At 43.6% G+C, this 576716-nt stretch overlaps 6 protein-coding genes across 23 annotated transcripts in view; 2 read left to right on the top strand and 4 right to left on the bottom strand.

Annotated features, from left to right (window-relative positions):
• Positions 1 to 193101, bottom strand: part of RPH3AL (rabphilin 3A like (without C2 domains)) — a 196868-nt gene extending 3767 nt beyond the window's left edge. The window contains exons 1-10 of one of the 5 annotated variants that reach the window (XM_033922685.1): positions 192984 to 193101; positions 126183 to 126233; positions 124681 to 124785; positions 121734 to 121819; positions 120266 to 120409; positions 116480 to 116609; positions 79634 to 79720; positions 46094 to 46268; positions 14985 to 15098; positions 13471 to 13665 (exon numbers count right to left, since the gene is read on the bottom strand). In XM_033922685.1, coding sequence (XP_033778576.1) covers positions 13471 to 13665; positions 14985 to 15098; positions 46094 to 46268; positions 79634 to 79720; positions 116480 to 116609; positions 120266 to 120409; positions 121734 to 121810 — 922 coding nt within the window. In that variant the 5' untranslated portion in view covers positions 121811 to 121819; positions 124681 to 124785; positions 126183 to 126233; positions 192984 to 193101. Of the gene's footprint in view, positions 1 to 13470; positions 13666 to 14984; positions 15099 to 46093; positions 46269 to 79633; positions 79721 to 116479; positions 116610 to 120265; positions 120410 to 121733; positions 121820 to 124680; positions 124786 to 126182; positions 126234 to 132313; positions 132444 to 192577; positions 192652 to 192785; positions 192917 to 192983 lie in introns of those variants that run through there. The other 4 variants (XM_033922683.1, XM_033922686.1, XM_033922684.1 and 1 more) reach the window with 4 other exon arrangements.
• A 237-nt stretch (positions 193102 to 193338) lies between these two features.
• On the top strand, positions 193339 to 209201 carry C15H17orf97 (chromosome 15 C17orf97 homolog). Its single transcript, XM_033922689.1, has 2 exons — positions 193339 to 193576; positions 208654 to 209201. Exons 1-2 carry the CDS (start codon positions 193378 to 193380, stop codon positions 209136 to 209138), a joined length of 684 nt encoding a protein of 227 aa, XP_033778580.1. The 5' UTR covers positions 193339 to 193377; the 3' UTR covers positions 209139 to 209201.
• Positions 209202 to 229215: 20014 nt separating this feature from the next.
• On the bottom strand, positions 229216 to 252190 carry RFLNB (refilin B). Of its 4 annotated transcripts, none has more exons than XR_004537097.1 (4): positions 251147 to 252190; positions 243353 to 243462; positions 238679 to 239875; positions 229216 to 229977 (listed from the first exon to the last, which is right to left on the bottom strand). XR_004537097.1 is itself a non-coding variant. In XM_033921979.1 (3 exons), exons 1-3 carry the CDS (start codon positions 251330 to 251332, stop codon positions 239545 to 239547), a joined length of 627 nt encoding a protein of 208 aa, XP_033777870.1. In that variant the 5' UTR covers positions 251333 to 252190; the 3' UTR covers positions 236911 to 239544. The 4 variants fall into 4 exon arrangements, 2 of the variants coding, with proteins under 2 accessions (XP_033777870.1, XP_033777872.1); XR_004537096.1 differs by lacking the exon at positions 229216 to 229977 and adding an exon at positions 236911 to 238420 and having other exon boundaries at positions 238514 to 239875; XM_033921979.1 differs by lacking the exon at positions 229216 to 229977 and having other exon boundaries at positions 236911 to 239875.
• Positions 252191 to 279768: 27578 nt separating this feature from the next.
• Positions 279769 to 509612, bottom strand: VPS53 (VPS53 subunit of GARP complex). 2 transcript variants are annotated; one of them, XM_033921548.1, is made up of 22 exons: positions 480695 to 480778; positions 465710 to 465790; positions 451217 to 451266; positions 449313 to 449379; positions 402833 to 402919; positions 401139 to 401254; positions 397946 to 398065; positions 358850 to 358928; positions 358344 to 358487; positions 353358 to 353500; positions 351171 to 351312; positions 345469 to 345570; positions 343179 to 343273; positions 339017 to 339259; positions 333554 to 333701; positions 331359 to 331441; positions 322225 to 322303; positions 303868 to 304016; positions 293431 to 293500; positions 286228 to 286365; positions 283119 to 283223; positions 279769 to 281553 (listed from the first exon to the last, which is right to left on the bottom strand). In XM_033921548.1, exons 1-22 carry the CDS (start codon positions 480776 to 480778, stop codon positions 281383 to 281385), a joined length of 2496 nt encoding a protein of 831 aa, XP_033777439.1. In that variant the 3' UTR covers positions 279769 to 281382. The 2 variants fall into 2 exon arrangements, with proteins under 2 accessions (XP_033777439.1, XP_033777440.1); XM_033921549.1 differs by lacking the exon at positions 480695 to 480778 and adding an exon at positions 509390 to 509612 and having other exon boundaries at positions 281383 to 281553.
• LOC117348910 lies at positions 377787 to 383708 on the bottom strand. 3 transcript variants are annotated; one of them, XM_033921553.1, is made up of 3 exons: positions 381873 to 383708; positions 379379 to 379475; positions 377788 to 378410 (listed from the first exon to the last, which is right to left on the bottom strand). In XM_033921553.1, exons 1-3 carry the CDS (start codon positions 382102 to 382104, stop codon positions 378173 to 378175), a joined length of 567 nt encoding a protein of 188 aa, XP_033777444.1. In that variant the 5' UTR covers positions 382105 to 383708; the 3' UTR covers positions 377788 to 378172. The 3 variants fall into 3 exon arrangements, with proteins under 3 accessions (XP_033777442.1, XP_033777444.1, XP_033777443.1); XM_033921551.1 differs by having other exon boundaries at positions 377787 to 379475; XM_033921552.1 differs by lacking the exon at positions 379379 to 379475 and having other exon boundaries at positions 377789 to 378410.
• A 703-nt stretch (positions 509613 to 510315) lies between the features above and the next one.
• Positions 510316 to 553793, top strand: TLCD3A (TLC domain containing 3A). 8 transcript variants are annotated; one of them, XR_004537119.1, is made up of 6 exons: positions 510316 to 510362; positions 510840 to 510909; positions 523643 to 523859; positions 529599 to 529694; positions 532384 to 532672; positions 552871 to 553793. XR_004537119.1 is itself a non-coding variant. In XM_033922263.1 (6 exons), exons 1-5 carry the CDS (start codon positions 510331 to 510333, stop codon positions 532651 to 532653), a joined length of 699 nt encoding a protein of 232 aa, XP_033778154.1. In that variant the 5' UTR covers positions 510316 to 510330; the 3' UTR covers positions 532654 to 532672; positions 552871 to 553793. The 8 variants fall into 8 exon arrangements, 5 of the variants coding, with proteins under 5 accessions (XP_033778154.1, XP_033778152.1, XP_033778153.1 ...); XM_033922263.1 differs by having other exon boundaries at positions 510840 to 510923; XR_004537118.1 differs by lacking the exon at positions 510316 to 510362 and adding an exon at positions 510369 to 510649 and having other exon boundaries at positions 532384 to 532660.
• The last annotated feature ends 22923 nt before the right edge of the window (positions 553794 to 576716 follow it).

Below are 576716 nucleotides of genomic sequence, written 5' to 3'. Positions count from 1 at the left end.
AAATCTGGGGAAACTGTCGAGAGGCTCTCCATAGAAGATCTTATTATTTTTTTTTTTAGTTCAATAGTTTTTATTGAATTTAAAAATTTTAAAATATACAGAGCATAGTGAACAGAAAATATATCAGCCAGTTTCCAGTTGGGTATCCATTACAAATATATGTATAACAGCTAATGCGTAATAACAAAAAGTAAAAGAGAACAATAGTCATGAGCGAATATTACATAACAGTTGAATGTTAAACAGCATAATTTGAATCTGACCTGTTTGTCTACTGGGATCCAGCGCAACACATAAGAACATAAGAACATAAGCAATGCCTCCGCTGGGTCAGACCTGAGGTCCATCATGCCCAGTAGTCCACTCACGCGGTGGCCCAACAGGTCCAGGACCTGTGCAGTAATCCTCTATCTGTACCCCCTCTATCCCATTTTCCAGCAGGAAATTGTCCAATCCTTTCTTGAACCCCCCAGTACCGTACTCTGCACTATTACGCCCTCTAGAAGCGCATTCCAGGTGTCCACCACATGTTGGATAAAGAAGAACTTCTTAGCTTTCGTTTTGAATCTGTCCCCTTTCAACTTTTCCAAATGCCCTCCTGTTATTTTATTTTTCGAAAGTTTGAAGAATCTGTCCCTCTCTACTCTCTCTCTGTGCCCTTCATGATCTTGTAAGTCTCTATCATATCTCCTCTAAGTCTCCTCTTCTCCAGGGAAAAGAGACCCAGTTTTTCCAATCTCTCAGCGTATGAAACCTTTTATCAGACGTGTCACTCTCCTCTGAACCCTCTCGAGTATCGCCATATCCTTCTTAAGGTACGACGACCAATATTGGACGCAGTACTCCAGATGCGGAAGCACCATCACCCAATACAATGGCAGGATAACTTCTTTCGTTCTGGTTGTAATACCCTTCTTGATTATGCCTAGCATTCTATTTGCCTTCTTAGCAGCTGCTGCGAACTGTGCCGTCGGCTTCATTGTCTTGTCGACCATTACCCCCAAGTCCCTTTCTTGGGTACTCTCATTCAATAACATCCCTCCCATTGTATAGTTGTACCTCGGGTTTATGTTTCCCACATGTAATACTTTACATTTCTCAACACTGAACTTCATCTGCCATCTCGTCGCCCATTCCCCTAGTTTGTTCAAGTCCCTTTGCAATTCTTCGCAGTCCTCTTTAGTCCGAGTTCACTGAATAGTTTGGTGTCGTCCGTAAATTTTATTATCTCACACTTCGTCCCTGTTTCTAGATCATTTATGAATATATTAAATAGCAGCGGCCCAAGCACCAAGCCCTGCGGGACCCCACTCGTGACCCTCCTCCAGTCCGAGTAGTGGCCCTTCACTCCTACCCTCTGTTTCCTACCCGCCAACCAGTTTCTTATCCATCTATGTACGTCTCCTTCCACCCCATGGTTCTTCAATTTCCGGAGTAGGCATTCATGGGCCACCTTGTCAAAGGCTTTTTGGAAATCCAGATATATGATGTCTATGGGGTTTCCTCTGGCCATCTGTTTAATTCCTTCAAAGAAGTGCAATAAGTTTGTTAGGCACGATCTCCCCTTGCAGAAACCATGTTGGCTGGTTATCAGAAGTTCGTTTCTTTCAAAATGTTCATCGATGTTTTCTTTTATCAGTGCTTCTGTCATTTTCCCCGGAACCGAGGTCAGACTCACCGGTCTGTAGTTTCCTGGGTCACCTCTTGATCCCTTTTTAAAGATGGGCGTAACATTGGCTATCTTCCAATCCTCCGGGATCACGCCTGTTTTCAGGGATAGATTGCAAATTTGCTGCAGTAGTTCAGCTATCTCTTCCTTTAATTCCTTCAGAACCCTTGGATGGATTCCATCCAAACCTGGGGATTTGTCAGTTTTTAGTTTTTCTATCTGCCTGCGTACATCTTCAAGGCTCACTTCCATGGATGTTAATTTTTCTGCTTGATTTCCATTGAAGAATTGCTCAGGATGTGTTGGATGTGTATGTTGGATGTGTCTTCGTTTGTAAATACAGACGAAAAGAACATGTTAAGTCTTTCTGCCATTTCTTTCTCCTTCTTCACCACTCCCTTCCTGTCTCCGTCGTCTCCATAAATAGTGGCGGGTGAGATCAAATCTTGATTTATAAAATAGGAGTTTTGCTGCTGTATTTTGTATCAGCTGGAGGATTTTTTTTTCATTAAATTTCACCGAACTACAAGTTCCTGCATACAATGGAATAAGCCCAGAACGGCTGGATCAACAGTGTTGGGCAAATCTGGATCCAGTTGGCAACCTTAGTGTGAAAATATATGGTAAAGGGTGGCAGCAAGCTGTGTGTGGGTTTAAGTGCCTATGCATGTGTGTGTGCCTTTGGGTAAAGACAGATGGATGGAGACCGCCTTGGACTGGCTTTTTTGAGCAACATGCAACTAAAAAAGGCAAGCTGAAACTTTAAACGTGCAATAGCTGATGATCAAATTCTACCTACCTTTGTTAAAGGACAGGAAGCGAGAGAGAGTAAAACATCTGGTAAAGAAAATGAATGGGGAGAGAAAGTGGCAGACAGACAGCCAGTAAGTCGATGAAAAGAGGAAGGGGAGAGGAGTGGGAGAGGAAGGGAGATAAGCTCTTAAACCACTCTTTCGGATATGGATCTCTCTAATTAAGATGGATTTTACCTTAGACCCCCCTTTCATCAAGCCACGTATGGGATTTAAAAAAAAAAAAAAAATTATCACAGACCGCTGCGGTAAAAGCTTTGACGCTCATAAAATCCCTGTGCGCGACAGGGCTTTTACCACGGCAGTCTATGCTAAAAAAAACCCTTATAGAGCTTGATAAAAGGGGGTCTTATTGATGGTTAAAAATAGCTTTTACATTCTAGAAGGATGTCATTCTTTTATTATAAATTGTTTTCCTATATGAGCACATGTGGGAGGGGTTTTGAAGAACATGAACCCGTAACGATGGGCCACCCTGACAGTCTATCTCAAATGATACAGCTTCAGAAATGCACAGCAGTCCCTTTCGGCTTAAGTAGTGGTATGGAGTGCTCACACCACGCCCACAATGGTGGACCACAGGTGCTCCTCCCCTCCCCACAAAGACTTCAGTTGGTAGCCCATCTTTTATAGATAACCCTGGGAAGGAACAGCAAGGAGGAACCAAGAAAAGGTGAAGAGTGGAGACAGGATCAGAAGACGAAAGATATAGAAAGGTGCAGACAGGGTAGGAGAGGAGAAACTGGAAAGGTTGTGGGAATTGGCTCTGAAGAAAGAGAGAGACCCCTTTTCCCTACTCCACTTATTCTTCAAAGGTGAGGCTCTCTGCTACTGTGCTTTCCGCTCTTTCTTGTGTGAAAGGGTAGCCACTGATAGTGGGCTCTTTATCTTAGCCATAAATGCCCTAGAGAAGGCAGGGGCTCTGAATCCATTCACATCAGTAGATACAGCAGAGTCATACTGGAATTAGACCCAAGACAAGTGGCCATGCAGACAAACTGTGTTGATGGAATAAATGGCAGGGAAAAATTACACTGTTACAGCAAGGGGAGACACAGAAGCAGTACAGTGTGATCACCACAGTGGATTCTTTAAAATACGGAACTAAGTGAATGCTCTATTTGTTTAAAGCAGCAACACTCATACATTTATGGAGTACAGGCTACATAGGGACAGCTCTGTGGATGCTTGAACACCCTTAACTCTTTCACTGTGTTCAGAGAAGGAGAAATTATGTTTAGTTTATACAGAGTGCTAAACTCCAGTACATCACGTCTCCACTGCCCTGCACCACTATGGTCACTATGAACACATCCAAAATTCCTCCATCATAATTATAATGCGAGTTAAACAAATTTTGGCAAGGGGCCAGTTGCTTCTTATAACAAGATAAGTAATTACACTTTAATGGTTAGGATTGAATGCAATATTTGTAAGATTTGTAGAAGAATTTGAATGTTTATTAAAAATTAATAGAAAATATGGACCAATGAAGAATACAGCGTCTCTATGGACAAAAAAATATATATTGTTCTAATGGATACAGACCCTTTTCCCTTCCTAACCACAGCCCCAGTCCCACCCTGTCACAGGTCAGCATCTCTCCTTCCCTACCCCCAATAGTCCAGCATCTCCCATTACCCCTTCCTCTCTCCCACACAGTCCAGCATTTTTTTTACCCTTCCTAATCCCCCACCGCTGCAGGTCAGCATCTCTCCTTCCTATCTCTACTATTGGTACAAGATCCTTTATCTAAAATCTTTGGGACTGACCAGGCATATTTTGATTTTGGGAGCTTTTCAGTTTTTGGAATGGTAATGTTAAATCAGAAAAAGACAAACTATAATACCACAAAATTGCCACCAAACTGCTATTAACAGAGTTAAACACTTCCTCTTCTGCTTCTCGCTCCCACCCTGGGTGGAATCTGCAGCTCTTTGCCATTTGCGTTGATTTCAGCATGTATCACGTTGGGGAAACTGACTACTTCTGGTTCATGTCCAATTTTGGATTTTCAGAATTCTGAATAAAAGATCTTGTACCTGTACCCACCTATTCAGCATAAGAACATAAGAAATGCCACTGCTGGATCAGACCAGTGGTCCATCATGTCCAGGAGTCCGCTCACGCGGCGGCCCTCTGGTCAAAGACCAGTGCTCCAACTGAGACTAGCCCTACCAGCATACGCTCTTGCTCACCAGGAACTTGTCTAACATAGTCTTGAATCCTTGGAGGGTGTTTTCCTCTATGACAGACTCCGGAAGAGCGTTCCAGTTTTCTACCACTCTCTGGGTGAAGAAGAACTTCCTTACATTTGTACGGAATCTATCCCCTTTCAACTTTAGAGAGTGCTCTCTCATTCTCTCTGCCTTGGAGAGGGTGAACAACCTGTCTTTATCTACCAAGTCCATTCCCTTCATTATCTTGAATGTTTCGATCATGCCCCCTCTCAGTCTCCTCTTTTCAAGGGAGAAAAGGCCCAGTTTCTCTAATCTTTCGCTGTACGGCAGCTCCTCCAACCCATTAAGTTTCAAGTTTTCAAGTTTTATTAGGATTTTATATACCGCCTATCAAGATTATCTAAGCGGTTTTACAATCAGGTACTCAAGCATTTTCCCTATCTGTCCTGGTGGGCTCACAATCTATCTAATGTACCTGGGGCTATGGAGGATTAAGTGATTTGCCCAGGCTCACAAGGAACAGCACAGGGTTTTACCCACAACCCCAGGGTGCTGAGGCTGTACCTTCAACCACTGCTCCACACACTCCTTGGTCGCTCTTCTCTGGCATGTCATCACTCCTTCCTCTCCTCCTCTGTCCAGCATGTGACATCTCCCCCTTTCCCTTCTTCCTGCCAGTGTTGCAGCTGTCCCTCTTCTGAAGTAGGATTCAGCATTGGCAGGGGGGGGCATGAAGCCCAGACCTAGGTGGGCAGGATACAGCAGACCTATGCTTCAGCCCCTGCTCCCTCCCCACCACCACCGCGGGATCCTTTTGCTTCTTCAACTGGGAGCAGAGGCAGGAGGAGGAATGAAAAATGGGAAATGAAATGCACTCTTGCTCCAATGCTGCCACCCTAGGTGAACACCTAGCTTGCCAAGTGGCAGGGCCAGCCCTACTAACAAGTGCCATATTGCCTTTTTTTTGGTCTTATTTCCGAGTCTTCTTTTCCATTTGTCGATTGATACTGTATATACTCAAATATAAACCTAGATTTCTGGGCCAAAAATATGACACAAAAATGGGGGGTCTCAGTTTATATTCCCCCTCTCAGACTCATCGCAGGCCTCTCACCAGGCCTACCTTAAGCCTTGCTGATCTAGTGATGAGCCAGGGCAAAAGCGATCCTACTATGCTCCTCCCCCCATGCATTCTCACTACTGAAAGTGGCTGCTGCGAGTTCTCCTAGTGATTGCTTAGTTTATTTACTGCCTTTTCATGAAGAGATTCACCTAAAGCGGTTACAGTACAATGCAGGTACTTTTAAATATTTTTCCCTATCTGTCTTTGCAAGCTCACAATCTACAGTACCTGGGGAAATGGAGGGATTAAGTGACTTGCCCTGAGTCACAAAGAGCAGGCTGGGACTGAACTCACAACCTCAGGGTGCTGAGGCAGTAGCTCTAACCACTACGTCACTCACTCCCACAGTAACCTCGCAATGCTGACATGAGTTTGGTTTATATACGAGTCAACCATTTTTTCCCCTTTTTGTGGGGGGGTTACCTCGGTTTATATTTGAATATATACATTTCTTTACTTATATATCCGGTTATGAAGGAAAACTGTGTGTATTATTATAGCTATTGTTCCCAATTCTAAAATCACTCTCTGGTGTGTTCACTCTTCAGAGGCTTATACAATACTAGTGTTAAAGCCCGTTACATTAACGGGTGCTAGAAAACAGTTCCTCCCTGACTGTCTCTCTGTGGCCCCCTTCTGTCTCCCCTCCCCCAAGCAAAGCTGTCTGCCTCCCAACACACCCCCTCGCCCCAAAGCAGCCTCCTTTCCCTCTCCGCCTCCAGTTCCTCCCTGACTGTCTCTCCGTGGCCCCCCTTCTGTCTTCCCCCCAAGCAAAGCTGTCTGCCTCCCAGCACACCCCTCCCCCAAAGCAGCCCCCTTTCCCTCCCATTCGACCCTCCATTCCCGCGGTGTGGCCGGCTCCCTTAGTCCCTTGCCGCCCCCTTCCCTTCCTGCGGTCCTGACAAAAGTCCTGATTTCAACAGCGGCCGCAGCACTCTAAACACACTGCTTCGCGGCCTTCTACTGCCCTGATGTGCTCTGCCGTGTCGGGCAGAGCAAATCAGGGCAGTAGGAAGCCGCGAAGCAGCGTGTTTAGAGTGCTGCGGCCACTGCTGGAATCAGGACGTTTGTCGGGACCGCGGGAAGAGAAGAGGAGCGGGCGGCAAGGGACTAAGGGAGCCGAAGGGAGGGTTGGATGGGAGGCTGAACGGGGGTTCGGGTGTGCCGGGGAGAGAGGCGAAGATGATGCCGACGACCTTTACAATTGGGGCCTTGACTCCCTTAGTTCTGACCGAAGTTAGTTTTAAGTTCTAAGCCGCGGAAGCGGCTTCTCTCACGATCCCTGCCTGCGTCGGAAGCCTTCTCTGACGCTGGTGCGGCTTGTGAGAGGAGCCGCGGCGGCGGCTTAGAACTTAAAACTAACTTCGGTCAGAACATTACCTTGGGTTCCGCGATCGGGTCCTGTTTGGTCTGCCACTGCCTGGAGGAGCTGAAGAGCAGGGAGTCCCGCGTACAGATTCTCTGCCGGCCACTGTCACAGCTAAGCACGCATGCACACTCCTGCGGCCACAGACCTACAGATCATGAAAGCACGCAGTTCAGAGTGCGCATGCGCGGCTAGGGTTTTATTATTAAGATTCCCATTTCTGATGCAGAGGGTTTTGACAACTCCCGAGAAAAGCTTTCACAGACTTCACTTTTTTCCTCTCAGGAAAGTAATAAAAATCAGAGTGGAAAAGGGCAACCAACTTTAATTATTCTGACTGTAGAATGAATTATTGAAAAGAATTTCAAGGGGTAGCAGTGCTAGTGAAGGACAGCAACCTCCTCTTTCTTTCGCTAAAAAGACAGACAAATATTGCCTAGACCGGCTTTTTTATATTTTTTTATTTTTTAGCAGTTTAAGCCTTCTGCTTTAACAATGGTCTTTGCACAATCATGTCCCCAGTTTAGCTTCGCACTCCCCCTCAATTATCCGGAATCCTCCTTTGAGATTTTGATAATTAAACTTGAAAATCATAATAATCCCAACATCACTTCTCAGAATGATTCTGTAAAAAATGCATTACTGGACATTATACTTTTCAATATTTAGCTGTTTAGCCCATTCTCCCAATTGCACTTCATGTGGGTTATAAAAGAACAAATGCAAAAAAAAAAAAGAGCCGGCCTGTAATTCCCTACTTCTTTCTTACTTCCACTTTTGAGGAGAGGGACCACATTCGCCCTTCTCCAGTTCTAAAGTACCACTCCTGACTCAAGAGACAGTCTGTGTATTAATGCCTGAATGGACCTTTTTTCGTAAATAAAGAGCATTTTATACAATATCTGATACACTTCAATTGGGATTTTGATATTTTCTTTATATAATTTCAAAAAATTGAAGAGACATTACGATGTACAGAGCGGACTCATTTAGGGAAAAATATCACTATTGCTACTTTTGAAATACTGTCTCAGGGTAAAAACTGCCTAAGTTATCAATATCAGTTCCCTAGTACTAAGGTTTCATCAATTTAATTAATTATATATCTAATAGTGGTAGGTATAAGTGCTCTGTTGTAAGATTGGTCCATGGGGCTTATGCCCTTGACATATATGTATATTTTTTTGCATTTGATATTTTGTATATTGGCAAATATTGGTTTTTTTGAGGACTTAAGAAAGAACATATACAACATTTAAACATAGCAATTTAAAAAGCAAATCTCTCTCATGAATATTCATTATGGATATCCACTCTATTCAACATCTACATATCATCCCTAGGACACTTCCTGAAAAGGCTAAACTTAAACTACTACATATATGCAGATGACATTTCCATTTTAATCCCAGTGAACAGCATAACAAACGAGACCTCAGAATACATTTCTCATATCATGACCGAAATAGAACATTGGACCAGTGGTTCCCAACCCTGTCCTGGAGGAACACCAGGCCAATTGGGTTTTCAGGCTAGCCCTAATGAATATGCATGAAGCAAATTTGCATGCCTATCACTTCCATCATATGCAAATCTCTCTCATGCATATTCATTAGGGCTAGCCTGAAAACCCGATTGGCCTGGTGTTCCTCTAGGACAGGGTTGGGAATCACTGCATTGGACAATAAATTTAAAGCTGAAACTAAACACAGAAAAAACAAAAGTCTTCCTTGCAAGCCCAACAGACAAAATTACCAAAATAACATTACATATAAAAGATCGTGACTACCCGATTACTAACACAATAAAAATATTGGGAGTCACATTTGGCAATGGTTGAACACATGAACATAGTGGTAAAAAAGTGTTTCCTGACATTATGAAAGTTAAGGACCATCAAAAAATACTTTGACCCATTATCATTTAGACTATTAGTGCAATCGCTAGTGCTTTCTACACTGAACTACCGCAATATTGTTTATATGGGTATACCCAAAAAAACAGTGAGAAAACTTAGAATTGTCCAAAACACAGCGGTCCACTTGATATTTGGATTGAAAAAGAGCGACCATGTTAGTCCTTACTACAGACTGCTTCACTGGCTGCCAATGGAGGCGCGAATAATATTCAAGTTCTCTTGCATATGTTTCAAACTGGTTTGGGGACTAGCTCCTACCTACCTGTTACCTCACTTCATACTATATAGCCCTACAAGACAAACCAGAAACTGTAATCTATTTGCACACCCAAGCATTACTGGCTGCAAATATAAAACCTTTCTGGATAGAACTTTTATGTACCAAGCAAACAAATACCACTTTTTAGACAACTACATCAATGGAGCAAGACTGACCTATTGACTCCTTTAGAAAAGCCATATTCGACAGAAATATCACCTAAAAAGTATCTACACCAAACACTAAATATGTCCACTCCTACATATAAGTCTGAAACTTCTAACATTTGCTAACAATCTGTATATTATATTTCACTGTCTTTTTAAGATTCTGTATGCTGTAATTCTCTGACTTCTGCATATTGTAACTCGCTGACTGTCCAGCTCTCTTCAATGTGAACCGCCTAGAAGTCTCACGACTATGGCGGTATAGAAGAATAAAGTTATTATTATTATTAAAAACCCGACTGGCTGAGGTGCCTCCAGGACTGGGTTTGGGTACCACTGCCTTAAGCAAAAGCCAAAATTAAAATCCTGAAATACTGTTTTATCCATTTCAGAATAGATAACCAATGCAGAGAAACAAGAAATTGATATAATATGATCCCTCAGGCCCCATTTACAAAATCTTCATCATTGCATTTTTCACACATTGCAACCTCTTCAAACATTTTGCTGTTAATCCCCGATACATTTATAATTGAGAAAGACATGGGGGAAGCCATTGTTTGCCCTGGATCGGTAGCATAGAATATTGCTACTCCTTGGGTTTTGGCCAGGCACTAGTGACCTGAATTGGCCACCATGAGAACGGGATACTGGGCTTGATGGACAATTGATCTGACCCAGTAAGGCTATTTTTATGTTCTTATATTTTTTTTGCAACCCCGCACTATGCGTACAATTCTAGGCATTACAGTAGTTATACACAAAACAAAAAAGTGTGTATAATAATTGAGTGAAGTCTTTTTGAGTACATAAAAATCATTTTTTGGAGCTGATGCAATTAGTAAAAACAAGAATCAACCACTCAAAATAACTGGTGATCAAAAAGTTAACCAGAATTTAGCAGTAACCCCAAACTCCATATTTGATCCTTATTCTCGAGATCACTCCTTCCCAATAAACTGTGAGATCTACAGCCCTCTATAATATTAAAATATCTGTATATATTCTAAAAGAAAGAGGAAGACTCGTTTAATTCATAAGCAGCAGCAACAGCTATAATCCACGGGGCAAAAGAAAAGATGACAGAACTACATTTCCCTACATCCCTCGATTGCAAGAAGGGTTCTCATTTGGTTCTGTGGGAGAAAGTCCTGAGAGAAGAGAGGACTTCCATTCAACGGCCTGACACAGCTACACACGTTCGACAATTAGAAGAACTGCTATTAATGGACAGCAGAAGGGGGAATTGTAGAAGTGGACACATTTGAAGCAACAGTTCCTGTAGAATCTGAGTTACAAGGAAGAGCTCACAGAAGTTTGTATAACACACCAAAGCTTAGGCCCTCTTTTACAAAGGTGCGTTAAGCGTTTTAGTGCAGATTTAGTGCGCACTAAATCAATGCGTGCGCTAACTGCTAACGCGTCCATAGGATAACATGCACGTGTTTAGCAGACGATAATATTTATCAAGCGCTAAAAAGCATAGCGCACCTTTGTATAAGAGGGGGGTTAGTGCGCACTAACGGATACTGGTGTGCATTAAAGGCCACATGGCCCATAGGTCCAAAATAGGATGTGCAGCATTTGGCACACACTAATATCCATTGGTGTATGCTAAACTTTTGTATAAAGGCCCCTAAATGAGAAATTCTCATAGGGAGTAGTTAGAAAATAATATTGCTTTGAGGAGCTGACTTTATCAGTTCTAGTGCCTAATGAGTGTTGAATACTGGAGACACACATACAAGCAATCTCGACTCAACCAGATTCAAGCTCTGTCACAGTATTATAGACTCTCTAATGCCAAACCATTTGCAAATCATTTACAGGAGCCAAATTCCCTTACAAATCCTTTGTAAAGACATATCCTGCACTGTCTAAGGCTGAATATCAACAATGGGAACAAGTGAGAAGAGGGACAAAAATGGCTGGCAAGAAATCAGGAAAGAAGAAAAAAAAATCAATATATATAAATGAAGTGAAAGATTGATGTAATTGTTGAAATGGTGGTGGCCAGGGACATACATCACTTGTGTCTATATTAGGTTACTGTATATAAAATCAGGTTCTGTCATTATAGGGCATAACTCATCTTGTTCCTCTCAGTTTATGGTTATTATCTCTTATGTGAACCAGGCATGCCATTCTGTAATCTTCCACCTAGGCAGCAATGACTAAATTTGCATGGAAAGCACAGTCACTGGTCATAATATAACATGGCAGTTCCTGAGCAATAATTTCACATAAGCAGTTGAACTAAATTAGTAAACAGGAATGTGGTCATCAGCGGAAGTCTAGTCCTGGAAGATGGACATTGCCAACTGCGCTGAAGATTGGACAAACCTACACAGAGCTTGCTTGGCATTAACTAGTGCGATGACAGTAAACGATGAAAGATAAAAACCAAAATGGTCCACGTAAACTGCTCCATAGAGATTCATCCAATTTAGATAAGATACACATATAAAATCCCATCTGCTATATTTAAGTATTTAAATATTTATTACCCACACTATCCGATTGTTCTAGGCCAGGGTAGGCAATTCCAGTCCTCGAGAGCTGGAGTCAGGTCAGGTTTTCAGGATATCCACAATGAATATGTATGGGATGGATTTGCATGCACTGCCTCCTTGAGATGCAAATCTATCTCATGTATAGTCATGGATAGCCTGAAAACCTGACCTGGCTCTGGCTCTCGAGGACCGGAATTGCCTACTCCTGTTCTAGGCAAATTACAAGGTAAAACATACATAAAGCAAAATTTATAATACAAAGCATGAAATAAATACTAAAGATGACAAATATTCATCATTAAAACAAATCATACTTCACTAGCAAAATTTAACATGTCTCAAATCTGCTGATCCTTAACAATGAGCACCTCATGCTGCCTAAGCTTGTCAAAACAAGTACATTTTTAGCTGTTTCCTAAACTGTAATAGTCCTGCAATAGTTCTTAAGTCCAATGTATGGTTTTGTTAACTTCAGCAATGCTTACATTGTTGTCTTCTTCCAGTACTGGGCCTCTTTGAGCAGACACCAACTGAAGTGGTTCTGCAATGGTAACCAGATTCCTGTTTTCTATACACTCAGATTTTGATCTCAGAAACTGTTGCAATACATTAGATCCAATGACATTGGTCATCTCTTATTGCTTTATGCGTGTGCGGCGGCGGTGAGGGGGACGAATGGAATGCTGGGAGTGATTAGGAAGGGGATCGCGAACAGATTGGAGAGGGTTGTCATGCCACTGTGCCGGGCCATGGTGCGCCCTCACCTGGAGTGCTGCGTCCGACACTGGTCGCCATACATGAAGAAGGTACTACTCGAGGGGGTCCAGAGAAGAGCGACTAAAATTGTTAAGGGGCTGGAGGAGTTGCCATTCAGTGAGAGATTGGAGAAACTGGGCCTCTTCTCCCTTGAAAAGAGGAGACTGAGAGGGGACATGCTCGAAACATTCAAAATACTGAGGGGAATAGACTTAGCAGATGGGGACGGATTGCTCACCCTCTCCAGGATGGGGAGAACGAGAGGACACTCTCTGAAGTTGAAAGGGGATAGATTCCTTAAAACGTAGGGAGGTTCTTCTTCACCCAGAGAGTGGTGGAAGGCTGGGACGCTCTTCCGGAGTCTGTTATGGGGGAAAACACCTTCCAAGAATTCAAGACAAAGTTGGACAATTTAGAGCACTGTTCTTTGACCTGGTGGCCACTGCGTGAGCGGACTGCTGGGCACAATGGACCACTGGTCTGACCCAGCAGCGGCAATTCTTATGTTCTAATTCAATATTAATCACTTTTTCAGAGGAGCAGATCCCAAACCGCCTTTCTTTCTCTTCCAACCCCTAAAACTATCAGATCACAGTAGCACAGAAGCAAAAAAAAAAAAAGGATGGTATATATCCACAGCCTCCTCAAGACACTGCAACACCCACAAAGAGGGGGGGGGGGGAAATGAGATGTATTCTCCTACTCACCAGGTGCATTTTGGATGTCATCGTTATCATCATCATTCACAGATAGATTTCCTTGACAGCTTTCTGTAGCACTCAGAGTTCCCCCAGGCTCATTCCCAAGACTGGTTCGACTCTCCGACAGGACATCGGAATGGTAACTTCCCAGAGGTTTCTTAGTGCCATGAATTGGTGTCGTGATTGTCTCATTGCTGGATACTGCGAATACACAGACCAGATTTCCTCTCACTGAACAGCAAGAACATTTGATTTTTGTTGAATTCTTGCTCTGGTTTGTTAATTCTGGGCCAGCTCCCTCCTTAAAGCATCAGAAGGCTACGGCTAACTACTTCTACACTTGTTCTAGCTTAATACTCCCTGAAGAAACATGGCCTTAGTTTAAATATATCATGCACAAAAGTTCAAATGTGCTGCTCTTGCTGTATGCTGAAGCACTGGCTCACTACTATTATTTTTTCTATATAGTTCAAGCAATCAACAGCACATAACTGTTGACCCTGAAAGACCACAGCAATTCCTGGATCTCTCTCATTGAAGGGCTGAGCGCCTCCTATTATTCTCACTTTTTGATTCCTCCTTAGATCATAGCCTAGGATGATAGGGTTGTAAGATCCTAAACTAAACTAAACCTTAAGTTTATATACCGCATCCTCTCCACGGAAGTGGAGCTCGGCACGGTTTACAAGAACTTAAAATAAAAGAAAAGAAAGGAAAAGGTTTACATGAGCTTATATATAGAATGGAAGAGTAAGGGGGAAAATAGAATTATATGTTAGAGAGGAGCCAAGTTTTCAGTTGCTTGCGGAATAGTTGGAGAGAGCCCAGGTTCCGCAACGGGATAGTAAGGTCGTTCCAGAGACCTGTGATTTTGAAGAGAAGAGATTTTCCCAGTTTACCTGCATAGAGAATACCGCGTAGAGAGGGGAAGGATAGTTTATATCTTTGGGCGGGTCTGGTGGAGTCAGGACTCGAGGAGTTAAAGGATAGTGGGATTAGGGGAGGAAGGATGCCATGGAATTAGGGGAGGAAGGATGCCATGGAAATCACTGGGAGCCAGTGAAGATTGGACAGGAGTGGGGAGACATGGTCAGATTTGCGTTTTGCAAAGATCAACTTGGCTGCAGTATTCTGGATATGCTGGAGTCTTTGAAGACTTTTTTTTGTTAGGCATAAGTAAATGGCATTGCAGTAGTCAACTTTGGAGAGGATGATGGATTGGACGAGGACGGCGAAATGTTTTTGGCAAAAGTAGGATCTTACTTTCCTCAGCATGTGGAGGCTGAAAAAGTATGATTTTGCCAAGGAGTTGAGGTGGTCGTTGAGGTAAAGAGAAGAATCAATAGTGATGCCACGGACCTTGCTTGAGAACTCAAGGTGCAGAGCAGCGCCTGTGGGTAGTGCGAAGATGGTGGGCAGGTGTTCTAACTTTGGGTATAATATATTTAACAAAAAAGGTGCCACAATGCAGGAATTTATTCTACAAGTTGCTTTGTTTCCTGGTTTACCAAATCACCTACCGGATTCCTTCCTGTGTTTCTTCCCATGGGAGGTCTTTGATGCCACCGATGAGGACTTGCCATCCTGACTAGAAGAACTGAATTCCGAGTCACTTTCACTGTCACTAGAAGCCACTGAAAGGAAGAAAAGAGATTCAATGTTATTCATGCAAACCCTTACGTGCTGAGTTCTTAATATACAGTGAAACATCCCATGGGTGTGTCATAAACATGAACTATGTTGGGGGGGGTGAACTCACTAGTGAAAGATGAGGGAGCAATGTTACAGACAAACTAGAGCCACAGCCATCTTTCAAAAGGAAAGATTTACAAAAACAAGCAGGAAACATTGAAAGTTTCTTCTGTGTTAACTAGGGATCACTAGAATTGTTCAGTGTTGGTATTTTAAGAATTCCTTATTTATCTTCTCCTGCAGAACATCTCTGTCATGACTCCTTGCCATCTTCACTATTTTTCAGTTTAAATTCTATAAGTTTTTAAAAATCTTTATTGATTTTCAAACTTTGACAGTGCAATACAATTAATTGAATATAAAATACTGCATAAAACGCACTATTAACTACCGTACACAAATAATACATAAAACAATCATTTTCTCCCACCCTCCTCCTAATTATTAATACAATATGACATATGATGTGATTACCATATTATAATTAAGTAATTTTAATTCTCAAAATACATTTCCCTCCGCCCACCCAACCACCCTGGATGTGTAAGGAAATCTAGGAGAGATATATGACCCTTATTACGAGGTAACAAATGTAGTCAATGGACTCCACATTTTATTAAATTAACTACTAAACCCCATACATTCCGCATTCATTCTCTCATATTTATATGTGGTACACACATTTGCCCACCAAAATGTGTAATTTATTCTGTCGTGGCTCTTCCAGTTATGTGTGACCATTTGGATGGCTATTCCCGTCATCATCAAGAAAAGACGGCTTTTATATTTATCCAAAGTAGGCTTAACATGCCGTAACGTACCACAAATTATGGCTTCATAAGTTAAGGGAATAGATGACTCAAGAATAAGATTTATTTGTCCCCAAATTGACCTCCAGAAATTAAGTATCATTGGACAAAAATATAACAGATGATCCAAAGTCTCTATATTAATACGACAATGCCAGGGTCATGACTCCTTGCCATCTTCACTATTTTTCAGTTTAAATTCTATAAGTTTTCCAATAATTCTTTTTGATCAGATACGTGATGTCCCTGTAAGACAAGTGCTTAACTAAATTCTTCTCCCCAGTGACTACCAGAACTATTTCTGTTTATGAACCAGCCCTAGCTAGGCTGAGAAGACTAGCTGGGAAACTAAACCTCCGACTCTCTTATCAGTGCAAAGTCATAACCACTGGCCTTAGCAATAAGAGTACTGCATTTGTGGCCTTGTGTAAAATTCTTTGCTTGGGATGAGGGTGACATTTTGCTAGCTACTGTCCCAAATGAACAGTCTCCATGCCTGAGAGAGGAAAAAGAAGATGAGGGTCAAAGGTTTCAGCTTGAATTCTGATAAGCATCAAATGACTAATTAAAGTCTTAAGTCAGGCCTCGGGTAACTCTTCATAGCTTTAAAATTGGGTTTAATATTTAATGTTTCTGCTTTTTCCTCAGAAAGTGTCACAGGCATAAATACTACAGTCCTTTGCAGATGGCATGCTTAACCCCCTTTCTCACAATGAAGCTTTTTCTTGCACCAAATAAGCATGACATATAAAGCTAAATTCAATAAAAGGCAGCTGTTCTAATGTAGCTCAGATAAGTTTATATACACAGTTTATAAATTCACAGTCTAAACTAGCAGAAAATATTAAAAGCAAGTACATGGGAGTTCCTACATTGGGGGAGTTGGACACTGTGGAGAAAAATAGTAAAAATAACATGAGTGTTCAAGGCTTCAGATCACTTAATTTACTCATAGGTAACACCTAGAACTAAGTCCAAACTTCAGTAAAATGAACTGTATGAGATGAATTATTCCCAGCCACCACTCCCCCCCCCCACCTTTTTTCTCTTTCTCTGGAAAGTAGTCATCTCTCTTCTAGTTTGGATATTCCATATTGTGTTATTCTGTGCAGTCAAAGCTGAGACACCATTAGGACATTATCTACCACTTAGGACTAAGACAGGGTTGTCCAACGTTGACCCTCAAGGACCGCAATCCAGTCAGATTTTCAGGATTTAAAAACATATGAATTGCCATAGTGGGACAGACCGAAGGTCAATCAAGTCCAGTATCCTGTTTCCAACAGTGATCAACTTAGGTCCCAAGTACCTAGCTAGATCCCAAGTAGTAAAACAGATTTTATGTTGCTTATCCTAGGAATAAGCAGTGGATTTTCCCAAACCATCTCAATAATGGCCCATGGATTTCTCTTTTAGGAAATTATCCAAGCCTTTTTAAACCCTGCTAAGCTAACTGGCAATGAATTCCAGAGTTTAATTACACATTGTGTGAAGAAATATTTTCTCCAGTTTGTTTTAAATCTACTACTTAGTAGCTCCATTGCATGCCCCCTAATCCTAGTATTTTTGGAAAATGTGAACAAGCGATTCACACCTATCCTTTTCACTCCACTCAGTATTTTATAGACTTCTATCATATCTCCAAGCTGAAGAGCCCTAGCTGCTTTAGCCTTTCTTCACAGGGAAGTCATCCTAAACCTTTTATCATTTTCATCGCCCTTCTCTGTACCTTTTTTAATTCATTATATCTTTTTTGAGATACGGTGACCAGAACTACACACAGTATTCAAGTTGTGGTTGTACCATTCCTTTCCTGATAATTCCTAACATTCTATTTGCTTTCTTAGCCACCATTGCACATTGAGCTGAGGGTTTCAAAGTATCTTCAACAATGACACCTAGATCCTTTTCCTGGGCAGTGACTCTTAACATAGAACCAGCATCACATAGCTATAGTTTGGGTTTCTCTTTCCCACATGCATCATTTTGCACCTTCTCATATTAATCGTCATCTGCCATTTTGATGCTAAGTTTTCCTGTCTCACAAGGTCCTCTTGCAATTTTTTACAATCCTCTTGTGATTTAGCAACTTCAAACTAATTCGTGTCATGAGCAAATTTCCCCAATGAATTTGCATGAGACCTATATGCAGAAACTGCTTCCATTGTATGCAAATAGATCTCATGCATATTAATTTGGGAAGTCCTGAAAACACGACCTGGCGAGAGCCGAGGTTGGACACCCCCGAACTAAGGGGATGGAGCAGCTTTGAAATAAAAATACAGAGAAGAAAAGTGGACAGTGTGTCATCGGTTCATGGTTCCAAATTTGAATGATACCAACAAAAAAGGGAAGGTAGAGCATCAAAACAGAGAGGTTGCAATAAGGGCAAAAGTAGCTCAAATGCCTTTAAGTAAAGAGCAGGCAGAGTTCGAATATGCCAAAGTGTCCCTGCCAACTGCTAGGGAAGTTTGTATATATGAACAAACATATTTTGAAATGTTTGTATACAAATGCTAGAAGTCTAAAACAATAAGATGGGAGAGAATGTATAGCACTGAATAAAGAAGTACGTATACACAATTGGCATCTGATAGGACAGCAACCAAGTGAAGGGAAGAAAGAAAGAGAGGCCCAACCTTAGGAGCAAGACTTCTGTGTTATTCAATGCAAGGGCCTCCACCTATTCATACACATACAAAAAAACAAAGCCCAACCCTGAATGATGGCAGGGGCCACCACTGTCCTGCAGGCCTTGCATTTCTCTACAGTGAAAGCCTTCTGAGGAAATCAGAAAGTCACGGGAGGTAATGTGGATTAAGAACTGGTTGAAAGACAGAATACAGAGAAGGTTTAAATGGAGAAGGGTAAATAGTGGGGGTCCTCTCCCGCTCAAAATAATATATGCAGAGTACTGAGAAAACTACTCATATTATCTATATTTGACTTCTACTGAGTGGAGTGGAAAGGGTAGATGTGAATCACTTGTTTTTTGAGATAATATACTAACTGAGAAGTCAAATAGAGATAAATAGTGGGGTTCCCCTGGGGTCTGTGCTGGGACGGCTGCTTTTTAACATATTTATCAATGTTCTAGAGATGGGAATAACTAGTGAGACAATTAAATTTGCTGGTGACACAAAGTTGTTCAAAGTTGTTAATTTGCAAGAGATTGTGAAAAATTGCAAGAAGGCCTTGTGAGACTGGAAGACTGGGCATCAAAATGGCAGATGGCATTTAATGTGAGCAAGTGCAAAGTGATGCATGTGGACAAGAGGAACCCAAACTATAGCTGTGTGATGCAAGGTTCTGTTAAGAGTCACTGCCCAGGAAAAGATCTAGGTGTCATTGCTGAGGAAACGTTAAAACCCTCAGCTCAATGTGAGGTGGCAGAGCAAATAGGATGTTAGGAATTATCAGGAAAGGAATGGAAAACAAAGATGAAAATGTTATAATGCCCTTGTGTCGCTCTATGGTATGGCTCTACCTCGAATACTGTGTGCAATTCTGGTTGCCATATCTCAAAAAAGATATAGTACAATTAGAAAAGGTACAGAGAAGCGCAACAAAAATGACAAAAAGGGATGGGATGACTTCTTTATGAGGGCTAGGGCTCTTCAGCTTGGAGAAGACATGGCTCAGGGGTGATATGATAGAGGTCTATAAAATAATGAGTGGAAAGGGTAGATGTGAATCGCTTGTTCACTCTTTCCAAAAATACTAGGATTAGGGGAGGGGCATGCGATGAAGCTATTAAGTAGTAGATTTAAAACAAACCAGTGAAAATATTTCTTCACATGACTAATAATTAAACTCTGGAATTCGTTGCCAGAGAATGTGGTGAAATCAGTTAGCTTAGTGGGGTTTAAAAAAATGTTTGGATAAATTCCTAAAAGGAAAGTCCATAGGCCATTATTGAGATGGCTTGGGGAAATCCATTGCTTATTCCTAGGACAAGCAGCATAAAATCTGTTTTACTACTTGGGATCTAGCTGGTTAAATCCTTTGGAATATCTACCCCTCAGTGCTGTAGGTTGTTTTCCTTGGGAAAAACAGAATTCAGTTAGACAGAAGATCCAAATTCAGGTGTCAAAGTGCATCATCAATAAATCTAATTTAAAATATTAAACGTTTTTTTTAAAAATAGAACTAAAAGCATACAATAATGGCATTTTAAGTCAAATGAGGAATCCTATTTGATAACAGGAGAGTATGAACACTAAACCAACGTTAATTCGTGCTTTTAACAATTCCAAATGAATAAGACATTTTAATATACTAAAACTTTTGGCAATTAATTCACCTAATGAAACTAAATGAATGCATTAACTGAAATGTCAGACATGAGTTCTTGTCATTTCCCAGGAGAAGGTATATTTGTGTAATGCCTGCTGACAATTAACAGAAGAGGAATTGTGTTAGTTTTGCAACAAGAGGCTTTGGATACTTAAAACATCCCATTTCCTGAAAAACTATGTGCTAGAGCAATAAAATAAAGTTCAGCAACGCATGGGTTAAGAACAGAGGCAGAGCCGATATTAGACGCACTTGGGCCCAGGACAAAAATTGGGAGGAGGTCTCCAATTGAAATACTTGGTCTCCTCCTATGGATCCTCTCAATCCTTTGCTTACCCTCTATGTCTCTTTCCCAACCTTCATTATTGGAGCCTCTACCTCCTCACCCCTCCCGTGGTACCAAGATATTCTCCCACCTCCATCTCATCCCTTGTCTTGTTCAGTCTTCTCTTTCCAATCTTTCCCAAATCTATGCATAGCAACTTCCAGAGTTCTCTTCTTCCTACAGGCCCACAAGGCTCATTCCTGGAACTTCTCCCTTCTAACCCTCCCTAATATGGCCATTCTCGAATCCTGAACCAAAAAAGGAGTGTGAAAGGGACACAATCAACCAAACTTGGGAGCAAACAGTTTATTGAAAATACATGAATAAAATAATGCATCTACTCAAAGGTATGAGGGTCTAACAAGAGTCTTTCAATCCTTATGGTAATGGACCCCAACACAGTCCGTGTTTCAGCTGTGAAAGTCTTCCTCAGGGGTATATATAGAGAAGGCCCAGTAGATGATGCCATGATACAGCAAATAAACCCAAAAAGAAAAGCTCTAAATAACTTGTTGGGGGGGCGGAGCTTAAGCAAGATGGCGGCTTGACGCTTCCACGGAGACACTGCCGCAGTATGTTTGAATTTTGTTTCCTGCTTAATGATGAAGAGAAAATCGAAGACCCGGGTCTTCCCAGAGGATCCTGTTGCAACTCAAACCGGCCCAATGGACGTTTTTGTGGAGCAGGGCTCCCAACTACAGTTGCCAGTGGAAAATCCCTCGGCTGGAGAAAGTGTGCGGGCTGAGGCACGCAAGTTCTTCTTTGAGGGTGCTACACTGTCCCCGGAGGAGCGGAGCCTGCCGAAGAACCCTGAAGCGTCGCAGGGGGATTAGATGCGAGTCTGACGCAGGATGTCCTCCTGCCGATCCAGCAGGGAGTGAGGGTACTGAAATGAAGCAGGAGGAGCTGAGTGAACCAATGATGCAGTCGGTGGAACTGCAACAAACTCAATTAACTTCGGAGATTACTGCTGTGACACCAGGTACTGTGAGATTTAACTTAGAACTGAATTTGTTCCCCTACAGAGGCTGAAGATTATCAACATGGAATCGATTTGGGAGGCTATTTCCAATTTACAAATCTCTCTGGGTAATCAAATGCAGCAACTTTCCACAAAGTGTACTATGATGCTCTCAGAAAATCTAGAATTAAAGACAAGAGTATTGACTCTGGAAAATAAATCGGATGAAGTGGAAGCTAGAGTAAAAACTTTGGAAACCCAAGTTCTGACTTGGATTAAAGATAGTGCAACTTTGCACTTTAAACAGGAAATGTTGGAAAACTATACTAGGAGGTCCAATTTGCGGATTATTAATTTTCCCTAAACAATTTCCAATAACTGCAATGGTTATGTTTGAAAAAGATATCTGAATGAAATTCTGAAAGTACTGGAGGCTTCATATCTGCCTCTTTCCAAAATATATTATTTACCTAGAAGAATAAAGGCACAATTTATCTGCTGATAGTTTGGACTTATCTAATTTCCTGGAGAGAACGGATACAGAGCCCCAGGTGTCAGCCACTTTGTTGGTACAATTTGCCATAAATTCCGACAGGTAATGGATTCTTAAATTGTTTTTTTAACTATAAAGATGTTCCCTTTTTGTCAAATTTAATAAGAATGTATGCAGATGTATCTCGTCCAACTCAGAAGAGAAGGAAACATAGAAATAGATGGCAGATAAGGGCCACGGCCCATCTAGTCTGCCCACCCCAATGACCCTCCCCTACCTTTCTCTGTGAATAGATCCCACGTGTCTATCCCATTTGGCCTTAAAATCAGGCACGCTGAGACCTCAAGCATTCCAGTTGGGTGCAACATTCGTTCTGAGATACCCTTGTAAATGTGTTTTGGTTTTTAAAGAAAAAAAATATGTTTTCAATGAGCCATAGGAACAAAGAATATGACGGCAGAAAAGGGCCACCGGCCCAACAAGTCTGCCCACTCTAGTGCCCCTCCCCCCTAAGTTCTTCCTTGAAGTAATCCCACATGCTTATCCCATTTTTTTCTTAAAATCTAGCATGATGCTGGCCCCAATTACCTGCAGTGGAAGATCATTCCAACGATCAACCACCCTTTCGGTGAAGAAATACTTCCTGGTGTCGCTATGAAATCTCCCACCTCTGATTTTCAACGGATGCCCTCTTGTTGCCGTAGGTCCTTTAAGGAAAAAGATATCCTCTTCTACTTCAATACGGCCCGTAACATATTTGAACGTCTCAATCATGTCACCCCTCTCTCTGCGTTCCTCGAGTGAGTATAGCTGCAACTTACCCAGATGTTCCTCATACGGGAGATCCTTGAGTCCTGAGACCATCCTGATGGCCATTCGCTGAATCGACTCAACTCTCAGCACATCCTTTTGATAATGTGGCCACAGTAGTTATCAAAATTTATTTCTGCTAAAGGGCAACCTATTACCATAATATGAGTTTTGTTGCAGTCGTTTAGCTCAGTAAGGAAAATGTCGAGAGTCAATTAGCCTCATCTTTGGTTTTCCTCTTTACGTTTTGTATTCTTAAATCTCAGTTAAATTTCAGCTCCGTCTCTACTCATAGTGGACTAACTACAACTTGCTGTTTTAAAAAATTTCCTTATTTCTTGTTGTGAAATTGTTATATTTCATCGTTGAATGTTTGCCTGCAAGGTTGTTTTTGTTTTTTTTTCACTTGCAAGATTGTCAAAATGTTAAAATTTATAAATAATGAGTTAATATTTGGAGTTCAGATGTATTAAGCACCATTAATGTTTGATTTTTTGATCAAGATTATATTGACTATATTGTTTAGTTTATAACAGTATATATCTTCCAATAATGTGGACTTGAGGAGTTGGTGAGATATTTATGAAGTTGTTATTCTTTTGTTAGTAAATTCCTTTCTTTATTATTATTTGTATGAATGATAATGATGGAAATTTGATAAATAAATAAAAAAAATTTATAAATAAAGAAATTTTTTTTAAAACACAACTTGTTGGGAGTCTGCTGCTCAATCTGGTTCCAAACCGGAAAACACTGCAAACTTCTGCTAAAGCCGAATGGCGTCGCAGCTGAATGAGTCCTCACAATTTTCTTACAGAGATTTCTCCCTCTCCCCTCAAAGTTCCCTTCCTAGACTACTTCCCAGACTGTGATGAAACCAGGCATGATGAGGACACCCTGACTAATGCATTAATAAGGGCTTAATTTATACAGGTAGGTGCAAAGTCTAGTGGTACTTTTGCCTATGGACTTCACCCCTCAAAGAGAAAAACACAACCCTTATCTTTCAAAACTGCCCAGGGAAAAGAAACTGTACTTCCTTTTCTGCGGGTACTTTTTCCCTTCAAAATAATGCATATAGCTTTGAAAATGGAAAACAGGGTGTGTTACAGCCTCAAAAAAAATCCCAGGAAGGACATACAAAACTCCTAAAACTAATGAATTATGCCCTATTGGAAACCATGGGAGGGACCTACCTAGACACTACCAGGTCTACCCACTGCACTCACACAAAGACCCACTCATTCACTTAAGTGAGTGGGTCTTTGTATGAGTGCAGTGGGTAGACTTGGTAGTGCCTAGGTAGGTCCCTCCTATGGTTTCCAATAGGGCATAATTCATTAGTTTTAGGTGTGTTACAGCCTCCCCTAACCTAACCTCCACTACCAAGACTGTCCACTTTCTTTTGACAGGTAAATGCATGTACAGTATGTTCCTGAGCCCCATATACACTTCCACCTGCAGAAGGGGTGAGCAATTTCAGATTGTCAATATCACATTTCACCTTTATTTAGTATACTGCAAAGTCTTGAAACATATCTAAGTGGTTTACATCATTCAAATGAGGAAAGTTATGGAAGAAGAGAAAAAAGGAGGAGGCTCAGGTTACAAATCAATTCTAGTTTTAAATAAAGAACATAAGTTGTACAAAATTGACCAGAGACAAAAGATAGGAAGGGAAAGATCTATGGTAGACAAGACATTGTGAGGCATGAAGGGATTATGGTAAGAGGAGAGCAACCAATGTGAACAAAAAGGAGGTGGTTAAACAAATTCCCATGAACACTAGTCAGGGAGAAGGCTTGAGTAACATAGAAAGTATTTAAAGCAGTTTGAAAATATCATTCTTTTCTACGCAAATGTTTCTTTACATGTATCAACTAGGGAAGACCTGCTGATCTTTATCAGAGGAACATGTTCATTAATTTTGACAGTGGAAACTCACACCAGCTGTCTCCCTATCTCTCTTGATCTGAAGCCACCCCCCCCCCCCCCAGCACTCTCTCTGAAATTAGAGAATGACACGGTGACAAAATTCATCACCGTCCCTGTCCCTTCGGATAACCACAGGAAGAACAACAAGAAAAGACAAAGGGGGGGGGGGGTGTCTTTTCAACCAATAATAAAGTCTTTATTTGAAAAAAAAAAAGGTCCCAACAAGGATCCCAGTTTCGGCATTTAGAAGACGCCATCTTCAGGGGACACGTTTCATCCACTGAACAAGTGGCCTGCAGGAAATCATCAAATGGGGAGAAACTGAAATCCATCACCAGATCTGAATGACAGCTGAGCTGGGATACTGGCCTTTTGTGCCATTTTTCTCCTCCAGAGGTACGATTCCCAACACACCAATGACAAATGGGACTTGGGGAGGATCGCATGTGATGATCTTAAGGCGGTCAAACATGTAGAAAAAATGAAAGCAAAAGCCAGAAGGATGCTTGAGAGTATAGGGAGAGAACAGCCAGCAGAAATTAGGAGGTTATAGTATCTCTGTGTAAGTCTCTGGTGAGGCCTCATTTAGAAAGCTGTGTGCAATTCTGGAGACTGTGGCTATGGAAAGATATAAAGGATGGAGTTAGCCCAGAGAATAGATACTACAATAGTTGGTGGTCTTCTTCATAAAGCATATCGGAACAGGCTTAAAGATCTCAATATGTATTGTCTGGAAGAAAGGAGGGAGAGGGGAGATAAGAAAGAGACATTTGAATACTTCATGGCATAAATGCACAAGAGGCAAGGCTCCTCCAAATGAAAGAAAGCTCTGGAATGCAGAGGGATAGGATGAAGGTGAAAGGAGTAACCTAAGAAAATGCTTTATTGAATATGTGGAACAGTCTCCCAGTGGAGGTGTTGAAGACAAAAACTATTTTGAATTCAAGAAAGCATGAGGTAAGCAGGTTGGAATAGTAGATGTTATAAAAGGGCAGGCTAGACAAACCATAATTTATCTATTGGCCATCATTTTCCCTGTGTCTATATTTATTTATGCCAATATTTTAAACACTTACATGCATAATCAACTTTAAAGAACTGCACTCATGGAAAAGGACTACACAAAACAGATGTTGGACTTTATGAGACAATCTTACTTGTACTTTTTTTTCAAAAATAAGATTTTCAAATTTCTAATCATACTTCAAAAGTCCCTGACATAACTAGTAATCTCATAACGTAGTTTCTGTCTGGTTTGATGCAGACACTGCCCTTCAGAAAAAAGGACAAGGTGAAGAGGGTTAATGTATTGTGAAAGTGTCTGCCTGGAAAAGGGTAGGAGACTGCCATGTAAGTGACATGCAGGTCAAAAGCATCAACAGCATCTTTACATCTAGTGATGGCTTTATGAACCAGGCTTAAATTGATGGTTCCAAACTTCTTCCCATTACAGTAAGATTAAAGGGCTCATTTAACCCACAAACCCAGTGGTGCAAACATTAATAAGTTGAGGGTGTCTAGGATGTTCACAAATAGCTCAAAGCACATTGCAATATCGCTGTTCAATATTATAACAATTCCAGCTCTCGAGAGGGTACATCAAGACAAGACAGGAACAGGTGGCAAGTGGCACTCTGCCACAAGCCTTTTGACCCAATAGATGTCATGGTATTCAACAATTCCTTAATGTAGTTAGAATGTAGCAAGGAACAAATTTATGAAATGTGATTGCAGATTCTAACATGTAACATATTTTTGTCCATGCCCTTATCAAAGATTGTTTTCTTTTGTACATGTATACGAGACAAAAGGAAAGCAGAGGGTCATATACTGAAGGAGGAAACAAAATTTAATGGGAAAAAGAAACTGATGCAACTTTAATTCAATTGATGTCTAGCACAGTGTTGTTGATTCAGGGATGGAAACTGACAGTCGAGAAATTAAACCTATGTGTTAGAACAGTTTTATAGATCCATTATACAAACTGCTTCATATTCCCCATCGGAAAGAAATGATTTTTACTTCTATAATGAAGGAAGTGCCAACCTATAAAGTTTATTTAAATCCCTTGAATGCAAATGATTTGTTTAGCTTTTTCCTGTACACAGGGCTGGGAAGAGGAGATGAGATGAGATGCCAGACCTGAAAATCTGGAAAAACCAAAAATCCAGACTGACCCAACCCCAGGCTGAATTTCTGGATTTGTATGGTACTGGGAAAACTACATCAAAAGCATGCAATGTACAAAGGCATTCATCACCAATCTAGAGTTGCTCATAGACAGCATACAGCAGACAATGTCCATTTTATTCATGAGACCCAGGTTGTTTGCCTATTTACATAGAAACAGAGTATGACGGCAGAAAAGGGCTGGCAGCCCAAGTCTGCCCACTCAAGAACCCTCCCTCCCTTGAGAATCCATCTTTTAAGCATAACTCTGTAGCAATCCCACCTGTTTGTCCCATCCACTCTCCCAATGAAAGTGGGAGATGTTATGCATGTTCTCTATAGCAAAGTTTTACATTGTGTGTATCTTTGTACACAACCATATAATGGTTACTCACTCTGCCTATTATGTGTACATTGTGTTCATAGGTCTGGATGGCTGAGGAGTTCAGTTGTAGTTAGTGTAGGATCTGATTCACCTGGACAAGTTGGGACGGTAGAGTCTTGATCAAAGCTGGGGTGACTACAGAGTAATGATCAGGTTTATGATCTATGTGGCGTGGAATCACTCTTATAGACACATCTTCTAATGTCCTAGTGCAGGGGTAGGGAACTCTGGTCCTCGAGAGCCATATTCCAGTCGGGTTTTCAGGATTTCCCCAATGAATATGCATTGAAAGCAGTGCATGCAAATAGATCTCATGCATATTCATTGGGGAAATCCTGAAAACCCGACTGGAATACGGCTCTCGAGGACCGGAGTTCACTACCCCTGTCCTAGTGGCTGCTGCCTTGACACTTTACACCCACATCTTGCACCCTGGGGAAACTGTCACTATGTCTGCTATAGGTTTACAGGTTTTATTTAATATACCACCATGTCACTACACAAAGAATATAAGCAGTTTACAATATTAAAAAATTGCATCAAGTGAGGAAAGGAACACCATCAAATATATAGAAAGACCCACCCAAAAGCTCCCAAATAAAGCCCATTTAATTATTTATAGCCCATTATTTATGGGTTATGCACCACATGAAATATCAGTCTCTAAAGCTAGGTGAGATGGATATTAGCTATGCAATACTTCTATCACAGAAGAACAGAAGTTGACCTCCTTGTCATGCTCTCTATGCAGAGTATAATGTGAAACTAGGCAGAGATAAGCTCCCTAGAGAAGCAGCATATAGGGTATGAGTGACCACTTTGGAGAGGGCAGGCTTACAATATATTTGGGTTGCCTCACATCATATTACATAGTAACATAGTAAATGACAGCAAATAAATACCTAACAGTCCATCCAGTCTGCCCAATAGTTACAGCATTATAAATGCGTGATTAAATTAGATTCAAACAGTTTTATTGATGCAAACATCATCAAATACAACAAATACAGCATCAAAGCACATCAATAATCCATCAATTTTATAATATAATATACATAATAAAAAAACTAATTCCAATTTCAATAAACCCCCCATTTTATCTATATGTGTTTGAACCCACACCGTCCCTCTTCACACCCACCCCTCCCCACCCAATAGTACCTTATACCCAGTGATACTCTCTTCATTTAACTAAATATAAACCCCAATTAAGAGATCCAACTTAAAATGGCACTACGGCCCTTAGGATGTAAATCTTGCAAATATGAATCCCAGATTTGTATAAATAACATCTTTCGCTTTCTTTTAATTCCAGCATCTCTAGCTTCCCAAATGGCCAACTGATGTAATTGATTCCGCCAATGCCAAAACCTTGGAGGATCAGGGATCGTCCAATATTGAAGTATACATTTTCTAGCCAAGAGACTCATTTTCCTACACAACGCCCTATTTCCTTTAGGTAAATGGCCAAAAGCTTCTGGCAAATCCAAAATAAAGAAAGAAGGAGAACAGCGCAAAGATCTTCCAATTATTTTTGACATATAATTTATTATTCGCTTCCAAAAGTGTTGAATTATGGGGCAAAACCAAAATGCATGACCTAATGTATGACTCTCCCTCCCACATTTGTGACATAAAGATGTAGGAAGACTTCCACTATAAAACAATTGTGTTTGTGTGTAATAGGCATGTAATGTAACCCTATAATACGTTTCTCATAGCCATGAACATGATGTCACCCCAGGTGTCGCTCTTAAAGTACGGGCAATATCCCAATGTCTCAAATTAAGTTGTAGTTCTTTCTCCCATTTCTCCCGAATTTTCTGATAGACCTTGTCTGGTTGTAATTTTTGCAAAATAGAATGAATACAAGACACCGAAAGAGACATCCCCTCCTCCTGAGCAAACAACTCTCTCAATCTAGCACCTAAATGCAAACTCAACTGTACTCTGTCAAGGGATCTCACATAATGTTCCACTTGTATACAAGCAAATTGCGCTCCCCAGGACTCCCCCATCTTAGCCAACAATTCAGTACGAGTCAATAGCTTCCCCTCATTTCCCAGTATATGCTCCAATCTTAAAATTCCTCTTGCACCCCATAATCTGTACTCCCTAGAGTCTCTACCCAGAAGAAAAGCCGGATTACCTTGCAAAGGCAAGAGATCAGTAACCATTGGATTCCCTCCCAATAATTGTACAAACCAACGCCATACCGTCTGTAAAATATTAAATACAACACTTGAACGAATAAGAGATGGTAACACATTTCGCGTACTATGCAGTAACGCAAATATAATCATAAGGAGCTAAAAACTCCTGTTCCATCTGAAGTGGAGTATAAATACAATCACCCAAATGACGAAGTAAACACGCATAATTATAAATCCGCATATCCGGTAAACCCAACCCCCCTCTATTCCAAATTCCCAGCAAATATGTCAACTTTAATTTAGGTTTCTTAGCAGCCCAACAGAAATGAGTAATTTTTTTATAAAAGATCTTTAAATCCTTCTTGAGCAAACATAACGGCAAAGTTTGTAACATATACAACCATTTAGGAAAAATAAACAACTTAACCAAGCAGATGCGACCCATTAAAGAAAGGGGCAACACCTGCCAGGTATCCAACAATATTTCCATATTCTGTTAAGAACATAAGAAATGCCTCTGCTGGGTCAGACCCGAGGTCCATCGTGCCCAGCAATCCACTCACGCGGTGGCCCAACAGGTCCAGGGCCTGTGCAGTAATCTTCTATCTATACCCCTCTATCCCCTTTTCCAGTAGGAATTTGTCCAATCCTTTCTTGAATCCCAGTACCGTACTCTGCTCTATTACGTCCTCTGGAAGCGCATTCCAGGTGTCCACCACACGTTGGATAAAAAAGAACTTCCTAGTATTCGTTTTGAATCTGTCTCCTATCAACTTTTCCGAGTGCCCTCTTGTTCTTTTATTATTAGAAAGTTTGAAGAATCTGTCCCTCTTTACTCTCTCTATGCCCTTCATGATCCTATAAGTCTCTATCATATCTCCTCTAAGTTTCCTCTTCTCCAGGGAAAAGAGACCCAGCTTCTCCAATCTCTCAGAATAAGACAGGTTTTCCATACCTTTTATCAGACGTGTCGCTCTCCTCTGAACCCTCTCGACTAACGCCATATCCTTCTTAAGGTATGGCGACCAATATTGGACGCAGTACTCCAAATGCGGGCGCACCATCGCCCGATACAACGGCAGGATAACTTCTTTCGTTCTGGCTGTAATACCCTTTTTGATTATACCAAGCATTCTATTCGCTCTCTTAGCGGCCGCTGCACACTGTGCCGACGGCTTCATTGTCATGTCCACCATTACCCCCAAGTCCCTTTCCTGGGTACTCTTATTCAATAACATCCCTCCCATTGTATAGTTGTATCTCGAGTTTCTGCTCCCTACATGTAATACTTTACTTTTCTCAATGTTGAACTTCATCTGCCATCTCGCCGCCCATTCTTCTAGTTTGTTCAAGTCCCTTTGCAATTCTTCGCAGTCCTCTGTAGTCCGAGCTCCATTAAATAGTTTGGTGTCGTCCGCAAATTTTATTGTTGTAGCCTATTAAATGCGTGATTAAAATAAATTGTCTTTGATATTTCTGGGCCATAGACCACAGAAGACCACCTGGTACTGCCCTTAGGTTCCAACTACTGGAGTTGCTGTCAGCCTATCCAAACCATCTTGTCATTTGTGGGATACAGACCGCAAGAGTCTGTCCAGCACCGTCCTTATGCTCTAAATTACTGGAGTTCCCATCAAAGCTCTCCCCAGCCCATTCTAAACCGAATTGCCATATATGGAACACAGACCATGCTAGTCTGCCCAGTACCAACTTTAGTTCTTCAATTTATACCATTCATTTTCTAATTAGAGATTCTTTGTGTTCATCCCATGCTTTTTTAAATTCTATCACCATTTTCATTTCCCTGGGGAGGGTATTCCAGGCATCAACTACCCTCTCCATGAAAAATAATTTCCTAACGTTACTCCTAAGTCTACCATCCAACAACCTCAATTCATGCCTTCTAGTTTTACCATTTTCCCTTATCTGGAAAAAAATTGTTTCTATATTAATATATTTCAATTATTTAAATATCTGTATCATATTGCGCTGTCCCTTCTCTAGAGTAATCAACAAAATACTCAACGGAAAATCTTCTCAAGTGAGGTGATAATTATATATCGCAGTAGACATGGTCAGGTCTTCCCATCTCTAACCTCATACCATTTTCCTCTGGATAGCTTCAAGTCTTTTTATAGCCTTAGGCAGATACTGCCTCCAAAACTGAACACAATACTCCAAGTGGAGCCTCACCAACGACTTGTACAGGGGCATCGGAGTGTAATTAAACAGAAGCCTCACTACTTACAAAGTTATATTTTCCCTCTGTCTATTTCTCGTGTAATATGTTGTTCTCTCTCTTTCTGCATTCCACAATTTGCTGATTGTCCAGTTTCATTCCTTGGGTTGCATACATGAGATCTATATTACATACTTAAGATTCACATTTTCCTTTAATCTATTTCTTGTGTAATAAGTTGTACCCTCACTTCTTGCATTCTGTAATTCGCCGATTGTTCTGTAATTCACTTTATTCTGAAATTCGCTTCATTCTGCAATTCGCCTTATTATCCAACTCTATTCTGAAATTCGCAGACTGTCCAGCTTTATTCCTTGGGTTGCATACATGAGATCTATATTACATACTTAAGATGCATATTTTTGTTTTATCTATTTCTTGTGTTAATAAGTAGTACCCTCTCTTCTTGCATTCTGTAATTCACTGATTGCCCAGCCTTCTTCGATGTGAACCGCCTAGAAGTCATTTGACTATGGCGATAAAGAAGAATAAAGTTATTATTATTATTATCAACACCTCCTTTATTCTGCTGGTTACAGACTAGCATCCTTCTGGCTACAGCTACTGGCTTGTCATACTGTTTCATCGCCTTCAAATCTCAGACACTATCACCTCAAGGTCCCTCTCCCTGTGCATATCAGCCTCTCACTTCCTAGCACATATGGCTCCCCTCAGATATCTAATCCCCAAATTCATCACTGCACTTCTTTGCATTGAACTTTAGTTACCACACATTAGATCATGCTTCTAACTTTTGCAGATCCTTTTTCATGTTTTCCACTCTTGTTACAAATCTTGGTATCATCCACAAAAAAGCTAGCCTTACCTTCTAACCCTTCGTCAATGTCACTCACAAAGATATTGAACAGAATCGGTCCCAGCACTGATCCTTGAGGCACTTCACTACTCATCTTTCCTTCCTCTGAGTGAATTCCATTAATCATCACCTTCAATCGGTTTCTAATCCAGTTCACCACTTTGGGTCCTAACCAGTGTTCCCGCTAAGCTGCGCTGGCGTGCGCTGGCGCACAAAATATTACATCGCAGCGCACAAGTTTCACGTCACAGCGCACACTCGAGCGGAGGTGAGAGGAAGCGGCGGCGGTCTGCCCTGATCGCCTAAGATGCAGCAGCGGCGGCATCCCCGTAATTTACGGGGATCATGAAAGGAGCCGCCGCTGCTGCATCTTAGGCGATCAGGGCAGACCGCCGCCGCTTCCTCTCACCTCCGCTCGAGTGTGCGCTGTGACGTGAAACTTGTGCGCTGCGATGTAATATTTTGTGCGCCAGCGCACGCCAGCGCAGCTTAGCGGGAACACTGGTCCTAACCAGCCTATCAAGTTTATTCTATGATAAACCGTGATTAAACTTATATCTTGTTGAAGGGCTATATAGCAGGTTTTCATATACAAGACAATCATCATCTTTGAACAGGCATATTTTACAGTATAGAACATAAAATAACCATTTGTTTATTGCCTATTACAGTTCACAGAACCATTAAATATGTCTACAACTTACAAATAATTTCATCTACCTATTAACATGGTTTAAAAAATATGATTTCTCAAAGTGATTCTCAGTATTAATCACCCCAAACATGGAATACAATCAGGCAGCCCCAGGGAAATGTTGCCGACATAATTGCAAGTTTTCATATTTCAAAGGTTTTGTATTGTATACCGTGTTTATAAGCAACTGAAGGGTGCAAAAACTTGGCAGATGCTAGAAATGGTAAATATTTAAAACACGAGTTGAGTGAGTTCCAGGGTACACCAGCACAATTCTCCTGATTACACACAGGTGTTTGTAGCTTGAAATACCCTGAAGGTGCTAGTTTATCAGCAATGATACCGCAGGTGAAAAGAAGAACATTCCATAATAATACAGGGTAGGACATGGAGGAGAAAAATGCAGTGAGCCACAGGGAATAAAAATCAAATATCATCCTTCCTCTATTTTCAATTATGCCACGTCCTGGAGTATCCCCTTGCCAGTCAGGTTTTCAGGATATCCACAATAATATCCTCAACCTGAAATCTCTCATTCAGAAAATGTCTCTCTATATTTTCCCTCAGAACATCTAAGCTCCTACTAATATCTTTCCAATGACTTCTTGGAGATAAGAAAATAGTGCGTTCTCAAACATCAGCAGAATCCATTGCCATGTGTCAACAGGCGTAGCTTAAAATATCTGACCTCGATGCCAATGTGCAAGACCACTTTTCTAACATCCCCTGCTTAGGAAATGATCTCTTTGGAAACCATATAAAAGAAGCTACGCAATTAGAGAATGACACGAGGACAAATTTGTCCCCAGCTCCACAGGATCCATCTCCATTCCCATTCCATCCCCGCAAGTTCTGTTCCTGCCCCTACCCCATCCCTGCAACCACTGTTCAAGGATTGTGCAGAGCCTGCAGGGTGAGACAGGGACAGAATGGGAATGGAGATAGATCCCACAGGGATGGGGACAAATCTGTCCCGTGTCAATCTCTATATATTGTAGCCGGAACGCTCCAGGCAGAGGGCCTGGGAATACTGGCCACAATTAAACTCTTGTGAGTCGCTGCATGCCTCACAAGGATAAGTTCTTTCAGCGTTCAGTGAAAGGGACACCATCCAAACAATAAGTTCAATGTTAAATAAAGAATTGCTTTTAATTGTTCAAAACCAAAAAAACACAGTAACTTGCTTGTCAGGATTGAAATAGCAAAGCTCCCATACCAGGAAAGCACAAAGTACAAAAAAACAGTCTCTGGTTGAGAAACCAAAAAGAGTCCAAACTTAAACAAAACTCTCTTCCTCAGAGGTAAGTTCTCATTTAACTCATAGTCCAGGTGGAGTTCATTACCAAAAGAAAGGAAAAACTTTTCCACCAAAACAAAGCTACAAGACAGTGTAAAAATACTGGCTTCTTCAGCGACTGAAGGCTGGAAAGACAGTGTGCACCGTGTGGTCTTGAATCGCCAGAAATTAGGCCCTCTATCCCACCATGTAACACAGGGCTAACACCACTGTCTTAGCACATCAAGTATGCTTAACTCAAAAAGGAAAAGCACAATTAAGCTTTCAAAAATGGAATAACTAAACTTCCAAAATAAAAGTCCTTGCTTAATTCAGCATAGTACAAATCCACTCTTTAACATGAGTTAGAATTATTCAGTCAAAAAAAAGTTAGTCCAAAACAAACTTGCCATAAACTTCAGCAACATTCAAATACTTGCTTTTGTGAGGCAAACCTCCATAGGAATATTTTCAGGCATCAGCCCAACACTGGCTTCCAGGACTTGTTTCCATCTCCATGGCCAATGGTTCCTCACTCAGACTGGAAGGTGATTCTCCTCCAGCCTCCGTAAACTCCATGTCCTCTGGAGCTTGACTGCTATCAGGAGCTCTCAGCCCTGAGCCTTGTGACCTTCCCTGCTGCTGTTCCTCTCTGTTCTGATTCTCTAAGAGCCTAGTCTTCAGGGAGAGCAGCTTGCAGCCCCGCCCCAACCCTCAAGTGGAAAGGATTTCCGGTGATTCACCTTGTGATCCAGAGGGGGATGGGAACCTAGCACTGCTGCTCTCTTACTCCCTCTACAGGCCCTAGAAGAAAATTCAGACTGAGAGGCAGAAAATGGGGAATAAGGCAGATTATGGGCAGTGTCTGGATTTGCACTGGGGCCTGTACTAGGGACACTCCTAGCAGGCATAGTCTGCTTATCACAATATGCATAAGATTTTTAAAAACATGAGAAATGCATGACTACTTAATCCTCTTCTAAGACTCTTCATGACTACTTAATCCTCTTCTAAGATTCAGACGTCCAAGAGATATTCCACTACCTCAAGACACCCTTTATATTGCACCAAGTGTAAATACAATCAGCCATCCATATCTTCTCGAGTTCCTACTCAGAGATGACTCAAGCAACAGAGAATGCAAAAGCCTCAATCATAACCACAATCCAAACAGAAGCAATCTATTTGACTCCATCCTATAAAATTTAGCCAGTGTTTCCCCAACCTCTTCCTCAAACTCTCCCCATAGAGGTCGAATTGCCCACTGTTACCATCACTATCCATAATATCATACCATTGGGTCCTTTAAATATTGAAACAAGGATATGCCCTTCATTTGCAAAAAAAAACAAACAAACCCCTCCAAACCATTCTCTAAGAAAGTCCTGTTTCAACTCCTATCAGAAAACCTCCTTCACCAAGAACTCTAAGGCCTCCTCCAGCTCAATGCAATAGAGCCAGTACCTCCACAGGCGAGGGGCTGAGAGTTCTACTCAAAGTATTTCTTCATAACATAAAAAGATCAGCGGAATTTATCTAATTTTAGGCCTCTGGGCTCTCAACAAATACTTAGTGAAGGATAAATTTTGTAAGATCTCTCTGGGAACCCTATTACCAATGTTGGAGAAGAATGACTGGTGCTGCTCTTTGGATCTCAAAGAAGCCTACACACACATTCCATCTCAGCCCACAGGAAATACCTTGGCCAGTACAAGGTGCTTCCATTTGGTCTAGCTTCATCACCCAGAGTATTCACAAAAGAGTGGATTCTATAAATGGCACCATCGGTGGCCACCATCTTAAAAATAGCCACATGTGTCAATCACGCAATGGCACTGTTTACAGAATCGCGCCTTTGGGAAAAATAGGCACCGGAAATATAAGCCAGGGTTTTGAAGGCCTACATTTCCGGCACCTACCTTTTACATGAATCATGCCTATGGAGACACTCTACGCCTAATGCTACTTCTATCATTAGCCATGCCTAAATTTTCTTATACTGTGTATCAGCTATATTTTGCTATATAAAATTAATAAACAATTTTTAAAATAAAGCCATGCCTAGGCATTAGGTGTCATAAAACACCTCCATAGGTGCAATTCTAGAGCCATTTTTTTCAGGTGCCTACCATTTTTCTTTTAAATGCTTTTTATTTTTTAATGGTGTTTTCAACTTAAGTTAAGCCCCAGTAGGGCCATTTGCTTGTCTACATCTCAGGGAACCTCAATGTTCACTCTCCCCCAATGGTCTCAAGTTACCAGAATGCTTTTCCAGTGATTTTGAGTGATCTAAGATCTTTGTAAGTCCCTTCAATGGTGGTTAACACAGACCGATTTATTCAATCAACCTTCTGTTCCATACTCCATCACATCAGAAAGTATTGACAACAGATACTTCCATGCTTGGTTGGGGAGCCCACCTCAATGGTCTACATACTCAGGGCAGCAGGAGTCCTCATTAAATTAGATAGATTGTGAGCCCAACGGGACAGATAGGGAAAAATGCTTGAGTATCTGATTGTAAAACCGCTTAGATAACCTTGATAGGCGGTATATATAAACCTAATAAATTTGAAACATACATGAAAATGCTCCACATCAATTTCCATGAGCTTCACACAATTCACATTGCTCTCTACACATTCCAAAATCGCCTCCTCAATAAAGCAGTACTTATTTGAACAACCAGGTAGCCATGTACTATGTGAACAAACAATGAGGCACAAGGTTTCATTCACTTTGCCAAGAAGCCATCCAGATTTGGTCCTGGGCTATTCTTCACAACATTTTCCAGAAAGCAGTCTACCCAGAAGAAAGACAAAATGTCCTAGCCGACAAGTTGAGCAGACTCCTACAACCAAGAGTAGTCACTCAACACCACCATTTGGCATCAGAACTTTGTCAATTGGGGAACCCCTAGAAGTGGATCTCCGTTGCTCCCAACAATCACAAACTTCCAGTTTTCTGCTCCAGACTCTACACACCTGATCGTCTGGACTCAGATCTTTCCTTCTCAACTGGAGGAACAAGTTTCTCTATGCTTTCCTCCAATACCCCTACTCAGGAAGACTGTACTCAAACTTCACCAAGAATGAGCCACCATGATTCTCATAGCACCTAAGTGGCCTCGGCAACCATGGTTTCCTCTCCTCCTACAATTCACACGGGAACCCATCATACTTCAAGTCTTCCCAATGCTGCTCACACAGAACAAGGGCTCTCTTCTCCATCCAAATCTATGTTCATTAGCTCTCACATCGTGGTATCTCTCTATGAGACAGAAGGTACTGCATTAGTGTCAGCCATCATAGAAGCTTCTAGGAAACCCTCTATTCAGCACTGCTATCATTTCAAGTGGACTCATTTTACAATCTGGTGTAATCTCACCTCACTGCATCCGACAACTTGTCCATTACCATCGGTTCTGGACTATCTTCTGCACCTCTCTAACTCTGGTCTTAAAATTACTTCAGTTAGAGTTCATCTCAGTGCTATAAGTGCTTGCCATACACTTCTAGATAAAAGCCATTATCACTACATCCTCTGGTTTCCAGATTCATGAAAGGCCTTTTTCATACCATCAATCCAGCATCCTCCAGGAAACAGGAATGGTGTTCTGAAGATTAACAGGGTGAAAGTAAAGTTTTGAAAGTGGCTCGGGAACGGTGCTTTCTATGTCTAAATGGATCACAGCAAGTATTTTGACTTAAATAGTAAACATGTTAAAATATAAAACTGATAAGATAAATTAACTTGATATTCCACTGATAATAAATTGATAAGATAAACTAACAGCTTAAGATTTTTTGAAACATTGAGAAAGGAAAGAAAGAAAGCAAGGAAGCTTGGAGAAATTTGCTGTGCGACTCCCATTGGAGAACTTCTCTGTGTGACTTCCAGTGGAACTCTGAGGCTTTTCCTACCTTCAGACTCTGTCTATATCTGATGGCAATAATAACACAAAAAATAACATTAATATTTTGTTTAAAAAGTATATTTGATTTTGGTAGGTGATTTCTCCTATTTTGGAGTTGGTGCATAGAGTGATTTTTTTTTCCTACTACGGTACCCACTGTTTGATTTCAGAAACATGGCCATTTGCTAAGTATTTATCACCTCGGCAGCGTTTTTGTTTTGTTCTTTTTTGTATTGCAGGAGCAGAGAGGCAGAGGGAAAGGCAGGAGGAAACAGCCAGAGCAGGCTGTTAGACCGGGGTCGCGGTGAGAGTTAGCTCCGCCCACCCCCACCCGCGTCAGAGGTTACATCGGGCCCGGGCTCCCCCTATAAGAAGAAGGGAGCCAGGGCACGAGGTAAACCTCGGCAGCGTTTTTGTTTTGTTCTTTTTTGTATTGCAGGAGCAGAGAGGCAGAGGGAAAGGCAGGAGGAAACAGCCAGAGCAGGCTGTTAGACCGGGGTCGCGGCGAGAGTTAGCTCCGCCCACCCCCACCCGCGTCAGAGGTTACATCGGGCCCGGGCTCCCCCTATAAGAAGAAGGGAGCCAGGGCACGAGGTAAACCTCGGCAGTGTTTTTGTTTTGTTCTTTTTTGTATTGCAGGAGCAGAGAGGCAGAGGGAAAGGCAGGAGGAAACAGCCAGAGCAGGCTGTTAGACCGGGGTCGCGGCGAGAGTTAGCTCCGCCCACCCCCACCCGCGTCAGAGGTTACATCGGGCCCGGGCTCCCCCTATAAGAAGAAGGGAGCCAGGGCACGAGGTAAACCTCGGCAGTGTTTTTGTTTTGTTCTTTTTTGTATTGCAGGAGCAGAGAGGCAGAGGGAAAGGCAGGAGGAAACAGCCAGAGCAGGCTGTTAGACCGGGGTCGCGGCGAGAGTTAGCTCCGCCCACCCCCACCCACGTCAGAGGTTACATCGGGCCCGGGCTCCCCCTATAAGAAGAAGGGAGCCAACGGCGCCCAGCCGTTCGGCGCACGGCGAAGGCGAGCGGCAAAGGCGCTCGCCTTAGCGAGAGCGCCTTTGCGAAGGAGCCTTGAGAAGGAGCCCAGACAGCAGCAGCAGCAAAAATCTTTTTTCTCTCTCATTACTCTCTTCTCTCTCTACCCTTTCAGCTAGCTGCACGCCGGACACCACTCATACACACCGAGGAACCAAAGGAGCAGGGAAAAAGAAATGGAGGCTGCAGGAACCCAGCGGAGCTACCCAGTGTACTGCATCGAGTGTCATATGTATGACTACCTCCCCTCCGGGAGGCAGGCGTACATATGCGGTCGATGTCAGGAACTGGATAGCCTGAGGAAGGAGGTCGGGAGACTGCAGGCCAGGGTCCAGGAGCTGGAAGGACTGTGCACCTTAGAGGAACCATGCTGGACAACGGAGGATACCACCGGAGAGAGTCACGTCACGGAGCAAGTAAGAGAGCTCGAGAAATTCATCGAGGAGGCCTGCAGGATGGTGGCGGCTCAGGACAAACAGCACATCGGAATGGAACCAACAATTGGACAGAATCCACCAGACGCCATGAGAGTAGGACCTTGCGGAGGAGCTGGACAGACAGAGGAGATAGTGACCCAACCGAACCCAGAGGAAATTCTAACGGATCGCGACACGGACCTGAGACCAGAGAGACAACCAAGGAAGGGGAAGTCTGCAATTGTAGTGGGAGACTCAATCCTGAGAGAAGTGGACAGTCACATAGCAGGAGGGAGAGAGGACCGACTAGTGACATGTCTCCCGGGGGCGAGAACGAAGGACGTCATTGACAGAATAGAGAGAATCCTGGACGGAGCTGAAACAGAGGAGACAGCGGTGATAATCCACGTTGGAACCAACGACATCAGCAGGAGGAGCTACAACAGGACTACACTAACTGAGCAGTTCAGGATCCTGGGGAGGAAACTGAAGCTGAGGACAAGGAGGATAGCCTTCTCGGAGATCCTGCCAGTACCGAGGGCAGATGCTAAGAGACAGACCGAGCTGCAAGCAGTAAACGGTTGGCTGAGGAGATGGTGCGAAGAGGAGGGTTTCCAATTTGTACGGAACTGGACAACTTTCTGGGGGAAGAACAAGCTCTACAGGAGGGACGGACTGCACCTGAGCACGGCTGGGACGAGGTTGCTGGCACGCAACGTCCAGAGCAGCATAGACTTGGCTTTAAACTGAGGAGAAGGGGAAAGCCGACAGTCGACCTGACCTCGACACATCGGACCAAAGTATCAAACAAGGATACTGAACCAGAAATTTGTAAAAGAGGGCTCGGGACTGAGAGGGAACTTTTGGGAAAAGGATACATGGATGCAATGCAGGGAGCCAATGCACAAACGAACCTAGCAAGCAGAATTAAGAGAGAGCAACAGGAGCCAGAGGGTCATCCAAACATGGGGGAGCAGGCTGAGGACAACATAGACACACCGCAGGATGGGGATGAACACAACAAAGCTCCGGGGCTGGCAACCCATGAGGAGGTTGGCAGGGGCGCCAAACCACGAGGAAAACCAGCGGAAAAGGCAAACAACCAGGACTTAAATTGCCTATACACTAATGCTAGGAGCCTAAGAGCCAAAATGGGAGAACTAGAAGTCATAGCCAATACAAAGGACCTGGACATAATAGGAGTCACAGAAACGTGGTGGACTGACGACAACAAATGGGATGTGGCCATACCAGGGTACAAACTCTACAGGAGGGACAGGACACACAAGAAGGGTGGAGGAATAGCGCTTTATATAAAGGACTCCATACCTTCAACCAGGATAGAAACAACAGTAAGGGCGGACGACTTGGAATCACTATGGATTAAGCTACCTGGAGGAGCTGGAGCAGACATAAAATTGGGCCTGTACTATCGCCCACCTGGACAAACGGAAGCACTCGACCAGGACCTGGAGGCTGAGCTGAGGCAGATATGCAAAAGCGGAAGCGTGATGGTGATGGGAGACTTCAACTACCCTGGGATAGACTGGAGTATTGGACACTCAAACTGCACAAGGGAGACCAAATTCCTGGAAACCACGAGGGACTGTTTCATGGAACAGCTGGTCACGGAACCAACACGGGGGGATGCAACTCTCGACCTAATCCTCAATGGGCTAGGGGGACCTGCAAAGGAGGTGGCGGTGCTAGAACCCCTAGGAAACAGCGATCACAACATGATCCAGTGCAAGCTGGAAATTGGACCATCAAAGGTGAAAAGATCCACAGCGACAGCACTCAACTTCAAAAAAGGGAATTATGATGGCATGAGGAAACTGGTGGGAAAGAAACTCAATGGTAGCGAAAGGAAGATGGAGTCTGTAGAAAAAGCCTGGTCCCTACTCAAGGGCACGGTGCAAGAGGCACAGAACCTGTACATCCCCAGATTCAGGAAGGGGTGCAAAAAAAACCGAACAAAAAACCCAGCGTGGATAACAACTGCAGTGAAAAAGGCGATAAGTGACAAGAAAACATCGTTCAAAAAATGGAAAAAGGACCAAACAAAGGACAACCAAATGGAACACAAAGAACACCAAAGGAAGTGTCACCGTGTGGTTAAAAAAGCTAAAAGGGAATATGAGGAGAGACTGGCGGGGGAAGCAACAAACTTCAAATCGTTCTTCAGATATGTGAAGGGGAAGCAACCGGCAAGGGAAGAAGTGGGGCCATTGGATGATGGAGACAAAAAAGGAGTGGTAAAAGAGGAAAAAGAGATAGCAGACAGGTTAAATAAGTTCTTCACGTCAGTCTTCACGAGGGAGGATACATCCAATATTCCAGAACCGGAGGACATCGTAAATGGGGATCGGGATGAAAAGCTGGTCCAACTAGAGGTAAGCCAAGAGGATGTCCTCAGGCAGATAGACAGACTAAAGAGCGACAAATCGCCAGGTCCGGACGGCATTCACCCAAGGGTACTCAAGGAACTAAGGAACGTAATAGCAGAGCCACTTCGCCAAATATGTAACCTATCCTTAAAGACTGGAGAGATCCCGGAGGATTGGAAAATTGCAAATGTCACACCCATCTTCAAGAAGGGTTCAAGGGGGGACCCAGGGAACTACAGGCCGGTGAGCTTGACCTCGGTCCCGGGAAAAATGATGGAAGCACTGATTAAGGACAGTATCTGTGAACACATAGAAAACAATGGACAGCTAAAGTCGAGCCAGCACGGCTTCTGCAAGGGTAGGTCATGCCTCACAAACTTATTGTACTTCTTTGAGGGAGTAAATAGACAGGTGGATAAAGGGGAATCCATTGACATCATTTACCTTGACTTTCAAAAAGCCTTTGACAAGGTACCGCACGAAAGATTGCTTAAAAAACTGTGGAGACACGGGGTGCAAGGGGAGGTCCACCGATGGATCAAAAACTGGCTGGCAGACAGGAAACAGAGGGTTGGAGTGAAGGGCCATTACTCAGACTGGCATGGGGTCACGAGCGGAGTTCCGCAGGGGTCGGTGCTGGGACCGCTCCTGTTCAATATATTTATTAATGACCTGGAGGCGGGAACAAATTGCGAAGTTATTAAATTTGCGGATGACACCAAACTCTACCGCAGGGTTGAAACCATGGAAGACTGCGAAGATCTGCAAAGGGACCTAACGACGCTAGAAGAATGGGCCAAAAAATGGCAAATGAACTTTAATGTAGGGAAATGCAAGGTCATGCATGTAGGGAAAAAGAACCCGATGTTCAGCTACAAAATGGGAGGATCACTGCTAGGGGTAAGTAACCTTGAAAGAGACCTGGGAGTGATGGTGGACACGTCTTTAAAGGCGTCGGCACAGTGCGCCACAGTCTCAAGAAAAGCAAACAAAATGTTGGGTATCATTAAGAAGGGTATCACGACCAGGACAAAGGAGGTCATCCTGCCACTGTATCGTGCAATGGTGCGACCGCATCTGGAGTACTGTGTCCAATATTGGTCGCCATACCTCAAAAAGGACATGGTGGTACTTGAGGGAGTCCAGAGAAGAGCAACTAAACTGATAAGAGGTATGGAAAACCTCTCATATACTGACAGACTGAAAAAGCTGGGGCTGTTCTCCCTGGAAAAGCGGAGACTTAGAGGAGACATGATAGAAACCTTCAAGATCCTGAAGGGTATAGAAAAAGTAGACAGGGACAGATTTTTCAGATTACGGGGAACCACAAGTACAAGGGGGCACTCCTTTTAAAATTAAAAGGAGACAGGTTTAAAACAAATGCCAGAAAGTTCTTTTTCACCCAGAGGGTGGTGGACACATGGAACGCGCTCCCGGAGGCTGTGATAGGCCGGAGCACGTTACAAGGCTTCAAAGAAGGTTTGGATAGGTTCCTAGAGGATAAAGGAATTGAAGGGTACAGATAAGAGTAGCGGTTGGTTATAGGGATAGTCTGGGACCATTGCTCAGGCAATGGGCCTGATGGGCCGCCGCGGGAGCGGACCGCTGGGCGAGATGGACCTCTGGTCTGCCTCAGCGGAGGCAACTTCTTATGTTCTTATGTTCTTATCATTCGTAGACTGCAGCAGGCTTTTCTATAGAACTTTCATACTGTATTATGCCTTGCATGGGTTGTTTCTTTGGTGAGGGTTTTTTTTTAACTTTTATAAAGTAGATAAGTATTATGTTTAAAACTGAGGCTTGTTATAGCATTATAATTATAAATAGTCCAAAGTCAAGGGGTAGACATTTCTCATATTGATTAATATAATTCTCTTGAATCAGGGTTGCCTCAGTATCAAATTAGGTAACTTCAATTAGTTCAGAATATAGCTTTTAACTCTCATTCATGGTCAGTAGCTTAGATGATGGCACTCGAAGCAGAAGGAAGATAGTGCCAACCCCCACCCCACCCCTCTGTCAGTAATAGGGGGTTCAGCACCTTTCAAATCCTTTTGGGTTTTTTCACCAACAGCAAACAGGGACTCCTACCCATTGCTTGCACAGGCTCAAGCCTTCCCTGTGATATAATTTCCTGGTTCCATGAAAAGGAAGTTACAGGTAAGCATATTCTCTAAAGTGTTGTGCCTCAGTTCTAGTGTGTAAATCTGAAAAGGGGGCATGGCCGGGGAAGGAGCATGGACAGATCATGGGTGTTCCTAAAATTTATGCACCTTTTTATAGAATATGTCCGATCCACGCACAAGTTAGGCACAGGCAATTAGGCCCAATCTTCCTTGATCTAAAAGTTATGACACACACTGATACTTAGAGTGATTCTATAGAATCGTACTAGGTGTCATTGTAGTCAGTGCTGATTTTTTTGTATGCCATATATTAAATTTTGCCCATAGTGCATAAATGCAAGAAAGGTGCACACATGGAAGAGCATAGGCAGCTCCCCTACTTACATACATTAAATTTATAGATTAGGCATATAAGTGCTACATTTAGGCATAGACCTGGCATAAGTGGACACACATCAATGTATATATGCAAATGTACACTAGTATTCTGCTTTATGATGGAATCTGAGCACCCAGATGACATTATAGAATAGGTTTTCCCAACCTGCATCGAAGCATGCAACCCCTATTCATAAGTCACTACATTGGCTTCCTATCCACTTCCACATACAATTCAAGCTTTTCTCTTCTGTCTTGCTACAACCCTCTTCATGAACTCTGTTTGCCAAACAAGTCATTTTTATTCATGGCTCCCGAAACCTGTCCTGAGAATCTCGATGCCCAGCTAGATTTTTACAATATCCACAATGAACAGGCTTGGGATAAATGAATGCAGGCAGATTTATTGGATGCATACTTATTTTGGATAAGTAAAAAAAAAAAAAAAAAAAAAAAAAAATAAAATGCAGGCAGATTTATTGGATGCATACTTATTTTGGATAACCTGGGAACCCAAGTGGCTATGGGGTCTTAAAACCTTGCTCTTATCTCTCCATTCTCCTCCACCGTCAACTCCAGATTTCATATTTGCACCTTGTTGTGAAATGGACGTGGAATAAATTTCTTGAGTTGATGTGTCCATGCTCCTTATCTGGCCTTAGATTCCATTCTACAAACCTACCTTTTTGAGGCTGCTTTTAAAGTCTTAACAATTGTTTCTCCTGATCACAGCCTTGTTGATTTTAACCACATGCTTACATTCTACATCAGGGGTCTCAAAGTCCCTCCTCGAGGGCCGCAATCCAGTCGGGTTTTCAGGATTTCTCCAATGAATATGCATGAGATCTATGTGCATGCACTGCTTTCAATGCATATTCATTGGGGAAATCCTGAAAACCCGACTGGATTGCGGCCCTCGAGGGGGGACTTTGAGATCCCTGTTCTACATGGTCGTGACAAGACTAAGCTCTACTCTTTTCTAGGTGCTTGTACAGCACCATTTACATCTAGTAATGCTATAATAATAAGCAGTAGTAGTAGAAGTAGATATCTCTGCAACTTGTGCTCAACAAGGAAGAATGAAGCTCCTCAGAAACTTGTACTTGAAGACACTCATTAGCCAGCTCCCATTGCTCTCTGCCTCCCTAAAGAAGTTAATGAGAAATGCTTGTGCAGCACTTCTTGCGCTGGCCAGCCTGATAAAGGGCAAAAACACTTTCATAATTCTATGTTTTTAATACTGTAGAAAGGACACAAATTTTGCTGCAAAATCTGCTCCGCACGAGGCAAAAACTGAGCCATCAATGAATAAGACTACTGACCTCTTCCTCTAGCCCATGTGTACACACGAGTGGTGCCAGTGCTCTTTACCTCCGGCACGGAAGGCACAGCCTGCATTGTCCCCATGTATAGTTCATTAATTTTACTGGAGCTTTTTAATGGCAAGATATATTTGGGCAGCCCTTTATAAAACCACGCACCAGACCGCTTCCAGACCTGTTGGGGGAGAAAAAAAAATAAACATGACATTTAGCTGGATCAGAACTGCTTATTTTTTAAATCTTTTTTCATTGTTTTAAGGGGGGAGTAACCTTTTTATAGAATAGCTAAGTGAATTTTCAGTGTCATTTATTAAATTTGGCCCTACATGTACATATATGTTTGTACAGTAGATGTTTGATCGTTTATATGTGTTTTGGACAATAAAATTCTGGGGGCCCTCTTATTGCCTTTTCATTCAACTATTTTATGCCTTTTGACTTTATAAAATACTAATGTAAGCATGTACAGACACGTAGGTGTTTATGCTTATTAAAACGTTTAATATACCACTTAGCTAATCAAAAGATCAAAATGATTCACAATAAACACTAAATACTACAAAAACAAATTAGAAAGGAACTACCATTTAAGACAGTAAATTGTACCATCCAACCAAAAAACTAAAATTAAACAGAAAATAATAAACACATTATTCTTTTAAACCAGACATTTCCAGAAGAAATCAACTCTCGTTACTCTACTAGGTTAAATGCTAGCACCAACACTCACACCAACTTGGTAAACTGGGGTGGAAAAGTAACCTAATGGTTAGTGCAGTGGGCTGAGTTCCTGGGGAGCTGGGTTTGATTCTCAAGGCCGCGGCGCTCATTGTGACCCTAGGCAAGTCAATTAACCCTCCATTATCCTAGGTACAAAACACACCTTATTGTAGTTCACCCTTAATCCTTTTGTGCCATGTTAGTCCGTTCTGTCTTTGTATCTGATAATATGTATTTTTGATGTGTACCCCCTGATTTTAAATATTTTGTATAAAATCAGTTAGTATTACGATCAAATAACCATTACACTTGAAACTTGTAACTGTTAGCACGTTTTATATTGCATGCTAACTACTTACTGCACTGGTAAAAGGACCCTCAAAATGGTGTTATTAATGGATTTGTATTTTCAGTGTATGCACAATAGATATTGCCTGTGAACACTTACCTGTATACATTTAAAACCAAGTACTCAGTACAGTTTTCAGTAAACTCATGGTTTAAAAAGGAAAAAAAGACTGCACTAGGAAACTGACTTTCAAAAAATATTTCTTGGGGTAAAGCAGTGCTTTACATGAAGAAATAGGCTGTAATAAAACTGTCCCCCCAATATGCAGACTTATCAGAGGCGTTGATAAGTTTGCATTTATGTGCATACATTTGAAAAAAAAGACACGTGCATAACTTTACTCAAAAAATTTGAGCATTAGAAACGGCAGGTGCAAAATATCAGCAAGTAAATTCCCTGGGGTAATTTTCAAAACGGAGAAATGCATACACTTTTGATATGAAAATTCACCCATACATGTACAGGGAAAAGCATGCATGCTATATTGACAGATACGCTTGTTTATACAATTAGCCTTGTACGATGCAAACCCTGTAGCGTTCTGTTGATTGAATACATCAAAACTGAAACACAGCCCCCACAGAAAGGCTAGTAGCAGACTCTGGTTGTGCACAGGGGCTGTGCTGCTGTCTTTAGCGTAACCTTCTGAAAATTAATCCTTGTTACGTTTACTTGAAGGTTCTCTTCCCTAATAACAATCAGCTTTTACTAATTGGTGCAATGCCTAATAAATTGGAAATCTGCATGAATTAAATCAAGCACATCAATCATAAAGCCCCTGGTTCATTTTATCTGCAGTGCAATCACTGTTGATTTAGAACCAAAGGAAGCAGCATCAAAGCAAAAAGCAATTATAGAAAAGGTCTCTCTACCAACATCAATGGTGAAACTTAATTATCCTTTGTTAATACCATTATTATTAACAAATGTATTTAGGAATTTGGGGGTTTCTCTTATACAGAATCACAACTCTCTCCTCGGATGATGTTTTAATAACATTCATGCTTTTTACATAAATACTTCCTAAGCTATGATGAGAAGATAGGCAGGTAGTTTCTTGCGATTGGGAACCAGAAGGACGAGCCTGGGAAATATCACTGGAATCATTTACTTAGGCACAATGTGAGAGGAAGAAAGGAGATTTAGACTGATCATAAACTAGATTCATATACCAATTTCCACCTCAGTTCTGAATCTTCCTACATGCCTTCAATTTTGAAAGCCAATATGTGGGGATGCAGTTTTATCACGGATTGCAAAATTAAAATACATATTAATGCAATTTTGAAATTGCATGCACTGTAGTCCAAAATGTATTCAGTGTGGGGGTGAGAGAAGACATGGAAGTCCTTCTTTGACTACTACACAAGCTGTGTTCAAATCACTGCATCTAAATATATGAGATGTGGGATGGACCAATGATAGCTTTAACTATGTTTATTTTGCAGGAAAACTCTTATCCATTAAACATATTTACAGCTCCTGAGCACTTCACATACCTGGCCCATTGGAGCAATAAGTCTAGAGCAGTGGTCTCAAACTCGCGGCCCGGGGACCACATGCGGCCCGCCCGGTACTATTTTTGAAGCCCTCGATATGTTTATCATAATCACAAAAGTAAAATAAAACAGTTTCTTGATCAAATGTCTCTTTAGCTATAAATTACAATATTATTATTAAGACTTAGCCAAAAAGAAAGATTTATGAACTATAAAGAGTTTTACCTCATGCAAAATTGTCATTTCTTTAATAAGACATTAACTATTTTTTCTGAGGCCCTCCAAGTACCTACAAATCCAAAATGTGGCCCTGCAAAGGGCTTGAGTTTGAGACCACTGGTCTAAAACCATCAAATAGATCTTTTAACATCCTCTGAAACCCTGCTAAATGCCAAGCTATTCTTTTTTTAACCTGATAACAATAATAAACGATGAACTTATCTGGTTTCTTAAGATTGGTTAGTCTAGGTCATCTGGATTCCTAAAACTGGTCCAAAACATAATAAAGTTGCACACAACCACCAAAATGTCAACTGAAGTGTGGCTGCCGTATTATAGGCTCCCACAACCCTGCCAGGACAACTCAGATAACTCCAGCTGGCAAGGCCTGGGCATTTCTACCACTAGAGCTCCACTATTTGTTCTTTTGCCACCCCCACGCCCATCAAAATTCTGACACCCTAGGTTACTGCCAGTTTTGCCCAGTCATATTAGTTATGACATCATTGCATCACAATCCTGAGATCACAGCTCTGCTATTGCACACAGACAAAGCCAAAAGGAGGCTGATAAGTGACAGCAAGGTCAATTGTTTTAAAAGTCTTTCTAGACTACAATAAACCTCCCCAGTTGTGTTTAAGAAGTGATAAGTAAAGGGTGTGCTAATCATCGAGAGAGAACCTTATGCAACATAAGGCCAAGTCAAACCTAAACATTCATTGACAGATTCGCCAACCAAGTTATGACACAAAATAGAAAATCAGAAAAATGGACTGGATGAATCAGGTCTTTTTGCTAAGACATATTAGATTGGAGTTTTACTACCCAGCGATCCACTAACAGGTCTAGACTTCTAAACACATGCAGCAAGCGGTTTCAAATGTGCATGATCTGCTGAGTGAGAAGGTACAAAAAGTGGAGTATGTAACTTATTTATACAACAAAGTAGACGGTATTAATTCATAATTCTGCAAAATTCAGCCTCAGGTATAGACTAATTACATTTTAAAAAAATGAGAAATGTTTGCCAATAAAAATAGGGCAGATTATGTTTAATATATTCGTGAATATATAATAATAATAACAGCTTATATACCGCAATACCGTGAAGTTCAATATGTACAGTTATATGTACAGAACCATTAAAGAAGTCAAAAAGGGCAATAAACTACGTCCTAATTAGTTATTTTATTAAATTTTAACAAATTTTGTGTATAGGGACAAGCCTCCATAATCTGAGGCTTGTCCCTATACACTAAATTTATGTTAAAATTTAATAAAATAACTAATTAGGACGTAGTTTACTGCCCTTTTTGACTTCTTTAATGGTTCTGTACATGTATATTTAATTAATAGATAACTATTTAATTTTTGGCTTTTGTTATAATATATTTGCGAAATACATAACTGAAGGGTCAGAAGGAAAGGTTTGCCTTTTGTAGATGATACCCTGAAAGGAATGGAAACCATGAGAAGAAATCTCCAAAAATTCGAAGAATGGCCAAAGATCTGGCAGTTAAAATTTAATGCAAAGAAGTGAAGAACCCAAAGGAGATGTATGAGATAGGAAGAGAGATTCTGATAAACACAGCTCAGGAAAAGAACCTTGGGGTGATAGTGTCCGAGGATCTCAAGATGACAAAGCAATGCAACAAGGCGAAGCAAGCCTACAGATGCCTAAGGCCGGCATAGGCGTGGCTTATGCTAGAAGTGACCTTAGGTGCCCTTAGGCATGCTTAGATGCTTTTGTAGATGCGAGTCAGATGCCTTAAATATAGGCCTATAGAATGCTAGCCTTCATTTAAGGCTTCTGTCCAAAAAAATAGAGGCAATTGTGGACACGGCGCTTGCCGGTAATTGCCATGTGGTAGGCGCCCATTTTGCAAGTGCCTACTGCGGCAGACACCGTTTCCAGAATCAGGCCCTTTGTGTATTTAGGTCTCTCCCGGTCACTTTTTAAGCATCTGCAAACCCTACAGAGTGTAGAAATTAGGCTCCTAGGAAATGCACACTTTTCATCATGTTACACCATTGTTTATGAAATATCATTTAGAAGTTTAAACTGTTTTGAATTGTGCACAAATCGTTGTGGGAACAAGGACCACTATATCTGAGCAAATGGCCAGTTTTGTACACACCAAGATGCCCCATTTTTTTTGAAAACACATTGGGCCATCACAAGAAAAAGGGCATTCTTCTGGCTAGAACCAGCTCTATGGAATCATTTGCTTAAGGAAATTAGGGCAGAAGTATAATAAATTTAAGATATTACCAAAAATATACTTTTCTTTAAGCTGGCATTTGGACTCTAAACCCTCATGTGGGAAGCTGTGGTGTTCTTTGAGGTAAATGTGATATCTTTAATGCTTGTTGTTGAGATTATATATGAAAAATGTAGCTATATACTACAAGACATGACATACAATAGGATGAATGTTTTATCTGCAGTGAATAGATTAGGTCTGTCCTCTTTTTATCTGGAGTTCTTTTCTATCTTGAATGTTTAGATCAGTGTTTCACAAACTTTTCTGGCCAACAGCACACTAAATCCAGTGCCCCAGCCGGAAGTCGATGCAATGACATCACGCTCATGTGTGACATCATCGCTTCAACATCCGCACATGTGTGAAGACCCGTCTGGCTGCGAACCCGCCATTACAGGGATCCGGGAGGTGCGGGGAGAAGAGGAGAGTCATCTGTGCTGGCTGATTTCCTACAGGACGCGCCTCTCGCAGCGTGGACGATTCTCCTCCTCAACAGTGTGTCATGGCACACCAGAAATCTCAGGAGGCACACAGTTTGCGAGACACTGGGTTTAGATTGTTATTTGTAAGCTGCTTTGATCCAGGAAGTGCGAGCAATATATCAAGTTTTTAAACAGATTTGATCATCATCTGCTGTGTTACTATGGGGCTCATTTTCAAAGCTCTTAGACTTACAAAGTTCCATGGGTTACTATGGAACTTTAAGTCTGAGTGCTTTAAGAATTCACCTCCATGTCTCTAGTGCATCTTTCAGAAAAATGCATTTGAAAAATAGCCAACTTAAAACATACTACTGCTACTACTACTACTATTTATCATTTCTATAGTGCTGAAAGGCTTATTCAGTACTGTACATTTAATATTCAATAGACGGTCCTTGCTCAGAAGAGCTTACAATCTAATTTGGACAGACAGACAGGACATCTCAGGGTTGGGGAGATTCTGGTAGAAGGAATGATACAATGGGTAAAGATATCTGACAGTGAGTGGGAGGTAAGAGTTGAAAGGAGTTAAAAAAAAGTGGGCTTTTAGCTTGGACTTGAACACTGCTAGAGACAGTGCACGATGTATTGATCTATATCTCTGTAATCTATAGGAAGTTATGAATAAAATTTGACCCATTTTGATCTTATAGTACACAAAACTTAAAAATGAAAGTTATCTAAATTTACCCCTCCAAACTTTTATTGCCTTTATCTGTTATTTGTAACCCCACTTTTCAGACCTTTTCACTCAACGGGGCACATTTATGTAGAGATTATACATACAAAGGACAATTCTGTAAACTAGCGCAGTGTATCTCAAATTGTGCGCCAAGGCACACTAGTGTGCCATGGTACACTGGGGAGGAGGAGAGGCACCGGCCTCAGCTGACTGCCTACAGGACGTGCCTCTCCTGTAGGCAATGAGTGAGCGCCAGCACCTATCCTTCTCTCTGGCCCTCTTCCCATCTGCCCCCCCCCCCACTGGCATCTCAAGGCTCGCCTGGAAGGCTTTCACACACACGCAGACATTGACATGATGATGTCATGCATGTACGCGATGTCATCACGGCGATATCCGCACACTTCCAGGTGCCTTGAGCCATGGCCACTACCTTTAGTGGGCCGCAGCTCGAGAAAGTTTATCAATGACCTGGAAAAGGAGGCAAAGTGCGAGGTTATAAAATTTGCAGACGATACCAAATTGTGCGGCTGAGTTAGGTCCAGGGAGGAGTGTGAGGACCTGCAAAGGGACCTGGACAAGCTGGAAGACTGGACAAACAAATGGCAAATGCGCTTTAACGTGGAAAAATGCAAGGTCATGCATATAGGGAAAAAGAACCCGTTGTTCAACTACAAATTGGGGGGGGGGGGGCATTGTTGGGAGACAGCAGACTTGAGAGAGACTTGGGTGTGCTGGTGGATGCATCACTGAAGCCATCTGCACAGTGCGCAGCAGCCTCGAAAAAAGCCAACAGGATGCTGGGCATCATAAAGAGGGGCATAACAACCAGGACGCGGGAAGTCATCATGCCATTGTATCGAGCGATGGTGCGTCCACATCTGGAATACTGCGTTCAGTATTGGTCGCCGCACCTCAAGAAGGACATGGAGGACATGGCGGTACTTGAGAGAGTCCAAAGGAGAGCAACGAAACTGGTAAGAGGGCTGGAACACTGCCCATACGCCGAGAGGTTGGATAGGCTGGGGCTCTTCTCTCTGGAAAAAAGAAGGCTCAGGGGAGATATGATAGAGACCTTCAAGATCATGAGGGGCATAGAGAGGGTGGATAGGGACAGATTCTTCAGACTGAGGGGGACAACAGGTACGAGGGGGCATTCGGAGAAACTGAAGGGAGATAGGTTCAAAACAAATGCAAGGAAGTTTTTCTTCACCCAAAGGGTCATAAGCACATAAGCAATGCCTCTGCCGGGTCAGACCTGAGGTCCATCGTGCCCAGCAGTCCGCTCACGCGGCGGCCCAACAAGTCCAGAACCTGCGTAATAATCCTCTATCTATACCCCTCTATCCCCTTTTCCAACAGGAAATTGTCCAATCCTTTCTTAAACCCCAGTACCGTACTCTGCCCTATTACATCCTCTGGAAGCACATTCCAGGTGTCCACCACCCGCTGAGTAAACACTTCCTCCGCTACCGGAGGAAGTGATCAGGCAGAGTACGGTACAGGGATTCAAACAGGGATTGGACGGATTCCTGAGGGATAAAGGGATCGTGGGATACTGAGAGAGGTGCTGGGATGTAACACAAGTATAGAAAGCTAACCAGGTAATAAGTATAGAAAGCCAACCAGGTCGTGCATGTGCAAGACCGGAGGGTTAGGACTTCGATGGGAAGATAGGACTTCAATGAGAAACCAAGGTGGCAAGGGGGCCCCTTCTGGTGATTCAGACAGGTCGTGACCTGTTTGGGCCGCCGCTGGAGCGGACTGCTGGGCAAGATGGACCTATGGTCTGACCCGGCGGAGGCACTGCTTATGTTCTTATGACACTGAACTAGCGGGTTAATATTCAAAACCATTTAATTAGCCAGAAACAACTCCTGGCTGGTTAAATTGCTCGTTTGGGGCTAATCAGTCATTTTCAGCAACACTAACTGGTGAAGCAATGGAAGTAAAATGCAGATGTCTCGATCTGTCCTTTTCCTGGTATTGCTGGAAAATGTCTAAAGCCCTGTCTATGGGGGTCTTTTACACGGCTGTGCTGCTGAGCCAGTGCAACACTGTCAAGCCGCCTGTTATATTCTCCCCCAGCCCATGTCTCTGTTCCTACTCTCCTTCCATGCCTAGCATCTTTTCTCTGTGCATCACCTCTCTTTTCTTTCTGCCCACAACCATACAGGCCCGGGGAGGGGGGGAGGGGTGCAGCCGGTACATCGCTCCAGGACCCGTGAAGTTGTTAGAGCTGCTCCTTGTGACTCTGAGCAAGTCACTTAATACCCCCCTTGCCACAAGTACCACAGACTGTGAACCTGCCAGGACAGATAGGGAAAATACTTAAGAGTACCCAATTACTATTCAATGCATTGTAAACCGCTTTGGTTGGATCTCTTCCAGAAAAGGCGGTTAATAAATCCAAATAAATAAGATAAACTTCTGCTCTTAACTTGTATGTACAGTTATACATGCAACCCCCCAGTGATGCTTGCCTTATGAAAAGGATTCCCGAGCGAGGAAACTTCCTGCCCGGATGACTGCAACGACCAGGGCCGGTGTGTGCAGGGCCGCTGTGTCTGCTTCCGCGGCTATACGGGCCCCAGCTGTGGAGACCCCTCTTGCCCTGAGGATTGCGGCTCCCACGGGCGCTGCGTCCAGGACGTGTGCATCTGCGAGGAGGGCTTCAGCGGACCGGACTGCAGTACTAAAGCCTGCCCTGAGAACTGCAGGAACCAGGGCCAGTGTTTTGGTGGGAAGTGTATCTGTGATCCCGGCTTCACCGGGCCAGACTGTGGCACAAAAACTTGTCCTGAAAACTGCAGAAACCGAGGCCGGTGTGTTAATGGGAAGTGTGTGTGCGACGTTGGTTTCGCCGGACCAGACTGCAGCACAAAATCCTGCCCTGAGAACTGCAGAAACCGCGGTCGATGTGTTAATGGGAAGTGTGTGTGCATTTCCGGCTACACCGGACCAGACTGTGGAGCAAGAGCCTGCCCTGAGAATTGCAGGAACCGCGGACAGTGTGTCAACGGAAAGTGTATTTGCAATCCAGGGTACACTGGGGTCAGCTGTGGCAATCGAATGTGCCCTGATAATTGTAGCAACCGGGGACGGTGTGTCGATGGCCGATGCATCTGTGATACTGGCTTCACTGGGACAAACTGTGCCACCAGAACCTGCCCAGATAACTGTATGGACCGGGGACAGTGTGTCGATGGCCGTTGCATCTGTGATTCCGGCTTCACCGGGCCAAACTGTGCCACCAGAACCTGCCCAGACAACTGTATGAGCCGGGGAAAGTGTGTCGATGGAGAATGCATCTGTGATTCCGGCTTCACCGGGCCAAACTGTGGCACCAGAACCTGCCCAGATAACTGTATGGACCAAGGACAGTGTTACAATGGGCAATGCATCTGTGATACTGGTAAATAACCCAAAAAGGCATGGTTGGATACCAGGAGGGAGGTCCAGATGTACGGTTCCTAGATGGGGTCTAGCTTGAGCACATATGTAACAATTACTCTTATTATGTTGATCAGCAGTGAATTTCATCCATTCTAACCAAAGGTTACGTTCTGAAAACCCTACCTCAACAGCCACAATATCTTCAAAAGTGGGATTGGCAATAGCCATCATGTCAGTAAGTTTATTGAATGTAGGGGCCAGTGGGTTAGCATTTTTTGGGGCCCCCACAAAATGGCGGGAGAAGATGAGTGGAGGTAGATAGATCCCATAAGAAAACTGATGATAGCTAGACCCACCCTTAAACCTCATGTCCATAATGTACATACCTTCATCAGTAGGTCTAGGGTTGTCAATAGTAAGAGAAAGCTTAATAATTTGTGCAGGAACACTTTTCCTATAACAGTGTCCAACCTTATGAAGGGTCATACAAGTAAGCAGTGATTTACCATTTTGGTCCACTGTTTTTCAGGGTATTTTCTAGTTTATAAGCCCAGTCAGTATTAATATTCCACCCTACCACACCCCAGAATGCACACTTAACCCCCAACGTGAGTCAGTAACATATACATATATGTCCTTAGTTTTAGGAATCTCTGAGGACCAATAGCACAGCCTTGGGATATCAATTGATGAACAGTCCACAATGTCACAATACTCAAAGGAGAAGGTGGCAACTTGTACACTGCTGGAATTATACCAAAGGGTAGCATCGGTCTTTTCTGGATTCCAATTGAAGGACAGCCTTTGCGAGGGAGTAGTCCAGCTTGACATCGTGTTCGCAAAGAGGTGTCGGGGGTGCTGTTTACAGCAGGAGTGTCATTTACAGATGGGTATGGGCAGAAAGTGTCGTGGACCCAGAACACATCATCCCTGTAGACCCAGTGAAAAGGATTCATACAGGGAGAAAAACTAGCAGCAGCAGTGCCAGTAAGAGAATGATAAAGTTGGTAGAATGCTGCAATGAGATCATCATGTTGTTCCACTGGAGGAGGTGAAATCTGCGCAGGGAAGACTTGCTTCTGGGGTTTTAGGTTAACCCTCTTCAAGCGACTTGCGTGGATCCAAACAGGAAACTCCTCAGTGAGTGCAGCGGGCCTGGTCGCAGCGATCACAGTAGTGGGAAGGCCAAAGGGGAAATCCGTCTGCTTCCGATCCTTGGAAAGCTGCTGGATAATCACCAGGCTGGAAAAAATGGGTAGGAATCTGTGGAGAGAAAGGAGAAGTGCAAGACACGTTTCTTTGAACAAGCCCTAATATTTCAATTAGCTTTTGGACGTATTCCTCCTGTATCAAGGGAAAATCTACCCATGGGGCGGGGAAAGGTCATCCCGTGAGAATCTCAAAGGGAGAACAGCCAGATGTCTGTGCATACAGAAAGAGATACTTGAAAAGAAATGCTTGAAAAGCATTCCAAATATCATTCAGCAGCTGTACTCCAATGTGATCCAAATAAGAGATAGAAAACAAGAGAAACCATGTTGCCTGTACTGAATGTGGCAACATGCAACAATACCAATTCATTCACTTAGCATAGCTATTGCAAAAGAGAGACAATACTCAGTTACTTAAGGTTCTTAATTGAACAATCCAAAAGGATATGTTTTTATCGTGCTGCATATAACTATTATGCACCTCAGAGAGACCATACTGATGTACTGAATGTATTCAGAAATGTATATTGAATGGATCATATGTAGGGAACACCACGAAATAAATGCTGTATAAAGTAAAACTTTTTTTCTTAAACATATAACCCTTAACTAAACTATATTCAGAATATAAAAGCTAAAAGTAAAAGAACATTGCGCAGTTAGGCTAGTAAGAAGTGGAAAAAGAGCTCTAGAAATGGCCAATATTATGTATCCTAGGGTACCCATTAAACTAAGACAAGTAGACATGACACAGACAAAACATAAAGTTTTTAAACATGGAGCTATTTCTCCATCTGTCAAGTGTGCAGGGCTGAATTTAACTCTGCAAATAAACACATTGATATAAAAAAAACCAAAACAACAAATAATGTATATCATAACCATCTCATATTTGGAAAAAGGCATAAAGCTAATGTCTCTTTGGAGCGTCTCTATCTCTGCAGTGATAAAGAGGACCCGTGGAAAACATTAGAAATATCTGTGCCAAAACTGATCTGGGATGGCTATGTATACATCCGGACAAAAACATTTTAAATTAGCAACATCCTAACTTCAGCTAAAACAATAGAAAGGAATTGTATTTTCCAATTTATTTTCAATTCACAACCGTGCCAGCTGTAATTATTGAGCTATATATCTCTGTATCAAGGAGCAAAAGGTCAAGAATGAAAATATCACTAGCAAGAAGTTAAAATGTCGAGCGAGCACTACGATAACCAATACCATGATATTGAGCAATGAATAAGGGAGAGCTAGCAGCTGGTATCCAGGGTTTCCCCTCTTTGCACCAAAGTCCGTCCAAAAGGGCGGCTTTGGGCACCTGCCAAACGCCAGGCATCAAATTCAGAGGAAGCTGTGAAAAAAGAGAGGAAGAGAATCCTGTTCACCCTTGAGACCCAGAAGCCTATTTAAAAGAAGGGCTTGGACATCGTGAAAAGTATGAAGGGTAATGGGGTGACCTAGGATCAAAGAAGTAACCATCTCTACCACCATAGCACAAGCAGCCAGGGAACTTAAACAGGAGTGACTATAAAAAAAAGGCAACAGAGCGTAACTTACCGCCATGTTCTCCCTTCATGGTGTTACAATAGTCCCAAACAAAGAGATAAAACATGTGGGCATAAGCAGGAAAACCCAAACTTGAGCTAGAAACCAAAGCACATCTTAAATGTCCAACATTTCATAAGTCCATCTGATAAGAGCAGTCATTTCAGAAACCAGGGTCTGTCTCAAAATCTGGTCATAGAAGGAACATGCAGAGATCCATTGGCGGCAGTGACCAATCATAGCAAGAAAAGTAAGCATGTCTTTCTTGGTAACTGGGAGGGGCAGACACAGAATAGCAGCAGTGCAGAAAGTGCAGATTTTCCTCTGACCATGAGACAGGACAAAACCCAGGTATTTCACTTCAGATGTACACCAGTGCAGTTTATTTCATGACACCTTGTGACCACACACAGACAACCATTATAAAAGGTACAAACTATCAGCCTGACAGGTCTCCTGAATTATGGAACACAAAAGTTGTACAAAATGAGAATATGACCATGAGGGGCAGTGCATGACTTGTAGAATAGCCCGAAGGACATTCCACACTAGGTATACTGTTGCTTAAAGGTGAAGGCAGCCTCACCAAAGGGACTAAAAATAAAACATTCTTTAGGAAAATGACAGAAAAAAATCATTGGCTGCCGGTGGAATGGTGGAAGAAACATAAGGGCAATGAGAATTACCAAAACATTAACAGCCCGAAAATCTAGGACGAAACGAGGAATGCCATGAGCTTTGACAACAAGAGCGATGGGCGTATTATAAGAAGAGATGGTGGTTTTGATAATGCCGGAGAAAAGTCAAGAGACAAGCAGTGGAATCTCACCTTACTGCTTTATAAAACCAAGAATGAGTAACTTCAAAGAAGCACTATAGGGGGTCAGTGGAAGCCCAAACAGAGAAGTCTGGGGGAAGGGACAAAAACATTCATGCACAGACCCTGATAATGAAAGCAAAGAACAGATTAGCTTTGCTCTGCACAAGAAAGAAAACCTTTAAAACGGAATTTTTTCTTTTTCTTGTTTCTTTTTTTTTTTTTTATGATCCAGCACAGAACACAAAGAAAGCAGCCGGTAGAAGAAACGCACAAAATTAGGGCTTGTGTACAAACTACAAGGGAAAGATCTTAGACTGATTCAAACAGCGCTTTCAATTCATTCCACATAACAGCCTGTCCTACCTCAGTATTAAACATTGGTGACACAGAAAGATGTGAGCTGAAGGAAAAATGTCATACACACACACAGCCGTACAAGTCTCATTTGTCTAGGAGTAAGTGCCTTTATGACTCATTACAAAACCCATATAATAATGCAAAATATTCGCTTATCTTACCTTATAAGCGAGGTACAGTAATAAGAGACAATAAAATCTTATACTCTATAAAAAACCTTACAAATGACAGAGTGGGCAGGGGGGTTCTATAAATAATTTCATTCTTTCCGAAAGAATGGCAGCTGCGTATATATATGAGGGGTGCTTACCAAAAGTACCCCGAGATTTTTCCCAAAAAAACTCCATAATAGAACCCAAAGCTTGAACTTAAAATAAGGGGTTGGGTACAGGTCACCACTACCCAGTGAGTATTAAAGAACAGAGAAAATTCAGAAATACTCACAAAATATTGGTGATATCATCTGCCCATCCCGGACGAGCCCCCAACTGAAAAGGATTCAGGTCCCAATTCCTGCCCCATACTTTCTCTGTCTCTGTCATATGTAAGTCAGGTACCTGGGGACACATCTTAAAGACCAGAAACCATCTTTCAAATATGTCCGTCTTTTATTATGAGTTTCACATATTTATACGAATCAGGTTTGCCAGCATGTGATGGCATGTGACGTAAGGTCACATGAAACTTTAAACACATCAGCATTTTTCCTAGCTAGAGATTGAAGTCCACAGAGGGTCAGAAAAAGCCTTGACCAGCAGAGCTTCTTAACTAAAGCTGTCTGTAAATACGGCTTAACAAAACAATTGAATTCACTTCACATTATCTCTGTTTAAACATTACCTGTCTTCAAAGAAGGGAAAGATAAACAGGGCCTACCTTTGCATCTTTAAACAACATATGCCTAAGGACACTTACTAAAGTTCTGATACGTGTCCCTTCACCTTACATACAGCATCACTGAATATAAGAACATGAAATATTTAGGTCAGATAGTTTTTTTTAAAGGCAGTAAAAAAAAAAAGAGTGTTTTCACAGTGCTGGGTGCCTTTTCTAGTTAATTCAACTACTCTGCTAGAGTTACTTTTAAATTCGGCTGCATTTGTTATAAAGCACTCTTCGGATTACTACCATCGTACTTACCCACCCAACTAAAACTATTCTCATCAAATAACAACACAAGAAACGCGGGTATGTTTATGTACCCTGCTCTGAAAGCCTGTCGTTTTAAACGTTTCATAGACAAAACTGGCTTTTCAAGCAGGGAAAATGAACTCTTGGCTGGGTCCTCTAAATGCCCAATCCCAATCTTACCTTGAGTTCAGAAAATTGATAAAAACCTATTTGTTTGGTAAATTTATGCGATGATTTTACATTATATTACATTGTACTGCATCATATTGTATTTCACTGAATTCTACTGTATTTTGTGTCTTCGTTAATATATCTCAGTTCTCTTGCTGTGAACCGCCCAGAACTTCCGGTTGGGCGGTATATAAGAAAATATATTATTATTATTATAAATGCTGGAGCCTGGCACATTTTTTTGTCACTTAATTTGCTCCACAATAAAACATGTATCTATTGTTTTGCCCCAAAAGTATGTTTTTTAAAAAAAACCCAACCCAAACAGACTCGCAAACTGGATTTCTGTAATTCAGCACAGCATGTGAAGAGGTTGATAAGCTATTGGGGAAAGATAGCAATTTTTGTCCAACAGACACTAACTGCCACCTCTACAAAACCACGCTAGGCCTAAAGCCCTTTAAATGCCTATAGGCTTTGGTGCAGTTAACACGGCAGCAACCCCTAGCGTGGCTTTGGCTATGTAAAAGTGTGTGTGTGTAGGGGGTTGGGGGGTAAGCTCATGTCTTTCCCACCAAAGATGTTTTATCAGTATTTGTTGGCTAAAACCCAAAAACAGAAGCCCTAGATATAATCATTTCTTTAGTAAGCTGCAATTAAGGGCCATGAAAGTGGTAACAAATGTAAGCTATTAATATGACGTTAGTCTGCTCCTGCTGAACGTCACTTATAATTGTGTTATAGGATGTCTCATGAGGGCTACACTGCGACCTTGAAACAAAATAAGTACTTCAATTATATGCAACCTCCTTTAGACAAGGCAGTAAATAATACATTTATACATAATTCACAGATAAATGTGTGCACTCTGCAGCTTATTAGGTCAGGAAAGGACCATTACTGCAATCTACAAGTCAGATTGACTCAAGAAGCTTATAAGGCTGGGAGTGTCCAGACACTTAAAAAGAGAAAATATAACAGAAGACAAAGATCACAAGTTCCATACGGGCTCTGCCAAATGTCATTACTGTTGCGGTGCTATATACAAAGCCATAAAAGGAGAACAGTGCCCCAAGCAAGGGTTGCTTTCAATAACTTCAAATCAAACCCCAATAGCCCTTAGTCCTCATGAAGGGTGTACCATACTTGTTGCCACCTGGTCAGACAGTACTGCTTGTTGGGACATTTAGATTTGCATGATTTCCATTTCTGTCCATCCCACATCAAGGAAGGGTGGACCGTTATTGGTCAACCTGGAGAGCAGGCAGGGCAGTATAATTCAAAGGGATGTATGTCACACAGCGCACCACTCATGTCTACATTCTCCTGCACCATTATTGCAAGCATAGCTGGTCAGCGATTCTACTGTTTGGGGACGCTAAAGTGGGTGGAACTAGGTGAGGCAATGGGGTGTGACTAGTGTCAGGGTAATGGTGGGGTATGGGATGGAGTAAAACAGACTGGAGCAAGTCAAAATCCTTAGTGCGGGGAAACACCCATGTCAGCAGTAAAAAGACAGTGGGGCACTTTTGAACACTGCATTACGTGGCTCTGGTGCAACTAGCGAACATTAAATATGCTCCGAGAATTATACACCAAAATATTGCATCAAATTAATACAATATATTAAATAGAACAGTACCCTCCGAGGACCAGTAGTCTGTTGTTGGGGTTTAGTGCAGTTTGGGTTCTAGGGGGGACGGTAGGGGTGCAGATTGCCTTAGTTATTATTGAATATAAACCTGAACACTGTTGTCTAATTTCTTTATTACCTATGCTATGCATGCTTCTAGTGCAGGGGTGCCCAAAAGGTCAATCGCGATCGACCAGTAGATCACAAAGGCAACACAAGTTAATTGTGGAATTCATCTCGGGCTCCTCAATAGACTCGCATTGCCTTTGTGTTCTGTTCTCCCTGCTTCCCTGACGCCAGGCCAGGTACGTACAATCGCTGAGTCCATAGCCTTCACCCCCCTCCCCCGACATCAATTCTGACATCGGAGAGGAAGTTCCAGGCCAGCCAATCACTGCCTGGCTGGCCCAGAACTTCCTCTCCGACACCAGAATTGATGTCAAGGAGGTAAGGCTGTGGGCCCGGCGCATGTACACACCTGGCCTGGCGTTGGGGAAGCAGGGAGAAAGACAGACAGAAAGAAAGGGGGGCGGGGAGAGAGAAAGAAAGAAAGGGAGGCAGGGAGGAAGAAAAAGAGAGGGGGGATTTTGGGTTGGATAGAATTGCCTTATATTGAAGAGTACCGGTATTACTGTTTATGTTTTGGGGTGGGGATTTGGCTATCTGGTGTATTTGCCATTGTGAAAATTCAATAAAACTTGTTAAAATAAAAATAATTTAAAAAGAAAGCAAGGAGAGGGGGCAGGGAGAGAGAAAGAAAGAAAGAAAAAAGGGGGCAGGGAGAGAGAAAGAAAGAAAGTGGGCAGAAAGAGAGAAAGAGGCAGGGAGAGAGAAAGAAAGGGGAGCAGAAAGAGAGAAAAAAGACAAAGAAAGAAAGTGGGCGGGCAGAGAGAGAGAAAGAGGCAAGGAGAGAGAAGGAAAGAAAGGGGTGGCAGGGAGAGAGGAAAAAAAAGACAAAGAAAGTGGGCAAAGAGAAAGAGGCAGGAAGAGAGAAAGAAAACCAGAAAGAAAGAAAAGGGGCAGAGAGAGAAAAAAAAAAGAAAGAAAGAAAGGGGAGGGGCAGGGAGAGAGGAAGAAAAATTTGGACTCATGGAGGGACAGAGAGAGATGTTGGCTAGGGAATGGAATTAGGTCTGGAGGAGAGAAAGAATGCAGGAGGCAGAAAGAAAGAAAGGCAGAAATAAATAAATATTGGATTTACAGTCAGAAGAAGGAAGTGCAACCAGAGACTCATGAAATCACCAGACAGCAAAGGTAGGAAAATGATTTTATTTTTAAATTTAGGGATCAAAATGTGTCTGAATTTATATCTGCTGTCTATATTTTGCACTATGCCCCCTTTTACTAAACCATGATAGCAGTTTTTAGCACAGGGAGCCTATGAGCGACAGGAGCAGCGCGGGGCATTCAGCTCAGCTCCCTGTACTAAAAACAGCTATCATGGTTTAGTAAAAGGGAAAGGGGTATATTTGTCTATTTTTGTATTGTTGTTACTGAGGTGACATTGTATATTTTAAAGTCATCTGCTTTGACCACTTTGAAAAAACCCCAAATATAAATGATAATTAACATTTTCTCTGCATACAGTGTGCTATGGGACTCATAATCGAAAGAGAAAAATGTCCAAAAACCGGCCTGTTGGCACTTGGATGATCATCAGTCAAAAACGTCCAAGTGTCGATAATAAAACCAGGTTTTGGACGTATTTATAAACGACCTAGGCCTTCATAGTGCCACTGAATGACCATAGCTAAATGGGGCATGTCAGGAAGAGTGTTGAGGGCAGGATTTGGGTGGGACATGGGCAGGCTTAGACTTAGTCGTACTGCATGTATAACCGAAAGTTATACAGCACAGGATCAACGGAACTTGGATGTTGTGACTTAGACCATTTAAAACATGGTCTACGTCATAAAAACCCACCTAAAGAGACCAGATAAGCACTGCAAACACATAATACAGATCCCCACACACTACCCCAGTGATCACCGACCACCCCTATCCATAAAAATATTAATCACAACTTGAAAATTGTGCCACCAGAACATCATCACCTGGCAGCCTGGCATATGAAAGCCTAGTCGTGCTGCACAGAGGCGTCTTAAGCGGTCTTGGGGGTGGAGAGGAGGATCCATGCCCATAAGCCCCTGTAATCACTGCATTAATACTTAAACATGTGCACTCCCCTTTACACCCCCAAAACCCTGCAGCCATAAGGGCTATTGGGGTGGTAGATAAGTGGGTCTAGGGGATTCTGGAGGTGATTTGGGGGGCTCACCGTGACCTATAAGGGAGCTGTAGTGGGGAGAAGACATGGCACCCTTTTTGTGAAGTTCACAGCAGTGCCCTGTAAGGTACCCAACTATTTAGGTGCCATGTCTGGGTGTTCAGTCCATCACTTTGCAGACCCCTCACATGTCCAACAGGGCTTGTTCTAGGCATTTTGGACTTGGTCGGAAATATGGTATATAAAGATGGACGCTTTAGCGACTTGGACGATCAGAACGGCAGGACGTATAATTAGACGATTTTCAAAAGTAAAAAATTTTTGGACGTATTTTTTGAAAATGTGTCCTAGGCTGTTTTTTTTACTTTGGACAGCTTGCGAGTTGGACATAAATGGACTTAGACGTCCCTTTCGATTATGCCCCTCTTTGCATGCATGCGCACTTAGGAGGCTGTGATCCCTGCTGCCGTGAAGTGTGTTTCCATGCCAAATTCAATTTGAGGCGCATGGGGCGGCTTGCACCACATGGGGCAGAAGAAGGAGAGAGCGACTGTTTTGTTCGGCGGTTTCTGCATGCACAGTAGAGCGTGCGGCAGTTTCCCCATCAGTAGGAGCCTGCGGCGGTTTAAACATTGCCTTTCTTCCACATTGCTGTGACCCCAAAACCACTGCAGACCACCATGAAAACCGGGTAAAAGGTAAAATGAAGGGAGAAGGGCTACTGCTGGACAGAGGGAGCAGGGAAGGGTGGTGGTGGACAGCCAAGGAAAGAGAGAGAAAGAAAGAAAGACAGACGACTGTGGCCAAGGAGAGAGAGAAAGATAGACACACACATCTATTCTAGCACCTGTTAATGTAACGGGCTTAAAGACTAGTTCTATTGTAATACTGGAAGTAAAGAAGTTCAATTAACAAACTATTTCCCTCTTTTGAAGAAAAGATTTTTTTTATCTTTGTTACTTTTTATAAAAATTATTTCTCACATTTTTATATTTTGATGATATACTTGTATGTATTGCAGATATAGTGGATGATTTTTTGTTTGTTTATTTAAAGACCAATGATAGTATTTTGCTGCTTTCTATTTGAAACTGACCCTGTATGTGCACTTGAGGTCCTTTTTCTCCACTAAATATTGATGTTAAAAAAGAAAGGAATATTGGTTTGGAGTTTCTGGCATCTAGAGAAGGATTTTGTATGATTTGTCCTCTCTTATTCCAAAACTTTTTGTCTTTATGTGCAAAAATAATCCATTTGGAGACATTGCCCTGGGGGAAAATAGTAACAACTCATCCGCATCATCTTTAAATTTTCTGGAGCCAAAGTAACAGATTTATTGCAATTTTTGTAAAATTGTGCAATTGCTGTGTTAGTCCACTTGAATACTACAGAAATAAAATCATAAACAAGAAATCTGCAGGAAATATCTTTCTAATAGACTACAAGAGAATAGCCATACTAGGTCAGACCAATAGTGCATTTAGCCCGGTATCCTGTTTCAACAGAGGCCAATCCGGGTCACAAGTACCTGGCAGAAACCCAAATAGTAGCAACATTCCATGCTAGCAATCCCAAGCAAGCAGTGGCTTCACCCATGTCTATCACTAATTTTCAAGAGCTCTGATCTCAGCCTGATGAAAGAAGCAACGGCATCCTTCATATCCCATTGCAGTGTTTTTCAACCTTTTTATATCTATGGACCGGCAGAAATAAAAAAATTATTCGGTGGACTGGCGATTGAAGAACACTGGGCTAAGTCATGGGTCAGACCCCGCCCATCTCTACCCAATGTCTACCCCAGTCCCTGCCCCCATGGTACTAATTGCACCTTGCATGTCCCTTGCCTCATCTGGAAGCCATCCCTCTGATGTTGCAACGTCAGAGAGAAGGCTTCCGGTTCAGGTGCAGGATGCCCATAGGAGCTGGAAAAGTTAGGAGTTAGGAAAAAGGAGCTGGCTCAAAGATAACGCCGCATCAATCGCACCGTGGACCAGCGGTTGAAGAACACTGTTTTGGGCCTGATGCACATGTTGGCCCTGTGGACCGGCAGGAAATTTCTGTGGACCGGCACTGGTCCATGGACCGGTGATTGAAGAACACTGCCCTATTGCACAGATGAAGGAAGACCAGCTCTCAGATGTTACTTATTTCAGTACATCCTGTTAACTTTTAAGATTTTTTAACAAATTGAAAAAGCTCTCTCAAGTAATACTCATTAGTAATCATATCTCTTTGTCTATTTGTCCTGCAGAGGTTATCCTTTTACTTCCTGTACATATTCTTTGTTTCTTTATCTTTATGTCACTCAGATAGTGCATTACCTCTGGTGGTTGTATTATGCCTGGAAAAAGCTGGATTCTTTGAATGGTGTGCAGCTTCCCGCCCCCCTTTTTAAACAAGTCAGCATCAGAGGTACGTAAGCATGATAACCTGCATGAACTCTGGCCTGGAGACCACAGAGGCTTACTTTCTCTTTACTTCAAATTACTAATTTTATTCCAGAAACTAATTCCTACAGTTTAACAATGGTCACAAACACTTTTGGGCTCCTTTTACTAAGCTGCAGTAGCGTTTTTAGCGCGTGCTGCAGGTCAGCACACGCTAACCCCCGCGCTACGCGGAGAAACTAACGCCAGCTCAATGGAGGCGTTAGCGTCTAGCGTGCATGGCAATTTAGCGCAGGAGCCCGTTGCTCAAGTTGTAATATCGCTGTGTTTGTCAACCTAAGGAAAGTGCTTTTTTTTTTTTTTCTTGGATGCGCTCCATAGAGGCCCCGGTAAACAAGCTCATGCTAATTTGGCAGAGTGCTTTGACAAAGAAGCTCTCCGACAGCACTTCTCACGGTGACAACAAGGATTTAAACCTGTCAGACGTAAAGAAAAAAAAAAAATTCACATTCCTGCAGAGCTATAAAGCTTCCTCCCAAGCGTGGATTATTGCGATAAACCTAGAGACGCACACAGCCTTGCAAATGTCATTTAATGATGGACAGCAGGCGAAGGGCGTCATGCAGCTTTTCTTGATGGCATGAAATTCTCCATGGTGCCTGCTGACTTCTTTCCATCTCCCATCTCTTCCCTTTTAAGTACTTTTCATTATTACTATATGTTATATGACAAATCCTTAAACCTACAGAACAGTATAGACAGAACTGCAATTATGAAAGCCTCACTAGTTATTTAAAACATTTCTTTTTCTTTTGGCATATCAAGATGTTGACTGACAGATCCTGCAAGCTGGGAATGGTACATACCAGGATACAAGTGACAAACAAGTGCTATACACCACAAAACAAATATACTTACCTTTAGCAGGTGTTCTCCGAAGACAGCAGGTTTACCGTATATTCTCACATGTGGGTGATGTCATTCATGAAACCTGGTACGGAGACTGCCAAATGCACTGTCACTTTAAATGTTATAGGCAGTGTCCAAACTGCATGCATGCTGGTGCCTTCCTGCCCAATGTCGACTCACTGGACCATCAGTTCAGTAACAAAGCCAACTACAGGAGGTGGTTGTGAGAATATGTGCCTGCAGTCCTCGGAGAACACCTGCTACAGGTAAGTATGACTTAGTCTCTTAAAAACATTTTTATTCAAGGATGCTTTCGGTTGATAAATTAATGACTTTGGACAATGCTGGTCTAGTAGGGGTCAATCTGAAAATTAGGCACACACAATTTTAGAAAATCATTGTTGGAGCCCATCAGCTTCTCTCACTCACAGTATTGGACACAGAAGCTGCTCCTGCATTCTGGCCCCTGTGAAGAGCCAGAGTCAGAATTCACTGCCACACTGCTGGAAATGCTGTCTCCACGCTGATCTTCAGGCTGCCGGTCAGACTCCTCTGTCTGACTATGCCTCCACCCCTGCGGACCACCGACTGTGCACCGGAACAGGCAGCTGTGCGAAAATGCAGTCTGCATGCTGCGGAACACCGCCGAGCCCCCTAATCATGCAGAACAGTCTGCGCTCGACCCCCTCCCCCCACCACACACACACACACACACACACACTTAACAGGGAATGAGACTAAGTCAGAGATGGCCCTGAGCTCCGGTTCAGCAGACCGGCTGAACAGGTACCCATAGGATAAGCCTGCCAGTACAAACCAAAGTCTGTGAATTCTCAAGCAGGCAGCACTTCAAATTTGCTGTAAACGTGAAAGAACCACAAAAGGAGAAAAAAACTACATCGAACAAATAAATAATAAATATGAACGAGCAGAACCGAAACACCTTGCAGCCACATGCAGAAGAGAAAGACTGATAGGAGGAGACAGGTTAGCCTGTGATGTACACTGGCAGCAGAGTGAAAAACCTTCTGCAACCCATGCGAGTAAAGGGGAATAACCTATGGTTTAGAATGTCTCACCTATTACACTGGAAAGAGTAGCTGTGGATAAACACTCATGGCACAGAATCCCAGCACTATTTCCGGCCAAGAAAGGAGCAATAAGCAGGCCAAAGCACTAGTAATTGTGTGGTGTTTCTCTCCAGTTACGGAGAGAATCTGCAGTTCTACACCATGTAATGCCAGTCTGTGCCTTTCCTTTACAGCACTTTATTAACTATATAGAGCCTGTTTATAATTAATGAATGAAAAAATCTTTTTGCACAAGCCACTTTTGATAGGACCAATGATGAGAACACCACCCCAGTAAGGGCACAAAAAAAGATATTAAGTAGTGCCTTGGGTGTTTGAGGACTAGCTTATAATTCCACTTGAAAGCAGTTTTGTCCTCAATTATTTTGTAACTCTGAAGGATACACACACAGTTAGATACAAGTAGATTGGTGCAATTATGTTATGTAGAGTTTGGGGAGGGAGCTCTTGTGATTTTTGGAGGGGTGAAATGCTGTGTAGGTTCCTGTGAAAGAGAATATTTGTTAAATATCTATGGAGTATATGTTCTTAAAAAGGAAATTCTTCAATTTCTTTCAAAATCTGGAGTAGTTTAGGATCTATCTTTATAATCATTTGAAGATTGTTCTAGGTCTTGGTGCTGAAGAAGGTGAGTAGCGAGTTAAATACAAAAAACATAGAAGCATGATGGCAGATAAAGGCCAAACGGTTCATCTAGTCTGCCCATCCGCAGTAACTATTATCTCTTTCTCTCTCTGAGAGATTCCAAGTGCCTATCCCCAGGCCCTCTTTAATTAAGACACAGTCTCTGTCTCCGCCACCTCTTCAAGGAGACTGTTCCACTCATCTACCTTAGATTACTCCGGAGCCTATCACCTCTTAACTTCATCCTATGCCCTCTCATTGCAGAGTTTCCTTTCAAATGAAAGAGACTCGATTCATGCGCATTTACATTACGTAGGTATTTAAACGTCTCTATCATATCTCCCCTCTCCCGATTTTCCTCCAAAGTACACAGATTGAGATCTTTAATAGAAACATGATGGCAGTAATAGAAACATAGAGGAAGGATCAATTGAAATGTTTTCAGTTTTCTGATTGATATTGGCCAAGAGCTGATAGCTTCAAACCACCAGTCATGGCCATTGCAGATGTTGAGACACCATTTTGAAATCTGAATTAAAAAAAAAACCAATCAGAAAATGGTGACGGGAAAATAGAACAGAAGGTAGCTTTTACAATCACAGGCACAGATGTGTTGGGATGTTCTGGCAATTTAACTTTCAGCTACAAAGAGATTTTTCTTTGCTGCTGCATTTCATTGCCTTGCTACAGTTTAGACAAAGAGAAAGAAGAAATGCAGCAATTTCCAGACTGCCAGAGAAGTCCAATATTGCAGTCACGCAAAGACATTGTAGCTGATTTTTATAAGTTATGTACAGTAATGGGCTGGATTGTGTAACTATTTTAAACCTCAATATCATGGCCAGTCACAAAAAGGGGGGAAAATAAGAAAGTTGTGGTCTTAAAAAAAAAAAAGCAACTGTTGCATTCCCTTCCCTCCAATGTAGAGCAGAAAAAGGTAGATACATATGCTGCAAGGTTTCATTTTTATCTTCTGGGCGTGGGAAGAAATCCCAGCCATGACAGAACAAGGACATGACTATCATATAATCCACTCAATTGGAAGGGTACATTTAACATTCATATAATATGTCAATCAATTATTCTTCAGGGAAAAAGGCCTCAGAGTTGGAGCACTATGCGAAGTCTTTTCATCGACTAGTGTTGTCAGCGTAGTTACAATACATGTTTTTGCTCCGTAATCCAGTCATTGGCCAAAAACCTGATTTTCTAGTTTTATATTTTTTTAAATGTTTTTTTCTTTTTTCTCCATTGCTTAATATTCAATCACTTAGTGTGTTCAAAAATTTCTATAGTACAGCACCCCAACGGTTTGAAAAGAACTAACAGGTGATTACCGTATTTTCGCGGATATAACGCGCGCGTTATACGCATTTTTACGTACCGCGCATACCCCTCGCGCGTTATATGCGTGAGCGCGGTATACAAAAGTTTTTAAACATAGTTCCCACCCCGCCCGACGCCCGATTCACCCCCCCAGCAGGACCGCTCGCACCCCCACCCCGAACGACCGCTCGCACGCGCTCCCACCCGCACCCGCATCCACGATCGGAGCAAGAGGGAGCCCAAGCCCTCTTGCCCGGCCGACTCCCCGACGTCCGATACATCCCCCCCCCCCGGCAGGACCACTCGCACCCCCACCCCGAAGGACCGCCGACTTCCCGACAATATCGGGCCAGAAGGGAGCCCAAACCCTCCTGGCCACGGCGACCCCCTAACCCCACCCCGCACTACATTACGGGCAGGAGAGATCCCAGGCCCTCCTGCCCTCGACGCAAACACCCCTCCCCCCAACGACCGCCCCCCCCCAAGAACCTCCGACCACCCCCCCAGCCGACCCGCGACCCCCCTGGCTACCCCCACGACCCCCCACCCCCCTTCCCCGTACCTTTGGTAGTTGGCCGGACAGACGGGAGCCAAACCCGCCTGTCCGGCAGGCAGCCAACGAAGGAATGAGGCCGGATTGGCCCATCCATCCTAAAGCTCCGCCTACTGGTGGGGCCTAAGGCGCGTGGGCCAATCAGAATAGGCCTTGGAGCCTTAGGTCCCACCTGGGGGCGCGGCCTGAGGCACATGGGCCCAACCCGACCATGTGCCTCAGGCCGCGCCCCCAGGTGGGACCTAAGGCTCCAGGGCCTATTCTGATTGGCCCACGCGCCTTAGGCCCCACCAGTAGGCGGAGCTTTAGGACGGATGGGACAATCCGGCCTCATTCCTTCGTTGGCTGCCTGCCGGACAGGCGGGTTTGGCTCCCGTCTGTCCGGCCAACTACCAAAGGTACGGTGAAGGGGGGTGGGGGGGTTGTGGGGGTCAGCCAGGGGGGTCGCGGGTCAGCTGGGGGGGGCGGTCGGAGGTTCTTGGGGGGGGCGGTCATTGGGGGGGGAGGTAGGGGGGTTTGCGTCGAGGGCAGGAGGGCCTGGGATCCCTCCTGCCCGTAATGTAGTGCGGGGTGGGGTTAGGGGGTCACCGTGGCCAGGAGGGTTTGGGCTCCCTCCTGGCCCGATATTGTTGGGGAGTCGGCGGTCCTTCGGGGTGGGGGTGCGAGTGGTCCTGCCGGGGGGGGGGGGATGTATCGGACGTCGGGGGGGGCATCAGGCTTTCAGGATGGGGACAGACCTTCAAGGGGGGACAGGACTTCAAGGGGGGACAGTGCACGGAAAGTCAGGGGGGGTGAACGGAGAGTCGGGACAGCGCACGGAAAGTCAGGGCAGTGCACGGAAGTCAGGGGGGGTGAACGGAGAGTCGGGACAGCGCACGGAAAGTCAGGGCGGGCGAAAGGAGCGTCGGGCATCATGCGCGGTATACCCGTGAGCGCGGTATACAAAAGTTTTTGTACATATCATCGTGATTTCTGCGCGCTATACCCGTGTGCGCGTTTTACACGGGTGCGCGTTATATCCGCGAAAATACGGTACTTATCTTAATCAATATCTTTTCCCGTATGTGCCATATAGTAAGCAGCCGGAACCATATCCGGAGCCGACGCGGCCAGCGTTTCACAGAACATATTTTAATCCGCTGCTTCAGGGCAAACAATTGGGCACAGTAATTTCTACAAATTAAAAGACATGCAGTGACTATTCATATAAAACATTCATAAAAGCCAAGCAAAACATTACTTACATCTCTACTTTGTTCTGTCAGTAATTTTCAGACGCCGGCAAGATGGCCGCGGTGTGTGATTTATACTCCCTAAGTTACGTAGCATTGTAGCTCCTCCCTTCTAATCTTATTGGTCAGGAATTAAAAAGATCTTAAATTCAAACTCACGAACAGTCAGGTTACTCAATAAAAATGTTGCCATTCTATATTTTTATTGAGACCTTTTGGACTCTGTATCTCATAGGGGAACAAAGTAGAGATGTAAGTAATGTTTTGCTTGGCTTTTATGAATGTTTTATATGAATAATCACTGCATGTCTTAATTTGAGGAAAGTTATATCCTCCACTCCCCACCCCCATAGAGTGAGATGAATTAAATAAATTCATAAATGTCTTTCTGGCATATTTTGAGAAAGCACTAAACATGTTGATGGCAAGAATGTAACCAGGCTATAAACAAATTTAACCATTGCCATCAATAAACAAACAAATATTGGGGCAATTCTAGAATGTGCCACCAAGAAACAGGCATTTAGGTGCACCTCAGTCATTATAAAATACTAATTCACTGGTTTAAGTGGTAAAGCCTAGTTGCAGCAATCAACAAATGCAACTGATAGTATTCTATAAGTTATGTGTATTGTTTGGTGATGTGACCATGACCTGCCCAAGTTCTACCCAGGTGTATAGCACTATAGTACTTAGACTAGACTAAACTAAACTAAACTAAACCTTAAGTTTATATACCGCATCATCTCCACGGAAGTGGAGCTTGGCACAGTTTACAAGAACTTAAAATATAAGAAGAGAAAGGAAAAGGTTTACATGAGCTTATATATAGAATGGAAGAGTAAGGGGGAAAATAGAATTACATGTTAGAGAAGAGCCAAGTTTTCAGTTGCTTGCAGAATAGTTGGAGAGAGCCCAGGTTCCGCAGCGGGATAGTAAGGTCGTTCCAGAGACCTGTGATTTTGAAGAGAAGAGATTTTCCTAGTTTACCTGCATAGAGAATACCGTGTAGAGAGGGGAAGGATAGTTTATATCTTTGGGCGGGTCTGGTGGAGTCAGGATTCGAGGAGTTAAAGGATAGTGGGATTAGGGGAGGAAGGATGCCATGAATAATCTTAAAAGCCAGGCAGGAGCTTTGAAATGGATTCTGGAAATCACTGGGAGCCAGTGAAGATTTGACAGGAGTGGGGAGACATGGTCAGATTTGCGTTTTACAAAGATCAACTTGGCTACAGTATTCTGGATAAGCTGGAGTCTTTGAAGATGCTATCTTATACAATAGCGTCCAGTGCACATACACATGCCAAGATGAATTACTGGTGTCAATGATACATGCAAGTGGCACATACTTCTGATTACTGGTTTATAAAATGATCCCATATATGCTCCTTAGGACTTATGTTTTTCTTTGATTTATAAATTGGTTCATAGAGGGGCCACAATGGGTTCCACATAGGACTGGTGATCCAGGATGAACAAGAAAAGGAACTCTGTATGCAGAAAAACTAGAATGAGTCAGATTCATAAGAGCGGTGTCAATTTTTTTGTATAGTGAAGGAGGAAGTAGAGTAGGTAGCATACTTAAAGTGTAGATGATGTACTGTGTTGCTATTTTTTGCAATGTACGTACATTCAGTGTGTGTATTTGATTGACTGCACCATGTGTTTTGTTTTGCTTGTGGTTTTGTAAAATTTAATAAAACATTACTGAACTAAAAAAAAAAAAAAAAAGAATGAGTCAGATTCTATCTACACTTCTCCCTCCGTATTTTCAGTTTCAGCAATCGCGGTTTCGATTATTCGCGGTTTCTAGCTTGCTGGCTCCTCCCCCCAAATTACATCAGCTTCCAAAGAGAACTCGCTGATTCCAAGCATTTACAGAGAAAAATCGCTAATTCCCAGCACTTTCCTCACCGTGTATTGCCTCACCTTCAGGAACAGGCCAGGTCTCCCACCATATTTGGACACTTGATTTAAATAAACTTCTTATTTATCAATGGTTCCTGTGACATCCAGAGACCATTGTTCCATTCTGTTTTGTTTTGGATGTTTTTCTGGCATAATCAAATATTTTAGAAAATGTCCAGGGCACAAATCCCAATAAATAAGTAAATTTGGACGTTTGGGACTAGACCGACCTGTGTTAAAAACGTGTAAGTGCCAAAATGGTGTCCAAACTGATCAAATGACCACTGGAGGGAAGGAAGCATGACTTTTCCACACTCCCCCAGTGGTCACTAAACCCCCTCCCAAGCCACAAAGATGTGAATGAAACAATACATACCTACCTGTAGGACAGCTGCAAATGTTCTGGCCAATCCTATTAGAGGAGGAAGCAGATCTCTGGAGTAACCTGGTGATCAGTGCAGTGGATTCCAGAGAAGGGAACCCATGCCCATATCCCACTCTTACTGCTACACTTGTGATGTATGAGGGTGAGCCCAGCAAAACCTACCCAAATACCACTGTACCTACATATGGGTGATACCTGCAGGCATAAGGGCTATTATTGGGTCCAGTAGGTTTTGGGGGGCTCACCATAGACCATAAGGGGGTTATGGTGAGATGTGCACCTGGGACCCTTTATGTGAAGTTCACTGCAGTACCCCCTAAGGTGGCCCACTGATCTGCTGGGATGTCTGTGTAGCCAGTTTATTACAAATTCTGGCCCCTCCTACATGCCAATGGCTTGGGGTTTTTTTACATTTTTCGTTTGGATATTTTATTTTTTGAAAATGGTCAAAAGATATACGCACTAAGGGTGAATACATCTAGAAAGGTCATATTTGAAAAAAAAAAAAAGATTTTGTGGTTTCGATAACGGTCACTTTTGTACCCAATTTTTGGGTGCACTTCACCAAATGTCTAAACTCAGACTTCGTATCAAAAATGTCCCTTTATATGTGTGGGTAACACATCAGTGCATTTGGGCATTCTTTTTAATCAATCCCTGTGTTGTGGATCAGGACAGAGCCTTTCAAGAAGCAAAAGCAACATTAATCCCTGCCCCCCCCCAAACCACACAAACACATCCTGGATATCGGCTTCCATATAGCAACCATAAAATGCAGAATGACCTGACTACAGCTGATTTTATAGAATTAACTCCGCTACAGTGATTTCCTCAGCACTCTGTTTTTCTTTTCTTTCTCATTGTTGTTTAAACAAAAGTCCCTTCAAAAAGACCTGGTAATTGTGCTTGCAATATTAAAGCAAACCTTGGCAGTCAGTGGGTATGTCAAATTTAACAGATGGCGTTGTGCAGGATAGGAATGATTTGGTAATATTGTATTGAACTTTGATATCCAGGGTGTTAATCCATGGTTCCTGAGTTAGTGCAATCACTTTCTAGCTGTTAGTTTGACAATAAATGCCTTCAAGCTTGCAATACATTCAACATTTTGCAGACATTAGGACTATGTTGCATATTTGGTACTAGAGTTCTACTCTCCCTTGCTGATAAACTTTCTTATTTTATTTTTGGTTAAGTAATAGGTTTTTATATGTTATTTTTAGATAGCATAATTTCCATGATCCAGCCATTATTTCCATAATCCAGCCATGATAGTAACAAGTGTTCAGCAGAGCCCACAATCTGTTTCTTTGGAATCCAGTGCACAAGTGTTCTGAATCTAACCAGTAGATATTGCTCTTGTGCTGTGTCCTTGCCTTTGGAGGACTGCATGTCCCAGAATTCTTAAACTTTTCCTGTTCTAAGAGATCTATGTTAGAGAATGACACAGGGACAAATTTTTCCCTGTCCAGTCAGGAACTCATTTTCCCGTCCTGTCCCAGCGAGTTCTTTTCCACTCCCTGCCCCATTCCTGCAAGCTCTGTCATCTGCACAAGCCTCAAACACATTAAAATCATAAGTAGCAACATTCTAGAGCTCAGACTGTGATGTCATAATGCCTCATTCCACCAATGCCTAAGCTCCGTCCTCAAGTGCACAAGCCTCAAACACTTTAAAATCATAAGTAGCAACATTCTAGAGCTCAGATTGTGATGTCATAATGCCTCATTCCACCAATGCCTAAGCTCCGTCCTCATCTGCACAAGCCTCAAACACTTTAAAATAATAAGTGTTCAAGGCTTGTGCGGTTAAGGCAGAGCTTACAGGAATGGGGCAGGGACAGCAACATCAACAAAACTCACGGGGATGGGGAAATTGAGTTCCTGCGGGGATGGAGACAAATTTGTCCCCGTGTCATTCTCTAATTTGTGTCATTCAAAGTAGAAGAAAAGTGGTCCAACTTAGCTAAGATGTTATTTCATCTAACTTGGATGTCTCAAAAACAAACAAAAAAATGCTTGCTTAAGTGGATGGAGACGGAGGCTCCTGACTATTCCCTTTGGCGTAGTCACATGATTACGTTGCTTTCTTGGGAACGGAGAGGTGTTCAGGACATTTCTTCCTTGCCTGGACGGGCCTTTCAATGAATTTGGGAGCCTTTTTGGTCTACATTATCTCCGGTGGCTCGTAGTCGCATTCTGAACTGCTAGGGTATTGGATATTATTCTCTTATTTACCTCACTTTGTTTGGCATCAGTGAGAGGGGGAGGGTGGGGATGGGTTGGGTTGGTAGGGTGGGTTTGATGGTTTTAGTATACAAATTTTAGCTACATTGTTGTTTTCTGCTTTTGATTCTGATTGTTGTGCTCAATAAAATATATTTAACGATAAATAGAGAAAAAATACCAATTGTTCGTGGAGGTTGCAATTGGTATTTTGTGTACCTCTGTAACATTGTGTTTTTATATTTGGACACTTGCTTTAAATAAACTTCTTCCTGTGACATCCAGAGACCATTGTTCCTTTCCAGTAACCTTGGAACCCAGGAAAAACATCCAAGTCATAATTCTGCCTATACCACGCCTCTAACACACCCCCTTGAGTTTTAGATGGCCCGCAGACGATCATCATAGAAATCCATCTAGAAAATAGGTTTCAAAAATAGCGATGTGGACGGTTTGGCGAGAAAAAATCCATCTGCCACTTTTTGGAAGTTTTTCTCTTCTAAAAATGAGCCCCACACACTAAGAGCTTCAGAAGGAAGCTCTTTGGAAATGATGCAAATATTAAGAAAAGACTTAGCAGAACATTTGAGGCTCATATAATAGTCAATATATTCTAGCATGAGACATTCATTCCTTTCAGGGTAGGTGCAAAATACATCCTATCCCCTCTTAACTTCATCCCATGCCCTCTTACTCTGGAGTTTCCTTTAAATTAGTCACTACATCTCAAAAAAAGTATAGAGGAATTAGAAAAAGTAAACAGAAAGGCAACCACAATAATTAAGGAAAGGCAAATGAGGTTAGAGTTGGAGAAGAGAAGGTTGGAGAAGAGTTGGTTGAAGGGGAAAAGATAAAGGTCTATACAATTCTGAAAGGCATGGAACAGGTAATAGGAAATCAATTGTTTACTCTTTCAAACAGTACAAAGACTAGGGAACATGCCACAAAGTCACAGTTTGGACAAATTCCTAGTGGCAAAATCCACAAATTGTTAAGGTATTGCTTATCCTTGAGAATGGGCAGCATAAAATCTTACTACTTATGGGAATTCTGCCATATACTTGTAGCCTGGTTTGGCCATTGTTAGAAGCAGGATACCAAGACTGATGGAGCTTTTGTCATACCCAGTATGACAGTTCTTATGTTTTTAATTATATTTTGCCACCTGTGGTACAATAGGACACCTAACCAAGCATCAACTTGGTGGCATTAGAATAAATATTTTAATGAAGAGTGGTTAGAGCTACAACCTCAGCACGCACGGGTTCAAGACCCAAACTGCTCCTTGTGACATAAGAACATAAGAATTGCCCCTGCTGGGTAAGATCAGTGGTCCATCCTGCCCAGCAGTCCGCTCACGCGGCAGCTTCTAGGTCAAGACCAGTGCTCCAAATGAGTCCAGTCTCACCAGTTTAGCATGAACTTGTCCAACTTTGTCTTGAAACCCTGGAGGGTGTTTCCCCTATAACAGACTCCGGAAGAGCATTCCAGTTTTCTACTACTCTCTGGGTGAAAAAGAATTTCCTTACATCACTCAATCCTCCATTGCCCAAGGTATGGTTACATAGATTGTGAGCTCACTGGGATAGTTAGGGAAAATACTTTAGAATCTGACTGTAAACTGCTCATAAACTCAATTGATAGGCTGTATATAAATAACTAATTATTATTCATACACTTCTTAGTCATTATGAATAAAAGTGCATGTATTCATTGTCATTGTAGATTTATTTACTTCCAAATAATGAATTATTGGGGAAGGAAAGCCAAAATCACAGAAGAGGAGAAAAATCATCTGACTTCCACCTTCCTACGTGTAGTTCTTTGAACCCATGGTAACTGTACGCAGCATGAGTCTAGTTGACAAAGATCAGGCTGCACTAGATCTAATTTTGGATCTTTTACCAGCCTGCTGGAAAGCATCATCTCCAGAAAGCTTGTGGACCATCATAGTTCTGATAACACTTGATCCACTAGACTACTGTGTCATTGCCTCAAGTCTTGCCCCAGTATATCACCTATGATATATAGATACTTCCTACTGTCTCCCACTCATGGAATCTTCAGTTCAGTCCCCATTTCATGGGCAGTAATATCATAATGCTTTCCAGCACTCCAGCTGCTAATGCCATATCTTTGTACGCCATCTCCAATGCAAGATTCATTTCACCAATGCAAAAATCGACATTACCTCCCTTCGCTCACTGCAGACTTTGCAAAGCCACAGAGGTCGCTTCTGGTTTCCAAGGGTTTCAATTCCACATTTGGTGCAAACTTTCTACAATGACAAGGACAGAGAAAAAAAAGTAAATGCCCTACATATCTCATTTCATTCGTTAAAATTATCTAGTAAGATCATTTTTCAAAATTTTCTAAGGCTCTCTACTACACCAACAGGTGCACAGATGCACACCTTGCATTAAATGGGAAATGGCAGTTACAAGACAGCTTACATTTTTCTCTACCAAGATTATGAAACCTTACAGTGCTGTCAATGTAAGCACATGGTGGCAAGTTCATGAACTTAATTGTCAGACCTCTTATACTCATTAGAGCATAGCCTTAAAATCTAATCTTTTGGCAGCCCTCAAGGACTTGGAATAAATACCAAAGGCCTAATACTTTAGGAAATCCCTAGTGAAGAAGGATAAATTCATATTATCCTGAGGAAATTGCAATCTTATCCAGTACTGCTGAATTCACTCCTGACTGAGATCCTTTTACATTTGATTGTGGGTCTATTGCAGGGGTGTCAAACTCAATCACATTAAGGGGCTGAAATCTAAAATACAGGCTAAGTTGCGGGCCAGACCCTGCCCAACCTTGCCCCCATAATAGTACTAATTGTAATACCATTTTTCCATTCATTTTTCATATATACACACAATATAATCTTATTAACAACACAAAATGGTTAACCACAAAATTAAACTACACAAAGCACACTGTATACTTCTCAACATTCATTTCTACCAGAACACAGAAAACCCCTATGGACCAAAAATTAAAAGTACTAATATATACAAACGAAACCATAAGATTCAAGACTCTGCATTCAGTACAACCCCAGAGAAAAAGAAACAAATGTATTTTTTCCTGAACAGTGCAAAATATAGACAGCAGATGTAAATTCTCAAAATTGATACAATTCAATCACTAAATTGAAAATAAAATCATTCCCCCTACCTTTGTTGACTGGTGATTTTGGTTTTCAAACCATCTTTCCCAGTCTCTGGCTGCACTTCCTTCTGTCTGTGCTCTTAACTCTGTAACCAGGGCTACCTTATCTATTTGCTGGTATTCTCTCCTTCACTTTCTGCCATACAGTAGGGAGATTCTGGATTTTCTACAAGAACTGTTCCAGCACTTGGTAATGGAACCCATGCGGGATGGGGGTCATACTGGACTTAGTGCTTACAAACGGGGAAAGTGATTCTGATGTTACAGTGGGTGATCATCTGACATCTAGTGATCACTGCATGGTACGATTTAAAATTAAGATGGGTATAGAGAGGGCTCATTCAAAAGCAAAGGTTCTAGACTTTTTAAAAAACTAACTTTGTTCAGATGGGAATTTCTGGAAGGAGTGAAATGCGGTGGGCAAAACTGAAAGGAGCGATTGTAAGGGCAACAAACCTTTTTGTGAGGCAAGTAAGTAAAAGTAAGAGGAAAAGAAGACCGCTTTGGTTCTCAAAAGTAGTAGCTGAGAAGGTAAGGATTAAGAGGTTAGCTTTCATAAACTACAAAAGATCGCAGAAAGAGAAAGACAGGCAAAATTATCTGGAAAAGTTAATAGAGGCTGGTCATCAGGAAAGCAAAGATGCAAATGGAAGAAAAAATAGCTGACAAGGTAAAATGGGGAGACAAGACATTTTTTAGATATATTAGTGATAGGAAGAAATGCAAAAGTGGCATTGTGAAACTCAAAGGTGAAGGGGAGGAATATGTAGAAGCTGATATCAAAAAGGCAGAATTGCTTAACAAATATTTCTGTTCTGTGTTCACGGCTGATGTGCTAGAAGAGGGACCACAGAAGACAAACGTGAATAGGGATGGAGGAGTAAAAGACCTTGATCAATTTTCAGAGGGTTGTATTCATGAGGAGCTACCTACAATAAAGGCAGACAAAGCGATGTGGCCGGATGGTGTACATCCGAGGGTGCTGAAGGAACTTAGGGAAGTTCTGGTAGCTCCACTCACTGACCTTTTCAATGAGTCTCTAGAGTCAGGAGTGGTACCGGAGGACTGGAGAAGGGTGGATGTGGTCCCTCTCCACAAAAGTGAAAGTAAGGAAGAAGTAGGGAATTACAGGCCAGTAAGTCTGATTTTTCTGGTAAGCAAATTAATGGAAACACTTTTAAAATGGAGAATGGTCAAGTTTCTGGAATCCTGTGGATTACAGGACTGGAGGCAACATGGATTCACTAGAGGTAGGTCTTGTCAGATAAATCTGATCAATTTCTTTGACTGGGTGACCAGAGAATTGGATAGAGGATGTATGCTAGATGTGGTGTATTTAGATTTTAGCAAAGCCTTTGACAGTGTTCCACACAGACGTCTAATAAATAAACTGAGTACCCTTGGGATAGGTCCCAAAGTTATGGGCTGGGTCAGGAACTGGTTGAGTGGAAGGCGACAGAGGGTTGTGATCAATGGAGATTGCTCTGAGGAAAGGGATGTTACCAGTGGTGTGCCTCAAGGTTCTGTTCTTGGACCTGTTATTTTAAGCATTTTTATAAATGATATTGCGAAAGAGTTGTCGGGTAAGATTTGCTTCTTTGTGGATGATACAAAAATCTGCCCTGCCCAACAATTCTCCATTTTCTTCATCTCCTCATATGCACCATCTCTCTTTCTCTATTCCCTCCCTCACCATTGAGAACTTTATGATCTGCAGATCACAATTTACTTGTAATTCCCTCCATAAAAGTTATTAATATGCGAAGAAACAAAATATTCATAATTTATGCCCCTCTTATTTTAGAGAAGAACAAAAGCTCGATTGCTTTAAGAGCAGCTTAAAGTCGTTTTTATTTAAAGATGCTTTTCACACTTAAGTATCAAATGTATGATACTTCTTTTTAAAGAGGTATACAACTCAGGAGACATTAGAGATTCCCCTGTCAACCCTTTATGTGCTTTCCTAGACTCCTTTCTTTTACTATAACTATTGTAATTCAACCTCTTTCCCTGTTGTATCATGTTGGTCCTTGTATGATTTGAGATGTATTCTTATTTTATAATAATGTACCCCATTTTAAAGTTTACATGGCTTAGAAGTATTATAAGCAATAAAATCAAATTTTAAATAAACCTGAAACCTCAGCATCTCTTTCCCTCACTCTCTCCCTTCTTCCCTTCATTATATGTCCCAAGTTCATGTCCCCTCCCTTCCTTCCTGCCCCCTTCTATCATTTGTCCGAAGTTTGTGCTCCCAACACGCCTCTCTCCCTCCCTCCATTCTGCCCCTCAATTAGGTGTCTCCCTCCAGCGGGTGTCTTACGTTTTCATTGCTGCCCCCAGGTGTTTTATCTTCCGGCCGGCTCCCTCCTCCTCACTGCCGCAGTGTGCACAAAGCTGCGGGTGACGGCGGCTCCTACGTGCATCCTGCGCCTGAATCGGAAGCCTTATCTCCAACGTCACAACGTCAGAGTGAATGCTTCCAGATGAGGCACGGGACACATGAGGAGCCACTGCCCATGGCTTTGTGCACACTACGGAAATGAGGAGGGAGCCGTACAGAAGATAAAACACCCAGGGGCAGCAATGAAAACGACGCATTGCAACGCGGGCCACATAAAACAGCCAGGCGGACCAGATACGGCCCTTGGGCCTTGTGTTTGACGCCTGTGGTCTACTGGGATGCATTGATGATCATTACTGCTAATGTGTAATAATGGAAGTTACCAGTTTTCACTGTGAGAATGTCTTCTAGGAACAAACCCGGGCCTGTTTGGAATCACAGCTGTGGCTGTATGTCTAAACTTTATACAAGGTGCCAGTCTGGGGAGTAAGAGCATATGCAGTTTGTTCTAAGACAGTTCGCCATTTAGGACATCTGTCAGGGTTGGCAAGTTTGAACTGTTGGCCCTGGAGGACAGAGACTGGGAGCCTATATCTGAGCAACGCTAACTTCCTATTTTTTTAATCGAAATCCTTTTTTTATTAAACAAAGAACACAGCAATAACAACAACAGCAGAAAACCATGTTTATAAGAAAAGTCAGGCACCATGGAGGATGTCCTCTACAGTCACAAACAACAATCCCTCCCATCCCCACAGAAGCCCCCTACCCCCAAATCCTCCCACCTCCACCCCCATCTAACAGAGAGAACTACAGTGCACAAACGGAATAGATAAGCCAAACAGGCAAGGCAGAGTACCATTGTAGTCTATTCAAAATATGGCTACGACTCATTGGTGACAAATTGTCCAAATATGGAGTCCAGGTGGCTAACTTCCTTAATTTAAACCTCTCTCTGCAACTGGATTTTGATCACCAAAGAACTGCAAGCTCTTTTACATCATGCATAACTGTATTGTTCAACGAAGCTAAAGCTGCTCAGAGCTGGGGAAAAATAAATGATGGATTCTTGTCACTTTAAGGACAATATAATTTAAAAACCTCCATAAATGCTGTTATCTGCATTAGATTCCAGGTCAGTAACCACAGAAAAACAATTCTTCCACAAAGAAGAAAAATGAAAACCTGATTATCCTAAAAGTCATTTCAAACATTTCTAGGGGGTGGAAAGATGCAAGTGCCAACCCATTACACAAATGAACACCTACACATAGCTTAAAATGATAAAACATACATGGAGGAGGCATAAGGCTCATGCTCAGAAATGTGTAAACTTGTAAACAACATTTTGCAAACTAGTTTGACAAACCCACGAAAGAAGTCTTCAGATTTGAATGTGGTAAACTTAAAAAGCAAAAATCTCTTGTGGATTCCTGAACTAGCAAATTTTCAGTGGTGCTGAAGAAGCTTTGCTTAATTCTTGGAGTAGGGTCAGATTTATGTTTAAGTTAGATAAGCTTTATCTTATGTTTAAATCAGTTTTATTAATTTTGAAAGAACAAAGAAAGATAATAATCACACAGTAAAGCATATACACAATACAAACCTCCCCCCACCCACCTACCCCAGGGAACAGCTACTCCGATGTCCAGTGTAAATTATGCATGCCATAGGAATTTAATTCAAAAGTCTACTTCTTGCAGTGGGTGTCAAAGTAGAACAAAAAGGCAACCAGCAGTGAAGAAACAAGGAGCCATGTTTAGAGTCCATAGAAAAGATAGTCTGGCGTTCATACCCCGCCAATTGAATCATTTGGGTTTGCCAGTGCAACACCGTAAGCTTTATCTTATACAAATATTACAGAATGGAAGGATCAGAGGAACAGAGCTCCCTTTTTAAAAATACAATAACATATACACCAAAGAGTTGCTAAAAGCTCCTAGATTTACTTTTCTGGGTTATATATAGCAGTTTCTAGCGCAGAGAGCCACGCTGAATGGCCCGCGCTGCTCCTGATGCTCATAGAGTTCCTATGAGCGTTGGGAGCAGCGCGGGCCATTCAGCGGGGCTCCCCGCACTAGAAACTGCTATCGCAGTTTCATAAAAGGAGGCCTAAATGCAAAAGAATATGAAGATAAAAGCCTCAGATGTCAATATAGATTACAATTGGTCCAGAATACTGCAGCGAAATTGATTTTTGGGAAACGTAAGTTCGATCACATGACACCGTTGCTTCAGAGTCTTCATTGCCTTCCTGTTTATTTTAGAGTTCAGTTTAAATGTGCTTGTGTTATTTTTAAAATTCTTTATGGTATCTTCACTCCTCTAGTTCCTTTATCCTGGAATCTTTACAGATTCTCTTTTGCAAGGGGCAACCAACAATATAAATTATCTCTCCCTTCCAGAAAAGGGATTAGAGGAGTTAAGATTTTTGGCCAATGTTGATTTTTAAGTTTTCTCAACTTTGGAAAAATCTTCCGCTGCTTATAAGAAGCTCTGGTTCTCTTCTATTTTTTCGTAAGCTTTTGAAAACTACTTTATGCACTAAACATTTTGGAAATTAATTTTTTTTGAAATTTTTCTTTTATGGTTTATATTTTTTTAAGTTAACTATTGACTTATTGAAATATGAACTTATTGCTGCTGACAAAACTAACTCTTCTCGCTCATATAATAATGTGTGGTCTCCTGTTTTGTCTTATTGCAAGTCGAAATAGGCAATCATTTTACTTTGTTATAATGCTGTAGAGGTTCTTTTCTGATGCCAGTAAATGTTATGGATGGCTATACTTGATATGTTTACTGATATGTTTACTGATATTTCTGCTTTATGGAGTTAATTAGCCTCTACTCTATGCTGATTGTATTGCACAATTCACACTTCATTGCATTTATTTTGTAGCACAGCTTGTTATTTATTGTTTGTACTTTTTATGTTTTCAAAAATTCAATAAAAATGATTGAATTAAAAAAAAAAAAAACTATTGTAAACCGGGTCAAGCTTTCTTAGAATGAAGACTCGGTATATAAAGCCAGGCATTAGATTAGATTAGAATATGAAGCACCTCTGTGTTCAACTCAATGAAGTGAGTTCATTCAAAGAACTAGCTCTACTTTCACATCCATCATCGGCTTAAAAAATTTTCATAAATTTTATAACGGACTCAAATTTCATAAAACAAACAAACAAATGTGCTTATCTTAGACTAGCTGAGGATCCCCCTGATAGTGGCCAGCAATTTGCGGTATAAAACACAGTGATTCAGGGTAAATAGTATCATCTAAAAAAAAACAACTGAAGATTCATTAATCTTTCCATGAGAACAAGTCCAACATTTATCAAAAACTCTTCAAGTACCTACCAAGCACACCTGCTTCGGTTTGACCACACTGAGCCTGCAAAAAGCAAGGTGTCTTGACCTTTTAATTCCTCACTGTCGAATCACAAATGAACTAACTGTGATTGCACAGTGAGGATTGACAGTTGTGGTAACGGATCTATCAGCCAGCAGCCTAGGTCTGACTTCATGAGAATGAGCAAAAGTTTTAATAAATATAGAACTAGTTGATGGCAGAATTCAACCCAATCGGATTGCACTATACAAAGTGAGGTGATTAAATTTGCAGATGATACTAAACTGTTCAAAGTTATTAAAGCGCATGCGGATTGTGAAAAATTGCAGGCAGACCTTAGGAAACTGGAAGACTGGGCATCCAAGTGGTAGATGAAATTTAATGTGGACAAATGTAAAGTGATGCACATTGGAAATAACAACCCAAATCACAGTTATCAGATGCTAGGGTCCACCTTGGGGATTAGCACCCAAGAAAAAGATCTGGGTGTCATCGATGAAACCATCCACCCAACATGCTAGGAATTATTTTAAAAAAGGGATGGTTAACAAGACTAAGAATGTTATAATGCCTCTGTATCGCTCCATGGTGTGACCTCACCTGGAGTATTGTGTTCAATTCTGGTCTCCTTATCTCAATATAGATATAGCAGCACTAGAAAAGGTTCAAAGAAGAGCAACAAATATGATAAAAGAAATAGAACTCCTCTTGTATGTGGAAAGACTAAAATGGTTAGGGCTCTTCAACTTGGAAAAGAGACAGCTGAGGGGAGATTGATTGAAGTCTACAAAATCCTGAGTGGAATAGAACGGGTACAAGTGGATCGATTTTTCGCTCCATCAAAAATTACAAAGACTAGGGGACCCTCGACGAAGTTACAGGGAAATACTTTTAAAACCAATAGGAGGAATTTTTTTTTCCCACTCAGAGAATAGTTAAGCTCTGGAACGCATTGCCAGAGGTTGTGGTAAGAGCAGATAGCGTAGCTGGTTTTGAGAAAGGTTTGGATAATTTCCTGGAGAAAAGACATGGGGGAGACACTGCTTGCCCTGGATTGTTATGTTGCTACTTGGGTTTTAGATAGGTGCTAGTGTCCTGGATTGGCCACCATGAGAACAGGCTACTGGGCTTGATGGACCATTGGTCAGACCCACTATTCTTATATTCTTATCAAAGGAATGTTGTTCAATTCTGTATCTTTCTACCATGAGGAATATCCCTCACAGCACAAACTGAGAGATTTTCTTGCGAAATTCTAGGCTTGGTAAACCCACATAGCAATAGATGGAAGATTAGGAGCACCTGACCCCCAGCGGCCCTCATCCAAGTGGTCACATATACGATAAAGCTTTGTGTAAGATCACATGTGACACCACAGAGAGAGTGTGACAAGAAGCAAGTGCATAAAACTGCCAAATGTGGCTGACTGTGTAACTGTGGACAGAATGCCATCTGCTGGGCATTCTGCCACCTAAGGTTCAAAATAATATTGTTTATTTACCATAATATGGTATGAGAGATTGCACAAAACTGTTCCAAAAAGCAGTGCCAGCTAAACTAGTTTGTCAATAAAACTTCACATTCTTGCTTCTCAACACTTTGATCAGGGTACCTGCTTACTGCGCTTGCTTGGCTCATTCAGACCAGTCTGTTCAGCCTCTTTATGAGATAGGCACTTTTATTTATTGGGATTTATTAACTGTCTTTAGACAGAAAATAATTTGGGATGAACTCCCCAGTTCTAAACTAAACTAAAGCTTAACTTTATATACCGGGTCATCAACCTAAGGAAGCACGACTCAGTTTACTGTACATTAATAGCACTTCTGTCCAAAAAGTTTTATGCATTTATTACTTCAGTAACAACTTCCAATTCCATCATTTATTGAGGAATAAAAAAAAACGTGGAAACTTTTGAAGGTACAGTAACAGTAAATGACAGCAGATAAGTCCTGTGATGTCCATCCTGGCTGCCTATTATAGTGGTTATCATTTTAACTACCAATCACTATATCAGGTCTATTTACACCTTAGATAAAATTATGGATTTTGGTTTTTAATTGTCATCACTCACCTTTCCCAAAGCCAAACTCTTAACCCCCTCCCTATTCACCTGATCGGTATTCATGCTTGTTTTAATCATTCTCACAATAACAAACTCCCTAATCTCTTATTAGTAGTAGTAAGTGGGGTGGGGGGCAGCCAGCACCTGTCCTCCTCTCCGTTCCCCCCCTCCACTACCAGGCGTGTGCCCCTTCCCTACACCCCCCCCCCCAATACCTCTCTAACATTCCCAGCATGAGCAGCAACCCCAACCCGCTGCTCGCGTCAGCACTGGCTCTTTCTCCGACATCACTTCCTGGACCCACGCCTAGGAAATGGCATCAGAGGAAGAGCCAACGCTGGGGCGAACAGCAAGTTGGGGTTGCTGCTTGCGCCGGGAATGTTAAAGAGGTGCAGGGGAAGGGAAGGGGCATGCAGCAGCAGGAGGGGTGGAGGCAGAGAGAATGGCAGAGGAGGGATGCCACCGGCCTGGGCGCCTCTCACCCTTCGCTACACCATTTCTTAATCCTGTTTGTCTGTCCTGAATAGATATAAGCTCTGTCAAGCAGGAACTGTCTCTTACATGTTTTGTGTTCAGCGCTGCATAAGTCTAGTGGTACTAAAGAAATGATTAGTGGTAGTAATTATGGAGTAATATTCAAAGCAATTTGTTTGTTTTTTTTAAATCAGGCTCACCGATTCGTTCAGGTCTCCTAAAGCAGGAATGGCAGCGCTGCCTCTTGCTGGCCAACCACTGAGAGGGTCAGTTGGGAAGTGCGGCAGCGCATAGGCGCTCTTTGTAGCATCCTCCGGCTTCCCCCCTGGCCTCCCGGTCTCACCTTCAGCTAATTAGGGCAGCCTGTGCTATAGCAACCCTAGCAGGCTGTCGTCGTCCTCCGCAGCACATTCGCTCTGCCGTGATCTTGCCCCCGATGTCAGAGGGGTGGGATCTTGGCAGAGGGAACATGCCGGAGGATGCTACAAAGAAGGGGGGAACATGCAGGCCTTCGGGGGGGGGGGGGCTCCTGGTGTAGAAGTACACGGAGGGAGGGAGGGAGGGAAGGGGGGGTCTAAAGAGACATGCATATGCTGGACTGGGGGGGAGGGAAGGAGGGGGTAAGAAATAATGGGTCTAAAAACAGAGGAGAGGGAGAGAGATAGTGGACAATAGAATTTAGGGAGGGAAGGAACAGAAAGGGAGAGAAGTTGGACACAAGGGATGGTGTTGGGGTGGGGGGGTTTAGAAATACTGGATAGGAGGGTAGTTGGGAAGAGAAAGGGAGAGCTGGTGGACCCTGGGGTGGTGTGGAAGGAGCGAGAGATGCTGGATAAAAGGGTAACATAGTACAGAAAAGGAGAGATGGTGGATCTGGGGATAGTGGAGATGAAAAAAAGGAAAGATGCCAGACCTCCAGGGAAGGGAAACAGAAGGGGAGGAGAGAGATGGAAGATGAATGGTTAGCATGGAGAAAGGAAAAAACAACAAATGGGCAGGAGACCCTGGCAAGCAAGTTATCAGAAGACGTTTATCGCAGAGCCTGGGACCAACATGATTTGAATTATGACCAGAGAACAAAAAGGTAGATAAAATAATTTTATTTTCTGTTTTGTGATTACAATATGTCAGATTTAAAATGTGTATCCTGCCAGAGCTGGTATTAGACCATGAACGTGAGCTAGGATTTAACAGAGAGCGGAAAAGTCTTTTTTGTATGTTTATTTTGTTTACACCACAGCACCAGTGTGGATAGGAGAAGGCAAAGGGGGTAGGGTGGGTGAAGAGGCTATAAAATAAACCCACCAGGATGTTTGAAAACTACACCAAATTGGGCAGGAAAATTGAATTGAAACATCGATTCAATAGGCTGAATAGAATTGGAAAAAGTTTTCCAGAATCGGGCAGCATTACTTTATACTGGAAGTGTTGAGAACCCACTTGAAATTGTAGGTATTTTCTGTGGGCTGGCAAGATTGGAAAATGAGTGTAGGCTTCTTTTAAATCTAGAGAGCAAAGCCAATTAATCTTTTCCAGGAGAGGTAATAAGAGTTCCCAGAGAAAGCATGCAAAATCTCTCATTCACTAAATATTAGTTGAGAGCATGGAGATCTAGTATTGGACGGAGATCTCCGGTGTTTTTCTGAATGAAAAAGCATTTGGAGTAGAACCCACTGCCCCTTTGCTTTGGTGGAACTGGTTGTATCACATTGAGGTGAAGAAAGGCTGAGAGCTCTTAGTGAGGCAGAGATTTCTGGAGCGAGTTGAAAGTAGACTCTTTTGGAAGGTGGGTTGGAGGCTTTTTCAGAAGGTGAAGGACATATCTTCAAGAGAATACCTGAAAGACCCATTTGTCTGTTATTTGAACCCAGCATGGATAAAAATGGTGGATCCGACCTCCCAATAGTAACTGTGTTGGAAGAGAAAGAGATACTGGCCATGCTCTCTGTGAGAAAGTCAAAAAGACTGCCAAGACTTTGATGGAAGAGATGTTTGCTGTTTTTGTTGGCTCTGTTGATGAGGGTGTCTGTGAGCAGACTGGCATGAAGAGGAAGCAAGGTGAAAGAATGACACTTGGATGGATAATAATGTTGTTATCGATAAGGAGCAGAGTATTTTCTTGACTGCTATGTCTATAGCCCAGTACCAGCCCAGGCACCTCCTCTATCGATGTCAGCATCCACTCAGCTTCTATCACTTTCCAGAGGAGGCTCCAGCTCTCCTTCTGTGCGTCAGGTCTTGGAGGACCTCCAGAAAAAGTCTGAAGAAGTGTCGACACCTTCCAGATGAACTTCCACATCCACATTATCTTCAGTGCCTCAGAGGCATTGATTGTCAAAATGATCTCCATCACGCCAGATGCTTTTTCCTACTAGGCATCCTCCTCCTCCTAAGTCCCTGATGCCTTGACGTCAACTGTAGCAGACTATACCTTTGACTACATTGGTACTAGCACCTTTCCTGCAGGACCAGATTATGGTCTTAATGCAGTAGAAGTTGGCATCTTTACTTCAGTCTAAAGCACTACTTCCCTCGACACAGCAGATTTTGGCCTCAGTCCAGTCTGACATACAAAAAGCCAGATGCTGCTCTGTAGCTGACACATCCTCAACATCGAACTTCATAATGACATCGTGAGTCAACACATCGGCATTGAGGTTTCACATCTTCTGAACATTGAAATTCTCCCCACCGTCATTCACCTCAGGCCTCCTTGTCTGAGAAGAATGTGTAGATCATCTTGAAATTATTCTTATATAGGTTCAGTGGAAGGAATAATTGGCTGCAGAGATTCTAGTTTTCTCCAGGAACAATGCAGGTACTAGAAGTTCTGCACCCCAGCTGGAAAACTTATGGTACACACCAATTTCGGTATGTAGATTTTCCGACTACAAGGTTTTAGAAGGACTTCTTGAGCACAGCTTCTGCCTCATTATTCACAAGATTGTTTTTACTAGAGCAAAAAGGTTTAGAAATAAAAAAAGGCAAGGGTGGGAGATACCGGTAAGTTGTGAAGTATTTTCAAAAATGTATTATTACCGTATGTTTTTTAAAACCTGTTAATTCCTAGTCAGTGCATCCATCCTTAAATTTTCAAGTGTTTGCTAAAACATTCATGCAGAGATTTGGAAACTGACACATTTAATCAATTTTTAAAAACATGAAATATAGCAGGCAACATCTTCAATCAAGAAAGCTATTTTGGGGATGGTGTTATCACAGGCTATAATATGACCATGCAATTATTACTAACTCATGAATTTTAAGGCACTGATAGCACTTTCCTTTTGTTCCTTATACTAGTGGATCATTGAGGGAAAGGGTAACTAGGGGCCAATAAGAAAAGTAACACATTCCTCCTATACCATTAGGAGATGACACGCATCATTTCAAGTCAAAACCAATTCCAGGGAATATGTTACTTCCATTTGTGAAATAGAAGTGGTGTGCATTTGGCTTGAGTTAAAAAAAAAATGCCCCACAATTGGGAAGAATTGTTTTAAATATGCATAATCTGAACTTTTTTTGGGTCCAAAAACACTAATATAAAATACGAGGGCTGACTGAAAAGTAATGAGACTTTTTTTTTTATTATTTAGAATCAGATGACTCCACAGGAACTGAACATTTTTCTTTTTTTTCAAAGTAGCATCCTTCACACTGAAAACATTTTTTGCAGCATTTCAAAAACCATTCAAAGACGTGCAGTAGACTGTTTTGTGAAATTACTTTTAGTGCTGCGGTGTTTTTCACTTCATCATCCAAAGAGAACTTCTTTCCACGCCATTGTTTTTTACAGGGTTGGGAACACCCAGAAATCACAGGATGCTAAGCTTGGGCTCTATGGAGGGTGTTTCAGTGCTGTCAATGCAATAGCAACAACATGCAGCAAATGTGGTCTTTCTTCCTCGTGGCTCCACATAAATGGGTTTTCAGGACATTTGTATAGCAGCCACTTCTGTAACCACAGTGGATGGCCTCCAAGAATGTGCTTCGTCAGTCACTCGTATGTTACCCTCTTTGAAGTATATCCACCACCATATGCTTGCCATAACATTTCAAGAGTTTCACTACCACTCTTTCCAAGTTTAACACAAAATTCAATCACACGCCTCTAAGCATACTCTCACAGACATGTCTTTCCCGTCTGCCATGATGAAACATACAAAGACTTCTGAACCTGCAGTTGGACTGTCGTAATGTTGATATACGAGCTTCACAAGAACCAGGACTGCACTGCCACGTCTAGTTCATGCACAGAAAACCAAAGGCACTCATTACTTTTCAATCAGCCTTTGTACATAAGCGATGCACACAGATGCACTTACAGGCATACATACTTGCAGTAACTGTATTGTATGTTTCTCAGTTCTTCTCTTTGTTCTAATACATCCATTGGATAGACAAATGAATAACTATTTCTGCTAGCAATTTTTACCAGCAGAGCGATGCCTAATTAGTCAATAAACCTCAAATATACAAGCCAGCTGGTCTATTGATCGACTGCAGAACCACTACTAAATTACATTTTAATTGCTTATGTTGCATGGCACTTATTACAAGTTTAAGAGCACAGCTGAACTTAGACATTAGCTTAAAAGGTTATGTGATCTCCCTGCTTGTCTTGGACAGCCATATCATTTCTGAACATCTGTGTTCTGAAATCTTTCAGCCATTTAAACAGCGGATGCATTTTTGACAAGTCAGGACAAATGGTCAAAATTATACTACACATCAGGTTCCCTGTAGTATAACCCAACTGAATATTGTCACTATGAGAACATAAGAACATATGCAATGCCTCTGCTGGGTCAGACCTGAGGTCCATCGTGCCCAGCAGCCCGCTCACGCGGCGGCCCAACAGGTCCAGGACCTGTGCAGTGATCCACTATTTATACCCTTCTATCCCCCTTTCCAGCAGGAAATTGTCCAATTCTTTCTTAAACCCCAATACCGTACTCTGCCCTATTACATCCTCTGGAAGTGCATTCCAGGTGTTCACCACATGCTGGGTAAAGAAGAACTTCCTAGCATTTGTTTTGAATCTGTCCCCTTTCAGCTTTTCCGAATGCCCTCTTGTTCTTTTATTTTTTGAAAGTTTGAAGAATCTGTCCCTCTCTACTCTCTCTATGCCCCTCATGATCTTATAAGTCTCTATCATATCCCCTCTAAGTCTCCTCTTCTCCAGGGAAAAGAGACCCAGTTTCTCCAATCTCTCAGCGTATGAAAAGTTTTCCATCCCTTTTATCAGATGTGTTGTTCTCCTCTGAACCCTCTCGAGTAACGCCATATCCTTCTTTAGGTACGGCGACCAATATTGGATGCAGTATTCCAGATGTGGGTGCACCATCGCCCGATACAACAGCAGAATAACTTCTTTCGTCCTGGTTGTAATACCCTTCTTGATTATACCTAGCATTCTGTTCACTCTCTTAGCTGCTGCTGCGCACTATGCCGTCGGCTTCATTGTCATGTCCACCATTACCCCCAAGTCCCTTTCTTGGGTACTCTCATTCACTAACATCCCTCCCATTGAACTGTTTGGTGGTATTGCGGTATACAAAAATAAAGTTATTATTATACCTCGGGTTTCTGCTTCCCAGATGCAATACTTTACATTTCTCAACATTGAATTTTATCTGCCATCTCGTCGCCCATTCCCCTAGTTTGTTCAAGTCCCTTTGCATTTCTTCGCAGTCCTCTTTAGTCCGAGCTATCTCACACTTTGTCCCTGTTTCTAGATCATTTATGAATATATTAAATAGCAGCAGCCCGAGCACCGAGCCCTGCGGAACACAGTGATACATGGGAATTTATAAAAACAACCATGGTCAACATGCTAGCTCAGTGACAGGTCCCTATTTTGACCACTAGTTTGGGTGGGGAGGCCACAACAGAGGCTGTGTTCAGTATCTGCACTGAGTCAAGCAAATCTCTTCATGAATATTCAATGTGGACATCTTGAAAACATGATTGGCTGGGGTTCCCTCAGGAAAGGCTTGGAACTCCCAAGCCTATGTGCAGCATACAAGGGGTAAAATTTTTATAAAGGGCATCTATCTTAAATAGTAAATTGTTCCCAACTATGAGCTTTAATGAGCTCATAGTTGAAAAAGTAAAAATTGGACGAAAGGCACCTATCTTCTTAGGGGCAATTCTACGTGGGAACTCTTAGGAAGAGGAGGAGATAGTGGATGCTGTGTATGGGCAGACTGGATGGGCCATTTGGCCTTTACCTGCCATCATGATTCTATGTTTCTACAAAAGATAGGCAACTATCGCATGGTGCCTAGTGGCACCTAATAGTAAAGTGGACATGTTTAGGGGTGGAGAGTGACTTGGGTGCCGCTGGATGTGATTCTGTAAAGGACTTAGGCACCTATAATGTAGGCCTTTAAAGCCTTGACCTACATTACAGACATCTAAGTTTTAAGTTAGGCATCACTAAACGTGATTCTGTAATGGGCGCCTAACAGTGACTGACATGTGATAGGTGTCTATCTTTTTAGATGCGCATTATAGAATCTGGCCCAATGTGCTTAACTTACTATATTCTGTAAATTATTCATGTAAACAGTAGCTCTGCCCATGTCTCTCCGTGCTCCACATACTTGTACACTCTCTTGCACTATAGCACATACGTGTGCCCTTATAGAATAGTATATAATGCACTTACACATGAACTGCACGCAGTCAAGTTACAAAACTGCCTTTCACCCAAAAAGGTCTAGTGCAAAAAATGTACATTAATATGCGCACTGGATAAAGGTGCACACAGGTCTGCACTAGCGACAGCTTTATCTTGTGCACAAAGCAGAACCCTGAGTTGCGTGTGTACACATCTGCACATGCTGGAATAATACTGTGTGGAAAAAATTTTTGTGATACCAAATATATGTTGTTAGGTGCCCATCGACTCGTGTTTGAGGCCTAGCGACTTGATGAATTGCGGATCTAAAAAGAAATTGAATTTGTGCTAGTCTGGAAAGGTTCATCCCTATGGTTGTTTTCAAACTGTCCAGCCATCTGATTGCAGGTCACCTTCTTCGCCTAGTTCCTTCGATCTTCCCAAACATGATGTCCTTCTCTCTTCTGATGGTGTGACCAAAATAAGACCGTGGTAACTCATCATTTGCACTTCGAGTAACATAGCTGGTTTGATCTCTTCCAGAATTGATGTGTCAGTTCTTTTGGCCGTCCATGGCACGCCTAAAATCCTTCTCCAGCACCAAAGCTCAAATGAGTCAATCTTCTTTCTGTCTTGTTTCCATAATGTCCAGCTTTCGGATCCGTAATGACCACTGAGAAAATGAGAGTGTGGACAAATCTGATCATCGTTTGGAGTGTTACCACTTTGCCTTTGAATACAAAATAGCATTCTAGCACATATACAAATGTATGTGCATGCATCATTGGGTGATGATACAATTTTTTTTCACTCATGCCCTTTATGGAAGCCATATATAAAAAAAAGTTGTGAATCTTATATATACTTGCAATACAGAAAAGAAAAAGGCATAAAAATCCTCACTAATACTGCCACAAAAGGAGTTAATCTCTTATGCCTGTTCATACCTTGTATTAAAAGCCTCACTACTATGCTCAATCTTTTTGTATTCTGTGACTTCTCTGCATCTGCAGTGAATAGTTAATGCCTTTGGTTAGCAGAGATTTAAATGTGCTCATACGCTGGTATCTATACAAGGCTTTCAATTTAATGCATCATAAAGCGTTTGAGGACAGACAAAGATAGCAATATGTATACTTTGGTGGAAAGGTGGGAGAGGGGAGATATGATAGAGATGTTTAAATACCAACGTGGCTCACTGCTGGACCACCAAGACTCAAGGAAGGCCTGCAACAGGTCCGGGAGGGGGGTCGGGTGGCGCAGAGCTAGCTGGGACAAGACAAGGATGGATTGCTCCTGACCCGGCTCACCACTGGACCACCAAAGTTTAAGGTAGTCTCAGGGAGAGGCCTGCAATGAGCATTAGGAGGTTGTGAGGAGGCTGGGTGCAGAGACAGGAAGGACATGACAGAATAAGATAGAATGGGCTGGGCAGGGCAGAACTGGACACCACACCTCGGAGAAGGCAGGAATGTGGATATCAGGGAAGGGGGGAGGAAAGAGAGAGAGAATGACTTATATTTGAATCAACATTTTCCCCCCTTTTTTTGGAGAGAAAAATGATTACCTTGGTTTATATTTGGATCGGTTTATATTAGGAGTACATATGGTTCTTAAATGGGTGAATTTATTAGAAGATATTAGCGTTTGGGTAGATTGCAAATTGTCTTTTCTTCTTTTTTTTTTTATATGTCTGTTTTTATTTTAGTGTTTTTTTTAATGTTTATAAAATATTGTGTATGTTGATTATGAGCTGCCCAGAATAGTAGATGGTACGGGGTAGAAATTTGTAAAAAATAAATAGGTCAGCTAAGACGCGACTTGAGATGTCCAGATTGAGGAATGCAGTGCCTTTTTGTAAAATACTAGGACACAATCACATACACAAGTATTTTCCAGCACATCCGGCAGAAGCAGCAATTTTAAAAAATAAGTATGGTGCAAAAAAAAAAATCTCATTCATTTGCATTGCTGCACCCAAAACACAACAGGTTCTGGACTACAGTAATGCAAATAACAGGACCCAAGACAGATCCATTATCTCATAAATGGGATAAAGCAGCCTGTTCTTTGATTTAGGTTCCAGATCTAAACTAGTAACAAGTCTTGGGGCAAGAACAGAAATCGCAAAGGAATTTTCTCTAATGGGCTTGTCTTTCCTTGTAAAATCAATACTAAACCTTGCTCCCCAGCAAATTCCCATTAAAACTCTACACCCTGGGGATAAGTGTGTGCAAATAGCAGGTTTCTAAAATTTCTGTTTGTACATGCATGCAAGCCACACATCTAATTGCCACTATTTCCATGTGGAGATACTGTACTTTTCAAATGATCATTATAATGCAAAAATTAACATTTTTGCTATATTTTCTAATGTTTGGAGTAAATGTTATAACAATCTGTGAAATATTAAAACAGTTCACCTCAAATTAGATTTTTTTTCCCCGATAATCTTGGTAGTGTTAGTGATGAGCATGGGGAAAGGTTTCACAATAGAGAAATATCAGGGCAGATGAAATTCATCAATGCTGGCTGACTATTGTTGGACATTAATCTCATTTATATAAACGCACTTCAACAGCAAAACGATTCTAGAAAATAATATTTATAGGAACTCTTAAATCGGCACAATGTATTACATTATGACTTCTCATGCTATAAATATTTGCTATTTGCTCAAAAATTATACATGATAGGAGAAAACTGAGACGATTTTCACACACAGGAGGTCAAATTCCATAAAGTAAACCTCATTTTCCTCTTGCCACAGAAAAAAAGTTAAAATTTGTTGCACAGTGTTATGGGCATAAGCTAATTGGCAAATTAGGCAAAAATTGCTACTAACAAATATAAGTGATGATAATTGACATTAATTGAACCTTTCACACGCTGAGAGATTGGAGAAACTGGGTCTCTTTTCCCTGGAGAAGAGGAGACTTAGATGGGATATGATAAAGACTTATAAGATCATAAAGGGCATAGAGAGAGTAGAGAGGGACAGATTCTTCAAACTTTCAAAAAATAAAAGAACAAGAGGGCATTCGGAAAAGTTGAAAGGGGATAGATTCTTCTTTACCCAACGTGTGGTGGACACCTGGAATGCGCTTCCAGAGGACGTAATAGGGCAGAGTATGGTACTGGGGTTTAAGAAAGGATTGGACAGCTTTCTCCTGGAAAAGGGAATAGAAGGGTATAAATAGAGGATTACTGCACAGGTTCTGGACCTGTTGGGCCGCCGCGTGAGCGGACTGCTGGGCACGATGGACCTCGGGTCTGACCCAGCAGAAGCATTGCTTATGTTCTTATGTACTTCCATAAATGACCTTAGGGCCATATTTTATAAAGCACACCTAAATTGTAGGTGAAGGCATTCATGACAGGAAAAGACATTTAGCACAGTGAGAACAGTTTTGGATTCACAACCTACAGTTTTAACCTGAAACTTGAACGGGGTTTCACCCTCGCTACACCACTGGGCTGGAGTGAGCTTCAATGGCAACTCCAGTAATTGGAATCTAAGAGTGGACTTCTAAGGTCTATGACCCAGAAATAACAAAGAAAAAAAGAAACCAATTTAATCATGAAATAGTAAAACATGTAATTACAGGGCAGATTGGATGGACCATTCAGATCTTTATCTGCTGTCATTTTCTAAGTTACTATGTTACTAAGAGCCCCAGCCGCTTTAGCCTTTCCACATAGGAAATTCATCCCATCACTTTGATCATTTTCACCACCCTTCTCTGTATCTTTTCTAATTCCGCTATATCTTTTTTTGAGATATGGTGACTAGAATTGCACACAGTATTCGAGGCACGGCCATACCATAGAGCAGGGGTGTCAAAGTCCCTCCTCGAGGGCCGCAATCCAGTTGGGTTTTCAGGATTTCCCCAATGAATATGCATGAGATCTATTAGAATACAATGAAATCAGTGCATGCAAATAGATCTCATGCAGATTCATTGGGGGAATCCTGAAAACCAGACTGGATTGCGGCCCTCAAGGAGGGACTTTGACACCCCTGCCATAGAGTAATACAAGGGCATTATAACATTTTCATCTTTGCTCTCCACTCCTTTCCTGATAATTCCTAACATTTTATTTGCTGACGAACACTGAGCTAAGGGTTTCAACGTATCCTCAACGATGACACCCTGGGCAGTGACTCCTAACATGGAGCCCTGCATCACAAAGCTATAGTTTGGGTTTCTCTTGTCTACATGCATCACTTTTCACTTGCTCACATTAAACTTCAAGTACCATTTTGATGCCCAGTCTCCCACTCTCACAAGGTCCTCTTGCAATTTTTCACAATCTTCTTGGAATTAAACAACTTTGAATAACTTTGTGTCATCAGCAAATTTAATTCTCTCTCTAGTTTTTCCCATCTCTAGATCATTGATAAAAACATTAAAAAGCAACGGACTCAGCACAGACCCCTGCGGAACCCCACTATTTACCTTTCTCCATAGAGAATATTGACCATTTAAACCTACTCTGTTTTCTATCTTTCAACCAGTTCTTAATCCATAAAAGACATTATCTCCTATCCCATGACTTTATAATTTCTTCAGAAGTCTTTCATGAGGTATTTTGTCAAATGCTTCTTGAAAAATCCAAATACAGAATATCAACCAGCTTACCTTTATCCACATAAAGTATCACTCTCTTTCCCTCCTCCATCATTTTGTTTGCTAATGCAACCCAACCATTATTTTATTCCAAGCATGTCCTTTTCCTCCGTCTCTCTCTTCCATGCTAGCTTACATCCCCATTTACTCTGATAATTGGTGATGCTTTGGCTATTGAACAAAAGGTTCCATGGGGGAAGGGGAGCAAGAATGATGCCTGGCTTCTTGATAGCTTAGAATGAACCAAATCAGAAATTCACTGCTGTAATTTTAAATTTATTTTTTTTAAAACCCTCATTCTGTTGCTATGGCAACCAAACAGCAAGAAAGAATACGTTACAAGAAAACTGCAGTGCAAAAAGTGAACTTTACACGATGCTTTATTCAATTACAAAAGTGCAGAATAGCTAAAGCCCCTAAGAAAGTGCACATGAACCAGGTCACAGGGCCAGAGCAGGAAGGTCTGAGCTATTCTTTCTGGGACCGAACATTGTATGCTGATTAAGCACAGTTACTTACCGTAACAGGTGTTATCCAGGGACAGCAGGCAGATATTCTTTACGCATGGGTGACGTCACCGACGGAGCCCTCGGTACGGACCTTTTTAACTAGAAAGTTCTAGTTGGCCGCACCGCGCGTGCGCGAGTGCCTTCCCGCCCGACGGAGGAGTGCGTGGTCCCCAGTTAAGATAAGCCAGCTAAGAAGCCAACCCGGGGAGGTGGGTGGGACGTAAGAATATCTGCCTGCTGTCCCTGGATAACACCTGTTACGGTAAGTAACTGTGCTTTATCCCAGGACAAGCAGGCAGCATATTCTTTTCGCATGGGTGACCTCCAAGCTAACAAAGAGGGAGGAGGGATTGGTTGGCCATTAGGAAAATAAATTCTGAAGTACAGATTGGCCGAAGTGCCCATCCCGTCTGGAGAAAGCATCCAGACAGTAGTGAGTAGTGAATGTGTGAACTGAGGACCAGGTGGCAGCTTTGCAGATTTCCTCAATGGGTGTGGAACGGAGGAAAGCAACAGAAGCGGCCATAGCTCTTACCCTGTGGGCAGTGACAGCACCGTCCAGTGACAGACCGGCCCGAGCATAACAGAACGCGATGCAAGCTGCAAGCCAGTTGGATAGCGTCCGTTTAGAGACCGGTCGACTGAGACGATTAGGGTCGAAGGTCAGGAAGAGCTGAGGGGACAAGCGGTGAGCCCTTGTACGATCAAGATAGTAAGCCAGGGCACGCTTGCAATCAAGACTGTATAATGCCTGTTCCCCAGGATGTGAATGAGGTTTTGGGAAAAAAACAGGCAACACAATGGACTGGTTGAGGTGAAAAGCCGAGACTACCTTGGGAAGGAATTTTGGATGGGTACGCAGAACCACCTTGTCATGGTGAAAAACAGTGAACGGTGGGTCGGCGACCAGTGCATACATCTCACTAACCCTCCTGGCAGAGGTGATGGCAATTAGGAAAAGCACCTTCCATGTTAGAAGTTTGAGCGAAGTTGTGGCAAGAGGCTCAAAAGGAGGTTTCATGAGGGCTGATAAAACCACATTCAGGTCCCAGACGACCGGAGGAGGCTTTAGAGGTGGTTTGACATTGAAGAGGCCCCTCATGAATCGGGAAACCAGAGGATGAGCCGTGAGAGGTTTTCCGAGGATAGGCTCATGAAACGCAGTGATGGCACTGAGGTGGACTCTGATTGAGGTAGACTTGAGGCCAGCGTCGGACAGAGAGAGCAAATAGTCCAGAACAGTTTCCACCGCCAATGAGGTGGGATCGTGGTGATGTAGTAGACACCAAGAGGAGAACCTGGTCCACTTCTGATGGTAACATTGGAGGGTGGCCGGTTTCCTGGAGGCGTCCAAAATGAGACGGACAGGCTGAGATAGATTTCCTGGAGAGGTCAGCCCGAGAGAAACCAAGCTGTCAGGTGGAGCGAAGACAGATTGGGATGCAGCAGAGACTGACGTTGTTGCGTAAGTAGAGTAGGAAACACAGGAAAAGGAATGGGCTCCCTGACGCTGAGCTGAAGCAGGAGAGGAAACCAGTGTTGGCGAGGCCACCGAGGAGCGATGAGAATCATGGTGGCCCTGTCCCTGCAGAGTTTGGACAAAGTCCGCAACATCAGAGGTAGTGGAGGAAAGGCATAGAGGAACCGGTCCGTCCAGTCGAGCAGGAATGCATCCGGGGCCAGACGGTGAGGAGAGAAGAGTCTGGAGCAGAACTGGGGCAGCTGATGGTTGTGAGGAGCTGCAAATAGGTCCACCTGCGGAGTGCCCCAGCGAGCAAAGATGGAGTGGAGCATGGGAGGATCCAAAGTCCACTCGTGAGGTTGAAGGATGCGGCTGAGATTGTCGGCCAGGGAGTTCTGTTCGCCCTGGATATAGACAGCCTTGAGGAAGAGACTGCGGGCCGTGGCCCAGGTCCAAATGCGGAGAGCCTCCTGACAAAGGAGGCGAGAGCCGGTGCCGCCCTGCTTGTTTATGTAGTACATGGCGACTTGATTGTCTGTGCACAGGAGAAGAACCTGAGGGCAGAGAAGGTGCTGAAAGGCCTTGAGAGCGTAGAACATGGCTCTCAGTTCTAGGAAATTGATGTGATGTAGACGCTCCTGCGTGGTCCAAAGACCTTGGGTGCGTAGATCTCCCAGGTGAGCTCCCCATGCATAAGGGGAGGCATCCGTGGTGATGATCATGGAATGAGGGGGCAGATGAAAAAGAAGGCCCCTGGAAAGATTTGAGGAGTTCAACCACCATTGTAGAGATCGCTGAAGAGACGATGTCACAGAGATGGGATGAGAAAGAAGATTCGAGGTCTGTGACCACTGGTTGGCCAGAGTCCATTGAGGTGTCCTGAGGTGGAGTCGCGCCAGGGGAAGCACATGCACCGTCGAGGCCATGTGGCCCAGGAGGACCATCATCTGTCTGGCAGAAATGGAGCACCTGACGACAAAGGTGGAGCAGAGTCCATTGACGGTCGGAGGGGAGGAACGCCCTCATTAGTGTGGTGTCGAGAACTGCTCCAATGAACTGAAGGCGCTGTGTGGGAAGCAGATGCGACTTGGGGTAGTTGATCTCGAACCCCAGGAGATGGAGGAGAGAGATGGTATGATGAGTGGCTTGTAGCACAAGTGGAGACGTAGGTGCTTTCACTAACCAATCGTCCAAGTAGGGGAACACCTGGAGGTTGTGAGACCTGAGAAAGGCCGCCACCACAATGAGGCATTTGGTGAACACCCTGGGTGATGAAGCGAGGCCAAAAGGTAGCACTTTGTACTGATAATGGCGGTGGTGCACCTGGAATCGCAGGTAGCGACGTGAAGTTGGATTGATTGGGATGTGAGTGTAGGCCTCTTTGAGGTCCAGGGAACATAGCCAGTCGTGTTGAGAGAGAAGAGGGTAAAGCGTGGCAAGGGAGAGCATTCTGAATTTCTCCCTGACTAGACACTTGTTGAGGTCCCTGAGATCGAGAATGGGACGGAGGTCTCCTGTCTTCTTTGGAACTAGGAAGTAACGGGAGTAGAATCCCCGGCCTCTTTGTTCCGGAGGCACTTCTTCGATGGCATTGAGAAGAAGGAGGGATTGGACCTCCCTCAGGAGGAGGGGGGTTTGAGTTGAATGAGAAGCAGACTCTACGGGAGGATTGTCTGGTGGAAGAGTCTGGAAGTTGAGAGAGTAGCCGTGGCGGATGATGTTGAGGACCCACTGGTCCGATGTGATGACCTCCCAACGGCTGAGGAAAATGTGGAGCCTGCCTCCGATTGGCTGAGGAAGAGGCAATGAGGGTGGAAGACTGGCTAAGCCCTGGAGAGAGGAGTCAAAAGGGCTGAGATGGTTTGGTAGGAGGAAGAGGCTTGGCAGGTTGATTAGACTGGGCACGAGCCTGGGTGTGCTGGTGTTGACGGGGCCGCCTAGGTTGCTGTGAAGGTGGATTGAGCGGCCTAGCGGAGAACCTGCGCTGATATGAGGCCTGTGGTCTGTAAGGACGAGCAGGTGGAGCCTTTTTCTTAGGTTTTATGAGAGTGTCCCATCTGGTCTCATGGGCTGAGCGTTTCTGCGTGGTGGTATCCAGGGACTCTCCAAATAATTCATCCCCAAGACATGGGGCGTTGGCTAGTCGGTCTTGATGGTTGATGTCCAAATCAGAGACCCTGAGCCAGGCCAGGCGGCGCATAGCCACAGCAATGGCAGATGCACGGGAGGTGAGCTCAAAAGAATCATAGATAGAGCGCACCATAAATTTTCTCAGTTGGAGCAGGCTGGAGATATGCTGCTGGAATAGTGGAACCTTGTGTTCCGGCAGGTACTTCTGCATGGCGGAGAGTTGCATGACCAGATGTTTCAAGTAGAATGAGAAATGGAATGAGTAGTTGTTAGCTCTGTTGGCAAGCATGGCATTCTGGTAGAGTCGCTTGCCAAACTTGTCCATTGTTTTGCCTTCTCTGCCAGGAGGGGTAGAGGCATAAACACTCGAGCCCTGAGACTTTTTTTAAGGTGGACTCCACCAGGAGAGATTCATGAGGCAGCTGGGGTTTATCAAATCCCGGGATTGGTATAACCCTGTAGAGGCTATCCAGTTTACGGGGGGCCCCAGGGACAGTCAGTGGGTTCTCCCAATTTTTATAAAAAGTTTCCTGTAGGATGTCATGCACGGGCAACTTTAGGAACTCTTTGGGAGGTTGATCGAAATCCAATGCCTCCAGGAAAGCTTGTGACTTCTTAGAGTCAGATTCCAGAGGCAAAGATAAAGCCCCCGACAACTCCCTGAGGAATTTAGAAAAGGAAGATTGTTCAGGTTTAGATGTGGTGTCGGGGGCCGAAGGCTCTTCGTCCGACGACGATGCATCCTCCTCGGTACCGGGAGGGGATTCTTCCCATAGGTCCGGGTCTCTGACATCGGTGTGCGCGTGTCGAGAGACCGGAGTGGAAGGCTCGGTATGGTGAGTTTTAGACAGAGACTTGCCTGAGCGTACCGAGACGGTACCGGGGGATGAAGACCTGTGTCTGTCTCGGTCCCGGGAAGAACGGTGCCGGTCAGGGTCGCGGGAAGACCGGTGCCCAGTTCGGTCCCGAGGAGGATCGGTCGTCGTCAAGGCGATAGTCTCGGCATGGGTATGGAGATGCGACGCCGAGAGAATGGGCATGGAGGAGTCCATAGGTACCGATGGAGTGGATACCGGTTGGACGGTGCGGGGCTCGGGCCGGTCTGGTACCGAAAGCAGCGGTGCCAAGATAGAGGGCAAGAGCTGCTGAAGTTGCTTTTGGAGTTGATCCTGCAACTTATCTTGGAGGATGGCCGCGATGTGGTCATCCAGGGGTGGCACCGGAACCACTTTTTTCTGTTTTGGTTCCATGGGTGCCGCTCTACGCCCCGGCGATGAGGAGGCCGATGACGAGGCACTCACCGATATCGGGGCGGAGCGTTTTTTGGGTCGGCGTGGAGCCGAAAGGACTGGTGTCGCCACCGAGGTGGGAGGGCGCTCAAGGGTGGAAGGCTTCTTAGCCGGCTTACCTGGCGCCGGTGGCGCCGATGTCGTTTCAGGCGGTGTCGAAGTGGTCGGTGCCGATTTCGACGGTGCCGCAGGTGAAGAAGTCGAGTCCATAGCCGGGCCGGTGCCGAAAAGTAGATTTTGTTGGATTTGACGATTCTTCAGAGTGCGTTTCTTAAGAGTGGCACAGCGGGTGCAGGAGTCCGCCCGATGTTCCGGTCCCAAACACTGTAAACACCAATTGTGTGGGTCAGTGAGGGAGATCGGGCGTGCACACCGCTGGCACTTCTTAAAACCCGGCTGCGGGGGCATGAATGGGAACACGGCCTCCGCAAAATCAAACCCCGAGGCCTGGATAGTGACAACAGGCCCCGCCGGGGCAGGAACGAAAAATAAAGCAAAAAGAAAGTTTTATTTATTTTTTTTTTTTTTTGTAAACTGAAAGAAAAAAGCACCCGAAGGTGAATAAAACGAAAAAATAACGCGAGCGGGAAGGCAAAAAGAGAATTTCAACGGAGTTGAAAAAACACACGTCTTCTTCGCTCCGCGGAAACGAAGAAACTGGGGACCACGCACTCCTCCGTCGGGCGGAAAGGCACTCGCGCACGCGCGGTGCGGCCAACTAGAACTTTCTAGTTAAAAAGGTCCGTACCGAGGGCTCCGTCGGTGACGTCACCCATGCGTAAAGAATATGCTGCCTGCTTGTCCTGGGATAAATGATTTTACTGTTTGAATTGTGGGTCTGGTCTCTACAACTGGAACCTAGTAGCATGACACAGAAACGTTCTAGCCAACAGGTGCTTCCTTGTGGCTTTCTGTTTCTATATGGTGAGGATAGAACTTAACTTAAATTGGGTAACATGAGGGAGCCCCCTGCGCTATCTATATATGAAATGGACAGGACTTAGAGCTAGATTCACAAACCTGAGATCTGTGTCCAATTGCAGGCAGGCTGATGAATTCACTAAAGACCTGCATGCAAATGGGGGCGATCGTTGGCACGCGCCCCACCATCCACACGGATCGCTGGTGAGCGATTCTTGAGCATGCGTAGACCATCTTCCTTGACTGTAAATGGTCTACGCATGCGCTGGTTCTTCATGCCTGGGGGTTTTTTTTTCTTTTTTTACTTACTTTACTGTTTAATTTACTGTTGTTTTTTTACTTCACAAGCCCATGGTTTTAACCCGCTTTAAACCCGTGGGGCAGGCGAGTCGGGGCAGAGAGCAGGGTTTTAGCACAAGCAACTGGTCTTCACCAGTCGCTAGTTTTTTGATCGGCCAGCCAGTCGGTGTGCCAGAAGAAAGTTTAGTGAATCGCGTCCTTCCTGCTTTGCATGCACCGATCGGGATCGGATTGGTACACAGGTTAATGAATCGGGTCAAAGGGAAATCGGGTTGCAAAGGGCTCGCAAACTGATTGGTACACAATCGGTTGGCTTAGTGAATCTAGCCCTTAGTAGAGTTAAATTTTCTAGGGCAGTTATTCAATCATCATCTACAAAAGACACTGCCTTCAGCTATGTTGGGCTAAAATTGAGGAATTAAGGGAGGAATCGGACTCTGTTTTAGATGAAGAACCTTAAGAACTGTATTTTTGCAGTAGTGTGAATTCACGAGTACATATTTGCTTCATTTGGGTGTCAAAAAATTAAAAGTACATGCAGATTGCTTATACAGATACACATCTATTAATTAACATGTGTACAACCTGTTGTGTGCACTCTAAGTTCTTACATGCATAATAGGTGCCTAAAAACTGAATAAGTCAAATTAATACAAAATATTGCTCAAAATCAAGAAAAATTTGTTTTAAACAATCATGAACCAAACTTCTTTTTGGTATTACACTCCCCTACATTAGGGGAAAGGCAATTTTTCTCTTTAAAAAAAATGTGGCCTTAATTGTACTGAACAGTCTTTCGCATGGCACACTTGTGGAAGGAATGGCCAGAAAGGTTTTAGTGAAATCTGCAACATATGTTTATGCTTATTAAGAACTTTATATAAACATAGAAACATAGAAGTGACGGCAGAAAAGGGCCACGGCCCAACAAGTCTGCCTACTCTAATGACCCACCCCACCGCATAACAGCCTAACAAGATCCAAGCGGTTTACAATTCATAGTTCATATTCATCAAGAAAAGAACTCCATTAAAAATATTTTGAAGAAACCCAGTTTTGTTTAATGCCTCAGTCTTTGATCTTTGATCTTGGGTATACCAGACTACTGCAATGTTTTGTATCTATTTTGCTCTCTTTCTGCTATAGAACAATTGCAAACTGTATCAAATACAGCTTTGAGATTAATTTTCTCTTTTAAAAAAAGTTTGATCACATTTCAATTTGTTATTTGAAGCTCCACTGGCTTCTTGTCCAGGCAAGGATTTTATTTACACTTTTATTTATTTTAATTATTTACGATTTTTTATTTATTTACAATTCTACTTGTACATTCTATTGTTTACTCTATAAAGTGTTGTTTGATATGGCCCCGTCCTATGTTGTTGCCCGATTTGAGTGGGGAGGGATGTCTAAATACCTGAGGATTAAAAATATATTTTCATTGATTAAAGGGGGAAAAAAAAAAGAGATTAAAAACTAATAAATGGCCTGCTGGTTGGACGTGGAAGTTCTGGAACTTTTGATGAGCTTTGTAGACTAGCAGTGTTTTAAAAACAGGATTAAGACATTTAATTCATTACATTACATTAGTGATTTTTATTCTGCTTGTGCCTTGCGGTTCAAAGCGGATTACATAAGAAGAGAACTGGACATTTCCAGGAGGGTACATGACATTGGAGAATACAGATTGAGGGTATAGACTTAATGACAGAATGAGTGTGTAGACATAATAACAATGGAAGATAAATCAGGTTACATTACTATAGATATCAAATAGTCTGTTTCCATACGTTGGTAGGTAATCGGTTTCGGTAGGATGAATTAGGTTCCAGGTATTTTTATTTATTTATGTTCTTAGATTTATTTGAGTAAATGGAGTATGTTTAAACTGTTATAATCTCTGAAAATGTCCAGTTTTCTTATGCTTTATAATCCACCTTTAACTGAAAGGCTTTAGCGGACAATAAGATTCATAAATGTAATATCTGAATAAGTCTGTTGATTCAGTTTCCACCACAGAACTGGGTCTTCAGATCTTGGTAAACATGGCTCTGCAAAGAATTTAACTTCTCTTTCTAGATGTGAAGATGTAAAGGAAAATTTTTAGCCTCACATTTGTGGATGAAAAGAATTTGCACCTTTTGATTTTCTGTCTTCCTCGTTTTAATGCTTATCATTGATGTGATTTCGTCTTTTTTAAGATTGATTGGTTTTGCTATCCTAACATTTATTTTATTTACTTTTTTCAGAAATGTTTTGATAACTTTTTTAGAAACTATTTTACAAAGTGATTGGACAATTGATGTATTTTTGTATGCATGTATATATTTATATTTATTCTAACAGTATGCAAATAGAACGGTATGCAAAAAAATGGTATAGCCAATGTACACATATGTATGTCATATCCATTATTTTATTTTGCAGCTGGAACCAGCATGGACATTTTCAGTCAAAATCCAAACCCAGATTTCGGTCATAAGTGAAACTGGTTACTTAGTAATGTTATTTTCCGACCCCTTTACGAACAATTTCCCTCTGGCCCCATTCACTAACCTCTCCAGCGATCCGCTTCGAATCCGTGCATGCAAATTGGACAGCGACATGATTCATCAACCAAAAATTTAAAACCAACTGGGCTGGCCGATCAACTGAAGAAGCGACTGCTAGAGACCAGTCAAAAATGTCTTTCCAACTCTCAGCTCCATAGAAGCCCTGCTCTGCCCCGATCTGTCTCCTGCCTGCTCACCCCGATCTTCCAGCCCTGCTCTGCCTCGTGTCTCCTGCTTGCTTGCCCCAATTTTCCAGCCTTGCTCTGCCCCGTGTCTCCTGCCTGCTCGCCCCAATCTTCCAACCCTGCTCTGCCCCGTGTCTCCAGCCGTGTCTCTGAATCTGAGAATCTCGGAGAGAGCGAGACCAGAAGGCCTTGAGCATGCGCAAATGCTCAAGGTCCAGTCCATCCCAGCACAAGCAAGGGAAGGATCGCCGATGCACCGCCCAGCCCAGCACAGAAGAGGGAGGATCTTTGGGCACTGGCATGTCCTGTGCGTTGGTGCTGGTGCCGGTGCCCAATCGGGGTAAAGAATATCGTTTTGGTGCTCGGGGAGCATGTAAGATCGCGAGGGGGGGGGGAATGACTTGAGCGGGGGGATGCTGGATCGCTGGGGGGGGGGGGTGCCGGATTGCGGGGGGTGGCACTCGTAAATTGAGTCAAACTCGCTTTCTGAGGCGCCGATTTTGCGAATGTTTTGCTCATCTTGCAAAACACTCACAAACCGAGGTTTGACTGTATTTTTCTTTAGTGAATTCGTTGAACCTGCCTGGATCAGGCCCGGATAGGGCCCAATCAGGCAGTTTAGTGAATCTGGCCCATAGTACCTTACCTGCTATATGTCCATCCAATGACTCCCTTTGCAGCCTCTCTTGTGTTATTCTGCAACCATTAGCACCTTCTCTTATCTTATCGGACACACAAGCCTTGGCAGAGTGTCATATTTTTGTGTCATTGAAGTCTAATTTGAAATGGAAATGTCTCCCCAAGGACAGACAGATTTTCATTATGGGAATGCACTTTATTTTAGAAAAAAGCTCTGTGATGGAACACTGCCATCACCCTAGAATTCATCTTGGGAGTTGTCATTTGAAAAAAATAAATAAAAGGGAAGCGCTTTCCATGATGATATGCAGAATCCTAAAAACTTTCTTCCAGGGAACATCTGCATATAAAATAAGCCAATTAGAATGTCAGTCAGAGAAATATATCCAACTTGACCTTCCTTCCTAAACAAATTTCATCAGGCAGCATCTTTACTGTAGCAATAGGGATTAACAACTGGAATTTAATCTCAAGACTGGCTGAACATCAAGTGCATCTTCCCATATGCATTGTGATTTAGCGGAAAGGATACCATAGGAGTGACCTACTGATTAGGGCTGCAGCCTCAGCATCCTGAGGTTGCAGGTTCAAGCCCAGCACTGCTCCTTGTGACCCTGGGCAAATCTCAACACTCCACTTCCCCAGGTACATTAGTCAGATAGGGAGAAATACTTGAGTACCTGAATGGAAACTGCATAGGCTATAAGCAGTGTATAAATACTGTTGCACTAGTGTAAAATCATCTTTCCCATGTTCCTGGTAAATAATTGAACGAGAGGGCACTCTCTGAAATTGAAAGGGGATAGATTCCATATGAACGTAAGGAAGTTCTTCTTCACCCAGAGAGTGGTGGAAAACTGGAACGCTCTTCCAGAGTCTGTCATAGGGGAAAACACCCTTCAGGGTTTCAAGACAAAGTTGGACAGGTTCCTGCTGAACCGGAATATACTCAGGTAGGGCTAGTCTCAGTTAGAGCGCTGGTCCTTGACCTGAGGGCCGCCGCACGAGCAGACTGCTGGGCATGATGTAACACTACACTAATGATTTTTCTTTGTTTCCTTGTTAGATATCAGATCCCATGATAGAATGTGAATTGCTTCTCCCATATTGTGGGCTTTATTGAGAGATTGATAATTTTATATTGAGTTTTATTTTATATTTGTTTTTGTTTTAACTGATATGTAAAGTCCCTCTTTTTCCTTATATATATATATATATACTGGTTTATGTATATCTATACAAGAATAAATAAATACATTTTTTTTAAAAAGCTTATGACTCGCCTGATTTCAGTGGTCCAGTATAATGCTGCCCGATTAAGGGAAAAAAGTTTTGATTCAATTCGGTCTATTGAATTGATTTTTTTGATTCCCTTTTCCCACCCATTGATTCACTTTTCCCACCCATTCAAACAGCCTGGCAGGTTTATTTTGTAGCCTCTTCACCTACCCTACCCCCTTTGCCCTCTCCAACCCCATGCCGGTGCTGTGGTGTAAACAAAACAATAAAAAGACTTTTCCTCTCTCTGTTAGTTCGCTTTCTAACACCAGCTCTATTCTGACATACTAGAATCACAAAATAGAAAATAAAATTATTTTTTCTACCTTTTGTTGTCTGCTCATTTTATTATTCAAATTATGTTGTACCCAAGCTCTGGTTTCTGTTTGTCTTCTGTTAACTTGCTCACCAGGGTCTCCTGTCCATTTGATGTTTTCTTCTTTCTCCGTGCTCACCATTCATCCTCCATCTCTGGACCTTCTCTTCCACTGCCATAGTAACATGTTTCTTTCCCACTGTCTACCATCTCTCTCTCTCTCTCCTTATCTTGTGCCCTGGGTCACACCTCTCTATTCTCCTCCATGCAGCCTCTCTCCCTTCCTCCCCTCTATTATCATGTGAACATTTCTTTCTCTTTCCCCATGCACTATCTCTCCCTGCCCTCCACCTATGTCCAACATTTCTCTCTCTCTTTCTCCATGCATGTCTCCCTCCCCTCCACCATATGCAGGACTTCTCCCTCTCACCCCTTTCTACCTCTTTGTTGCATCTCTCCCTTCATTTCCTCCACCCCGTGTCCAACAATTCTTCCTTTATCTTCTTCCTCCACTGCCCCCCCCCCCGGTGCAGCAGCCTTCCATCCCCCTGTGCAGCACTTCCCAATTGACCCCCCACACCCCACCGTTGAGACCTGACATACATTCGGGCCTCCTAAAGCAGCAGCAGCGGTGGCAGAGGCCAGCTGGCAGAGGCAGTGCTCTGGATAGGCTGCTCACAGTCTGCCCTGCCAAGGCTTCCCTCTGCCACACCATCAGTGATGTTATCAATGATGCAGCAGAGGGAAGACCCCTGCAGGGCAGGCCAGGAACAGCGCTGTTCACTGCGCTGCCTCTGCCCACCAGCCAACACCTCTGCTGCTGCTGCTTTAGAAGACCTGGACCTATGTCAGGAGATTCAGGACTCACTGAATTGGTGAGTCTGATTTTTTTTTTAAGAAAATCAACTGATTCGCTGAATCAATTTGAATTGGCAAATTGGGCAGCACTAGTCCAGAGTGGTTTACAAAGAGACACATGAAACAGAACACGTAAATCAATGAGTACACTATAAAATAATACAAAAATACTGGGAAAAAAAAAGAGTTAATAGGTCACCATTTCATTTAAAGGCTGGCTATAGTGTTTGACGTTACACCCAAATACTCAGCATCCAGCACTGAATATCTGGATATACTGTAACTCCCTAATTCTATAAATGTGCAGAATTCTATCCTTAGCATATGCAAGTTATAGAAATAATATCAGTTTGGATGACTTCCTAAATGAAAAGTCTATAAACCATTATTAAGACAGACATGGGAAATTCCACTGATTATTTCTAGAATAAGTAGCATAAAATCTGTTTTATTCCTTTGGATCTTGCCAAGTACTTCTGACCTGGGTTGGACACTATTGAAAACAGGATACTGGGCTTGATGGACCTTCGATCTATCCCAGTATGGCAACTTTTAAGTTCTTATGTGCAAATTGTTTAACTGCTAATTGGCATTAACGCCTAATCATTGACTATAATTGGCATTGCTTGGTGCTAACTAACACTACATAGCAGTTACCCAAGTAACTTTTATGAGTCGATATTCAATAAATAGCACATGTAAAATCTATTGTGTGCAACAACAAAGGGGGGTCATGGACCTGGAAGGGGCATAGGGCTAGATTCACTAAGGGCTAGATTCACAAAGCAAACCGATCGTGTACTGATCGGTTTGCGACTCCTTTGTGACCAGATTTCCCTCGGGCCCCATTCACTAACCTCACCTGCGATCCGTGCATGCAAATGAGGATAAACGCATGCGGGACGCGATTCACTACACACATTTCACGATCCAACTGGGCTGGCCGATCAACTCAAGAAGCGACTGCTGGGGACCAGTCGTAAACCTTCTTTTCCCACTCTCCAGCATCGCCCTGCTCTCTGCCCTGCTCTCTGCTGCCCCAATCTCACTGCCTTTAAACCGTTTCAGGGGCTGCAGGAGCCCTGGGGCCAGGGGGAGAGCAGTGCCTGTTGGCCAGTGGCGATGCAACTTTAAAATTCCTCTTGCCGCCCAGACTGATCTCTGCTGTCTTCAGTGCAGTGAAGCCCCCCTCCTCCTCCAATTGCCCCCCTCCTTGCCCCGATCTAAGTTCCGGGGCCATTTTTTTTCGATGTGGGCTACCAACAAGCGATTCTCAGTGGGGGGGGGGGGGGGGGCTGGGGAAAAAAAATCATGATTAATCAAAACCGCAAACATCGAAACTGCGAATAGGGAGGGGGAAGTGTATTAGGTTTTATACATCATGGCAATTTCTGAACGAGAGAACTGAAGATACTACTACCATTACTCCATTACAATTAATTCTTTTAGCCAATTATATCTGTGAAAGTGAAGTTTATGAAAATTAAGTGGTTTGCCAATGTTATTACCAGAATCAATAGCACATATTTCTTCTAATTTACCTTACAAAATTCCTTGATCGATGTAGAATACAAAACAGACTAAAGAAGGAAACCTCACAGGTCACCCCACTCGGGAACTGCAAATTCTGTTCATACATACCTGGCAATAGTGAGAAGGTTTTTCGGGGTGGGGGGGGGGCATTTTTGTACATGTGTTTGTTTGTTTTCAATGTCAGATTACTTCTGCACCAAGTGCAATAAATACTAAGGCCTCCTTTTGCGAAATTGAAATAGCCGTTTCTAGCGCGGGGAGCCGCGCTGAATGGCCCGCGATGCTTCCGACGCTCGAGTTCCTATAAGCGTCAGTGCGGGCCATTCAGCGTGGCTCCCCGCACTAGAAACGGCTATTGCAGTTTCGTAAAAGAGGGGGTAAGCACTGCAGAGTCTAAATATTTTACACAGTTATATTAATAAAGTTTATTTTAAGAGATAAGGTTGACCTAGGTTGACCTACAGCATCTTCCGGAAAGAACTAAAGACCACTTTGTTTAAGAAATTCTTGTCCTAGCCAGACACTCTCCCGCAAACATAACTTCAACATCTTATCCTGAATTTCTTCCTCACACTAGGTATCCACATTCCCTGTCTGCTAAAAATTCCCTCTTCATAATTGTATCCTGATGATTCGCTGATGTTAGAATATTTTCAATTGTAAGATGTAAAATAGTTATTTATATATTACTTGTTGGAATATTCATATTTATCTCTTTCTCTACCTCTGTCTTTACATAGGGGCGCAGAGTGTGTGGCGCAGTGGTTAAAGCTACAGCCTCAGCACCTTGGGGTTGTGGGTTCAAACCCACACTGCTCCTTGTGACCCTGGGCAAGTCACTTAATACCCCCATTGCCCCAGGTACATTAGGTAGATTGTGAGCCCACCGGGACAGACAGGGAAAAATGCTTGAGTACCTGAATAAATTCATGTAAACCGTTCTGAACTCCCCTGGGAGAACGGTATAGAAAAATTGAATAAATAAAAATAAAAAAATAAAATTTTTATCTTTATTTTTCATTAATTCTTTCTTCAGGTACTTTAGTTAGATTGTGAGCCTTTGGGACAGTTAGGGAACTTTTCCAAGAACCTATCTTATTTATTTTTATCTATTGTTTCTTTGTAATGCATCATTTTTGTAAACCGCTTAGAAACCTCACGGTTATTAGCAGTATATAAGAATTAAATTAAATTAAATAAGGACATATTCATAAAAATAGCCCTATTAGGTCAAACCGGGGGGCCATCTAGCCTAGTATTCTCCTTGCAGCAACATTCCATACTACTGATGCCAAGGACAGCACTGGCTTTCCCCATCTTTATCTCAATAACGGCCCATTTGCAGAACTCTTGTGGTAAGTCGTTGATCTCCCTCCCTACATATTTATTTATTTAATTTGTTTTCTATCCCGCCCTCCCCAAAGAGCTCAGAATGGGTTACAGGTTAATATACAGTTAACAGGTTACAATTTGCCATAGTTATAGTACAAGTTTGTTTTTTTTTTGGGGGGGGGGAACAAGTTTTTATCCTAACTTGACACATACGAAGGATCTAATACCAATATACATAATAAACATAGTGGTGTAACCATGTTTCATCAACAGTAACTAATCGTTCCAAAAAGCACATCGTCTCTCATCAGCATTCGAACATTTGGGCACCCACTTGGCTGACAGCTTGTGCATACCCAGCTGCTCATGGATTGTACACCCAATACATTCCCTGGATATCTGTAGTATCTCAACAATTGTTTTAGCTGATATTACTGCACATAGCATCTTTAAACAGCAGTGGAAGTGAACAATATTGGTCTTTGAAGCAGATTCTTAAATGGGGAACCTCTTCAGACCATGCCCTTGATCATAAAAGCTAACTGATTGCACAGCTTGCACACAGAGGTTTGGGTGTATGACTGTTTTTGTGGGGTACTGCTAAATTATGGACATTTAAGTTGGGACACTTTTTAGTTTACATGATATGTGAGGAAGGACACTGATGATGTACTACAAGAATGCTGTAATGGGCCATTATTGAGCTCTGATTATACATTCATGTGGGCACTTTATAGGAGACTTTCAGATAATTATCTCTTTAAAAAAAAAAAAGCCTCATATATATTTTTTAGAAATACAACAGTGTGCATTTAGAAAAAGAGTGCGTTTTGTGAGTATTTGTAGTTCTCCTTTTCTGGGAAATAGTTTGCATTGGGTCTATATATTGATCAGTAGGTGTTACAACATGAAATTGTATTTAAAAATAAAAAGAACTAGTTATTTTTAAACTATTTTCCTGTTCAGTTTTAAGAAAAAAATTCTACCTGTAACACAAAACCTTTTAAGTCGGTCTGAAATCTGAAGAACTGTTTTGAAATCATGAGATCTCACCAACCTTTTTACAGTCCTTACAAAAGATAGATGTTGACCCCAGCAGGCCAAGGACTTCCCCACACAGAAGGCACTGAGACACCCCATTACCCATCATATTCTTCCTCATATTCTCTAAGCGCTCCACCAGTCGCCTGAAACAAATCCAAGCAAAAGATAATCAATGCTAAAACAATAAAATACAATAATTTGAAATCATATAACTGGTATTTACAGAAAAGGCTGACTTTCCTGATGCTGGTTATCAGAATAGAATGTTGTACAATAGTACTTATGCCAGAAGGTGGCGCAATCTGCAAACCTCTTAGAATGAAGTCACAAAATCATTATTAGCTCCTTCACCTGAAATTCCATCTGATATTTCCAGCTAATCTGAGGGTCAACTATGTCGCAATGGTTCCCAACTATTGTCCAACACTGGTTCATAACACAATGCTCCATTTTTTTCAGGTATACAAAAACACAAACACACATGCACATTGTCTGGACTGTTGCAAATGCTGTGGTAAAAAGTAAACACATACATTACATCAGTTTTCAAAAGTGAAAACTAGTATGCATGTACTAGCATGTTGAAATTGGTTTAAAGAAAAAAAGAATCTGCAAACACTTTCATCTCTTCCTGCCACAACTGATGCTCAAACCTCACCCCTGGGCACTCCTTCACTCAATGCAGGTAAGAGTATATGTGTTATAGAGTAACACAAAAAAAAATTGTATGTACACATAAATAAATTAATAAAAAAATTAAAATTAAAAAAAAGATTTTCTGCATGTTAAAATAGTGGTATACATACGTATAATTAGTGATAAGATGGCAAATATATGCTGAACACAGGCATTCCCAGAGGAATAGTTTGGGCAAAGTTGCAGTGTACACACATTTTACAAAAGTACACGAGTACGTGCTTAAGAGTACACACATACACATTTATACCAGCTCTGGAGCAGGCACTAACTGTGTACACTGAAATCTGTGTTCCAATTTGGGATTCCTATTTCATAAAAGGCACATCAAGTCAGATTTTAGAAAGGACACGCAGGATATGTGGAATTTAGATAGTATTGTAAAATAAAAAGAACTAGTTATTTTTTAAACTATTTTCCTGTTCAGTTTTAAGGAAAAATTCTACCTATAACCTTTTAAGTCGGTTGGAAATCGGCTGAGCCTCTTGTAAGCCAAACATAAAGCCTCTTGTAAAATAGGAGCAGGACTGCACATTCAAGACTTTCCAAATCCAGAGGGAGCAGTGAATTTAGAAAGATGGAAAAGGGAGAAATATACTTTTTCCTTCTACATAGATATGGGAGCAGCTTTAAAAAAATTATTCCTTCTGCAAAGGGTACAGATCCCAGCTTCATCCTCGCCCACACATATATGCATGGGGCCCCCCATCCCGATGCAGATTTCCCCAACCCCACTGACATTAAAATACCCTCTTCTGGACATCACCCAAAACCCTGACATTAAAGTACTCCCTCTCCCAACATCACCTGATCCCTGACATTAAAGCCACCCCACGAGAGCCTACATGGCAACCTCTAGTGGGTCGCAAGCAATACCCATTCATTCCCACCTCATTGTTGCCAGGATCCAAAATGGCTGTCAAGACCTTTAGCAAAAATATCACCCATATACAGGAGCCTGAACCCTAGTGGTAATTTTAAGGGTATTAAATTCTGTGGGAGGGAGGGGGAAGAATTTGGCAAAAGCTGACGCATAATGGGCTTTTATACCCACACTGGGGGCAAGGAATGGGGTGACTAATGTCAGTGAAGTCAGTTAATATCAGAGAGGGTGTACTTTAATATCCAGGGTTGGCTTTGCTGTCAGGTGTGCAGTTGTGGGGAAGGGGGGAAGAGAGTTGGAGAAAACTGGCATGGGGAGGATGCTTGAGAGACAGGAGGCTGGCACTGCAGAAATGGTAATTCTGGGATTTATATTTTCCCTACAGTAAGTACATTGGCATTTATACCTGCTCCCAGACCACTTCCTTCTCTGCCCTCTCCAGACCTCATCATCTAGCTGCACTCAACTTCCCCATGTTTCAATGGCCCTTGCTCTGAAATGACATTTATATGACTGGGCCTCTCCAGATCTTTAAATGCTGCCATTTAGATATGCGGATGCTTCTAAAATGAGGACCATAGGCATTATATCGCCTATAAAAAAATATGTACTTTTTTTTAAACACTTCTCAGATAGGTGTCATATTATTAAATCAGGGACAATTTTCACATAGCTAATTTCCATGGGTAAAAAAAAAACAAAAAAACCCCCAGAACTCTGCCCTACCTCCACAAATGGCTTTGAAGAGCAGTATGTCAAATCAAAGAAACAAACATAAAATTACCCTCCCAATGTCCTTTAATTAAGATTTTTGGCATTTTGGAGTTGGCTCGTATTAGAAATGCTCTGTGTCCCCTGAGATAATTCTACTATGCTATGGTAGCAGAAAACCCAGTGTGTTGCACCATCACCATGAGAAGAGCTAACAATTCTTGGCATATGCCAATCACTAAATAAATACAAAATTTTAAACAACAAAAATTAAAAAATTGCATGCTTGGTTTACATCCCAAGGGAGGTTGCAAGATCTCCACCATTGAAGGTTAGTCAGATCAAATCAGAGTGAGGTACGGTGGATCCCATCCAGAAGTAGGAGGATGGGCAAGATATCTCTGTGATCCTGGATGAGTCATTCGGAGTTCTATTCAATAAGATCTGGTGGGTACTGAACAGCTCCCTCATATCAAGTTTCAAGTTTTATTTAAAATTTGATTAAATGCTTATAAATATTTCTAAGCGATATACATCGATTAAAATGGGGGACTCGTAAAAAAAACAAATTTTAAGATACATGCCTGGACATTCACTAAAACTAGACTAAGTAGAGACAAGTTGGAAAAGAGGGAAGAACTACAATTTTATAGGATAGGAGACATAAGAACATAAGAATAGCCTTACTGGGTCAGATCAATGGTCCATCAAGCCCAGTAGTCCGTTCTCACGGTGGCCAATCCAGGTCACTAGTACCTGGCCAAAACCCAAGGAGCAGCAATATTCCATACTACCAATCCAGGGCAAGCAGTGGCTTCCCCATGTCTTTGTCAATAATAGACTATGGACTTTTGTCCTCTAGGATCTTGTTCAAACCTTTCTTAAAACCAGCTATGCTAGCCGCTCTTACCACATCTTCTGGCAACGCGTTCCAGAGCTTAACTATTCTCTGAGTGGAAAAAAAATTTCCTCCAATTGGTTTTAAAAGTATTTCCCTGTAACTTCATCGAGTGTCCCCTAGTCTTTGTAATTTTTGACGGAGTGAAAAATCAATCCAATTGTACCCGTTGTACTCTTCTCAGGATTTTGTAGACTTCGATCATATCTCCCCAAGCTGCAGAGCCCTGACCATTTTAGTCTTTCCTCATATGAGAGGAGTTTCATCTTGGTCGCTCTTCTTTGAACCTTTTCTAGTGCCACTATATCTTTCTTGAGATAAGGAGACCCAAATTGAACATTTAAGGGAACAAAAGGAGGGGTCAATAAAAATGAGGAAAATTAAAAAAGTTAAGAAATTCTGATGATTAGGAAAGTCAGCTGCGTAGCTTTCAAATGCATTCTTGAAAAGAAAACATTTGAGGGAGCCTTTAAATCTATTTGGTATGATCTCCTTTCTGATGTAGATAGTTAAGGAGTTCCAGAGCTGGGGGGGCTGTAACAGAGAAAAGCGAACGGAGATTCTCCACACCCTTATTCTGCACAGATCATCAATCCTTTCCAGGAAGTTACCCAATTCTTTGCTGCTCGACAAGATCCAGTTTTTCTGCCCTTCTGATGACCTCTACGATGATGTCTATTTCCTTCTGCTCCAGGCTCTGGCTTTTTCTCTGTTTATCAGTTTGGAACGTGTGCACTGACCAACCAGTGTGAAGCCTATAACACAACAAAAATTTTATAATATTTTCAAAAGGGGCCCTCGCATAGTATGTCGATGGGCTGAATTTTTAGTGTATGGTGTGAGTCCATCATTGCAGATACACCTATGAACCTGCCTACTGTTTGTGAGTACAGGCTTGGTGTTTGCACATAACACTCGCAAAGGACCTACTGGAACATCGAACAGTAAAGGACAAAAGGGTATAACTAAGCAAGCAAATTTAATATCTTATATGTCTATCTCCAGTTTATTGAATGAACTCCCTAAACCAGTGATTCCAAATGTTTTACTTTGGTGGAATTCCTAAAATATTTTTTCCTACACCTATGTAAATATATACAATCCAAGTCTACAATCTAAGTTCTTGAGGAACTTCTGAGGAGAGTTTGAGGAACCCTGGGGTTTCCTGAAACCCAGTTTGGAAACCACTACCCTAAACATATTATACAGTATGTGTAGAGAGGCTTGCGATATTTAGAAACTGTTTAAGACATGACTATTTTAGATTTTGTGGCAAAATAAGATAGTCCCTACTGGGGTTCAGGTTCCTTATTGCTAGAATTTACAGTGAGGGATTCATGGGGTACATGCCTCAGAGAGGCACACAGTGACGCTAAAATCCTGTGGTGCCCCTAACCACTCCCCTTTCCATGCTTTGGCATCATTAAGCTCTTCTAGCTGCCAGGGAGATAGGCGCCAGTCGAGGAGGCTGCTTAGTGGCGGCTAATTTATTTTAAATGACATGGTCAATTACCGTGTCATTTTTCTCCAATTTCACTTATCGCTGCCTAATTTTCAGTGGCCTGATGAGAATCAGCCCCTACGTATAATATACTGCTCTATAGGAAAAAGGAGATAAACCAGATCAAACCATATGTGCACAAAGTTATACAAGAAACAGAAATAAGCACAGGACTGAGGGGAAGGTGGGCCACCTCTGGCTGAGGTGTTGATGGTTGCAGTAACTCAGGTCAGACACACATCACGGATATCTGTAATTTCTATATCTGTTTTAAACAGGGATGAAGTGAAACTGAAGAATACCCTCCAAGTTCTTCTATAGCAGAAGTTTCCAGTCCTCAGGAGTCACCTGGCCAGTCAGGTTTTCAGGATATCCACAAAGAATAGGCATAAGAAAGCTTTACATGCAAATCTCTCTCATGCCTATTCATTGTTGATAGCCTGAAAACCTGACTGGCTAGGTGGTCTCCGAGGAATGGATTGAAAATCACTGATCTATAACATATAAAAGACCACCACACATTTTCTACCCAAAAAATGAGAGAGGACAACATCCTGAAACAGGTTGATAATACGTACTTAGCACGGAGAGCAAGCTGCCTGTCATTTGGGCACACCCACTGATCTGTTCCATTATTGAAGATTGTGTCAGTCATGTTGATGAGCTGCAAAGAGTATAGGAGAGTGTTCCACAGTTAGACAAGTAAAAGAACAGAGTGAAATCTTTCATGTCTTTTTTTCTTTCAAACTACTTAAGAAGGAAAATTGCACCCTACAAAGGATCAGCAAATTAACTTTATTTAAAACACACATATACACACACACACACACACACAATCATGCCTAATATTTCTGTCTTTGGGTTTCGATATTTTTCCAACTTGGCCATGAGCTACTATTGAAAGCAGAGAATCACAACTGATTTGTTCCAAGAGCACTGGAAGTATGAGGTAGCTTTCCTTAAATAATGCAGGATTTTATCTGGTGTCATTTAACTGAAGAGCAACAGCAGGGTCTGTACTGCCTGCAACACAAGATATCAAAGGCTGAGTTGTCATGACACTTGCTCCCACTTCTCAGAAAAATAAGCGCATAGGTGAACTTTTAAAGATCACCTGTAAAAACACAATGCAACACATTTTAGGCGTCATTTTGTGCTTTTGGCAAAAAATCCTTAGTGAAATAAAAACAAAAGAACTTGCAGATTCAGCAGTGAAACCTAATGCAGCTTTCTCATGTTACATAGTAACATAGTAGATGACAGCAGATAAAGACCAAAATGGTCCATCCAGTCTGCCTAACTTGATTCAATTTAAATTTTTTAAATTTTTCCGTCTTAGCTATTTCTGGGCAAGAATCCAAAGCTCTACCTGGTACTGTGCTTGGGTTCCAACTGCCGAAATCTCCGTCAAAAACACCCTCCCAGCCATTGAAGCCCTCCCTACCCATCCTCATCCAAAAGGCCATATACAGACACAGACCATGCAAGTCTGCCTTAGTTCTTTAATATTTACTATTATTTTCTGATTCTAGCTCCTCTGTGTTCATCCCACGCTTCTTTGAACTCCGTCAGCATTTTCCTCTCCACCACCTCTCTCAGGAGCGCATTCCAGGCATCTACCACCCTTTCCGTAAAGCAGAATTTCCTAACATTGCTCTTGAATCTACCACCCCTCAACCTCAAATTATGTCCTCTGGTTTTACCATTTTTCTTTCTCTGGAAAAGATTTTGTTCTACGTTAATACCCTTCAAGTATTTGAATGCCTGAATCATATCTCCCCTGTCCCTCCTTTCCTCTAGGGTATACATATTCAGGGCTTCCAGTCTCTCCTCATATGTCTTCTGGCGCAAGCCTCCTATCATTTTCATCGCCCTCCTCTGGACCGCTTCAAGTCTTCTTACGTCCTTTGCCAGATACGGTCTCCAAAACTGAACACAATACTCCAAGTGAGGCCTCACCAACGACCTGTACAGGGGCATCAACACCTTCTTCTTTCTACTGGCTATACCTCTCTTGTACTTAAGACACCCAGACATCTAAGACACAAGAGCCCAGTAATATCTTTTGTATATACTACCACTGTTAGAAATTATTAAACACTAGTCTTTAAGCCCGTTACATTAACGGGTGCTAGAATAGATCTGTCTGTCTGCCTTTCTTTCTGTATTCTTAGCAGCTGTCTGTCTGTCTTTCCTTTCGTCTCTCTCTCTCTCCTTGGCCGCTGTCTGTCTTTCTTTCTGTCTCTCTCTCTCCTTGGCCACTGTCTGTCTTTTTTTTTCTTTGTCTCTCTCTGTTTGGCTACTGGCTGGCTGTCTTTCTTTCTGTCTGTCTCTCTGGACTCCTGTCTGTCTGTAATTCATTCTGTCTGTGTCTCTCCCTGGCCCCCTGTCTTTCTTTCTTTCTTTTTCACTCCTTGGCCGCTGGCTATCTGTCTGTCTCTCTGGCCCCCTGTCTGTTTGTCATTCTGTCTGTGTCTCTCCCTGGCCCCCTGTCTGTCTGTCTTTATTTCTGTCTGTCTCTCTCCCTGGCCCCCTGCCTATCTCTCTCTGGCCCCCCGAGCAACCAAGATTGCTGCCTGCCCCCAAAGCTGCCCCTTTTCCCTCTCCCCCTTCCACTTCCCTGTGCAGCAGTAGCAGCCGGACGCCTCACAGCACCTCAGACACCCTCCTGCCATTGCTCTCTCCGCTACAAGCGCCGCAAGCCAACGCACGCTGCATGCGCCGCAAGCTGCCACACGCGCCACAAGCCGCTACGCACCATAAATGGAATCACGCCGTGTCAACTGCGTATGCGTGGGTAAGGCTTTTATTATAGAGGATTAATTAACTGGCATATACAATGATCAAACTGATTTAATGAGCACTGCCTATACAGTATAAGGGTATTCTGCCCTGAAAGGCCAAAAGTACAGTAACTATTGACAATAGAAATATGAGAAAGTCCAAAATAACTTGATCTTTGAATAAATCCCCATGATATGATTCTTGACGAAAGCTAATACAGTATTGTTTTCTAGCTTAATATATTTCTCATTTTTCAAGAAATACCATGTTTGGACTTTTGCTACAGGCTTGAATATGCATCCAAATGTTAAAACGCTTCCTTATTAAGAAATATACTGTAACTACAGGAGATCTGGCGAGATAAATTTTTGTCACAACTAAACTAAGGGCGCCTTTTACTAAACTGCAGTAGCGTTTTTAGCGTTCGTTGCAGATTAGCGCACCCTAACCACTGCGCTACGCAGAAAAGCTAACGCCAGCTCAATGGAGGCGTTAGCATCTAGCACCTGCGGCATTGTAGCGCACGCTAAAACCACTAGCGCAGCTTAGTAAAAGGAGCCCTGAGTTGCTGTGTTCTGGCTTCTCAGAGCTACATCATATAGTAGTGTTTTCCTATTTGCCTTCTGTTTTGCTTTGGGGGGGGGGTTGTTTGTTTCGGTAATCAGAAGGCTGTTCAACGCAAAAAAAAATATTTTAATATAAATTTTTATTACGTTTGTGGAGTAATTTTGAAATACTTACATGAATACTTAATTTTTAGCTTTTTGGTTAAGTCTTTGTGGCATGTACACTCTGAGTTTTTGGATTGCCTTTAAAAAAGGAATAATATCAGCTGCTATCCCCAATCTGCAAACAGAGAAACAGCACAGCCAATAAGAAGAAACACATAATGGAAAAATATGTCCTAGATTTACTAACCTGTATCATAGGTATAGTTTGGGGTGAGAATAGGGAGATGGTGCTGATGCTAATACCTTATATACTCGAATATAAACCAAGGTAACCTTTTTTCCCCCCAAAAAAGGAGGGAAAAAGGTTGATTCGAATATAAACCGGAAGGGGGTGGGGAGTGTTAATATTCAAGTGCAGAGCCTTGCCGGCTCCACACCCTGTTCCCCCTTCCTCTCCTCTTCCTCCCCCATCCAGTCTCCTCACTCACTCACACCCCTGCCAGTCTCTGCACCCAGCCCCCTTCTCTCCCTGCCAGGTTCTGTACTCTTTCCCCCCTCACGATGCCTTGCAGGCCTCCACCAAACCTGCCGTAAGACCTGATGGTCCAGCAATGGCCGGGACAAGAGGGATCCCTCCCACCTCCAGTCCCAGCTGATTCTAATTATTTTTATCTCCCTCCCGCATCCCCCGCACACCTTAAGTATTCCTGGTGGTCCAGCAGTGAAACGCAGCAGGAGCAACCTTCCTTTGTTTTTGCCCATGCAGAACTGCTAGCTAATTGGCTGCCATGAGTTCTCATGGGACTGTGAGAAATCACAGAAGCCTATTAGCTAGCGGTTCTGCACGGGTAGGAGTGAAAGAAGGTCACTCCTGCCATGATTCACCGCTGGACCACCAGAGATACTTAAAGTACATGGGGGAGGCGGGCGGGAGAACAAATAATTAGAATTGAGCTGGGAAGGAGGCTTCCATCCCCAGATCCAACTTCTCTTCCTTTCTCTTCCCAACTACCCCCATCCCATCTCTTCCCCTGCCTGCCTCCCTCCCTTCCCCCAGGTCCACCATTTATCCCTTTCTCTTCCCAACAGATCTCCCTTCAAGTATCTCTTTCCCTCTTCCTCTACACCACCCCAGGTCCAACTTCTCTCCCTTCAGACCATTGCCCACCATCTCTCTCTCTGTCCTGTATTTCCTTATAGAAAAGATGGTAGATGCATGGAACAGTCTCCCAGAAGTAGTGGTGGAGACAGAGATTGTGTCTGAACTCAAGAGGGCCTGGGATAGGCATGTGGAATCTCTCAGAAAGAGAAAGAGATAATGGTTACTGCAGATGGGCAGACTAGATGGGCCATTTGGCCTTTATCTGCCATCATGTTTCTATATTTTTAATAATAGCCTTATTCTGCAATGCATAACTTTATAGACAATGGGATGGGATGGGCCCTAGGGGCCCTGACCCTACCAAATTTTTTTCCTCACATGCCATCAAATATACTTGTATTTCCTTGATCAAGCTAGAAATGAATTTTAAATTTAATCCATTCACAGTAATATGGCAAAAACCTTCTTACCACAAACTCTGTGACAAAGAACGGCTCCCTCAGCTTCAATACTGTTCAGTACTGCAGAATAAATAAAACAAACATAAATAGATCAACCTTGAACCAAACCTAAGATCTTGCATAGTGGGGACTTTCTAAAATTATCTGAAGGGTTAAGTGGATTATTTGAATAGAAATGTCACTTTCTTCTTTGGTGGTCCCTCCCAGAAAAAGAAGACAGTCTTACCATTTTTAACTGAATTATATTCTTTTGTATTACAATAATGATAATAATACAAGAAAATACCACAGGAAAATACAAAAAAAAGAGAAGAGAAAATTCTCACATAAACTAATTAGGTATAAAGTCCTTATTAATGGAGAACAGCAATAAATATATATATTAAAGAAAAACAAATAATTAGATTAGAAAAAGGCAGACAATAACATAGAACCCAATATTACTAATCCCCTCCTTTACAAAGCCACGCTAGCGTTTCTTGCGCCGGCCGCCACAGTAACAGCTCCAACGCTCATAAAATTCCTATGAGTGATCAAGCTGTTCCTGCCGCCGCCGGCACCGAAAACGCTAGCACGGCTTTGTAAGTCTCCCCAAGAGATGCAACTAAAACCTGGCAGCTGGGCAGCTGGGCTTCAACGCCAAGAAATGCAAGGTCATGCACCTCGGCAGTAAGAATCCGTGCAGAACTTACACCTTAAATGGTGAAACCTTAGCTAGGACTGTAACAGAACGAGATTTGGGAGTGATCATCAGTGCAGATATGAAAGCTGCCAATCAAGTGGAGAAGGCTTCATCTAAGGCAAGACAAATGTTAGGTTGTATCCGCAGAAGTTTTGTCAGCCGGAAGCCTGAGGTCATCATGCCATTATACAGAACCATGGTGAGACCACATCTGGAATACTGTGTGCAGTTCTGGAGGCCACATTACCATAAATATGTGCTAAGAGCAGAGTCAGTTCAGTGGATGGCCACCAGGATGGTCTCGGGGCTCAAGGATCTCTCATATGAAGAGAGGCTGAACAAGCTACGGCTCTACTCTCTCGAGGAACTTAGGGAGAGGAGAGACATGATTGAGACATTTAAATACATCTCCGGACGTACTGAGGTGGAAGAAGATATTTTTCTTCTCCAGGAACCCTCAGCCACAAGAGGGCATCCGCTTAAACTCAGGGGCGGGAAATTTCATGGGGACACCAGAAAGTATTTCTTCACCGAAAGAGTGGTTGATCATTGGAACAAGCTTCCAATACAGGTAATCGAGGCCAACAGCGTGCCAGATTTTAAGGGTAAATGGGATGCCCATGTGGGATCCTTAAGAGGGTGGAGTTAAGGATGGGTCATTAGGAGAGGGATCTCCAGGAGAACAGACTCAGGGGGGTGGGTCTGTGAAGTGGGCAGACTTGATGGGCTATGGCCCTTATCTGCCGTCATTTTTCTATGTTTCTATTACTGATTTACCCCCCCAAAAAAGATTTTCAACTGCATAACACGAAAATATGCAGAGGGCCAGTTTCTGTGTATGTCGCCCAAAAAATCAGAACCAACTAGTGCAGCACTAAGCACAGTTCTTTGAAGTTATGTACAAAGAGAAAGGATAGGAACTGCTCTGTGACTTGAATACTGTTTGATCCTGTGTATGTGAAAGATTTTGCTAAGGCTAACCCCCTCTTTTATTAAGGTGCGCTAATCAAATTAGCGCATGCTAAACCCTAACGCATCCATAGACTAATATGCACGCATTAGTGTGCGCTAAATCGATTAGTGCACCTTAGTAAAAGAGGGCCTAAGTGTGTTTTTATCCTCTTTTAGCATTGTTGCAGCCGCGATGGGTTTTGTGTGTTCAATAAATCACAGTATTCCTGGTACAAATTGTCTGCTCTGTGTCTTCCGCACAAGTTTAGGTGTCATATCTAGAATTTGGAGGGCAACGATTATCCTTATTTTTGACTAAATATTTGCATGGAAACTTAAGAGAAAAAAGTTGCACCGATAGCTATGAGCTTCATTTTTAACTAAAAAAAAGAACAAAACCCATCAATAAACTTTAACTGAGTCAATCTAGCACGTTAAACCGCTAGCACGGCTTGATAAAAGGAGCCCTAAGGGCAAAGAAAGTACCTATATGTAATATTTAAGCCACTTTGATTATACCACACAAACCTTACGACTCCCCATCTCTTCAACTGATTTATAAGATTGTAGGAAAATTTTTTACATAAGTTGAAGAAGTCACTTCTAAGCCTTCAACTTATGTAAAAAAATTTCATCTACATCACCTAGCAACTATTTCTTTGGCATTTGAAACTACCAACACCTCTTTTGGGTTTCTTGAAAAAGACCCTCAAAACATGGTCCATGTCGGGACCTACTAAAACCCCTTTAAGTTAAGTAGGAATTGTTTTTCCTTTCATTGCCACTGAAAAATACTTTTATTATTTAAGAAGCACCCCAATATTATTAGCATTATAGTCATACATAGTGATGGGATGGTGGGTTCGGCTATAGAAGCCACGGCTCTTGGTCGGATTACACATATCTGAGTGTATGTATAAATGCATTTATTTTATTGTATCTGAATCTCTTCTTACTTCTCCTTTGGATATTTATTCTGATAAGTCTTGGTTCCAGTGTTATATTGTCATTGAGTTTGACCTCTCAGCCCTGCATTCTTTCAGAGCATTTTCCTCACCTCCTACTATTTATGTATTTAGTATATCCATGAATTTGTGTATATTTTTATTTTAACCTGCTTAGATTTTAAATAATGCAAAAATTAACTGTGTGTTATATAGAGGTTGGATCAGCTTCTATTCATTTAAATTCACTTAAACACTCAGTTTGGCCAGGAGTGTCTAAAATTTTGCACACAACTAAACAAAATTACGATATGGTTTATGTCCTGCACGTCAATCCTTCACCTGTCCCTCGCCAACTCCAGTGTGTTGATCATTTTTATTGTCACGTACTGCTAAAGGGGGAATTGTTCAGCTTAGGAAGGAGAGGAAGGCTTCTTGACTGGTAAGTTGAATACTGTCAGCAATACCAAGTATCATCCCCATCATGTTTGGCTGCACATATGGTTGGCAAGGTGGCGAGTTTACAACCAGCATTTAAACATGGGTGACCAGGGCCTAAATGGAATGGTGGGCAAGGCTCTAGTCACCTTGTTAGGCAGGTTGGGTAAACTGTGAGAGTCATTGCTGTCATTTACTACAGTAGATGACTCTTATTGTGTCATGCATCTAAAAGGGGTTCCCAAAATGCTTCAGCATACTGTATACTTTATTCAGAGTGTGGTTGTAACAGCCAATTCTCCTCAGCAACAAGGAAAAACACTGGTTACCAGTAAACCACAGAATCATTTATAAAATAGCTTTACTCACACATAAAATACTTATAAATAAAGCTCCCATATTTTTAGAAAGATATCTAATACCATACTCTCCCATAAAATCCTTAAGATCTGAAGATAAAGCTCTGCTAGTAGTGCCTTCCTTAAAAGTTATATATTCTAGGAGAGATATGATCTTTTCTGCCACAGCCCCACAAATCTGGAATTCACTTCCATTTAATATAAGAGAAGAAAAATTACTGAGCAAGTTTAAAAGTCTCCTAAAGAGCTGGCTATTCAAGGATGCTTTCCAATAGATTTGTTATAACCTATAATAGCTTCAGGAAGACGATCTAATAGAATTAAGTGGGTACCTGTTCCCCAACCTTCTGTGTCTTGACCTGGTTTTATTTTTACTTTTATTTTTTAGAATTGTATTTATGTCAGTTGCTGTCAACCACCTCCCTCCTTACATGTATTACTGTATTAGTGAATGTTATGTTTGTTGGTTTTTAATATTTTACTCAATTTTTGAACTTATGTAAATCACACTGGATTTGGATTATCGAAGTAATCAAAGAAATTAAATAAACTTAAACTTGAAGCTAAATGCATTTTGAGTTATCCATCAGACCTAGAAACCAATTCTGCTACACTGCTACATCTCTTTTGGCAAAAATGATGGTGGGCAAAAGGCATGATAGCTAAAAGAATACACACACATGTGCAGAAAGGCCACGATTCTAAAAATGGCATCCCAATTGTAGGCAGCAGTAGGCATCCTACCACTGTCTAACGGACCAATCAAGATGCACGTCTTTTTTTTTTTTTTAATTGATGCAGTGAACGCCTACAATGTAGGCGTCATTTGCGCGTGGAGGCATCTAGGCACACCTACGGATGCCTAAGGCCAGTGTAGGCGTGGCTGATACAAGAAGTAGTCTTAGGCATTCATAGGCATGCCTAGGCACTTCTGTAGGCATGAGTCAGACGCCTTCAATGTAGATCTGTAAAACGCTGGCCTACATTTAAAACATCTACTAAAAATAAGTGCAATTCTGGACGCAGTACCTACCGCTGATTGACACCCAGTAGGCGCCCATTTTGCAGGTGCCTACCGTGGCAGATGCTATTTCCAGAATTAGGCCCAAAGTGTTTATAAAATTTCCTAGGAAATACACAACTCTACCTTTGCTAAATCCAAACTGCACCCTTGAGGACATCTACATGAAGTCATCTTGTCAGCAGATGTACCTATCTATGCATATATTGATACAGTATAATCTTGTTACAACAGACTTCAAGGGACCTTGAAAAACAGTCCGTTATATCCAGAGTCCATCATATTCAGAGTTGCATTTTTTAAAAACTTTATTTAGGTCAACTCGAAACAGCGTACAAACAATGAACAAAAGTCACTGCAAAGCATATCAGCAACATCAAGAACAAAACTCAGCAAAACATTGGTGTGGCACAAAATGACTGCAAAACCAGAACACTAAAAGATGTTCTAAAAAAAGCATTATGTCGTACTGTACTGGAAAGAAAAATAATCTGTCATTTTCTTCTGGGCTGCATTTTAATACTGTATCACCAGCACACCACGCGCCTTGTAGGCGGAGCCTGCATGTCCGTTATAGCCGAACAAAACTACAGCTAAAAACGGCTCTGGGGACCAAATTGTTTGCCCGTTATATGCAGTGATTTTCTGCATGTTCATAAAGGCTCATGGCCGGAACCAGAGGACCTCGTCCGCTATAGATGATATTCCGTTATAAGCGAGTCCATTATAATGAGATTTTACTGTAGTAATCTTATGTAAGGCTTTTCCATATAAAAATAATAAAAATGTATAACACACCTTCTTTACACGTGGAAAAGCCTTTACAAAAATTATCTCCATATGTAAACAAGGAGTGCCCTTGTGATCACCAGGATCCAATCAGATTGATCCACTGGTATCCAGCATTTTAAAGTTACATCCCTATATGTGTTTACTGTCCCCAAGGCAACAAACATGTCAGGTGGTAGCAATTACTCCATAATTTACTCAGCAAACAGCTAAGTGCGGAACTGCTTTCATCACCCATTGTGAATATTTCCTTGTAACGAAAGGCATTGCATTATTGAAGGCATGCCGTGTTGTAGGCTTCCTATAGACTCTACAACAATTAAGTCACTCCCTCTTCTCCAACAATGCTTCAAGATTTTAAAAGGACTGTCGGCTTTTGTCTGAAAATGCATTTCTGCATTCTTGTCTTATTCATCATAGGCTCTTATTTTGAGATTTGAAAATAACCCTCACCTGCTCACAAGCCCTGCCTTAACCATACAAATCAAACTGTTATAGGTGAAGGTCTAAGTCCAAATTATAACCAATAAAATGAAAACTATCCTGTCATCAGTAAGCATCTGTAGCACAATAGCATGTGTTAGTAGAAGAAAAAGGCCTGTTTCAGGCTGCAAAAACAACAGCTGCATCCACCAGCACTAAACTTAAATTTTCACACCAACCCAGCACTTATTCCCTTATTATTTCTTTCAGTAGTTTATTAAATAAACCCAAGACTCTTAAGATTAAGCTCAACCCTGAGGCCCTGGGACTTCACCTGCCTGTTCCCAACACTCAATCCAACCTCAGGCACAGGTTGCTCAGAAACGGTCCCGTTCCAAGATAGATTTCAAGGAGCAGCAGTGGGATTTGATGTTATCTTGGGCAAGCCACTTAACCCTCCCATTGCCTGAAAAATAATATTGTGAGCCTTCCAGGGATGGGGGAAATACCTAGTGCACCTGAATGTAACTCACCTTGAGCTACTACTGACAAAAGGTAAGCAAAATCCAAACAAACATGGGACGTTCAGACTCATTTCCGTTTGGGATAAAAAGGAGGATCCTGCGTATAAACCCATTTGACTAGCCCCCTTAAGGCTTCAGCTCTGAAGAGAAGCAGCTACCCTGGGGACAAATAGGAAAGATCTTTCATTAAATTCCTTAAAGGGAATGGCTAAGTGAATTACCTCACTAAGGGCTCCTTTTACGAAGGCGCGTTAGGGCCTTAATGCGCAGAATAGCGTGCGCTAAGCTGCCCCGCCTCCTTTTGAGCAGTCGGTAGATTTTCAGCTAGCGCGCGCTAATCCAGTGCATGCACTAAAACGCTTAGTGCACCTTCGTAAAAGGACCCCTAAGTATCATAAGAGAATTCTGTTCGGGTATCATTTTGAGCTATGACACAGAGTTGTTTCAATTTATAATGCTCTGCAATCTGCTTATTTTAAAAAGTAGATGTACGTGTTGTAAAAAGTTTGTATGAGGGCACATGCATCCTGATCTCGCCAAGTGCCACAACAATGGCTTTCAAAGATCTCAATTGCCGAGGACCTACAGTATTTATGATCTCCGAATCCAAGGAATCCTTGATGCTTCCTCAGTCCTTCTTTTTACCTGCAATTTGCTGTGATGGAAGAAGGTTCTATAGACAGAAATCCCATCTTGAACGGAGTTAAGCCAGCCCAAGATCATCAACGTGGTATAGAAAAATGAATTAAGCAATAATCCCAAAATATCTATTTCCCTCTGCCACCACCTCCCATTGCCACCCTCGGGAGTACTGGGAAACTAGTTAAGCAGCAGCTATGTGGAATGGCCCTGGACCTAGCTTCTCTCCAATATAGCTGTGTGTAGGGATTCGCCGACTGTCAGCTTTAACTCTGTTGCTTCCATGCTGGAGAACAGCTGGGAAAGGAGGAGTTTAAGGGATATAAAAAGGGAAAGAAGACATATGGAAAGAGCTGGGGAGGCAGGCAGGCATTTTGTGGATTACCTGCAACTACATTACTAATTTAAAATGTCCCGCCAACCACCACTAATTTAAAAAAACAACAACTGGTTATGCCAGCCAAATGCAAGCCAGCTGCCAAATCTAATCCTGTCCCTTTGGTTTGCAATAAAAAGGGGTCTCTCTCCATCCAGACAATATTGGTAGTATAGTCTGATAATCTAAATATTATTTACTAGTCTTCAGAAAAAATGCATAATAAAAGTTCACATCTCGATTAAAAATTACTTTTCTGTCCTTATAACATCTAACTTGACAATACAAAACATTACTAGTAAACATGTACTGCTCGTAGAGATAATGGTACGTCTGAATAACATTGATAGAATGTTAATCCAACATGCATTAAGGAAGGAAAAGTTCACGGGAAGATTTTTTAAAAGGTTGATAAACTCAGAAGACCAGGCTTTTAATCTCCCAGGTGTAAAGCACTTACCCAAGAGAATCTGCAGAGTTAAACAGGTGAAAGCTGGACTGCTCAGCTCTCCCGTTATCGGGGGGCTCACGTCTCCATGCAAGCCGTAAATATGCTACAATCAGTGTGGCCTTGGCCTGCAGCTTAATAAGAGACACGCACAGCTTGCGTAAACATATCTCTGACGAGCTCTGCCCAGGATCCACTCCTTGGGGTAGAGAAACATGAACTGTTTCACTATAGCCACATCCATTCAAACAAGGGAGAAACAAAGCCTTCAGTAATTACCTCAGATCCATTCATTCTGATGAAAAGCCTGGCTTGCCCAGCCATAGAGTGGCAATTTTCCCTTTCCTCAGGTATCAGCAGATTTTTTGTATGCATCAGGGCCATGTATATAATGGGAATTTCTCTTTACTTATTTATCATTGGATTTTTATTCTTTTAAGGACCAAAACTAAAGTTTGCAGTTTTAGTTTCATTCTTTTTCTTAATGAATGCAGGTAAAAGAAGCATTTTTTGAGCCATGTTTCGTGCTACCTCCTGAAACAGGGAGAAAAATTCAATTTAGCTCAGGATGGTTTACAGTTAAAAAGAAAAGGAAAAAAAAAAATGGTCAAGTGCACTATTCTGAAACATTTATAGAACAGCACTTAGGGCCGGATTCTGTAAACGCCGCCTAAATCGGCAGGTACCTGGAAAAAAAGGTGCCAGCCGCATGTCAATCACGCTTAGGCTCCCCAAACTCACTACTGGTTATGTTTTCAAACAAGTGCCCTGAAGGAACAATACTCATCAAAACAAAAAATGGACCCTTAAGCTTCAAATCCTTTAAACTGACTATGGGGCTCAGAACCAAAGGTGGCAAGAAAAATCACAAACCCTAACCCTAAATGCGCTTTTCACAGCGACTCTCGCTGGCTGTTAAACAGTGAAAAAACTTATTCTATATTATCCTCTCACAGATACTTAAACCGGAAATGAAGTATCTGTGAGAGGATATGGAAGAAGTTTTTTCACTGTTTAACAGCCAGCGAGAGTGGGTTCTCTGAAGAAGCCACCGGCGAAACGCGTCAGAACCCACCAGCACCCGCTGCAGTGAGACTTCTAAAAAAGTTTCTGCATTTAAGTCACTGAACTGTTTTGCACTTATTCAAAAAAAAAACTTTTTGCACTTTATGAATTGAAACACTTACCTTTATAGCACGATGGAAAATCTTTTTCACTGGCAATAAGATGGTGATAGATGCTAAAAAGTGCATTTAGGGGTTTGTCCCTATTTGTGATTTTTCTTGCCACCTTTGGTTCTGAGCACCATAGTCAGTTTAAAGGATTTGAAGCTTAAGGGTCCATTTTTTGGTTTTGATGATTCATGCTTAGGCACCATTTACAGAACTGCACCGGTAACGTATGGTTTTAACTGACCTCCATTGAAGGCACCTAAGTTCTTTAGAGAACTGCGCCTAGCAGCACCTCTGTCTGTCTCCGCTAGGTTACCATATTTCATGAAGTAAAAACCCAGATATGTGGCTCCGCCCCCAACCGTGCCCCATTCTGCCCCAACCCCTCCCCCATACAAACCTCCTCTTAAGTTCATGGCTGATCTGGGAGGGCCTCTGAGCATGCACAGATGCAACACAATAATGTCACAGACATGCGTGCAACACCTTTGCATGCTCGGAAGCTCTCCCAGACACAGCCCCGAGCCAAAAATCCAGACAAACTCCTTACAGGTTAGAAAGCCATAATTTTTAGCCTTTAACTTTCAGTTTATAAGTGACACGTATATTTAAACATTTCACCATTAAAAGGTAATTATTTGTTCATGGTTTTTTGATGTCCCTGTGGCTCCATCCACCATTTCAGGTGTAATTGTTCCTTCATTCAGAGTATAATATGAAATATTTCTTCTTATAGCCCTTTTAGGTCATTAGGTTATTGGTTTTTATTTTTATAATTTTTTTAATCATCTTCCAGAGTATAATATTTATGCATATTTCTCCTCATGCTATTTTAACCAGCATCACTCTTAAGTTTTTTACAGCTTGTTTGCGGTTTAATTGATTCCTTTCTCAACTTACGTAGTCCCATTGATTTATTCTGTTTTACTATTCAGCTTTCCTTTTTATCTATTGGTCTCACTTATCGGTGGTATTCTTTTATTACATATGTATTGTATACTCACCTTTCTAACTGATCTTACTAGTCTTTTTTCTGGTTTGATTCAACTTAATCATTTTGTTATATTACTATCGGTGTTAACATATACTTGCATGACACACTGGTCATTTTCATCCCCCTTTTTTAATTTGGATGTCTTTTAACTTTCACTTTTCATGGTTTAAAGTTTTGCCTTTCGTGGTTTTGAATTCTTTATTGTACAACTCCTTTTTATGCCTATTTGATATAAGCTTATGTATTTACATAGATATGTACTGATATAATTTTATCTTGTATATCCTTCTGAGTTATCTTTATTTTGATTTATTAGGACCCATGATGGAAGCGTGTTTTCCGGAACACGGACCGTGTCGGGTCCCCTGGTTTGATAGTTTTTAGGTGTTTTTAACCGTATTCCATTTATTGACATAATAAACTTTGCCCGCATCATTGTACGCCCGTCTGCAGTTTTCTTTGTTTTGTTCTCGTATCCCTGACTGCAGACCTTGTGGGATCCCTACGAGGTCATGCCAAGGGATAGGGTCACTAGGACTTGAATGAGCGGGTCAGTAGAGTGGCAGTATAATTACAATTGTACTTTAGGGGGTCAGTAGACTTAAGAGGGTGGGTAAATGGTGTGGCTATAGCCCTTATCTGCCGTCATCTTTCTATGTTTCTATGTTCTTCTTTGTTGTTTTCTCTAGAACAGGGGTAGGGAACTCTGGTCCTCGAGAGCCATATTCCAGTCGGGTTTTCAGGATTTCCCCCAATGAATATGCATGAGATCTATTTGCATGCACTGCTTTCAATGCATATTCATTGGGGAAATCCTGAAAACCCGACTGGAATACGGCTCTCGAGGACCGGAGTTCCCTACCCCTGCTCTAGAAAGACGTCTGGACACCCAGACAGTCCTCTAAAAAGATGCCTGATAACCCTAGTTTCCACCCCCAAACATGCCCGCTTAGGCATTAGGTGCCTACCTTTTATAGAATCGAGTAGGCACCTAACAGCCAATTAATTTTTTTCTCAATTATGAGCTTGTTAAAGCTCATAAATAAAGCCATTAAGGTAAGGCAATTAAGATAAGCAACTAACTTTAGGCGTCTCTTATAGAATCTGGCCCTTAGTGCTCTTTTTTTTTTTCAGTGCCCAAATTTGGATGCCATTTACTGAATTTAGCCCTAGAACATAACATAAGAAATACCTTCACTGGATTAGACCGAGGTCCATCTTGTCCGGCGATCCGCACATGCGGCGGCCCATTTAAGTACTCCTTTTTGGAGACCCGTATCCCTCAATATGATTTTCAAGAAGGTGTGCATCCAACTTGCGCTTGAAACTCGGAACAGTAGTCTCCGCCACAACCTCCTCTGGGAGAGCATTCCAAGCGCCAACCACTCGCTGTGTGAAACAGAACTTCCTGACATTTGTCCTGAACCTGCTGCCACTCAGTTTCAGGCTATGACCCCGCATCCGTGTCACCTCCGAAAATGTTAGTAATGCTGTTTCCTGGTCTATTTTATCAAATCCTTTTAATATTTTAAAAGTCTCTATCATATCCCCTCGCAATCTTCTCGTCTCGAGGGTGAATAGTCCCAGTTTTCTGAGGCGTTCTTTGTAGCTCAAATTTTCCATACCTTTGACTAGTTTCGTGGCTCGCCTCTGCACCCTCTCCAGCAGAGTCATATCCTTCTTAAGGTATGGAGACCAGTGTTGGACAAGTGAGGTCTGACCATTGCTCTGTAAAGTGGCATTATGACCTCTTCCGATCTACTCGTGATCCCCTTCTTAATCATGCCCAACATCCTGTTTGCTTTCTTTGCCGCCGCCGCACATTGAGCCTACATGTCCAAATAGTCCAATGTGCAAATGCTACCAGCTCCAACTTCTACTACAAATGTGTTGTTCTCTTCTGTGTGTCTCATTTGACCCAAAACCATATTTATCCTACTATTCTCTGTTACAAATTTCTCGTCTGTTGTATACAGTAATGCTCTGTGCCCTCTTAGAAATAGATGTGTGTCACCTGACCTCTATTGTTCTAGCAAAAAACATCCTGTTTCAAAAATCCCTTTTATTTAGCATGCAGGAATTAAAGGGGGCAGGGACTAGTGCATTTCACAGTCAGTTAAACATTTCCCAAAAATATCTGAAGAGCAAATTCAAGAACTATGACTGTGAAAAATCCGCATACAGTGGAAACACTGCAGCTTTCATACAAGGAAGCCAAATGAGTTCACAAATTTGATAAGCACACACAAGAATGTCAAGTAGCGAATGCAATCATGTTGCAAGTTTCTGTGTGCTATGTTTGCCATCTTTTCATGCACTATTTTTTGCCTGTAAACTCATTCACAACACTTATGCAAAATTAGCTAAGAAATCATAAAAATTTGTTCACTAGTGATTCAATATAGGTTACATTTCATGCAAAAAAATCATTTAAATGGGTGATATTACATGAAGTTTAACTATATTCAGGAAGTGTAAAGGCTCTTAAGAAAAAAGCTAGCAATTTCTGCCAGCATTTTTGCACGGAGGTCATCGCATAGGAGCCATTTGCACAGGGCTGGGTTTGGAACTGATGGAACCTAGAGAGGGAATGCCATGCTAACAATGCTTCTCAATCCCTCTGCCCCTCATAGAAATGAACTGGTCCTACCCCGAATATAAGGGACTTTCTTTCAATTTTATTCACCATCATGTTTTTTTCTGTGAAATGGTGGGTGCCTGGAAGGGTTGTGGAAGCATGCTATTGGCTATTTTGAGTTAAGCAAATTATTTTCACACCAATGGCAGGCAGGAGCTTAGACATGAACTGGGGTAGAGTTTATTCTTACAGTTCGCATGTGCTCTCATTTGCGCTCTTTTCCTTCTCTAGCACTAGTCCTGACCTGGGAATCCCAGTAGTGCCCCTGGTTGCCCCTTGTCCTGGGTGATCAACCTGCTAGCACTACCCTAAATCCACTGGGCACAGTAAGAAACATGTAAGAAAAAAAAGTGGAGTGGAGAAATAACCTAATGGTTATAGCAGTGGGCTGAGAACCAGGAAACCCACTGCTGTAATCATTAGGCTACTTTCACACTCCACTGGGGAAAGGGAAATACAGTAAAAACTTGGTTTACAAGCATAATTCATTCCGAAACCATGCTTGTAATCCATAACACTCATATATCAAAGCGAATTTCCCACAAGAAATAATGGAAGCTCAGACGATTCGTTCAACAACCCAAAAACTTTAATACAAAATGTATGCACTCATATTGCAAGACCTTAGAAACATAGAAATAGTCTGCCCACCCCAATGACCCTCCCCTACCTTTCTCTGTGAATAGATCCCACGTGTCTATCCCATTTGGCCTTAAAATCAGGCACGCTGCTGGCCTCAATAACCTGAAGTGGAAGACTATTCCAGCGATCAACCACCCTTTCAGTGAAAAAGAATTTCCTGGTGTCCCCATGCAGTTTCCCGCCCCTGATTTTCCACGGATGCCCCCTTGTTGCCGCAGGACCCTTTAAAAGAAGATATCTTCTTCCACCTCGATGCGGCCCGTGAGATACTTGAATGTCTCGATTCATGTCACCCCTCTCTCTGCGTTCCTCGAGTGAGTACAGCTGCAACTTATCCAGCCGTTCCTCGTACGGGAGATCCTTGAGTCCCGAGACCATCCGGGTGGCCATTCTCTGGTCCGACTCCAGTCTCAGCACATCCTTACGGTAATGCGGCCTTCAGAATTGCACACAGTATTCCAGGTGGGGCCTCACCATGGATCTATACAATGGCATGATGACTTCAGGCTTACGGCTGACGAAACTCCTGCGTATGCAACCTATGATTTGCCTTGCCTTGGATGAAGCTTGCTCCACTTGATTGGCAGTCTTCATGTTCTCACTGACGATCACCCCTAAGTCTCATTCTGCTTCAGTTCTTGTTAGGATCTCGCCATTAAGGGTGTAAGTCTTGCATGGATTTTGGCTGCCCAGGTGCATGACTTTGCATTTTTTGGCATTGAAGCTGAGTTGCCAGGACCTAGACCAGCGCTCCAGTAGGAGTAGGTCATGCATCATGTTGTCGGACATTAAATTTATGTCTGTTGTGCTTTTGCCCACTACATTGCTTAGTTTGGCGTCATCGGCGAATAATGTTATTTTACCTTGCAGCCCTTCTGCCAAATCTCTTATAAAGATGTTGCTCGTTTAGAACAGTCACTACACTCCTGCAGCATCAGAGAGAGAAAAACCATCGGCTCAGTTGTGATGATGTGATGTATGTATACTATATGTACTTGTATTGCAAGACATTGCTTGTTTATCAAGTTAAAATTTAATAAAATATTTTGCTTGTCTTGCAAAACACTTGCAAACCAATTTACTTGCAATTAGAGAATGACACGGGGAGCGATCCCCGCAGCGAACCGCTGCGTGGCTGCGGTTTGGCTGCGGGTTATGGTGACCTCATTAGCAAATCGCCGCAGACGCGGGGACAAATCCTTTCACCGACCGCAAAAACGGTGAATAGATTTGTCCCCGCAGGCCAATGTCCCCCCTTCTAGGAACCGCTATTTACCTGTGTTTCACCGTGCTCCTCATTTCTCAGATCAACCCTTCCTGCCAATAGAACCCGCCCCCCCCCCCGACGATCGCCCTCAGCCCTTCATGCCGACAGAACCAGCCCTCCCCAACGATCGCGGCAGGAGGGTACCCATCCCCTCCTGCCTACCCCAACAGCCCCCCCGACGATCGCAGCAGGAGGATATCCAACCCCTCCTGCCAGCTCCCCAACAGCCCCCCTATGATCACTGGTAGGAGGGTGCCCAACCCCTCCTGCCGGCACCCCCAACGGCCCCCTATATCGCCAATAGGAGGGTGCCCAACCCCTCCTGCCGGACCCTCCCCCAACAAACCCCGCCATCCCGAAACACCACCCTTAGTCTTACTTTCCAAGTTGGACCAGACAGCTCCTCGCTCGTCTGGCCAGCAGGCCTGCCTCCGTCCAAATGAGGCGGGCCCGCCCCTCCCCTCCCCTGCCTAACCCACAGGATCCTAGGGCCTGATTGGCCCAAGCACCTAAGGCCCCTCCTATAGCGGGAGTGGCTTTAGGTGCCTAGACCAATCAGGCCCTAGGATCCTGTGGGTTGGGCAGGGTAGGGGCGGGCCCGCCTCATTTGGACGGAGGCAAGCCTGCTGGCCATACGTGTGAGGAGCCGTCCGGTCCAACTTGGAAAGTAAGACTAAGGGGGTTCCGGGGTGGGAGGGTTCGTTGGGGGGGGGTCCAGCAGGAGGGGTTGGGTACCCTCCTGCCGGCGATCTTAGGGGAGGCCATTGGGAGGACCGGCAGGAGGGGTTGGGTACCCTTCTGCTGCGATTGTCGGGAGGGCCGTTGGGGGGGGTCTACAGGAGGGGTTGGGTGCCCTCCTGCCGTGATCGCTGGGGGGAGGGGAGACTTGCAGCCGTAGCCGCGGTCACTATGCTAATCACGGCAGGGAGATCTTTGCCGCGATTAGGTACAGCGGCCGCGTCTACTTACCATGTAGGCTAACATTGTAAGCATTTAAAGTACATGTCGTGTTTGTTTTTGCATTGCTAGCCCCAGGGGTGGTGGAAGATTAGTGATTGAAAAACTGTATGAAAAATAACTATTTTAAATTTAGTATGCAGCGGTGACGGTGACGGGGCGGTGAATGGGGTTGCAGTGGCGGTGACGGGGCGGTGAATGGGGTGGCAGTGGCGGTGACGGGGCGGTGAAGGGAATGGCGGTGACGGGGCGGTGCAGAGGATGGTGAGACGGGGACGGGGCGGTGACGGGGACCAATTTTTTCACCGTGTCATTCTCTACTTGCAATCCAAGGTTTTACTGTAATCTAGTGTACCAAATGTACACCGCTTCAATAGCCGTATACGTTACAATATCAGACCATTCCTTCAGCGACTTTCACAAGTTAATAAATTGGTCCCTATGATTCTAATATTTTTGACAGAACTCTCCAAAAACTGAAAAAATAGGCTTCTTCCAGTCTATTAAAGCAATTGTTCTACTTATTTTACAATTTTTTTGCTTAATTTTTACAGTCATTCTAGAACAATCCAATTGGGTTTTCAGAATTTCCCCAATAAATATGCATTGAAAGCAGTGCATGCCCACAGACCTCATGCATATTCCCCCATAGACCATTACAACAAACAAAATGAAGACTTGAAGCTACCAAATGCTACTCTTAAATTAGTTACTTCCACATAATTATACATATACAGTATTTTAATAGAAGATATATACGAGAGGAGACGTAGGAATTTGGGTTTTTGCCAGGTACTTGTGACCTGAAATGGCTACTGTGGAAACAGGATACTGGGTTAAATGGACCATTAGTCTTGACACAGTATGGCTATTCTTATGTTCTTATGAATAGGACTACTCAAGGAAAGAAACTATAAAATTATCTAGTTCAATGGTTGTTACACCTTTCCTGGAGGTTTTCAAGATATCCTTAATGAATATGTGCGAGAGAAACTTCCACATCTACTATCTCTATTATATACAAATAATCTCTCATGTATATTCATTAGGGATATTTTGAAAACCCATCTGGCTGATGATCCCCCAAGAACAGGTGCGATAATGAGAACCACTGAACTAGATTGTGTTTTAGGCAGTGAACAGCTTAAAATCACCCCGATTTTCAACTAAAATAATCGAATTGTCAATGCGAAAGACAAAGCTACTAAAAGAAATCCTTGGGGAAAATGCCTCAGAGGAAGGTGGGCATGCTTTCTAGCAGTGTTGGTCAAAGTACTTAAGTAAATGTAAAAGTATAGCAAAGAACGCAAAAAAAATTTACTTCAGTAAAAAGGTTTTTGCCTAATATAATAATTTCTGAGTAAAAAGCAAAACGATGTCTGTTTTGCTACCTCTGCTTTAAAGTGACCCAACTTATTACTGTTCAGTTTCGCTGAAAACCAGTAACCAGTTCAAACACAGGCAACTCCACTGTTCTTATAGGGGTAATTCCATGTCCAATTTCAAGGCGGGTCCCCCACTCAACAACTTCGATGGATAAAAAAAGAATGGACCAAATAAAGGCACCCCTAACTCTGGACCTAGTTGAGACCATGCCCCAAAACTTTGGCTATCTTTATTAGGGAGGTCCCTGAAAAATTTTCATCAGTTTCTGAGATGGTCAAGTGGGGAGCTGTGGACCACTTGACATGGAATGATGCTATACAGTGCTCCCCCGCGAATTCGCGGTCCAATTCGTGGTCCTGGTCATTCATGGTCTTTTCTGACCGTGAATGACCAGGCAGGAGAAGGCAGCCGGAACACCGGTGAGTGAAAAAATCATTCACAGTATGCTCCAACCGCCTCTTCCTGTACTACAGTCGGGCCTCACCAATCAGGAGCTGCTTTGACACGCAGCTCCTAATTGGTGAGGCCCAACTTTAGTACAGGAAGAGGTGGTCGGAGCATACCGCGAGTGATTTCTTTCACTCGCCGGCGCTCTGGCTGCCCTCTCCCGTCTCCCCTGCTAAAAACCGTATTCGCGGTTTTTCAACATTTGCGGGGGTTCATGGAACAGAACCCCCGTGAATATCAGGGGAGTACTGTATTCACTGAACAGCAAAATTTAAGATGAGATGATGAACGGTTTATGTTTCATTTAGTTTACTGAGGAATTGTCATTTACTTCTTCATTTTAACTGCAATCAGATGTAACTAGGTAAAAATTGGTGAAATTATTACTTCAGTAAAAGTAAAAAAATGTTATCCTGTACTTCTTTACAAGTAAAAGTAACAAAAAAACTTTTACTTAAATACAGTAATTAGTCACTATACAACACTGCTTTCCAAGTTATCAGTTGTCACAATGCACTACAACCTCTCCTCTGCCTCCTACTACCTCTCTTCCACACTTGCCTGGAGGAAAAGTCCATAGTCTGTTATTGAGAAAGACATGGGGGAAGCCACTGCTTGCTCTGGATCAGTAGCATGGAATGTTGCTACTCTTTGGGGTTCCGGAATCTTGCTTACTCTAAGATAAAGGAATGTTGTTACTCCTTGGGTTTTGGCCAGGTACTAGGAACCTGGATTGACCACCGTGAGAACGGGCTACTGGGCTTGATGGACCATTGGTCTGACCCAGTAAAGCTATTCTTATGGTCTTACCAGCTGATACCTATTACAATGACTTCTGAAGACATATTTGGAACATGGTTCAAGTTGGTTTTCACACACCTACTTTCAAGTATGTATTAGATATTAATTCATACAAAATGTTCAAAACCTGATTAAACAGGCTGAACCAGTTCTGAGTTTGCCCCATTGCATCTATGGATTAGTGATTTAAGTTTCTCTCTATACCAGCAAACCTGCCAGTTCATAGCTTCAATAGCAAAAAATCAGGGATGGGCCAGCCTGTTCAATTACCTGCAGACATTTGCCAAACTCAAGACTGAATGATAGTTGCATCCTCGGTGACTCCCCTACTGGTGCCTTGTAGCTACTTTTTTTTTTACTGTCAATGAGAGAAGACAGTGGACTGGGAACAATTTTTGCTCCCCCCCTCCCTCTCCATATTTGCACCTTGTGCAGCAACGCCACTCATACAGCCCTTAGTATGGCATGGAGCAAATCTAACAAAACCCAGGGCCAGTCCATTGTCAAGTGATGCATACTGCCATAGGCAAGCTTCCTGGTTCAAGCCTTAAATTGGGTCTTTCATTCCCCCCCTGTTTGGTTGGAGGGAGGAAATAAGGACAGATTCAGTAAATGGTACCCAAAGTTAGGCTCCACTTTATTAGCTGACGGGTCAAATCTAACGGAAGAAAAAGCCTCAGGTCTATCTGGCAGAGCTTAAAGCTCAAACCACCTCCGCCCACATCATTGGCTCAAAATCTTCTGTTTAGAATGACCCTATGCCACTAAGGTTCTTAATAGGAATTTGAGATTTAAACAGTGCTGAATATGGAGTCGGACTTACAGGTCAGCTACAACAATTTCATAAAGCCCTGAAAACTCTGCTGTTTACACAACATTTAAATGACTTAACTTTTTTTTTTTTTTTTTTGGGGGGGGGTGTTTCTTCTTTTTGTTCTACAAAATAGCAGAAAATGGTGAACTGGAGGTTTTCTCTCTTCGTTCTCTTGTTACTAGTTTGCTGGTTGATTCGCTGGGGCTTGGTATTGGGGGACTCTGGTATTTGTCATCTGCCCCGTTATTATGCCTGCTTTTATATCTGTCTCTTCATCAATTATTTGTGCCAAGTTGGCCTGCCTTATATGTTCATCTTATTTTCTGTTTAATAAAAATTATTTCAAACCAACAAACAAACAAAAATGACTTAACTATAGTATCAAAGAATTGACGATAATCCAGCTTTTTTCTTTTATGCTCTCTTATGTACTTTAGTCTTAATTACACGTGAACCTAGTCGAGCTCCGTTGGGAGATGACCCAGTATATAAACTGAAGACTAGAGAATGACACGGGGAGCAATCCCCGCAGCGAACCGCTGCGTGGCTGCGGTTTGGCTGCGGGTTATGGTGACCTCATTAGCAAATCGCCGCAGACGCGGAGACAAATCCTTTCACCGACCGCAAAAACGGTGAATAGATTTGTCCCCGCAGGCCAATGTCCCCCCTTCTAGGAACCGCTATTTACCTGTGTTTCACCGTGCTCCTCATTTGTCAGATCAACCCTTCCTGCCAATAGAACCCGCCCCCCCCCCCCAACGATCGCCCTCAGCCCTTCATGCCGACAGAACCAGCCCTCCCCAACGATCGCGGCAGGAGGGTACCCATCCCCTCCTGCCTACCCCAACAGCCCCCCCGACGATCGCAGCAGGAGGATATCCAACCCCTCCTGCCAGCTCCCCAACAGCCCGCCTATGATCACTGGTAGGAGGGTGCCCAACCCCTCCTGCCGGCACCCCCAACGGCCCCCTATATCGCCAATAGGATGGTGCCCAACCCCTCCTGCCGGACCCTCCCCCAACAAACCCCGCCATCCCGAAACACCACCCTTAGTCTTACTTTCCAAGTTGGACCGGACAGCTCCTCGCTCGTCTGGCCAGCAGGCCTGCCTCCGTCCAAATGAGGCGGGCCCGCCCCTCCCCTGCCTAACCCACAGGATCCTAGGGCCTGATTGGCCCAAGCACCTAAGGCCCCTCCTATAGCGGGAGTGGCTTTAGGTGCCTAGACCAATCAGGCCCTAGGATCCTGTGGGTTGGGCAGGGTAGGGGCGGGCCCGCCTCATTTGGACGGAGGCAAGCCTGCTGGCCATACGTGTGAGGAGCCGTCCGGTCCAACTTGGAAAGTAAGACTAAGGGGTTTCCGGGGTGGGAGGGTTCGTTGGGGGGGGGGTCCAGCAGGAGGGGTTGGGTACCCTCCTGCCGGCAATCTTAGGGGAGGCCATTGGGAGGACCGGCAGGAGGGGTTGGGTACCCTTCTGCTGCGATTGTCGGGAGGGCCGTTGGGGGGGGTCTACAGGAGGGGTTGGGTGCCCTCCTGCCGTGATCGCTGGGGGGAGGGGAGACTTGCAGCCGTAGCCGCGGTCACTATGCTAATCACGGCAGGGAGATCTTTGCCGCGATTAGGTACAGCGGCCGCGTCTACTTACCATGTAGGCTAACATTGTAAGCATTTAAAGTACATGTCGTGTTTGTTTTTGCATTGCTAGCCCCAGGGGTGGTGGAAGATTAGTGATTGAAAAACTGTATGAAAAATAACTATTTTAAATTTAGTATGCAGCGGTGACGGTGACGGGGCGGTGAATGGGGTTGCAGTGGCGGTGACGGGGCGGTGAATGGGGTGGCAGTGGCGGTGACGGGGCGGTGAAGGGAATGGCGGTGACGGGGCGGTGCAGAGGATGGTGAGACGGGGACGGGGCGGTGACGGGGACCAATTTTTTCACCGTGTCATTCTCTACTGAAGACTAGATTAGATTAATAGGAATTTGAGATTTAAACAACAGTGCTGAAAATTGTGTTAGACTTTTATGGCATCCCTTAAGTAGCCAACGTTTCACGGATCTTAGCCGTTTCTTCAGGGCTCCCGGACTATTGTTCAAATTGTGAAAGGCAAACCTTAGTGGCCTAGGGTCATTCTAAACGGAAGCTTTTTGAGCCAATGATGTGGGCGGAGGTGGTTTGAGCTTTAAGCTCTGCCAGATAGACCTGAGGCTTTTTCTTCCGTTAGATTTGACCCGTCAGCTAATAAAGTGGAGTATATGTAACTTATTTATATTATTTATTCCCACTTTCACCTATTGAATATTTATTAGTTACCCAAAGGTAGGCACCATTAAAAATCTATGCTAAGTGCCAATTCTATACAAATTGCTTAACTCTAAGCAAACTTTATAGAATAGCACTTAGTGCCAGAGGTGTAGTAAGGGGGGTGCGGTCCGCCCCGGGCACGGTCTTCCTAAGGGCATGGCAACCCCCGCTCTTCTCCCTGCCACTTTCCTTCCCCCGTACCTTTTTTACTTCCCTGGCATGAGGTTGCTGCCCACGTCGGCATCAGCGCTCTCTCTGATGTTACCTCCGGGACCCGCAGCTAGGAAGTGATTTTGAAGGGCAAACGGGCACGGATGTGGGCATGCTGCTCACACCGGAGAAGTTAAAAAGGGACGGAGAAAGGGAAGGGGGGGCACGCCACTCAACTGCTTCGTGCCGATTCCCAAGCCCAAATCTGGACGTGAGGATTTACACCTGGTGTAAATCCTGGCATTCAGTTGAGCACAGATATCCAAGTATTCTACAGTATTACACTGTACCTAATTTCTGGTAATATCCCTAACTCATTCCCCATCTAGTTGCATAGAAAATAGGGCAGATGTGCATGTAACTCCTAATTTCTGGCATTTAAGTTCTTGTTAACAGCAATTATTGTTATCCCCCAACTGACAAATTAGTTTTTGCATGCATCTGGGATACATGACCTATATAGAATCTGGAGGATATTGTGGATGCAGACTTCAAAGTCCCTGGGAGATAGGACCAGCCTGGCCATTAAGCACCTACGGCAGTAGCTTCTTTGGGGAGGGGGGGGGGGGGGGAAGGGCTAGCAAAGATCAACTGCAAGCAAAACAATAAGTCCCGACAGTCACATAAACTAAATGAACCTTCAGCGCGCGCTGTTATCCTTTACCAACAAAGAATAATATTTAAAAAGGTATGATGTTTGGTTCTGTGTTTTTGTAGGATGGTCATGCTTATAGCACTTCAATTATCAAAAATCTTGGAGGGTGGAGCTAGAGAATGGCACAGGGACAAACCTGTCCCCATTCCCCGCAGGATCTATCTCCATTCCAGTTCCCACGAGTTCTGTCCCTGTCCCGTCCCTGCAAGCTCTGTCCTCATCTTCACAAGCCTCGAACACAGTTTACAATAAAAATCGGCATGGATTAGTGGACAGGAAAACAGGGTGTCAGGTCAAAAGCGCGCCGGGACAAAGGCGCGCGCAGACAACTGAGCGCAATGCGGAGGCGCGTGCCGAAGAAAATGACTGTTTTAAAGGGCTTCGACGGGGGTATGGGGAGGAACCCCCCCACTTTACTTTATACAGATCGCGCCGCGTTGTGTGGGGTTTGGGGGGTTGTAACCCCCCACATTTTACTGAAAACCTTACTTTTTCCCTAAAAAACAGGGAAACAGTTAAGTTTCCAATATAATGAGGGCGGTTACAACCCCCCCAAACCCCCCATAACGCCGCCACGATCTGTATTAAGTATAGTGAGGGGGTTCCCCAACAAAAACTCCCGTCGGAGCCCCTAAAAACACTCTTTTTCTTCAGCGCGCACTTCCATCTTGCGCTCAGTTATCGGCGCACGCCTTTGTCTTCAGCGGTTTTGTCTATGAACCGGAAAACAGCATGTTATACTGAAATTTATATATAGTAATATATAAAACCTTCAGGAGTCAAACATTAAGAGACTGAGCCACTATCAGGTGCTAATCATTATCAAGCATTACTAGTAAATAGATCTCATTTACTTGCATGAATCTGCCAGTAGGAGAATGAAGGGAAGAAAAAAGCATTAGAACTCCAGATTTTAACACACAATACATCTCTGATACATCTAAGCAAACCACTTGAAAAAAAAAAAAAAATAAGGGAGCTGAGCATACGCAGAAAATTCCTTCTTGGAAAAAATAAATAAGGAGTAGGGGCAGCCACTGTAACCACTTTGACAACATAAAAATTAATGTTTTCGAAAACCATAAACATGTGGGAGTGCACACGGACAGCAGACAAATCTCACCATTCAGCTAGGCACTACACTAGGAAAGGATCAGCACTACAAAATGCTGAATGGAGTAGAACGGGTACAAGTGGATCGATTTTTCACACTGTCAAAAATTACAAAGACTAGGGGACACTTGATGAAGTTAAAGGGAAATACTTTTAAAACCAATAGAAAGAAATATTTTTTCACTCAGAATAGTTAAGCTTTGGAACACATTTCCAGAGGTTGTGGTAAGAGTGGATAGCATAGCTGGTTTTAAGAAAAGTTTGGACAATTTCCTGGAAGAAAAGTCCATAATCTCTTATTGAGAAAGACATGGGGAAGCCACTGCTTGCCCTGGATCAGTAGCATGGAATGTTGCTACTCTTTGGGGTTCTAGAATCTTTTGTTACTCTTTGGGATTCTGGAATGTTGCTACTCTTTAGGTTTTTGTTAGGTATTAGTGACTTGGATTGGCCACCGTGAGGACAGGCTACTGGGCTAAATGGACCATCGGTCTGACCCAGTAAGGCTATTCTTAGTTCTTATATGCTTGTGCATCATCCTGGGTAGATTTGTTAGTATGTACATTACTATTCCCCTTTTACAAAAGCGTAGCACGTTTTTTAGCGCCAGCCATGGTGGTAACATCTCCAACGCTCATTGAAATCCTATGAGCATGGGAGCTGTTACCACCACAGCCGGCACTAAAAACTAAGCTACGTTTTTGAAAAAGGGGGGAGGGGGGTATGTTACAATGTTATTGTGTATGCTTCTCTGTTAGAAAATATCTTTTGTACTGCACAGGTTCTGCAGGCAAGCAATCTTCCTCAAACTATCTCAAAAAACAGAAGGATCTGCAGCCTGTGACTGTAAAGTTTATGTAAACGTTCAGATTTAAATCTGGCAAAAAAAAAAAAAAGGGGGGAAACTTTTTTTCATTTAGAACATTCTGAAAGTTATACATGTGCTCACCATTAGAAATGTCTCTCTGAAACCCTATTGGCCAAAATGGCTTAGTTTTCTGCTCATTCATTAAAATAAAAGCATCTTTTGGTGGAACTCTCTATGCCATATCTATAAAATGGAAAGATTTGTTGCATTACAAAAGGGTTATTTCAAGAAATTTCAGGATGTATGGAAACCATTAACAAAATATTGTACAGAGTAGTAGGGTTTGTTTCCCTTAAATTTATTAGTATTAATAGGGTAGGGTGGGGATATTTTATTAATACATATTTATATTATACTGGATTATATGGTAGGGAGGGAGGGAAGGGGGAGGGATAAGATTTTAAGTAATGTGCAAATGATAGTTTGTAAGTGATATATTTATTGTTAATGTGATTGAATATATGTAACACTTAATGTAATCTTAAAAATGAATAAAGAATTTTTAAAAAAATAAATAAAAGCTTAGCTTCTGGAAGCTTAGTGGATGCTTTTAGCACACTAATTCAACTACACAGCCCACTGTTCAAAAGAATATTAGAAATCACCTTGGCAACCATGCATTACATCATGTACAAAAACCCTACAAAATCAGTAGCATCATTCCATTAGGTTTCAAAGTGACACATATTCCTCACCTGTAAGAGCAGTTTAAACATGGCATGTATGAGACAGACCTAGTCAAAAGGAAGACAATTTCAATTTCCTACTGAAATGCAGTGGCATCATAGAGTTTTAGGGAAGGGGGAAGATGGTGCAAAAATAATTCTTCCTTGCTAGTCCCAATGACAAAATTAAAGATATGCTGATACATCTGAATGGTCATGATTATCCTAGTAATTACTCCATAAAAATTTTGGGAGTGACATTAGATCAGCATCTTACTTTGGAGCAACATATAGACTTGTTAGTCAGAAAATGTTTTTCGGTGTTATGGAAACTCCGAACCGTTAAGAAATATTTTGATGCAGTATCATTTCGCTTGTTGGTCCAGTCATCTATATTAAGTATCCTTGACTACTGTAACATAATTTACTTGGGTACTTATAAGAAAACTTTCAAAAGATTACTTACGAGTGATACAAAATTCAGCAATTAATTACCACACTTTCCTAAATTTATCCAAATTACCACAACAAATAGCAAAATGTTTTTCATATTTAGCATACAAACACAGCATATTCCATCAGATATAATCCAATTAGAGAAATCTTTCCAATTGATTAATATAGATTTAACAGTTATCATTAGTAAGTTTTTCAACAACTGTGCTTTATTAGTAAATAAACCAAGTGCCCCCAAGTAGGACTATTTTAAAAGTTAATGGCTCTGATAAGGAAAGTATCTCAGGTACAGTTAACCATATTTTCCCCAATATGCTTTAACAAACGGACATGGAAAAAAAATCATATGTTCTAAAGCAGTGGTTCCTAACCCTGTCCTGGAGGCCCACCAGGCCAGTCGGGTTTTCAGGATTGCCCTAAAGAATATGCTTGGCGCAGATTTGCATGCCCGGCACCTCCATTACATGCAGATCTCTCACATGCATATTCATTAGGGCTATCCTGAAAACCCGACTGGCCTGGTGGGCCTCCAGGACAGAGTTGGGAACCACTGTTCTGAAGTGCCAATCGCTGACCTGCACGTCCAACAAAAGTTCTGCTTGCTAACATCTATTTTGGATCATTTCAGAGGCATCCAAAAAGCTTTATGCATTAGGAAAAACAATGATTGGATTATATTTGCAGTGGAGAAAAAAAGTGATGAGCATACGCTGGTATACGCTGGTATAATCCTTAGCAACTCAAAGAAATGTACAAACTACTCCCTAAATACTTCTAATCTCCGGACAATCTATTTGTAATCAGCCTTGAACCGCAAGGTAATGGCGGAATAGAAATCCCTAATGTAATGTATAAGAGGCTTGGGAAAGCAAACCCTTGCCAAAACCCACACTAGATGACAAGAATATTAGATACTGATAATAAGGCTAAAAATATGGATGGTACAAATGAACACAACAGCACACACAGCCTGAAAAATAGGGACACAGATGACTTTAATTGATGTGACCCAACACCACCTATGTTTCGGCACAAAGCCTGCATCAGGGGTCTGAAAAAACAATGTACATATTGCACATATTATATTGCACATATAATATAAAACAACTTTTCATATATATAATACATTGTGATGACTTACCCCCCCCCCCCCCACCCCTTTTACAAAATTGCAAAAGCGGTTTTTAGCGCAGACCGGTGCACTGAATGCTCTGCACTGCTCCTGAGGCTCATAGGAACTCAGAGCATTCAGTGCACCGGCCTGCGCTAAAACCTGCTTTCACGGTTTTGTAAAAGGGGTGGTAAATATAGCTAAATCAAAACTAAAACATTTATAAACATTAAAACTAATAAATCAAATTAAAAATCATAATACATATGATACAGACTACATACAAGTTAAATGCAAAATATACTGAAATCATAAAAAAATAAATTACATAATATAATGTCTTTTTCCAATATAACGATTCCAAAGTAATTCTAATGCAGATTACAGCTAAATCACACAGTCCCTTCTTACTTCAAAAACTTGGATAGTAAAGTCTCATAGAAATAGATGTACTTGAAATGAAAAGCAGGAAAAAAAAAACTAATTCATATACATTATATTCAATTGTTTAAAAATGTTAGTTGTCTATAAACGACATGAAAGTGCCAAATTGTTCTTTAAAATTGAATACTGTATATGATTTATGTACTAGTTATCCCAAAGTAACATAAAAAGTGCCAACTCATTATCATTAAAAGTGCCTGTGATCAGTGGCGTACCAAGGGGGGGGCGGGGGGGCGGTCCGCCCCGGGTACCAAGCCCTGAGGGGGTGCTCCCGGTCCGGTCCAGTTACCCCCCCTGCGCCGGGTGTCGCGTCTGGAAACAGCCTGCAGCAAGATCGCGATGCCAGAGATCTTTGCCTGCTTCGACTGTTTCCTCCGCCACGGTCCTGCCCCTCCTCTGATGTCAGAGGAGGGGCGGGACCGCGGCGGAGGAAACAGCCGAAGCAGGCAAAAATCTCTGGCATCGCGCGATCTTGTTGCAGGCTGTTTCCCCAGGGCAGTAGCGTACCAAGGGGGGCGAGGGGGAGGTCCATCCCGGGTGCCGCCTTAGGGGGGGGGGTGCACAGCTGGCCCGGTCCCTATCGCGCTCCTACCCTCCCAGCGAAAGCAGCATCGGCGCCATTATCGAAAAAGGTAATGGCGCCAGGCCTTGGAGCACCAAGGCAGACCGCTTCTCCCCCCTCCCAGCCGAAACCCCGCTGACCATCCTATCTCTCTCCCCCCCCCCCAAGTGAACCTTTCTGCCCCTCCCAGCGAAAGCAGCAAACCTCCCTCCAGTAGCGTCGGCTTTATCCTCCCTCTGCCGCATCACTGATGACGTCATCAGTAACGCGGCAGAGGGAGGAGAAAGCCGCGAAGGAGGTTTGCTGCTCTCGCTGGGAAGGTCGGAAAGGTTCACGGGGGGGGGGAGATAGGAGGGTCAGCGGGGGTTCGGCTGGGAGGGGGGAGAAGCGGACTGCCTCGGTGCTCCATTACCTTCTTCGGGCAGCAGCAGCGTTTACAATTCGCTGCTGTTGCCGGCTTCAGGCCTTGTTCTCTGCCGGGTCCTGCCTACTTCCAGTTTTCATGAAGACAGGACCCGACAGAGAGGAAGGCCTGAAGCGGGCAACATCAGTGAATTGTGAATGTTGCTGCTGCCCGATGAAGTTCAGGACATCAGGACATCGGGGAAGGAGCAGGGAGAAATCGGCTGCTGGCTTGGGGGTGAGGGTAGGGAAAGAATCGTGGAAGTGGAGAAATCGGCACGATGGCTTTGTGCAGGCTAGTGGGAGAGAGAAAGAAAGGAAAAAATAAAGAGGGGGGGCCAGGGGGAGAGAGAAAGAAAGGCAGAAAGAAAGAGGGGGACCAAGGGGAGAGAAAGAAAGGCAGAAATAAAGAGGGGGACCAAGGGGAGAGAAAGAAAGGCAGAAATAAAGAGGGGGTCAAGGGGGAGAGAAAGAAAGGCAGAAAGAAAGAGGAGGGCCAGGGGGAGAGAGAAAGAAAGGCAGAAAGAAAGAGGGGGACCAAGGGGAGAGAAAGAAAGGCAGAAATAAAGAGGGGGGTCAAGGGGGAGAGAAAGAAAGGCAGAAAGAAAGAGGGGGGCCAGGAGGAGAGAGAAAGAAAGGCAGAAATAAAGAGGGGAGCCAGGGGGAGAGAGAAAGAAGAAGGATCAGAAGAAGGACCAGAGACTCATGAAATCACCAGACAAAAAAGTAGGAAAAATGATTTTATTTTCAACTTAGTGATCAAAATGTGTCCGTTTTGAAAATTTATATCTGCTGTCTATATTTTGCACTATGGCCCCCTTTTACTAAACCGCAATAGAGTTTTTTAGCGCAGGGAGCCTATGAGCGTCGAGAGCAGCGTGGGGCATTCAGCGCAGCTCCCTACGCTAAAAACCGCTATCGCAGTTTAGTAAAAAGGGAGGGGGAATATTTGTCTATTTTTGTATAGTTGTTACTGAGGTGACATTGCATAAAGTCATCTGCCTTGACCTCTTTGAAAACCCGCGGAATATAAATGATAATTAACATTTTCTCTGCGTACAGCGTGCTTTGTGTTTTTAAAATTTTATTGTTGGTAGATCATTTTGACTTGGCCACAAAGGTAAGGGGGAGGGAGGGAGGGGAACTGCTGAAAGACATCTAATAATCCTTGCAGGCTTGACTGCAGGGAATTATTTTTGTAAAATCATGTTTTGTTATGTGACTGGCATTATCTAGACTTTAATTTCTATGAATGAATAGAATGAAAATGATATAAAATTACTTGCTTGTTTTTATGTGCGTGCGCTGAAGGAAAGTGGAGAGAGAGTGGGCTGAGGATGCTGAAGGGAAATGGGGAAGAGAGTGGGGAGAAGACGCTGATTTATAAATTGACAATTGTACAGAATATTGTTTCTTTTTATACTTTAATATAAACAATTCAAGGCTTGTGTGGATGGAATCAGGTGGTTTGCGGGGATGGGGACCGAGCTTACGGGGATTAGTCCAATAAAATTGTATTTTTTTATATCTCATTATTTGTTTTATTTTTATTTGTTAATTTATAAAGTGGTGATTGTTATGTATCAGTTTTTTAAAATTTACATCTACTGTCTTTATATTTTGCACTGTTTTAGAGGACATGTGTTACTGTTTTTTGTGGTGTTGCATTGTATCCAGGGTCTGGTTTCTTGGCGGATCAGTTTAACTTTTGTCTACATATTTCTATTTTTAGTTTGTGATTATTCCATTTTGGGCGAGGGTGTATCTCTGTTCTGTGTGTATGAAAAAGACATAGTTTTCAGTTGGCATTGACTACAGGACCAATTGACTGTGCGGGATCTGGCTTGTTTAGTTTTACAATGTATGTGTTGGTGTTCTAGTGCTCACTGCAGTGTTTAAGATGCAGCCTTTTCCTAGGTACACTCTTGTGGTGCGATATGTAGATTGGTACTAAAAATCATATTTTTCATATAGATGGGGGGGGGTGTCAAAAAATGATGGGCCCTGGGTGCCACATACCCTAAGTACGCCACTGCCTGCAACTACTCCATATGTACTTCTAATGTCATGACAATTTAGACATAATTTATGTTTTGTTATGTTTGGAATAATGGTTACATATATGAGGTTCAATAAAAGAAAATTTTCACTGCCTGTTTCTATTCTGACCATTTATTCCATTTCATGGTTATTGCAAAAAAAAAAAAAAAAATTTTTACATGGGGGGGGGGGGGGTGTCAAAAAATGATGGGCCCCGGGTGCCACATACCCTAGGTACGCCACTGCCTGTGATTCAAATGATAAAGTAACACCACCCAAGTTGCATATATTTAATTATGGGCCTGTTTTAGAAAGCCACACAGCAACAGCCCCGAAGCCCTTTAAATCTCTATGGGCTTTGGGGCCGTTACCACAGCTTTGTAAAACAGGCTCTATATTTCAATTTAGTGTGCATATGGAATAAAAAAGTAATATATTATGCTAATATCTTGTGTTTTAATAAACCATGCTAGACATGTATAATAATTTGATAAAAATTGTGCTTACCATTATTAATTGATTTACTTATTAAAAAATATAATTAAGATATAATAAGATTAGAAATTAATAACACTTACCTCCCCGCCCCTTTATTAAACCGTGATAGCAGTTATTAGCACAGGGAGCCGCGTTGAATGCTCCACACTGCTCCCGAAGCCACACAAAACACAATAATAATATCATCACTATTCTTAAAGCTTCTTCAAAAATAAAAACAAAGATAGTAATAGCATCTCTATTGTGGAAACTTCTGTATGAAATTTCTCACAATCACCTTTTTATTAATCAAACTTTAATCTTACCTCAAATAAAACTAATCTTGATATAGCATACATAACACACCATTCTTAGTGTCAAATGTTCTGTCAACATTTTCAAGGGATAAAAAATGTGACACCAGTGCTGCTTTTACGAATTGTAAGCTTCTAAATAGTCTTTTATGGTACTGCTTACACAAAAAAAAAAAAAGGTTTGACGCTCCTGACCTGAAAACAAGCTGAGGGGGGCCCAAAGGCCCAAAAAAAAAAAATCGGTGAAAAATGAAACTTCTTTAATGAAACAAATGAAAACAATAAAACCAAAGAAAAAAATGGACCAGGAAGGGTCAAAAAAATAGTAAGTTTTACACAATTGGACAAACTCCCTAAACACAGCTTCTCTGCTCCATGGAAAACTGAGAACCAATGGTCCTGTGAGCTGACAACGGGCAGGAAGGCACCAGTGCATGCTTGCTACGGGCATTCGAAAGACTTAGGGCTCCTTTTACAAAGGTGCGTAGGGCCTTAACGCGCGGAATAGCGCGCATTAGACCTTAATGCCAGCATTGAGCTGGCGTTATTCTAGAAGCGTAATTTTGTGCGTGCGCTAAAAACACTAGCGCACCTTAGTAAAAGTAGCTCTTTTTTTGACTGTCCGTACCAGGCTCCATGGATGACATCACTCATGCGTGAGAATATACAGCCTACTTCTCCTGGGATAAATCAAGCAATACGCTATTGCAATAATTCACCCTAGTCAACAGTTAAACCTGATTAAGCTGTCTAACGTATGCAACTCATGTACTATTTGTAGACATAAAAAAAGAAGTCTGCTCTATCTTAGCAACATGAGGCCATAAGGTTAAACCAGCACCCAATCAAACCCCCAAATTCTCAAGCACCTCCTTAAATCAATCTGCTTGGCCCCCAATTCAAAACAGTCAACCCATCCCTCACCTTATCCCCAACCCAAAACGCTTCAGTCTTTAAGTTTAGTTGCAACTTAATGCATCCTTAACCAGACCTCTCGTACAAAGCATCCATCATTGAAAACCTGATTAAAACCTAAATGCTAACCCATAAAATCCCAAAACGGAATAGAAACATAGAAAACATAGAAACATAGAAGATGACGGCAGAAAAGGGCTACAGCCCATCAAGTCTGCCCACTCTGCTTACCCACCCCCTGTCTATGCCCTAATGACCCAATTTCCTCTCGATTAATTTATGCAAAAAGTAAAAAAGCAACATCATTCCAATTTCCACCCACTTTCTGGAAGACCTGGATATGTATATCCTAGAGGAAAGGAGGGACAGGGGAGATATGATTCAGATGTTCAAATACTTGAATGGTATTAATGTAGAACAAAATCTTTTCCAGAGAAAGGAAAATGGTAAAACCAGAGGACATAATTTGAGGTTGAAGGGTGGTAGATTCAAGAACAATGTTAGGAAATTCTACTTTATGGAGAGGGTGGTGGATGCCTGAAATGTGCTCCTGAGAGAGGTGGTAGAGAGGAAAATGGTGATGAAGTTCAAAGAAGCGTGGGATGAACACAGAGGATCTAGAATCAGTAAGGATAGTAAATATTTAACTAAGGCCAGTACTTGTGTCTGTATATGGCCTTTTGGTTGAGGATGGGCTGGGGAGGGCTTCAATGGCTGGGAGGGTATAGATGGGCTGGAGTGAGCTTTGTCGGAAACTTTAGCAGTTTGAACCCAAGTAGAGAACCAGGTAGATCTTTGGATTCTTGCCCAGAAATAGCTCAGAAGAAAAAAATTAAAAAAAATTTAAATTGAATCAGTTTGGGCAGACTGGATGGACCATTCGGGTCTTTATATGCCATCATCTACTATGTTACTATGTTCAGCAATAGCCTAAAAGTAGTTTTTATATAGACAGAAAAATACCCTCCCCACAGTTTTCTCCCTTGCAGAGACATACAATACAGAGCTGAAAAAAAAAATGAGAAAACTCATAAAAGATCTCTAGCCACTACACCAGGAGGATGAATTATTGAAAGAGATATAGCACAGTTACTTACTGTAACAGGTGTTATCCAGGGACAGCAGGCAGATATTCTTGACTGATGGGTGACGGCACCGACGGAGCCCCGGTACAGACAATTTTAGAGTGATTGCACTCTAAGAACTTTGAAAGTTCTAGTAGGCCGCACCGCGCACACGCGAGTGCCTTCCCGCCCGACAGAGGCGCGCGGTCTCCAGTTAGGATAAGCCAGCTAAGAAGCCAACCCGGGGAGGTGGGAGGGACGCAAGAATATCTGCCTGCTGTCCCTGGATAACACCTGTTACGGTAAGTAACTGTGCTTTATCCCAGGACAAGCAGGCAGCATATTCTTGACTGATGGGTGACCTCCAAGCTAACAAAAAGAGGGATGGAGGGAAGGTTGGCCATTAGGAAAATAAATTTTGTAAAACAGATTGGCCGAAGTGTCCATCCCGTCTGGAGAATGCATCCAGACAATAATATGATGTAAAAGTGTGAACTGAGGACCAAGTAGCAGCCTTGCAGATTTCCTCAATGGAAGTAGATCGGAGGAAAGCTACAGACGCTGCCATAGCTCTAACTTTGTGGCCCGTGACAGAACCTTCCAGTGTCAGGCCCGACTGAGCATAACAGAAAGAAACGCAAGCAGCAAGCCAATTGGAGAGAGTGCGTTTAGATACAGGATGACCCAACTTATTAGGATCAAAGGACAAAAATAGATGAGGAGATGATCTGTGGGGCTTAGTACGTTCAAGATAGTAAGCCAGAGCACGTTTACAGTCCAAGGTATGCAAAGACTGTTCGCCTGGATGAGAATGAGGCTTTGGAAAAAATATAGGTAGGACTATGGACTGGTTAAGATGAAAGTCAGACACAACCTTAGGAAGAAATTTGGGGTGTGTACGGAGAACCACCTTATCATGGTGAAAAACAGTGAAAGGTGGATCGGCCACTAGTGCATGCAGTTCACTGACCCTCCTGGCAGAAGTGAGAGCTATAAGGAAGACCACTTTCCAGGTAAGAAATTTGAAATGCGCTGTGGCCAAAGGTTCAAAAGGAGGCTTCATTAAAGCGGAAAGAACCACATTGAGATCCCAGACCACAGGAGGAGGCTTGAGAGGTGGTTTCACATTGAAAAGGCCCCTCATGAACCGAGAAACCAAAGGATGAGCCGAGAGGGGTTTTCCATGAAATGGCTCATGAAAGGCAGCAATTGCACTAAGGTGAACTCTGATAGAAGTAGATTTAAGACCAGAGTCAGACAAGGAAAGAAGATAGTCCAACACCAGTCCCACTGCTAGAGACATGGGATCATGGTGATGTAAGAGGCACCAGGAAGAAAACCGAGACCACTTCTGTTGATAACACTAGAGCGTGGCCGGTTTCCTGGAAGCATCAATGATAGAGCGGACAGGCTGAGAAAGGAGTGAGTGAGCCGAAGTCAGCCCGAGAGATACCAAGCTGTCAGGTGCAGAGACTGTAGGTTGGGATGCAATAGGGTCTGCTGATGCTGAGAAAGCAGAGAAGGAAACAGTGGAAGAGGTATGGGTTCCCTGGAACTGAGTTGAAGTAGAAGGGAGAACCAATGTTGCCTGGGCCACCGTGGAGCGATGAGAATCATGGTGGCTTGTTCCCTCTTGAGCTTGAACAGTGTTTGCAGCATGAGCGGTAGAGGGGGAAAAGCATATAGGAAGAGACTGGTCCAATCCAGGAGAAATGCATCGGGCGCCAGACGGTGAGGAGAGTAGAGTCTGGAGCAAAACAGGGGCAGCTGATGGTTGTGGGGAGCTGCAAAAAGGTCCACTTGAGGAGTGCCCCATTGAGCGAAAATGGTCTGAAGAGTCGAGGGATCGAGAGTCCATTCGTGAGGTTGGAGAATTCTGCTGAGATTGTCCGCTAAGGAATTCTGTTCCCCTTGAATGTAGATAGCCTTCAGGAATAAGTGACGAGCTGTCGCCCAAGACCAAATCCGTTGGGCTTCCTGACACAACAGGCGAGAGCCCGTTCCTCCCTGTTTGTTGATGTAGTACATTGCAACTTGATTGTCTGTCAAATGAGTAGTACTTGAGGAAAGAGAAGATGTTGAAACGCCTTGAGGGCATAGAACATCGCTTGGAGTTCCAGGAAATTGATGTGGTGTGTCTTTTCCTGGGCAGTCCAAAATCCCTGAGTTTGGAATTCGTTCAAGTGAGCTCCCCAGGCGTAGGGGGAGGAATCTGTGGTGATGACTAGTTGATGAGGAGGTAGATGGAACAGCAGACCTCTGGATAGATTTGAAGATGTCAACCACCAAAGAAGCGACTGTCGAAGAGACGAGGTCACAGATATGTGTTGTGAACAAGGATCCGTCGCTTGGGACCATTGGTTCGCTAAGGTCCATTGAGGAGTACGCAGGTGGAGACGTGCGAAGGATGTGACATGTACTGTCGAAGCCATGTGCCCCAATAGCACCATCATGTGATTCGCAGAAATGGTAATCTGTTGAAACACCTGCTGACAGAGATGGAGGATGGCGTGAAGGCGGTTGGATGGAAGAAACGCCCTCATCAGAACAGTGTCCAGAACGGCTCCAATAAATTGAAGTCGCTAGGTCGGAATGAGGTGAGACTTGGGTAGATTGATTTCGAACCCTAATAGTCGAAGGAAGTGAATGGTCTGATTGGTGGCAAGCAGAACCGCCTGAGGGGAATGAGCTTTGATCAACCAGTCGTCCAGATAAGGGAAGACTTGAAAGTTGTGAGAGCGGAGATAGGCCGCTACCACAATCAGACATTTGGTGAATACCCTGGGAGAGGAGGCCAGGCCGAAGGGTAGCACTTTGTACTGATAATGATGTTGATTGATGAGAAAGCGCAGATATTGCCTGGACGTCAGATGGATAGGAATATGTGTGTAAGCCTCTTTGAGATCGAGGGAGCATAGCCAGTCGCCCTGAGCGAGAAGAGGGTAGAGGGTGGCAAGAGAGAGCATTTTGAACTTCTCCTTGACCAAACATTTGTTGAGATCTCTGAGATCTAAGATGGGTCTGAGGTCTCCGGTCTTTTTGGGAACTAGAAAGTACCGGGAGTAAAAACCCTGACCTCGCTGATCTTGAGGAACTTCTTCGATGGCATTGAGAAGAAGGAGGGATTGAACCTCTTGAGCGAGAAGGAGGGACTGAGACTTGTTGGAAGCAGACTCTTTTGGCAGGCCTAACGGCGGAGGAGTCTGAAAATTGAGGGAGTAGCCAAGGGCTATGATCGAGAGCACCCACTGGTCGGTGGTGATTACCTCCCATCGAGAGTGAAAAATGGTTAATTGACCTCCTATGGGCTGTGGAAGAGGACAGGAGGGAGGGAGACTCGCAATGCCCAGGAGAAGGGAGTCAAAAGGGCTGAGTCGGCTTAGTCTGAGTGACAGGCTTTATGGTAGGCGGCTGTTGCTGACGTGCTTGTTGGTGCTGTTGCCGCTGCCTCCGAGGTTGTGGAGGTTGAGGCTGAACTGGCCGAGCAGAAAACCGCCTCTGATATGATGGCTGCTGTCTAAATGGACGAGGAGGAGGAGGCTTCTTTTTATTTTTCAGCAAAGTATCCCACCTCATCTCATGGGCAAAGAGCTCATCACCCAGGCAGGGAGCATTGGCAAGGCGGTCCTGGTGGTTCACATCAAGGTCGGAGACTCGGAGCCATGCCAATCGTCTCATCGCTACAGACATAGCCGTGGCTCGGGATGTGAGTTCAAAAGTATCATAGATGGACCGGACCATGAACTTCCTGAGTTGTAGGAGACTGGAAGTGCATTGTTGGAATGCAGGAAGCTTACAGTCAGGAAGATACTTTTGAAAAGAAGAGACTTGCTGAATCAAATGTTTCAGGTAAAAAGAGAAGTGAAAAGCATAGTTACCTGAACGGTTGGCCAGCATTGCATTTTGGTAAAGTCTTTTACCAAATTTATCCATGGCCTTGCCCTCTCTGCCAGGAGGGACAGAGGCATATACACTAGAGCCTGCCGATTTTTTGAAGGATGGAAAGGGTGTCCGACATCTCCTTAAGAAACTTGGTGAAGGACGAGTGCTCTGGCTTACCAGCAGGATCCTGCACCGATGTAACATCCTCCTCCGAGGAATAATCTGCCTCGGTACCGAGGGGGTCATCAGAATCATCCCACAAATCAGGGTCCCGTACCGATGACAGACGGCCCTGAGAAAGTGGGGTAGAAGGTTCGGTATGCTTGGTTTTGCGTACCGATTTACCAGACCTCATGGACACCGTACCGGGTGACTGTACAGCAGTACGGGTGTCAGAGAACGGCACTGGCTCCGAAGTCGAGTAAGCAGTGCGTCGAAGAGACTTCGGTTCCGCCGAGAGAACAGGCATAGAAACAGATTTTTGCGGTGCCGACAACGTCGATGCCGACAAAACAGGCTGTTCGACGATCGGCACCAAATGCTCAGTAGGTACCGACACTGGAAGGCTCGGAGTCAGCAGAGCCGGGAGCAAGTGTTGTAACTGCTCCTTAAGCTGGACCTGAAGGATGGATGCTATTCTCTCATCCAGAGACGGTCCCGATGGCACCGGTACCGCTTTTTTCTTGCTCGGTACCTGCAGTGCAGCTCGACGCTCAGGCGAAGTCGATGCCGATGAAGAGGCAGTGACTTCAATAGGAGCGGAGCGTTTGCGAGGCCGGCGCGCAGTCTGCAGGACTTGGCTCACTGCTTGTTCGACTGGCGGGCTAAGGACAGTAGGGGATGGCTTCTTAGCCGGCTTACCTACAGGGTGCGACACCGAGGATGGATCTTGCGGTGTCGAAGTCACCGGTGCCGATTTGGAGGAAGATGACGGTGTCGATGCCGGGGGAACTTCCATGGCGGCACCAAAAAGAATTCGCTGTTGAATTTGGCGATTCTTTAGAGTTCTCTTTTGGAGAGAACTGCAGCGGGTGCACGTTTCTGCCCTATGGTCCGGACCCAGACACTGAAGGTACCACTTGTGCGGGTCGCAAAGAGAAATAGGACGTGCACACCGCTGACACTTCTTAAAACCCGGTGAAGGGGGCATGAAGGGAAAAACGGCCGTAGCAAAATCGAAGCCCAAGGCTTCGATGATGCCAACAGGCCCTGACGGGGCTGACCGGAAAAAAGTCAAAAAAAAATTGACTTTTTTTTTTTTTTTAAATAAAAGAAAGAAACGATAAGGTGAATAAATCACGACAAGAAAATAACGCGCGAGCGGGAAGGCGAGAAAAATTTGAAAAAATTTTCCAACAGCAGTTGGAACACGCGTCTTCTTAGCTCCGCGGAAACTAAGAAACTGGAGACCGCGCGCCTCTGTCGGGTGGGAAGGCACTCGCGCGTGCGCGGTGCGGCCTACTAGAACTTTCAAAGTTCTTAGAGTGCAATCACTCTAAAATTGTCCGTACCGGGGCTCCATCGGTGCCGTCACCCATCAGTCAAGAATATGCTGCCTGCTTGTCCTGGGATAATACAAGCTCCCGCCAATGCTAACCTTCCAACAATCACCTAATCTGAAACAAAACTTAGTGACTCCCAACAGAAGCTGTAAAAGAAAACAGTAGTGCATGGTTGTGTAATACACTAGCCTGCAAAAAGTGCCAGCATATATCACAGATGACCACAGTTACTTTCATGGGAAAAATATTCAATATGAGTTCCAATTCACACTTTTCCTCAATGCAAAAGATATTAAAAAAAAAAAAAGATTGCTAGATTGGAGAAACAAGTCAGATGCTGAATGTAAGAATCAATTCACACATATACCACATTAAACATCAGAAAGCTAACCAGGATAGAACACTGCACCAAAGACTATGATCAGACTATTAAGAAAACATTTTAAAACAATCCCTTGAAGTTAAGATGATGAAATATTTTGAAACCAGCAAGAGTTCTTAACAGAGAAATGGGTTTTCTATCACATTATAAACCATAAAATTATGTTTTGTCACCCATCCATCTCTCACCGTTTCTTACCTCCCACCTCTACCTTTCCCCATAAAACGATCATTAGAATACTTTTGTGTTATGTTTCACTGATATTGTAATATTTTGCTCATTTCTAAACTGAAGACAGTGACATTGCCTTCAAAAGCTAATCAAAAAATGTATTGTCAGTCCCATAAAAAGTATATTTTATTTTACTTATCAAAACCTATCTAAATGAGGCTCTAAGTTATGCTAAGCAGTAAACACAGGAATTACTAAAGCTCCATGCTTCTGTGTTAACTGTTTTTTTTGTTGTTGTTGTTGTTTTAATAAATCTTTATTAATTTTCAAATGTTAACAGTGCCATACAATGAATTTAAACATAAACACTACAGAGAACGCACTTTAAATACACAAATAATTAAAAAAACAATCATTTTCTTCTCCCTCCTCCCTATAATTAATAGAAGACAAAGTACATATTTAATTTCAATAATATCACTAATTAAGTATAGCAAACAATAATACATTCCCCTCCCCCCACCTACCCACCCAGGATGTGTAAGGAAGTCAAATAAAAGGAAAGGTACATGACAGTTATTGTGACTCAATAAATGCAGTCAATGGGCTCCACACCATTTTGAATGCGTTACTATATCCCAAACATTCCGCGTTCATTCTTTCATACTTGTAACTGGAGCATAGGTTTGCCCACCAGAAAGTGTAATTCAGTCGATCATAACTCTTCCAGTTATGTGTAACCATCCTGTCATTATTAAGAAAAGCCGGCTTTTATGCCGATCCACAGAAGGTTTAATATGTAATAGAGTACCACAAATTATGGCTTCATAAGTCATTGATATCAATGACCCAAGTACAACATAAGTTAAAATAGGTGTAGACTAGTTCCCATGTTAATTGACAAACATGGAACAAGGTGAGGAAGGAAGATTTTAGAAAAGTACAAAAAGAACTGATGTCTGGGACATATACCGTTATAGTAGTATTTTAGAATAGGATCTGACAGAGTTTTTTTCCAAATTACATACAGGAATTAAGGTGTATGTGTAATTGCCCAACATCTATATTATCAACAGAGACCAATATACATTTTAAGTATCAGCACATAGATATATCTGTTGGTATTGCAGAATATACATATGTAAGTGCAGATACTAGTACTCTCCGCTGTGACCAGTCTGGTCTCTAGAATAAGCTCTGTGATTGTCTACTGTAACCTATTTGTTGTCATGACTAGTCTGTCTTCAAACGATTGTGAATGTCAATTTGTAACCCGTTCTGAGCTTCTGGGATAACGGCATAGAAATCAAAATAAAATAAATAAATTCTTACATATATACTGTATATCTTCCATTTTCGAAACTTACCAGTCTATCTTTTCCCAATTAGTTATAGAATTCACAATGATTTGATACTATTGATTTCCATGGGGAGCGACTCCCCTACTTCTTCCTGTAGAAGACTGTCCAAAACTAGCTCCTTTATAAAATCTGGACATTCTCAGGCACAAGTGTAAATCCCAATGTTGATCTTAAGAACATAAGCATTGCCTCTGCCGGGTCAGACCAGGGGTCCATTGTGCCCGGCAGTCCGCTCCCGCGGCGGCCCTCCAGGTCCATGACCTGAAGGTGTTCCCTACCTAACCTAAATATGTCCATACCCTATTCGCTCAATGTCCTGTAAGGTAAACCTTTATCTTTACCCTGTTATCCCCTTCGCTTCCAGGAAGTCATCCAGTCCCTTTTTGAACCCCAGAATTGTACTCTGTCTTATCACCTCTCCGGGAAGCGCGTTCCAGATGTAAATGTGTATTCTCCTTTTGAAATCAATGCCATAGCCAGACAGACAATTTTGGGTGGGCCTGAGCCCAAAGTGGGCATCTCTCTCTCTCTTTCCCTCCCTTCCCCACCCCACAGCTCGTGCAGCCTCTCTTTCCCTCTCTTCCACCCCCACCACCACTAAGCGTGCCATTGAGACCTGACTGCACCACATATTCAGAGCTGGGACTGTGGTGGGCGGTGAGTCGCCGGTGAGTCACCCTTCCGTGGAGGCAGAGCGTTGGGCTGCATGGAGGTACGGTGCTGCTGCGATCAGGACTGCTGCTGAAGCCTGGCCCAGACGCAATGCCTGAGCTACTGTGGCAAGCGCTGGGCCATTATCCCCCATATGCTTACTGTGCCACTGTGGGAGAGACTGGGTGGGTCTGAGCCAAGATTGGGCAGGCAGAGGCTTCTCAGGTCCACCAAGAGCTAGGCCTCTGTCTGAAATAAATACACGCATATAGTTCTTAGCTCTGCCCTCATCCCAGCCAAAACCCGCCCAGAAGAACACACTCCCTTGCAATGTGCAGTTATTTGGGATTTAGATGAACAAATCCCAGCTTTCTATAAATCAGCTTTTGTATGATTGTTAGATGGGAATATGCCAGTATTTACATGTGTAAACTATAAATAGGGTTCTAAAGTAACTGTCTTAATGTGTAGTACTTTACTGTATGTTAACTGTTAACACAACAGAGTTAGACACCTCAGTTGATGGCATCGTACATCCGCAATGCAAAAACACTGGGGATACCCCAAACAATTAACACATGGGCTTTGCATTACTTGTGATCATATATCAATTTTATTTTATTTATTTGGATTTTGTTCACACCTTTCTCGGTGGTAACTCAAGGTGATCGCATTCAGCCACAGTAGATATTTCCTCGGGCTCACAATCTAAGTTTGTACCTGAGACAATGAGGGTTAAGACCACAAGGAGCAGCAGTAGGATCTGAACCAGGCGCTCCTGAATGTCAACCCTGGCGCTCTACTAAAACTATTCCTCCACTCCTGCAAAGCTTTTGAACCCACTTTAGTAAAAGGGAACCCTAGAATGGCGAACGTCTGTACACAAACAACATTCACAGCACAATGTACAGAAAAATTCATTTCTGGCAAACATTTAAAAAAGAACAACCCCCCCCCCTCCTTTACAAAGCTGCGCTAGTATTTTTAGCGACAGCTGTGGCGGTAAGAACTCCCGACGCTCATAGAAATCCTATGAGCGTCAAAGTTCTTACCGCCACTAAAAACACTAGCGCGGCTTTGTAAAGAGCGACTATGAAAATAAAAGTTTCTCAGACGACATTCCTCAAATATCTGACAGATGTCCTTTAATTGTAAAACATGAGCTTCAAATTTAATTTTCACAGGTCATCATATTATTTAATACGGTGATAAATGGAAGTAACCTTCAAGAATGAAGTGAACTGGATATTTGATTTAATTAGTAGAGCCTTTCCTCCATGTTGATAGCAACTGAATCTCATTAACAATCCAAAGTCATTCAGTAGTAACCCCTACTGACTACTGCTCATAGGTTTTCACATTCTTACATTTCTTTATAGGTTCAGAAGGTTTGCTAAACCATGACTGCCACTGAGCATTGCTTAAAGCTACCTTTACACCAGCGAGATACAAAGACATCACAAGCATTGAACAATCTTGTCCCCTCATAATCTTTTTCAATCAGACAAATGGAAACTTTACAATCCAGTCTGCAATAGGAAACAGGTTCACATAATTGGTAAAGTAAATGGCACAGGCAAAAATATTTGTGCCATCACGGCATGCTTCCTCTCAGAGCTCCAGTAAGCAGTACAAATACAGTATAATCAAACTCCCTACCGCTCTGGTTTTAAAAAGGTACCTGGCCTTAAAAATATAACACGCTCACTACTGCAAAAAAAAAAAAAAAAAATGGACTATGCACAATGCTGCCCATTTTTCCCTTAATCCACCATCTGTTCAGAGACTACGCATTTACGCTCGGGCACCATTGCCCCCAAGGAAACCATAGCAACCTGAACAAATACTCTCAGGGTTGCTATGACAAGGAATAAATGAGCACTGAAGTAAAGATAAGAATTAACCAGGCATATCCTTTCCATCACACAGGAATTTAATTGAGACAGGCCCTATTTAGGTCAGGGAGTTGGAGTTAAAATGATCATATAAGAAGGCTATGCTACTTTATGTTATTTATGTTGAATGCAGCTTTTCTTTTTAAAATAGCCACTTTTTAATAGGTTTGTTTTGATATTCCATCCAAGGATGTATATATACAGTACATCGTTGGAGTAAAGGACTATATTGGGAGAGGCAGTGCATTACAAAAAGACATTGTTCCCGGCATAATTCTTGATATACCACCTTTCTGTGGTACAACCAATGAAACACACAGATGAACCATAGCCAGAGACCAAGAAAATGTAGAGAATGATAAATAAATATTTCTCAAGATAATGTTCTTGGAATGATTTTCTGAGAAGGGGCTTGCTTCTGTCCTCAGTTCCCGATATCCATTTTTCCAAGGATGTACTGTATCTATATAACACTTTACTTAGTTATCACAAGGATGCATATTACAAGTGCCTTCTATTAGCATGGGGGCATTCAGGGATGTAAAAATCAGCAGTTTCCCTTATGGAGGTTAAGATAAAAATGTGCTAGGTAGATATTCGAGACCAGAGTGAGACTAATTAGTTGAAAAGGGTTGAGAGGGAGGGAGGGGGGGCCATGGTGTAGAATTCTTTAGAAGCAAGAGGTTATAAGAAAAAAAAAAAACACCCCAACAACCTCTTGCTGAGCTTTTGAATCTGAACCACTATGCCCCCAGGCATGAGGTGAGGTGAAGGGAAAGATAGGGGATTGTTGAAGGGGAGGGGAATATTGTTCTTATTAGATTGTGTGTATAGCATAGTTACTCACCTGTAGCAGGTATTCTCACACAGGGGTGATGTCGTCCAAGGAGCCCAGCACAGACATGTACCATAATGTACTGTCATTTTACAAAACTTTAGCACTGCCTGTACAGTGTGAGTGCCTTCTCGACCAACGCCGGCTTGTGGGACCCTCAGTTTCATCCAAAAGCCAAGAAGTCAGCTAGGGGTGGTGGGTGGGTTATGAGATTATCTGCTTGCTATCCTCAGAGAACACCTGCTACAGGTGAGTAGCAGGATATTCTCACATATGGGACTTTCAAGCTGCCAGGCTCTTGCCTCTAGGAAGAGGATTAAATATAACTGTCATGAAGCTGGTGAAATTCCTGAGGATGGAGGAAAGATGGCTTCTAAAGAGAGAATAAAATTTTAAGATCTGCCTCTTCTAGAATGATGATCTGTGCAGTGCACTATTCTACAAGTGGTACTCCAGGTTGCGCAGAATAGCCCTTAGACTCAATTTTCATGCCAAACTTTGAGCTTCAGGATTTACATGAACTGAAACCTGGTGTAAATACTGGCATGTATGTTAGATGTTGATCCCCAGTATTCAGTAATATGGCATGCATCTATAGTGAATGCTGCTGACCTGTCCATGCCCCTTCAATCGCCAGGCCCCCTTTGAATTGCATGCTATAAGAGTTGCACGCAAATCCAAATGGTTTCCAATTAACAGCAATAACTGATTGTTAGCACCCAATTGTTGATGCTAAATAGGTCATTAGCCCATTTAATTGCATGCGAAACTACTTACCTGTAACGGGAGTTCTCCGTGGACAGCAGGATAAATCAGCCACACTTTGGTGATATCATCTAACGTTCTCAATTTGGAATTGCTCTCCCAGAGCTCAGGTGAGGCTTTTGGGAGCCTCATCTGAGCATGTGCAGATAGCCCTATATATACCTGTGCTGGCCCTCACTAATCCAGTGATTCCCCTATCTTGAATGTTTGGATTGTCACCCATAGGGGAGGAGGAAGGGTGTGTGTGACTGACTTATCCTGCTGTCCACAGAGAACTCCTGTTACAGGCAAGTAACTTCGCTTTCTCCATGGACAAGCAGTCTAAGTCAGACACACTTTGGTGAATCTCCAGCTGCAGGGTGCAGAGGGTGCAAAAGGACAAGGTCCCCTGTGAGGATGATCCCCTCTGTGTCCCCGCTACCTTGCTGAGGTAGGGCGAGGCTGCACAAATGCCTTGGAAAGGAACAGAGACAAAAACCCAATTACTGAGACTAGTCAGAGGTTATGCGTTGCAAACATTAGGAACTTTATTTTGGTTATTACAACTTGACCAATACTTTTTTTTTTTTTTAAACTCTACCAACATGGTAGAACATATCTCAATAACAGATCTAGTTATTCCCCCCATGTATTCAGGGAAACATAACGAACATATCACCAACATGGTACTTGAGTAACAAGTTGTTGTTTTATTGTGCAAAACTGTGTAAGAAACTGTACAAACTGTGCCAACATGGCAGAATATAAGCTGACTAACTATCTCTTCTATCTGATTCAGACTAATAGTCCTGTTCAGCTAGTCCAGGTACTAGCGCCATTTTCTGTGTCTGTTTTGGCCGCCATTCTTAGTATGTTGAGGCCAAAGTCAATGGAGGTCTGCAGCAGGCGATCCAGGCAATAGTGTCTGGTAAAGGTGTGTGGGGTGGACCATGTAGCTGCTCTACAAATATCCTGAAGTGGCATGTTGCTGAGGTTTGCCAATGTTGCGGCCATGGCTCTTAGTTGGTTCGCTGTGGTCTTTCCCTCGAGGGACAATCCCTCTTGCTCATAGCAAGAGCCAATGAAGTCTGAGATCCAGTTGGATATGGTACTTTTCCCCACTGGTGTTCCTGGCTTACTGGAGTCAAAGGAGATGAATAGTTGTATTGCTTTATGCCAGGACTGCATTCGTTGAATGTATAGGCAAAGGGCACGGGTGCAGTCCAAGGTAGGTAGGAGTTGTTCCATGCTGTTGGCATATGGACCCAGACAGAAGGAGGGGAGCACTATCGATTGTTTTATGTGAAAAGGTGAGACTACCTTTGGTAGGAACTTTGGGTGAGTTATCAGTACTGCGTGGTCGTGAAGGATATGTGTGTATGGTGGGTAAGTAACCAGGGCCTGTAGCTCGCTGATACATCTTGCTGATGTGATGGCAATAAGAAAAACTGTTTTCCAGGTGAGGAATTTGTTTGACACATCCTCCAATGGCTCAAATGGGTACGCTGTTAACCTGCGGAGGATGATGCCCAGGTCCCACGTTGGTGGTGGGTGGTGTACCGGGGGTGCAAGTTTGCAAGTCCTTTTATGAACTTGGACAATAGTGGATGTGTGGCTAGGGTCCTGTCATCGATGCGATTGTGTAAAGCTGATATGGCGCTCAAATGGACCCTTATGGAGGATGTTCTGAAGCCTGCCGTGGATAAGATAAGTAAGTATTGGAGTACTGCTGGGACTTGGCAGGTGAGTGGGTCTTCTCCCTTCGAGACACACCATATGTGGAATCTTTTCCACTTGAGCCCATATGATTTTCTAGTTGATGGGCATCTGGCTGCTAGCAGTACCTCAGTCACCCCTGTTGACATGTGGAAAGGGTCCAGGATTAGCCTTTCAACATCCATGCTGTCAGTGCTAGTGTTTTCAATCTGGGATGTAGAGTTTGCCCATGGCCCTGGGTGATGAGGTCCAGTCACAGTGGTAGGCTGATTGGCGGCCATGCTGACAGTCGTTGCAGGAAGGAGAACCACACTTGCCTTGGCCAGCAGGTGCAAGAAGATCACTGTGGCTGCCTCCTGTCTGATCTTCTAGAATTCTCTGTGGATGAGTGGTATGGGAGGAAAGGCATAGTGCAGGCATTTCCCCCAGTGAATGGAGAAAGCATCTCTGGTTTGACTGTATCGTGCCGGTCTTTTCGAGCAGAATTGAGGGCACTTTTTGTTGTCCTCTGCGGCAAAGAGGTCCATTTCTGGGGGGGCCCCCACTTGTGAAAAAGTTCCTGGGCTACCTCCAGATGGAGGAACCATTTGTGGGGGTCCAGCTTTCTGCTGAGGCTGTCTGCCAGGGCGTTGTTGAAGCCTGGATTAGAGTGTTTGTTGATAAAGCAAAGGTCCAGATTTTGTGGGCCTCTCTGCAGAGGGGGAGGGAGCCCGTGCCTCCCTGCTTGTTGATATAGAACAGTGGTCTCAAACTTGCAGCCAGGGGGCCACATGAGGCTCGCCATGTACTATTTTGAGGCCCTCGGTATGTTTATCCTAATCACAAAAGTGAAATAAAACAGTTTCTTGATCATATGTCTCTTTAGCTATAAATTACATTATTATTATTAAGGAAAGATTTATAAATTATAAAGAGTTTTACCTCATGCAAAATTGTCATTTCTTTAATAAGACATTAACTATTTTTTTCTGAGGCCCTCCAATTACCTACAAATCCAAAATGTGGCCCTGCAAAGGGTTTGAGTTTGAGACCACTGATATAGAACATTGCCACCTGGTTGTCTGTCTGGATCAATAAGGTCTTGGAGATCCAGGGGCAAAGGCTTGTAGGGCATTCCCGATTACCCTGAGTTCCAGCAGGTTGATGTGTTGTTTGGCCTTGGATGGAGGAAGTGGGCTCCCCACCCCTGCTTTGAGGCATCTGTGGTGAGTGTAAGTTGGTATTGGGGCTGCTGAAAAGACTTGCCCTTGTATAAATTCTGTCATTGTGTCCACCACTTGAGGTTGTTGCAGATTTTTTGGTCCATCGTGACTCTGTGAGACAGAGGCTGTGTGCGTTGGTTCCAATTTTTTCTGAGGAACCACTGGAGAGGGTCACATGTGGAGCTTGGCGAGCGGGACAACGTGCATGGAGGCTGCTTGATGGCCCAGGAGGTATAGCAGTGTCCTTGCTGTGACTGTTTGTGTCTCCGATATGTGCTGAATCAGTTTTTGTATTGCTTCGCCCCTTGCGTGGGGCAGGAAAGCTGCGTTCAGGGGAGTGCAGATCCTTGCCCCAATGAATTCTAGTGTTTGTGTTGGTTGTAGTATGGATTTTTGTGTTTTTGTGAGGAACTCCAACAGTGCAAATTCCTCACTCAACAGGATAAAACAATCAAAAAAGAAGAACAAACCAACTTGTATTATTCTTCATCTTTCTTTATTCAAAAATTTTTTCTCTCTTGCTCCAAAGCCCGAAGGGACCCGTTTCGCCAAACTGGCTTTTTCAAGGGTTCCAGCAAGGAGCACTATATAATGTAAATTACAAAATTAATACACATAATATCATAAATTAACATAAATTAACATTTAACATCCTGAAGAAACTGCATTTTAACTCAAAACTTAATTAATAATCAAAATTAATAATAATTATCTATATTAAGTGTGCAAAAATGCAAGTCCTATGTAAATATTTATTTTAAACAATTTGTTACTCATAGTTATCTATCCCTAATAACACAAAAAATCTTCATTATTAAAATTAATATTCTACTGTATAATACATAATTACATTTCTCAATGAATACTCAATAATCAATAAATACCTCTATGACCACAGACAATGATGAAATAATATTGGAAACCCACACATTTGATGAATGCTTGATATACTGTTCAACTCATTTACAATGTATACAAATCTAATAAATATATGCAAAGCTCATAGCTATAGTCAATAATATATAAATATATACTTTTGATAATTTATAATTAATTACACAATTCAGTTATTATCAATCTTAAAATACACTTAAACATTAATTAATAAATAGCTATAACCAATCATATATATACATTCTCACACTTTTTATCTAATAAATACATATTATTGGGGAGCGCATGCTCGTAGTGCCTAACTCGTATGAAAGCATTATAAACCAAAATAAAACCAAAATCGCTAAACCCGCTGAGGCACGAGTTTGTGTGCCTCAGCGGGTTTAGCGATTTTGGTTTTTATTTTGGTTTTTATTTCACTTTTGACTTTGCCCTCTAGGTAGCTCTAAAGTTTGTTTGATGTTTATAATGCTTTCTTACGAGTTAGGCACTATGAGCTTGCGCTCCCAAATAAGCATGTCACATGGGTATTTTTCGCTGTTTAGCGCATGCGCCCACGAATATAAAAGAGCAAGTAATTATGGACACCGCACACTGCTCCCGCCCTGAAAGCAAGAGAAAGCTAAATTAAGGTTGGTAATTTTCACATTATTTTAAAGTTGTATTTATTGATGCCTGTTTTAAAAAGTTTCTGATGTTCTCAACCCTATATCATAATGTTGGTTTCCTTTTTCATTGAGTTTTTTTACCGTAACTTTTGGCTTCCTTGACGAGCTTGAGCACTGCTGTTTGTGGGTTGGTTTTAAATCAGGCTTAGATTAGTTAAAGTGATCACTGACGCGGGTTTTTAATGAATTTTATATGTTTAAATTTCACACTAATGAGTGTTTTAAAGAGTATATTTACCACGACAGGTTCGAGTGATGCCGTCTGTGGGTCGGTGTCAAATTAAACCCAGATTAGTTTACATAAGGCACCCAGTTTATATAAGGTATTTGGAATCTATTTGAGCTTTGGTTCCCTAAGAATAGCTCACATGCATGAGGTTTTATATCATGAAATTAAAGATAATTAAATGAAGTAATGATTTTTTATGGATTTAATTTAAATTTATTAAGTGATGTGGGGATTAGTTTTAAGTGTTTCACATTTATATCTATATTTAAGTTGTTATACCATTAATTATATATTTTTTTAAAAAAGTGGTGGTACAACCACACACAGTTTTTGAATTCAATATTGATTTTCACATCAATTTTTAATTACTTAATTAAAAATTTTTCTGATAATTAATTTATGAGTAACAATTTTATATATAGCTGCACATAGTTAGATCACAGTATTTTATCTGAGATTAGTTTTGATGGTGGAGGTGTGTGCATGAATTTGTTTTTATTGGTTATAAAGAATGTGTATATATATATATATGATTGATTATAATTATTTGTTAATCAATATTTAAATATATATGTTTTTTAAGATTAATGGTGTATGAATATGTATTTATTAGATAAAAAGTGTGAGAATGTATATATATGATTGGTTATAGCTATTTATTAATTAATGTTTAAGTGTATTTTAAGATTGATAATAACTGAATTGTGTAATTAATTATAAATTATCAAAAGTATATATTTATATATTATTGACTATAGCTATGAGCTTTGCATATATTTATTAGATTTGTATACATTGTAAATGAGTTGAACAGTATATCAAGCATTCATCAAATGTGTGGGTTTCCAATATTATTTCATCATTGTCTGTGGTCATAGAGGTATTTATTGATTATTGAGTATTCATTGAGAAATGTAATTATGTATTATACAGTAGAATATTAATTTTAATAATGAAGATTTTTTGTGTTATTAGGGATAGATAACTATGAGTAACAAATTGTTTAAAATAAATATTTACATAGGACTTGCATTTTTGCACACTTAATATAGATAATTATTATTAATTTTGATTATTAATTAAGTTTTGAGTTAAAATGCAGTTTCTTCAGGATGTTAAATGTTAATTTATGTTAATTTATGATATTATATGTATTAATTTTGTAATTTACATTATATAGTGTTCCTTGCTGGAACCCTTGAAAAAGCCAGTTTGGCGAAACGGGTCCCGTCGGGCATTTGAGCTTTGGAGCAAGAGAGAAAAAATTTTTGAATAAAGAAAGATGAAGAATAATACAAGTTGGTTTGTTCTTCTTTTTTGATTGTTTTATCCTGTTGAGTAAGGAATTTGCACTGTTGGAGTTGTTCTACTTACCTCACTTCCTATCTTCAAGACTTCCTTCGTAGTTTTTTGTGAGGAACCCCAGGGATTGCAGGAGTGATATCGTTGTACCGACTGCTGTTGCTGTTGTCTGGGCTGATGGACCCACCAGCAGCCAGTCGTCCAGGTAAGGGAACACACATTTTGCCCTCTTGCGGAGGTAGGCTTCTGCCACAGTGACACATTTTGTGAAGACTCTCAGTGCAGAGGAGAATCCAAAGGGTAGGACCTGGTATTGGAAGTGCTGGGCTAGGGTCCAGAACCGCAGAAACTTTATTTGGGAGAGGTGCATATTGTATGAATACACATCTTGGAGGTCCAGTGAAGCTAGCCAGTCATCTTTTTGAATTAATGGTAGGCTTGTTCCTAAGGAGTGCATGCAAAATTTCTCCTTGTTGACTTATTTGTTTAGGCCTCGTAGGTCTAGGATGGATCTGACACCCCCCCCCCCCCCCCCCCCGTCTTCTTGGGGATGAGAAAGTAGTGAGAGTAGAACCCTTGATTGTGCTGTGACTTGGGTACTGGCTCTATTGCTCTTGCTGTGGTTATTGTGTCGATGGTACTGGTTGGTGCTATGCCATCTTGGTGCTGGTGTTTTTACAAAGCCATCTGAGGAGAGGGTTTGGAGAGTTGTGCAATGTTCTTTCATTGTGTCCACTGCTTCTATCACTTTGTCTCCAAATAAGTTCTCCCCTGGGCAAGATGCATCTGCGATACGCACATGGGTGTCTTCACGTAGGCCCGAGGCCCATTGCCATGCCAGGCGTCTGGTTGCTATGGTCACTCTGGCAGTGCGGGCAGATGTTTCAAATACATCGAAGGTTGCTTTTATCATATGTTTTCCGCATTCTTCCATATCCTGTAGTATGGGAGCTAAGCAGGCTTTCCCTTCCGAGTATAGCGTGTCTAGGGTTTCCTCTACTTTCCTCTGGAGGGCATCATTGTACAGGATAAGGTGGAACAGGTGAGTGTCAATTTTTGCATTTAGCATGGAGCCATGGTAGACCTTTTTGGCGGAGGTATCCAGGGACCTGTGTTCTTTGACCGGGATGTCTTTGACATGAGGGCGGTTGCTCTTAGCCTTCTTAAGGGCAGATTCTACTATGATGGATTGGTGAGGGAGCTGTGGTTTGTCAAAGCCTAGTGCCTCACTGATCTGATATTTTTGGTCTAACCTCCTGGCCTGACAGTGCGATTTTCCAGATCTTGTCCCAGCAATCTAGTAGCATTTTGTGAGCTGGTAGTGCAGCTATGGTTTTTTGCACGTTTAGGTATTTTAGCAGTCCCGGTGCTTTGTTTGTCACCTCTGGCTGCTGTATTGGAGCAAGTGCTAACTTGGTGGCAACCTTCTGGAGGAACTTTGGATAGGTGAGGTCTTCCACAGGAGTGTCTGGCTGGAATGTCCCAGCTGCAGCTCTGTGTCTGTGGTCTCCCGGGTTGTTGACGTGTGTGGGCTGCTCCGTACTGAAGTATAGCTCTGCTAGTAGCGCTCACTGCGGTTGGCTGGTGAGTGTGATGCGGCTGTCTCTGCCCTCTGCCTCCATGCTGTTGGTGGCTACAGCATTTGTTCTGCGTTCAGCGATGGACTTTGACTCTGCACCCTTTGTTCTGCCAGCTGCTGCGAGATGAACCTGTTGAAGAGGTCGAGCAGTTGTTGGTGGTCAGTGGTGAGGGCAGGTGATGATCCGTGCTAGTTCTGGTGTCCTGGCCCTTTAAGTGGGCGGAGTCTGAGGCCATGCTTGAAAAGACACTGTCTATAGGCTGGATTGCCTTTTGCTGCAGCTGTGCCTTAAAGGGGGCGAATCATAGCGCATTGACGTCATCCGGAGATGAGGTCGAGGTAGCCGTTGTATATGGACTGCAAGGAGCATGGCACCATGTTGGATTGGTGCAGTCCTGAGTCGGTGCTGCTAAGATGGCCGGCGGAGGGGATAGGAGACCCTCAGTCATTACCCTCCCAGTGTGGTCTCCCACAATCGGCCTGGTCTTCTGAGTGGCCGTCGGGGAAGCCTGCATGATGCCGGACAGTTTTAGCAGCAGTCTGCTCTGCTTTTTCTGGGCTTCCTGAGGTAGCAGGTAAACTGAGGTTGCCGTGGCTGCGGTTTGGAGTCTCGGGGAGGTTCTTACCGGCGTCGGGTGTGCTGCTGGTGTCTTGCTGGTTGCTGTTTCTTTTTTACGCTGGTCTTCCCCCGGGTTCTTCAGCATCTGCAAGCAGTTTCTGCGGGCCCTCGGGGACATTTTTAGGCACTGGGGGCAGGCGGCTATGAGGTGAGCCTCCCAGGGGCAGCGGACACACACCTCGTGGGGGTCCATGGAGCTCATTTTCCTTTTGCATTCTGGGCACTTCTTAAAGCCCAGTTTTGCTGCGGTTTTTTCATTCTTTTCAGCCATTCTTCTTTTTTATTTGGTTTTCCTTTTTTTTGGACGTGGAGAGCGCTTTTGATCCGGGCCGTTGGGAAGGGCGGATAGACTAAACTGGATTAGTGAGGGCCAGCAGAAGAATATATAGGGCTACCTGCACATGCTCAGATGAGGCTCCCAAAAGCCTCACCTGAGCTCTGGGAGAGCAATTCCGAATTGGGAACGTTAGATGACGTCACCAAAGTGTGGCTGACTTAGACTTTTTGTCCACGGAGAAATTTGCATATCATTTATAGGATCTGAAGGGAGTCTGCTTTCCTCATAACAATTATTGCAATGCCACTATAATAATAAACTTCATTAGGTTTTCTGCAGGAAACAAACCTGCGATAAGGTCTGAGTGCTAAGCATAGCAACTACAGGGTAGCATTTCATGCTTTATGGTTGTGCTATAAGCACAGCTTGTCTCACGTTAACATGATTGTTGTATTTACCAAAATGACACATTTGTTCCAAATCATTTACTAATCAGGGTTGGAGGCATCACCGCTTTATTATGCAATAAATAGCCAATGAATATGACACTTAGCATATTTCCATATGAACTAGATAAAGAAGTTGTGGGTTTTTTGCATTTATTGGAAGTTGGAAGGTGCTACAATTTCACATGTTGCTTTTAGTCTAGGTGTAAAGTATCTGAACTTATGTAGAGACAAATGTATTAAATTATCATGAAACCATTGGTGAACTGATATAAAAAGCAGCAAAAGTGTAATGTGGTATATTAATTAAACTACAATGTTCAGCAAAAGTCATGCATACAAATGAAAAAGGGAATGATGAACTTCCTTAAAATAAACCATAAACTTACCAAGAGTAATATAAGAATCTGTCTGGAATATTTTCTAAGAAGCCTGTACCAAGCCATGAGAAGAGAATCCTCAGTGGAAACCAAACACTTCTGTCCTCTCCAGAAAAGAGGTTTCAGACAGACATTCTGTATTGCTTAACCCCCAAAACAAATATGTGACACTTATCAGAGGATTGGGTTTAAAACAAGATCTGGATTCAACAGTATATAAGAACATAAGAATAGCCTTACTGGGTCAGACCAATGGTCGGACCATCAAGCCCAGTAACCCATTCTCAGGTTGACCAATCCAGGTCACTAGTACCTGGCCAAAACCCAAGGAGTAGCTACCAATACAGGGCAAGCAGTAGCTTCCCCCATGTCTTTCTCAATAACAGACTATGGACTTTCCTCCAGGAACTTGTCCAAACCTTTCTTTAAACCAGCTACGCTATCCACTCTTACCACATCCTCTGGCAACGCATTCCAGAGCTTAACTATACTCTAGAGTGAAAAAAAATTTCCTCCTATTGGTTTTAAAAGTATTTCCCTGTAACTTCATCAAGTGTCCCCCCTAGTCTTTGTAATTTTTGACAGAGTGAAAAATCGATCCACTTGTATCCATTCTACTCCACTCAGGATTTTGTAGACTTCAATCATATCATCCCTCAGCCGTCTCTTTTCCAAGCTGAAGAGCCCTAACCATTTTAGCCTTTCCTCATATGAGAGGAAGTAGCTTGAACTGAGACATAAAAGCATGTATGTTCAAAAAGACAAAACTTAACCGCATCATCATAAAACTTTAATCAAAGCAGAAGGCTGTATGGAAAGTCAGATGCCAGGTGTTGCCATGTTTGATTTGTATCACCCCAAGTGAGTGGAGAACCTACAGAGGCTCGGGAGCTGACTAAAATCCATAAATTATAACTTCTGTATTTTCCTACCCAGCTAAAAAAATAGTGGCACAATGTACACCCAGACAAGCAAATAATGGTTGATAGACACTCAGTTCTACATTTATGGAGATGACATGCAACTACTCGTACTCACTGAAGCTCCTACCCAAAAAACCATGAATAAACTGACTACCTTTTTAACATCAATTCAATTGTGGGCTAAAAACAACAAATCCTGCCTGAACCCAAGTAAAAGCCAAGCTTCAATGGGTCCCTAACACAAGTGGGCATATACCAACATCAAAATTTCTTCTGGTAAATAAGAACTTCTCCTCAATTACAAGTCAAGAACCATTGACTGCAGCTATACTCAACAATTATGCTTGTCCCCCAAATCCAAGCAACCTTCAAGAGCTGCTTCTATCATTTGCAACAACTCTGCTACCTCTCTCCTTACACTGAGAAGGCATGCCATAATAACATTAAGACTGGATTACTGTGATACACTCTGCACTAGCTGAATACAAAGGGTTTGTACCAACTCTAATTGATTTAGAATGCTACAGCAAGCGTCTACTGCAGAAGGCATGGTTAATGCCGGAAGTGACCTTAGGCGCCTCCATAGTTGTGATTCACGTCAAAGATGGCCGCCTAAAATGTAAGTCTTTAAAACCCTGGCGCCCCACCAAATTCCATGACTTCCTATCTGACCCTACCTCAAGCAGATCATCACAAAGTTCTTTGGGGATGTCTATAGGTGGACCCATCCATTTAGACACCCTGATGCACAGAGCATATTCTCCTATATAATGGCATCTGGATGGCCAGATTGTGTTATAGAACAGATATTCCCAAAATATGGTATATGAGCCAACTGCAGGGGGTACGTGGTGTGTCCTTCCCTGGCGGTATTCCATTTTGGAGCACGGAGGCAGGGAACAAGCGGCCGACTCCCCCCTACCACTGCCGCCCTGCTGCTGCTCCTCTTCAATGCAGCCTGCTGAGGTTCACTGGCCGGCTGTAGCGAACCTCGCAGGCCGCTCTCCACCTGGTAGCACTGATGCGATCGTGTCAGAGGAACATGCTACCGATGTGGAGAGTGGCCTGCGAGGTTCGCTACAGCCGGCCGGCGAATTCAGCAGACTGCTTTGTTGAAGAGGAGCAGCAGCGGCGGCAGTGGTTCATGCCGTTGGGCCAAAGACACCAGGAACCATGGATGGAGGGAGGGTAAGAATGGGAGGGGGGAAACAGAAGGGGGCTATGGAGCAGGCAGGCATGGCACAACAGGGGGCCAGGGGGAGAGGGAAAGGGGGCTGCTTTGGGGGGAGGGGTGTGCTGGGGGCAGACAGCAATCATGGGGGGGACAGAAGGCCATGGAGCAGGCAGGCATGGCACAACAGGGGGCAGGGGGAGAGGGAAAGGGGGCTGCTTTGGGGGAGGGGTGTGCTGGGGCAGACAGCAATCATGCTTTGTTTTGGGAGGGGGGGAATAGAGGAGGCCATGGAGCAGGCAGGCATGGCACAACAGGGGGCAGGGGGGAGAGGGAAAGGGGGCTGCTTTGCTCTGGGAGGGGAGACAGAAGGGGACCATGGAGCAGGCAGGCATGGCACAACAAGGGGCAGGGGGAGAGGGAAAGGGAGCTGCTTTGGGGGAGGAGTGTGCTGGGGACAGACAGCAATCATGTGTCCCATGCTGGTAAGAAGTGGAGGGGGAGAAGAAAAGTGGGCTGCTTTGAGGGGAGGGGTGTGCTGGGGGTAGACAGCAATCATGCTTTGCTCTGGGAGGGAGGGGGAACAAAAGGGGGCCACAGAGAGACAGGCAAGCTTGGCGCAACAGAGAAATACAGGCAGGCAGGGGGCCAGGGAGACAGACAGATAGGGGGCCAGGGAGAGACACAGACAGACAGCTAGCGTACAAGGAGAGAGAGACAAAGAAAAAAACCCAGACAGACATCTACTCTAGCACCCATTAATGTAGCGGGCTTAAACACTAGTATATATATAAAACCCTTTCAGTATCATTCTGGTTAATGTTGATTTATATATTTGATTTAACCCTACCAGGAGGTCATGTTTCTGCTGCTCTCTGCTTTTGCCTCATTTGTGTGTCCACAATAATTTGATGCTTCAGCCTCAAAATATTACAAAGTCTGCACTACTCAAAAAGTATATAATGTCAGTCTGTGTATAGCTTTGAAGGATAGATTTCAGAAGGGTGGTAGTGATATAGAACTTAGGATTCTTCACATGAATACAGAAGTCAAAAGGATAAGTGGCAAATGTTATAGGTGACTCAGAAAGAGACCAAGATGTGACATTGTTTAGCATAAATAGCGAGCCCTTGCACTAATGTCCAATTTCAGTCCTTAGTTGAAAGCCTCAATCTAGTCAGGATTACTCCAATGAACGTGCATGAGATTATTTGCATTTGCCTCTGTTGTATGCAAATAGAGGTTGGTCACCCCTGGTTTAGCTCATCTACTGAATCACCTGCTATAAATGTCACCACACGCCACTGATATTAGTCAAAATTTAGTAGTTGGCCTATACTAAATTTATCCTGGAAAAATCTAACTTGGTCACAGACAAATTGTTTATTTAAAATGGGTATTGTGGCGGGGCCAGGAGTAAGCCTAGCGCTGGCAACCCGGCTCCCGCCCCAGGCGTAGGACGGAGCGCTCCCAGGAGGACTCCCACTGGATAATCAGTAGAATAATTAGTTGACTGCTTTCTGGGTAAAGTTCAGCTTTTATCTTTATTACCCCCAGTTCAAACCACTGGGGTTCCAGTAGTCCCTCTGGCTGAGTGGATTTAACAGAAATCATACATTCACAAGGCTTCTTCCTTATAATACAGTCCAGCCTGCTGCTCAGGCAAAAAGCCAAAAATAAACCAAAACATTTTCTCTTTAGTTTTACTACTTTTGTTTGCAGATACTTCAGGAAGCTTTTCTACCTGACCCACCTGGAAGTCCAATGCCCCCACTACCCTTATGCTCCTGGGTAGGGGCTAGGGAACTTTATATAACCCAACCTTTTATGACTGGTGTAAGTCCCCTCCCAAAAGTTCCCTGCTTCAGGGTTACGTGATGTCAGGTCTCTGAGTTCCGTTCAAGCTTCTCGGGAAACCTAATTATGGTTCAAGTTTTCAAGTTTTATTAGGATTTTATATACCGCCTATCAAGGTTATCTAAGCGGTTTTTACAATCAGGTACTCAAGCATTTTCCCTATCTGTCCCGGTGGGCTCACAATCTATCTAACGTACCTGAGGCTATGGAGGATTAAGTGACTTGCCCAGGGTCACAAGGAGCAGCGCGGGGTTTGAACCCACAACCCCAGGGTGCTGAGGCTGTAGATCCAACCACTGCGCCACACACTCCTTCCCTTTATCTACAAGGCCTCTCTCTCAGGCTCTAATTGATGCATTCACACATGCTTACAGTTCTGCCTAAGGGAGAAAGGACGCTACACAAAATACATTCACTTTCATTCCCCTCCCCCATTCATACCTTATTGACTGTGATTCAACAGGAGATCCCAGGCTGCTAGATTGCACTCCATTTCACTGCTTCCAGATAGCTCTCCCTCTAATTCCATTAGGGACTCATCGCTTTCTGAGACTGGGTAAGAACGCCCTTCAGGGGCAGCTAACGGCCAGCCCTGCCCTGGAAACCTTTCTCCTCTCTTGAACTTCTGCTTAGGAGCCAGAAGTCTGTTAGCTCGGGAGGGTTGTAAGACAGCCTGTGCTTTAGCTCTGGTCTGGGACAGAGAACTCCTAGCAGGCTCCTTCCTGCTCAGCCCGGCACTTCTTGTTCTAGCAGTTCCTGAATTCTTCCCTGTATTCTCTCCGGTATTCTCCCGAGTGTTCCCAGCTGTGCTGATTTTATGCTGCAGGCTTGTTCCCACTCTCCCTCTGGGTTCGTCCTGCCTGTCAGCCCCACCCCTCTCATTAACCATGCCTGTGCTGGTTTTCTTTACTAGAGGTTTTGTTGGAGAACTGCCCAAGGTATTATAAAAGGGATTATAGTGCCCTAAACCAGATGTTGTGGTTTCTGCCCTTCTCTCTTTGCCTTGCCCTGCCTGTTGGCTCTTGGTGATAGGAACAGGGTTACTGGGCAGCTTCCTGGGCTTAGGAATAGGGGCAGTCCTTTGCAAGGCAGGGTTTAAAACCGGGTTTAAACTGCTGACAGGTGTTTCCCTGTCACAGTATGAACTAATTCAGGATGAGCTCTTCATAAGCTTTTTTTGAGGCAGCAAACACAAGGAAAACAGCTGGAATTTTTTTTGGATTCTACCTATTTTCAAAATTTGCCACACATGTGCCTTCGAATTCCAGGGGCCCAAAGTTTGGAATAGCCTACCGTTAAGATTGCACCAGCTCCCCTCTTACTACAATTTCAGGAAAATATTAAAGACATACATCTCTTCTCTTTTTAACTCATTTGAAATGCACCATTTTAAGATCCAAGAAACATCACTTTAACCTCAATTGATTTATCCTTGCCACTCTATGGTAAACAGCAATGATTCCAAGCTGAAATTTACGGGATATAAGAAATTGTATGGTATTTTGAATCCACGATCTGTCCTTTGAGCAGTTTCAGGCATCAGTCCCTTGCTGAAGTTCTAATTTTTTTTTCTTTGAATCTGTTTAGTATAGATGTCATCAATGTCTGCAGTTTGGTCAGATGTCATGTTGTTGATGACTGTTTTCCCATATCTTTCATTGTGAACAGGCAACAGAAGTCTTTCTTTTCCCTGTGTTCTTGCTGTTGGTTGTTTGTTCTATAGTTTCATTATTTTTAAGCTGCTGTGGGATAACTCTATGAGGTGGGCACTTACAAGTATGCTTATAAACAATGAGAATAATGGTATGTATGAACATATACATATAAATGCCAAAAGTCTGCCTGATCACTATTCTGTAAATATACATATAAAATGTACAGACAGTCCCTGTCTTAAGAACAAATTACGTTTTTAAAGCTGTTCTTAAGTCAGATTTGTATGTAATTCAGAACTTGTAGATTTTAAGATTCTTGCTGCTTACCTCTGCTTCCAGCTGACAAAAGGGCCAACTGTCCCTACCAGTGTTCCCTCTAAGGTACAGCATGCACAACCACACATTGTTCTTAAGGTGGCCATGAATCATTCCTGAATCTGCTACAGGAGAAGCGTAGGAGTCCATGCCACCGGAAATACTGCTCAGTGAAATCAAATGAAGCAGCAAATGCGTTCTTAAGTACAAGTCATACTTAAGTCTGTAACTCAGGGACTGCCTTTACTGAGCAGAACACAGGCATGACATACACACATCTCTCCAGCATTTGGGTTCAAGCAATTGCACCAGCCCTTTGGCACCTAACCTCTCATGCTACTAACTCTCTCTTATAGGTCTATATGTTCCATTTCCATTTATATCCTATGCTGTCTATGAAAACATTTTAATATAGCGGTATACAAGAAATAAAATTATTATTATTATTATTATATATGCATTGTGTCGACATTGTACGTAGCATACTATGCTATAAGATGTGCTCTTATTTGAATCATTTTTTCTGTTGTAATTGTCTATTGCTTATGTCTAGAAGATTATTCTTGCTGTATACAACTTTGGATGAATTTCTTCAAAAAGGTAACAAATAAACCTTAATAAAGGAAAGTAGGTACCTACTTCTTTTACAGAATAGGTGCCTGTGGTTCCTCTGGGAACCTTCTCATAGGCAATTACCCTCTGTGCGCTACCTGTTCAGCTTTCTGTAGACTGTTGCTCAGTTTCTTGGATTATAGGCTAAATATTCTATTAAGGGTCACGTTTAGCATTTTATTTCAAAGTCAAAATTTCCTCTCAGCTGCCATCAGCTGTCCTTCCTGCTGAACTTTCACTACCAAAGTAAACACTATTATGTTCTCTTCAGTTGCAGCTGTTTTCCCCCTTCTCAGTTATCCCCACAGACCTCTCTATTCCAGACCAATCCTAAAGAAGCCTTCTCTTTTTGGAGCCAACAAGGCTGGACAATCATTCAGGCTCAGCAAGAGGTCATTCCTGAGCCTACTGGCCATTCTGTAGATTATTTTACTGCCTCATGGTATGTATTTTCCAGCAATTAGTTATACCACTTTGACAAATGGTCTGCAGTCTGGATTAGGTTTTATGTCTACCAACATTTTAGTCTTAGTTTATTTATTGAAATTTTTATAAAACAGTCAAACCATGAAAAACAGAAATAACAATCCAGGATATACAAATCATAGAAGAACAATCATTTTATACATAAAGATTCTATATAGCATATGGGGGCCTCATTTTCAAAACAGCAAAAATATTTAAAAACCCATCATAAAGCCACAGAAAGACACATGTCTCACAAAAACGTCTTCTTGCAATTTTTCAAACTCGAATTTGAGATGTTTTTCTCCACAGTTCGGCCAAATTTCAAGCAGGCTTATTTTGAGCAGGACTGGGGTATTACCAAAAGTTAAACATTTTTCAGCCATAATGGAACAAAATCAAAACATCTTCTAGGGCAAATATTGAGACCTGTCTAGACCTGTTTTGTGTCACAACTAAGATACAAAAAAAGTGCTCTAAATCAGCGGTTCCCAACCCTGTCTTGGAGGACCACCAGGCGGGTTTTCAGGCTAGCCCTAATGAATATGCATGAGAGAGATTTGCATATAATGGACATGACAGGAATGCAAATCTGTTCCATGCATATTCATTAGGGCTAGCCTGAAAGCCCGATTGTCCTGGTGGTCTTCCAGGACAGGATTGGGAACCACTGCTCTAAATGACCACAGAAAAAATTAAGGCATGACCCCCCCTCTCATTCCCCTAGTAATAGCTAACCCCCTCCCAGCTCCCCAAGATGTGAAAGTGCCAGTTCATGCCTGGCTCTATGATAGCTCAGTATGAGGCCATTCCTAGAAGCACAAGCAGGTCCCAGGAATAGGCTGCTAAGATGTCAGGGCAATGGACTGTAGAAAAGGAGACCCAGTGCACACTTCTGATAGAAAGTGAGTCCTCCAAAAACCACTAAGTATATACTGTACCTACATTTAGATGACACCTACAGGCTTAAGGGCATATGGGATCTCTCAGAGAGAGAAAGAGATAATGTTTACTGCGGATGGGCATTTTTGGCCTTTATCTGCTGTCATGTTTCTATATAGTGGTACACAGAGCTGAACACCCTAAAGGTCACAAATGTAAAAAATATGTTAACCTTGTGAGGATCTAGTTGAGTGTGGGTTAACTGAAAACTGTTAATGCCCAAGAGCTTCTTTTACTAAGGTGCATTAGCGTTTTTAGCCCATGCTGAAGATTACCGCGCGCAAAACCACACGATAGACGAAAATACTAACGCAAGCTCTATGGAGGCATTAGCGTCTAGTGCGCGCAGCATTGTAGAGTGTGCTACTCCACGCGTTAATGCCCTAATGCACCTCAGTAAAAAGAGCCCTAAGTAAAGGAAAAGATCTCAGAATACCACCCCAAGGATCATACGACTATTCTTCCTTTGGTTTTATGGAGAATAGTCATATGATCCTTGGGGTAGTATTCCGAGATCTTTTCCTTCACTTAGGCATTAACAATTTTCAGTTACCACAGTACCCAATAATATGGTATTTCCTTATTTTCCATTTTTGTTTTATTTCTATTTGTAAAATGGTGGTGGTTATTTGTAAGTTTTTTTCAAATTTACATCTATCATCTTTATATTTTGCACATGTGTTGCTGTTTCTCTGGTGTTGCATTCTATGTAGTCCAGGGGTGTCCAACCTGTGGCCCCAGGTCAAAGGTGATGCAGTGTTTTCCTCTGCTGCCCCCGGGTGTTTACCGTCTTGCCAGCTCCCTCCTCTGTCTTGCTGCAGCGTTTGCAAGGCCCCATAAATATTATTTTCGGACAATGTGGCCCAGGGAAGCCAAAAGGTTGGACACCCCTGAGTCTGGCTTCTTTGCCGTTTAGTTTTAACTTTTGTCTACATATTTCTATTTTTAGTTTGTGATTACTTATTCCATACTGGGTGAGGGTGTATCTGTGTTTTGTGTGTATGCAAAGGACATGGTTTTCTGTTAGCGTTGACTGTGCAGGATCAATCCGTATTAATCTGACTTGTTTAGTTTTACAATAAAAATTGATTCAACTTTAAACTTAAAAAGCTGTGTCATTAAAAGTGAATCAAATCAAAAAAGTAAGTTAGTGACAAATGTATTAAAATTAGTCTAATAAAAAGATTACTTTATGTCCATTTTCTTTTTATAAACATTTATCAAAACAGCTACAATAAAGCAACAAAAATTCTTTTTTCAACCTTTACTCATTTCTGCTTTAATCATCCTCTTTACTCTCTTCTTTCCACCCAGCGTCTGTCCTCTCTCCCTTTAGTGCATCTGCCCCTTCTATCTACTGCGTACCCCATCCCTCCCCCTGTAGCCCTGCCTCTCCTTCTGTCCAGCTGTTCCCTTTCTCTTCCTTTACCCCTCATCCCAGGGCAAGCATCTCTCTTATTTTTTCTCTCCATTTGTGAATTTAGCATCTTTCCCACTCTCCTCTGTGCTCTTCTAGCTCCCCTGCCCCAGAATATCTCTCTCTCTTCCTTCCTCTGTGACTTCAGCCTCTCCCACTCTTCCCCACTGCCTTATCTAATCTCTCTGATCTCCAGGTCATCTCTTTCTCTGCCTGCCCTGTAGAAAGGCATCTTTTTTCCTTCTCCACCCCTCGAAATCCAGCACCTTCCATCCATGTCCCCCCCCCCCAACACACACACACCATCAAGCAAACAGCTTTCACAACTCACTGCTCATGCCATCGTTGGGCCTTCCTCTCTACAAGGTTCCGACTACTTCCTATTTCCATGAAGGCAGGACCAGGCAGAGAGGAAGGCCTAACGCCAGCAAGAGCAATATGTTGTGAATGTTGCTGCGGAGAAGTTCCCGGACTGCGACAACACTGGTCCTGAAAGCATCCATGAGCCTGCACTGAATAAGTGAGTCAGATTTTTTCCAAGAACAAATCAATTCAGCCAAAGTGAATCAATTTGACTCAGGAATCGAGCAGCTCTAGTACACAGTGAGGTATAGGGCTTTTTTTCTCTTTTTCTTTTCCTGAAGGGCCATCCATGCAATATAAAGAAGTTATGGTGCGGGTTGTAGCTGAGACCTTTTATGTAATGTGTACTGCAGTCAGAGCCATCAATGGATCATGGGTCAAATGGGTCAACAATATTGGATTGGGTCAAATGGGTCACTCACGGGACAGTGTCCCTGACCCATATGACCCATGATAAAATTTATTTACCTGCTTCATTGAGCTTGCCTTGCTCTCTGGAGGTTAGTGACCCTGATGATTGCTGTGTGTTTGTGGCTTGGGCTGGTCCTCCTAGAAAGCCCGCTAGGCCATGGCAGAGGAGTGGAGTGTTGCTGCTGCTGCTGGAGGCCTGAGCTCTGCTGCCTTCTGCAGAATGTAGCTATCTGAGGCTGCGGAGAGATAATTTACCGCAGACCTGCAAAGCTGCCACATAAAATGCCTGCACAACTTAGCTAAATTTCATAGTACACAACTCAAAAAGGGGTGTGGTCATGGGAGGGTCATCAGCAGGTCAGGGGGTTGGGTATGAGGACTTACACCAGATTTCAGCAGACATAAGTTCTTTAGGCACTGGAATCCATACCAAGTACTATTCTATAAATGCTGCTTCACACTAAGCAACTTTAATGGCACCTACTATAATTTTGAGAACCATTTACTTAATCTGGCCCCGTCTTTGGCATTACAACTGGATTGGCATGGATATGAAGGTCTATAGCAGGGGTGTCAAAGTCCCTCCTCGAGGGCTGCAATCCAGTCGGGTTTTCAGGATTTCCCCAATGAATATGCATGAGATCTATTAGCATGCAATGAAAGCAGTGCATGCAAATAGATCTCTTGCATATTCATTGGGGAAATCCTGAAAACCCGACTGGATTGCGGCCCTTGAGGAGGGACTTTGACACCCCTGGTCTATAGAATACTTAGTGGAGTGGAACAGGTAGATGTGAATCTCTTGTTTATTCTTCCCAAAAATACTAGGACGTGGAGGCATGCAATGAAATTACTAACTAGTAAATTTAAAACAAATTGGAGAAAACTCTGGAATTTGCTGCCAGAAAACATGGTAAAAGCAGTTAGCTTAGCAAGGTTTTAAAAACAGTTTGGACGATTTCCTAAAAGTCCATAAGCCATTATTAAGATGAACATGGGAAAATCCACTGCTTATTTCTAGTATGAACAGCATAAAATCTGTTTTACTTGGGATCTTGCCAAGTACTTGGACCTGGACTGGCAGCAATTGGAAACAGATTACTGGGCTTGAGGGACCTTCAGTCTGTCCCACTATGACAATGCTTATGTTTTTATGGATGATTAAGTAACGTTAAGCATGTGGGATCAGATTCATGACCTTCTTGTGGTGTAGTGCTGCCATGGTAAAGGATCATGGATTTGATATACTGCCTTTCTGTGGTACAAAGAAAGTGAAGCACTGCCTGCTGTTTATTTTTTTGGATCTAGATTAGGAACTCAGCATAGCAAGGTAGAAACTCATTGCAAGACGAAGGTCAGATCTAAAAACTTTTACATGTAGAATCTCAAAGTCTTTTTTTTTTTTTTTTAATCCGTCACCAAGTCTTAATAAGCAGGTCTGATTGTAGAAAGACTGTACTTTCACATGGTTTTGCAATCACCATCATTATATAGCTCATTGACTGCAGCCATTCTTATTATTGTTAATTTTACTATTATTTATTGCTTTGACATTTTGTGTATCTCTTGCGGACATAATACTGGACACTTATTTTTACACACATTTTGACAAACTGATGTCACTTGACAGGCACGAAGCTCTCGACACTGGCAGATAGGATCGTAAGTGAAAGTCCCGTGTTGTGGCTGTGTTGGTTTGGCAATGACCCATATTGGTAATACTTTACAACAAGATAAGGAAACAACAAATTCTATTTGCTAAAAATAAATATTGTTGTAACAACTGTACATTGATACTCCAAGAAATAATACTTCATTTTGTTACAACATCCTTTTATAAATAGGAACCAGTAAATGTTAAACTGAACGGCAAACAAGAAGTTGGCAGAATTCTGATCAACCCATATCTCTGTACTTCTATAATCACAATCTACACTTTAAATTGGGGGGGGAGAACCCTATGTGCATAGGGTAACACAATAGAGAGGCAGAAACACTAGCATCGATACCATACAAAAATATCTTACAACCTTGATGAAGGTGACAACACCCTGCCACTTATAGGCTGACTTAAAGGGACAGTAAGAAAATTTGAAAGCGTGAAACTTGATAAAACGAGGATCCCATGGATCCCCACAGACCTCACGGATCTCTACTGTATGTCCTTAAAAATCTGTTTACCTCAGGGGTGAGCAAAATCCATGAGGTCTGCAGGAGTTAAAACAAGAACCCCTGCAGACCCCATGCCACGGCCGCTTTCTTTTTAAGGCCATATGCTTTAGCTCCGTGGATCCGTGGGGCCCCCAAGTAGAAGGCATTTGAGGCACTGGGGTGCAGAAAAGCTGGGTAGAACAAAAGGGATAAGACAGCAGGAAATTCATGCAGTATTGAGCACCTGCAATCCCAACCACAAACAGAAAAGAAACTGGAAAAGATAGAAGTGAAAACGCGGATCCCATGGAACTAAAAGTGCATGGCCTTTAAAAGAAAATGGCCATGGCATGGGATTGCCTGGGATCCTTGGGTTTTTTTTTTTAACTCCTGCAGATTTCACAGATCTCGCTCGCTCTATGGATCCTCGTTTTAACTCCTGCAGATCTCATGGATCCTGTTGGGGGGGAGGGGGGGAGATAAGATGAGACTATGTGGGATGAGTGGGATCCATGAGGTCTGTGAGAGTTAAGGATCCTTGTGGACTCCGTGGCAGTTTTCTTTTTAAGGCCATGCAGTAGAGTTCTGTGAGGTCTGTGGGATCCTTGTTTTCCCAGTTCCCAAAAGAGCTATTTCAAATGGGAAAGTGAAATAGAGCGTATGATAGTTAGCAGCCAAATCATTTTAAAATGTTGCAGGACAATATGAAGAACGGCAGACAGTGTCCAAGGAAAAAGTATCACCTGATATTTTTAATGACCTTTATATCCTGGCATTCAAGTGAACTAACAGAAACCACATTATTTTGCCCTAAGCACCATCAGGGCTAGAGCCGGGGTCGTGGGTCTACGGAACGGTGACCCGGATGGTCTCTGGAAACCAGCAGGATGTAACTGGGAGTCAGGTGCCCCCCCCCCCTCCCAGCACATGTGCAAAACACAATACAAATCACCCCTCCCTGCCTGGACACAGCGAAGCCCCCCCCCTCCCCCCCCCCCCCCCCCCCCCCCCCCCCCCCCCCCCCCCCCCCCCCCCCGAGCTGGCTCCTATGCCCTCCCCCGAGAACCCACACCGACCGGCTGGTAAATGCAGCCACCTCAGCACTCTTCCTCCCAGAGATGCACAAAACACCGACACTCCTGCCTTTAAGGAAAGAGAGCGCTCGCGAGCCCCAGGCAACAACAAAAGACTTTCTGCCACAGAACCAGAGCGAAAGAAACAGAAGTTTTAGATCAATTAATCTCCCAGAAAACTTTCAGGGGGGGAGGGGAGAGCATTATTTACGTTCTCAAACCAGACTGGCTCCTTCCTTTGTCCGTCAGGCAAGAAACCCAATTCCGCAACCCTCCACCGTCCGACACCGGAAAAGTATTAGCGGGCCGCAAGAGAGGGAATGGGCGCCGCTCAGGCCTCGTGCCGGGGCGCGCGGCCCATCCCCAGCCGGACTTTGCCGGGAGCGACCCGGCGGCTCTTTAACTTCACCTTTTCGCCTCCCACTTTTTGCTCGGCGCGCCCCCTCCCGGCGCGTGGCGGTCATTAACCGCAGCGACGGGCAGGTAGGTCCATCAGGCGAGCAGCAAGCAGCGCACTACTTTCTCCGGCGCGGAAGGATAGTGGGAATCGTGGGGTGGTGAGAGCTCGTCGCCATGGAGACGCGTCCCGGGATGGCGCGCGGCGCTGCCTTGCTAGGGGGCTCGAGGAAAGAGCTTTCGTCGGGAGCGGGAATGAAGTGAGGAACTCCGGGAGCGAGGGTGGCCTTGAAGCCACGGATTTTGCAGAATCCACCAAGTGGTTCTGTAAAGCTAACTTTTCTTCGTTCTCTCCACTTCTTAACACAAACTATGACTGAAGTGCCTGTCTAAGCCAAGGAAACTCCATGGCTACTGTTACGGCTGCAGGGGAAGGGCTGCTGGAGAAAGAAAAGTCGAAAGTCAAGCTAGGTGGCAAGCAAGTGCCGAGCAAAGTTGCGCTGACCAGTGATAAGAAGAAGAAAAAGACAAAGAAAAAGGACAAAAGTGAAAAAGCTTCCAGTCCCAGCAAAAAGCGAAGCCACTCATCCACCCCTGATGAAACAGGTGTGTGCAGGGAGAGGTTGCAGCCCAAACTGGCAGAAATTTGGCCATAACCTTTCAGCGGCCTGGGTCTTTGGAAATATTGGGTTGTCCAAAGGACTTGTAATTCTCTCCCCATTGATTTTCCTAAGCCAAAGCTACCAAGCTATTGAGTTCTAGAACAGAGGCTTTTAGGACAGTCTTTGAATTAAAGTATTTGTACTCACCTAAATCAGTTCTTCAGGCCCCCTAATCCATGCACTAGGATAGGGGTGTCAGAAATATCAAATCTTTCCCTTGATAAAAGTGGCAGCTCTGCCTAACAAATTCAGAATGACAACCCCAGCCTGGTCCTGATGACCTGTACCATTTGGTAATCCAAATTTTAAGGTTAACCACAGTTTCAAGCGTTTTGATACCAGAGTGTTGTAAAGAAACTTAAGTAAAGATTTTCCTATAGTTATATTTGTTGTTAGCTGCCATCGACTCATGTTCGAGTCCTAGAGACGTTGAACATCATCAAGTTTTCGTGGCAGAATACAGAAGTAGATTGCCCGGCCTTTCTTCTGTGCAGTATGCATTTGATGTTTTCACAGCAAATGTGATCCACTGCCTCCAGCACTGCCCAGAAGGGTGGTACATCATTAGTCTGACATCTCCGCTGAAAACTGTCTACCATGGGAGGCCCTGCTGGTAGTCAACCTACTGACGGCATAGTTTTCAGCTTCTTAGATGCGTACAAGCCCCTGTACCATTATACTGTAGTTATATTTACAAATACAAAATAATCTAGTTATAATTACAAATGGATAAACAGTTACATATTCCATTATGACTAATAAATTGATGTATCAATGGGGTGAGCAGATTAGAAAGAAAATAGTACTCCACAGTGATGCAGTAAGCTAATGAGATGCAGATTCAAAGCGTACAGAACTTGTATCTGTGCATCTGCACATGTTTTTCTGTATAGGCAGTTTCCAGGTTAAGAACGTCCGACTTATGCCATATTCATACTTATGAACCGGGGTCCTGTATCTCCCTTCCTGTCCCAATGCGCCCATCTTCCTCTCTTGCTGTCCCAAAGCACCCCTCTTTCTGCTTTCCATGGCCTAACACATCCCTCATCATCCTTCCCTCCCTCTGTTTTGAGTCCCAAATCCGTGCATCCCTCCCACAGATGTTTACCTCCTCTGGTCAGCTCCCTCCTCCCAGCTGCACTTCTCATCACAAAGCCACGAGCAGCTGCCCACGGCTAACCCGGAAACCTCATTGCTGTGAACAAGGCTGCCCTGTAAACATCTAAAAGCTAAGTTACTCAGCATTTCATATTCTGCTCTTTTGACTGGTTTTCAGCATTATATCTGCTTAATTTCTCTTCTCCTCCCTGTTTCTTACTAAAAAAATATAAAAAAGCACAAAAAAATAAATCCTTCTCTTTCCTCTGTTAAATCTTATTTCCTCTTCCTGCATTTTTGTTTAAAATACTGTGTTTTAGGTGGTATAGAGCCTATATTTCTGCCTTACTAGTAGTCTTACTTATAGTCCCACCAACCCCAGGGACCACTATTCATATATAGAGACCCATATAATCAGGACTACTCAAATCAAGTCACTTCACAACCAATCAAGATGACCTTTATTCTATGCAATCACTGTGGTGCTTTAATTCCAAGACATACTATTTGGAGGCTTAAGGCTTGCCCCATCTGTCTTCAACTTGCCAGTATTAAGGAGGAGCTCTGCAAACTTAAACAGGAATTGAATACAATTAAAGCAGCTTCCATCACTCCACAAAATCATACCAATCTTTACCACCTCTACCTCAAAGAATAAAACAGCCCAGGAATAAATGGGTCACAGTAGGCTCAGGAAGACTGCAACATGTAACACAGAAACATCCACCTTCACTAATATTACCTCTACAGAATTCCTTCGCTCCACTAGTGCACTGTGATACTCAGGAAAACAGAAGGGAGGTGGGACTGGAACCAATGAAGGTAACTCAAGAGAACAAGCGCACCCTAAGTACAAATAAAAAAGCCAAAAACAGAAAACTATTACTGTTGGGGGATTCCATCATCAGAGGCATTAACCTTGGAACACAGGGCGAGGAGACCAAAATAGTGAAATGTCTTCCAGGATCCTCAGCTACCAGGAGTTCCAGGCAAATACTGACTATAATTAAGGAAGAAACTAAGGATTTTAACACTGATGTTGTTATCCATCTGGGAACAAATGACCTGGCCAACAACTCCACACTTGCAGCACAGAAAGCTTTTCGGGAGCTTGGTGAGGGCGTGAAACCTTTTGTAAAGACTTTAGCTTTTTCTGAAATACTGCCTGCTTATGGAAAAGGAGAGCAAAGAGTGAAAAACACAGAGGACTTTAATAGATGGCTCAGAGCCTGGTGTCATCAAGAAGGCTTCAGGTACATAGGAGGATGGGGAAATACATGGAAGGACAAGAAGCTATATTGCACTGATGGGCTACATATTACTACAGCAGGAAAAAGAAACCTTGCAGAGAAATTTAGACAATATTTTTCTCGGCATTTAAACTAGAAGGTGGGGGTGGTGTATGTACGAAGGACAATTATAGAGACCACCCCCGGCAAAAGAAAAGATGTGATAGTAGTAAAGGCTGCAACATAAGCAATATCAGCAACTCATTTCTTAGTATTGCAACGGAAAGTGAAACGACACAAAAATCCATACAAAAAAGGAGATTATCGCTGAAAAATAGCTGGAAAGCGATGACCACAAATGCTCGCAGTCTAAGCAACAAAGTTCATGATCTGCAAGCCCTGATATTAGAGGCAGATCTAGATATTGTTGCTATCACAGAGACATGGTTCAGTGAATCACATGGATGGGATGCAAACATACCGGGATATAATCTTTTTAGGAAGGACAGAGATGGTCATAAAGGTGGAGGAGTAGCTCTCTATGTAAAGATCAATATCCAAGCGACCGAAATGCAAGGAACTTGGGGAGAGGAAGAAGCGATATGGATTGCTCTGAAAAGAGAAGATGGAACTTCTATCTACGTGGGTGTAGTCTACAGATCTCCGACTCAATCGCAGCAAATTGATAAGGATCTGATTGTGGATATCCAAAAGTTTGGAAGGAAAGAGGAGGTTCTGCTGTTGGGAGATTTCAACCTGCCGGATGTGGACTGGAATGTTCCGTCTGCGGAATCGGAAAGAAGTAGGGAGATTGTGGATGCCTTTCAAGAGGCTCTGCTCAGACAAATGGTGACGGAACCCACAAGGGAAAAAGCGATATTGGATCTGGTCCTCACAAATGGAGAGAGTATCTCTAATGTTCGAGTGGGTGCTCACCTGGGTAGTAGCGATCATCAAACGGTTTGGTTTGATATAACGGCTAAAGTGGAGAGCGGCCGCACGATACTTAAAGTCCTAGATTTCAAACGTACAGACTTTAATGCAATGGGAAAGTACCTGAAGAAAGAGCTGTTAGGATGGGAGGACATAAGAGAAGTGGAAAGACAGTGGTCTAAGCTGAAAGGAGCGATAAAAATGGCTACGGACCTTTATGTGAAGAAAATCAATAAAAACAAGAGAAAAAGGAAGCCGATATGGTTCTCCAACCTAGTGGCTGAGAAAATAAAGGCGAAAGAGTTGGCGTTCATGAAATATAAAAAAAACTCAAGAAGAGGAGAGCAGAAAGGACTACAGGGTGAAACTGAAAGAAGCCAAGAGAGAGATACGTTTGGCGAAGGCACAGGCGGAAGAACAAATGGCTAAAAATGTAAAAAAGGGAGATAAAAATTTTTTCAGATATATTAGTGAAAGGAGGAAGATAAAAAATGGAATTGCTAGGCTAAAAGATGCTGGGAACAAATATGTGGAGAGTGATGAGGAGAAAGCAAATGTGCTAAACAAATACTTCTGTTCTGTGTTCACAGAAGAAAATCCTGGAGAAGGACCGAGATTGTCTGGCAAAGTTACACGAGAAAATGGAGTAGATTCTGCGCCGTTCATGGAGGAGGGTGTTTATGAGCAACTTGAAAAACTGAAGGTGGACAAAGCGATGGGACCAGACGGGATCCATCCCAGGATACTAAGGGAGCTCAGAGAGGTTCTGGCGAGTCCTATTAAAGACTTGTTCAACAAATCTCTGGAGACAGGAGTGATTCCTGGGGATTGGAGGAGAGCGGATGTGGTCACAGGGATGAAGCAGGAAACTACAGGCCGGTGAGTCTCACTTCAGTTGTTGGAAAAATAATGGAAGTGTTGCTGAAAGAAAGGATAGTGTATTTCCTTGAATCTAATGGGTTACAGGATCCGAGGCAACATGGCTTTACAAAAGGTAAATCGTGCCAAACGAACCTGATTGAATTTTTTGATTGGGTAACCAGAGAGCTGGATCGAGGACATATGCTAGATGTAATTTACTTGGATTTCAGCAAAGCCTTTGATACAGTTCCTCATAGGAGGCTGTTGAACAAACTTGAAGGGCTGAAGTTAGGACCCAAAGTGGTGAACTGGGTCAGAAACTGGCTGTCGGACAGACGCCAGAGGGTGGTGGTTAATGGAAGTCGCTCGAAGGAAGGACTAGGACTAGTGGAGTCCCTCAGGGTTCGGTGCTGGGGCCAATCCTGTTCAATATGTATGTAAGTGACATTGCTGAAGGGTTAGAAGGAAAAGTGTGCCTTTTTGCAGATGATACCAAGATTTGTAACAGAGTAGACACCGAAGAGGGAGTGGAGAATATGAAAAAGGATCTGCAAAAGTTAGAGGAATGGTCTAATGCCTGGCAACTAAAATTCAATGCAAAGAAATGCAGAGTAATGCATTTGGGGATTAATAATAGGAAGGAACCGTATATGCTGGGAGGAGAGAAGCTGATATGCACGGACGGGGAGAGGGACCTTGGGGTGATAGTGTCCGAAGATCTAAAGGCGAAAAAACAGTGTGACAAGGCAGTGGCTGCTGCCAGAAGGATTCTGGGCTGTATAAAGAGAGGCGTAGTCAGTAGAAGGAAGAAGGTGTTGATGCCCCTGTACAGGTAAGGCCCCACTTGGAGTATTGTGTTCAGTTTTGGAGACCGTATCTGGCGAAAGACGTAAGAAGACTTGAGGCGGTCCAGAGGAGGGCGACGAAAATGATAGGAGGCTTGCGCCAGAAGACGTATGAGGAGAGACGAAGCCCTGAATATGTATACCCTAGAGGAAAGGAGAGACAGGGGAGATATGATTCAGACGTTCAAATACTTAAAGGGTATTAACGTAGAACAAAATCTTTTCCAGAGAAAGGAAAATGGTAAAACCAGAGGACATAATTTGAGGTTGAGGGGTGGTAGATTCAGGGGCAATGTTAGGAAATTCTACTTTACGGAGAGGGTGGTGGATGCCTGGAATGCAGGATCCGAGGCAACATGGCTTTACAAAAGGTAGAGGTGGTGGAGAGTAAAACTGTGACTGAGTTCAAAGAAGCGTGGGATGAACACAGAAGATTTAGAATCAGAAAATAATATTAAATATTGAACTAAGGCCAGTTACTGGGCAGACTTGCACGGTCTGTGTCTGTGTATGGCCGTTTGGTGGAGGATGGACAGGGGAGGGCTTCAATGACTGGGAGGGTGTAGATGGGCTGGAGTAAGTCTTAACAGAGATTTCGGCAGGTGGAACCCAAGCATAGTACCGGGTAAAGCTTTGGATTCTTGCCCAGAAATAGCTAAGAAGAAAAAAAAAAAAATTTAAATTGAATCAGGTTGGGCAGACTGGATGGACCATTCTGGTCTTTATCTGCCGTCATCTACTATGTTACTCCCCTCTTATGGCAGAGGGAAGGCTTCCGGGTCAGCCATGGGCCACATGTAGGAACTGCAGCCACAGCTTTGTGAAGAGAAGGGCAAGGGAAAGAGAGATGACAGAAGGGAAGGGAGCACGAACTTGGGACTTAGGATGGAAGAAAGAGGGCGGGAAAGATGCTGAGGTGGAGGAAGGAATAGAAAGAGAATTGTTGGGCATGGGGGTCTGAGCGAGAGGGAAAGAGTTATGGTGCACATGGGGAAATGAAGAACGAGGAGAATTGTTGGGCATAGGGAGGGAGAGAGAAATATTGGACATGGTGGTGGGAGAGGAGTAAGGTACAGATTCATGGGGAAGAGAGAGATGAGAGAGTAATGTTGGATGTGGTGGTAGTGGAGAGGGATGGATGAAGAACGAAAGTAAGTGTAAACCTTCTATCTTTCCTTTCTATTTAAACCACAGTACAGTACTTTATTTTGAGGACTGTTTCTTTAAAGTTTAATGTTCTTTAGTGTTTCATGTGTTTATAGATTGTGTACTGTACAGGATATGAGTTGCATACAAATTCAACTTAAGAACGGATTTAAAAACGGAACTCGTTCATTAACCCGGGGACTGCCTGTATATAAATATCAGACTTGCAAAAATTTCTTGCAAATGAAAGTTTCAGTAGGTTAATATTTTGTGTCACAATAACGTTCAGATGTGTGTGCTGATACTTTTTGATTTCTTTGGACATGTACAGTATACAGTGAAGCCGCTGCTACCTCTGCATACAACTGTCACTTCTGTTTTGCCTTTAAAAGTTGTAGGTACTTGCTTTGGTTACAGAAAAAAGAAAAACTGACATAAAATCCTCTCGACTAACACTTCTACGCTGCCTCGGATCTGGCATCCAATTTATTGCATTGTGCTCATGTTAAAATCCCCTGTTTAATTCTGTGTGTTGCAATAGAATACATAATGGGCCCATTACCATGCATTTTAATATACTTTGTGCTCATGTGTACTGTACACAACCCATTTCTTCATTTTGTGCCCATTAACATCTGTGTAAGTCTTGCAAGTCCCTAAGTAGTTACCTTTTACTTTATTGGTTGTTGATCTAAAAATATTTTTTTCAGTGATGCAAAATTAAACTATGGCATTTGCTGCCAGGGAAAATGTTAGTAATTTAGGTGAGTTTAAAAAAGATCTAGCTATGTTTCTCTGCAAATATCTGTAAGCATTTGGAAAGCCCCTGAAGAAGCCTGTAAGTTAAATTACAAGCCTCTGTTGGGCATAAAATGATAATGTTTTGCAATGATTGGTTAAAAAAAAAAAAAGATTTTGATAATAAAATTGAAAATGTAATAAAAATAGTTTTTCTGAGCAAGTGCAAGAATTGATCATGTGTAAAGTGCCAGCGTCAGCAGCTCAGGGCATTATCACTAACTAGCTGAGTTTGGCTGAGGGAAACTATGTCAGGCTTTGGACGTCTTCAGCTGTGGGGATCCCCACTAATTAAACCAATGGTGCACCTTGCTGATGGGCCTGAACTAAAAGTGAATTCACTCACTATATGGCTGTACCCTTGAACAGGAGTGGCCACTGTTGGAAACAATGCTGAGTTTGATGGATGTGGGCAAGGGTAGCTTAACTTCTGAAAGGGCAACAAAGATCAGCTGCAGTCAAAGCAAAACAATAGATGCTGACAGCCACATAAACCTAAAGAAAATTCAGAGCGGCAGGGAAGGTGAACAATTGTTAAATAAATCACTCAATTAAATGGCTTTTTTTTTTTTTTTTTTAATATCTTTATTCGTTTTTACATTATGCAAACAAGTGTACAATAATTCAAGTCATACTATACATTCTTCACTTGAAACTCTACATTCATTTTATACCATAAACTATCTCCCCTCCCTCCCTTTCCATATATTACCCCTCATAATGTCATAAAACCCACCCATCCCTCCTCCCCCCTACATATATTTAATGGGGATAAATATAATTATTTATTTATTATAATACTCAATTAATGGTCTCCACACCTCTTTAAATTTCTTATAATAACCTCTCTTGATTGCCAATGTTTTTTCCATTTCATACACCTGACAAACCGAACTCCAACAGAAACAATAATTCAATCCTCTATAGTCTTTCCAGTTATGTGTTATATGTTGGATGGCAACTCCTGTTAAAATCATTAACAGTTTGTTATTATTTTGAAACTTGCCTTCCTTATGTGGGTATATGTATGTATGTATATATATGTATACACTAGTATTTTAGCCCATTACATTAACAGGTGCTAGAATATATGTCTGTCTTTATTTCTGTCTCTCTTTCACTCCTGCTGTCTTTCTTTCTGTCTGTCTCTCTCCCTGGCCCCCTTTGTCTGTCTGACTTTCTGTGTCTCTCCCTGCCCCTGTGTCTTTCTTCTTTTCTTTCTGTCTCCCGCTGTCTGTCTTTCTTTCTATCTATCTAGCTGTCTCTCTCCCTGCCTCCTATGCAGCAGCATTTCTCTCCCCCCACTTCCCTGTGCAGCAGCCACAGCAGTATTCCCTTCCCCTCCATTTCCCTGTGCAGGAGCCACAGCATCAGCATTCCCTACCCCCTCCATTTCCCTCCCCCCACACCACTTCCCTGTGCAGCAGCAGCATTTCCCCTACCTCCCCTTTCTCTTCACACGGTCTGGATGGCTCCCTTACTGCCCCCCCTTCCCTTCTCGCAGTCCTGACAAACCTGCCGATTCCATCAACGTGTGCAGCACTGTACACACGCTGCTTCGGGGCCTTCTACTGCCCTGATTTACTCTGGCACGTCCCTGATGACATCAGCAGAGACGCAGCAGAGCAAATCAGGGCAGTAGAAGGCCCCGAAGCAGTGGGTGTAGAGTGCTGCACACGCTGCTGGAATCAGCAGGTTTGTAGTCGGGACCGCGGGAAGGTGGGGCAGTAAGGGAGCCGGTCAGACATAAGCTTGACTCCTACGACTGAATTTTGGCAACGCATCTCTCTCTCTGTCTCGCAGCAGGCTTTCCGGCTCCGGCCAAAGTTCATTTTTTTGTTCAAAACCGACGCTGCGTCTCCTCTTTCGATCCCCGCCAGAGTCGGAAGTCTTCTCCGACTCTGGTGAGGTTCGATAGAGGAGACGCGGCAGGGGCTTTGAACAAAAAAATGAACTTTGTCTGGCCGGAGCCGGCAAGCCCGCTGCGAGACAGAAAGATGCGCACTCTTGCCGGCCACGGAACTACAGATCAGGCAACACAGCGTTAAGAGTGTACATATGCGCTTAGCATTTTATTATTATATATATACACATGAAATTATTATATATATACACATGAAATTAAGTTTAATATTTTAAAGTATGAAGTCCAGCTCTGAATTTAATTATCAAAATTTCAGGGGAGAGTTGAAAGTTGTTTGAAGTGGAGCAAGGTTGAAGGGTTGCCTAGGTGCACTTAATCCCTTGCATTTGTTTGCCCTGGATTCTGGTCTGGCTCACTTCTTGTGTAATCTTAAGTGTGATCTGTGTTTCTTTTGATCACAAAGTTGAAAACCCTCTTACATTTTTTTAAATTGTACATGTTCCTTTTTCGATCACTAGATGGCACTAGTGCAGTGTTGTTAAGCCAGAATTCTGACAGGGTTATGATCTGTGAATAAAGCCATCTTGACTCCTGTCCACTTGGTTTCACCTCTTCAGGAGTCACTAATTACAGAGTAGTCTCCCTCCTGTCTCATAGCGTGATGGTTCTCTTGGAGAAGCCCTGGAGTTACCTATCTGAATGTCAAGACTCCAGGAGAAGTGTGGAATTGTGTTTCACGTAATTTCCTGTTCTATGCATTGGCATAGATGAAGTGGAAATCATATGGGAAAAGTGAATGAATATTGTTTCCCTTTATTGTTTTCTCCATTTCTTTACCACAGTAATGAAATAAATACAAAATCTGTTATGGGTGGGATTTATAATGATGTTACAACTTTGTTTTAATAGGAGAGGTTGCTGGGTGGGGAGCTATGTTCTCTCTAAGCAGAGTACATGCATAAGCAATTCCTTATACATTTTACATGGTCGCTTACAAAAAAATATTGACCCAACCTGACTTTCAAACTAAATTAAACTATGAAAAAATTAATTAAACTAAACTAAATCAATTACCATGTGTATACAGAAATACATTGCTAATACTAGGATTAAAAATTGTTGGGTTTTATTTATTTATTTAATTCTTTCACTGTCCTGTTCTTCCCAAAGAGGTCAGAATATGCAGGTTAACATAATATGCAGTTAACAGGTTACAATTTTCCATAGTAACATAGTAAATGACGACAGATAAAGACCCGGATGGTCCATCCAGTCTGCCCAATTTCACCCTCTCTTTAAATTACTGATTTAATTTAAATGTTCCTTTTTCTTAGCTCTTTCTGGGCCAGAACCCAAAGCTCTAGCCAGTACTTTGCTTAGGTTCCACCTACTCAAGTCTCCATCAAAGCTCATTCCAGCCCATCTAAACCATCCCAGCTGTTGAAACCCACCCCAGTCCATCCTCAACCAAATGGCCATATATGGACACAGACCGTGCAAGTCTGTCTAGTACTGACCCAGTTCTTCATTATATACCATTACAGTACAATTTTTTTTTTTTTTTAATACAAGTATTGTCCTAATACAACACATACTAGAGATCTAATACCAATATGCATAGTATAGAGTTCACAGCAGTGTCTCTCAAACTTTTTAACTCCGGCACACTAAGGGCTCCTTTTACAAAGGTGTGCTAGTGTTTTTAGCGCACGCACCAGAATAGCATGCGCTAGCCGAAAAACTACTGTCTGCTCAAGAGGAGGCAGTAGCGGCTAGCACGCGCTATTCCATAAGAATTGGGTCAGACCAGTGGTCCATCCTGCCCAGCAGTCCGCTCATGCAGCGGCCCTTAGGTCAAAGACCAGTGCTCTAAATGAGTCCAGCCTCACCTGCGTACGTCCCGGTTTAGCAGGAACTTGTCCAGCTTAGTCTTGAAACCCTGGAGGGTGTTTTCCCCTACAACAGACTCCGCGCATTAAGGCCCTAAACTGAGCAAATGTTTTTTGTGGCAAGCTATATGGAGATAATGTTTTTTTAACACATTATAATTGAAATTATAAGATTGCAAAACCAAAAAAAAATAAAATAAAATTTAATTTGAGAGTTATTTATTTAAAGTTCTTAAAGCTATGTATGGGTATTGTAACAATGGTAAAACTAAAGTAGATAGAATAGAATTGCTAATCAACGCAGTGGATATGCTTGTTTCTGAGTGCAAATTAACTCAAAACGTGGCTTGATAGTCGACAAGCAAGCATGCATTTCATCATCCACTGTCTGCAGTCGTTCTCTTTTTTTCAATTTAATTTCTGTCAGAGCTGAAAATCCATGTTTGCAAAGTTAAGGTCCAAACAGTAACAAAACCTTGATTGTTTTGTTGCTCAAGTTGGGATAACTACTACATTAAACACAAAATTACTTGCTATTAATTTTCAAGAACCAATCACGTCAAAGAACGAGCGGTTGAATCCTTGCATACACAGACACTCGTTACATTGACAGACTCTTGCGTATGTGACATACATGTCATGTATACTTAATGAAGGGAATTTTTTTAAATAAAGTAAAATTCTTGTACACCCAGATCTTTTCAGGAACACCACTGTGCCATGGCACACAGTTTGAGAAACACTGGTTTACGGGTTACAATTTGCCACAGTTACAGAGCATGGTTTTTCAATACAGGTTTTATCATAACTTGACACACACTACAGCTCTAATACTTGTTACTAATAGGAAAAAAGAAATCTGTATGTATCCAGCCATTCTGAAGAGCAAGCTTGTCCAACCTGTGGCCCTAGGTCAGAACCCGGCCCTCCATGTGAGGAGATGGAATTACTTAACTCTCGTATGAGTAAAGGCTAAAGAGGTTAGGGCTCTTCAGTTTGGACAATAGATGATTGAGGTCCATAAAATCCTGAATGAAGTAGAATCGGTAAACATCTTATCTAAGGACACCCCATGAAGTCACATAGTAACACATTTAAAACAAAGGGGAGAAAATTATTATTTTGTTTTTCAAACTCAACATCTGGTTAAGTTCTGAAATTCTTTGCTAGAGAAAATGGTAAAACCAATAGCTGGGTTGGACAAATTCCTGGAGGAAATGTCTATAAACCATTAATAAGGTAGAACTGGGGGAAGCCAATGCTTATCCCTGAGGTTAAGTGGCATGCCTTTAAGTAAGGATAAGGCTGTGATAAGCTAAGAATGCTTTAATAATGGTTGTTATTATTATTATTATTGGCTGTGATACTCAAAAGCAAATATCTGGATAATGGCAACTGTTATCAAAATATTTGCACTATCCAGGAACTTTCTGTGGATTTCCTTTCAGACCACAGTGGCACTATCCTATGGTAAAACATGGGCACGCCCAGAAATATCCAGATCGCTGCAGTGTTCAGGGTTCTTTTTTATTAAGGTGCACTAATGGATTTAGTGCTTGCTGACAATTAGCATGCACTAAATGCTAAGACACACATTTTATATCCATGGGCATCTTAGCATTTAGCATGTCCTAAATTTGTTAGCGTACCTTAGTAGAAGGACCCCCTCAGTTTAATATTTTGATAAATTTAGGACTGTTCAGCTAGCAGACTGAATGTTGCTGCTATTTGGATCGCAATAGTGCAGCCCACTTTGCACATATATTCAGTGCCAGTCACTATCTGAATAGTGTCATTTAATATAAGAATTACCATACTGTACTACAAAGGTCCATTAAGCCCAGTATCCTGTTTCCAACAGTGGCCAACTCAGGTCCCGAGTACCTGACAGAAACCTAAAAAGAGTAACAACATCCCAAAGCTGAGATTGTGATGTCATAATGCTTCATTTCACCAATGCCTAAGAGCCAACCTCATCAGTGATGTCACAATGGCTTGATTGTTTCTAACAGTGGTCAACCCAGGTCACAAGTACCTAGTAATCCCAAGTAATAAAATAGATTAAAATTATTTAAACCATGCAGCTGATATTTTGTTAACACCAATCATAGGACTCTTTTACTAAGGTGCCCTAACAAATTTACCCCTCCTTTTACCACACAAGAGGTTTTTAGCGCCAGCTGGCACACTGAATGCTTTGTCCTGTTCTGATGGCTCGTAGGAACTCTATGACAGCTGGAGCAATACAGAACATTCAGTGTGCTGGCCAGTGCTAAAAAACTCTTGGTTTTGTAAAAAAAAAAAAAAAAGGGGGGGGAGGTTAGTGTAACAAATTTGCATGCATTAATTGCCATGCAACCCATTTTATTCAAATGGGTTTCTTAGCATTTAGCATGCACTAATCAGCACACTTTAAATCCATTAGCACACCTTTGTAAAAGGAACCCACGGAGGGGCATTTTCAATAGGACGTCTATGTTCAACTTTGAATGTTTCCTGCAAGATGGCCAAAAGTCAGGGCAGGGAAATATCCATTTTCAAAACTGCTAGACATCCAGGTTTTTTTAAATTGCCCATTTGAACTTCTTGGCGCTTAGGATATCTAACTTTTTTGGCCATTTCTGACCACCAAAATGTCCAAGTTTAGGAGGGGCCAGTATGTAATGGACTGGCCACCTAGACATGCCAACAGAGCAGTGGAGCATCTTAGAGAGCATTGTTGCGAACTTTACATAAAGGGTGTTAGATGAACATCTCACCATAATCCACTCATATAATTTATAGTGAGCCATACAAAACTCCCCCAAAACCTACTATACCCCTTGCTAACCAGCCCAGTAGCCCTTATGACTGCAGATGGCATCTACAGCATATAGCAGAGTAGTAGGGTTTTGATGGCCTCATACTTTCCACCATAAATGTAGTGTTTAGAGTGGCTTATGGTTCTGGGTCCTCCTCTCTATGGTTCACTAGCCCACCCACCAGGCTACTTAAGACACAAGTGTGCAGCTCTGTTAGGCTTTCCCATACCAAGTGCTGCTGTTCTAGAGACAGACATGTACTGTTTCATTCAGATCTTTGTTGTGGGGTGGGAGGGGGTCAGTGACCACTGGGAGAACATGGGGAATCATCACTTAATCCCTCCAGTGATCGTTTGGTCAGTTTGGGTATGTTTTTGGCCTTTATTCCCTTTTAAAACAAGTCCAACTTCAAATGTCTAAATGACGCCCTGGACGTCTTCTAAAAGATTTAACTATCCCTGCAAGACATTCAGGTCCAACACTTGCCCTAATCCTGTCCAAAACATGCCTCCAATATGCTTCCTTAAGATGTAGACATACAAGCAGTCCCCGTTTTACGAACATCCAACTTACTTTGGACTCGTACTTACGAATAGGGGTCCTATTCTGCCTTCAGTGTCCCAATGTGCCCCTCTCCCTCCTAAGTTCCAACGTGTCTCTCTCCCTCCCTCTCTCCATTCTGTACCCCAAGTATGTGCCTCCCTCTGGCAGGTGCTTACCTTCTGGCGGGCTCCCTCCTCCTTGAAACCACAGTCGTTTCTCTGCACGAAGCCTCGGGCAGCGGCTCCTACGCATCTTCTGCGGCTGAGCTGGAAGCCTTCCAAGTGATGGAGGAAGCTCCTCCCACATTAGAGGGAAGGCTTCCGGCTTATCTGCAGGATGTGTGTAGGAGCCGCTTGTACAAAGAAATGAATGCAGCTGGATGGAGGAGGGAGCCAGCCAGAAGAAGGTAAACAGCCACCAGAGGAAGGTACGTACTTGGGGCATCGGCTACACACGCACCTGCACCTGCATATTTAACACCAACCCTGAGGAAAGAAAGTTCAGCTGAATATCTGGACTTCTTTCTGGTCTAGGTGAATGAATCAGGTTCCATGGAGTGGCCTAGTGGTTAAAGCTTCAGCCTCAGCACCCTGAGGTTGCAGGTTCAAGACCAGCACTGCTCCTTGTGACCTTGGGCAAGTTACTTAACACCCCATTGCCCCAGGTACATTAGTCAGATTGTGAGCCCAGCGGGATAGATAGGGAGAAATACTTGTAAACCACTTAAGCTATAAGTGAAATATATCGTAAATGCTAAAATAAATAAAAATAACTGCAGGGGTGTTTATTTTTCTGCTAATCATAAGCTTTTCCTTATTGAACTGCTATTTTGAGGTAACCACCTAATATTGTTGTTATTGGATTTATTTGTTTATGTGCATTTTATTGTGCATGTTATATTGTTACCTGCCTAGTTAATAGCTGGGCTAAAAGTATAATTAATAATAATAATAAAAATAATAACTTTAGGATTTATGAATTTGAAGCACTAAAAAAAGTTTGTATATTCCACAGATAAACTCAAGAGCAAAACCTGGAAGGACCAGCCCCTTCCATTATCTCCTGAGTCACAAGCTGAGGTCATCAAAGACCATGAAAGCGAATTCTCCTCTTCCAGCATAGAGCAGGGTCTTGTGGAGCAAATTAACGAGACCTTGCGATGGCACGGCATTCTGGATGACCCAGAGGAGGAGGAAGAAAGGATTCGCATTTATAAAATAAACAGGAGGAGGCGCTATTTCTCGGTCGCACAGGAGCACATGTTCAGTGAATCTCCAATCGCTCAGGCAGTGGATGAGGATTTGCATCTTGTTCAAAAGCAAGGAACTATGATGAGCACCAACTATCCAGGGTACCCCGGAAAGGAACCGTCCAGTGTCTATTTCTTAGGACATGGGGCACAAACAGTTCCCAAAGAAGAACTTGGCATGGAAATGCCAGACATGACTCTTCCGTCATTTGCAAATATTTCTCAGGATTGTTATAAATCATTTGTGTAATTTGCGGCGTCTGCTCAATTCTGTGCTAGCTGGAAAAAATGGTAAACTCTGCATCTAATTCTTCTTTTTTTTTTAAATTGAGATTTTCCTTGTTTTTCTCGTTCCAGTGATTCACCAAAAGGAATTTCCTTTAGTTTATACAGTGAAACTGGCCTAGAAACACAACTGGTGCTTTTCAGATAGCCAAGTTCACTAAAGTCTTAGATGGCCATTCTATAAATTGGCACCAAAATTTAGGCACCCCAATGTCACGTGCTGGGTGCTATTTCTGTAGCAGCATCTCGACCCCAAGGGCCAGATTCTATAAATGGTGCCGTCGGCGGTAGCTGCCTAAAAAACCTCCACTGACCGCGTGTCAATCATGCGACGGCACAATTTCTAGAATCGTGGGCTTTGTGAAAGGTAGGCACTAGAAATGTAGGCCTACATTTCCAGCACCTTCCTTTCACGTGGATCACGGCTATGGAGCTGGAGCCAGGTCAGGTTTTCAGGATCTCCACCATATTCAGGGTGGCTTTGCATGCACTGCCTCCTTGAGATGAAAAGCTATCTCATGCATATTTATTGTGGATATCCTGAAAACCTGACCTGGCTCCGGCTCTCGAGGACCGGAATTGCCTACCCCTGACCTAGTCCATAGATTAAGCCGGCCCTGCTGCCTAAAAATAAGTACCAGCTACACCTGTACATTATAAAACAGTGCTTATGCACATGATGGCTGCTACTAATTGGCAATTAAGTGCATTCCTGCTAGATGCTGTTCTATATCCTACATGCCAAGGTTGCTTAGTGCAGTGGTTCCCAACCATGTCCTGGAGGACCACCAGGTCAGTCGGATTTTCAGGATAGCCCTAAATGAATATGCATGAGAGAGAGATCAGCATATAATGGAGGTGCCAGGCATGCAAATCTGCTCCATGCATATTCATTAGGGCTATCCTGAAAACCCGACTGGCCTGGTGGCCCTCCAGGACAGGGTTGGGAACCACTGGCTTAGTGTGTTAAGTGCAACGGGGCATAAACATGGGCAGAATAAGGGCTGCAAAACTTAAAGAATACTATGGGGTCGATATTCAATGTGATTTAGTGGGCCAGACATGGCTCCTGGGCTGATTCAAGAGCCTTAGCGCCACTGAAAATAACTGGCCAGTGCTGAATTGAAAGTCGGCCATTTTGGGAGCAGAGTCAGCACTTAATCAACCAGGTTAACTGCATAAATGGGACCAAACTCAGAAATTCAAAGCCGGTGCCCAGACATGGCCCAGCAAAATGCTGATTGCTGTTAGCTGAATAGTGGCCTTATGTTACGTGGACCTCAGGACAAATTAGGTGCCAACACTTACAACTGCCATTGTCTTGGCTTAGCTGTTGGTGCCTAACTTTAAGCATACCCAGTGGCGTAGTAAGGGGGGGAGGGAGAACAGTCTGGGAGCCGTCTAGCTGGCTGCGCCGGCACCTCTCTGCCCCCCACACTGTGCTCGTGCCCTACCTTCCCCTCTCCCTGTACCTCTTTAAAATCTTCGCCAGTGCGAGTAACTACTCTAGGCTGCTGCTCGCACAGGCCTGGCTCTCTCTGAAATCACTTCCAGGTCGCAGAGCCAGGAAATGACATCAGAGGGAAAGCCAATGCAAACAGCAGGCTGGGAAGATTTAAACAGGTATGGGGGTGGGAAGAGAGGGCACGAATATGGCATGGGGGTGTAGAAGGACCGGGGGGGGGGGAGAGCAGGGTGTGGCTGGGAGGGGGAGGGGGCGCCACTGCTCTGGGTGCCTCCTACCCTCGCCAAGCCACTGTGCATGCCTAAATTAAGTGGGAAAAGCCATTTAAAAATGATTAAAATCATTTTAAAAAGTAGGTGCCTACCAGCCCCTTGAAAAATGGTGCCTTCATTACAGCTACGGAGACACTTTATGACGCCTAACGCCACTGCAGGCGTGGCTAATGCTGGAAGTGGTATTAGGCATAGTAAAGCTAAAGGGCGCGATGTCACCGGTTCATAATTTAAGCTATCGTGCGGCTTTCCTCCTCCTCTCTCTCCTGACTCTGCTACCCTGTCCTGACAGGGGGCGGCTTCATGGGCCAGTGTCGGCATCAGAGGAGGGAAGCGCAGCACTTCCCCCCTCCCTTCTTTAACTCTGGCCTATGAAACTGCATCCTGCTGGACCAGGCAGTAGTGACAGAAGGAAGGAGAGAAATGGCTGGGGTGGGGGGGCATAGGGCAGGCCATGGACTGACGGGCAGGGCATAGGTCAGGGCGCCGTTATCTCTTAAACTGGCTCTGGGCAGCAGTTTATAGAATTGTCCTTCACAGTTCCTATCAAGGAAACAATTTTCCACCCTGAGGCTCATAAAGACCTAGAAGAAATAGCTGTGAAGTTCAGCCGTTGCGTAAATACAGGCTCAGTCCACTTTCAGTTGTAAAAAGGTATAATTGGCACTAGACATACAGGTAAGAGGATCATGGGAAGGATACTGCGTTTTGAGAATTTACTCAGGTGGTTTTTCTCCCCTGGCCTCAAACTGCTTCCATTTTACCAAACTCCTGAGCTGCATAAATCTCTGAAGATATTCATCCACTTTCAATTTCTTTTTTCACCTGCCAAAGAAAGCAACAGCTGTTTGGGCTGGCACATCGAATGTTTGGCTCTTTCTTAAGGAGATTGACTCCTGTGCACTTTCCTCTTTAGGCCTCTGAATTACACAAAGCAAAGACCTCAACTATTCTCTTAATTACAATTTTCCATATGCTGGCAATGCCTCAAGGCAAATAAGACTGCTGTTAATTAAAGTTCGATTCATATGAGCGATCCTCATGGCTATAGACTTGTCCTCACAAGAAAGAATGTCTCTCCTGTGTTAAAGATGATAAAGAACTGTGGAGATGTGGCCTAATGGTTAGAGCAGCTGCCTCGGCACCCTGAGGTTATGTGTTCCATTCCCACTGTAGCTCCTTGTGACTCTGGGCAAGTCACTTAACGCTTCATTGCCTCAGATACAAAATAAGTACCTCTAAAATATGTAAACCACTTTGATTGTAACCACACAGAAAAAGCAGTATATAAAGCCCCATCCCCCACAATGGGAAGGAAAAGGCAGTGCCTAAGACTGAGATTTGTCATCCCTAGAATTCCAAAATCCCATTATTTATTCAGTAAGCACCTCTTCTTGCTTGCCACTGACTTCAGCACCGAGTCCAAGTCTGGATGTAGGAATAGGCAACTGTAAAGGCAACCTCTGATCACCATGCCTGCGAACCAGGGCTTAATTTGTGGGAGAATGGCCTAGAATTCAGTTCCACCCCTTATTTTCAGACTCCAGTGCAGCAGGGGCATTCTGCTCTTTACCCTCCCTCAAAGCAGCCTGGAGGTAGTGAGCCTGGAACAGAGCAAAGTACAGTGACTACTCTCCAATCCAGCCCCTCTTCTTCTGTTGCTCCTGGCCCATCCAAGCCTCTCAAACAGAAAGTAGGAACCCAAGCAGGCATCTGAAACAATGAGTTATATTCAAGTTAATCAGTTCGTTATTGTAGAAATACACCTACAGGACTCAAAATGAGCCTTGTTTCAACTATACTATCTTAATATAGTCGAAGAAGATAAGGATAAGTCAACTATTCATCCCTATTCATCACTGGGATGCTAGAATCTTCATGGATTGAAATTTCAGCGAGAACTACTTTGTTAGTGACTTTCGTTTTCCTACAAGATAAAGAAGCTCTTCTCCGTCTTTTTTACAGAACTGAAAATGTTGAATTCTATAATCACAAAATTGCAATTTTTCCTGATGTCTCAAAGTGGACGCAGCTTAGACGTAAAAAATTTCTGACATTTCGTCAGTTAGTATTGGCTTTGGGAGCAACCTTCCAACTTAGGTTTCCTTGTAAATGCTGTATTACCTATCAAACAAATAAGTATATTTTTTATGATCCAGAACAATTGTAATTTTTCTTGGAAGGTAAGGCTGCCATTAAGGCTCCCGACCCCTCTATAACTACAACCACTTAGGCCTTAATGTAATTAGCCAAAGAACCCTGTATATTTGAGGCATATGTCAATAGGACCAAGTACAGTTTTTTCTTTAATTCAACTTCCCTTGATTGTGTATGGTTTCACTCTCCCCTAATGTGGACTATGATCATTGTACTGGAATTTATGATTTGATAACAATTTCTTGAATATATTTAGTTGCCTGTATCAAAGTGTTCGTTTTTTGATCTTTGATGTGAAAATGAATAAAATAGATTTAATAAAAATGAGCCTTGTTTCGGCAATAAGCCTTCATCAGGAGTCCAATCAAATCAGAATATTCAAAACCGTATATAAGAAAGCAAAAAAGAGCTTAGTCTCAGGACTATACCTCCTCCTTGCTTAGGGGACTACATCCCACAAGCCTTAGCCCAAGCAATCCATCTTTGTTCACCAGTTACAAGCATCACGTTGCTCCAAGCTCTTTATTGCTCCATTCTAGAGCTTCCTTTCAATTGAGAGGCTTGCCTCCCAGCCTCATTCTCCACCCCCTGCTTCTTTCTTGCCCCGCCTTACTAGCGCACCCCTTCCCTACCCCATACCTCTTTTAATTCCCTGGCGTGAGCAGCATCACAGACTCACTGTTGGCATTGGCTCTCCCTCTGATGTCCCAGAATCTAGAAGTGATGTCAGAGGGAGAGCCGACGCTGGCACAAGCATCAGGTTGGGTGTTGCTGCTTGTGCCCATGAAGAGATAGAGGTACAGTGGGGGGTGGGGGAATGAAGGTGTGCACACAACAGGGGGGGCAGAGAGAGGGGGTGTTGCCGCCACCTTACTATGCCACTGGATAGATGCCTGGAATGCCCTCCTGTAGGAGGTGGAAAAGATGAAAACAGTAATGAAATTCAAAAATGCATCAGCTCAGAAGATTTTTTTGCATCAGATTTGAAAATTTTTATGACCATATTACTATGTTGTTTTCCGCATCACTCTCTACATGTGATACATTGGACATCTCGGACCCCTGAGGAAGGAGTGTTTCTCTGAAACATGGACTGTGTAGGGTCCATATTCCATGTATTTGAGAGCCATTTTTAAAGGATTACAAATTTAAATGTTTTTTTATATAAAGATTCCTGTCCTACATTCCCATCTGCAGTTTCTTTCTTGTTTTTGATGGAGCAAAACAAGCCAGTGAATAAATTCCACCACCTGTAATTGAGATGCAAAGCCAGTGCTGGACAGATTTCCAAGGTCTGTGCCCTGATCATAGCTGTACAGATTCAGCTTCAGTAGTTTGAGAACAAGGTTAGTGCTGGACAGACTTCTACAGCCTGTGCCCTGAACTTAGCTGGACAGATAGGCCAGGCGGACTTCTATGGTTTCTGCCCCAATCATGGTTACGCAGATTCAGGCTCAAAGAAGAGCGACCAAAAAGATAAAAGGGAATGGAACTCCTCTTGTATGAGGAAAAACTAAAAAGGCTTGGGCTCTTGAACTTGGAAAAGAGACAGCCGAGAGGGAAGGATATGATTGAGATCTACAAAATCCTGTGTGGTGTAGAATGGGTAAGTGAATCAATTTTTACACCTTTCAAAAGTACAAAAAACAGAGGGCACTCAATGAAATTACATGGGAATATTTTTTTTTTTACTCAAAGAATACCTCCTCTTTTGCAAACCTGGCAGCATGGGCTGGTGCAGTAAATGCTACAACACCTGTAGGAATTGCATAGGCGTCAGAGCATTTGCTGTGTGGCACTCGGCTGTGTGGCTTTGTAAAAGGGAGCCATAGTTAAACTCTGGAACTCGTTGCCAGGGGACGTGGTTACAGTAGTTAGCATAGCTAGGTTTAAGAAAGGTATGGACAAGTTCCTGGAGGAAAATTTCATAGTCTGCTATTGAGATAGACATAGGGAAAGCCACTGTTTGCCCTGGGATCGGTAGCATGGAATGTTGCTACTATTTGGGTTTCATCCAGGTACTGTGACCTGGATTGGCCACTTTTGGAAATGAAACGGGGCTAGATGGATCATTGGTCTAATCCAGTGTGGCTGTTCTTATGTAGTAATAGGAGAACCAGGCCAGTGCTGGGCAGACTTCTATGGTCTGTGCCTTGAAAATGGCAAGCAGCTGAAAGCGGCAGCTGAGAGAGAAACCAGCAACTGAAGGAGAATGAGAACAGGGAGGAAGGAGAACAGAGGGGCTCTGTTTGTCCAGCAATGGAAAGAAAAGCCATCGTGAGAGAGGACACTGTACGCGATTGATTTACGTAAGCTCCAAGAGCATTGGACGAGACGGGCAGGTGGGCTCAAACAGTTCCACTGCCCTCAGGAGTTGCAATTGACCTTTTGGTCCCATTCATCTATGGTTTTATGTTGTGACTATTTTATTAGTTGTGTTTGTGAGTGGTTGGTTTTGAATGACTTGACCCCTGATGCAGACATCTTTTTGCAGAAACACAGCTGTGTTGGGTTTTCTAGTCCCTGTAGCCTTGGTCTTCACTCCAGGGCCAACCTGACTGTTCCCTTCCCCCCCCCCTGCCCCCAGCCGAAGGAGAAATGCCCACTCTCTCCACTAAAATCCCCACCGCAACCACACCGCCGCAACCTGAGCACCCCCCAGCAGGACAGATGCCCACTCTTCCTGCTTTCAAGTGACCCCCTTCCCCCATCTCCATTGCCCCCCTCCCTCTTACCTCAAAATAGATCCAGAGGGATGTGGACACTCTTCCCCCAGCTGCTGCATCATCTAAAATGGAAATTCCCCTCCACTGTGCATCTTGGGATGCACCGAGGAGAGGCCTGAGACTCTGATTGGCCCAGGTTGTTTAAGGCCCCTCCAACTTGGACCAATCAGAGCCTCCTATGAGTGGGACCTTAAACAGAGCATCAGAGCATCAGGCCCCTCCCTGGATGTCTTGGGGATTTTAGTGCAGCAGGAGAGAGTGTCCACCGACCTCATTTGCATGCACAATTTTATGAGCGTGTCTCTTTTTTTTTTTTTTTTTAATTCGCTATCAAAATGGCTGCATTAGCAGACCTTCGTGGGTTTTTCAGAATCCTGGCCTATGTGATTTGCCCAGGGTCACAAGGAGGGGTTATGGGGTTTGAACCCACAATCTCAGGGTACTGAGGCTGTAGCTCTAACCACTATACCATACGCTCCTTCACACATACTTTTCAGAGATATCCTGAAAACCTTGGAGGACTGGACGTGAAGGGCAAGGCTCTACAGATTGTTCCACCTAAAATGGAACCTTTTCCTTTAATCTTAACTCAAGAAATAACACCATCTTAAAATAGTTGATTACATTTTTCATGTAATTTATGATCCATAGAAGAGAAATGCAAGAAATAAACCAAAAACAAGGTCATGTCACAGACAATGAATAAACCTTTTATGTCTTTGTACTTTGTTAAAGTTTAGCTAGATTTAGGATACTAGCAGGTATAAGAAAGGCAAAATATTTCAACAATTAGCAAAGAAAAACTGAAAAAACATCTCCTATTATATAGAATAATTTAGATTCTTCTTTTTTTAAAAACTGCTTTTTTACCTTAATGTTTGTTTCTCATTAAAAAAATAAAATAAAATTGGTAATGTTTAAAGGCATTTCTAAACATTTTATGAATGTGTCAATTTCTCTCATAAAATAGCAGGTGAAGTGAGAAATATCTCTTATAATATAAATATAGTCTGTGTTTTGGGGTCCTCACACTTTGTAGAATGACTCTGTAGAAAGCCATGAAACTTACAAGTTATTCCACACTTTTCTTGACACTTTTCATTTCATTGAGGCAAATGCATCTAGCAAATGGCACATGTATAGGGGATCCACAAAAAAGATTAATCTACTGGAGACAACAAACCATTAATTCTAATGGTAATACATTAATTATTAAATGAAGGAAAAGATCTCAGAGTTGCCACTCCCAGGATAATATTGTTATTGTCCAAAAGGGAATTGTGGCATGTGGTTTCTTTCATTGATCAAAAAACCTTCATTTTTGATTCTTATGTTATGTTAAATATTCAAATTTTTAAAAAATTGTTGTAGATACTACCACTCTAAACTAGTTATCTCATTATATTCGAGGAGTACTTATCTAGTATTATCTAGTATTATTTTTTATATTTTTTCGATCTTTTACTGTGCAAAAAAAGCCTAAAATGCAAACATTTCTTAAAGTGGCTAGTGCAAATCCAGCTTATCAATTTAAATAGGCTGTGCAAAATAGCAAAGATAAAGAGACCCGTGTATCCAACCAACGGGGACCCGTTTCGCCGCACTCATGCAGCTTCCTCAGGGTAATACAAGGCAAACGGGCTAAAGATAAAAATAGAAACCCTCGATGTCACTTCTCTTTACACAGTCATTCCCCAGGATTCAGCTATTCAAATTGTGAAAGAAGCGCTTTTTTCATCAGCTAGGCCTTTCTGTATTCCACCTGAATTTCTTGTTCAATTGACAAGGCTAGCTTTAAAAGAAAAATTTTTCATATTTGAGAATGAACTGTATCTACAATTGACAGGGGTAGCAATGGGTGCTACGTTTGCGCCATCTATTGCAAACTTGTATATGATTGATTTTGAAAAGGTTTGGATTAAGAACTCCCCGTCTGAACCTCTGATTTATTCATGGCACAGATACATCGACGATGTATTCCTTCTTTGGAAAGGATCTCACTGTGAGCTTAATTCTTTTGTTACTTGGCTAAATTCCTGTGACAATAACATCAAATTTTCAGTGGAATGTTCCAATACCAACATACATTTTTTGGACGTTGATATATACCAGGATAATAACACCTTTGTAACTAAAGTTTTTACAAAAAACACCGATAGAAATACTTTCCTTCAATTTGATAGTTGCCATCCGTTGAAATTGAAAGAAAGTTTACCTTTTTCACAAATGCTGAGAGTTAGAAGAAATTGCACCGATGTGAAAGAATATCAAAAACAATCAAAGAAATTACAAGAGAAACTGACATTACGTGGCTATCCCCAACATGTAGTGAGTAAAGCAAGACGTCGAGCAAAATACATCAATAGAGATCATCTTTTGGATATGAAAAGAAATAATGTCTTTGAAGATGATGTAGAGACATTTATAATGAGATATTCTCCCAATTCTAACAAAGTAACACAGATTATGAGAAATAACTGGAACATCATGAAACTTCACTCTATTTTTGAAAACAAAGATCTTAGAATTGCTTTCTCAAGAAATTCCAATTTAAAGGAGATTCTATGTCCATCTACTATGAAATCCTTGTCAACATCTCAGCAGATTAAAGGCCACTACAAGTGTTTATCATGCAGTATATGTGAAATCACTATACAAACGAAGGTTTTTATTAATCCCAATAACAATAAACAATACATTTTGAATTATTTCACAAACTGTAGATCCACCTTCATCATTTATGTTATTCTCTGCCCATGCAAGATGTTATATGTTGGAATGACCACACGGGATTTAAAAACGAGAATTTGTGAACACAAGTCCAATCTAAAACGTAACCGATGCTCTGAGGTCATTGTAGAACATTGTACACAACATAAACATAATTTCTCTGACCTCAGAGTATTAGCTATTGATCATGAACCAAAAATTCAGCGTGGGGGAGATAGAGTTAAAAGATTACAGAGAAGAGAAGTAAGGTGGATCTATGCTCTTAAAAGTATGCACCCATATGGTTTAAACACGGCAGTAGATTGTCTGTATTTCTTTAATTTAGTTGCTCATTCATTCCTTAGTTTTACTGTGCGTAATGTTTCGCATTTTTTAAACACCTGATTGGTGGTTGCATTGCGCATGTGCTGGCGTCTTTTCTTTTTAAGCGCCATTTTTTCGAGCGGGTGTGTGTAATAACAGCCCGGATTGCTATATGTAAAAGCTGTGCTTTAAGTTTGCTAGTCTAATTTTCAATAACTCAGTTTTTTAGACATTCTTTAATTAATTATTCTGTCTTTCTATTTTTATCTTTAGCCCGTTTGCCTTGTATTACCCTGAGGAAGCCACATGAGTGCGGCGAAACGGGTCCCCGTTGGTTGGATACACGGGTCTCTTACGGCTAGATGAATTTGCCGTCATTTACTGCATCATGTTTAAAAGATAAGTGCCAGTTTAAGGCCTGTTCATGATGTTCTATCTTTGCTATTTTGCACAGCCTATTTAAATCTTTATCTTTGCTATTTTGCACAGCCTATTTAAATTGATAAGCTGGATTTGCACTAGCCACTTTAAGAAATGTTTGCACTTTAGGCTTTTTTTGCACAGTAAAAGATCGAAAAAATATAAAAAATAATACTAGATAATACTAGATAAGTACTCCTCGAATATAATGAGATAACTAGTTTAGAGTGGTAGTATCTACAACAATTTTTTAAAAATTTGAATATTTAACATAACATAAGAATCAAAAATGAAGGTTTTTTGATCAATGAAAGAAACCACATGCCACAATTCCCTTTTGGACAATAACAATATTATCCTGGGAGTGGCAACTCTGAGATCTTTTCCTTCATTTAATAATTAATGTATTACCATTAGAATTAATGGTTTGTTGTCTCCAGTAGATTAACCTTTTTTGTGGATCTTGTCGATAGTGGTTAATCTGTTCTCTTGTTTTGTACTAATTTGATACATGTATAGGGGAACCAAGCCACTGTGACATCACCGATAAGGTTGGTTCATAGGCATTGGTGGAATGAGGCGTTATGACATCACAATTCAAGGGGCTGCTGAAAAGTTCTCAACCCAGCCAAGAAGAGAATGATGTGGAGTCATGAAACTTACAAGTTATTCCTCACTTTTCATGATACTTTTCATTTCAATGTTATGAAATAAAACAAAAAGTGTCAAGAAAAGTGTGGAATACTTTGTAAGTTTCATGACTCCACATCATTCTCTTCTTGGCTGGGTTTAGAACTTTTCAGCGGCCCCTCACACATTAAGAGGAACATGTTAAAATATTCCATGCTTAAGGATAAAGTTACACCAGACTTCTCCTAATTCCATGTAAATAGGTAATTTTGGTGACTAAAATTCATCCCTTGTGTGCATTCATGGTTTCTTCTCTGTTTCTAGAGGAGCTGATGGTTAGTGCTGTGGGCTGAAAAACTGGGTTCAGTTCTGATTGCAGCTCCTTGTGACTCTGAGTAAGTCACTTAACTCCTCCAATGTCTCCAGGCATAAAATAAGTACTTTTATATAATATGTAAACACTTTGATTGTAACCACAGAAAGGTGGTATATCATATCCCATCCCCTTCCTCTCTTGTTTTCCATTCTAAAAACACTTGGCTCTGAGTTTTCTCCCTGCCAAAATTCATTCTCTCAGCATTCTGAAATCTGTAGAAGACATAACTCCAACTCTAACCACCCCTCCCATGTGTACTCATAGACTTCCTTTCACTACTTTCCAACCCCTGATATCTGAAAGTATTAAGGCACTGAATAGAACCTTGTTTGCAAACTGTTTCAGGAACTTCTACCTCATTTTCCCATTCCCAGTTTACTAAAATAGCTCAGATAACAAGGAACCCCTGTAAATCTCTATCTACCTCATATATTCTTAATCCAATCAGACATTTAACATATTAAAACAGAATGATGTGCTTTTGCATATTAGCCATCATGGGGACATCAGAGTTCTGTACAGCCATGGAACAGTTTAATTAGCCTCCACTGAGGTACATATTCTGTCTTCTGGTATTAGATTAACATGCACTGATTTAGTAAGAGAGTTTGCATAGTGAGGGTGCATAAAACTGCTGAAGAGTGCTGCATGCATGATGCAAAAAATATCTCTAAATTAAAATCATCTGCATGACTAGCATTGAAATAAATGCACCACTCTACTGAGGGTTGCCACCTCACCCAGATCAATCTGGAGAGGCTGCTTCAGTTCTGATTTTATCCACAGCCCCCTAAAAAAAACTCAGTAAAGGGAGCCTGAGCAGTGGTGTGTGGAGCTCATTTGCATAGAGACCTTGCAATGGCTGCTGGGAGCTGTCCATTCACCCTGAGTGAGTAGGGTGCTGAAAAGGACAGTTCCAGAGCAGTGAGCTGAGAAGAGCAGAAACTCTTTTAGGAGACAGATAATTCTCCCTGGACAGGGATCTTACAGCCACACAAGAAGGTGACGTCCCTGTGATGGAGCTGACCCGGCAGTCAAAAAGCTGCAAAGCTAAAGAGCTTTGCGCATGTGCCAGCCCTCCCACCCTATAGTATCCCACCTGGCCCCTATATAAGCACGCCCCCTAACCGGCAAAACACAGTTTTAAAAGTTTCCACGATCTTTCCGACTCGGTAGTCTGAACGGTGTCAGCCGTTTTTATATCGCTTCAACTTTTAATTTTCCAACACTTTTCTTCAACGTTTTTAAATAGCAGAACAAATCCAGACCTGGATTCCGGCGCTGCTCCACGTGCGCCTTGAAGATGTCGGCAACTGACCCGCACGCCTCCAGGGTGTCCGTTGCCTGGGTCCCCTCCACCGGACGTCTTCCTGCGCTCACTGCGCGAAGTTAAACAGGCGCTCGATCAAAATTCGAGCGCCTCAACCAGTGTTCCCTCTAAGCGGGCGGGTGTTGTGAGCAAACTTTTTTCACTGTGAGCTAAAAATATCGGGCGCCAGCAAGTTATGAGCCAAATAAATATGTTGCTTTCTACCACAGAACTTCCTTACGTTTGTATGGAATCTATCCCCTTTCAACTTTAGAGAGTGCCCTCTCGTTCTCCCTGCCTTAGCTACTAAGTCTATTCCCTTCAGTACCTTGAATGTTTCTATCATGTCCCCTCTCAATCTCCTCTGCTCAAGGGAGAAGAGGCCCAGTTTCTCTAATCTTTCGCTGTACGGCAACTCCTCCAGCCCCTTAACCATTTTAGTTGCTCTTCTCTGGATCCTTTCGAGTAGTACCGTGTCCTTCTTAAAGTACCAGTGCTGGACGCAGTACTCCAGGTGAGGGCGTACCATGGCCCGGTACAGCAGCATGATAACCTTCTCTGTCTCTTCAGTCCAGCATCTGCCCCTTCCATTCACTGTCTGTCTTTCCCTGCCATCTCTCCTCCTGCCCCCCCCCACCCCCCAATTTGGTCTAGCATCCATCATCTTCCTTCTGTTCCCCTCATGGTCTGGCATCTCTATCCTTCCCTCCCCCCTGTGGTTTTTAGCATATCTCTCTTCTCATTTCCTCCACTCAGATCTGATCATTCTCTGCTCTCTCTTCCCTTTTCTTCTCTGGTCTTCCTTCTCTATTTTCTGCCTCCATCTAAATTAAATTCTTTCTTACTATTTAGTCCCGTTTCCCTCTTTTCACTGTGTCTACACACAGCTTGTCACCCCTTTCCCTCACCCCTCCATTATCTTACTATTTTCTTCCCCCTTTATTTATCTCCTCCTTCCATCCAGTATGTGTTCTTTCCCCACTTCCATTCAGCATCTGCTCTCCCTTCTCAACTGACATCCATCTGCCTTCTGCTCTCTCTCCCTTCTTCTCACTTCCATCATCTGTCCCCTTCTCTCTCTCTCTCATCTCCTCTATTCCATCATCTGCCCCTTCTCTCTCTCTCTCTCTCCCCCCCCCCCCAACTTCCATCATCTGCCCCCCTTCCCCTCACCTTTGTGGGTCACTTTCTTTCCCCTGAGGGTGGCTCATGTCACAGGGGAAGCTTTGGCCGAGCAGAACCGCTTGATTGACAGTGGAACTTACTTGATTGATGTCGATGCTGGGGCCCGTTGCCGTTTGAAGGAAAAAAAAAAAGGTGGAAAAAAGGAACCTGTAAAGGCGAGAGGAAGGGAAACCTCCAGGACAGCTGCTTTTTGCCCTCCTTCAGCGGCCCAAGAGTTCAGACCAGCAGCGGCAGCTCTGTATGCTTTTAACTTCGGCACAGAGCTGCCCCTAATCAATAGTTTAGCGCGGTTTCATGAGGCAGCCTCGGGGCCTTTGATAGCCGGCCCGCTTCGATGATGCGATGTGGGCCGGCCTAGCAAAGGCCCCGAGGCTGCCTTATGAAACCGCGCTAAACTATTGATTAGGGGCAGCTCTGTGCCGAAGTTAAAAGCATACACAGCTGCCGCTGCTGGTCTGGAGGTGCGGAGACAAGGCAGGAGGCAAACGCGGTGGAAGGCAGGAGTCCCGGCGAAGGCAGGAGTCCCGGCACAGCGACTGCAACAGGAAGTTGCAAGTCAGCTGACGCCGGCCTTTCGTTGCGGCGGGGACCGAATCCTTCGCGGACCGGCAAGATTTTGTTTGCGGACCGGCGGTTGAAGAACTGTGCTCTACACTGTGTGCGCTGTGACGAGAAACTTCTGCGCTGCGAGGTAATATTTTGTGCGCCAACGCACCCCAGCGCAGCTTAGCGGGAACTTCAACCTAAGGAATCAAAACTCCCTAACGCGGCCTCCGCTCTCCCCTCCGCCTGCTTGCAAGGGGCATCGGAGCCGCAGGGACCGCCTCCCACGGTGCCGAAGCTGGTACTTCGCAAACCAGCTCAGCACTCGTTCAAAATTCGAGCGCTTCAACCAAAGGAATCTGAACTCCCTAATGCGGCCTCCGCTCTCCCCTCCGCCTGCCAGCAAGGGGCATCGGAGCCACAGGGACTACTGCCTCACACGGTGCCTAAGCTGGTACTTCGCTCACCAGCTCAGGCACTGACGTCTCCTGCATGTGTCACGTCGAGCCCTATGACGTCACACGCAGGGACGCTGCCTATTGGCTCTCTTGTTCCCCCGCTGCCTATTGGCTCAGTGGCTGCTCCCACTGGCCAATCCCGGCCGGATCGCTCCATCTTGGTCCCGCCCTTGGCACCGACTGAAGTCAGCTGTCGGCGCCGAGCTAATGAGCCTGCAGCACAGCGTTCTGCCTCCCCAGACCGGCATAGGCAATCTGCTTCAGCCAGCCCGCCCAGGAAACTGAAGAGGAAATATAACCAAGGATGAGCTGTGGCTCCCTAGTTAAGCTGCTGCCTCTGCACTTAGGGGTCATGAGATCAAGTCCCAGCCTTATTTCCTCCAGTTCCTCCTCCTCCTCGGGCTCTCCTCCTGCCTTGTCTGCTGCTACTGCTCCAGACCAGGATGTGCTTCCTCCCCAACTTTTCCTGCAGGTCCAGCTCTTGCAACAACTACCTCTTCTATTGCGGCGGAGCTGGAATCCTAGCTTCCTCCTTGCGCTCTCCCTCGCCTGATCCGCAGACGGACCCCCTGCTCTCTTTTCTGGCTCATGTGGACACTCCATCTGAGCGGGATAGGGCATCACCCCCGGAAGACACTTCCTATCTAAGATGGCGTCTTCTTTGCAATTGACCACCACGGCCCAGCCGGACCCCCGGGAACAGAGACTTCAGGTCCTTGAGTATCTTCATATCCCTACAGAAGTGGTCTCTTTGCCCCTTCATGCTAATCTGGCTGATTCTCAGCAAGCACTCTGGAATCACGACACGCAGTTTGGAACAAAAATACAAAGTCCAGGATGTGGCGGGGTTTGACAAAACTCAACTCCCTCAACAATCCCTGGTGGTCCGCTCTACCTTGCGGTAATCCAAATCCTCCAAAGACTTTGCCTCTACTCCACCGGTCCGCGAGATGCGCCTCATGGACTCCATGAGTATACAAGCTTACCAATACTCCATGCTGTCTGGGCGGAATGGCCATCCATCAGTTCTTCTACACCCAGTCCTTACCGGTGCCCACTTGCGGGGAGCCGCTACAGGTATTTCCACCCGCAGACTGGCATGGTTGCAATGCTCTAAACTGGGGGTGGACCTTCATACGAAGGTGGCGGATGCTCCTTGTCTCGGAGACAGCTTGTTTGGAGACAAGGTTAAGGATCTGTATGAGGGACTTAAAGAGGATTGCACCACACTGGATGCTCTGGCGGTAGATACCGCACATCACTCAAAACAGCCCTTTAAGAAGCAGCTGCCCTCTCAACGGCAGTTCAATCCCCAGAAGTCGTTTTCTTCTGCCAGACAGTTTGCTCCATATCCGCAGAAGCAGTTTCGGCCCTATCATCATCGATCCTCCAACAGAGCCCCGCGATACCGTCGCTCTCCTAAACCCGCTCAACTGCGGACCAGATGCCCTAACCCTCTTTTGACAACCCTCCCTTTCCCGCTGTTCCGGTGGGAGGTCGGTTGAGGTTTTTTCTCCAGACCTGGCGAGCTATAACCACAGACACCTGGGTCTTGCGCATCATTCAACAAGGATACCGCCTTCGCTTCTTGGCTCCTCCACCTTGGTACCCCCCCTTCCCAACAGTCACTTAGACCATCTCACCTGCTTCCTTTGCAACAGGAGTTGTCTCGGTTGCTGGATATTCGGACCGTAGAGCCGGTCCCCGAACACAAGCGGGGCCAGGGATTCTATTCCCGATACTTCCTCATTCAGAGGAAGACGGGAGGCGTCCGCCCTATTTTGGACCTATGGAACCTAAACAACTTCATGAATGAGAGGTTCCTCATGCTCTCGATCTCCGCCATTGCTCCGCTGCTCCAAGTTGACGCTGGGCTCACGGCCATAGACCTTCAGGATGCCTATCTCCAATTCATCCCTCACACAGACAGTATCTCCGGTTTGTGTTCCAGTACCTTCACTACCAATACACAGTTCTCCCTTTTGGCCTCGTCAGCGCCAAGGGTCTTTTCCAAATGCGTCATCCCCATGGTGGCGCACCTGCGCACACAAAGCTCATTTCAGCTATGGCGCCCTGCCTCGCACGCCAGGCTTTGAGCCGAACCATCTTCCTCCTTATAAGGTTGGGTTTTCTACTCCTTTTTCCAAAGTCTCATCTCCTCCCATCTCAATCCCTTCAATTCATCGGGGCGACTCTTCAGACTCAGCAGGCTATGGTTTTCCTCCCGTCACTGCGAGCACAAGTCATCCAACAGCTGATGTCCCCCTGGTACCCAGGGCTCGGGGTCACAGCCAGAGACGTTCTCACCTGGCTAGGACACATGGCGGCCACATTGCCAGTGCTGCAGTTTGCTCGCCTGAAGATGAGACCTATCCAATGGTTTCTCAAAACCCATTGGAACCAGTTCCTTCAGCCTCTTTCCACGTAACTACAATTAACGCCCCAGGTGCTTCAAGACTTGCAATGGTGGTTTCACGTGGATCCCCTCTTTCACGGCCTTCCGTTTCATCCTCCTCAGCCTACTGTCACAACAGATGCCTCCAAGAATGGCTGGGGCACTCATCTCCTCTCTTGGTCCACGCAGGGCACCTGGTCACCCGCCTTAGCCCGCTGCAGCGTCAACTTCCTGGAACTGCATGCCATCCATCTTGCTCTGCAGGTGTTCCAACACCACTTGCACAGTCAGATCATCCGAATCCGCGCCGACAACCAGGTTGCCATGTTCTATGTGAACAAACAGGGGGGGATGGGCTCCTCTCGCCTATCCCGCGAAGCAGTCTCCATTTGGAACCTCGCTCTCCAGCTCCACTCCACCCTGCAGGCGGCCTGCCTTCCGGGCACGGACAACCAGCTCGCACACAGACTCAGCAGGCAACTCAGCCTTCACGAATGGTTGCTTCAGAGCACAGTTACGCGACAATTTTTCGCAAACTGGGGCACTCCTCACGTCGACCTCTTTGCATCCCAGACAAACGCCAAATGTCCCGGATTTTGCTCCTGGTATGGAGAACCAACCTGTCTGGCAGACGATGCGTTCCTCCTCCACTGGTCTCAGCATCTCCTTTATGCGTTTCCTCCGATTCCTCTGATTGGGAAAGTCCTTCAAAAGGCCATCGCAGACCATGCCTCCCTGATCCTCATCACACGTATAGGCCGCGGCAAGCCTGGCCCCCCGTCCTCCTCAACCGGGCGTCTCAGGCTCATTGGATTCTCCCGCAGTTCACGGATCTTCTCACTCAACACGACGGTCAATTGCTTCACCCCAATCTTCCGTCTCTCAATTGACAGCCTGGCTCCTACTCCCATGCTGACTGGGGACTCTGCCTTCCCTCCGGAGGTTCTACACATCCGTCTTGCCTCCAGAGCTCCTGCAACTCAACGCTCCTACTCCGCCAGGTGGACCCGTTTCCAGCGCTGGTGCTCCACCCGTCGTGTTCACCCCAGCACCTCGTCCTTGGCTCCGGTCCTCCGCTACCTCACCTCTCTGTAGGTCTGCGGATTATCCTACATCTCCATTCGCCTTCATCTGGTGGCCATCTCTGTGTACCACGACCCCGTGGACGCGGTCTCCCTGGCACGCCATCCTGTGGTCAAGCGCTTCTTCCAGGGACTTCTTCGGCTACATCCCCCCCCTCCGACCCCGGTGCCGGTCTGGGATCTCAACCTCGTGCTGCAGGCTCTCATGGCGCCCCCATTTGAACCTCTCTCTGTTGTACCACTCATATTCCTTGCCTGGAAGACTCTATTCCTGGTAGCTTTTACCTCGGCTCGCCGACTTGGAGAACTCCATGCCTTGGTATCCTATAGTCCCTATACCCATTTTCTTCATGACAAGGTGCTGTTACGGACTCAGCCTAAATTCCTGCCCAAGGTGGTCTCGGCCTTCCATTTGAACCAATCCACTTTTCATCCACCCCCTCACCCTTCGCCGGAGGCCGATCGACTAAACACACTGGACTGTACCACAGCTCTCCGCATCTTTTGGACAGGACTGCGACTCCTCAGCGCCCGTCTCAGTTGTTCCTCTCCATCCGTCCGACTTCCTCTCCTAGACCGGTTTCGAAGTTGACATTATCCTCTTGGATTACCCAGCTCATTGCGTACTGTTACGCCTCCGCCCCGGGCCTGCTCTTCAGGAGATCCCTCCGCCTGTCACAGGCTCATGACCTCCGAGCTATGGCTACCATCTGGGCTAACCTCCGCCTCGCGCCTCTCCGAGAGATCTGTCGAGCGGCTACCTGGTCCAGGACTCATACCTTGCCAAGCACTTCTGCCTTGACGTGGAATCCGGCGCAGATGCATCACTGGGTTCTACGGTCCTGCAAGAGGCTTATGAGGCGTCAACTTCCCTCCTCCACTCCGTCTCAGGTAACAGATCTTTATTATTATTATAATAGCATATTGTTCTTCTGTTACCTTCAGCTCGGGAGGCACCTTCTTGTGTGGCTGTAAGATCCCTGTCCAGGGAGAAATAGAAGTTGCTTACCTGTAACGGTAGTTCTCCTTGGACAGATGGATCTTACAGCCACACAATCCCGCCCAGCCTCCCCTTTTGTTGCCGCCAGCTTTGTACCTAACTGTGTTTTGCCGGTTAGGGGCGTGCTTATATAGGGGCCAGGTGGGATACTATAGGGCGGGAGGGCTGGCACATGCGCAAAGCTCTTTAGCTTTGCAGCTTTTTGACTGTCGGGTCGGCTCCGTCACGGGGACGTCACCTTCTTGTGTGGCTGTAAGATCCATCTGTCCAAGGAGAACTACCGTTACAGGTAAGCAACTTCTATTTCTCAAGGGAAGGAATGCTGGATTTGTTCTAACCCTTGGTATGCCTGATAGACCAGCCTGCCTAGTAGAGCATAAGGATCCAAGGGGAGGCTCAAGATTGATGATGGGTAGAGGGCCTGGTTGATATGTAGTAATCAGGAGAGTAAGCAGCTTGGAGAGTCTTCACAGAGAGCAGCTGAGGGACAGGAAAGAGTCCTCAAGAAAAACCCTCAGAGGTAGACTGGCTGGGAAGGGCATGGAAGAAGGAGAAACTCAAGGCCTTCTGGCTCCCATCCATCTGTGCAGATGCTCAAGGCCCCACAGCAGCCCAGCATGGAACATCAGCGGCAGGCTCTTTCAGCACTGGCACATATATGTCCTGTGGGTTGATGCGTGCCGGTGTCCGCTGGAGGTAAGGGTTTGGGGATGGGCCGCCTGAGGAGAGAAGACGGTTCCCAGGGTGGGGTGGGGTGGGGTGAGGTGGAAGCGAGCAGCGCCAGTGGCCTGGGGGGTAGGGGAGTGTCTGTTTTTTGGATGTGGAACGAATCATCCAAGTTTCCTTTCCTATGGGGAAACTCATTTTGATATAGGAGCGCTTTGGTTTACGAGCATACTTCTGGAACGAATTATGCTCATAAACCAAGTTACCACTGTACTTTTTTACAGAAAGGGTGGTAGATGCGTGTAATAGTCTCTTGGTAGAGGTGGTGGAGACAAAGACTGTGTTTTAATTCAAGAAAGTGTGGGACAGGCGCGTGGGATCTCTTAGGGAGAGGAGGAGATAGCGGATGATACAGATGGGCAGACTGGATGGGCCATGTGGCCTTTATCTGTCATCATGTTTCTATGATTTTCAAAAACTGATGAGCTTCTACATTTATACTCCTAAGTTATGCACCTAAATTTGTGCCCTGCTTCAGCCAAATTTAGGAGCATAACTTTTCAGCTGAAAATTCCTCTTAATTTAAGAGCTTAAAAGTTATGTTTCTAAATTTGGCTGCCATTTATTTGCCTAGATTTACAATTCTAATTTATAACCCTAGTGCTGAAAGTTGGAGCTAGGATCCAAACTTCTTTTCTCCATCCTAAATCCACCCCTATTGCCACCAGCTTTTTATGCATACAGCCCTAGAGGATTCTCGAAAAGGCCAATTTATGAGCATAAATCCTTAGAATACTGGGTCTTAGAAGTACATCTTGATCTTTAATAGGACAAAACCAGGACTGGATCAGCCTCTTTGAACCGAACTGGGTGAGATGGCAACCTTAACTATTTTAGAATTTCATTCCATCAAAGCCAAGAAACCTCAGCTTGAGCTCTCTTTCAAATGCTGTTCTCCCTTAGTGTCCCATTCTCTGAGGTCTGTCCCTGGAATCATCACATCTCAAATGGAAGCAATTTGAAATCAGCTAGAATGAAACCCGCAACATCTGTTTCTTCTTCAGGCAGACCTGCAACCATGGCTGTCCTGGAATATAACAGAAAAGGATATTAAGTGCTTTTTCACTGGTTTTATTTCAGACTTTTAGAGAACAAAATTAAATAGAGAGCAAAGCACCTTTCTTCTCCCAGAATCTCACCAATATTTTGATTTCTAAAGAAGAAAGCAATGAGAACTGCAAAGTGCTCTCCAAATGATTCACCGTCTGAGGGAAGATATTTTGAATTCTTGTGAACTGCAAATTGCACAAGTACTTGTGACCTGGGTTGGCCCCTGTTGGAAACAGGATACTAGGCTTGATGGACCTTCGGTCTTTCCCAGTAGGAAGCTGTTATGTGAACCAAGTATAGGACAATCAAGCCATTGTGACATCACTGATCAGGTTGGCTCTTAGGCATTGGTGGAATAAGGCATTATGACATCACAATCTCAGCTCTGGAATGTTGCTACTCTTTGGATTTCTTCCAGGTACTTGGGACCTGGATTAGCCACTGTTAGAAACAGGATATTGAGCTTGATGGACCTTCGGTTTATCCCAGTATGGCAACTCATATGTTCTTATGTAGGGTTACCATATTTGAAGAAGTAGAAACCCTGACGCATGGCCCCATTTCATTCTGCCCCCCAGCCCTGCCCCAATCTTCCTCCAACCCATCCATTCCGCCTCCAGCCCCACCCTATTTCCCCTCTAGCTCCAACCTGTTCTGCCTCTAGCCTCGCCCTCAAAAGCCACATCTTTTTTCTGACCTCCGGCTGCATCTGGAGAACCTCCATCATGCGTGAATGCATGCTTATTGAAGGCTCTCCAAACGTGGCTGGAGCTCATGGCTTTCCAAACCCCAGACAAACTGCTGGGCTTTGAAAAGTCCATCCGGGAACCCAGACAGTCCTCTAAAAAGAGGACATGTCCAGGTTTTCCTAGACATTTGGTAACCCTATTCTTATTTTTGGTGGTGCTGCTGCTCCCAAGGGAGAAGTGACCAGTCAGGCTAGAGCAGAAGATAGCTGGAAGGATCAGGAATCTTCAATCCAGGCTAACTATATAATAAAACAACAGTCCACAGCAAAGAATTACAGCCATTTTGGGGGTAATTTTGTTACTGTGCATACCTGTATATAATATATGCATAATTTTCCATGTCCAGGTGCCAACTAATTTTTTAAATGAAAGTAAATGTGTAGTTTTGCTCCAAAAACTATCCCAGAGAATTTCTGCACATATATTGAGTCCTGCGCTTTGGCACTCACACATTTCCTGAGTTCCCTACAGGTGTAATTTTAAAAAGAATGTATGTGAACTAGTGCTGCCCGATTCGTGATTCTAATCGAGTCACAATTCACTTTAGATGAATCGATTCAAATCAATTTGTTTTGGCAAAAAATCGAACTTACCGATTCGTCAGACCCCTTGCTAGAGACCCATTTGAGCTTTCCCTTTGCCACCAGCGTCCTTCCATCTAATGTAATTTCCAGTTTTGCGAAACCAGAAGTTACATCAGAAGCAAGGACTCCGGTGGCAGAGGGAAAGCCCAAACGGGTCTCTGCATGCCCGAAAGGCTCTCTCCTCCCCAGCCAGAAGTATTTATCCTCTCCTCCCCGGTCAGGCAAAAGTGGCGGTAGCGAAAGCGATTCACTACCCTGCCGCTGCTTTGGGTGTTTTCTCAGTTTTCACTGAGGGCGGGCCGCAGTGGAGAGAAGACGCAAGGAGTGGCGGCAGGAGTGGATCGTTAAATCACTACCGCCACCGGTAACATGTTATAACATCAGAATAAAGGTAGATGGGGGAGAGGGAGATGGAATTGGGGGAGTTGGTGGACTGGAGAAGGAGAGATGGGGAGAATATGGATGGGAGAGATGAACTTGGTGGAGGGGGAAGATGGATAGTGGAGGGAGGAGATAGACTTAGGGGAGATCAAGGAGAGGGGAGATGGACTTGGGGGAAATCATAGAGAAGGGAGATGGGGGAGGGATAGAAGAAATAATGGATCTAAAAACAGGAGAGGGAGAGAGACAATGGGAGAGGGAGAGGGAGAGGGACAATGGGATTTAGGGAGGGAAGGAACAGAAAGGGAGAGAAGTTGGACACAAGGGATGGTGTAGGGGGATAGAGATACTGGATAGGCAGGTAGTTAGAAAAAGGAAGGGAGAGTTGATGGGGAAGGAGGGAGAGATGCTGGATGAAAGGGTAGTTGTGAAAAGGAGATGGATCTGGGGATGGTGGGGTCCAAAGAGGCAGGTCTAGGGATCAGGATTTTCCAGACAGAAAATCTGGTAGCCCTATATAAAGTCATATTGAAATAGTACGTGGCCCAGCAAAGCTAAAGGGGATTCCAATGTTGATCCTGTTAAGAGTCAATTTTCAGCCCTTAACTGGATAAGTGAAACTGTACAAAGATAGGATGTAAGTAACGATTGTCTATCTATCTCTTTGAATTCTCTATCATGTAGACCAGTGTTTTTCAACCTTTTTTGGGCAAAGGCACACTTGTTTCATGAAAAAAATCACGAGGCACACCACCATTAGAAAATGTTAAAAAATTTAACTCTGTGCCTATATTGACTATATATAAAGTAATTCTCTTGAATAGGAATCAAATAAACACAAAGAAAGTATTTTATAATTACTTTATTATGAAATATTAAGTAAACAGAATAGTGAAAAATTATAAAATACTTTATTCAGTGCGAAACCTGGGCCTGTTTGGCTGAACACAAAGCTGATATTCTGGCTGGAATCGAAGAAAGACACACACGTAGCTCTTCGTCAACAGCCGTTCCCTTCACCGCCCCGTCACTGTCACCGTCACCGCCATCCCTTTCACCGCCCCGTCACCGCCACTGCCATCCCATTCACCGCCCCGTCACCGTCCCCGCTGCATCCATATAAGCCTTAGTACTGTAATATTTAGCTTATTCCTTTCTTATAAATCAAAGTTCCTGCTGCTGAACTAGAGAAAGAGATGTTCAGCTGGCAGGGCTTTGTTTATAAATTTTTATCAACACAACTAATATACTATTTTATCCTAAAGCAAAAAATAAATAAATAAATATAATTTTTTTTTCTACCTTTGTTGTCTGGTTTCTGCTTTCCACATCTTCTCATTCAATTTCTTCCATCCACTGTGTGTCTTCTCTCTACGTCTTCCATTTGCTGTTACTGTGCCTCTCCCTTCACCCCCCCCCCCAATTGGTCTAGCACCCATCTTCTTCCCTCCGCTCCCCCATAGTCTGGCATCTGTCTTCTTCCCACTCTGTCTTCCACATTTCCCTTCGGGGTCTGTTCCTCTCCACCCTCCTTCAATGTCTGTCCTATTCCTTTCCACCACCACCCTTCCCTCCCTCCTTTACCATCTGTTCCTTTCTACTACCCTTCAGCTCCTCTCACGTGGCTTATCTATCTACCTTCCTCCCTCTTATTTTCATGGCACGTTACAATGTAATTTGTGCAAGCCACTGGAGCCTGCGAGCTCGGTCCCTGTCCCATCCCCACAAACCATCTCGCTTCTGTGCTCCTATTTTCTCCATTTCTAATATCTCCCCTATGTATCTGTCAGGGGGGGCCCTGTGTCCATATACCATCCCCATGGCATGTCCCCTTTATGTCTCTGTCCCTATGCCCCATGCACATAATTTCCCCTCTTTCTGTTACCTTCCTGTGTCCAGATTTCCCCTATCTTCCTCTTCCATACCAATGTGTCTCTTCTTTTCAACCCCATCTAGCTTTTTTCCCTCTTTCTTCCCCCCCCCCCCCCCCTGCTTCTAGCATCTGGCTCACCTGCCTGTCCTTCCCTTTCTTTCCTGCTGTGGGTTTTTCTTTCCGTCTTCATCCCCTTGGCCCAGAATCCTTTTCCCTTTCACTCCCTCCTTCCAATTTGAGCCGGGAACACGAGCGATCGCACGGTCCCCGCAGCCACCACTCACCTGCCCAATCGATCCTACTGTTTAGCCAGCTCTCTCCCTTCGCCTCACCTTAGTTTGTAGGTTTTGTTTTTCGGCAACATGCACGCTTTCCCAAAGAGCCGCGCACGCGCGGCTGCTCAGTATTCAATCTTCTGCTCTGCTGCAACTTCCTGTTTCCGGTTGCGTCAGAGCAGAAGATCGAAACTGAACAGCAGCGGGGACCGGGGGAGTCTCATGGGAGCGCGTGCGGGACCCGGCCTGAGGCCTAATCAGTGTCTGCACCGTACGGCACACCAGGCAACATCTCGCGGCACACTAGTGTGCTGCGGAACAGCGGTTGAAAAACACTGATGTAGACTAACTTGAATATATCTAAACTTCTGAGCTGAAAGTAGTCCTTGATGATCACTAGATTGCAATGGATTATAAACTTCTGAGCCATCTTGAGTTTGGTTGAAGTAGATCCAGCCTCTATTCCCATTTTTCTTCCTTTTCAGCTGTCTTTTCTTTTTCTAGTTAGTTAGTTAGTTATTTGTGTATGTTATTTTTGGGCTGTTGTTAAATACTTGTGTTGAACATCAACAAGGTCACTTAGAACAAAACTTATTCTACGTTCTTGTTCTATATTCTATACCACATGTAAAGAATATAGAACACCTGGGTCCCACTGCAATCTGTAGAGTGGACACTGCTGTGGAGAGATCAGGTCCAGGCTGGATGCGTCTAAGACAGATAAAAATTTACATGTGGGGTTCAATTTGGAAATCATTTCAAGGTAAGAGGCTACCACCGGTGCCACAGATATGGAAACCTGATATAGGGCCCAAAAGTCAGGAGAGAGAGTGTAGCACAGTGGTTAAAGCTACAGCCTCAGCATCCTAAGGTTATGGGCTCAAACCCCCACTGCTCCCTGTGACCCTAGGCAAGTCGCCCAATCTCACCATTGCCCCAGATACATTAGATAGATTGTGAGCCCACCAGAATAGACAGGGAAAAATGCTTGAGTACCTGAATAAATTCATGTAAACCATTCTGAGCTCCCCTGGGAGAACAATATAGAAAAGTGAATGAATGAATGAATGATAATATGCTTTATTTAGGTACTGTTTGCATTATATGATGGAAGTGGAAAAATACAGTACATTGTACTGTGTTAACTTGGGGGTGGCTATTCAGCATAGTTTAACTGAGTGGGAGGGACTCCTGTCTGGGCTGAGAGCAGACATTTTGGAGCATTTAACCAGAGATTGCTGCTGAATATCTCCAGCTAGTACTGGGCTGGTCCAAGACCAAAACTGGGAGTCGTCTGGGCACTGCCCTTCTGACCCTTCTAAATCTATTTTCTGGCTCTAGGAGGAACTATAGAAACATAGAAAGATGACGGCAGATAAGGGCTATAGCCCATCAAGTCTGCCCACTCTATTGACCCACCTCTTTAAGTCTACTTACCCCCTTAATTATACTGCCACTCTACTGACCTGCTCCTTCAAATCTATACCCTAGTGACCCTATTCCTTGACTTGACCCTTGTAGGGATCCCACATAGGTATCCCATTTATTCTTAAAGTCTGGGATGCTGCTGGCCTCGATCACTTGCATTGGAAGCTTGTTCCAATGCTCAATCACTCTTTCGTGAAGAAGTACTTCCTGGTGTGTCCATGAAACTTCTCTCCCCTGAGTTTGAGCGGATGCCCTCTTGTGTTCGAGGGTCCTTTGAGGAGAAAGATAACATCTTCCACCTCGACGCGTCCCGTGATGTACTTAAATGTCTCAATCATGTCTCCCCTCTCCCTGCGTCCTTAAATTGAAACAAAGCGAAAGGATTCTGCTGAAATCACATCCTCACCCCTCGAAAATGCATTGAAATGGCAACAAATACCAAAATTGGCCTTATCTGTCATGAAATGTTGTTTCTCCCCCCCCCCCCCAAAAATTGTTCTTTTTCCTCTGTGGCTTACCCTAAGTCTTGATTCTTACTCAGCATATTATGATTGACCAGAGAAGTGCCCTAGAGCAGGGGTAGGCAATTCCGGTCCTCGAGAGCCACAGGCAGGTCAGGTTTTCAGGATATCCACAATGCATATGTATGAGATGGATTTGCATGCACTGCCTCCTTGAGATGCAAATCTGTCTCATGCATATTTATTGCGGATATCCTGAAAACCTGGCCTGCCTGTGGCTCTCGAGGACCAGAATTGTCTACCCCTGCCATAGAGGAAGAGTTGTTTTGTAAATAGGGTGACCAGACAGTTCCATGACCCCAGAGAGAGGCCGAGTCTCCCCTGCATTTACTTGAGTTAATGCAAGGAATGGTAACTCAGATTTTTTTTTTTTTTTTTTTACGTCTATTCACTTTTGGCATGGAGTTATATGGTTACCTCATCTTTTAAAGCAGTGGTTTCCAAACCTATCCTGAAGAACCCCCAGTCCAGTCGGGTTTTCAAGATAGCCCTAATGCATATGCATGGAGCAGATCTGCATTCCTGGCATCTCCATTATATGCAAATCTCTGTCATACATATTCATTAGGGCTATCTTGAAAACCCGACTGGCCTGGGGGTCCTCCAGGACAGGTTTGGGAACCACTGTTTTAAAGCAAAAGTCCATATTATTCAGGAGAGCCCCAGGGCAACATCTACAGACACGCTGCAGATCTATATTATTGTGATAGAGAAAACATTTTCTGCAACATTCTAGTGATGCCCAAAAAGCTGTAAATAATTTTTTTTTCCTAAAGCTTCCAACACTGTTAAAAATAACAAGCATTATTGTAGGGGGTGCGTGTGTGTGTACACAGCCACACACTGCCTCAGCTTCCCACTGTGTTTGCCTCTTCATCAGAAATGTCACTAATTGTAAAAGATCACACTAACGACGAACAGCTCACAATTTTAAAGTATCTTGCCTGGAACTCAAATGTGTTCAGAAATGTAGAAACGAGACTCTACAGCAGACTAATAGTGCTGTTAAGTGAAAATTGAGCAGGTAACCTTTTCCCATCCTATTGTTTTATTACCCATGCCCTTTTAATTGTTTATGAATTTTATTTAATCCTTTTTCTTTTTTTTTTTTTTTGCCTCTTGTGTCTGTTTTGTCAAAAGTTGTATTAATTGTCTGGTTTAATCAACGTGTTTTTCTTTTTCTTACCCTGATTTTATTGCTATTTGTAAATCGCAATGGATTATGATTTTGCTATCAAATCAAATTTTTAAATAAACTTGAAACAAGTCCCAACAGTTTTCTAAGTTTATTTAGATTTACTATCTTGCTCCTAGGGTCCTAGCCTTTTGGGCGGCTTACAATCTAACGCATCAATCAATAAAGGTTTACCTAAATCGTAAAAGAATTGAATTTAAATTAAACAATTAAAATTAAGTTAAAAGTACACAGACCAATAATCATTATAAACAAAATCTAAAAATAAAATTTGAAGTCTTTTCTTGATTCTCGTCACACCAAATTGCTGCTAATACTCATCCAAAATAAGAAATGGTTTTAATTCAGCTTTCTCTACTACGTTTCAATCATAGCACATATTCAAAAAGTGCCCCAATCCAATTCTCTAGGAGATTTTTTTTGTATATATAGTAAATCATTTATCTTCTGTTCCATCGGTGGGTTCTGAGCACATATGAGTTCTAGGAAAGATACAGTATTCCCCCGAAATTCACGGGGGTTACGTTCTTGTAGCCCCCGCAAATTTTGAAAAACCACGAATACTGTAAACTTGCCTCTACATTACCTGCATCGTTCCCTTCTCTGGGGTCCCGCCCTCTTCCAAGGTTGCTTCCCGTTTCAGGCAAGGCGGGACAGCTGTTGTGTCAGAGGGGACGGGCACCGGAGAAGGAGTGCTGATGCTGAACTGGGCAAAATTGGTGGACCTATGGACTCTGTAGCCTACCCCTTTCCACTGCGCTATGTCAGACTTGCATGCTCAGCGCTACCTCAAGTTCTGGGTGATGGGAGAGAAGGTTGACTGGGGGCAGATGCAAGACAGATCTTGCAAGAAAGAAACTCCTCCACTGTGTGACTGACACCGCTGGGACAGTGCGCGAGAAGAGGTAGAGGAGTTGTACTCACGCAACTGTTTGCTAGAAGGGAAGGTTGTAGGTTGTGAAAAAACCCGCAAATTACTAAGTCCGTTGTTTTGTGTGATTTTTTTTTGGGGGGGGATACAAAGTTTTTCCAGCAGCACATACTGTGAAGTTTAAATTTCTTTTTCCCTATTGTTGTGTTGAGTATCCAGTTGTAAAAGACAAGAAAGGGAACTGCTTTCCAACCTGCAGGAGCTGGTTATTTTTTTTTTTCTCTCTCTCTCTCTCTCTGTGGTACCTTTTTAACCTCCATTTCAAACACGTGTCTTAAAAGCACCGTATTTGTTTGGCTACAAGGGAGAGGGATGGGACAAGATAGAGAGAAATGAATAACTGGACTTCAGATGGTTGAGATGCTTTACTAGGTCAGCTTGGGGAACAGCGTCCTATGCCCATGGGCTGTTTTTGGCTTGGAGATAGCTAATGGCAAATTCAGTCTACAAGGGCTTCAAACAGCCCAGATTTTTAGGATATCCCTAATGAATATGCATGAGAGTAATTTGCATGCCCACTACTTCCATTGGGTGCCTGTTTTTCTCGTGCATATTCATTAGGGATATCCTGAAAACCTAGTCTTTTTGTGAGCCTGAAAGTCTGAACTTGGGCAGGCCTGGATTAGAGGATATTTGGATGAAAAATTCATTTTGCAAGGGTGGACTGCTAATCCAGAGAAAAAGAAAGTCTAAAACCTTTATGCGCTCAGTAGTAATCACACCAGGTTGTGCATAGTTTACCTCTTTTAGGAAAGAAACATAGAATAAGGCAGCAGGTGCAGACCACAATACCCATCTTGTCTACCCCCTGTGTTTCTTTTTGTGGTGTTTAGAGACCATGGTTAACTTCCAGCTTCCACGTCATTTCTTGGCCACACTTCGTTGGGACCATATAGAATATAATTTGTTTTCAATTTTTTACAATTGCGAAGTCCCATTGTTGCAAAAAAAAAAAGGTTAGGTTCTCACTTCACTTATTGTTTTACCAGTTTCTTACTTCTTGGCATGGCTAGTTTGGGGAAAAGAAGAGAGAGCAGGATAATTGTCCAGGGCTCCCTCACCACAGGGAAGTCTTGGTACCGGTACAACTGAGCAATGCCACTGAGGCAAAGCTTTGAAACTCCAGGCACTGACCATACCCACTCCTTAGTTTCTTCTCCTCCCCCCCCCCCCCCTTGTATAATGCCAGCACTGCTCTTGGAATGTCAGTAAGATAACAAAAGGGTTTGTTTTTGTCCTTGCTCTGATCCTGAGCACGTACCCTTCCAGTCAACACATGCTTTTACAAATCAACAAGATGAACCACACATGAAATGCACATCGGTTAACTGAATCGGTAGACTTTGAATCTTCTTTCCTGATTTTAATCTGCTGACTACAAGGAAAGCAGCTGTAATCGGAGGAGAACTTGAAAGCTGAAGATTTTGGTGCTCCAGGGGTGTGCTCAGGAGGGGACTGGGAGATGGAAGTAGAACAATTCTTAAAGCCCCCAATTCCAGATTACTGCTAATAAAGCCCCCTTCAATCCCATTTTATCATGACAAAAGGTAGTAGGGTATGCTAGGAAGACACGGACTGAGTCTTGCCATTTTTAGGATGGTCTAAAGTTAGTAATCGTCCAGGAAACAGTCGTTCCCTGGGAATTCAGTGGCTTCTAGCTCCACACTGGACAAAAAACGCCTCATGTACTTCCTGCAGTTGTAATCCAGAGTGGTGGTATAGATGGTTTTGGTGTACTTGGGGTAGACGATGGTGGTGCTTACAAACCGCGAGGGTTTGTTCCGGGGCTCTAGGTAAAGTTCTGCTCTGTAGCTGCGCCAGGTGCAGTCAGGAACACAGAAAACTGTCTGACTGCAGGATGAAATCTCTAAACCCACTGGCAGAAAGATGTTGTCGACAAAGTGCTTGTCAGAATCATATTTAACAGAGGAAGTGTACCTGGAAAAAAAAAGACCAGACAATGTACTAAAATCTTCAGGTAGCCTGTAAGAATCTAGTGATGCAGAATCTTATTATTCATGAAAATCCAGCCATTGTATCAACTTTCAGCAAAAGGTGCGTCCCATACAGCAGTCCAAGCTTCTTAACCGGCACCTCTCCTCTCTGCTATTAACAGTGTCACTTCCATTTTTACCCCTCTCCTGGAGTTGCCTGAACTCAATTAGAGGGGACTTAATGGAAGATACCTCATAGTAATCTCCACAAGTACAGAATTACTGAGGACATAATTTTGAAAGTCGTTTCTGCATAGAAATCAGTATTTTATACACAGAAATGGCCTCTTAAATTACCCAGGGCCTATACCATATACACATAGGTGAAGCAGAGCTAGGGTTAGGTGGCTGCGAACAGGGCATCTGCTCTGGACCTCTATGCCAGAAGAGAGCCTAAGCCTGCTCAAAACAGAAGGCAGCACAGCCTTTCATAATTTACACCCTAGGCCCCAGCAAGTCTAACATCAACCCTGGAGTAAAGGCATTTTAATAGTGGGGACAGGGCACGGATTACACGTATGTGTATCATCGTGTAATCCGTGCAAAAATATGAGCATACTGTATATACTCAAATATAAACTGAGAATTTGGGGCCAAAGAAATGGCCCAAAAATGGGGGGTCTTGGTTTATACTTGGGTACTCTGGTCTATGCCCACTGCCGGGACCTATTGCAGGCCTTCTGTGAGCCTGCCTGAAGCCCCAGTGGTGAGTCGGGACAGGAGTGATCCTTCCCGCATCCTCTCCTGTCCAACTCTAAACCATCTGCCTCCCTCCTATTTCCCTGACCCCTGCAGATCTTACCTGTAAAGCCCTAGTGGTCTAGCAGTGAAACAGGGCAGAAGCAATTTTCCTCTGCTTCTGCCCTGTAATAGTCACACACACACACAAAAAAAAAAATGCCTGCATGAGCTCCCGTTGCAGTCTTGCAAGTTCCCGTAGTCTTGTGAGACTGCCACAGGAACTCATGGCAAACATTTTTCATCACAGCTCTTTGAGCGTAAGAAGATCATTCCTGCCCCGCTTCACCACTAGACTACCAGGGCTTTAAAGGTAAGGTCTGCAAAGGTCAGGGAGGCAGGAGGCATGCGGGATGATTTAGAGTCGGTTGGGGCAGGACACGGGAGGATTGCTCCTGTCCTGGCTCACCACTGGACCACTAGGGTTTCAGGTAGGCCTGTAGTGGACATCAGGGGCTGGGTAGGAAGAAAAGGAAGGGAAGAGGGAGGGAATCAGCATTTTATACATAGAAATGGCCTCTATTAAATTACCCAGGGCCTACACCATATACACATAAAGCAGGGCACTTGAATATAAGCCCACCCTGGTTTATATTTGAGTCAGTTTCCTCGGTTTATATTTGGGTCGGTTTATGTCCAAGTATATACGGTAAATGCACAAAATAAACCAGGGAATTGTGCTTCAGTGCAGGTGTAAATATATGTGTACTTCCTACAGGGTAGGGTTACCAGACGTCCGGATTTCCTCAGACATGTCCTCCTTTTGAGGACATGTCTGGGGTCCGGACGGCTTTTCAAAACTCAGCATTTTGTCAGGGTTTTGAAAAGCATCCCCTGAAAATGTGTTGGGCAAGAGGGCATCCGCACATGCATGGATGCCCTCTTGCCCAACCAGCGCAAGCAGTGGAGGCGTGGCGGGATTAGGGGCAGGACTGGGGTGTAATGGGGTGGGGATGGGCGAGCCTGGGGGTGCAGCTAGGGGGGGTCTGGATTTTACAAATGTAAAATCTGACAATCCTACTACAGGGCAATTTTAAAAGTTCAAGTATGTGTGCATTTTCCTCTTTTAAAGCTAGTGTGAATTATGTGTGTACCTGCCACAAGTTAATTGACCAGTTTTGAAATTATGTTCTGAATGTAGTACAGTGTTCCCTCGCGAATTCATGGTTCACGGTTTGCTCCGACCGCCTCTTCCTGTAGTAAAGTCGGGCTACACCAGTCAGGAGCTGTGTGTCAAAGCAGTTATGCTTCAAGGGGAAACTTATTTGCACCTATTTTTCGATGATCGTATTGCCCAAGCATGGGGCTTTGTGGGTGCCAAGGGATACTGAACACCCCCAATTGAGAATCTCTTTCACTGTGTCCAGGGAAGGGTCATTGCAGTATGTTTGGCATGCCAATCATTTTGAAATGTTGGCGCCTACATGTCCTGGTGCCATGTGTTTTTCATGGCAGAGGTTTCTAGTTTGCTGCTTGGTAAGTGAACCTATTTGTTCAGGGAGGTGTGGGAGGCCCGTCCTTGTGAGCACACACCCAGCCATATATATCACCTATTGTGAAACAATACATTATCAGAGGAGATGCTTATCTTTTCATTATTGACTTTCTCAAGCTTGAAACTCTACTCCAAGTGGACAAGGCGGCCTCAGTATCACAAACAGAAAATTTCATTCCCCTTAAGGAAAACAAAAAAAAGGCCACTACTTGAAAACAAAATTCCATTGCCTTTAATTAGACAATCACAAGGTCACTCTTTTGCATATTAATTGGAATTTCAATGTAAGAGTTGAGAATAATGTTATTATTTAAAGTTATTATTTAATGTTATTATTTAAAGTTTGTATTGTATTGTCTTTCATTGAATGTATTTTAAATTGTTCATCGCTTAGAATTTGATTAAGCGATTAATCAAGAGAAATATTAAACTTGAAACTTGAATAAGCTTACATTCAAGGGACCCCCTGAAAAATTCACAGCCCAACAAACAAAGTTGGGGGCAGTCTCCATGGAGGGCTATACACTTAGACCTGCGATATGGAACAAAACAGTGGAAAATCACTGGACTAAGGCCTCCTTTTACAAAACTGCAATAGCAGTTTCTAGCACGGGGAGCTGCACTGCTCCCGACGCTCAATGAGTTCCTATGACCTTCAGGAGCAGCACGGGCCATTCAGCGCAGCTCCCCACGCTAGAAGCTGCTATCGCAGTTTCGTAAAAGAGGTGGGAAGGTGGTAAGGTGGAGACGCCATGGTTGGGCTGAGAACTTTCAGCGGCCCCTCATATAATAGAAAAACACAGCTAGAGGAATTCTTCATTCTACTGAATGCAGAAAATAAATGATGTTCTTTTAAGGAAGAATTGATCAGAATATTGCTGCCATTTCTTGGCACTATCTGTTGCTCCTACACCTTAATTTTTCTTCCTTTCATTTTCTCCAAATTAATTGTTTATGCTTACATTTCTTTGGGTAATAAAATGTACATTCACCTATTTAGCTGCTGATGGAAACAGCATTTTCTGATCACGAATGCTACACCACCATGAATTTACTGTAAATCAGAAAGTTGTCATAAACTTCATATGCTATATTTTAGGTATGAGAAAAAATCAGAACAGAAAGAAGAATTTCCCAATGATTTGCTTTTTGTTGGAGAACCATAAAACAGACAAGTTGTTCTATTACCTTATTTCCTTTGGTGGTAAGGGATCAAACTCCACTCCTTCTCCAAAGGATAATGGGCACAGTCTTGGAGCACAGCTAGGAGTCCCAGGTGTGGGTGATAGGGACGAACTCTAAGATATATTAGGAATTATGTGAATATTAGAGACAGTTCAAAACTACATGTCATTTACCCCCCCCCCCCCCACCCTCCCTTTTATTAAGCCATGGTAGAGGAATTCTATGAGCGCTGGAGCATTTAACACGGGCCACGGTGAAAACCTCTACCGCAGCATAGAATAAAATATACGGTACACTTTCCCCTCCGAATCTGCGGTTTCAGCATCCGCGGATTCGGTTATTCACGATTTTAAACAAAAAAAAAACATTTTAATTTTTCGGGCTATTTTAAGTCCTGTAAGGCCCCCACCCCCCTTAAGCCTTATCTGGTGGTCTAGTGGGTTTTCGGGGCAGGAGCGATCTTCCCACGCTCCTGCCCCGTGCAGATCGCTCACAGGAAATGGCTCGAGAGACTATGGGAGCTCAAGGCAGCCATTTCCTGTGAGTGATCTGCATGGGGCAGGAGCGTGGGAAGATCTCTCCTGCCCCAAAAAACCCACAAGACCACCAGGTAAGGCTTAAGGGGGGCTTACAGAGCTTAAAATAGCCAGGGGGAAGCGGGGGTTAGGGGCAGAACTGGCCCGAATATTATTTGCATTTTTTTAATATTTGCGGGGCGGCTCTGGCCCTAACCCCCTTGGATACGGAGGGAGAAATGTAGTTACTTAACTGAGCAGCAAGGAAACAATTTTCAAAGAGAAAGGCACATACAAAGGATAAAGTAATTATGGATAGCTGTATCTGCTTTTCATATTATACGAGGGTCATTTCATAAATAATGCACACAATTTTTTTTAATTTACATGTTTTATTTTTTTTCAAGTATTTCTTTACAATCCTTCAATATAGTCTCCCTGCTTTGCAATGACAGAGTCCCAACGTCTGGGAAGCTTCATTATTCCATCCAAGACACTATTTTTGTTTAGTTGCCGAATGGCTCGGGTACTGGCGGAAGAAAGCTCTTCCAGAGATGCAAAACGATGCCACGCATAGGTTATTTTAACTTTGGAAAAAGGTCAAAGTCTGGCGGACTCATGTCAGGACTGTAGGGAGCATGAGGTAACACCTCCCAGCCGTATTTGCGTAGTTTTTCAATGACGACATTCCCTATGTGCGGGCGAGCATTGTTGTGAAGAATGAGAGGCCCAGCCAAAAGCGACTGAGGTCAGGTTTTGTGCATTTTTCTGCGCATTTTGTGCAAAAAAATCACAATAATACACTGCTGTGACACTTCTTCCACATGGAACTTTTGTCTGTGATGATGATGCCTTCATGATCATAAGCAAAAATCATCATTTGTTTGTCTTTTGATTAAGCACATCGAAATTTTTTTGGTCATGGGGAAGATGGAGCTCTCCACTTGTCATTGAAAAACTATTATTAACATTATATAATATTCGTTTCAAGTTTATTAAAAAAAATTTTATACCACTTATTCAAATTTCTAAGCGGTATACAGCAATAATAAAAGAGAAATCATTAAAAGAAACAAAACCAATTAGTGTTAAAATATTATACAATACGGTATCAAATTAGTAGACTTTAACATAAACACATATACTGATTGGACACAATTGGGAAAGTAGGACTGAACTACAATAATTTAAGATAAAGCACACTTAGGGATAAAACAACAGGTAGGGAAAGGGACTGTAGTTAATTTAGTCCTAAAAAGGACAGTTTTATCCAAAAGCATCCTCAAATAAAAATGTTTTGAGTTTAGCTTTAAACTGCTTTATTGAGGTTTCCCCACGTAAGTGATTGGGCAATGAATTCCATAGGGTGGATGCAGTAACAGCGAAATGATTAGATCTCAACGTATTAATTAATTTCAAAGACGGTACAACTAAAAGGTTTTGTGATATGGAACGAAGAGATTTAGCGGGGTGATAAGGAGTAAGCAGTCTATCAATAAACTCTGGTTGGCTGTATGAACGAGTAGACTGTGCTGTCTATTAAAATGTTTTATCCCAATTTGTGTTGACATTACAATATAGCATATTGCTGTAATTGTCTATTGCTTATATTTGACTTGCTGTACACCATCTTGAGTGAATACTTTCATGAAGGCAGCAAATAAATTCTAATATGTAACTGTGCCGACTATCTGCCTCCCCCTAACCTAAACACATCCCAGGGATACTTTTATCAGACAGCCTATGATGCATTCTTATTTACTGATGTAAATAACACAGGAATTAAAAACATGCTCAAGAAATAAATCCGCTTCCAAGTTTCTCTTAGTAGACTGTGATAACTTTTACTGAATTAAGGAAACACATGTTGGAGCACAAAAGCCCTGGAGACCACAAAGGTCCTTTTACAAAGGTGATGGCAATGGCTGAAGGAAGTTCTTCCACAATGTTTTGTTTTCATTTTTTTTTGTTTTTAAATTCTTTATTCATTTTCGTTTGTTACAAGTGTAGCAAATAAGCTCATTTAAAACTTAAAGATACACACTTGATTAATTCTCATATAAGCATCAAATTTAACATTTCATTACAAATTAAAATTCTATAATATTTTAAATATTATGAAAGAAATCTAACATTTATATCATCCTTATTGAATCTAATAGTCCCTCCCCCTCCCTCCCTATTCAATAAATCATAAAATTATCCTTACTGTGAAATTATTGAAATACTCATGTATTATATAATAACAACAAGTAAAACCCACCCTTTTCCCCCCTAATCAATACCTTAAAATGGGAAAAGTAATCATTCATTACAAAAATCTGTTAACGGTCCCCAGATTTTCTGAAATTTACTAATATAACCTTTTTGCGTTGCTATTGTGAGCTCCATTTTGTATATATGACACACAGAATTCCACCAAAAATTATAATTTAACCTGTCATATGTTTTCCAATTGCATGTTATTTGTTGTATTGCTATTCCAGTTAAAATAAACTTTTGTTTTCATTTTAATTTATGTTTGGTCCATTATAATGTATCCCGAGCTACAAAGTGTCTAGTGTTCGTCGGTTTCAACTCGTCTCCTAGAATTCTGCATTACAAATGTAGTCTAGAACGCACCATGATGTGAGGTGAAAGGATGTCAGTATTTCTACACCGGTGGCTGTTCCAAATACTAACAGTGAACTTGAGTTGCAGGTCCCCTAACTGGGGTCCACAGTAGAGAGCTGCACGGGAATGGGGCGATGGGAATCCCGCGGGACCCATGGAGATCCCGCGGGTTCTCCCTCGGGTCACGGGGATCCCATGGGGACGCCCCCTAGGGTCACGGGGATCCCGTGGGGATGCCTCCTAAGGTCGCGTGGATCCTGCGGGGTTCGATACAACTCGAGCCGCAAGGCTCGTCTTCTTTTTCCTACCTGCCCTGCCGCAGCACACATAGCCGACTGGAAGTCTTCCCCGATGTCAGCGCTGACGCCAGAGGGAGGGCTTAAGCAAAGCCGTCCTTCCGACGTCAGCGCTGACATCAGGGAAGATTTCCGGTCGGCAGGGCAGGCAGGAAATAGAAGACGAGCCTCGTGGCTCGAGCTCCATTTGGCTGAGAAAGTTGCTAAGGTAATTTGCTTGCAGATGAGGGCTGTGAGACAAACGCGGAACACAAAAGGGGAGAGGGAGTGTGTTTTTGGATACAAGGCATGAACTTGGGAAAGAGATGCTGAGGTGGGGGAGGAAATGCATTTTTGTACACAGAAGGCATGGTCTTGGGAGAGAGGAAGGGAGGGAAAGAGATGGTTGTGTACACGGGGAATGGAAGAAAGGAGAATTTTTGGTTATGGGGAGGGAGTGAGGTACAGAGGAGAGGGAGAAATATTGTGGTGGAATGGACAGATTGAAATGGATGCAAGAGGGAGGAATGTTGGACATAGTGGTGAAGGGAATGGAGGGAGAGATGTGGCATGGTGCTGGAGAGGGGTGATAGAAGGAGAAATGTTGGGCATGAGGCAAGTTGGGCATGGGCTGGTGGGCAGGGGCGAAAGATGAGAAAGGGATAAACGCTTGACCATGGTAGGAGGAACTAATGGACAGCAACAGAAGAATTTACAGAAGATGGGAAAGCAGAAAAAAGAAACTGGGACCAACTTTATGGAAAAATAAGTCTCCAGACAACAAAGGTAAAAAATGGAATTTATCAAGGGGACAGGTGGGGACGGGTGAGATTTCTGTCCCTGCGCAACTCTCTAGTCCACAGAAAAGACTCTGAATTAGAGAATGACATGGGAACAAATTTTTCCCCATTCACCGTGGGAACTCATTTTCCTGTCCCGTCCCTGTGAGTTCTTTTCCTGTCCCTGCCCCATTCCTACAAGCTCTTCCCTAATCTGCAGAAGCCTCAAACACTTTAAAATCATAAGTGTTCAAGGCTTGTGAGATTAAGGCAGAGTTTACAGGAATGGGGCAGTAAGGGGCAGCGACAAAACTGGTGAGGACGGGATGGGGAAATTGAGTTCCTGCGGGGACGGGGACAAATTTGTCCCCGTGTCATTCTCTACTCTGAATCATATCATCATAACAGTGTTTTGGAATTCACATGTATATGGGCCGTTTCTTTTTTCTTGCCCTAGCAGCATTGCTTAAGATGTTCCGCTGTATTTTGTGCAAGCATGCGGTTACCCAAACCCTATCAGTGCATGCAATAAGTCTCATCTTTTACAGCACAGGATGTAATGAAGCTGTTTCCTGGGCAGTTCCTAGCACAGAGGCATCCTTAAAGGATAAAACCACTTCCTGTGGCATTTTCCTGTTTAAAGAAAGAGTACACACACCTGGCACTTGACACTTTGAATGTATACATCTGTTTCTCATTTTCATGAGAAATACAGGAGATATGACAGCAAACATGAGCTAAGCTCAGAAAAAGACAGCATTAAAAGAAAAGCACAACAGCTACTTTAAGTGCTTGGATGACAGACATGTAGAAAATGGTAGCACAGAACTACCAAAGGCAAGTTTCCCAATGGGAAGAGTAAGCAGCTGCAAGCAACCACTGGAAATATGTCCGTGTCACTGGAAGTGGCGATTCTCTATGGATCCCATCCTTAGTCACCAACATCAAGGGAGACTCCTGGCAACTCACAGTTTTCAAGGAGGCCTCTCCTCCCCACTTGGAGAGGGGCAACCAGGTGTTCCGATGCCTTGGAGCAGCTGAAGGGTTACATCTGTCACTGCTTGTTATACCCAGGGAGCATCTCGCCCTTTGCACAAACAAGAAATACAGCAGAAGCATGACAGCAATAATTGCCATGTGGAAAAGCTCCAGAGCTCTGATAAATTAATCACACAGATGAGCTGCGGCTCTACCAAAGGAGAAATTGCTGTCAAATAAATGGGAATATACCTTTAAGAACATATGAAGACCAGTGTGTATGTATTTAATATATACCACAAAAGACCTGCACGTTTAACAAAATATAGCTTTTAGTTTATTGCGGTCGTGTACATATGTCATTGCACAACTAAGGTCTTTTTGAAATTAATAATACTGCTGATATAGATAGATAAATACCCTGTTTTCCCGAAAATAAGACCTATCCTGAAAATAAGCCCTAGCGTGATATTTAAGTCCTACCCCCAAAATAAGCCCTAGTTAAGATTGACCCCCAATGGCCCAGACTCCATCCTTGACACTAGTGCTGCCCGATTCACCGAAAAAATTGGTCTCGTCAATTCAGCGATCCCCACCCCAGTGAGACCTGACATACCTCCGCTCTAAGTCCTCCAAAAACAGCTGCCGTCGCTGCTGTTTTTGGAGGCCTCGGAGCGGAGGTATGTCAGTGGGGTTCTGCTGCACAATGGGATGGGAGGGAGGGATAGAAAGATGCTGCACAAGGGGATGGGTGACAGGGGGAGGAAAGATGCTGCACAATGGGGGGGAAGGGAGGGGGGCAGGGGAGAAAGGAAAGAGGAAGAATTGGGGTGGAGAAGAAGGGAGAGATAATTGTTGTACATGAAAAACATTAAGACATTCCCCGAAAATAAGCCCTAATGCGTTTTTTGGACCCAAAATTAATATAAAACACTGTCTTATTTTCAAGGAAACACGATAGACAAATAGATAGATAGATAGATAAACAGATAGACAGACAGATTGGTAGACAGATAGACAGATATACAGATAGATAGACAGACAGATAGATAGATAGACAGATAGACAGACAGACAGATAGATAGACAGACAGATAGATAGATAGATAGATAGACAGACAGATAAACAGACAGACACATAGACAGATAGAAAAAGCGGAAGTGCTGCAGAATAGAATCCCCTTCTTTAATTGTAATATATGCATGCATATAACTGAACACTAGCGCTGCCCCACACTATGGGCACTGCAATTCAGTCCCAAACACAGACTCTGGGAAAATAACCAAACTAAGAACTGGCAAGCAGTGGGAGGGCAAAGAATAAACCCCCTTTAGCTTTTGACTACAAAAAGTTTGCCAGTACTGGAACCCTGAAAATCAACATATTTTTAAGATGGAGAGTTTTGACAAGTAACGGAATACTCGGATGTCTTTCCATGTGTTTTTCATATATTCCACTGGTCACATTCCAGTTACTTTGGGGTGTGAAATCCTGCTATACTGGAAAACAGCTTAAGGAGTTTTGCACTGTAAACGCCACACAGTAGAGCATGGAAGCACAAAAGGTGCCCAATGTCTCAGTTTTTCCCTCAGTCGACATTTTAATGGATTTTCTGACCTTTATAGTGCTCCAAAAATGGAACAGCATGTTTGGAAATAAAAGGTATGGTAAAGCCCCCCTGATACAGTGCTACCCTGTTTCCCTGTAAATAAGACCTATCCCAAAAATAAGCCCTAACATTATTTTTAAAGATGCTCCTAATATAAGCCCTACCCCCAAAATAAGCCCTAGTTAAGATCAATCCCCCAAATGTACCTGACACTAGTGCTGCCTGATTTGCTGAAAAAATTTAACTCCTTGATTCAGAAACCCCCACCTCTGCTGCTTTAGGAGGCCTGGGAGCGGAGGTATGTCAGTCTCATGGTGGGAGCGTCCATGGGGTTCTGCTGCACGGGGGGGATGGGGGAGAGGGGAGGAAAGATGGGGGGGGGGAAGAAAGAGGAAGAATTGGGGTGGAGGAGAGGAAGGGAGAGATCATTGTTGTAATGAAAAAAAATAAGACATCCCTGAAAGTAAGCCCCTGTCTAGTGCATTTTTAGACACCCCCCCCCCAAATTAATATAAGACGCTGTCTTATTTTCGGGGAAACACGGTAGTTGACTTCTCGCTCCCTCTCTCTAGGACCTCAGTGATGCACCTTTTTCTGTAGCTTCTGCTACTTTTTAAGCCTGTGAAATCGGAGTTTTCAGTCCAGTCCGCTCTATGCCCCGGAAAAGCCCCTCTAGTGAATTTACCTCTCCATCCAGGACGCTGAAAGGGTCCAGCCCAGATTTCGCCTCCTGCCACCGCTCTGCAAGTTCCATGGTGACAGTGAGAAAGAGATGGATGGAGGCTGGCGCTCCCTCCCAAGTGCCTGCCGAGTCCAAAGGGCAGCTCAAGCTCCTTCCCACCCTGCAAACCTTAATCTAGCATTTCCTCCACTAATAAAATCAAACATGCCACCCCAGCTTCAGAACAGGCGCTGGGTCATACTCAGAAAGCCAAGAACAAAAACGTCTAACCCAGGAGATCTTTTTGTTACATTTTCAGCAAAAGGCACCAAATGGACCAAGTCTACAAAAGAAGCCCTAGACTCACCCCTGCAGTCTCCGGCTCCGCGGCCCCTCCGGGCAGCCCTTTCTCTGCACCTGCCGAATGAAGCAGCCAGTTACTGGGGGAAGGGCTGGGGGGCAGCCCCGAGTCCGGACTGTCCAGCACCCGCTCCCCTTTCTTCTTCGTGTCCAGCAGCTCGGGCACGTCCTGCAGGCTCAGCCTGCCCACCATGGCTCCGGGCGCAGGAACCGAGCCAAGAGGGGCTTCTCTCGGAGCTGCCACCGGCCCCGAGAAGCTACAGCGGTATTTTCAGCTGGACGCAGCAGAGTTACTGCGCTCGCAACTGCTCAGCAAGTGAAACCGAGCCCGAAGGCTCCGTCGGCTGCGAGGAGGGGAGAGGAGGGAGAGAACTGGGAGACCCCCAGCGCAGCCTGGAGGTGGGGAAGGAGGAGTGACCAGAGATCATCTGTCTGGAGCTTTGATTAGAAATGGGAGGCCAGATTTAGGAGAAAAGAACTTTTAGAATCCGGAAAACAGGTTTATTATCTGGGCCTAGAATTCGGAGACAACTGGGTTGGTCGCAGGTAACGGGAGCTTTTTAGTGAAACGACATAAGAAGTTCCGAGTCTGCTGGATTCTAGGGCAGACCCGACAAAGAGGTGCTGAAAAGTTCTCAGCCCAACCAACCAACCTCCGAAATTCTGCGCCTTATTTTATTTCGTTAAGTGCCGATTTGCAGAAACAAAATTCTGGGTTTTTTTCGTTTCGGGGTTGTTGTTTTTGACATCGTTCCAGGTCACTGATTGAAACATATCCACGTCAGTCTCTTCCTGGTGGGACTGAGGACATCTGAGCCCCCCCTCACAATTGTTTCTGCAATATTTCGTCTTTTAATTTAACCGCTTTACATTAGGGGTCTGCAGCCTGCAAATTTTCCCAGGTTGTTTACAGGAATATTCACCTTTTTTTTGCTGGGGAGGGGGCATTGTTTGAGTACCAGATCAATGTCATTAAAAGCAATGCTCCTTTGGAAGAGCAGCATTCTTTCTGAAGTCTTTGACCTTTCCAATCCCAATCCCATGTCATTTCAAACAAATGGATGCAGGGAAAGGGAAAAACCAACTTATTTAAACAATATAATATACATTACTGATTTTCATATTATCATGTAGTTATAATGTACTTTTAATCTTTTTATCTATACTTATTTTAGTTTATATTGGGGGGGGGGGGTTTAATTAGTTTTAATGCTTGTATTAGTTACTTAGAATTTTATCTAATATAATAAAGTCCTAAGCGCGCATGCGCACTCCCACCTGCGTGCTCCCGTTTTCCATGAGCTGTAGGGACTCGCAGGTAGGAGTGCGCATGCGCGTGGTGGCGCAGAGCCTGTCGGACGCAGCGGCTCTTGCAGTCTGAAGGATGTTAACTGGCCAGGGCGACGTCAGCGGGGGCCAGAATGGACTTTAATTCCTGCCTCCCAGGCTTCTCCTCCTGCTCCAGCTGGGCCCGCTTAGAAAAAAAAAACAACCCAGAGCTCGCTTCGGGTCCGGCAAGGGCTGCGGGTCCTGAAACCTTCCGATTCAAACAACGTCTGCAGCACTCTACACACGCTGCTTCGGGACCTTCTACTGAAAGCCCCGAAGCAGCAGTGTGTAGAGTGCTGCAGATGCTGCTGGAATCGGAAGGTTAGTCTGCACCGCGGGAAGGGAAGGGGGGTAAGGGACTAAGGGAGCCGGCCAGACCGCGGGAAGGGAAAGGGGGGGGGGTAGGAAAAATGCTGCTGCTGCACAGGAAAGTGGGGGGGGGGGAGGGAAATGGAGGTGGGAGGAAATCCTGCTGTGGCTGATGCACCGGGAAGTGGTGGGAGAGAAATGCTGCTGCATAGGAGGCAGGGAGAAAGACAGATAGAAAGAAAAGAAGAAAGACACAGGGGCAGGGAGAGACACAGAAAGACAGACAGACAAAGGGGGCCAGGGAGAGAGACAGACAGCGGGAGGGAGAGAGAGACAGAAATAAAGACACACAGACATATATTCTAGCACCTGTTAATGTAACGGGCTAAAATACTAGTTATGTATGATGTTATTATTATATTGTATGCTGAGTACCTATTGTGTAAACTGCTATGAACTGCTGGTTAGGCGGTATATAAATATAAATTATTATTATTATTATTAAAAAGATAGCAAGACCCAAAGGAAAGCCAAATTAACAGAAAAAGAGGCACTGAAAATGTCAAATCCAACCTGAAGTGACAAATGCTTTATTGACAGTTTCTACAAAGGTTAGTTCATTAGATGATACACATACAAAGTCCCGACTAGGATCCAAGTTTCGGTGACTCCGTTGCCTTCTTCAGGGGACAATTGTGTACTTGTAATATGCTACGAATAGTCCATAAAAGCGTGTCGGCATCTCTGCTTTGGAAAAGAAGTGCCAAAAGTCCAAAACAGAGACACTGATATGCTTCCCAAAGACTAAAACTCTTCACACTACTACTACTACTATTAATTATTTCCATAGTACTACCAGATATATGCAGCGCTGTACAGAGTCACAAAGAAGACAGTCCCTGCTCAAAAGTGCTTGCCATCTAAACAGCCAAGATGGACAAACAGGATGTCGTGGAAATGACTATGTCTGAATAGCCTCTGAATGTATTTTTTAATGAGTATAACCTATGGGCAGACTGGATGGACCGTTCAGGTCTTTATCTGCCGTCATTTACTATGTTACTATGGAAAGGCCCCTTACATGAATCATATGGGTACTGTGATAATCATTTAAGAGGATAAAGTTTTACTGCAACCATTATCAAATCTTATTTGATTTCATTTATTAACTTTACATACTGCCCAGTTTAAGAGCAGTTTACATAAGAGCATAAGAGTTGCCATACTGGGACAGACTGAACATCCATCAAGTCCAGTGGCTGACTCAGGTCCCAAAGAGTAAAACAGATTTTAAGCAACGGATTTTCCCCAAACCATCTTAATATGGACTTTTGTTTTAGGAAATGATCTAAACCTTTTTTAAACCCTGTTAACTGCTCTCACCACATTCTCTGGCAACGAATTCCACACTTTACACGTTGAGTGAAGAAATATTTTCTCTGCTTTGCTTTAAATCTACTACTTACTCCCTAGTCCTGGAATTTTTCAAAAGAGTAAACAAGCAATTCACATCTACTCATTCCACTCCACGCAGTATTTTATAGACCTCTATCATATCTCCTCTGGCTGTCTCTTCTCCAGGTTGAAGAACAACTAAAAAGCAAATATAACTAATACAGTAAAAACTAGCCAATTTTATTATACGACCTTGAAAACTTTAGGACTGGTATTTCTTGTATACAAAGTTGAAAATTCTAGGTGAAAAAGAATTAGAGCATTAGGGGCCCAGAATAGCCTTGTTGGGTTTTCAGGATATCTGCTGGGCTAACAGAGTATTGTTTAGTTCATCAGTGGATTCAGCAAAGTGGCTCATCAATCTTATCAGGAAGAGAAACAGCACATGAAGGACACGGTACTCCTCGAAAGAGTCCAGAAAAGAGCAGCTAAAATGGTTAAGGGGCTGGAAGAGTTGCCGTACAGTGAGAGATTGGAGAAACTGGGCCTCTTCTCCCTTGGAAAGGAGACTGAGAGGGGACATGATCGAAACATTCAAGATACTGAAGGGAATAGACTTAGGGCTCCTTTTATCAAGGCGCGCTATGGGAGTTAGCGCGTCGGACATTTCATCATGCACTAACCCCCGCGGCAGCCTAAAATCCTAACGCCTTGGTATTCCGCACGTTAAACCACTACCGCGCCTTTGTAAAAGGACTCCTTAGTAGATAAAGACAGATTGTTCACCCTCTCCAAGGTAGGGAGAATGAGAGGACACTCTCTAAAGCTGAAAGGGGATAGATTCCGTACAAACATAAGGAAATTCTTCTTCACCCAGAGAGTGGTGGAAAACTGGAACGCTCTTCCGGAGTCTGTCATAGGGGAAAACACCCTCCAGGGATTCATGACAAAATTGGACAGGTTCCTGCTAAACTGGAATGTACACAGGTGAGGCTGGACTCATTTAGAGCACTGGTCTTTGAGCGAACTGCTGGGCAGGATGGACCACTGGTCTGACCCAGCAACAGCAATTCTTATGTTCTTATGAACAATGAACATTTAAAAAACATAAATTTTGCTTATGAACTGGTATTTGGTGGACTATGAAAAAGTCTGTATGGGAAACTAAGAGAGGGGTGGGGTTTTTAAATATATTATATGTCGAGTAATGTGAAAAGTTGGTGTTTGTATTATTAAATTGATTCTAATAACATTTTATGAATGATTTAATGATTTGAAGATTTGAAGATTAAAAAATAGTAATAAGTGCATGTAATAACTTGTATTAGACAATTAATACACATGAGACAGATATGTAAGCAGAGCATGTAAATGTTTGTTTGTTTATTTCTCATCCGCCCTTATCCAGGGCGAGTTACATATTAACATACAAAATAAAACCTTTACATTTGTCGTACAAAACACTTCAAGTATGTAAGAAATTACATACTTACATACTTATGCTATTCCTGTAAACTTTTATGTAATCTCTGAAAACTTTTATATAATCCGCCTTGAACCGCAAGGTATTGGCAGAATAGAAATCACTAATGTAATGTAATATTAAATCAAATCACATGTAACATTCACTTCGCATTAATGACGAATATCAGTTGAGGCCAAAACTGGCCAAACCCACACATGCATCCTATATAATAAAACCCTACCTCGCGCATGTGCACTCCTATCTGCGTGCTTCCATGATCTGTAGGTCTGTGGCCGCAGGAGTGCGCATGCGCGAGTCCCCAGCCTTACTTCCCAGCACCTACCACTCGCCGGCAGGACTGGACACCAGCGCTGGACTCCCTGCTCTCCATGTCGGCTCCTCTCACCAGCGTTGGAGAAGGCTTCCGACGCTGGCGGGCTCGAGAGGAGCCGCAGCGACACCTCGCAGGGCAGGAAGGGAAGCCCAAAACACTCCAGCCGCAAAGGGATGTCCCGGTCCTGATTCCAAACCAGCTGATTCCAGCAGCATGTGCAGCACTGCCCTGATTTGCTCTGCCACGTCTCTGATGATGTCATCAGGGACGTGCCAGAGTAAATCAGGGCAGTAAAAGGCCCCGAAGCAGCATGTGTAGAGTGCTGCACACGTTGCTGGAATCGGCAGATTTGTTGGACCATGGGAAGGGAAGGGTGGGGGCGGCAAGGGACTAAGGGAGCAGGCAAACCGAGGGAAGGGAAAGGGGGGGTAAGGGAAACACTGCTGCTGCACAGGGAAGTGGTGTGGGGTGGGAGGGAATGCTGCTGCTGCTGTGGTTGCTGCACAGGGAAGAGGGGGATCTAAATGCTGTTGTACAGGGAAGTAGTGGAGGGGGAGGGGATGCTGCTGCACAGGGACATGGAGGGGGAGGGAATGCTGCTGTGGCTGCTGCACAGGGAAGTGGGGGGGGGAGAGAGACAGATAGATAGAAAGAAAGCCAGACAGCGAGAGGAAGGGAGACAGAAAGAAAAGAAGAAAGGCACAGGGGCAGAGAGAGACACAGAAAGACAGACAGACAAAGGAGGCCAGGGAGAGAGACAGACAGAAAGAAAGACAGCGGGAGGGAGAGAGACACAGAAAGAAAGACAGACAGACATATATTCTAGCACCCGTTAATGTAACGGGCTAAAATACTAGTCAAAATATAAAATTCCATAAGTCATCCAAGATGCCTCTATAACAGACATCATTACGTTAAGCAAATCAGACCATCGAACCACCTCCATGACCAGCACTTAAGAGTCATCACTCGTTCTCCCTCAGCCAAACTCAGACCCTAGATTTCAATTCACAGAACAGATGTCTTTTCAGCAGTTGCCTAAAGTTCTGTGCATTTTGCTGCTGGCGAATGCATCCTGGAAGGTTATTCCACTCCCAGGGGCCGATGCAATGAAATACACTGTTTCTGGAAGAGGAAAGCCTTAACTCCCGCACAGATGGTACAGACAGATCACAATGCTCAACTGAGCGGAGCAGTTGAGCCGGCTCACGCAGCAAGATGCTCTGGACCAGGTGTTTAGGGGCCAACTTCTGTAAGCACATAAAGACATTTACCAGTAGCTTGTACCGGACCTTATCCTTTACTTTCAGTCAATACAAACTTATAAAATATTCTGTTACATGTCTGTCCAATTTAAACAGAGAGCGCACCACTGAATTTTGGGCCACCTAAAGCGCCCCCAGAAATGTATTTTGTGCATACTCATTTCAGATATTCTGATAATCTGACTGGCTGCGGGTTCTCCAAGACAGGTTTTGGCACCAGTGAAAATGTGATTGTTTAATAACACAATTAAGCTATGGAGTTTATTGCCAGAGGATAGGGCAGTGCTAGTGATATTTAAAAAAATTGTAGACAGGGTTCTGGAAGACTTATCCATTAAGAATTCTGAGCAACAGGAGTGGTCCTGGAAGAAAATCTTTGCTCTTCTTTGATTCTTTATCCTTTTGGGGTTGTATAATGGGGAAGGGGTTGGGGGGGGGAGGGGGAAGTGGAAGTGGAGTTATGGGGGGCATGCTGAAGGACACACTGCATGTTTCTCCCTTTGGATTGAATGCTGTGGGGGGTGGGGGGGGGGTTTGGGGGTCCTTTTCAGGGAGGGATAGGGGTGGGTTGGGTGTGTTTATGGGATTGGAGGTGACTGTGATAGGGCTTGGCTTCTAGGGATAGTGAGGAGTTTATTTTTGTATTAGTTCAGCGAGGCCTTGAATAGAGAGTTCTATTTGCTGTATATTGTCATTTTGTTCAATTTTTTCATGCTTTCTACACTCTTTAAAGGAATTCTTAAGCAGGGAGGGAGCCACATCGAATGGCATAGCGAGGGTGAGAGTGCCCCTCTCCTTTCCCCTTCTCTGCCTCCCCATCCTCATTCACACCTTCGCCGCTCCCTCCTGCTGCACGCATGTGAACGCCCCTCCTGGCACGAGCAGTAACTCCAATCTGGCTGCTTCCTCCGACATCAACTTGGCTCTTCCCCTGACATCACTTCCAAGGCACGGGTCCAGGAAGTGATGTCAGAGGAAAAGCCAACACTGGTGTGAGCAGCAGGTTGGGGTTGCTGCTCATGCCGTGAATATTAAAGAGGTATGAGGGAAGGGGCATGAGCGTGTGATAGTTGGGGGGGAAGGAGAGGATGTGTGCTGGCACCCCCACCAAGATGGCACCCGGGGCAGACTGCCCCACCACCCCTATTACTACACCACTGCACCCCATTAGAGTCTGCCCAGCATAGTTGCCAGATCCACGGTTTTCTCACCCAATTGGGCTGCTTCGGAACGCTGGTTGCAGGAACTTTTGAGTAGCTGCGGGTTGCGGATTTTGGGGGCTGGTTTTAGATTTTTGTGCTGTAATGTGGGCTGCATCATGGCATGGTATTCTCAAGACGGCTGGCATTTAGCAAATCAGCACTTAGTGCAGGCCATGTGTTCAGTATCCCACCAATGATGGCCCTTGCCCGCCCTCTCCCCATAGCCAATCATAATCAGAGCGTAGCCTAGTGTGTATCTCACATGTCTCTTTGTCACTTCTCTTTCTATCTCACATTCTCCTCTACTTGCAGTTTGTTGTGTACTAGCTCTTTGGCATAAGGAGAAACATTCTCTAACTAAACCCTAAGAAGTAAAATTGCAATTCCCCCTCCCTAAGTTGTTTAGATTTAAGCTTGGAGAGAAAAGAGACATTTCAGGGCTCAGGAAGAGGAGAGGGAGCATACACTGGATTTAATTTGCAAATACAGCCTTTACCGTAGTTACTAAACTAAACTAAACTAAATCTTGGGTTTATATACTGCATCATCTCCGCAGAAGGAGCTCGACACGGTTTACAAGGTTAGGGAGGGAACGGAACTCCAATGTAATTATATAAGTAAGAGAGAAGAGAGGTTAGGTGTGAGAAGTGCCAGGAAAGGGACGGGGTTACGTTTTGGAGAAGAGCCAGGTCTTCAGAAGCTTACGGAATGGTAAGAGGGGGCTCAGATTGCGGAGAGGGGAAGGAGACTATTCCAGAGCTGAGTGATTCTGAAAGGGAGGGAAGAGCCAAGTTTACCAACAAGGGAGATGCCTTTTAAGGAGGGGAAGGATAGTTTTAATTTTTGTGTGGATCTAGTGGAGGTTGGATTAGAGGAATTCCAGGATAGAGGGATAAAAGGAGGGAGGATACCATGAAGGATCTTGAAGGTTAGGCAGGCACATTTAAAGTGGACCCTGGAAATAACGGGTAGCCAGTGGAGTTTGGATAAGAGCGGTGAGACATGGTCAAATTTACTTTTTGAGAAGATAAGTTTAGCCGCGGTGTTCTGGATTAGTTGGAGTCTGTGAAGGCTTTTCTTTGTTAAGCTTAGGTAAATGGAATTGCAATAATCCAATCTGGAGAGGATAATGGATTGTACGAGGACGGCGAAGTGTTTTTGGTGGAAGCAGGACCTCACTTTCCTCAGTATGTGAAGGCTGCAGAAGCATTTTTTTATCAGGGAGTTGAGGTGGTCATTGAAGGATAATGATGAATCTATGGTGATGCCCAGAACTTTGCTAGAGAACTCTAACTGTAAAGAGGAGCCTGTGGGCAGTGGGATGGAGGAGGGTAATTGATCGAGTTTAGGGCCGAGCCATAGTAGTTTGGTTTTGGACTCGTTCAATTTCATTTGTACAGTGTGAGCCCAGGATTGAAGGTTGGTTATGCAAGAAGAAATGTTAGCTGCGAGATTGGTGAGGTTCGCGTCAGTCTCAATGAGGACCAGGATATCGTCGGCGTAAGTGTAGAGTGTTTCTAGGGGGGACAGGTGGAGGAGATTCAGGGAGGACATATAAATGTTGAAGAGGATGGGAGATAGGGGGGAGCCTTGTGGGACTCCACAAGTCGGTTTCCATGGGGAGGAAGAGGAACCATGTTTGGTGACGGTGTATGAGCGAGAACGTAAGAAATTCGAGAACCAGTCAAGGACTGTAGAACTGATGCCTATCTCGGAGAGTAGGAAGATTAGAATGTCGTGGTGGACAACGTCAAAGGCAGCAGAGAGGTCGAATTGAAGGAGAACGGCAAATTTTTTGTGAGAATGAAATTGTTGGATCTTCGAGATTAGGGAGGCCAGGAGGGTTTCGGTACTGAAATTGGGTCTGAAGCCGTATTGATAGGGTAGGAGGACAGAGAATCTTTCCAGGTAGGCTGAGAGTTGGGAGGAGACTATGGACTCTAGCAGTTTGGTTAGGAGCGGAATGTTTGCTATTGGGCGATAATTGGATGGGGAGGAGGGGTCTAGGTCAGCTTTCTTCAGTAGGGGGGTCAGAGCAATGTGTCCCATTTCAGGGGAGAAGAGGCCCGATGATAGGGCAGAATTTATGAGTATAGTGAGAGAGGAGATGGCCTGTGCGGGTATTTTCTCAAATAGATAGGATGGGAAAGGATCCAAGATGCAGTTACAGGATTTCAATTTCAGGCAGAGTTTGAGGACCTGCGAATCGGATACTTGCTCAAAGGTAGTCCAGGATCTATTGACTGGGACGGGGGTGAGGACCTTTGTAGTAGGATCGGGGAAGGCGGGCACCAGAGGGTTGTAGGAGACTACGGGAGGGAAGGAGCTTCTCAAGGCGGTGACCTTTTCGTTGAAGAAGTTTGCTAGTAGGTCCACCGATGGAGAGGAGGGAAGTATAGAGGGGTTGGTGTTGGGAGTTAAGGAGCGCCAGATATTGAACAGCATACTATTCTGGTTTTTTGATCTGGCGATCTTGTTGCCGTAGAAGTTTTTCCTGGCTCTTTTGAGTGTATTGTTGTAGCGTTTAATGTTGACTCTCCAGGTTTGTTTATCTGCAGGGGATTTAGATTTTTTCCAGATGCGTTCCAGGGAGCGACATTTTTGTTTTAACACCCTGTGTTGTGGGAGGTACCAGGGGGCCTTACGAGAATAGGAGATGGTTTTGGTGGAGAGCGGGGCGAGAGAATGGTAGGTGGATTCTGAGAGAGTGGTCCAATTGTGCCAGTTGGTTGCAGAATCTGATGGCTTAGGCTTGGATGAGAGATTGTCAAGAAATTTGGACCAGAACTGATCACTTGAAATTTTCTTACGGAAAGTAATGGACTTAGAGGACTGAGGAGAGGTTCCGAGGTGAGACATGAAGATGGGGAGACAGAAGGTTCCTAGGAAGTGGTCGGACCAGGGAACGTGGTCCCAACGGATGTCATCGGTTGAAGTTTTGTAATCCGTGAGATCGAGGAAGCTGATGAGGTCTAGTGTGTGGCCTTTTTCATGGGTTGGAGAGGAGGCAGGGGGGGAGAGGCCGAGAGAGATGAGGAAATTATTGAAATCGGTTGCATCTTTGCTGGAGGTGTCATCAAGGTGGAGATTGATATCTCCGATGATCAGTAGTCTTTGGAACTTAAGGAATGCGTTAGATATGGTCTAGTAAACAAGTTCGGAGGAATTGATCCAGGGGGTGGGTGGGCGATAAAGTAATAAGATACCTAGTGGGTGTGGATGAAGCTCATCATTGATTGAGGCTAGCATATATTCTAGTGCATGGTGGCTGCCTTTTTCGAGAAGATCAACATTAAAGAAAGATTTGTAGAGGAGTGCCAGACCGCCTCCTTTTCGGTTTAATCTAGGAGAAAAGAGGCCTTGGAAGCCCTGGGAGCAGATCTCGTTTTGTGTATAATAATCATCTTTTTTGATCCAGGACTCTGTGATACAGAAGAACCCAGGATCAAAATCAGTGAGGAGGTCTTTCATAATTTGGGTTTTGTTGCAAACGGATCTGGCGTTGCAGTAAAGTATCGGGACTGGGGTTAGAGAGTCGGGGGCAAGGTTGGGAAGGTTGGCGGGGGGCACAGTCTTTAAATAGGCGAGGTTGGCTTTGCGGGGTTTATGTTTGTGAGAGTGACTTTTAGTGCGCAACAACGTGGGGATTTTGAGACTGGGGCAGGTATTAGTGACATTTGGTGAGTCTGGTAAATTGGGGGAAGGGGGTTTCAAGCAGAGGGTGATCTTAAGAGAAGAGCAGAGAAGGAGAAATAGGAGCCAAAAGGGAGGCTTCATGTTTGAACTTGGGGAGCCTTTTAAGCAAGGGAGGCAGGGCTTGTTTGGGTCGTGAGTGAAACAATTTGCTAAGAGGGGAGAGTCAGTTTTTTTTTTTTTGTTTTTTTTTTGTCAACACAGGAGGGAAAGAGTGGTTAATCCCGGATCCCTGCAGTGGGAGCGGATTTACCTCTGAAACTATTTATCATTTGGAACCTGAGCAATAGGGTATTCCATGCGGAGTCGTATGCAGAGGGGGCTTGATCGGAGGGGTTTAGCAGGGGGGGGCTGCACTGTCGGGAAGCCTGGACCGGGCGGGGACTTAAATGAGCTAGTGGGGGGAAGGGTGGATAGGGAGGGGGTTCAGGTACAAATCATGGAAGGAGTGCAGTTTAGCATCTAACAGTTTCTAATAAATACAGTACAGTTTAGCATGTAACAATTTACAATGAGCTACAATGAAATACAATGAGGTCCAATGGAATACAACTTTGGTGGCTGAACGGTATAGCGATAAGGCAGGAACAAAGGGGAGAATACAGTTCGGTATAGTGGCTGGCTATTACTGTGAGGGGGACGGGCAGGATCCCAGTAATGGGTGCAATATAGGAACTGATGGTTAGAGGCTAACAGAACTTCAGAGAGGGGGTGGGGAGGAGGAACTTAGAGTAGTGAGGAGGGAGGGAGAGCAAGATGCTACCTCTTTCCTCTGTTATTATAAGTCGCTGGGGAAGGAGAGACTATTCGGCGGGCCACGAGGGCTGAAGGGTAAGGGCAGGCGTAGTGGCGGCAGATCCGCCGGAACCGACCTGTAAAGGCAGGAAGACTTTCGACGGACCGCAATGGGTTGAAAGGGCGTCTCACATCCGAGTCTCCCGGTGTTCTTAGTGAGGGGCGGGGAAGTGCTCCCACGCACCTCACCTCGCTGGAGCCTGGAAACTAGCTGGTAAAGGGCAGCAAAAGGCTGCACGCCGTTCGGAGGCTTGTTTTAGTAGATCCGAGTCTCCCGGTGTTCTTAGTGAGGGGCGGAGCAGTGCTCCCACGCACCTCACCTCGCTGGAGCCTGGAAACTAGCTGGTAAAGGGCAGCAAAAGGCTGCACGCCGTTCGGAGGCTTGTTTTAGTAGATCCGAGTCTCCCGGTGTTCTTAGTGAGGGGCGGAGCAGTGCTCCCACGCACCTCACCTCGCTGGAGCCTGGAAACTAGCTGGTAAAGGGCAGCAAAAGGCTGCACGCCGTTCGGAGGCTTGTTTTAGTAGATCCGAGTCTCCCGGTGTTCTTAGTGAGGGGCGGAGCAGTGCTCCCACGCACCTCACCTCGCTGGAGCCTGGAAACTAGCTGGTAAAGGGCAGCAAAAGTTATAGGGGAAAACACCCTCCAGGGATTCAAGACAAAGTTAGACAAGTTCCTGCTGAACCAGAACGTACGCAGATAAAGCTAGACTCAGGGCACTGGTCTTTGATCTAAGGGCCGCCGCGGGAGTGAACTGCTGGGCACGATGGACCACTGGTCTGATCCAGCAGCAGCAATTCTTATGTAGTACACAGTGTTCAGGTTTTTTGTTGTACATGTGCAATTTCTCTTTCAAAGTGAGCTTGTAAGTCCACAAGTGCAAATGTGCCCATGCTGTTGTAGCTGCTGTTTCTCTAGAATTGTTATTCTTCGGGGGGTGGGGGGGGGGGGGTCTTGGATGATTTCTGTTTGCTTTTGGAAATGTACAGTACAGTAAAACCTTGGATTGTATGTAACTTGGTTTACAAGCGTTTTGCAAGACATGCAAAACATTTTATTAAATTTCAACTTGATTTACAAGCAATGTCTTGCAATACAAGTACAAACAGTATACACACATCACAACTAAGCCGATGGTTCTTCTCTCTCTGATGTTGCGGGAGTGTAGTGACTGTTCTAAATGAGCGAGATCTTGCAATACAAGTACATACAGTATGCATGCGTCACATCATCATAACTGAGCCGATGGTTCTTCTCTCTCTGATGCGGGAGTGTAGTGACTGTTCTAAATTAGCGAGGTCTTGCAATACGAGTACGTATAGTATTTTGCATTAAAGTTTTTGGGTTGTGGAACGAATTGTCTGAGTTTCCATTATTTCTTATGGGGAAATTTGCTTTGATATACAAGTGCTTTGGATTACAAGCATGCTTCTGGAACAAATTATGCTCGCAAACCAAGGTTTGACTGTATCTCTGAAAATATTTGTGTTGTGTTGTGCTGAAAAGTTCTTGGCTCAGCCAACAAAGTTGGGGCAGTCTCCTTCGAGGGTTATACACTTAATCCAGTGAGTTTCCATGTTTTATGTTCCATCGGAAAAATACTGAATGAAAAAAAATGGAAACTCACTGGACTAAGTGTATAGCCCATGAAGGAGACTGTCCCAATTGAAGTTAGTTGGGCTGAGAACGTTCCATTGGGACATTGGGCTGGTTTGGGGCTGGTTTTTCAAGGTCATTGGGTAGGATTTAAAAAAAAAAAAAAAGTATTTGGCAACACTGCTGTCCAGGTATTTCCAAATGACCCAGACCCGCTGCTGGAGATAAGATGTGTGAACACAACATTTCACATGTCTCTAGTCTTTTCTCAGTCCTGCATGAGAAATGAAGAAATATTTCTGCCCACTTAAACTGGAAAAATGATGAATGCAGTAGGCTGTTGGTTAAATTTTTATTGAAAAAAAGAAGTGGCAGAAAGGATACTGGGGAGGCTTCCTGCTCGAGTAAAAGGCTTTGCTGGCTCTAAAGTCAAGCAGTCTGGTACAGAAATGTGCATTTTGGACTGTCCTACCCAGCACCGCTAACTTTGCTCAGGTATCACCCTCAGCCACTCCAAAACACAAAACAGAACATTCTCGCAATTTTATTAAGCGTGCCCCCAGTGCTTAGACTGAATAATTTTAGGCTCAGATTTCATTCCGACAACTTCAACATTATTCTGTGACCTTGGATTAAAGGCAAAGGGTGCTGGCTTTCTGCATCGCTTAGCACATCTTCAGCACATTTATGAATAGCCAGATCATCTGGGAAAACATTGTTAAACATCTAGACATTTCAGATTATTCCTATATTCAGTAGCACAATACATATAGCTTGCATCAGTGAATATAGCATTATAAATTTTAAATACATGCATAGAATAGTTGGGCTTCGGGACTAGGTAAAACGCGGACCCCATGGACCGCACGGATCTTAATCACACGCCCTTATAAATCTGCTCACCTCGGGGGTGAGCAATATCTGTAAGGTCTGAGGGAGTTAAAATGAGGATCTCTGTAGACCCGGGCGTGCAGTTAAAATCCACGAGGTCTGCAGCCAGCAAAGGCAGAAGTTAAAAAGAGGATCTCGCGGATCCCACAGGGCCTTAAAAAGAAAGTGGCCTTGGCTTGGGGGTCCGCATGGATCCTCGTTTTTTTTTAAACTCCTGCATACCTCACAGATCCTACTGCAGGGGGGTAAGATGTCAGTGGCAGTGAGGGTAGGTGACACCCCCTGCCCTCTTTCCTCCTTACTCTATGAGCCCCCCTTAACCATGCACAAAAGAGACCCTCCGTTTCCACTTGCTACTTACCGGCAGCTCTAGAGCTGCTGGTAACTACTATGGTGTGTTATGCATAACAGCATTTTTTAAAACCCTGCAGCACTGATGGCAGGATTTTTAAAAAATGCTGTTGTGCCTGTGTTGTGTGTGCAGTGCACAGCATTTAAAACAGCCATCAGGGGGCCCTAAAACTGGGAGCTCCTGACACCAAACCTCCTGACACCAAGTTCTCCCCTTCTGATCCCCCTGACCACTCTCACCACCCCAAAATAAAATCCTGATCGACTAGGGAGTTAGGTTAGGACCCCTCCCCCATCTTAAGGACTTTCCAATCCCTGATACCACCCTGCCCCACCCCCACCCCTTTTGTGGAAAATCAGGCAGGAGGGATGCCCACTCCCTCCTGCCTGAAGGACCACCTCTTTAAAATGGCAGCCCTTCCCCCTCACAGAATGCACTAGGAGGGGCCTTAGGTGCCTGAGCCAATCCAAGTTACAAAATTAGTAGTATGTGTGAGCTTGAAATTTGTGTCCCTTTGTATGAAAAAGGTTGGAGACCACAGGGTAAGGCATTCCGAAACCAGGTTATGCTAGTATCTATAACAGAACTCAGGTGCCTAGGTTCTCATAGGCTCCTACTCCTTGCATTTGGGGTACCCAGTTATAGAAAGGTCCCATTGCAAGTCAGCCCAGGAAGAAATAACCATGTTGTTGGAGCTGTAACAAGTACAAAGTTCTTTTTTCCCCTATAGTAACACTTCCCAGACTCTTTCATGTTAAACTAATTTTCTGTGGATTGACTGGGATTATGTCAGTTCATCTTTGCTATGCCTTCATCTCTGGCAGGTTCTTGCCCTTAGAGGATAGGGAGAGCAGAACCAGCCCCTGTGAGATGGCAAGATCTTTAACCCACATTTCAACCCTGGCATGAAGCAGGACATCGTCTTGTATTCTTGCCTCTGCCAGTATGCTACACATGTCAAGACATTTAATGAAAGATCACATTTTCACCGAGAAGGAATTTTCAGCAAAACCAATGAAAATATTTGTACAGTGAAATTAAGTTGTTCCACTGTATAAGTTAATAAGTACCACATGTTTAGCACAGTATTTATCTTGTACAAATTTAAGCAATGATAGAAGCACCTGAAATGCACACCATATGTAGCTTCTCCTGTATCTAAAGCAGCATCTCACAAATGTTTTGACATCAAGGCTAGAGAATGACATGGTGCCAGAATTTGTCACCATCACCGTCCCCATTCCCACTGATAACCATGGGAAACCATCTAGTATCATTCTTTAGTGTCTATTTCAGCCTCAGTCCTTCTACATCAGCATTTTCCAATGCAAGGCATCAGTGGCGTACCAAGGGGGGGGGGGGGTGGAGATCCGCCCTGGGTGCAGTCTTAGGGGGGGTGCACAGCTGGACAGGTCTGGAAAATTCCTGGGCTGCGATAGCACTGAGCAGCATTGGCGCCCCTCCGCGGTATCAGCGCCCCATCTGCCCCACAACAGCACTCAAGTTCGGTCTCCTTCTCCAGGCATCAGCAGAACTTCAGATCGGCAACAGGTGCTCAGTCAAAAGCTTCCCCTGACTCAGCTTCCTGTTTTTGCCCAGGCAGTTCTGTCAGAGGAAGCTTTTGACTTAGCACCTGTTGCCGATCTGACGTTCTGCTGATGCTGGGAGGAGACCGAACTTGAGTGCTGTCGCAGGGCAGGGGGGGGGGCGCCGATGCCACTCAGTGCCGTGGCGGAAAGGGGGGGGGGGGCCTTGCCGATCTTGTTGCCAAAATCGGAAAGGTGAGGGAGAAAGATGGGCCTGTGGTGGATGGAGAGATTGAGAGAAGGGAACAGATGATGGAAGTGGAGAGAAGGGGAAGAGAGAAGAGGGCAGATGATGGAAGTGGGGGAAAGAGAGAGAAGGGGCAGATGATGGAAGTGGAGAGAAGGGGAAGAGAGAAGAGGGCAGATGATGGAAGTGGGGGAAAGAGGGAGAAGGGGCAGATGATGGAAGTGGGGAGAAGGGGCAGATGATGGAAGTGGGGAGAGAGAAGAGGGCAGATGATGGAAGTGGGGAGAGAGAAGAGGGCAGATGATGGAAGTGGAGAGAAGGGAGAGAGAGAAGAGGGCAGAGGATGGAAGGAGGGGATAAATAAAAGAGGGCACAAGATGGGGGAAAAGGATTGAGTTAGGGAAATACTGGAGGGGGTGAGGGAAAGAGATGGTGAGCTGTAGGTAGACAGTAAAAAAGGAAATTGATGAGAGGGTAGTAAGAATGTAATCTAGATGGATGTAGAAAATAAATTGAAAAGGAAAATGAGGGAAGAAAGGGATTGAAGAAGAGAGGTGTGGGAGAGGGAAGGAGAGGAGAGAGATGCCAGACCAATGGGGGTGAAAGGAGAGATGGAAGGGGGAGGCATACAGTTTCTGGAAGGGGCATAGGAGAGAAGATGCCATATAGGAGCAGAGATATGGCATACAGTGGATGGAAGGAAGAGAGTAACAAGAAGAGGAAACCAGAGAAGACAAAGGTAGAACAAAAATTTTCTATTTATTTGTTGCTTTAGGAGACATGTGTCTCCTAAAGCATGTGTCTCTTGTTTCTGTGGTGTTGCATTGTATGCAGAGTCCAGCTTCTTGCTGGTTCAATTTAACCTTTATCTATGTATTTCTATTTTATCCCCCCTTTTACAAAACTGTGGAGCGTTTTTTGGCGCCAGCCGTGGTGGTAGCAGCTCTGATGCTTAGAATTCTATGAGCGTCAGAGCTGTTACCACCGTGGCTAAAATCCACACTACAGTTTTGTAAAAGAGGGAGGGATTAGTTTGTGATGACATATTCCATACTAGGCGAAGGTATTTTCTATGTTCTGTGAGTTCGAAAGACATGGTTTTCTGTTAGGATTGACGGTGTAGGATTGATCTGTGCTGGTCTGGCTTGTTTAGTTTTACAATGGGTGTATTGATGTACTGCTCACTGCAATATGTAAGATGCTGCCTTTTCCTAGGTACTCATGTATGATGTGTGGCTTGTTACTAAAAATCATGTTTTTCGCACAGAAATGATGGGCCCCGGGTGTCACATATGCTAGGTACGCCACTGCAAGGCATGAGGGTCAGTGGTTGTGCCCATTCATGTGAGCCAAGTATAGGATCATGAACCCATTGTGACATCACTGATGAGGTTGGCTTTTAGGTATTGGTAGAATGAGGCATTATGACATCACAATCTCAGCTCTGGAATGTTGCTATTCTTTGGGTTTCTGCCAGGTACTTGTGACCTGGGTTGGCCACTGCTGGAAACAGGATACTGGGCTTGATGGACCTTCAGTCTGTCCCAGTATGGCAATGCTTATGGTCTTATGTTCTAACTATCCATCCCGTCATTCTTTAGTGTTTGTCTCAACCTCAGACCTTCTACACCAGTATTCTTCAATGCAAGGCTTGAGGGTCAGTGGAGAAAATGACACAGAGACAAATTTTGCCGTGTCCCCGCAGGAACTCAATTTCCCCATCCCTGCGATTTTTGTTGCTGTCCCTATACCTGCCCTATTCCTATAAGCTCTGCCTTAACCGCAAAAACCTCAAACTTATGATTTTAAAGTGTTTTGAGGCTTGTGCAGATGAGGACGGAGCTTGCAGTAATGGGGCAGGGACAGGAAAAGAACTCACAGGGACAGGACAGGCAAATGAGTTCCTACGGGGACAAATTTGTCCAGGTGTCATTCTCTAGGTCAGTGGTTGTGGCCATTCAATCTCTGATTCTTCCCTTTCTCCTTAAAAAATGGCATGAGGATGGTTCCCCGCAGTTATCCATGGGGATGGTGACGGTGCCCGCAGCACACTAAACTCAGGGCCACGTCTGGAGGGCATCCGGGCATGCGCAGATGTTGACACAAAGATGTCATGCACATATGTGACATCATCACATCGATATCCAGGCATGTGCGGAGGCCCACCAGATGGGGCCCTGAGCTCGCTGTGAAATTAGTAAGCCAGTGGGGGACGGGGTGTGGAGAGGCGCCGGTTGCCACCAGGATGTGCCTTTCACAGTGAGAGGCACATCCTGTAGGCAGTCAGCCAGCACTGGCGCCTCCCACCACACCTGCGGCACAGTTTGCGATACACTGATCTAAAACTTAAAATACTTAAGGTGCCAGTTTCAAAAGGGTGACGGGACTAAATCGCGCGAGACAACGGCGCGCAGACAACTGAGCGCAAGGTTGACGGCGCGCCGAAGAAAAGCACTATTTTAAAGGGCTCCGATGGGAGGGGTGTGGGGGGGAACCCCCCACTTTACTTAACAGACATTGCGCTGGCGTTGTGGGGGGTTTGTAACCCCCCACATTATACTTAAAACTTAACTTTTTCCCTAAAAAAGAGGCAAAAAGTTCGGTTTCAAGTATAATGAGGGGGTTACAACCCCCCAAACCCCCCACGCCAGCGCGATGTCTGTTAAGTAAAATAGGGGGGTTCCCCACCAACACCCCCCGTCGGAACCCTTTAAAATAGTGCTTTTCTTCGGCACGCCGTTAACCTTGCGCTCAGTTGTCAGCGCGCCATTGTCTCGCGCGATTTTGTCTATGACCCTTCAAAAGAGACAGTGACACCTTTTTATTGAATTAATATATTTCTTTACTAACATTTGGGAGCTCACACTCCCATCCCTCAGCTTAAAACAGTATGTGCTAAAGGTAGCAATATCAGAATACATAAATTATATAAAGCATTCCCATGATAGTCCAGGGGGGAGGGGGACGACGACAGATCTCAGGAAGTAGAATTTTACGGCTTTCTTATCAGCTTGCCATATTTTGCTTACTGTGTCCTGAAGACTAGTCACAAAATACTGCATCAGTATAATTTTTTATTAACCTTTATTTATGTGCATTTAGTTATCCATAGTTTTGTTAGCATTTGTAAATACTTCAGATACACAAACAGGTTCCTTAAATAGTCACTTTGTCAGCTGCTGGGACATTGTCTAGAAAGCTTTTTCTTTTTAATGTGTACGTTTTATCGGACTACAGTTGTATTAGCCATGGATTACCACTGGCACAGGCAGAACCCTTGGGCTGGATCTCACCCAGGTTTTGGCAGCTCTTATTGAAAGTCAAGGGCAAGAATCAATAGAGATTAGCATCAAGAGCTGTCATTTGATATCTATGGCAAATGGCTTCCAAATGCTCGGCTTTCCTGCAGGGATTTTACACTTTTCCGCACAGATCTGGGGGATTAGAGAACTGCTGAATTCCTTGGAATAGTTAAACCTTGCCCTGAAGCAGTTGTTTCACACTGCCAACTAACCCGGTTTTACTGTACTCATCTAATCTAGACCATGTGTGCTAAAGATTAAAGACATAATGTCCGGTCCCAATAACACTTTATACATATGAACTGAGCCCCCCCCCCCCTTTTCAGGGCAACTCTCCTTCTACTTAATTCATGAAGATACTGAGGGTTTCTTTTACTAAATTGCGCTAGCGTTTTTAGCGCACGCAGGATTTTCGCACTAAACCCATGCTAGGCTTCTAGAACTAATGCCAGCTCAATGCTGGCGTTAAGGTCTAGCGCATGTGGTAATTTAGCCCGCGTTATTCTGCGCGTTAAGGCCCTAATGCACCTTTGTAAAAGGAGTCCAGAGTCTCAGGTGCAGATTTTGTGCTGACTTTTGAAAATCCACAGACAAAGAACAGAAAGAAGCCCCACAGCGACACAAGACAGTCAATAAAAGTGGAGATAAATGAGATGCTTCCACTTGGGATCTTTATTTGAATGTGGTACAATTATACTGATTCAAAATGGCCAGTGTTTTGGTACCTAAAAGTGCCCTTTTCAGGAGTCTACAAATAAGTGAACAAATTTCACATGGTGAAATATCTTGTACATAAGAAGCTTATATCAAAACATTGTTACTCACATATAAAGAAATATTTATCAATGATCTAGAGATTGGAATAACTAGGGAGATAATTAAATTTGCTGATGACATAAAGTTGTTCAAAATTTTATATATATATATCATAACATAATTGGACAATTTACTTTGCAATTAAAGCATTTAGAAATAATAATAACAACTTTATTTTTCTTTACCGCCATAATCTTACGACTTCTAGGCAGTTCACAGTGAAGAGAGCTGTACAATCAGTGAATTACAATCTTAAAGATCAATGAATTACAATCTTAACGATCAGCGAACTACAATATAGTAATAACATGTTACAGTGAAGGGGCTGGATGGCCAGCGAATTACAGAATACAAATGGTGAGGAAGACACTGAGCAGAGAGTACAGAATACAATTAGTGAGGGAGCGTAGTATTTACATGAAGAGTAAGGAGGGAGTATTTTAACTAGGAAATAAATCTATTGAACAGAGCAGTCTTAATTTCTTTCCGAAAGGCGCCGTGATCAATTATAATATGCAAAACAATTACAGACAAAAAAAAAATGGCCATCTAATTAAATGCATTATTTAAATTTTCTGGAATCATAACTGGACATGTCGAGTCAGTATAATTGTACCATATTCCAAATAAAGATCCCAAGTGGAAGCATCTCATTTATCTCCACTTTTATTGACAGCCTTTTGAAAATCCTCATCTTCTGCAATCACTGGATTAAACACTTCTCCATATCAGTAGACTGAAATATTTGTGCAGCATGATCTGCTTATTCTGTGACCTACTGGAGCTATGTGAGAAACAAGGATCATACAAGTATTTCATTTGGAGCACGCAGACTACTAATTGATCTTTTTGGCTAAGGCAGTGATTTTCAATCTTTTCGTCTCATAGCACACTGACATCATTTTTTTACAAATCTATTTTATCAAACTAGTATTGGGGCAGCACGAGCCATCAAAGCAAGATGTGAACGACGGCTGCACAGATTGCTAGAGGCCAATCAGCACGCTAATGGAGCAACTCATCATCCAAATGAACCAGATGTGTATCCAAAACGACTGTGCAGTAAACCCTGTTGTGAATGGGGCTCCAGAACAGACTCGCAAAAAACGGCTGCAATTTGCACAGGAGTATTGACATTAGACTTGCACAGACTGGAAGAGGGTTGCCTTCTCCGATGAGTCACATCTTGAGCTCCATTGAATGGATGGACATTGGTGTGTCAGGCGTGAAACCGCTGAGAACAAACACCCAGCAACCACTGTTGGATTACACAAGCTGGTGGCAGCAGCATTATGGTCTGTGAAATGTTTTCTTGGTATGGCCTGGATCCCTTGATATTTCTGGAAGGCACTCTCAACCGATACAGGTACCTCTCCATCCTTGCCAATCAAATATACCAGTACATGTTGACGGTCTTCCCTATGGCCGATGGGATCTTTCAACATGACAATGTGACTGGACGACGGAGACAGGAAAGGAGCGATAATAGAGGAAAAAGAGATAGCTGACAGGTTAAACGAATTCTTCTCGTCAGTCTTCACCAGAGAGGACACATCCAATATTCCGGAACCCGAGGTAATTATGAACGGAGAACACGATGAAAGGCTGGTACAACTAGAGGTAAGCAAAGAGGATGTCCTCAGACAGATAGACAGACTGAAGAGCGACAAATCACCAGGCCCGGACGGCATCCACCCAAGGGTACTAAAAGAACTGAGAAACGAAATAGCAGAGACATTTCGCCAAATATGCAACCTCTCCCTAAAGACAGGGGAGATCCCAGAGGACTGGAAAATAGCAAATGTCACACCCATCTTTAAGAAGGGATCAAGGGGTGACCCGGGAAACTATAGGCCTGTAAGCTTGACCTCAGTTCCAGGGAAGATGATGGAAGCAATGGTAAAGGACAAAATCTGTGAACACAAAGAAAACAATGGACAACTGAAGGCGAGTCAGCATGGCTTCTGCAAGGGAAGGTCATGCCTCACGAACTTGCTGCACTTCTTTGAGGGAATAAACAACCAGATGGATAAGGGGGAATCCATAGACATCATTTACCTTGACTTCCAAAAAGCCTTCGACAAGGTACCTCACGAGCGGCTACTTAAAAAGCTGTGGAACCATGGGGTGCAAGGGGATATCTACCGATGGATCAAACACTGGTTGGCAGGCAGGAAACAGAGGGTTGGAGTGAAAGGCCAATACTCAGACTGGCAATGGGTCACGAGCGGAGTTCCACAGGGGTCGGTGCTGGGACCTCTACTGTTCAATATATTTATCAACGATCTGGAGGCGGGGACAAAATGTGAGGTTATCAAATTTGCCGATGACACCAAACTCTGCAGCAGGGTTAGAAACACGGAAGACTGTGAAGACCTGCAAAGAGACCTAACGAGACTGGAAGACTGGGCAAAAAAGTGGCAAATGAGTTTTAACGTAGAGAAATGCAAGGTCATGCATGTAGGGAAAAAGAACCCGATGTTCAGCTACAAAATGGGGGGAACACTGCTAGGGGTGAGTACCCTTGAAAGGGACCTGGGGGTGATGGTCGACACATCACTGAAACCATCGGCGCAATGTGCGACAGCCTCAAAGAAAGCAAACAGAATGCTGGGCATCATCAAAAAGGGTATCACAACCAGGACGAAGGAAGTCATCATGCCGCTGTATCGAGCAATGGTGCGCCCGCACCTGGAGTACTGTGTTCAATACTGGTCGCCGTACCTCAGGAAGGACATGGCGATACTCGAGGGAGTGCAGAGGAGGGCGACTAAACTGATAAAAGGTATGGAAAATTTTGCATACGCCGACAGGTTAAAAATGCTGGGGCTGTTCTCCCTGGAGAAGAGGAGACTTAGAGGGGACATGATAGAAACCTTCAAGATCCTTAAGGGCATAGAGAAAGTGAATAAGGATAGATTCTTCAAACTGTGGGGAGCCACAAGAACTAGGGGTCACTCGGAGAAATTGAAAGGGGACAGGTTTAGAACAAATGCTAGGAAGTTCTTTTTTACTCAGAGGGTGGTGGACACATGGAATGCGCTTCCGGAGGATGTGATAGGCCAGAACTCTGTACAGGGGTTCAAGGAGGGTTTAGATAGGTTCCTGGAGGATAAGGGGATAGAGGGGTATAGATAGAACTTGAGGTAGGTTATAGAAGTGGACAGAAACCACTTCACAGGTCGCAGACCTGATGGGCCGCCGCGTGAGCGGACCGCTGGGCGAGATGGACCTCGGTCTGACCCAGTGGAGGCAACTTCTTATGTTCTTATGTTCTTACATGTCATACAGGGCATGACCAAGACTTCCAGCTACTTCCCTGGCCTCTGAATTCCCCAGACCTTAACCCAATCAAGCACATTTGGGACCACCTCGATCGAAGACTAAATCCACCATCACACACGCATCAGCAAATGTTGGACACACTGCAGTTTGTATAGCTCCAGATACTTCTAGCAACCATCTCGCATCTTACAGTCACTTCCACAGCTTCTGGCTGCCGTCCATGCTGCCAGAGGCAGTTAGTCTAGATATTAGCAGGTAATCATAATAATGTGACTCGACCGTGCATATCAAGTAAAAAACCACAAGGCCTGTAACAGAGGGAAATAATTAGCAGGTTAGAGCAGGGGCCTGAAGCAAATTTCCAAATTCAGTGGTTGATGCTGCACCCACTCATTACACAGCTACTTCAAAACAACTAGCTTCAGCAACCTGCCACACTCAAACCAGCTGTTCCACAAACTTTGACTTCAAGCATTATCAAAGCTCCAGTGGCACTAAATAAGGAAGTGCTTTTCAGAGTTACTAGTATGAAAGGGTGTGCTGTTGATTTACAAACAGAGACTTGTTTTCAATATAAACTCATTTTTGTAGCTGCCTTTTAAAACTTGCAGTGGTAGTGACAACCATGACCCAAATGCCAGCATATATTCTTACCACTCCAGCAGATGAAGGGCATTAATAATCCTGTACTCTTTTCATGACGACTGGACAGAAACTCAGGATTACGGGTATAGTAAAGCAGCTCCAAGTATCTAAGAGGTAGGGGCAGTGACGTAGTAAGGGGGCAGTGACGTAGTAAGGGGGTGGGGCAGTCTGTGGGCGCCGTCTTGGTGAAGGCGCAGGCACCCGTCCTCCTCTCTGCCTCTCTGCCCCACCTGCTCCTTCCTGTGAGCAGCAACCTCCAACCTGTTCTCATGCCAGTGTCGGCTCTTTCTCTGATGTCACCTTCTGGACCTATAAAGTGACATCAGAGGAAGAGCCGACACTGACACAACAGCAGGTTGGGGGGTTACTGCTCGCGCCAGGAACGTTACAGAGGTATGGGAGAAGGGAAGCAGCAGGAGGGGGCAGGGAAAGTGTGTGGAGGTGGGGGGGGGGCCCGAAGAAGAGGGCTGGGGGGCCTGGAGAAGAGGGCTGGGGAGGGGCACCACAACCCCAGGTGCCTCTCAACCTTGCTATGCCATTGGGCAGGGGAGCTAAGAATGAGCGAGTACAGCTAGTGATCATACGAATTGCCGCTGCTGGGTCAGACCAGTGGTCCAGCATGCCCAGCAGTCCGCTCACGCGGCGGTCCTTAGGTCAAAGGAACTTGTCTAACTTTGTCTTGAATCCCTGGAGGGTGTTTTCCCCTATAACAGCCTCCGGAAGAGCATTCCAGTTTTCTATCACTCTCTAGGTGAAGAAGAACTTCCTTATGTTTGTATGGAATCTATCCCCTTTTAAATTTAGAGTGCCCTCTCGTTCTCTCTACCTTGGAGAGGGTGAACAACCTGTCTTTATCTACTAAATCTATTCCCTTCATTATCTTGAATGTTTCGATCATGTCCCCTCTGTCTCCTTTTTTCAAGGGAGAAGAGGCCCAGTTTCTCTAATCTCTCACTGTATGGGAACTCCTCCAGCTCCTTAACCATTTTAGTCGCTCTTCTCTGGATCCTTTTCAGTTGTATTGTGTCCTTCTTCATGTATGACGACCAGTGCTGGACGCAGTATTCCAAGTGGGGGCGTACCATGGCCTTGTACAGCGGAATGATAACCCTCTCCAATCTGTTCGTGATCCCCTTCTTAATCATTCCTAGCATTCTGTTCACCCTTTTTGCCGCCGCCGCACAGACAGCTTCATTGGCTTGTCAACCAGAATTCCCAAGTCCCAAGTACTGCACCGGACATTCTGTATTCGTGTATAAGACTTTTGTTATCAACATGCATCACCTTACACTTATCCACATTAACCTTTTCTATCGTGTGTCCTGGATGACGGGACATTGAAAAATGACATAGACAGTGGATAAACAGTCTGTATGGACTAATAAAGAGCCAGGAACACAAAATATCTGATTTACAGACTTATGATTTATTTACATTATGTTTACAATAGCCGTAAATGATAACGGTGAATAATACAAAACTTTGCTAAATTAATTATGATTGGAACCAGCGTAACGTAAAATTTATTACGATAGGAAAAGGTTAAAACTCATTTGCCATGTCGTGGCCCATTTCCCGAGCATGTTTATGTCATGTTGCAGGTCTTCGCAATCCTCTGCGTCTTCACTACTCTAAATAACTTCGTATCGTCTGAAAATTTAATCATCTCACTCATCATACCAATTTCCAGGTCGTTTATAAATATGTTGAAGAGCACGGGTCCAAGCACCAAACCCTGCTGCACTCCACTCGTGACGTTTTTCCAGTCCGAGTATTGTCCATTTATCCTCACTCTCTGTTTCCTATCCGCCAGCCAGTTTTTAATCCACGTATTTCACCCTCAATTGTGATGGTTCGCAATTTTTTGAAGTAGTTGTTCATGCGGAATCTTGTCGAACGCCTTCTGAAAATCCAGATATACAATGTCGACTGGGTCAACTTGTCTATCTGCCTATTTACTCCCTCAAAGAAGTGCAGCAAGTTCGTCAAGCAAGATATTCCTTTACTGAAGCTGTGCTGGCTGGTCCTCATCAGACTGTATCCATCAAGGTGATCAATGATGCGGTCCTTTATCAGTGCCTCTACCATCTTTTCTGGTACCAAGGTCAGATTCACCGGTCTGTAGTTTCCCAGATCTCCCCTTGAACCTTTCTTGAAGATTGGCATAACATTCGCTACTTTCCAGTCTTCCGGAATCCTTCCTGATTTGATCGACAGATTGGCTATTAGTTGAAGCAGTTCAGCTATAGCCCCTTTCAGTTCCTTGATGACCCTCGGATGGATGCCATCCAGTCCTGGGGATTTATCGCTTTTAAGCCTATCGCTCTGCCTGCATACCTCTTCTAGACTGACGGTCAACCCTGTCAGTTTCCCATCTTCATTTCCTGCGTATAGCCTGTTGGCTTACGGTATATTGTGTATATCCTCTTCGGTAAAAAATGTGTTCAGTTTGTCTGCGATGGCTTTGTCCTTTAGCACACCCTTTATTCCATGGTCATCCAACGGCCCCACCACTTCCTTCGTGAGTTGTTTCCCCTTAATATATTGAAAAAACAGCTTGAAGTTTTTTGCCTCCTTGGCTAATTTTTCCTCGTAGTCTCTTTTGGCCCCTCTTACCGCTTTATGGCCCTGCTTTGATGTTGTTTGTGCTTTTTCCAGTTTTTGACCTTTTCCATTCCTTAAACAAAGTCTTCTTGTCTCTGATTGCTTCCTTCACCGCTACAGTGAGCCACGCCGGTTCCTTGTTCTTTTTCCTCTTGGATCCCTTGTTGATACGCGGTATATATAGATTTTGCGCCTCAGTGACTGGGAAGAATAAATTTTAAAAATGAGTGCTCAGAAAAAGGAAAGTTAGCAATGTGTGGGGCTGTGGGTAATAGGGAGTGTCTGTTAATTACTTAAAAGTACTACAGCAGCGTACCTGATTAACAGCTCTCCCTCTGTGCACCTCCAAGGGGCTAGATGCACAAACCACATTCGTTAAAACCATGCGAGTTGCAGTTGACCGATTTCCATACATCAATCCATAATCAAAAGGCTTTCCATGCAAAAGAGTCAGATGTCTTCCTGAATCCCACCTCACCAGTCATTGGAAAACCAACACCACATGCGCAGAGAATCCTGAAAAACTGAGCTGCAGGGAAGCCCTGAAGCAGCTGCCTACCGCTCAGCTGTTTGGGGCAGGAAGCCTTTTTTAATGGGCACAGATGTGTATTACACATGCACATCTGTCCACATATAAAATTTTTTTTAAAAAATGAGCCCCCCTCCCCCTCAACCCTGGTACTATGTAAACCGCTATGATGATGTATTGAACAGTGGTCTATAAATATCAACTAACATAGCAAAATAGAGGCAGGAGGGATAAATAGCCCACTCCCTCCTGCTGCTGCACTCCCCTTCCCCACACCAGCCGAATTGACCTTCCCCATGCACTTCAATAGAAATCAGCAGAAAGGATTTCTGCTCCCTCCTGCTGCCGCGAACCTCCCACCTGCCAAACTTACTCTCCCGCCAAGCCCCACCCAAACTGACCCCTCCCCTTCCCCACTCCCCTTCATTAAAAAAAATTTGGCAGGAGGGATGCCACCAGATGCTCTCCTGGCCTCCCTGAACCACCCCCATACCTCCCCCCAAATTTCCTCTGCACCTCAAAACTAGATGACAGCAGGAGGGATGCCCAATCCTGTTCACAGGTCCCCCACTCCAAAATGGTAGGCCTTCTCCTTCCCGGTACATGGGAAGGGGCCTAATTCCCTGATTGACTCAGTCATCTAAGGAACCTCTGTCAGTCAAGTCAATCAGAACCTTAGCTTCCTCCCTGTGTACCCCGGGACATATTTATTTGTCTATTGCCTATGTTTTTATTCCTGCTGTACACTGTCTTGGGTGAATTTCTTCAAAATGCAGTAAAATAAATCCTAATAACTAAAGGGTTCCCTTTTACAAAGTCACGGTAGCGGCTGCTGCTTTGGTAACCGCTCCAACGCCCATAGTAAGTTAATGGGTGTCGGAGCATTTGCCACGCAGCAGCCAGTGCCACTACTGCAGCTTTGTAGAAGGAAGGAGAAAATAAACAAAATACCTGGAAAATAAAGAATCATTTCTTTTCTACTGATTTACTCTGTTTTGTTATTTTTGAACTAAACATGTATTTCCAATACAAAAAAAATGACCATAAAAACTGAAAACAAAGGTTTTCATTAAGCAAAAATAGCCATTCCAGTGGATAACCTGTAAGAAGATGAGGAACACCCTGAAAAGTCACAGAAAACAAGATTTGTACTATGACCACTTTAAATACAATTAAATCAGTTCTATTTGATGTGAAAGCTTTGCTGAAGAACTTCCAGTGAAGTCCTCTGCTTTATTTTGAAAATCTCTGGCCATGACCGGCTCCTTAGGGTGGGACATGACCTTGAAGTCGGTGCTGGGCAGAAACAGCTCTCCCTGATGTAAACCAGATCACTGGAAGCATCACAGCACCGTAATGTAGGCGCCTGTGACAGGTACCAAACACTTGAGTTACTCCTTACTCTCTTTGGGAGTGTGAAATGCAGAAGCAGACATTTCAAAATATGAGGTTCAATTCTTACCCTGACCCTCCTTGATCACTCAGGGCTGGGAGGACAGCTGGAATGCATCAGTAAGTTAGCTTGAACAATGCACAACAGCCTTTAAAGTTACTATGCTGTATGCATTAAGGGGGAAATTGTAGAAACAGCGCCTATATTTAGGCACCTAAGTAACAAACGTCATTTAAAATGGCAAAAAATGCCACTGTTAAAAGTGCCTACCAGCACCGAAATAATATGCACTGGAATTGCACCTACACTGGTGCTTTAGCCCACCGAATGCCACCTGGGCGTGGCCAACACCGGAAGTGGCATAAGGTGACCAAAAGCCCTATGTAGGTGTGGTTCACGACAAAGATAGGCACTGGAAATGTGGGCCTGGAAAACCCTGGCCTCCATTTCTGGCACCTGTCTTTCAGGGAAGTGCAATTCTCTATAGGGCACCGTTGCATGATTGACACATGATCAGTGGCCACCGATATTGGCATTCTGTAGAGAATCCAGGCCTAAGCCCCTTTTTACAAAACTGTAGTAGCAAATCCCAGCACGGCAAATGCAACACAGCCCATAGGAACTGAATGGTCTGTGACGCATTTGCCGCACGGAAATTGCTACCGTGGCTTTGTATAAGGGGGAACTACTTTATAAACATATTTTCTCCCATAAATTTGTTTCTAGGTACCTACTGAAAGCTGGAGAAGGGGAAAGAAATCACAGGATGATTATGATCTTGGAACCAGGCTTTCAGCTAACAGAACACCATAAATTGTTTAATAACTAGCAAGGAGCAGACGGGGAGGGAGATATCTAAAGACATCCAAATCCACAACTGCATGAGCAACAGCACAGCACAAGACCAGAAGCTCCAATGGGAAATGAACCCTGAAAATAAGCACATTTAACCCCTTCACTGCTACCCTCCCCCAGCAATGCTCTGACATGCTAAGTTCTAGACATGGTTTTCCCCACAATATAATATTTACAACTCCTCATAACTCATACATCAATGAACAGGAGGACCATTCCCTGCACAACAGAGCTGGTTCTTCCTTAAGCATCAGTACACTCACTTTGTAAGTGAAAATGTCCTTATAGAAAGTTAATATCAGTCCCTTTTTCTTCACTTTGGAAGGAAAGAGCCAGGCTCAGCAGGCTGGAGTGGAACAGCTTACAGGGGCAATCATAAGAGTGGAAGCCTATAGTGAGCAGGAGATCACCGGGAGCTTAAAGCCTCTTCTTGATCAGCTTTTCCAGTTTCCGAATTCGGGATGATTCCTGCTCTGGCGTGGGAGTTGGTAGGGTGATGGAGCCGGTGTTCTCTAATCCTGAAGGAGGAGCTGGGAGTCTCTGCCGAAACAATTCCAGCATGCTACTCTGCTCACTTCTTTTCAGACCCTGGGTAGGGAGATGGCAAGAAACCAAAGAGTACAGTTGAACCAAAGTGTATCTTTAAAACATGCCACTTTTTTGTGAGGCTGACAGAATTTTTAAACAATGGAAGTGTTTTCATTATCAGCTACAAGGTCCTCTTTTAGTCAACAAGTGACCAGTTTAAGGAGGGAGCTTTGTGCTCAGTCCTAGGGTTTTTCAGTTTAATGTTCCGACGCATTGTAGAATTTCAGAATTTGAAATCAGTGTTCAGGTACCTGAACGGATCAGGATGGGCTTGATGGAAATCAAGAACTGACTTCAAATATCCCTCTTTGAATTCAGTTACTTGGCATCTCTGGATACCCTATCTTCTATGAAGAAATCTTGGAAGACATCTCAACAGCATATACAGAATAGAATCTGCCCAATTAAAGCCGTCCTCCCCAGGAGCCCAGACCGGGTTACAAGGATATGTACACAGTAGGCATCAGGATCCAGAACACATAAGTTACAGAGAATGTAAGACTGGTATCAATTAAATAAATAAACCCACATCACAGCTTCATAATCATATATAATATATTAATTAATTTAGTGCTCAGACCCACAACCTATTGATGCTCATGTGAAGTGAACCAAAACATAGGCTGCCATCAGACCATCATAGCACTAACGATGTCTGTACCACCACATTCAAAATCATATTTATAAAGCAGAATAGCAATAAACTCCACTTATCTGCTGGCAATGGCTAGAATGGGCTGGTCACAAAACAGGCAGACTTATGTGTGAAAGTGCCAGTGCAACACCATTAAAAAACACCTGAAGCCATGAAACGCAAGTCTTCCCCCCACACTTTCTAGGAGAAACTAAGAACACATAAGCTAAAAACTGCATTGTGCAGACACTGGTCTGAAAGTTCTCCCTGCTCAGTGAACATTTGAGAAAGGGGATGGGATTTGTATACCGCTTTTTGTGGTTTTACATTCAAAGTGGTTTATATATACTGTACAGTGCTCCCCTGCGAATTCGCAGTCGGCGGTTCGCGGTCCCAGTCATTCACGGTATTTTCCGACTGCGAACCGCTGACCAGGAGAGGACAGCTAGAGAGGCAGAGGGCAGCCGGAGCACCGGCGAGTGAAGGAAATCACTCACTGTATGCTCCGACCGCCTCTTCCTGTACTAAAGTCGGGCCTCACCAATCAGGAGCTGCTTTGACATGCAGCTCCTGATTGGTAAGGCCCAACTTTAGTACAAGAATAGGCAGTCGGAGCATACAGCGAGTGATTCCTTCACTCGCCGGCGCTCCAGCTGCTCTCTCCTGCCTCTCCCACTGCCCTCTCCAGTCTCCTCCAAGAAAAACCGTATTTGCGGTTTTTCATGATTCTGGAACGGAACCCCCACAAATATCGGGGAAGTACTGTATACAGGTTTGCCCAGGGCACAAGGAGCAGTACTGAGATTAATCGCATGACCTCAGGGTGCTGAGGCAGCAGCTCTACCACTAGGCCACTCCTCACCTCTTAAACAGGGGAAGCTCTTAAAGCAGAATTTGCTACACTATATTAGAAGGAACCAGAGGACCTCACCTTCATGTCAAGTATCTTCTGGAAAGTGTCTGTATTGCAGTCAACTAGAAGTTTAATGTAATTATCCACAAAGACGACAGAGGGCTCATGGGGGGCCATCACCACCTGGAAAACATAAGCCGGAAAAGCAGGAAAATTTCACTGCAAGTCAACTTTTGCTTCCATTAATATAAAGTGAGATCTGCAGACACTTGATCACTCCTCAGAGATGCAGCCCAGGGGAACTCCTTTTGGTACACTTCATTTAACTCTTCTCTGTATCCTCTCTTCTTTCATTACTTTTATACTATTGATGGAAGATCACAATAGGACTATAGCACCAAGGCCCAGATGCATTAAAGTCAGCCACTGTCTAACGATTGTCGCTAAGCCGGTTTTGACGATCGGATTTGCCAACCTGATGAACAAAACAGCTCACAGCATGGTTTTGTGCACGATTGTTCATTCTCTGATCCAGCCAAGCAAATAAGGTTATTAATATAGAAATGCCCCAAAAAAGCAACTGGTCAAGACAAGTTGCTTACCTGTCCTACTGATAGTTCAGCCCTGAAATTAATATAACATATCATACCTTCTTTTTTAATGGGCACAGGTGCTGTGTGTGTGTTAAAAGTGCACAATATCTGCCCCATTTTAAAAAAAGTGAGCCGAACCTCCCCACCCCCTCCCCCGATGACAAGCCACAGCACTCCCTCCCCTGACGACAACCGTGGATCCCCAAACAATGATGGTCCCTCCCCCAGGCCAATCAGGGCTTTAGGCCACCTTCCAAGTGCATCCTGCATTGGGTAGGGGCCTAAGACTCCAATTAGCCTGGGTACCTAAAGCCCCTCCCATAGAAGGGGCTTAAGGTATCCAGGCCAATCAGGGACTTAGGCCCCTCCCCGGTGCACCACAGGATACACCAGGAAAGGGAAGGCTTGCCATCTTGAAGAGGCAGGCCTGCTGCCAACTAGGCATCCCTCTTGCCAGGTTCTACAACAAGATTCGGGAGTGGGGGTGTTGAAGGGAGTGTGGAGAAGTGCAGGGGGGGAGGGGGTCCAGGTGCACAACCAGGTTGCTGAGGCAAAAGGGAGTGGGCATCCCTCCTGTCTCTCTGGTTCATCATTGGGGGGTTCGGGGATTCCACAGTTGTCATTGGGAGGCAGGGCCACCACAACTTTTTTATGGGGACAGATATTATATGTGTGTAAGACACACAACATCTGTGTCCATTTTTATTTTTTTTTTTAAAGTTTCCTACTCTGAACAACTGAGTAGCAGGAAGCTGCTTCGGGGCAACCCCTGCCTCTCAGCTGTTCAGACTTCCGCTACCGGCTCTGCGCATGTGTGAGAGTCGCTCTCACAGCGATTCATTGGTGGGATTGGACGGGATCATTTGAATGCAAACTTTTTTGAGCATCAGTCACTTTTTTTTGAATCAGCCAAAAATCGGACCACAGTGGACCCAAGTGGTCTTACTGACCCTGTTTAGTGCATCTAGGCCCAAATCATATATTTTGCACCTTTCTTCCATTATCTTAGGGAGGCCCCTCAGTTCAGCAGGAACCTATCACTGTATTCCTTTTGTTTCTTTCTCAGCTGGAATGTTAACAAAAAGTGAAAAGAGCAGAAAGAAGGTGAAAGATTAGCTTTTAGAGCAGAGATAGATGTTAAATCAAATCATTAAGCAAAACTACAAAGCAACAAAGTGAACAGAAAAGAAAAATTATATCATCTCCCCAAATCCAGGCTCATGATAGCAAACCACAACCATTGTGGGTTGGATTCTTTTTTTTGTGTATGTGGGGAGGGGAGGTTGCCAGGAGGTTTACTTGGATTATGCTTTTGAATCCCAAATATATATTCCAGGCAGTTTGCTTGGATCTTTAGCATGTACTGGACTGCAAAATTGTGACCACAAAAATTTGGCCTATATAAAAGATAAGAGTCAAGCTTCATACTTCTATAAGCCCAACACATGTGTTAATAGAACTTTAAAATAAACCACAAACCTCTTTCAGATTAATTTATAGCACATTTTCATATACAGAGGCCGCGAGAGGCATGTCCTGTAGGCAGTCAGCCAGCACCTCTCCTCCTCCCCAGCGTGTCGCAGCACACCTGAAATGTCAGGCAGCATACAGTTTGCAATAAACTGTTCTAAGCAGCAAGATTTCTTACTGAGAAGGGTTTCACAGCTTTTCAAACCACCTGCATGTGTTTCCTTGGGTCACTTTGCTCTTTTCTCCTCCTTCCTACGGTCTCTCCTGGGTATACTATTTCTTTTCAGAGGCATCCATCAAATTAAAGACCTTGCTAATATAAGTTTTTGAATCATCAGTTCATAACTCTCCTAAAAGACAGCCTCTTTGCATTTCTTTCCTTCACAAATGCTGAAATACCATTCAAAGAGATTAAAATGCTAAAGCGGATAGACCCCGATCACCCCTTGCTTTGACTGCCAGTTGGAGAGACCAGCATGGCATCCAATGGGTAGAGGTATGGTCTGAATTAGAAAAGCCCCCAGGAAAAAAGATCTAATTCTGGTGGGGCAGCGACTAGAAGCATGGAGTCAGCCTTGGGCAAGAATTCTCTCTCCTTGTTGTTCCCGAGTTTTAGCATTGGCTCCATCACTAACTTCCTTTAGAAATTCATTTTATCTACCTCTATCCCAGTTTGCCCAGCTTTTGCTGGCAGATAACAGTAATCATGTTATTTTGTACTCTCTACACACAGCGTGAGGTTCAGAAATGTGCCGCCAGTGACAGATTGCACATCCATTTCTGAAATATTCTAACAGTAAAGCATGGTGCCATTTACAACGTGAGAAAAAGGTTTTTCTTCTGCCTAAGCAGGCATTTCTGAAACTGGTCCAAAAACTATGTTGCTGTTTCCATCTCTCTCTCAACATGAGCTGATGCTGCATCCTTGTACCAAGTCACCAACTAACTCCAGGTGACTTTAGATGGGTCGATTTTTTGCATTTGAACCATAAACAAACATCCCCCTCCCCATCCCCAATACACAGACACACATGTAACAAATCAAGTTTGGAGCTTACTCCTATCACAACTGTGTATAACCCGCTTCTAAGTTATTTCAGAATGCTTAGGAACGCTTGGCTCACCTTTAGGATCATTTCGGCTCGTGTCATACCCTTCACCACAATCTTGGTATAACTGGCAGGTGCTTTCCTCACTAGCTGAGACCCAATGGAAGGAAGATCCAACAGCACTGTCTTCAGGGAATGTGTGTCCAAGAGCAGCTGCCACAATTACACAGAGAAGAGGGAAAATCTTTCTTTTACATATCACAGTCAAAGACAAAGGCCCGGGGCACTTGGTATTAAAAGGTGTGGGGGGAACACATTGAACTATTAAAACAACGGATGATCAAACACTGAACATTCTCCCCTGTGCTTTCTTTTATTTCACTTTCAGTATCAAGTTATCTAATGAACCCTGCATAAGACACATTTGGATTTTGTCTGTTTCATTTCTGACTAGGGGATGAATACTCTTCTCTCTCCGTATTCGCTGTGATAGGGGATTAACATACCCGCGAATACAGAAAAACCGCGAATAACTTTTTCATATGTTATTCGCTGTTTTCTATTAAAAGCCATCGTGGATATGGTAAAACTGCAAATAACATGGTGGGAGACCTGGCCTGTTCCTGAAGCAGAGGCAAAACACGGTAAAGAAAATGCTGGGAATCAGCGATTTTTTCTGTGCACACTGGGAATCAGCGATTTCTCTATGCAAGCTGATGTAATTTTGGGGGGAGGAGCCAGCAAGCTAAAACCCATGAATAATCGAAACCGCGAATGCTGAAACCGCGAATACAGAGGGAGAAGTGTACTCCTGAGGCAACATTTGCTACACAGAAATTAATGCTTGCTGATAGCAGTGCTATATTCCATGTGCTTTTGAGAACAGGGATGTAGAAAAGCCCTACCCTGAGGGTACTTGGTTGCCATATTTAGCATCTGCAAATGAAGGCTCTGTAATGCTCTCCTCAACAAACAACTGGAGAGCACCAAGCCCTATAAACTGCTAAAGCTTTTAATCGACGAGGGCCTAGGCAACTGTCTAGAGCAGTGCTTCTCAACTCGGTCCTGGAGTACCCCCTTGCCAGCTAGGTTTTCAGAATATCCACAGTGAATATGCATGAAAACAATTTGTATATAGTGGAGGCAGTATATGCAGATCAAGTTTATGCACATTCATTGTGGATATCCTGAAAACCTAGCTGGCAAGGGGGTACTCCAGGACCGAGTTGAGAAACACTGGTCTAGAGCACCAAACGCCTGGGCCAGCACAGAGATCAATGCGCTGGTTTTGGCTTCAAGGGAGTACACTGCCCTCCATTTCCATTCTCTGGTTCTGCATATAGTATAAATGCCAAGATCTTAAATGTAGTCCTGAGACTACTTCCTAAGTGAATTTAGACTGTCAGATGTAGTAGTAGATTGGTTAGCTATTTTTTTGACTAATAGGAAAGACTATGACTAAAAATGAGAATCATTCATTCACCTGGCAGCCACCCAGGGCTCTTCACTTTCTCTGGCTTTATTTAATATTTTCATTAGTAATTCTTTGAGTTCTTTAGGAGACAAGTGAATATTTGTTTTTATATGCTAATGATATTTTTATTTTGATTCCATATCATAATCTAAACCAGATTAATTTGCAGATATCTAATTGTATTAAGAAAATTTAAGTTTGGGCTCGTCATCTTCTTAAGCTAAATGTAGGTAAAGCCAAAGTTCTTTAGTGTAGCACATTTTTGGAGGATATTCCATTTACCATTTCTTTTATGTCATGGTGATTTCTTGGCGATGAGGTCAAATTTCAAGTATTAGGAGCTATTTTGGACCCCACTTTGTCTATAGAACACTAGATTAATGCTCGTTAAGAAAGGTTTTTTTTCAAGCTTAAACAATTTAGAACTGTATGTTCCTATTACTATAAGCATCATTTTGCAATTTTAGTTTTTTAAATACTATCCCAGATTGACTATTGTAATGCTGTTTCCATAGGAATTTCAGTTAAACTGTGCAAAAAGCTTCAACATTTGCAAAATGCATCAGCAAGAATGATTTTTAGATATAAATTTATTTATTCAATTTTCTATACTGTTCTTCCAGGGGAGCTCTGAACGGTTTACATGAATTTATTCAGGTACTCAAGCATTTTTCTCCACTCTAACTACTCTCTGTTCACTCATGTGTAACTTTAAAAGTGGCTTGTTGGGAGGATGCGCAGCTGGCAGTGGTTCACACTCTGCACGTAGCTGACCTGGAAACTTTTTCTCTGACATCAGAGTTGACATCGGAGGGAAAGTTTGTGGGTCAGCCACATGCAGTGTGTAAATCGCTGCCTGCGTGTCCCCCCAACAAGCTGCTAAAGGCAGATGGCGCAAGTGTGGCTCGAACAAGTAAGGGGACACAATCTTTCTGGGACAAAGGAAGAAAGGAGGGGGAGCACGTTGGGGGAGCACGATTGGGGGAGCATGTTGGGGGGAGCACGATTCTGGGACAATGGCTAGAAGGCAGGGAGAGGAAGTGGGCACAAACTTGAATCAGAAGAAAGGGAGGTGGCATGAACATGAGACACAGAAAGGAAGGATGAAGGAAGGGGGCTCTAACTTGGAAAATAGGAGGGAGGGAATAGAAAGGGAGATTTGTGTGAGAGGGAAAGAGATGCTGGCACATGGGAAAAGGAAGAAAGAGGAAAATTGGGCAAAGAGAGAGAGGAGAGAGATAGAGATGCATAGGGAATAGAAGGATGAGAGGGAGAAATGTTGGATATGGTGGTGGAGAGGGAACAGAAGGACAGATTGAAGGGGGAGGAATATTGGACATAGTGATGGAGGGAGAGATGTGGCATGGTGTTGGAGAAGGGTGATAGGAGAAATGGGCATGGGGCTGGTAGGAAGTGGTGAAAAATGATGCACATGATCCGGGGGATGAGAGAGGGAGAAATGTTGGGCTTATGGAGGGACAAACAGAGAGATGTTGGTTAGGGAAGGGAATGAGGTTTGGAGGAGAGGAAGCATGCAGGAGGCAGAAAGATAGAAATATTGGAAGCACAGTCAGAAGGAAGTGCAACCAGAGACTCATGAAATCACCAGCCAACAAGGTAGGAAAAATAATTTTATATTCAATTTAGTGATCAAAATGTGCCTGTTTTCAGCATTTATCTGCTTTCTATATTTTGCACTCTATTTTTCTATAGTTGTTACTGAGATGACATTGCATATTTGAAAGTTATCTGCCTTGACTTCTTTGGAAAAAAAACCCAGAATATAAATGATAATTAACATTTTCTCTGCATACAGTGTACTTTAAAAAAAAAAAAATTGTGCTTATCATTATGTTTTAATAAGATTATATTGTATGCATATGAAAAATGGATGGAAGAAACTGTATAACAATTAATACTATTATTATGGGGGGGGGTCAGAGGCAGAGCTTGGGTGGGGTACTCTGTTGATATTTGTTAGACTTAGGGGGTACTTGGCTTGAACAAGTTGAGAAACACTGCTCTAGACACATTCCCCCTCATAAAATGTCACACTAAGACCCTCTTCTATCAAACTGTGATAGCAGTTTTTAGCGCAGGGAGCCGCGCTGAATGGCCTGCATTGCTCCCGACGCTTACTGAGTTCCTATGAGCATCAGGAGCAGCGTGGGCCATTAAGCGTGGCTCCCCATGCTAAAAACTGCTATCGCAGTTTGATAGAAGAGGGCCTAAGTAAAATACTAGCAAACTAATTGATTACAGCCTCTGTCCTGGCAGGTGACTGTCTGTAGATGCACATAATAAAGTAGAGAAAGCTGGGGGTTGCTGTCCTGGGAATAGTTTAATAGTTTATAAAATTTGATATACCACCCTTCATTTAATGTCGGAGTGGGGTACAGCATCAAAATATCACTCAATAAAAGAATATTACATTACATTACATTAGTGATTTCTATTCCGCCATTACCTTGCGGTTCAAGGCGGATTACATCCAAACTAAAACAAGAATTACATTCAAAATTTGAAGGAATAGAATAAGCGATGACATAAAATTTTTAAGGTAATAAAACGTTGGGTAAAGAGTTACCAACGGGAAGTAGAGGTCTTTAGGAGATAAGAATAGGGTGAATTATGGGGTTTTAGATAACGTTTGGTAGATAGAAGAATATTAGAGCGTACTAAGGGTATAGAGAGTGTTGGATGTTGGGTTGGGATTGGTTGTGCTGGATAGGTTTTATGTGTTTTTTGAAGAGTATGGTTTTAATATCTCTCTTGAAGGTTTTGTAGTTGAAGATAACAGAGTGGTAATTTGTCTGTCCAGTTTAGCTGCTTTGGAGGTTATTAGGTTGTCATAAAGATTTTTTCGTTTGATATTATAAAATACATTTTTCAACTTAAAAAAGAAAAATCTTAAAAATAAGAAATAAAAAAGGAATAGAGATGGTTGCACCTACCTCAGAAAAATCCTCTAATAGCTTTTTCAAAAAGATACATCTTTAGTTTTTTCTTAAAACATGACAAGTAACATTCTTCCTGCATGTTTATTGGGAGATTATTCTGCAGCCCTAGGGCCTTCAAAAAAAACCCCCACATTTTCTCGTAACTACAACTGCGAACTCCTAGACCACAACACCCTTCCTGGTAAATAAATATTTAACTGTGGCTGGTCATCATATAGGGTCTTATGAGCGAGCACTAAAAACTTACAAATAGGCCTTAATTCCAATGGCATACAATGAAATGTACGTACCAAGGTGACATTTTGTACCGTACACAATTTTCAAAGTAAATACTGTGGCAATCCCATGTATGCCACATTTCCATATCTGACTTAGACACAAGGAATGAATGGAGAAAAACATACAAAATGGCTTCACCAAAATAATAATAATAATAATAATAATAACTTTAAATAGAGGCGTAACATATGCAATACCACTCGAGAAACAGGTTCTTCAAAACTCAAATGAGAATCAATGATCACCCTTAAGTAGTGAACTCTAGCACTTCATTTAATCTCACCTTTCAAAAACTGTGGGAGAACCGTCAGCTGAAGTTGAACTATTCCCTTTCTATTCAAAAGCAGTGGACAAATGCATGAAGACAGGTGGAGGAGGTCACAGAGAACCTACAGGCTTTTTTAAAAAATCGGTTCACACAATTTTGATTTCATTTCCTTGTACAAGAGGGCTTCCAATCTAAGTATAAGCAATCTAGCAAGTTACAGGATCCCTGGGAAGAAACGTTTTCCTAGAAGATCATGTCAAACAAAACTGAATAGAACTGCATCCCCCTCCCTTTCAAAACAAAAAGAAAAGGGGGCCTGTTTTAGAAAAGATGAGGTCAATAGTTATTTTTTTTTAGCTGGTTTTCCTATTCAGAATAACCTGTAATCTTGCCATGAGACAGATGCACTGTGCTTTCAAGAGATGCTGCCTCAGTACTGGGCAGACTTGCACGGTTTGTGTCTGTATATGGCCGTTTGGTGGAGGATGGGCAGGGGAGGGCTTCAATGGCTGGGAGGGTGTAGATGGGCTGGAGTAAGTCTTAACAGAGATTTCGGCAGTAGGAACAAAAGCACAGTACCGGGTAAAGCTTTGGATTCTTGCCCAGAAATAGCTAAGAAGAAAAAATTTAAAAATTTAAATTGAATCAGGTTGGGCAGACTGGATGGACCATTCGGGTCTTTATCTGCCGTCATCCACTATGTTACATCCCGAGAACGCACAGGAAGAGCCCTTCTAGATCAGTACCCCCCAAATTTGACTAACAGTTGCTTATTTCCGCCTCTAAAAACACACTCATACAAAAATAGTACAAGGTTCCAAAAGCACAGAAACATTTTGCTCAGATATTGTTTCCATGTAAACTCTTTCTTAGATCCTTTATCAAGCAGCAGCTCTTTAATCAGGCACTCAGAACTTCAATCACCCATCTGGGGGCAACATAACCCTCGCCCAGCTTGTGCTGAAACAGTTGTCTCCAAGTGAGACAGCTGAAATGTTGAAAGTTTATCCCCTCACACAGAAAGCACCAAACAGAGGAGTGCATAGCTATGTCAGACTGGCTCTGATACCGCCAACAGCTGTAATAAGGATTCCTAAAATATGGACACAATATTTAAAATATAAACCTCTTACAATTTTTGGATAATTCTGTCTACTGTCAAAAAAATTCATTTCAGAACAGACAGATTTGACTTTCCCCTCCTTATTATATCAGTATTTCTTTTAATGAGACAGTTTGCCAAAAATCCATCTATACACTTCCAAGTTTATTAAGACTTTCTATTCTGCTATTTTATGGTAAATCCTTCTCGGTGGCTTATAAACTTGCTTTTTCATTTCAATTTGTGAATATCAGAAGAAAAGAAGAAGCTTTCCTGTTTTTTCTCCTTCCCTCACAATGCACACTCTGTGTGCTGGAACAGAAACATTCTGGAATTGTGGATATTGTGCATGACATCAGAAACAGGGAGATGATGGCAGAGGCATTAGAGTGGTATTACAATATGCTCGTCTAGGGCCCTCTAATTTTATTTGAATAACAATGGTGATGCACACCTGCTTAACAGTTCATAGCTTAAATATGGTTCTTCCAATGCGACTACAACAAAATGGAGAAAAAAATACCCAGTGTCCCTTTCCCCAAGAAAACCGGTTCCTACCAGTACTTGGGAAGAAGTCATTCCAAACAGCAAATCTTTCTTCCATCCTCCTACTGGAATTTCAGAAATTTCTTGCCCTTTTCCACTTGGCAAACTAAAATCGGAAATTCTACCACCACCAAGACATGTATGCTGTGCTTTCCCACCCATCAGAGTCTACCACATTTTCCACATGCCACAGACACTGCTAATGCAAGAGGTTGTTAACTTGCTATCACATCATTTTGATTTTCAGGAAAGCAGGCATGTTACTTCATTTCCTCCCCCTTTCTCTTCCTACTCTCCTTCCCTATGGTATCTCTAAGAATTAATGCTCTTAGTCTCGTTTGTGATATACTTTTCTATCAATCATTTGTAGTTCCTTTCTTGTTTGCCTTGGTTTTATTTTGTAAACCAATGTGATATTCTAGCAAGCTATAGCGATATAGCAAGTTTTAATGAATTATAAATTTAAAACATATCGGTCCAACAGGGATTGGATATATTTTAACCAGCTAAAGTTATTTTGAGTTCTAAACCTGGGGCAATAAATTAAAAGGTGGACACAAGACACTGGTATATGGGTCTGCTGAATTGCTCCCAATCGACATGACAATTATGTGGTCGCTAAATAAACAACATGGCAGACCTTTCTTACCTGCTCTGCCCCAACCATACTAATAGGTTTGCATTTGAAGAGATGGTTAATGAACTTGGGAATGAAAGAGCTGGAAGAAAAAAAACCCAAAAAACAAAGATTCACCATTTTGTCCACTGTGTCTGTCATAATTAGATTGCAAGTATGTTACTGCAGCATATAATTAAAGACCCAACATGCAATAAATGAGTTAGATGTACAAGTCCTAACATCGTAGCCATTTAAATAAGAAGGCACATGTAATAGGATTGTAGTCAGAGGGATAGGCAAGTATCTGGTAGTTATCTTAACATGGGCCAGATTTACCTCTAACTGGGGGAAACGTATCCCTGCTTAGCAAGCAGCTACAGAAAAGACCAAATTCGTGATCTAGGGAGCTACACTGCTGCACATGACATTGTGTTCAGACCAATAATCTTAAAACATTAAGGCCCGGATTCTCAACCTAGCGCCAATATTGGCAGCCATCTTAAAAGCTGCCAAATGCATGCACCAGTTTTGGCAGAATATAAAATTTTAATAAACATAAACACCAATGTGAAAGATAGGTGCCGGAAATGTAGGCCAGGGTTTTCCAAGCCTACATTTCCGTTGCTATCTTCATGTGAATTGTGCCTATGTAGGCGCTTTAGGCTGCCTATCACCATTCCCTGTCAAAAAACGACAGGGGAAAAAATGAAATCCAACAATAGGAAGTGTTCAAGGGAAGTGTTTCTAGTGATATAACACCATTCCTGGCATGGCCATGCCTACTTTGGCATTTGGTGGTCTAAAGCACCTACATAGGCATGATTCTGGTGCCGATTCTCTGGGCATTGGTATGCGCCTCAAATCTTGGTTAAAAATGCCATTTGGATGGCGTTTTTAATGGAGGTATGGGCACCTACTGGCGTCTAGAAAATTGGCATCAGCTTGAAAATCCAGGCCTAAGGGCCCAATAGTCAGCCTGCAGCAGGCAGCGGATTCTAAGCTGCTTACAGCATGCTCAGGCTCCGGCATTGAACATCTGAGTATATGCAGTAACCTGGAAATTGACTAGGCACCAGCCAATATTCAGACAGGTGCCCAGTTAGCTTGGTGGCTCTAGGGGCCCTTTTACTAAGCTGTGTTAGGCACTAATGCAGCAAAAATGGCCTAACACTGGATCTGATAAAGGGTTCCACTTAGTTTTGCCAAGTGTGTGTGCTAACCGCATATTAAATACATTTTAAAATCTTTTTGAAGGAGGAGGTGTCAAGGTAGAGAGTGAATTTTCCTGTGCTAATCAGTTAACACATTTGCATTACAGTGTGTTAACTGGTTAGCACAGGGATAACATGGGAGCCCTTTACCGCCTACAAAATAGGTGATAAGCGTTTCCACAGTAATTTTTAAAAATGTCCACGCACTAATGCAACATTGCACAACAGGGCCATTAATGAAACAAATAGAAAATCGGATTTTTATGGTCCTGGTAAAAATGGCCTTAGCATGCAGGAAATCCCACATAATGACCAATTCTTACCTTAGCTTAGTAAAAGGACTCCAAGGACAGGACAACCTTTTTTGTTGTGATATTCCTTACCCCCAAATGACTAGAGTGGAACCCCTGACATTACCTAACTAGTATAAGTACTGGTTAGCGTCCAAGACTCACTAAAGAGGACTTTGCTGTACGAACTGGAATCACACTGGGTGGGAAGGTAGGTGGGCATTAAGGGAGGGAGCACTAGTAAACCACCTGGAAAATAGTCACTTAGCCTTGTTCCTGTACATCAAGGAAGTCAACTTGATTTTATAAAACAGTGGATTTTATTGCATGATAGCAAGTCTGCATCAGAAGAGATTTTTCACCTACATATATTTACAAATAAAACAACAACAAAGGAAATAAGGGAGAGTGTGATGCAGTGGTTAAAGCTACAGCCTGAGACAGACAGGGAAAAATGCTTGAGTACCTGAATAAATTCATGTAAACCATTCTGAGCTCCCTTGGGAGAACAGTATAGAAAACTGAATACATAAATTTATTGGACTAACTCAATGCATTTTATGATTATCTTTCGAGGGTTCATGGGTGGGTAAGTAAGAGACAGAGAGGTGACAAACCCTCCCTCTTCCTCTGAAACTATCACTGAAATGCTTTCATGTTTCCCTTATATCCCCGTACGACTTCGTTTTTGTCATGCATTGTTTTGTTTCCCCAACACTGTAATTTTTATTATGTACATCGCTTAGAATCAAGATTAAGCGATTAATCAAAATTTTATTAAACTTGAAACTTGATATTTGTCAACATTTGCTTGTTCTGATCTGAAGAAAAAGGGGTTACATTTGAAAGGTAATCTTAAAATACATTGAGTTAGTCCAATAAAAAAGGTATTACCTTATTTCCTTTGTCTTTTGTTTTATTTCTAAATTTTACCTTGAAAAGTGGATTGACACAACTATCACACCATTTCACCTAAATATACAATCAGAAAAGCTTTAAACACACCCATACACATATATCCATATAACTAAGCAAGACAGAGCAAACATACTGGAGCCTTTCAGTCTAACATTTAACAGTTTGAATGTGCTGCAAATGATTTCTTTTCATTCACATATCTGGCACTGAAGGGTTCAGCTATTAGATGTTATCTATTGTGCACACTGCCATACAAGGCTATTCAATGGATGTAATTAAACAATATATGAAATACACTAGTCTTTAAACCCATTACATTAACAGGTGCTAGAATAGATGTGTCTGTCTGTCTTTCTTTCTGTCTCCTTGGCCACTGTCTGTCTGTCTGTCTTTCTGTCTCTCTGGCCTCCTGTTTGTCTGCAATTCTTTCTGTCTGTGTCTCTCCCTGCCCCCATCTTTCTTTCTTTCTTTCTTGTTCCTTGGCCGCTGTCTTGTCTGACTCTCTGGCCCCCTGTCTGTTTGTCATTCTTTCTGTCTGTGTCTCTCCCTGGCCCCTTGTTTGTCTCTCTTTCTTTCTGTTGTCTCTCTCGCTGGCCCCTTGCCTCTCTCTGGCCCCCAGAGCAAACCAAGATTGCTGCCTGCCCCCCAGCAAACCCATCCCCCAAAGCAGCCCCTTTTCCCTCTCCCCCTCCACTTCTTTCCATCTGTCTCTCTGTTTCTCTCTCTGGCCCCCTAATTATCTCTTTTTGGCCCCCCCGAGCAAACCAAGATTGCTGCCTGCCCCCCAGCACACCCCTCCCCCCAAAGCAGCTCCCTTCCTGCCGTTGCTCTTGCTGCCGCTCAAACAGCTGTAAATGGAATGTGGCCACAGAAGCACACAGCAAGGCAGCAGGGATCACGGCCTCCTAAGTGCACATGCGTGCTTAGGGTTTTATTATAGAGGATACTACAGTTTGCTTGGTGGGTGTGGTTCCTGCTGTGCTTGGTAGTTGGTGGCATTTTTTCCCCCTCCTGCATTGGATTCTTCCTCTTGAAAAAGAGTAGTTGAAACACTATCTATGTCGAGGAAGTTGAGGGGAGCTTTCAGAAGCCTTTGGATTTTACTGTTTTGGATGTGGCGTGTGTATGGACTATTTTTTGTAATTGTTTATTGGGGACTGGGGAACAGAAGATTCTGCTTGCCAGACAAGACAGAACACCATGGCACATTAACTATTGCCTTCTTGATCAGGAGAGGACATCAGAGAAAACAGCTGAGATAAGTATTTTTTATCTTTTTACTGTTTATTCATAATTGGAGGCAGGGAGAGCGTGTGCAATGATGTACATGTTTTAACATCTTTTTAGCCTGTCTATAGCATTTCTGATGCTGATTTCACTGAGCACACATTTATACTTATCTTTATTTTCATTTTTTTGTATGTGTTTTTGAATTTACTTGAATTCTCTTGTTTTTTGATTATATTGTTTTGAGAATTGAGTTATATATTTAGTTAAAAAAATATAGGGGAAACACCCTCCAGGGATTCAAGACAAAGTTAGATAAGTTCCTGCTGAACCAGAATGTAGGCAGGTAAGGTTAGACTCAGGGCACTGGTCTTTGACCTATGGGCCCCCGCGGGAGCGGACTGCTGGGCACGATGGACCACTGGTCTGACCCAGCAGCGGCAATTCTTATGTTCTCTCGATTGTATTTATTTTTGAACTCTAGAAATAACCACACTCTGTATACACTCCGGAATGAAATAAACCTATATATCTGCTGATCCTGTTTCCTGAACCTAGAACCTTTGCTCCTCAACTCTTTAGCTCTCTCGCTTCCCTTTCCTTGGAAAAAGTAAAGTCGTTTATTCAAGGGTTTCATGTTTCCTGTCTCATTTCTGTGACCCAGCAACAAGAACTAGTAAGTGGCTCAAACATAAATATGTGTCAAAAGACGTCTGAAAGGGAAAAGAGGTAGATAAAGCATCATTTTCTTAATAAAATTGGTATTAGGAAATCACATGGTCTAATTAGTTTTCATCATGGAGAAAAGTTCCTTGGCTTGATCCGAGAAAGATAGCAAGTCTACCCAATTATTTTGCTTACTAGGTAAACAAACTACTCAAATGAATGACAGGCAGAGTATACAATTAGAACATAAGAACATAAGAAATGCCTCTGCTGGGTTAGACCCGAGGTCCATCATGCCCAGCAGTCCGCTCACGCGGTGGCCCAACAAGTCCCGGACCTGTGTAGTAATCTTCTATCTATACCCCTCTATCCCCATTTCCAGTAGGAATTTATCCAATCCTTTCTTGAACCCCAGTACCGTACTCTGCCCTATTACGTCCTCTGGAAGCGCATTCCAGGTGTCCACCACACGTTGGGTAAAGAAGAACTTCCTAGCATTTGTTTTGAATCTGTCCCCTTTCAACTTTTCCGAGTGCCCTCTTGTTCTTTTATTTTTAGAAAGTTTGAAGAATCTGTCCCTCTCTACTCTCTCTATGCCCTTCATGATCTTGTAAGTCTCTATCATATCCCCTCTAAGTCTCCTCTTCTCCAGGGAAAAGAGACCCAGCTTCTCCAATCTCTCAGAATATGACAGGTTTTCCATACCTTTTATCAGACGTGTCGCTCTCCTCTGAACCCTCTCGACTAACGCCATATCCTTCTTAAGGTACGGCGACCAATATTGGACGCAGTACTCCAAATGCGGGTGCACCTTCGCCCGATACAACGGCAGGATAACTTCTTTCGTTCTGGCTATAATACCCTTTTTGATTATACCAAGCATTCTATTCGCTCTCTTAGCGGCCGCTGCACACTGTGCTGACGGCTTCATTGTCATGTCCACCATTACCCCCAAGTCCCTTTCCTGGGTACTCTTATTCAATAACATCCCTCCCATTGTATAGTTGTACCTCGAGTTTCTGCTCCCCACATGTAATACTTTACATTTCTCAATGTTGAACTTCATCTGCCATTTCGCCGCCCATTCTTCTAGTTTGTTCAAGTCCCTTTGCAATTCTTCGCAGTCCTCTGTAGTCTGAGCTCCATTAAATAGTTTGGTGTCGTCCGCAAATTTTATTATCTCGCACTTCGTCCCTGTTTCTAGATCATTTATGAAGATATTAAATAGTAGTGGCCCGAGCACCGAGCCCTGCGGGACACCACTCGTGAGTCATGTTCCCTCTAAGCGGGCAGGTGTTGTGAGCAAACTTTTTTCACTGTGAGCTAAAAATATCGGGCGCCAGTAAGTTATGAGCCAAATAAATATGTTGTCAAAGTTGCTGATACATGAGGACGAGGTATTCAAAGGAATTTTAGGCCTACACGCTAAATTAAATAACGTTAAATAATATTTTTAAGAACACAGAAATTGTAGGGATGAAATGATATCTTAATAAATGTTTTACAACAAATGTAGTTATGTCTGTTACATCCATATGTGTAAACTGTAAATTAAAAACAGTCCAGAAGACAATACGTTTGATGCTTTCAATTTCTAGACCAGTGTTTTTCAACCTTTTTTGGGCAAAGGCACACTTGTTTCATGAAAAAAATCACGAGGCACACCGCCATTAGAAAATGTTAAAAAATTTAACTCTCTGCCTATATTGACTATATATAAAGTAATTCTCTTGAATAGGAATCAAATAAACACAAAGAAAGTATTTTATAATTACTTTATTATGAAATAAAAATTATAAAAATTATAAAATACTTTATTCAGTGCGAAACCTGGGCCTGTTTGGCTGAACACAAAGCTGATATTCTGGCTGGAATGGAAGAAAGACACACACGTAGCTCTTCGTCAACAGCTCTCAGTCTCTCTCTGTATTTGGTTTTTATAGCATACAAAAATAGACAAATATACCCTCCATCCTTTTTATTAAACCACAATAGCAGTTTTTAGCGCAGGGAGCTGCGCTGAATGCCCAGCACTGCTCTTGACGCTCATAGGCTCCCTGCGCTAAAAACCACTATTGCGGTTTAGTAAAAGGGGACCATATTGTAAAATATAGACAGCAGATATAAATTCAGAACTGTGCATAGTAAGTGAAGGGAAGTTTTCATCTCTGGGAATTTACCCAGTTAACTATTAAGTTATTTGGGCAAATTCCTTTGAAAACTGTGGTAATACTGCCTCCACTTTGCTAAATTTAAAATAAAATCATTTTTCCTACCTTGTCTGGTGATTTCTGGTTGCACTTTCTTCTTCTGACTGTGCATCCAATCTTTCTTCCCTTCTATCAGCCTGTATGCTTTCTCTCCTCCACACCTCATTCCCTCCCCCAACTTTTTCTTCCTCTCTCCCTGACCTTTCTTTCTTTTTTTCTGTTTCTCTTCTTTCCTTCTGTTTCCCTGCCTGCCCCCTTTCTTTCTTTCTCCCAGCCTCCTGTCCAGCAGTAACTCTCTTCCCTTCCTCCCCTCCCAGCAGCATCTCTCCGTCTCCCTCTCCAGTAGCAGCTGTCCCTTTTTTTTCCTTGCCCAGCAGCTTCCCAGATTCCTTTCCCTCCTCCCCTCCCAGAAGCATCTCTCCTTCTTCTCCCTCTCCAGTAGCAGCTGTCCTTTTTTTTCCTGGCCCAGCAGCTTCCCAGATTCCTTTCCCTCCTCCCCTCCCAGAAGCATCTCTCCGTCTCCTTCTCCCTCTCCAGTAGCAGCTGTCCCTTTTTTTCCTGGCCCAGCAGCTTCCCAGATTCCTTTCCCTCCTCCCCTCCCAGAAGCATCTCTCCGTCTCCTTCTCCCTCTCCAGTAGCAGCTGTCCCTTTTTTTCCTAGCCCAGCAGCTTCCCAGATTCCTTTCCCTCCTCCCCTCCCAGAAGCATCTCTCCTTCTTCTCCCTCTCCAGTAGCAGCTGTCCTTTTTTTTCCTGGCCCAGCAGCTTCCCAGATTCCTTTCCCTCCTCCCCTCCCAGAAGCATCTCTCCGTCTCCTTCTCCCTCTCCAGTAGCAGCTGTCCCTTTTTTTCCTAGCCCAGCAGCTTCCCAGATTCCTTTCCCTCCTCCCCTCCCAGAAGCATCTCTCCTTCTTCTCCTTATCCAGTAGCAGCTGTCCCTTTTTTTCCTTGCCCAGCAGCTTCCCAGATTCCTTTCCCTCCTCCACTCCCAGAAGCATCTCTCCTTCTTCTCCCTCTCCAGTAGCAGCTGTCCTTTTTTTTCCTGGCCCAGCAGCTTCCCAGATTCCTTTCCCTCCTCCCCTCCCAGATGCATCTCTCCTTCTCCTTCTCCCTCTCCAGTAGCAGCTGTCCCTTTTTTTTCCTGGCCCAGCAGCTTCCCAGATTCCTTTCCCTCCTCCCCTCCCAGAAGCATCTCTCCTTCTCCCTTTCCAGTAGCAGCTGTCCCTTTTTTCCCCTGCCCAGCAGCTTCCCAGACTGATAGTGGTTTTCTCCCCTCCCAGCAGCTCTTCTTACTTCCCAGCGCAGCGATTCACGAAGGCAGCCTCGGGTCCTTTGTTGTGTCGCGCCGCCTCTGAGGAAAGAGGAAGTTGCATCATCAGAGGCAGCCGCGACTCAGCAAAAGCCCCGAGGCTGCCTTCGTGAATCGCTGCGCTGAGAAGTAAAGGAGAGCTGCAGAGAGGGGAGAAAGCCACTGTCGGAGGCTCCCCAAGATCTCTCCGGCCCAGCGCACGCTTCCGATGCTGATCTTGCAGAAGTTCAAATGAGTCAATCTTGCCGGTCCTGCGCTGTGACGAGAAACTTGTGCGCTGCGACCTAATATTTTGTGCGCCAGCGCACGCCAGCGCAGCTTAGCGGGAACACTGCTCGTGACCCTCCTCTGTCCTAGGGGATCTATCTCCATCCCCGTGAGTTCTGTTCCTGTCCCAACCCTGCAAGTTCTGTCCTCATCTGCACAAGCCTTGAACATTTTAAAATCATAAGTATTCAAGGCTTGTGCAGATGAGGATAGAGCTTGCATGGATGGGGCAATGACAGGGACAGATAATGAAGGGAATAGACTTGATAGATAAAGACAGGTTGTTCACCCTCTCCAAGGTAGAGAGAACGAGAGGGCACTCTCTAAAGTTAAACGTACAAACGTAAGGAAGTTCTTCTTCACCCAGAGAGTTGTAGAAAACTGGAACGCTCTTCCAGAGGCTGTTATAGGGGGAAACACCCTCCAGGGATTCAAGACAAAGTTAGGCAAGTTCCTGCTGAATCAGAACGTACGCAGGTAAGGCTAGACTCAGTTAGGGCACTGGTCTTTGACCTAAGGGCTGCCGTGTGAGCAGACTGCTGGGCACGATGGACCACTGGTCTGACCCAGCAGCGGCAATTCTTATGTTCTTATAAGCTGCAATTGGTGCAGAAGTTAAAACCTTCAGACAATGCAACGTGACAAAATGATCAAATGTTCCTCAAGTAGCCCCTGAGATCACCGGACATTATTGTTTGTGACTTTTTCCTTTGGGGGTACGTGAAAGACAGAGTGTAAGTACCTTCACTACCCGAACTATGGATGATCTGCAGAAACGCATCACTGAAGCTATAAACGCAATCACACCGGATAAGCTTTGGAAAGTCTGGTCCGAGCTCGATTATTGCCGAGTAACAGGTGGGGCGCACATCGAGTGCATGTAATCAACAGATACCATATGAAACTTTATGAATTGATGAAACTGTAGCTTCAAAGGTGAAAGAATATTCCAATAAATTTTGGGTTTTGTGGGCACCCTGTATACATACAGAGCTGAGAAAGTTTGCCAGTCCCTTAGGACATGATTAGACCCTAATTTAAACCCTAAAGAAAAGAGATAATCCCACTGAATAATTAACTTAGCCAAAACAGATATATTTTAATTATTCAACACTGAAAAGATAAAACTACAGCACAAAACGGGGAGGTGAGACCTGAAAAAATTTATGAAAGTTAGTAAGGTTAAGCTTTAATTTCTTAAGGTTAAGCTTTAATTTCTAAACTTCCAGATCAGTTTTATAACCTTTTCTGCTTGCTCATGGATTTCTGCCCCTATTATCTGGTAGAGGACACAGGAGTGCATATGGCGTGGCAGCCACAGCATTTTGGTTTTATGCAATACTTTTCACTACTCTTTCAATTTTACTCTGCAAATATTTTAATGATATCCTGTGTTCACGTCTATTGGCACTATCCTTGGTAATATACATCCTTTTCCCCTAATGTGGATTGCGTTCATTTCAGTTGTATATGTCTTTGTTTATACTGGTCAGTCTATCAAATTCAAATCCTGATTTCAGGGACTGAAACTATTAAAGGGAACCTGTGACAAGTTATTCTGAGAAAAGTACCCAATATAGAAAAACAAGGGGAAAATGAATCAACCATAATTCAGGGAAAGATATATAAACAGAGTTGCCCTCTTCTTCTCCCTTTCATTTTATCTTCCAAGAATGAATACTGTAATCTCTTTCTGAAGAGGAGTCTACATGGAAACAGTGTCAAATCACTTACTTGGTAAAAGGCTAGAGAGAGAGAGAAAAACACAAGAACCAAGCTGCAGGACAGCATTAAGTTTTTCAAGCTGAGCTAGCCATACCCTGCCCTAACAGTACATGATGAAAGATCAGCAGCTCCTTCATCTAGCCTGCAGGTCTAAGCTTTCCCTGTCATTTGGATAAAGCTGGACGATAAATCATTCTTTTCCTTTCCAAGGAACACCTGGCCCACTCTACTTTTTCTATAGAAAGTGAATCCTTACCACAAAATTGGATAAAGCAGTTTAAGTTTATGTCTTCTTAAACAAATGCAGCCCCTGGCTTTAAGCCTTTTTTTGTAGCAATCCTTACTTCATTTTCTCATTGGGATTAATGTACCTGAGGTCTATTTTTCCACAAACTCATTTTAGTTTGTTCTTTCAAAATTTGAACCTATTCTTTGATGCAAGCTATAACAGTCTGACAAACCATAGTACATGGCCCGATCCACCAGTGTTCCCTCCCCCCTAAATGCCTGTGGAGCAACAACAGAGGACTGAGGGAACTAAGAGACAATTTAAAATATGGTAGCTTAATGAACTTCTACAGAGAGAAACGGTATAAAACCAACAGGTGATAACTGGCTTTCAGTAAAGTGAAATGTCAGCTACTTACTTGGCAAATTTAATACAGAATTGAGTAAAGTATTTTCTAGTCGAAGCAAGATTATCTCGGATGATAGGTACATTCTGCTTAATGTGAAGGATAATTGAAGTGACATAGGGGCTTTGATCACCAACATGTTCCACGTTTTGCCACTGCATCTGTAACAAGAATATGGAGGAGTTTAATACTTTATTCTTTAGAATGTTCTGCCACTGCCTCTGTAAGGAGGAAGAGACTTGGCAGATAAAGACCAAATGGCCCATCCAGTCTGCCCATCCATTTCATCCACTATTTCCTCTTCTCCCTAAGAAATCACATGTGCCTGTCCCACGCTTTCTTGAATTCAGACTCAGTCATTTTCTCCACCATGCATCTACCACCCTTTCTGTAAAAAAGTATTCATTTATTTTTAACCTGCTTATCCAATCAAATGTAAGCAGTTTGAATAAATACAAGCATAAAACAGAATCAACAATAAATATAACATAAAATATAATTTGAACAGTAATTTAAACAGGAAAACATGTAATTAAATTTTTGTACTAACAAAAAAATATTTTGATGCAGAGGCTAAAGTAGTATAATCCTTACTTTTGCAGCTAAATAGAAGGAGGTATGTGAAAGATTAAATTGTTTCTTAAAACAACTTGAGTGGAGGAACACGTAAAACAGGTTTGTCCATACTATGGGGCCCACGGACCATAAATAGGCCCACCAAAATGCTTTTTTCTGGTCCTTGGAAACTTGGCAATCCTTGTGGTGCTAACACCGGGATTCCTGCTTCCCTACAATGACTCAGCGCTCTGGAAGCTTGAACTATATGGTACCAGAAGTTCAAATTAGTCTTGCTATTTCAAGTCTCATATGAGACCATGAGACCAATACAAATATCCAACACCATATGGTTCAAACTTACAGAGAGCTATGTCACAGTAGGGAAGCAGGAATCCCACCACTTCTTCTGCATCTGAAGCCAGGTGAGGGGAAAGAAATTAGGTGAAGACTGGAGGGGAGTACACTGGGGAAAGAGAGACTGGGTGAAGGCTGGGGGGGATACATGAGAGAGAGAGATTGGATGAAGACTGGGAGGGGTACATGAGAAGAGAGCAAGATTGCGTGAAGGCGGGGGGAGAGGACAATGTACTGTCGTATTATGTACTATTTAAGGACAAGCAAAATATTGACCCTGATTACTCCACAGAAAAGGAATCCAACAGAAACAAAAGACTCTGTGGAGAACTGATGTTCCAGATGTAGGCTTTATTAAAAGTTCAACTTAGTAACCCACATAAAAGTATCTAGGACCCTATCCTGCAGTTATATTCTCTCGAAGAATGCAGAGAAAGGGGTGACAAAATAGAGACATTCAAATATCTTACGGGCCGTATTGAGGTAGAGGAAAATATCTTCTTCCTTACAGGTCCCACGGCAACCAGAGGGCATCCTCTCAAACTCAAGGGTGGAAGATTTCATGGTGACATCAGGAAATACTTCTTCACTGAAAGAGTGGTTGATCGACAGAATGGTCTTCCACATCAGGTAGTTGAGGCCAGTAACGCACTCGACTTCAAGGGACGATGGGATAAACATGTAGGTTCGCTCCAGGGAAATGCTTAAAAAAGAGGGTTCTTGTTGAGGAAGGGTTCTTGGAATGGGTTCGCTCTGGGAAATTCTCAGAGGGGAGGGTTCTTGTTGAGGGAGGGTTCTTCGATTGGGCAGACTTGTTGGGCCCTTTTCTGCCGTCATACTCTATGTTTCTCTATATCCACTGGGAACAATGGACCCAACACAGTCTGTGTTTCGACAATACTATCTTCCTCAGGGGTCCATGTAGGTCCTATGATAAGATCTCATGGATTATGAATTAATCCTAACAAACAGATTCTGTAGACAAGCTTACATTTAAGGTGTCTGTCTCCCATCTACAGAGACGCATACAGACGCTCAAGGCCACCTCTGTGCGAAATAATGACCACGCCCAGCCTTCGGCATGCGCGTTTCCACAGATTCACCTCAAATGCCTTCCTCGCAGGCATCCTTCCTTGACAGCGTTTTTTCTAAAAACGTACATTCCGATTGGCTGCCGGACGGCAGTAGGACGCCTACTACCGCCTAAAATTGAAACGTGCAATTCGAGAATCAGCCCCTAAATTTGGAGCCAGTTTAACTGTATGCCTAGTTGTTTTTATAAGCCAGGCTTGTTAAATGCTTTTTGGACTTCTCCCATTGGCATTCTGCTATAAAATCTGCCCTTATATATCAATGAGAAAAAAAAAAAAAGTTTTACTACAATTGCCTAAAAAGAACTCAGACTGGGGCACACTAAAAGTGTGCATGGAAAACCAATGTGTTTTCTTATTTCATTTCTGACAGCAAAAAGAGACACTTTCTTGCTTTTTTGTGGTATTATTTCAGAGATGAAACACAAAAATGAAATAAATACCAGTTTTTACCCCATCCTTTTACAGATGGGTGAATGCATATAGCAGGTGTGTATGTTACCAGTTGCATGGATTCACTTAATTCATACCCCTGTTTTTTGCTAGCTTTTTTCATGAATGTCCATGAAAACATGAGCATCTACATATATTACCTGAATGTGTAGAACAGCTTTTCACATGCTTAAGTAAGATGCTTATAAAATTGCTCAGTACAGAAAGTTAAGTTCTCGGAACACATAGGAGTATATTCTATATATGTCAGCTAAAAAATCAGCGCTTCTATAAACTGCCTCTGGAGTTCGGCTTGGTTTATAGAATTGTGCTTATCGCCCGCCCACATGACAAACATTTAGAAGCAGGCATTTATGCCAATGAAAACTAGGCCTAAATGCTCATGCCTAAGTTGTGCGCAGATCAGGTACATATTATAATGATGTGTCTTAAGTTTTAAGGATGCCCACAATCCGCCAATGCTCCTCCTTTGTCCATGCCCCCTTTGACACGCACCACTTTATAGAATATACCTAGAAAGTTGTGCACGTGCAACTTTGGCTGCATTATATAGTCAGGAGGATAATGGCTACTGTACGTAATACACACATACGAGTTCCTGGGGGCATATAAAAGACAATGTAGGCCTGGGATCAGCATTAATGCATTTATTTAATGCCGATTTCTACTGGCACACAGATACATGAAGTACCTCAGAGCAAGTGTGACATGAGAACTTTTGTGCTTTCTTCTCCTAGTTCAGTGAATACAAAACAGGGAAAGCACTATCCCAGTACAAGATCAGAAGACCTAAGCCAAGGCAGCTCAGGGGAAACAGGTCCAGGTCAAAGCAAGGAAGAGGTTAAAATAGTTTTTTTTGTTGGATGACTGTTCAGATTCTCACTGACTGCAAGGTGATGACCCTAGTCTGGCTTGCTTCCAGAGAAATTCCTGCCATACTTTTTTAACATGACAGGTACAAAAATGCAAGCTGCTAAAAGAAGATTTTATTTTTAGACTAAACAGTAGCTGTGCTGAAAGAAGCTGAACAGGCAGCCTGAAAAGTCATTAATCGCTGTCCAACTTTGTAAAGCACCGTTCATCTCCAATTCATTTCTCGGGAGTTCCGCCTTCATCCTATATGTTATTCTTGAAACTATGCCAAAGAGTTCTCAACTGATAATGTTAACATGGAAAAGTACAAAATGATAAACAGTCTACATTTCATGTTAACATATATTTGAAATATATTAATTCACTCAGACATTGAAATCATTACATAAATTAATAGCATCAGCTGAACTGCCCAAATACAAATTTCACAAAATCCTACAATGTAGCTATAATGTATTTGTGTTCATGATGTATGAAACTACACTGCAAAAATCACTGCAAAATGAGATATACATCAGTATATCCGTAGATAAGCACATCAAGCTTTGAGCACAAGTAGAACATATGGCAGAAAGCCTTCAAGTTAGCTTGAACAATTCTAAAATCTTTACCAAAAATTCAATTTCTGCAGGAGAGGCAAGATGGCGGCGTGAGAGCAGCTAGGAGCCAGAGTTCCGTCTTACCTTACTTTTCTTAGGATCTTCCGGCAGCGCACTTTGGATTTCCTCATTCGTTGAGGAAAGCTTCATTATGCCCCATAATAAACATAAGGGGATTGTCCGGTTTGATCCACCCCCATACCAGGACAAATTCCGATGGAGCGGTTCCTGACGAGCTCACCGGCTGTAGTGAGTGGGAGAGACCTTCCTGCGGTAGCTCCGGTGGAAGGAGCCATCGGAGCCTTAAGATTTGAAACATCATTGTCTCCCCCGGAAGCCCGGTCACCGCCCAATCCAGCTCAGGACAGTGTTGCAGGAAGGAACGCCGAGGACCCGAGGTGTCCAACGCACTCCGGAAGGGGTTCGCATACTGCCCAAGAAGCCAAGTGTACAACAAGCGGAGGAGCGGGTGTTCTCGACTTCTCACTGGAAACTTTACCAACTTTACTCAGAAAATTTACTCAGAAAATTAGAAGTAGCGGTATTAACATCTACTGGTGAAATGTTCAAACTTGTGAGTAAATTTGATGATATATCTGCTACGGTTCAAAGTATTAAAATGGAATCGGAATCTAGGTTTGACCAGATTAATAAAGAAGTTTCCATTTTGCAAAATGTTTCAGCTACTGTAGTCAAAGATAGACTCCTTTTCCAAAGAAAAACTGAATAGTTGGAGAACTTTAATCGGAGGTTAAATCTCCGTATATTGAATTTCCCCAAGACTGTGTTATCTACTCCACTGGATTTGTTTAAAAAATACTTAATGGAAACTTTAAAATTTTCTTCTGAAATGGTACCTCCAATTAATAAAATTTACTATCTACCGAAGAAGAAAGAAGATTTGCAAGCTAAACAAGAAGTAGCGTAACAAATTGACTTCAATAACCTAACAGACATATTGAAGAATTCAAGTGAGGAGATCGAATATAGAGGAACTTTAGTTGTTGCATTGGTTTTTGAACAGGACTTTAATTCAATAATCAAAGCCTTTTTTCGCTCTCCTCAAAGTGTATTTATGGAACAGAAGATTTGGATTTTCCTGGATGTAACCAAAACAACCCAAGACCGTAGAAAATTATTCTTAGCTATGCGTCAAGAAGTAGTAAATATGGGAGCTGTTTTTCTTTTAGGTTACCCTTGCAAGTATCAAATCAAATTTGCTGGTACTAAATATGTGTTTTATACACCAGATCAGCTATGTAATTTTTTGGATATGAAAAAAATTAATGAAAAAGTGAAATAGGGCTATAATAAGTAAGCTGGAAAGGTCACGTTAAGCCTTTTTCTTTGCTTTATATTATAAATAGATCTCATTATCTTGTTATTACTTGTCTCTCCCAAGATGTAATTGAGGTCTAAGGAAGAGAAATAGTACACTTAAAACAATTTTCCTCTTTTTTTTTTTGACTTAAGCTTTAATAATATTTCTCCTTTTTATTTAAAGTTCTCTTTTATGTTTTCCTGTATAGCTTAAATCAAAAAAATTTTTGTAGATTCATGCTCTGTATTACCTTAACAAGTGGATTCTTGTAAATGTATTTTGAAATGTAAATAAAAATTAAAAAAAAAAAAAAAATTAAATTTCTGCAGTTCCAAAGGATATAAAAGTCCACACTACCCCAATCCCAATCCCATACTATGCAAGTTAAAACATTTACAGTTGACTCAATGGTTTCAGGCTATCATGCAAGAGACTTGGGTCTCACTACTAGACACAATTCCTATTTCTTGGGATGATCAGGAATACTATGGACAAAACTAGTGCTAGATGAACTGGGGTCCAGGGCAGAAACTAAGGAAAGCCCTACCAATGCCAGGAGCTCTGCCTCAGTGATATCACTCAGCTTTACCAAATAGGAGCTTGTGATGCTGGGTCCTACACAATGATCCCAGTTGTTCTGCTCCCCACCAATGTTAGCTCTGGCTGTGTATGCAGTATTTGCAGCATCTTAGGGAAGGCGAATTCCAACCAATGATCCTGATAGGTGGGATTCTCAATACATGTACCCTTAATTTTGAAACAGTGCCATGATCCATGACACCTTACAAAAGGCTGTCACTGCATAAGGCGGAGATTGAGAAAATAGAAAATGGGTAGAAAATAAAGAAAACTCTTGATATTGATGTGAATGAAGGCTCATCACCTGCCAGCACCAACCATAATTAAGACATAAGGCTGAACAATCAGGAGAAAAATCACAGCAAAATACTGTAATAATATTAGATTAGATAATAATGGTACAAATGTCTGCAAAAAGCACTCAGGGGATTTTGCACAATTTTTAATTAGCTTTAAGGTAGAAGTTTCAAAGAAGTTTTTATGCTTTCCAACATATTAGAAAAAATTATGCATAAAGGGTCAAGAATGGCTGGCTGGCTGAAGGCAAATCATTTTCTGGACATTTATAACTAGACAGCCACATCTCCAATTTACTGATCTCAGCACCAAACTACAAAACCTTCAGGAGGGAAATAAAAACCAGGTTGTTCAAAAAATATGTCAAGACAAACTCCTGATACAACCAATAACCTCACTATATCACCAGATTATAAATGTTCCAACCAATAACTTCCCTGTAATCTTCTGGATATGACCAGAATCTCATCCTTTTGTAATCCGCCTAGAAGTGCAAAGTATTGGCGGAATAAAAGAAACTAGTGTAATGTAATGTAATAGGCGCATGAACCAAATTTGGCATATGAAAAAACAGTGAAAAGACAAAACTGAGTTGGAAATGGACAGATCAGACTAGGGGTTCAAATGAAATGAGCTTCCCCTCAAAACAGCCCAATTATTTTCTTTGGGAGAAACAGTTCTAACTTCTGCAGCACAGAATCCTTTGGGACTGAATGGGGGTAGGAAATGTAAATTCCTAAATAAAGATTTATGTTATGTTATTCCTGATTTTCTTTGATAAGTTAAAGAAATCACATCTTACACACAAACAGTATTACAACATTAAGGCTGATAATGAGAGATACAGACACATGCTGGGGAGACAGAGAAGGTTTCATGGACGTATTCCCCGAGTAGGTGGATTCCCACCCTAACTAATAAGTGAACGACTGAAACCTTGAACATCTGGTTTCATGCTAGAAGAAAAGTAGGGCAATAGTGAGAGCTTATACATTCTCTCTGTATTTTTCTGCCTGTTTCTTGACTTTGCGGCTAGGAGAGGATGTTCTTCCAAGCTGTGGAAACCTGAACTACAAACCATATAGTCAGCTGTAATCACTGAGCCTTGGACCTAGCAGAACTGCAAACCCTGGGGATGGAAAACCCTCCCAACCAGGAAGGTACTTGGGGATTTTGAGGTATCAGTGGCTAAGATGGAGGGTAACTGTTGTCTCTATGCTACTTCTGGGTTCATATGTTGGTTGGCAATCTTCCCTATACTACTTCTGGAATCGTGAAGTGTGGATTAAGCCATGAACAAAGACATGGGGGGGAGGGACAGACGGTATAGAACATATAATACTTAGTTTAATCCCCCTGTCCTTTAAAGAGGACATACACAAACACACATAAGGTTTGAAAAGAATTTCATGAGCTATGCTCCCCCATATTTGTTAACTATCATTTTTGTGGATTATTTTTGCTTTTGGAGGCTACATGAAATTCAATCCTTGGGCAAAGAATGTACTATTCTAAAAATGTATGAGGAGACTGATTCAGGGGCCACAAATGCATGCTATCTAAAACTTAAATAGGGATTCTGGTTCTATACAAAATTGTTTATTTTATATGGAAAAAAAGAGATTCTCACTTTATTGTGATTTTATGTGCATTTAGAATAGTTAAGCTATGTTGGTCATAGGAATTTCCTTCACTAAATAATGGGACTTCCCCACTAAAGCTCACTAAATGGAAAAGTGCACATGTAAACCAGCACTGCTGTGAATGTCTCATATGTCTTGAAAATGGCAAGGACATATCAAGATCATATGTGGATAGGTTCTATCATAAATACAATTTTATCTTATTGGGCAAACTGGATGGACCACTCATCTCTTTATCTGCCATCATCTACTGTGTTACACAGGAATCTGGCAGTGCAGATCATTTCATACAAGTGCAGAAGAGTTTCCTTTGAGGATCAGGGGTCACACAAGTTCAAAAAAACAAGACTTGCTTAATGAATGCAAACATTTTTCTTTCCCCCCAAAGCAGATTGGCATATTAATTAATCTCCATTAAGTCATAGCTGAGAGATTGAGGAACTGGCTTTTATTCCCACTGCAGTTCCTTATGACTCTGAGCTTGTCACTTAAGCCTCTGTGACCCCAGGTACAAAACTTAAATTGTGAGCCCACAAGGGACAAAGATAGTACCTGAGTATAATACACAAACCATTTTGGTTGTACCACAGAAAGGCAGTCTTATCAAATCCATTACCCTTTAATTAGAAGTAGATTTAGTGGGCGATTTGGTAACAGCTCTCACATATTTGTAGTCTGTTACATGTTGAAGTTACACCAGCTGTCAAAGCAAACTTCTACAAGTCTGATTTGAAATTACTCCAACAAAATTACACTCATACTATACCTATTTGGATAGCTCTGCTCCCTGAAACCTCTCCCTCTCAAGTCCCAACATGACCTTCTCCCTTCCTTCCGTGCCTCCCTCCGGTGGGTGTTTTGCTTCTGGCCGGCTCCCCTTGCTGCCTGCAGTTGCTTTTCCGTTCAAAGCTGCAGGCGTTGACTCCTCGTGCGATCCACGGCTGCGTTGGGAGCCTTCTCTCTGACAACAGAGGGAATGCTTCCGACGCAGCCGCAGATCGCGCAAGGAGCCGATGCCCGCGGCTTTGAACGGAAAAGCAACTGCAGGCAGCAAGGGAGCTGGCCAGAAGCGAAACACTCGCCGGAGGGAGTCACAGAAGAAATGCTATTGTTGCTGCACAGGGTAAGGGGGGGGAGAAATGCTAATGCTGCACAGAGAAGGGGGAGGGGAAAAATGCTGCTGCTGCACAGGGAAAGGAGGGAAGAGAAATGCTGCTGCTGCACCCAATTGGGGAGCGAGGGAAGGAGGAAGAAGGAAAAGGGAGAGGAATGAGAGATACCAAGTCCCTGGGAGGGAGGGGAAGGAAAGGAGATACCAGACCATGTAGGGGGAGGGAGAGATGCCAGGGCATGGGGGGGGGGGCGAAGGGAAGTAGACAGATGCCAGACTAGGTTGAAAGGAAGGAGAGGAGATGCCAGATAATGGAGGGGAGGAGGAGTTGGAAGGACAGGAGAGGAGAGAGATGCCAGGGCAAGGGGAAAGGGAAGGGAAACTAAGGAGACAAATGCCAGACCAGAGGGAGAGGAGGTGTCAGAGAATGGAGGGAGAGAGATGCCAGGGCATGGGGTGGAGTGGGGAGGAAGGAAAGGAGAAGAGAAATGCCAGAGCATAGGGGAGAGGGGTGGAGGCAGAAAAATGGAGAGGGGGTGAAGCTGAAATGAATCATGTACAAAGGAGAGAAGGGGCAAAGGATAGACAGTTTATGTAAGGAGCATAGAAAGAGGGAAGATACCATATGGAATGGGGAGAGGGCGGACAGTGAATGGAAGGGGCTGATGCTGCATGGAAGACAGAGAGAGGACAGATGCTGGCTAGAAAGAAGTGAGTGAAGACAAGATGATTAAAGCAGAAATGACAAAAGGTAGAAAAAATATTTTTTGTTGCTTTAGAATAAAATAGTATTGTAGTTGTATTGATATAACTTTTATTAACAGAAAATAAGGTAATCTATTTATTGGACTAATTTTAATACATTTTTTTACTAACTTTTAGAGACCAAAACCCCCTTTCTCAGGTCAGGACAGTATAATGTAACAGCAGTATACTATATTGACCTGAAGAAGGCTATGGCCTCTGAAAGTTAATTGAAAAATGGATTAGTCCAATAAAATGGTATATTCTTATTTTCAAGTTTTGTTTTATTTCTATTTGTTAATTTGTAAAGTGGTGAGTGATTGGCAGTTTCTTCAAATTTACATCTGCTATATTTATATTTTGCAGAGTATTAGGGGGCTATGTGTCATTGTTTTTGTGGTGTTTCACTGAATGCAGTTTGGCTTCTTGGCAGTTTTAGTTTAACTTTTATCTACATATTTCTATTTTTAGTTTGTGATTACTTATTTCATACTGGGTGAGAGTGTATCTGTGTTTTTTGTGTATGAAAGACATGGTTTTCTGTTAGCATTGACTAGACTTGTTTGTCAAAATGCATCGGGCATGGTTCTTGGGAGCAAGGTTCTTACCGATCTTCTTTTGTTTCATGTTGGATTCTTTGGTGGACTGCTTACCTTGTTATTTCGTTACAACATAGTAACATAGTAGATGACGGCAGATAAAGACCCGAATGGTCCATCCAGTCTGCCCAACCTGATTCAATTTAAATTTTTTTTTTGTAATTTTTCTTCTTAGCTATTTTTGGGCAAGAATCCAAAGCTTTACCCGGTACTGTGCTTGGGTTCCAACTGCCAAAATCTCTGTTAAGACTTACTCCAGCCCATCTACACCCTCCCAGCCATTGATGCCCTCCCCTGCCCATCCTCCACCAAACGGCCATACACAGACACAGACCGTGCAAGTCTGCCCAGTAACTGGCCTAGTTCAATATTTAATATTATTTTCTGATTCTAAATCTTCTGTGTTCATCCCACGCTTCTTTGAACTCAGTCACAGTTTTACTCTCCACCACCTCTCTCGGGAGCGCATTCCAGGCATCCACTACCCTCTCCGTAAAGTAGAATTTCCTAACATTGCCCCTGAATCTACCACCCCTCAACCTCAAATTATATCCTCTGGTTTTACCATTTTCCTTTCTCTGGAAAAGATTTTGTTCTACGTTAATACCCTTCAAGTATTTGAACGTCTGAATCATATCTCCCTTGTCTCTCCTTTCCTCTAGGGTATACATATTCAGGGCTTCCAGTCTCTCCTCATACGTCTTCTGGCGCAAGCCTCCTATCATTTTTGTCGTCCTCCTCTGGACCGCCTCAAGTCTTCTTACGTCTTTCGCCAGATACGGTCTCCAAAACTGAACACAATACTCCAAGTGGGGCCTCACCAATGACCTGTACAGGGGCATCAACACCTTCTTCCTTCTACTGACTACGCCTCTCTTTATACAGCCCAGCATCCTTCTGGCAGCCGCCACTGCCTTGCCACACTGTTTTTTCACCTTTAGATCTTCAGACACTATCACCCCAAGGTCCCTCTCCCCGTCCGTGCATATCAGCTTCTCTCCTCCCAGCATATACGGTTCCTTCCTATTATTAATCCCCAAATGCATTACTCTGCATTTCTTTGCATTGAATTTTAGTTGCCAGGCATTAGACCATTCCTCTAACTTTTGCAGATCCTTTTTCATATTTTCCACTCCCTCTTCGGTGTCTACTCTGTTACAAATCTTGGTATCATCTGCAAAAAGGCACACTTTTCCTTCTAACCCTTCAGCAATGTCACTCACATACATATTGAACAGGATTGGCCCCAGCACCGAACCCTGAGGGACTCCATTAGTCACCTTTCCTTCCTTCGAGCGACTTCCATTAACCACCACCCTCTGGCGTCTGTCCGACAGCCAGTTTCTGACCCAGTTCACCACTTTGGGTCCTAACTTCAGCCCTTCAAGTTTGTTCAACAGCCTCCTATGAGGAACTGTATCAAAGGCTTTGCTGAAATCCAAGTAAATTACATCTAGCATATGTCCTCGATCCAGCTCTCTGGTCACCCAATCAAAAAATTCAATTAGGTTCGTTTGGCACGATTTACCTTTTGTAAAGCCATGTTGCCTCGGATCCTGTAACTCATTAGATTCAAGGAAGTACACTATCCTTTCTTTCAGCAACACTTCCATTATTTTTCCAACAACTGAAGTGAGGCTCACCGGCCTGTAGTTTCCTGCTTCATCCCTGTGACCACTTTTATGAATAGGGACCACATCTGCTCTCCTCTAATCCCCAGGAATCACTCCTGTCTCCAGAGATTTGTTGAACAAGTCTTTAATAGGACTCGCCAGAACCTCTCTGAGCTCCCTTAGTATCCTGGGATGGATCCCGTCTGGTCCCATCGCTTTGCCCACCTTCAGTTTTTCAAGTTGCTCATAAACACCCTCCTCCGTGAACGGCGCAGAATCTACTCCATTTTCTCGTGTAACTTTGCCAGACAATCTCGGTCCTTCTCCAGGATTTTCTTCTGTGAACACAGAAGTATTTGTTTAGCACATTTGCTTTCTCCTCATCACTCTCCACATATTTGTTCCCAGCATCTTTTAGCCTAGCAATTCCATTTTTTATCTTCCTCCTTTCACTAATATATCTGAAAAAATTTTTATCTCCCTTTTTTACATTTTTAGCAATTTTTGTTCTTCCGCCTGTGCCTTTGCCAAACGTATCTCTCTCTTGGCTTCTTTCAGTTTCACCCTGTAGTCCTTTCTGCTCTCCTCTTCTTGGGTTTATTTATATTTCATGAACGCCAACTCTTTCGCCTTTATTTTTTCAGCCACTAGGTTGGAGAACCATATTGGCTTCCTTTTTCTCTTGTTTTTATTGAATTTCTTCACAAGTTAACATACATGGAGTGGACCATACTAGAGAAGTTACAGATAAGGAAATTGGGTCATTAGGGCATAGACAGGGGGTGGGTAAGCAGAGTGGGCAGACTTGATGGGCTGTAGCCCTTTTCTGCCGTCATCTTCTATGTTTCTATGTTTCTATGATTTGGTTGTTTATCCATACATATGGGTTACAGTTGGTTAACATAGAGTAAGGTAGTTGAGAGGCATTGTAAATTTGGTTATTAATATAGACTTATACAGTATTTCAGATAGTATTACTGCTTTACAATATATTTGAACACTTTTATATATGTATGGAAAGGGTTCAGAGTTAAAGTCTTGCGTAAGTAGGTGGGAAGGGAAGGAAGAAGAATTTGTTCAGAGATGTTTGGGGTGGCACAGAAGAAAAACTGTGCACTGGTATGCTAATCTTTGTTTTGAATTTAAAAAAAAGAAAGAAAGAAATACAAGTGGAAATAAAGAAGTAAATAAGAAAACAGATAAATCGGGGCAGGGCCAGGGGGCCCCATTGTACTTGTGTGCCTAGGAGCCCTCGAAGAATTAATCCTGCCCTGTTTCTTTCACAGATCCCTGCAGATATAAACATTGGTTTCACAGGACAGTTATTAACTTAGCTGCCTTAGGAGTGGCAAACTCCTTCAGCACCGATGCCTATCATATGGCTTTCACCAAGCTAACCTTCCAAAGCCTTAAGACAGGAAGCCAGCCATGTCCTTGCAGCTGCTCTTTCCTTCATTCAGTACTCTGCCCAGACTAAACAATGGACATTAAGTGAACAGAATGTATTGTCTAGGGCATAAAATGGCACCACATCAGCCGACAGTTCAGATAAGCAACACCTGATGTGTTCAGCTCGATGAGGTGCTTTTGCAGCGGAAAAATGCACTCCACTCACCATTGAGTAAACTGTCAAAATTCCCCAATGTAAGCTGCACTTAATTAACAACAACATGAAGTCAACCTACAGATGCTATTGTGCATGGAAAGTCAAAGCTTACATAGCTTCAGTGAGGCACAGATGTCTGCTCACGGTCAGCAATTACAGTCAAATACGAAATAAACTTGACCTTGGGAAACTTGCTGATCCAGACCCTTCAACCTTGTCAATATCTCAAGAGTGAAACCATTCAAATACATTTGGGAATCTGCCCCATCTTGCTCTTGTGACTCTGACAAAAGACATTTACTAATGGGTTTCTTCTCTTCCCCTCCCCTTGCTTTTCTGTTTAAGCAAGGGTTCAAGGTAAAAGGCAACTGTCTACAGGCACTCAGTTAATAGAAGGACTGCATCAGTGACCAGATGGCATTTAAGATAGGATTACCAGACGCCCGGGAAAACCTGTACATGTCCAGGTGCCTGGACAGACTTTCCGATACTCAGCAGTTTGTCTGGGTTTTGGGAAGCACCAACGAGCTCCAGCCACATCTGGAGGGCCTCTGAGCATGTGTGGATGATGTCACACACATCCGCGCATGCTCCAGGCCCCCCAGACACAGCCGGAGCTTGTCGGGAAATAAGAAAGGAGGCTTTGTGGGGCTAGAGGCGGAATGGGGCATGGCCTTGTATCCTGGGTTTTGCGGCCCAAAATATGGTAACCCTAATTTAAGAAGCATAAATAACTGTATTCAACTTAGCTATCTAAAATTCTGATGCATTCAGGATTGGGAAGAGAGCATGGAATAAGACTGCAAGACCTATCTAGGCTCCAGAAATACCGGTTGTGATAGCATTATATCAGCATATCCAAAATAATAATATGATTGTGTGACTAAATATTAAGCCATCAAACAGGTCCTTAACTCTATGACTTTATATTCTCATATCAGGCAGAACATTTACTTATTTGAAAGATTTGTATACCACCTAAGCTCTACGTGGTTTCCAAGTAGCAAACATTCAAAATTAAAATGACATCCAACCACCATTATCGACATTTAACATCTTGTCCACATAGAACATACATTATTTTCTGCAGGCAATAATGAACATCCTGCATAATAATGCCTCCAAAAATTGAAACAAATGGAACTTGCTGCAACCTCTACATATAAGCATCAATGAACAACTGAGTTTTTAATAATTTCTTGAATTTAGGGCAGTCTTTACATAGCCTCAATTGTCCAACCAAAGCATTCCAATAAGGCAGGGGTGTCCAATGTCAGTCCTCGAGGGCTGCAATCCAGTCGGGTTTTCAGGATTTCCCCAATGAATATGCATGAGATCTATTAGCATACAATGAAAGCAGTGCATGCAAATAGACCTCATGTATATTCATTGGGGAAATCCTGAAAATCCGACTGGACTGCGGCCCTCGAGGACCGACATTGGACACCCCTGCAATAAGGTCACTCCTGCCACTGAAAACATTTAGATTTTGTGGCCACATAACGTACTCCCCTTTCCACGTTAACTATTAATTATTTGGTTCCAACCAAATTCAAGTCTCTTCCAGGTTTGTAAACCTCCCACAGTGTTAGAAATCAGACAGGGGCAATCCCATATAACACCTGGTGAACTAATGATAACACCTTGCATTGCACTCGTTTTATGAGTAGCCAGTGTAATTGTTTTAGAATTGGAGTAATATAAGCTGTTCTTGGGGTACCACTGATTAATCTGGTCGCTGCATTCATTGTCATGCCTAAATAGAGGGAATTGCAGTAGTCTAATTTAGACAGAATTAGGCCCTGCACAACCACTCTGAAATCACAAGGTGCCAATAACGGTTTCAGTCTATATAGAATGTGCATGTTGTGGTTTCCTTTTTGTAGCTACTACCAAATCAAAAAACTGGAGGATTTCCAGTCTGAACAGAAAGGCGATTTCTAATGAGAAGTACATGACACTCCATATTGTGTGTAGCTCATAAAAGAAGGAACTTTACTAGCCAAATACCGACATTCAGAGGATTCCAAACACACTTCTTTATTTTATTCATGATTATTTTTTCATGTACTGACTCTGCTTAAAAAATTACTCTGAAAGCATGCAGTTAATTAAATCTAAGAACTAAGTCTCTGGATTGTATTTTGCCACAATGTTAATTAAGGTACACAATCAAAGAATTTAAAGTAATAGAAAACATGTGCTATTTCCCTCTACCCTATTCCTGACCTGTAGAACATCCCCTAACAATCTGGTTAAAAGCGCATGCACTATGGAAACCCACACATAGTTTCAGGCAGACTGAGTGTTGGCAATTTTCAGACAGGTCAATTTACCGAAGTAAGCTGACTCTTAAAATCACCCTTCAGATTATCTAGCAGTCTCTTCCTATTGCAGACTCTTTCATCACATCTTGATTGTAGCAAACAGAAAGAAGCCTTTGTCCCAAGTAATTTTACACATCATCAATGAAAATGTGTTGAACAGTTTTTGTTACATACAAACATGCTGCTAGAGACAGGAGATACTACGATGTCCCTTTCCATGTAGGGACTGCCAAACAGTGCTGCTCCACAAGCCTTGACTGGAACCTAAAAACAATACCGGTCAGACTTCTTTGGTCTATGTCCAGAAATGTCAAAGAAAGCCAATATAAACATGAATTAATAAAGAGTGCGACTGTTGGGCAGACTGGATGGACCATTAACGCTGTTGCCATTTACTACTTTACTATGATCTCTCCTTCCTATCGACTTCTACACTGGCTGCCTATGGAGGCACGTGTGAAATTCAAGTTTGGTTGTTTTTGCTTCAAGGTACTTTACGGCTTAGCCCCTAAATATATAACAGACCTTTTCTCTTTCACAACCAACAGACATAGGAGAAGCTCACATCCGAACTTTGTTTCTCCGCCGGTTAGAGGTTGTAAATTTAAAAGTCAACACCACATTTTCTCACATCAAATAGCATTATGGGGTAAAGATCTGGAACAACTGCTCATGCGTACTACTTATAGGAAATTCAGGAAACGCCTAAAAACACATCTGTTCCTGAAGTACTTACGTAACTGACCTATACAATCTTAGTCCTCAACAAATGATCTTTAGAACTGTTAATCACTAACTCTGAACTTTGTTAATTTCACTCAATCTGTAACATCTTTTAATCATTGTAAACCGCATAGAACTTCACGGTCCTGCAGTATATAAACTGTTATTATTATTATTATCTCTGCTTCCAAGAACTAAGAACATAAGAATTGCCACTGCTGAGTCAGACCAGTGGTCCATCATGCCCAGCAGTCCGCTCACGCGGCGGCCCTCTGGTCTAAGGCCAGCACCCTAACTAAGACTAGCCCTACCAACGCAGAAACTTGTCTAACTTTGTCTTGAATCCCTGGAGGGTATTTTCCCCTATAACAGCCTCTGGAAGAGCGTTCCAGCTTTCTACCACTCTTTGGGTGAAGAAGAACTTCCTTACGTTTGTACGGAATCTATCCCCTTTCAACTTTAGAGAGTGCCCTCTTGTTCTCCCTACCTTGGAGAGGGTGAACAACCCGTCCTTATCTACTAAGTCTATCCCCTTCAGTACCTTGAATGTTTCGATCATGTCCCCACTCAATCTGTTAGGCATTTGTGTGCTATGTCCTAGATTTGATCAGAAGTGGTTGGAAGATAAGCTCTGGGTCTTTGCCTATACAACTTCATTTAACACAACTCTACCACCACCTTTCACACCAGCTCACTATAAGAGCATAAGAATAGTCTTACTGAGTCAGACCAACTATCCATCAAGCCCAGTAGCCCGTTCTCATGGTGGCCAATCCAGGTTGGCCAAAACCCAAGACGTAGCAATAGTCCATGCTACCAATCCAGGGAAAGCAGTGGCTTTCTATTCTCTGAGTGAAAAAAAAATTCCTCCTATTGGTTTTAAAAGTACTTCCCTGTAACGGTTGTACTATTCAAAGTGATTTACGTGAGCAGGAGCCCATCCCACCACTTAAAATCACTTTAAATGTAGGGCAGACAGTTTCTATTCTTAAGACAAAATGGAATGCCCAGACACACTATCCAATATTCAGCTGGCAGTGGTCAGTGTTTGGGGTTTTAAAAAAAATAAATACTGACCATGTCCAGGCACCAGAACTGAATAGTCAAGACTAGTTCAAAGGGACTTGGCTGCTGGAGCTTATGTGGGTCCCAGCTAAATATCAGCCAGGATCTGCATAGCTTTTGGTGAGGTTTTATTCCCCTCCAAGCCCCCTCCCTCCAGCCAACCTGCAACAGTATGAATCCCCTCCCAGGGCTCTCTCTTGGTTCAGTGGGTGCAATGGGAACTGGAGCAAAGCCCACTTGCTTTCTGCCCCTTGCGGATGCCATAAGAGAAAAGGAACCAAAGGTGACATGAGATGAATGTAGCGCACCAAAGAACAGCAGGAAGTATAACTTGCCATGCAAAAACAACCAGTATAAAAAAAGGTACGTACGATGTCCAATCCAACCAGGGCAGTTTTTAATTAAATAAGTGTAATAACAAACAGTCCCAACAAGGATTCAATTTTTGGCAGTGTGAACTGCCTTCTTCAGGGGACTAACAAAATTACTTTGCGTTGGCGTCTTCATTTCTAGTGCGCTTTTAAATATATATTTACCTTTGGCATTGATCCGTCAGCAATGATGCTGTAGTGTCCTTGACTTTAGGATAAGTTCATAATAGACCACTAATTCAACAGCCTTTCTGGTTTTATAATCAGTAATTTTGTTAGTCCCTTGAAGAAGGCAGTTCACACTTGGATCCTTGTTGGGGCTGTATGTTATTATGCTTATTTAATGAAAAACTGCCTTGGTTGGACTGGACATTGTACTTGCTTTTATTTTTTGTACTACATGAGGTGAAAGTAGGGCATCACTTCTGCATGCTGCAATTACCTTACTCATTGCGGTGAGAGCTGGGTCACAGGCTGCATCCAGATCCTGAACTAGCAGCTGGATACTGTTTGAGATCACTCTGCAAAATCAAGCAGACAAGTGCTTAGCAACCTCCTATAAAACCAGGGATTGCGGAGAAGCTGGAGGTAGTAAATGGTGAGACAGCTATCCCACTACTCATATATGTTTAGCAAGTCTTCGCTTTGGGGTTTTCATTTGTACAATGATGTGGAAGTGTCCAATGTTCCAACTGGAATAGTTCATTAAGCATATGTGTCATGTTACATTATTACCAGTGCAGAGAACACTTACTGATAAAAGAAAACTTTTTCTACACATTCTGTTTCAGAGCAAACATTTAACCCAGTGGTCTCAAACTCGCGGCCCGCCAGGTACTATTTTGAGGCCCTCGGTATTTTTATCATAATCACAAAAATAAAACAGTTTCTTGATCATGTGTCTCTTTAGCTATAAATTACATTATTATTAAGACATAGCCAAAAGGAAAGATTTATAAACTATAAAGAGTTTTACCTCATGCAAAATTGTCATTTCTTTAATAAGACATTAACTACTTTTTTCTGAGGCCCTCCAAGTACCTACAAATCCAAAATGTGGCCCTGCAAAGGGTTTGAGTTTGAATCCACTGATCTAACCTGTCTGGATTTTCCCAGCTAGTACATGTCTATCTGAAGAATTTCATGATAGGACTATTGAAGGGGCTTTGTTTTTCTATTTATCTTTAACAAATCAGTTGCCACGGTTAGAAATTTCCCTATGCCAACTAAACTTTCACCTTTGTACAGTACCATTAACAATTAAAACATGCATTATCATTCACCTCCTCTTCCAGAGACCTGTGTGAGGTCAATATCATTTTGAATAAAAGCCCAGATGAATAAATACAATTTACTTTTAGCAAGAGCATCACAAGATATGGTTGAAGTTTTCATTGAGTGGCTACCAAGTAAGATCCTAGGACTCTTGATTTCTCCACAAGGGTTTCAGAGACCATTAACTGCATCCAGAATAACCTGTTATAAAATGTCTCCATGATATAAACAAGGGAAGAAGCTTCTGGAGAGGAGGCCAGGAAAATACAAGCAAAGGAAAAAGTTGCAGGTGATTTTTTAACAAAGATAGATAATATCAGCAAGCCAGGACACTCCTGGAAGGAAAAACACTGGAAAATATTTCAAAGTGGAAATATTTTTCCCAGCAGTTATTTCAGAGTCCATGAGAGGAACGCCAGTTGAAGAGGAGACAGGGTAAAGAAAGAATTCTACTACAGTTACACCCCCACCCCCAGCTCTCTTTAATCTTTTAAAAATAACCAAGGAAAAAGTATGTTTTGCTGCCAATTCCCAGGTGTGAAAAACAAGACAAAGGGAAACAGCAAAACATCACAAGGGAAAAACAAAAAAGTCCATCATAAAGATGCACATAAGTGGTACTAAATACAGCAAAGTGGCTTTAAAAAAAAATAAAAAAATAATAATGGTATGGCCTTCATGCTAAAATGAAAAACACTTGTGGCCAAATCTATTTTGGCTGATTATCTTATTTGCCATCTGGTCGGTGTCAGATGATTTAGCCTTTCAGGAAAATCCACAAATGCAAGCAATACCAAGCTGGTTTGCTAGAGATAACTGGAATATTTCAGCACTTCGGAGTATTAGAGACATCTTTCCTAAGCAGGATGGAGGAAATAGTTGTGGTTTAACATTAGAATGAAACATAGACCAGGCTAAAAGTAGGCAAACAGCTATCCGATGAGTTGGCAGCCATTATGGCAGAGCTTCTGTTCCACAGGTCTTGTTCTTTTAAGAAAGAAAACAGTCACTGAAGCCAAGAGCTTGTGCTCTCAAAGCAAATCTTGTGCAGCGGGTATGAGAGAAAACTAACTTCAAACTCCCTGTACAAGAAACAGATAAGATACAAGCCATCAATCAATTTGTAATTCCCATATTCTTATACAGCGTTGGAATTAGAGAATGACACAGTGACAAAATTCATCACCATTCCCGTCCCCGCGGATAACCGTGGGAAACCATCTTCCTGACCCGCAAGCTTTGCGTTGAAGAATGCTGGTGTAGAAGGACCGAGGTTGAAATAGATACTAGAAAATGACATGGGATTATTTCCCGTGGTTATCCACAGGGACGAGAACGGTGATGAATTTTGTCACCGTGTCATTCTCTAGTTGGAATCAGAGATTGACCCATAAAGAGCTTGATGGATGAATAAAAAAACTCCACTATACCCATAACATAATCTATATGCAAAAAGGTTTAAAGTAGAAAGTGAACATCCCCAGAATCAGCATCTATCCTACATTTTGGACAAGACTTCTGACAAATAAAAGGAATATGAGAGAATCCACCAGCTCAACAAGAAGGAAGCAACAGATTTTGTAAAACATTAGAAAAATCTCTTTAAAGAATCAAATTAGCAAACAAGGAAAAACAAATGGAAAATGTAAAAATATAGCAAGAAATGCAAAGTGTTACATCAGGAACCATACGTTGATCAAAAAAAAGATATGGAATGGTTAAAGATGTGCTCTTAAACCTACGAATGAGACACTGATAACTGGAATGCAAGAAAAGGGAATGACTTACAAGATGGTTCATAGTAAGCACAGGAAAAAATGTGAGACAAATGCATATTCTCGTAACAAAGAGCTGGAAATGGTTATGCCTCTCATTGCTGGCTAATACAGAAAGGCACAAGGAAGCAGCATGGTTCAGCCACTAGGAACTCTGTGAATCTCATAATATCGCTGTACTAGAAAATCACTGGGATCATGACCCCAAGGAAACTATGGAAAATGAATAGGCTGTGATCAGTTTGGGATATTACAATTTCAACTGACAAAAGAGTGATGCAAAATATAACATTTTTAAAAAATCTGATTGACTATCCGTTCATATTGCATAGTACATCCTGTTACTTAGACCAGTTCCTCATGTCTTATTCAGACTATTATTTATTGTTATTTTGTTATGCTTTTATGAATATCTTAGATATCAGAGTGTTTTAAGAGTGGCTACTAAGGGGGTTTCATTTGTATTGTGCTGACTGTTAAATGATACTTTGTTATATGAATGATCTTCCATGTTGCCTATTATAGTATCATTTGTATAGTACTGATATTTATTTTATATGACTGCGTTACAGAGGTGTTAAAAGTGTATATTTCTAATATTATTATCATGTTAGACCTATTACTGTATTTCCCCATATATAGGCTGCAGCCTATACATGGGTTTTACAAACCTGCCTATGAGGCACTGCTTACTTAAATGGGGCGGCCTATCTAAAACTTAAAAATCACCCCCTACCCCCACCCCGGTACCTTTTTAAAATCCCCCCAAAATACGTTCCTAGCTGCTGGCTACCTCCTTGAATCTTACGGCAAGCGGTGCAGGGCATTTGCAATCTTTTCGGCATCCAGCCTAGCCCCGCACCGCTTGCTGAATGGCTGCCATGAGTTCTCGCGGGACTCGAGAACTCACGGCAGCCATTCAGCAAGCAGTGCGAGGCCAGGCTGGAAGCCGAAAAGATCGCAACCGCCCTGCAGAGATTTGGAGGCGGCAGCCGGTAATGTACCGGAAAGATCAGCTGCGGCTAATACAATGGGGCGGCTTATCTACTGGTTTTAAAACACAGAAAGCCGTTTGAGGTGGCCTATATGTGGGGAAATACAGAACCTCATTGATTGTATATGTGCTTATACAGTATTTAGCCATTTTACTATTGCTATGCTGTGAACAAAATTGTAAAGTTTTATGTCAAGATGTACTTGCCTAAGGGAATCTCTTTATAAAGGAAGTTAATAAATCTCAGTCAAGCAATTAATCTAATGTTTTTTGCTTACTGGCCTGAATATCTCATGTTGCAGAGGATAAGATGAGCCAGAGGCCCATAAAGAGTAAAGAACAAGTAGTTGTTTATACACTCGTGAATTTTTTGAGAACCCAAAGTACTGTGAGATCCAAATAGAAAGAGTCTTTAAATGTAATCAGATTTCATGTATCATTATTCCATCCAGCTGTAGAGAAAAATGAGTGCTTCAAAGCAAATTAGATTATGGATGGTCATCGTGAAAAATAGCTTCTGAACTTCGCCGGGACAGGGAGGGCAGATTGGGAGGAGGTGTAGCATTATATACAAAGGATGACATTAAGGTCACAAGAATCACAGATGTCCAATACACTGGGGAATCCCTTTGGGTTAATTTGGCCAGAGGGAAGGACAAATGCCTGTATCTTGGCGTTATTTACAGACCCCCAAGACAACAGGATGACCTGGATATGGAATTGATTGGAGATATAGAGAATATCACCTTGCGTGGGGACACAGTATTGTTAGGTGACTTCAACATGCCTGATGTGGATTGGGGCACACTTACCGCTGCTTCCGGCAGCAGCAGGAGGCTATTAAACTCTTTGAAGGGAGCACGTCTCAGGCAACTGGTGTTGGACCCAACAAGGGATCAGGCAATACTGGACCTGTTGCTTACCAATGGTGAAAGTGTCACAGAGGTCTCGGTGGGAGACACATTGGCCTCCAGCGACCACAACATGATATGGTTCAATCTTGGGAAAGGCTTCACTAAATCTGCCACACTGACCAAAGTCCTCAAATTCAAGGACACAAACTTCCAAGAGATGGGTGACTTTGTTCACCAGATGCTACAAAGCCAAGCAGAAACCGATAGTGTGGAAGAAATGTGGTCGACTTTGAAAGCCACCATACAGGAAGCGACAAACCGTTATGTTAAGCTAGTAAGTAAACGCCGTAGAAACAATAAACCACAGTGGTTCACTGCAGAGATCTCAGACCTCATCAAAGAAAAGAAAAAAGCATGCATCTCTTACAAACAATCAAGGGAACAGGACTCCAGAGCAGAATACCTGACCAAGTCAAAAGCCGTCAAAACAGCAGTCAGGGAAGCTAAATTCAACATGGAGGAATCTCTAGCAAAGAACATCCAGAAGGGAGATAAATCATTCTTCAGGTATATCAGTGACAGAAGTAAAAACTCAGGAGGAATAGTACGTCTTAGGAAACCAGACGGAGACTATGTGGAAAAGGGGACTCAGAAAAAGCCCAACTGTTAAATGAATACTTCTGCTCTGTCTTCACCCGAGAAGCACCGGGGCATGGCCCTCAGCTACAGACAAGGGCTGACTCAGTTGACCCATTTAGCGATTTCAAATTTACACCCAACAGTGTCTACGGTGAGCTGTCAAAGCTCAAGGTTTACAAGGCAATGGGATCGGACAACCTGCACCCCAGGGTGCTCAGGGAGTTGAGTGATGTCTTGGAGGAGCCGCTGTCAGCACTCTTCAACCTCTCCCTTAGTTCAGGTAGCATCCCATTAGACTGGAAGAAGGCTAACGTCATTCCACTCCACAAGAAAGGCTCCAAGACAGAAGCGGCAAACTACAGACCAGTGAGTCTCACATCAATAGTGAGAAAACTAATAGAATCTCTTTTTTTTTTTTTTTTTTTCAAATAAATTTTTTATTCTTTTTTTAAAGTTCTTACATCAAGTGAAATACATGTATTACATTCATTTATATAAAACACTTGAAATTATTAATAAATGTTCTTATATTGTAAATTAAAAAACACCCCCCCTTATTATAGTTTTATAACTGAATATTATTACAATAATTTCCCCTCCCTACCCTTTTATATGTTCTATATATGTGCTATGATATCTGATCATTAGAAAAATTTGTCAATGGTCCCCATATTTTATTAAATTTTTTAATATAATCTTGTTGTAATGCCATTACTTTTTCCATTTTATATATATGACAAGTCAAATTCCACCAGAAAGTGTAATTTAATTTAGTGTAATCTTTCCAGTTCTGAGTAATTTGCTGAATGGCGACCCCTGTTAAAATTAATAAAAGTTTATTGTTGTTAGGTGATAATGGAAACTCTTATCAAACACCAATTAGATACGATCCTGAATGAAGAGAACCTACGGGATCCCCATCAACATGGATTTACTAAGGGGAGATCCTGCCAATCCAACCTGATCAGCTTCTTTGACTGGGTGACGGGGAAGCTAGATGTTGGAGAGTCCCTGGACATCGTATACCTGGACTTTAGCAAAGCATTCGATAGCGTACCTCTCGCAGGTTGCTAAGCAAGATGAGTTCCATCTTTGACGAAGTGGGTTGGGAACTGGCTTAGAGGTAGGGTTCAAAGGGTAATGGTGAACGGCACCCCCTCTGAAATGATGGAGGTGATCAGCGGAGTGCCCCAGGGCTCTGTCTTGGGCCCGATACTATTCAATATCTTTATAAGGGACTTGGCAGAAGGGTTCCGAGATAAGATAACATTATTTGCCGATGACGCCAAACTAAGCAATGTAGTGGGCAAAAGCACAATGGATAAAAATTCAATGCCCGACAATATGATGCACGATCTACTCTTACTAGAGAACTGGTCTTAGACATGGCAGCTCAGCTTCAATGCCAAAAAATGCAAAGTTATGCACCTGGGTACCCAAAATCCATGCAAGACTTATACCCTTAATGGCGAGATCCTAACAAGAATGGTAGCAGAACGAGACTTAGGGGTGATCGTCAGTGAGGACATGAAGGCTGCCAATCAAGTGGAGCAAGCTTCATCCAAGGCAAGACAAATCATAGGTTGCATACGCAGGGGTTTCGTCAGCCGTAAGCCTGAAGTCATTATGCCTTTGTATAGATACATGGTGAGACCCCACCTGGAATACTGTGTGCAATTCTGGAGGTCGCATTACCGTAAGGATGTGCTGAGGCTGGAATCGGTCCAGAGAATGGCCACCTGGATAGTCTCGGGACTGAAGGATCTCCCGTACTAAGAACAGTTAGATAAATTACAGCTATACTCGCTCGAGGAGCGCAGAGAGAGGGGAGACATGATCGAGACGTTCAAGTATCTCACGGGCTGCATCGATGCAGAGGAGGATATCTTCTTTTTCAAGGGTCCCATGGCAACAAGAGGACATCCGTGGAAAATCAGAGGCGGGAAACTGCGCGGTGACACCAGGAAATTCTTTTTCACCGAAAGGGTGGTTGATCGCTGGAATGGTCTTCCACTTCAGGTGATTGAGGCCAGCAGCGTGCCTGATTTTAAGGCCAAATGGGATCGACACGTGGGATCTATTCGCAGGGTAAAGGCAGGGGAGGGTCATTAGGGTGGGCAGACTGGATGGGTCGTGGCCCTTATCTGCCATCAATTTCTATGTTTTTATGTTTATCAATTCTACAGCACAGCCCAACTGAGAAATATTTTGCTTCATGGTTCAGATATTCAAATGATAAAATTATTTTCCAGCCCAAAGTAGGAAAGTTGACCAAAGTCGAAATCATCAGAGAATGGCATATGATTATCAAGTATTGGGCTATCAGTCGCTAAAGGATTAGATCAGAGAAACAACTCTGAATCTTCCTTTTTTTTATTGGCAACCACACACTGGATCAGTAGAAAAAAGCAATAAGTTCAACATTATCCCAACTCATATTCCAAACACTACAATTGTAATTCCAATGCCAATAGGTTTTCTTTAGTCTCATACCCCTTCCCCCAACCCCTCAGGCTCATTTCCCTGCACGGGTGGTGTTTTCCGACACTTTGCAGGTTTTCAGCATGTGGGAGTGGTGAAACAGCAACTGCCGCCGTGCCGCCGGACCAATCAGCAAGCAAGGCTTTCATCTGTGTACATGCTGAGCTCACTGCTCAGCATGGCTATTTCCCGCCGCGACGCCGGACTTGTAAGCTGCATGCCTGCATCGCCAGAATTTAGGTAGGCTGTTTTCATCCCCGTGGGAGTCTCTCTCGTGCGCTATGGCTCTAAGTCAGGGGTGCCCAATACGTCTATCAAACGGTAGTTCAGGTAGGCAATCAACCGGTAGTTCAGGAAGGCAACGTGAGTCGATCACAGAGCCCATCCCGGGCTCCGTGATAGACTCGTGTTGCCGTCCCGATCTACCGGGCCTATCAGCCTTCCTCTCCCCGACGTCAAAGACGCCAACGCCGGGCATTAGGCTGTTTTTGTCATTTCGGGGGGGGGGGGGGGGGAGTGTGGCTGCGGCAGTGGCAGCGGCAGCAGCAGCAGCCTGAAAAAGAAATCATCCTGGCCGGGGTCGGTGTCATGCTCCGGAGCTTCTACAGCCTTCCTATCTCCTTCTCCCTGCTTCCAGCCACACCCCCTGTGTGAAAATGAAGGTGACGTCTTACAGCCCTGATGTGCAGACACTGTGCACTGAGGTTTAGGAGCAAAAATCCCATTAACCAGCTAAATTAAATATTTTAATTAGCTATTAATGTGCAAAAATATATTTTACATTGTTAAGTGAAAAAGTCCTTTTTTTCTTCAGATTGACAGCTAACTGCATGATCCTGTATATAGCATTAAGATAAGAAACAATATATGCAGTGTTAGATTTGTTTTATAATGATTTTGCGGCTCCAAGTTTTTTTTTCTTTTCGAAAACGGGTCCAAGTGGCTCTTTATGTCTTAAAGGTTGCAGACCCCTGGTCTAGGGAATGAAATAAGCTTCCTGAGTATATTCAACAGCAGCAGAATATACAGAATTTTAAAAAACTGCTGAAGCGGCATCTTTTTTGCCAGATGAAATATAAGGTTTGAGACTATGTTATTAATGAAAATGAGATGATGCTGACAAGGTGCTGGTCGCCTATGTATTTTATGGTATGCATTCCTTGTTTTGTATTGTGGGAGTATGTATTGGGTAAGGGCGGGATATAAATTAATAATCAAAAGGAATTAGAAACATACTTCATTCTCTCAGCTGCAAAGATTGAACACAGTCCTCCCCCACAAACAGATAAAAAAGCAACATTAGTTTTATAATGCATTTCTATACCCCTCGCTAAATAGCATAACTATACCTGCTAACTATAGCAGAAATATTGCCAGGGTGCTTCTTAAGCCACTGCTCAGAAGAAAGAGGAAAGGACAGTGTCTGATAATCTTACTGTGCTTTCTCCAGAGTACTACGGTAGGTACGGCTCAATACTTCCCAGCTTCTGTCCCCTGTGTACAATAACACTATCATGTTTGCTGAAAACACCTCATAAATACAGGAGCCTCTACTTACGTGCTAAACGTGTCCATCTCTCCTGTCAAGTTAATTCTTTCCATCAGGCTCATGTCCACTTTTTCTTTCAATTTCTCTTCAAGCTGATGACATATGGGGGAGAAAAGGATAAAAAAGCCATTTCTAACACAAATTAAATACTAATCTGTAATAAACTGCTACCTTTACAATGCGCTTCCAGAGGTTGTAATAGGACAGAGTACCCTTCCAGGCTTCAAGGAAGGGTTGGATAATTTCCTGAAGGACACGGGGGTTGAGGGATACAGATAGAGGTAGAGATAAGTTATGTAAGGGCTTACACAGAAGGCTAAGGGGATTAAAAGGACTTAGACGCCGGTCACCTTACAGGTCATGGACCTGATGGGCCGCCGTGGGAGCGGACTGCTGGGCTCGATGGACCTCTGGTCTGACCCAGCGGAGGCAACTTCTTATGTTCTTATTTACATGCATTTGAGCTGTTGAAAGGGGGAAAAACCCCAAATGCATGCATCCTGAATATTAAGGGTTCTTAGAAGTACCAACAAGTTAATTATCATTTTTTATTTTGCTACCTTTTGAGAGATAAGAACATAAGAAGTACCTCTGCTGGGTCAGACCAGAGGTCCATTGTGCCCAGCAGTTCGCTCACGTGGCAATCTATATCCCTCTATCCCCTTTTCCTTCAGAAAATTGTCCAATCCCTTCTTAAACCCTAATACCGTACTCTTTCCTATTAAGCCCTCTGGAAGCGCATTCCAGGTGTCCACCACCCGTTGGGTGAAGAAAAACTTCCTAGCATTGGTTTTGAATCTGTCCCCTTTCAACTTTTCCGAATGCCCTCTCGTTCTTGTAGTTTTCGAAAGTTTGAAGAATCTGTCCCTCTCTACTTTCTCTGTGCCCTTCATGATCTTGTAAGTCTCTATCATATCCCCTCTAATTCTCCTCTTCTCCAGAGAAAAGAGCCCCAGTTTCTCCAGTCTCTCAGTATATGAAAGGTTTTCCATATCCTTTATCAAGCGTGTCACTCTCCTCTGAACCCTCTCGAGTATTGCCATATCCTTCTTAAGGTACGGCGACCAGTATTGGACGCAGTACTCCAGATGCGGACGCAGGATAACTTATTTTGTTCTGGTTGTAATACCCTTCTTGATTATACCTAGCATTCTATTCACTTTCTTAGCGGCCACTGCGCACTGTGCCGTTGGCTTCATTGTTTTGTCCACAATTACCTCCAAGTCCCTTTCTTTTTAAAAATTTACTGCCAGGCCTAAGTTACATAAACAGATATAAAGTTATAGATAGCTCAGCATATCTTTCCTTTTTGTCTTAAGGACATAAGAAAATCCATACTGGGTCAGACCAATGGTTCATCTAGCCCAGCACTCTGTTTCCAACAGTAGCTGATCCTCCTATTTGCTTTAAAGGTGTTTTCACATAATTTCATTCTTATATTTGTACTTTTTGAACGGGTGAAAAATTGATTAGCTTTTACCCATTCTACAACCATTCAGGATTTTTAGACCTCAAGCATATCCCCCATCGGCTGTCTCTTTTCCAAGCTGAAGAGCCCTAATCTCTTTAGCCTTTCCTCATACGAGTGTTTTCTCTTTCCTATTGCAATTGGCATTCTCTTTTTATTTTAATTTCAATTGGCTTTAAACTTGTACACTGCTTTGTTTCCTCCTGAGGAAAGGTGGTCCATTAAGTAAAATAAACCATAAACCATGCATAAAACATGTCTTTTTTGATCAGAGAGCATATTGTAAATATGTGGAAAGATTGGGTGTTCAATGTGTTTATAGCTAAGTAAAAAAAAAAAAGTATTCTTACCAGAAGAAAGCATTTTGTTTAGAGAAAAAAACCAAATGAAAAAGTGAAGCTGGGGATTCTGGTCAAGGTCATTGCAAGGCCAGACTCTCCATAATTAGCACTCTTCTCTATAAGTTTCCAGTAGTTTTGACAAAGGAGGATAGTGGAAAAAGAAGGAATTTCCAGTTTAATGACTGAAGTCCTACTCCTTGTTCAGCTATGACATCTGGTTTAGCACATGGAGCATCAGACAGAGAGAAACGTGCCAGATAAGGAGTTATGATCTAATGAAATTACTTATTGTCAAGTGCTCTAAAGAGGGCTGCAATCCTTCATTCTCAATAGCAGTGTAAGGTGCATTCCTAACAGTCAAGGTGCGTTAAGGAGACGGAAAAGAGGATACTCACTTGCTGTGTGGTTGCCAGGCAGTACTCTGCTGTGCTTAGAATGCTACAAATCAGGCACAGCTCTTCCAAAGTAAACTTAGCAACCTCCGAACCCTCCTTCTCCTTCAGAAGGCTGCTGATGGTCAACCCACTACTGCTGCTCATCGTCCTGAAGAACAGTATTAGCATGTTTTCAAAATCCATTTCATTCATATAACGGGCATGATGTACCTTCGGAACTGGGCCATCTACCTCAGTGTCTCTCAAACTGTGTGCCACGGTATAGCGGTGTGCTCCGAAGAGATTCCGGTGTGCCACGAGAGATTCCAGAATTTTACTTTATTTAAAAAAATTCCCTTCATAAGTATACACTAGAATAGATGACATGTACGTTGTGTACGCAAGAGTATGTCAACATTATGAACGTCTGTGTGCTTAAGGATACAACCACCCAGACAAGCATCATTCTTTGATATGATTGGTCCTTGAAAACTAATGGTAAGTAACTTTAGTTTTATTTTTTATGCAGTCGTTATCCTAACTTATACAACAAAGCAATCAAGGCTTCATTATCGTTTGGATCTTCTTATCTTTGTGAACTTGGATTTTCAGCTCTGACAGAAATGAAATTAAAAAAAAAAAAGAGAACGACTGCAGATGGTGGATGATGACATGCGTGTTTGCTTGTTGACTATTGAGTTGCGTTTTGAGTTAATTTTGCACTCAAAAACAAACACATCCATCGATGGATTAGCATTTCTATTCTGTCTACAATATTTTAGTTTCACCATTGTTACAATTACCCATACATAGCTTAAAGAACTTTAAATAAATAACTCTCAAATTTAATTTTTTGTTGGTTTTGCAATTTTATAATTTCAATTATAATGTGCTACAAAAAAACATTTGCTCTGTTCAGTGTGCCTTGAAAAATATTTGCTCTGTGTGTCGGAGCTAAAAAAGTTTGAGAGACACTGATCTACATCCACACCAAGAACATCCCTTTCTCCAAATCTGCAGCTAGACCATGCCATAAATTTTTATGACCCTTCCAAAGTTCTACAGGAGAACTTGTACTCCTTAGTGAAGATCTGAGACAGTGAAAAATGCTGCAGTTTAAAAGAGGAATCTTCCCAACACATGCTGGCTAAGTACCTATTTACCCAACTAAAGGAGTTCTCTCAAAAATGTCCAAGTATGTGTGGGGTTCCTTAATGAAAACACTGTTAGCTACATGAGGAGACAATGTTCTTGGGAGCATGTTTGGTTTGTGGGAGGATAATAGTGTCTGTTGACTGCATATTCCTATTTATGTTATTTTCCATGAAAAACAACTCCCAGAAAAAAAGCAGACACAAGCAAGGATCTATCTACTGTACCTGAACTGTATGCATTTTGTTTTGAACACAAGCTTGGAAAGGTGAGTAATTAAATTCAAAATTCAAAATCCAAATATCTATAAGCACAATTTTCAAAACAAAAATATGTTTCTAATTTAATTTTGAGGAGTGTGTGGTGCAGTGGTTGGATCTACAGCCTCAGGACCCTGGGGTTGTGGGTTCAAACCCCGCGCTGCTCCTTGTGACCCTGGGCAAGTCACTTAATCTTCCATAGCCCCAGGTATGTTAGATAGATTGTGAGCCCACCGGGACAGATAGGGAAAATGCTTGAGTACCTGATTGTAAAAACCGCTTAGATAACCTTGATAGGCGGTATATAAAATCCTAATAAACTTGAAACTTGAGAAGTGGTGCAAAGACTGTAGGCACTATAAAAATTGTCCCACTAGATAATGAGCTGTGCAACTTTCTTTAGTCATCTCTTAAAAATAATTATATTGAGAAATAAGCTTTATAGAAGACACTGTAAAATGTAAATTATATCTATAAAGCAGACAGAAGAACACACACTGCCTTAGCAAGTACATCACCAACTTCAGTGCCTCACATCCCCTAAGTAACAACCAGAGGAAACGAATGAAGGGGTCTTAGGGCTAGATTCACTAAGCAAACTGATCGTGTACCGATTGGTTTGCGACCCCTTTGCAACCCCAATTTCCCTCCAGCCTGATTCACTAACCTCTCCTGCGATTCGCTTCCAATCCGTGCATGCAAATGAGGGGAACGGCATGCAAAGTAGGCAGGGACCCGATTCACAAAACAAATTTCACGATCCGACTGGGCTAGCCAATCAAACCAAGCGACTGCTGGGGACCAGTCGCAAATGTCCTTACCGACTCCCTTGCTCCATTGCCGCCCTGCTCTCTGTCCTGCTCTCTGTTGCCCCAAATCTCTCCTGCTTGCCGCCCTGCTGTCCTCCAAATCTCCCTGCTTGCTGCCCTGCTCTCCCCCAATCGATGCCAGAATCTCTCCTGCTTGCCACACTGCTCTCCCTCGAATCTCTCCTGCCTACCGCACTGTGAGCCCGTGGTTTTAACCCATGGGTTTACAGCGGGTTAAAACCATGGGCTCGCTGGGCTACAAAAGTAAAATAAAAGTCAGCTCTGCCGGTGCTGTGTTTGAGAAGGGAGGCAGGGTTTCAAGGGCCGGCTTGAGAGCAGGAGAGTCGGAACCCAAGGAAAAAACAAAACAAAAACGGACACAAAAACACATGCGTAGACCATCTGCAGAGAAAGCAGATGGTCTGTGCATGCGTCAGGATCGCACACTAGCGATCCGTGTGGGCAGAGGGGGGGTGTTCCTCCGATCAGCCTCATTAGAATTTTTGGTTGTTGTGAATTGGTCGGGCCTGCTGGAATTGGCCACGGATCGGCAACAGAAGTCAAGGGTAGTGAATCTAGCCCTTAGTGATTTGCCAACTTCATGAGTTGGGGGGCATGTCACATAATTAAATAGGCTCTTGATTACACCTTGAAAAACAGGAATCAATTCTCTTTTGGGTGTAAATTGTAAATCCAGTTACTAAAAGCCCATCCACACTCTCTCATATTCTACTTAGTGATGGATGATTACAGTGTCTAATCAGCAGATCGGCTGATAGTCAGGCAACACCCTGCCTATTCCAGCTTCCTTAATTACAAATCACTTGAAAACAAGGCTGCAACATTTATCTGGGGCAGAAAAAGCCAGGTTCCAAAAGCTCATTTGTTCAAAGGCGGCTTGTGAACCTTGCGATGCTACTATGCTCCAGATACCTTCATGCCATATTTCACTGGCTTCAGAAATTCAATCTTGCTATCCCTTGCCAATGCCAAACCGGGAACAGCTGCAATTCTTCCAGATTTTCTGAGCCCGACTCTGCCTTCTGTAGTCAGGCCAGTGCCTTCAAGAACAAGCCCCTTCAGACACTATTCTCCCCACTGCTATGATACCAACTACAATATGCATCATTTACTACTAATTTTGAGGGACAATTCAGCATTTGCAAGCCCTGGAAAAAGGAGCCCTGGTCATTGCACAATGTGGCCTCTAAGACTGTTGGCTACTGTACAGTAGTGCTGCCCGATTCAGGGGAAAAAAATTTGATTTGATTCGATTCAGCCTATTGAATCGATTTTTCTATTTGATTCAATTTTCCTGCCCAATTGGATGTTTTTTGTTTTCAAAGACTTTTCCTCTCTGTTAAAACTGAGCTCACGTTTGCGGTTTAACACCAGCTCTAGCAGGATACACATTTCAAATCGGACAAAACAGAAAATAAAATTATTTTTTCTACCTTTTGTTGTCTAGTCATTATTCAAATCATGTTGGTCCCATGCTTTGGATGTCTTCTGATAACTTGCTTGCCAGGGTCTCCTGCCCATTTGTCATTTTCTTCTTTCTCAGAGCTAACCATCCATCTTCCATCTCTGTCCTCCTCTTCCGTTTCTCTTCTGGCATCTTTCCTTTTTTTCATCTCCATCCCCCCACAGCTGCAGCGATGGACCCCACCATCCCCAGATCCACCATCTCTCCTTTTCTCAACTACCCTTTCATCCAGCATCTCTCCCTCCTTCCCCATCACCCCAGGGTTCACCATTTCTCCCTTACTCTTCCCAACTACCCACCTATCCAGTATCTCTATCCCCCACCCCTTCCACAATATCCCTTGTGTCCAACTTCTCTCCCTTTCTGTTCCTTCCCGCTCTAAATCTCATTGTCTACTATCTCTCTCCGTTTTTAGACCCATTATTTCTTCCCCTCCCACACCTCTTTGAACCCCCCCTTCCCTCCCTCTGTGTACTTCTACACCAGGACCTCCATCCCCCAAAGGCCTGGTCCCACCTTGAAGGCTGTACTCCCCCTAAAGGCCTGCACCTCCCTAAGGCCTGTCCCCCCTTAAAGGCCTGTTTCCTCCCCCTCCCGAAGGCCTGCATGTTCTCCCTGGCCTCCCTCTCTTACCTTAAGACAGGGGTATCAAAGTCCCTCCTCGATGGCCGCAATCCAGTTGGGTTTTCAGGATTTCCCTAATGAATAGGCATGAGATCTATTTGCATGCACTGCTTTCATTGTATGCTAATAGATCTCATGGGGAAATCCTAAAAACCTGACTGGATTGCGGTCCTCGAGGAGGGACTTTGACACCCCTGCCTTAAGATAATCGGCGGCCTGCAGAGATCGCAGTGCTGTAGCGATCTTTGCAGGCTGCCGTCATCCTCAGCACCACATTGGCTCTGCTGCAATCCTGCCCCTGACGTCAGAGGAGGGGTGGGACCACGGTAGAGCGAACATGGTGCTGCTGAGGACAACAGCAGCCTGAAAAGATTGCTACAGCACCGTGATCCTTTCTGCAGGCTGCCGATTATCTTAAGGTAAGAGAGGGGAGGCCAGGGGCAAAGCCAGAGGACACTGCAAAGGGCCAAGGCAGCACTTCCTGATTGACCCTCCCCCCCCTAAAGCAGCAACGGCAAGCCAGCTAGAGGCAGCGCTACCGCTCCTGCTTTAGGGGGTGAAGGGGGGAAAGTTGGTAACCGAATCGGCAAGGCCAATTTTTTTTTTTTTTTTTTAAACAAATCGATTTGAATCAATTCACCCAATTTGAATGGGTGAATCTATTCAAATCAGAAATCGGGCAGCACTACTGTACAGCCTAAAACTAAGCATTTTAGCAGTGCACAGATACATGAACCTAGCCTGAGACTGCCCTGGTAATAACTGGCTTAGATGAGCTGGAAAGGAAAATAAAATAGAGAAAAAAAGTTCCCAGGTGGCTGTGAATGAAGGCTCAGGATATCAGATACCAGTCCTGGTTCCAATCGAGCTTGAAACCCAAAGAGCAGGAAGAAGCTGCCAGATCTAGAATACTCACTTCCCCTCCCAGACAATAACAAATGAATTCTATGCAGTTTTCTCACTCACAAAAATTGGGGGCTAATAATCAAGACTTCATATAATGCCCAATGTTTCTGGACTAGAAGGTAGACTTTTGTTTCAATGGAACAATAAAACATCAATGACTATGCAGAAGCATTGTGTATTCCTGTGAGATGGCCTATCAAACTGAAGTTGTTGATTCCCAAACCCCTAACATCAATTATGCACTCACTTTGGCAGGTTTCCAGAGAGGATTTTCCAAGCATATTCCCTCAGATACTTCTGGAATATGGTGGTGAGTGCAATCATGGGCTCTCCGGTGCTCAGCTGAGAACACTGTACCATGCACTTCTTGTAGTATACAAAGAGGTCTGCACAGCTGGGGAGTACAGCACCTCCTTCATCTGTGTTAGATCTAGGAGGGCCTTGAGCCTTCACATCTGCTAGGAATCTGTCAATCAGTTCACCCAGGTTTCTTATTTCACATGAAAAATAAAAGTGAGAAAAACAGACTTACTTACTTAAAGACAGAATACTGTGAGATAAAAACAACTAGCTCAACTAGGAGCTACATGATGAACAGAATATTAAAGGTCACTTTTATTAAATCCAACTTGAATTACTTACAATAAAATGGCCCAAAATAACAATAACCTCCAATATAGTAATTTCTATCTACTTTTTAGCAAACAAGTAATACCATAAAATTCTGCCAGGACAGAGGTGCAGTAGATCTCAAGCAAGCACCTCCAGTATTGGCATCAACACAAGTGCTTCTGGGTTCTGCCAGCTGACCGTCGGTCATCACTGCTTTAGCTACTCACTCCTTGGTCCTGGCAAGACTTCAACATAAGGATTCTAAATGGCTGAAAAGCTAAAGCCAACACATCCTTGGAACAGTGGGAGTGCGGGAAGAGGCAGCCCTCCACTGTGGAAAATTATGTAGTGGAGTCATCGCCTGGCAAAAGGAGGAGAGAAAAGTCCAAGGAGGAAGACTGAGGTGTAATATTAGGAAACATTTCTTTACAGGAAGAGTGATAGGGGCATGGAACAATTTCAGCATAGTACATAGTAGAGGCAAACAGAGCAGCAGGATTCAAGAGAGTCCAGGCTAAGTACAGAAAATTCTTAGCTATGAGAAAGCGAGGGTAACATCTGGGATTAGGGAGGCTTTGCAGTATAGCGCCAGGAAGGGACACACTAGTGCTTAATTGTCTCATTTTCTCTCTATCTAACTACATAAAAGGATCAAGAAAACATTAGCTATGAAAGAAATAAGAACATAAGAATTGCCGCTGCTGGGTCAGACCAGCGGTCCATCTTGCCCAGCAGTCTGCTCCTGCAGCGGCCTCTAGGTCAAAGACCAGTGCCCCAACCGAGCAATGGGTACATGTGAAGACTGGCAATCATATGTAAAGCATATCTCATGTACTGTACAGCTTAAAACTGAGTATTTTATCCGAGCAAAGTAAAAATGAAGGGAAATGCAGAGCTTTGCTAAAGGAGATCTTTCTAGATCTCCATAGTAACATAGTAAATGACGGGACATCCAGTTTGCCCAACCATATATGACCGGTAGTGTGCTTAGGTTCTATCTACTGAGTCTCCGTCAAAGCTCACTCCAACCATCTTAACCATCCCAGCCAGATCAAATACAGCAGCAGTAATGCTGCTTCATTTCTTAACGGCATAACACAAATTCTCACATACAATGTCAAAGCAAAGAGAAGAGATCCCCTTTCCAGAAAGGGTGGTGGCTGAGACTCAGACTCAAACCCTTCCAAATAAACACGGAAAACCAAAAGCAGAAAATATAGAATTTGGGTCACTTGGAACACATGCTGAAAATAGCAGCTGCTTGGTTCTCTGTAAAAATGGCACAGAAGGTCAACGGCAGTGGCACCTTACACTGGCTGAGGCATGAGCTCTTCACTTTGTCAGATGAAGGGCTATCATTTTGATTTTCCATGAACATGCTTTTCCCCACCTCCTTATTTTCCTAATTTTCTCTATCTTTATGTCTTAATTTGTTTTAGATTCATATATTTTCTCTATACTATATATTTATAGTGCCTTTTCTACATCCAATGATGTAGAGAATATTCTGTAATGTTCTGCCTTGAGTCCTAACAGCTACAAAAACATTCCCTCAACCAGGCACCACAATGTTGCCAACAAGCAGCACTTCATTTTTCTTGAAGGAACCCCCCCCCCCCAACTTTTATGAGAGAGGGCTTCCAGATATCACTCCATAAAGAGTCATGAACAATAAATCTGGTGAAGAAATTGGGTGGAAAGGAGTTTGGAAGGACAAAACACGAACGAGGGATTCAACACAAGCAATATCAAGTTGGCTGTTGCAGACTTTCTAAGCCAACATTCCATTCAACTGTCCAACATACAAATATAAGTAGTTTTAAAACAAAGATTAGCCAGACTGCTAGAGTAGTTTGACCCTTTGGGCTTTCTTGAAATGTATAGAATACTCCTATGCACAGACACACACATATACACACTAGATCAATGCAATGGCAGCCCTTGGATACTTCTGAGGCTGCCCTCATTATCATTTTGGCTTTTTTTTCTGCAACTCTCTGCTTCTCTTTCCAAATTCATGACAGAAAGAAGGAAGGGGATGGAAGGAACAACCGCATGTTTGAAGGACAAGGCCTTTCTCAATAAGTGAAAACAATGCATTTGAAAATGTTTGAAAGTGGGCTGAATGTACTTGACTGGTCAGCAGGGTTGTGACCTAGCATGGAAAGATATTTGGTAGCTCTCCTTCAGCTCATTGGATCCAAAGTGGCCCCAACTTAAAAATTAGTAAAGGCCATTGCACTAGGTTTTTCCACCAAGGAGTTTAGTTGGAGCAGGGACAAGAACAGACAATGAATACTGCATCTATAAATATGATTCTATACCTATTTCAGGAACATAATAGCTGGTAAGTAATACTGATGGTGATATCTTAAGGCTGGGTTTTGCAAAGATGTCCTGAGAACCCAGCAGCCATTCAACTTTGCATGGTTCCACAATAATTATATATTTGGTTTCCAATGTAGACAAACTGATCGCTCTTTCATTTTTGTTCTGGATATCATGAAAATCCATCTGGTTACAGGCTTCCCAGGACAGGTTTGGAAAGCCCTGTGACATCTTTTCATGAAACAACATGCAATAAACTCACACAGTGATTGGATGATTTGATTTTAATTTTGGTCATAATGTCAAGATGCTTTTTGAATACAAGCACTGTCAATCCACTCAGCTGTGGTGCAGACAGGATCACTATTTCTTTTAAGAGAGTGGCTCATTCCAAGTATCCGTTCTGAGAGGCTTCATAATTCAGAACAGGGGCACATGGGTGGCTGCCTGAGTGCTATGAAATTCAATGTAAACTAAAGAACACAATCTGTAAACATAATGCTGATGCTCTGCAATCTTTCCTTCAGCTGTCTTTTTTTGTATTAAACTAGGCTAAACCTTGAAACAATTTAAAGATAAACAAAAGGCAGTGGTTCTGACCTTGAGAACAGAAAGCAATATAGTAATCATTACTGTTACTTCACAAACTGTGCATATCTCCAATACACATATAAACCAAAGGAAAACAATGTAGAAAGAGATCTAGAAAACAGAAACACGTGCAAACTCCTTGTATTAATGAAAACCTTCTCTTTGGACTTGAGACTCCCACCCAACTATAAACCTAATTTTGTTATTATGGAAGGGAAAAACCCCCCATTTATTTTAAGAGAACTAAGAACAGGGTGGGGCAGGATTAGTAAAATGTGACGTTAAATTGATTGGGCAAGGCTGGCCATGTGATATTTTTAATGACAACGTTTATCTGAGTCTCCCATTTTGTACTGAAGTAACCAAGAGAGACACTGAGGCATAATGCAAGGTGAAAAGCACTGATAGTTTAATCTAAAGTTAGATATTTAAGCTGTAAATTTTAGCTGGCTGAGGTCCTGATGAAGAAACTTTATAAAGAGAGATGTCAATTTATATGTCCTTAAAATAATAGTCATAAAAAACGGGCCAATGAAGATTTTAACGCATCACAAGGCTAAGTACTTCATGTGAAAAAAGTTGCTACCAAGGCCCAAATTAAAAATTACAATTTATATACTGTATATTTTATGCCCGTGGAAGTAAATTTGAAAGGTACTGGGTTCCTTGAAGTGGTTTATTAAATTGGGCCAGGACTTATTTATTTAGCCTGTCCCTCCAAAGGAACCCAGAACAGGTTACAAAGAGAGCACCTGGTCACATTTACAATTAAAGACAGATAAAGAATACACAGCCCATTCAGCCTGCCCATCCACGCCTATATGTTTTTATCTAACTGGCTCTCATACTGAACCTGTGCAGGATGTTTTGTTACTCACCTGTCCTGAGACTCGATATACACATAGAGATGAGGCTCGAAACATTTAGAAATGAGGCCATGAAAAGGGTTATCCAGAGCTTTTGGTTTCTTGACCTTTAAAGGAAGACATTTTTTGCCGTCAGATTATTTTTGTCTTAATATTCTGGCCAGTCTACTTCCATCCTGATGTACTACACATCCCACAAAGTGCTGCTAGATCCTAAACAAGTGTGCATATGTAAATGATATGAACTGCGCTCACATTCTGCAGATACCTTAGCCAATCAAAATGCTACTGCTTTAATGATGTATGGAGTCCATTGACTACTTTTGTTGCATTACAGTAAGGGGCAAAAAAACAACAAAAGGAATTGACCCCAAGATATCCACAGAGAAGAAAATCCAGAGAAAACCAAAAAAACTCTGTGGAGTGACGATGTTCCTAAGTGGACTTTATTGAAAGAGTCAAAGTTCCAAAGGTACAGGGTCCTCTATCCCTAGCGGACTAGGTCCTTTAAGGCTTTTATGTGGATAACCTATTTTTATGTGGATGAAATTATTTTATGTGGATGATTTTGGTGTACCTTTGGAACTTTGACTCTTTCAATAAAGTCCATTTAGGAACATCGTCACTCCACAGAGTTTTTTTGGCATTACAGTAAGGGTCATGTTTCTTTCTTTTTCATTAGATTTCTTTCCACATCCAGGGAGGGTGGGTGGGTGGAGGGAAATGTACTTTGAGGAGTTAAATTATTAAATTATAACATTGAAATCACATCATATGTATTATTGTATTAATAATTAAGATGAGGATGGGAGTAAATGACTTTAATGTAATAATTGTATAGTTATTAGTGCGTTCTATGCAGTATTTATGATTTACCAATTGTACTGCACTATCAAAGTTTGAAAGTCAATAAAGATTTAAACACAAAATGTTACTATTTAAAAAAAAAAACAAAAAAAAAACAAAAAACCCCACCCCAAAACAAAGGGGCATCAGTGCCCCCTGGCTCTGCTGTGCCAGCAAGAGAGGTATTTGGGGAGGAAAAATTCAGTCAGTAGAGCACTGTCTACTAGTACAACTCCAACTTAATACAGTTGAAGATATGATGGAAAAAGGACAGCAAAGGATCATGAGGTTTACACTTTTTAATAATGTAAAATAAAATAATTATAAGGCCATTCTAAGGTAAATCTCCTGCCTAGAACTCCTAAGACTTTGTTCTGTCTTGATGCAAATTTGTTTGAAGGAATAAGATTAACATTCTTGCATTCCTCTCTTGCACAGAGGGAAGGTCAGTGTCCTGCTCACAGCCTGGACCAACCCTGGGAAAGAGCTGCCAGTCTATGCTGGATTCGCTTGAGGGCTCCTCGCCCACCCCTTTCCTTTTCTCTTGCTGTATCATCTGTTTTTCCTTGCAGGTCACTACTATGCTTTAAGGAACACTACTAAATCTTTTAACAGTAGCACTAAGGCTGCAATGTTGACTATGATTCCCGTCCAAGAACTGCAGATGTTTAAGCTATTTCCTCCTGGATTTTAATGGAATAATAAAAGGTTACAACTGTCACAACAAGGAGGTCTGCAGCTGGCAATACTTCCTTTTATTACTGTCCAATGAAAACAAGATACAATCTAGTGGTTCTGGTCACCAGGAGGGGGTGTCTTTTTAACAAGGTTACTTGATTTAATTTAGTCTCTCTCTCATTTTTCTAAAAATATCAAGTCCACACCGAGTTACTTTAAACAGACTTATGGATATTCATGTGTGCACTGGGTATGCAGTGTGCTTTATGAATAGCAATACTGAGAAAAGACTCTTCATATGTATACTCTGTGGGCCAACCAGCTAGTTTAAGAGTGCATCTGTGCCAGAGGGTTCCTGCTGCTGCTATGGCTAACCTAATCAGGAGAGAGATTAAAAAAAGGGAACCACCTTCTCGTCCAATCCAGAAGTTATGAATGACAACATATGGTGCCAATGCCATCTGAAGAAAGCTCAGGTTGACCTGGACTCACCACAGAGAGGCTGCTGAGCCAAAAAAAACAAGAAGGTCAAAATATGTTTCTTTACCAAGCAAATATATTCATCTGAGGCTTGGTATGATTCTGTCCTTTTCTGAACCTATCAAGAAGACTCACATTCACAAAGAACCTCTTGCTAAGCTCAGAGGGAGCAGTCAAAGGTCACAGTGCATCACCTGGAAAAATCTCTCATGATTACAGAAGAGACCAAAACAAACGAACACAGAAAAGTTATTTGCCCTACTGAAAAGCAGAGAGATCTATTTCAGTGAAGACTTACTCTGTCCAGGTCTCCGTCTTTATCCAGTACAGCCTCTTCAGTCCCAATCTCATCCTCCAGAAAGGGGTTTGTGGAGGGAGTTGGGGGTGGTTCCGGCTTTTTCTATATCAGAGACACAGAAGAGTAAAAAGGGCATGGTCTTCCTAATCATAGACTGCATTTTATTTTTCACAAACACAACACTTTAGCACTGATCAAAGTGAAACACAGACATAATACACAACTTCTTTTGCCATGTCTTCTAATGAATATTAATGTGAGAGATGCTTCCTGTTTACAGTAATCACTGAAACACAATCAGGTGATTCATTTTAGTCCCTAAAAATAATGGTAAACATAAACACCACTGCATGCAATAGTTTCACAAGCTATGGTTTATAAAAAAAGTGAGATAAGAGGCAATATGACAATAATGGGGGAATAAAAACAATTAAAGTGACCGTTTGCCAATTCTTCTGAAATTCTGTACACAATTTTCTGCGACAGTGTGGGAGAGAAGTGAGGATTGGGAAAAAGGAAGTTAGCAAAAGAGGCCACCCAATCCTCCCCAACCAGAATAAGTGCAGCAGAAACGCACCTCTACTTAACTAAAATTTCCTGTGCCCTCCTTTAACCCCCTCCCTAAAATCCCCCCAAAAAACAACCAACCAAAATTTTTTAAAAAATTGTTCTGAATAAGAGAGACAATTCAGAGAAAGAAAAATACACAGTAAGGTTATATGACATAGACATAGTGTTAACACTGGACATTTCCAGGAAAACCACTTGTCTGTGGAAACATATTATTACAGTGAAAATTAGTATGTGATGAACAATTCCTGAAAGGGAAGGGACAGAGAAGTGGTGATTGGGTAGGGAATTTTCCTGTGTATCTTCTGATTACTCTAATCAAGTGTCCTGCCCAACTCTCAAAGCAATTCCACCCATTCCAAAATTACAGAGACAGAAAAAGTGTAATTCTCTGCTTCATCCTCACCTATACTTTACACCCACATTTATAAAACTTTCTGTGACTGCTTCAAAAGCCTACTCAGCTGACATCAATCACTTTATTGGAGGGCAAGAAAAGCATAATCACATATCAGTAATGGATGCTTTCTCTGGACAGCAAGATCCTACAGCCATCCAAGTGGGCAACGACATCAAAGAAAGTCTAGTTGAGTTCTCTATGCCAATATTCCCATACTATTTAGCATGTGTCAACTTTGGGAAGGGGGATTGGGATTGTGTAGCTGTATGCTCTTGCTGTCCACAGAGAGAACACATTACAGGTATACAACTTTGCATGTCCTACTCAACCAATATACAAACTTTATTGTTAAAAAGTCCCAACAAGGATCCAAGTTTCGGCTTCAACGATGCCTTCATCAGGGGACACTAAGAAGCTTTGGGAGGTGAATGAAAAGAGAAAAGTGTGACCAGAGCCAGTAGCTCTGGTCACACTTTTCTGTTTTCATTCATCTACCAATGCTTCTCAGTGTCCCCTGATGAAGGCATCGTTGATGGCAAAACTTGGATCCTTGTTGGGACTTTTTAACAATAAAATCTGTATATTGGTTGAGTAGGACATGCAAAGTTGTATACCTGTAATGTGTTCTCTCTGTGGACCTGCACTGTGCACCTGATTGGAGGGAGGGGAGGGTAAGGAAGAAAGCCATTCAACTGGGGGGAAGGGAGAAGAGAGTGATGCCAGACCATAGGGTAGGAAGGGAAAGGAAAGAGAGGAAATGCCATAGCATGGAGGGAGAGGGAGAGATGAGAGGAGAGGAGAAAGATGCCAGAGCATGGGGGGAGGGAAAGAAAGGAGACTGAGATGCCAGATCATTGGGAAGGAAAGGAGGAAGGGGTATGAGATGCCAGAGTATGGAGGGAGAGGGAGAGATCGAAGGAGAAGAGAGGAGAGAGATTTCAGGGCATGGGAGAAGGGAAGCAGATGATACACCATGGGGAGTTGGGGGTAGGAAGGAGGAAAGGAGAAGAGAGAGATGCAGAGCATGGAGAAGGGAGTGGAGACAGAAAGAGAAAGAGGGAAGACACTGGATAGAATGGAGAGTGAAGAGATGAGGAAAGCAGAAACCAGAGATGACAAAAAGTAGAAAAAAATAGGTTTTTTTTTGTTGCTTTACAATAAAGTAGCTGTACTGATAAACATTTATAAACAGAAAATGGAAATAAGGTAATTTTTTATTGGGCTTATTTTAATACATTTTTGCTAACTTTTGGACACCAAAATCCCCTTCCTCAGGCACTAGCTTACCAAGGGGGGTTATAAAAATATATTTTTTTATAGGGGGGGGGGTTTTAAAAAATGATCGGCTCCAGGTGTCACATACTCTAGATATCCAAAAATGTAAGACAGGAACAGCATAAACCTAATTCAATCCAAAAAATGAAGGAAAAAGCCTCAGAAAGGGCCCTCCCACCTCACCAAAATGGCTCAAAGAGGTGGTCGAGCATTCACCTCACTGGCAAAAAACCTTCATTATGTGATAAAGTCTTATGCTGTGCTGTAATGTGTCAATGAAAATAATAGAGGAATTATTTCACTTATCTTCACTGATTGGTACTGATTGGTACAACGGTGGCCAGCGTTTCACAAATTCATGCTGCCTTAGGTTGTATCCCGACCGATCAGGTTTCTCTCAGGAGCAAGAGGCAGTTTGGCGTCCTGTTTTGAAAGAAACCTGATCGGTCGGGATACACCCTAAGGCAGCATGAATTTGTGAAACGCTGGCCACCGTTGGTGTACCGATCAGTGAAGATAAGTGGAATAATTCCTCTATTATTTAATTTTCGTTGGCATATTACAGCACAGCATAAGACTTTATCACATAATGAAGGTTTTTTGCCAGTGAGGTGAACGCTCGACCACCTCTTTGAGCCGTTTTGGTGAGGTGGGAGGGCCCTTTCTGAGGCTTTTTCCTTCATTTTTTGGATTGAGTTAGGTCTATGCTGTTCCTGTCTTACATTTTTGGACATCTTCACATTCAGTGTTGAAAGTGTTTACTCTATCATACATTGGTTTTTCATCACATCTGGGTTACCAGCGAAATACTCTAGGTATGTCACTGCAAGTCATTTTAAACTTTGGCTGCAAAGACATTATTTCTTAATTCCCCATATTCACAACCCTTCTAATTATGAGACATGCCCATTTACTCCTCTGCTATTCATCTTGCAGATATATTAATGCTCCCTGTTGGTCCCTATTACACCTTTGGGTTTTTAAATGTGTTCTATGTCTACACTACAATAAATTGTCCTTGGTTACTACATTGTGGCTGAGTCGCTGTTTGACCATCATTTTGGATTTTGAAGACTGACTATCCTGTTGTTTTCTAGGACTTTTTAATGCCAAATAAGACTGCCCACCAAACAGGAACCTTACAGAAAGAAGTCATCAGTGATTTCTGAAGAAATATTATACTTGTTGATGCTACTTTCAATATTACACTGATCTTTCTTTCATTTGACAATCACTTACTAGTTAATACGGGCAAATTCATGAAACATATCACGCTCACTGCACAAAACAGTAAAACAAAATGCCAAAAATTTCTCCTAAAGCTCCTATCCATAAGAACCAACTTCTGCAATCCCTACATAGTGCTCTCAAATTTTCACATCTACCCTTTATTTTTAATCAAACTCCCACATACCCACACAGTTAATGTCAATCACAAAACAAGCGGTCAGTCAGTCAGCCTAATAATTCGATCAGCTGCCAGCCTCGTGCTTCTAAGTAACTAAGCCTTGATTGCTGGTGAGCTGTGCTACTTTCAGAACATATTTTTCATACTTTTGCAAACCCACTAGAGAGCTGTTTACAATAATATCTGTGCCATGGAGCAAATGCGGTTTTCAGATATTCCATCCAACAACACAAATTGCCATGTCTAATTCATATATAAGGTTTCTGTCTGTTTCAGATTTTGAGTAGCAGTTCTATTTGGGCCAGGGGGTGAAATACCTTTCTTATCCACTTAATAAAAAGCAGATTTTTCCCTAATGTCTTGAAAATCGACTTTAAAAAAGTGGATGGAGCACTATCCTTTTGGGGGTATTTTCTATAGTTTTTTCTGTGTGTAAAAAAAGGATTTTCTAAAATTGTAGGGTTGCAAATGTAAGCATTCCTAGGGGCCTAGTCTGGGCTGAGAAAAAACGAAGTTCTAAAGTTTGTGAAAATTTTGTTTTATAAAATTCACAAGTACAGGCAGAGTATACATGCACATTTACTTCTTTTTTGGAGCACACGTAAATTTGTGCAAAAGAGATTTTGAGTGGAGGAGAAATCTAATGGTTAGTTCAGTGGCCTGAAAACCTGGGGAACTGGGCTCAATTCCCACTGCAACTCCTTGTGAGTCTGGGCAAGTTGTTTAATCCTCCACTGCCCCAGGTACAAAATAAGTACTTGTATATAATATGTAAAATCGCTTAAGATATTAAGTTCCATCCCCATTGCAACTGATTCTGGGATCTTGTTTTGTAAAGGCACATAGATTCCTATATTGCCTTAATAAAACGGTCTTAAAATAGGCACCTTTTTGACTCTTTACACAAGCAAACTTGCTATATAATTACCCCCTTCATGCATAAACATGGAGACAGATGCAAAACCCACTTGAATTCTCTCAGGGAAAACCAAACATCTTTAAACTAGAATAATATACAAAAGCAACCAGATGAAATGCTATCAGTGAAGCATCTCTCTGCCAGGACTTCCTATTCACCCATGAGCAGACTCACAACAAACCAAATGCAATGAATTATTAAAAAAGGGATGGTTAACAAGACTAAAAATGTTATAATGCTTCTGTATCGCTCCATGGTGCAACCTCACCTGAAGTAGTACATTCAATTCTGGTCTTATCTCAAAAAAGATATAGCAGCATTAGAAGAGGTTCAAAGAAGAGTGACCAAGATGATAAAGGGGATGGAACTCCTTTTGCATGAGCCAATCAGGACCTTAGGTCCCTCCCCATGCATCCTAGGATGCACTGAGAAGAGGAAAGCCTGCCATTTTGGAGAGGCGGGTCTGCAAGCAGGAGGGGATGGGCATCCCTCCTGCTGTCTATTGCATCAACAGGTATGGGGAGATTCGGGGGGGAGGGGTGTGAGGGTATCCAGTGGAAGGAGGGAGCGGGCATCCCTCCTACTGATTTTTTTTTTAGGAAGGGGAGTGGGAAAGGGGAGGGGAGTGGTCAGTTCAGCGGCAGGAGGGAGTGGGCATCCCTCCTGCCGATTTTTTGGTAGTGGGGTGGTCGCGGGGGGGGGGGGGGAGGTCGTCATCTGGGAGGGTGGCTTGCTTTTTTTTTATGGGGACAGATGTTGTGCATGTGTAATACACACATAACATCTGTGCCCATTAAAAAAAATTTTGAAAAAAAAGCTTCCTGCTCAAAACAGCTGAATGGCATGAGACTGCTTCAGGGCTTCCCCCGCAGCTCAGCTGTTCGGGATTCTCTGCGCATGTGTTGAGTCGGTATTCCAATGACTGGTGAGGCAGGAATAAGGCAGATAACTGACTCAACTCATTTTCATGGGAAGCCTTTTGAGCATGGATCACTGTTTGTAAATCGGCCAACAGCAACCCACACAGTCTTAATGACTGCGCTTTGTGCATCTAGCCCTAGATCCCTTGAGGAGAAGATATGAGAGAAGGGTATGTGCCACTTTCATTTCCACAAATATTTTGTATTTACCGCAACATTGTCAGTCAGGGTGCTGCCAGAGAAGCGCTTAGCCAAGAGTCCTTCAAAGTTGGTTGTCCTCTGTATGGCGAACAAAAGCAATTTTACTTCAATCTCTTTTGCTCTTGTACGCATGATCTTTGCAAGGTCTGTCCTACAAAAGATTAAGTCAAATTACCCAAGAGGAGAGAGAATCATACTGTTAAATGGCCTGAATATGCAAACCAGTCACAAGAAAGAATTCAGATGGGAGAGAGAGGGGAGAGCCATGACCCTGTAACATCAGAAGAAGCAAGGATTACAGCAATATCCTGCTACAGCACAAGAGTCCTGAGACCTGAGCAATTTTCACTATGCAGCAGTCAAAAAATGGGCCTGGATAATCCTTAGAGATTTTCTTAAATGGCTCTATATTTTTTTAGGTGTGACATTTTTAATTTAGTGAATCAAATACAAAAACGGATGTACATAATAAACAGTCAAAGCCAAAACACACCCTCCAACCTTGCACCAAAAATGCTAATTTTTGAAAGAAATATTTTGAGCTATACAGGAAGCTGTGCTCCATACTGCTATAATCTATCCCCAGACGAAGCCTATTAGGGTGAAACGGAGGCCCCGTCGGGTTTCACTCTGTAGTGCTGTTCACATGAAACAAGAGTTACAAAGATAAGTGCTCTCTGAAAATTCATGCACTATCTTTTATTTGTTTATTTATAAGCTGTTGAAGACAAAGTAAAAATGAAGAAAATAGAATAAAATATATGAAATATAAATTAAAAATATATAAAAAGTTTATTTAAAATATTTATTCATTGAAGTTTGGGCCGGTGATTGAGATATTGACCTGCAAGTACTTCTAGCAATCCACTGCCTGAATCTAAGGTCTCTGAGGCCCTTCATTGTTAAAAAGTTAGCATTTTTGGAGCAAGGTCGGAGGGTGTGTTTTGGCTTTGACATTTTTAATTTACCAATTACAATTTTTTTTTTCCATTTTGCCTAGCAATTTTCTTTCTTTTAGTGAAATCTGAACTGGCTTTAACAGGGGCTAAAATACCATAAGCCTTCATTTTAAATACCCTCAGCTCCCCACTCCCATATAGTCCAGCTACTGTCGTATCAGTATTGCCCAGGGGCCAGAGACTGTGGTTGCCTCTGGCACCAAATATGCATGTACCCTGAATTGGGCCAGCAGATGTCACTGTTGTATGTTGGCTAGGACTCTCCCCTTTTCTGAAAGGCTGTGAACCGTGCCTCTGCAGCACCTCCAGCCTCTGCCAGCCCAATGAACAGAAACCACAACACCTATCTAGCAGCACATAGCATGATTTCTCATCCAGCACAGCTCAAAGTATGTACATTTAAAATAGAACCGTTTTGATTTGCATATAAAGGAACCCTTTGGGTTTAGGTTCACACCAGCCCCGCCCTCGGTCCCATGCTGAAATGCAGAGCCAATAAAAGGTATGAGATTTAAGATTTAAGATTTTTAGATTCAGTGAATTTACTAGTTTTGTGGTATAAATTGTTGGTTCCCGTTTAGATAGGTTTTAACATTTTATTTTTCTTTATTAACACTGACTTGTTTCACCGTTTTTTGATTTAACAGTGTCCTTCCCTGAAGAAGACTTAAAACTCGAGTCGGGGGGACAGGGATTATACAATGGAGGAGTAAAGTTGGTTTCTTCAATTAGCACATGCACTAGTCACTTTAAACACCGCTGAGGATCAATAACGAGAGGATACCATCCATTTCAGATAAGTTTTTCTTTCCTTTTTGGTTTGTTATATTTATTATTGTTGGATGGTTAAGGGGACAGTGAAAACAATGATGGTCCTCCAATGAACCTCAGTTTGGTGTTATCACCAGTCACGGGTTCAGGGTCTGAGGTTTTCACAATCATAATAATTATTATATTTTACATAATTAGAGCTGTGATTTTAGAAGGCATTTAAAATAGAAACCAAAGTTCAGAATATATCCTCCACTCGGAACCAACACCATTAAATAACAAAATGCCCACTCAAAAAAAATAAACCAGCTTAAGCTTCACATTCTGCTTTCACTGTGCAGAATACAGCATATATTTTTTCAAAAGAGATCCAACTCAGTCACAAGTAGATAAATCACCTTCCAAATCGCTTGTAATTTAACACTAGCGTTCACTTCTAAATCTGTACTATGGTGTGATGACTAACCTCGTAATGTGGCAGAACTCAACAGCAACACGCTCAGTCATGCACCATTCTGCAGGGAACATGCGTCCGTATTTCTCCTCATAGTCCACGAGCTGGCGCTTTATCCAGGCATAGCGCCGGTCAATCTTGTCAAGCCATGCGACCTTTACAAGCAAAGAGCATGATTTAAAGAGAAGCACTATATATGTCCAATGACAGTGAAGCTCAAGAGCTACCGCTATCAAGTCTCTTTTCTGTGTAAAATTAAGTTTTGCATTTTACAGTAAAAGCTCCATCACATATATTGTGCAAATTTAATTTTATTTCTAAGTTTTTCCTATGTGAAACTTCTCGGTACTGAAGAGAAGTGTATGGCGCAATAGTTGAAGCCACAGCCTCAGCACCCTGGGGTTGTGGGTTCAAACCCTGCGCTGCTCCTTGTGACCCTGGGCAAGTCACTCAATCTTCCATAGCCCCAGGTACGTTAGATAGATTGTGAGCCCACCGGGAGATAGAGGGAAAATGCCTGAGTACCTGATTGTAAAACCACTTAGATAAACTTGAAACTTCACTATGAGACTCTGAATCACACAATGTTCTAGGCTCAAGTTTCTCTTTTCCAGCACTATGCATCATCAGCCTATGTGGAATAACTCTTTACAATGAATTCCTGCTTGCTTATTGTTTACATAGCAGCAAATTCATTGCATCAGAATGACATATTTACCCCTCAAAATGTGTCAGATATACAGTATACCACAGTGAAGGAACTGCGCAGTCATCTTTTATTACCTGTGCTCTGATTTTTATGAAGCAATTATAAACATGGCTCTTAATATACTTGTTAATAGTGGAAGCACACAGCATGGAAATTTTTCTTGCGGCAAAATATCTTATCTGGCCAAAATACATTCAGCCTAAAATAGCAACATAGTAGATAGTGAGTGACAGATAAATATATATTAGCCCAGTTAAACGCAAACTGTGTGCCGTGGCAAGATACGAGCCATACGCAGGAAACGAACACAGGAAACTGACAGGGTTGACGGTCAGTCTAGAAGAGGTATGCAGGCAGATTGATAGGCTTAAAACGATAAATCCCCAGGACTGGATGGCATCCATCCGAGAGTAATCAAGGAACTGAAAGGGGCTATAGTTGAACTGCTCCAAATAATAGCCAATCTGTCGATCAAATTGGGAAGGATTCCGGAAGACTGGAAAGCGGCGAATGTTATGCCGCTACAATCTTCAAGAAAGGTTCGAGGGGAGAACCGGGAAACTACAGACTGATGAGTCTGATCTCGGTACCAGGAAAGATGGTAGAGGTGCTGATAAAGGACCGCATCATTGATCACCTAGACGGACACAATCTGATGAGGACCAGCCAGCATGGCTTCAGCAAAGGAAGATCTTGCTTGACAAACTTGCTGCATTTCTTCAAGGGAGTAAACAGGCAGCTAGACAAGAGTGACCCGGTCAATATTGTATATCTGGATTTTCAGAAGGAATTCAACAAGGACCCACATGAATGACTACTTCGAAAAATTGCGAGCCATGGAATCGAGGGTGAAATACTCACGTGGATTAAAAACTGGTTGGCGGATAGAAAACAGAAAGTGGGGGTAAATGGACAATACTCGGACTGGAAAAGCGTCACGAGTGGAGTGCCACAGGGTTCGGTGCTTAGACCCATGCTCTTCAACATGTTTATAAACAACCTGGAAATTGGTACGATGAGCAAGGTGATTAAATTTGCAGACGATACAAAGTTATTTAGAGTAGTGAGGACGCAGGATTGCGAAGACCTGCAATGTGACATAAACACGCTCGAAAAATGGACTGCGACATGGCAAATGAGGTTTAACGTGGATAAAGTGATGCTTGTTGGTAACAAAAATCTTATACACAAATACAGGATGTCTGGTGTAGTACTTGGAGAGACCCCCCAGGAAAGAGACTTGGGAGTACTGGTCAACAAGGCAATGAAGCCGTCTGCGCAATATGCAGCAGGGGCGAAAAGGGCAAACAAAATGCTAGGAATGATTAAGAAGGGGATCACAAACAGATCGGAGAAGGTTATTATGCCGCTGTACCCGGCCATGGTACGCCCCCACCTGGAATACTGTGTCCAGCACTGGTCATCATACATGAAGAAGAACATAGTACTGCTCGAAAGGGTCCAGAGAAGAGCGACTAAAATGGTTAAGGGAATGGAGGAGTTGCCGTATTGTGAGAGATTAGAGAAACTGGGCCTTTTCTCCCTTGAAAAGAGGAGACTGAGAGGGGACATGATCGAAACATTCAAGATAATGAAAGGAATAGACTTAGTAGATAAAGACAGGTTGTTCACCCTCTCCAAGGTAGAGAGAACAAGAGGGCACTCTCTAAAGTTAAAAGGGGATAGATTCCGTACAAATGTAAGGAAGTTCTTCTTCACCCAGAGTGGTAGAAAACTGGAATGCTCTTCCGGAGGCTGTTATAGGGGAAAACACCCTCCAGGGATTCAAGACAAAGTTAGACAAGTTCCTGCTGAACCAGAACATACGCAGGCAAGGCTAGACTCAGTTAGGGCACTGGTCTTTGACCTAAGGGCCGTCGCGTGAGCGGACTGTTGGGCACGATGGACCACTGGTCTGACCCAGCAGCGGCAATTCTTATGTTCTTATCACTGCTGGCACAGGCACCAGAGCCTCTCCTCCTCTCTGTTCTCCCCCAGCGATGTAGCGATTTCCAAAACCTGGTAGTTTGTCTGAGTTTTGGAAGGCCCCCGAGCTCAGGGCCACATCTAGAGGGTCTCTGGGCATGAACAGATGTCGACGTGATGACATCACGCACATGTGTGTGACATCATTTGTCGACATCCACACATGCTCAGAAGCCCTCTAGATGCTGCTACGAGTTTATTTTGCCACGGTGAAAAATGTTTGCGAGACACTGCATTAACCAGTCTGCCCAACTGTCCTTTCCTCTGGTTCTCTTTCCCACTGGGTAGATGAGCAAATAAATTTCCACACTAGAACCAATTTCGCCATTCTCCTCCCCACTTGAAGCATATTATTCAACTTCTTAGCCCTGTTCCTATTACTGCTCTCCTTATCTTACAAAATATATTTATACTCTGTTACAGTGGCCTCTATCACTCCTGCTGGTGGGCTATTGCAAAATTTGTTATCTTCCACATGACCCTTACTTAATCCAGATATTTTATTTTAATATTTAATAACTCATAATAGCACATTAATGTTCTCTCCTGTTGACTACAAATGCACCTAAAAAGTGATAGGATCAAGGATAGAATGAAATTCAGTGTTGACATCCAGAACAGGGCACCTAAACTTAGAAGCCCTAAAATAAAAGCTAAGGGGCTCATAATCAAAACTTTAAAACATCCAAAAACCAGCCTAAGTCAGCACTTGGACGACCTAATAGAAGGGACGTCTAAGTGCCGATAATCAAAACCAACTTTCTGGATGTGCAGCAGCACTTCTAAGCTGCTGTGTATCCAGAGAACAAAGGAGTACATTGGGAGGTGTGTTATGGGTGGGTATTGGGTGAGCTTCAACCTGGACGTATCCCAGCCATAATCAAAGCTTTCCTAGAGGGAACTTAGACGCTGGCAGTTAGACCTGTCTGAGTTGTGTCTAAGTTCTGCAAAGTTGCCCAAACTGACAAGAAGACCACTGGAGGATTTAAGGCATGACCACCCCCCTTACTTCCCCAGTGGTCACAACCTCCTCCCACCACCCAAAGAGCAAAAAAAAAACCAACCCAACAAAAACTCGTAGGCTTTCATCAGCTGATCACAACAGAAGGAATCCCCATCAACTGAGCCAGTTTCGAGGATTCTCCCTGCTAAGATCAACTGAGCCACAGAGCCCTCCCCCTCTCCCCCCCCCCTCCTGACATCCTGGACCTTCCCCTGACATTCTTGATATCCTGCTGACATCCCCGATATACAGCTGACACCCCGGACCTCCCCTGACATCTCCATCTCTCCATGGTGATTTTGAGCCAATCAGGGCATTTGGCCCCTCCCACTGCATCTCAAGATGCATTGGGGGGAGAAGAACCATCATTTGCAGTATGCAGCCCTATAGGCAGAAGGGAGTGAGCTTCCCTCCTGCCGTTTGCTCTTCTGGAAGTTATGGGGTGGGGGGGGGGGTCTGGGGATGTGGGAGGGAGGCCAAGGAATGTTGGGGAATGGGAGGGGTGAAGATGCTAGGGCATGTCGGAGGAGGTCCGGGATATCAGGGATTTCAGGAGGATGTGGGGAATGCCAGCAGAAAATAGGGGATGTCAGAGAAGGTCCGGGATGTAGGGCTTCACGGCTCAGCTGATCCTGGCAGGGAGAATCCCCATAAACTGAGCCACCAGGAATCCCCAAAACCAGCTCAGCTGAGGGGATTCCTTCTGCCACGATCAGACAAGATAGTTGGTGGGTACGTCTACAAAACTTGCTTTTGTATGTTTTTCGCATGGACATTTTTATTTTTGAAAATGGGCAAAAAAGGTACATGTCCATTTTTGAAAATGAGCTAGGTATAAGTTTTGGGCCGTAGGACATCTATGGACCAAAACTTATACCTAGCTCATTTTCAAAAATAAGAGACAGATGTTTGGCAGCTTTGAAAATGGATATTTTTCCTGCTGGGTTTGTGAATGTCTTTCACAAAATGTCCAACCTCAGACTTAGGCACATTTTTTATTATGCCCCTCCAGGTGTCCTTTTTTAGCCCCAAAACTAGGAGCATTAAATTAGCTAAAATAGGCTCCTACACTAGGGCACTCAGCAATCTTCAAATATCATCTTAATAGGTTTAAACATATGTGAATGTAAAGTAAAATTCATAAATGGATTTCCAGTATTAAAATTATTCTGAAGTAACCAGAATCCAAATCTTCAGAAGATCTTGCTGAATTTCACTTATTTTTTATTTGGATTTTATTCACACCTTTTTCAGAAGAATGTCAAGGTAAGTTACGTTCAGGTACATTGGGTATACTTACATCTTGGTTTTCCTGAAAAAGCACTAAATACTCAGAAAGGTGCTGTCGGATAAATTTTTTGATGATTTCCTGCTTGATCCTGGGGTCTAGTACATTAGCGACCAGACAAGCATCACGTAGGACATTACTGGGTCCTCCAGGCCTCTGGTGAAAGACAGCAAAAAAAACCAACAACCCAACACTTCATTATCTCTCTCTCTCTGAAGACACAGAAATAGCTATTGCCATATCTGGCAATAACTGTTCTCTAAATTAATCCTTTCGGGACAACCAAAAACAGATCATTGAAATATCACTCCCAGAAGAGGCAGTAATCCCCAGTCCCTCAGGCAACAACTGCTAATAGACTCATTATCTAGAACTATGCCAACACTTGTTTTAAACCCAGCTATGCTATTAGAAAAGATGTGCTATTAACCAATCCTTCAGTTTCTGATCAAAAGGCAGCTGCCCTATCCATCGGTCTGTAAGGCCTATACAACCAGACATTTACTTTGAATGTTTACCTTGGTGCCCTGAGCAGGGAACGCTTCTTCAAAATCAGCCAGAATCTGCTGTCCTAACTCTGACTGGGCAGCTTTTACCCTGTTATGAAAAGACAGAAACCAGTTTATTTTTAGACAGACACTTTGATCAGTGATTCAGGAAATAATCCAAGCTGCAGAAAGCAGGGGCTAGTTAATTTCCTCTGCTTCATTTTTCCTACACAGCATAAGCACTCATGAATAAAAGAAAAGGGGGGTTTGCAGGTAGACTTGGTGAATTTAAAAACAAAGTAAAATAAAATATATTGGGTCAATATTCAAAGTGATTTAATAAGTCAGAAACAATTTCTGGCTAGTTAAATTGCTTGTTCGGGTCTAACTGATCATTTTCAGTGGCACTTAACTGGTTAGTGCTTCTGAAAATGTTGTTAGTGCCTTATAAAACTGGCTATTTGGGGCATTCCAGAGGTAGAGTCAGCATTTAACCGATCAAGGTAATTGCATAAATAAGACTGCATATATAGTCAGTCTGGCTGTGCTTTAGCCGGCTCTACAAACCTGGAAACTCAATGTTGTGAAGCCCAGATATGGCCCAGCAGAGTGCGAGTGTGTGTGGGTTTACATACAAGAGTAAATCAAAATTAATTTAATGGCTTTAATAGAAGTAACTGTGAGCAACTGAACATATCACCTTTCCACATAGTCTCCATGCAAGACAACACATTGTCCATCAAGCCCAGTGTCCGTTCTCACAGTGGCCAATCCAGGTCACCAGTACCTGGCCAAAACCCAAGGAGTAGCAACATTCCATGCTACCGATCCAGGGCATATATTGAAAAGAAAAAATCACTCTATAGACCTATTCAAAGAGTAATATGGATGATATAACACAGTTCACAAAAACTTGCTCAGAATCAAGGAGGGGAAAACTGGGGCTAACCCCAGAAAAAACCACCTCACAGCCCAATCATCGCATGGAGAGTAAACAGGACGTTATATCATTTCATATATGCTTTTTGTGTTATGAAAAAATCACTGACGTTCAGCACACCATTTACTAAGCTTTTAGTCAAAGAACTGAGCAAACTTAACTTACAGCTTGCGGGTTCCGACGTGCACGTTTCGATCCTGCCTCAGGAAACACACAGGAATAGTTGAAAAAAAACTCATGCGATGGGTACAAAGATTCAAAACGGACTGCTGTTATGTCCATACTGAGTCAATATCCGATAGGTTTCACTCCTTCTGCCCAAAGCACATTACTGCAAGTTGTTCTTCGATGGTGCAATCTTGCAATGGAGTGTCCATGTTTCTGACCTCGTGGCTTTCACATGACCAAAGGCTAAGCGCTGCACTGTGTGTGGACAAACTATCCAACAGGCAATGCACGAGTACGTATGTTGCATTTTGGTAGCTCTGTTCTGGTTATCACGTGTGTGTGTGTGTGTATGTATATCTATATATATATATATATATATATCTATAATAATAAAACCCTAGCACGCGCATGCGCTGTTGAACGATCGTGAGTCCTGGTAGTGTGAGGTGTGCTTCTGTGTCACTCCTCAAAGCGCCTGCGCTAGCTGGAGGCGCGTGTTCCAGGGACTCCTCCCTCCCGCTGCTCTTCAAAGCGGCCTGCTGAGGTTCGCCAGCCACTGTAGCGAACCTCGCAGGCCGCTCTCCACCTTCCCGACATGTTGCTGAAGGAGTCGGGGTTGCCGCTGCCGCCACACTCGGTCTTCCTGCAGCCCCGCCCACTGCCATGAAGGAGGAGATCTGGGCTGAGAGGTGAACGATGCAGCCCCAGCTCCAGTTCGAGGAATGGAGGGAGGGTAAGAATGGGATGGGGGGTGGAAACGGAAGGGGGCCAAGGGGCAGGCAGGCATTGCACAACAGGGGACCAGGGGGAGAGGGAAAGGGGGCTGCTTTGGGGGGTGGGGGGCAGACAGCAATCATCGGGGGGGAACAGAAGGGGCCATGGAGCATGCAGGCATGGCACAACAGGCATGGGGCAGGCAGGCATTGCACAACAGGGGACCAAGGGGAGAGGGAAAGGGGGCTGCTTGGAGGGGAGGGGGGCAGACAGCAATCATCAAGGGGGAACATAAGGGGGCCACAGAGCACGCAGGCATGGCACAACAGGCACGGGGCAGGCAGGCATTGCTCAACAGGGGACCAGGGGGAGAGGGAAAGGGGGCTGCTTTGGGGGGAGGGCGGCAGACAGCAATCATCAGGGAGGAACAGAAGGGGGCCATGGAGCACGCAGGCATGGGGCAGGCAGGCATTGCATAACAGGGGACCAGGGGGAGAGGGAAAGGGGGGCTGCTTTGGGGGGAGGGGGGCAGACAGCAATCATCAGGGGGGAACAGAAGGGGGCCACGGAGCAGGCAAGCATGACACAGCAGGGGGAGAGGGAAAGGGGTGTGCTGGAGGGCAGAAAACAATCATGCTTTGCTCTGGGAGGGGGGGAGACAGAAGGGGGCCATGGAGAGACAGGCAGGCATGGTGCAACAGAGAAATACAGGTAGGCAGGGGGGCCAGGGAGAGACACAGACAGAATGAATGACAGACAGACAGTCAGCGTTCAAGGAGAGAGAGACAAAGAAAAAAACCCACACAGACATCTGCTCTAGCGCCCCTTAATGTAACGGGCTTAAAGACTAGTGTTTGTATATATATATATATATATATATATATATATATATATATATACATACATACATACATACTCACACACACACGTGATAATCCATGGTATTATGGTTAAATTATCCTTCTTCCTTAACTGACAGAGAGGGAAAAATGCTTGAGTACCTGATTGTAAAAACTGCTTAGATAACCTTGATAGGCGGTATATAAAAAAATCCTAATAATAATAATAAATATACATACACACACACAAAGAGAATTTAATGTCAGTTAAGGAAGAAGGATAATTTAACCATAATACCATGGATGTGAAGGAACACCAAAGAAACCATTGTGTTGATGCCAATCGAGCTTACAGAGAGCCAAGTCATGGTGGGGAAGCAGGAATCCTGATATTTTTTCTGCAGCTGAAGCCAGGTGAAGGAAAAGAAACTAGGTGAAAGCTAGAGGTGGGGGTTACCCAAGTATGAGAGATTGGGGAGGGGACAATGCACAATCATATTTTGCCACTATCATCATCTCCTGACTTCCATGGAACCCACAGAAGCCTAATTATAGCACAGGCTTGAAGGTAGGTGCAGGCTAAGGTTTTTTGGTCCCCAATTTGAGAAGCCCTGATTTACATGTGCAGTATCATTTACTAGCCAATACAAAGTATCGAGGCAGTTCATCATTTGTTATTCTCTCCAAACAGACACTCCAGGTGAACTCCAAGAAAGTTAGATCTCCAAAATCTATGTTTAGGGGCCCTTTAAGCTAAGTTAGACAGGTAGATGTGAATCGCTTGTTTACTTTTTCCAAAAATACCAGGACTAGGAGGGATGCAATGAAGCTACTAAATTTAAAACAAACCAGAGAAAATATTTCTTCACTCAATGTGTAATTAAACTCTGGAATTCATGCCAGAGAGTGTTGTCAAAGCAGTTAGCTTAGCAGGGTTTAAAATGGATTGGATAATTTTCTAAAAGAAAAATACATAAGCCATTATCAAGCTGGACTTGGGAAAATCCACTGCCTATTGCTAGGATAAGCAGCATAAAAACTATTTTACTTTTCTGGGATCTTGCCAGGTACCTGTGACCTATTGGGCCACTGTTAGAAACAGGATACTGGGCTTTTTAGACCATCTGTCTGTCCCAGTATGACAACTCTTATGTTCTAAGTATTTTCCCCATACATACAAAATAGAAGAAAATCTTTAGAACAGGTCTCCAGAACTGATTCGTATTAGCAGTTCTGGAAATACACCATAGAAGTTTTCTGAAAAGGACTTTTCACTGTCCTCCTCTAATAGTTCCAGCAATAACTATAGGCCTGATATTCAAAAGGGTTTAACCAGATAGGAGAAGCACCTGCCCAGTTAAATCTGACTGAGCTGGTCATCCAGCAATACTCAGTGGCACTTAAGCAGCTGGTGCCATTGAATGTTGCCTATGACTGCCCAGACAGTGTCGGGACGATCCGGAGTTGGAGCTTGCACAGAGCCCCCATTTAACCAGTTAGCAGTGATATTTAGTCTGCTAACAAGTCAAGTACGCAGACAGCCTCCCCTCCCTTTTTACTTCCGCGGGGAAGAGGTTTCTACCACAGCTCGGAGCGTTCATTACTCAAACACTGCTCCAATATTCATAGAATTCCGATAAGCGTCTGAACATTTAGCACCCCAGGCTATGGTAGAAACCTCTACCGCAGCTTAGTAAAAGAGGGCCAGAGTTAAGAAAGTAAAAGCGCTGTCCTAACTTTACTCACCAAACTAACTAGGCACCAGTCTATTGACCAATGGCCAGTTAACATCTGGGTGACTGCGCATAGCTGGACAATTCAATGCTGCAGTCTGGACATAGCCCAGCATTGAATATCCAGGCTCTGTCCAGCAGACAGTGGTAAACAACTTAAAATTCCCTACCACCATGAGCTGAATATTAGCCCCTGCAATAACAGAGTGTTCTAAGTCAAGACACTTTTATTTGTTGAACAAATTTCTACCCTGCATTATCTATAAAAATCTAAGCATGCTATAATTAACACTCAAACACGTCAAGACATATAGCCAACATAAATTACAAAACGATACAGCAATAAAACATCAATTTAAGAATTTTACAACTCATCCCAAAGCACATGGGATCTAGCTAGGTACTTGGGACCTGGGTTGGCCACTGCTGGAAACAATCAAGCCATTGTGACATCACTGATGAGGCTGGCTCTTAGGCACTGGTGGAATGAGGCATTATGACATCACAATCTCTGCTCTAGAGCAGTGTTTTTCAACCTTTTTTGGGCAAAGGCACACTTGTTTCATGAAAAAAATCACGAGGCACACCACCATTACAAAATGTTAAAAAATTTAACTCTGTGCCTATATTGACTATATATAAAGTAATTCTCTTGAATAGGAATCAAATAAACACAAAGAAAGTATTTTATAATTACTTTATTATGAAATATTAAATAAACAGAATAGTGAAAAATTATAAAATACTTTATTCAGTGCGAAACCTGGGCCTGTTTGGCTGAACACAAAGCTGATATTCTGGCTGGAATCGAAGAAAGACACACACGTAGCTCTTCGTCAACAGCTCTCAGTCTCTCTCTGTATTTGGTTTTTATAGCATACAAAAATAGACAAATATACCCTCCATCCTTTTTATTAAACCACAATAGCAGTTTTTAGCGCAGGGAGCTGCGCTGAATGCCCAGCGCTGCTCTTGACGCTCATAGGCTCCCTGCACTAAAAACCACTATTGCGGTTTAGTAAAAGGTGACCATATTGTAAAATACAGACAGCAGATATAAATTCAGAACTGTGCATAGTAAGTGAAGGGAAGTTTTCATCTCTGGGAATTTACCCAGTTAACTATTAAGTTATTTGGGCAAATTCCTTTGAAAACTGTGGTAATACTGCTGCCACTTTGCTAAATTTAAAATAAAATCATTTTTCCTACCTTGTCTGGTGATTTCTGGTTGCACTTTCTTCTTCTGACTGTGCATCCAATCTTTCTTCCCTTCTATCAGCCTGTATGCTTTCTCTCCTCCACACCTCATTCCCTCCCCCAACTTTTTCTTCCTCTCTCCCTGACCTTTCTTTCTTTTTTTCTGTTTCTCTTCTTTCCTTCTGTTTCCCTGCCTGCCCCCTTTCTTTCTTTCTCCCTGCCGTTCCCCAAGCCACTGCCACTGCCGCTGCCATCGGGGAACAGGACCCACCAATGGATAACAGGCCCCAAAGCCGACGCATGCTCTCCCTGACGTCAATTCTGCAATCAGAGAGGAAGTTCCGCCCAGCCAGGCAGCGATTGGCTGGCCCGAACTTCCTCTCCGACTGCAGAATTGACGTCGGGGAGAAGAAGACTTATCGGCTCGATAGATTAGATCGCCAAGACAAAGTGAGTCCTGGGTGATCGACTCACTTTGCCTTGGCGAGCTACTGGCGCCCCTGCCTTAGAACACTGCCTAGGACCCTGGGGGAGCTCGGGCCCCCTGTCAGCTCCGGGCCCCTGAATGCAGGACTGGTAGTACTGCCCTGATGGCGGCCCTGCGGCACACCAGGCAACATCTCGCAGCACACTAGTGTGCCGCGGAACAGCGGTTGAAAAACACTGCTCTAGAGTGTTGCTACTCTTTGGGTTTCTGCAAGGTACTTGGTACCTGGGTTGGCCACTGTTGGAAACAGGATACTGGGCTTGATGGACCTTCGGTTTGTCCCAGTATGGCAATTTTTATGTTCTTATGTTTTCTAAACAAGATGACTGAAGTTAACTTCCTCAAATCTAAAAGGAGATTATTCTATAAAACAGGACCACCCAACAACTCATCTTATGAGAAAAAAACCAATTTATAAGGATGAAATAAACATGCCTATTCCTCTGCCCCAATTTATTTTTTCTGCTTCTGAGGCATCTGTCCTCTATGTGTCTGGTCCATAGACATTATTCTCCAATGTTCTCACCAAGTCTTAACAAATTAGTTTGTCAGATAACAAAACCAGTATATCAGGAATGTTTACTGGTCTCCTATATCAGTACTTCCGAATCATTAAACTGAACACTACACACTGTACTTTAGATTACAGACAGTTAATAAAATGTATATAACTTGCATCATCATCGATCAAAAAACTAAAATAAATTTTATAACAAACATTTGTAAGAGAGAACTGGCATAAGTTGTTAACTGTAAATTTTCGGCAGGCTTCTGGCTTGGTTTGTACTCATTCCAATTGCAGCCCCTCCTGACTCAAAACCTCCAAGTATATAGAACCCTTCAGGTCCTCCTTTTTAAATTGAAAGTACTACGTCTACGATCACACAATTCACTTGAGCCCTCATATATATTAGATTGCTACTGGTAGCTTGCTGAGACAAGAGGCTGAAACAGCTCATTCCTTCCATAGTGTTCCTGCTATGTCCAATTCCAAACACTGCAGGTTTCTTCCACTATCTATAAAACCCATGAAAAGCAAGCCAGGAGGTGGCTAATTTGCGATTTACCAGCACAATTGCAGAGGAAATCTAGGAGAATGGAATAAGTGCATCCCTCTGAGAGCAGTATGGTGACTTCCCCAAGTGGGTTAATCACCTCATGGGCTGGGAAAAACTTTCTGGATTTTGGATTTAGATTTTAGATGTAGGTAGCTGAAATGCTATGTGCAGCTTGTCCTCTCAGGTCGGGGTGATTTCTGTATGTGAGTATCCTCTCCCTGAGACTACACACTGACTTGGGCGACAGCTCAAGCATTTTCAATTACTGCCTCCTTCTTATAGAATTCCCTTTTGAAAATACTTCAGGACAACGGTCATTTTACTAGATTCTGCAAGAATCAAAAGCCTATGGGGATTTTTTGTTCTTGTTGTCATTTTGGGGGGGGAGGGGTTGTTTTTTAAAATTCAGCCTTCCATAGCTGACTATATTTTAATTTTGATAGGGTGTTTAGCTGACAGCTTGATAACTTTGTTCTGTTTTCATATATTGTGCTTATTTTTAACTGTATTAATTTTAAGATTTGATTTTGTAATTTGTTAGATTTTACTGGGCTTACAAACTATTTTCTTTTACATAGTAACATAGTAAATGATGGCAAGGTAAAACCACTATTACCAGTCTCGTTTGCCTAGTAAGGTGGCTATGGTAGTACTCATTGCTGTTTTTAAAGCTCGTAGCTGCCACTAAAGAGTTGCGTAGAGACAGATATCAAACCAGTCCTCAATGGAATCAAATCTGTCCCCGCAAATAATCTCTTCTGTCCCTGTCCATCCCCATAAACTTCAGAAGTAGTTATTCCATTTAATTATGCTACTGAATTAAAGGCTCTGGTAGAGACCCATTTACAAATAAGCAAAGACACTTTATTAATTTGGAAATATTAATTGGGAAGAATACATACGTTATAAATGGGTCTCTGCCAGAGCCTCTAATGTAAATATAAAATATAAATGCTCCAGCTGATAAGGATCCTCGAGCTATGTCAACTGCGGACTTTCTTTGAAGATGGTCGGGGGGTCCCCTTTGCCAAGCTTTGCAGCCAGCAGCATCCCTGAATCACAGTGGCTCAGGGATGCTGACAACAACTGCTACGCTTGGTGGGAGTTCTGGCCACTTTTGGAGTATGTCCTCAGCTGGCAGTGTTTGGAGATTCCCACCAGCCACAACAAAGGTCAGCAAGAACTTCAACACTGGCGAAATAAAAACAGAAATGTATTTCCTTTTCTGTTGAACACAATACAAATACATCTGCTATATACATTTCCCAAAGCTAACATATTTCAGTCAATAAATTCCTTTTTTTTCCACCTTTATTGTCTGGAGATTCATTTTTCCATCAAGGTGGTTCCAGTTTCTCTTTTTTCTGCTTTCCTGTCTTCTGCAAATTCTTCAAGTGGTTACTGTCCATTAGTTCCTCCTACCATGGACCAGCATTTCTCTCTTCCCTCCCTCCCATTGTATAGCATCCTCACTCCCTTGTATCCTGGATCATTCTCTCCTTTTTTTCCCTCCTCACTCCTGCACAGCATTACTTCCTCTCTCCTCTATCCCCATGTGCAACATATCTCCCCCTCTCTATCTCCACCATCTCTCTTTCTCTCATTCCCTCCCTTGCTGCAAAGGGAGTGGGGGAAAAAGAGAGAAATCCAGGGTGCTTTTCTCCCACTCCCTCTACTGCCATATCCAATATTGCTCCCTCTCTCATCCCCCAGACAATTTGCCCCTGCCCACCAGCCCCATGCCAAAACCCTAGATACGGTATCCCCCCTCCACCCAGGCATAATAAAATCAAATCAAACTTCGCCCTGGTTTACGGAGTCCTTAAGACTAGGCAAACAACTATGCAGACGTCTAGAGAAGAAATGGAGGGAAAACAAGACACCAGAACACAGAACACAATGGAGAGCAGCCATAAAAAAATATAAGGACAATATATCCGAAACAAAGAAAAACTACTACGCCAGCAAAATAGGAGGCTACACAACCGACAACACAAAACTGTTTCGCCTAGTACGATAACTGACATCCCCCCCAAAACCAAGAATCTGCAACCTTCTCTAATAAAATCTCAGCCCAAAAACTAGCAGATTTCTTCCTCAACAAAGTCAAGTTGGTCCAATCGGAATTTGCCAAGACAGCCACAACAAACACTTCCCAACATAACTATACGGAATACACTGAACCCATAAAAGCAGACCAGATACGGTCTTCATTCACTAACCTTTCCATCCCCAATACCAATAAACTAATATCAAAGCTAGCCTTAAAAAACAGCCCCCCTAGACAACTGTCCTCCATACCTTCTTTCAGTAGCTCCGCATCATATCATTAACTGGCTCACCAACCTGCTAAATAGTTCCCTGAACCAAGGGCATCTACCCAGCTACAGTTTTTTAAAAGGGGAGGGGGGTAGAAAAAAGCCATTTTTTTCTTTTAAGAAAACTTACGGCCTCTTTTACGCGGCAACAGCCCCGAAGCCCTTCAAATTTCTATTGACTTCGCGGCCGTTAGCGTAGCGCAGCCGCTAGTTTTTGTAAAAGCCGCTAGGCTTTGTAAAAGAGACCGCTAGTGGATACACAAATATTTTGATATGAAACAATTTAGGATCTTAGTTCAAACTATGATTTTAAGTCAAATTAACTATTGTAATATTACATATGTAGAATGTTCAGCGCAGATAAGTAAATCTCCACAGATGATTCAAAATATGGCATTATGCCTGATTTACTCATTACGGGAGTCAGAATATATCATTATATTTTTTACAATCTCACTAGCTAACTGTACAAGCAAAGATATTTCTTAAATTGTTATGTTTTCTCTATATAGTTACTTATGGTGTAGTACCATTTGTATAAACAATTCAATGTAAAGAAAAGAGATTGTATTCAAAGGAAATCAAATGTTAACATCTTTTGCTTTCCCTTATCAAGAGGTGCAAAAAGACTGAAACAGTTTGAGCAAACATTATCATACCGAGCTACTAAACTAAAAAATGAAATTTCTTCTATGCTTAAGTCTTCAGTTTCATATATAGTGTTTTTCAGAAATATTAAAACTTATTGTTTAAGAAATACTTTTTTTTTTTTTTAATCAATAAATGTTTATTGAAAGTTTTTTTGGGTGAAAATATACGAACCGGAATATAAATATCAGGGACAACAACAAATGGGAAAGCAAGCATATAAAAAGCACACCAATTCACAAAATGCTCCCCCAGCAGTACAAACAGTAGAAGTTGCTCCCAACAAAACAAATCAGCCCCCAGTATTTATCAATAACCAGAACTCCGCAGTACCCCCACCCCCCACCCCACCAACTCCATGACCCTCAGAGAGGGACTCCCTGTGGTTTCTTCAGGTAAGTCCCCCTGTACACAATCCCTCCCCCCTCAGAATGAAGCTCAATGTAAAGATTCGATTTTTTCTAGTATTCGTGTCCAAGTCCTGGTGTAAGTATAATAGTACCCATGACGTTTCGCAATAGACAATTCCATGTGAAAAATAAACTGAAGCTTTAAAGTCCAATCTAAATGAGTAGGTGCCAGTCCCTGTTTCCAATGAGCAGCAATCAAGCATTTTGCTGCCGCCAAACCCCAACGTCGGAGCTTAGTCTGCCAAGAATATAGACTAACATTATAAAGGCCTAATAGACATCCCTGTGGAGAAAAAGGCAATAAAATCTGTAACAAGTGCGATAAACATCCCACAACAGTCCTCCAAAAGGGCTTCAAAACTGGACAATCCCACCATATATGTAAAAAGATCCCCCTAGCCACCCCACATCTCCAACACAATGCAGATACATTAGGAAACATACGATGGAGACGGTTAGGCGTATAATACCAGCGCAGGGCTACTTTATAGGCATTTTCCTTAATAAGTGCACAAGAAGAGGCATTACCCACTTCCATATGAATTCTAGACCACTCCTCAACAGAAAAAGTACAGTGCAAGTCCACCTCCCAAGCCCACTGATAGAGAGCCGGAAAGGAAAAGGAGCCCCGAATATATTGGTAAAGAACACTCTAGGTAGGTTCCTAAGAGTGACCCACATGTGAGCAAAGGGATCGAGAGATTGAGTGGGCCCCCTATCCCACTTCTGAGAGTGAAGAAAATGACGTATCTGGGAATAACAATATAAACAACTGGGTAAATTCAAAAAGCAAAAGAGTTCCTAAATAAACCGTATCAAAAAACAAACTAATAAAGGAACCCACTGGCTACTTCAAAATTCTTTTCATTAGGTGGTGCTCAGATTCCAAGATGGAAATGAAGAGTTCAATATGGGGACCAAACCCCTGTGAAAACTCTTATGGTATCTATCATTGCACCGTATGGAAAAGATGTTTTAAAGTGCTCACAGAGTGAACTCATAATATGCTCAAAGTCTTTAGAACTACTGAATGAATGTCCAGTCTTTGTATAAATTTCAATGTGTAACAGCTTCAAAATATGCAAATATTCAAAAAAGGACTTAGCTGAAGAATACTGAAAGCGTAGATGATTGCTGGGTCCTGACGCGTTTCGCCGCCCTGGCTTCCTCAGAGAACCCGCAGCTTTCAGGTTTGTATTCAAAACTTGTCCTGTGGTAAATCAATGAATTCTCCGATTCCTAAGACGTCATAGGAAACGGAGAATTCATTGATTTACCACAGGACAAGTTTTGAATACAAACCTGAAAGCTGCGGGTTCTCTGAGGAAGCCAGGGCGGCGAAACGCGTCAGGACCCAGCAATCATCTACGCTTTCAGTATTCTTCAGCTAAGTCCTTTTTTGAATATTTGCATATTTTGAAGCTGTTACACATTGAAATTTATACAAAGACTGGACATTCATTCAGTAGTTCTAAAGACTTTGAGCATATTATGAGTTCACTCTGTGAGCACTTTAAAACATCTTTTCCATACGGTGCAATGATAGATACCATAAGAGTTTTCACAGGGGTTTGGTCCCCATATTGAACTCTTCATTTCCATCTTGGAATCTGAGCACCACCTAATGAAAAGAATTTTGAAGTAGCCAGTGGGTTCCTTTATTAGTTTGTTTTTTGTATCTGGGAATAAGCCAGAAAATCTCCCCTGGGCAAGTCAGCACTAATCTGGAAGGTTTCAAAAGACACCAGGACCCCCTTCTGAAGCACATCTCGAAAGGTAGATAACCCCAACCGTTCCCACCGCACAAAGACAGAGCTCTCCCCACCCGCCGGGAACATAGGCTCGTCACGCACCGCACCAAGAATCGAGAGGCCTACCCCAGCCCTCCAACGCCGTTTAGTAACACCCCACACTCTCAGAAGATGTTCCAAAAACGGGTTCCGCCAATCGCCCAAGATCAATGGAGGAGGACCAAAGCCAGCGTTTCAAACATGGACATCCCACAAAATGTTGTTCCATACGCACTGCCAACTTAAAATCAGCGATCTCCCAATCCAATAAGAGCCGCAGCTGTGCGGCTCGGTAGTACCACAATAGATTATGTACCGCGCGCCCCCCTCTATCCCTGGCTGCCCACAAAGCAGCTCTATAAATACGAGGAGATCTCCCCTGCCAAATAAAGCGAAAAAACAAAGCATGTAATTGCTTCAACACCAAATGTGGGACTGCAACCGGCAACGTTTGAAAGAGAAAGAGCAAACGGGGTAGGACATTCATTTTCAAAACTGCAATGCGACCCCACCAAAACAACCAAAACCCGTTCCAGCGTTGAATATCAGTCCGAATTTGTTGAATAATCCTGGCATAGTTAGCAGTATACAATTGAGATAGATCGGTCGGTAAACGAATTCCCAGATAGCGAATAACCCCAGGAGCCCAGCGAAAAGGAAACTGGACAGCCAGACGACGTTGATCCTCCACCCCCAAATTGACACTCAACAATTTAGATTTATCCATGTTCACCGTGAACCCCGAAAGCTGCCCATACTCCAAAAAGAGATCAACTAAAATTGGTAACGAGTCCTCCAGGTCCCGGACATACAATAACACATCATCGGCAAAGATGTTCCATATCTCCATATACGATGTTCCATATCTCCCACTTGCACCCCCAATAAGTCACCATGTTCCCGAATACGAATGGCCAGAGGTTCCATAGAGAGAGCAAACAACAGAGGAGACAAAGGGCACCCCTGTCGAGTTCCTCTCGCAATGGAAAAAAATTCGCTATAAACCCCATTAATACACACAGTAGCCCTTGGAGCCGCATAAAAGGCCTGCACCCAGGTCAAAAAGAAAACTCCCAACCCCATCTTCGACATCACCTGCCATAAAAAGTTCCAATCAACCTGATCGAAAGCCTTCTCAGCATCAATCGCCAGAAAAGCTATTTTAGCAGATGCCGCTGTGCAGCCCACATAAGGTGTAATGTGCGTCTAATATTATCACAAACCTGTCTTTTTTGAACAAAACCAGATTGATCCAAATGTACCAAAGACAGCAGTACCCTCCCCAACCGAAGAGCTAACACCTTAGCTAAAATTTTTGCATCAGTATTCAGTAACGAAATCGGCCGATATGACCCACACCCCATCGGATCTCTGTTTGGTTTGAGCAGGACCGAAATCCCGGCCTCCCCCGTAGTGGAGGGCAACGGGGAACCATCCCTCACCCCATTTGCAACCCGAACCAACAACGGAGCAAGAACCTCACGAAAAAGTTTATAAAACTGATTAGTATATCCATCCAGGCCAGGCGATTTCCCTAACTTCAAATCAGCAATGACTCCCAAGACTTCCCCTAACTCAATAGGCTCATTAAGTAATTCCCTATCCACGTCTGAAAGTCGAGGAAGCCGCAACTGCGAAAGGTATCTCTCAATAGCAGCTGGATCGTTCCCCTACGAGGTCCTATACAAATCAGAATAAAATTTAAGGAAAACCGATCTAATAGCCGAATCAGTCCGATGCGCTGTCCCCCCTGCATCCTGTATCATTGTAATAGCCGCTCTCGCCTGCTTCAGCTTAATTAACCGAGCCAAGCGAGATCCAGGTGTATTATTATATTCATAAACCGTTTGCCGCAAACGTGTCCTCAAAAACTCATATTCCTCCATCTGCAGTAAAGAGAGCTCCGCCCGTGCCTTAACAAGTTGCTCATATACTAAGGGGTCCTGGTGTCTCTGATGCAGCCTCCCCAACCGCTCCAATTGTTCCCGAAGCGTCAGGGAGCGCTGAGCCAGGAGGCGCTTACGACGAGCACCCCATTTGATAAAGATACCCCTTACTACCACCTTCAGAGCATCCCACAATGTCGCATCATTGACCGTAGCATTATCATTAATCTGAAGGTACTGGTCCACGGTCTCATTCACCTCCCGAACCACAGCTGGATCTTTCAATAGAGACTCATTAAATCTCCAGAAACGGCGTCCCTCCCCTGTCCAATAACCCGCACTAGTTACCCACACAGGCGCGTGATCAGAGATTTGAATAGCTCCAAGTTCCGCCCGGCGAATCCCTCCCCATGAATTACGATGGACCCACAGCCCATCTATGCGTGCATACGATTTATGTGCATGTGAGTAGTGGGTATAAGTACGTCGTGTGGGGTGCAACAACCTCCAACAATCCACCAAGCCCAGAGAAGAAAATAAGGATAGTAAAGCCCATCTAGCAGCCCTTGACAGAGACCTAGTCCCACCCCCAGAGTGATCCAAAGTAACATCAGGTGTAACATTAAAATCCCCACCAAGATACACAGACCCTTTCGCAAAACCAACCAGATCTTCTTTGATAGACCCAAAATAGCTGGCTTGACCCGTATTGGGGCCATACAAATTGATAAGGGTGATTGTGCGGCCCTGCAAAGTAGCCACGAGAGCCAAACATCTCCCTGCACCATCACGATATACTTGATCAACCACCAGCCCCAAGCCCTTTCGTACCAATATGGCCAAACCCCCCACCTTCCTCCCTGGTGTCGACCCCTGGTGGGTCCAGATCTGGTCATAATAGTGGGAATTTAAAACTGCCACATCACGAGGCCTCAAATGTGTTTCCTGAAGTAGACAAACATCCCATTGCATGCAAACCATTTCCTTATACACAATACTACGCTTCCCAGGACTATTAAGTCCATTAACATTCCACGAACCTACAGTAAAAAGCTTCTCATCTACCCTCCCCGTCCCCCCTCCCACCTGAACCCCCCCGACCCCACCCCTACGCTGCATCGAACCCTGTATATTAGGATTCGCCAGCTAACAGAAAGTGCAATCTCTCCCAAAGGCATGTATCCCACTCACAGAATCATTGAAACAACCAAAGTGCAAAACCACACACATATACTCCAAATGCCACACTTCCCCCCCCAACTGCACTCAAGTCTCAAGCATTCCCCACACTCACCAAACCCCTTTCAACCCAGCCAATTACTCCCCCTGCCGCCCAACATCAAACAAATAGAAACCAATACAACCCAACAACACTTCCTGGAATAAAATACAGTGCGTTAGAGAAAGTCACAAAGCGTTGGGAGCGCTGGAATCACCCAAATTCTCCAGCACAACCAATCATACGCATACAGACTCCACGAAAGCCAAAGGATCAAATCCATCTCTGCAAAAGCAAGGCAGTGTCCAAACTCTTTCAGGATTGGGGTTTCGCTGGTTTCTTGCCAGAGCGCAATGCTGTGCTCCAAGAGGCACCCTGCGCTAATGTAAATGCCACAGCAGGGGGCCGATCTTCCTCTTGCAAGGTCCCACAGCCCAGGGCTCGCATCTCCGCCCAGGCTTCCGACACTGTGCTCACCCTCCGAGATGCCCCATTAACAGTCAGCCACATCCCAAAGGGGAAAAGCCAGCGGTATTTATGGCCCCCAGAGCGCAAGGCAGAGGTGACATCTTTAAATGCCCTGCGCTTCTGCAGTGTAGACCACGCGAGATCTTGGAATACTCCCACCGCCAAGTCTTTCCACCAGAGTGTAGCCTGTCGTCGGCCAGCCAGCAAGATCCGTTCCTTCAATGTGAACTCTCCAAAGCAAGCAATGATATCACGAGTGTTCTGAGCTCGTGCGGCTCCCAGACTGCGGTGGACACGCACCAGAACTATATTATCAGGCAGGTCAGCTCCATCAGCTCTCAGCAAATGCTCACAGAAGTCCCGTACCACTGCCTTGCAATCCCTGTACTCCTCTGTTTCAGGGATGCCCTTAAAGCGCAGGTTGCAGCGCCTAGACCGATTTTCCAGATCTTCAACTTGAGTTTGGAGGTCCCGGAGTTCAGAGGACAGGCGGGCCGAATCTTCAGAATTAGATGTCACCACCATATTGAGGGTAGCCACGTGGTTTTCCGTCGCCGAGACTCGGGCTCCCAGCTCGCCGACCTCCGATCGCAGCTCCACTATTGCCGCTCGCACGTCGCTCCTCACCCCAATAATGTCCACTTTGAGCTCCTTAAACCAGTCCGTTATGGACTTCTGGGGCCCATCACTGACCTCCCCCCTCTGATCGGGGATACCCTCATCCTCCGACTCCGATTGAGTCGCTGGTCTGGTCGCCATTTTTTTTTTCTCTCTCTCCCCCATGCTGCCCGCCGCCTCCAGAGCCGATTTCTCCAGCGGATCGCCAAAGAATTTAAATTTTTCAAGGCGCTTTTGAGTCGCCATGAAAAGGGGAGCCCGAGCAGTCTAAACCGTGGCTAAAAAAACGCACTTCGGAAGCGCCAAGCACTATAAAGCACAGAAGCCCGACGGAGCTCCTGTTTCACGCTGCCATTAGCAAGATGACGTCACTTCCCAAGAAATACTTTTTATGCAGCTTCCTTGTATTATGAGTCGCTCTGAACTGTAGCGCCAGCCAAGGCAGTAACAGCTCCGACGTTCAAAGGAATTCTATGAGCGTCAGAGCTGTTACCGCCGCGGCCAGCACTAAAAACCGCACTATGGTTTTATAAAAGTGTGTGTGGGTGGGGGGGATAAGTGATTTGAGTACCTAAAGCACAAGTGTCAAACTCAAGGCCCGCGGGCCAAATCCGGCCCACCTAGTTGTTTTATGCGGCCTGTGGTCCGATGCCCCCAGTGTTACCTTGTGGCCGGCTCCCTCCTCACAGCTTTAGTGAACATGGAGCCGCGTGCAGTGACTCCTCATGCGTCTCACACCTCCATCCAGAAGCATTCCCTCCAATGCCCCCAGTGTTACCTTGTGGCCGGCTCCCTCCTCCTCACAGCTGTAGTGAACATGGAGCCGCGTGCAGCGGCTCCTCATGCATCTCACATCTCCATCCAGAAACATTCTCTCCGATGTTGCAAAGTCAGAGAGAAGGCTTCCAGTTCAGGTGCAGGACGCACGAGGAGCTGCTGCACACGACTTCATGCACACTATGGCTGTGAGGAGGAGGGAGCCAGCCACAAGATAACACCGGGGGGCATCCAACCGCAGGCCGCATAAAACGGCCAGGTTGGAGCCGGCCAGAAGGTTAGACATCCACCGGAGGGAGGCACAGCATGGAGGGAGACAAAGGTAGGGGGAATGATTTTATTTTCAAGTTAGTGTTTGAATTGTGTCAATTTTTGAACATTTTAATCTGCTAACTTTTGCACTGCTTAGGAAGAAATACATTTGTTTCTTTTTCTCTGGGGGTTGTACTGCATGCAGAATCTTGAATCTTAGGGTGTTTTTTAAAATATAGTAGTATTTTTAGTTTTTGGTCCTGTATTTGCATAGAAGTTATCTGTGTTCTGGTAGGAATAAATGTTGAGAAGCAAACAGTGTGTTTTGTGTAGTTTAATTTTGTGGTTAACCATTACCATTATGCGTTAATAAGATTATATTGTGTGTGTATATATGAAAAATTAATGGAAAAAATGGTGTTATAATTAGTATTATAATGGAGGTGGGGCCTGGGGCAGAGATTGGGCGGGGTCTAGCCCGCGACTTAGCCTGCGTTTTGGATTTCAGCCCCTTAATGTGATTGAGTTTGACACCCCTTATGTAAAGATAATTAGCTATCTAAGTAGAAACCTAAAATCTTAATATATGGTTCTAATTTATATTCTTTCTGATTAATAAAAATAACTGAAGGAACACAGATTATTTCCAAATCCTATGATTTTAGCCTTATGGGAACATAAATTTATATTTACTCATCTAGGATTCAATTATTTGTATACCTTGTTGAACTTTCAAAAGACCAATCTGGGAAAAAAGTACTCTAACCTCCTCTTGCATACAGCTCCTCTGGATTATTGCATTCACAATATATTACTCTACATTTCTTCATATTATAGCTTAGCTGCCAAACATTAGCCCAAGCTTCCAGTTTTTCTAAATCATTCTTCATGCTTTCCACTCCTTCCAGAGTCCACTTTACTGCTAAAAGATCAAGTTTTTCTTCTCACTCTTTGGCAAAACTGCTCACAAAGCTATTGAACAGAATCATCCCAGAATGGATCCCTGAGGAACTCCACTACTTGCCTTTCTTCTTTCTGATTGAATTCCTTAACAACGGGATCTGGATAGCCCCTATTGTCTTCCCCCCCAACCCTACTTCCCCTTATCCTAAGAAACAATAACTGAAACCACACCAGTTTGGAATTTAGCCGCAGCTCCATTTATTAGTAAAATATAAAATATAAACCAAATTTATTTGCATAAATTAACATCTTTAACACAGTAACTTCATATAACAAAATCTGCCAGCTCCTCCCGAGCTACCCGGTGTAACCATCCATAAATGGCCCCCAACCCCGCCATAAACAGCAAGAGTCCGAGGGGTGGCATTACCTCATGCCCCTTTAACCATGTCAATATCCCCCAAGACACGGCTCCCAGCCGGTCCTCCACTCATCGCCGGATGAGCCCCAGCACCCAGTAGCTCGGGAGATCCGCCACAGGACTGTATACTTACAGGCCCCCCCCCCCCCCCAAGGGAGCTGCGACTCTCACCGCGAAGCCAAAACTCGCTCACAACCCGATGCAAAGTCATCAAGTAGGAGATCCCAACCAACCGCCGACAGATGAACCCCATCTCTATGAAACAACCCGGTACACGAAACATCCACCCAGTCATGCAACAACTGCAACCCTCCCTGACACATAACCCATTTACCCACCTGTCTGTTAAGCTTCGCCAACCCTCGTGTCCAACGACGTGACGCTAGACAACGAGGGCGCGGTACAATATCCGACCAAATTAACAAAATACTAGGGAACCAATCCAATACAACCCGTAAATCGTCCTTAATGGTGTTAATCAAATCTTTCCCCGAGCAAGAATCCACATCATTTCCCCCTAAATGAATAAGTAACATGTCCGGATGACTGGGTCGGGCTCTGAGACGCTCCATCAGCAACAGCAGTTGACTCCATCGCATCCCGCGCTGGCCCCACCAGGAAACACGAAGGCCCCGCTGACCCAGACCAAGATGACGACCACCGGGGCGAATCAACGCCCGCTCTGCCGCCCAGTGAACGAAGGAGTGACCAACGATCCACAAGGAGAAACTGCGGCCACTGGAATCTGCAATACAAAAAACAAAATGACTACACACCGAAACAGAATGAGCAAGCCTCCCCTAAAACAATGAACGAGCTCCCCTCCTACTGCCCAACATCGATCCGGGACCCCCGCGACGAATATAACCCCGAAATGCGTCTGAAACCCAACGTCCTAGACGCTGAATACCCTCCCCAGACATGCCTGCAATGCTAGCACTCGTGGCCGCACCAATTCGAAAGGAATGAGTCCCGTAAGAACTCGGGTCCTCACCACAGCGCCCCAAAGTCAAACGCAACACCGCCTGAAATTGATAGCGCGTAAGAGGAGAGCCATTTTCATGTACAAACAAAATGTCACCATCTAGCGGACGCACCGCAAGATAAGACCGTAAACAAGTAACGGGACAAGAACTACAACCTGCTACCGCATGCAAAACCACCCAATGACCAACGGCCAACTGATCTGTCTTAGAACTGACAATGTGAAGCCGCACAGTCGTTTCGTGAAAACTGACATGAGAAACCAAAAGCCCACGAAAACCCAAACGCGCCGAGGGACACACCAATAACTCGCTCACTCGCAGAGCGCCAAAAAAGGCTGTGACAAAAGCGGCCCGGAACAAGCCAGCCTCATAGGCCGAACTGGCAACAACTGACAAAGCCTCTATCAACCGCAGCAAAAGCTCATGGGTGATAGGCAAGCGGGAATCAGGAGGAGAAGGGTGAACGCGATGCATGGCTCTCAGCATACGCTGTACTAGAAAACAAGACATCGGGCAAGCCCACCCTAAAGCCCTACAAAAGAAGGCAAAGCCGGCTAAACGGCCACGCACGATTCCACGAGACACCTGAGCCCGAAAAGACGACAACACAAAGTCCGCCAATAACGATTCCGACACGTCACCCGGGCACCAACCACGAGCGGCCAGAAAAGCCGCTACTGTCCGAAATCCCAAGTTATAATGTGACCATGTGGACGTAGCTACTGACAAGCGGAGCATCTCCCAGATTCCTTCCTGACCAGGGTCCATAAATGAGCTGGCATCGGCAAACCCTCCGCTCGAGCTTCTGGCGCCAACCGACGAAACTGCAAAAAATTAAAACGAGACAAGGAGTCAGCAATACCATTTTGTAAACCCGGAACATGACGCGCCCGCACATATAAATTTAAGTGCAAGCAGCGCAGCACTAACTCACGCATCAAAGAATTCACTGCCAAACAACGCGCAGCCTGCCTATTCACAACCTCCACTACCCCCAAATTGTCGCACCAAAAAACTACACGCCGATTGCGAAAAACTTCTGCCCACAATTCGCATGCCACAACCAGTGGGAACAATTCCAATAAGGTAATGTTTCTCGTAATACCAGAAGCCACCCACGCATCGGGCCAACGCTCTGCACACCAATCCCCACCACAGAATAACCCGAAACCTACCCCACCTGCCGCATCTGAATACAAAGCCAAATCCTTACTGCTCACCTCAGGCATTTGCATGGGAAGCGTTCCATTGAAATCTCGGAGAAAAAGAGCCCACATACGAAGATCCGCACGCACACCTCCCGAGAGCCGTAAAAAATGCCTCCGGTCACGCCCGCCCGAAGTAGCAGCGGCCAAACGACGAGAAAAAGGCCGACCCATAGGCAAAACTCGACATGCGAAGTTAAGGGAACCCAACAACGATTGAACCGCCTGTAATGTCGATTTTGGGGCTGAAAGCACTTGTTCAATACGCGAAAGCAATTGCTGTACCTTTTCCGCTGGAAGCCGAGTCACCATAGCATCAGTATCCAATTCAATCCCTAAAAACACTAGAGAAGAAACAGGACCCTCGGACTTATCCAGTGCCAAAGGAACACCAAAAGACGCTGCTATATCCTCGAAAGTCCTTTTCAAACGCTCACAATCATTACTATGACCAGCTCCCACAAACAAAAAATCATCCAAATAATGAACAACCGAGTGTAAACCCACCTGCTGTACCAACACCCAATGCAGAAAAGTACTAAACTTCTCGAAATATGCACAAGAAATTGAGCAACCCATCGGCAAACAGCGATCATAAAAATAAGAACCTTCAAAACGAAAACCCAATAAAGGAAAAGACTGGGGATGAATCGGCAACAACCGAAAAGCCGATTCGATATCCACCTTCGCCAAAAGAGCTCCGCGCCCAGCCGCAACTATGTGCCTCAATGCAATATCCAAGGACGCATAACGGACTGAACAAATATCTCGCGGAATACCGTCATTAACCGAAAGACCTAATGGTCGAGACAAATTGTGTATGAGACGAAACTGACCCGGTACCTTCTTAGGAATGACCGCCAACGGAGATATGATCATCTGAGAAAAAGGGGGGTCACGAAATGGCCCCGCAATACGACCCAAGTGCAATTCCTCCAACAATTTGACCCGCACCACCTCCCGTAACTGGGAAACCGAAGAAGCATTTTGAACTCTCCCCCCAACCATAGAACCTTGAAAAGGGATAACAAAACCTGACGTAAAACCCGATTCCAAGAAGACAGCCGATTCCCGCGGACGATACCTCTCAAGCCAAAAACGCATGTCCGCAACCCGTATAGGAGTCGGCAACAACTGACCACCATTACTTCCCAACCGGTCCCGCTGGGATACCACTCCGCTTAGGACACTTAAGGGCTGAATGGGACTGACTACAGACGGAACATGCATGTCGAAACTTACAGTCCGAAAAGGGGCAGGAGGACTTGTTAAATTTCCAACACACGTCGGAACTCGGCGTAGATCCTCCCCCCCCACCCCCGCGAAAGGGCCGCCCACTGCCAACTGTCCCCGCACCCACTCGTCCCAACGGACCCGCCTGAGGTTTGGAAGCCATATGAGTAAGCCACAAGTTCACGTCCTGAGTGCCCCAGGACATGAACTTGTTTTCCTCCATTTTGTCCCGAAACGCCTCATCATAATTTAACCAAGCCCAGCCACCGAACCGTTGATATGCATCAAGAACTGTATCCGCATAAGACAATAATAAGCCATACTCCTGCGGATTAGCGCGCCCCCAAACGCTCGCCAGTCTCAAAAAGGCCCTCATCCAATTAAGAATAGACCGGGCAACCGGAAAAGATTTTACCTCCTTACGATCCCGTTTGGATTTTTTATGACCCCGCCTCTGCGCCCTGCCTTCCATAAGGCGAAATATATCCAAACAAGACCGTCGACGGATTTTTCGACGCAATACCCTAGGCACCTTCTCCCAAAATTCGGTAAGAGCCACCAACGCAGGTGTACCCCGAACACCACCCGCAGAAACGCCACCCTCCCCGCCCGCTGAAGCCTCACACCCGCCAGCACGACCAGCAGACGAAGACGATGAAGTGGACGAATCGGACGAAGAGGACCCCGACGACGAGAAAGACGACGCACGGCGCTGGCGCCGACGTTTTCCTTTCTTACCCCTCGCCCTCCCCGCAAGAGCAACCTGCCCAGGCGCCACATTACCCTGAGAAGAAGACGATCCAGGATCAGTACTTCGGACCGCTGAGACGCCACTGGCAGCAGCCCCCGCCGGTGCTGCAATACCAGAAGTGGAAGCCGAGACGCTGTGAACAGCAACCCCAGGTAAAATAGAGGAGAGAAGAGGAGAACCGGTGACGCCGCCGCCAGCAGCCACAACTCCACCGAGCGCCGAACTGCGCTCCGAACCGGATACACTAGGTCGCTCCGCCGACATCCAAGGCTCCAACTTCCCGACCACCAGGGAAAAAGGAAGGCACCTGTGGAGACCAAGTAAAAAGAGAGGCAGGACCAGGCAAAAGAGCCTCCCGTCATACCCACAGGAACGCCCCAACCCGAGCCATAGGTGCCCGCGGGCATAAAGCCCAGGGCTACCGGACCTGGACTCCCTCCCCAGTGAGAAGCAGAAGGTCCTACTCCACTAACCGAAGAACCCTGCCCCCATCCCGGAGAACCCCATCCCGGACCCCATCCACCAGGAAAAACCCCAGACCACGCTCCAGAGGGCCCCGCTACCGGAACGGACCCAAAACCCATGCAATCCGCCCCCCTGCCCAAACCAACCATACTAGGAGACCCACTAGTCGGCAACCCGCCAGAAACCTGCTGCATCCCAGCCCCGGGCTCAACCCTCAACTGCTCAGACCCCACTTCCAAACTCGGAAAAGCAGAGGACCGAATCTCCGCTGCCTCAGCCCCCCCCCCTGCTCGACAGTCGCGGCAAGACAGTAGCAGGACTGGTTGTAACAGGCAAAGCAACCGTCGCTGACGCCCCGCCCACACACGAGGTACCCGAGCTGCGGCCTGCCGAAACAGCCCTTACAGAGCTGCTCGACGTGCCCGACTTGCGCCCTGCCTTAACCGACTGAACTGACACTCCAGACTTCCCCCCTCGAGTCCCCAAGACACCTGCACCCGCAAGCGCCGACAGTGCAACTTCCTTGGAGGGCGCGACGGACGAACCCGCTCTACCCCTGGATCCTGACCCACCTGCTCCTCTGTTTCCTCCGAAAACGAGTCTCCGGCCAGTAACGAAATCTCCGCCAAAACCCCTGCATCTCCACCAGCGACACCACCTTCCGACTCCATCCCGACCTCCAACCGCCAAAAGTCGCCTCAACAACTGCCAGAAAGACCGAAAAAACCGCCCTGGAGGACCAGAAAAGAACCCAGTCCTCCAGAGTCCCGGCTTTGTAACCTCCTATGTCTCCGCCCCTTCCACCCCTAACCTATCACGCACCATGTTTCCTGATGTGCTCCTAGCAACCCGATCACTTTTCTCCCCCTCTAACCCTTAGCCTGACTCGAAGGCGACACGGGGCTCCCAGCCCCGTGTTATCCTACGCCCTTCGAGACGGGCTCTTGGGCTACTCTTTACCATCACCCCCATCTCCTTTTAGCAAACCAATTTTCAATCCAGTTTACCACCTTGGATCCCATTTTCCGACTGTTTAATTTATTCATGAGCCTCCTCTGAGAATAGCATCACATGCTTTACTGAAATCTATGTAGACCACATTTAGAATATGTCCTTGATCTAGTTCTTGTGTCACCCCAGAAAATCAATCAAATTTTGTTTGCCATGATCTGCTTAGGTAAATCCAAGTTTCTTCAAGACCTTGCAAGCCTTGATGGTCCATGCATAACTTTATCTGCTGTTTTTTAGGCCCATTCGATTGTTGAAATTTCACCAACTTTTCCTTTAGTATATTTCTATTACTTTTCCCTGAAGAAGAAGCTCAAATAGCCTCACTGATGGCAATAACAAACACAGTCCAAGAGTCGTAAGGAAAAGATGTGAATGATTCGGCCGTGGTTCAATCGGGGTACATTTTATTGATAGAAGCAATTATAGACTCAACATTTGATGGTGTTTCAACAAAACTGACTTTTTCAAGAGTTTGATATTTGCAGCTCTTCTGATCAACAGAGCGTTTTTCACATGCAGACTATTTTATGCAGTTTACTTTTAAGAGTGTGTTATTAGCCATTCTGTTGATCAGAAGAGCTGCGAATATCAGACTCTTGAAAAAGGCAGTTTTGACAAAGCACTGTCAGTGTCGAGTCTACAATTGCTTCTGTCAATAAAGTATACCCTGGTTGATCCATGGCTGAATCATTGACATCTTTTCTTCATGACTCTTGGACTATGTCCATTACTTTTTCCACCACTGAGGTTAGATTTACTGATCTGAAGTTTCCTACCTCTTATCTCTTTTGTGGAGAGGGCCCATGTCATCCTGTCTCCAATCCTAAGTAACCTCCCCCATCTCAAAAATACATCTTTTAGAGATTCTGAAATAACCTCTCTGAGCTCCCTTGGTATCCTGGGATGAATTTCATACAGTACAAATATTTTCCACAGATAATTGTAAACATTCAAATAATAAATTGGATGCAAAAATTCAAGTAGGAGGAAAAGCCTCAGGGCATAGCTTGGGATCATTTCTCCTCACAGACCTTACAAGTGCCTCCTCATAGGCATAAAAACCTCCTATTCAATTTTATCAATCATACTTTAAATCATGATAAAGTGAAAAAACATTAACCAATTCTACATATTGCACTTATATTATTGATGTCTTTATGGACAGAAAAGTGCAAAAAAAGCTTTGGCCAATGCCGCATTCAAGACATAGAGGTTGAACAAATTTCCAAAATTCTGTCATCAATGATGGCAAGCGTTTTGCTTACTCTGCTGCTTCAGGGCTAAAGGGACTCATAACTGCTCAAAAACAAAGCAATAGCAAATACAAAACAGCTTATAAAAATTGCATAAATCCAAATTCAAGATCTTGTGTTCAAAAATCACTCACTTATTGACAACAGTCCTTCAAGCATGGCCTCCTCCTGATCCCTGGGTTGCTAAAAAATAAAAAACCAATGTGTAATGTCACACTCTTATTTATTTATTTAAAAAATTTCTATACTGTTTAAGATTAAACGGTTTACATAATTTACATACATAATTTTAAAACAAAAATATAATAAAATAAACATACAATCAATCCACAAAATAATACCATAGCTTTGCATAATAAAGATCATGAATAGTTCATCAACTCTGCCAGAGAGGAAAATTATTGGCTTAGAGAAAGGCATTTACAAATAACTGCCTTTCCACTCTAAACATTTTTAAAGGAACCTCTCTTTTTTAATAGAAATGATGCCATTCAAGTTTATTATTTAAACTAAAGGGCTTTTCTATGGACAATCGAAAAATTGACTTGTTATTTCTTGATCCCCTCCAAAAAGGCACTGCAGGTGCCCATGTTTGAAGGACATGGGATAGACTGGAGTATTGGACACTCAAACTGCACAAGGGAGACCAAATTCCTGGAAACCACGAGGGACTGTTTCATGGAACAGCTGGTCACGGAACCAACACGGGGGGATGCAACTCTCGACCTAATCCTCAATGGGCTAGGGGGACCTGCAAAGGAGGTGGCGGTGCTAGAACCCCTAGGAAACAGCGATCACAACATGATCCAGTGCAAGCTGGAAATTGGACCATCAAAGGTGAAAAGATCCACAGCGACAGCACTCAACTTCAAAAAAGGGAATTATGATGGCATGAGGAAACTGGTGGGAAAGAAACTCAACGGTAGCGCAAGGAAGATGGAGTCTGTAGAAAAAGCCTGGTCCCTACTCAAGAGCACGGTGCAAGAGGCACAGAACCTGTACATCCCCAGATTCAGGAAGGGGTGCAAAAAAAAACCGAACAAAAAACCCAGCGTGGATAACAACTGCAGTGAAAAAGGCGATAAGTGACAAGAAAGCATCGTTCAAAAAATGGAAAAAGGTCCAAACAAAGGACAACCAAAAGGAGCACAAAGAACACCAAAGGGAGTGTCACCGTGTGGTTAGAAAAGCTAAAAGAGAATATGAGGAGAGACTGGAGGGGGAAGCAACAAACTTCAAATCGTTCTTCAGATATGTGAAGGGGAAGCAACCGGCAAGGGAAGAAGTGGGGCCATTGGATGATGGAGACAAAAAAGGAGTGATAAAAGAGGAAAAAGAGATAGCAGACAGGTTAAATAAGTTCTTCACGTCAGTCTTCACGAGGGAAGACACATCCAATATTCCGGAACCGGAGGACATCGTAAATGGGGATCGGGATGAAAAGCTGGTCCAACTAGAGGTAAGCCAAGAGGATGTCCTCAGGCAGATAGACAGACTAAAGAGCGACAAATCGCCAGGTCCGGACGGCATTCACCCAAGGGTACTCAAGGAACTAAGGAACGTAATAGCAGAGCCACTTCGCCAAATATGTAACCTATCCTTAAAAACTGGAGAGATCCCGGAGGATTGGAAAATTGCAAATGTCACACCCATCTTCAAGAAGGGTTCAAGGGGGGACCCGGGGAACTACAGGCCAGTGAGCTTGACCTCGGTCCCGGGAAAAATGATGGAAGCACTGATTAAGGACAGTATCTGTGAACACATAGAAAACAATGGACAGCTAAAGTCGAGCCAGCATGGCTTCTGCAAGGGTAGGTCATGCCTCACAAACTTATTGTACTTCTTTGAGGGGGTAAACAGACAGGTGGATAAAGGGGAATCCATTGACATCATTTACCTTGACTTTCAAAAAGCCTTTGACAAGGTACCGCACGAAAGACTGCTTAAAAAGCTGTGGAGACACGGGGTGCAAGGGGAGGTCCACCGATGGATCAAAAACTGGCTGGCAGACAGGAAACAGAGGGTTGGAGTGAAGGGCCATTACTCAGACTGGCATGGGGTCACGAGCGGAGTTCCGCAGGGGTCGGTGCTGGGACCGCTCCTGTTCAATAAATGACCTGGAGGCGGGAACAAATTGCGAAGTTATTAAATTTGCGGATGACACCAAACTCTACCACAGGGTTGAAACCATGGAAGACTGCGAAGATCTGCAAAGGGACCTAACGACGCTAGAAGAATGGGCCAAAAAATGGCAAATGAACTTTAACGTAGGGAAATGCAAGGTCATGCATGTAGGGAAAAAGAACCCGATGTTCAGCTACAAAATGGGAGGATCACTGCTAGGGGTAAGTAACCTTGAAAGAGACCTGGGAGTGATGGTGGACACGTCTTTGAAGGCGTCGGCACAGTGCGCCACAGCCTCAAGAAAAGCAAACAAAATGTTGGGTATCATTAAGAAGGGTATCACGACCAGGACAAAGGAGGTCATCCTGCCACTGTATCGTGCAATGGTGCGACCGCATCTGGAGTACTGTGTCCAGTATTGGTCGCCGTACCTCAAAAAGGACATGGCGGTACTTGAGGGAGTCCAGAGAAGAGCAACTAAACTGATAAGAGGTATGGAAAACCTCTCATATACTGACAGACTGAAAAAGCTGGGGCTGTTCTCCCTGGAAAAGCGGAGACTTAGCGGAGACATGATAGAAACCTTCAAGATCCTGAAGGGTATAGAAAAAGTAGACAGGGACAGATTTTTCAGATTACGGGGAACCACAAGTACAAGGGGGCACTCGGAAAAATTAAAAGGAGACAGGTTTAAAACAAATGCCAGAAAGTTCTTTTTCACCCAGCGGGTGGTGGACACATGGAACGCGCTTCCGGAGGCTGTGATAGGCCGGAGCACGTTACAAGGCTTCAAAGAAGGTTTGGATAGGTTCCTAGAGGATAAAGGAATTGAGGGGTACAGATAAGAGTAGCGGTAGGTTATAGGGATAGCCTGGGACCATTGCTCAGGCAATGGGCCTGATGGGCCGCCGCGGGAGCAGACCGCTGGGCGAGATGGACCTCTGGTCTGCCTCAGCGGAGGCAACTTCTTATGACTGAGCTATAAATACCGTCAAAAACTGAGTGATTTTTTGAACACAATATTTTGAATCTGGATTTATGTAATTTTTATACTCTGTTTTGTGTTTGCTGTTGCTTTGTTTTTGAGCAGTTATAAAAGTTCCTTTAGCCCTGAAGCAGTAGTTTAAGCAAAACGCTGGTCATCGTCAGCGATGGGATTTTTGGAAATATGTTCAACTTATATGTCTTGAATGCAGCAACAAGTAAAGCTTTTTTGCACTTTTCTGTCCTTAAAGACATCAATAATATAAGTGTGATATGTAGAATCAGTTATGATTTTTTGCACTTTTATGATTTAAAGAGTGATTGATAAAATTGAATAGGATGTTTTTATGCCTATGAGGAGGCACTTGTAAGGTCTGTGAGGAGAAATGATCCCAAGCTGTGCCCTGAGGCTTTTCCTCCTACTTGAATTTTTGCATCTAATTTATTACTTGAATGTTCACGATTATCTGTGGAAAATATTTGTAGTGTTTGAATTTGTTCCACTAGTTTCTTTATATTGTTAGATTAATGGATCTCATATGGTCCCATGGCTTTGTCCATTTCAGTTTTTCAAGTTATTCATAACACGCTTTCTTCTGAGAATGGTGGGGTATCTACTCTATTCCCATATGTATGCATATCTGTCAATCATCTGTGGACTTTCTCCAAGTTTTCTTTCCATGAACAACAAAAAAAAGTATTTGTTATGCATTTTTGCTTCTCTCCCATCCCTATCCAGACTTTAATTTGAGCACCTTTGTGTCTAGTGATTCCACCTCTAGCCTTCCTCAATCTCCCAATATAAAGTACCTGAAAAATAAAGCCATATCACTTTACCTTACATCTTTAGCCAATTTTAATTCTGCCCATGTTTTGTCATCCTGATTTCTTTCTTTGTTAATTCAGTTTTCTGTGGTATTTTTTGTTGTTGTTGTTCCTCTTTTTGCAATCTTTGCTATTTGGTGAAAGCTACCTCTTTTGCCTTTATTTTTCAGGCACTTCTTTGGAGAAACATTTTCCTTTTCCTGTTGTTTTTTTGTTTGTTTAAATTTACTTTCCCTACAAAAAGCCCAGTATTTCTACTTCCCTTATATCCTCTCACCCTACCAGCAATTCTTTCAAATACTTCCCTAGTTTTAATAAGTCAGCATTAGAGAATGACATGGTGACAAAATTCATCATTTGTCCCATACCTGCGGGAAACAATCCTGTGTCATTCTTTAGTGTCTATCGCAACCTCAGTCCTTCTACACCAGCATTCTTCAATGCAAGGCTTGAGGGTCAGTGGTTGTGCCCATTCATACTCTGATTCTTCCCTCTCTCCTTAAAAAATGACAAAATTAGTACTTGGAAAACTAAGAACAATATCGGGCAGAGCTTTGGATTCTTGGCCAGAAATAGCTAAGAAGAAGAAAAAAAAAAAAACCCAACAAATTTTTAGTTGAATCAGGTTGGGAAGACTAGATGGACCATTCGGGTCTTTATCTGCTGTCATCCAAGGAAACGGGATGAATTTTGTGACCGTGTCATTCTCTAGTCAGCATGTTTGAAATCTAGGTCTTTGAATTTTGTGTGACTAGACTCCACCTTAGCTTTTGTTTCAAACCACACACTATGTACTGATCAATTAGACACACTTTCTCCATCAAAGTCAGCATTCCCTAGTGACACAGCATTTTTCCGAGCTAAGCTCCTTCAAAGGCATCCACAATCTATCTACTTTTTCTAGTTTTGCAGATAGGATATGCCAGTCCACATCATGTACATTAAAATCAGCCAGTATCGCCACATTTCTTTTCATTTCCAGCTTTATCTTAGCACTGATCAGGTCACTGCCCGGTTCTTCTGTTTCATCTGGAGGTCTGTAGACTACATCAGTGTGGATGAATGTGTCATTTCTTTCCAAAACGATCCACTGAGCTTTCTCATTTCCCCATAGCCTTTACATTTCAGCTGCCTTAATATTGTCTTTGACATAGATCCCATTCATTAGACTCACTGACCCATGTTTCTGCAATGGCCATTTTCATCTTAAGGGCTTCCATATTAAGAATCTTATTGCCTAGACTGTAAGCATTTATGCTCATCGCTTTCCACCAATTTTTACATGGTTTGCTTGTATTTTATGTAGTTTCTCTTCTGGTCTCATCTTCCCCTTTTGTTGCTGATGAAGCAAGATCATCTCTCTTGTTATTTTCTCCACTACTGTGATGCTTTTGCTTGAACTTGGTTTCTTCCATTTTCTATCATAGAAACATGATGGCAGATAAAGGCCAAATGGCCCATCTGGTCTGTCCATCTGCAGTAACCATTATTTCTTCCTCTCTCCAAGAGATCCCACGTGCCTCTCCCAGGCTTTCTTGAAATCTTCTTTTAGTTTAAATGCCTACATATTGATTTAATTTTTTCTTTTAGGATCTTTCTTCCAGCTACAGAAAGATACAGTCCATCATTACACTATGGAATTGTACATTTGTATTTTACTTATTAAATACGATGACGAGAATTATTTGTTAGGCAATTCAATTAAAATAAATTACTCACCTTTCCAAATCCAAGCTGAAGAAGAGTTAGACTCAAGTACGGAAGGTATTTTCTTACATAAGCTTGCACCTGATGCAATAGAAGATGAAGTGACTTGCCAAGAAGCATCAGAGGAAGAAGTGGGATCTGAACCCTGGTTTACACACCTCTAACCATTGGGCTACTCTTTTATCACCTAAATGTGTTTTACAGCCAGCACCTATAATTATCCATCTGCTGAAATGTGTACTCCATGTATATGAGAGCCATTTTTTAAGGATTACAATTTTGTATGTTTTTTGTTTTGTTTTGTTTTTTTAAAATAAAGATTCCAAGATAGAGAGAACGAGAGGGCACTCTCTAAAGCTAAAAGGGGATAGATTCCGTACAAACCCATAGAGTGGTGGAAAACTAGAACGCTCTTCCGGAGGCTGTTATAGGGGAAAACACCCTCCAGGGATTCAAGATAAAGTTAAACAAGTTCCTGCTGAACCAGAACGTACGCAGGTAAGGATAGTCTCATTTAGGGCACTGATCATTGACCTAAGAGCGGACTGCTGGGCACGATGGACCACTGGTCTGACCCAGCAGCGGCTATTCTTTTTTTAATTATTTATTTATAAATTTGCAAATTTTACAAGAAGATTTACATTCTTGCTAAAGAAATACAGCAAAAAAATACATGAAAAGGAGGAAAGAAAGTCATATTCAATAATAATTTTTTTTTTTCATGCTTCCTTAGACCACAAAAGGAGTCCTAAGGGGGAGTTTGCAAGCAACAAATAAGAAGTTTAAACAAGTAGGCAAAAAAAAATACAATGAAAGGCTATAACATAATCTGCATACTTTCCTTTAAACAAACACCGTTAACCCACAGCAATTTTCTTTAGCTCCAAAAATGATCTTAGCTGCTCCAGCTGAAAAAAAAACCATATTTAACTTGAGCATATTTAACTATACATCTACAAGGGTATGCTAACAAAAAAGACGCCCCCTGAGCCCTGGTCTCTTGTCTCAAACAAAAAAAAGCTTCCTTTTCTCTTGAGTAACCTTAGTTACATCTTGGTAAACCCATATTTTTTTCCATAAAACAATTCTTTTGACAAACGAAAGTATAATTTTATAAAGGAATCCAAATCCTACTGGAAAACAAAGGAGACCAAAAGAGTCACTCTTACTGAGGAGTCCGAAATAGACTCTTCCAAATTTACTGATATATTGTTTATATCCAATTGTGGAGTTTGAATTTTTTCTTCAGCCATTGTAACCTGGTTTTTAGTGGAAGGTGGTAAATAGTAAATTTTGTTCAAAGGAGGAATAAGTTCTGAAGAATACTTTAACACTTCCACTAAGTATTTCTTAAACATTTCGTAAGTAGATATTCCAGGTATTTTAGGGAAATTCAAAATCTGAAGATTAAGTCTGCGATTGAAATTTTCAATATTTTCAATGAAACATTGTGGATTCCTTAATCACTGCTACTCTATAATCCTGAAGTGACTTGATTTCTGAATGCATTTCTTTTATAGTATTTTTTACCTCATTATTTGAATGTTCCAAGGCTTTGGAAATATCGTCAATCTTGTTAAGCCAAAGATTTTACCTCCTCTGATGTCTTAGAAGCAGCCTTGTCCAACTTTTGGAGCATGCCCCAAATTGCTGTTAGAGTCACCTCGCTAGAGGGGGTTCTCTCCCCATTGCTGACTTCCATCGGCAGAAGCTCACCTGCCCTAGGCGTTTCCTCCGTAGGAACTCCCAGTGCAACTTCGGCAGCTCTCTCTGTTCCCACTCCCGAGGTAGTTGCTTCTGCCAGACAAGGAGGTGGTTCAGTGCTTGAAGGTGAGAGCGAGATTTCGTGCCCTTGTGAAGTAAGGCCTTCTTTACCCTCTCCCACTGCAGGGCTAGCTCTACCGAGTTGGATGCAGATTCCAGGCAGTAATTGATCAATCGTCTGCTGGCATATTGGGGGTGTAGGTGTCGAAGAAACAGGCACCTTAACACTCCCTTTCCTCTTGTGCAGCATAATTTTCTTTAGCGTCCAAAGTTAGCAGAGACGAGAGTTCGATCTCAGCATCTGGTCAATGCCGCCATCTTAGCCACTCCCCCACTAGCAGAGGCAATTCTTATGTTCTTATGTACCTTGTACATTCCATTCTGCAGTCTTTTCCTTGTTTTTGGTGTTCGCCTTTTACTGCAGACAATCATAAGGTCCATCTATACTATCCAAGCCAGACCAAGACCCACATGTATCCAACAATTTTCCATCACAGCAGGAACACAGAACAGAGTATTGTCACATACACTGCAAGAGAAGAGACTACAGAGAAACATTTCAGCTGCATATAGCCTGGAGCTCTCTTGTGTTTGTAAATGTGGCCTTGGCTTTTTAATCTTGTAAAGACTGGTCCCCCTGACAGAAGTGGCTAACCATAATGGGATATAAAGCATGTGATGGCTCACTCATGCAGCTGCAGTACTACAGATAAACTGCAATCTTCAGGTTACCAGCAGCAACATATATATCCACATATATGTATATAAACAGTACTTATATAAACACGTACACATGTACATATGGCCTACATGGTGTATTTTACTTCCATTCAGAGGCCACTTTTCAATAAATCACTACATAGGCCAAGCCTATCATTGCCAGGGTGTTCCTCATTTTCTCACAAGCTGACCTTATGCATCACTACCAGATGGTGCAATTATCAATGTGTAAACACAGATACTGCTAAAACTAACAGAACTTGAATATCCCACAGGGTCTCCAGCTCTTTTATGTTCAAGATCTCTAAAACAAGCCCCCCAAAATAAAGAAGATTGCATCCACACCATTTTCCAGCAGATGTGTCAAACACTGTACAAATAATTCCTCTCTACTATCCAAATGTCTTTCATTTGAAATATTTTACATCCTATTAAATGGTCAGTAATAATTATCTGTTTAGTGAAGCAGTGATACTATAGCCAAAGTAGAAGAACATAAGAACATAAGAAATGCCTCTGCTGGGTCAGACCCGAGGTCCATCGTGCCCAGCAGTCCGCTCACGCGGTGGCCCAGCAGGTCCAGGACCTGTGCAGTAATCTTCTATCTATACCCCTCTATCCTCTTTTCCAGTAGGAATTTGTCTAATCCTTTCTTGAACCCCAGTACCGTACTCTGCCCAATCACGTCCTCTGGAAGCGCATTCCAGGTGTCCACCATACGTTGGGTAAAAAAGAACTTCCTAGTATTTGTTTTGAATCTGTCTCCTATCAACTTTTCCGAGTGCCCTCTTGTTCTTTTATTATTCGAAAGTTTGAAGAATCTGTCCCTCTCTACTCTCTCTATGCCCTTCATGATCTTATAAGTCTCTATCATATCCCCTCTAAGTCTCCTCTTCTCCAGGGAAAAGAGACCCAGCTTCTCCAATCTCTCAGCATATGACAGGTTTTCCATCCCTTTTATCAGACTACTAGAATATTTTTAAAAATGTATTATTCATGGAAACAAACATTGTATTTCTGAATAATAAGAAGCTGTGATTAGGTTAAGAGCATCTGTTTTAAAAGTCATCCTTTTTTAAAGGGTAATTTTCAAAATCAGCAGTACATTTATAGAAATGGGCTTTTCTAAAATTGCCCACACTATCTGTGGCTACAGAAGGCATGCAACTTTACCAGCATGGAGTTTGCATTTATGTACATACTTTTCAATGTTCAAAAGTATGCCTGGTTTTTATTTCCCAAAAACTGTGCACCTCAAATAATGTGTGTGCAAGACTTGACTTTCCTGGAGCAATTTTCAAAATGAAAGTTTACTCGAACTCTCGGTTTCAAAAATCTGGCAAAGTCTGTATAAGTATGCATGAGGAAGTGACATCATGCAACAAGATGGCAGCTTAGGAGCGGTATTCTAGAGCTGGGGTGCCCAAAAGGTTGATCGCGATCGACCAATAGATCGCAAAGGCAACACGAGTCGATCACGGAGCCCATCCCGGGCTCCGCGATAGACTCGCGTTGCCTTTGCATTCTGTTTTCCCTGCTTCCCCGACGCCAGGTAAGGCGCGTACAAGTGCTGGACCCACAGCCTTCCCCCCCCCCCCCCGGTCAATTCCAACGTTGGAGAGGAAGGTCTGGGACAGCAAATTGCTGTCAGAATTGATGTCGGGGGGGGGGGGAAGGCTTGTGGGCCTGGCGCTTATACACGACTGGCATGGCGTCAGAGAAGCAGGGAGAAATCTGCAGTGGTGGCATGGCTTGGGCAGGGAAAGAGAAAGACAACCAAGGAGAGAGAAAAAAACAGAAAGAAAAAAGGAAAGGGGGGCAGGGAGAGAGAAAGAAAGAAAGGGGGGCAGAGAGAGAAAGAAAGGGGAGGGGGCAGGGAACGAGGAAAAAAAAGTTGGACTCATGGAAGGACAGAGAGAGATGTTGGTTGGGGAATGGAATGAGGTCTGGAGAAGAGGAAGCATGCAGGAGGCAGAAAGAAATATTGAATTTACAGTCAGAAGGAAGTGCAACCAGAGACTCATGAAATCACCAGACAGCAAAGGTAGAAAAAATGATTATATTTCAAATTTTGTGATCAAAATGTGTCCAAATTTATATCTGCTGTCTATATTTTGCACTATGGCCCCCTATTACTAAACTGCATTAGCTTTTTTTGGCGCAGGGAGCCTATGAGCGTCGGAAGTAGCGCAGGGCATTCAGCATAGCTCCCTGTGCCTAAAACCGCTATCACGGTTTAGTAAAAGAGGAGGGGATATATTTGTCTATTTTTGTATAATTGCTACTGAGGTGACATTGTATATTTTAAAGTCATCTGCCTTGACCTCTTTGAAAACCTTCCGAATATAAATGATAATTAACATTTTCTCTGCGTACAGTGTGCTTTGTGTTTTTTTTTTTAATTTTATTTTATTGTTGGTAGATCATTTTGACTTGGTCATTTGAAAAGTAGCTCGCAAGCCAAAAAAGTGTGGGCACCCCTGCTCTAGAGCATTCTGGCAGATTAATCAAGCATTCTCTTGCCAGAGTTCATCATCCGGTTTAAAATATCTGCCGCTCACCTATGCAGCTGTACAGTGGCAGGTGATGGCTGCTAAAACGCAGCAGACAAATATTAAGCCTTCTCACGGACTACAACGTCACAGCAAAAAAGACACGTGGCAATAATGGCATTGGCAGCAGTGGAATATGCAGAGTGCACTACAGAAATCAGTGGGGATCACACCCCACTCTGGGATGAAATCAGGCAAGGCTTTCAAGACCTAAAAGAGATAATGATTTAAAATGGAAAACCAACATGCCTTTGCAGGTGTAAAAAAGAAAGTGGATGACTTTGCTCCCAGTTGGGGGAGGTGGAGAAGCATCTCAATGGCTACAGAGAGGATGTTGTTCAGCTTCAGGAACAAGTGACCCACTTGGAGCAATCTAGGGAGGAAATACTCCTGAAATCAGAGAATTTGGAAAAAAGGTCTTAGATTCTGTGGTGTGCCTGAGACTGTTGTGGATTCCCAATGCCAGGAAGTCGTACACACTATTTGACATGATCTTTTACAAGGCCAGAGGTTGTGATAAAAGTGGACAGTATAGATGGTTTTAAGAAAGATTTTAGACAAATTCCTGGAGGAAAAGTCCATAGTCTTTTATTAAGACATGGGGGAAGCCTCTGCTTGCCCTAGATCGGTAGCATGGAATGTTGATACTCTTTGGGTTTTGCCCAGGTACTAGTGACCTGGATTGGCCAACGTGAGAGCGGGCTATTGGGCTTGATGGACCATTGGTCTGACCCAGTAAGGCTATTCTTATGTACTTATGTCTAGAGGTGGAGGGTCTCATAGCACATGCTCATAGGGTAGCACGGGACATCACTGTGCATTTCCAGATTTAAGAATAAGGAGCAGATATTGTGTGCAGCCCAGAGACAGAAAGGCCCTACTGTTAGGCAATCTGCAGAGATTGAAATTTATACTGATGTGGCCCCTGCAACTCTTAAGCATTGCAAGGATTATCGGAGTTGTGCAGAGGCATTTGGGCAGAAGCACTTGTGTTATTGGTGGCTGTATTCCCATTGGGCTCTCTTTTACAGTTGCTGGGAAACAATATCAGGCCTGCTCTGTAGAGGAGCTCAATGCTATCTCATATATATGATAAAGAGATTATGTACTTACCCTGGTAAGCTCTTTTCCAGTAGATAGGTGAGACATTCTAGACAAGTGGGTTGTGTCCCAATGGCTGCATGCTATATATATATTTATTATTTATTTCAATTTCTATCCCGTTCTCTCAGAAGCTCAGAACAGGTTATAAGCAGACATTCACAATCGTTTGAAGACAGACTAGTCATGACAACAAATAGGTTACAGTAGACAAATAACAGAGCTTATTCTAGAGACCAGACTGATCATAACGAAGAGTACTAGGAGAAGTATATTGAGGAGGCAGTTTTTAATGGCCCGATTGGCGAAAGAGGAAGGTCTTTACTGCTCTGAGGAAGGTCATTAGTGAGTCTAGCAACCTGATCTGTGTGGGTAGTCGGTTCCATAGCTGAGTTAGGAAATGGCTGTAGGATCGTTTATATCGTTTACAATCTTGTATATTTATATTGAATTTTTTTGAACTGCACCTTGGATATCAAGATTGTCTGAATAAAGATTTTTATCAAGATCATCAGTTCCACAGCTGCCTTGGTTTTTGCTTCTCTGCTCTCCGTGTGGAACTCTTCTGGTGGATTTCTTTTTCTTTGCTTTAGACTGTTGTTCCACTCAATGTATGTGCATATATCATAAATACAAGAATACAAGCATGGAGTACACAAACACACACACATTTACTTATTTTCATGCAATGTCAATGTGGCTATTGACATTTATGTGCTACAGGCTCTAAGTACCTATTTCTAAAAATATGATATATGTTGCACTAAATAATACATGTGCATACAGATATATGGCCTATTCTTTGATATCGAACAAGACACTAGAGATGTCAAGTTACACTCAGCTCAACGCACCTGATCAAATGTACTTTAGGGTTGATAATCCTCTTTCTACTTCTTAACTTACCCCCCCCCCCCTTTTTACTAAGCCGCAGTAGAGGTTTCTACTGCAGCCCAGAGAGCTAAATGCTCTGACGCTGCTCCAACGCTCATAGAATTCCTATAAGCATTTAGCGCTCCGGCCATAATAGAAACCTCTACTGTGGCTTAGTAAAAGAGAGCCTTAGTTAATATATTTTTAATAAGGCTTGCTTGCAAAGATGATCACGTTTGTCTGTTGCCCTGTATCAGACTTTCATACAAAAAAAATGCTCTTTTACAAATGTATTTGTGGTGGGAAAATGGTGGCCGCAGACATAATTTAAGGTTAAAAGAAGTGCACCTTTTTCATTTATGAATTACTGAGTAAGTTCTTCACAGAAAGGAGGCAGCCACCAAGAAGCAATGCAAGCGAAATGCTTCCCAACAGAAGCAAGGAAGCAGAAAATATCTATGAAAATTAGTTTCTATGAGAAAGCTTCCTGCAATTGCTGTTGTTTGAACTGAAAAGCCTGCTCAAGCGTGACTACTTCCACATAAGCTGTGATGCTGTACCACACAGTTTAAGAAGGGAGGCAATCATTCCCATTCTATTTTATCTGGATAAAGATTCTTTAGAGCTGTGGTCCAGGCTTTGGCAAATTAAGAGCATTTGGTGCATTTAGAAACAGTTTTTTTCTGCTGGAATACCTCTCCGCCTCTTGGTTTTGTTTTATTTTACCTTTCTGACAGCTGTCGTATCTGAGGAATTCCCATGTACTTTTGGAAATGCTCCAGCACATTTACCACCCCTTGTAAAAGGTTGGCAACTTCACCATACTGCCTCCTTCGAGTCATAGCCCTGCACAGGAAATCATTAAGAATTATATACAATAAGAAAAGACTTTGGTTGTTACCCAGTTGTTTGCTTCTTTATCAGGCAAGGTGTTATTGCATTTATTCCTTACAAAAGTGATCTTAGTTAGATGTGGACATGCAATACAGGTATCCATTCATATTTATCAGTAAAGATAACTCTGTGCTGCTGATTATGTGGCTTTAGATTCAATTATTCACCTTTCAAAATCTGAGCTCAAGGTGACATTTAGTATAGATATAGTAGGTATTTCGGTGCCTTAAAGGGCTTACAATCTAATCCTGAATCTGAAGCAATGGAGGCTGAAATGACTTGTCCAATGTCACAAGAAGCATGAATGAGAGAACTCCAATCTGAACACTGCTTGCCTTTGTTTTCAAGCTACTACAGTGGTGCCTCGCATAACGGCCGCCTCACACAGCGGACGCTGCGCACAACGAACTTTATGTCGTGATCCGTATAACGTACTTCGTTTCACACAACGAAGTCGCCCGAGCTGCATCCTTCCGGGGTTCCTGCGGGGTTGGATCGCAGCGGGGTTGGTCGAGGGTAGTCTCCTTCTCCTTACCTGCCCTGTCGCAGCACACAGCCGAACGGAAATCTTCCCGATGTCAGCGCTGACGTCGGAGGGAGGGCTTAAGCAAAGCCCTCCCTTCCTCCGACGTCAGCGCTGACATCAGGAAGACTTCCGGTCGGCTGTGTGCGGCTGCGGCAGGGCAGGTAGGAAGAAGGCAATGGCGAACGAAAGAGGGGGGAGGGGGCGGTCCGCCCCGAAGAATGTGCACAGCTGGTCAGGTCCCCCGATCGACCGACAACAGGCCCGGCCGACAAACCTCCCTGCCCTGTAGCCGCGAATCTAAATTACCTCTTACAGCAGCTTCAATAATCCAGCTGCTGTAAGAAGGTAATTTAGATTCGCGGCTACAGGACAGGGAGATTTGTCCGACCGGGCCTGTTCTGTTGTCGGTCGGGTGCAAAAGCGCCACAAAGGTGGAGGCAGGGAGGGAGGAAAGGTGGAGTGGAGAAGAAAAGACGCTTAAGGGGGGAGAAGGCCGCTGAAAGCACATGTTGGAGCAGGGGATGAGAGGGAGGGAGAGAAGGGGAAATATTGGACAAGGGCAGAAGGGATGCTAAATCATAGGGTGACAGGCAGAGAGAACAACAGGAAAAAGAGTGGAAGCAATCTTGAACCCTGAGGGTGAGGGCAGAGAGAGGTGGTGAGATGATTGATCATGGGGAGAGGGACAAAAGGGAATAGAGATGGGATAGGAAGATAGTGGAAGTAAAAGGACAGGGAGATGTATGTTTTTAGATGTATCTAAATAAAAATAATAACAAAAAATTTATCTTTTTTATGTCATCTTAGCATATTTTATGCTGCAGAACGAATTATTTTTTTTTACATGTATTCCTATGGGAAAACGCGTTTCACATAACGAACGTTTCACATAACAAACTTGCTCCTGGAACCAATTAAGTTCGTTGTGTGAGGCACCACTATTCTAAACACAATAAATTTTCCACTAATCCTGGACCTGTCTACATGACACTAACCAGCATAGGCACATGCAAACAAACCCCTGGTTTGGTGGCGCTGTTGGGTACTGTAGCACAGGAAGGCCAGTTCTGAATGCTCTTTTACAGTGTGGGCATGCCAAAGAGCTGACTAACAGTGTAAGGGTCCCCCTTTCCAAGATGGCAGTATCACAGAGATTAGCTGACTAAAGGGGTAAGTCTTAGACCAGTGGTATCATGTATATAGCCTGCTGAAGCCCTTTATCCATTTTACTGCCCTATCCAACCTTGGCTTCAATTCCCCTCCACACGCCCCATGCTGGGCTGCTGTCACATTCAACTACTGTGGCATCCCCCTCTCTCCTCAGTTACCATTGCCCCCTATCCCAGCAATACAGCGGTTGGAGTGGCCTAGTGGTTAGAGCAACTGCCTCAGCATCCTGAGGTTGTGAGTTCAATTCCTACTGTAGCCCCTTTGTGACTGTTGGCAAGTCACTTAACACTTCATTGCCCTATGTAAACTGCCTTGATTGTGCAAACCACACAGAAAAAGTAGTATATCAAGTCCCATCCCCCTTTACCCCCTCACCCCCTCCATGAGCCATCTTTCCTGTCTCTTCAGTTACTACTCCCTCACACTCCTCCTCCCTCCCCCTGTGGTCTGGTAACCCACCCCCTCCACATGTGCTTCAATTCTGGCCAGGGAGCCTTTAAGCTTCCATGCTCAGATTGCTGTCAGGTCCTGCCCCCTCTGAATCACACTTCCTGCTTCCAGAGTGTGTAGAACCTAAAAACAGCCTGAATATGGAGGATCAAAGGCTCTGTGACTTCTGCAGAAGTGCCTGTGTTACTGCAGCTGCTTGCCATAGGTCTGGTGAGATGTGGCGATGTTGGATTGCATGTGGGGGGGGGAAGAGGAGGCTGGACCATATTAAGGGGAAGGGGAATGTACATTAAAGTCTGTACATAAATGAATGCAAGGACAGGAGGTATGTTATCTGAGTATAGTCATGTGCAGAACTGATGGACTGGGGTTGATGTATAATTAAATAGATTTGGGTGCATGTAAGCAATTGCCAGAGGGGGTGGAAGATGTGTCCACGTATGTAGTTAGAGCTTCTGTGTATGGGTTATGTTGGGGCTGATGAGCTGCTAATTTTTTCTACACTTCTTAATGCCATTAGCTCAGGAATCACAGTAATACCACCAACCCTCTCCCTGGTCATCTACCCATCTAAGGGGGACTCCCCCTCGCAGTCAGTCAGCACACAGCTGCTTTTTTGTCACTGCACCGGACATTAATATGGATTTGACTCCCCTACCTTATACTTTATATACTGTGTAAGATTTTGTCTTCCCCTAAAGAGTCCATTTTTGTGAATCAAATCCTATGAAAGTGTTAAATGTTAATAATATAACTTACTGAGCAAACCTAGGAATCTATCTTGGTTTTACAGCAAAGTGATAACCGCACAGAGACTCCTCTATCTCTCTTGGCTATTAATAGTTTTAAATTCAAAAGCAAATGATGACCATTACTTACTCAAGCGAATCTACTCCTCCAGCTAACATATGCAGGTGATTGAGTGTTGTAATAGAGGTAGTCAAATGGCGCTTGGCGTGATCCAGTTGTTTAATATCTCGAGTGATTTCTTTAACCTACCAATAAAAATTATGAAATATAAAATCACTAATCAAAACACATACAATTAAAACTAAAAATGGTTACTCAAGCTATGTAACTTAGCTACTGCATCTTTTAAAATCTCCATGACAAAAGGCAGAAGAGGGATTTCTTTTCTACATCAGACCTTACATAGAATTGGTGCATCTTCCCTTATGAGGCCCAAGTGCCTGAAATCCCCTAGGAAGATCTTATTCCGGTAACTAATCCCTATCTGTGTAGGTGTAAACGGGGAAATACCACAAATCATCTTCAGCACCAACACAGTCTTCCTAAACTTATCTTATGGCTTAGGAAGACTTGTAGCTCTCTTCTCTTATCTCTCCTTATACTCTTCCTCAGTTCATCAGTTAAGTCTCTCTTGTCTGTACCCTTTTCCTCTACTGCCAGTTCCAGACTCTGTCCCTTCTATCTTGCTGCACCGTATGCCTGGAACAGACTGCCTGAGTCAGTACATCAAGCTCCATCTCTGGCAGTATTCAATTCTAGGCTAAAAGTCCACTTTTTTGAGGCTGCTTTTAACTCCCAACTCTTACTTGCTTGTAAAGTACCCATGTCTGTTTTCATTCCCTCTTTGAGAAATTCCCTAACCCCTATTTGTCTGTTTTAATCAGACTGTAAGCTCTATTGAGCAGGGATTGTCTCTTACATGTTTAATGTACAACGCTATGTAGGTCAAGTAGTTTCTATAGAAATATTAAGTAGTAGTAGTAGTGATATTTCAGGACATCCATAATAGTATGCATAAACTATATTTGCATATGCCAGGTCTCCAGTGCATTCAAATATATCTCATGTATATTCACTGCAGATATCTTGAAATTAAACTGGCTGTGAAGTCACTAAACTTAGAAAAATTGGTATAAATGGTGATAAACTGTCCTTAAACCACACTGAGGACGGTATAAAAGACTGTGCTTCCAAGGAATGATTAAATAAAATGAATAATCAATCTTATTTATTGATTGATTATTCATTTTATTTAATTATTATTTATTGATTATTCATTTTATTTAATCATTCCTTGGAAGCACAGTCTTTTATACCGTCCTCAGTGTGGTTTAAGGACAGTTTATCACCATTTATACCAATTTTTCAAAGTTGTGAAGTCACTAAGACAGGTTTGGAAAGCCCTATTTAGCAGCATTCACATTTTAATAATGGAGCTTCACATGGGCAGACTGAAGATGTGCTAATACAGAATCTCTTGTCTGTTTTTAAAATGACATTTTCTTCCAGCTCACACAGAGCTAACCTCTTTTGGACTGAGACCTCATAAGCCTTCATTTGTAACTACCTGTGGGGTTTTCCGTTTTATATTTATCCCTGTCCTAGGCTGGGAGATCACATGGCAGGACTCCTCTCAAAATCCTGAAACCTTAGGTCCCAAGTCTTACCACAGGATCTTGGCATTGTGCAGTGAGGAATGCCCTTCTCCCAGCACCCAAGCTGGAACTCAATCTAGGTCATCCACATGGTAATGCACTGCACTGCCATGGAGTTACTGGACTCACCCCCAGAATATATTTCTTAGATAAATATTGATGACTCACCATTTGTTCAGATTTTTCTGCTTTATCTTTGATATCTTTGATCTTGCCAAAGAGTTGCTGGATGGCTTTCTGGGCCTCTTCCAGAGCCTATGAAACAAACATACAGGGTATAAAATTAAAGCTAAATGAATTGTTTGATTTAATGGACCCGTTTTTCTTTTTTCTTTTTTTTTTAATTCTTTATTCATTTTCAAATTGAACAGCAAGTGCACAAAAGAATATATTATACAAGATTTTCCACAATAGCACATTAATCTCTACCACATAAAAATCTAGTGATGCAATAACCCCCCCTCCCCCAACCACCCATCCTTTTTCACATTTTCAATAGGAATAAACACATATTATATAGCATATTATAAGATATTATGTAAAATTATTCCCAACTCCTTCTCCCCTTTTGTGTGCTAAAAAAGAAAAAGAGAAGAATCAATGACTATTCACCACAATATTTTGCCAATGGCCCCCATATTTTTATAAAGCTAGTATATGTCCCTCTTTGTACTGCTATTGCATGTTCCATTTTAAATATATGGCATAATGAATTCCACCAAAATGTGTAGCTAAGGTTTTTGTGATTTTTCCAATTATTGGTTATATGTTGGATGGCAACCCCCGTCATAACTAATAAAAGCTTGTTGTTATATGATGATATTTGACTCTTTTTTCTCATCATGCCAAATAACACTGTATCGTAAGAAAGTACAACATGATTTTCCAACAATGAGTTCACTTGAGACCAAACTGAATTCCAAAATATCTTAATATAGGGACAATAATAAAGTAGATGATCTAATGTCCCAGGTTCCTGTTTTTCAAAAAGACTTTTATTAACAGTCACAAAATAGAAGGTGCTATTCAGAAATCAAGTATTACACAAGAAGTACCAACCAGAAATAAAGACTTGCCAGAGTCCTTATAAGCTGGAAATCTGGCATGAAGACGCCAAACAAAGAAATACAGACATACTGAGCTCATAAGCTTTTTTAGGCCTGTTCTGCTCTAGCAAGGGACATATGGAGAGTCTGCCTGTATTTAACATTCTATCTATATGCAGAATTTTTATCTATCTGCATAGAAATAGAAACATTATAGAAGATAGAGAACTGCATAGCCTATCCAGTCTGCCCATTCATATCAATTACTTGGTTCTATAATTCTTTCCTCTCCCTTAGTGATCCTTCTGAGCATATTCCATGCTTGAATTCCAGTACAGTCCTCATCTCTACCACCTCCACTGGAAGACTGTTTCATATAGAACCAAAAGAAGGGAGGTCCAATCTCGTCTGCAGTGAAAAAACCAGCCAGGAACAAACAAACCAAAACTGCAGATATGTACAACGATGTAGGCGAATTTTATTGTGACAAGCAAACTATATAAAGGAAAAAACATATGTCACAACAAATATTGAAAAAGATAATAGTAAAAATCGCTAGCAGAGACTCTCGGCGTGACACATCATCTGTTTGGTTTTATATTATCTTTTTCAATATTTGTTGTGACATATGTTTTTTTCTTTATCTACCATGGACCCCTGATGAAGGTTGTCCGAAACACGGACCATGTTGGGTCCTCTGATTGGTAAAAAGGTTTTAATATATAGTTTGCTTGTCACAATAAAATTTGCCTACATCGTTGTACATATCTGCAGTTTTGGTTTGTTTGTTCCAGACTGTTTCATATATCCATTTCCCTTTCCAAAAAGAAATATTTCCTTAGGTTGTGCAAACAAACTTATGTGCAAAACAGAGCAGGAGCTGGAATTAGGAGGTTAGTGGAGGAGAAATGAGGTCAGGCCCAGAGTTGGCCCAAAGATATCTAACACACTATGCAAATTTTCAGCTATGCATCCCCAACTTCAGGGTAGCTCAAGGTCTCTGCTCCAACTACACACGCAGCATCTCCCCTATCCCCTCATAGTCCAGTATCTCCCCCCCCTTCCCTCACCTACACCAGCATCTCTCTCCATCTCTACTCCTACCCCCTCAGTGTTCATCTCCCCTTCCCCTACTCTTCCCGTTATTCAACCCCCCTCCCTCAGTGTTAAGTAACTCTCTTTCCTATTCCCTTAAAGGCAGCACCAATGTGGCAATCAGCATGCCTTTGGAAGACAATGAATCCACTCAAGGCCTGCCAGGCCCCATCCCTTCTGAAACAGGAAGTTTGGAGGAGGCGGATGCTCAAGTTTCTACATTGGCTATGATACCTTTTATAGGCAAAATAAATACCACATCGGAGCCACACCCAAATTGTGTTACTTTAGGTGAATACCTAGTCCCAGCGACTTGCGAGAACTGACTGCAGCCATTCAGGCAGGAACACCTGCCTTGTTCGCCACTCTGCCTCTGCCGTCCAGCAAGGGAAGCACCAGAATTAAAAGCAGGTACGCTTCTCATTCTACCGCTTGATTGCTGACTTCTTCAACATGCTGCTTTTTCTTATTCTATTGCCCGGCATGCCTAGAATGGTAGGGGCTGCTCGTAGAGGTGGGGATGGGGGTTGGGGGAGGGTTCAGTAGAGGTGGGGAGGGCTGGAGGTTTGTAGTCTCCAGGGCCCATCAGAGTCCAGGACACTGGTATGCTAGGTATAGTCTTAGATACTGCAATGTATAGCTTTATTCTGGCTTGGGAGGAGGGGGGTCACTTGGGGTGGGCGGAGGTTAGGTATGTAATACAGATAATGTCTGTATTCATTGTTTTGTTTTGTTCTTTACTCTATGCTTTTGGGGGGTCTTGATTTTTCATTCTTGTTCTGCAGGTATTAAGGAGTGTTTCCCATGTTAGAGGTGGAACGTATGATATTCTGCTAGGGGGTGGGCAGCTGGAATCTGTTAATATGGAAAATTTTGATGATCTGAATTTCCCTGCTTACTGCTTGTTTGATTTGTAATCTCTTGGTATGTTTTTTGCCTTCTACATCATGCTGTTCTGCTGTTTTATTATCACCAATAAAAATTGTTTAAACCTAAAAACAGGTACCGGGGGGCCCTACTGGGATTTTAAAAAGGTATGGGAGGCCCTATCTGCCTGCCCTGGCCTACCACTAGACCACCATAGGGGGGACAGGGTACAGAGCCTGGCAGGGAGGGGGGACAGGGTGCAGAGCTTGGCAAGGAGTGTGGGGTTAGGTGCAGGGCCTGGCAGAGAGAATTTGGTTCAGAATGGTTTTTTTCTTGTTTTCTTCCTCTAAATCTAGGGTGCATCTTATGGTCAGGTGCGTCTTATGGAGCGAAAAATAAGGTACTTCAGGGGACAACAAGGTTTGAGCAAGTATTAGGACCTGCACTGCAGAAAGGGGCAATCTCTGCAATTTACACGATTGCATAGGAAAGGGATGTGGGGCAACCTATGTCCCAAATAGAATGGGAAACTATATGACAACATACAAAAACATTGGGTATGGCCACACTATTGGTAGAGACAGGCTTTAAGGTGCTTATGAGATAGTATTACACCCTAAGACAACTAGATTGAATGAGTGATAGAGGTAATGGGGACTTTTGGCTTGGATGTGGGGGAGAGGGACTTATTTTCACATATGGTGGGGATGTACAGTGGTCCAAAGCTGAGACCCGTTGTTTAGGATGCTTTCCTCAATTTTGAATAAGCCAGTAGATGCTAAGATTGAATATGCTCTTTTGCATCTCTACCCCCCAGGATTTTGATGAGGGAGAGATGACATTTAGCAAATTGTTATTACCGGCTGCCAGTCTGGTGCTAGTGGCTTCCTGGAAACTACCACAGATGCCAGACTGGCAGTTGGTAATCAATAAATTAACAGATTGGTATTCTCTTTATAAGCTAACCGCTTTGAAATATCATAGAACAGGGAGCTTTGACGGTCAGTGGTGAAGACTTGAATGTTGGAAAGCTTTGGAGAATTATTGGAGGGTGGGTGGAGGACAATGGGGGTGAGGGATTTTGAATGCACCAAACAACAAATAAAAGAGGGGGAAAAAGGATGGGGATGCTGAAGAAAATCCTGTGTCCCTATTGACTATTAGATATTGTGTTGAATAAATCTGTCAAGATCTTGTCAATATTTCTGTACTACTGCATTACTTTGTACTAGTTTTTTAAAAAAGTGTTTAGTTAAAAAAAATACTGCAGAAGCATTTACAAAAATTATGCATCATATAACATTTTACAAGTCTATCAGGCATACATTAGCCATTCATAAATGAAACCTGTTACAATCAAGATGTTTAAATGTGTCCTAGGTAACATTATATACCATACAAACATTTCAGCAGCCTTTCCTTAATGTTTACTTCCACATTCTTCAACAAGCCCAAAAAGACATCTCACTACATTAACAGTGTATGGGGGTGGGGGTGGGGGTGGGGGTGGGGAAGGGGGGATGACTTACAATTGACATGGAAAAATCAAAAAATCAAAATAGACATCTTCTTATAATGACTGGGGTGGCCATTCAATTAATCACTAGAAACTGGAAAAATTGGGATCGTTTAAATTTTACCTTTTAGTGGGAAACACTTTGCTTATACTATGAAAGAACGTTAGTGGAACAATCTGGAATTGGAAACAGAAATAAGGAATGCCGACCTGGATGTGGTGGCGATATCCGAAACCTGGCTCACAGACTCCCACGGGTGGGACATGGTCATACCGGGTTACAACTTGCTTCGCCGGGACAGAGAGGGTAGGAAGGGAGGGGGTGTAGCATTATATACTAAAGATGACATTAAGGTCACGAGAATCTCAGATGTCCAGTATACTGGGGAATCCCTTTGGGTTAATTTGGCCAGAGGGAAGGACAAATGCTTGTATCTTGGCGTAATTTACAGACCCCCAAGACAACAGGATGATCTGGATATGGAAATAATCGAAGATATAGAAAATATCACCTTGCGTGGGGACACAGTATTGCTAGGTGACTTCAACATGCCTGATGTGGATTGGGTTACACTTACCTCTGCTTCCGGCAGCAGCAGGAGGCTATTAAACTCTATGAAAGGAGCAAGCCTCAGGCAACTGGTGTTGGAACCGACAAGGGATCAGGCAATACTGGACCTGATACTTACCAATGGAGACAGTGTCACAGAGGTCTCGGTGGGCGACACATTGGCCTCCAGTGACCACAACATGGTATTGTTCAATATCAGGAAAGGTTTCACTAAATCTACTACACTAACCAATGTCCTCAAATTCAAGGACACAAATTTCAAAGAAATGGGAGACTTCGTTCACCAGGCGCTACAAAGCCAAGAAGAAACCGATAACGTGGAAGACATGTGGTCGACTTTGAAAGCAACCATACAAGAAGCAACAAACCGCTATGTAAAATCAGTAAGTAAACGGCGAAGGAACAATAAGCCACAGTGGTTTACTGCGGAGATCTCAGACCTGATCAAGGAGAAGAAAAAAGCATTCATCTCTTACAAACAATCAGGGAAGCAGGACTCTAGAGCAGACTACCTGGCCAAATCAAAAGCCGTCAAAACAGCAGTCAGGGAGACTAAATTCCTCATGGAGGAGTCTCTAGCAAAGAACATCCAGAAGGGAGATAAATCCTTCTTCAGGCATATCAGTGATAGAAGAAAAAACTCAGGCGGGATTGTACGTCTTAGGAAACCAGACGGAGACTATGTGGAAAAGGATTCGGAAAAAGCCCAGCTATTAAATGAATACTTCTGCTCAGTCTTCACCCGAGAAGCGCCAGGGCTCGACCCTCAGCTACAGACAAGGGTTGGCTCAGTTGACTCGTTTAGTAACTTTGAGTTTACGCCCAGCAGTGTCTACGGTGAGCTGTCAAAGCTCAAGGTTAACAAAGCAATGGGGCCGGACAACCTGCACCCCAGGGTGCTTAGGGAGCTGAGTGATGTCTTGGCGGAGCCACTGTCCGCGCTCTTCAACCTCTCCCTTAGTACAGGCAGCGTCCCGTTGGACTGGAGGACGGCTAACATCATTCCACTCCACAAGAAAGGCTCAAAGATGGAGACAGCAAACTACAGACCAGTGAGTCTAACATCGATAGTGAGCAAACTAATGGAAACTCTAATCAAACACCAATTAGATAAGATCCTGGATGAGGAGAATCTACGGGATCCCCGACAACATGGATTTACTAAGGGGAGATCCTGCCAATCCAACCTGATCAGCTTCTTTGACTGGGTAACGGGGAAGCTGGATATTGGGGAGTCCCTGGACATCGTGTACCTGGACTTTAGCAAAGCATTCGATAGCGTACCACACCGCAGGTTACTGAGCAAGATGAGTTCTATAGGATTAGGTAACACATTGACGAAATGGGTTGGGAGCTGGCTTGGAGGTAGGCTCCAAAGGGTGGTGGTGAACGGCACCCCCTCCGAAATGACGGAGGTGATTAGTGGAGTACCACAGGGCTCAGTCTTGGGCCCAATCCTATTCAACATCTTTATAAGAGACTTGGCAGAAGGGCTTCGAGGTAAAATAACATTATTCGCCGATGACGCCAAACTGAGTGATGTAGTGGGCAAATGCACAACAGACGAAGATTCAGTGCCCGACAACATGATGCACGACCTACTCCTACTGGAGCGATGGTCTAGGACATGGCAACTCAACTTCAATGCCAAAAAAATGCAATGTTATGCACCTGGGCAGCCAGAATCCATGCAAGTCTTATACCCTTAATGGCGAGATCCTAGCAAAAACAGTAGCAGAACGAGACTTGGGGGTAATCGTCAGTGAGGACATGAAGTCTGCCAATCAAGTGGAGCAGGCTTCGTCCAAGGCAAGACAAATCATGGGCTGCATACGAAGGGGTTTCGTCAGTCGTAAGGCGGAAGTCATTATGCCATTGTATAGATCCATGGTGAGGCCCCACCTGGAATACTGTGTGCAATTCTGGAGGCTGCATTATCGCAAGGATGTGCTGAGACTGGAGTCGGTGCAAAGAATGGCCACCCGGATGGTCTCGGGACTCAAAGATCTACCATACGAAAAACGGCTTGACAAATTACAGCTATACTCGCTCGAGGAGCGCAGAGAGAGGGGGGACATGATCGAGACGTTCAAGTATCTTACGGGCCGCATCGAGGCAGAGGAAGATATCTTCTTTTTCAAGGGTCCCACGACAACAAGAGGGCATCCGTTGAAAATCAGGGGCGGGAAACTACGAGGTGACACCAGGAAATTCTTTTTCACTGAAAGAGTGGTTGATCGCTGGAATAGTCTTCCACTACAGGTGATTGAGGCCAGCAGCGTGCCTGATTTTAAGGCCAAATGGGATCGGCACATGGGATCTATTCACAGGGTAAAGGTAGGGGAGGGACATTAAGGTGGGCAGACTAGATGGGCCGTGGGCCCTTATCTGCCGTCTATTTCTATGTTTCTATGTTTCAATCTGTGAAAAGTAAGAATTTTTTTTTTTTTTTAGTTCAATCAGTTTTAATAGCATTTTATCATAGAATATACAATCACAGACAAGAATTTTAAAGAAATTTGGAGTCCACTGGAGTCCTTTGTTAAACAAATTAATGATTAGTATTCACTAGATTAAATCTTGTTTCCACACACATCCAGGAAGGGAGGGCGGGAAGGGATGGGTAATTTGTTTCAGTATTTGCAAGTATGTAAGTACTGTTTATTGAATTCTTTGAATGTATAATGTTTGCACTTTTTGTATGCTTATAAAATCAATAAAGATTTAAAAAAAAAAAAAAAAAAGATTTTCATCTTCAATTTCTTTCAACTGAAGAGGCAAAGTGTTCCCAACAACTTTAGAGCCACTCCTAAGAAAGCCTCAGCCATTACCCCTATGTAGCACAGGGCTTTAGATGAAGAGACCACTACATTTTTGGCATGGTACATGGATTTGTCGTGCCCACTGGGGCTTGCGCGCATTTGAGAAGCTGAAAACTATGCCGTTGGTTGTTTCACTACCAACAGGGCCTCCCAAGGCAGACCGGTTTCAGCGGAGATGTCAGATTAACGATGTACCACCCATCTGGGCAGCAACTGATGGGCATTGTTGGAGGCAGAGGATCACGTCTGATGCAACAACGGTGACAACATCGAATTTATACTGCGCAGCAGGCCCAGCAATCTACTTCTGTGTTCTGTCATGTTCATCAAGTTGCTAGGACTCGAACACAAGTCGATAGCACCAAACAGACCATAAAACTCAAGACAAGTGGCATCATTCAACTTTGGCCGACAGATATTTTGGCTCAAAAAACAGACATAAGATTTTAAATTTAACCCGTTAAGAGAGAGGTGCCAGTGTTGTGCAGCCAACAAAGAGGAAGCTCTAGCTCATGATTTACTGCCAGTAAAATTTGTTGCCACATTTTAAACTATTTGGAACCTTTCCAGGAGATTCTTAGGGAGTCCAACATAGTTCAAATTACAATAATCTAAATAGTTCAACACAACCGCCTGTATTATTAAACTAACATCTGTTGATCTTTAAAATAAGTGTGGTTGACTTAGTTCTTCATAACAGCTGTTACCTGGTTCTTTAACAAAGGGGAGTTCAAAAGGACTTCTAAGAACTTAACTTTAAAAATTGTATCTGCAATACAATGCTATTATGCAACAGGACAGGATACAATAAACTGCCCATCCAAAACATTTTGTTTTTGCCATGTTCAATAGGAATTTCTTTTTCAACATCTAGATTGTTAGTAAGGATATACAGCTGTGAAAAAGCTTTACAAGAGGAGTCTAATGGCAAGAAAATGAACCAGGAACTCTATGTGGATCAAGCCCAGAAAAATAAATGGTCGAGAGGAGAAGAACTGAAACCTACGGATTAGAGACTGATAGCCGCACCCAAGACAGCATAGTATAGATGAGATGGTTCACAACAAGCATAGAAAAAACTGGAACATCCCCATCCCAACAGATAAAAATCTGGATGCAAGAAAACCAAACATAGTGGTAAGAGAGAGAAACACCCGAACAGCCTAGTGCAGTGGTCGGCAAACCGCGACTCTTTAGCCACTTGAATGCAGCTCACGGCTCAGCTAGCTAGAGCAGCAGTGCCCAACCTGCTTCCCTTCCCTGTAAAGAGGACGCTGAAGCGCCAGGCCGACCAACCAACATCAATTCTGACATCGGAGAGGAAGTTCTGGGCCAGCCAATCGCTGCCTGGCTGTCCCGGAATTTCCTCTCCGACATTAGAATTGACGTCAGATGGGGAAGGTTGGTCGGCCCGGCACTTCAGCGTCCTCTTTACAGGGAATGGAAGCAGGAAGAGCACAGAACTTGGCGGTGGCCTGTTCCCCGATGGTGGCAGCGGCCTGTTCCCCGGCGGCGCTGGCAGCCTGTTCCCCAATGGCGGTGGCTTGGGGGAGGGCAGGGAGCAAGAAAGAAAGAAAGGGGGCAGGGAGACAGAAAGACAGGGAGACAGACAGAAAGGGGGCATGGAGAAAGAAAGACAGACAGAAAGAAAGAAAGGGGGCATGGAGAGAGAGAGAAAGAAGGGGGCAGGGTGAAAGAAAGAAAAAGTTGGGGGAGGGAATGAGGTCTGGAGGAGAGGAAGCATACAGGAGGCTGAAAGAAGGGAAGAAATATTGGATGCACAGTCAGAAGAACAAAGTGCAACCAGAGACTGATGAAATTACCAGACAACAAAGGTAGGAAAAATGATTTTATTTTCAATTTAGTGATCAAAATGTGTCTGTTTTGAGAATTTATATCTGCTGTCTATAGTTTGCACTATGGCCCCCTTTTACTAAAGCACAATAGCGATTTTTAGCGCAGGAAGCCTATGAGTATCGAGAGCAGCACAGGGCATTCAGCGCAGCTCCCTGCGCTAAAAAACGCTATCGCGGATTAGTAAAAAGGGACTGAGGTGACATTCCATAAAGTCATCTGCCTTGACATCTTTGAAAACCCGCAGAATATAAATGATAATTAACATTTTATCTGCGTACAGTGTGCTTTGTGTTTTTTTTAATTTTATTGTTGGTAGATCATTTTGACTTGGCCACAAAGGTATGGGGGAGGGAGGGGAGTTGCTGAAAGACATCTAGTAATCCTTGCAGGCTTGACTGTGCAGGGAATTATTTTTGTAAAATCATGTTTTGTTATGTGACTGGCATTATTTAGACTTTAATTTCTATGATTGAGTGAATGAAAATGATATAAAATTGCTTGCTTGTTTTTATGTGTGTGCACTGAAAGGAAGTGGAGAGAGAGTGGGCGAGGACGCTGATTTATAAATTGACAATTGTACAAAATATTGTTTCTTTTTATACTTTAATATAATAAGTTCAGTATAAAACTATTTGAGCTTGTGTGGATGTGATCAGATGGTTTGCGGGGACGGGGACAAATTTTTCCCCCATGTCATTCTCTAGGCTCGTGCGGGAGAGGGGTGTGTCAGTCGGGTTGACCTAGCCGTCGTAGTGCAAGCAGGCGCGGAGTATGGCTCTCAAAAGAAATCTTAATCGTTGTACTGCTGATCTTTGGCTCTTTTGACTAATGAATTTGCCTACCACTGGCCTAGTGGCTTAGCAGTTAGGGCTGAGGATGCAGGTTGAAGCCCAGTGCTGATCCTTGTGACCTTGGGCAAGCCACTTAACACTCCATTGCCCACCAGGACAGAGAGGAGAAATACTTGAGGAGTACCTGAATGTAAACTGCTTAGGCTATAAGCAGTGTATAAATACTAAAACTAACTAAATAAATAAAGTGGAGTCAGTATGAATCTCATGGAGAGAGAGAAGATTCTCAAGTACTAAGAAATGCAGTCTGAGACAAGAAAATGTGGCAGAAAGAAAACCAGAAATATTTCCCATCTTTTTGTCTGCCACAGTCTTTATTAAAAAGAATTTCCAAACACAACTGAATAGATTGCCTGTGTGTGTTATATCTTACGAACTAAAGAGGGAACCTCTTTTTGGCATGATGTAAGTTTTACGGCAAGTATGGCAGTAAATTTGAGAGACTGAAATCGTACTCCACATGCTCTGGCTTAGGTGTGAGGTTTATTCCTATCAAGATACAGGCCAACTAATCCCCCTCCTTCTTTTATCAAGCTGTGCTAGAGGTTTTTAGCACAGGCTGGCAAGGTAAGTGCTCCGACGCTCACAGGAATTCTATGAGCGTGGGAACATTTACTGCGCTGGCTTATGCCAAAAACCTCTAGCGCAGCTTGATAAAAGGGGTCCTAAACCATTTGGAGAAATTGCCTCCAAGAAAATGATAATATAAATATATGCCCCAAACCCCAAGAATGTAGTAACTCCCAGGGGTTCCAGGTATATATTAAATAAAACTGGAAACAATGAGGACCTCGGTGTAGTCCCTATGATAAATGTTATGAAGATTAAACACAATCATATATCATAACAACCTGGCATCTATCAGCAATAACTCAGACCAACAGACTCAACTCCACTTAAACCTGAAGCAGCCAAGCTCTGCAACAAAATCGGATGACTAATGGACAGATTAAGGAAGATCAGAAATCCCAATCCTCCCTGGTCTATACACACTTGCACATCATCCACCAGAGAAAGCAGCATTGCGTCAGTACAGAAAAAAAACAAACCATGAGACATTTAAACCCCCATAAAAATTTAAGAAAATCCTTTAATTGCACTACATCAATTGACTCAAATCAGTTTTGCGACCATAGGTATATTACAAATTGGCCAATAAGAATTATATTTTGAAACATCCAAGAATTTTTTTTTTTTAAATCAGAAACTTGACAACTGCTAATTTTAAAGAACCTGGAACCACTCCTTGAGCAATTAAATCAGTTAGATGAGAGTAAACTAAACCTTAGGCTTATATACCGCATCTTCTCTATACAGTAGAGCTCGGCACGGTTTACAAGAAATTAGAAAGGAGAACAGATAAATATGGATTTGGAATAGTATGGAGAGGAGCAGAATTTACAACTTTGAAAATAGCCAAGTTTTCAGATATTTTCGAAATGATTGGAAAGAGCCCAGTTGAATAGGAAAATTATTCCACAGCTCAGTAATTTTAAAAAGTAGAGGCTTCCCTAATTTGCCAATTATCTTTAATCTCAGGGTCAAAATAAGTATATCGAAGGTAGGTCTGGAGAGTTGCATTTGATTGCATGGTATGATGTTTGTTTTATGCAGTATCTTTCCATTCAGAAATCTGCCAACATGCTCAAAGGTTATTTTAAAAATGCAGAGTGAAGTCTAAGGCTCTTGAAAGAAAAAACATACTTCACCCAGTATTCAGAAGCATTTATCCTTGTAGCAACATCTGCTGCCAGAGTAAGTACCACTGATTAGGGGCAATGATCGATTTTTAGTGACATTATCCAGATAATGCTGCTGAAAATCATTATAGATTATCTTGGTGCTATCCGGATAGCACCATAGAAGTCTGTGGATGGAGTGAGGGCAGTCCCCAGAGCAATCCAGTTAGTGAAGAGGCTGTTCTAATTTTAACTGGTCAGCTATCTGGATAGTGGGCTGAATATCATTGCTAACTGAATAGCACCAGTACCTGACTACACTCAAAGTTGGCTATTTTGTGGGTAGTCCATGGGTGGAGCTAACACTTAACTACCTAAGTTTAGCAGTCAAATCAGATCACATAAACTTTAATGCTATCTTTATACAATGTTGCTTACATCATTAACCACATCAGAGATAGCTGTCCACATAAACCCAGTCGGTGCTGGTCTCTGGACATGGCCCAGCACTGAATATCCAGGAATAATATCACCACCACCTCCAGCTAAAACACTCGCCATTACCAACTAAATATTGACCTCTCTTTTTCCATTTAACGTTTATTGCTGCACTTTCAAGTAGACTAATATAGCAACCCCTCTACTTTATCCAAGTTTGTTAAAAAAAAAAACAATGAGAAATGGTGAAGACATGAAAAAGAAATGGTCACAATACCCAATACAATCCAAGGTTTATCCTCTAATTAAAAAGCATGCAATTTCATGTACCTGCTGCTCCATGCAAGTTACATAAGAACATAAAAATTGCCGCTGCTGGGGCAGACCAGTGGTTCATCGTGCCCAGCAATCCGCTCCCGCGGCAGCCCCTAGGTCAAAGACCAGCGCCCTAACCAAGACCAGCCCTACCTGTGTATGTTCCAGTTCTGCAGGAACATGTCTAACTTTGTCTTGAATCCCTGGAGGGTGTTTTCCCTTACGACAGCCTCCGGAAGAGCATTCCAGTTTTCCATCACTCTCTGGGTGAAAAATAACTTCCTTACGTTCGTACGGAATCTATCCCCTTTTAACTTTAGAGAGTGCTCTCTTGTTCTCCCAACCTTGGAGAGGGTGAACAACCTGTCTTTATCTACTAAGTCTATTCCCTTCATTATCTTGAAGGTTTCAATCATGTCCCCTCTCAGTCTCTTCTTTTCAAGGGAGAAGAGGCCCAGTTTCTCTAACCTCTCACTGTACGACAACTCCTCCAGCCCTTTAACCATTTTAGTTGCTCTTCTCTGGACCCTTTCAAGTATTACCGTGTCCTTCTTCAAGTACGGCGACCAGTGCTGGATGCAGTATTCCAGGTGAGGTCGTACCTTGGCCCGGTACAGCGGCATGATAACCTTCTCTGATCTGTTCGTGATCCCCTTCTTAATCATTCCAAGCATTCTGTTTGTCCTTTTCGCCACCGCCGCACATTGCGCGGACGGCTTCATTGACTTGTCGACTAGTACTCCCAAGTCTCTTTCCTGGGGTGTCTCTCCCGAGTACTGCACCAGACATCCTGTATTCGTATACAAGATTTTTGTTACCAACATGCATCAACTTACACTTGTCCACGTTAAACTTCATTTGCCATATCGCAGCCCATTCCTCGAGCATGTTTATGTCCTGTTGCAGGTCTTCGCAATTCTCCTGCATCTTCACTACTCTGAATAACTTTGTTATCATCTGCAAATTTAATCACCTCGCTCGTCGTTCCAATTTCCAGGTTGTTTATAAATATGTTGAAGAGCACAGGCCCAAGCACCGAACCCTGCGGCACTCCACTGGTGAAGCTTTTCCAGTCCGAGTATTGTCCATTTTACCCCCACTTTTTGTTTTCTTTTTAATATTTTTATTATCAATTGCAAAGGGACATACAACCAAAAGTGGAGAAAACAGTGATAGGCATAACAACCAGAGCAAGCAACGAGTGAAAATACATGACACCAGATGAGGCATAATACAGAAATCCGTCGGCTGGATGCCCTACACAATTGACATTTTTAAGTAGCATAATACCCCCCAAGCAAACACACACAAACTCCAAACAAGCAGCCTCAAGTCACAACAATCATGCAGCAAACACCCCACAGACATACCCCCCATACAACTAAACATGCTAGTGCAGCCACCCAGGAGCGAAAAGGAAAGAGCGACAGCCACTCCAAGAAGAGTCAGAGCATGGGGTCCACAGCCTCTGGCACTGAACTGTGACAGAAAGTCAAGGCCCGCCTCCAGAGAGCTAAGTAACTCCTGTGAGCAAGGTTCCCAGACTTAGGGGTGCGTTGTAGTTCATAATGCCCCACCGCTGCGAAACGAGCCTGCCAACCAGTTTTTGATCCATGTGTGTATTTGACCCTCAATCCCATGGCTCGCAATTTCTTGAAGTAGTTGTTCATGTGGGACCTTGTCAAACGTCTTTTAAAAATCCAGATATACAATGTCGACTGGGTCACCTTTGTCTATCTGCCTGTTAACTCCCTCGAAAAAGTGCAGCAAGTTCATCAGGCAAGATCTTCCTTTGCTGAAGCCATGCTGGCTGGTTCTCATCAGATTGTGTCCATCAAGGTGGTCAACGATGCAATCCTTTATCAGCGCCTCTATCATCTTTCCCGGTACCAAGGTCAGACTCACCGGCCTGTAGTTTCCCGGATCTCCCCTCGAACCTTTCTTGAAGATTGGTGTAACATTCGCCACTTTCCAGTCTTCCAGAATCTTCCTGATTTGATCGACAGATTGGTTATTAGTTGAAGCAATTCAACTATAACCCCTTTCAGTTCCTTGATTACCCTCGGATGGATGCCATCTGGTCCCGGGGATTTGTTGTTTTAAGCCTGTTAATCTGAGTGCATACCTCTTCTAGACTGACCGTCAACCCAGTCAGTTTCCTGTCTTCGTTTCCTAGCCTGTCAGCCTCTGGTATGTTGCGTATATCCTCTTCTGTAAATACAGATGCAAAAAAATGTGTTCAGTTTGTCAGCGATGGCTTTGTCCTCCTTCAGCACTCCCTTTATTCCATGGTCATCCAACGGCCCCACTGCTTCCTTGGCAGATCGTTGCCCCTTAATATATCGAAAGAACAGCTTGAAGTTTTTTGCCTCCTTGGCAATTTTTTCCTCGTAGTCCCTTTTGGCCCCTCTTACTGCCTTATGGCACCTGCATTGATGTTGCTTGTGCTTTTTCCAGTTTTCATCCGTTTTTGACCTTTTCCATACTTTAAAAGAAATCTTTTTGTCTCTGATCACTTTTTTCACCGCTACTTTTTCCTCTTGGATCCCTTGTCGATACGCAGGTGACTGTGTCCTTGAAAAGGGACCATGCTTGCTCCAGTGTTTTTACAGCACCTATCCTTTTCTTAATCTCATCTCTTCGTAATTCCCTTTTCGGAAGTTCAGCACCATGGCCATCGTTCTGGATCATTGTTTCACCCCCGTGTCCAGGTTGAAGCAGATTATATTATGATCACTGCTTCCCAGCATCCCTTCTACATCTTGCACCAGTCCTCGTAGTCCATTTAGAAGTAAGTCCAGAATTGCATTTCCTCTCGTGTTTTCCTTGACAAGTTGTTCCAGGAAGCAATCACCCACTGCATCCAGGAACTGCATCCAGGAAGCAATCACCTACTGCAGCTGGAGATGCCTAGGTTCCAGTGTATCACTGGGTAATTGAAGTCACCCATGATAACTGCATTTCCTCCCTTGCAGTTGTATTTAATTTGTCGTCATTTCTTCATCAATTTCTTTGGACTGCCCTGAGGGTCGGTAGTAGATGCCAATCTTCATTTCCATTCCATTTGTTCCCGGAATTTTGACCCATAGAGATTCTAACTTATTCTTTGTTTCTGGCATGTTCTCTCCAGAAGACTCTATTCCCTCTTTAACGTACAGGGCAATGCCCCCACCTTTTTGACCTACTCTGTCTCTGTGGTATAGCCTGTATCCCGGTAACACAATGTCCCAGACATTTTCCTTGTTCCACCATGTCTCCGTGATGCCGATGATGTCAAGGTTCTCTTTTTGTGCCAAAGTTTCTAATTCACCCATCTTGTTCCTTAAACTCCTTGCATTCGTGTATATACATTTGAGTTTGCGGCATGTTCCTTTCTTGCACTTTCTTCCCTCTTGCGTCCCATTTGATCCATCTGGATTTCTGTCCTGTCCATGATCCGCTGAGTCTTCCCTGCTAACTTCTTGCACAGTATCCTCTGGGTATACAGGTTCCGAACCATCGACTTTCGGTTGACTGTCGGCTTTCCCCTTCTTCCTAGTTTAAAAACTTCTTAATCTCTCTCTTGATGTTGCTTGCAAAAAGCCTCGTTCCGTCTCCGCTGAGGTGGAGTCCATCCTTCCTGAATACATAAGAACATAAGAACATAAGAACTGCCATCTCCGGATCAGACCTTCGGTCCATCAAGTCCGGCGATCCGCACACGCGGAGGCCCTGCCAGGTGTACACCTGGCGTAATTTATAGTCCACCATATCTTTATATGCCTCTCTTAAGGAGATATGCATCTAGTTTGCTCTTGAAGCCTAGGACGGTCGATTCCGCAATAATCTCCTCTGGGAGGGCATTCCAGGTGTCAACCACTCTCTGAGTGAAGCAGAACTTCCTGACATTAGTCCTGAATCTGTCCCCCCTTAGCTTCATTTCATGTCCTCTAGTCCGTGTCAAATTGGACAATGTAAATAATCTTCTCTGCTCTATTTTGTCGATTCCTTTCAGTATTTTGAAGGTCTCGATCATATCCCCACGCAGTCTCCTTTTCTCAAGTGAGAACAATCCTAGTGTTATAAGTCTATCCTCGTATTCCAGTTTCTCCATACCCTTCACCAGTTTTGTTGCTCGTCTCTGCACCCTCTCCAGCAGTTTTATATCCTTCTTTAGGTAGGGAGACCAATGTTGGACGCAGTATTCCAAGTGCGGTCTGACCATTGCCCTATAAAGCGGCATTATAACTTTCTCCGATCTACTCGAGATTCCGTTCTTTATCATGCCCACTATTTGCCTTCTTTGCCGCTGCCGCGCATTGTGCCGATGGCTTCAGGGTCCTATCTATCAGTACATTGTTCTTCCCCCAGAACGTTGTCCAGTTGCGCATGAAGTAAAATCCTTCTTCCTCACACCAGTGTTGCATCCACGTGATGACTGCTTGCAGCTCCGTCTGCCTCTTCTCATCGGCCCTGGGTACTGGCAGGATCTCTGAGAATGCTAGCCTCTGCATTCTGGTCTTCAGCTTCTTTCCTAGCATCTGGAACTGGTCCTTCAGTACTTCCCTGCTGTCATTCCTGTTGCTCACGTTGTTAGTTCCCACATGGATCACCACCGCCGTATCTTCCACACTGTTGATGATCCTATCGATGCAGCTCACTATGTCTTCTACCTTAGCTCCCGGTAGGCAGGTCACCAACCGATCCTGTCTTCCTCCAGCTATGTGGCTGTCGACTTGTCTGATGATGTAGTCCTCCATGACGATTGCTGTCCTCTCTATATTTTCTTGCCTCTCTATATATCTTTTCTGACGTATGAAAGCAATTTACATTTTGTTTCAATTCCATCCTCTTATCCCATACTTTTTTGAATTCTGCCACTGTTTTAATCCCCATTGTCTTCACCTGGAGGGAATTCCAGGCATTCAATTCCCTTTCTGTGCAAAAGTATTTCACAATGTTACTTCCTTGCAGTTTCATTTCATTCCTTCCAGTTCTACAGAATTCCTATCTTTGAAAAAAGATTTGTCTGTAATTAATGTCTTTCAAGTTTGTATCATATATCTCCACTGTTCCTCGTTCCTCTAGGACACACACATACAGAGTTCAAGTCACATTCACATGTCTTCTGCTGTAGACCCTATACCTTTTTGTTGCCTTCTGCAGAATTTCTTCAAGTTTTTTTTAATATCCTTAGTGAGATGCAGCATCCAAAACTGAACACGGTACTCCACTTATTACTTGTACAAAGGCATTATCACTTCCTCCCTTCTGCTAGTTATGTCCTCTTTACAGCCTAGCACCCTTCTGGCTTTGGCCATTTCCTTGTCACATTGTTTCATTCCCTTGTGATCTTCAGAAACTATGACTCTGAGGTCTCTTCTCCTGGTCCATGCACATCAACCTCTTTCCTCCTATTGCATACATCTCCTTTGGATTTCTGCACTCAAAATGTATCACTCTATTATTTCTTCACATTAATGCTTAATTGCCAAGCATTAATCTATGCTTATAGTTTTTGTAGACCATGTCTCATATTGTCTACTGCTCTCTTCAGGATGTCCACTTGGTTGCAAATCTCTATCATCAACAAAAAGGCAAAACCTTTTCCTTCTAAACCTTTGGCATTATTTCCTCCAAAGATCAGTCCCAAGACTGCCCGTGAAGCACTCCACTACTCACCCTTCCTTCTTCTGAGTGAATTCCATTTATCACCACCCTCTAACTTCTGTCAACCAATTTCTAATCAAGTTCACTGCCTTGGGAACCACCCACAGGCTGCTCAATTTATTCAGAAGCCTCCTTTGAGGTACAGTATGAAAGGCTTTTGTTGAACTCTAAGTAAGCTACATCCAGCACAAGCACATACCCTTGATCTAGTTCTCTGATCACCTAGTCAACAAAATAAATCAGGTTTGTTTGGCAAGTTCTTCCTTTCATAAAATTTAGGTCTTGCAACTCATCGGATTCTATAATTTCACTATTTTTCCTTCAGGAATGTCTCTATTATTTTTCCCATCTTGAAGTAAGGCTTACTGGCCTGAAGTTTCCCACCTCTTCTGTCACCACTTTTGTAAAGAATGACTATAGGCCTGTTTTACAAAGCCGCGCTAGTGGCTGCCGCGCGGCAACAGCCCCGAAGCCCTTTAAATCTCTATGGGCTTCGGGGCCGTTACCGCGCTGTAGCCGCTAGTGCGGCTTTGCAAAACAGGCCCTATATCAACCCTTCTCTAATATCATGGAACCTCCCCCATCTCCAAGGATCTATTAAACACCCTTTGAATTTCCTACCCTCTGGGATCCTGACAGGTATTTGTGAACTGGACTGATTGCTACTGGAAATTAGATATTTAATTAATTGAGCTTTTGTCTGACTCTGAAAGGCAGTTCCTATGTTTTTCTGTTTAAAAAGTATGTTACTATGTGCACTTGTACTAACAAAACTGTAAGACATTAACTAGTTAGCCAATTCAAGGCTGATAAATTCTCACTGATGTTACAGCTTACTTACTATCTTCAAAGACTAGCTTTAAAAAAAAAAAAAAAAAAAAAGCGCTCCAAAATCATTGCCATACCAGTGTCAGAAAAACAGTCAGCCCCAGTCATTTCTGATCCCATCACACAAACTAGCTGAAAGGAAATAAAGATGGATAACAGTGGATATGGAAAATTCAAAGAAAGCTGCTCTTAATGTGCAAGAAGCCAAAGTAAAATATAGCCACTGGAAATGTGGCACAAATCTTCTCTTGAAGGATTTATTAGCAGTTCTGAGAGTCACTCACGCTGCAATGGAACGGTGAGTTATCTGCCCGAAGTTCCAATTTTTATCCAGACAAGCTATGTCCTCCAGCACTAGAGCAATGATACACCAACTTATTTATCTGAATGTAGCAACAAATAGAACAGCAAAAACATGTAAGAGACCCTCACAGGTTCATGTCAGTTTATGCCACGTTGAAAAATTACATGGAGATAAATTGCCTCTAGGATATTATGCAATATGCATCATTGTTTTATTTTCAAAATGACAGATAGTAAGAATCTAATATAATAAAACCCTTACCCGCACATGCGTAGTTGAAACGGCATGATCCCTGCCGCCGTGATTTCTGCTTCCATGGCCGTGTTCTATGTGCAGTGCGTGCGCGGTGGTGGAGTCTGTGGTGGTTTGATTTGCGGCGTGTAAGAGGAGCCTGCAGGGAGGGAGGCTTCAACTCGCTGCTCCTGCTTGCTTCGGGCCCTCCTCGCTGCCGGGTCCTGCTCCTGCCTTTGCGCAAAAAGAAAGTAGATGGGAACTGGCAGCGATGAAGGACCGAAGCAAGCAGGAGCAGTGAGTTGTGAATGTTGCGCTGCCGACAGCTGTGTGAGACCCGGGAGGAGAGGGGAGGGGGGGATGAGAAACGCTACTGATGGCTGGGACGGGGGGAGCAGGGAAGGGGTGCTGCTGGATGGGGGGAGGTAAAAGGAAAGGAAAAGGGCTCCTGCAGGACAGGGAGAACGGAATGGGTGCTGCTGGACAGGGGGAGCAGGACAGGGGGAGCAGGCATGGCGTCTTCTGTGGACAGCAGGAGGCTGGATGGGCAGGGATCGAGGATGGTGTTGGAGGGTTTGAGTTCTCTCAGAGTTTCGAGAACCTCGGCATGAGTGGCCATATGAAATTGGGAGAGAGCGGCGGAGGATGGGGTATTTGGAATCGGGTGGGGCTGAGTAGGAGTGGGTGTGGTGCTGGTGTCAAGATTATCTCGGATGGTTTGTACTTTGGATTGGAAGAAGTCCGAGAGAGTCTCGCTATCAAGTTCTGTTTGGTTGTTGTGACTTTTTCTTTGGGCGTTGGTGAAGAGTTGGTTTGTGAGGGTGAACAGTTGTTTGGATCTAGAAGGGGCTAGTTGTAGGAGGCGAGTGTAGTAGGTCTTTTTCGCTTCTAGAATGGCAGCTTTGTAGGTGATGGATATGTTATTCCACTGTGCTTTGGTTTCAGAGCAGGGGTGTTTGATCCAGATCCTTTCTGCTTTTCTCAGTGATCGTTTTATGGAGCGGAGGTCACTAGTGTACCAGGGAGCAGGTGCTTTGTTGATGATTATTTGGGTTGTTTTTGTCTGGGCAAGGCTATTATAGAGGGATTGGATGTTGGAGTGCCATGTGGAGGCTGCCAGGTCAATGGAGTGGGGATGTTGAGTGCAGGTTTCATTTAGGGTGCGAATACCCACGGCCATGGCTAGAGGGATGACTGAATTAGGGAGTTGACGTAGGGTGGGAGGGGTAGGATCTTTACGCGGGGCTAGGGTAGTTTCGAGTGGGAGTTCGAATTCAATGAGGTGGTGGTCTGACCATGGGACAGGTGTGGTAGTATAAGTTGTTGGGGCTCTGCAGTTGGGTCTCTGAGGGTGAAGAGCAAGTCTAAGGTGTTGCCTGCTGAGTGCATGGGGGTGGTTATAGCTTGGTGGAATCCCAAGTCAGTGAGGGAGGAGAGGAAGTTGTCAATTTGTCCTGAAGTGTTGGGGTAGTCTGGGAAATTGAAATCTCCCAGGATTGTCACATGTTTGTGTGAGATGAATAGTTCAGTGATGAATTCGAGGAGGGTCTCTAGGGTATCTGCTGGGGAGCTGGGAGTTCTGTAGAGGAGTATGAGGGCGATTTTGTGTTTGTGGCCTATGGTGAACGCGATTGCTTCTAGGGAGGGAATATTAATGGAGTTTATCAGTTTTGGTGTGGCGGAGGTCTTGACAATGGTAGTCACTCCACCTCCTTTCCCAGAGGTACGTGAGCAGGCTAGGGCCTGGTAGCCTGGAGGACATAGTTCGCCTAGTGTTATCCCATCATTGTCTTGGAGCCAGGTTTCAGTGATCATGAGGGCGTCCCAAGTCTTGTCACAGATGAGGTCGTGTAGGAGAAAGGATTTGTTGTTAACTGATCTTGCATTGATGAGTGCCAGTTTGAGTGTATTGCGGGAAGGGGCTTGTGGGGAGGGAAGAATGGGGATGAGGTTGGCAAGGTTTCTGGTACGGCTTTTTTTGGGTTGGGGGAGAGATCACCGTATCTGCCGTGGCCTGTAATAATTGGGGTGGTGAAGTATAGTGTTGTAAGGAGTGTAGGGGAAGTGGTGGGGGTGGGCGGGAGGGTGGTTTGAAAAGTGGTGGGAGGGGGGGCAGGGAAGGTGGTGGCCTGAAGAGTTGGGGGCATGGCAGGATGGGGGTTTGAGGCGTTGGGTCGGAGGGAATTCAGGAGAGTCTCACTATCAAGTCCCTGCTAAGTCCTGCTGTTGTAGCTACGGTCCGATGGAGGGTCAATTTTGACGGAGCTAAGCCAGGAGTTTGGAGCCAAATTGTTACTGTTGAGACAACTGGAGGAGCAACTAGTGAAAGAAAAAGCTAGGAAACAGAAAGAAGAAATGGATCAGAGAACAAACAAGCTGAGTTGATGAAGACTGAATAACTAAACTGCTGCTAGTTATAATAAGCTGTATCTGCAGTTATATTAGTTAAAGAGCATGCAGCTTGTACGAGATATACATGTATGCTAAACAGTTATACATGAATTATATATGCAGGTTAGGCATGCAGAAGTATGAGCCAGAGTGCTTTGTGCTCTGCTGAGGAGCTTGCAAAAAGAAAAGAAGAAGCTCCGTGGGGGAGTCAGATCAGAGGACTCTGGAAACACTGCTAGCTGCAGGATTCAGCCAGGGAGTCCTTCCCCTGAATAGAACCGCTTGGGGATCCCGCTGGACTGAGGGGGGGGGCAGAGCAGGGCTCCCACGCTCCTCTCCTCTTCTGTGTCGGTGGTGCAGGAGAAAAAAATAAAAAAGCTGACAACTGTTTCATACAAAAGGCTTTATGATATGAACAGAAGAACTTGTTGAAATGTAGATCATTCACTGTCAACAGGAATGTCTAAATAGGTTATCAACCTTTGTATATTCTCTACAATAGTCTAGTGACAGCAGACTCAAAAGATTGGTGAATTTCTCCAACTTTGGCAGAAAAATAATTAGCAAGGGCATTAGCAGAAGGCTGAACTTCAATTTGGGATTTAACTGCATAGAGTAATAAGTTAATTCATTAATCCCAATTTTTTTTGTAGATAAGGCTGATCAATCCTAACTAATTTCAAATAAAAGGTCCTTTTAACAGTATTCACCTGGAATTTGTATGATCTTAACAATTGGTGTCTCGCTCCATCACACCCCATTACTCTGGAGCCAATGAATTCAGAATTCCAAAAGGCACTCTGGTACCTGGCTCCTAATCAAGGACTGGAAAGCTAGATTTCGGCACTAGTAGTCTAGAAATAGCTGAATGCCTCACACATAATAGTGCTGTGCCTTTATAGGATTCTTTTTCTTTTAGCCAACTTGTTAAAATGATCCAAATCTTTTTCATTCCTTAACATAAAATTTTGCCATGTACTCGGTTCCAAACTCCTATGGATTATAAACAAGACTGATCGAATAAAGATGTCCATCTTGAATTTATTTACTCTGAATGCCAGAACAAAACCAATACGAAGGATGCCACTAGAAGGCAATCAGCAAAGTGATGATCATACAGATTATCTGATTTTGAGATGCCTGTAAAAATAATTCAAGTTAAACCCAACAACTTCATCAAAGTCAACAGCTACATCTGCTCCTGTTTCTACAGAGTATAGATACTAACATGGATTAGGATTTGCCCAGTTGATCCAAGAGAAGCCAACACTTATGATAAAAAAAAAGTACGACAGGATATCAAAGACAGAATTGGTAATATAATCAAGGAATAAAAAACCTAAATGGAACAACCATTTGTTTTCCCTTCCCTTACTACTAGAGAGACATTAGATGAAGCATTCCCTACCTGTGTTTGTAAGTGAATAACACTTACTCATTTCACTGTTATTTTCCTGAATTGTATTGCTGTCTTGACACTGTGAACCATTTTCACTTCCATATTGCCTCTGCAGAGATCAAGAGCTTGCCTTTAACATTATTCCACACTCCACTTACTTCCTTAATTGATCTTTGCTAGTTTTACTGTCTAGCTACATTTTTCACATTTATTCTCTCCCAATTAGATTCAGTTCTTGGTCTGCTTTTCTTTACGCCTACTCTTTGGATTTCCCAATTTCATCATGTGGCATACCACGCAATTCTTGTTTCATTTTTAATTTCTTCTATCTTGCACAAAATGTATTCGTGCAGTTGAAGTAATATTAATGTACAGCTCTCATCTTTCTATCAGTTTTGAAGCGCATATCCTAATAACATGAGGAAGACAAAGATCCCGGTCAAACCAATGATTTTGTCCTTGATAGAGAAGTAATAGAAATAGTAGACAACTTCAATCCACTTGGATTAGTAATCAATGATGAAATATCAAGCAGTCAAAAAATCCAATAATGTGTTGCTCTTGGCATAACAGCTATGAAGGACTTGGAAAAGATCTTCATGGGAAGAGAAGTATCTCTACATATAAACATTTAACTTGTTCAGAACTTGGTATTTTCATGTGGATGTGAAAGTTTGACAGTGAAGAAGCAAGACAGGAAAAAAAAAAAATCAATGCCTATGAATTATGGTGCTGTGAAATGCCCAAAGAATGAATTGGACTATATTGGAGATCATCAAGCATAAGCCTTCCTTGGAAACTCAAATGACAAGACTTCAGTTTTCAAACTTCAAACACATCATGTAAAGGAAAGGACCATTAGAGAAAGACAACATGCTTGGCAAAAGAGAAAGAATGGAAGCACAATGGATTGGTATGATAGCAACTATGGATGCTATTCTGTCAAGAATTAGACACTTGATTAAAGGCCAAACACAAGGTCGTTATGAGTTGACACCAACAATGATCTTTATGAAACTATAGTGATATAAAATATCATTTGTATACCAGCAGGTATTCATGTTTTCCTCCTTTTATGATGCACTATACATAGCATAAAGTCAAATGGTTTTAACTCTTCAGACAGGACCAGAGTTCTCTGTTGTCTAAACAGCACATATTCTGGAATTTAAAGTGAATCCTCTGATTTGTAAAAGTGTGAAATACCAACACCAGTTGATAGCAGTTGTTAACATTCCAGGGAATACACTGTTTAAATTCTTGAGGTCAAGGTCAAATTTTATTTGGTGCCTACATGAAATGTTTCAGTGGCATTGGGTTAGCTTAGGCATTTAGTAAGGAGACTGCTATTCCATTTCCACTTCATCTCTAGTTGTAATAAAAAAAAATCTATATATGCAACATAAGAAGAAAATCATAATACCTAAACGTGATCACTTTTGAATTTAAAAGGATAAGATTTTAACCCTGGGACATATTAGTTACTGTGTATGAAAGTCTTATATAAAATCTTTACACAAACCTCCCCCCCTACCAAATCCCCCACAGTAGCCTCGCATGACCCCACCCCCTAAAATCAAACCCGAGGCTCTTTTAAAGTATAGCCTTACCAGAGGCTGGAGACTTTTCATCTGCAGGCTGTTCTGATCCTGCCACTCCTCTGGCCAGTCCAAATGCATCTCCTGCTGCTCCCCATTGGTCCCCGATACTCCTTCTACATTCTCCTGCTGTTGCTCCCCAATGTTCCTGCTGCTAAACAACTGCCACACGTGGGGGGGAAGGTAAAAAAGCACCCTACTGCTATACTCCAATTCCTATTTTTTTGCTCCACATGGGCTTGTAGATGCTCTTTTAAATGCTCTATTGGTTGAGGAGAGGCTGTGTGCCTTGCCAGCCAATAAGATGCTATTTTCATCCCGGACAAGGAAAACAGCATCTTTTTGGCTCATTGGTTCTTCCTCTAACTTGCTCTCCAGAAAGAAGAGGTTGCTTGCATGGTATGTTTTTTTTGTGATAGCTGCAAACCTTAGGCACCAGGTTCAATTTTTTAGTCACCATGGCAACCTGGCTTAGGGGGGTCGTCATCCCCCAGACATGGGGGCCAAGTGTGATTTTCTGCCCAATCCACACAGATGCTATGCCACTGGTCTAATGGTTATTGCAGCAGCCTGAGAATGTGGGGAACTGGGCCTGATTCCCATTGCAGCTCCTTGTGACTCTGGGAAAGTCACCTAACCTTTCACTTCTTTGATTATAACCACAGACAAGCAATATATCAAGTCCCGACTCCCATTCCCCTTCTTTTTCAATAAAAATGGTCATTCAGTGTACTCCATGCTACTGATTCTCTTCTCCACACTGATTTCCTTCCTGATGAAATAGCCAAATCAAAGTCCATTAAGATGAATTCAAGGTTTCTGAATCAGTGTCAAGAAGAAGTCTGTTAAGAATATCTTCAGCATAGCTGACATTCTGGAAGACAAAATAACTTATAAAGGTCAAGAAGTATTTTTTTTATTTATTGATCTTTATTTCTGTATATTCAGGTAAAACTAAATAAGACAATCACAGCACTTTTAGCCCGTGAATCTTGAGTCTTCCATCTCTGTTCGTTCTCTGATTGATTTCTGAGTATATACGTATGCTGTGGTTCATACAGACATGGGCAAATCTGTTTAATTCCCACCCTATGCCCATTTGTTATAGGCTATTACTCTTCAGGATACAGTGGGGATACATTCTCATTGGCCTACCAATTTTATTGGCTCTTCTTTCCCTACTGGTGGAGAGCTGTGGGTTTTTAAGAAAGCCACTTGATGCCTAGGGCAGGAAGACACTCAAAGGTCAAAGGTCTTATTTCCCCCCATGCCTCTTCCTACTCAGCACTGTTCACACAAGTGACAGAGCTCTGGGATAAGCCTACTAGTTCCAAACATCTGCTCCTTGAAAGTTCAAACTTACTTTTCTGGTTTTAGCATTTCTCCTCCTCGAGACAAAATCTAAACCTGCCTGGACCTCAGTAATCACTGAGAATGAGAGCTGCGGCTGCCTGGCTTTGTGCTCACCAGGACATACTCTCATTTAAAATATCAACAGTACACAGGAGAAAACTATGGAATGCAGATTTTGCTAACAATTCACAAGCTGCCTTTAAAGGAAATTCAGCTTCCAAACAAAGCAAGACTAAAATATATATGAAAGAAATTATTTGTATAAAGTGCTTATAAAGCAGAACAGGAAATGGGTTCTTTCAACTGTGTTTTTCCTCTGATGGTGCTCAAAGAAATTTAAGAGGAAGAGGTTCCAAGAGATGCTGCTCATTTAGCAGAATACTAGCATGGTTTTGACTGTTTCCATATGTCAACTACTGGACTCCAAAATAACCCATATTATTCAACCTTGATCAGAGCTTATATTAACCATTTCATCTGTTATTACCTATTAGCTAAATTGGCAGCTTTCTAGTACAGAACTGAAATGCAAATGCAATTAATAGGAACCAGTATAACCCATTAGCAACCTTGGAAGTTAACTTGAAGCAGCAGTCTGATCATTTTATAAATAACTGCTCCCCCCTACACCCAACTCTGCTGCTGAGATTTCAGATAAACTGTATTCCTTCCTCACATAATTTCTTACACCCCAATGCAAACTAGCAGATCAAAATAAATTGCAGTTAGATAGCTCCTGCACATGTTCAATGGGACATAACATACCGTGTTTCCCTGAAAATAAGACCTATCCCAAAAATAAGCCTTAGCATGATTTTTGGGGTAGATCTTAATATAAGCCCTACCCCCAAAATAAGCCCTAGTTAGATCGACCACCGAAGCCCCTCCCGAATGTTACCGACACTCCCTGACTCCATGCCTGTATTCGCCGGCAGCAGCATTCCCCTCCCTCCGCCACACAGATGAACCCAGCTGACCCTCCCCCATCCCCCTGCGCAGCATCCTTCCATCTCTCCCTCCCATCCAAACCCCGTCGACCCTCCCACCGCGAGACCAACATACTTTCCTCCAAACAGCAGCATCAGCAGCACTCTAAACAGGCTGCTTTGCGGTCTCTTCCCGCAGGGTCCTTCCCTCTCACTGATGATGTCATCAGCAACGCAGCATAGGGAAGGCTCTAGTGGGAGAACGGCATGAAGCAGCCTGTTTAGAGTGCTGCCGATGCCGCTGTTTGGAGGAAGATATGTCAGTCTCACGGTGGGAGTGTCGGAGGGGATCTGCTGCTTGGGGGAGATGCGAAGGTGGGATAGAAAGAGGCTGCTCAAGGGTTCTGCTGCACGGGGGATAGGAGGGAGGGATGGATAGAGAGATGCTGCAGAGGGAAAGCACAAGGGGATGAGTAAGAGGGGAGAGAAAGGGGGAGAAAGGAAAGAGGCCCTAGTGTGTTTTTTGGACCCAAAATTAATATGACACTGTCTTATTTTCAGTGAAACATGGTAGTACTACTTTATAAAATTGTTTCAAGTTTTATTTAAAATTTGATTTGACCATTTATCAAGCTTCTAAGTGATTTACAATTTAAAAAAGAAGAGGGAATAGATGTACAACATGTTAGAGCAGATGTTAACAGACTAGAACAACAACATTGACAGATGCACAGTACAAGATGAAAAATGGGAAGAACTACATGTTATGTCTCACCGTTTCATGTTTTACCATGTTTTGTTAGCTATGTTTTTTGCCATCTTGTCTAAGTTTTCTATGCTATCTGTCACCATACTATGTTTGAAAATGCAGCACCATAGTTGGAGCTGCAGCCTAGGCACCCTGAGGTTGTGGATGCAGGCCCACACTGCTCCTCGTGAAACTGGGCAAGTCATTTTCTCCCCCATTGCCCCAGGTACATTAAATAGACTGTGAGTCCACCAGGACAGACAGGGAATTATGCTTGAGAAACTGAATAAATTCATGTAAACTGTCCCTGGGAGAAAGGGATAGAAAATTAAATAAATAAACAAATTGCTTGTACCTATAAATTAATACATATTCACAAAAAGTTATTGTACATGTATAAAGTATGCATAAATGCAAATATGTGAAAGAGATTTAAAAAATATAAAACTCCTAAAATTCTTGTTTAAAACAAAGACTAGTCAACATTTTTTGGGCCATGTACATTCCCACAGCACAGCCCATAAGCTTAAGGAGCTTCAGCAATAAAATGTTTCAGCAATAAGAGATAAGTAAAGTGACATGTGAAAATGTGTAACACGTTAAGCTATTAATGGCTATTTAAGTTAGTATTTTGTACGTATTTACTTTTTGGAGATACGCAATATACAGGCCTATTCATTTCATCACTGAAACCAAAGTATTTTACCAGAATTCAGCTCTGTGAAACACTTTTCCACAAGTTGACTTCTTCAATCAGGTCTCCTGAATGAATCCAGTTAATGGAAGCAAGGTGCCTATTTCAGTAAAGATTAAATGTTTTCATACCTGTTAATTTCCTTTCCTTGAGTCTTGGTAGATCAGTCCAGATGAATGAGCTTGAGTCCCCCTACCAGCAAATGGAGGTAAAGACACTGAAGTATTCCAGTGACATAAGGGCTGGTACAGCCTGAGATTCTCCAGTATGTTACTGTCAAAGCAGAACCAAATCCACCTTACCACACACCAAATCTGAACTCCAAATATCAGAAAATCATACCTCCAAAAAAACTATATACAAAACTCAAGAGGAGAGCAGGTTAAGCTTAAAAGATATCCCTTATGCTGCAGTCTTCCAGGGTGAATCCTGGACTGATCTAGCAGGACTTAATGAAAAGAAATTAATAGGTATGAATAAATTGTTATTTCTTATGTTTATTAGCTATTGGCTATACTGTCTTATCTAACATGGAGGTCAAGGCTGTATATAATCTAAAATAAAAGATCTGAAAAGAACGCCAAATACAAACAGGACAGAAATTAGCAGGGAGAAAGTGCTAGCTGTCTGATGCAGGCAGACATCACGACTAAATTAATCTACCCGACACCTGATAAATGCTAGATTGAAAAAGTGAGTTTTCAAAAGGATTTTAAAGTGTTTGAAGACTAATTCTTAGCAAAGGGTGGGAGAGAAAGGGAATGGGATTTGTATATCACCTTTTTGTGATTACACATATACAGGTACTTATTTTGTACCTGGGGCAATCGGTGATTAACTGACTTGCCCAGGGTCACAAGGAGCAGCACTGGGATTGATCCTAAAACCTCAGGATGCTGAGGCAACAGCTCTACCACTTGGTCACTCCTCACCTCCATAGGGCTGAAGGAAGTTCATTCTATTTTACTAATCCTGCAACACCAGCCAGACCAAATGGGATGTACAAAAGCAATAACTTATTGAGCGAGGGAAGACAATTCCCTCTGAACCACTGCTCTGCCAAAGACCACATCTTCCCTGGCTACATCACCAAACTTGTACTGCTTCATAAATTAATGCAATGAGGACCACATCACTCCCTTACAAATATCTCCTGAGACTCCTCCTGAGTGGAATGAGTCCATAGGCCTATCGGAACAACTTTCCAACAAATGATGTGCGTTGCTTTAATTACAGCTTCAATCTTCTGTGCTATGGAGGACTTAGAAGCCACATACCCTCTACAACAAGGATCTCAAAGTCCCTCCTTGAGGGCCGCAATCCAGTCGGGTTTTCAGGATTTCCCCAATGAATATGCATTGAAAGCAGTGCATGCACATAGATCTCAAGCATATTCATTGGGGAAATCCTGAAAACCCAACTGGATTGCGGCCCTTAAGGAGGGACTTTGAGACCCCTGCTCTAAAAGGTTGATGAAACAATATGAAGAATTTATCCAACATCCATAAGGAGTTGGTCACTTCCAATAACACAACAATTTGCAGATATCTAGCCTAAGAAGTTTCCAAGATGAATCCAAGCTCCCCACTCTGAAAGGCTGGGAGTGAAACTACTGTACCTGATTCACATGCAGTAGGGAGACCACTTTCATCAAAAACAAAGGCACTGTTCAAAGAAAGATGGCATTATCTGAGAAAAGATAAATAAACATCCCTGTAAGACAAGACCAGCAACTCATATTCCTGTCTGGTAGAACAAATGGTTACCAAAAAACCACAATCAGGATGATATCCTTCACATAGACTCTCTTCAAGAGTTCAAATGGAACACCCAATACAACACCACAGATCAGGCTAAGGTTCCCCACTACAGAAGAATACCCTGAGTCAAATACGTTTTATCTCATGCAAATAAATGTGTGATATCCACCTGTCCTACCTGGACCTTCAGAAAACCTAGCATCAAACCCAGCTCCAGAATGCTATTGAAGAACTCCAGAATGGCTGAACTTATGCCTACCAAAGGAAAATCTCACACATACTGCACCAGTGCTCAGAAACCCTGCAGACTACCACTCACTTGCACACCAAGGGGCCCATTCAATCCTCATTGAGGATCCTTTTCATGTATTGTGGAGGATGAAGCTTTGGAATCCTTCACCTGTTGAGACCCATGAAAGGGCAATCCTTTCTGACCTTTTTATATTTCCAGAAGGCCTAAGGGAGACCTACCCAAGACCCACCCCCTGAGGGATAAGCTTCCTACACTAACTTCCCCATGTCCTCTACAAAGAGTAACCCGGCTCTTAAGAGCAGTTTGCTTAACTTCGTCTTTGAAACCACATTAGCTACTTGGTGCTGCAGCCACAACTATCTATGGGCCACTACTGCTGATGCCAAAAATATGAGGATGTAGATAAGGTCATAGAGTACATCCATTAAAAAGGTCACCATTGACTTCAGTGCCCAACAGCTTCTGAACCCAGTGCTGAAGTGCACAGCTGAATGCTGATTGCCAAAGATATGAGGGCCTTCTTAAAGAGCTAAGAGCTACTTCACCTTCCTATCATGAGCATCCTCCATTATAGAGCTCCCTTCAACTGGAATTGTCGTCTTCCTGATCACCACTGTGGGCAAAGAATCCACTTTGAGACATCAGAACATTTTGTTCAGGTACTCCTGAAGCAATGAGTAGAGCCTACGCAAGAATCTTGTACCCTGGTGAATACCTTCCAGGACCTCCTATTTTGTCAAAACTATCTGGGAGAGGGGCCTATGAAGCCAAAGGCCTTAGGTAGCCTCCAAAGAATGAGGATTCCCATCCAAAGGCTCCACCTTGCAGGGCCCTGGGTCACCAACTGATGAGCTGACCCAGTTCCTTGATCCAGAACAGCCAGACCACCAGGGAATTCTACTCTTCTGGCAGTGAGAAGTCCTCCAGCTGCAAGGAATCCACCTTACACAGAGAGCCTTAGTCATCCTCTTTGATAAACTCCCAAGGATTCTCAACTGGGGATGCATATTGGAAGAAGTCTGGGTATGAATCTCTATTCTTGAAACTGTGGGTCAGGGCTTTCAATGGCCCCTGAGTCTTTTGAACACAAGGGTCCTGCACAGATGGGTTGGGAGCACTGAACATTGGTAGGTACACCCGTGCTAGGGCCTCCTTATATACCCCATAATGACCTATAATCAATTCAGACCCAGGGAGCCTCCCCCCCAACTCTGGAGGCAGAAAGAGGCGATTCCCCACCTTCCCCCAACCCTATTGTTCCCATTTTCCTCAAGAAGGTGGGACAAAACCAATATGGCTACCATTCACACAAAACCTTCATTCTCAAGGACAGCGTGATCCGATTTGAGGGGGTTTGGAAGTACTAAAATCTCACTAATCTCTAGAAGCCAGCTGGGCTAAGATGGGGGTCATCCCTGTAACAGACCAAGTAAAAAAAGCCTGCCATAGTGCCGAAGCTCCACAATGATACCTGTTAGGCATGACAGCCTCCCCCGGACTGGCAGGAGAAGCCTCCCCCGACCCTAAGACCAATCTCCTACATTGCCAGGACCTCTGAGTCTTCCTGCTGCCTGTCCAAGCACCTGTAAAATGATGATCTCTAATTGTGCAGTTTCAGGTATACTCTATTTTTTAACAGGTTTATTCCCCCAACAATGCTTAAGAAAATAAAGCTGAATGGAAGATTAGGTTTTCACCTTCAATAATCTTCTTTCTGTTAGTACCTGTAGGATTCAGTACACTAGGTGTTCAATCCAAATCCAAATCCGGGAGTTGCAGAAAGCCACACACTTTTCTGAGCATATGCTCCTCCCCCTTCAGATGTTAGATTCAGTTTAGTCCCAAAGCAAGCAACATATCTGAACAAATCCATGACAAGCAAGGACCACTGAAAAGGGAACCCTCTGAGATTCTACCTGGTTCTTAGCACATCACTGTTGAAAAGCCTTCCAGGTTTTGGCATAAACATAGAAACATGATGGCAAGACAAAACCAAATTCCTACTTCTAAAAAAAAAAAAAAACATCCTCCAAAACAAACCTAGAATTAAACTCCATCCTATACCCCCCTACAACCCAACCTAAAACTGCTGGGAATAATAATAGACAAGGGCTGCACCATGCACTTCAAATCAGCAAAACGGTCCAGAAGGCATTCGCAACCATGTACAACCTAAGAAAATTCAGAAAATACTTCAACACAGAACAATTCAGACTCATGGTCCAAGCGCTAATCCTGGGCTTCCTGGACTACTGTAACAGCCTATACCTGGCATACCCTGTCTACAACTTAAAACAATTACAAACATTGCAAAACACAGTTCTCAGATTGATATATTCATTGAAAAAATACGATCACATTACCAATGCTTACCAAGACTCACACTGGCTCCCAATACAAGAACGCATACAATACAAATTATTTTGCACCCTCTTCAGAGTCCTAAATGGAACTGGTCCTAGCTACCTAAACAAACACCTAAATGGGAAGTTCTCAGACTGGGAGAATGTGACTAGCGGTGTGCCCCAGGGCTCGGTACTTGGGCCCATCTTATTTAATATTTTTATCAACGACCTAGAGGATGGAACATCCAGTAAGATCATCAAGTGTGCAGATGACACAAAGCTATGCCGGGCAATCAACTCGCAGAAGGACAGTGAGGAACTCCAGAGCGACTTGAGCCGATTGGAGCAATAGGCAGACAAATGGCAGATGAAGTTTAATGTGGAAAAATGCAAAATTATGCACTTAGGCAGAAAAAATAAGGAGCACAAGTATAGTATGTCAAGTGCGACTCTGGGAAGAACCGAACAGGAAAAGGACCTGGGCTTATTAATCGATAGGACCCTGAAGCCGTCGGCACATTGCACGGCGGTAGCAAAGAACGCTAACAGAATGCTAGGCATGATAAAGAAGGGAATCACGTGTAGATCGGAGAAAGTAATAATGCCGCTTTATAAAGCAATGGTCAGACCACACTTGGAGTACTGCGTCCAACATTGGTCTCCAAACCTAAAGAAGGATATAAAAATACTCGAGAGGGTGCAGAGGCGAGCAACAAAGCTAATAAAGGGCATGGAGAACTTGGAATATGAGGAACGACTCAAGAGACTGGGATTGTTCTCCCTAGAGAAGAGGAGACCGCGAGGGGATATGATTGAGACTTTCAAAATACTGAAAGGAATCGACAAAATAGAGCAGAAAAAAAAATTATTTACAATGTCTAATGTGACACGGACAAGAGGACATGGACAGAAGTTAATGTGGGACAAGTTCAGGACAAATATCAGAAAGTTCTGCTTCACGCAACGAGTTGTGGACACCTGGAATGCTCTCCCAGAAGATATAAATGCGGAATCCACCGTTCTAGGATTTAAGGGTAAGTTAGATGTACATCTCCTTATGAGTGGCATAAAGTGACATGGGTAAGGGTAAGCTAGACATACATCTCCTTACGAGAAGCTTAGAGTGATATGAGGACTAAAACTATGCCAGGGTATACCTGGGCGGGGCCTCCGCGTGTGCGGATCGCCGAACTTGATGGACCTAAGGTCTGTTCTGGAGATGGCCTTTCTTATGTTCTTATGGTTCTCTGCCCCATGGGACTGCCTCCAAGGAGGCTGCCATGGACTCCATCACCTGCAGATAAGGTCAGGCTGCAGAAGCCAGACAATCCAGGAGGTCTCTGATCTGCCGCTGAAGTTTGTGACCGCGTGTCTTGGGAAGAAACACATGACTCTGCCGGGTGTCAAAGAGAAGGCCCAGAAACTCCAAGGATTGGGACAGTGTCAACAGGCACTTCCGAAAGTTGTGAAGCCAATCCAAGGCATGTAGCAGAGACACTACTGTCTCCAGTGCACATTTACACTCTTGTTGGAACGGAGCTCATATCAACCAATTATCCAAGAAGAAGGAACCAGGACACCCTGCCAGCAGAGAAAAGTATCCATAACTACCAATACTTTGGAGAAAATGTAGGGCGCAGTCGCAAGGTCAATGAACTTTAAGCGAAAAAATAAGAAAAAGCAGAGCAATTCAAGAGACTTCTGCACAGATTGCTTGCAGAAATTGAAACTGAATCTAACTCGGCCTGTAAAAGGGAGAAGCATGTGTTCAGAAAAGTGTGTGGCTTTCTGCAACTCCTGGATTGCGGGTTGGGATTGAACACCTAACATACTGAATCCGGAAGGTATATAACAGAAGGACTAATCGAATAATTTTCTTTTTTTTGTTTCTTTTCTACAGAGGCACACAGAGGGAGAGGGGAGGGACTTCAATCCCCCAGCTGGCAAGGGCCCTGTAAGAACCACTTTCAGCAAATCTTGCCAAGCTAAAGTCCCTAGGATAGAAGTTAACTAGGGGAAAGAGAGAGATTCCTACAAGCTCAACTGGGTCCAAACTCCAGGAGCAATGCCAGCTTATAAACTCAGCTTTGGAAACTGCAGGCTGTGGACTGCATCCCAAGAAATCAGGCCTGAACAAGAGAAATGCTGCACCAGACCAACCTACAATGTCTGCTGGAAGTAGAGAAATACTGGAGAATTCCAGGCTGCTCCAGCCCTTATACCAGTGATGTCCCTGGAAGAGTTCAATATTTTTACCATGACAAGAAAACTCCCCCAGAACAAAGGCGCGGGCACAGCTTTGTTCTCAGATGTGAGCCTGTATAGAAATGGACTGCAACGGCCTGTGCATTCCTGTCCTCTCCAAGCTATCAGAAATAGTGCAGGCCTGGGGACTCCCAAGGAAGCTCTGCATTCCACCCAGCAGGGCCGCTTCCTCTCAGACAGCCTTAGCAAAGCACCGTCTGCAGACAGGACAAAAATATTCCAACAGAAAGCACAGCCAAACAAGCCAGACTATTTCAGGCCCTTACTTATCTTTGGATTGTTATTTTATTTAAAGTCTGAAATAGGTTCTAGGACAAAATTTCAAAACAGATGCACTATGTTAGAATATCAAACTTTAAACTAAGGCTGCGCGTTAATTGCAGTAAACACTACAATTAATGTGTTAAGTATTAATCATGATTAATAATTACTTGCAGCTGACTTTCATTGGCATGCATACAGGCTCAGTCGGTCATCTCATCTCTCCTCCTCCCCCCCCCCTGGACCCTTCCCTTCCCCCAGGATCCAACATGACTGCTCACCTCTTTCCCTTTCCTCTGTTGCAGTCTTTGGCCCTAAATGGTGAGACCTTAGCTAGGACTAGGGCAGAACGTGATTTGGGAGTAATCATTAGTGAAGACATGAAAACTGCCAAGCAGGTGGAGAAAGCTGCATCCAAGGCTAGACAAATGGTGGGATGCATCCGTAGAGGTTTCGTCAGCCGGAGGCCCGAAGTCATAATGCCCCTGTACAGATCCATGGTGAGACCTCATCTTGAATATTGTGTTCAATTCTGGAGGCCACATTATCAAAAAGATGTGCGGAGAATTGAGTCGGTTCAGCGAATGACCACCAGGATGGTCTCAGGACTCAAGAACCTCCCATATGAGGAAAGACTGAATAAACTGCAGCTATACTCGCTCGAGGAACGTAGAGAGAGGGGGGACATGATTGAGACTTTTAAATATATCACGGGCCGCATCGAGGTGGAAGACGATATCTTCTTTCTTAAAGGACCTTCAACCACAAGAGGTCATCCGCTGAAAATCAAAGGCGGGCAATTTCATGGCGACGCCAGGAAGTATTTCTTCACCGAAAGGGTAGTCGATCATTGGAATGAACTTCCATTGCAGGTGATTAACGCCAGCAGCGTGCTCGATTTTAAAAAGAAATGGGATATGTATGTGGGATCTCTAGCCGGGTGAAGTCTGGGGGCTGGGTCATTAGCGTGGGCAGACTTGATGGGCTACAGCCCTTTTCTGCCGTCATATTCTATGTTTCTATGTTTCTATACAGAAGGGATGCCTACAGCCTGTACTGGGCATTTCCCTTAGACATGGCGCTCTTGGCACAACTTCCTGTTTTCAGAAGAGGTGGTGGGTCAGAGGGAAAGGACCATTGCAGGTTGCAGGTAGGCCTTCCATAGGGCTGCCGCTAGCCTGCAGAGCCGAAGATTGCATTTAAAGGTAGGCTGAGCAGCATTGAGTCTGGGAGAGGGGAAAGGTAGAGAGAGGTGAGAGTTGCACTGGGTGCTGGGGGAGAGAAGGAAGGGAAGGCAATTACATTGGGTCTCAGGGGTGAAAGGGAAGGCAGTCATGTTGGTCTCTGAACAGATATCTCTTAACACAACAATTAAAATATAATTTTTAAAAACAGGTGGAACAATAAACTATTATCTTCTGTTCCTTTATAAAGTCCAAATTTTCCTTTCTGAATAAAACTCTCAATAGTTCAACATCTGGCGCAACTTAACCTCAAAAAACGACTCCACCTTTTCCCTTTCCCCCCCATCCGCAAACAACCTAGCTAAATTTTTCAACGAAAAGACCTTACGGAGTTCTTTCCCCCCAGCAGTCTCTTACAATTCTCTGCCTCCCAACGACTCCAACCCTATCCCTGCTGATAGATCCTGGACTGCCTTTGAACTCGTATCTGAATCTCAGATCTCTAAACTCTGTCTCAAACTGAAATCCTGCAATTGCATCCTGGATCCTTTCCCTTCCTACCTTTACGAAAACATTCCTGCGCAGGCCATCTCCTCCCTTACCAGGCTTATAAATTCTGCTTTACTATCGGGCCTGTTCTCCACAGAAATGGGACACATTGCCTTGTCCCCTCTTCTGAAAAAAGCCGATCTCGACCCTTCCTTACCATCTAACTACCGCCCCATAGCAAATATCCCTCTCCTAACTAAACTGCTTGAGGCCATAATCGCCACCCAGCTCTCTTCTTACCTAGAGAGATTCTCCATCCTCCATCCCTACCAATATGGCTTCAGACCCAGCTTCAGCACCGAATCCCTCCTAGTTTCCTTAATTTCTAAGGTGCAACAACTACATTCTCGTAACAAATTCGCTGTCCTATTACAATTCGATCTCTCTGCAGCTTTCGATGTTGTCCACCACGACATACTACTTTATCAACTTTCCGAGATAGGAATTGACTCCACCGTCCTAAAGTGGTTCTCAAACTTCCTACGCTCTCGCTCTTACACTGTCAACACAAATGGCACCATGTCCGTTCCTTGGACACCATCTTGCGGTGTCCCTCAGGGATCACCTCTATCCCCTATTCTCTTTAACATCTATATGTCCTCCCTGAAACTCCTCCAATTATCCCACCTTGAAACAATCTACACATACGCTGATGACATACTTGTCCTCCTTAAGACACACCAGAACCTCACCAACCTCCACGAGAACATTACAGCTTGCATAATGAGACTCCATTCCTGGTCCTTCTAGGTACAGATGAAATTGAATGAATCAAAAACAAAATTACTCTGGCTCGGCCCAAAATTAGAACACCTGCCCACCCTCTTCACACTACCCTCAGGCGCTGCACTGCAGCTTGAGTTCTCAAGCAAGGTCCTTGGCATCATTATCGATTCTTCTCCCTCCTTCAATGACCACCTCAACTCCTTGGCTAAATCATGCTTTGTCAGCCTCCACATGCTGAGGAAAGTAAGATCCTATTTTCGCCAACAACATTTTGCCATCCTTGTCCAATCCATCATCCTCTCCAAACTAAACTACTGCAATGCCATCTATTTAAGCCTATCAAAAAAAAGTCTTCAAAGACTCCAGCTAATCCAGAATACTGCAGACAAGTTGATCTTTGCAAAACGCAAGTCTGACCATGTCTCCCCACTCCTAGCCAAACTTCATTGGCTCCCAGTGATTTCCAGAATCCATTTCAAATGCTCCTGCCTGGCTTTTAAGATCATTCACGACATCCTTCCTCCCTTAATCCCACTATCTTATAACTCCTCAAGTCCTGACTCTGTTCTTATCTGTCTAACGGCCCTGGGTCTTCCAGCATATATGATACTTTATACAGAAAGGCTATTCATCAGGTTCTGTTTCTGGATTGGTCCGAGGAAGTCATCTGATGAGATTCAAGAAAAGAAAGGTGCTAATTAATTAATAGTTAGTTAGTCTGTGATAAGGTCCGGGGAAGCTCAGATCTGCTCACAGATGTTCTAATTGTAAACTTTTTCTTTCAATAATTAGACCTGTAAGTATAAACTATCTTTCCCCACTTTACACGGTATTCGCTATGCTGGTAAACTGGGAAAATCCCTTTTCTTCAAATCACAGGTCTTTGGAATGACCTTACTATCCCGCTGCGGAACCTGGGCTCCCTCCAATTATTCCGCAAGCAACTGAAAACCTGGCTTTTCACTAAAATGTAATTCTATCCCCCCTTCTTCTCTTCTATATGTAAGTTCATGTAAACCTTTTTTTTTTCCCTTCCTATATTTTAAATTCTTGTAAACCGTGCCGAGCTCCACATACGTGGAGATGATGCGGTATATAAACTTACGGTTTAGTTTAGTTTAATAGTTACTGCTGGTGGAATTCTGCGCAAAATTTTTGAAAATTCTGTGCACAATATTTTAAAATTCTGCAAAGTTTATGTATAATGTTTTGAAAAGAATTCTCCTAACCTGAAGTCTAAAATTCCTTCCTGCCTTTTTCTTTCTCAGGTTCCAGCCTCCTCCTCTTGCAGTTCTGTCTCCCTCTAAATCCCACCCTTCTCTCACTTGCACCCTGAATCCCTTGCTTGGCATCCATAATCTTGCATCTCAACCTCTCTTCACTAGCTAAGAATCTCTTCCTCCCTTCTCATCCTCTTTCTGGTCTTGGTCATTCTCTTTTCCTCTCTCTACCATCCCCCACCCCTAACTGTGAGTAATTTGTAGGTCCAGCAATCATGTTCCCTCACCCCACCCACCACCTCTCTCGCTTGTACCCTACTCCCTGTAGTCTGGCATCCTCTCTCTATGGTCAAGCATCTCTTCCTTCTTACCCCCTCTTTCTGGCCAGGGTTTCCTTCTCACCCCCTTTCCCCTCTACTTACGGGTCTAGTATCAATGTCCCCTCCTATCCTTCTCCCCCTCTTGCAATCCAGGATCCATGTCCCCTCCTCTCCCCCCATCATGGGCCTAGAATCCATGTTCCCTCTTTCCCCCCTGAAATTGTAGTCCAGCATCCATGTCCTTGTCCCTTCCCCTTCCCCCATGCGGGTATGGCCTGCCTCTAACCATTCGAACCCCCACCCCATGAGATAAGACATAACTGTGGATTTCCAGAGCAGCAGTAGCGGTGGCAGATGGCTGGCAGAAGCAGTGTTGTGAACAAGCTGCTTGTGGCCGGCCCTGACAGGGCCTTCCTTCTGCTGTGTCATCTATCTACAAAAGTGATGCAGCAGAGGGAGGGCCCTGGCGGGGCTGGTCGCAAGCAGCCCATTCACTGCACTGCCTCTGCTGGCTTGTCAGATACCACCACTGCTGCTTCCTTAGGAGCCCCCAGGTATATCTGATCTCACTGGGGAAGGGGGGCGGGGCGGTGTCAGTCAGAGGAAGGGAGAGAGGCCAGACCTGTGCTGGGGAGAAGGACGAGACAGGGGTAAAATGAAATGTTTACACAGAATTCTGCATGGATGGGGAATTCTGCGCTGCACAGTTGTGCAGAATTCCACCAGGAGTAAGTAGTGTACTGGGTGTGTAAGTATTTCAGTAACTGAAGTTTAAAAGATGCTGGGTGATGTTTACTGTCTTCAATATTGTATACCCAATTGGAGAATGCACAGTGAGTGGCAGAACACCATGGTGGTCAAGAGACAGCTGCTAATGACAGCAAAAATAATCTGCAGATGTTATCCAGTTGTTTTCTAACTAAAACACTCATCCTTCCCCACAATTCCATAAAAGCTAGTGCTGGGAGTCATGAAGTGTCTTTCCAGACATAAGAACATAAGAAATGCCTCTGCTGGGTCAGACCCAAGGTCCATCGTGCCCAGCAGTCCGCTCACGCGGCGGCCCAACAGGTCCAGGACCTGTGCAGTAATCTTCTATCTATACCCCTCTATCCCCATTTCCAGTAGGAATTTGTCCAATCCTTTCTTGAACCCCAGTACCGTACTCTGCCTTATAACGTCCTCTGGAAGCGCATTCCAGGTGTCCACCACACATTGGGTAAAGAAGAACTTCCTAGCATTTGTTTTGAATCTGTCCCCTTTCAACTTTTCCGAATGCCCTCTTGTTCTCTTATTTTTCGAAAGTTCGAAGAATCTGTCCCTCTCTACTCTCTCTATGCCCTTCATGATCTTGTAAGTCTCTATCATATCCCCTCTAAGTCTCCTCTTCTCCAGGGAAAAGAGACCCAGCTTCTCCAATCTCTCAGAATATGACAGGTTTTCCATACCTATTATCAGACGTGTTGCTCTCCTTTGAACCCTCTCGACTAACGCCATATCCTTCTTAAGATACGGCGACCAATATTGGACGCAGTACTCCAAATGCGGGCGCACCATCGCCCGATACAACGGCAGGATAACTTCTTTTGTTCTGGCTGTAATACCCTTTTTGAATATACCAAGCATTCTATTCGCTCTCTTAGTGGCCGCTGCACACTGTGCCGACGGCTTCATTGTCATGTCCACCATTACCCCCAAGTCCCTTTCCTGGGTACTCTTATTCAATAACATCCCTCCCATTGTATAGTTGTACCTCGAGTTTCTGCTCCCCACATGTAATACTTTACATTTTTCAATGTTGAACTTCATCTGCCATTTCGCCGTCCATTCTTCTAATTTGTTCAAGTCCCTTTGCAACTTTTCGCAGTGCTCTGTAGTCCGAGCTCCATTAAATAGTTTGGTGTCGTCCGCAAATTTTATTATCTCGCACTTTGTTCCTGTTTCTAGATCATTTATAAAGATATTAAATAGCAGCGGCCAGACAAGCAACTTCAGAGTTTGTTTATATAGGAAACAACTATTGATCAGGTGCATCCCACTCAAAGAGCTCTAATGTCCTCTGAGTTTCTGTGGAAAATAGAAAGCCACAGACACACCACTGCTTGGCATGGAGAAGCCTACAGATTCCAAAAAGTATGAAGCAGTTGAAAGAGTTCTCATAACCCCAGGCATGAGTTGTAGAGCAGTCACAGATTTTCAGACAAGCTGAACTGCTATTTAAAAGCTGATCGTGTCAAACCAGCACTCTGAGCCAAAACCAGCACCAACTGCCTTCCCCTGTCTTTAAACCTCCCTCCTGAGAAAAATACCACCTCGAAAAACCACCCTGCTGGCATCTGTTCTGAGCTGCAGTGTATGGAAAACTCAAGGCAAGCCCCAGAAATCCAAAACATGGTAGAAAAGTGCTCTTTGCTTTGAGCCTGTTAATTTACTCTGTGGGAAGAAGCACACTTTAGGCCTCTCACTATTCTACCAAACAACTCAGACTCTCTAAGCATTTAGCACTGCATGGAGAATGGACTGGTATAAGTCTTAATTCCCTTCAGAATGAGAGCAACATCCCTTCCCTCAATAATTTTCACAGCCTGAGGAATGGAAGAAACGACAGGGAAAGCAACTGATTGATTCAACTTTCCTCCGTCTGGTCTAAGGAAAAGTCTTTACAAAATTCCATGCCTGAGTGCAATGCTATTTAAACATTCCTGAAAACTTGGTCCTGTGCTCTGATGTCTTGAGCCCAGGATTGCTGGCATTCCTGCATGCTTCACAATTCTAAGCCTGTCATGTCACATGCTGCCAGTCTGACAGTCTTGTACCAGGGATCCATGAAGGAAAACACCCCCCACAGAGTCAAGAAAATAAAGTCCTTGTTTAAAATTCACTATGGCCATTTATAGCCAATTTCTTTCTGCAATTCATTCCCAGTGGAAGTTCTGTATATCTGAAATCTGCACAATACCCTCTCTCCCTCAAGCTTCTCCAAGGAAAACATTTTTTAAGAATATATTTCTTTGCAGCTTGAGGCCAACCTCTGAACAGCACCCGGCTACCCTTTAACCTCTCCCCCCTTCCCACCCCCATCTGACCGATATTATAGAGGCTCTGAGGAAAGCACACACCTCTCCAAAAGGTCTCAGCAGTCTGTTGTGGTACTGTCAGGGATAAAAGGTCCCCTGGTGCATGCTAAGATCCAATTATTGAGAAAATCAGATTATTCATAGTAATTTTCTTGGCAGGGCCTTTAGGATTATAATTTTTGTGTAATATAACCCCTAGGTGTAGAGGGGAAGAAAATTGTTAATATAACTGGGTTTTTTGAGCAGGCCAAGTTGCAATATCTTTAAGCACTTACTATTAACTAAGAGAAACAATTTTGGCAACAGGAAAAACATGTAAAAGAACAGTTTAATAATAAAAGTTACTTTGTATCAACAATTAGAGCTTCGTGGACCCAGCTTTAGATTCAGCTCACAGTTGTTCAAGTTTCTGGCTCAGATTAGAGAGTTGCGCGGGGACAGAAATCCCACCCGTCCCCGCCAAAGTCCCACCCGTCCCCACCCGTCCCCGTGAGGAATCCCACCCGTCCCCACCCGTCCCCGTGAGGATTCCCTCCGTCCCCACCCGTCCCCGCGAGGAATCCCCTCCGTCCCCACCCGTCCCCGCGAGGAATCCCCTCCGTCCCCGCCCGTCCCTATAAACTTCAGAAATAGTTATTTCATTTAATTATGCTACTGAATTAAAGGCTCTGGTAGAAACCCATTTACAAATAAGCAAAAAGACTTTATTAATTTGAAAATATTAATTGGGAAGAATACATACTTTGCAAATGGGTTTCTACCAGAGCCTCTAATGTTTATAAATTTTTATCAACACAACTAATATACTACTTTATCCTGAAGCAAAATAAAAAAAAAGAAATATAATTCTTTTCCTACCTTTGTTGCCTGGTTTCTGCTTTCCTCATGTTCTCATTCAATTCCTTCCATCCACTGTCTCTCTTCCTTCTGCATCTTCCATTTGCTCTGTTACTGTGCCTCTCCCTTTCTTCCCCCTTCCAAATTGGTCTGGCACCCATCTTCTTCTCTCCGCTCCCCCCATAGTCTGGCATCTGTCTTCTTCCCTGCCAGCGTCTTCTCCCTACTCTCTCTTCCCCATTTCCTTTCAGCGTCCTTCTCCCCCCATCTTCCCCATGTCCTGTCAGCGTCCTTCTCCCCCCTCTGTCTTCCCCATGGCCTTTCAGCGTCCTTCTCCACCCCACCATCTTCCCCATGTCCTGTCAGCGTCCTTCTCCCCCCTCTGTCTTCCACATGTGCTTTCAGTGTCCTTCTCCCCCCTCTGCTTCCCCATGTCCTTTCAGCATCCTTCTCCCTCTCTGTCTTCCCCATGGCCTTTCAGCGTCCTTCTCCACCCCCCCTGTCTTCCCCATGTCCTTTCAGCGTCCTTCTCCACCCCTTTGTCTTCCCCATGTGCTTTCAGCATCCTTCTCCCCCCTCTATCTTCCACAAGTGCTTTCAGAGTCCTCCCCCCCCGCCCTTCCCATGTCCTTTCAGCGTCCTTCTCCACCCTTTTGTATTCCCCATGTGCTTTCAGCGTCCTTCTCCCTCCTCTGTCTTCAAGTGCTTTCAGAGTCCTTCCCCCCCCCCCTCCCGTCTTCCCCATGGCCTTTCAGCGTCCTTCTCCCCACTCCTTCTCTACTGCCCCGGGTGCAGCACAGCCGGCCAGGTCCCCTTACTTTTGTGGCACTTCCCCGACCGACTGACAACAGCCCCGGTCCGACAAACCTCCCTGCCCTTAACTGCGAATCTAAATTACCTTATTACAGCTGCTGTAAGAAGATAATTTAGATTCGCGGCTACAGGGCAGGGAGGATTGTCGGACCGGGGCTGTTGTCGGTCGGTCGGGGAAGTGCCACAAAAGTAAGGGGACCTGGCCGGCTGTGCTGCAACCGGGGCGGGGTGTGGCGGGGCGGACCGCCCCCTCCCTTGGTAGCCACTCGAACCGCGAGGCTACTCTCCTCCTTACCTGCACTGCCTGCAGCACAGAGCCAAACGGAAGTCTTCCCGACGTCAGCGCTGACGTCGGAAGGAGGGAGGGCTTTGTTTAAGCCCTCCCTCCCCTCCGACGTCAGCGCTGACGTCGGGAAGACTTCCGTTCGGCTCTGTGCTGCAAGCAGAGAAGGTAGGGAGAAGAGCCGCGCGACTGAGTACATCCAGCCCCGCAGGAACCCCGCGACCCTCGGAGGCGTCCCCACGGGATCCCCGCGACCCTAGGGGGCGTCCCCACAGGATCCCCGCGACCCTAGGGGCATCCCCACAGGATCCCCGTGACCCAAAGGGGGAACCCGCGGGATGCCCGCGGATCCCGCGGGATTCCCGTCGTCCCCGTTCCCGTGCAGCTCTCTAGCTCAGATCAGCATGTGATATGATATGGAAGAAAATCTCTTGATAGGGTAACACGTGTCAAAAGATAACCCCCCATAAAGAGAGATGGACTATAGGATTTGAACTCATAGACTTGACAAAAGAAATAAAAGCAGCCACACAACCAACTCAGGAGACAGCAGTCTTCTATGAATGGAGGGCCAAGGGAACACATGTACATGAGTCTTGGGTAGAGAGTTGCACGGGGACAGAAATCCCACCCATCCCTGCCCGTCCCCGCCAGGATCCTCTTCATCCCCACCCGTCCCCGCCAGGATCCTCTCCGTCCCCACCCGTCCCCGCAAGGAATTACCTCCATCCCCACCCGTCCCCATAAAAAGCAGCAATTATTTCTGACAGGATCATCAATTCCACAGTTTCTTTTGTGTTTGCGCTACTGTTTTCCTTGTGGAATCTCTTTGGTAGAACCCTTTTTTTGTTTTCTGTTCAGGTAATTAACTTATAAACATCCTCTTTTACTAAGGTTGACGTGTCCATTATATTATATGGATGAACCCTCTTCCAAAGCCTTCCATCCCCGTGGGAGTCCCGTTGGCTAGAGGGAGGTCTCCGTGGGCCAGAGGGGGGTCCCCGTGGGAGTCCCATGGGTTGGGAGGATTCCTACGGGACCCACGGGATTCCTATGATCCCCATTCCCATGCAGATCTCTAGTCTTGACCAAAGCCAAACAATGGGACATCTTGCCCAAATTTCTGTGCACAAGACAAAGCCAACTAAGAGGAAAGATTAACAGATAAACTAAAAGAAATTGTTACAAGTGCTCAGGCTGCACATGAAAGATTAAGCTGGCTCTGATATTTTCCTTACACCCTGCTTTGTATGCGCAGATATTTGGACAGGAGCTGAAACGGGGAATAATATAAGAAAGTAAAGCATGCAGAATGAACAACAGAAAAGAATTAAGAGAGGGACTAGATTAAGGTCATAAGCAGAAAATACCTATGGAAACTCCAAATTACATTCTGGGCAAACTGGGGAGCAGGAGGACAATAAGGTTACAGGTCTGGATTGTAGGAAAAAGGAAGGTTTGTTTCCCTCCTTTCCTTCCTCACAGAAAGAGGAAGGGCAAAGTCACAGGTACCAGCTTATGCTCTTCCACTATTCCCTCTACAGCTGTGGCAACAAGACATTGCCTTATTTACATACCTGTCTGCCATCTTGTCCCACATTTGTCTGACCTCTCACCACTGTTCTGATATTGTCATCCAGCCGTCTGGGAGAAGAAAAATGTTCGCAATAATTTGGAGGTTTTTTCATTCTACTCCTCATTATTTAACACATGCTTTTCAAACTAAAGAGCTCAAAGCAAGTTACAAGTTAGAATTTAGTCTTAAGAATATATACTCTAAGGGCTCTTTTTACTAAGCTGCGGTAGCAGTTTTAGCATGCGCTTAGCGTGCGCTACAATGCCGCACGCACTAGACGCTAACGCCTCCATTGAGCTGGCGTTAGTTTTTCCACATAGCGCAGGGGTTAGCGCGTGCTAATCTGCAGCAAGCGCTAAAAACGCTACCGCAGCTTAGTAAAAGGAGCCCTAAGATTCAGCATAAAATAAGGCACAACAGCAGGAAGCATGCAAAAAAAAAAAAAAAAAAAGGAGCGCAGGACTATAGTACTTAAAATGGATACACATCAGAGGCATATCACAATGCAGTTCATGGAATAAAAGTACTTTCAACGAGACAAAGTTTTTTTAGTCACTTAGGGGACAATTCTAGAAACGGCGCCTGGGTGCCCAAGTTAATTAACAAATGATATTTTAAATGGCAAAAACTGGCACCGATAAAGCACGTACTGGTGCCTAAATAATAGGCGCCAGAATCGTACCTATATAAATAATAATAAAAATTTTATTTTTATACCGCAGTACCTCTCAGTTCTATGCGGTTAACAATAACAATAACAAAAACAACGATAATACAGCAGTAGCATTAAAATTCATAATAACATCAGACAAATGCCGGAAGTGGCGTTAGGCAGCCTAAAGCGCCTACGTAGGCTCAATTCATGACAACGATAGGCGCCAGAAATGTAGGCCGGAAGACACCGTACCCACAATTCAGCTAACCTAAGTTAGCCTGACCAAGGCTCCAAGTCCAACCCAGAGGTAGCCTGATAAAAGTCCTGGGAGGTACTGCACACAGCTCTGACCCCTGGTCTGATTCCTGGTGATATCAGTGTGAGTAGTCAGGATGTCTCCAAACCTTTTACAACATCTGTACCCTTCAAAAAAAAAAAAAAGAATAAATAGGGCAGATCTGTCGGAAACACAGTTAATGAGGTGGAGAGGGTGGCATAGTGGCTAAAGCTACAGCATCAGCACCCTGAGGTTGTGGGTTCAAACCCACGCTGCTCCTTGTGACCCTGGGCAAATCACTTAATCCCCCCATTGCCCCTGGTACATTAGATAGATTGTGAGCGCACTAGGACAGACAGGGAAAAAATGCTTGAGTACCAGAATAAATTCATGTAAACTGCTCTGAGCTCCCCTGGGAGAACAGAAAATTGAATGAATAAATAAATGACAGGTAATTTTGGGCCCTTAGAAGCCCTCGCTAGATGCCTTAGCAATGTTAGGGCATCGATTGAAGGGCTTGTTTTAATACTAATGAGGTCATTTGCATGGCAGAGTCAGAGAATGAATAAACTCATGGAAAAGCACACAGTGGGCCATTTTGTACATCGGGTCGGCAAACTGGTTTAGTGACGGACGGAGAGTTCTGTGCATCCAGGCCTTGGTCAGACTAATTTAAGTTAACTGGATTATGCGTAGTGCCCAGTCAGGAAATCATACAAGTCTTCGTCAAAGGAGGGTCATCAAAGAAGGGAGTAAAATGATGTAATTGGCATAGTTTTACGGAATCCAGTGCAAAACAATCATAGCATTGCTTATATCAATCACAGAACTGCTATTGGGTCCTTTCTCCCTCGTCTCAGAACAGACCGGTGACAGAAATGTAGCCCCCAAATCCTCTATAAGTTGGGTACAAGAGAAAAGTGATGCAAAAAGCTTATACAGTTCACTCTAGAAAGAACATGAGTCAACTTACCTTATTTTCAGTCTAATTTTATTCACAACATCATCTATGTTTGCCAGAGACTGCAAGAAAACAAAGGGAAGGCAGGTGATTTTCTTAAGGCAGCTTCCTATGGCAGAATATACTAAGCCTATCCTTAGGACCTTAATCAGATTTTCAGAAGACCCATAATTTATATGCATGAGATAGATTTGTTTATATTAAAGAAGTCCAATGTATGCCAACATACTCTATGCATACTCATCCTGGGTCATATTCAAAACAATTCAAGCGGGCAGGAGAATATTCTCCCTGCTTAAATCGTTTGTCTGTGGCTAACTGCTAATATTCAGCAGCGCTTATGCGGTTAGCTCCGCTGAATATTCGCAGTTAGAGACTGCGCCAAAGCCAGCTAACTTGTGGGCATTCCAGGGGAAGAGTTAGCACTTCTGCTGTTAAGTGCTAATGTTCAGCCCTTGACCACATAAGACAGTGGTCTCCATCCTTTTCCATGTAAAGGGCTGCAGGGTGAATACGAGAAAGCTCTGAGGGCCCACTAAAAGATTTCAAGTTTACTCATACTACTGATTCTGTAAACCGCCTTCACCTGCTTAGTCAGACTGGGTATTAATACCAATATTGATTCTACAATACTTCAAGGATATACTTTAAAAACTCACTTTATTTTGGATTGTCAACAGTAGCAAATTCCATGAATTAGACACCTGAGTAACACACTTAAGAGACTGTCTGCAGTTACAGCCAAGACTTGAGATAAATATAAGATCTTTTCATAAAATAATTATTAGCTTAATGCTATGGTGTATATGGGCAGCCATCTACTCTGTTGTGAGTAAAGGTATTGCAACTCTTTACTTTTTGAATAGTAAAAAGTGGCTAAGCATATATCTTGTGCCTTTTAATTAAAGGGTCCAGAGAAGAGCGACTAAAATAGTTGAAGGGCTGGAGGAGTTGCCGTATAGTGAGAGATTAGAGAAACTGGGCCTTTTCTCCCTTGAAAAGAGGAGACTGAGAGGGGTCATGATTGAAACCTTCAAGATAATGAAGGGAATAGACTTAGTACATAGAGACAGGTTGTTCACCCTCTCCAAAGTAGAGAGAATGAGAGGGCACTCCCTAAAGCTAAAAGGGGATAGATTCCGTACAAACGTAAGGAAGTTCTTCATCACCAAGAGTGTGGTAGAAAACTGGAACGCTCTTCCAGAGTCTGTCATAGGGGAAAACACCCTCCAGGGATTCAAGACAAAAGTTAGACAAGTTCCTGCTGAACCAGAACGTACGCAGGTAAGGCTAGACTCAGGGCACTGGTCTTTGACCTAAGGGCCGCTGCAGGAGCGGACTGCTGGGCACGATGGACCACTGGTCTGACCCAGCAGAGGCAATTCATATGTTCTTATCCTGGTATTTGTTTGCTTCTTGCAGTTACTATATCAAGTGGGCAAGGCTGAAATAACACATTTAAAGGATTCGAAGTGCATTTCAGCCAACTGTTTAAGGGCCACAATGCAGGAATTTAGGGGGCCGTGCATTGGAGACCACTGACATAAGATAAAGCACAGTTAATTACCGTAACAGGTGTTATCCAGGGACAGCAGGCAGATATTCTTAATGCATGGGTGACATCACCGACGGAGCCCCGGTACGGACACTTTTAACTAGAAAGTTCTAGATGGCCGCACCACGCATGCGCAAGTGCCTTCCCGCCCGACGAAGGAGAGCGTGATCCCCAGTTAAGATAAGCCAGCTAAGAAGCCAACCCGGGGAGGTGGGTGGGTCGTAAGAATATCTGCCTGCTGTCCCTGGATAACACCTGTTATGGTAAGTAACTGTGCTTTATCCCAGGACAAGCAGGCAGCATATTCTTAACGCATGGGTGACCTCCAAGCTAACAGAGAGGGAGGAGGGATGGTTGGCCATTAGGAAAATAAATTTTGTAACACAGATTGGCTGAAGTGTCCATCCCGTCTGGAGAAGGCATCCAGACAATAGTGAGTAGTGAACGTGTGAACTGAGGACCAAGTGGCAGCCTTGCAGATTTCCTCGATGGGCGTGAAACGGAGGAAAGCCACAGAAGCAGCCATAGCTCTGACTCTGTGGGCCGTGACAGCACCTTCCAGTGAGAGACCGGCCCGAGCATAACAGAACGCAATGCAGGCAGCAAGCCAGTTAGAAAGCGTCCGTTTAGAAACAGGGTGCCCCAGACGGTTGGGGTCAAAGGACAAAAAGAGTTGAGGTGAAGAGCGGTGAGCCCTGGTACGGTCCAGGTAGTATGCAAGGGCCCGCTTACAGTCTAGCTTGTGTAACGCCTGTTCCCCAGGATGAGCATGGGGTTTAGGGAAAAAGACAGGCAATACAATGGACTGGTTTTGGTGGAAGTCCGAGACCACCTTGGGAAGGAATTTAGGGTGGGTACGCAAAACCACCTTGTCATGGTGAAAAATAGTAAAAGGTGGGTTGGCAACCAGTGCATGCAGCTCACTAACCCTCCTGGCAGAGGTGATGGCAATGAGGAAAAGCACCTTTTACGTCAGAAATTTGAGTGAAGTAGTGGCAAGAGGCTCAAACGGAGGTTTCATGAGGGCTGATAAAACCACATTCAGGTCCCAGACGACAGGAGGAGGCTTCAGAGGTGGTTTGACATTGAAGAGGCCTCTCATGAACCGGGAAACCAGTGGATGAGCCATGAGAGGTTTTCCGAGGATAGGCTGATGAAACGCAGTGATGGCACTGAGGTGGACTCTGATTGAGGTAGACTTGAGGCCAGCGTCGGACAGAGAGAGCAAATAGTCCAGTACAGTTTCCACCGCCAACGAGGTGGGGTCGTGGTGATGCAGGAGACACCAAGAGGAGAACCTGGTCCACTTCTGATGGTAACATTGGAGGGTGGCCGGTTTCCTGGAGGCATCCAAAATGCGACGGACAGGCTGAGACAGATTCTCTGGAGAGGTCAGCCCGAGAGAAACCAAGCTGTCAGGTGGAGCGATGACAGATTGGGATGTAGTAGAGACTGATGCTGCTGCGTAAGTAGAGTAGGAAACACAGGAAGAGGAATGGGCTCCCTGGAGCTGAGCTGGAGCAGGAGGGAGAACCAGTGTTGGCGAGGCCACCGAGGAGCGATGAGAATCATGGTGGCTCTGTCCCTGCGGAGTTTGAATAGCGTCCGCAACATTAGAGACAGTGGAGGAAAGGCATAGAGGAACCGATCCGTCCAGTCGAGTAGGAATGCATCCGGGGTCAGACGATGAGGAGAGTAGAGTCTGGAGCAGAACTGGGGCAGCTGATGGTTGTGAGGAGCTGCAAAGAGGTCCACCTGAGGAGTGCCCCAGAGAGCAAAGATGGAGTGGAGTGTGGGAGGATCCAAGGTCCACTCGTGAGGTTGAAGGATGCGGCTGAGGTTGTCGGCCAGGGAGTTCTGTTCGCCCTGGATATAGACGGCCTTGAGGAAGAGACTGCAGGCCGTGGCCCAGGTCCAGATGCGGATGGCCTCCTGACAGAGGAGGGGAGATCCGGTGCCGCCTTGCTTGTTTATGTAGTACATGGTGACTTGGTTGTCTGTGCACAGGAGAAGAACCTGAGGATAGAGAAGGTGCTGGAAGGCCTTGAGAGCATAGAACATGGCCCTGAGTTCCAGGAAATTGATGTGATGTTGACACTCCTGAGGGGTCCAGAGTCCCTGGGTGCGAAGATCTCCCATGTGTGCTCCCCATGCATAGGGGGAGGCATCTGTGGTTATGATCATGGAGTGAGGGGGTAGATGAAAGAGTAGACCCCTGGAAAGATTTGAGGAGTTCAACCACCATTGAAGAGATTGCTGAAGAGACGATGTCACAGAGATGGGATGAGAAAGAGGATCCGTGGTCTGTGACTATTGGTTGGTTAGAGTCCATTGAGGTGTCCTGAGGTGGAGTCGTGCCAGAGGAAGCACATGGACTGTCGAGGCCATGTGGCCCAGGAGGACCATCATTTGCCGAGCCGGAATAGAGTGACAAAGGAGCACCTGACGGCAGAGATGGAGCAGGGTTCGTTGGCGGTCTGAGGGTAGAAACGCCCTCATCAGAGTGGTGTCGAGGACGGCACCAATGAACTGAAGTCGCTGTGTGGGGAGGAGATGTGACTTGGGGTAGTTGATCTCGAACCCCAGGAGATGGAGGAAAGAGATGGTGTGTTGAGTGGCTTGTAGCACAAGCGGAGACGTAGGAGCTTTCACCAACCAATCGTCCAAGTATGGGAACACCTGGAGGTTGTGAGACCTGAGGAAGGCCGCCACCACAATAAGGCACTTGGTGAACACCCTGGGCGATGATGCGAGGCCAAAGGGTAGCACTTTGTACTGATAGTGGTGGTGCTGTACCTGAAATCGGAGGTAGCGACGTGAAGTCAGATGGATTGGAATGTGAGTGTAGGCCTCTTTGAGGTCTAGGGAACATAGCCAGTCGTGATGAGAGAGAAGAGGGTAAAGCGTGGCAAGAGAGAGCATCCTGAATTTTTCCCTGACCAGACACTTGTTGAGGTTCCGAAGATCGAGGATGGGACGGAGGTCTCCTGTCTTCTTGGGAACCAGGAAGTAGCGGGAGTAGAATCCCTGACCCCTTTGGTCTGGGGGTACCTCTTCGATGGCATTGAGAAGAAGGAGGGATTGGACCTCCCTCAGGAGGAGGGGGGATTGAGAGGAGTGAGAAACAGACTCTATGGGAGGATTGTCTGGTGGAAGAGTCTGGAAGTTGAGAGAGTAGCCGTGGCGAATGATGTTGAGGACCCACAGGTCTGATGTAATGACCTCCCAACGGTTGAGGAAGAGTTGAAGGCGGCCTCCTATCGGCTGAGGAAGAGGCAATGATGGCGGGAGACTGGCTATGCCCTGGAGAAAAGAGTCAAAAGGGCTGAGATGGTTTTGACTGTGGGAGAGGCTTGGCAGGTTGGTGAGACTGTAAACGTGCCTGAGTTTGGTGCTGCTGACGAGGCCGGCGAGGCTGTTGTTGCTGAGGTGGGTTGAGAGGTCTTGCCGAGAACCTGCGTTGGTAGGAAGACTGCTGTTTGTAGGGGCGAGCAGGTGGAGTCTTCTTTTTAGGTTTGATTAGGGTATCCCACCTGGTCTCGTGTGCTGATAGTTTCTGGGTAGTTGAGTCCAGGGACTCCCCGAATAGTTCATCACCAAGACAAGGTGCGTTAGCCAGGCGGTCTTGGTGATTAATGTCGAGGTCAGAAACTCTCAGCCAGGCCAAGCGCCTCATGGCAACAGCCATGGCAGATGCTCGAGAGGTCAGCTCAAAAGAGTCATAAATGGATCGCACCATAAATTTCCGGAGTTGGAGCAAACTGGAGATTTGTTGTTGGAAAACCGGGATCTTACGCTCAGGGATGTACTTTTGTAAGGAGGAGAGTTGTTGCACCAAATGCTTCATATAGAAGGAGAAGTGGAAGGTGTAATTATTAGCCCTGTTGGCAAGCATGGAATTCTGATAAAGGCGCTTGCCAAATTTATCCATTGTTCTGCCCTCTCTGCCAGGAGGGGTGGAGGCATAAACACTGGAGCCCTGGGTTTTCTTCAAGGTGGACTCCACTAGAAGGGATTCATGGGGTAGTTGAGGTTTGTCGAACCCCGGGATAGGACCCCCGGGACCCTGTATAAACTATCCAGTTTTCGAGGGGCACCCGGTACCGTGAGAGGATTTTCCCAGTTTTTGTAAAAAGTTTCCCGTAAGATGTCATGGACGGGTAACTTTAAAAATTCTTTGGGAAGTTGTTCGAAGTCCAGGGCTTCCAGGAAAGCCTGGGACTTCTTAGAGTCGGATTCCAAAGGGATCGACAGAGCCGCCGACATTTCCCTGAGAAATTTTGTGAATGAGGACTGTTCAGGTTTGGAACTGGTATCGACCATCGATGGTTCCTCGTCCGTTGAGGAAGCCTCATCATCGGTACCGGGTGGGGATTCTTCCCATAAGTCCGGGTCCCTGACGTCGGTGTGCGCAGGACGGGACGGTGGTGCGGACGGCTCAGTGTGGCGAGTCTTAGAGAGAGATTTGCCAGAGCGCATCGAGACGGTACTGGGGGAGGAAGATCGATGCCGGTCCTGGTCTCGGGGGGACTGGTGTCGGTCTCGATGTCGGGGAGGGTCGGCATCAGAGGTTGTTTGTACTGGAGGATTAAGTGGTTCAGCCGCGAGTACCGGCATGGAGGTGTTCAACGGTACCGATGGTGTCGACACCGGCGGTATGGTGCGAGGCTCAGGCCGGTCTGGTACCGGAAGGAGTGGGGCCAAAATTGAGGGCAATAAGTGCTGGAGTTGCTGTTGCAGTTGCTCTTGCAATTGGCTTTGGCGTATGGCTGCAATGCGGTCGTCCAGAGGGGGCACCGGTACCGCTTTTTTCTTTGTCGGTACCATAGGTGCTGCTCCATGCCCCGGCGATGAGGATGCCGATGACGAGGCACTCACCGAAATCGGGACGGAGCGTTTGCGGGGTCGGCGAGGACCGGCGTCGCCGGTGTGGCAGGAGGGCGCTCAAGGGAAGTGGAAGGCTTCTTAGCCGGCTTACCTGGTGCCAGCGACCCCGAGGAAGGATCAGGCGTCGTCGAAGTAGTCGGTGCCGACTTTTGCGATGCCGTTGACGGCGCGGCCGATTCCATGGCAGATCCGGTACCGAAAAGGATATTCTGTTGGATCTGTCTATTTTTCAAAGTACGTTTTTTAAGAGTAGCACAGCGGGTGCAGGTGTCAGCCCGATGCTCTGGACCCAGGCACTGTAGGCACCAATTATGCGGGTCAGTGAGAGATATCGGGCGTGCAAACCGCTGGCACTTCTTAAAGCCCGGCTGAGGGGGCATGAAGGGAAACACGGCCTCCGCAAAATCAAAACTGGAGGCCTGTATGGTGGCAACAGGCCCCACCGGGGCCGGCCCGAAAAATAAAGAAAAAACAAAGTTTGTTTGTTTTTTTTTTTGCAAGTTAGAACGAAAAACGAAATCCGAAGGAAAAAGAACAAAAAAAGGAAGAAAATAGCGCGAGCGGGAAGGCAAAAACAGAGATTTCAACAGCCGTTGAAAGCACATGCGTCTTCTTCGCTCCGCGGAAACGAAGAAACTGGGGACCACGCTCTCCTCCGTCGGGCGGGAAGGCACTCGTGCATGCGCGGTGCGGCCATCTAGAACTTTCTAGTTAAAAGTGTCCGTACCGGGGCTCCGTCGGTGACGTCACCCATGCGTTAAGAATATGCTGCCTGCTTGTCCTGGGATAACTTCTTAAATTGGGATGCATAAATAGCAGTCTTGTCTTTAAGCGATTCAGCTTAAGCAGTCAAGGGTTGGATATGTCACTTAACTGCATAAGCTTTAGTGACCAACCTAAAACTGAATATTCATTGCCAATGCCCAAACATGGCCCAGCTTTGAATATCTGGGAATAGGGCCAGCAGTGGACATAAAAACACTGACTGCTGCTGGCTGAATTTTGGTTGGATTGTGTGCATCACAAAAACTCAAAAGAGCTGTGGGTGATCGGGGCAGGTTTAGGAAACCTTTGTCCTAATGAGCCAAGTTACTTTATTTCAACAGTTAAATTCTTTAGGGTGTTCAACAGAATATGATTAATTTATTTACAAGCAAAAACATTTATGCTAATTATTAACAACAATCAAAACATGGATAAAGTAATGGACACTATGATAATCCACTTCAATGTGCAGAAATAAAAACATATTATAAAGTTATACATTTTTACTGGATTAACTTAATACATTGGTAAGATGGAGTGAAAGGGGATTTATTAATATTGGAAGAGATGGACAAAAGGGAGGAGAAGGTAGGAGCTTTTGAGATGGGTGTTGGGATGATGGTGACGGAGTAGGATAGGGTTTATTGGTTATTTTTTTAATTAATCGTAATTATAAGGGGTAGTTTTATTTGTTTCTTTTGAAGCAGCTACTTTAGTTGCCAGTGAGATGTAGGGTCCAATATAAGGTCTTGATGAAAAATCACCACACTTTGTAAGATCAGACAACAACAGAGTATCAAGAAAAAGCATTAGCAGTGTACAGACAGTCCCCAGGTTAAGAACGAGTTCTGTTTTTAAAACCGTTCTTAAGGTGAATTTGTATGTAACTCGGATCCTGTAGAGCAGTGTTTTTCAACCTTTTTTGGGCAAAGGCACACTTGTTTCATGAAAAAAATCACGAGGCACACCACCATTAGAAAATGTTAAAAAATTTAACTCTGTGCCTATATTGACTATATATAAAGTAATTCTCTTGAATAGGAATCAAATAAACACAAAGAAAGTATTTTATAATGCTGCCACCGCCACTGGGGAATAGGCTGCCACTGCCACCATCGGGAACAGGCCGGCACCGAGTTCTCCCTGCTTCTCTTCCCCGCGGGGCCGACCAACTCTCGCCACCCGTCGTCAATTCTAACGGAGAGGACGTTCTAGGCCAGCCAGGCAGCGATTGGCTGGCCCAGAACGTCCTCTCCGACGTCAGAATTGATGCGAGTGGCGAGAGTTGGCCGGCCCCACAGGGAAAAGCAGGGAGAACTTGGCGCCGGCCTGTTCCCGATGGCGGCGGTGGCACTCAAGTGGCTAAAGAGCCGCAGTTTGCCGGCCTAGGGACAACACTGGAGGGTGGCCAGCTGTGCACCCCCTTGGGACGTAAACCCGGGGTGGAGCAGACTGCCCCCCTCCCCACCCTGGTATGCCACTATCTGTACCTCACTTCCTCCCTATGACCAAAAAGTCTCCTTTCTTCTATTCCCCGTGTACACAACCATCTCTTTCCCTCCCTTCCTCTCTCCAAAGTCCATGCCTTCTGTGTCCAAACACTCATTCCCTCCCCCACCTCAGCATCTCTTTCCCTCCCTTCCTCTCTCCCAAGTCCATTTCTTCTGTGTCCAAAAACGCATTCCCTCCCCCACCTCAGCATCTCTTTCCCTCCCTTCCTCTCTCCCAAGTCCATTTCTTCTGTGTCCAAAAAACGCATTCCCTCCCCCACCTCAGCATCTCTTTCCCTCCCTTCCTCTCTCCCAAGTCCATTTCTTCTGTATCCAAAAACGCATTCCCTCCCCCACCTCAGTATCTCTTTCCCTCCCTTCCTCTCTCCCAAGTCCATTTCTTCTGTGTCCAAAAACGCATTCCCTCCCCCACCTCAGCATCTCTTTCCCTCCCTTCCTCTCTCCCAAGTCCATTTCTTCTGTGTCCAAAAACGCATTCCCTCCCCCACCTCAGCATCTCTTTCCCTCCCTTCCTCTCTCCCAAGTCCATGCCTTCTGTCCAAAAACCCATTCCCTCCCCCACCTCAGCATCTCTTTCCCTCCCTTCCTCTCTCCCAAGTTCATGCCTTGTGTCCAAAACGCACTCCCTCCCCCCTTTTGTGTTCCGTGTTTGCCACCCAGCCCATCTTTGCAACTTTCTCAGCAAAACGAAGCTCAAGCCGCGAGGCTTGTCTTCTGCTTCCTGCCTGCCCTGCCACGCACAAATAGCCGAACGGAAGTATTCTCCGACGTCAGCGCTGACGTCGGAGGGCAGGCTTTGCTTAAGCCCTCCCTCCGACGTCAGCGCTGACATCGGGGAACGCTTGCGATCGGCTATATGTTAGCTTCAGGGCAGGCAGGAACAGAAGACGAGCCTCGCGGCTCGAGATGTATTGAACTCCGCGGGTCCCCCGTCCAGCTCTCTCCTGTCCACGTGGGGCGGACCGCCCCTCTCCCTAGACTGGTGGTACTGCCCTGATGGCGGCCCTGACCGTACGGCACACCAGGCAACATCTCGCGGCACACTAGGAACAGCGGTTGAAAAACACTGCTGTAGAGTACCCAGTTTAGAAAACCATTAAACATTAAAGAAACAGTCCTCAAAATAAAGTACTGTAGTTTAAATAGAAAGAAAAGATAGGAGGTTTACACTTATTTTGGGGAGGGGGGGGTTCTTTGTGTTTTTTTGTTTTTTAAATTTATTTATCATATTTTCCAAAAACATATCAAGTATTTTTGTTCTGGTCCCTCTCTACCACCACATCCAACATTTCTCCCTCTCTTCCCCATGCATCTGTACCTTATGCCTCTCCCACCACCATGCCTAATATTTCTTTCTCCCTCCCTATGCCCAACAATTCACCTGCTTTCTTCATTTCCCCATGTGCACCATCTCTCTTTCCCTCTCACTCAGACACCCATGTCCAACAATTCTCCCTTTCTATTTCCTTCCCACCTCAACATCTCTTTCCCTCACTTCTTCCATTCTTCCATCATTTGTCCCAAGTTCATTCTTCCCTCCCTTATTCCATTCTGTGTCCCATGTTCATGCTCCCTTGCTCCTTTCTTCCATCCTTTGTCCAAAGTTTGTGCTCCTCCCTTCCTTCTGTATCCCAACATGACCCTGCTTCTCCCTTCCTATGCCAACGCAGTCCCTCTTTTTCCCTTCTTGTCCCAACATGACCCTCCTCCTCCCCTTCCATGTTTCAACGTGCCCCTTGTCGTCCCCTCCATTCCATGTCCCAAATTCGTGCCTCCTCTGGCCAGCTCCTTCCTCCCAGCCATACTTCTCTTGACAAAGCCACGAGTGGTGGCTTCTGCACACAGTCCACTGGTCTTCGCAAAGCCACGATTGGCTGCTCCCTCACAGTCCACTGACCCAGAAGCCTTCCCTCTGACGTCTACATCAGAGGGAAGGCTTCCGAGTTAGTGGACCACTTTGCGAAGACCAGTGGACCACGTGCAGAAGCCACTGCTCACGGCTTTGCAAAGAGAATTGCAGCTCGGAAGGAAGGATCCAGCCAAAGGAGGTAAATGCGCGCAGGAGGCATGAATTTGGGACGTGGAATGACAAAGAGGGGCATGTTGGGACACAGAAGGGAGGAGGAAGGTCAAGTTGGGACACGGAAGGGAGGAGGAAGGTCACGTTGAGACAGGAAGGGAGGAAGAAGGAGCGCATTGGCACAAGAAGGGAGAAGCAGTACCCCGGTTCGTAAGTATGAGTTCAACGTAAGTTGTGCATTCTTAAGCTGGGAACTGCCTGTATATGCCAAAAAGATCATTAAGATCAGAAACAGCAATGCAATTGTTGGTGGATTCAGTATATCATATGTCAACAAGTCCAGTATCTTTCTCAATAGGAGGGGCCAGATTGTGGAGTTTATTGTCAGGTCAAGTACATTTATGGAAAAAAAAAACAATTTAGGCGAGTGCCCAAAACTCATTTGTTTGTAAAGGAGTTTTGTTGCTAAGCTTGATCAATTATGCTTTTGAAAAATGTTGAGCACTTTAAACAACTGCTCATCTATTTGGGAAGGATGATTTGCTGAGCTCAGTATAAAAGAATAAAGAGTATTATGTGTTAATGTGTGTAGTTGTAGTCTTTCCTGTAAATGAACTGTGTGTGTGCAGTTGTAACCCATCTACATGTTAAGTGGGAAAGAAATTTTTAAAATAAATAAACAAATTGAAATTGCTCAAATGGAATTTTTACATATTGTAAACTCGCTTAAGGCATCTCCTCAAAAACATGTTTAGTCAGTCTAATTGTAAGTAATTTGAATTTGTTCTGATTTGGTTGATGCTCTTCAATAAACATTACAGTGGAAAAAACTGAAGTAAATAACATTTTAAAAATCCAATAAAGGCAATAAATAGAAATAAAACAAAGAAAACAAGATTATACCTTTTTATTGGACTAACTGAATACATTTTTGATTTGCCTTTGAAAACTAATTAAAAAATGTATTTAGGAAAGCTCAGAGCCTAGTGATTTTTTGGATCCAAGCTGGCTGCAGGGACAGCTAGCTGAGCGTTCTCGATTAGATTCTCGATTGAATCTTTGGCTCATTTTCTTCCTTTGAGATTAAACTCACTCTGATAAATGCCGAAAAGAAGGGGCTGAAGTGCAGCTGCAGCTTCGCTGCACCCCAACCCTGTAAGATTCAGAAGTATAGATGATCTACTCCGCCGGATGCAGGAAGTGGCGGCGGCGGCAGCTTCCCCGCTGGAGGCACTCGTTGGCGAGCAGGAGGCGGTCTCCCCGGGGCTGGAGATCTCGTTGAGCCCAGACACTAGAGCACCTCCCTCTCTTCCTCAGAGCGCTAGCTACCCTCGGGTGGAGGAGCCATCGGAAGGCGGTGAGCTCCCGTCCCGTGAGGCTTTGGAAATCAGACAAAGGAGACTGGATTTGGACTCTTGTATGAAGAGTCCGGTGCTGGCTGAGGGATTTAACAGCACGAGGGAGCATAGCCTTCAGGAGAACAACCTACAGGAGGAGAGGTCAGTTGATTTAAATCTTCTTCAGCTTGGAAAAGCTAATGTATTAGAGAAACCCTGAGAAATAACTCTTGAAGCGATATGGGACCTTGTGGCGGATCTGGCAAAATCTATTAAACCTCAAATTTGCCAAGTTGAACAAAAATTAAACACCCATGAAACATATATTAAAACCTTACAAACTGATATGCAGGACCTCAAAGATTCAAATGTGGCCACCAAACAATTAACAGAAACATTAATAAGAGACAATATAAATATGAGAAGGAAATTGGAAGCTTTGGATAACCTTTCTCATAATAATAATCTCAGATTAATCAACTTTCCCAGAGTGGCAACAATACCTCCGAGAGATATGATAAAAAGGTATATGATGGAAATACTGGGAATATCAGAAGAATTGCTTCCACCACTTACTCAGGTTTACTATTTGCCCATACTAAGGGATGAAGGACAACATCAAAAACCACAGACACCACATGAGGTTCAACAGAACTTAAATGTTTCATTGATGTTGGAACAGTCAGATAAGGAAACAGCGATACCTGCAACTTTACTACTTACAGTTGCCTTGATACCAGATAAAAAACTGGTTGCTGAGACTTTACTTTAAAAATAAGCTAAAGGAATTCTTGGGTTGTAGAATACAAATGTTTCCGGACCTGGCACGAGATACCCAGAAGCGACGTCGTGAATTTTTGATCTTAAAGCCGGGAGTTATTGCTCTTGGAGCTTCCTTCTTCTTACGACACCCATGTAAATGTGTGACACAGTATCAAAAGCAAAAATATGTTTTCTTTGATCCTATTCAATTGACTACATTTTTGTCGGCTGCACACCTAAAGGCTCGGATAACAACATGAGTGCTCAATAATTTGGTCACTTCCCTCAGTTGATTGTATCCCTGTTTCTTTATATTTATATGATATTTCAGTATGCTCGCTGTTTTACTTCTTGGATCCATGATATGAGGACTTGAGTTGGAGTTAGTTTATTTTGTTATGATTGTGGTTAATATTAATTGGGAAAATGGTATGTTTCTTTAATTACCTCCACCTTTCTGTACAAGTGGATACTTGGTATGTTTATGGAAAAATGATAAATAAATAAATTTTTTTTTAAAAATGTATTTAGTCCAATAAAATAAAATAATATTTTATTTTATTTGTTTCATTTCTATGTATTACCTTTAAAAGTGGGCTAATATAGCTACCACACCACTTTATCCAAAAATCCAATCAAAATACCTTTCAAGAATTACATTCCCTTTATCAAGTCAAAACAAAACAAGGGAATGCAATGTCAAATAGATAGTCAACAATTATGTTAAACTAGTTCAATAAACGGTACGGTCTTGTAAACTCTTCTGTTGAGCTTTATTACCACTCAAACACAGGCGAACATTAGGATCACAAGGCCAGACTAAAAGCTTGCCCCTTCAAAAATCACAGTGCAATACTACACGACTCAATCTTTCCTAGCATTGACTTCTTATGCTCACATGCATTAAGTCACATATTTCCTGCCTATATCTTCATGTGATGATCTACCGCAATATTAAGAACACTGGTGACCTCTTGTGGATGATGAGCGCCGAGGCACTAAGCTTCAGCGTTACCACCTGAACATGAACCAGAGCATCAGATTTATCTTGCAAGAATATCAACAGAACCAGATAATGTGCACCTCTATGCAAGGCTACTGCCAGATATGCTGGGGACCATGGCAAAAATTTTGGAGGAGATCCCAAAGTTCATCAGCAGGTTATACGTTGTTCAGCTTAAGGTAGGCCTGGGGCGCTCTGTGACGGGGGGTGCCCAGGTAGTTGACCTGATTGCAACCCCAGTTGCTCAATACCAACCTTGCCTATATATGCGCTGAAAGAAAAAATTCTAAAACCAGGAGAATTTAAGCAGTTTGGGTTGTCTGTGGAAAAGAGAAATATTGCTCTTTTAATTGATACTTGCATTAAATGTCTTGTCTAAAGACAAAAGTATTGTTTTGACTAGAGAATGACATTGGGATAAATGTGTCCCTGTCCCCATAGCAACTCAATTTCCCCATCCCTGTCAGCTCTGCCTTAACCACACAAGCCTCAAACACTTATGATTTTAAAGTATTTGATGCTTGTGCAGATAAGGACAGAGCTTGTAGGAATAGGGCAGGGACTATATATATATATATCTAAATGCACGTACACAGGTGCAAAAACAAACACAGAGGGGCTGGGTGATATGAAAGCAGTAGTAAACAGGGAGATTTCACACTTACCTGCTCTGTTGGAAACAACGTGTTGATATACTCCACAGCATTGAAATCCGCCCTGTCCAGGGGATCCTGACTTGGAAACACCTAAGAAGTTACAAGAGCAAAATCATCTTTATCAGCTAGACATTTACTTGTGTAGTACCGGCAGCTATTTTCCTATGCAGCCGTAAGGGGCAGAAGTGGATGGGCTTTTTGCTCCTGCCCCCATCGCACCCACTAGACCACCAGGGTTAAGAAGTGGGATCTATCTAGACCAGCGGTCTCAAACACGCGGCCCGCGGGCCACATGTGGCTCTCCAAGTTTTATTTGCAGCCCGCGGTCTGGACTGGATCATTCCCTTCCTTTTGGAGCAGCAGCGGGTCTGGCCGGTTCATTCTGTTCAAAGCCGCGGGTTGGCGGCTCCTTGCGCTATTCACTCCTGCATTGGAAGCCTCTCTGACATCACAACATCAGAGAGGCTTCAGACACAGGCGCAGATCTCGCAAGGAGCCGCCACCCGCGACTTTAATGGAATGAGCCGGCCAGACACGCTGCTGCTCCAGTGGCGTACCAAGGGGGGGGGGGGGGCGGTCCGCACAGCTGGTCACCCTCCACTGTTCTTCCTAGAGTGCGGCTTGTCTAGAGCAGGGGTGCCCAACTGCTTCCCTTCCCTTCTCACCACTGCCATCGGGGAACAGGCCGGCATCATGCTCTTTGATCTCCCTGCTTCTCTCGCCGCCCGACCTCAATTCTGACGTCGAGAGGACGTTCTGGCTAGCCAATCGCTGCCTGGCTGCCCGGAACGTCCTTTCCGAAGTTAGAATTGACGTCGGGCGGCGAGAGTTGGTCGGCCCCGTGGAGATCTCGGCCTGTTCCCGATGGCAGCAGCAGCAGCAGCAGCGGCATGGGGGAGGGCAGGAAGGAAGAAAGAAAGAAGGGGGGGCAGGGAGCCAGAAGGAAAAAAGAAAGAAGGGAGGGGGACAGGGAGCCAGAAGGAAAAAAGAAAGAAGGGGGGGGGGGACAAGGAGCCAGAAACAAAGCAAAAAAATGGGATAAGGAATCAGAGAAAGACAGACATAGAAAAAGAAAGAAAAAGTTGGGGGAGGGAATGAGGTCTGGAGGAGAGGAAGCATACAGGAGGCTGAAAGAAGAGAAGAAATATTGGATGCACAGTCAGAAGACTAAAGTGCAACCAGAGACTGATGAAATTACCAAACAAAGGTAGGAAAATGATTTTATTTTCAATTTAGTAATAGAAATGTGCCAGTTTTGAGAAAGAAAAGATATTAAACTTTAAATGTGAGAGCTGCAGAAAAAATAGAGTACTTGGAGGGCCGCAGAAAAAATAGTTAATGTCTTATTAAAGAAATGACAATTTTGCATAAGGTAAAACTGTTAAAGGAAAGTTTTATAAACTACTAGCTGATGCCCCGGCGTTGCACGGGTATTTAATTATAGCAATAACACTGTAAATGGATTCAAATAAAGATACTTTATAGTGGTGAATGAAATTATTTTTTTACAGCTTAATAAAAAGTACAATATTCAAATTATAATGTGAAATATTTGACAAAATGAATACAATACAACTAACGCAAAACGTGATTATAAACAACAATTTTAGTTTCACCTCCTGGAGCAAGAACATATAAATTCTTGGGTGAACCCACCCTTGAGCAAGCAACATAGAGTTGTGGGCCGCGAGACCCCCAGAACATATCACCCCAGGTAGTGAGGGATCTGCATACCAAGTTTCGTTCAAATCGGTCAAGCCGTTTTTGAATTACTGTGAGAATGGCAGCTTTTTACATATTTTCCATTGACATGAATGGGTGAAATCTGATTTTCTGTTTGTAGCTCCGCCCACGTGTGCAGGTGGGCCGCGAGACCCCCAGAACATATCACCCCAGGTAGTGAGGGATCTGCATACCAAGTTTCGTTCAAATCGGTCAAGCCGTTTTTGAATTACAGTGAGAATGGCAACTTTTTACATTTTTTCCATTGACATGAATGGGAGAAATCTGATTTTCTGTTTGTAGCTCCGCCCATGTGTGCAGGTGGGCCGCGAGACCCCCAGAACATATCACCCCAGATAGTGAGGGATCTGCATACCAAGTTTCGTTCAAATCGGTCAAGCCGTTTTTGAATTACAGTGAGAATGGCAGCTTTTTACATTTTTTCCATTGACATGAATGGGTGAAATCTGATTTTATGTTTGTAGCTCCGCCCACGTGTGCAGGTGGACCGCGAGACCCCCAGAACATATCACCCCAGGTAGTGAGGGATCTGCATAGCAAGTTTTGTTCAAATCGGTTAAGCCGTTTTTGAATTACTGTGAGAATGGCAGCTTTTTACATATTTTCCATTGGCATGAATGGGTGAAATCTGAATGGGTGAAATCATACATACCTCCGATTTTATATATATAGATAAAGAGTTTAACCTCATGCAAAATTGTCATTTCTTTAATAAGACATTAACTATTTTTTTCTGCAGCCCTCCAAGTACCTACAAATCCAAAATGTGGCCCCGCAAAGGGTTTGAGTTTGAGACCACTGATCTAGACCAAGGGGTCAGAGAGGAAAATTAGAAAAACAAAACAAAAGTTATGCACATCCTGGATGATATTTAGCTCTGGGACCCGCATATCTAGCCTGGTCAAGTTAGGCAAGTGAAAGAAGATATTATGAGGGAGATGATGGAGGATCGTGGAAGATAAAGGATTATATAAAACTATGTAAGGACTTATCTTTTTTTTAATTATATAAAAACTAGAAGGCATATAATGAAACAGTTTTCAGTGGCGGTCAAATTCCATTGCTTTAAACCCACAAAAGTTTATAGTTTATTAAAGCATAATATACCAACAGGCTTTTTACAGATCACAGTGCTTTACAAAAATAAAATATTTAAAAAAGAAACTCCATTAAAAATTAAAAGTATAACACACAACAAGAGTAATCACTCACTCAGTAAAAACATCTATATATACAAATATACCCTCAAAACAAGTTCCTGTCATCATTCCAGAAGTTCTATTCCAATAGAATTTGTGCCAATTGAAGCACGAATTCTATTCAAATTCTCCTGCTTTTGCTACAAACTAATCTGGGAAATGGCCCCCAACTACCTTCTACCTCACTTCGAATTCTACTCCTCCACTAGGTCTACCGGAAACCGCAATCTCTTTGCATACCCGAAAATCACAGGCTGCAGATATCGAACCTTCCTAGACAGAACATTCAAATTTCAAGCTGGTAAACAGCAAACTTGGCTAGGCTACCTCATTGATGTCGCTAGGCTGACCTACAGTGTCTTCCGGAAATAATTAAAGACCACCTTGTTTAAGAAATTCATGTCCTAGCCAGACTTTCTCCCCACAATCAAAGCTTCCACACCTCACCCGAATTCTTTATTCCTCAATACCCTTACTCTCTGTCTGCTATAATGTCCTCCTCACAATTGTACCCAGCTTCTCGCTGGGTACAATTGTGCTCGATCATTTTCAATGTAATATGAAAACAAGTTAATTCTTATTCTGTAACCTATGTATATTTTTCTTCTAACCAATTTGCACCTTGTAATCATTGACTGCTCAATGTCCTCATCTATTTATACATTGTAATTCGCCGACTGTACAGCTTTTCTTCATTATGAACCGCCTAGAAGTCGCAAGACTATGGCGGTATAGAAAAATAAAGTTATTATTATATTATTATTATTAAATGCTTTCTGAAAAAAATTAGTTTTTAATACTACTTTATGTTTTGTCAGGGAATTTTCAACTCTAATAATTAACAGCAATCTGTTTCACAATATAAGTACAAATCATCAAAAAGCACTTTCATGGGTTGATTCCCGAGATCTTGAGGGAGTTAAAATTACAACCCTAAGATTGTAAGTGGTCAGTGGCTCAACTGTTTGGGTGTGGAGCTATGGCACTGTTTGTGGACAACGTTGGTGTGGGGCTCAGGTAGTGTGGGATGGGTTAAATTGGGGCAAGTTAAAATCTTTGGGAGGAGGAAACACCTATATCAAAAATAAAGGTACTGTAGTGGCACTTTTAAATACAGCAGAGAGGGGGGCGTGGCCATGCAGTGAGCGGGGAAGCGCTGTTTTCCCGAGCTCCGTAGCTCCCTCTCAATCTAACATCTTTTGGCCTATATTCTGCCTCGACACTGGACCCGATTGAGGAGGAGAGGGGTTGGTGATCTGTATGGACAAGTTTGTCCGCAAAACCGGAGCCGCGATGACCTTGAAAAGTGGCAAAAAAGACGGGACCCGCGGTAAGGCTCAGGCGTCTGATGACAAAATGGCGGATTCAGCTGAGGAGCCTGACCCTGCAAGCGCGCTGTTGGTGGCGAAATTAACGGAGGCTGTGGTGAGCGCGCTGGGCATTAGAACCTTGCGACTTTATCCACGGAGGTTCACGAATTTAATGCCCGGATGACCGAGGTAGAGCAGAGGGTGAGATCCGCGGAGGACTCCTTGTCTGCTGTTCAGACGGAGCTTGCCACGTTACGCTGCAAAATGTCTGCCTGTGAGGACAAGCTCGATGACTTGGAGAATCGCTCCCGTAGGAATAACCTGCGCTTGGTGGGGATCCCTGAGGTGGTCCCGGACGCCTCTCTCGCAGAGGTCCTGGAGAAGTGGCTATCGGCCGAGTTGCTGGATACTGCCGCCTTGGGCCCCGTGTGGATCGAACGGGCCCATAGGCTGGGTAAGAAACCGGATGGTGATGTGCGACCGCGTATTGTCATCTTATGCCTACTTAACTTTGCTATTAAAGACCAGCTTATGAAATCCTATCGGAAGAAGACTCTCACCTTTCAGAATCAGAAAATCCTTCTTTTTCAGGATTATTCTGCCCAGGTGGCGTCACTTCGAAGGGGATTCTCTCCTGTGTGTAAGCAGCTTGTGGCCAAGGATGTGCGTTTCACCTTGCAGTTCCCGGCCCAGCTGCGTGTTCTCTACAATGGTCAGCCTCATGTATTTACTACGTGCGAAGCGGCTCAAGCTCAGCTGCACCAGTGGTTCCCGTCACAGGAGGGTCCGGCTTGACTTGCTCTTTTAAGTTCTGTTTCCTTCCTATTTGTTTGCTGTTTCCCTGGTCCCTCTGTGGGACTTTGAGTTAAGGGGCTGTGCGGGCTGGGTTGCCTGGTTGGTTCCTAGCTGATGGACCTTCTACTACCTGCAACATCATAGCTCCTGTTTTGGCAGCACTTTATTGCCGGACTCTGGTTTTGCTGTTATGCTATATTTCCGGCTCCTTTCTTGTTACTTGTTATAGGGTTCTTTTATTCTGGGTCGGGTGTTGTGATATGGGGGGGGGGGGAGCTACTGGCATGGGACTCCCTCAGTCACTTTTGTTTGATGGATGGTGGATTCTACTGGGAGGGGGGTTTGGGTGGGAGGTTGGTGGGGTGGGGAGTGGACGAGCGTTTGTTGTGGGTGAGTGTGCTTGTGTTGAGTGTCTGCCGGGGTGAGGGCTGGGCGCCCCAGCAGCAGTTTACGTTTGGTCTGCTAGATTGCATCTTCCTCTGCTGGGCACATGACACCTAAGAGGGGACTGCGTTGTGCCTCTTGGAACGTTTCTGGGATTAACTCACCTGTTAAACGGACTAAGATTCTTCGGTGCTTGGCCCGTTACAAGGCTGATATTGTGGGGTTGCAGGAAACTAAACTCTCTGCGCTCGAACATGATAAATTGAAGTGTTCTTGGGTTGGCCAATGTTACTCTGCCTCCTCGCCCAAAGCTAAGGCGGGGGTGGCTGTCCTCATCCATAAATCTGTTCTGTTTACTCAGACCAAAGTTATATCTGATCCTGAGGGGAGATTTGTCCTGGTTCAGGGCTTGTTTTACCAGCAGAGAGTTCTCTTGGCTTCTATTTATGCACCTAATGTGGCACAGCGTGCTTTTTTCAAGCGGCTGCTGGGTATTATTTTGCCTTTGCAATCTGAGTCTCTGGATCACTTGGTCCTATTGGGGGACTTCAACACTGTTATGGTCCCTGGTGAGGATTGCTCTGGAGGGTCTTCGCGCATCTCCCCTAGGTCGGATAATGACCTACCGGCTTTCGTGCAGGCTCTTGACCTAGTGGACGTGTGGCGTACCTTACATCCTGGGGACCGAGATTTTACTCACCTTTCAAGGGTACATCTCACTTCTTCACGGATTGACTATATATTTCTGTCTCGTTCCTCCTTCCACTGTGTCTCTGAGGCTGGGATTGGGGTCTTGGCGGTTTCTGACCATACACCCATCTGGTTGGACTTGGTGATGGGCGGTCCGGGCTCTAGTGGGAAGGGCAGATGGCGATTCCCGGTGGCTCTCTTATCATGATCCTGATTTTTCTCCCTTTTTAGTGCAACAGTGGCAGGACTTTGTTTCCTTTAACGCGGGCCATGCTACCGATGGTACGCTTTTTTGGAACACGGCGAAAGCGGTGCTTCGGGGGTCTATCATCGAATATTGTTCTCGGAAGCGTAAGATCTTAGCCGGTAGGGTCTTGGAGCTGGAGCGGAAGGTTAAGCTTTGTTATAGGCGGTTCCTTCGTTCTCCCACTCAGCGGTATAGGCATGACTTCTATACTGCTCAAACAGCTCTTTTGCATGACCGGGCCAGGCATTTTTTGTTCTCTTCTCACTACAAGTTCCATAGGTTTGGTAACCGGCCTGGCCGCTTGTTTGCCAACCTGACCAAGGGCTGGAGGGGCAACACTTTGATTTCTTCTTTGCGTTCAGTGACTGGCCAGATCGTCACCTCTCAGCCCCAGCTTGCGGCTCTCTTTGAACAATACTATCACAAGTTGTATACGGCGGAGGTGGTGCATAAGGATCAGTTGATTACGGACTTCCTGGACTCCTTGGGGCTGCCCAACTTGCCCGCTGAGGCTTCCGAGGTCTTGAACATGCCTATTTCTAGGGAGGAGGTCCAACGCGTTATTCGGGGGCTTCCGCTTGGTAAATCACCGGGACCAGATGGTTTTAGTGGAGAGTTTTTTCGGATCCTTTGTGGCTATGTTGCCGACCCGCTGTGTCGCTATTTCTGTCAGGCTATAGCACAGGGCTCTTTTCCAGCTGGGGCCAATCAGGCTCTCATTACGGTACTACCTAAACCTGGCAAGGATCACACTTTAGTTGAATCGTATCACCCTATTTCTCTCATTAATGTAGACTTGAAAATTCTAGCCAAATTGTTGGCTGATCGATTAACTCTGAATTACCCTTTGGAGCGGGATTTGTTGGGTTCTGTGGCGGGGTTGTATGTTCTTCATGCCCCCTCAGCGCGCCTGCCTTGGGATCTTAGGACGCACATTATCTGGGCTTATATGAGGTGGGGCTGGAAACTATTGTGTAGGAAGCTCTCCGTTAATTTTAGTGTGACTCCTTTTCTTCCCCTGGTGAGGAATTTGGATTTTCTGCCGGGGCGGGAGACTCGTACCTTTCGGGTCTGGCTTGCCCGGGGTATCAAACGGGTGGGGGATCTTTTACATGAGGAGGGGCGGCCTCTTACTCCACTGGAACTCATGTCTTTGTATCATCTTGATTCTGTTGATATGTTGGGATACTCCCAGGTTCACCACTATATTTCTAGTCTTCCTGCGTCGGCGATCCAAGCGGATATTTTGGGCCGCTTGGGCTTATGCTTGGCATTGTGGGATCCCGTGGCTCCTCGGTTGAGTTACTACACTTCTGCTCTTCTTTCTCTCTGCCCGGATGGTCCGGTGTGTCATCTGGCGCAGGTGTGGAGTCGTGATTTGCAACTGGACTTTGCGCCGGAGCTACTTTCCTCTAGCTTTGCCTGTGTAGCGACAGTTTCTTGGAGTGATCCACAGAGAACAGGAGTATAAGTTTCTACATCGCGCATTCATTTCCCCATTGCGAGCACATTGTGCAGGGTTTGCTGAGCGGGATGCTTGTCCCAAATGTAATGGTGTGGGAGCAACGTTGGGGCATATGTTTTGGGCTTGCCCCTGAATTCAATTGTTTTGGTCCCGAGTAAAGACTTTCTTGCGTTCTTTTTTGCCGTCTCTACCGGCATGCTCTCCACTACCTTCTCTTTTTTATGCGACTGAAGGCTTGGGAGCTCTGCCGGTGAGTCACTGTCTGTTAGTGCAGAAGGCCTTCTTAATGGCTAAGAGGGCGATTTTGGTGTGTTGGCGGGCACCTGCTATTCCCTACGTGGCACAATGGCAACGGTTCTTGTTTGAGATGGCCCTCTTGGAACGTAGAGCAGTGTCGGGCCGGCTGCCACGTAGCTGGGACCGCTTCCAGGAGATCTGGGAGGTGTATTGGATGGCCTTACCTCATCGGTCCCGCAGTCTTCTGCTTAACTCATGAGGTGGGGGAGACAGCCTCTTCTCTTCCTTCTTTACTTACTCAATTGCTTCTTTCCCTTTTTGTTTTTGTTTCTCCTCTTTTCCTTTTCTTCTATGTCTATTTTCTCCTTCTGTTTCTTTTCTACTTTTGGCTTCTTTTCCTTGTTTTCCTCTCTGGTGGGCTGGTTGTGTGCTCCCTCGCTCTTCGGTTCTGTACATTTTGTAGTTGCTATTTGTCTTCTCTTCCTTGTGTTTTTCTTGCCTGTTCTTTTGCTGCTCTCCACTCTGGGGTGGGGGGGGGGGGTTTGGTGGGCTTTTTTGGGAAAAAGTATGTATGAGCAGATGGATTTCCTTAGCCTGGGACATGTTTTTCCTATTTTGCTGATTCCTCTGTTCTTTTTGATTGTCCCTGTACTGTGGCTTTTATACTCTGTCTTTGATTGATTTGATTATCTGCATTTTGTGTACTGTTTTTACATTTTGCTCAATAAAGAGATTAAAAAAAAAAAAAAAAAAATACAGCAGAGAAGGATCCTTCACTGTGTATCAGCTTGTACCACTGTGTAACCCAACCTCCCCCGTATCATACTCCATGAATTATGTAACGAAAAAATAAAATAATGCCCACCAAAGTAGTACAAGTATTAATAGTATTCTAGAAACATATGTAATTACTTTCATACTTTGCTCCCAGTCCAGCATCTTCCTATTGGCTACTGGTATTCAGTAAACTTTGTGGTTACTGGTAACCATAAAATGATTTACCTATTGGTGTTTTGGTAGGTTGCAAATGGCTATCAGACTTCAGCTTCTCTAATCTTTAATTTACTGTTGAGTTACTAAACATGTTTAGAATATGTACCTAATGATTAAAGTAGTGGGGCTGAGAACCAGGGAAGCCAGGGTTCAAATCCCACAGCAAATCCTTGAGATCTCTGACAAGTCATTTAACCCTCTGCTGCCTCAGGTACAAACCAATTGTAAACCACCAGGGACTAGAAAATACCTACTGTACCTGAATGTAACTCATCTTGAACTACTATAGAGAAAAGTCTGACCTAAATCCAAAATTCAATACTTTTATGTGAAGTAACATAAAATGCTACAAATGTCACTCAGAGAAATTCTACCATACCATAATAGCACTAACTTGCAGATGTCACACAAACAGAACAGGGGTATCAAACTTAGGCCCGCGGCCCAAATTTGGCTGCAGGATTGCCAATCAGCTGTAGCAAATCTTGCAAGTAGTCGTTGACCTCTGCAGCATGTTCCCTCTACCGCAATCCGATATGACAGAGGAGGAGCAGGACCGCGGCAGCCTGCAAGGTTTGCTACAGCCGACCAGCGATCCTCTGCAGGCTGCTTTAAAAATGAGACCAGGAAGCCGGGATAGAGGGAGGGAAGGAACGGCGGGCCAAATCTCGAAGGTGAGACTGGGAAGAAGGGAGAAAACATGCAGGCCTTTGGGACATGGGCAAACCCTGGTGTAGAAGTACACAGAAGGAGGGAAGGAGGGGTCCAAAGAGATGTGCATATGCTGGAGTGAGGGGGAGGGGGGAAGAAATAAAGGGTCTAAAAACAGAGGAGAGGGAAAGAGATGGTGGACAATGGGATGGAGGGAGGGAAGGAACAGAAAGGGAGAGAAGTTGGACACAAGGGGTGGTGTGGAGGGGGATATAGATACTGGATATGAGGGTAGTTGGGAAGAGAAAGGGAGAGATGGTGGACCCTGGGGTGATGGTGAAGGAGGGAGAGATGCTGGATGAAAGGTAGTTGAGAAAAGGAAAGATGGTGGATCTGGGGATGGTGAGGTTCATCGCTGCAGCTGTGGGGATGGAGACGAAAAAAGGAAATATGCCTGACTTCCGGGGGAAGAAAGGGAAGCAGAAGGGGAGGACAGAGATGGAAGAAGGATGGTTAGCATGGAGAAAGAAGAAAATGACAAATGGGCAGGAGACCCTGGCAAGCGAGTTATCAGAAGACTGCCAGAGCCTAGGACCAACATGATTTGAATAATGACCAGACAACAAGAGGTAGAAAAAATAATTTTATTTTCTGTTTTGTGATTACATGTCAGATTTGAAATATGTATCCTGCCAGAGCTGGTGTTACGACAGCAAACATGAACTAGGACCTAAAAGTGAGAGGAATAGTCTTTTTTATTTATTTTGTTTATATCACAGAGCTGGCATGGGGCTGGATAGGTTGTAACCCTATACTTTTACTAAGACTAAGGGGTCCTTTTATTAATGTGCGCGCATTTAGCGTGCGCTAAATTGGATTAGCATACCTTAATAAAAGGACCCCTAAGTATCTTAACAAAAAATTTGGCCTGCGACTTAGCCTATGTTTTAGATTTCAGCCCCTTATGTGAATTTTGGCCCCTTAAGTGACAAGGGTAGGTGTGGTAAAAAAAACTTTTTAAAAAAAGCATATCTCATAGTTTAAACCTTTTTAGAAGAAGTAAACCTGCGGGGAAGGGGTTCTGCAAGCCTCCAGAGCCAGTTGCTTCTTTTTCGTGCTGACCGCAGATGCTGTTTTCTTTTTCTCTGACGGCAGCGGCAGCAAAGGAATTCCATCCCCTGGCAAAGAATGCGGCGTTGGGGATTTCCTGGCACCAGATGCGCAAAATGCCGTTGAAGAAGCCATCCTGTCCATGAAGAGACATCTTCATTGTCCTAGCGACCACCTGGTTAAAGTGGCTGCCGGTTGCAGTGAAAAAACGCAAACGACTAAGTCCGCAAACAATGAACCGCAAATTTGCGGGGGTTTACTGTATATCAAGTTCCATCCCTTTTCCCTTTCTGCCCACTTAAATCATCAAGAGCCAGGCAGGGATGCTTTCTTGTGGGACACAATCATGTACACACCCCAAAATCCATTCTCAACATTTTTGAATATAAAAACTTAAATAAGAATAGCCTTACTGGGTCAGACCAATAGCCCAGTAGCCCGTTCTCACAGTGGCCAATCCAGGTCACTAGTACCTGGCCAAAACCCACGGTGTAGCAATATTCCATACTACCAATAAAGGGCAAGCAGTGGTTTCTCCCTTGTCTTTATCAATAACAGCCTATGAACTTTTCCTCCAGGAAATTGTCCAAGCCTTTCTTAAAACCAGTTACGCTATCTGCTCTTACCACATCCTCTGGCAACGCGTTCCAGAGCTTAACTATTCTCTGAGTGAAAAAAAATTTCCTCCTATTGGTTTTAAAAGTATTTCCATGTAACTTCATCGAGTGTCCCTTAGTCTTTGTAGTTTTTGGCAGAGCGAAAAATTGATCCACTAGTACCTGCTCTACTCCACTCAGGATTTTGTATACTTCAATCATATCTCTCCTCAGCTGTCTCTTTTCCAAGTTGAAGAGCCCTAATCGTTTTAATCTTTCCTCATACGAGAGGAGTTTCATCCCCTTTACCATCTTGGTCACTCTTCTTTGAACCTTTTCCAGCACCACTATATCTTTCTTGAGATAAGGAGACCAGAATTGAATGCAATACTCCAAATGAGGTTGCACCATGGAGCAATACAGGGGCATTATGACATTCTTAGTCTTGTTAACTATCCCTTTTTTAATAATTCCCAGTATCCTGTTTGCTTTTTTGGCCAAAGGTAGCCATTTTAGTATAAAAGGTATCACTAGCCTCTGCCATTTTTGCATATTCCAAAAGTATACAAGGATGGTTTGAAAAGTCTGGTAAAAAAGCAAGTTAAAAAACACAGTCTTCATTGAGGGTATACATTTAGTCCAGCAATTTTCCAGTTTTTCGTATCGTAGGAAAAATAACTTAAGAAAAAAATGGAAACTCAACTAAACCCCTGCTTTACTAAGGTGTGCTATGCGTTTTAGCATGCGTTTAGCTAACCGCTAATGTGTCCATAGACAAACATGCACGCGTTAGCATTTAGCGCGTACTAAAACACTTAGCGCACCTTTTACTAAGGTGCACTAAAAATTTTAGCACGCGCTAAATGCTAATGGGTGCATGATAGTCTATGGATGCGTTAGCGCTTAGTGTGCGCTAAAAACGCATAGCGCACCTTAGTAAAACAGGGGGTAAGTGTACGGCCCTCAATGGAGACTGCGTTGTTTAACTTGCTTTTTTACCAAATTTTTCAAACCACACTCATCTCATATATGTACAGACAGATGCCCTGGATCCTGCAACCTCCTACACTAGGCCCTGCCTACAGCCTAGCCCTTTACCTGTACGACCAACCACCTTAAAGGCTATAACAAATGAAAGTGGCTAACGTTATATGAACCAATGTGGTACATCCCAGAATGCTGAAGGTATCATATACAAAACATTGAGAAATGATCCTTATTGGGCCAATAAAAGATATTCATCAGAAGTGAGCAAGCAATGCAGAATTACAGTGTTTTCACTATTCCAAATCCACACCTGGCTCTGTCTCTGGCAACCCTCTGGGAACTTGTGACTTTAAAAGTTTACCAAATCACTATGGTAGTTATTTATGAATTTATCATTTCCTTATTAACTAGGGTTTATTGACTGCATTTAAGAGGAAATTCATCCAAGGCAGTGTACAATAAGTATAACCCCAAAATAGACAATTAACAATTACAGTACTGCTCAGAAAAAGTATTCAAATAGTATAAATTATAGCATAATATCCTATTTACAATGTCAACACAATACACATTAAAACATCTTAATAGCATAAGACACAAGCTCAGGATGGTGAAAACACTTCTATTCTCTTAACTACACTGATCTATATTTATACAGTCATTTGTACGATGTCTACGCCTCTGTATCATTTCTAATATTTTGTAAGCCGCAATTATTCCTAGCTGACATTTGCTAGATATAAGAATCAATATGGTATGGCATAAGACAGTTAATAGACATAGTAACATAGTAAATAGCGGCAGATAAAGATCCAAATGCTCCATCCAGTTTGCCCAATCTTACATGCTCCATAAATTAATCATTTAATTTAAATGGTCCTTTTTCTTAGATATTTCTGGGCCAGAAACCCAGAGCCCTAACCGGTAGTGTACTTAGGTTCTATTGACTGGAGTCTCCGTCAAAGATCATTCCAGCCCATCTTAACTATCCCAGCCATCGAAGCCCTGCCCAGCCCGTCCTCAACTGAATGTCCACATACAGGACACAGACCGTGCAAGCCTGCCCAGTACAGGCCTTGGTTTCTTCAATGTATACCCATTATTTTCTGATTAGAGATCCTCTGTGTTCATCCCACACTTGTTTGAACAAAGATAGAATAAGACAGTTAATAGACAGCATAAGACAGTGGTCTCCAAACTTTTTCATGTAAAAGGCTAGTGTGAATACCAGAAAGCTGTGAGGGCCACTAAAAGATTTCAAACTTGCTTATACTACTTATTTTGTAAATCATCTTCACCTGCTTGTTCAGACTGGGTATAAAATACTCTAGTTGCAAGTAAAGGTGTTGCACTCTGAGCATTTTCACTAAAAAATTAGTTTTATTTAATTTAATTCTTGAATATTAAAAAGTTGATAAGCATATATCTTGTGCCTTTTAATTATAGTTTGAGTAAGTGTTAATATTTTTGAAAGGGCAATTACATTTGAGTCATCCCAATATTTGTTTGTTTTGTGCAGTTGCTATATCAAGTAGGCAAGACTGAAATTAATACATTTAAAGGATATGAAGAGTATTTTAGTCAACTGTTTGAGGGCCTTAAAGGAGGACTTTAGGGGCCGTGCATTGGAGAACACTGGTATAGGAGGTAAACAAGGTGGAACATACAGATAACAGAAGTTAAATAAGAGTGACTACAAAGGGAAAACTGCATGTGTAGCAAGCAAGACCTGCTGAAATATGTGCAGCTGATGTTAGTCCTTGTATGTTTTATTAATTAGTTGCTTCTTCCATCAAGTTTCAAGTTTATTTAAAATTTCTTATACCGCCTAATCAGACTTCTAGACAATGTACAATAATAATAAAAACATACGTTGACTATAATACAAACTTAAAATTACTAGACAAGCTTGGCAGAAGAGACACCCTCCTTCTAAAGTAGAGCTTCTCCTGCATTACAGAGAAATCTTTCTGGAAGTGTGTTCCAGAGTTTATAGGTTATGTCCAAGAGAAATCATTGGTGGATGTCACATCATGCGATTTTCTTTTATTAGAAGTAGCTCTTGACAGGACCTTAGCGATCTTGGAAGAATATAGAGAGAGCCTGCTCTTCAAGTAGTCTTGACCATTTCCTGACCTCAAACCTGCAGTTGCAGAGCTGCCAAGTTATCCAGCTCCAGTAGGGAGATTTCAGACCAGTCTTGGATTTCTGACAACCCTACCTTGCTGAATTATAGAGCCTGCAGCACCGATTCCAATGGGTAGAATCAAAACGAGGACTGGCCAAAAAAGTCTCCTTCCTGGAACTGAATAAATTGGCAGGCAGCTCTACAACTGCAGCAGGAGGCGCACCACATGAATTTAGGTCTTGCCTCCTCAAGCATGATCCTTGCACTGTGCAGAATCGTAGAGGTCGATGGAAAGAAACAGGACTTTGTTGAATGGTGCGAGGAGGGGGCTCGAACATCGCCTGCAGAACAGACCACTGGATCCCGATCTCCTGACCTGTGCCGGCAATTGCTGGGGAGTCTGTACCTAATCGACCCCCAACGCACGAAATCCCCGAGGGGAGGGGAAGTAAACCTCACCTGTTCGATGGCCTGCTGCACCTCCGGGCTGAGGTGTAGCACGGCCTCCAGCTCCTCCACCAGCGTCAACTCCTCGTCCTCCATCCAGACGGCCAAGCCCTGCGCTTCCGGGTTCGTCTCTACTTCCGGGTCACGAGAGTGTTGGCGTCGGAAGCAGAGCAGCCGAAGCGACGCGCATATGGTTCCAAGCGCTGTCGCGTTTAGAGATGCCCTGCAGAGGGCGCTATGCTGCTGCGGAGTGTAAAAGCAAGAGAAGACTCGGGCGTAACCTGAGTGCGCTCAACACCTATTGATGTATGCTTTGCACAAAAAAATCTGAATATCAGCGATCACGTCACTCCTGCATTGGCCTCGGTACACTAGCTACCCTTCAGAAACCAATGCATCTTCAAAGCCCTGACACTAGCCTTTATATCCCGCCGATCTCATTACACTCCTAAGCATAGTTGTACTACAATTGAAAGATTAAAGAGTAAATACACCTAAACTGCGTTTCCTAGCTTACATTCTTCCCACATCCATTCAGCCACATGTCGAAAGTATTCATGACAAGACCTCCCGGTTTCAGTTTGACATTTTCAGTTCAATTGTCATTCTTTTCATCTTTGGGTTACTACTCTAATTTTCTGAAATGTTTGGACACGACCATGCTTGAAAACAATGTCACAAATTATTTACCTAGAACAGGATCCGAGTTTGTGCAATGATATTGGATGTCATTTGTGACACTAGGGTTAGTACGGTATAAATCCAGAGGTGGTATGCAGGCTTGGAAGATAATTGCAAGGAGAAAGCAACTTCAGTATTCAAAAATAAAAACAGTAAAAGCCCTAACTTTGAGATCATACCAGGTGGATATAATTTGCCTTGTGCACTACTCAACAACACAACGTTAACACTTATGCCTACCAATGACGTGGGTGATAATATGACAGCATTATGCTGTGGCTTCTTGTGATCAGAGTAGGTCATATAACCCTTCTTTGTCCCAGGTATAATATAGAGTGTGAGCCCACTAGGGACAGAGAAAGTACCTTCATACGAATAAAGTAAAATACAGGTATAAACTGCTTTGGCTGTATCCCAGAAGGTGGCATTACAAATCCAGGACATTTACACTTATTATTATTCTATAATGGCATCTTGGCACCAAGATACCATTATAGAATTGGTGGTAAATGCACAACATTGGGGCAGTTAGACTAAGGTGCAAATTTATAGAATAGCCCTTATAGAATGGGATTCTATACAGGCACCCAAAGTGGAGCCAATAATCACCAATGATCTAATCTAATATACAATTTATTAATCGCACTGTACCAAAAAGGTTCAAGGTGATTTACATTCAAAGAGGCCATAAAATACAAAAGCAGTCAATAATTAAAATATCATCATAACATGAATATAACAAGTTATATAAAAAGTTTTCAAATTTTTACTAAACCCTAAATAATTGATATCAGTCCTAATGTAAATAGGGAGATTATTCCAAATTGTAATGGCAGCATAAGCAAAAGAGAAGTTGAGCTGTCATTTATACCGTATTCCTCTAATCTGTGGAAAATGTAGTACCACAGAATCTGATGGAATAATAATGCAAATGAGAAAAAAGCAAAATCAGATTATCTAAAGAGTCAGTTTGTAATATACGATAAACTATGCAAGCTGATTTAAACTTAGTTCACCTCTCAACTGATAACCAATGAAGATTCTTATATGCTGATGAAACACTTTCATATCTTTTTAGACCAAAAATTAATCTAACCACAGTATTCTGGAGCAACTGCAATTTTTTAAAATCAGCTTTGATGTTAAGTTTAAATATAAAGAATTACAGTAATCAAGTTGAGGTAACACTAACATTTGAACCAACAGTGCAAAACGATGTTCAAAAAAACACAATTTCCCTAGTCTAAATTTCCTCATAATATATAAAATCTTCCTCCACAAATTAGAAATTTGTTCTTCAAATGTAAATGAAGAGTCTGAAAGAATACTCAAAAATATTATCCATGCAGAGCTTGATTTTATAAAATGCATGAGACCTCATTTAGAATATTGTGTACAATTCTGGAGGCCACACCTTCAAAAAGATATAAAAAGGATGGAGTCGGTCCTGAGGAAGGCTACTAAAATAGTGTGTGGTCTTCATCATAATCAGGAGTAATCTAAGGAAATACTTTTTTATAGAAAGAACATAAGAACATAAGAAATGCCATCTCCGGATCAGACCTTCGGTCCATCAAGTCCGGCGATCCGCACACGCGGAGGCCCTGCCGTAATTTATAGTCCACCATATCCTTATATGCCTCTCTTAAGGAGATATGCATCTAGTTTGCTCTTGAAGCCTAGGACGGTCGATTCCGCAATAATCTCATCTGGGAGGGCATTCCAGGTGTCAACCACTCTCTGAGTGAAGCAGAACTTCCTGACATTAGTCCTGAACCTGTCCCCCCTTAGCTTCATTACATGTCCTCTAGTCCGTGTCAAATTGGACAATGTAAATAATCTTCTCTGCTCTATTTTGTCGATTCCTTTCAGTATTTTGAAGGTCTCGATCATATCCCCACGCAGTCTCCTTTTCTCAAGGGAAAACAATCCTAGTGTTATAAGTCTGTCCTCGTATTCCAGTTTCTCCATACCCTTCACCAGTTTTGTTGCTCGTCTCTGCACCCTCTCCAGCAGTTTTATATCCTTCTTTAGGTAGGGAGACCAATGTTGGACGCAGTATTCCAAGTGTGGTCTGACCATTGCCCTATAAAGCGGCATTATAACTTTCTCTGATCTACTCGAGATTCCTTTCTTTATCATGCCCAACATTCTATTTGCCTTCTTTGCCGCTGCTGCGCATTGTGCCGACGGCTTCAGGGTCCTATCTATCAGTACACCCAGGTCCTTTTCTTGTTCACTCTTCCCCAGAGTTGCACCTGACATTGTATACTCGTATTCCTTATTCTTATTGCCTAAATGCATTACCTTGCATTTCTCCACATTGAACTTCATCTGCCATTTCTCCGCCCATGTTTCTAACCGACACAAGTCGCTCTGGAGTTTCTCTCTATCCTCCTGCAATCTGATCGCCCGGCATAGCTTTGTATCGTCTGCAAACTTGATGATCTCACTGGATGTTCCTTCCTCCAGGTCATTGATATAAATATTAAAAAGGATCGGCCCAAGTACCGAGCCCTGGGGTACACCACTAGTCACTTTCTCCCAGTCGGAGAACTTCCCATTTATGCCCACTCTCTGCTTTCGGTTTTCCAGCCATTTGCCTATCCATCTTTGTATATCCCCCTCTATGCCATGGCTTTGTAGTTTCCTGAGAAGTCTTTCGTGTGGAACTTTGTCGAACGCTTTCTGGAAGTCCAAGTATATTATGTCCACCGGCTTCCCACTATCAATTTGCTCGTTCACGGTCTCAAAAAATTGGAGTAAATTCGTCAAACATGATTTCCCTTTCCTGAATCCATGTTGACTGGGTTTCATCAAGTCGTGGTAGATGCGTAGAACAGTCTCCCCAGAAGAGGTGGTAGAGACAGAGACTGTGTCTGAATTCAAGAAAGCCTGGGATAGGCACGTGGGATCTCTTAGAGAGAGGAAGAGATAATGATTACTGCGGATGGGCAGACTGGATGGGCCATTTGGCCTTTATCTGCAATTATGTTTCTATGGGAGAAGTCCAAAAAGGTGTCTGTTTTATGAAGGTAATTGAAATGCCCATGTGCCTTTATAAAATTCTCAGATTCAGCCCCAACAGTAGCCAGTGCCCAGCCACACACATGTACAGCTGCTTCAAAGAAGGAGAAAACATGCACATGTATCTACTGTATATGTGCATCTGTGCATTTAAAAAAATATGCTCGCACATCACGACACCCCCCCCCCCCTCTTCACTCTGCCCAAACTACTCCTGTGCATCTATATGTTGTGCATGTACGTTTTATGCTTGTACACCATATTATAAAAAGCCCTTTTCTGCATATAAAACAGACCTTATATGTGGAAAAGGTTTTATAACATCAGCCCCTTTATGTTCACGAGTGATGTGAATTCATCTGCACTGTAGCGATATCTGGTATTAATGGAGGTGGGTTAACTCTGCCTTTCCTCCTCCAGAAGCCAGTCTGCCTCTCCCTTGCATTCCACAAGCATTCCTTTATCTCTTACTTGACAAGCTTTCCTGGCTGCTGGGTGATACCAGTGATAGGGGTAGGTGATGAATTCACCCAGTGGAAAACTAGAGAGCTTTACCTTTGTGACCCAGCTAATCTTTGTTACTCCAGAAACTTGAGTGTATCCAGGGAGTAGTGGAGATAAGAGAAGACTCCTTGCCCTCTCCTCTTGATGAACCGTTGGTCTGACCCAGAAAGGGTTCTTATGTTCTTATGACTCAATTCTGTAAACTGCTAGAATCTGGGTGTCAAAAAATGGCACTAGATGATATATAAACAGCGCTCAAAGTTGGGTGTCATTTACAGCAATGTGTGCCTCCTGAGATTTCAGGTGTGCCGTGGTTCACTGGGGAAGAGGAGAGATGCCGGCACCAGCTGACTCTCTTGCGAAGAGAGTCATGTCCTGTAAGCAATCTCCTGACACTGGCACCTCTTCTCTCTGCCGGCCCTTCTCTCCAGCTCTGCTGGCCCTTCTCTCCTTTCGGCGCAAGGCCCGTTTGAAGGGCCTTTGCGCATGCAAATGACATCATCACACCGACGCCAGCGCACTTCCGGGTGTTTTGAGCCAGGGATATTAGGTTTAGTATGTCCCAGCTCAAAAAAGTTTGCAAGACATTGATTTAGAGAAAGGGAGAGAATGTTGCATGGGGGAAGAAAGGGAGTATTGAGATCCACGCCCAATATTGGGCACAAGGACTTACACCAACTGAACCCTGGGGTAAATCCCCACACCTAAATTAGGTTCAGATCCCCCTAATTCTATAATACTGTGTGGAAGTCCTAGAAATGCCCCTGACCCTCCCGTGGCCATGCCTCCTTTTCAGATCTATATGGAAAAATAGCAACTATAAAGATGCTTGCAAATATGCAAATTATTCCCAATTAGGTCCAATAATTGATTGTCAGCAGCCAATTATAGGCACTATTTGGCTGGTTAAACAATTCAATTGTGTGCACAATTTCTGTGTATGCCCAAATTTGCACATGCATTAGGGAGATAGTAATGTAGTAAATGATGACAGAGAAAGGCCATCATAGAACATCAAGTCTTCCCAGGAAAGTTACTTGGGTGGGGGTTTTGTGCATGCCGCACACTGCAATTGCTTTCATCATGCTTGTATCATTGGGGTTGTACATGCTGCACAGCCCAGGTTACTTTTACCCATGTTTGCATTGTACCTGCCACACAGGCCTCTTTCTTTGCATAGACAAGAACAGCTAGAGGAGGTCGGACTGACATTGGGAACTGATTTTATTGCATCCCACAATGAGTAAGAACTATGCCAAACCTATAGAATCTAGATTGTAATGCTGCCCAGAGAATAATCTCATCAATACAGGCACTGTTTTGTGAGCAAACCAGTCTTCAGAATCCATGTCAAATCTTTTGCCAGGCCAAATATTTTCAAGATAACATTTTGTTCTAAGTTGCTGCCAGTGAAGAGGAGAAATGTTTACATGTTTTTTGGGTTGAAATAAATTTTGTGTACCTTTCCTTTTCAGTTACATACATTCTCACTCTTGCCAACTTCATTGAGCATGAATTGTTACCACAGCTTCTCCATCATTCTTAGATTAGCCCGTGACATTCTCAAGAGAAACACTGCACTTTGTGCCAGACCACCGATTATATCCTGTTGTGCTGTCTTAATGCAGTGCTGTAATGGAATAGAGGAGGATGGAATTCCCAAAGAGATTCAGCATGAGCTGTGGAGCTCCCAGCCATTTCTCCTGAATAGGAATCTAAGCCATACTCTTGCACATTTAATAAGCTAAGTACCAATGAGTTCAATTGTCCTTCTCCAAGGTGCGTGTGCACAGACTAATGCAGGAAATTTACATCCTCTGCTCTTAAAAGTTAAACATAATCAATCACTTTCCAAATTAATCTCATGATAATCTACCTAGATTGATGTGGGGACAAAATTTCATCCCCAGCTCCTCACCATCCCTGCAATGAAGTGCATTTTTCATCCTCATCTCTGCAGTCTTAATTTTCTTCCTCACATATTCCTGCTCAAAGCAGAAACATGATTTTATGCAATTTTATGAGCCTAAGGCACTGCAAATAAACATTTATTTAAGTCTCTATATATAGACCCCTTTTATTAAACCGCAATTGCGTTTTTTTAGCGCAGGGAGCCGTGCTGAATGCCCCACGCTGCTTCCAATGCTCACAGGAACTCTACGAACGTCGGGAGCAGCGCAGGGCATTCAGCGTGGCTCCCTGTGCTAAAAAACGCTATCGTGGTTTAATAAAAGGGGGCCATAAACACAAAGAATTAGGAAAGCATGCCAAACTCTGCATGCTTTCCCTACATATTTGCATACAGTTTATAGCTACTCTGAATAAAATTCAGATACTGGATATTTAGTGCAGCTTAAAAATACTGCTCCCCCCTGTATGAGCACCACTCTTAAAAAAAATGGGACAGTACTTCTATTACTGATTGTTTTATGCATACTTTATGCATTCCAGGGAATTATGTATCAAAAAAGAAAATCTAAACAATGTACAAAAAAACAATGTATTGAACAGAATAATATTTGCAGTATTCTGGAAATATATGGGTGTATTTTAATACTTAGCTTGCCAGTCCAGTATCTTCCTGTTGGCTATGTAAACAGTGTTATTTTGGCAGCACTAACCATAAATCCTGAGGTTACTAGCAACCATAAACCTTAGTGTTTTTGGTAGGTTGCCAAAGAGCCACCAGGCTTCAGCTCTGCTTGTCTTTAGTATGGGACTGAGTTACCAAATATTAGGTTCAGCTAATATAGATAATATGTATGTATGTGCTATCTGTATTAACTGTACCTAATAGAGCTGTAGGCTGACAACCAGGGATGTCACTGCTGCTCCTTGAAATCTTGGATAAGTTACTCAACCATCCACTGAATCAGGTACAAAACTTAAATTGTAAGTCCTCCAGGATGATGAAAATACCTCCTGTACCTGAAATGAAACTTGCCTTAAGCTATTACTGAAAAAAGTGTAATTTAAATCCAAATCCAAAATTCAGTAACAGGCATACTGTGAAGTAATACAAAACACTACATGACTCGTGGTATGTCACCCAGGACCTGAAGAGCAATTCTGCCATACCACGAGTCATGAAACAATGACCTACCGTATTTTCGCGGATATAACGCACGCGTTATATGCGTTTTTACGTACCGCGCATACCCCTCGCGCGTTATATGCGTGAGCGCGGTATACAAAAGTTTTTAAACATAGTTCCCACCCCGCCCGACGCCCGATTCACCCCCCCAGCAGGACCGCTCGCACCCCCACCCCAAACGACCGCTCGCACGCGCTCCCACCCGCACCCGCATCCACGATCGGAGCAAGAGGGAGCCCAAGCCCTCTTGCCCGGCCGACTCCCCGACATCCGATACATCCCCCCCCCCGGCAGGACAACTCGCACCCCCACCCCGAAGGACCGCCGACTTCCCGACAATATCGGGCCAGAAGGGAGCCCAAACCCTCCTGGCCACGGCGACCCCCTAACCCCACCCTGCACTACATTACGGGCAGGAGAGATCCCAGGCCCTCCTGCCCTCGATGCAAACACCCCTCCCCCCAATGACCGCCCCCCCCAAGAACCTCCGACCGCCCCCCCAGCCGACCCGCGACCCCCCTGGTGACCCCCACGACCCCCCACCCCCCTTCCCCGTACCTTTGGTAGTTGGCCGGACAGACGGGAGCCAAACCCGCGGCCTGAGGCACATGGGCCCAACCCGACCATGTGCCTCAGGCCGCGCCCCCAGGTGGGACCTAAGGCTCCAGGGCCTATTCTGATTGGCCCACGCGCCTTAGGCCCCACCAGTAGGCGGAGCTTTAGGACGGATGGGCCAATCCGGCCTCATTCCTTCGTTGGCTGTCTGCCGGACAGGCGGGTTTGGCTCCCGTCTGTCCGGCCAACTACCAAAGGGGGTGGGGGGGTCGGCCAGGGGGGGTCGCGGGTCGGCTGGGGGGGCGGTCGGAGGTTCTTGGGGGGGCGGTCGTTGGGGGGGGAGGGGGGTTTGCGTCGAGGGCAGGAGGGCCTGGGATCCCTCCTGCCCGTAATGTAGTGTGGGGTGGGGTTAGGGGGTCGCCGTGGCCAGGAGGGTTTGGGCTCCCTTCTGGCCCAACTACACAAAGGTACGGGGAAGGCGGGTGGGGGTGTCGTGGGGGTCGGCCAGGGGGGTCGTGGGTCGGCTGGGGGACGGGCGGAGGTTCTTGGGGGGGGGGCGGTCGTTGGGGGGAGGGGGTTTGCGTCGAGGGCAGGAGGGCCTGGGATCCCTCCTGCCCGTAATGTAGTGCGGGGTGGGGTTAGGGGGTCGCCGTGGCCAGGAGGGTTTGGGCTCCCTCCTGGCCCGATATTGTTGGGGAGTCGGCGGTCCTTTGGGGTGGGGGTGCGAGTGGTCCTGCCGGGGGGGGGATGTATCGGACGTCGGGGGGGGGCATCAGGCTTTCAGGATGGGGACAGACCTTCAAGGGGGGACAGGACTTCAAGGGGGGACAGTGCACGGAAAGTCAGGGGGGGTGAACGGAGAGTCGGGACAGCGCACGGAAAGTCAGGGCAGTGCACGGAAGTCAGGGGGGGTGAACGGAGGGTCGGGACAGCGCACGGAAAGTCAGGGCGGGCGAAAGGAGCGTCGGGCATCATGCGCGGTATACCCGTGAGCACGGTATACAAAAGTTTTTGTACATATCATCGTGATTTCTGCGCGCTATACCCGTGTGCGCGTTTTACACGGGTGCGCGTTATATCCGCGAAAATACGGTACTTAGGAAAACACAGCACCAAACACTACAATGCATACTAGAACATAAGTAAACCTATTGGAAAACTTAAAAAAAGCCAGATTAGTACAGATCCATCCTGAACAGTTAATGTTAACAGAAAACCATGTCGCTTTCATATGCGCAGAACACAGACAAACCCTCAAACAGTATAGAATAACTAACCACAAATTAAAAATAGAAACATGTAGAAAAATATTAAATTGAATCCCTCCCAAAAAACTACAATGCAACACCAGCGAAAAAGAAAAAGTGATATCTCCCTGTACTATGCAAAATATAAAGATACTAGATGTAAATGTCAAAAACTGACATATTGCAATCACTATACTGAGGGCTCCTTTTACGAAGGCGCATTAGGGCAGAATAGCGCACACTAAATTGCCACGCACGCTAGCCACTACCACCTCCTTTTGAGCAGGCGGTAGATTTTTGGCTAGCGCACACTATAGTGCGCGCTAATATGGTGCATGCGCTAAAATGCTTAGCGCACCTTCGCAAAAGGAACCCTAAAAGTTAACACCTGTTGTGTATCTCTCTCTCCATCTCATACACTCCCATGTTCAACATCGCTTTCTCTCTCACTCTCACTCCCTCATACTCTTGGTCCAACATCACTCTTCTCCCTTCTCCCATGCAGCATTCTCTCCCTTTCTCTGCAATGTCCAACATCTCTGCCTCTCTCCCACTATACACCATCTCTCTCTCTCTCTTTTGTGCCCTGGGTCAAACATCTCTCCCTTCCACCATAATTTTTAACATTTCTCCCTCTCCTCCCATGCACCCCTATTCCCCAACATTTCTCCTTCTCTTGAACCTCTCCTTGCAGTCTTTCTCCCTCCCCTCTACCCCATAAGTAACATTTTACATTTCTTGCCCCTCTCCACCCCTTTGCTGTATTTCTCCCTTTCTTCCCTCCACCCCATGTCCTATAATCTTTCTTCTCTTGTCCTCTCAACCTGCATGCAGCAGCTTTCCTTCCTATCTTTTCCCCACTGCACTTACAGTTAACTCTCTCTTTTGCTGGTGTTGAGGGTGCAGACTGGGCTCCTGCACCTCCCTCTCTTCACTCTCCATTGGCTTCAACAGGACAGAGTCAGCGGCAGCAATCACTACAGGTTACCTGCCGCTAACTCAAAAGCTTCTCCTCTGCCGCATCCTGCCCAGCAGAAACAGAAAGTTGTAACAGCAGCAGAGGAGAGGCTTCTGGGTTACTGGCTGGTAGCCTGTAGGAATCTCTGCCACTGACTCTGACCCATTGAAGCTGGAGACTGAAGAGAGGGATATGCAGGGACTACAGGAGCCCAGCCTGCTTCCCTGATGCCGGTGTTGAGTTCTCCATGGCTGGTGAGTGGGCCAGGCCTGCTAATTGCTACATCCCCTGCCCCTTCCTCTGCTCTGCCATCCATCATCTCTCCCTCCCTCCCTGCTCTGCCTGCAATCTGTCTGTCCATTTCTCCCCTCCTCCCCTCCATCCTGCCTACCCCCCTGTGGTACAACACCGACATTGACCTACCAATGTTGACCCCGGTGCCCTACCTTATCATCCTAGTGGCTTCTTTGGGGGCAGGAAAGAGTTGGTCTCTTTCCTGCCCCCAAAGAAGTCATTGCTAGAACTGCCGCTGAACTGAAGATTTTCAAAATAGCTGTCAAGACTCCATGGGGCAGCCTTGCAAGACTTCACAAAGTTTCGTGAGGTCGCCTCATGAAGTCTTGGTAGCCATTTTGAAAATCTTTGCAGCAGTAGGGGCAGGAGAGTTGGACTCCTTCCAGCCCCGGAAGCCACTAGACCACTAGGGATGTTAAAAGGTAGGTTTAGGGAGGGGGCCCAGGGTCCTCATTGCCTCTTGTGGCACTACCATAGAATGGTCTACCACTACCATGGTAATACCACGCAAAACTTACAATGCTTTCCCTTTACTGCGTCACTTTCTTCCTATTACGACTGCTTCTCTATTACTTATTCCTAGGATAAGCAGCACAAAATATATTTTACTACTTAGAATCTAGCTAGGTACTTGGGACCTGGACTGACCACTGTTGGAAACAGGATACTGAGTTTGATGGACCTTCAGTCTGTCCCAGTATGCAATTCTTATGTTTATGTTCTTATGTTCCACCATCACCACGGTTTGACCATCATTAACTTTCTATTTAATATAGGCTTCAATTCACAATTCTGCTCCTGACACATCAAGCTTTCACTCTGGGCTCCCCTACTGTTTTTAAGGTATCTTATTGACAATGGTCCCTCAAGGTGCACTTTCACATCCAAAACATGATGGAGGTACTAAACATTATAGAAAATGACTCCTCCAGGGACAAATGAAAGGAGTCTGTTCAATATTAGGGGTGCACCATTGAAAAGAGTAAACCTGGGAGGCAGCTGAAATATGCCATGATCCAGCTGCTGCCTGCCTCACCTGAAACACTCAAGTCCCCAGTCTCCTATGGTGATTCTGTGGGAATGGAGCAGTTTCACAGGGAATGGGTGGATTTTTAAGTCCCTCCCATAGCTACTGAACTGTAGGAGACTGGGAATCCTAAATAGGGTATATATTTAAAAGCATGTTTAAGAAGTTGATCTCCACTGAGATATGCGATAAAGGTAACCTTGACGTATATATATATATATTTTTTTAAACCCACATCATATGACCCTATGAAATGTTCTGTACACAATGAATCATAGGAGACTGGGAATCCTAAATAGGGCATATATTTAAAAGCATGTTTAAGAAGTTGATCTCCACCGAGATATGCAATAAAGGTAACCTTGACGTATATATATATATATATATTTTTTTTTTTTTTTTTTTTTTTAAACCCACATCATGTGACCCTATGAAATGTTCTGTACACAATGAATCATGATAAAGAAAACTTTACCTATTTAAAACTGCTTGCTTGCTTCTACTAGGTGGGCCATGGCTCGAGTAATTCTTTGCCCCACACATCAACAACTAAGAAGTTTGGGAGGGGTAGAGGCTGGTGTGTTTGACCCCCATCCATTCCCCAACCCCACAAAGGTACCCTGAAGCCCCTCCTCCTATGTAATCTGGTACCCTGGTTCATATCCAAATTAAGAGCTGCATAAAATACGATAAAATAACATTTACGTATTTATTCTGTTGAAAAGCTAAAGGTGATGTGCATCCATAGAGACAGGTTGAGGGCTACAATCTGCATTTAAAAACAGGCATTTTTTCACACATCTCCCTGTCTATGAAAGTTTATTCATCAAGGGCTATACAAAGCTATACAAAGACACCTACTAGTCGATTGTACTATTTTGTGATTGCACTACTGTCTCTCTGAACTATTGTGAATGTTTCAGTTGTTAACAGTAGTTATAGTATATATATATATATATATATATATATATATATATATATATATATATATATATATATATATATATATATATATATATATATATAGTTATAGTTAAGTATAGTCATAGGCAGTGTAGAAATTTTAGAAATAAATGAATACATACATACTATCCTATTCCTACTCACTGATGATTTAGTCTAGCAGTCCCAAACGCTCACACATGAAAAGACAACTGCATGTATGAATGGACAGGTGGAGGAGCATAACCGAAAGAAATGTCCAAGTCCGATTTGGACATAGGGTGCTAGTCATCCAAAGTCAGCAGGCTCCAACGGTCCATTCTCGAAAAGTACGTCCAAAAGATTTTTTTTTTTTTTTCGAAAATCGTCTCTCTGTACTTCCAGGCGTTTGATCGTCCAGATCGCCAGTACATCTATCTTTATACCACATTCTCGCCCAAATATTCGTCCAAGTCTGAAACATCCAGAACAAGACCTTTTGGATGTGGGCGGGGCCAGCATTGTGATTGACTGGCCACCCAGACATGGCAACAGAACAGTGGGGCACCTTACAGGGCACTGCTGTGAACTTCACAAAAAGGGTGCCACATAAAATCTCACAACTCCCTTATAGGTCATGGTGAGCCCTCCAAAACCCACTGTACCCACCTGTTTATAACCCCAATAGCCCTTATGGCTGCAGGCGCCACCTCTATGGCAGTAGAGTGGGATTTGGGGGGCTCACATTTTCTACCATGAATGTGGTGGTTAGAGTGGTTATAGGCCTGGGTCCTCATAGATTACATGGAGTATGACGGCAGAAAAGGGCCAACGGCCTAACAAGTCTGCCTCCCCTTAAAACCCTCCCCTTAAAAGAACCCTACCCCTAAGCATTTCCCCGGAGTGAACCCACATGTTTTATCCCATCGTCTCTTGAAGTCGAGCACGTTGCTGGCTTTGACTACCTGATGTGGAAGACAGTGGCGTACCTAGGGTATGTGGCACCCGGGGCCCATCATTTTTTGACACCCCCCCCCATCTATATGAAAAATATGATTTTTAGTACCAATCTACATATCGCACCACAAGAGTGTACCTAGGAAAAGGCTGCATCTTAAACATTGCAGTGAGCACTAGAACACCAACACATACATTGTAAAACTAAACAAGCCAGATCCCGCACAGTCAATTGGTCCTGTAGTCAATGCCAACTGAAATCTATGTCTTTTTCAGAACACACAGAACAGAGATACACCCTCGCCCAAAATGGAATAATCACAAACTAAAAATAGAAATATGTAGACAAAAGTTAAACTGATCCGCCAAGAAACCAGACCCTGGATACAATGCAACACCACAAAAAACAGTAACACATGTCCTCTAATACAGTGCAAAATATAAAGACAGTAGATGTAAATTTGAAAAACCTGATACATAACAATCACCACTTTATAAATTAACAAATAAAAATAAAACAAATAATGAGAAATAAAAAAATACCATTTTATTGGACTAATCCCCGTAAGCTCGGTCCCCATCCCCGCAAACCACCTGATTCCATCCACACAAGCCTTGAATTGTTTATATTAAAGTATAAAAAGAAACAATATTCTGTACAATTGTCAATTTATAAATCAGCGTCTTCTCCCCACTCTCTTCCCCATTTCCCTTCAGCATCCTCAGCCCACTCTCTCTCCACTTTCCTTCAGCGCACGCACATAAAAACAAGCAAGTAATTTTATATCATTTTCATTCTATTCATTCATAGAAATTAAAGTCTAGATAATGCCAGTCACATAACAAAACATGATTTTACAAAAATAATTCCCTGCAGTCAAGCCTACAAGGATTACTAGATGTCTTTCAGCAGTTCCCCTCCCTCCCTCCCCCTTACCTTTGTGGCCAAGTCAAAATGATCTACCAACAATAAAATTTTAAAAACACAAAGCACGCTGTACGCAGAGAAAATGTTAATTATCATTTATATTCCGCGGGTTTTCAAAGAGGTCAAGGCAGATGACTTTATGCAATGTCACCTCAGTAACAACTATACAAAAATAGACAAATATTCCCCCTCCCTTTTTACTAAACTGCGATAGCGGTTTTTAGCGTAGGGAGCTGCGCTGAATGCCCCACGCTGCTCTCGACGCTCATAGGCTCCCTGCGCTAAAAAACTCTATTGCGGTTTAGTAAAAGGGGGCCATAGTGCAAAATATAGACAGCAGATATAAATTTTCAAAACGGACACATTTTGATCACTAAGTTGAAAATAAAATCATTTTTCCTACTTTTTTGTCTGGTGATTTCATGAGTCTCTGGTCCTTCTTCTGGTCCTTCTTCTTTCTCTCTCCCCCTGGCTCCCCTCTTTATTTCTGCCTTTCTTTCTCTCTCCTCCTGGCCCCCCTCTTTATTTCTGCCTTTCTTTCTCTCCCCTTGGTCCCCCTCTTTCTTTCTGCCTTTCTTTCTCTCTCCCCCTGGCCCCCCCCTCTTTATTTTTTCCTTTCTTTCTCTCTCCCCCTAGCCCGCACAAAGCCAGCAGCCGATTTCTTCCTGCTCCTTCCCCGATGTCCTGATGTCCTGAACTTCATCGGGCAGCAGCAGCATTCACAATTCACTGCTGTTGCCCGCTTCAGGCCTTCCTCTCTGTCGGGTCCTGTCTTCATGAAAACTGGAAGTAGGCAGGACCAGGCAGAGAACAAGGCCTGAAGCCGGCAACAGCAGCGAATTGTAAACGCTGCTGCTGCCCGAAGAAGGTAATGGAGCACCGAGGCAGTCCGCTTCTCCCCCCTCCCAGCCGAACCCCCGCTGACCCTCCTATCTCCCCCCCCTCCGTGAACCTTTCCGACCTTCCCAGCGAGAGCAGCAAACCTCCTTCGCGGCTTTCTCCTCCCTCTGCCGCGTTACTGATGACGTCATCAGTGATGCGGCAGAGGGAGGATAAAGCCGACGCTACTAAGAACATAAGAACATAAGAAGTTGCCTCCACTGGGTCAGACCGAGGTCCATCTCGCCCAGCGGTCCGCTCACGCGGCGGCCCATCAGGTCTGCGACCTGTGAAGTGGTTTCTGTCCACTTCTATAACCTACCTCAAGTTATATCTGTACCCTTCAATCCCCCTATCCTCCAGGAACCTATCTAAACCCTCCTTGAACCCCTGTACAGAGTTCTGGCCTATCACATCCTCCGGAAGCGCATTCCATGTGTCCACCACCCTCTGAGTAAAAAAGAACTTCCTAGCATTTGTTCTAAACCTGTCCCCTTTCAATTTCTCCGAGTGACCCCTAGTTCTTGTGGCTCCCCACAGTTTGAAGAATCTATCCTTATTCACTTTCTCTATGCCCTTAAGGATCTTGAAGGTTTCTATCATGTCCCCTCTAAGTCTCCTCTTCTCCAGGGAGAACAGCCCCAGCATTTTTAACCTGTCGGCGTATGCAAAATTTTCCATACCTTTTATCAGTTTAGTCGCCCTCCTCTGCACTCCCTCGAGTATCGCCATGTCCTTCCTGAGGTACGGCGACCAGTATTGAACACAGTACTCCAGGTGCGGGCGCACCATTGCTCGATACAGCGGCATGATGACTTCCTTCGTCCTGGTTGTGATACCCTTTTTGATGATGCCCAGCATTCTGTTTGCTTTCTTTGAGGCTGTCGCACATTGCGCCGATGGTTTCAGTGATGTGTCGACCATCACCCCCAGGTCCCTTTCAAGGGTACTCACCCCTAGCAGTGTTCCCCCCATTTTGTAGCTGAACATCGGGTTCTTTTTCCCTACATGCATGACCTTGCATTTCTCTACGTTAAAACTCATTTGCCACTTTTTTGCCCAGTCTTCCAGTCTCGTTAGGTCTCTTTGCAGGTCTTCACAGTCTTCCGTGTTTCTAACCCTGCTGCAGAGTTTGGTGTCATCGGCAAATTTGATAACCTCACATTTTGTCCCCGCCTCCAGATCGTTGATAAATATATTGAACAGTAGAGGTCCCAGCACCGACCCCTGTGGAACTCCGCTCGTGACCCATTGCCAGTCTGAGTATTGGCCTTTCACTCCAACCCTCTGTTTCCTGCCTGCCAACCAGTGTTTGATCCATCGGTAGATATCCCCTTGCACCCCATGGTTCCACAGCTTTTTAAGTAGCCGCTCGTGAGGTACCTTGTCGAAGGCTTTTTGGAAGTCAAGGTAAATGATGTCTATGGATTCCCCCTTATCCATCTGGTTGTTTATTCCCTCAAAGAAGTGCAGCAAGTTCGTGAGGGAGGTTTGCTGCTTTCGCTGGGAGGGTCGGAAAGGTTCACTTGGGGGAGGAGAGATAGGATGGTCAGCGGGGTTTCAGCTGGGAGGGGGGAGAAGCGGTCTGCCTTGGTGCTCCAAGGCCTGGCGCCATTACCTTTTTCGATAATGGCGCCGATGCTGCTTTCGCTGGGAGGGTAGGAGCGCGATAGGGACCGGGCCAGCTGTGCACCCCCCCCTAAGGCGGCACCCGGGATGGACCTCCCCCTCGCCCCCCCTTGGTACGCTACTGCCCTGGGGAAACAGCCTGCAACAAGATCGCGCGATGCCAGAGATCTTTGCCTGCTTCGGCTGTTTCCTCCGCCGCGGTCCCGCCCCTCCTCTGACATCAGAGGAGGGGCAGGACCGTGGCGGAGGAAACAGTCGAAGCAGGCAAAGATCTCTGGCATCGCGATCTTGCTGCAGGCTGTTTCCAGACGCGACACCCGGCGCAGGAGGGGGGGAACTGGACCGGACCGGGAGCACCCCCTCAGGGCTTGGTACCCGGGGCGGACCGCCCCTCCCGCCCCCCCCTTGGTACGCCACTGGTGGAAGACCATTCCAACGATCAACCACCCTTTCAGTGAATAAGTACTTCCTGATGTCGCCATGAAGTCTCCCACCCTTGAGTTTGAGTGGATGCCCTCTTGTTGCCATGGGACCTATAAGGAAAAAGATATTTTCTTCCACCTCAGCATGGCCTGTATGATATTTGAACGTCTCTATCATGTCTCCCCTCTCTCTGCGTTCCTCGAGAGAATATAATTGCAGCCTGCTTAGACGTTCTTCATATGGGAGATCCTTGAGTCCTGAGACCATCTTAGTGGCCATTCGCTGAACCGATTCCATTCTCTTCATCCTTTCGATAATGTCGCCTCCAAAACTGAACACAGTACTCCAGATGAGGTCTCATCATGGACCTGTACAACAGCATTATAACTTCAGGCTTTCAACTGACAAAACTTTCTTCTGCTCACTTGGAAGAAAACTAAAGGTCAGGGAGGTGAAAGTGGCCTTCTCCGAGATCCTCCCAGTACCAAGAGCGGATGGAAAGAGACAGGATGAACTGTGAGCAATCAACGCCTGGATGAGACGATGGTGCGATGAGGAGGGATTCGACTTCATACGCAACTGGACGGCATTCTGGGGAAGTGGCAGATACTACAGAAGGGACAGCCTACACCTCACCAAGCAAGGAGCAAGAGTCTTGGCTGAAAACATGAAGAAGACCATTGAGAGGGCTTTAAACTAAAGATCAGGGGAGAGCCGACAGTCAACAACCAGTCGATGGCCCGGGCATCAGGAAACCCCAAAGAAGCAACTGCTCAGACAAAGGGGAAGAAATCGAAAGTGACAGAGATAGAGCGCAAATGAATACAAAAAGGGATGTGAAGACTAAAAAATCCAAGAAGATACCACCAAGATAACTCAATTGTGTGTACACAAATGTGCAAAGGGAGCTCAAATGAATGCCAGAAGCTTGGGAAACAAAATGGGGGAACTGGAAGCACTTGCAAGACGAGAAGAACTGGATATCATTGGAATAACAGAAACATGGTGGAACGAGGAAAACGAATGGGACACAGTACTACAGGGATACAAATTATACAGAAGAGATAGAATAGGGCAAAAAGGGGAAGGTATTGCCCTGTATGTCCAAGAAGGAGTAGAGTCTATCAAAGAAGGGAAGACAGAAGGGAAAGAAAAATTGTAATCCCTCTGGATAAAGATTCCTAGACAAAATGAAGCTGACACAAAAATTGGCCTCCTATTATCGACCCCCAGGACAGACGGAAGAAACAGACGTAGAAATGATAGAGGAAATCAACCATGGATGTAGAGCAGGTAATGTTAGAGGTCATGGGAGACTTCAACTTTCCCGGGATAAACTGGAACCTAGGAACCTCAAACTGCAGCAGGGAATCCAAGTTCCTGGAAATGATAGGGGACTGCTTCCTAGAACACATGGTGGGAGAACCGACAAGAGGAACCGCCACCTTGGACTTGGTCCTAAATGGCATAACTGGAAGGACAACAGATGTAGAGGTCACGGTCCCATTGGGGACAAGCGATCACAGTGTGATCAATTTTAAAATTGGCATCGGGAAGGGGAAACGTACCAAGACTCAAACCACAGCCTTTAACTTCAGAAAAGGGAAATACAACAGCATGAGAGTCGATTAAAAAACGGCTCAAGAAAAAGGCAGCCAAAATCAGAACGGTCGATTAAGCATGGTCCCTACTAAAAAATACCATCACTGAAGCGCAGAATCTCTACATTCCACAGATATCCAAAGGAAGGAAAAATAAAAACAAAGGAGAACCAGCTTGGCTAACTAAAGAGGTGAAGGATGCAGTAAGGGATAAGAGGAAATCGTTTAAAAAATGGAAACGTGAACACACAATGGAGGCCTGGAGCAGTCACAAGGTCGACCAGAAGAAGTGTCACATAGCGGTAAAAGACGCCAAAAAAGCCTATGAGGAAAAGAAAGCACAAGAAGCCATAAACTTCAAGCCCTTTTTTAGATACATAAAAGGGAAAAAAACAGCTAAGGAGGCAGTGGGCCCTCTCGAAGACCAAGGAAGAAAAGGGTGCATCAAGGAAGACAAACAGATTGCAGATAGGCTAAACTCATTCTTTGCCAAGGAGGACACTGCATCAATGCCAGAAACAGGGAGAGCATTCAAGGGAGAAATTGAGGATAGCCTCACCACAGTGAATGTGGATTTGGACATGATATACTATCAGATCGACAAACTAAGAAGTGACAAATCCTCTGGACCAGATGGAATTCACCCGAGAGTGTTAAAGGAGCTTAAGGTAGAAATCGGAGAACTATTACAATCCCTAGCTAACTTGTCAATTAGAACCGGGCGAATACCAGACGACTGGAAGATAGCGAATGTCATCCCAATCTTCAAAAAAGGATCGAGATGAGAACCGGGCAACTATAGACCTATGAGTATTACGTTGGTTCCTGGGAAGATTGTTGAAGCACTAATAAAGGATAGCATAGTGCAACACCTGGAAATTCACGACCTGATGAGAGCTAGGCAACACGGCTTCAGGAAAGGGAAGTCATGTTTGACGAATTTACTTCAATTTTTTGAGGAGGTGAACAAACAAATCGATAGCGGTGAACCGGTGGATATAATATACTTGGACTTCCAGAAAGCGTTCGTCAAGGTTCCACACGCAAGGCTTTTGAAGAAACTATAAAGCCATGGAATAGAAGGAGATATACTAAGATGGATAGGCAAATGGCTGGAAAACAGAGGGTGGGCATAAATGGGAAGTTCTCGGACTGGGAGAAGGTGACGAGCGGTGTACCCCAGGGTTCAGTTCTTGGGCCCATCTTGTTCAATATTTTCATAAACGACCTAGAATATGAAACAACAAGTAATTTAATCAAGTTTGCAGATGACACAAAACTATGTTGGGTAGTTGGGTCACAAAAGGACAGAGAACTTCAGAGAGATTTGAACCAGCTAGAGAAATGGGCAGAAAAGTGGCAGATGAAGTTTAACATAGAAAAATGCAAAGTGATGCACCTGGGTAAGAAAAACAAGGAACATGAATATAAAATGTTAGGTGTAACATTGGGCAAGAGTGAACAAGAAAGGGACCTGGGGGTACTGATAGACAGGACCCTGAAGCCATTGGCTCAATGTGCAGCGGCAGCAAAGAAAGCAAACAGGATGTTGGGCATGATAAAGAAGGGAATCACGAGTAGATCGGCGGACATCATAATGCCGCTTTACAGAGCAATGGTCAGACCACACTTGGAATACTGTGTCCAACACTGGTCTCCCTACCTAAAGAAGGATATAACTCTGCTGGAGAGGGTGCAAAGGTGAGCCACGAAGCTAGTTAAAGGTATCGAGAATTTGAGCTACAAAGAATGCCTCGGAAAACTGGGATTGTTCACTCTCGAGAAGAGAAGACTGCTAGGGGACATGATAGAGACTTTTAAAATACTAAAAGGATTCGACAAAATAGAGCAAGAAACATCGTTATTCACATTGTCAAGTGTGACTTGGACAAGAGGTCATGGACTGAAACTGAGGGGCATCAGGCCCAGGACAAATATCAGGAAATTCTGTTTCACACAACGAGTGGTGGATGCTTGGAACGCTCTTCCGGAGGAGGTCGTGATGGAGAACACCATTCTGGGATTCAAGGGCAAGTTGGATGCACACCTTCTCGCAAATCACATTGAGGGATACGAGTAAACAAGGTTTCTCAGCAGGGAACACCTGGCTTGGCCTCCGTGAGTGCAGGTCGCCGGACTAGATGGACCTAAGGTCTGATCCGGCGAAGCCATTTCTTATGTTTTTATGTTAGATGCAACCCAGCATTTGTCTAGCCTTGGTTGAAGCTTTCTCCACTTGATTGGTAGTCTTCATATCATTACTAATGATTACACCCAGGTCCCGTTCTGAGGCAGTTCTTGTTAAGGTTTCACCATTCAGGGTGTATGTTCTGCAGGGGTTACCGGTGCCAAGGTGCATAACCTTACACTTTTTGGCATTAAAGCTCAGTTGCCAAGTATTTGACCATTTTTCCAGTAAAAGTAGGCCCTGCCTCATAGTGTTGGGCACGGTTGCGCTGTCCACTACATTGCATAGCTTCGCGTCATCGGCAAATAAAGCAATTTTACCTCGAAGTCCTTGGGGCAGGTCTCGTACAAAGATATTAAATAGCATTGGACCCAAGACCGAGCCCTGCAGCACTCCACTGGTCATTTCCGATGTTTCTGAGGGAGAACCATTTACCACCACCTTCTGAAATCTACCACTGAGCCAGTCTTTAACTCATACAGACAATGTTTCTCCTAGTCCCATTGTATTCATTTTGTTCAATAACCTACGGTGTGGGACACTATCAAAGGCTTTACTGAAGTCCAAATACACTATATCCAGGGACTCTCCCCTATCTAGTTGTTTCGTTACCCAATCAAAGAAGCTTACCAGATTGGATTGACAAGACCTTCCCTCCATAAATCCATGCTGGTAGGGATCCCTCAGCCTCTCATCATCCAGAATCCTATCCAATCTGTTTTTAATCAACGTCTCCATAAGTTTACACACTATTGATGTGAGACTCACAGGTCTGTAATTTTCAGCCTCTGACCTACATCCCTTTTTGTGGAGCGGATTAGATTAGATTAGATTAGCAAGATAACTTGACCAGAATAGTGGGTTGTATGAGCAAGACACAGATTTTGAACTACACTTCTCCCTCCGTATTCACAGTTTCAGTATTCACAGTTTCGATTATTCACAGTTTTTAGCTTGCTGGCTCCTCCCCCAAATTACATCAGCTTGCATAGAAAAATCACCGATTCCAAGCGTTTACAAAAAAATCGCCGATTTCCAGCACTTTCTTCACCATGTTTTGCCTCTCCTTCAGGAACAGACCAAGTTTCCCACCATGTTATTCACGGTTTCACTATATTCACAATGGTTTTTAATAGAAAACAGCGAATAACATATGAAAAAGTTATTCGCGGTTTTTCTGTATTTGCAGTTCTGTTAATCCCCAATCACAGCGAATACGGAGGGAGAAGTGTAGATTCAATACTAAATAGGCAGTCAATGTAGCTGACTCTGCGGACCTCACGGATCTTAACCTCACACCCTTAAAAATCTACTCTTCTTGGGGGGGGGGGGGGTGAGCAGGATCTGTGATGTCTGTGGGAGTTAAAATGAGGATCTCTGCGGGGTCTGTGTTTTGATTGTCCTGCTGTCTTAGAAGTAAGTTATTTTATTCAGTTATTTTAACTGTATTATTCTATGTGTTTATGTCTTATTATGGCTTTTTCATATCTGAATATGATGTCCTTTTTATATAGTTTAAAGACACCCCTCCCAATCCCAACCACAAAGAGAAAAGAAATCTGCAAGAGTAGAAGTTAAAACACGGACCCTCCACAAAACTAAAAGCCCATGACCTTAAAAAGAAAGCGGCACTGGTGTGGGGTCCCCAGGGATCCTCATTTTTTTTAAACTCCCGCAGACCTTGTGGATCTTGCTCACTTTACGGATCCTCGTTTTAACTTCTGCGGACATCACGGATCCCGCTGGAAGTGGTAAGACGAGGATACATGGGGTGATCATGATCCATGAGGTCCCTAGGAGTTCAAACAAGGATCCCTGCAGATCCCATGCCAAGGCCGCGCCTTTTCTTTCTTTTTTTTAAGGTATGGAGATGATGCGGTATATAAACTTAAGGTTTAGATTAGATTAGATTAGATTAAGGTAGTGTGGCAGACATGTGCGAGGTCGTGGAATCCTCATTTACAGGTCTATCAGAGATAAACTGGAATTACAAACTGCAGCTACCAAAATTGGGGTAAGCAGATTTTTAAGGGTGTGTAGTTTAGATCCATGAGGTCCACGTTTTACCCATTCCCAATGTAGTCTAAACATATTTATGTGCCCTACATAACAGATGAACAGCTGAATTTTGCGACATTTGTCATCTTTTCAGTTGACGTTTACTCACACTTGCCTAGATCGAATTGCAATGATCAATTTGTGAAATAAGGGAAAAGTAGACTAGCAGGACCAGCTAAGTCTATGGGCCAGGTGAGGCACTGGCCTAGAGCGCTGGTGATAAACAGTGCCAAAATCCCAGCCTGGTCTACCTTCAAACTCCTAAAGGTCTGACTGGGATTTGGGTAACCTTTATCATCAGTGCCCTGAGTCATTGCCTAACCTGGTCAAGCCTGTTGGGAGCGGGGGGAGGGGGGAGGGAAGCAGGACCCAAGAGAGAGGGAGGATATACCAGATCAGATGGTCTTAGATGTCTGAGTCAATCCCTCCCCATGCATCCCAGGATACCCTGGGAAGGGGAAGGCCTGCCATTTTGGAGTGGCGGGCCTGCGGGCAGGAGGGACTGAGCATTCCTCCTGCTGTCATCTTCATTCAGAGGTACAGGGATGGTTGGGGGTTGGGGGGAGCCAAGGGGCTAAAGCAGGAGGGAGTGGGCATCTTTCGTGATGATTTTTTTTCTAAGGATGGGGAGAGGAGTGTGGGAAGGGAGGGAAGGGGAGTGGAGGGGGGGTTATGGCAGGGGAGGGTCAGTTTGGCTCTGCAGGTGGGTTCACATCAGTAGGAGGGAGTGGGCATCCCTCCTGCCTCTGTTTATTTTTCTTCTGGGGGTCATCGGTGGGAGGGCAGCTTGACTCACCTTTTTATTGTGCCCCCTGTGTTCACTGATCCCCTCATACCGCTACAAAAATCAGAATAAAAACGTACATACCTACCTCTGGAACATCAGCACCTGGCATAGGAAAGCCTAGTAGAGCTGCACAGAGGTGATTTAAGTAGTCTGGGAGGGGGATAAGGGGGGGATAAAAAAGGGGATAAATCATTTTTCAGTTATGTTAGCGACAGAAAAAAAGAACACAGACGGGATTGTGCGCCTCAAGAAACCTGATGGTAACTATGTAGACTCAGACTCAGATAAAGCCGAACTACTCATGGCTACTTCTGCTTGGTCTTTACCTGTGAGGCGCCAGGATCCAGATCACAGCTGCAGACAAGGGAGTGCTCGGAAGACCCGTTTCGGGATATTAAATTTACCGCGAGCAGTGTCTACCAGGAGCTATCGAGGCTAAAAGTGAACAAAGCCATGGGACCGGATAATCTACACCCCAGGGTACATAAGAACATAAGAACATAAGCAGTGCCTCTGCCGGGTCAGACCACAGGTCCATCCCGCCCAGCAGTCCGCTCACGCGGCGGCCCAAACAGGTCACGACCTGTCTGTATCACCAGAGGGGGCTCCCTTGCCACCTTGGTTTCTCATTGAAGTCCTATCTTCCCATCGAAGTCCTAACCCTCCGGTCTTGCACATGCACGACCTGGTTGGTTTATACTCATTACCTGGTTAGCTTTCTATACTTGTGTTACCTCCCAGCTCCTCCCTCAGTATCCCATGATCCCTTTATCCTTCAGGAATCCGTCCAATCCCTGTTTGAATCCCTGTACCGTACTCTGCCTGATCACTTCCTCCGGTAGCGCATTCCAAGTGTCCACGACCCTTTGGGTGAAAAAAAACTTCCTTGCGTTTGTTTTGAACCTATCTCCCTTCAGTTTCTCCGAATGCCCCCTCGTACCTGTTGTCCCCTTCAGTCTGAAGAATCTGTCCCTATCCACCCTCTCTATGCCCCTCATGATCTTGAAGGTCTCTATCATATCTCCCCTGAGCCTCCTCTTTTCCAGAGAGAAGAGCCCCAGCCTATCCAACCTCTCGGCGTATGGGCAGTGTTCCAGCCCTTTTACCATTTTCGTTGCTCTCCTTTGGACTCTCTCAAGTACCGCCATGTCCTTCTTGAGGTGCGGCGACCAATACTGAACGCAGTATTCCAGATGCGGACGCACCATCGCTCGATACAATGGCATGATGACTTCCCGAGTTCTGGTTATTATGCCCTTCTTTATGATGCCAAGCATCCTGTTGGCTTTTTTCGAGGCTGCTGCGCACTGAGCAGATGGCTTCAGTGATGCATCCACCAGCACACCCAAGTCTCTCTCAAGTCTGCTGTCTCCCAACAATACCCCCCCCAATTTGTAGTTGAACAACGGATTCTTTTTCCCTATATGCATGACCTTGCATTTGTCCACGTTAAAGCGCATTTGCCATTTGTTTGCCCAGTCTTCAAGCTTGTCCAGGTCTCTTTGTAGGTCCTCACACTCCTCCCTGGTCCTAACTCTGCCGCACAGTTTGGTATCGTCTGCAAATTTTATAACCTCGCACTTTGACTCCTTTTCCAGGTCATTGATAAATATGTTAAAGAGCAACGGCCCCAGCACCGACCCCTGCGGTACACCGCTCGTGACTCCCCGCCAGTCAGAATATTGACCCTTTACTCCGACCCTCTGCAGTCTGCCCGACAACCAGTGCTTGATCCATCTGTGCACATCCCCTCCCACCCCGTGGTTCCACAGCTTCTTAAGCAGCCTTTCATGTGGCACCTTGTCGAAAGCCTTTTGAAAATCGAGGTAAATGATGTCTATGGGTTCCCCATTGTCCACCCGACTGCTTATTCCCTCAAAGAAGTACAGAAGGTTCGTTAGGCACGACCTTCCCTTACAGAATCCGTGCTGGCTTGTTCTCAATAGGTCATTCTTCTCGATGTGCTCGCAAATGCCGTCCTTGATCATAGCTTCCACCATCTTCCCTATAATTGAAGTCAGGCTCACCGGCCTGTAGTTCCCGGGGTCACCCCTCGATCCCTTCTTGAAGATAGGTGTGACATTCGCCAATTTCCAGTCCTCTGGTACCTCACCAGTTTTCAAGGATAGGTTGCAAACATGCTGGATTGTGCCCGCTATTTCTTGTCTTAGTTCCTTCAGAACCCTTGGGTGGATCCCGTCTGGGCCCGGTGATTTGCCGCATTTTAGCCTGTCTATCTGTTTGAGGACATCTTCCTTACTTACCTCTATGTGATCCAATTTTTCAGCCTGTTCCCCACTCATGAGCTCCTCTGAGTCCGGTATATTAGATGTGTCTTCGCTCGTGAAAACCGACGAGAAGAACGTGTTCAACCTCTCGGCTACCTCTGTATCCTCCTTAATCACTCCCTTCCTATCCCCATCGTCCAACGGCCCCACCTCCTCTCTCGCTGGTCGCTTTCCCTTTACGTAACTGAAGAATGCCTTGAAGTTTTTCGCCTCTCTGGCCAGCCCCTCTTCGTATTCTCCCTTTGCTTTTCTAACCTCCCGGTGACATTCCTTTTGGCATTTCCTGTGTGTCTGGTGATTTTCCTCCGTTGGGTCCTTTTTCCATCTCCGGAAGGATACCTTTTTGTCCTTTATCGCCTTCTTTGCTTCTGTTGACATCCAAACCGGGTCCTTTGATCGCTTGTTCTTGCAGCCTTTCCTGAAAATGGGGACGTACATTTTCTGTGCTTCCTGCAGGGTGTCCCTGAATAGGGTCCAGGCGCTTCCCACAGTCTCCATCATAAAGATGTTTCTGAGCTTCCTCCCCACCATTTCCCTCATGGCAACATAGTTCCCTTTTTTGAAATTCAGCGCAGTTGTTGCGGTCCTCCTTACTATGGGTGTCTCTCTTTCTAATGTGAATCTGATCGTGTTGTGATCACTATTTCCTAGTGGTCCTCCCACTTCTATCCCTCTAGCAGGCCCCCCTAATCCGTTTAGGATGAGGTCAAGAGTAGTACCCCCTCGCGTCGGTTCTTTGACTAGTTGCTCCATGAAGCAGTCCTTCACAGTTTCTACAAATCCTGTCTCCCTAGTGCAGTTGGAGTGACCCGTACTCCAGTCTATTCCCGGGTAGTTGAAGTCCCCCATCACTGTTACACTTCCAGTCCTGCATTCCTGTCTCAATTCTGCTTCCAAGTCGTGTCCGACTCCTTCTGGTGCACCAGGTGGTCGATAGTACAGCCCCAGTTTTATGCCCGCACCCTTGTTTCCGGGTAATTTGATCCATAGTGATTCCAGCCCCTCTGCCTTTGTTGCCATATCCATCCCGACCGAGTGGATAGAGTCCTTTATGTACTTTGGGAATTGAGAGATGTCCTTGCAGAGCCCCCTTGGACTGGAAAACTGCTAACGTCTCGATCACTTGATTCACATTGGCTTATTTTTAGCAGTTCCCAGACAAGCACACTATGAATCTGTATTCAGCATGTTTTTCCTTGCAAGGAAGCTATGGAATTCTTCCACCTTTGGTTCTATAAGAACAAGTGTTTTAAAAAAAATTCAGAACTATGTTAGAAAGACATTACTTTCAAGGTTTTATTAAAATTTGATTTAATCGCTTCTCTAATTTCTAAGTGAGTTTACAATATAAAAAAAGGAGAGCATGAACATAATAAAAATGCCATTAACAATACCATTAATACGTACAAAAAGAAAACAATTACAAAGAAACATCAACCAATAATTGGCATATTAAAAAGGGATATATGAGAGAGAAAGACAGGCGGGAGACAAAAGAAAATAGGGTTAGAATTACAATTTGGATAGGAACGAAAGAAAAAATAAGGAAAAAACCCCCAAAGCACTTTAGTCTTTGGTGTGCAGCATGTGGGTGCGGAATGTCTCAGAGTTATCAACGATGAAAAAAAACCCCAAAACTGTGGATACAGATGTTCTGGAGATAATTTATTATACACTGACATATGAAAAAAGTACAATGATAAAAAATACAGTGGTACAAATCCAACCGGACCCTACACAGTCCGTGTTTCGGCAAACACGCCTTCCTTCGGGGTCCTAAAAGGAAGAGGTAATAATGATAAAGAGAAAGATGAAAAGATAAGAAGTGACTGTGATGCCAATCTGGAGCATGCATATTAGTGTCTATACTCCACTGCAGGATAAAACGAGTGAGCCAAGTGTGATCATGCTATATAGAGAGGCTTGAAACATCGACAAGAAACATAAGAGGATAAAAATTGTGCCAAAAAAAAAAAAGCCGAAAAGAAAAAGTGCCGTATTAGAGTTTAAGATTAAGCACTAAAATTTGTAAAGTGCCTGAGAGAAGCCATAAGAATGTTAATAGGATAAAGCAACCATAGTGCATATCTGATTTTGAAAACATGAAGAGGTATGTGGCACAATGTAATAGTGAAAAGACATTATACATACCAATTGTTTGCAAACTCGCTTATAAAGAATTGGACTGAAAACAGTCTATTGTCTTTAAACTATATAAAAAGGACATCATATTCAGATATGAAAAAGCCATAATAAGACATAAACACATAGAATAATACAGTTAAAATAACAGAATAAAATGACTTACTTCTAAGACAGCAGGACAATCAAAACTATCAAATTACTAGACAAATCATTTCGTTAAAAGACATATACTATAATATTATATAATGAAAATTAATGTTTTCAAATGTTATCAGAGTTATCAACAGAATGCATACAAACAGACTGACAGATAACGTATGAGAATGTTTTAATGTCTTCTGTACAGTTCCTTTCGACTTACTTTTGGATTTTATGACTGCACAGCCGCTTTGGTCCGTGCATTGGTTTTCAGGCAGGATATTAAAAAATGAACAAACATAAACATAGTTGCAGCCAGTGAAATTAACAAAGTAAACTCTAGCCTTCTAATCCTCCTATAGGGTGGTGTCTTCCTACCTGTGTGCTTTAGGTCCATGAAAACAAAGCTCAGAAGTTGCAAAGTCTCGCTGATCAGAGCCCGCCTTTCCTGCCCTTCAGAGGGGGATCAGGGTAAAATGAAGATCCCACAGATCTTACTCCCTTCCCTCTTCAAAGCATTGCAGCTGCTCCCCAGTAATTGGAACGGGGATCAGCCCCCCTCCCGCCGCCCTTTCAAAAAAGATGGGGCTACCACTACCCCATAGAAGTTAGCGTTTCTTGGATGCAGTGGAGGGATTTTCTCAGTTGGGGGTGCTCAAGCCCCCACATCCATACGCAGGAATCTCAAAGTCCCTCCTGGAGGGCCGGAATCCAGTCGGGTTTTCAGGATTTCCCCAATGAATATGCACGAGATCTATTAGCATACAATGAAAACAGGGCATGAAATAGATCTCATGCATATTCATGGTGAAATCCTGAAAACCCGACTGGATTCTGGCCCTCGAGGAGGGACTTTGAGACCCCTGGTTCCCTAACCCTGTCTTAGAGCAGTGGTTCCCAACCCTGTCCTGGAGGAACATCAGGCCAATTGGGTTTTCAGGCTAGCCCTAATGAATATGCATGAAGCAAATTTGCATGCCTATCACTTCCATCATATGCAAATCTCTCTCATGCATATTCATTAGGGCTAGCCTGAAAACCCGATTGGCCTGGTGTTCCTCCAGGACAAGGTTGGGAATCACTGTCTTAGAGGACCACCTGGTCAATCGGGTTTTTGGGATAACCCTAATGAATATGCATGAGAGAGATTTGCATGTAATGGAGGTGATAGGCATGCAAATCTGCTCCATGCATATTCATTAGGGCTATCCCAAAAACCCGACTGGCCTGAAGGTCCTCCAGGACAGGGTTTATAGACTAAGGAAGGGGGGGGAGGCAGTCCTCTTCCGCTCGCGCATCTGCACCCGCGCGGGGCTGCGATGATCCTCCCCTCCTCGCATCTGTGTGAGGGGTGGGGAATCCTCATTGGCAACTTTCACATTGCAGCTGGGGGGGGGGTTGTACTCCGGATCCGCTCTCCTCCTCCTCTTCCTACCAGGCAGAGGCGGGCGCGGCTGCGCACGAGCTTCGTCCGTCCGAGCGCCGCGGTGTCGTTTCGGCCGCAGCTAGCGGGAGGATGCTGCACGTCCTGGGGCTCGGCGCCCTATTCTTCCCGGGGCTCTTCCTGCTGGCCCGAAGATGTGCTCGCAGGGCGCTGCCCGGCTGGACAATGGCGGACCGCTCCCTGGTCGGCACCCGGTAACCGCGCTTGGGCTTCGGGGAGGAAGCTGCGGCCAGTGGGGCAGGGGTGCCGAGGGGGTCCGTGGGCGGGCCACTTGCCCCGCTTCTGTCCCAGCATCTCCTGCATGCACCCATCCCCCCCCCCCAACCTGTCACCATCAGATGGAAAACTTTTGGTGCCATTGCATTCTTTTCTTTTGCATTCCAGGTTCGTATCTTCTGTTCAGGCTGTGCTGGCTACTGTTTCCGGGCTGATAATAGTCTCCTCTTGCAGAGACGTAAGGAACGATAGGTAATAAGTAAGACCTAGAGACAATAGTTTTTATGAACATTTTTGGAAAGTATTCACTAAACAGGGGCATTAAGGGCGGTAGTACATTAATTTAATCAAAACCCTACTATTCAAAAAATTCATCTAGATGTCCTAACCCCCCCCTTCCATTCCCCCATGCTATTCTCTCCTCTCCCTCTCCCTACCTGTAAGAGCCCCCCAAAACTCAACAATGTAACCAGCATCCACTCTGCAACCTTCTCTATATTTCCAGCTCATTCTGACGGCTCCCCTCTTTTTTCCACTTTGTAACCTCACCTCAAAATTGAATTAGCTATCAGCGCCATTAATTGTAATCTTCCTGGAAATGTCCAGTTATCTTTTGATGTAATCCGCTTAAAACTGCAAGGTACAGGCGGAATAGAAGTCAGTAATGTAATGTGGCTTCTTATAGATTGCTAAATCTCCTAAGTATTACCCTTTTTTTTTCCATGATTTCTATACTCAAAATGATTTTTATAAAGGAGGGGACTTGGATTTTTAGCAAATCAGCATAAATTGGGCTCAGCTTGGGCGCTTTCAGGGAAGCAGCTGTGTTGTGTAGCCACACTTCCTTCACTGTAGATTTATTGTAGCATTATATAGAGCACTAGTGTTTAAGCCCGTTACATTAACGGGTGCTAGAAAGTAGCCCCCTTTCCCTCTCCCCCTCCAGTTCCTCCCTAACTGTCTCTCCGTGGCCCCCCTTCTGTCTTCCCCCTAAGCAAAATGATCTGCCTCCCAGCACACCCCTTCCCCCGAAGCAGCCCCCTTTCCCTCTACCCCTCCAATTCCTCCCTGACAGTGTCTCCGTGGCCCCCTTCTGTCTCCCCTCCCAAGCAAACCTGTCTGCCTCCCAGCACACCCCTCCCCCAAAGCAGACCCCTTTCCCTCTACCCCTCCAATTCCTCCCTGACAGTGTTTCCGTGGCCCCCCTTCTGTCTCCCCTCCCAAGCAAAGCTGTCTGCCTCCCAGCACACCCCTCCCCCAAAGCAGACCCCTTTCCATCTACCCCTCCAATTCCTCCCTGACTGTCTCTCCATGGCCCCCCATTTTGTCTCCCCCCCAAGCAAAGCTATCTACCTCCCAGCACACCCCTCCCCCAAAGCAGACCCCTTTCCCTCTACCTCTCCAATTCCTCCCTGACTGTCTCTCCGTGGCCCCCCATTTTGTCTCCCCCCCAAGTAAAGCTATCTACCTCCCAGCACACCCATCCCACAAAGCAGACCCCTTTCCCCCTCCAGTTCCTCCCTGACTGTCTCTCCTTGGCCCCCCTTCTGTCTCCCCCCCCAAGCAAAGCTGTCTGCCTCCAAGCACACCCCTCTCTCAAAAGCAGGCCCCTTTCCCTCTCCCGCTCCAGTTCCTCCCTGTCTCTCCGTGGCCCCCCTTCTGTCTTCCCCCCTAAGCAAAACGATCTGCCTCCCAGCACACCCCTCCCCCCGAAGCAGCCCCCTTTCCCCTCCTGTGAGAATGTTTACCTGCATAGGCCACCTGCAGCATCCTCCAGCCGTTCCTCTGAGCTGAAACTCCTTCACTCGCCTTCCGCCTACACTTTTTTGAAGATGCGCGCCATCCCCGCGGTCTGGCCAGTTCCCCTAGTCCCTTGCCGCCGCCGCTGCCACCCCCTTCCCTTCCCGCGGTCGACAAACCTTTTGGCTCCAGCAGCGGCCACAGCACTGTAAACATGCTGCTTCGTGGCCTCTACTGCCCCGATTTGCATTGCCGCGTCTCTGATGATGTCATCAGGGACACGGAAGAGCAAATCAAGGCAGTAGAGGCTGCGAAGCAGTGTGTTTACAGTGCTGCGGCCGCTGCTGGAGCCAAGAGGTATGTCGACCGCGGGAAGGGAAGGGGTGGCGGCGGCAAGGGACTAAGGGAGCTGGCCAAACCGTGAGAAGGGAAAATCGGGTGAGAGGCTCAACGGGGATTGGGAGGGGGAGGGGCGAAGACGACGACAAAGACGAACTGAAAAGAACCCTAGGCGCGCATGCGCACTCCTGCAATGCCATGGACTTACATCTCACAGATCAGGGAAAACAGAAGCACGCAGTTGAGTGCGCATGCATGGCTAGCGTTTTATTATATAGGATTGCGAGTACACTTCTCCCTCCGCATTCGCTGTGATCGGGGATTAACAGAACCGCAAATACAGAAAAACCACGAATAACTTTTTCATATGTTATTCGCTGTTTTCTATTAAAAACCATTGTGAATATGGTGAAACCGTGAATAACATGGCCTATTCCTGAAGGAGAGGCAAAACACGGTGAAGAAAGTGCTGGAATCAGCAATTTCTCTATGCAAGCTGATGTAATTTGGGGGGAGGAGCCAGCAAGCTAAAACCAATGAATTATTGAAATCGCGAATGCTGAAACCGTGCACATGGAGGGAGAAGAGTACCTTTCATAAAAAGCTTACTGTCTGGGTGTTTCAGACAACCACAGACAGAACAACTTGCTTCCGATTACAGGAGGAGCTGTGGGATTTGAACCCTGGGATGTTGGGCTTTTTTATTCAGAGTGTATGAGAAGCTTGGCATTGTGACCAGTAGCACCGGTTAGGGTTATATATATATAGGCTGTGGAGAAGGCAAGAAGGAGAGGGCCAAGGAAGAGACTGCAGGCCGAGAAGAAAGGAGAGAAGGCATTCAGAAAGGGGTCAGGGGGAGAGAAAGAAAGGGCCATGGGAGAAGGACAGGTAGCAAAGCATCAGCGAAGTGGCCACAGAGGGGACATAGCAGCTGAAAAGCAGCTTGGTAGGGGAGCAAAAATGGGAGAAGCAGGACAGAAGGGAAGGCAGTTGGGAATAGGCTCTGGTAGGGAAGGTGAGAAATTTTATTTATTTATTTGTTCAATTTTCTACACTGTTCTCCCCAAGGAGCTCAGAACGGTTTACATTAATTTATTCAGGTACTCAAGCATTTTTCCTTATCTGGCCCGGTGGGGGATTAAGTGACTTGCCCAAGGTCACAAGGAGCAGTGTGAGTTTGAAACCACAACCTCAGGGTGCTGAGGCTGTGGCTTCAACCACTGCACCACCAGAGATCAATACAGGAACATAAGGGACAGAAAACCACGGAATTATTCTATATCCCTGCATGTAAATAATGTTTGTGGTAGTAAAGTACCTCTGCCTGCCACCAAACCCCCAAGTTCTAAATTAAAACTTGCATGCCTGTGGATATAAAGTGCAAAGTTTTCTGCTGGGAGAGGCTGAGAGGCTGAGAGGAAAGCTGAGCACCAGCTGTAGAACTCGCAGGTTAGCTTGTGGGAGGAGGGGGGGTGCTAGAGGGGACACCTATAAGATAGAGACCAGGTTTGTGGGGGTGGAGGGGGGGTTGAAGAGTAGGAGATTTGATTGGGAGGAGGTGGAAAGGAGGGACTGGAAGAGAAGAAGATAAAGTGGGGGGAGAAAAGAGATGGTGAAAAGTAGCTGGAAGGTGTGAGAGAGAATTATGAGGATGTGCTGGGTTGAGGAGGAGATTAGGAATTCAGCGACTGGGATGGGTCTGAGAAGAAATGAGGAAGGAGAGACCTGTGGAGAAGGGCTAGTGATGAGAGACTTATGGATCGAAGGAGTGGGGAGGTGCTTGACAGGAAAAAGAAATGGGGGAGGGAGAGAATGGAAAAGCATGATTAGTGCAGAAAGAATGAGAGCCCCTAAACTTTTAGATATTGAAAAGGGGTCCATGCCTCCAAATGAGAGGAGACTTTAGGGAATTGGGTTGGCAAGAGGTTAGAAAATATTGTCTGTCCTTTTACATGTTATACTAAGGCCTTGAAGTACTAACAGAGAAAGAGAGGCTGCAGAGGAGGGGGATGTGGAAGTGGACACTGCAACATCAATATTCAAAGTAATTTAAGAAGGCAGTGCTAGAGAATGACATGGGGACAAATTTTTCCCCATCCCCACAGGAACTCAATTTCCCCATGAATTTTGTCAGTCACTCTCCCTATCTCTGCCCCATTCCTGTAAGCTCTGCCTTAACCGCACAAGCCTCAGACACTTATGATTTTAAAGTGTTTTAGGCTTGTGCAGATGAGGATGGAGCTTGCAGGAATGGAGAAGGGACTGGAAAAGAATTTGCCGGGATGGGAAAATGAATTCCCTTGGGGATGGGGAAAACTTTGTCCCCCGTGTCATTCTCTAGGCAGTATCACTAACTATTCATTTGGGAGCTGGGCCACATAGGGATGTTATAAGGGCAGAGTTCGGGGAGGAGCCAGCAATATTCAGTTCCAGTGCCCACATAGCTAAGTGGGCATATAGGAATGCACAGGCCTAATTATATTCTCTTGGCTATGCGGATACCAGCACAGAATATTGTCTGGCAGCTACATAACTACCGGCTTGACGTGTTCAGTATCCTCCTTCCAATCCTTCCCCCCCCCCCCAAGGATCTACCCCCACCTTGTAAGCCTTACCTTTTTAGATAACTTGGTGGTCTAGCAGTACAAGGGCAGGAGCAATGCCCACTTAGAAACATGATGGCAGATGAAGGCTAAATGGCCCATCCAGTCGGCCCATCCACAGTAGCCATTATCTCTTTCTCTCTCTCTAAGAGATCCCACGTGCCTATCCCACGCCTTCTTGAATTCAGATGCAGTCTCTGTCTCTACCACCTCTTCCAGGAGACTGTTCCACGCATCTACCACCCTCTCTGTAAAAAAGTATTTCCTTAGATTACTCCAGAGCCTATCGCCTCTTAACTTCATCCTATGCCGTCTCATTCCAGAGCTTCCTCTCAAATGAAAGAGACTCGACTCATGCGCATTTACATCACATACATCATGGCTTCCCCTTCAAAATGGCTACCATGACCTCTAGCAGCTTCTCCCTATCTGGTCAAGCTTAGGTATTCAATGCTGGTGCCCACAAATGGTCGAGTATTGAATATGTGGGTCTAACTTAGCCGGCCATCACTTTATCCCCTCCTCCACCATTAAGTGTTTAAAAAAACATGATCACCATCACCAGCTGGATATTGATTGCTACTTTTCTCATCTAGCACTGTCTAGTGTCTACTATTACTGCTATTTAGCACTTCTATAGCGCTGAAAGGCATACGCAGCACTGTTCATGTGACATTTAATAGATGGTCCCTGTTCAGAAGAGCTTACAATCTAACTTGGACAGACGTGGCATATCGGGTTGGAGATGTAGAATGCAAGGTGAGAGCAATTGAAAGCAGCCTCGAAGAGGTGGGCTTTTTAACTTGGACTTGAAAACTGCCAGAGACGGAGCCCGCCATAGGGATTTGGGCAGTTTGTTCCAAGCATACGGTGCAAGATAGAAGGGACAGAGTCTGGAGCTGGCAGAGGAGGAGAAGGGCACAGATAGGAGGGACTTACCAGCTGAGCAGAACACATGGAGAGGAACATAAGGGGACATGAGGAGAGAGGACGGGAGGCAAGCAAGTGAATAAATTTGTAGGTCAGTAAGAGGAGTTTGAATAGTATTGGGGAAACAGATGGGAAGCCAGTGAAGTGCCTTTAGGAGAGGTGTAATGTGAGTATAACGGCTCTCACGGAATATGAGTCATGCAGCTGAATTCTGCTATCTCACTTAACCCCCCCCCCCCCTTTTTTTTAATTTTTTTATGAAGCCGCATTAGGCTTTTTTTTAATTTTTTTATTGCCAGCTCATAGAATTCCTATGAGCGTCGGAGCAAATACTGCTGTAGCTGGCGATTTAAAAAAAAAAAAAAAGCCTAAAGCGGCTTCGTAAAAGGGAGGGTAGTTCTATTGTCTGCAAACGCATCATCCTGTTTTCCCTCCCCAGCTCCTTTTATTTTACAACTCTCTCTAGCTTTGAAAGCAGACACCATAGTTGTAACGGAATCTATAATGTGCTTCGATATCCCGACATTCATCCTTGGCTTATTTTGCACTGACCCTAGAAAAGGAGCAGCGTTTCCCTACCCAGCTGACGCAGTTAGGCCGGTTGCAAGGAATTTTGTTTCTTTTTCTCATATAGACTAAAAGTTGTAGTTACCACTGTACTTGATTGCTCTGGAAGCTGGTTGTGAAAGTTGCAGCTGAATTCAAATGCCAGGAACTGGGACATTCTCTTTAGAGAATGACACGGTGCAAAATTCATCACCGTTCCCGTCCCCGCGGATAACCACGGGAAACCATTTTCATGTCTTTCTTTAAGGAGAGAGGGAAGAATCAGAGTATAATTGGGCACAACCACTGACCCGCAAGCTTTGCTTTGAAGAAGCCGATATGGTTCTTCAACCTAGTGGCTGAGAAAATAAAGGCGAAAGAGTTGGCGTTCATGAAATATAAAAAAACCCAAGAAGAGGAGAGCAGAAAGGGTGAAACTGAAAGAAGCCAAGAGAGAGATACGTTTGGCGAAGGCACAGGCGGAAGAACAAATGGCTAAAAATGTAAAAAAGGGAGATAAAAATTTTTTCAGATATATTAGTGAAAGGAGGAAGATAAAAAATGGAATTGCTAGGCTAAAAGATGCTGGGAACAAATATGTGGAGAGTGATGAGGAGAAAGCAAATGTGCTAAACAAATACTTCTGTTCTGTGTTCACAGAAGAAAATCCTGGAGAAGGACCGAGATTGTCTGGCAAAGTTACACGAGAAAATGGAGTAGATTCTGCGCCGTTCACGGAGGAGGGTGTTTATGAGCAACTTGAAAAACTGAAGGTGGACAAAGCGATGGGACCAGACGGGATCCATCCCAGGATACTAAGGGAGCTCAGAGAGGTTCTGGCGAGTCCTATTAAAGACTTGTTCAACAAATCTCTGGAGACGGGAGTGATTCCTGGGGATTGGAGGAGAGCGGATGTGGTCCCTATTCATAAAAGTGGTCACAGGGATGAAGCAGGAAACTACAGGCCGGTGAGCCTCACTTCAGTTGTTGGAAAAATAATGGAAGTGTTGCTGAAAGAAAGGATAGTGTATTTCCTTGAATCTAATGGGTTACAGGATCCGAGGCAACATGGCTTTACAAAAGGTAAATCGTGCCAAACGAACCTGATTGAATTTTTTGATTGGGTAACCAGAGAGCTGGATCGAGGATATATGCTAGATGTAATTTACTTGGATTTCAGCAAAGCCTTTGATACAGTTCCTCAAAGGAGGCTGTTGAACAAACTTGAAGGGCTGAAGTTAGGACCCAAAGTGGTGAACTGGGTCAGAAACTGGCTGTTGGACAGACGCCAGAGGGTGGTGATTAATGGAAGTCGCTCGAAGGAAGGAAAGGTGACTAGTGGAGTCCCTCAGGGTTCGGTGCTGGGGGCCAATCCTGTTCAATATGTATGTAAGTGACATTGCTGAAGGGTTAGAAGGAAAAGTGTGCCTTTTTGCAGATGATACCAAGATTTGTAACAGAGTAGACACCGAAGAGGGAGTGGAGAATATGAAAAAGGATCTACAAAAGTTAGAGGAATGGTCTAATGCCTGGCAACTAAAATTCAATGCAAAGAAATGCAGAGTAATGCATTTGGGGATTAATAATAGGAAGGAACCGTATATGCTGGGAGGAGAGAAGCTGATATGCACGGACGGGGAGAGGGACCTTGGGGTGATAGTGTCCGAAGATCTAAAGGCGAAAAAACAGTGTGACAAGGCAGTGGCTGCTGCCAGAAGGATTCTGGGCTGTATAAAGAGAGGCGTAGTCAGTAGAAGGAAGAAGGTGTTGATGCCCCTGTACAGGTCATTGGTAAGGCCCCACTTGGAGTATTGTGTTCAGTTTTGGAGACCGTATCTGGCGAAAGACGTAAGAAGACTTGAGGCGGACCAGAGGAGGGCGACGAAAATGATAGGAGGCTTGCGCCAGAAGACGTATGAGGAGAGACTGGAAGCCCTGAATATGTATACGCTAGAGGAAAGGAGAGACAGGGGAGATATGATTCAGACGTTCAAATACTTAAAGGGTTTTCTATACCATTCTCGTGTAACGTAGAACAAAATCTTTTCCAGAGAAAGGAAAATGGTAAAACCAGAGGACATAATTTGAGGTTGAGGGGTGGTAGATTCAGGGGCAATGTTAAGAAATTCTATTTTACGGAGAGGGTGGTGGATGCCTGGAATACGCTCCCGAGAGAGGTGGTGGAGAGTAAAACTGTGACTGAGTTCAAAGAAGCGTGGGATGAACACAGAAGATTTAGAATCAGAAAATAATATTAAATATTGAACTAAGGCCAGTTACTGGGCAGACTTGCACGGTCTGTGTCTGTGTATGGCCGTTTGGTGGAGGATGGGCAGGGGAGGGCTTCAATGGCTGGGAGGGTGTAGATGGGCTGGAGTAAGTCTTAACAGAGATTTCGGCAGTTGGAACCCAAGCATAGTACCAGGTAAAGCTTTGGATTCTTGCCCAGAAATAGCTAAGAAGAAAAAAAAAAAAAAAAATTTAAATTGAATCAGGTTGGGCAGACTGGATGGACTATTCGGGTCTTTATCTGCCGTCATCTACTATGTTACTATGTTAAGAATGCTGGTGTAGAAGGATTGAAGTTGAGATAGACACTACAGAATGACAGTCTCTGGTATCCAGAGCAGATATTGTGATGTCATAATGCCTCATTCCACCAGTGCCTAAGAACCAATCACATCAGTGATGTCACAATGGCTTCATTATCCTTGGCTCACATAAGAATGAGAGTATGAATGGCCACAACCACTGATCCGCAAGCTTTGCTTTGAATAATGTTGGTTTAGAAGGACAGAGGATGACTAGAAAATGACATGGGTTTATTTCCCACGGTTATCCGCGGGGACGGAAACGGTGATGAATTTTGTCACCGTGTCATTCTCTAATTCTCTTGTCTGAGTCTCTGAGCTACATTTAATATTTATTTTATTTATTTATTCAATTTTCTATACCATTCTTCCAGGGGAGCTCAGAATGGTTTACTTGAATTTATTCAGGTACTCAAGTATTTTTTCCCTGTCTGTCCTGGTGGGCTCACAATCTATCTAATGTACCTGGGGGTAATGGGGAGGATTAAGTGACTTGCCCAGGGTCACAAGGAGCAACGTGGGTTTGAACCCACAACCTCGGAGTGCTGAGGCTGTAGTTTTAACCACTGCGCCACACTCTCCCCATAGACATTGTCTTTTGGTTTTGGGAAAGCTGCACATAGGACCCAGCGGCTTTCTCTGCTGCTAGAAGTCTACTTTTCTGGAATCTCTCATTTTATTCTTTATACTGGCGCTAGAAAACTACCCTTTTACCCTTTACTAGCTAGCAAGAGTTGGCGTGCTCTGTAGATGTTTGTCTGGGTCAAGAGAGCAGCATGCCTGATACGACCGTAACAAACGGACTCTTGTGCTTTTTATCAGCTGAGGAACTGATCAAATGCTTCCTTGTCACATGATACTAAACAGCTTTGGCCTCACTAACATACACTATAAGTAGAAGCCTAAGCCTAAGGGGCCCTTTCTGCAAAATGGACCCCTGAGGCTAGGAGAAATGGCTTTCTAAAAATGTTTCTAGTTGTGCTCATAGCAGCAGAAATTGATTAGAAGTGACTAATCTCTAGAAAGCAGCGAGCCTCTTGCTTTGCTGAAGTGATAAAATAACATAAGAATTTATTTCTAAATCACAATTACCTTAAAGTTCAATGAGGTTAACAAAAGATTAACTGGAAAACATAATTAAAATGATGGATACGTTAATATTAAGAACCAAGAAACTTAGAGAACAAGAAAGTCTTGCGTTGTTTCCTAAAGTGAAGATAAGAAACAGATGAGGATAAGAGCCGCTTAAAATCTTTATCCTGCAATGTAATCTGAAATGAAAGAGTTCTTTTTGATCTAGAGCTCTTGAATGGTGAAAAAATGAAGAAAGCTTTTGTTAATATGTAAATAATGCGTAGAGGAATAACAAAACAAGTCTGTCATGAAAGAAGGGACCTGACCCATCGGTACTTTATAACAAAGTCATCCCAATTTAAAAATAATTTTTGCCTCCACAGGCAACCAGTGCAGTTCACGATAACAATGCATGATGTGATCATATTTCCTCAGTGATAATACTTTGTTTGGAAATCTGAGAAGAGACTGGGCAGTTTCTCAGGCTGGTCTCCGATTAGGCCACACATCTTGGAGTTACACATGACTTAGGAGCTGGTATAATAACTAGCATAGTTTAGTTTTGATTTTCCCGTGCTAAGCTTACTCCTGATGCAGAAGGGGTTTTAACATACCATGACGATGCACGTTTAACATACTGCACGTTTCTGTAAAAGCAATGTCTCTCAAACTGCCCCAAAGAGATTCTGGGTGTACCACAAGAGATTCCAGAATTTTACTTTATTTTTTAAAATTCCCTTTATAAGTATATACTAGAATAGATGACATGTACATCGCGTACGCAACAGTTTGTCAATGTTATGTGTGTCTGTGTGTATCTGTAAATATTATGAACATCTGTGTGCATAAGGATACAACCATCCAGACAAACATCATTCTTTGACATGATTGGTTCTTGAAAACTAATGGCAAGTAATTTTAGTTTATTTTTTATGCAATAGTTATTCTAACTTGAGCAACAAAGCAATCAAGGCTTTGTTACCTTTTGGATCTTCTTGTCTTTGCGAACTTGGATTTTCATCTCCGATAGAAATTAAATTGAAAAAAGGGAACGACTGCAAATGGTGGTTGATGAAATGCATGTTTACTTGTCGGCTATCGAGCCGCATTTTGAGTCAAAAACAAGCACATCCATCGTAGTATTAGCAATTCTACCTACATTAGTTTCACCGTTGTTACAATTACCCATACAGAGCTTAACAGTAAATAACTTTAAATAAACAACTCTCAAATTTAATTTTTTGTTCGTTGTGCAATTTTATAATTTCAATTATAATATGTCGTGTAAAACATTTGCTCCGTTTAGTGTGCCAGAGCTAAAAAAGTTTTGAGAGACTGCTCTAAAGGGTAGTGTGGTAGGCCTGCAAACAAGACAAACTGAGAATTTTTACTGTGGAATCTTCATTTCAGCTCAGGGTTACGCAGTGATCCTATGCAGGAACAGCAGGGTCATCTGAGGTGAAAAGCAGCACCGTGCCTAAGAAGACTCATGGCCCAAGCAGGCCTGATAGACACCCCACCTCCAAGGTTATTTGTGCCTGGGCACTCTAGCCCTTGTGCCTGGCCCAGAGAGTTCCTCAGCCAGAGAACCCCCATAGTCCAGGGAAGTGCTGTCATCTTGAACATTACCAGTGCCTGACTCCCAGCCAATGTACGGGGATCACGGATGTCCAGAAAGACCTAAAGTTGGAAAAACTGTGCAAATTAAAGTTTTCCCATGCATTTGATTGTGCTTGGTCAGAAAATAATTTTGTAAAGCCCATCCTGGGGTCCCTCAAAGCCACTGTTTATATAAAGTTTCGTTTTTCTTGAAATTTGCTGCTATTTTTGCTTAATGGAGCAAATATTATAGCTATAACTTTTATGTTTTCACCCTCAGCAATGATACAATGATAAAAATACATTTTATACAAAAAAATTTGCAGTATATGTTAAATTTCTGTTATTTTCTACAATAAAGTGCAAATATTGAAGGTTCATGTAATAAAATACTGCTAGATCTTTTGTGCATAAAATGTCTTTTTTATCAATGTATCATTGCTGAGTGTGAAAACATAAAAGTTTAAAGCTATAATCCAAAAACTTGCTCTATTGAGCAAAAAAAATTAGCAAATTTTAAGAGAAACGGAGCTTTATGTAATCAATGGCTTTGAGCGACCGTAGGATGTGCTTTAGAAAATTTAAAAAAAATGTATTTTCTGATCAAGCACAATCAAATTTATGGTAAAAACTTCAACTTGCAAGGTTTTTCCAACTTTAGGTTTTTCTGGACAACCTTAGTGGGGATGCATTGCTAGGGATCAGCCTAGATAGCTGTCCTTACTAGGAAGTATAACCTTATTTGGTAGATTGACTCTTAGTAGTGCCTGCTGACATATTACTAAGGATCAAGTGCCATCATTGACCAAGATAGCAGTGGAAGGAGTAGGATGCTGCTAGACACCTCCCTAGACCATAAAAGCATTCTTGGTCCATGGGGTTACCACCAGGGCTGTAGAGTTGGTCAAGAGTTGGAGAACATCACTTAGTAGTATTCCCATCCCTTTGTGCTCATAAATGTGGTCTTCTCTCTGCTTCACATGATCAGATTCACTTCCTTGGGATGATACGGGATTCATGTCATCGTTGCAGGCTTTGTTACCCTTTAGCGCCCTCTTTAGATGTTATCGGTTAATTATTTTTTAATAGGGAGATCCAAGTTTTTCTTTATTCATGATTTGGTTTACCTCCCATCAAGGTCTAAATGACTAAAATCAAATACATAAATTAGAGAAAGAGGACTTTCATTCATATAGGAAAGAGATAGGATGAGTGGAGAAGTAAGTGAGCATGTGTAGGCTAGGATTTCCCATCTGTATCAATCATCCCCCTGCTGTCTTGGTAGAGCCTAGTCAGGGATTATAGGAAGACAATCTTCAAACAGGAGGATTTTCAAGCTAGTTTTAAATTTAGATAGTTCTGAATTGAGGTCATCCCAGTAATACTGTTTAAATCGGTTTCAGAGCTGATTCACGTGAGATAATGAGGCCACAGGTTTATATAAATGACAATTCAGTCAAGAAAGGCTGGAGTACACCTTTTGGCCATGGTATTGCAGATCACTACACTAAAGCAGCCATTGCTTCTTGTTCATTGTTTTTCCTTCTAGGCACTGGTTGGCCACCGCATATCTGTGGTTTTTAATTCCATACATGACTTACGACACCTACGCCATGTATCTGTGTCATTGGTACAGAAGCTTAGAGAAGGAGAATATGGATGGAAAGAAGCTCGTCATGAGAGCAGTCAAAAGTTTTGTGCAGAAGGATTTCCTGATGTTCGTGCATCACATGGCAATACTCACCATTCTTGTGCCCATTGGCCTGGTAAGCACAGAACAGAACATTTCACTCCTCAGTCTTTTGAAGTACAGGTAATATTGTGGCTTTGGGGTTTCACTTGCTCTCCTGGGCTGAACTTTAGCAAATAGACTTAACAGTTCATCCACTTTTCCCATTTACATTTCTGTTTTTGATTAATACCAAATTTATGATTGTATCAAGGCTTGACGCATCAAAATTTTATTATGTGGGCATCCATACCCGAGGTAACACTTAGAATTGTTCAAAGGCAAAAAAAAGACTTAGAAACTTCCTGTCCAAGCAAGTGGAACTATTGGAAGTAAAGCTTAAGAGGCAGACCTGTTTCTGGAAAAGCCCAGTTCATGTTCCATCAGAAGTAACTTTAATCTTTTCAATTTACCACGAAGACAGAATGGCCTTTTTAGAAAGGATCTACAAAGCAGCATGGAAACATCCAGGTCAGGATGTCTTCAGCTTCCCTAGTATTTTAGAACAGAATCTGCCAACACAGAGGCTGTTTTGAAATACATTTAGGAATAGACCTGTCTTCACTGGTTTTATGCAGCTGGAGCATCCATTTCACAAGCATCAGTGCCCAAATCATCAACAGGCAGAATATGGCAACATAAACGTGTATATGTCAGCACGTCAGAACATACATGTTTATCCTGGCACATGAACATGTATGTTTGCAAAATGGATATGTTGCTAAAACTCATCAAATTCCATTAGGGATTAATTAATACAAGCTTCCTATGTTGCTAAAGCTGTCATGGCCCCCAATTTTCTTTACTGATACCGCTTTCAAGGGGTGGGGGGGAGATGAGAAACATCGGGGAATTAAGGGGATGATGTCCCCTTATCTCTCCAATGGAGCAAAAGTGCATACGGAGCATTTTGCAGAATCCTAGGAATAAATCCCGATGTTGATGTTTTTGAACGTATAACCAAATATAAAATTCCTAAGTGTTAAATGAAGAACTACTGTACTGAACAGCTTACATTGCAGTTGCCACCGCTCACGTTGTTCATTAGTTCTTCATTTAACAGTTGGGAGTTATATCTGCAGTTCTTCCAGGGGAATCCTGTAATTTTTGAAGTGATTTGATGTTTTGGACATATACAGAACATGTGGATTACATCTCTCTACCAAGCGGGGAAGATGAATTCCTGGACATGCCCTCTGATTTAGATAATAAGAATAAGGAACACGAGTATAGAATGTCAGGCGCAACTCTGGGTAAGAGCGAACAAGAAAAGGACCTGGGTGTACTGATAGATAGGACTCTGAAGCCATTGGCACAATGCGTGGCAGCGGCAAAGAAAGCAAACAGAATGTTAGGCATGATAAAGAAAGGAATCGCGAGTAGATCAAAGAAAGTCATAATGCCGCTTTATAGAGCAATGGTCAGACCACACTTGGAATACTGTGTCCAACATTGGTCTCCCAACCTAAAGAAGGATATAAAACTGCTGAAGAGGGTGCAGAGACGAGCAACGAAGCTAATAAGAGGTATGGAGAACTTGGAATATGAGGAATGACTCAAGAAACTGGGACTGTTCTCCCTTGAGAAGAGGAGGCTGCGAGGGGACATGATCGAGACGTTCAAAATACTGAAAGGCATCGATAAAATAGAGCAGGAAAATAAATTATTTACATTGTCCAACGTGACACGGACAAGAGGACATGGTTTGAAGCTAAGGGGGGACAAGTCCAGGACAAATGTCAGGAAGTTCTGCTTCACGCAGCGAGTGGTAGACGCCTGGAATGCTCTCCCAAAGGAGGTTATTAAGGAATCCACTGTGCTAAGATTCAAAGGCAAATTAGATGCACATCTCCTTACGAGAGGCATAGAGGGTTATGGGTGACTAAAACTACATCAGGTGTATACCTGACAGGGCCTCCGCATGTGCGGATCGCCGGACTCGATGGACCATGGGTCTGATCCGGAGATGGCAGTTCTTATGTTGTCCAATCCCACTCTTACCTCAAATTTAGGAAATTATTGAAAACTTACCTGTTTGATAAGCAAGAATGTTAACTTTTTTAACAGCATTTCAACGATGATGTATTTTATTTAGGAATGTGTATTTTAATTGAATTGTTTTTACTGATCTTGTATTTAAAGTAGTAATAAGTTTTCTGTACTGTATTTTTTCACTGAAATGTCTCAGTTTCTCTTGTTGTGAACAGCCCAGAACTACTGGTAGGGCGGTATATAAGAAAATAAATTATTATTATTATTTTATTTGCCCAGAACATGTTCCCTTGACCTATGAATGTTTTGGGGTTTTAGATGTGTATATCTTGGCTTTGTGAATCTGGGATTTAGATGTGTGTACAGCAGACACATGTAAATTCCAATTCTTGCACATCTAAAATGCAATTATGGCTTCTACAATAAGCTTTGAAATGTGTTGTGGCTTTAATTTAATCAAAGACAATGACTTGTGTGTATAAAGTGCTTTTGAGGAATATTATAAGAATATAATATATTTTTTAAATGTTTCTGCCTTTATTCAAACCTTATAATAATTCTTTGAGAACACTTTATACATCACATGATAATGTTCTCAGTCTTGTTCTCTGTTTGTGTGTGTTTGTATATTACACATGGAGTCTGACACATCACAGACTTTATTTACAATAAATAAATTTCAGTAAAGTTTTTTTGTTATGTCAGACTGCATAATGTAGTCTAGAAACCTCAACCTTCTGCAATCTGGACAGCATTCTGGGTCACAGATTCAAATCACAATTCTTTCCATCCTGGGTTGGTGTTTTTTTTTTTTTTTTAATTCTTTATTTGATTTTCAATTACAATTTCCAAGCATACTCATCCTGAACAGAAATATTGACAAAATTAAACATACCAATAGTGTGAATCAAAAATACACTAAATCAAAATTAAAGAAATAACAGTATTTCTATCATTCTCAAGTCCTCAATTATAAGGGTCCAAGATTCAATTAAGTGACAAAACTAAATAAAGAAATACTTAAGTCTAGAAAAAACAAACAAACAGCCTATAATGGTGGGAGGTTCATCTTCATTTAGAGTTGTTATCACTTATTCTTTGTCAAGGCGTTTAAGAGACAAAAATCCAGTCAACTGGGATGGATCATAAAAAACATATTTAAGAGATTTATATCTAATTATGCACTTGCAGGGGTAGCGTAGGAAAAAAAACTCCACCAATAGATGTTACTGCAGATTTCATCAACAAAAATTCTCGCCTTCTTCTCTGAGTATCTTTAGAGACATCAGGAAACATCAATATTTTTTGTCCCAAAATTTTTAAAATTTTATTTTTAAAGAATAACCTCATTATCCATTCCTTATCAGGACCTAAAGTGACTGTTTCTAATAATGTTGCTGGTTTCACAATTATTTTCCCAGAAGTTTCCAAAAATTCTGAAACATAAAAGGCTTGTCGTGATAGTTTTGCTCTTGATCTGGTTGTTCCTGGGTTTTCTTAACTGGAAAGTAATATACCCTAACAAAGGGGGGTAAGGATTGTTCTGGAACATTCAGAACTTCCAGGAAATATCTCTTCAACATATCTCAAGGAGTTGTCATAGGATTTTTAGGAAAATTTAATATCCGCAAGTTGTTAGAACGATTATAATTTTCAAGAGTTTCTAATTTTCTCCGTATGTTATTGCTATCTTTCTGGGTTTTTTTTTTTTTTTTAATTCTACAACCCACCCTCATATGACTGTAGAAAATGTTATAAGTACAGCAGGGTCTTTGATGCACGTTTTACTATGGCTTAGTATTATTTTACTCTTTCCTTAGTAGAAAGTTCATACGATTGGGCAGCACAGACAGTAGACCTCTGCGGAGTATGGCCTCCTAGGTCTGTCTGCTCTCTTATTCCCACAGGCCCAGGTTATAGCAGCTCTTGTTTTTAGTCTGACTAGGCATCCAAGTGGCAGATGAAATTTAACGTGAACAAATGCAAAGTGATGCATATCAGGAAGAATAATCCAAATCATAGTTACCTGATGCTTGGGTCCACCTAAGGAGTTGACACCCAAGAAAATGATCTGGGCGTCATTGTAAGCAGACAGGAAACTAGGAATTATTAAGAAAGAGATGGTGCGACCATAGGTAGCTGCAGAAACACCTTCCAGAGTGGGAGAGGTTGAATGGGGTGTGGGTTCGTGTTTGTGGTGTGTCTGTTTGTATGGCTGGAGGGTGTTGTGTAGAGTGCCTGGACCCTCCCCTCTTGGGGAGCTGTTCCGGTTGGGATGTCTGTATATTCCATAACAATAAAAATGCAAGGGTTCGGCTGGGTGACCTGGGATAACCTTTTTGTCTCGCCTCCCCCCTACAGGGGGGCAGAGGGGCCTTCTGTTTTTTTGCCTTTTCAATGGTTCTGGGGACGCTTTTGCCTATCTGTTACAGCTCTTTTCTCACTTCAGCTTGCTGGGGAGGGCTGGTTTATTCTTTTGTTGCTTTATTGTCGAGTTATGCCTGTCCCTTCCCGGTAGCTATCTGTGGAGAGTGTATTTTTTTTTCTTGTTTTTCTTGTATTTCTACTGATCACTTTTATTTCAGCTATTGGCATATTTGTTGTTCCTGTTACCCTGTTGTACCCTTTCTAATAAAAATGATTACAAAAAAAAAAAAAGAAAGAGATAGTAAACAAGACTAAGAATATTATAATGCCTTAGTATCGCTCCATGGTACATCTTCACCTTGAGTATTGGACATAGTTTTGGTTGCTGTGTCTCATAAAAGATATAGGGCTCCTTTTACTAAGCTGCGTTAGGGCATTAATGCGCGGAATAGCGCGTGCTGAATTGCCGCACATGCTAGACCTTAATGCCAGCATTGAGCTGGCGTTAGTTCTAGCCGCATAGCGTGCAGTAACATCCTGCGTGCGCTAAAAATGCTAGTGCACCTTAGTTAAAGGAGCCTGTAGTGGAATTAGAAAAGGTTCAAAAAAGAGCGACCAAAATGATAAAGGGGACGGAACTCCTCATTTGAGGAAAGACTGGGGCTTTTCAGCTTGGAAAAGAGATAGTTTGGGGGGATATGATTGAGGTCTACAAAATCCTGAGTGATGTAGAACGGGTAAGAGTGAATTGATTTTTCACCCTCTCAAAAAGTACAAAAATCAGGGGACCCTCAATGAAATTATAGGGGAATACAACAAATTTAAAACAAATAAGAGAAAATATTTTTTTTATTCAAAGAATAGTTAAGCTCTGGAACTCTTTGCCAGAGAACGTAGTTATAGTGGTTAACGTAGCTAGGTTTAAGAAAGGTTTGGAAAAGTCCCTAGTCTGCTATTGAAACAGACTTGGGGGAAGCCATTGCTTGCCCTGGATTGGTAGCATGGAATCTTGCTAATATTTGGGTTTCGGCCAGGTACTGTGACCTTGATTGGCCACTGTTGGAAACAGGAAACTGGACTAGATGGACCATTGGGCTGACTCAGTAAGGCTATTCTTTTTTTATTTTAATTTTTATTAATTTTAGCATACTTTACAAGTATAAACTACTTGTTATAGAAATACAGAGTCATGTTCCAACAAAATTAACATCATAGAACATTATAACATTTAAAAGTAAAAATTAGTATAAAACTAACTCTTCCTTAGAGGAAGGAAATGCAGTAAGGCTATTCTTATGTTCTTATGGCATTGCTAACAAATGAAATTAGTCCTGTCTGTGGTATGGATGTTGCTGGTTGCTGTCGTGCTTCTGGTTTCATATTTTTAAAGCTTCTTGTACCTGTTCTTCTTTTGCAGTACTTTCGCAGAGGTCTCGGCGATTTTTTCGTGGGCTGTCTCTTGGTGGCAGAATTGAGTACACCATTTGTATCATTGGGCAAAGTTCTGATCCAGGTGAGAACAAGCATGTGGGAACTGGTGTCCACTTCCTCTCCAGTATGGTATCTTAGTATTTGAAACAAAATACTATTGGGTCGATTATTCAGTTGCATTTTACCTAGATTATGCCTGCAGTTATCCCCCAAAATACCTTAGTTGGGCCTATTTTTAGATCTAATCTAATACTTGGCTTTATATACCGAGTCTTCATTCTAAAAAAGCTCGACCCAGTTTACAATAGTTAACTAAAAAAAATATAGACCATAAAAGAAAAATTTCAAAAAGGATTAATTTCCAAAATGTTTAGTGAATAAAGTAGTTTTCAAAAGCTTACGAAAAAATAGAAGAGAACCAGAGCTTCTTATAAGGAACGGAAGATCGTTCCAAAGTTGAGAAAACTTAAAAATCAAACATTGGCCAAAAATCTTAACTCCTCTAATCCCTAATAATTTATATTGTTGGTTGCCCCTTGCAAAAGAGAATCTGTAGAGATTCCAGGATAAATGAACTAGAGGAGTGAAGATACCATAAAGAATTTTAAAAATAACAGAAGCACATTTCAACTGAACTCTAAAATGCAGGAAGCCAATGAAGATTCTGAAGCAACGGTATCACGTGATCTAACTTACGTTTCCCAAAAATCAGTTTTGTGGCACTCTCTGAACAGAGCTGGGTTAGAATTGAGTTACCTGGTTAGTTTATGATATTCAGCCTGCTAGCCAGACAACTCTATCCAGGTAAAATTTGGACAGCAAAAAAAAAAAAAATCAATCTTAACTTTATCCAGACAGTAGAAGTCAGCTATGGAGACTGTTTGTTTGAAAAACACCGACCAGCTGAATATTGACCCTTACATGGATGGCATGGTTTATCTATATCATTATATCAGAATCAAACTATTTATCCTTTCATAAGAAAATTAAAAAGTTTATTTGATAAATTTTGAACAGTTTATAAAAGGTTATTTCTTTTTAAGTTGTAATTCCAATTGATTATATTGGTTTAGTTTAAACCACCTTGGACTTTTGTTGGGATTAAGCAGTAAACAAGTTCCGTATTATATTTTTATAATGTTTTTATTTCAACAGTCCAGTCATTTACTCTTTTTGTTTTGTACTTTTAACTCAGCTGGAGCTAGTCTAGCTGGTTGGTAGTACCATCCATTTTCATTCCCAGCTTACTGAATCTTTCTCACTACCCCTTACCTCACTAACTTAAGTCCCTTTCATCCTAGCAATGGAAGCAATGGGCGTTTCCTCTCTATGCTCCACACAGAAGGGCTTCTAGCCGTGTAGCTGGAGTCAACTTTTCCACGGTGGCTGGGATTCTCTTCCCATGTCCTGCACAGCATTTTCAAACTTGGCTAGAAAGAAGAACTTATCCTGGCCATTACATTTGGGTTTCCCTTATTTATAATGCCCCTAAAAAATGTGTAGTGCTGGCATCCAGGTGGGAGAAGTATCTTCTCCTAAAGTCTACAGTATAATATGGCACCTGAAGCAATAGGAAACAAAGGCCCTTATGCACAAAACTCACTGCATATTAACAGTTTTAACCAATTTAGCGATGAAGTATTGATGCCCAAAACAGCAGATTGTGATCTTTTCCATGATTGTAGCAGTTTCTGATAATTGTACGTAAATACTTAAGAACATAAGAAGTTGCCTCCACTGGGTCAGACCAGAGGTCCATCACACCCAGCGGTCTGCTCCTGCAGCGGCCCATCAGGCCTCTGGCCTTTGACGTGGTCCCTGACTATTCCTATAACCTACCTCTACTTCTATCTGTACCCCTCAATCCCCCTATCCTTTAGGAACCTATCTAAACCTTCCTTGAACCCCTGTAGTGTGCTCTGGCTCATCAATATTAAAATGAGCACTCCAGTGATGCTCACGTGAAACACAAAATGAAGCACCAGTTTTTAACGCTATGAAATATCCAACAGATCTGGAGGATGCAGGTAGCATTAAAAAAAAAAAAAAAGCCAGCTTTTTCATTTTGTTAAATTTTTTAATGGGCACAGATATATGCATGTGTTACACACAGACAATATTTTGTCACCGTTAAAAAAAAAAAAGGTCAGTTGGGAAGCCCACTTCTTCTACCTTGGCCACCTGGATCCCCCTCCTGACCTTTAAATATAAAGAGCGACAGGAGGGATTCTTACTTCCTCCTGTCACCAAGCACACCATGAATTCCTGACACCTCCCGAACCCCTGACACCCCCTCAACCCCATAATTTCAGAAGAAAATCCCACAGGAAGAATGCCCACTCCCTCCTGCCAGCAAGCTTGCCTCTTTAAAATGACGGACCTTCCCTTTCCTGTTGCATCTTGGAATGCATGGGGAAGGGGAGGGCCTTAGGCCCCTGGACCAATCGGAGCTTTAGGATGCACCAGGAAGGGGAAGTTCGCCATTTTGAAGAGACAGGCCTGCCCGGCAGGAGTGAATGGGCATCCCTACTGCAGGATTTTCTTCTGAAAGGTATGGGGTTATTGAGGGGTGGGGGGGGGGGAGGTTGGAGATTCGCAGAGGACCCCAGCGGCAGGAGAGAGTGGACATCACTCCAATGCTGCATCCGCCTTTCAGTGCTATATAGGTGATAAGTAGTAGTAATAGTCATCTTTTTAGAACTGATCCCTGCAAATTATAAGCACGGTTTTAAAAAGGGGAGTTCACTGTGTCTTTCTGCTTTCATTAACAGCTAAAGCAGCAGCATACGCTCTTGCACAAGGTGAACGGTGGCTTCATTTTACTGACCTTCTTCCTCTGCCGCATCCTCTTGTTCCCGTTCATGTACTATGCCTATGGGAGACAGTATGGAATTCCTTTGTACAAGGTGCCGTTCCACATCCCTCTGCACTGCAATGTGGCCAATGCTTCCATTCTGGCACCACAGCTCTACTGGTTCTGCCTCATATGCCGTAAGGCTGTCAGATTGTACTCTAATGCACAAACCAAGAAGGTCGGATAATGCCCTGGTGAGCAAGGAGGTCGGTATCCTTAAATCACTACTAGCAGAGGAATGTTTGACATACAGGGAATGCAATGTGCTATCCTGCACTGCTCATGCATTAAAGCAGTTTTATTGTTGACATACAGGAACACAGTGTCCCAAAAACAAAACTTTTATAGACTTATTGTTAAAGGGGCACATTTTTATAAATATTCAGTTTTGTTTTTTTTAATGTGTGTGTGTGTGTATCCTTTGACCACTCAAACAGTATTTTGTGTGTCCACAACTATAGAGTGGAGAGTCCAGGAGCATTCCCTCATTCAAATTGGACTTGTTTGTGGGGGAGTTCCCCCCCCCCAAGAGGATATTGGGGGTGATGGCAGGGTTATGATTGTAAGAAGCTGTAGTGATAGTTTGCCCATAAAGTGCATCACTTTTCTTCTGGGGAATATTGGAGATGACCTCAGTCTCAAGTTTTCTGCTAATATGTTTCCTGTTTGGTTCAAGAAGGATCATTTTGATCATGTACTGTTGGATTCATTGCATTGTTTGATTTGTTCCATGGTTTTTAAATTTTTTTTTATTAATCAGTCTTCCACTGGATTGCAATGTAGTGAGTGTGTGTAGACTGTGACACGTGTTCCTTCAATCTAATGGTAGCCCCATGAGGAGAGCGAAACGGAGATATATAGGTCTTTTTCAAAACAGTACTGTGCAGAATCCAGGCAGTGTTTTTCCCTCCGTTTGACATTTAAGAAATTGTGACAGTAAAATGGGATGGAGGCTCAGTGGCAGTGTTGTGTACTGCCTGGGTTACACTCTTACATCAGGTCTTTTGTTCCTGGGCCAACCAGCACCAGGGACATAGCACTTGCAGCCTCTAAGTGACACCAAGTGGCTGGGTTTAGGACCTATTCTAGAGGAAATCCTTGTGTGTGGCCCTTAACCAAGGATTGTTGGTTTTATGATTGGGTTATAGGAGTTGGAAAAATCCAGATTAGCTGCAAATGAGGGCTTCTAGCACTGTAGTTCAACAGGCCCATCTCAACTGACAGGGAACTATGAAAAACATAAAAAGAAGGCAAATGCCACTTTGTATGTGTTCATCTTCTGGATGACTAGTAGACACTGCACTGTATTTTTTTTTTAGTTTATGAAGTTCTTAGTAATTGAGTTAATTTTAGGAAATAGTGATTACTTTATAACTGTTGAGCCTTGAGTGCGACTTCTCTCACTTCTGTTGGCCTAGCAGTCAAGTTTTTGTGGTGGTTCATTCTTGACTGCTGGAAGTAAAAACCAAAGAACTAAGCTTCCGGGCCTCTAGCCATCTTGTTTCTCTTCCTCAGTTCGAGCCCATTTTCAAAAAATGGCAAGGCTAGGTTTTTACAAGTATCTATATGACTAATCTCTAGATTTAGCTGGAGGGGGCTGCTACTAAACATTAACCAAATGTCATACTTGAAAGTTTTAAGATCTGTGATGGTTCTTTTTCCTCCGGTATTATGCTTGTCATAGAGAATGACATGGGGACAAATTTTTCCCGTCTCTGTGGGATCTCTCTATCCGAGCTCTGTTTTCATCTGTACAAGCCTTGAACACTTTAAAATCACAAGTGTTGAGGTTTGTGCTGTTAAGGCAGAGTTTGTGGGGATGGGATGGGGATGTCTCCATGTCATTCTCTACATGCCAAGCACTTCAGTCTTGCTCAACAGATTTGCTATCTTTGTAATTCATCTGACATGTAGAAGTATGAGCATGTGTTTTTTTTCTGTTGTGGCCCTACAAAATTAGAATGGGCTGTCTGCTGTTTTTGAGAAGTGTGCTGATTGTAGCTTTACTGGACAGTTTACAGCTTCCCTGAACAGTCTTTGTAGATTTCCTCACTGAAATCTCTTCAGGCTTTGAACTGAAAACAGGACTTCTCTGAATGGCTAAACACTATTAAACTCACTCTGAATAATATTGGCAATTGTATGAAGCTCCTATTCATTTAACTCTTAATTCTGTAATCGTAGTGTTATCAACCAGACTCTGTAGTTCTTGAACAACTTTCTTTAATAACATGAAGTGAAGGATAAACACTTACAATTGATGACTTCAAGGCGGTGACGGGACAAAAGTGCACGAGACTCCAGCGCGCTGACATTGCAGCGCAGACAATTCGGCGCAAGACCCCTGCGCGCTGCCTTAAAAGTTACTTTTAAAGAGCTCTGACGGGGGAGTGTGTGGGGGAACCCCCCACTTTATTTCATACTCTTCGTGCTGCCATTGAGGGGGGTTGGGGGATGCAACCCCCCACATTATAGAGAAAACTAACTTCCCTAAAAAATCAGGATAAAGTTAAGTTTACTCTATAATGGAGGGTTCCCCCCCCCCACCACGGCAGCGCGAAGAGTATGAAGTAAACTGGGGGGGTTCCCCACTCACACCCCGTGTTGGAGCTCTTTAAAAGGTCCATTTAAAAATTTGAAGAAGCAACACTACAAATTTGATTTTCATTAATTTCTAATTTTATAATTCTCTCTAAGATGTGAATTGTCTCCCTCCTATATGTGGGCTATTACAAGAGTTTTGAGTAAATGTTATTTTTTGAGGGGGGGGGTTGTTGTTTTTTTGTTTGTTTTTTTTAGGCCTGAATTTTGTATTTCCTTACTATTCAGTGGCATAGTAAGGGGCTGTGGGAGGCGCAGCGTCACTCCCACTTGTTCACTGCCTGCTCCTCTCCTTGCCACGCATGCCCCTTGTCTTCCCCCGTACTGTTTTGGCGCTCTCTCTGACACCACTTCTGGGACCCACACCTAGGAAGTGACGTCAAAGAGAGCCGACACCAACATGGGCAGCATTCTGCTCACACCAGAGAAGTTTAAAAGGTTCGGGGAAAGGGAAGGGGGCGCACGTGCAGCAGGGGGCGGGGAGGGGCGCTTCTCACCCTTACTACGCCACTGCGTCCATGCATATATTTCTCCACAGGATTTCTCCACAGAATTAGAGGCACGAATACCTAACTGTATACCTGAAATAGCTGATCTTGAGCTCAGATTTGGAAAAGGGCAGGAATCTAAAAGCCAGATTCTTCTCTCTACATCTCCAGAAGAGAGACACTCAATATGTGTTGCCCTATCCTGCTAAGTTTAAAATCACCATGGATTAAAAAACAAATAAATACACAAACTTTTGAAATATGTCGAGTGGAATAAAATTTAAGAGTGTTGGTGCCTGGTGAGGAGAGTTCTTAAGTAGATCTTTTGCATGAATAAGTAACATTAGCATTACCTCTGCACACAGCCATGTGTTTGACCACTCCTTGTCAGTGCTTAGTTATTTTCTTCTTCTCATGCGGGTTCAGTTTCCGTGAGGTGACGTTTCTTTTCCCACTGTGATTTTATGTATTGTATTTATTTATTATTCGCCTTATACAAAGTAAAGCACAAGTAAACGTACATAATATGATAACAAATCATACATAAAACAATCCGAAGTAAAACATAAGCACAAGACATTTAGCTGCAACCTTAGACAATATTCACAGCAGCCAACCCCTCCCCCCCCCCAACAAAATAGTAACACCGCCTTCAACCATATTTCATTTCACAGAAGATATAACATAAGAACATAGGAATAGCCTTACTGGGTCAGACTAATGGTCCATCAAGCCCAGTAGCCTGTTCTCACGGTGGCCAATCCAGGTCCCTCATATCTGGCCAAAACCCAAAGAGTAGCAACATTCCATGCTACCGATCCAGGGCAAGCAGTGGCTTCCCCCATGTCTTTCTTGATAACAGACTATGGACTTTTCCTCCAGGAACTTGTCCAGCTACGCTATCCGCTCTTACCCAGCCTCTGGCAACGCGTTCCAGAGCTTAACTATTCTCTGAGTGGGGAAAAAAAATTTCCTCCTATTTGTTTAAAAGTATTTCCCTGTAACTTCATCGAGTGTCTCCTAGTCTTTGTAATTTTTTTTTTTTATATTCTTTATTCATTTTTAAAACTTCAATTGTGCACAAAAGATGATACATTTACATAAATTAATATCATTACAGCACAATATATTTAATAGAATAAAGACAAAACTTATTTTCTCCCATCCATTTTCAATTTACAAACATCTCCTAAAATACTTGTAATCAACCCTTCTATATTTCTTAACAAATGCCAAAACATATCCCCCTCCCCCCTCCCTGTATGTGCATGTTTTCCCCAAATTATACAAATAAATAAATCTTTACAATATTTAGTTAATGGTTCCCGAACTTCCATAAATTTTTTATAATAACCCTTCTGAATGGCCATAAACTTTTCCATTTTAAAGATATAACATAGGGATTCCCACCAGAATGAATAATTTAATCTATCCCAATTTTTCCAATTCTTTAAAATAAGCTGCATAAGTCTTTGTATTTTTGATAGAGTTAAAAATCGATCCACATCGATCTACTCCACTCAAGATTTTGTAGACTTCAATCATATCTCCCCTCAGCTGTCTCTTTTCCAATTTTTAAAATACCAGATTCTCTTGTTGCCATATACGAGGAAGCTTGTTCCATTCCTCTGGACCTGTACAGGAAAAAGCCCCTTTCTGGTAGGGATCTTTAAATCCCATTGTCCAGAGGAACGTAACTTAGGACGCGCCATATAATACGAAAGACAATGCATTAGGTATTTGGGGGCCAACCCTTGTAGGCTTTGATAGACTACCAACAACTTATACTGTTCTGCAAAGTCAACTAAGATTTACTTAGATATATAAATACTTAACAGAAGTGTGTGATTTATATAGTATATGGCTTAATATGCAGACAAAAACTAAATGGAACTGTAGATCTGAGAGAGGGAGTGGAAGGGGGGTTGAAACAAGAGGCAGGAACAACAGGAAAAGAGGAATGCTGGATTAGAGAGTGGAGTGATTAGTCTGTGCTCTGTTCAGGCTCTTGTATCTTGTATGCTGGTCGGTGGCTTGTTCATTGTATTATTGGCAACCATAGATCGCTAGTGCTCAAAAAATGCTCCGATTAAAAATTGGCGATAGCCATCTCTAGAACAAGGGTCACTGCTAATGGCGTTTTCGAACTCTGAAGGCAAGAAATCCGGAACAGGGAGTTTGGTGTTATCACTAAACAACTTGGTAAAAGGGTCTGAGCACTTTACATATTAAATGTATTTATTTTATAGAACTTTATTTAATTAAGCTTGGATAAAAAATTCAGAGCTGTGATATTGGAAGTGGTTATTTATATGTATCATCACAGATTATTTATTTATATATAGCTCCTTAGATGAAAGTGTCAACTTAGTAGATAGTATGCCATAATTGCTCTCTCACTCTAGATTTGGAACATGGTCTGTGCCAGGTTGGGACTAGAAAGGATGGTGAATGCATGCAGTAGCCTCCCATTGGAGGAGATGAAGATAAAAAAATGTATCCAAGTTCAAGAAAGCTTGGGACAAATACATTGGATCTCTAAGGGAAAGGAAAAAATAGTAGATGAATGGAAAGACTGGATAGGCTTTATGACAAGAACATAAGAGTTGCCATACTGGGACAGACCGAAGGCCCATCAAGCCCAGTATCCTGTTTCCAAAAGTGGCCAACCCAAGTGGCAGAAACCCAAAGACTAGCAACATTCCAGAGCTGAGATTGTGATGTCATAATGCCTCATTCCACCAATGCCTAAGAGCCAACCTTATCAGTGATGTCACAATGGCTTGATTGTTTCCAACTGTGGCCAACCCAAGTCCCAAGTACCTAGCTAGATCCCAAGTAGTAAAACAGATTCTATTCTGCTTATCCTGTGAATAAGCAGTGGATTTCCCCAAGTCAATCTCAATAACGGCCTATCTGCCATCTTTATTTGCCATCATTTTTCTCTGTTTCTGTTTATTCACATTTGAAAAAGCAATACATATCCTTTTTTTATTATTATTATTTAACTTTCTCAGTTGGGACACCAAGGACATAATCAAGGATGGCATTTGGATAATATAAATACATTTGATACTTTGTCATTAATGTTTAAGAGTCCTGCCTCATAAGTAACAGAACTGACACTTTTATTCTGAGTGCTAAGAAAGCTCAGGGATGGGTATTGGGATGTACTAATGTGATGAAAGCTGTACCATAGGAAAGAGAAAATAAAAAGGCACTCGGCTACATACTGGCCGCTTTCCTACTCTGAGCCCCCTTTACAATCTCTTATTGAGAAACAGCAAACAGAGCTCATGTTGGCCTTGGTTAGAGATGACTGGATAATTTGGCACATTGTCATTTTTCCATGTGTTGTAGAAGGGCAGATTGAGTGATCTGATGTTGCCAGATCTGCTTTATTTATTTATTATTATTATTATTATTATTTTTTGGACCAAATTAGTTTCTGCTGGCAGAAATACAAGCCCTTTTGGGGGTGCATTTTTTTTTTTTGTTGTTATTTATCTCATATTGTGGGCACATCTTTGGCCTAATCTTGGGTACCTAAGAGAGAAGTCCTAAAAGGTGTGTATGCGCTTTCTAAAAATAGGATCCCAGATAGTCCCAATAGTAGGCAAATGCTGACACAATTACATAACATGTATACCTGCTCCAAAGCTGGTATAAATATGTGCATGTTCTATGTGTTTTATCAAACGTGCGTATATCACAACTGCCCCTCTGTTCTATTGAAATATGACCTGTAGGAGTATCTATGTACAGCATGCGTGGAAATGCTTGTGATCTTGCAGACACTATTCCCTCTAAGCTAGTGGTCTCAAACTCGCAGGCCAGGGGCCACATGTGGCCCACTAGGAACTATTTTAAGGCCCTCGGTATGTTTATCATAATCACAATAGTAGAATAAAACAGTTTCTTGATCATATGTCTCTTTAGCTATAAATTACAATGTTATTATTAAGACTTAGCCAAAAGGAAAGATTTATAAACTATAAAGAGTTTTACTTCATGCGAAATTATCATTTCTTTAATAGGACATGAACAATTTTTTTCCGAGGCCCTCCAAGTACCTACAAATCCAAAATGTGGCCCTGCAAAGGGTTTAAGTTTGAGACCACTGCTCTAAGCTAAGCGGGAAACATCCACCTTTAGGCTGGCCAGTGGGGGGTGCTGTTTTACTTGCATTTTCAAAAGTGAAGGACAGGTGAGCTCTATAAGATTTTAGAGAACTGGCCTGTCCTTAGTGATTTTAAATACAATATTGAGACACTGACTCCCTTCTGCTCAGCTTAGGAGGAACAGTGTGCAGGCACATTGAAACAAGCATGTGTTTTGGGTTGGTTTTTTTAAAAGGACCTTTCTGCTTGAGAGAAATCCATCTAAGTGCCCTCCCCTTGTATTTTCAGTTCCATAACTGTACAATCTACATCATTTCTCTTACATATTCCAGGGGTGGACAACCACAGGCGGGTTTTCAAGATTTCCATAATAAATATGCAGGAGATCAATTTGCATATGATGGATGCAGTATATGCAAATAGATCTCCTGCATATTGATTGTGGAAATCTTGAAAATCCAACTTTATGGCCCTTGAGGACCATGGTTGCCCACTCATCTGGAGTATATACTTTAATCAGATTTAAAAAATCATCAAAACATTCCACATGAGCTTTCAGACATGAAGAAGGGACCTGTATCATTCCAAAAATTCATTTACAATAGTTTTAAATATCTTATAGTGATCCAGCGGAAGGATTTCATTCTGCCAACATTTGTGTAATTGAAAAATGTCCCGGATTATGCCATCTGTTCTTTGTACCTTTGGGAACAGAAGTTCTTCTGTACCTGTGGGAAAATGCTAATTACCCTGTTCCACCCCCTCCTGCTGCCATCATATGTGTTTTTATAATGTGTGTACTTTTATCTAGTGAAAAGAATGGGCCAAGTTAGATGAAGGGAGGGAAGTTACACACGGGAATTCCATAATCAAATCTCCATATGTAATTTCCAGCATGCTGGCTACATTTTTTTTTCTTGCAGTACACATAGAGCTGTAAGGTCCATGGGGAGGGAGACCCACTGATGACCTCTTTGTTGTGTGGTCAGAAGAGGCGAAGGGTTGTACCAATATTGTGAAAAGGTATGTGCTTTGTTTGACAAGTAAAACAGGGCAGTTGAAAAATCCTTGATAAAGAAAACAATTGGCAGCATGTTACTGAGTGCGTAGGAATCAACGTGGTTGGTTCACATTTTCAGGTCAGTACGATCTTGGTTACATGCATGTTCTTTTTTTCAGAGGGAAAAAGATTTATTATGACCGAGTTTACTGTATTTTTTGCTCCATAAGACGCACCTGACCATAAGACACACCCTAGATTTAGAGGAGGAAAACAAGAACAAAAACATTCTGAACAAAATTCTCCCTGCCAGGTTCTGCACCCAACTCCACACTCCTTGCCAGGCTCTGAACCCTGTCCCCCCTCTGGTGGTCTAGTGGCAGGCCAGGATAGGGCACAAGGTAGGCCTAGTGGCAGCAGGGCGGGCCCCCCACCCTGAGGAAAGCAGGTTTGCTGTGGGTGCTGCTTACTCTTTCAGCAGCCCTTCCCCACTACCAACTTCATTGCTTGCAACCCATGCAAAATACAGCAATCCGTATTCTTTCCCACATGTCACAATATGACAGAATTATTCCCCTGTTCATCCAACATCTTTAGCTTCCTATAATGCCCCAAATTAACTTCAAAGTTCTAAGCCTTGCTCATAAATCCATGTGTTCTGCCTGCCCTTCTTATCTTTCCTGTTATCCGCTCCTATCAGCCACCACCCCCCCTCCCCCATATACTTTGTTCAGTGAACGATTACCAACTCTGATTACCGTCCTCTTGAGAAGCCCACCATGAGTCAACAAGAAAAAGAGCCTTCTTTTATGTGGTGCCAAGCCTTGCTCTTATCTAATGTGATAAGATAATCTTACACCAGATTCAGACCCTTACTTAAAACATATCTTTCCCTACAGTCTTATAATAATGAACCCACTTCTATAGATTTGCAAAGAATTCATCTGATAGGGGTTCATGCAGTCAAATCTGTTCTGCGGTGGGGTTTCAGCAACACAGCTGTTTGCTCTCTCTCCCTTCCCCCTAGTCCAAATTCTTTCTCTCTACTTTTCTCTTTCCTATTAAATTTTCATTTCATTTTTATATCTTAAAAGATTTTTTAAATTATTGTAAAGCACTTTGTTATCCTTGGAGGAAAGGCGGTACAGCAAATAAAGCTACTACTACTATTAATTATTTCTGTAGCACTTATTTCTGTGGCGCTGTACAGAGTCACAAAGAAGAAGACAGTCTCTGCTCAAAAGAGCTTACAATCTAAACAGACAAATAGGATGTCATGGATACAGGGAATGGTTAATCTGCTGGCTGGGTTGGTGGGCAGAGGGGAGTACAGGACAATCAAGCCATTGTGACATCACTGATGAGGTTGGCTCTTATTGGTGGAATGAGGCATTATGACATCACAAACTCAGCTCTGCTTCCCAAAGACTGAAACTCTTCACACTACTACTATGAATTATTTCTATAGCGCTACCAGACGTACGCAGCGCTGTACAGAGTCACAAAGAAGACAGTCCCTGCTTGAAAGAGTTTACATTCTAAACAGCCAAGACAGACAACCAGGATGTCATGGATACAGTTAAGGGGAATGGTTAATCTACTGGCTGGGTTGGTGGAGAGAGGGGAGTATGGTTATGGATCGAAGGCTATATCAAAAAGGTGGGGTTTCAGTCTGCTTTTAAACAAGGGAAGGGGCGTGGCGGACAAACTCAGGTAATTTATTCCAGGAATTGGGGGGCAGCTAGATGAAAGGAACGAAGTCTGGAATTGGCAGTGGAGGAGAAGGGTACAGCTAAAAAGCAGCTTATCTGAGGAACGGAGTTCTCTGGGAGGTGTATAAAGAGAGAGAAGTGAGGAGAGATATTGAGGGGCAGCAGAATGAAGTTTCAAGTTTATTAAAAGTTTGTTGTAAACGCAATGTCAAGTACTTCAATGCGTATGACAATTTTTAAAATTAGGAGACAAAAAATGAAACAATTTTATACAAATAACGTACAGTGTAACGTACAAATAATTACCGATACAAAAGGAGAGGGGGATGAACTACAATCTTTAAAGAAGATAAAGGTACATTTAGGGAAAAAACATCTGGAGGGTAATGAAGAATAATTTTAAAAACATGGCTAAGCCTAAAGGAGAGGGTAAGGGAAATTGCGACCTATACATAAGGTCTAATTAAAATTAGGAATTAGAGCATAAGCATTAATGATAGATGAATTATCCTCTCAAATTATGTCTCAAATGCGTCCTTATATAAGTAACTTTTTAATGAGCTTTTACATTTTTCTGGTGAGGATTCACCACATAAATAAATTGGTAAATTGTTCCAGTTACAAGTACATTGCAGTAATGTAAGTAAGTGTGAGATTTACGAGAGTGTGGACAAGGGTCCGGGTAGTGTGCTCGGAGAGGAAGGGGCGAATTTTGGTGATGTTGTAGAGATAGAAATGCCAGACCGTAGCAGTTTGTTGAATGTGCACAGAAAATGAGAGGTTGAAATCGAAGACGACTCCAAGGTTGCAAGCAGAGGAGACTGGAATGATGACAGTATTTACCAAGATGGAGAAAGGAGGAGGAGCAGTGGGTTTAGGAAAGAGGAGCAGCTAACTATATCCGTAAACCATATTTTCTTAATCTAGTCAACATAAAGCTAGTGCTCTCTGACAGAATGCACTGGCATCAGGAAACAACGCCAGAGGCATTAGTAGAAAGAAGAGGAGGACCAGGAGAGAAGTGTACAGCTTTGAAAATCAGAGCACAAGTAAGTAGTGCTAGACACATAGGGAAGTGCTTTCTGCTAGCAAGCTTCAGGGAAGGGGATGGTACGTAGCCATGCTTACATCACAGGTAGGGCTTTCACGTATCCTAACATCCCAAATTTTCTTTGGCTAGTGGGTATTGACCTCTCATCTTGAGAAATTGGAAAGGCAGGCTATAAACTTAATAAATTTAGAAAATTGGGATTTTAATAACATAAGAATTGACATACTGGGACAGAATGAAGGTCCATCAAGCCCAGTATCCTGTTTCCAATAGTGGTCAACCCAGGTCCCAAGTACCTAGCTAGATCCCAAGGAATAAAACAGATTTTATGCTGCTTATCCTAGGAATAAGCAATGGATTTCCCCAAGCCATCCTAATTATGGTCTATGGACATCTCTTTTAAGAAATTAGGCAACCCTTTTTTTTAAACCCTGCTAAGCTAACTGATTTCATCATGTTCTCTGGCAACGAATTAAAGTTTAATTACTTGTATGAATAAATTTTCTCTGGTTCAAAGTTGTTAAAACTATGAAAACCTGCAGGAAGACCTTAGGAAATTGGAAGAATGGGCGTCCAAAAGGCAGGTGAAATTTAATGTGGTCAAATGCAAAGTGATGCATATTGGGAAGAATAATCCAAATCAGATTATTATTGGATGCTAGGGACCACCTTGGGTGTTAGCGCTCAAGAAAAAGATCTGGATGTCATCGTAGACAATACGCTGAAGCCTTCCGCTCAATGTGCGTTGGTGGCCAAGAATGCAAACGGGATGCTAGAAATTATTAGAAAAGGGATGATTAACAAGACTAAGAATGTTATAATGCCTCTATCACTGAATGGTGTGATCTCACCTTGAGTATTGCATTCAGTTCTGGCTTCCTTATCGCAAAAAAAGATATAGCGGCACTAGAAAATGTTCAAAGAGCGACCAAGATGATAAAGGGAATGGAACTCCTCTCATATGAGGAAAGACTAAAGAGTTTAGGGCTCTTCAGCTTGGAAAAGAGATGGCTGAGGGGGAGATATGATGGAAGTCTACAAAATCCTGAGTGGTGTAGAATGGGTACAAGTGGATCAATTTTTTTACTGCATCAAGATTTACAAAGACTAGGGGACACTCGATGAAGTTAGAGTAATGCTTTTATAACCAATAGGAGGCAATATTTTTTCACTCAGAAAATAGTTAAGCTCTAGAACACGTTGCCAGAGTTGGTGGTAAGAGCAGTTAATGTAGCTGTTTTAAAAAACAACAACAACAACAAAAAAGGTTTAGATACGTTCCTGGAGGAAAAGTCCATAGTCTGCTGTTGAGACAGGCATGGGACTGTAGCATGGACTGCTGCTACTATCTGGGTTTTTGCCAGGTACTTGTGACTTGGATTGGCCTCCGCAAAGATGGGATACTGGGCTAGATGGACCATTAGTCTGACCCACTAAGGCTATTCTTATGTTCTTACTACTTGGTAGCTTTGCCGCCGAATGCCCACTAGTCTTAGTTTCAAGTTTCAAGTTTAATCAAATTTGATGAGTCGCTTATTACATACTAAGTGAATTACAATAAAATATACGATATACAATTTTTAAAAGAGGGAAACAAACAAGCTGACAAAACAAACTTACTCAGGTACATAAGGGAAAGAGAAAAGGGGGGTAAAAGTTACAAAATTGTTGTTCTTCAGGTGAGAAGAAAGGAAAAGCCAGAGAGGGAAAAAACATGAGGTTTGGGATAAAAAATTATTAAGAAAAAATTTTGTTTAAAGATTAAAGAAAGCTTTAAAGAGAAAAGTTTTTAAGTAGGTTTTGAATATTTTGAGGTCTTTTGTTTCTCTTATGTATAAAGGCAAGGATTTCCAGGTAAGAGGAGCCATTACTGAGAATATATCATGACGTCTGGTTCCGATAATTTTTAAGGAAGGAACCTTGAGTTGTGGAACGAAGAGAACGAGTCGTGTTATGTGGTATTAGTAGTCGGTCGATAAATTGAGGTTGGTTAGTAGATAATGTCTTAGTATTTTATAGATCTCTATCATATCACCCCTGAGCTGTCTCTTCTCCAAGCCCTGGCCACTTTAGTCTTTCCTCATAGGGAAGTCACTCCATCCCTTTTATCATTTTTGTTGCCCTGCTCTGTACCTTTCTAATTCCACCATATCTTTTTTAAGATACGGTGACCAGAGTTGCAGACAGTATTCGAGGTGTAGCTGTGAAATAGAATGATATAAAGAGCATTATAACATTTTCATCTTTGTTTTCCATTCCTTTCCTGATAATTCTTAACATTCTATTTGCTTTCTTAGCTGCCGCTGCACTTTGAGCCAAGGATTTCAACATATCCTCAACAATGACACCTAGATCCTTTTCCTGGGCAGTGACTCCCAGTGTGTAATTTTCCATCGTGTAGCTATAGTCCGGGTTCCGCATGTATAGCTTGGCACTTGCTTACATTAAATGCCGTCTGCTACTAGGCTGCCCAGTCTGCCAAGGTCCTCTTGCAATTTTTCACAGTCCTCTTGCGATTTAACGACTTTGAAAAACCACAACTTTGAACTTTGTGATTGACATATATTCTGTCAATCTTCTCTTTCTGCCGTAAACTTGAATTTTTCTAATGTTTTGCGAGTCATCACTCTGGCAAATAGTAATAGCTATGGTAGTGAAAATTTTATGAGCTTGGGATTAGTTTATTTACTAAATTAGTTGAAACCCTGACCGAGCTGCCATCCTAATTGCTGATGTCACTTCCTCGCCCTTGAAGAACATTTCCTTTGTTGTGTGATGGGTGGGGACCCATGATGAGCTTAGCCGTCCTGGGTCATAGTGGATGTACCTGAGCCCAGTAAGTCTCTTTAGAGTAAATAATACCAAAGATGGTATTTCATGGTGGCTTTAATCAAGAGTGTGCTGCATCCACAGTTAACCCTGTGATGGCACCTAGCTGTAATGCACAGCAGATGTGGTGTCGGTAGGCTCCACAGCCTAGGAAAGCTGAAAACAACAAGGTGGGTCACTGTTTGAAATCAGAAGGCACAACTCCCAAAATGACATGGCAAAGTGGGGAGAGAGTGTGGAGGTTTGTTTGGATCTGGCTTGGGTGCTTCCAGAAATTTTGTTACATGCACATGTAGAGAATGACACGGGAACAAATTTGTCCCTGTCCCCGCAGGAACTCATTTTCCCCATCCTGTCCCCGCAGGTTTTGTCACTGTCCCCATCCCTGCCCCATTCCTATAAGCTCTGCCATAACCACACAAGCCTCAAACACTTATGATTTTAAAGTGTTTGAGGCTTGTGCGGATGAGGACAGAGCTTCCAGGAATGGGGTAGGAGTAGGGATAAAACTTGTGGGGATGGGATGGGAAAATTGAATTCCCGTGGGGACAGGGAAAAATTTGTCCCCGTGTCATTCTCTAGTTACATGTTAATTATAAAGCTGTAGCCTAGAATTTACTGATCTACAGATCAGTGGCCTCATACAGTTGGCTGAAATATTTTTCAAATCCTGTACATGCATTAATTTCAATTTTGCACACTTGAAACTGCTCACAATCCAAAATAAAATTAGTTTTTTAAATATGTTCTTGATGTGCTGTAGAATCAATATTGGTATTAATTTTTAATTAATACCAGTCTGAACAAGCAGGTCAAGGTGGCTTGCAAAATTAGCAGTACAGTACTCCCCCGGTCATTCGTGGTCGGCAATTTGCAGTCCCAGTCATTCGTGGTATTTTTCGACTGCGGATGACTAGGCAGGAGAGGGCAGCCAGAGTGCCGGTGAGTGAAGGAAATCACTCGCGGTATACTCTGACTGCCTCTTCCTGCACTAAAGTCAGGCCTTACCAATCAGGAGCTGGTTTGACACGTAGCTCCTGATTGGTGAGGCCCGACTTTAGTGCAGGAAGAGGCGGTTGGAGCATACGGTGCTCCGGCTGCCCTCTCCTGCCTTTTATGGAAAGTGGAGGTAAAGTCCCTTCAAAGCAGAGGCAGTGTGCATCTATTGGGGGTAGGGAGGGGAAGTTAAAAAAAAGTAATTTACCCGTGCAGATGGTTATTTAGCCAGGCAAAAGGTCTTATTAAAAACTGCCTACCCTACAGTTCCTACCCTATTTTCACAGAGGCATTCCCAGGTGCAGCATTAGGAGAGGAGGCTACACTGCACATAGTTCGGGATTTTCAAAACTACCGTATTCGCAGTTTTTCAAGATTCACGGGGGTTCCTGGAACGGAACCCCCATGAATATCGGGGGAATACTGTACAGTCAAACCTTGGATAGTGAGTAAAGAGTAGCCCATGAGCTTGTCTCAAGTGGCGGATAGTAACACGGGGCTGGGAGGCCCTCGTGTGTCCGCAAGGCTAGCTGGGAGGACGGTTAGGACGACATAATTAGATTAGGATTATGGGAGGGGTTCGCGCCAAAAGGCAAGTTGATGATTGGGTAGTTTAAGAATGAGGGGCGGTTTGGGGAGCAGATAAACCGGGACCTTGGAGGACTCGGTTTGTAGCAGGTCCTCCAGGGCAGTTTTTTGTCCCACGCGCCCCGCCCTTTGGTTGGTGACCCTAGTGGCTTGGGAAGGCGGGTATCCTGAGCTACTGGGTGCTGGGGCTCATCCGGCGATGAGCGGTGGGCCGGCTGGGAGCCGTGCCTTGGAGTCAGGTGACCTGGGTTAAAGGGGCATGAGGTCATGCCACCCCTCAGACGCTTGCTGTTGGTGGCGGGGTCGGGGGCAAATGGAATGTTTACACGGGGTAGCTCGGGAGGAGCTTGCTGATGTTAATTTAATTAATGTTTAATGTTTAATTAATGATATTAATTTATGCAAAGTTAATTTATTGGTTATGGTGATTTAAATAAAGAGCTGCAGCTATATACCATAATAAAGCATGTTGGTTTTTATTTAGGGGTGGGTAATGGGGAAAAGGGGTTTTTAGGGACAGCAGCAGGGACTATCCAGATCCCACTGTTATGTGTTTTGCAAGACTAGCAAAACATTTTATTAAATCTTAACTCGATAAACGAGCGTTGTCTTGCAGTACAAGCACGTCATTGGAAGCCCGTACATCGTACGCTGAGCACAGCTGAACATAATAGTGTCATGCCCAATTTACCCTCAGTTCAAGCACGCATGACAGACGCACATTGTACGCTGAGCACGGCTGAATGTAATAGAAGTGTCGCACCCAATTTACCCATAGCTCAAGCGCTCACAGTTTTAGGGTTGTGGAACGAATCATCTGAGTTTCCATTATTTCCTATGGGGAAATTCGATTTGATAAACAAGTGCTTTGGATTACGATCATGCTTCCGGAACAAATTATGCTCGCAAACCAAGGTTTGACTGTATGTGTAAGCTTGAAATCTTTTGGTAGCCCTCGGAGCTTTCTTGAATTCACACAGCAGCCCTTTACACGAAAAAGGTTGGAAACCACTGATGTAGATGATGAGTTCATGGGCCAAGTGATGTGGATATGTATGTACCTCTAATTTTAGAGCTTATGAAGAACCCTGTTTTCCTCAACATGTTTTTCCAATTCAGTGTGTGTCAAACATTTTAAGCTCCAGTATACTAAGCAGACCAAATGTTTTTTGTGGCGCACTATAATTGAAATTTATAAAATTGCAAAACCAATAAAAAAATTAAATTTGAGAGTTACCGGTATTTATTTAGTGAAATCGATTTTTATTGAACAGAGTAAAAAATACCACAACAAAGACCAGGTTGGGCAGAAAATATACAACTCCCCCCCCATCCCACCCCCCATCCCAAATCAGCCCCCAAAAAAGAAGGGGCAACACTATGCCAGACTAATAGTAGGCAAAAACTCAATCCTAAGCCACTGGAGAGGCCCGGACAGCATAGGCCAAAATACCGTGCAAACAGAACCCTGTACTCTGATGAGCCCTGAGAAAAAAATCAAGGCCTCTTCCCCCCCCAAAAAAAATTGCTCCCCCAAAGAAAGAAAGAGGGGGAAAAAAAAACAAACCAGCACCAAGAACGAAAAACAGACAACTAAAAGGAAAAAACAGAACCACAAGAAGAACAGAGGAGATCCATAGCCGGGGAGGGGCAACTCCGAGCCTCCCCCACCGCTCATGAGTTATTTATTTAAAGTTCTTTAAGCTCTGTATGGGTAATTGTAACAATGGTGAAACTAAAGTAGATAGAATAAAATTGCTAATCAGTGTGAAGGATGTGCTAGTTTTCAAGTACAAATTAACTCAAAATGCGGCTTGATAGTTGACAAGCAAATATATATTTTATCATCCACCATCTGCAGTCGTTCTATTTTTTTTTTTTTTTTTAATTTGTCAGAACTGAAAATCCAAGTTCGCAAAGATAAGAAGATCCAAACAGTAACAAAGCTTTGATTGCTTTGTTGCTCAAGTTAGGATAATTACTGCATAAAAATATCCCTAAAAAATACTTGATTCAAGTTTCAAGTTTATTTCACTTTTGATGAATCGCCTATTTCAAATTTCAAATTGATGTTAGTTTTTAAGTACTAATCACATCAAAGAATGACACTTGTATTGGCGGTTGTATCCTTACTCTTACAGATGCTCAATTTCTTTGACTGGATGACCAAAGAATTGGATAGAGGGAGTGCGCTGGATTTGGTGTATTTAGATTTTAGCAAAGCCTTTGACAGTGTTCCACACAGACATCTAATAAATAAACTGAGTGCCCTCGAGATGGACCCCAACGTGGTCTGGGTCAGGAACTGGTTGAGTTGAAGGTGACAGAGGGTAGTGGTCAATGGTGATCACTCTGAAGAAATGGGTGTTGCAAGTGGTGTGCCTCAAGGTTCTGTTCTTTTTAACATTTTTATGTGATATTGCTGAAGGGCTGTTGGGTAAGATATGCAGATGATAACAAAATCTGCAATAGAGTAGACACTACAGATGGTGTGAATAACATGAAGACCTAACAAAGCTTGAACATAGGTTTGAAATTTGGCAGCTAAAATTTAATGCTAAGATATGCAAGGCCATGCATTTGGGATGCAAAACCCTGAGGGAACGGTACAGTTTAGGGGGTGAAAAACTTATGTACACAACTGAAGAGCAGGGCTTGGGTGTGATTGTATATGATGATCTTTAAGGTGGCCAAACAGATTGAAAAGGTGACAACGAAAGATAGAAAGATGCTAGGGTGCATAGGGAGAGATATGGCCAGTAGGTAAAAGGAGGTACTGATGCCCCTGTATAAGACTCTCTCGTGAGACCTCCTTTAGAATATTGTGTGCAATTCTGGAGACCGTACCTTCAAAAAGATATAAAAAGGATTAGAGTTGGTCCAGAGGAAGCCTACTAAAATAGTGCATGGTCATAATAAGGCGTATGGGGACAGAGTTAAAGATTTCAATATGTATACTTCTCCCTCCGTATTTGCGGTTTCAGCAATCGCGGTTTCGATTATTCACAGCTTTCTGGCTCTTTCCCCCCCCCAAATTACATCAGCTTGCATAGAGAAATCGATGATTCTAAGCGTTTACAGAGAAAATCGTTGATTCCCAGCACTTTCTTCACCGTGTTTTGCCTCTCCTTCAGGAACAGTTATTCGCAGTTTCACCGTATTCACAATGATTTTTAATAGAAAACAGCGAATAACATATGAAAAAAGTTATTTGCGGTTTTTCTGTATTTGTGGTTCTGTTAATCCCCTATCACAGCGAATATGGAGGGAGAAGAGGAAAGGCAGGAGAGGGGAGATATGATAGAGATGTTTAAATACAAAAATAATATCCAAACAGCCAGTGGTGGGATACCCAAAGAAAACTAGCATTTAAAAAAAAAACCTCAAGATGCCACAGAAATGTTTAAATATCTACGTGGCATAAAAGTGCATGAGTCGAGTCTCTTTCATTTGAAAGGAAGCTCTGGAATGAGAGGGCATAGGATCTAATCTAATCCTTAGGTTTGTATACCGCATCATCTCCACGTTCGTAGAGCTCGACGCGTTTACAGTAGGAGAAATAGAAAGGAACTACAACATAGGGTTAGAGGTAGAAATGTGAAGAAAATTTAGAGGACTTGGGATGCCAGATATAAGAGATTTCTTGATTCCTAAGTTGGAAGGAGACTTACATTTTTTGAGAAAAGCCAGGTTTTCAGATGTTTGCGGAAAACTTGGAGAGAGCTCAAGTTCTGAAGAGGGGAGGTAAGGTTGTTCCAGAGCTCAGTGATTTTGAAGTGGAGGGAGGTCCCTAGCTTTCCTGTGTGGGAAATGCCTTTTAACGAGGGGAAGGATGAAGTTAAGAAGTGATAGGCTCGGGAGTAATCTAAGTAAATACTTTTTTTTACAGAAAGGGTGATAGATATGTGGAACAGCATCCCGGAAGAGGTGATGGAGACAGAAATTGTGTCTCAATTCAAGAAAGCATGGGATAGGCATGTGGGATCTCCTAGAGAGAGGAAGAGATGATGGTTTCTGCGGCTGGGCAGACTGGATGGGCCATTTTGCCTTTTATATGCCATCATGTTACTAACATTAACAGACTCTTGCATGCATGCCATCTATTCTAGTGTACTGTATACTACATGAAGGGAATCTTTAAAAATAAAATAAAATTCTGGGATCTCGGGGCACACAGTTTGAGAGACACTGCTCTATTATTTCCTGAAGACATGGTTTCATTACTTCCTCCAGAAGCGACATTGTTGACTTACTATGTAAGGTAGTAACAGCATTGCTCAGAGGAAGGGAGGTGACTTAGCCTCTTGGCACAGGACAGGATATTCCAGTATTACCGGGAGTTTTATTATAGTACAGCTGTTTCCCCGATTATACAGGTATAACAAAGGATGTCTTATCTTTTCAAAGAGGTCAGTTATGTTGGTTTTAATGTATAGCAGTTTTAGCCATTTCAGCTCTCTGTTCAAGGAAATCCTTTCTGTTCAAATTCTCTTGGCGCTTTGAGCCTTCATGTTGTAACTATCTTGGGATTTTAACCTTGTTTTAATAGATTTGTTCTCTGTTCTAGTCTGGTCTTTGCAGCAATAAACCTGAAGCTGGGGTCATTCACCATCACTCCTTCCAGAGCCCTGTGTCTCGGTTTCTAAATCCTGCTTCCAGATGTTAATCTTTACCAAACCCACGACTGTGAACACTACCTGCTTCCACTGCAGTCCTAGGCAGTCGGAATATTCAGTCATTGGCACACACAGTTTGTTATACCTTAAAATATTTACTGCAAGTAAAAACAAATTAATATGTGTAAAGTTGATTAACATGTTAAAAAAAACCCCAACCAATTATTAATAAAAAAAAAAAAAGTTTGAAACAAATAGAAAACATGTCAAAAAGTGACCTTAAAATGTTTATGTGGACATCCCTGTAGTCAGAATGGGGTACAGAAATTTCTTGGTCTGTCTTAATATTGTTTGACATCTAATTTGCTAGTGTCTAAACTCATCCCTCTTTCCTCCTGGCAGCATACCACATCACACCACCTGCAACCACCAGGCCGGACAGTTGGAATGGAAAACAGGGCAGAAATGATGCAACATCTGCAAAATGCCTGCAATCAGTATTTTAATCACAGTGATATCTGATGGTGTCTGTCAGAGCAATCCATCTGAAAAACAGCTGGTTAAAATGACTTGTTTAGGTTGGTTTGTTGTTTTCTTCAGACAGAAGCCTTCACCTTATTCTGGCTCTTGACCTTTTTTGTGACATGGGACCATCCTCTAACAGTCTTGCCTTCCTTTATCTCCTCCCAACCCCCAACATAAACACCATCCTTCTTTTCCCCCCCTCCCCACCCGAGTCTTTTATTTACTTCTCATTCCACCTTCCTTGTATGCTTACCTGCTTCTGAAGCCTTCCCCTCTTCTACCCACCCACTGGAGGCTGAGCCACCTGGGCTGACTTGTCTAGGCAGTTACCTTGGGCAACAACTCCTGAGGGGGTGCCAAAGAACATCAGCAAAGCCAAACAATAGGACCTGATAACCACACCACTCAAAAAAACCACCAGAGGTACTATTCCCAGTGGACTGAGTGAGCAGTTTCATGTAGCCTGTTTACTCACATTATTCTGGGAGGGGTTGAGTGCAGTTGGAGTGATCATAATTGTTAAACTTTAGGCCGCAGCCAGTCCAGGTTTTGGGGAGCGCAAAACTGAAGGTTTTCTTAGGCTGACTAAAATCCTTCACTGACCCTGGCTCTTATTGCATGAGGAAGATAAAGGAGTAACAGGTAAACACTAGAGAATTTTCCCCTATCCCCGCGGGAGCTCATTTTCCCATCCAGTCCCGGCAAGTTCTTTTCCTGTCCCTGCCCCATTCCTGAAAGTTCCATCCTCATCTGCACAAGCATCAAACACTTTAAAATCATAAGTAGCAACATTCTATAGTTCAGATTGTGATGTCATAATGCCCCATTCCACCAATGCCTAAGCTCTGTTCTCATCTGCACAAGACGCAAACACTTTAAAATCATAAGTAGCAACATTCCAGAGCTCAGATTGTGATGTCACAATGCCTCATTCCACCAATGCCTAATCTCTGTTCTCATCTGCACAAGCATCAAACAATTTAAAATCCTAAGCATTCGAGGCTTGTGCGGTTAAGGCAAAGCGTGCAGGAATGGGGCAGCGACAGCGACAAAACTCGCGGGGACGGGACAGGGAAAAATGTGTCCTCGTGTCATTCTCTAGTAAACGCTGCTTGCCCATTCCTCCTAAGGAGTTCTGCAGCCAGAGGAAGAGGGAATAAAATGGCATTTCACTGTTATTGACAGCTACACTTCTGTGAAGTAGAGTTCAGTGCATCTTTTCTTCATAGCAGTAGTTCTAGTTCGGAGAATTTCTGTGGCATGCCTGTGCTTGTGCCACAGGAAGCTGGCCAGGAAATGTCATAAATCAGCATTTTGATACAAAAAGCTTGCAAAAGGCAAAAAAAAAAAAAAAAGGAAATGGATTTTTTTTTTGCTACACTTTTTTTTTTTTTTTAATAGTAACAAAATGTATAGTATGTATTTTCTAAGTTACAGGTTCTGAACTGTTTTTTGTATTGTTAACTCCTTTGACACTTGCTAAAAGTTCTAGTGTGGTAATTCCCAAGCCTGTTCCTGGAGGCACCGCAGTCAGTTTTTCAGGATATGGGCAATGAACATTTATTATGGATACCCTGAAAACCTGACTGTCTGGAATGCTTTTAGGCCCAGGTTTGGGAAGCACTGTAGTAGTGTATTGGAAGATGATTGTCATTGCTCACGAACATTAATGAACATTATTTAATAAGACTTGTATCCATCTAGCACTGTTTTGTTTTTCCTTTTGTGAAACATGACCATTAAATGTGGTCTATAAATGGGAATGTAAATTAAATAAAATGTTTTTAGAACACTATCATTGGTTCTCTCTGTGCAGTCCTTAAAAGATAAAATATGTTTTATTAAAATTTTTGTTATACTGCTTGTTCTTACGACAGGTCCAAAGCGGTTTACAAATATAGAATGGCCCAAGAGCTCGTCTCGACGGGCTAAGGATAACACGGGGCTGGGAGCCCTATGGAGCCCACGATAGGGTAGGAGTAGGGGGGAGAGAGTTGGAATGGGAGTTAGTTAGTGAGGGGAGGGACGCGCGCCAAAAGGCTGGAGCGTGATAGGGCAAAAGGTGAGAGGTGAGGTGGAGGAGGACTTAAAGCCGGGACCTTGGAGGACTTGGCTTTTCACGGTCCTCCAGGGCGGCTTTTTCAACCGTTTTGTTTTGGCTGTGCAGGGTTGCTGTGGCGATGGACGCTGGTGGTGAGATTCGGGAGGTGGCGGAGTCGGCGACAGCGGAGATTTCGCTGCTCGCAGGAGACTCTTTCTCCGAGGAGTCCGATCAGGTGGGTTGGAGCATTGGGGCGGAGCAAGTTCGGCCGGTGCGCCATGCAAAGGCGGCCGCGCTGTCCTCGCTGGCTATAGCAGGCGCGGTAGGGGCTCGAGGGGGCGGATCGGTAGCATTTGGTTCAGTGGGAGAGGCTGGGCACGGGGTAATCTCGTCGAACAGCTCTGGTAGAGCTGTTTCGGCCGGCCGCAGCTCAACTGCCTTGTGCGGGGGCGGTGCGTCTGCAACGGTTTCTTTACCGGTTGCATCGTGTTCTGACTCTGCCTTGCCGAGGGCTTTGAGTAGAGGGGGGTCTGAAACAGCGGAGGCTACTATTGGGTTATTGAGTAGAGGGGGTTCTGAGACAGCGGAGTCTACTATTGGGGGTCTCCCGGGGGTCGAGGTTGGTAGGGGGTCTTTTCGTGCAGACACTGCAGCAGGCATGCCTCCAGTTATGGGTGGTTTGGAGGGCAGTGGGTCTCCTAGTGTGGTAGGCTTGGGGAGGGGTATGGATTGTATGGGTTTAGGGGCTTTTCCGGCTGGAGGGTCCTCCGGTGCATGGTCAGGTGTTTTCCCTGGAGGGTGGAGTCCGGGTTGGGGTTCATCTTCCAATGGGTCCGTCAGGGGGAATTTTGCCTGGTCCTGCCTCTCTTTTTGCTTGGTCTCCACAGATCCCTTCATTTTTCCCTGGAGGACGAGTTGTTGGACCCTCGGAGGTTGGAGGAGTTGGGGTGTCGGAGAGGCCTGGATGTTCCGGTTCGAAGCGCAGCTCGGGGGTGAAGTGGTTGCTGGCGGTGGCGCTACCCTGCTCTCGTCTTTGCCAGGGGTTGCTGTTCGAGGCATCTCGGCTTCCATTTCTGGACCTTCTACATCGCAGAGGATTGCTGACCGCGGCGTCTCTACAGAGGGGACCAGAGATCCTGGATTATCTTCTTCACAGGGTAATGTGGCGCCTGCTCAGGTTGCTCTTGAGGGGAAGTCTCGTGGTAAGAAGGGAAAACGTAGGCGGCAGCGTCGGGGGTCGTCGTCATCGTCCTTGGGGTCTTCCTCGTCCTTTCGTCCGTATCGTCATCTTCCTCTGCAGGTCGAGTCGGAGAGTTAGAGGTGTCTTTGGGGGGTGAAGGTGCGCCTGCGTTGGTGGCTCTTACGGAACTTTGGGAGAAGGTACCTAGGGCTTTGCGTCGTAAAATTCGTCGGCGGTCGTGCGTGGATATTTTTCGCCTTATGGAGGGCAGAGCTCATAGGCGGGGTCATAAAAAATCAAAACGGGATAGGAAAGAGGTTAAATCTTTTCCGGTGGTGCGGTCTATTATTAATTGGATGCGGGCCTTTTTGAGATTGGCGAGCGTTTGGGGGCGTGCTAATCCCCGAGAGTATGGATTGTTGTTGTCTTATGCTGATTCGGTACTCGACGCATATCAGCGGTTTGGAGGTTGGGCCTGGTTAAATTATGATGAGGGGTTTAGGGACAAAATGGAAGAAAATAAGTTTATGTCCTGGGGCACTCAGGACGTTAATTTGTGGCTTACACATATGGCTTCGAAGCCTATGGCAGGCCCGTCCGGGCGAGCAGGAGTTGGCCCTGCAGGAAGCGGTCGGTCCTTTCGCGGGGGTGTCGGGGGAGGGGAGGCGGCGAGTTCCGACGTTTGTTGGAAATTTAATAAATCCACTTGTCCCTTTTCCGACTGTAAGTTTCGGCACGCCTGCTCTATGTGCGGACAGTTACATTCAGCACTTAAGTGTTTAGGACACTTCCGCGGGGTGGAATTGCGGCAGGGGGAGCCGGGAAGTGATTTTTGTGGGTCTTTGCCGATGCCGATACGTATTGCGGCCATGCGCTTTTGGTTGTGTAGGTATCGTCCTCGTGAGACAGCTGTCTTTTTAGAAACAGGTTTTACATCGGGTTTTGTTAGTAGATGACGGCAGATAAAGACCCGAATGGTCCATCCAGTCTGCCCAACCTGATTCAATTTAATTTTTTTTTTTTTTTTTTTTCTTCTTAGCTATTTCTGGGCAAGAATCCAAAGCTTTACCCGGTACTATGCTTGGGTTCCAACTGCCGAAATCTCTGTTAAGACTTACTCCAGCCCATCTACACCCTCCCAGCCATTGAAGCCCTCCCCTGCCCATCCTCCACCAAACGGCCATACACAGACACAGACCGTGCAAGTCTGCCCAGTAACTGGCCTAGTTCAATATTTAATATTATTTTCTGATTCTAAATCTTCTGTGTTCATCCCACGCTTCTTTGAACTCAGTCACAGTTTTACTCTCCACCACCTCTCTCGGGAGCGCATTCCAGGCATCCACTACCCTCTCCGTAAAGTAGAATTTCCTAACATTGCCCCTGAATCTACCACCCCTCAACCTCAAATTATGTCCTCTGGTTTTACCATTTTCTTTTCTCTGGAAAATATTTTGTTCTACGTTAATACCCTTTAAGTATTTGAACGTTTGAATCATATCTCCCCTGTCTCTCCTTTCCTCTAGGGTATACATATTCAGGGCTTCCAGTCTCTCCTCATACGTCTTCTGGTGCAAGCCTCCTATCATTTTCGTCGCCCTCCTCTGGACCTCCTCAAGTCTTCGTACGTCTTTCGCCAGATACGGTCTCCAAAACTGAACACAATACTCCAAGTGGGGCCTCACCAATGACCTGTACAGGGGCATCAACACCTTCTTCCTTCTACTGACTACGCCTCTCTTTATACAGCCCAGAATCCTTCTGGCAGCAGCCACTGCCTTGTCACACTGTTTTTTTGCCTTTAGATCTTTGGACACTGTCACTCCAAGGTCCCTCTCCCCGTCCGTGCATATCAGCTTCTCTCCTCCCAGCATATACGGTTCCTTCCTATTATTAATCCCCAAATGCATTACTCTGCATTTCTTTGCATTGAATTTTAGTTGCCAGGCATTAGACCATTCCTCTAACTTTTGCAGATCCTTTTTCATATTTTCCACTCCCTCTTCGGTGTCTACTCTGTTACAAATCTTGGTATCATCTGCAAAAAGGCACACTTTTCCTTCTAACCCTTCAGCAATGTCACTTACATACATATTGAACAGGATTGGCCCCAGCACCGAACCCTGAGGGACTCCACTAGTCACCTTTCCTTCCTTCGAGCGACTTCCATTAACCACCACCCTCTGGCGTCTGTCCGACAGCCAGTTTCTGACCCAGTTCACCACTTTGGGTCCTAACTTCAGCCCTTCAAGTTTGTTCAACAGCCTCCTATGAGGAACTGTATCAAAGGCTTTGCTGAAATCCAAGTAAATTACATCTAGCATATGTCCTCGATCCAGCTCTCTGGTCACCCAATCAAAAAATTCAATCAGGTTCATTTGGCACGATTTACCTTTTGTAAAGCCACGTTGCCTCGGATCCTGTAACCCATTAGATTCAAGGAAATACACTATCCTTTCTTTCAGCAACACTTCCATTATTTTTCCAACAACTGAAGTGAGGCTCACCGGCCTGTAGTTTCCTGCTTCATCCCTGTGACCACTTTTATGAATAGGGACCACATCCGCTCTCCTCCAATCCCCAGGAATCACTCCCGTCTCCAGAGATTTGTTGAACAAGTCTTTAATAGGACTCGCCAGAACCTCTCTGAGCTCCCTTAGTATCCTGGGATGGATCCCGTCTGGTCCCATCGCTTTGTCCACCTTCAGTTTTTCAAGTTGCTCATAAACACCCTCCTCCGTGAACGGCGCAGAATCTACTCCATTTTCTCGTGTAACTTTGCCAGACAATCTCAGTCCTTCTCCAGGATTTTCTTCTGTGAACACAGAACAGAAGTATTTGTTTAGCACATTTGCTTTCTCCTCATCACTCTCCACATATTTGTTCCCAGCATCTTTTAGCCTAGCAATTCCATTTTTTATCTTCCTCCTTTCACTAATATATCTGAAAAAATTTTTATCTCCCTTTTTTACATTTTTAGCCATTTGTTCTTCCGCCTGTGCCTTCGCCAAACGTATCTCTCTCTTGGCTTCTTTCAGTTTCACCCTGTAGTCCTTTCTGCTCTCCTCTTCTTGAGTTTTTTTTATATTTCATGAACGCCAACTCTTTCGCCTTTATTTTCTCAGCCACTTGGTTGGAGAACCATATCGGCTTCCTTTTTCTCTTGTTTTTATTGATTTTCTTCACATAAAGGTCCGTAGCCATTTTTATCGCTTGTTTCAGCTTAGACCACTGTCTTTCCACTTCTCTTATGTCCTCCCATCCTAACAGCTCTTTCTTCAGGTACTTTCCCATTGCATTAAAGTCCATACGTTTGAAATCTAGGACTTTAAGTATCGTGCGGCCGCTCTCCACTTTAGCCGTTATATCAAACCAAACCGTTTGATGATCGCTACTACCCAGGTGAGCACCCATTCGAACATTAGAGATACTCTCTCCATTTGTGAGGACCAGATCCAATATCGCTTTTTCCCTTGTGGGTTCTGTCACCATTTGTCTGAGTAGAGTCTCTTGAAAGGCATCCACAATCTCCCTACTTCTTTCCGATTCCGTAGACGGAACATTCCAGTCTGCATCCGGCAGGTTGAAATCTCCCAACAGCAGAACCCCCTCTTTCCTTCCAAACTTTTGGATATCCACAATCAGATCCTTATCAATTTGCTGCGATTGAGTTGGAGGTCTGTAGACTACACCCACATAGATAGAAGTTCCATCTTCTCTTTTCAGAGCAATCCATATCGCTTCTTCCTTTCCCCAGGTCCCTTGCATTTCGGTCCCTTGCATTGTTATACCTTTTCGTGGGCCACTCATTGGTGGGAGGGTTCAAAATGCTTCTTCAGTTTCCCAGTTGCGTGACATTGTTCGGGACAAGTTGTTTGATGAATTGCGGTTGGGTCGTATTGCCGGACCTTTTCGGGAGCCTCCTTTTGCCCAGATGATTATATCTCCGTTGGCTGTGATTCCTAAGAAGGTTCCGGGTCAGTTTCGTCTTATTCATAATTTGTCTCGATCTCTGGGACGTTCGGTCAATGAGGGCATTCCGCGGGACCTTTGATCAGTGCGTTATGCGTCTTTGGACAGCGCTTTGCGACACATTGTTGCGGCCAGGCAGGGAGCTCTCTTAGCCAAGGTGGATATTGAATCGGCGTTCCGGTTGTTGCTCATTCATCCACAGTCCTTTCCGTTATTAGGTTTTTGCTTTGACGGGTATTATTTTTATGATCGATGTTTGCCGATGAGCTGTTCGATTTCTTGTGCATTCTTTGAAAAGTTCAGTTCCTTCCTGCACTGGGTGTTGGTTCAGCAGGTGGGCATAGGTTCTGTGGTCCACTATTTGGATGATTTTTTGTTTGTAGGTGCGGGTCACAGTTCTGATTGTGCGCGATTGAAATTGACTTTTGAGAGGCTGGCTGCGGATTTTGGGGTTCCATTAGCTAGTGACAAGTCGGAGGGCCCGGTTTCCTCCCTCGTGTTTTTAGGGATAGAATTAGATGCCGTAGCTATGGTTACTCGTCTTCCTGAGGCGAAGGTGCGTCAGTTGCTCGCGCTTATCGAGCACGTGCTTTCGGTCCCAAAAGTAACTTTGCACGTGATTCAGTCCTTGTTAGGAACTCTTAATTTCGCTTGTCGTGTACTGCCTATGGGTCGGCTTTTTTCTCGTAGATTGGCAGCTGCTACTTCGGGAGTGCGGGATCGAAGGCATTTTCTGCGTCTCTCGGCTGGGGTTCGAGCGGATCTTTGCATGTGGGCCCGTTTTCTGCGTGATTTTAATGGGAAGGTTCCCATACAGGCTCCCGAGGTGTCCTGTATAGATTTGGAATTGTATTCAGATGCAGCTGGTGGAGTGGGATTTGGGTTAGTCTGCGGTGGCGCTTGGTGTGCGGAGAGATGGCCAGAGGAATGGGTACGTTCGGGTATTACTAGAAACATTACTTTATTGGAATTGTTCCCACTTGTGGTTGCCTGTGAGTTATGGGCTGATATTTTACGTAATAGGCGAGTGGTGTTTTGGTGCGACAATTTGGGAGTGGTTGCGGTGGTGAATAGACAGGCAGCACGATGTTTGGCGGTGAATTCACTGATGCTTGAGCTGGTATTGCGCTGCTTGCGGTTAAATCTGTATGTACGGGCTCGACATGTTCCAGGTGTGCATAATGGTATTGCTGATGCTTTGTCTCGTTTTAATTTTTTGCAGTTTCGTCGGTTGGCGCCAGAAGCTCGAGCGGAAGGTTCAGCGATGCCAGCGCATTTATGGAGCCTGGTCAAGAAGGAATCTGGGAGATGCTCCGAATGTCTGTAGCTGCTTCCACGTGGTCGCACTATTCTGCAGGTTTTCGGTCAGTGACGGCTTTTTTGGCTGATAGGGGCTGGTGCCGTGGCCGAATCCTCCTTGGCAGATTTCGTTTTGTCGTCGTTTCAGGCTCGGGTATCTCGGGGAGTTGTCCGCGGGCGTCTAGCGGGCTTTGCATTCTTTTGTAGAGCTTTAGGCTGGGTTTGTCCGGTTTCTGGTTTTTTGGTTCAACATATGCTTAGAGCTATTCGTCGTGTTCGTCCTAGTCCTCCGGATTCCCGGTTGCTGATCACGCATGAGCTCCTTCTTCGCTTGCTTGATGCCTTGTCGGTGGTGGCTAGTTCGCCGTATGAGGCCTGTTTGTTTCAGGCTGCTTTTACCACAGCGTTTTTTGGGGCTTTGCGTGTTAGCGAATTATTAGTTTGTCCGTCGTCGCGTCTAGGTACTAGAGGGTTATTGATTCAGCATGTTATATTTCAGGGCATGATTGTTCGGCTTCACATTATTAGTTCCAAGACTGATCAGTGTGCAGCTGGGCAATGGGTTGTGCTGCATTCGTTGTCCAACTGTCGTTCGTGTCCGGTTACTCGTCTGCGGTCTTATCTTGCGGTCCGGCCAGTAGGGGGTTCCATTTTGTTCGTGCATTCAAGGGGCTCTCCTCTTACGCGTTATCAATTTCAAGCGGTTTTGCGTTTGACTTTGGCACGCTGTGGTGAGGACCCGGCAGCGTATGGGACTCATTCTTTTCGAATAGGAGCGGCCACGAGTGCTAACTTGGCCGGTATGTCAGGTGAGGGCATTCAGAGGTTGGGTCGTTGGGTTTCTGATGCCTTCCGGGGTTATATTAGGCGGGGAGGTTCCGGTTCTCTGTCGGGCGGTCGTCAGGGGCCTCGGTAATCAGGGGGGGGTGGCAGGGTTCTTGTCTTGCTTATGGTCAGTTGTTGTTGTTTTTCTTGCAGTTTCCAGTGGCCGCTGTTATGCCCTTTGGATTGTTGGACATTCGTTCATTCACTGGGCGGCTGAACGAGCTGGTATTCGTCCTGGTGGTCGACATCTTGGGCTGGGTCATCGGGGTCTTCGTGTTTCCTGGTGGGGTCAATGCGGGATGCGATGGAGCCAGCTGCTGTTGTTGATGGAACGCCTGAGATCTCGGCCTCGACATCCGGACATGCTTTTAATCCATTTAGGGGGGAATGATGTTGATGTATGTTCAGGGAAGAACTTGGTAAACATCATTAAGGATGATTTGAGGGTGGTTTTGGATTGGTACCCGGGGGTGTTGTTGTTGTGGTCAGATATTGTACCGCGCCCCCGTTGTTTGGTGTCTCGTCGCTAGACACGGGGGTTGTCGAAACTCAATCGGCAGGTGGGTAAGTGGGTGATGAGTCAGGGCGGGATGCAGTTATTACACGAGTGGGTGGATGTTTCTTGCGCTGGGTTATTTCACAGTGACGGGGTGCATTTGTCGGCAGTAGGATGGGATCTTCTGCTCGATGATTTTGCATCGGGTTGCGAAAGAGTTCTTCCCTCCCTGTGATAGTCGCAGCTTTCTTTATTTCAAGACCAAAATGCATGCTCATTCATACCTAACAATAATTGTTCTAGTTATTATAATAACAACAAAAACTTCCTATCTCGATTTAATATCTACGGAGGGGGCGGGGTGGGGGACATAGAAACATGATGGCAGATAAAGGCCAAATGGCCCATCCAGTCTGCCCATCCGCAGTATCCATTATCTCTTTCTCTGCGAGAGATCCCATATGCCTATCCCAGGCACTTTTGAATTCAGATACAGTCTGTCTCCACCACCTCTTCTGGGAGACTGTTCCACGTATCTACCACCCTTTCTGTAAAAAAGTATTTCCTTAGATTACTGTTAACTTCATCCTATGCCCTCTCATTGCAGAGTTTCCTTTCAAATGAAAGAGAATCGACTCGGGTGCATTTACGTCACATAGGTAAACATCTCTATCATATCTCCCCTCTTCCACTTTTCTTCCAAAGTATACAGATTGAGATCTTTAAGCCTGTCCCAAACGCCTTACAATGAAGACCAACTTCTCTCTTCCTACCTAGAAAGATTCTCTATCCTCCTACCCCACCAATTCGGCTTCAGACCCAACTTCAGCACCGAATCCCTCTTAGCCTCACTAATCTCTAAGGTGCAACAACTCCATTCGCGTAACAAATCTGCTGTCCTTCTTCAATTCGACCTCTCCGCAGCCTTCGATGTCGTTCACCACGACATCCTAATCTTCCAACTCTCCGAAATAGGCATAAGCTCCACTGTCCTAGACTGGTTCTCGAAATTCCTACGCTTCCGCTCCTACACCGTTAATACAAACGGTACCTCATCCCCCCCCTGGAAGCCGAAATGTGGAGTCCCGCAAGGCTCACCCCTCTCCCCTATCCTTTTCAACATCTACATGTCCTCTCTGAAACTACTTCATCTATCCCCCCTAGAAACTCTCTACTCCTACGCTGACGACATCCTCATCCTCCTCGAGACCGACTCGAATCTCTCTAACCTCACTGAAAACATATCCTCATGTATTACGAACCTCCAATCCTGGGCCCAATCTGTACAAATGAAACTAAATGAGTCCAAAACAAAACTACTTTGGCTTGGCCCTATTTCAGACCATTTACCCTCCTCCATTCCACTACCTTCCGGCCCCACTCTCCAGCTTGAGTTTTCAAGCAAAGTCCTAGGCTTCGTCCTAGACTCCTCCCTCTCCTTCAGTGATCACCTCAACTCCCTGGTAAAAAAATGCTTCTTTAGCCTCCATATGTTGAGGAAAGCAAGATCCTGCTTTCACCATTCTCATTTCGCCATCCTCGTTCAATCCACCATCCTCTCCAGACTGGACTACTGCAACTCCATCTATATATGCCTAACTAAGAAAAACCTCCACAGACTTCAACTAATTCAGAACGCCGCGGCCAAGCTTATTTTCGCAAAAGGCAAGTTTGATCACGTCTCCCCTCTCCTCTCCAAGCTTCACTGGCTCCCAGTATACTCCAGAGTCCTCTATAAATGTGCCTGCTTAGCCTTCAAGATTCTACATGGCATCCTACCCCCCGTTATCCCACTCCTTTGGAATTCCTCTAACCCACTCTCCTCTAGATCCTCCCAAAAACTGAAACTATCTTTCCCATCTACAAAAGGTATATCCCGCGCAGGAAAACTTGGAACATCCCTCCCTTTTAGAACCACAGAACTCTGGAACAACCTCTCATCCCCGCTCAGAAATGTTAGCTCCTTCCAATCCTTCCGTAAACACCTGAAAACTTGGCTCTTTTCAAAAATCTAATCACCCCCCGTTCTAATCACCCTGTTCCCTCCCTATCTTCTTATTCCCTCTCCTATATCCATCTTTGTAGTTCCTTTCCTCTCAACCTCTGTAAACCGTGCCGAGCTCTGCGCTTGCGGAGATGATGCGGTATACAAACCTAAGGTTTAGTTTAGTTTAGACCACGCACCATTTTAGTAGCCTTCCTATGGACCAACTCCATCCTTTTTATATCTTTTTGAAGGTGCAGCTTCCAGAATTGTACACAATATTCTAAATTAGGTCTCACCTGTGTCTTATACAGGGGCATCAATACCAACTTTTTCCTACTGGCTATACCTCTCCCGATGCACCCTAGCATCCTTCTAGCTTTTGCCGTCACCTTTTCAACCTGTTTCGCCACCTTAAGATCATCACATACAACCACACCCAAGTCCCGCTCTTCTGTTGTGCACATAAGTTCTTCACCCCCTAAACTGTACCGTTCCCTTGGGTTTTTGCAGCCAAATGCATGACCTTGCTTTTCTTAGCATTAAATTTTAGCTGCCAAATATCCTCTTTCACCTTTCACTCTACCAGTTCCTGACACAGCCCGTCACTTTAGGGCCCATCCTGAGGGCATTCAGTTTATTTATTAGTCACCTGTCTGGAACATTGTCAAAGGCTTTGCTAAAATCTAAATACACCACGTCTAGTGCACTCCCTCTATCCAATTCTCTGGTTACCCAGTCAAAGAAATTGATCATATTTGTCTGAAAAGACAAGTTGCCTTCGGTCCTGTAATCCACCAGATTCCAGAAACTTCATTCTCCGTTTTAAAAGCATTTCCATTAATTTGCTTACCACAGAAGTCGGGTTTACCGGCCTGTAATTCCCTACTTCTTCCTTACTTCCACTTATGTGGCAAGAGACCACATCCCCCTTCTCCAGTCCTCCGGTACCACTCCCAACTCTAGACTCATTGAAAAGGTGGAGCCACCAGAACACCATCTGGCCCCATCATTTTGTCTACTTTTATTTTAGCTAGCTCCTCACGAACACAACTCGAACATTGATCAGGTCTACCACTCCTCCATTCTTATTCATGTTTGTCTTCTGCGGTCCTGCTCCCGGTGCTTCAGCTGTGAACACAGAACAGAAATATTTGTTCAGCAATTCAGCCTCTTCTTTATCAGTTTCTACATATTTCTCCCCTTCACCTTTGAGTCCCATAATGCCACTTTTGCACTTCTTCCTATCACTAATATCTAAAAAAGTCTTGTCTCCCCATTTTACCATGTCAACTTATTTTTTCTTCCATTTGTATCTCTGCTTTCCTGACTAAACGACCACCCTCTCTTAACTTTTCCAGATATTTTTGCCTGTTTTCCTCTTTCTGTGATCTTTGCAGTTTATGAAAGCTAACCTCTTAGTCCTTACCTTCTCAGCTACTACTTTTGAGAACCAAGGCTCAATACTTTCCCTTCTTCTATTTAACATATTTTCTTGCCCCACTAGTTACAGTCCATTGGTTTTTCCATATTTGCGTACGTGGATGATATTCAGTTAGCACACCCGATTAACCTTGACAATCCAGACATTTCCATAATAAATCAAAAATTGGAGAAAATCAGCAATTGGCACAATACCAATAAGTTATCACTAAATGTTAATAAAACAAATTATGGTTTTTCCGATTAAGGACGGTCTAACTTTATGTTCTCCAATTGAACTCAAATCCACCGCAATTCAGACTGTACAGACTATTAAGTTACTTGGGGGTCATCTTTGTTGGGAAATTATCTTTTCGTGATCAGATAAGCTCTATGGTTCAGAAATATTTTTATCGTTTAAGTTGCTTGATCCTTCTTCGTTAAGCACCCTCATTCATTCATTAGTAATTTCATGCCTCGACTATAGTAATGCCCTATATAAAGGAATCACCAAGAAAGAAATTAGGCGTTTACAGATCGTCCAAAACACTGCTATAAAAATTATCCTATATAATAAAAGGCTAACTCGAGCATGCGCACTCCTATTTGCGTGCTTCCATGATCTGTAGTTCCGTGGCCGCATGAGTGCGCATGCGTGAGTCCCCAGCCTTCTTCCCAGCACCTACCTTGGCCGTCAGCAGCGGCGGCTCATCTCCTGTGTGCTTGAGGCGTATGCGCCAGTTAGGTGCATCGGGCGACAGGAGCGGCGCTGGCGGCGGATGGCGGGAGGAGGGCTCAGGGTCCTGCCGCCGCTGCCGCTCCTGTTCACAGCGGCCTGCACGTCGCCGACTCCCCCCTTCCCGTAACAACCGCTACAGCTCCTGTTCAAAGTGGTCTGCTGAGGTTCGCGGCCAGCTGTAACGAACCTTGCAGGCCGCTCTCCACATGGTAGCACATTCCCTCTGACGCGATGCTACCAAGTTGGAGAGCGGCCTGCGAGGTTCGCTAAAGCCAGACACCATCGCAGGCTGCTCTTTACATTACGACTACGGGGATCGTGAGAAGAGCCGCCGAAAAAAAACCTTCAGCCGCAGCAGGCCAGCCCGCAGGAAGGGAAGGGGGGAGGGGCCGAATGGAGCAGGGCAGCTCACGGTAAGAGAAGGGAATGGGGGGTGGGGGAAAATGCTTCTACTGCTTCAGCAGGGACCTGGAGGGGAAGGGAAATACCGCTGCTCCTTCTGCAAAGGAAAGTGGTAGGGGGGAGAGAAGGGAATGGGGGGGGAATGCTGCTATTATTTTACAGGGATCTGGAGGGGAAGGGAAATATCACTGCTGCTTCTGCAAAGGAAAGTGTGTGTGTGTGGGGGGGGGGAGACAAATACAGACAAAGGATGCTAGGGAGAGAGACAGACAGAAATAAAGACAGACAGGGGACCAGAGAGAGACAGAAAGAAAGACAGACAGACAAAGGGTGCCAGGGAGAGAGAGAAACAGAAAGAAAGGAAGAAAGAGACAGGAGCAGGGAGAGAGACATAAATAAAGAAAGACAGACAGGCATATATTCTAGCACCCATTAATGTAACGGGCTTAAACACTAGTTACTAATAAGGAAAATTTGATCATGTTACCCTGCTCCTGTTTAAAGCACATTGGCCACCCGTTGAACATCGAATTACTTACAAGATCATGTTGTTGACATTCAAAACGAGAGCCGCAGATCAGCCTAAATTCGTTAATAGACTTTTGATTCCCCATTCCTCACAGCACTCTCTGATCCTTTAACCAAAATTTATTTTCAGTCCCCTCACTACAATATATCAACAGCATGAGAACTAATATATTTTCCGTAACTGCTCCCTCGCTTTGGAACTCGGCTCCAAATCACTTTTACTCTGGATTTTCTTTGTACATCCGCTTTGAAGTCTGATAAGGCGGTATAATAAATATTTATGAAATTTGGAAACTTAGGGCTCTTTTTACGAAGGTGCGCTAGTGTTTTTAGTGCACATTGAAGATTAGTGCGCGCTAACCCCGTGCTACACGGAAAATACGCCAGCTTCATGGAGGTGTTGGCGTGTAGCGCTCGCTAAAACTGCTAGCGCACCTTCGTAAAAGGAGCTCTTAGATAACTTCAAATTCGGTTTAAAAACATTTCTTTTTAAAGACGTTTTTGATGCCTAATCGTCCTTCTAAGAGTGTTTTAAGACTTTGTTAGTTCTTCCCCTTTTTTTCCTTTTTGTCTACTCGTATGTCTCTGTCTTACGTTTAAGTGTCTATGGTTTAATTTTTAATTCCTTTTTTTTTTTCTTTGTTTTATTTTAAACTATGTATAATCGCTTTGACTTTTAATAAGGCGGGCTATCAAATTTTAATGAACTTAAACTTCTTTTTCTCTTATTTGCCTCACAAAAAGGTTTGTCGCCCTTACAATTGTGCACACCCCTTGCCTTTCTGTGTTGCTTCCTGTGTTGGCATTGGCGGTCTGGGAATGGGGTGCATGGGGATGGGGAAGAGGGTGGGGCACCACTGCCCCAGGCGCCGCTCACTCTTACTATGCCACTGGTTGTAAGCTTGGGTTGTCTCTTTAATTTGCTGAAAAGACAATTCCTTATACCAGGGGTAGGGAACTCTGGTCCTCGAGAGCTGTATTCTAGTCGGGATTTCAGGATTTCCCCAATGAATATGCATTGAAAGCAGTGCTTGCAAATAGATCTCAGGCATATTCATTGGGGAAATCCTGAAAACCCAACTGGAATGCGGCTCTCGAGGACTGGAGTTCCCTACCCCTGCCTTATACTAACCTCAATTTTGTGGTCCATAGAGAATCTGTGTATATATGGTTTATAGAGCCTACATCGGATACAGGAAGCTCAAAACTGTTGGGGTTTATCCATCCCACAAAATAGAAAACACAAGGTATTAACCAATGCCTCTTGAAAAATTAACAAACCAGAAAAGTGAAGGGCCTAAAGAATAGTCCATACATTAAAGGGGCATTGCACATGCCCCTTAGGTGGCACACTTAAGTGGGATTTGCTTAACATAAGAACATAAGAAGTTGCCTCCACTGGGTCAGACCAGAGGTCCATCCCGCGGCAGCCCATCAGGTCCATGACCTGTGAAGTGGTTCCTGACCATTCTTATAACCTACCTCTGCTTCTATCTGTACCCCTTTATCCTTTAGGAACCTATCCAAACCTTCCTTAAAACTCCTAGGTGCTAGGAACAGGATGATGCAGCCTGTGTAGGGCTTTGCTTACAACTTTCTGAGTAATAGCAGTGGGTGATGCTGCATGTTGAGGCCTCCCTTTGTGTCCATTGCTGAGGGTGGGGTTTTTCAGCTGTCATTCCGAAGCCTTTGGCACCCTCCTGGATGGTAGGGGTGTGTGGAATTGTCTTGGGATCAGGCATGTTCCATCACTTTCTCTGAGGGCTGTGGTCATCCTTCCAGTTGTTAAAGTATTTTGCTTGCAGTAGTGCATGGGAATAGACTTAGCAGATAAAGACAGATTTTTCACCCTCTCCAAGGTAAGGAGGGCGAGTGGGCATTCTCTAAAGTTGAAAGGGAATAGTTTCCGTACAAATGTGAGGAAGTTCTTCTTCACTCAGAGAGTGGTAGAAAACTGGAACGCTCTTATGGAGTCTGTTATAGGGCAAAACACCCTCCAGGGATTCAAGACAAAACGCAGGTGAGGCTGGACTCATTTAGAGCACTGGTCTTTGACCTTGGGGCCGCTGCATGAGCGGACTGCTGGGCACAATGGACTACTGGTCTGACCCAGCAGCGGCTATTCTTATGTTCTTTTTGTGGCTTTGGCATTTCAAAGCAGTGGGCACTGGCAGATTAAGTGACTTGCCCAGGGTCACAAGGAGCAACACCAGGATTTGATCTCGCAACATCTGGGTGCAGAAGTAGCAGCTCAACCAGTGAGGCACAGACCTTCCTCATGACTCTCGGCATCTTTATCACAAACATGGTTCATAGACAAAATCGCGTGAGACAACGGCGCGCAGACAGCTGAGCGCAAGGTTGACGGCGCGCCGAAGAAAAGCACTATTTTAAAGGGTTCCGACGGGGGGTGTTGGTGGGGAACCCCCCTATTTTACTTAACAGACATCGCGCTGGCGTTGTGGGGGGTTTGGGGGGTTGTAACCCCCCCTCATTATACTTGAAACCGAACTTTTTGCCTGTTTTTTAGGGAAAAAGTTCAGTTTTAAGTATAATGTGGGGGGTGCCACCCCCCCAAACCTCCCACAACGCCAGCGCAATGTCTGTTAAGTAAAGTGGGGGGATTCCCCCCACACACCCCTGTCAGAGCCCTTTAAAATAGTGCTTTTTTTCGGCGCGCCGTCAACCTTGCACTCAGTTGTCTGCGCACCGTTGTCTCACGCGATTTAGTCCTGTCACCCACAAACATAGTGCTTTGTCACAGAAGCTCTTTGGCACACTCAGGTGCAAGGGAAGAAAGTGCTGCAGTAGGAAAGAGCTTCCCTTCCTGAGGAATCTACCCTTACTGTGATTCTGTTTCCAACAAACCTGTGAATTCAAGTGACCCTCTTCTAGCCTAGGGATCCTCCAGTGACCCTTCATAATTTATTTACTAAAAAATTTATATACCACATACAACTATGCGGTTTCCATATCACATACATAAAATCTTGTTTCCTACGATTATCATATATAACGTAGACATGGCTAAACAACATCATTAATCGTCTCTGTTATAAACGGGGATAGATTGCAAATTCAATCAATTCAAAAACACAAACAAGCTGTAAAAAAAAAAAAAATTCTAAAAGGCGATTATGAACTGATATATATACCTTATCATAAGGCGGCATTGGAAAATAATTGACTTTTCAGCATTTTCTTAAAATTCATCCTCCCCATACAAAACTGCAGGATACCAGGCAAGGCATTCCATAGTTCTACGCCAGCCACAGATATCATTGATGCTCCGATCCTAGAATGCATAGTCGACATTGTACCCTCCAAATGTAATTTCATCCCATTTACATCTCTAAGTTCTCTTCTCAGCTTATAGATATCAAAGAATTCTTGTAAGATCTTTGGGGGAAGCATGATACAATGTCTGATGTATAATCGCAACAATCTTAAACTGCACTCTTTGTTGCATAGTTTCTTCAACACAGGAGTTACATGGGTACTCCTTGGAACCCCTGTGATTAATCTTGCAGTGGGAGTTGATAAGCTTTTGCAAAGTCCTCAACTTCCCTTTCACAACTCCTAAGTATAGTGAATTACAATAGTCTACCCTACTCAGGATAATTCATTTTTCTGCACCTGGAGAGAAGGGTATGCTCAAGGATCCCTCCTGCACCTGCACATGTTGGGGGGGGGGGGGGGGAAGTGTCTGACCTAACCGCAATACCAGGAGAGAGTAGTTGGGTGTACTGTATTTGGGGGGCCAGAGTCATATGCCCTGCTAGTCTGCTTTGATTAGCATGTTGTGTATAAAAACTAGGTGGCAATGCACCTTGAAAACCAGGCTCATGGAACAGAATACAGTAGCACACTGCAGCCTCTGTGCTCATTAGACAGCGACTGTGCTGTGCCTGTTTTTTTTTCCCTTTAGGCTCGGTAATCCTGTAATGTTAAACATTTTGCCTGGTGGTTAGGAGGGGAGTAGAAAGAAAACATACAGCACATGATTTAGATATGCTGAGACCTGTTTCTGTTCTGCCTTGCTGTAACAGAGAAGGCAGGTTCTCAGCATTGCCTATCCTCTCTGCACAGAAACTAAACCACAATGGCAGATAAAAGGCCACCTGTTCTGCCCAAATTACTGCCTGTACCAAACACACCTTCCCTTTTTGAGTAAAGCTATAGGTAAGAAAAACAAATGCTTTCTGCAAATGTGTGCTGCAGCAGGAAAGACACCTGAAACAAGTTGTAACACTTTCCCTTAAATGAGATTACTGGGCAGTGGTAGCATTGCCACAGGTTGAACACAATTCTAGCTTGAGCTGACTGCACATTGTCTTCATCGGGACCACTGCAAGGAATGAGCTTTTGCTTAATTGAAAAAAATCAGCACATTTTTGCAGCATTGGTCTTTGAATGAATGTTTCTTTTTCTATGAAGGAAGTATGCTAACCTATTTTTAATGGCGTTCTATTTCAATTTTAATGATGCATTTTATTGTAAACCGCTTTGAATTGTGTTGCAGCTAAGGCAGTACATCAAGTTTAATAAATGATAAGGAACTAGGTATTGTGAACCCCTAGTTGGTGGAGTGGTCCAAGTACCTCTGAATATAAATTAGTGAAAGTGTCACGGTGTTTCCCTGAAAATAAGACCTAGTGTGTTTTTGGGGCCCAAAATTAATATAAGACACTGTCTTATTTCGGGGATGTCTTATTTTTTTCATGTACATAATCATCTCTCCCTTTCTCTCCTTCACCCCAATCCTTCCTCTTTCCTTTCTCTCCCCCACATGTGTAGCATTTTTCCTCCCTTCTCATCCATCCCCTTGTGCCTTCCCTCTGCAGCATCCATGCAATAGGGCTTATTTTGGGGGTAGGGCTTATATTAAGACCTACCCTGAAAATCATGCTAGGGCTTATTTTTGGGACAAGATGGTAGCAGGGTTTCCAAATAACTCCACGCAGTCAAAGGGTTTGATAAGAAAAGTAATGGTAAGGTTTATTAAATAGAAATGGAAGAACATTGGGTAAGCTCTTCAAATGGGTACCAATTGGTACAATCGGTGCAAAATGTTAATAATTTGGGATGAATTAGGGGTAGTAGGATGTTAGTTTATCCCCTCAAGTTGGCAACAGTTCAGTGGTCTAGTTAACTTCTATAACCAACAAACAGTTTAATATGCTTACACCCAAAGCATTCACACTGGGGTTCCTTCACATAAATTTACCAGACTCCATGCTTATCACTACTTTAAATCTGGGGAGTGTCATTTGCATAAATGAGGCCTATTGCAGAAAATTGGTGTGCACACAGTGTTACCAGTCTAAGAAAAACTCTGGAAATGTTGGGTACCTTGATCTTCGGCATCCATGTCTTTGCCGGCCGCTGGGTTCAGCTTGTTGACTCAGGAACTCTGGCTCACCTATTTTGCTAACTGAAAACAAATCAATAAAGGAAAACCCTAATCTAAAAATAACAAACAAGGGATTTGACAGGAGAGTGGGAAGGCTAATAATTGCAAAAGAAATTAAGAGAAAAGGGGAGTTTCTACCTAGCCACCCCCCCCCCCCCCCAAAAAAAAAAAAAAAATCCAAGGCTTCTCAGCTCCTCTAGGGTTGGCTATCCCTAACCTCCCTATACTAACTACAACCACTGGCTAACTATCAATAATCCCCAGGGGCAGGCCCCAAAACAGGCCTTGAGCAATGTTCCCGGAGGGCCAGGATTCTAGCACGGATGGGGTACAGCTGCTCAGGGAAGACGTGCAAAAGTGGCATTGTGAGATTCAGAGGTGAAGGGGAGAAATATGTAGAAGCTGATAAAGAAAAGGCTGAATTGTTTAACAAATATTTATGTTCTGTGTTCATGGCTAAAGTGCAAGGAATGGGACTGCAGAAGACAAACACGAATAGATCCTGATCAATTTTCAGAGGGTTGTGTTCATGAAGAGCTAGCGAAATTAAAGGTAGGCAAAGCGATGGGGGAAGATGGTGTATATGTGAGGATGCTGAAGGAACATAGGGAAGTTCTGGCTGACCTTTTCAATGCTTCTCTAGAGTCAGGAGTGGTACCAAAGGACTGGAGAAGGGTGGATGTGGGCCCTTGCCACATAAATGGAAGTAAGGAATAAGTAGGGAATTATAGGCTGATAAACCTGACTTCTGTGGTAAGCAAATTAATGGAAACGCTTTTAAAACAGAGACTGATAAGTTTCTGGAATCTGGTAGATTACAGTACTGGAGTCTACATGGATTCCATTAAAGGTAAGTCTGGTCAGACAAATATTATCAATTTCTTTGACTGGGTGACCAGAGAATTGGATAGAGGGAGTGCACTAGATGTTAACATAGAAAACATAGAAGATGACGGCAGAAAAGGGCTACAGCCCATCAAGTCTGCCCACTCTGCTTACCCACCCCCTGTCTATGCCCTAATGACCCAATTTCCTTATCTTGACCCTCGTAGGGATCCCACATGGGTATCCCATTTATTCTTAAAGTCTGGCACACTGTCTGCCTCGATCACCTGCACTGGAAGCTTGTTCCAATGATCAACCACTCTCTCTGTGAAGAAATACTTTCTGGTGTCGCCATGAAATTTTCCGCCCCTGAGTTTGAGCGGGTGCCCTCTTGTGGCCAAGGGTCCCTTGAGAAAGAAAATATCATCTTCCACTTCGACACGTCCCGTGAGGTACTTAAATGTTTCGATCATGTCTCCCCTCTTCCTACGTTCCTCAAGAGTGTAGAGCTGCAATTTGTTCAGTCTCTCTTCGTACGAGAGACCCTTGAGCCCCGAGATCATCCTGGTGGCCGTCCGTTGAACCGATTCAATTCTGCGCACATCTTTACTGTAATGTGGCCTCCAGAATTGCACACAGTACTCCAGATGAGGTCTCACCATGGCCCTGTACAACGGCATTATGACTTCAGGCTTTCGGCTGACGAAACTTCTATTGATACAACCCAATATCTGCCTTGCCTTAGATGAAGCCTTCTCCACTTGATTGGCAGTTTTCATGTCTGCACTGATGATTACTCCTAAATCTCGTTCTGCTGAAGTCCTAGTTAAAGTTTCTCCGTTCAAGAAGTACGTCCTGCATGGATTTCCGCTTCCGAGGTGCATGACCTTACATTTCTTAGCATTGAAGCCTAGCTGCCAGGTTGAGGACCAACTTTCCAATGTAAGCAGGTCCTGCGCCATATAATTCTGTAAACTGCATTCACTTACTATATTACATAGTTTGGCGTCATCGGCGAATAGTGTTATTTTACCTTGAAGCCCTTGAGTCAGATCCCCTATGAATATGTTGAAAAGGAGTGGACCCAGGACCGAGCCCTGCGGCACTCCACTGGTCACCTCCGATGTTTTAGAGAGGGTACCATTAACCACCAACCTCTGAAGTCTGCCACTCAGCCAATCATTGACCCATGCAGTTAGTGTCTCTCCTAACCCCATCGATTCCATCTTGCTTAGCAGCCTGCGGTGTGGGACACTGTCAAAAGCTTTCCTGAAGTCCAGGTACACGACGTCCAAAGACTCTCCCAAGTCCAACTTTCTTGTTACCCAGTCAAAGAAGCTGATGAGATTGGATTGGCAGGACCTACCCTTGGTGAATCCATGCTGACTGGGATCCCGAAGATTCCCTTCATTCAAGATCGTGTCCAATTTGCTTTTAATTAGTGTTTCCATGAGTTTGCACACTATTGATGTGAGACTCACCGGTCTATAATTCACAGCCTCTGCCCTGCAACCCTTTTTATGCAGAGGAACGACATTAGCTAATTTCCAGTCCAGGGGAACTTTCCCCTTACTTAGGGAGAGATTGAATAGCTCAGCCAACGGTTTCGCCAGGACATCGCTCAATTCTCTGAGCATTCTTGGGTGCAAATTGTCTGGTCCCATGGCTTTGTTCACCTTGAGTCTTGCCAGTTCACTGTAAACTTCACCTGGTGTGAACTCAAAATTCTGAAACGAGTCTTCTGTGCTTTGTGTTGCCTTCAACTGGGGACCGTGTCCCGGTGCCTCACAGGTGAAGACTGAGCAGAAGTATTCATTCAGTAGTTCGGCTTTATCGGAATCTGCTTCCACGTAACTTCTGTCCGGTCTTCTAAGGTGTACTATCCCGCCTGTGTTCCTTTTTCTGTCACTAATATACCTGAAGAGGGATTTGTCCCCCTTTTTAATGTTTTTTGCCAGAATTTCTTCCACTCGAAGTTTTGCCTCCCTAACTGCCATTTTGACCGCTGTAGACCTGGTCCTATATTCTACTTTTGCCTCTCTTTTCTCCGTGCGCTTGTAGGAGAGAAACGCTTTTTTCTTCTCCTTAATGAGGTGCGAGATCTCTGCGGTGAACCATTGGGGTTTATTGTTTCTTTGTCGTTTATTTACTGATTTTATGAAGCGGCTAGTTGCTTCATGTATGGTTGATTTCAGTGTTAACCACTTAGCTTCTACATCATCGGTCTCCGCTTGGTTCTGCAGCGTCTGATGGACGAAATCTCCCATGCGTGCGAAGTCTGTGCCCCGGAAATTGAGTACCTTTGTTTTCGTGTTTGATCTAGGGAAGCCTTTCCTAAGGTTGAACCATACTATATTGTGGTCGCTGGAGGCTAGCGTATCTCCTACTGAGACCTCTGAAACGCTTTCCCCGTTGGTGAGTACCAGGTCGAGGATCGCCTGGGCCCTAGTGGGCTCCGTTACCATTTGTTTGAGACGTGCTCCCTTTATGGAGGTTAAGAGCCTCCTGCTACCACTGGTTGTCGCTGAAAATGAGTTCCAGTCTGCATCAGGCATATTGAAGTCCCCTAGCAGTACAGCTTCTCCTCGTAGAGTGAT

The sequence above is a fragment of the Geotrypetes seraphini genome, chromosome 15 (assembly GCF_902459505.1).
Source record: "Geotrypetes seraphini chromosome 15, aGeoSer1.1, whole genome shotgun sequence".
In the NCBI taxonomy this organism is placed as follows: Eukaryota; Metazoa; Chordata; class Amphibia; order Gymnophiona; family Dermophiidae; genus Geotrypetes; species Geotrypetes seraphini.
Note: the sequence above shows the minus strand (reverse complement) of the source record. Positions and strands in the feature narration are given on the sequence as shown.

What these genes read in the sequence shown, in the direction of transcription:
- C15H17orf97 (XM_033922689.1), top strand. Translation starts at nt 193,378, where the DNA reads ATGGCTACTGTTACGGCTGCAGGGGAAGGGCTGCTGGAGAAAGAAAAG. An exon ending in ATCCACCCCTGATGAAACAG is followed by an intron (nt 193,577 to 208,653) that starts GTGTGTGCAGGG and finishes TATATTCCACAG; the next exon opens with ATAAACTCAAGAGCAAAACC.
- RFLNB (XM_033921979.1), bottom strand. Translation starts at nt 251,332, where the DNA reads ATGGTGGGCAGGCTGAGCCTGCAGGACGTGCCCGAGCTGCTGGACACG. An exon ending in CGGAGCCGGAGACTGCAGGG is followed by an intron (nt 243,463 to 251,146) that starts GTGAGTCTAGGG and finishes AATATATCTTAG; the next exon opens with AGTTCGTCCCTATCACCCAC. An exon ending in TTACCACCAAAGGAAATAAG is followed by an intron (nt 239,876 to 243,352) that starts GTAATAGAACAA and finishes TTTTTTTTCCAG; the next exon opens with GTACACTTCCTCTGTTAAAT.
- LOC117348910 (XM_033921551.1), bottom strand. Translation starts at nt 382,104, where the DNA reads ATGTCGGCGGAGCGACCTAGTGTATCCGGTTCGGAGCGCAGTTCGGCG. An exon ending in TGGATCGTCTTCTTCTCAGG is followed by an intron (nt 379,476 to 381,872) that starts GTAATGTGGCGC and finishes AATTTTTTGCAG; the next exon opens with TTTCGTCGGTTGGCGCCAGA.
- VPS53 (XM_033921548.1), bottom strand. Translation starts at nt 480,778, where the DNA reads ATGGAGGACGAGGAGTTGACGCTGGTGGAGGAGCTGGAGGCCGTGCTA. An exon ending in TGGGACAAGATGGCAGACAG is followed by an intron (nt 402,920 to 449,312) that starts GTATGTAAATAA and finishes TTTGTTTCATAG; the next exon opens with GCTCTGGAAGAGGCCCAGAA. An exon ending in TTTTTCAGGAAAACCAAGAT is followed by an intron (nt 353,501 to 358,343) that starts GTAAGTATACCC and finishes TTGCTTGTAAAG; the next exon opens with GTCGCATGGCTTGACAAGAT.
- TLCD3A (XM_033922261.1), top strand. Translation starts at nt 510,528, where the DNA reads ATGCTGCACGTCCTGGGGCTCGGCGCCCTATTCTTCCCGGGGCTCTTC. An exon ending in CGCTCCCTGGTCGGCACCCG is followed by an intron (nt 510,650 to 510,839) that starts GTAACCGCGCTT and finishes TTTGCATTCCAG; the next exon opens with GTTCGTATCTTCTGTTCAGG. An exon ending in TTCTTGTGCCCATTGGCCTG is followed by an intron (nt 523,860 to 529,598) that starts GTAAGCACAGAA and finishes CTTCTTTTGCAG; the next exon opens with TACTTTCGCAGAGGTCTCGG.